Source organism: Hyla sarda, chromosome 1 (genome assembly GCF_029499605.1).
Source record: "Hyla sarda isolate aHylSar1 chromosome 1, aHylSar1.hap1, whole genome shotgun sequence".
NCBI lineage: Eukaryota > Metazoa > Chordata > Amphibia > Anura > Hylidae > Hyla > Hyla sarda.
Window position 1 is genome coordinate 251,795,158 of NC_079189.1, and position 576,716 is coordinate 252,371,873.

The 576,716-nt window shown below is 44.2% G+C and overlaps 3 protein-coding genes and 1 pseudogene across 16 annotated transcripts in view; 2 read left to right on the plus strand and 2 right to left on the minus strand.

Moving 5' to 3' along the window:
• Positions 1 to 7,538: 7,538 nt before the first annotated feature.
• On the plus strand, positions 7,539 to 7,693 carry LOC130345092 (U2 spliceosomal RNA; annotated as a pseudogene).
• An 89,777-nt stretch (positions 7,694 to 97,470) lies between these two features.
• Positions 97,471 to 304,573, minus strand: ACSBG2 (acyl-CoA synthetase bubblegum family member 2). 7 transcript variants are annotated; one of them, XM_056570665.1, is made up of 16 exons: positions 304,445 to 304,573; positions 288,240 to 288,295; positions 123,316 to 123,427; positions 117,184 to 117,278; positions 108,688 to 108,941; positions 108,218 to 108,306; positions 106,588 to 106,708; positions 106,185 to 106,265; positions 105,815 to 105,964; positions 105,501 to 105,677; positions 105,218 to 105,399; positions 103,352 to 103,585; positions 103,019 to 103,236; positions 102,384 to 102,523; positions 99,117 to 99,363; positions 97,471 to 98,762 (listed from the first exon to the last, which is right to left on the minus strand). In XM_056570665.1, exons 3-16 carry the CDS (start codon positions 123,402 to 123,404, stop codon positions 98,653 to 98,655), a joined length of 2,187 nt encoding a protein of 728 aa, XP_056426640.1. In that variant the 5' UTR covers positions 123,405 to 123,427; positions 288,240 to 288,295; positions 304,445 to 304,573; the 3' UTR covers positions 97,471 to 98,652. The 7 variants fall into 7 exon arrangements, with proteins under 7 accessions (XP_056426640.1, XP_056426629.1, XP_056426622.1 ...); XM_056570654.1 differs by lacking the exon at positions 304,445 to 304,573 and adding an exon at positions 304,179 to 304,219; XM_056570647.1 differs by lacking the exons at positions 288,240 to 288,295; positions 304,445 to 304,573 and adding exons at positions 123,835 to 123,987; positions 131,882 to 131,903.
• A 59-nt stretch (positions 304,574 to 304,632) lies between these two features.
• On the plus strand, positions 304,633 to 349,935 carry RFX2 (regulatory factor X2). 3 transcript variants are annotated; one of them, XM_056570726.1, is made up of 18 exons: positions 304,633 to 304,811; positions 323,822 to 323,930; positions 324,958 to 325,047; positions 328,457 to 328,533; positions 328,771 to 329,029; positions 330,965 to 331,039; positions 335,623 to 335,804; positions 336,953 to 337,072; positions 337,316 to 337,431; positions 337,615 to 337,733; positions 343,025 to 343,131; positions 343,353 to 343,504; positions 344,996 to 345,093; positions 345,216 to 345,365; positions 345,451 to 345,659; positions 345,936 to 346,089; positions 346,388 to 346,430; positions 348,763 to 349,935. In XM_056570726.1, exons 2-18 carry the CDS (start codon positions 323,826 to 323,828, stop codon positions 348,870 to 348,872), a joined length of 2,166 nt encoding a protein of 721 aa, XP_056426701.1. In that variant the 5' UTR covers positions 304,633 to 304,811; positions 323,822 to 323,825; the 3' UTR covers positions 348,873 to 349,935. The 3 variants fall into 3 exon arrangements, with proteins under 3 accessions (XP_056426701.1, XP_056426684.1, XP_056426691.1); XM_056570709.1 differs by lacking the exon at positions 324,958 to 325,047 and having other exon boundaries at positions 304,640 to 304,811; XM_056570716.1 differs by lacking the exons at positions 304,633 to 304,811; positions 324,958 to 325,047 and adding an exon at positions 304,877 to 304,922.
• A 53,377-nt stretch (positions 349,936 to 403,312) lies between these two features.
• The window catches only part of LOC130367859 (excitatory amino acid transporter 1-like), a 338,220-nt gene continuing 164,816 nt past the window's right edge, over positions 403,313 to 576,716 (minus strand). For 4 of the 6 annotated variants that reach the window (XM_056570764.1, XM_056570754.1, XM_056570774.1 and 1 more), the window contains 12 exons: positions 565,897 to 566,002; positions 564,809 to 564,871; positions 488,827 to 489,073; positions 488,536 to 488,673; positions 487,853 to 488,057; positions 478,959 to 479,001; positions 441,893 to 442,227; positions 425,084 to 425,317; positions 405,854 to 406,048; positions 404,587 to 404,721; positions 404,198 to 404,392; positions 403,313 to 404,113 (listed from right to left, as the gene is read on the minus strand). In XM_056570764.1, the coding sequence (XP_056426739.1) occupies positions 404,074 to 404,113; positions 404,198 to 404,392; positions 404,587 to 404,721; positions 405,854 to 406,048; positions 425,084 to 425,317; positions 441,893 to 442,227; positions 478,959 to 479,001; positions 487,853 to 488,057; positions 488,536 to 488,673; positions 488,827 to 489,043 (1,737 nt within the window). In that variant the 5' untranslated portion in view covers positions 489,044 to 489,073; positions 564,809 to 564,871; positions 565,897 to 566,002 and the 3' untranslated portion in view covers positions 403,313 to 404,073. Of the gene's footprint in view, positions 404,114 to 404,197; positions 404,393 to 404,586; positions 404,722 to 405,853; positions 406,049 to 425,083; positions 425,318 to 441,892; positions 442,228 to 478,958; positions 479,002 to 487,852; positions 488,058 to 488,535; positions 488,674 to 488,826; positions 489,074 to 532,847; positions 532,870 to 564,808; positions 564,872 to 565,659; positions 565,731 to 565,896; positions 566,003 to 576,716 lie in introns of those variants that run through there. The other 2 variants (XM_056570782.1, XM_056570802.1) reach the window with 2 other exon arrangements.

Below are 576,716 nucleotides of genomic sequence, written 5' to 3' on the forward strand. Positions count from 1 at the left end.
GGTTTTAGGTCCGGTTGTAAAAGCGCATACGGCGCAAAAATGAGCCGACCGGACCGAACGTTTCCCTCCGGTCGGCTCATTGAAGTGAATGGCATACGGGAGCGCATACGGTCACATACGGGAGCGCGAGGTTTTAGCTCCCTCCTGCCGTATGCGCTCCCGTATGGGACAAAACGTAGTGTGAATCCAGCCTTAGTGAAAAAAATATATATTTTTTTACATATGCAAAAGTTGTGAATCACCTGTGGGGTATTAAGGTTCACTTTACCCCTTGTTATGTTCCCCGAGGGGTCTAGTTTCCAAAATGGTATGCCATGTGTTTTTTTTTTTTGCTGTTCTGGCACCATAGGGGCTTCCTAAATGTGACATGCCCCCCAAAAACCATTTGTCGCTCCTTCCCTTCTGAACCCTCTACTGCGCCTGCCGAACAATTAACATAGACATATGAGGTATGTCCTTACTCGAGAGAAATTGGGTTTCAAACACAAGTAAAAATTTTCTCCTTTTTACCCCTTGCAAAAATTCAAAAATTGGGTCTACAAGAACATGTGAGTGTAAAAAATGAAGAATGTGAATTTTCTCCTTCACTTTGCTGCTCTTCCTGTGAAACACCTAAAGGGTTAAAAAGCTGACTGAATGTCATTTTGAATACTTTGGGGGTGCAGTTTTTATAATGGGGTAATTTGTGGGGTATTTCTAATATGAAGACCCTTCAAATCCACTTCAAACCTGAACTGGTCGCTGAAAAAAAGCGAAAAATTGGAAAATTGCTGCTGAACTTTGAAGCCCTCTGGTGTCTTCCAAAAGTAAAAACACGGCAATTTTATGATGCAAACATAAAGTAGACATATTGTATATGTGAATAAAAAAAAATATTTGGAATATCCATTTTCCTTACAAGCAGAGAGCTTCAAAGTTAGAAAAATTCAACATTTTCAAATTTTTAACCGAATTTTGGGATTTTTCACCAAGAAAGGATGCAAGTTACCACAAAATTTTACCACTATGTTAAAGTAGAATATGTCACAAAAAAACAATCTCGGAATCAGTATGATAACTAGAAGCATTCCAGAGTTATTAATGTTTAAAGTGACAGTGGTCAGAATTGCAAAAAATGGCCGAGTCCTTAAGGTGAAAAAGGGCTCAGTCCTTAAGGGGTTAAGGACCCAGGACGTACGGGGACGTCCCCGCACCCTGGGCTTTAACCCCTTAAGGACTGAGCCCTTTTTCACCTTAAGGACCAGAGAATTTTCTGAACATCTGACCACTGTCACTTTAAACATTAATAACTCTGGAATGCTTTTAGTTATCATTCTGATTCCGAGATTGTTGTTTCGTGACATATTCTACTTTAACATAGTGGTAAAATTTAGTGGTAACTTGCATCCTTTCTTGGTGAAAAATCCCCAAATTTGATCAAAAAATGAAAAATTTGCATTTTTCTAACTTTGAAGCTCTCTGCTTGTAAGGAAAATGCATATTCAAAATACATTTTTTTGGGGTTCACATATACAATATGTCTACTTTATGTTTGCATCATAAAATTTATGAGTTTTTACTTTTGGAAGACACCAGAGGGCTTCAAAGTTCAACAGCAATTTTGGCATATTTCACAAAGTTTTCAAACTCACTTTTTTACACTCGCATGTTCTTGTAGACCCAATTTTTGAATTTTTGCAAGGGGTAAAAAGGAGAAAATTTTTACTTGTATTTGAAACCCAATTTCTCTCGAGTAAGGACATACCTCATATGTCCATGTAAAGTGTTCGGTGGGCGCAGTAGAGGGCTCAGAAGGGAAGGAGCGACAAATGGTTTTTGGGGGGTATGTCACCTTTAGGAAGCCCCTATGGTGCCAGAACAGCAAAAAAAAAACACATGGCATACCATTTTGGAAACTAGACCCCTCGGGGAACATAACAAGGGGTAAAGTGAACCTTAATATCCCACAGGTGATTTACGACTTTTGTATATGTAAAAAAAAAAAAATTTTACCTAAAATGCTTGGTTTCCCAAAAATTTTACATTTTTAAAAAGGGTAATAGCAGAAAATACCCTGCAAAATTTGAAGCCCAATTCCTCCTGATTCAGAAAACACCCCATATGGGGGTGAAAAGTGCTCTTCTGGCGCACTACAGGTCTAAGAGAAGGAGTCACATTTGGCTTTTTGAAAGCCAATTTTGCTCTTGGGGCATGCTGCATACAGGAAGCCCCTGTGGTGCCAGAACAGCAAAAAAAAAAAACCACATGGCATACCATTTTGGAAACTAGACCCCTCGTGGAACGTAACAAGAGGTAATGTGAACCTTAATACCCCACAGGTGATTCACGACTTTTGCATATGTAAAAAAAATATATATTTTTTTTACCTAAAATGCTTGGTTTCCCAAAAATTTAACATTTTTAAAAAGGGTAATAGCAGAAAATACCCTCCAAAATTTGTAACACAATTTCTCCCGAGTACGGCGATACCCCATATGTGACCCTAAACTGTTGCCTTGAAATACGACAGGGCTCCAAAGTGAGAGCGCCATGCACATTTGAGGCCTAAATTAGGGATTTGCATAGGGGTGGACATAGGGGTATTCTACGCCAGTGATTCCCAAACAGGGGGCCTCCAGCTGTTGTAAAACTCCCAGCATGCCTGGGCAGTAAGTGGCTATCTGGCAATACTGGGAGTAGTTGTTTTGCAACAGCTGGAGGCTCCGTTTTGGAAACCGTGGCGTACCAGACGTTTTTCCTTTTTATTGGGGAGGGGGGCTGTGTAGGGGTATGTGTATATGTAGTGTTTTTTACTTTTTATTTTCTTATGTGTTAGTGTAGTGTAGTGTTTTTAGGGTACAGTCACACGGGTGGGGGTTCACAGTAGTTCCTTGCTGGCAGTTTGAGCTGCGGCAGAAAATTTGCCGCAGCTCAAACTTGCAGCCGGATACTTACTGTAAACCTCCGCCCATGTGAGTGTGCCCTGTACGTTCACATTGGGGGGAGGGGGGAAATACCTCCAGCTGTTGCAAAACTACAACTCCCAGCATGTACGGTCTATCAGTGTATGCTGGGAGTTGTAGTTTTGCAACAGCTGGAGGCACACTGGTTGTGAAACACAGAGTTTGGTAACAAACTCAGTGTTTAGCAACCAGTGTGCCTTCAGCTGTTGCAAAAGCTACAACCCCCAGCATGTACGGACAGCGGAAGGGCATGCTGGGACTTGTAGTGATGCAACAGCTGGAGGCATACTGCTTTGGCTGGGGATTGTATTTATGCAACAGCTGGAGACACACTGGTTTGCTACTTAACTCAGTGTTTCACAACCAGTGTGCCTCCAGCTGTTGCAAAACTACAACTCTCAGCAGTCACCGACAGCCAACGGGCATGCTGGGAGTTGTAGTTATGCAACCAGCAGATGCACCACTACAACTCCCAGCATGCACTTTAGCTGATTGTGCAAGCTGGGAGTTGTAGTTATACAACAGCTGAAGGTACACTTTTCCATAGAAAAAATGTTCCTCCAGCTGTTGCAAAACTATGAGTCCCAGCATGCCCATAAAGGAATGCTGGGAGTTGTGGTGGTCTGCCTCCTGCTGTTGCATAACTACAGCTCCCAGCATACCCTTTTTGCATGCTGGGAGCTGTTGCTAAGCAACAGCAGGAGGCTGTCACTCACCTCCAAATGCAGATCCACGCCGCCGCTGCAGGTCAGTCCCTCGCCGCCGTCGTCGCTCCTGGGGCCCCGATCCCAACAGGGACGCCGGGGATTGGGGTCCCCAGCTCCAGGGGTCTTCTTCCCGCACCTGCTCATGTCTTCTGGAAGAGAGGCGGAGCGGGTTGCGGGAGTGACACCCGCAGCAGGTGCCCTGATTGGTCGGCCGGTAAACCAGCTGACGAATCAGGGCGATCGTGAGGTGGCACCAGTGCCACCTCACCCCTGCTGGCTATGGCTGTTCGGGGCTGTCAGAGACAGCCCTGATCAGCCTGTGATTCCGGGTCACCGGGTCACTGGAGACCCGATTGATCCGGAATCCGCCGCAGATCGCTGGGCTGAATTGTTCATGATATGCTGGCGATATGCCGGGATGCCTGCTGAACGATTTCAGCAGGCATCCGGCACCGGCTCCCCTCCAGCTAGCAGCGGGGGCCGGAAATGCGCAGGGCGTATCCATACGCCCTGTGTCCTTAAGGACTTGGAAATGGGGGCGTATGGATACGCCCAGTGTCCTTAAGGGGTTAAGGACCCAGGACGTCCCCGTACGTCCTGGCATTTTCCGGTCCCTGACGCGCACCGGGCAGAGATCGGAAAGGCATGTCTGCTGATATCCTTCAGCAGGCATGCCGTGCAAATGCCGAGGGGGGTCCCGGGACCCCCGCATGTCGGCGATCGCCGGAGATCGCTTGCGAAATCACGCAAGCGATCTACGGCGATTCGGGTCACTTTTGACCCGATGACCTGGATATAAATGGTGATCGGCGGTGTACAGAACACCGCCTATCACCTGCCCTTGCTGGGGAGCGGTGACAATACTGTCACCGCCCCAGCAACACTGCTATTGGCTGGCGATCGTCCAGCCAATGGCAGAACGGCAGAGGAGGGGTTAACGGTCCCTTCCCGCTGCTGCACTCACTCTCTTCGTTCAGTCAGCGGGTGAAGCAGTGAGAAGAAGCCGTGGATCCCCCCTCAGAGCTCCGGAGCCCCCTCAGGAGCCTTAGAATAGGGACAGCGGATTGCAGGGACAGGTAGGAGTAAAAAAGTTAAGTTAAAAAAAGTTTTGAAAAAAGGGGTATTTCTAAGATGAAGACCCTTCAAATCCACTTCAAACCTGAACTGGTCCCTGAAAAATAGTGAGTTTGGAAATTTTGTGAAAAATTGGAAAATTGCTGCTGAACTTTGAAGCCCTCTGGTGTCTTCCAAAAGTAAAAACACGTTTTTTCACAATTTTATGATGCAAACATAAAGTAGACATTTTTTCACAATTTTATGATGCAAATATAAAGAAGACATATTGTATATGTGAATAAAAAAAAATTTATTTGGAATATCCATTTTCCTTACAAGCTTCAAAGAAAAATGCAAAATTTTCAAATTTTTCATCAAATTTGGGGATTTTTTTTTACCAAGAAAGGATGCAAGTTACCAAAAAATGTTACCACTATGTTAAAGTAGAATATGTCACGAAAAAACAGTGTCAGAATCAGAATGATAACTAAAAGCATCCCAGAGTTATTAATGTTTAAAGTGACAGTGGTCAGATGTGCAAAAAAATGGCCGGGACGTAAGGTCTAAAATGGCTGGGTCCTTAAGAGGTTAAAGTGGTCGTGGCTCCTGCTGCCAGTTCTAGATCAGACACCATGGTCTTAGATTGACATACTGCACCACTGATCCCTTGTGGCTGTCCATCTGTTGCAAAACTACAACTCCCAGCATGCCCTGGGCATGCTTGAAGATGTATCTTTGCAACAGTTGGACAGACGTCTGTCGAAAGGGGGGGGGGGGACACCAAAAATAAAGCACTGTGGGCTTTGAAAAACGCCACACATAAGTCATGTTTAATCCCAGCCTAAGCCTAGGAACAGATGCAAGCCTAGGAAACTGCCCTCCCCCTCATTTCCTTTCTCTGTCATCTTTGTGGCATTTTTACTAAAAACACTGGGGGGGGGGGGGGATGGGGTATTTAACCTGTAAAGAGGAAAAGTTGACCAGTTGCCCATAGCAACCAAAAAGATTGCTTCTTTCATTTTTAAAAAGGCCTCTGAAAAGTGAAAGAAGAGATCTGATTGGTTGCTATGGACATCTGGTCAACTTTACCTCTGCACAGGTTTGCATACATCTCCCCCAGTATGACTAAATTTAAAAAGTTAATTTGTTTTCCCTTAGTCTCGTCAGCAGCACAATGTGGGGTGTCTCCGCCCATGTGAGCAAAGTAGGACATGGGATTTTTTTAATGAATAAACCAAAAAAAACCTAAGGACCGCCCCCCCCCCCCCCCCCCCGCCGGTATAAATCACCAGGCTCACACCAGGACAGTGAGTAAATTATAAAGTAAAGTAAAAATAACGGAGGGAAGATTGTGCTGCTGATGAGACTAAGGGAAAACAAATTAACTTTCTAAATTTAGTCTTCCCTAGCGTCCCTCAGCAGCACAATGTGGGTATCTAGCAAGAATAACCCCTAGGGAGGGCTCTCCTGCCTCGCAGAATTAATAATAGTCTTAGCGAAGGCAGTTTCGCTAGACAAAAAGGTATCTACCCTGTAGTGCCTTAGAAAAGTTAACAGAGAGCTCCAGGTTGCAGCCTGACAGATGTGTTTCACAGGACACACGTCTTGTGGAGTGTGCTTCAGTGAACTCTGGTGCAGTAAGCCCCCTAGAGGTGTAACATAAGTTTATACATTCACATATCCATCTAGAAATGGAGGGTTTAGATGCCTTTGCACCTTTTTTTACACCCTGATGTAAAATGAGAAGATTCTCAGCTCTTCTAAAGGGTTTAGTCCTCTCTAGATATATTTTTAAACACCTTACCAGAACTAGGGAAGCAAGGTCCTTCTGAGAAGAGCCAGACTCAGGAGGAAACTGTGGAAGAGAAATAACCTGGTTAATATTTGCAAAAGAGGCAACCTTAGGCAAAACAGATGGAAGGAATCTCAGAAGGACCTTCCCGGGTAAGAACACTTTGTAAGGTTCTACCGAGGTTAAAGTTTGTAGTTCACCAACCCTCTTAGCAGTGGTGAGATATTGCGGCCGCATCTGATAATCCTCCGGACCGGAAGTTACACGTCGGCATCATTCCCTATGGGCTACGGGAAAATGGCGCCCAAACCGGAAGTAGAGTCCGGAGAGACAGCTCCTTCCCAGGACCACGAGAAGATGGCGTCGCGCATCGGACCATGCTACCCCCACACCTAGGAGGAAAAGAAAAATATAAGTGCTGACACCACAAATGGGGGAGCTTGGAAGTCCATGCTCACACTGGGACAGATAAAAACTCACTGTCCTGGTGTGAGCCTGGTGATTTATACCGACGGAGGGGGGGGGGTTTGGGGAGGTCCTTATTTTTTTGGGGGGTTTATTCATTAAAAAAATCTCATGTCCTACTTTACTCACAGGGGCGGAGACACCCCACATTGTACTGCTGAGGGACACTAGGGATGTATTATTATTATTTTACCCCTGGCTTTTCTCATTACGAGTCATGTGATTCTTTCATGATGTGACCAAAGGCTTTCTATTAAGAACATTGGGAAGAAAAACACCAAAATTTCATTTGAAAAAAAAAAACATGCTCTCGGCATCCCACAGATTTGATGAGGCCATAAGAGGATGAAGAAAACCCCATTAGTGTCTGGCATTTCATATTATCCTATTGATTCCAACATAACATGTGCCCGCAGCCAGCATTGTGTTTTTTTTCTGTCAAACACTCCAAGTATAATCCCAGCTGAAATTTGTGTTTTCACAATAAGTTGGAACAGGCTGCAGGCTGTGCTATATATTTGCACAGTTGCGGCGTACAGCACTTGTCGCATTTATGCGGCTGCGTTCTGATGGCATATATGGCTCTTGGCCTTTTGGCTAAGATCAAGTGTAGTATCTGTTCTTATCGGTTGTCTAGTCTCTGCCATTGATGTAGGATGGATGCTGCATGGGGGGGGGGCAGGTGCCTTGGGGCATTCTGGGGCTGGTTCTGAGGAATCAGCTCGACGGCTGCTCTAATGTGACCTGTTCCCTCCAGGTCTCCCCATTAGACTGAGGGGGTTGACAGCCCAGGTACTTCTGTGCCTCGGGGAGTGGTGACCCTGAGGTGCCAAAACTACCTGGGTGTAATAGCTCACTGAGTGGAAGCACTGCAGCATGCATTCTTCACCTTTGGCAATCACCCCTTTGATTCCCAGCCTTCTGGCTAGGATCAGGGAAATTTTTATAGATCCGTCCGGATGTCCGGGCCGTACTTAATGGCGTACATTCACTTAATTGTTTATGTCTGTTTTTCACTGTGCTACTTGAACATGTTTTTGTTTGTCACCGGATTTTTCAGGATGTGGTAAGCCCTTTGGGGTGTCCCTCCTGGCGGTCCAAGGGAGTTGTGTGTGGCCATCAGATTCCGCACCTCCTGGCAAACCCCGGGCATCTCTGCATAGGCAGGATGCTATAATATACGGCACTGCGGGTGGTTTCTTGGTCTGACGCTTAGGATGACACCGGGAGCACTTGTGGCCCCCTAGTAGCTTTGAAGAAAAGGGACATTGAGCCTGGACCCTTGCAGGTGCCTTCTGGCCCAGAGGGGGAGGGCTATTTAATTTCAGAGATGGGCTTTGCGATGGACCACATCCTTGTGCATGTTTTTTTGAGTGAGACACGTTTGCACTTTTTCTTGTGCTTGGGTGATAGGAAGCACGTTCCTTGGCTATTCAAAAACTAGGTGTGGTTTTCTAGGTGCACAGTTTACGCACTGATTTATAACAAGAAACTTTTGCAAAAGTTGCTCAGTTTTGCACAACAATCACTCTGGCTGGGACTAGGCTGATTGAGATGGCACAGAGGGGGAGGGGGGATTAAAATGGCACAGGGACCCTGCCTGTTCAGCATATCGGGCCACAGCCACCAGTGCTGCTGCAAGGATTTTTGCCACCCTGGGCAAAACCTTATTTTGCCGCCCCTTTGTCTCTGGCCATTTGACCTTCCCTTTGGTCTTACCCCTTCTTTGCACTGCCAGTCTTATTAATTTCAATGGGATTCTGGCGCACTGTGCACACAGCAGAATTTCCGCAAAGGAAATATCTGGCAAAGAAATTCAAATTCTAGCATCCACAGAAAGAATTAGCATTCTTTTCTTTCTGCATATTCTGCTCAGAAATGCATTGCCATCTTTGAGTCAGTGAATTTCCTTGCGTAAATTGCAAGTACTATAACTTCCAGTGTGTTTAAAATTGCCATCTTCTGACCCCTATAACATTTTAATTTTTCTGCATACGGGGCAGTATGAGGTTTTTTGTGCCATCATCTGTAGTTTTTATCGGTACCATTTTTGTTTTGATGGGACTTCTTGAATGCTTTTTATTAATATGATATATGAATTGCCCAAAAATGCACAATTTTGTACATTGGTATTTTTTTACGTGTATGTCATCCACCGTGTTGTTTAGCTAAACTTATATTTAATAGTTCGGACATTTATGCATGTGGCGATACCACATATGATTCTTTTTATTCTTTATTGTCACGATGCCGGCTGGCAGGAGGTGGATCCTCTGTGCCAGAGAGGGATTGGCGTGGACCGTGCTAGTGGACCGGTTCTAAGTCACTACTGGTATTCACCAGAGCCCGCCGCAAAGCGGGATGGTCTTGCTGCGGCGGTAGTAACCAGGTCGTATCCACTAGCAACGGCTCAACCTCTCTGACTGCTGAAGATAGGCGCGGTACAAGGGAGTAGACAAAAGCAAGGTCGGACGTAGCAGAAGGTCGGGGCAGGCAGCAAGGATCGTAGTCAGGGGCAACGGCAGGAGGTCTGGAACACAGGCTAGGAACACACAAGGGAACGCTTTCACTAGGCACGATGGCAACAAGATCCGGCGAGGGAGTGCAGGGGAAGTGAGGTATACATAGGGAGTGCACAGGTGAACACACTAATTAGAACCACTGCGCCAATCAGCGGCGCAGTGGCCCTTTAAATCGCAGAGACCCGGCGCGCGCGCGCCCTAGGGAGCGGGGCCGCGCGCGCCGGGACAGGACCGACGGAGAGCGAGTCAGGTACGGGAGCCGGGGTGCGCATCGCGAGCGGGCGCCACCCGCATCGCGAATCGCATCCCGGCTGGAGGCGGTATCGCAGCGCACCCGGTCAGTGGATCTGACCGGGGCGCTGCGGGAGCGAGAGTGTAGCGAGCGCTCCGGAGAGGAGCGGGGACCCGGAGCGCTCGGCGTAACATTTATTACATTATTTTATTCAAAAAGTGGGGAAAGGTGGGTGATTTCTTTTTTTATCAAAGTTAATTTTTTTATTTTCATCAAAGAAGTTGTCATAGAAGTATATAAACAGGTGAACAGATGGCAATATAATACAGAGAGTCAAGACAGAACCGGCATTGCTAGCTCCGTGAGAACCGGAATGTCTTTGAGCAATGTAGGAGTGATTGACTCACAGTGAGATACGGTGTTGCTCTAGCTGGTCGAGCAAATGCAGATAAATCACAAAAGAAGAAAGGAATGCTGGCAACTCACTGATTCTTCTCAAGTCTTCTTTATTGACGACTGATACTCCCATACAGATAACTGCTTGGGGGGGGAATATAAGGTAAACACATGAAACACATACATTGCAAGCGACTTATGACTTCGTATGGGGTCAGGAGATCAGAAGCTCAAGTTGTGTTGCAAGAAGGATAGGCATGGGTGGAACCACAAAGTAACAAGAGTAACATCAACCTATCAGTCATGAAAAAAAAAAGAAAAGAAAATGGCAGCAGCACACTTGGTCAACAAAATGGAGGCTCTTAGCGCACTTTTTGATCAAAACGTGTCCCCCCCATCCACCACGCGGAGGTGGCCTCATATAGAATGGGACCCTAACATTCACTCACCTCAGGCTGGACGACATGCTGGATCCACTAACAACCTAAAACCACCTCCTGTGAAAATAGGGGAGGGGATGCACGGCTACAGAGGGAGCCACTCCCCCCACATTGCACAGCAAAAACAAAATGAAACAAAAATGTAGCCAGCACCTAGCCAAATACACGGGTGCAACCCGTACCATCATAAAGGCTATGACAAATCAGGAGGGGGGGGGGGAGGACATGGAGGAAAAGAAGACAGGGAAGGGCGGAGGGAAGGAAGTGAGGCAGGATGGTCTGGGAGGCGGAAGGAGATAGAAAGGAGAAGTGCAGGCAAGAAGAGAGAAAAGGAGGAGGTGAAGCTTTCAGCATGTCACATAGATAGGGTCCCCCCGGCGTGGAGGGCTGACATCTTGAGGTTGGATACCCTTCTGTAACGTCCATCAGCTCGTAGAGTCTGGGGACCCCAAATGGAGGGATATGTAGCCTTCAGTCGTCAAAAAGTCAATCCAAGGACCCCATATAAGGTTATGTTTGTTCGCTTGTTTTCTAGAGTCAGCCAACAACTCTTCCATCCTATGAAGGTGGGAGAGCTCCTGGAACCAAGAGGAGAGCGTAGGGGGGGTCATGGTTTTCCACAGACTGGGTATTACCGTTCTCGCGGCTAGGATCATATAGCCAGCAAGACAGGTAGACCACTTAGATTGTGAGGACGGGAAAGACGGATAGCAGGGGGCCGGGCGTCATGGGGAGGTGTATGAACGTCAGTTTGGGGGTAATGTCTAGAACCTGGGACCAAAAGGGGGTGAGACTAGGGCACATCAGCCATTCATGAGACATAGTACCACCTGAGGGACCACATTGCCAGCATGTGTCAGGCACTCCCGGATAGAACGTTGCTAATAGGTGGGGAACCCTGTACCATCTTGTTAATATCTTGTAGTTTGTTTCCTGGGCTTTGCAGGAAATTGACAGTTTGTGACAGGAACGTAAAGCTTTCCCCCACTTCTTGTCCGTAAATTCCGTGCCGAGTTCTCCCAAGCACATCTGTAAGGAAGTGGTTTCGTCTTGAGAGAGTCAATAAGAAGAGCATATACCGAGCTGGTTGGACGAAAATTCCGAGAGGATGCAACACACAGCTTTTAGAACGAGGAAAGGGGGCGATGTAGGTTTAACTTATCTTTGGATTTTTAGTAAAAGTGTCGCAGTTGGGTGTACTGAAAGACCTGTGTGAATGGGGCAGGAGTTTCCCTATAGAGGTCACTTAGTGGTTTCAGGGAGGTAGGTGTGAGTAGATTTGAGAAGGTGGGAGAATCGGTTTTTGAAAGTCCCAGGAATTGTGATGTGGAAAAAGCAGGGGAGAATGCGGGGTTTGCGGAGATTGGCGTCAGGGGGCCATGCGAAGTGGTTAGCGCCACAGAGGGAAGATAGGTGCGTCAGACGTGATCTATTGTAGGAGTCACTGGGGGCATGTTGGTAGAAGAGCGAGAGGTGGGTACTTTGTCTGGGAGCCATAAGAGAGTTTTGGGATCTAAGAGGGAAGTGTCCCGCTCCAGCCCTACCCACAGCTTGGCAGAGGCAGGAGAGTAGCAGTCAAGGACCCTGGTCGGGACCGCAGCTAGATGGTAGAAGAGGCAATCTGGGAGGCCCAGACCACCGTCAGGTTTACGTCTGGTCAGGATCTTGCGTGCCAACCTTGGGTGTTTGTGTGCCTAAACAAAGCAAGTGAGGAGCGCAGAGACTTCCCTGAAAAATTACCGGGAGAGGATGGCGGGTATGGTGGAGAATAGGTAGAGAAGATGAGGTAATACGTTCATCTTCAAGATATTAATCCGCCCTATCCAGGAGAAGTCCCTACGCTCCCACCTGGCCAAATCGGATCTTAACATATTCAACATGGGGGGGGAAGTTTAGGGTGAAAGTGTCAGATAATAGGGCAGGGACTTGGATTCCGAGGTATGTGAGTGCTCTGTCACGCCACTTAAAGGGAAATGCGGTGTGTAGATGATGAACAGTTTGGGAGGGGAGGGTGATGTTAAGCTTCCCTGGGGGTATGATTGTGTCAGGAAATTTGTACCAAAAGTGGTACAATTTTTTGCATGGAAATTTGGCGTTATGTATTGTAAGCCTACAATTCTTAGTAATTACTTAAACCTGACCAAACAAGACTCTAGTAGATGAGATAAAGTTTGAAACACAAAATCATGAATTTTAATCTAATAAATAATATAATTTTTTTCAATAATGTAATGAAAAATAATGAAATTTGTCAAACAAAGAAAATTCAATAAACATCCTGAGAGTGATACATTTTAAAACGTCACAATCAGGACAATGAAACCTGGTTTCTTTTCGGACTTTCTTTTCATTGCCATCTCTCTTTGAGCAGCAAACTATGCACATCCTGGTAGGTGCTGCCTTTTTTGCGGTTGGCGGGATGTAGTCCATAAAGTGACGACCAGTCAGGCGTTCTGGGTTGACAACGTCAACAGCACGACGTCCAGGTCTGTTCACAACTACTGACGGCGTCTGGTGGTTGACAAAAATCCTTTCAGCCACCTTCCAGATGAACTCGGAATGAACAAGAGGCTTGTCACTCTTTGCTTTGTGCATGGATATATGCATTCCAAAGGCATTGTTCCAGAAGATGTCTGAAGATCTTATTATAATATTTTTTTTGCTGTTTGCGCATAGCCGGATAAAATGTCATTGCCTGATCGGCTCTGTCGACACCTCCCATGTTTGTGTTATAGTCTATCACGACTTGCGGCTTCAGCACATCTTTTCCACCTTTTGTGTGGACCATGGCAGTGGAGGTATTGTGCACAGTGCTCATGAGACACAAGTCCTTTTTGTCTTGCCATCACATTGCCATCATCTTACCCTTCTGCCAGGCAACCATTTCTCCTGTCTTTAGTTTTTTTTTTGGCAAACATAGATGGCATTTCACGTCGGTCTTGTTTTTAAGCAAAACCTCATACAGTTCCGGAGACGTGTAGAAATTGTCCGTGGTCACACAATACCCCTGGTTCAGCAATGGCTCCAGCAGTGTAAGGACAGATGATGTGGCCATCCCATAGCCGCTGTACCTGGGGCTGAACTTTGTTCCTTTACCGGTGTAAATGATCGAATTCCAGATGTACCCAGTGGATGACTCGCAGAGCATGTAGGATTTGATGCCAAACCATGCTCTTTTGGATGCAATGTATTGTATCCAGCTTAGGAGTCCCTTGTAGGCCATCAAACTTTCATCCACGATGACGTCCCTTTCTGGCACGTAGGTCCGCTGGAAATTGGTCATATCTCCCAGATTTTTTTTTAGTTTGGGTACAGGATGCGTGGCCTCATCAAAGTCTTCATTATTTGTGAAGTGGAAATACTTCATGATGAGGAAAACCGGTATTCCGACATCACGGTGCAAAAAAACGGAGTGGCCAGTAGCTTGTTGGTGGTCCAGTACCATTTCGGGAACGCTTTCCCCACCAGACCCTGAAGAATGATGAGTCCCAGAAACTGCCAGATGTCCATTTTGTTCACCGGTTCCCACTTTCTGCTTCTGGAAAACCTGGCATGCTGCGTAGCGGATTGCTGCTCTTGGTAGCGATTTGTCTCTCTAACAATTATTTCATTTACCTCCTCAGTGAGAAATAATTGCAGGTATGCCAGAGGATTGTCACGCTCAACATTTACCTTCATCCCAGGTGATCCAGTGAACGGGAATCTTGGGGGCGCTATCTGGTCCGTATCACAGTTGATAGAGTGCCAAGTGCGCACATCGCTGAGGTCAGGTACAGGATCATCGCCGTTGTCACTTGACAGATCAGTGTCGGTGTCAGACGACAAATCTCCCCACGACTCACTATCGCTCAGTTCTGTGAGCACCTCCATGTCGCTATCACTGTCACTCAACTGGTCCAAAAGCGATTTTGCTGTAAAGTGGCGCTTTTTTGATGCCATTTTATAAATATTTTTGGGGCACAAATGACAGTAATATGTCAGGCAAGGGGCACTGTACAGTGATCAAGTGTCAGATCAATCCCCTCAGATTACAATGTATGACCTCTTTTTATATGTGTGTGTATGTTTACATTTTTGAATTTCCCGCCCAGTTCTGCTCCAATGCGATGCTGCTGCTCGCAGAGAACGGAACCAGGAAGTCAGAATGAGGCTGATCACAGCAGAGAACACCGCTGATCACAGCGGAGAACATCGCTGGATCGCAATTGGAAGGTAAGTGGGCTCTGCTCGCAACTCTGCAAGCGGACTAGCCTCAGTTTTAGATCATTAGCCTGTTCAAGAAATGTGTCCGTGCTGTTATTAATACGCTTCAAACTTAAAAATTGGGAATAAGGGATTCCCCGCTTAACATGGTGGGGGTGAGAGCTTTCATAGTGGAGGAGGGCATTCCTGGCTATGTCTTTACGGTAGCCACTAGTATGCAATTGGCCCTCCATTCTGAACCTCACGTCCAGAAACTCCAATGCATTCTTACCAAAAACAGAAGTGAACAACATGTTCACATTATTGTGCATATTGAGGTGATTGACAAAACCCGCAAACAAATCCTCGGAGCCCTCCCAAACGACAAACACGTCATCTACATACCGAAGAGTTTGACGTGCTTGACGTAAGGGTTAGACTCCGAGAAAATACATCTTCTCTCAAGGATAGCCAGGAAAAGATTGGCATACGTACAGGAGACCGGCGTGCCCATGGCTGTGTTGGTCTCCTGCCTTTACCAATCCTTCCCCTGGCGGAACTCATTGGGACTAAAAATGAACCGGAGGGCTTCTGCAATAAAATTAATAAATGTAGGGGACTTATCAGTACTCTGGAGGAATTCCACTATAGCCTCTACACCCGCATCGCTAGGGATACGGGTGTAGAGGCTTTCTACATCAATGGAGGCCAATTGAAAGCCATCCTGATAAGTGAAGTCCTGTAATTGGGTGAGTAGATCTCCAGTATCTCTCATGTAGGTGGGAATAGAAGTGAGGAGGGGTCTTAATAGCCAGTCGATGTAACTCGACAATGGCTCAGTCACGGAGCCGATCCCCGAGACGATAGGCCGTCCCGGGGGTCGGCTCCGCGACTTATGGATCTTGGGAAGACAATACCATTTGGCGTGTCTTGGGTGGCTAGGGAGAAGCTTCTCTGCCATCTTCGTGGAAATGACACCTACCTCTGTCTGTGACCTCAAAAAGGAGCGGAGGGAGCTGAGTGTCTTGGAGGTAGGATCTGTGGAGAGGGGTAGATAAGTAGATGTGTCACTAAGCTGACGTGTGACCTCCCTTTCATAATCCTTACTATACACCACAACAGTAGCCCCTCCTTTATCAGCCTTGCTGACTTTTAGTTCAGGTCTAGCGGCTAACCAATCTATAGCCTCCCTGTCTCTAGATGTCAAATTGCTGTCTTCTGATGGGTACACTAAGGCCCTAACATCCTGCATCACAGCCCGCGTGAACAAGTCAAGCGGGCTGCACGCAGGTACAACTGGTACAAACTTAGACGAGTTACCTCCTCTGAAGAAAGCAGCTACCTCATTGTCAGCGTTCTCCCCTTGATGTTCACCCTCCGCTAGTTCACATAAGGTGTCTAAGCATAATTGATCCTGATCAGACATGCCTAAAATGGGTTTAAATCCCAAAGGACCAACCCTAACTGGGACCTCCCCCTCTCTAAACATCACCACTTCCTGCTGCTTACAAAATTTATTTTTGGACCATTTGTGCAAAGACATTTTTCTTGTCGCCTTAAAAAGATCGATTTGAAATTGCACTAATTTGAAATTGCACTAAGTCAAAAGGTGTGTTCACACCATAATTAAGTCCTTTAGACAGGAGATCAGTCACATTGTCTGGTAGGACAACTTCGGTGATGTTGACAACACAATTTTTTGCAGTTCTCAATTTCTCCATGTCACATTCTTCCTTTTTCCTCTCCAGCCATCTATTCTTCTTGCTCCCTCTCCCCCTCCTAGTGCGCCGTCTAAAGGGACAGGACCAGGGGTAGTGGGGCGGCTAGTGTCCATCTTGACCTGTGTTCCCAGTGCCTCATCAGAAAGTCTGGTGTCTGAGTCTGTTGTCCATAAATCGGACACTGTTTTTTTATGCTGGGGACCTCTCCTGGGACCTCAGTTCTTCCATCCTTTCTTAGTAGGTTTGCGGTTATTCCAGGAGAAAACTTGCTGATTGTCATAATCAAATTTGTCCCTCATAAATGTATCTTTTTTTCTCCTTTGTCTCCACCTGCACTAATAGCATCCACTTCTCCAATTTCTTATAGAATGCATTGGCTACTTGCTCTGTAAACCTAGTGCAGTATTCAGTTTTGGCTTTACATAGAGCCGCAGTCACCTTCTCATATTCGCACTGATTCTGTGTCAGCACTAGCTGCGTGAGCGTGGTGGCATGTTTAACCCCTTAAGGACTCAGGGTTTTTCCGTTTTTGCACTTTCGTTTTTTCCTCCTTACCTTTTAAAAATCATAACCCTTTCAATTTTCCACCTAAAAATCCATATTATGGCTTATTTTTTGCGTCGCCAATTCTACTTTGCAGTGACATTAGTCATTTTACCCAAAAATGCACGGCGAAACGGAAAAAAAAATCATTGTGCGACAAAATCGAAAAAAAAACGCCATTTTGTAACTTTTGGGGGCTTTCGTTTCTACGCAGTGCATATTTCGGTAAAAATTACACCTTATCATTATTCTGTAGGTCCATACGGTTAAAATGATACCCTACTTATATAGGTTTGATTTTGTCGCACTTCTGGAAAAAATCATAACTACATGCAGGAAAATTTATACGTTTAAAAATGTCATCTTCTGACCCCTATAACTTTTTTATTTTTCCATGTATGGGGTGGTATGAGGACTCATTTTTTGCGCCGTGATCTGAAGTTTTTATCGGTATGATTTTTGTTTTGATCGGACTTTTTGATCACTTTTTATTCATTTTTTAATTATATAAAAAGTGACCAAAATACGCTTTTTTGGACTTTGGAATTTTTTTGCGCGTACGCCATTGACCGTACGGCTTAATTAATGATATATTTTTATAGTTCGGACATTTACGCACGCGGCGATACCACATATGTTTATTTTTTATTTTTTTTACACTGTTTTATTTTTTTTATGGGAAAAGGGGGGTGATTCAAACTTTTATTAGGGAAGGGCTTAAATGACCTTTATTAACACTTTTTTTTAACATTTTTTTTGCAGTGTTATAGGTCCCATAGGGACCTATAACACTGCACACACTGATCTCTAATGCTGATCACTGGCGTGCATTAACACGCCTGTGATCAGCATTATCGGCGCTTGACTGCTCCTGCCTGGATCTCAGGCACGGAGCAGTCATTCGTCGATCGGACACCGGGGAGGCAGGTAAGAGCCCTCCCGGTGTCCGATCAGCTGTTCGGGACGCCGCGATTTCACCGCGGCGGTCCCGAACAGCCCGACTGAGCAGCCGGGTCACTTTCACTTTCACTTTAGAAGCGGCGGTCAGCTTTGACCGCCGCTTCTAAAGGGTTAATACCGCACATCGCCGCGATCGGCGATGTGTGGTATTAGCCGCGGGTCCCGGCCGTTGATTAGCGCCGGGACCCACGCGATATGATGCGGGATCGCGGCGCGATCCCGCTTCATATCGCGGGAGCCGGCGCAGGACGTAAATATACGTCCTGCGTCGTTAAGGGGTTAAGGTGAGCTACATGCCAAGCTTCCATGAATGTGGCCGATTCTTGGAACTGCGAGGGGGCCTTGAAAATCTGCAGACCACTGGGGGTCCGTCCGCTGTCTAGGTAAGATTTGAGAGAGTTAACTGTCCAAAATAATCTGACCTCACAGTCAGCCAGGGAGAAGATCCGGTTCTCTAATGTCTGAGTGCTCACCACCGTGAGCTCGTCCCTGATGTTGCAGGATGTAAAATACGCCCCTGCCTCAAACCGGCCTGCCTGTAATGTGTCCTCCACAGGTGCTCGAGTCCCACTGTGTTCTGCCTCCATGTCAATGCGTTCGCCGTATGTAGCGTGCTCAGGCTACTGCAGTCAAAGTATAGGTAAATCTCAAGTAGAAAGGAATGATGCCGGCACTGCTCTAATCGGCTATCAGCTGTGGGACTACGGGGCCAAGCCGTGCTTGTCAGCGATGAACTCTATGCACGGTAATCCAGTTGGGTGTAGAAGAAGGCAGAATCCAGATGTGTAGAAGAAGGTAGACGGCACTCACCAAAGGTCTGGGAACTTTATTTCTTTATGCTGGAGTCACGGGCAGGTCAGGGGATCAGCAGTGGGCAGGGGGCGTGTCCGGAACGTTTCGTGCGTGTGACGCACTTCCTCAGCCAATGCTGACATCCTCTTCCCCGCCAGTGCTCTTATACACCTGTGAGCATATTGTCATAGCAACAGATCAACAACTATGATAAAATTTCAGAGGTTATGTTAGTGGGGAACTGTTCCAGCTCACATACTTTTTGGGTTAGGTGGTTAACCTCCTCTTTTACCGGTTTCAAGTCGGCCCGCCAGGTGGCCTTCAGGTCTGTGGCTAGTGAAAGCATATCCGTTTTGGTAGGGAGGAGTGCCAAGAGGGCTTGAAGTTCTGGATGATTTCTCAATGTGTGGACCGCCATCTCAGGGGAGGATAGGTGCGGGTCCATTGGAGGGTGGGCCAGTTTTTCTGGAGTCTTCGGATGAAGAGTATAACACTTGGGAGCGTTCAGCAGTTTGCACCCTCTGCGGGGTCTTAAAGAGCTTTTTCTTTGCGGGCAGAGGACTGGCACCCCAGTAAGCTGATGGGCTGTTACCCTCTGTGGACCCGTCACTTGAGGAGGATGGGTCAGAGTATAGTTGTGGAGAAACATTGGTCTGGTCTATCTGATCAGTGGAGAACTTGTGGTGCACAGCTGAGGCCAGTACCAGGTTAGGTGCAGCATGTCACCGCACAGAGACAGATGGGCCATGTGCTGCTGAGGTAACATTAGCTGAGGACCCAGTTATTGCGTGGGTGATTGGTACTGCAGGCTGCACAGGTATAGAGTGTGCCACATTGATAGGAAACTTGGGAGAAGGTATTGTTTCAGGGGGTGAGGTAGGAGAGAGGGCCGCCTGCACTGAGGCGACCATTCCCAGAGCTGGCTGTGGTGAGTCAGACATGGTGGCAGCGAGGGGGCCGCCCGCCATACTGTCCGGGGCTGCATTCATCTGCTGTAGTTGAGCGCTGAGGGAATGCTCGTGTCCAGGGGAGGAGGTACTTGCCGGGTGAAGTAGAGGCCATTCAGAGGAAGCCGCTTCCATGATGAGGTCCTCTGGGTGCAGTGCCTGCGGCTGTGCGAGCGGGGAGTCTCGTTCTGACAGGCCTGGTGCTCAGCTCAGTTGTGGAGGAGACAGGCTGCAGCGGTGTCGGCGCTTGCAGCTGGAACTGCTGTCTCGCGCTGCTCCAGGTTTCTAGGCTGGACCATGGCTGAAAATAAGACTGGATGCCTTGTGCCGAGGTAAGCAGCTCTGTCGGAGCTTTAATCTTCTTTTTGCTGTGGTGTCTGCCACCCATAACTGCCATAATAAGCCCTTGTATACGGAGGCCATTCAGGAGCTCTAGAGGAATGCGGCCATCTTCTAGCGTGCCAAGCCACGCCCCCCCCCAAGGTGGGTGATTTCAATTTTAATAGGGAAGGGGTTAATGAAATTGTATTAAAATTTGATTACACATTTTTTTTATCCCTATAGGGGGCTATAACATGCAATCTTCTATTTGCATATAATGATTAATGCTATGCTGAGCAGGCATGGAGCAGAAGATCGCCGATCGGACGACGGAGAGGCAGGTAAGCACCTTCCAGTTGACCGGTTAGCTGATCAGGACATTGTGATTTTGTCGCAATAGTCCCGATCAGCTCCGCTGAGCTGCCGAGATTCTTTTACTTTTGCTTTAGATGCCGCGGTCAACTTTGATTGCGGCATCTAAAGGGTTTAGGCCAGGCATCAGCCCGATTGCCCGTGCCTGGCATTAGCTGTGGGTCCTGGCTGCCCCTAGCAACCGGATCCCACCGGGTTTAATCTGTTCTCCACCCGTGAAAATGGTTTAAACACGTTAAACTGTACCAGGGTGTATAGGTACGCCCTGAGTCCTTAACCCCTTAAGGACCGTTTTTTTTTCAGTTTTTGCATTTTCGTTTTTTCCTCCTTGCCTTTAAAAAATCATAACTCTTTCAATTTTGCACCTAAAAATCCATATGATGGCATAATTTTTGCGCCACCAATTCTACTTTGTAATGACGTCAGTTATTTTGCCCAAAAATCTACGGCGAAATGGAAACAAAATCATTGTGAGACAAAGATGGAAAAAAAAAAACGCTGTTTTGTAACTTTTGGGGGCTTCCATTTCTACGTAGTAAATTTTTCGGTAAAAATGACACCTTATCTTTATTCTGTAGGTCCATACAATTAAAATGATAACTTACTTATATAGGTTTGATTTTGTCGTACTTCAGGAAAAAATCATAACTACATGCAGGAAAATTAATACTTTAAAATTATCATCTTCTGACCCCTATAACTTTTTTATTTTTCTGCGTATGGGGCGGTATGAGGGCTCATTTTTTGCGCTGTGATCTGAAGTTTTTAGCGGTACCATTTTTGCATTGATAGGACTTACCAAAAATGCACTATTTTTGACTTTGGAATTTTTTTCCGCGTACGCCATTGACCGTGCAGTTTAATTAACAATATATTTTTATAATTCGGACATTTCCGCACGCGGCGATACCATATATGTTTATTTTTATTTACACTGTGGTTTTTTTATGGGAAAAGGGTGGTGATTCAAACTTTTAACCAGTTAAGGACCAAGGACGTTCTGGAACGTTCCCGCACCCTGGGTTTTAAGGACTAAGGACGTTCCAGAACATCCTGGTGTTTCACCGGTCTCTTCCGTGCGCTGGGCAGAGATCGGAACGGCATTCCTGCTGAAATCCTTCAGCAGGCATGCCGTGCAAATGCCGAGGGGGGGTCCCTCAATTTTCTCCTATTCCGGGCTGATCGGGTCTCTAGTGACCCGATCACCTGGAAAATTGTGATGATCTGACCTGTCAGTGACAGCCCAGATCATCCTGAAGGGTAGGAGTGAAGTCGCAATGCTGCGATCTCCTCCTATCCCCTGCCATTGGTTAGAATTGATTCTGACCAATGGCAGAGCAGGACAGTGGGTTGCCATGGCAACCCCCCATTCTGGCCACCCCTGGATGTCGAGGGGATCGTGGGAAGAAGATGGAGGTCGGTACCTGCAGGAGAAGATATGAAGAGAGTCCAGCTCACCTCCCGTGTCGTGCTGTGCACGGACCGGTGCCCAGCCAGGCGCCCCAGATACTGGAAATGAAGAAGGAGGCCAGCACTGCAGTGAAGGCAGCTTTATTCAGTGAGGAGCACACAGTAAAAACACACTAGTCAGACATGTTTCAAGCGCGAATGCTCTTCCTCGGTCCCCGAGGAAGAGCGTTCGCGCTTGAAACATGTCTGACTAGTGTGTTTTTACTGTGTGCTCCTCACTGAATAAAGCTGCCTTCACTGCAGTGCTGGACTCCTTCTTCATTTCCTGCAGGAGAAGATGCCTGGAGACCCCGATTGTCGCTGGAGACTGCTGGATCCTGGGTCAGGTAGGGAAACTACTGTGGGGGAGGGGGGGGATTGAAAGTGAAAGTAAAGTGATCTTTACTGTGGCAACCACTAGGAAGGCCAAACTGCAACTCCTAGCATGCCCAGACAGCCAAAGGCCCCTGACGAAGCCCATACGCGAAACGTGCGTTGGGGTGTTGGTGCTTGGTGTTCCTGGCTTGTGGGTATATAGTTTCTTTAGGTATTTTCAGTTTCCAATTTTTGGGTTTTCATTTTTGTCTATAATACTGTATTGCTGCTCCTTATCTCATATTTATGTATGTTAGATGTTATATCTACATTGTACTATACTAGGAGTTTGCAGCTGTGTCAGTTCCATATTGTATATGCTCTTCATTGAATACTTACATTACCCATACCAGATTCACTGGCACTTGTTGTCTCCTGCCTAAGGTTATCCTCTGCCTTTTTAATCATTTTAATTGTTTGTCTTATTTTGTTTAATAAAGATTCTCATACCTTTTTAAATATTATTAGTATTGTGGGTCTCTTTGTTTTTTGGCTATATAGAGTTGTAGTTCTTTAACATCTGTCCCTTCAGCAATTTTCATGAAATTTTTGAAAATTGCTGCTTTATTTGAAGCCCTCTAATTTTTTCAAAAAGCAAAAATATGTCAATTTTATGATGCCATATTATATTTGTGAATAAAAATAAAATGTATTGGGAATATCCACTTTCCTTACAAGCAGAGAGCTTCAAAGTTAGAAACATGCAAAATTTTCTAAATTTTTATGAAATTTGGGGATTTTTCACCAAAAAAGGATGCAAAAAAAGCCGAAAATTTACCACCAAAATAAAGTAAAATATGTCACGAAAAAACAATCTCAGAATCAGAATGATAACTAAAAGCATTCCAGAGTTATTAAGTGACAGTGGTCAGATGTTCAAAAAAACTTTTTTTTCACTTTTTTTTTGCAGTGTTATAGCTCCCATAGGGACCTATAACACTGCACACACTGATCTGGTTTCTCATAGGAAACCAGTGATCGATGATTCTGCCGCTTGACTGCTCATGCCTGGATCTCAGGCATTGAACAGTCATTCGGCGATCGGACAGCGAGGAGGCAGGTCGGGATCCTCCAGCTGTCCTGTAAGCTGTTCGGGATGCCGCGATTTCGCCGTGGCTATCCCGAACAGCTCCCTGAACTAACCGGCATGCTTTCACTTTAGACGCGGCGTTCAACTTTGAATGCCACGTCTAAAGGGTTAATAGCGCGCGGCACCGCGATCAATGCCGCGCACTATTAGCCACGGGTCCCGACCGTGGCCCCGCGTTATAGATCGGGGGCGGACACATGATGTACCGGTACGTCATGTGTCCTTAAGGGGTTAAGGACCAGGGATGCAGGGCGTACACGTACACCTTGCATCCCCAAGAGGTTAAAGGGGTACTTCGGTGGAAATTTTTTTTTTTTTAATCAACTGGTGCCAAAAAGTTAAACAGATTTGTTAATTACTTCTATTAATCCCTAAACAACAATGGACGTAAATGTATGTCCTGCTACGTTGTTACTTAACGCACCATGACATACATTTACTCTCCGCCATGACCACGAGCACCTGATCAGTGTCGGCGTCCTGCGAGGCAGGTCCCGGCTGCTATCAGCAGCCAGGGACCCGCCGGCAATGGCGGACATCCACAGTTGCGCAGATGTCCGCCAATATCCCCTCAGATGCTGTGATCAATATAGATCACGGAATCTGTGGCAGTGCGGTACTTTAACCCCTTAAGGACAGAGCCCATTATGACCTTAATGACCAGAGCATTTTTTGCTTATCTCACCACTGTCACTTTAAGCATTAATAACTCTGGAATGCCTTTACTTATGGATTTGATTCCAAGATTGTTTGTTTGTTTGTTTTTTCGTGACCTATTCTTCTGTGATTAATGCATCATATTGTTACTGAATAAAACCCACTGTATACAGACCAGTATCTAGCCTTACAGTGACCATATAGAAGTAGATACCAGCTGTACACAGAAAAGCAGTAGAAGCCAGCACTGGATAAATCCTTTGTGCCTATAGTCATACAGATAGCCAATTTGGATACCAAACATGCAACAAAGTCCAAGAGGGACATTTATCAAGTCGCACAAAAAGTCACATGTGGATAAGTTTTGTGGATAAGCAAAAAATACCAATCAGTCCTATCTAAGCAATTTTCAATTTTCACCTTGCAGTGGTCGAGAATTTATCATTGTGAAAGTCGCAGTGTAAGCAAATAAAAGCCGCAAAACCCTTCAAAAAGTCGCAAGTGTAAGACAGTAGTGAAATCAACGATTAAAAAAGAAATATCTCCAAAGACAGGTGCTTTTCCCAATAAAAGGTTATCTTTATTCCATCAGGATAGACAAAAAAAATTGGAGTAAAAAAGCATGCACGTCTTGATAAAGAGCTCAGTCCAAGCTAGAAACGCGTTGAAAGTGCTTTTCTACACCAATTTTTTGTCTATCCTGATGGAATACAGATAACCTTTTATTGGGAGAAGCGCCTAAAGATATTTCTTTTTTAATCGTTGATTTCACTACTGCCTGCCGACCTCCTTGGATGTTCGGGTGCTCCTGGGCTGCTGACCCACTACTGATGCGCTGCTGTAGATGTTATGCTCTGAGCATAACCAACTCTGGTGAGCACATATGTGTTGATAACTCTGCCTATAATGTTTATGGTAATGCACTAGGATCGCGCTCCTCTGTTCTTTTTGTCTCTTCAGTATACTAAGCAAGTGTAAGAGAGGACCTGGCTTACAAACTTTCAGCTATTTTTACAACTTTTAACCTCTTCAGGACCCAAGACGTATGCATACGCCATCACACCCTGGGTCTTAAGGACCCATGACGTATGCATACGTCATGTCTTTTCCTGGTCTCCGCCGCTCACCCGGCGGAGATCGGAAGCGGATCCCTGCTGAAATCCTTCAGCAGGGATCCAGGGCAAACGCCGAGGGGGGCCATGTATGCCCCCCATGTTGGCGATCGCCGCAAATCGCAAGGGAAATCGCCCTTGCGATCTGCGGCGATACCGGGCTGATCGGGTCTCTGGGACCCGACCGCCCGGTAATTTCGGATGATCCCGGCTGTCACAGACAGCCAGGACCATGCTAACGTATAGGAGTGAGGTGGCAAGCCTGCCACCTCCTCCTATACCCTGCGATCTGTCGGTTAGTTAACCGACCAATCGCAGGAGGGGGGGCGGTTACTTCCTCCCGTCCTGCCCGGCCCCTGAAAGTCCGGAGAGGACGGGAGGAAGACCGGAGGACGCGGCAGGGGACGGGGGAGTGCTGGGGACCGGCCCCGGTACTTACCTCGTCCCTGAAGACCCGGATCCCGGCGGGGAAGATGGCGGCGGTGGCGACAGGTGAGTAGATCTTCAGCCGCGGTCGGGCCCTTTACAGCAATGCACGTCGCCGTAAAGCGACATGCATTGCTGTATTGGGACCCTATATACTACAACTCCCAGCATGCCCAGACAGCACTTGGCGTCTGGGCATGCTGGGAGTTGCAGTTTTGCAACATCTGGAGGTCCACAGTTTGGAGACCACCGTGCCCTTCCAGATGTTGCAAAACTACACATTCTCAGCATGCCCTTACTGTCCAGGCATGCTGGGAGTTGTAGTTCTGTAACATCTGGCCTTTCAGATGTTGCAGAACTACAACTCCCAGCATGCCTGGACAGTTTTGGCATACTGGGAGTTGTAGTTTTGCAACATCTGGAAGGGCACAGATTGGGAACCACTGTATTAGTGGTCTGCAAACTGTAGTCCTCCAGATGTTGCAAACTATAACTCCAAGCATGCTGGGAGTTGTAGTTCGGCAACATCTGGCTCTAAAGATGTTGCCGAACTACTACTCCCAGCATGCCTGAGAATGTTTGGGAGTTGTGGTTTTGCAACAACAGGAGGCACACTGGTTGGGAAACATTGTCTGTTTCCTAACTCAGTGTTTCCCAACCCGTGTGCCTCCAGCTGTTGCAAAACTATAACTACCAGCATGCACTGATAGACTGTGCATGCTGGGAGTTGTAGTTTTGCAACAGCTGGAGGTCCCCCCCTTGTGAATGTACAGGGTACATTCACATGGGCAGGGGGCTTACAGTGAGTATCAGGCTGCAAGTTTGCGATGCAGCAAATTTTGCGCGGCAGCTCAAACTCGCAGCGGGAAAATCGCTGTAACCCCCCCTGCCCGTGTGACTGTACCCTAAAAACACTACACTACACTAACACAAAATAAAATAAAAAGTAAAAAACACTACATATACACATACCCCTACACAGCCCCCCTCCTTCCCCAATAAAAATGAAAAACGTCTGGTACGCCACTGTTTTCAAAATGGAGCCTCCAGCTGTTGCAAAACAACAACTCCCAGTATTGCCCGACAGCCGTTGACTGTCCAAGCATGCTGGGAGTTTTGCAACAGCTGGAGGCACCCTGTTTGGGAATCACTGGCGTAGAATACCCCTATGTCCACCCCAATGCAAATCCCTAATTCAGGCCTCAAATGCGCATGGAGCTCTCACTTCGGAGCCCTGTCGTATTTCAAGGCAACAGTTTAGGATCACATATGGGGTATCGCCGTACTCGGGAGAAATTGCCTTACAAATTTTGGGGGGCTTTTTCTCCTTTCACCCCTTATGAAAAGGTGAAATTGGGGTCTACACCAGCATGTTAGTGTAAAAAAAAAAATTTTTTTACACTAACATGCTGGTGTTGCCCTATACTTTTCATTTTGACAAGAGGTAAAAGGGAAAAAAGCCCCCCACAATTTGTAATGCAACTTCTCCCGACTACGGAGATACCCCATATGTGGGCGCAAAGTGCTCTGGGGGCGCACAACAAGGCCCAGAAGGGAGAGTGCACCATGTACATTTGAGGTGATTTGCACAGGGGTGGCTGATTGTAACAGCGGTTTTGACAAACGCAAAAAAAAAAAAAAAACACATGTGACCCCATTTCGGAAACTACACCCCTCACGGAATGTAATGAGGGGTGCAGTGAGAATTTACACCCCACTGGTGTCTGACAGATCTTAGGAACAGTGGGCTGCGCAAATTAAAAATGTTGTACAGCCCACTGTTCCAAAGATCTGACAGACACCAGTGGGGGGTAAATGCTCACTGTACCCCTTGTTACGTTCCTCAAGGGGTCTAGTTTCCAAAATGGTATGGCATGTGGGTATTTTTTGCTGTCCTGGCACCATAGGGGCTTCCTAAATGCGACAAGCCCCCCGAGCAAAATTTGCTCTCAAAAAGCCAAATATGACTCCTTCTCTTCTGAGCATTGTAGTTCACCCATAGTGCACTTCATGTCAACTTATGGGGTACCTCCATACTCAGAAGAGATGGGGTTACACATTTTGTGGGCTATTTTCTGCTATTAACCCTTGCAAAAATGTGAAATTTGGGGGGAAGCACACATTTTATTGAAATTTTTTAAAATTTTTTTTACATATGCAAAAGTCGTGAAACACCTGTGGGGTATTAAGGCTCACTTTATTCCTTGTTACGTACCTCAAGGGGTCTAGTTTCCAAAATGGTATGCCATGTGGGTATTTTTTGCTGTCCTGGCACCATAGGGGCTTCCTATATGGGACATGCCCCCCAAAAACCATTTCAGAAAAACGTACGCTCCAAAATCCCCTTGTTGCTCCTTCCCTTCTGAGCCCTCTACTGCGCCCGCCGAACACTTTACATAGACATATGAGGTATGTGCTTAGTCGAGAGAAATTGGGCTACAAATAGAAGTATACATTTTCTCCTTTTACCCCTTGTAAAAATTCAAAAATTGGGTCTACAAGAACATGCGAGTGTAAAAAATGGAAATTGTGAATTTTCTCCTTCACTTTGCTGCTATTCCTGTGAAACACCTAAAGGGTTAAAATGCTGACTGAATGTCATTTTGAATATTTTGGGGGGTATTTCTAAGATGAAGACCCTTCAAATCCACTTCAAACCTGAACTGGTCCCTGAAAAATTGTGATTTTGGAAATTTTGTGAAAAATTGGAAAATTGCTGCTGAACTTTGAAGCCCTCTGATGTCTTCCAAAAGTAAAAACTTGTAAATTTTATGATGCAAACATAAAGTAGACATATTGTATATGTGAATAAAATAAAATAATATTTGGAATATCCATTTTCATTACAAGCAGAGAGCTTCAAAGTTAGAAAAATGCTAAATTTTCAAATTTTTCATCAAATTTTGGGATTTTTCACCAAGAAAGGATGCAAGTTACCAAAAAATTTTACCACTAAGTTAAAGTAGAATATGTCACGAAAAAACAATCTCGGAATCAGAATGATAACTAAAAGCATTCCAGAGTTATTAATGTTTAAAGTGACAGTGGTCAGATTTGCAAAAAATGGCCGGGTCCTAAGGTGTAAAATGGCTGGGTCCTTAAGAGGTTAAAAAGTCGCACCTGCCACTTTTGTGCAACTTTTTGCGCAGCTCCGCTCCCCGGCCACCCACCCGCATCGATCAACCGTTTGCTAGGTATTGCAGAACTACAACTCCCAGCATGCCCTTACAGTGAGGACATGTTGGGACTTGTAGTTCGGCAATACCTAGCTGGCAGAGCAGGTGATAGCTACGGGCAGGTGGGCGGGGAGCGGAGCCGGCCGACAGGAATATGAAATTACAGCACTGTAATTTCATATTTCCCGGGCAGACTTGTTATTTGTCCAGACCTCCTGGCCAATCACAGCTGCCAGTGGGAAATATGAATTTACAGTGCCGTAACTTCATCTTCCTCGCTGGGAAGCAAGGGAGCAGAGCACAAGCCGCCCGCTTCCCTGGCTTCCTTGTCACCCACCCTCGCCCCCACTACTACATCTCCCAACATGCCCTTACAGAAAGGACATGCTGGGAGTTTTAGTGGTGCTGCGCAGGCAGGAGATGTGTGGGCGGGTGACAAGCTTGTCACCCGCCTGCGCCACACATCTACAACTCCCAGCATGTCCTTACTGTAAGGGCATGCTGGGAGTTGTAGTGGTGAGGCACGGGCAGGCGAAAGATGTGTGGGCGGGTGACAAGCTTGTCACCTGCCCGCACATCTCCCGCCTGTGCCACATGACTACAACTCCCAGAACGTCCTTACAGTAAGGACATGCTGGCAGGTGTAGTGGTGCGGAAGATGTATGGGCGGAAGATGTATGGGCGGGTGACAAGCTTCCTTCTCATTTCAGATCCGTATATCCAGGGCCATTTGAAGGAATTTGGGGGCCCAAGCAAAATGGACATGGAGCACCCCCCCCCCCCCTTGATGTTCACGCACATCACTCTCTAGGGTCGGTGTCAGGACGTAGTATCACCGGCCCTTGAATGCTGGGAGCGCAACGTGAGCAAACATCGATACGAGGCCCGCACATTAGGTGCAGCACAGTTCCCCCCACGTTAGGTGTGGCAGAGTTCCCCCCCCCCCACATTAGGTGCAGCAGAGTTCCCCCCACATTAGGTGCAGCAGAGTTCTATCCACATTAGGCTAGAAGTGTTCCCCCACATTAGGTGCAGTATAGTTCCCCCACATTAGGGGTAGTACAGTTCCCCCACATTAGGTGCAGTATAGTCCCCCACAGTATGTGCAGTATATCTCCCCACATTAGGTGCAGTATAGCTCCCCAAATTAGGTGCAGTATAGTCCTCCACATTAGGCTAGCAGTGTTCCCCCACATTAGGTGCAGTATAGTTCTCCCACATTAGGTGCAGTATAGTTCCCCCACATTAGGTGTAGTACAGTTCCCCCACATTAGGTGCAGTATAGTCCCCCACATTATGTGCAGTATAGCTCCCCACATTATGTGCAGTATAGCTCCCCACATTAGGTGCAGTACAGCTCCCCAAATTAGGTGCAGTATAGTTCCCCCACATTAGGCATTATAGTTCCCCACATTAGGTGCTGTACAGTTCCCCTACATTAGGCCTTTAGTTCCCCCACATTAGGTGCAGTATAGTCCCCCTACATTAGGTGCAGTATAGTTACCCCACATTAGGCAGTATAGTTCTCCACATTAGGTGCTGTACAGTTCCCCTACATTAGGCCTTTAGTTCCCCCACATTAGGTGCAGTATAGTCCCCCTACATTAGGTGCAGTATAGTTCAACACATTAGGTGCAGTATAGTTCTCCCCACATTAGGTGCAGTATAGTTCCCCACATTAGGTGCAGTATAGTTCTCCACATTAGGTGCAGTATAGTTCTCCCCACATTAGGTGCAGTATAGTTCTCCCCACATTAGGTGCAGTATAGTTCCCCACATTAGGTGCAGTATAGTTCCCCACATTAGGTGCAGTATAGTTCCCCACATTAGGTGCAGTATAGTTCTCCACATTAGGTGCAGTATAGTTCTCCACATTAGGTGCAGTATAGTTTACCCCACATTAGGTGCAGTATAGTTCCCCACATTAGGTGCAGTATAGTTCTCCCCACATTAGGCTATAGTTCCCCCACATTAGGTGCAGTATAGTCCCCCCACATTAGGTGCAGTATAGTTCTCCCTACATTAGACTATAGTTCCCCCACATTAAGTGCAGTATAGTCCCCCCACATTAGGTGCAGTATAGTTCCCCCACATTAGGTGCAGTATAGTTCCCCCACATTAGGTGCAGTATAGTTCCCCCACATTAGGTGCAGTATAGTTCCCCCACATTAGGTGCAGTATAGTTCCTCCACATTAGGTGCAGTATAGTTCTCCCCATATTAGGCTATAGTTCCCCCACATTAGGTTCAGTATAGTCCCCCCACATTATGTGTAGTATGTTCCCCCACAGACATACAGCCTCCAGCCATACAGTGTATGGCTGGAGGCTGTATGCCTGTTTACTGCCCTACTTCAGTGCGCCGACCACTGCTCCTCTGGTCCAGCCACCATAGCAGTAGGTCCCGGGAATGGAGGAGCAGTGGTCGGACCCATTCCCCCCCCCCAGGATCCGCCACTGCAAGCATTATATACACACACAATACACATTACATACTGTACATGCATGCTTCATACACACACAACATACTGTACACATTACATACTGTACATGCATGCTTCATACACACACAAATACTGTACACATTACATACTGTACATGCATGCTTCATACACACACACATACTGTACACATTATATACTGTACATGCATGCTTCATACACACACAGATACTGTACACATTACATACTGTACATGTATCATACACACAACACACATACTGTACACATTACATACTGTACATGCATCATACACACACAACATACTGTACACATTACATACTGTACATGCATCATACACACAACACACATACTGTACACATTACATACTGTACATGTATGCTTCATACACACATACTTACTGTACACATTACATACTGTACATACATGCTTCATACACACACAACATACTGTACACATTACATACTGTGCATGCATGCTTCATACACACACAGATACTATACACATTACATACTGCACATGCATCAAACATACTGTACACATTACATACTGTACATGCATCAAACAACATACTGTACACATTACATACTGTACATGCATTCTTCATACACACACAGATACTGTACACATTACATACTGTACATGCATGCTTCATACACACACAATACACTGTACACTTTACATACTGTACATGCATCATACACACATAGATACTGTACACATTACATACTGTACATGCATGCTTCATACACACACAACATACTGTACACATTACATACTGTACATGCATCATATACATACACTGTACACACATTACATACTGTACATGCATGCTTCATACACACAACATACTGTACACATTGCATACTGTACATGCATTATATACATACACACTGTACACATTACATACTGTACATGCATGCTTCATACACACACACTGTACACATTACATACTGTACATGCATCATACACACACAGCTAGAATAGATCAGTGTTTCCCAACCAGTGAGCCTACAGAGGTTGCAAAACCACAACTCCCAGCATGTCTAGACAGCCTTTGGCTGTCCGAGCATGCTGGGAGTTGTAGTTTTGCAACAACTGGAGGCACACTGGTTGTGAAACACTGGTATAGATACACACATGCACTTTACATATAGTCATCCACAGTAGTAACGCACAAACAGGCACAGTACATAGGTACAAACACACACACACACATATATGTATATATATATATATATATATATATATATATACACACACACACACACACGCTTATACACACATATATATATATATACACAGCAGGGACACCTACTATAGTCAGACCCCATGTTGTACAGCCTCTGCGGTCTCTTTTCCTCACAGTTCTGTGCTCTCTCCTCCCCCTCCTCCTGCTCAGACTGCTGAAGGCTGAGAGAAGAGTCCGGAGCTGAGGGAAGATACCAAGTGCAGCGGGGGGTGGGGGGAGCGTGATTGTGGTGAGGTGAGAAGAACTCCAAAGCTCTGGGGCCCGGAGCTCAAACTCCAAGAGCACGATTGTTAATCCGACCCTGGTGATGGGGGGAATTGCCCTGTCGCTACAGGACTGGCAAGCACTGGCTGTGCTCAGGGCCCCCCAGCCAGCTTGGGTCCCCAAGCAATTGCTTGGTTTGCCTGTCCTGTAGCGACGGGCCTGCGTATATCCTATGCAGGGCTGCCATCAGAAATTTCGGGGCCCCTCACACAGCTCAAGGCCTGGGTCCCCCCCCCCCGCATTCCATGTAGAGATACATGGAGGATGTGTGCCGGACGCAACTTCCTGCGGGGTACAGACGTCATCTTCCAGCAAACCGCCGGGGCCTGTGCAGGAGATCCCAGCTCTTGGAACCCCCTGCTATCTATAACTTATCCCCTATTCTTGGATAGGGGATAAGCTATTTTTCACCAGACTACTCCTTTTAAATAGGGGCCTACCCAAACTATATGGAAGCAACTATTAACAGATGGGCTTACCCAAACTATAATGGGGGCTCCATATAGTTTGCGTAGGCCCCTCTGTTAATAGTTGCCCCTATAGTTGTGGTAGGCCCCTCTGGTAATAGTTGCCCCCATAGTTGTGGTAGGCCTGGACCCCTCTCAGAGAGGCCTACAACTATATGGGGGGAAAACTATTAGCAAAGAGGGGCCAACAACAACTATATGGGCCAGGGCACAATTTGCCACTATATAGTTGTTGTACGCCCCTTTCTGCTGCTAACCGTTGCCCCCAACGCCTGATCCCTCCCCCCCCCCCCCCCCCCAGGGCCAGAGCATTGTATAATAAGCAGCCCATTTTTTTGGTGGGGGTCTGACTGCTGAGACCCCCACCGATCACCTCGGTTGAAGTGGTTCTCCAGCTGTTGGAAAGCTAACACTCCCATCATGTCTGGAGAGCCTCTGGCAATGGGAGTTGTAGTTTTGTAACAACTATAGAGACACAGATTGGACACAGTTTTACCCATCATCACTGCAGAACTTACAAGTGACTACAGCTCTGATGGGACAGTCAGGAGAATACACAATGATATCAGTGACCTGAGAGACGTCTTCTGACTTGAGTGATATCTTCTCTGTTATCTTTTCTTCTTCATCTGGTCCAGAGACCAGGTCTTCCTCCAGCTCCATCTTCTCTGCAGAGTCGGACATCCAGACATCATTGGCTCCTCACTTTGTCAGCAGATCCTCATCCTTTGCATGAAGACAATAATCATTATAACCTTACCAGAAAGTGTACCCTAAATAAAATACTGCCCCACACTGTACCCTAAATATAATACTGCCATACACTGTACCCACTAAATATAATACTGCCACACACTGTACCCTGAATATAATACTGCTATACACTGTATCCACAAAATATAATCCATCCACACACTGTACCCACTGAATATAATACTGCCACATAGTTACATAGTTAGTATGGTTGAAAAAAGACATACATCCATCAAGTCCAACCAGGGAATTGAAGGGAAGGGTGTAAGGGGATAAGGGAAAGGGATGTAGTTTTATAATCCTGCATAAGCATTAATGTTATTTTGTTTCAGGAATGTATCTAACCCTGTTTTAAAGCTGTTAATTGTTCCTGCTGTGACCAGTTCCTGAGGTAGACCGTTCAATAAATTCACAGTCCTCACGGTAAAGAAGGCGTGTCGCCCCTTTAGACTAAACCTTTTCTTCTCCAGACAGAGGGAGTGCCCCCTCGTCCTTTGGGGGGGTTTAACCTGGAACAGTTTTTCTCCATATTTTTTGTATGGGCCATTTATATACTTATATACGTTTATCATATCCCCCCTTAAACGTCTCTTCTCAAGACTAAACAATTGTAACTCCTTTAATCGCTCCTCATAGCTAAGATGTTCCATGCCCCATATTAGTTTAGTCGCGCGTCTCTGCACCCTTTCCAACTCCGCAGTGTCCCTTTTATGAACAGGCGACCAAAACTGAACAGCATATTCCAGGTGAGGCCGTACCAATGCTTTATAAAGGGGAGTATTATGTCCCTGTCCCTTGAGTCCATGCCTCTTTTTATACATGACAATGTACTGCCAGCTTTGGAAGCAGCAGCCTGACATTGCTTGCTATTCTGTAGTCTGTGATCTACAAGTACACCCAGATCCTTCTCTACCAGTGACTCTGCCAGTTTAATCCCCCCTAAGACATACGATGCATGCAGGTAATTAGTACCCAGATGCATAACTTTACATTTATCCACATTGAACCTCATTTGCCAAGTGGAAGCCCAGACACTTAGTCTATCCAAGTCATCTTGTAACTTATGCACATCCTCTATAGACTGTACCGTGCTACAAAGCTTGGTGTCATCTGCAAAGATAGAAACAGAGCTGTTAATACCATCCTCTATATCATTGATAAATAAATTAAATAACAGCGGGCCCAGTACTGAACCTTGGGGTACACCACTAATTACCGGGGACCAATCAGAGTACGAATCATTGACCACCACTCTCTGGGTACGATCCATGAGCCAGTGTTCAATCCAGTTACAAACTAAAGTTTCCAAGCCCAAAGACCTTAACTTACCTGTCAGACGTCTGTGAGGGACAGTATCAAATGCTTTGGCAAAATCCAGAAACACTATATCCACAGCCATTCCTCTGTCAAGGCTTCTACTCACCTCTTCATAAAAGCAAATTAGATTGGTTTGACAACTTCTATCCTTAGTAAACCCATGCTGGCTATCACTTATAATACTATTATCCCCTATGTATTCCTGTATGTAATCCCTTATAAGTCCTTCAAACAATTTACCCACAATGCACGTTAGACTAACCGTTCTATAATAGCCTGGCGAAGACCTAGAGCTCTTCTTGAAGATTGGTACCACATTAGCCTTGCGCCAGTCCCTTGGCACAATACCAGACACCAGAGAATCTCTAAATATCATGAACAAGGGTACAGATATTACTGAACTTACCTCTCTAAGAACTCTTGGGTGTAGTCCATCCGGCCCTGGAGATTTGCTTACATTTACTTTACTTAACTTACCTTGTACCATCTCTACATTAAGCCAGTTCAGTACATTACATGATGTGTTACCAGCACTGACCTGGCCAATGTCAGCTCCTTTTTCCATAGTGTATACAGAACTAAAGAACCCATTCAGTAGCTCCGCCTTCTCTTGATCGCCCGTGACAACCTCCCCATTATCATTATTAAGGGGTTCTATATGCTCTGTCCTTGTTTTTTTTGTATTTATATATCTAAAAAAATATTTAGGATTAGTTTTGCTTTCTTTGGCCACCTGTCTCTCATTTTGAATTTTTGCTGTTTTTATTACATTTTTACAGATTTTATTAAGCTCTTTGTACTGTTTAAATGTTATAGCTGACCCATCAGATTAGAATTTTTTTAAGGCTATTTTTTTGTTGTTTATTGCTCTTTTAACATCATTTGTCAGCCATGTAGGATTTAGTTTTAATCATTTATATTTGTTCCCCTTTGGTATATATTTAGCTGTATAGTTATTTAGAGTTGATTTAAAGCTGTCCCATTTACCTTCTGTATCCGTATTTGAGAACACCTCCCCCAGTCTATGTCCTGTAGTGCAGATCTCAGCCCAGGGAAATTTGCCTTTTTAAAGTTATATGTTTTTGCCTTCCCCGTCTGTCTTTGTTTTCTACATTTTAAGTGAAAAGTAACTATATTGTGGTCGCTATTACCAAGGTTTTCCTGCACAGTTACATTACCAACCAGCTCTGCGTTGTTGGAAATGATCAGATCCAACAAGGCATCACTTCTTGTTGGGTCCTCCACAAACTGGCCCATAAAATTATCCTGCAATAAATTTAGGAATTTTCTCCCCTTTGTAGTTTTAGCCAGCCCCCGGCCCCAATCTATATCTGGATAGTTAAAATCTCCCATTATTACGACTGTACCTGCCCGGGCGGCCCTCTCTATTTGTTTATACAGCTGACCTTCTATCTCTTCAGTGATATTAGGGGGTCTGTAGATTAAACCAAATACTATTTTTTCAATAGTTCCCTCCTTTTGTAATTCTACCCACAGTGATTCCACATCCTCAGAATCATCACACACTATGGCATCGTTCACACTGGCTTTCATACCACTTCTTACATACAGACAGACTCCACCACCTTTTCTGTTCATTCTATCCTTGCGAAACAATGTAAACCCCTGCAGATTAACAGCCCAGTCATGCGAGGAGTCCAGCCATGTCTCAGTGACCCCAACTATATCAATATGTTCCTCCAGTATCAAGGCCTCAAGCTCCCCCATTTTATTTGCTAGGCTTCTGGCATTTGTGAACATACACTTTACATTTCCATTAAGTTTTACACATATAGTCTCACTAATGGGATTTTCAGAGTTATTGGGGTTAATGTTATTTTTTGAGTTATAAGGGCTAATTGTACTATTTAAGTTATTGGGGCTAATGGGATTTTTTGAGTTATTGGGTCTAACGTTATTATTTAAGAATTGGGGCTAATGGGATTTTTTTTTGCGTTATTGGGTCTAACGTTGTTATTTAAGTTATTGGGGCTAATGGTATTTTTTAGTTAATGGGGCTTATTGTAGTTATTGAGTTTTTGGGGCTAATGGAATTTTTTGAATTATTGGGATTACAATTTTTCGGGCTACAATTATTTTTACGGCTGGTTTGTAACCCATGGATCTTCTTATCCACTGCTCTTAACCTCCCCCCACAGGACTCCTCTCCACCCACCATTATGTCCTGACCCCTCTCTAACCTATTCATCCCACTGTCTGCTTTCTTTGCTTTATTATCCTCCCCCCACTCACCTAGTTTAAATACTCAGCCACCCCTTCCAGGATTCTCTCCCCCAGCACAGCGGACCCCCTTCCATTCAGGTTCAAACTATCCGTAGAATAGAGTTTGTACCCCAATGAAAAGTCAGCCCAGTGCCACACACTGTACCCTGAGTAAAATACTGCCATACACTGTACCCACTAAATACAATAATGCCATACACTGTACCCACTAAATACAATAATGCCACACACTGTACCCTGAATGTAATATTGCTATACACTGTATCCACTAAATATAATCCTGCCACACACTGTACCCACTGAATATAATACTGCCACACACTGTACCCTGAATATAATACTGCTATACACTGTACCCACTAAATATAATCCTGCCCCACACTGTAACCTGAATATAATGCTGCCCCACACTGTACCCTGAATATAATGCTGCCCCACACTCTCTACTTAAAATAATCCTGCCACACACTGTACTCTGAATATAATACTGCTGCACACTGTACCCTGAATATAATACTACCAGACACTGTACCCCTGAATATAATACTGCCACACACTGTACCCCTGAATACAATACTGCCATACATGCATACACATCATATATACATATACACTCCCTCTTATCCTCTGTGTCCTCATCACTCCTCTGCACCTCTCATCACCCCCATAACCCCCCTGCACCTCTCATCACCCATGGCTCCTCTTATCACCCCCATCACCCCCCTGCACCTCTCATCACCCCCATAACCCCCTGCACCTCTCATCACCCCGCCTGCACCTCTTATCACCCCCATAACCCCCTGCACCTCTTATCACCCCCCATAACCCCCCCTGCACCTCTTATCACCCCCATAACCCCCCTGCACCTCTCATCACCCCCATAACTCCCCTGGACCTCTCATCACCCCGCCTGCACCTCATATCACCCCCATAACACCCCTGCACCTCTTATCACCCCCATAACCCCCCCTGCACCTCTTATCACCCCCATAACCCCCCCCCACCACTCATCATCTCCATAACCCCCCCCTGCACCACTCATCACCTCCATAACCCCCCTGCATCTCTCATCACCCCAATAACCCCCTGCACCTATCACCCCCATAACCCTCTGCACCTCTTATCACCCCATAACCCCCCCCACACCACTCATCAACTCCATAACCCCACCACCACCTCTCATCACCCCCCCCCCTGCACCACTCATCACCTCTTATCACTCCCATAACACCCCCCCGCACAAGTTCACCTACCCTGCAGGGGATCGGTGAAACCACGTGAGGCTTCTGCTGCTCCTGGTGCTGGACGTGGAGGATGAAGAAGATCACGCAGGGACAGGTCAGGTGATTGGAGTAGACATGCATGCCTGCGTGGGGCACATGACATCCCTACTCCAATCAGCCCTTGGCCTGTCCGGCCCTGCCACAATTCTTAAGGGGCCCGCGCCCTAGAAATGGGTAATTAGAAATGTGCGGGCCCCCGGACTATGAGGCCCGGTCATAGTCCTTGCGGGCATCCAGCGGTCAGTGAGTGACAGTTGTCACACACTGACAAGCAGGGCTGCCATCAGGGGGGTACAGGTGACAAGCCAGTAAAAAAAAAAAAAAAGGCCCGGGACGTCCGGGCTCCCTGAAGATCCGGGCCTCATACAGGTGTATGGTTTGTACCCCCCTGATGGCAGCCCTGATCCTATGGACTACTTTGGATGCTGTGGACTATGTAAATGGCCAGCGTTTATTTTTTTCAATGTTAATAAAATTGTTAAAGAAGTTTTATTAAACGTATTGTGTTTTATTTACTTTACAGGCTTAGTAGTGGAAGTGGTCTTATAGACGGAGTCCATTACTAAGCCGAGGCGTAGTGTTGGTCACAAAAACAGCTAGCGCCACCAAGCAGCAACAGTCTGACGTTATCAGGTTGGGCGAGGACCATTGCTACTGGCCCTCCCTAGCCTAATTAAGACCAGCCTGTTACCACCTAGGCTCAGGAGCACCATTTTTTGATGCTCCAGGCCTGTTGGTACCAGCTCTTCCCAGCGCTCCTGTGGTGGTGGGTACTGGAGTAATAATTGGGGGTTAGTGCTAGCTGTTTTTGGGGCTAACGCTAAGCCCCAGCTTCATAATAGACTCTATAAGACGGCTTCCCCTACTAAGCCTGTAAAGTAAATAAAAGATAAAAATATCACATTTAAAAAAAACTTTTATTTTAAAAAAAAATTCCCCCACAAGCCCTCGTTAACCATTTTATTAATAGTAAATTAAAAAACGCTGGTCATCATACTCCACCAAATACTAAGTAGTCCACAGGATACATGGATCTGAAAGAAGAAGAAAAGAAAAACAAAAAATGGGTTAGTACAGTAGAATATATTACTTTACAATATATACACTTTTTTTCACAGCTGCGACTTGAGGTGGGGTTACAAATTGGTGTTCTGAAGTAATTTATTGGTTTTTGCTTACGTGAGCCAAGTTTAATCAACCGCCTGTGGTAGTATGATAAATATGTCACACACAAGCAAAAACAAAAACAAAAACAAAAATAAGCTACAGGACGTGCTTACCAAAGAACAATGATAAATGTCCCCCCAAGACCACAGCACCAAAAATGGATAATTCTGGATATGTGCAAAACAGCTGTAGTTTATTGGTTCCCCAAAAAAAGCATTTAGGGAACCAATAAACTACAGCCCTTTCCGGAGTTTTCCATTCTTGGTGCTGTGGTCTTTGTTGCAGGATCTGTATACCGTAACATAGGGGGAGATTTATCAAAAACTGTGCAAAGGAATAGTTGCCCACAGCAACAAATCAGATTGGTTATTGCATTTTGCAGAGGCCTTGTTAAAAATGAAAGAACGAGCTGATTGGTTGCTATGGGCAACTTTTCCTCTGGACAGATTTTGATAAATCTCCCCCATAGTTCATAAGGTTGAAAAAAGACCAGAGTCCATAGAGTTCAACCTATAACCCTAATGAGTCCCTACTGAGTTGATCCAGAGGAAGGCAAAAAACCTTCATACCCGAAGTAAAAATTCCTTCCTGACTCAAAATATGGCAGTCAGAATAAATCCCTGGACCAACGTTCTGTCCATATAAATCTAGTATACATAACCGGTGATGTTATTATTCTCCAAAAATGCATCCAGGCCCTTTTGAACTCTAACCAAGTTAACCTTGACCACCTCCACAGGAAGAGAATTTCACAGTCTCACTGCTCTTACAGTAAAGAACAACCGTCTGTGCAGGTGTAGAAACCTTTCCTCTAAATGAAGAGGATGCCCCCTTATTATAGGTACAGTCCTGGCTATAAATAGGTCATATGAGAGATCTCTGTACGGTCCCCTGATATATTTATACATAGTTATTAGGTCTCCCCTAAGCCTTTTTTCTCAACTAAATAACCTTAATTCTGATAACATTGTTCTACAAATTTTTGTTTGTTTCAGAAATGAAATGTTCCATTTCTTAATGAATTTCACATGCTGAATTCAAATATAATAATTAAATTTGTTAGTTGGCTCTAGTTTTCATGCAACGGACATCTACATTTTCCAACTACAGGTAATAGGCAAATAACACTGTTCTACAGGTAAAAAGTTGCGTGCATGAAAACAAGTTGTTCTTACAAAATTTTGGGATGCTAAAACCAACATCAACAAATATATATTGGCTCTAGTTTTCATGATATAAACCAGCCAACTAATGAAGTAAGGTTTATAAAATGCATGATGCAAATTACACCATAGAATACATAGTCAGTATTGGTGACCAATACCAAAACCGCCAAGCGTACCAAGAAAATGCAATATTAGCTAGCTATTCTATTGTCACCAAAAATTCTATAGAAGTTGGAAGAGCATGATGGGAGGAAGTGAGAGCTAGCTCCTCCTCATCCTGAATCCTCATGGCTGAGATCTAGTGTAAGCCCTGTGCTAGGGCCACAGCCTTGTTGCTGAGGCCAAGATTGAATGGAGGAATGCTTACCTGTGCTGAGGATCGTTTGCAGTGTGGCACCTGCTGTTGATGCTTGCTGCTTGCTGCTGAGCCGTCCGTTCGCCGCTCGGGGAAGCTGAGGCGGTCTGGGATCATGTTTTGAGTCCCCACTCAAAACCTATTCGCAATTGCCATTGGTAACGGCAGAGGTGTGATAGACCTGTCTGCATGCTGATTGCCTATTGCCAAGCCTATTGAAGGGCTGAATGCTTGCTGTCCCTAACTGCAGAGCTGTGACAAATCCACCTATGTGCTAACTGCAGGACTGTGGTAAATTTATTTGAATGCTTGAGGTGCTTTGTATGATTGATTACAGAACCGAGGTGGGTTAAGTGTGTGCTATCACTTACAGTAGAACTGTGCTTCCCAAACTGCTTCCCACTACTAACTACAGGACTGTGCTTACTACTAGTGTTGCTCGCGAATATTCGCAATGCGAATTTTATTCGCGAATATCGCATAGCACTATATATTCGTAATTACGAATATTAGTTTTTTTTTTTTTTTTTTCACAGTACACATCACAGTGATCATCCCTCTCTGCTTTCAGCTTGTGTGGTGTAAATAAAGCTCAAATACTACTGTGTGAGACTGGCGTGCGAATTTTTGCATATGCGCATTTTCACTTATGCTAATTTTGTGTATGTTAATTTTTGCATATGTTAATTTTCGCATACGCGAATTTTCGCACATGCAGAAATAAAACGAGAATATTACGAATATGCGCGAATATTCGTCCATCTATTCGCGAATATTCTCGAATTCGAAAATGGCCTATGCCGCTCAACACTATTTACTACTACTGACAGTACCTACAGAAGTGAGGCGAACTAACTGCAGAGCTGTGACCAATCCACTTATGTGCTAACTGCAGGACTGTGGTAAATTTATCTGCTTACAGCGTGGAGGAAAGGATCGGACTACAGGCTGTCAGATGGATGAGACCACTCCATTCTCTTTGTTGCACCACATGGGATAGAACTGTGTTGCTCCAACCAGGCCTTTTTTTTTTTTCCACTGCTAATACTAACAACTAACTGCATAATGGTGGTAAAGTGTGCTAAATAGAAATCTATCCTTGTGTTAAGTGCTCATCTGTGTGCTAAAGAATTTATCACTAATATCTACAGTATTGGGGCAAACCTATTTGCGGTTGCCATTGGTAACGGCAGAGATGTGATAGATCTATCTGCGTGCTGATTGCCTATTACTAAACCGATTGAAGGGCCAAATGCTTATTATCCCTAACTGTAGAGCTGTGACAAATCCACCTATGTGCTAACTGCAGGACTGTGGTAAATGTATCTGAATGCTTAAGGTGCTTTGTAGGAATGCCTACAGAATCGAGGTGGGTTAAGTGTGTGCTATCACTAACAGCAGAACTGTGCTTCCCAAACTGCTTCCCACTATTAACTACAGGACTGTGCTTACTACTACTGATAATACCTACAGAAGTGAGGTGAACTTATCCATGTCTAACAGTAGAAATGCGGCAAATCCATCTGTATGTTAATTGCTTTCTATTATCATCTATAGAGCAGTGGTGAACTTACCCGTGGGCTAAGGGCTCACTATTATTAACAGCAGAATAGTGGCAAAACTATCTGTGTGCTTTGAGTTATCCACTATTAATTACAGAGCTTTGGCGAATTTACTTGTGGGCTGAGTGCTCACTATCACAGACGGCAGAATTGTGTCAAATTTATATGTTAAGCACTTGTCACCATTAACTGCAGTATTGTGGTAGATTTATTTGTGTGTTAAGTGCTAAGGACTTTTGACCACAGAAATGTGTCAAATCTATGCTCTTGGGGATGATTATTTAATACTACGTATTGTAGAATTGTAGTATATCAGGGTATTTGCCGTCTATTGTAGCTGACCACAGAATAGTGGTAGCTCGATCCTAGGTCTACTGATAAATCATAGAGAGATGGCTCCAAAACCTAGAAAGTCAACTAGCCCAGTCAAGGATAAGACAGCAAAGGGGGTGGAGCCTGGCCGCGGACTGGAATGGCTGTGTGAGACGGAGCTCTCCTGCCTGGCACCCCTAACTGCACCGTTTATTCCACTTTCATCTGACTGGTAATGGGGAAAATTGGTCGCTACCAGCCTAGTGACCCACCCGGCGTGCCAAAATCTCAGAAAAGCCAAGCGGACGTCTCTCAGTTCTTTGCTAAAAGAGTAGACCGCTCCCCGGCCAGGGCGTCCAAGATGGCGCTGGAACCTTCAACGCGCCTGCACTCGGAGCAAGAGGAGCAGGACAGCGACTCGGAGGGAGCGGGGGCCTCAACTCTTACACCCGCGCTACTGAAAGCCTTCCTGAAGAAAACCCTCACACAAGCGCTGAAGCCCGTGAGAGCGGATCTTGCTGAAATCAAGGCCGAGGTCCAGGCTATTGGCCACCACACAGAAGCCCTGGAGACGGTGTGCACAGAGCTTACCACCCACTCGGCTGCACTTGCTGACAGATCGGGCATGCTTGAATCACATATTAACAGTGCGCTCACTCTTATTGAGGACCAAGAAAACAGAAGCAGGAGGAAAAATATCCGCTTTAAAGGTCTACCTGAGACCTGGCCGAATGAAGCACTTCCCAAAATTGTGCAGGAAATTTTCGAGGGCCTCCTGGGACCAGACCGAGCAAAGCGCATAGTCATAGAGCGCATACATAGAGCTCTCAGACCTAAACCTAAGCCGAGCGAGCCACCCCGAGATGTTATTTGTGGCTTGCTTTCTTATGTGGACACAGCAGCGATCCTGCAGGTGGCTAGAGAGAAGCGACCGATCCACTATGGCGAAGAAGAGATCTCGCTATACCAGGACATTGCGCCCACAACACTGCTCAAGCGTCGCATCATGCGTCCCCTGTTGGAAAAGCTGCGAGAAAAAGGGCTTACCTATGCTTGGCTCTTCCCCTTTGGTCTTTCCGTCCTGAAAGGAGGTAAACGTATTGTGATTAAGACACCCGAAGATCTTGCAGCTGCCTGGGGCTCTTTGGACATCTCGCCGATAGAGGTCCCTTTATGGCTACCCCTGTCTGACCAGCTACCTCTCCCGCAACTCCCCCGCATAGAGGAGTGGAGACATGTGACCCGAGGTAAACAGCAGAAGAAGACCCCGGTGAAAATTCCACCCCCGGATCGCTGAAGCTAAGTATCCCTGTGCCCATTGATTTAATTCAGTGATTGTTCGCCACTGTAAGGGATGACCCTGATAGAGACCCTGATGGATGACCCTAGAGCTACAGCAGAACCTCCACGCTGCTGATGCAAATAGCTGGTCAGCTCTTCGAACTGGTTAGAGGTGTTTTGACCTGATATATGAAGCATGTTCCTAGAAATCTATATTTTTGGTCACTTACTTCCCTGTTATTTTCATATTATTCTCTTTTATCATTTTTTTTTATTGTTTTGCCTCTTCTCCCTACCTGTCTACACTTAAACTACATTGATTTATTGTCCACATGTTGCTTTTTAAAGTCACAGTACTTTTTTTTTTTCTTTAAACTGTTGGTGACCTACACGCTTCTCAAACCCTATTGTCTCCCCCCTCCCCTCCTCCCGTCAGTCTTTCCCTTACTCCCTCCCCCCCCTCCTTCTCCCCCCCCCTTCCCCTCCCCCCACCCCTTCCCCTCCCCCCACCCCTCCATTGAAGCGCTTCTTGCACGCCCCCCTGCCCTTTCCCCCCACACCCCACCCCTCCCTTAAAGTACTTCATCCCCCTGCCCCCCCCCCCCCCGCCCTTCCCCATCCCCTCCCCTTCCTTGGTCCTTTTTCCTACAACCTCCGCTATCCTAACTAGCTCTTCTAATGTGTTTGGCCAAATCTGGGTGATTTTATGATTATATGTAACTGGATGGATGCACTTTGTATTGCTGTTTCTGAAATTTCCAATTTGCTAACCATTGCTCCATCTCAGCAAAACTGTGTATGTATAGGACCACACAGAAGGTCCAAAATTATAATCTTAATTCCCAGCAAATAATATAAACAAAATAGAAGATAGGGAAGTGCATATTAAAACGTAACTTTTACTATAAATTAGATAAAATAACACCACTAAAGTGAACCCTGTAATATCGTGGCACTAGTTAGTGCCTCTTGTACAGGTATCCTTATGTATACTACAATTATATGTAGATAACCCAACGCGTTTCCACCGCTTGTAGCGGTTTCTTCAGGGGTAGTTACTAACAGTACCTCAGTACAAGACAAAATATAAAATTTATTGTGTAAATAATATAGAATCGGGTCCCCAGTGTTCAGGATATGTGCATTGCATTTGTGCACCAAAGACCTGACACTAAAGTTTCATAGCTACACACGGACTTCCAGGGAATCAGAGGCACCTGTGAAAGAAAGAAAAAATACCACCATAATCAGGATGCCATAAATGTAGAAATGTGTTCCAAATCAGGCAGCTAGAAAGGACCTCCTACCTAGCCTTCTCCTGTGATACCTAAAGAGAGAGGCACAGATATAGCGCATATTAGGACTGTTGTCCAAAATCTAAGTTGCCTGTGAAGAGAAAGCACGGCCAGGGCCAAACACTCACGTTTCTGAAGTCCGGGTGTGGTATGAGAGCGGGGAGCGGAGCGCACCTGCAATGGCAGGGAACCAGACTTAAGATACTGGCGCTCTGCCCGCTACACGCCGGCACTCCGGTTATATCCGGAACGCCAGCGATCATGTGACCGCATATCGGTCAGCTGATATGCTGAACCGAGGAAGCGTCATCGGGTTTCCGGCAGAAGGCCGGAAGTATCCCGTGGAACGCAAAACACAGGTCCACGCTTGTGCAGTGGATCCCGTGTGCGCTCCAATGAGCCACAACCTCATGACAGGGAATGAGTACCGAGGAAAGTCCCCGCCCTTCACGATCTGATGGGAGCAGCTCACATACCATTCAAAGACAGAACGGCATGTCCATAATATATGTGATTTCGGCTGGTAAGTAAATAACTAAGCCGCTGGTGAAAGGACAATAAAAAATCTCTTATGGAGCAGCCTCACTCAGGTAGTGGGACCAAAAAGACAAGTAAAATAATCAAAAATATGTACATTGCCAGAAATAATCACAATGTACCAATTCTGCCAGGGCACAGCGCAAGGATAATTGGGGGTAAATCCCTTCCAAGTATTGTGAAGAATAAGGGGAGGATGATAATATCTTCACAAAGACTTAGATATGAGTAATCATGAGTAAAGCATGTGAGATTAGGAACTAACATCATCCTGACCCCCATGAAATGGGGGGATCCCTATTTGAGGGCGTGAGGGGAATAAGCATGGGCCTAGTGAGCCTAAGTTAGTGCCCTAAAACACCCTATCTTAAGCCCTACTGCCTAGGCGGGGTGGCCGCCCTAAAAAGGGCGGTCCCGCTCTGGAACCTCCTAGTAGCCCCTATTCTCCACTTTCTAGAGCACCCAGCTTACTTAGGACACCTACTAAGGGTCCACTAGCTACCTATAATGGTGCTCAATTAATGGGGGCCAGGATGAACATCTCATAGGAAACAGGAGTAGTTAATTTGTTCATTAAGTCCTCTAGGTGTGGTGGAATTAAGTTTGTGAATCCACCTACACTCTCTCTGTAGGAGTAGACAATCTATATCACCCCCTCGTGGTAGTGGTCTGATCCATTCCACTGCCACAAAGGTCAAGCCTGTTGTAGAGCCCCCATGTATATCATTTATGTGGGTTGCCAAAGATGTATCCCTTTTATGGCGAATATCCCCCAGATGTTCGAGGATTCTCTTCTTAAAGGCCCTGATGGTTTTCCCCACATATTTCTTATCACAGGGGCATGTGGCCACATAAATCACGCCACACGAGTCACAGTTAATGAAATCTCGAATCACGTGATTTATGTTGTTGGTCGTGTCCTCAAAGATTTTAATCTTTCTCACCAGATTGCAGGCTTTACATCTGCCACATTGGAAACAGCCCTTGGGTCTCGATGACACACCCAACCACTGATTCCTATTGTTAATAGCTGGTGGTAGATGACTCTGTGTCAACATATCCCCAAGGCTCTTCCCTCTCCTGTAGGTGATTGAGGGCCTGTCACCTATCACTTCAGAGATATCGCTGTCCATTTGAAGTACATGCCAATATTTGGCCAATACGCTTCTAATGGAACCAGATGCTTCATCAAAAGTGCCTATCATTCTTAGAGGGGCGTTGGTCTCTTCTTTTGGTCGTGGGACCAATAACTTCTCCCTCCGTTTACTTGTGGCGTATCGATAGGCATTGCGTAGAATATAATCTGGGTAGCCTCTATTCCTGAAGCGGGTGCGTAAATCTCGGGATTGTGCAATGTAGTCAGACTTATTGGAACAATTCCTCCTGAGGCGGAGATACTGGCCCCGTGGAATCCCCCTTTTTAGGGGGCCCGGGTGCCAGCTCTCCCACTTCAGGAGACTATTAGATGCTGTATCCTTGCGATGTACCCTGGTCCGCAATATTCCACCGTGTTCCTTCTCTATCTTAAGATCGAGAAAAGCCAGTTGAGATTGGCTTATCTCGAATGTAAAGTAAAGCCCTATCTGGTTATCATTCAGAGATGTTAAAAATGATTTGAAATCATCTTCAGAGCCCTGCCACAATATTAGGATGTCGTCGATAAACCTTGCCCATAGTAGGGCAAGGTCACCGAATCTCTCTCTTTCATCCACAAAGACAAGGCTGGCCTCCCACCAGCCTAGGAGCAAGTTGGCATATGTGGGGGCACAAGGGCTCCCCATAGCCGTGCCCCTAAGCTGGTGGTATAGTTGGCCATTGAAGATGAAGTAATTTTTAGTCAGTACAAATTCCAGTAGGCGTATTACAAGTGCAATATGTAATTGCAGGTGGTTCCCTCTTGTAGACAAAAAGTATGAAACTGCTCTAATTCCCACCTCATGAGGGATGGAAGAGTAGAGTGCCTCTACGTCAATACTTGTCAAAAGAGTTTCTTTATCAAGCGTGAGGCCCTATAGTCTACCCAGCAAGTCCATTGAATCTCTTATATAGGATGGTAAGGAAAGTACAAAATCCCTTAGGACCTTATCAAGGTAAATGCCAATGTTTTGACCAATGCTACCAATCCCTGATACTATGGGGAGTCCCTTCAGGGGGTTCATCCCTTTGTGTATCTTAGGGAGAGCATAGAAAGTAGCAATAACTGGTTTATTAGGTAACAACAATTGGCATTCCTTATCACTGAGTAGTTTCTTGATTTTGGCCTCAGAAATGATTTCTCTCAGTTGACTCATGTATTCCCGGGTGGGATCTCTCACTAGGATCTCATAGGTGGACCTGTCGTCCAGCAATTTTCTACACATCTCAATGTACCCTGTCCGGTCCATCACGACAATATTGCCTCCTTTGTCGGAGCTTTTTATGATTAGATCTTTATTATCTTGCAGTTGTTTAATAGCCACTCTTTCTTGTTTTGCTAGATTGTGGTGATGTGATGGCAGGGAACCAATAAGTGTCCTCAATTCCTGCTGGACCAGTTGTAAAAAGACGTCAATGCAGGAGGTTTCTCCAATGGGGGGAAAAATATTACTCTTGGGTCTGCAGTTTGTAAAGGGCCCTTCACCTAACGGCCTGGACCCCTCCTCTAGCAAATCTGCTAAGCTCCTGGTGGTGAAAAGATCACCCACATGGATACCCAACTCCTGACACTCACGTCTTTCTTTCAGTTTGTGAAATTTGTGCCACTTAATTTTTCTAATGAAGAGGTGCAGGTCCTTGGTCCATGTGAAGGGGTCATATGCAACTGTTGGTACAAATGATAGCCCTCTACCAAGGAGCCGCACCTGTTCATCAGAGAGTACATACTTTGAGAGGTTTACCACCTGCAAAGTGTCACTAGATGACACATTTGTTACTGTTTGTTCTTGGGATGTAAGGGGTAGGGTTCTCTGCTGTGATCCCTGCTGTTCACCCCTAAAAAAAGTTGTGCATTGGAGGATGAGGCAGATCCTGAGCGATCTGAGCATGGTTGGGTCTTAGATTTAGATTGTCCCCTCCCTGTGCCCCTGCGGCCTCGAGAGCCCCTTCTGTTTGTTTGCTGCCCTCTGCCTCTGTTATTCCCCCTCCTATCACTACCACCCACTCGTTCTGGTTCTGAGTGGTCGGTCTCGGAGGAGGATAACTCAGTTTCTAGTTCACGAGGTGGAGCGGCTTTCTCCAGGACAGTGTATGCCCGATTTTCCTGAAAGTCGCGCAGGTCTCTTTTAAACTGTTGATGTTTGCGCTCCTTCAAGTTATAATAGAATCGTTCAACACTGTTCTGCAGTTGGGCTTCTCTATTAGAAAAGTCTGGATCACTGCTGAACTTCAAGGTAACTTCCTTCTGTTCCCTAAGTCTAAGCTCAGCAGTTTCCAGTCTCCTTTTTTCTTCCTTCAGGAGGATATGTAAAAATTTGATAGACGTATTGGTAGCCTCTATCTCCCACTTTTTCAGGACTTCTGGTGTGCGCAAGCTCCATCTCATTTGGTGCTGTGGGGGTGCCCCACAGGTCAGACAATCGTACCCGCCCCCATCACACTCATATCCTCACTACCACCTGATTGTTTCCTTGTTCACGGAAGAGGTTTTTAACCCTAACTGTACCTCTTCTTACCATCAACATACCTGCCGGCTTCCCTTCTTCTCTTCCAGTGCTTGACTGTATCTCATCACCTTACTCTCCTATTCACCGCTCACTGCTTTCCCCCACGCCCTAGTTCTAGTGCGGATCCATTTCTCTGTCTCCCTCCCCCTCCCCATCTATTCTCTACCATCCTTTCTTTGCCTTAGAGGCCCTTTTCTTGCCCCCCCCCCTCCCCTCCCTCTCTTCCCCTCTGCAGCTTTCCATTTACTCCTCCTGTATCTCTTCCTTTCCTCGGTGCACTACTATCCCTTAACCTCTCCCCTCCCTACCGGTATCTGAATATCCTCTTTGCCTACCTTCACAGTAACTCTTTCTAACCTCCTATTCCTCCTCTCCCCTCATACCTTGACTCTTGAGCTGCGAGCACTCCCACCGGTTCAACGCCATTGATTCTTCCACACACCCCTCTGGGGACTCACTATGCCTCCCATCACGTGGGCTTCCTTCAATGTCAGGGGACTGCTGACGCCTAACAAACGAAATCATGTACTCACGCTAATGAGAAAACTTAATGTGTCTGTTCTATTCCTACAGGAGACCCATTTCAGGGAAGATAAGATTCCCAGGATGCCACTAAAGCAATTCCCTCACTGGTTCCACTCATGCCATGGGACCTCGGCATCGAAAGGCATTTCCATTGCCATCCATCACTTGTTAAAGTTCAAGGTACTTCAACAACACTCGGACTCTGAGGGCAGGTACCTCTTCCTTCGGGTTCTGCTTAATAATCAGAAGTTTACACTGGCAAACATATATGCGCCGAATCATGCCCAGGTCCCATGGCTGCTTCAGGTGTTAGATGAACTACGTCTGTTTGCTGACGGACCCATAGTTTTAGGAGGGGATCTGAATGTCACTTTAAATCCTATGTTGGACACTTCAGCCCCTAGAGCCACAGTCACCCACAGGGCATTGGCCTGCCTACGCTCTAAACTATCCGATTTATCTCTTGTAGATGCCTGGAGAACGCTAAACCCCACCATCAGAGATTACTCCCATTTTACGGAAGCTCATAATTCTCATCAAAGACTCGACTACCTTTTCATCCACTCCTCATTGGTGCAGTACTTGACGACCGCAGGTATTGATGTCATCACCATTTCAGACCACGCCCCTGTTTTCCTTTCCCTTCAACTCCCAGATTCCCCATCCAGACACATGCGCTGGCGGCTAAATGGACACATTCTTGAACAGTCGGTAGCGGTAGGTGACGTTCAGTCACATATTGAGTCCTTTTTTCTGACCAACTCTGACTCTGAACCGCCTGTCCCGGTAGTGTGGGAGGCCCATAAGGCCTATATCAGGGGTATTTTCATTTCCTGGGGTACCAGACTTAAGAGGGCATGACAGCGAGAATTAGACTCCCTCCTCAAAAACATAGCAGACATGGAGAAGACACATAAAGCAACTAGAACCCCAGAAATACAAACCAAACTTGGCTCTCTCAGGAAACAGGTACTTGCACACCTGAACCTGAAATCCTCTAAATCATACTTACACTATAGACAGCGTATATATGCCCACGGTAACAAAGGTGGCAAGCTCATGTCCTCTCTCCTCAAGAAGGCAAAGGCGAAGCAGCAAATTCATGTTATCAAAGATGCGAGTGGCACATCTCACTCCTCTACCCTTGAGATTGCAAAGGCTTTTCATGCTTTCTACTCTGGTCTATATAACTTGGATGAGATTGCCCCGTCCGCACATCAGCAGGTCAAAGACCGGCTGATATCTCAGTTTCTAGCTGACCTTGACTTGCCTCAACTTGACGACCTGATGACCTCTGAGCTGCTGTCTCCCATTACCACTGAGGAGGTAGATAAAGTCCTCTCCTCTTTTGCTATGGGTAAAAGTCCAGGCCCCGATGGACTACCTCTGACCTACTACCGCAAATTCAAAACTCTCCTTTTACCCCATCTTACTGCCTGGTGCTCCTCGTTATTCGGGGGTCACCCACTCCCGAAACAGTCCCTCGAAGCCCACATAACCCTGATAGCTAAAGAGGGCAAAGATCCCTCTGAATGTGGTAGTTTTCGCCCCATATCGCTGTTAAATTTAGACCTCAAGATATGGGCGAAACTGCTCTCCAATGGCATTAAAAAATACTTACCTCACCTTATTGGCGAGGAGCAAACTGGGTTTGTCCCTGGGAGAGAGGGATGCATGAATACCTCAAAACTACTACTAGCTATTGCTCACGCAAACTCCACTCGCTCATCGTTGGCCCTTCTCGGAGTAGATGCCGAGAAGGCCTTCAATAGGGTAGACTGGAATTTTATCGTTGCCACCCTGCGGAAATTCTCATTCCTGTCACTCTATTCGATGCCCTCTGCGTCCTTGTTGGTCAATGACTCTATCTCTTCACCTTTTCAGATACGAAATGGCACCAAGCAGGGATGTCCCCTTTCGCCCACTCTGTTCATTCTAGTAATGGAGACCTTGCTCCAGAGGGTCCGTCAGACACAATCTATCAAAGGCTACCCGACACCTAATGGTGATTTAAAAACGCTAGCTTTTGCTGACGATCTTTTATTTCTACTGGCGGACCCCCTGGAGAGTCTGCCCAGCCTGTTGCAGCTATTCACTGCTTTCGGTGAAGTTTCAAACTTCAAAGTAAACCTCTCCAAGTCCGAGATTCTCAAAATTTACCTTCCTCCAGATGTCGCCTCTAGACTTATATCGCAATCCCCATTTAGATGGGCCCCTTCCCATTTAAAATACCTAGGGATTCACATCACCCCCACACTTGAATCCCTTTATGATGCAAATTTTGCCCCTATGCTGAAGGAAACAGCCACTATTCTAGCGGAATATGATCTCGCCTTAATCTCTTGGTTGGGCAGACGCAACGTTCTCCAATGCTATATCCTCCCAAAGATTACCTACAAATTTCAAATGCTGCCCATTGCACTACCTGAACAATTCTTTATATTGATAAAATCCATGTTCTCTAAATATGTTTGGAAACAAAAAAGACCCCGTCTGTCCCACACATTACTTTCACGATCCAAAGATAAGGGGGGCATAAGGATGCCGGACGTTCAAAAACTATACCAGGCTGTCCAGTTAAGGAGATGGGTCCACCTAACCCAAATTAATGAGTCGACGCATCTCATTACCTGGGCCCGCTCTGTATACGACGGTGACCTTCTTGGGGATCTCTGGCTTCCCCCTGCCCCCTACTCACGGAAGGGAGGAAGGAGGACTGATCTTTTATATGGCGGAATTTTCACTTCCTGGCGCAAGCTTTCCCCACTACTTAATCCCCCAACCTCCCCATCCCTTCCCGCACATCTTATACCTGTGGTCGTTGGGTTAGAGACACCCACCTTTAAACCCATGTGGTTCAAATTTTCCAAGGTGACAGTTTCACAGCTACTCACTGACGGTGGGGTTCCGAACGAGGAGGTGATAATGACCATTGCGTTTGAAAGCTCACACTCCTTTTTACATATGCGTCATGTTAAGGACTGTTGTTCAAAATTCGTACAGAGGTTCTTCCCGCTTAGAGACCTGACTGACTTTGAGCGCTCCCTGCAATCTTTGGTGAGCAGACCCTGGACTCTATCCAGATCCATAGTGGCGTGCGGGAGTGTGGCTGCCCTAAGTAGGCCAGTTTTCATTGCTTCATGGGAGTCTGAGTTGAATCGTTCCTTCACTGATGTTGAGGTTGAACGTATTCTATCCAATTCACATGGGCACTCTAGATGTATACGTTTACAGGAGACACATTACAAAGTGCTGTCCCGATGATACAGGGTTCCCGAATTCCTGCATGCCCATGGTCTCGCTCAATTAAATCTGTGCTGGAGATGCCAGGCTGACGTAGGGTCCCATATGCACATTTGGTGGGCCTGCCCCACCATAGCGAAGTACTGGAGGGAAATAGGATTGGCAATTTCCCTGGTGGTGGGCAGCAACATCAACCTTACCCCTGAGGCAGCCCTGTTGGGTTGCCCTTCAGTTGATTATGTTCCTTCCTCGGACCTCTTGGCAACTCATTTAATTGCAGCTGCTAAGTCGTTGATACCCTTGAGGTGGCTTCAGCCTACCCCTCCCTCCCTGCAGGAGTGGTTGGAGAAGGTCGCTAAGATTTGTCAATTTGAGGAAATGACACACAGGGCGAACCGCTCTCATGAATCATTCCTCAAAATATGGAAGCCGTGGCTCGACTCTAAATTCTCACAAAAATAGGCACAAATTTGACCCTCCCCCTCTCTGAACCTTTTGGCATTCCCTCTTCTTCAGGGAGAACCATCCTTCTCTTCCCTACCTCGGTGCTCGTGGCTCTGATATCTAACTGATCTCGCATACCATTCCTCCTTTCCCATTCTAATTCATTACTTCCTCAGGCTATCTCCCCCCCCCCCCCCACCCCCTTACCCCCCGGTTTCTACAATACCAACTCAGTCTCGCCCCCCCCCCTTTTTTTGCAAGAATTTACCTTCTCCAAATTTTGCTCTTATTTCCTCACTTACTCTCAAATACAGCCCCCCCCCTCTCAAGTTCCCTGCTTCTCCTGGATCCTCCCTTCTCCCATTCTCCCTTTCGTCCTATCACTCTCTCTGATTCACCGCTTGAGGGATATTTTCTTTCTCCCCCTCAGCTCTACTCCCTATTCCTCTTTGTTCTAGACATCCGACTACAGAAAGTAATAGATATGGAGGACCGCTCCAGAAGGAGTAACTTAAGAATAGTAGGGATTACAGAAGGGGCAGAGGGAAACGATCTAACAGGTTTCCTAAGGCGGTGGATGTTCACAATATGTGAGGAAAAAACTTTTCACCTTTTTTCCACATCGAAAGGGCACACAGAATACCTAGTCAGATCACACAAGGCAGTAAATACCCAAGGGCAATTATCGTGAAACTGTTAAATGCGAGAGACAGAGATACCTTTATGCAGATTACAAGGGGGAAAAAAATAATGTTTGAAAACAAAAAGGTGATGATTTTCCCTGACCACGCAACAGAAACTCGGAGGAAGAGAGAGCTGTCTAAAACAGTTATTTCCAGCAAGAATGTGTGTAAGGTATAATGAGCAAACTCTCTCTTTTTCAGTAATGTAAACAAAGCAACAGAATGGATGGATAAGCAGGGCTTACAAAAAGTAGTAATAGAGTAAATTTAGAGGAGGTTGAGGATCAGGAAACATGCTAGGCAAGAGGCTTGCCAAGAATTGGGGTAAGCCACAAAGGGGGGGGGGGGTAGCACCTTTCTTCCATGTTTTTTTTTTTTAATTTTATTTATAATATATATATATATTTTTTTTTTTCCTTCTCAGTTTTGTTCACTTCCATACCTCCATATTTACACCTTCTCTTTTCTTACTATTGAGAGAACGGGGGGGAAAGGAAGAACTAAAAAGGATAAAATGATACAGTTGGGTACACGGTTGATAGCGTGGAATATTAGGGAATTAGGAGATAAGGTAAAAAGAGTTGCAGTTATGGAAGTTATAAAGAATCACTTACCGGGAGTAGTAGGATTAATAGAAACCCACTTAACGCAGGAAACAATAGGGGTGTTAAAAATAAATTGGTGGTCGTATAGTTATCACTCATGTTTTACGTCACAATCAAGGGGAGTGTCTGTTTTAATTCACAGAAATATTAAATGGGAATTGTACGGCAAATGTATAGATAGATAGATATGGAAGGTATGTCGTTTTGCACGGAAATTTAGAGGGGCTAACCTGTATAATTGCGTTTGTATATATACCCCCTCCATTTATGCACAGGGTGTTAGAGGAGATATTAGAATTTTGTGGGGAGAAAAATAATTGCCCCATCTTTATACAGGGTGATCTTAATTCATTAATGGAAGAAGAAATAGATAGGTTAAGGGGTAAAAATAATGTTGTAATAAAAAAGGGGTCACCATTATTAAAATATTGTCAAGAGGTGGGATTAATAGATATGTGGAGAGTTAAAAATCCAGCAAAAAGAATTTACTCCTGTTGGAACAAAACATGTCAAACACTATCAAGAATAGACATGTGCCTAGCAAATAAAGAGGGATCCCCTAAGATAGGAAAAATAAGATATTTTGCTCACTGTGTCTCAGACCACACCCCAATAGAAATTAATATTAACACGCATATATCAGAAATAAATGGGATGAAAAAAATAAACCCCTATTGGTTGGAATTAATAGACATAAAAAAGATAGAGGAGCATGTGGAGGAATTTTTCCTATTTAATTGGGGTACAACATCAGAACAGATGGTATGGGACACAGCAAAATCCTTTTTGAGGGGAGAAGTGATGCAGGCCATCTCCAGAAAAAAGAGAGAATTTAGAGAAAAAGAGCAGGGGCTGATATCAGAGGTGGTAAAAGCAGAAGAAAGATACATAGTGGACCCTGCTAACATAGAGAAGCAAGAAACATGGAAAGATAATCAAAATAAATTAAATATGTATTTAGAAGAAAAAAGTAAAAATAAATTAAAATTTTTGGGACAACAAAAAATATGGGAGTCAGGAAAACCTAATAAAAGGCTCATGAACATAATACAGAATCAACAAGGCAAATCTCATATTAATGAAATAAAAAGTGGTACAGGGAAAGTATGTAGGGAACCGGAGGAAATCAGAGAAGAATTTGTAAAATACTATAAAAAAATATACACATCAGAGATTAAACACCCCAAAGAAATAATTGTTAAATATTTGGACGATATAAAGATGCCCAAACTATCAATACAACAAGAGAAAGAAATGGGGGGGGGGGGGGGCCCAATGACCCTTAGGGAGTTAGAAGAAGCTTTAAATAAGATCAAAGGGAACACGAGTCAAGGCGGGTTACCGTTTGAAATATATAGGAAATTTTGGAGAATCCTTATCCCAGCTCTGCTTAGAACTATAAATAGTTCGTTAAAAACAGGAACCTTACCCGAAACAATGAAAGAAGCAGAAATAATATTACTGTTGAAACCGAATAAAAATAAGAAAGAAATGGAATCATATCGTCCAATATCATTATTGAACACGGACGTAAAGATCCTGGCGAAGGCTCTGGCATTGCGTTTGGAAAAAAAAGGTAGGGGACCTGGTGCATAAAGATCAATGCGGATTTATCCCAGGTAGGATGACCAAGCATAATATCTACAGGACCCTTACCGGAGTACAGTCGATGGAGGGAAGAGAGGGAACCCACTCCATCCTGTCACTTAACGCAAGTAAAGCGTTTGACAGGGTGGAGTGGGAGTTCCTATGGGGAGAAATGGAAAAATATGGGTTTCAGAAGGATTATATAGAAATGATCAAGATACTATATAATGGAGCGGAAGCTAGAATAAATATAGAAGGGAAAAGATCAGAGAGTTTCTCAGTGACCCGCGGTACAAGGCAGGGATGCCCCTTATCTCCTCTACTTTTTGCGCTAGTGGTTGAACCCTTGGCAGTTAAAATCAGAGAAGATCAGCAAATAAAAGGATTTGGAGTGGAGAGGGATGGGGATATAATATCACTATACGCAGATGTCATATTATTATATTTGGAAAAGCCAGAAAACTCCATAGAGAAAGTTATGGAAGTGATTGGGGAATATGGGAGTATGCAGGTTTGGTTATAAACTGGGAGAAATCAGTGTTACTTCCATTAGGTAAAGTAGAACTGGGAACAATCAAGGAGCTTAGAATCCTGGATAAAAGGAGAAAGTTTTTCTTATTTAGGCGTACAGATATCTGGGAAAATAGGAGAATATCATAAAATAAACACATACCCAATGATAAAAAAAATTGGAAAACAAGGTAAGAGCATGGAATAAGCTGAATCTTACGAGAGAAGAGAGGATAGTCTTAATTAAAATAGTAATTCTACCAAAACTATCATACATCTTTGGAGCGCCCCCTATCTGGTGCGAGAAAGGAATTTTTAGAAGGATAATAGCTATGCTAAATGCCCTAATATGGGGAAGGAAAAGAACGAGGATAAAGATAGAATACTTAATAAAGGAAGAGAGAAGGGGGGACTGAAACTTCCTGATATACAGGGATATATTTTAACAAGTCAGATGTACTATGTGGTGGAGTGGAGGAGATTTGGAATCTTTAAAAATATCATGGAAAAAACAAAAGGGAAATACGAAAATATTTATCAGGTTCTTGAGTCAGGCCAGTTAAAAGAAGGGAGGTGGGGGGAAAATGCTATAATAGTAGGGATTTGTAAAACCTGGGAAAACTTTAAAAAAGAAATGAAAATAACGGGAATATTAGAGAAAGCGCCAATTTGGCACAATGTAAACTTGAAAGAGGTAGCTAAGATGGAAACTAACAACTTGGAAAGTAGTGGATGTAAAATTTTGACAGACGTGTGGAGAAAAGGAGAGTTAAGAAAGTGGAGAGAGGTGCAGGAAGAATTTAAATTAGGAAAAGGTATGTGGTTGGAATTTCAGGGTTTAAAAAGTGCCATATGCGGGTCACTAAAAGACAGTGGTAATCGGATAGTGAAACTATATATATATATATATATATATATATATATATATATATATATATATGTGTGTAGAGGGTAGGCAGCACAACCACGTATTCTGCAAGTCTTGGGGTGCAGGCAAGGATAGCAGTCCCAATCGCAGACAGCTCAGATAATCCAAGATGCAGAAAATATAGCAGCACACCCAGTAGTAAAGTGCAAAAATTGGGATTTATTGACCCATATCAGATGCGACGTTTCGACGGCATCCCGCCATCTTTTTCAAGCATGATACACAGGTTACAACATCCACATTATATCAGGTGTGTAATTAACAAACAATCAAGTATAAAAAGTGCTATAAAAAGTGATCAAACGTACAATCATAAGAATAAAGTGTATACAAAATATAAAAAATATAAGTGACAAACCAAATCAATCATGACATAAATATATATTAAATACAAAATATATAGAATAAACATATATCAATATCCCTAGATCAAAGTCCACAGGTGCGCCAAATCGGCAGTGTATTAAAAACAATTAAAAACATGTATTCTACCTTGAGACAGATCCACATACTCCTGCATGCCCATGGACGCCATAGCGGCGTTGTTCACTTCCGCATCGGTATCCAGCAGTCATGTGATCATCACCTGATCACACACGTCACATGGGCTTCACCGGCTTCTACTGCCACCCATATCTCAGCTTTCTCTGATGAGGATATCAGCAGGATCCTAGGTACAGTGGAGGGTGATATGGCATTTCTGCATGTACCAACATCTATGGATATACAAAGACAATTTGAATACGAATCAAAACGCCTTCTCTCACTCAGTCTGCACCTATCTACATTGGGTGAATACTACAAGACATCGCGAATCCCGAGGGGCATGCGCATACAGCCGCGGGATAACGCGCACATGGGGAACCCTGAATTTCGTCAACGCTACGAGATGATTGCCAACAGGTACTCCCTTGATCTAATACTACTGAACATGGAATTTTTACAGAGAGATGTTGCTGTTTCTAAAGAAAAAACCAAGAACGCAGAGATCACCCTCAAATCACTGCTTATCGACAGCGACTTTGAGAAAATCCAGTCTAAACATGTATCATACCTACAAAAGGTGAAATCGGATCTAGAAAATGTCAAGAAACATAAATGGTTCAGAGATACAGCGGACTACGCCAACAATAAAGTATACCTTTGGGGTATACAGACCTCCACTACCAGGAGATCCCCTAGAAGATCTAAAGATGAAAGAGCGAACATACAAAATGGACAGATGAATATATCACAGCCTTCTACAGTCTCTAGCCCTTTACCCCACGATTTTTTAGGATTGCACCCACACGCAAGCGATGTCCCACCAGACGAGGAGGCCGGCGCCACCAGTGGGCACATAAAAACAAGACAACGTGCCCCGAAGACACTTCAGAACAGGGTCAACCCAAAAAAGAAGTGGTAAATATATCATCTGTTAATCTTACGAACTCTCAGCTACAGCTTCTGGGAAAAGGACTTAGCTTTTGTCCGACATATAGTCCTAATTGGTTTCAGTTAGAACTTGACTGTTTGCAATTTTTTAGGAAATTGAAACTAAAAACCTGGTTTGCGGAGAAATCTGGAAACCAGGTTGAAACTGTACCTACACCGGACCAGATTGGGTGTTTTAAAGCCGCGGACTATGCTTTGAAGGTCCCTAGCAGCTTTAATCCCCAATTTGGGTCCAGTGCAATTGAAACTTTTACCACTTTGGTTAAGCAAGATTTAGACAGACTACGGATCGATACCAGTGACCCTGGTCACTCGAATCTATCCCATGCACAACGTCTGGCACTCAACCAACTTGTCCATGACCACAGCCTCATCATCAAGTCCGCGGACAAGGGTGGTGCGGTTGTGGTCATGGACCGATCTAAATACCTGGGTGAAGTACACAGGCAACTCTCTGATGTGTCCACCTATCAGAAACTTAATACAGACCCCAAGTGTAATATAGATAGGAAAATTCTCGAGTACTTGAATAGTGCATTATATGATGGTGTGATTGACAAATCGTTGTTTGAATTTCTTTATGTCAAATTTCCTACTACTCCATTTTTATATGTCTTACCCAAGATCCATAAATCCCTGGTGGACCCACCCGGGAGACCGATTGTCTCCGGGCGTGGGTCTATCATGAGTTCTATTTCCATCTTTTTGGATCGGGTACTGCGACCGTATGCAACAGGTGCAAAATCATTCATTTGTGACACTGCTGATTTTTTAAGACATATTGAGACAATTAAAATCCCCCCTGGCGCCATCCTTGCCTCTTTGGACGTTACATCCCTGTATACGTCCATTCCCCATGAGGCGGGGTTGACGGCAGTGGGGAATGCTATTACAACAGATTTTTCAGATGGAAAAAGCAAATTTATTCTGACATTACTCGAGATGGTACTCAAAAATAACTATTTTATGTTCAATGATTCTTTTTATTTACAGTTGACAGGGACCGCCATGGGCACGAACGTGGCACCTACGTATGCCAACGTGTTCATGGCGGCCCTAGAGGAAGATGTCGTCTATGTGTGCCACCACTTCAGCCATTTGCTGGGGTGGTGGCGCTACATTGACGACATCTTCCTCATCTGGACGGGCACCAATACACAGTTACATGACTTTTTCAATTTTCTGAACCAGGTTAACGAACACATTAAATTTACGCTAACTTCATCCTCGACGGCAGTACAGTTTTTAGATACATTAGTCGTAATTGAAGGAGATCACCTTAATACCAACTTATACACAAAACCGACTGATTGCAACTCAATTGTTCGATATGACAGCCACCATCCCCGCCCCATGGTTCGGTCCCTCCCATCAAGCCAGATGATGAGGGTCCGCCGTGTGGTAGGGATGGATGACAAATTGGAACCTGCATTGGACAAAATGATTTCCAACTTTACCAAAAGGGGTTATCCCCGTAATTTATTACAGGAGAGCAAAGAGAAAGTCCTAATTATGGGGAGACGGGAACTGATACACAATAAACAGAAAAAGGCTAGCTTACCTAGAATGGCTTTTGTATCTACCTATAACACTTATTCAGGCAGAATAGCGAATATTATTCGCAAACACTGGTCCATAGTGAGTGAGTATCACCCGACGGTCCCCGACTTTAGGGTACCCCCGTTAATGTCCTATCGTAAGTCACCTAGTCTGAAAGACAAATTGGTAAAAACTGATGTGTCCCTGAAACCTAATGAACAACAGAAATATCTAACAGTCAAACAGAGGGGTTCCTTTCCATGCCGGAACTGTATTAACTGTCCCCGCATGCTCAAAGGACCGACATTTGTACACCCTCGTACCAACCGAGAGTACAAAATTAACCACTATTTGACATGCACCTCTAGTTTTGTAGTGTACATCTTGACTTGCCCCTGTCGCCTTCTGTATGTGGGAGAAACAACCCTCGACTTCCGTACCCGCCTCAACCAACACCGGTACTCCATCCGAAAAGCTCGGATGGATTTGCCGGTGTCGAAACATTTCGTTGAGGCAGGGCATACAGAGGGCGACCTGAGATACATCTTGGTTGACCATGTCCCACTGCTCAAACGCGGGGGAGACAGGGTCAGTCTGCTAAAGAAGAGGGAACTATTCTGGATTTTCGAATTGGAATCTTTACGCCCTAAGGGTCTGAATGTCGATTTTGCCATTACACCATCCATCTATAGGGCCTAGAATCATGCTCCTCATTAGAGAATGGTACACAGGATTATTTTATTCTTAAACTGTATACTATATACTCATATAATTGTGTGTTTATGACACTGATACTACTCTCTTCTTCTCTTTAGATTTCAAGCAATATGACACCGAAGAGACAAATCCAACAATTCTCCTGCCCAGCTATAACTGTTTCACCAGTCATTGATTGTTTCAAAATGGTGATGATAGATTGATTCTACTACTGTATACTATATAGGCATATATCCTCTGACTAGCAGTCAGAGGGGACATCCAATAAATCTATTATAAATTCTAGATAAATACAACACCACTTTGTCACTATTTTCCTTGATCCTTTACACAATATTGTTAGGATCATTATTTTGTACACTATTTGACACATTACGTATCTATGATCCACTATGTGTTTTTCACATCAGTGAGACACTGTATCAATTATCAAAAAATTTCTTTATTTATATTTTTTCAATTATCACTATTTTATTTTTACATTTTCATATTTTAATTTTTACACTCACGCACACTGGGTTATTATATATCCCCATAATCCTTATTTATATTTTTTCACATTTATTTTCATTTTTTTACATCATATCATTTTTTGTTTTACTCTTCCTATGGGTGGATGCGTTTTCGACACGTTCGACCGGTTATTCGGTGGGACGTGTCGGAAAACCACCCATTTTTGTTCACTAACTAAACCCACATAATAAACTGTTTTTTCATTAATTTTTTTTAAATAATTTTTTCATTAACTTTTATTAATCTACTTAGTTATGTCTCTGTGCACACTGTGTTGCGGTTTACATGCGTTTTCCGCAGTGTTGGGGAGGACGCAGAAACTCACAGCAATGTGTACATTGACATTGGCGAGAGTCTTATATATGGTATTTAGACTATTAATTCTTGAAATCATCACCTCTAGAATCTTTATTACTATATATTAACACTCTGCACGATATGCAACAGTATGTGCGCATGCGCCGAACCGGCTGGCTGAAGCCGGTGAAGCCCATGTGACGTGTGTGATCAGGTGATGATCACATGACTGCTGGATACCGATGCGGAAGTGAACAACGCCGCTATGGCGTCCATGGGCATGCAGGAGTATGTGGATCTGTCTCAAGGTAGAATACATGTTTTTAATTGTTTTTAATACACTGCCGATTTGGCGCACCTGTGGACTTTGATCTAGGGATATTGATATATGTTTATTCTATATATTTTGTATTTAATATATATTTATGTCATGATTGATTTGGTTTGTCACTTATATTTTTTATATTTTGTATACACTTTATTCTTATGATTGTACGTTTGATCACTTTTTATAGCACTTTTTATACTTGATTGTTTGTTAATTACACACCTGATATAATGTGGATGTTGTAACCTGTGTATCATGCTTGAAAAAGATGGCGGGATGCCGTCGAAACGTCGCATCTGATATGGGTCAATAAATCCCAATTTTTGCACTTTACTACTGGGTGTGCTGCTATATTTTCTGCATCTTGGCTATATATATATATATATATATATATATATATATATATATATATATATATAACTGAAACTATAATAAAAATGGAGGAGAGAAAAATAGTAAAGAAAGTTATGGCAGTAATTTATACCGAAATAATGAAAAATAAAGAAAATAACTTAAAACATAAATGCTTCCAGCAATGGGACGAAGAGTAAGTTGAGAGAAACAAAGGCGGTTGGATGAATGTATTCAGGAATATAAAAAGAATTTCCCCAAGCTTAGACCATACTAACTATGTAACTGATACAATGGAACATAGTATAGAGAATTTATTATACACCAAAATTCCTCTTCAGGATTGGTAGGAGGGAAAATGGCAACTGTCCAAGATGTAAAATGGAAAATGCGGGATTCCTGCATATTATATGGGAATGTGAAAAAATACAAGAATATTGGGTGTCAATAATTGATGATATCGAGAGAAAAATAAAATGAGAAAAAAGAAGATATAGCTTTGATTATCTTGGGTGATGAGAGAAAAGTAAATAAAACAACAAAAGAAAGAGAGGAACTGCTGACGATGCTCTAATGCTAGATTATTAATAATCAGGAGATGGCTGGCCCCAACTAAACCAAAGGTATGGGAGTGGAGGGAGGTGACAGGAAGGTTATTTGGTTAAAAGAAGGAAATTAGGTCTTTTTATTTTTTTTATTTATTTTATTTCATTATTATTATGTGAGGGGGACGGGAATCAGGGGGACACAAGAATAAAGGCGGGTAGAAATAATTGGGAAGATACCAAAGATCTAAAATGGAAAAAAAGGAAAGAAAAGAGAGAGAGAAAGGGAAGGGAAAGGAAAGAGAAAAAAAATGAATTGATATAGTGGAATGGAAATAGTAATAGAATGGGAAGGTGTTGTCCCTCTGACTCCCGCCACCCAGTAAGGGGAGATATGTCATGGGGGAGAAAGGTGAGGGCAGGGGGGTGGGAAAAAAAAGATAAAAATCTTGAAATTCAATGTATAAAATGTTATTTATATATAAATAACATTTATATATTAATAATTTTTTCAATAAAGAAATGTTGATAAAAAAAATTCTATAAAAGTAAAAATATCAAACTTGATCGCTGCGTCTAAAGTTGAAAAAAATTGCATCCCAGCAGCTGAGTCGGGCTGATCGGGACCATCGTGGTGAAATATCGATGTCCTGATCAGCTAGGACAGAAGCGGAGGGTCCGTTACCTGCCTCCAGCGTGTCCAATCGGCGATTTACTTCTCCATGGCCGAGATCTATGCAGGAGAAGTCAAGCCCCGCCGATAACACTGATCATTGGCATATATTTCTATGCTGATGAAGTGTTAGGAATCAATGTAATGCATAATATAGCCACTAGAGGGGGCTATAACATAGCTGCAAAAAAAAGTTACTAATGATGAATTAACCCCTTCCCTAATAAAAGTAACAATCACCCCCCTTTTCCCATTTATAAAAAAAAAACTGTAAATAAAAACAAAAAACATGTGGTATTGCCGTGTGTGAAAATGTCTGAACTATAAAAAAAAAAGTCCAAAATAGCGTATTTTTGGTCACTTTATAGAACAAAAAAATTTAATAAAAAGCAATCAAAACAAAAATTGTACCGATAAAAACTTCAGATCATGGCGCAAAAAATTAGCCCTGATACTGGCCAGTAAGCGGAAAAATATTTTTAAAAAAAGTTAAAAGGGGTAAGAGGATGACAATTTTAAACCTATAAATTTTCCTGCATGTATTTATTTTTTCAGAAATAATACAAAATCAAACCTATATAAGTAGGGTATCATTTTAACCGTATGGACCTAAAGAATAAAGATAAGGTATAGAGATGAGCGAATCGCAGCTGACGAACCAGAATTCGTTACGAATTTCATGAAATATTTGATTTGCAACGAATTGCTTCATTAAATTCCATTTTACAGCGTTCCCAGCTAAAGGAGACCTAAAATGGCGGATCCACATGTGAGTACATGGGGCAGGGGATTATGGGAGGGCGGGAAAGTACGGCGGGAAGGGAGGTAGGCAGGATGACCCTGAATCACATGCGAGATGCAGCTTATCAGCATTCATTGACCCCTGTGATGTCACAGCCCTATATAATCGACAGCCATCTTGCTGCTGCTCATTTCATCCATGCACTCAGAGAGAGAGAGGACGGACTGCGTGTCTGTGAATTGCTTATACCACAGCGTACCACTGGCAACTGCTAGTCACATCAGCATTGTGGACAGACAGGAGTGCAGTGCTTTGGGGTTCTCACTGAGAAGGATCTTACAATATATAAACCTCCTATTCACGTTATTGAGCATCTCATCAGAGAGGGGCAGATAGATTTTCGTTGACTCATACATATCAACAAGCTGCCTGAACTTTATGAACCATCTCATCACCTTATTTTTCAGCGCAATTCTGTGCTTTTTTTGCTCCACAAATCATCTGCTGCTTAGAATTATGTGTAGACTGTATAAAAAACAGTGCACACCATTCTTAACACTCAGACAGAGTGCAATTTAGGGTTTAATCCCGGTTTTCTTTTTTTTATGGTGCTGCACTGTTGTGTCCTGCTGCTGTTGACAAATATGTTTTTTCAGCGGACTGTAGTGCATTTGTCTGCCCTCATACGTGCATACCACATACCTACATCAAAGCAGTCTACTATTTTTTATCTGTAACAAGTCTAGATCCTGGCAAAAGTAATCACCTGCTGGTGTTTTACAAAAATACAGATTTTTTTCTACATACTGTGAAAGGACAGCCAAAGTAATCACCTGCTGCTGTTCTAGACAATTAATGTTTAAAGAGTAGTGAAGCGTATTGTAATACCCTCATATACGCACTAAGTATGTCAGGCAGAGAAGTGCCAGGATGTGCACAGAGGAGTGGCAGAGGCCTAAATACTTCAGGCAGCGTTGGCAGCAGACTAGGTGCGAGTGGCAGCAGGAGTCGCAGCGAGAGGCCTGAGCTCCTGTTATCAGCCAGCGGTCGTGTCTCGACCAGCAACCCATCTGCCGTCGTCAATTGGTTAACACGCTCATCCACATCATTACAAGTGACATCTGACACCCCCAGTCAACAGTCAGTGGGTTCCTCAGACACAACCCTAAGTTGGCATGGCCCGGGAGCAGCCCCTGTCCTCCCATTGCCTTTGTTCTATGCTGTTCCCTCTCCTAGAGAAGTATCTTATGCTGTGGGTTAAGCTCCACTATTCACTGAGGACGATCTAATAGAGGACAGTCAGAAGCTACTGCCCAGCCAAGAAGGGGAGGAGACATGCGCCGCTTGCTCTGCTAGGCGGCCAAGTAGTGATGCGGAGAGTGACGTGGGAGGCGGTGTTGCCAGGGTTCAGGGTCCTGAAGCAGACACTGTTGGGGAACCTGAGGAGGACATCAGTGACATGCAGATACCAGTTGATGATGATGACGATGTAGCCGATCCCATTTGGGAGCCGGGTGCAGAAGGGGCTTCATTATCATCCGGAGAAGAGAGTTGCAGGTTGCCCTTGAGGCAGCAGCTGAGCCAGCAAGGGGGTAGCACGGTTGGCAGTCAGCATGGTGACAGGAGTTGGCCTAATTCATTAGCTGCTGTATACAAGTGCTGCTGTTTCTAAGTGCATGGGAGAGATATTGCAGGAGATAGTCAGGAGGTTGGCTGGAGGTGGCTACACTCTAAAATAAAGCCCAGAAGGTGTGGAACCATGGACCCCTATGTCTAATGCATACAAGACTGAAGCCAAGGACAAAAAAGATAAAGTTAAATCTAAAAGGAAGCAGCTGTTGCTGGGTGATTCAATCATAAGAAGTGTGGAGCTTAAGGAAAATGGTTTTGTGAGATGTCTCACGGGAGCTACTGCTAGAAGAGATAGAAGACGTATTCTTAATATTGTTAAGCAAGCAAAGCAGGAAGGGGAAGTTGATGTTCTTGTCCATCTAGGGACAAATGACCTATCTTGCAATGAAGTTTCAGAGGTGAAGGAATCTTTTATCACACTTGGGATTGATGTACAGGATTTTGCATCCACTGTTTCATTTTCTGAAGTTCTGCCTGTGCATAACGTTCAGCATGATAGGCAGAGGCACATTAAAGAGTTCAACTTATGGCTTAGTAAATGGTGTCAAGAGCAAGGATTTGGCTTTGTATCTCATGATAGCTCTACTTGGAATAGAAAGGAACTGTACAAAAAAGATGGTTTGCATCTTTCTCTCAAAGGAACAAATGTACTCAGTGAACAATTCCAAGAATTTGCTAAGGAGTATTTAAACTAGGAAGGGGGGCAAGAGAGTGAAAATCCATGAGTCCAATTGCCCCCCGAAACAATGCCAGAACATGTCAGTAGCCCAGAGGTTAAGAAATGACAAGCTCAGAGTCTTGTCTACAAATGCCCGCAGTCTAGGTAATAAAATCAATGAACTTGGGTCAATAATGGCATCTGAGAATGTAGATTTAGTGGCTGTTACTGAGACATGGTTTAATGAAAGGAATGACTGGGACATATCCATACCAGGGTACTCTTTATACAGAAGAGACAGAGAAGGCAAGAAAGGAGGAGGAGTGGCCCTATATGTGAAAGATAGCATAAAATCTAACCTAATACAAGTTAGTGAGGCAACCACAGAGTCAGTTTGGGTTACGTTGCAGTTTGGTAATCATGCAGTAACTCGTGTAGGTGTGATATACAGACCACCTGGCCAAGTTAAAGAAGTAGGTGATCTACTAGTTGAAGAAATATCTAAAATGACAATGAAAGGAGAAGTTATCATTATGGGAGACTTCAATCTTCCGGATATAAACTGGAAAACCAAAATAGCAATTTCTGCCAGGAGTACAGATATTCTAAATTCCCTACTGGGATTATCTCTACAACAAGTGGTTGAGGAGCCAACGCGGAAGGAGGCCATTTTGGATTTGGTATTCACAAATGGGGAATTGGTATATGATGTTATTGTTGGCGAAAGCTTGGGATCTAGTGATCACCAATCAGTGTGGTTTAATATAAGAACAGTGAAGGAGTCACACCACACAAAAACAAAAGCTTTAGATTTTAGAAAAACAGACTTTTCAAAAATGAGATTAGTCATAAATGAGTCCCTATCAGACTGGAACAAATTACATGGAGTTCAGGAGAAATGGGACTACTTAAAAAACGCTTTATTGAAGGCAACAGAAAATTGCACTAGACTTGTCAGTAAAAGCAGAAAAAGGAAGAGACCATTGTGGTACTCAGCAGAAGTGGCCAAAATCATAAAGAACAAAAAACTAGCATTTAGTAATTATAAATAGTGTTGAGCGGCATAGGCCATATTCGAATTCGCGAATATTCGCGAATATATGGACGAATATTCGTCATATTCGCGAATATTCGCATATTCGTAACATTCTCGTTTTATTTTCGCACATGCGAATATTCGCGCGTGCGAAAATTACCATATGCGAAAATTTGTATATACAAAATTAACATAAACGGAAATTCGCATATGCGAAAATAGCACATGTAAATTTTCGCATATGCGAAAATTCGCACACCAGTCTCACACAGTAGTATTAGAGCCTTCTTACACCACATAAGCTGGAAGCAGAGAGGGATGATCACTGTGATGTGTACTGTGAAAAAAAAAAAAAAAAACATTCGTAATTACGAATATATAGCGCTATATTCGCGAATATTCGCTAATTAAATTCGAATTGCGAATATTCGCGAGCAACACTAATTATAAAACAACCCAGAGCAATGAAGATAGGGAAATCTACAAGACTAGGCAGAAAAAGGCCAAGCAAGTTATAAGAACTTCTAAAGCACAGGCAGAAGAAAAAATAGCTCAGTATGTGAAAAAAGGGGATAAGACATTCTTCAGATATATAAATGAAAAAGGGAAATCAAAACAAGGAATAACTAAATTAAAAACAAAGGAAGGAAGGTATGTAGAAGAGAATAAGGGGCTAGCCGACTGCCTTAATGAATACTTCAGTTCAGTTTTTACAGAAGAAAAAGAAGGAAAAGGACCTCCATTAGAGAGGAAAACTGAGGAATCGTTTGATGCATGTGTCTTTACAGAGGAAGAGGTTCTACATTTGCTTTCTAAAGTGAAGAAAAATAAATCACAGGGGCCTGATGGGATACACCCAAAATTATAAAAAGAATTTAGTGGTGAGCTAGCAAAACAGTTAACAGATTTATTTAACCAATCAATGGTAACAGGAGCAGTCCCGGAAGATTGGAAATTAGCAAATGTTGTGCCCATTCACAAGAAAGGTAGTAAGGAGGAATCAAGCAACTATAGGCCAGTAAGTCTGACATCAATAGTGGGGAAATTAATGGAAACCTTACTAAAGTATAGGATTGTGGAACATCTAAAATCCCATGGATTGCAAGATGAAAAACAACATGGGTTTACTTCAGGGAGATCATGTCAAACAAATTGTATTGATTTTTTTGACTGGGTGACTAAAATAATAGATGGCGGAGGGGCAGTAGACATCGCATATCTAGATTTTAGTAAGGCTTTTGACACTGTCCCACATAAAAGACTTATCAATAAACTAAAGTCATTGAGCTTGGACTCCAATATTGTTGAGTGGATTAGGCAGTGGCTGAGTAACAGACAACAGAGGGTTGTAGTCAATGGAGAATATTCAGAGCAAGGTCTTGTCACCAGTGGGATACCTCAGGTATCTGTGGGGGCCATTATTGTTTAATATCTTCATTAGCGATATTACAGAAGGTCTTGAAGGTAAGGTATGTCTTTTTGTTGATGACACAAAAGATATGTAACAGGGTTGATGTTCCTGGAGTGATCCGGCAAATGGAAAAGGATTTAGGCAAACTAAATGGTCAGAACTCTGGCAACTGAAATTTAATGTGGATAATTGCAAGATAATGCACCTGGGGCATAAAAACCCTCAGGCAGAATATAGATTATTTGACACAGCCCTGACCTCAGTATCTGAGGAAAGGGATTTAGGAGTAATTATTTCAGAAGACTTAAAGGCAGGAAGACAATGTAATAGAGCAGCAGGAAATGCTAGCAGAATGCTTGGATGTTTAGGGAGAGGTATAAGCAGTAGAAAGAGAGAAATGCCGCTGTACAGAACACTGGTGAGTCCTCAATTGGAGTATTGTGCGCAGTACTGGAGGCCATATCTCCAGAAGGATATAGATACTCTAGAGAGAGTTCAAAGAAGAGCTACTAAACTAGTACATGGATTGCAGGATAAAACTTACCAGGAAAGGTTAAAGGACCTTTACATGTATAGCTTGGAAGAAAGAAGAGACAGAGGGGATGTGATAGAGACTTTTAAATACATAAAGGGAGTCAACATGGTAAAGGAGGAGAGCAAATTTAAAAGAAGAAAAACTACCACAAGAGGACATAGTTTTAAATTAGAGGGGCAAAGGTTTAAAAGTAATATCAGGAAGTATTACTTTACTGAGAGAGTAGTGGATGCATGGAATAGCCTTCCTGCAGAAGTGGTCGCTGCAAATACAGTCAAGGAGTTTAAACATGCATGGGATAAGCATAAGGCTATCCTTCATATAAGATAGGGACAGGGACTATTCATAGTATTCAGATTATTGGGCAGACTAGATGGGCCAAATGGTTCTTATCTGCCGACACATTCTATGTTTCTATGAGTGGAAATTCTGGAGCCAAAACGTGCCCGGAGGAGACCACCTGCTTCGCGGAAGCCTACCTTTCCGGGAGGTAGTGGAACAGGGGTTCCTGGCACCGCGCCACTAGCAGTCAATTAGTGCAGACTGTAGGTGGGAAAATCAGCTACTCGGCGGTGTGGCAGTTTTTCATCAGGCATTCGGAGGAGGTTCACGAAGCCACGAAGCGTGGCCAGGGTCCCAATGTCGGCACCACGGCCCTGCGTCAACACATGCATCACTACCATAAAGCGGCCTGGGAGAACCGTGGCTCCGATGTAGTGGTCCAGCCTGCTGCATCACCCAGTGGCCATCCGCTCCCTCCTTCATCCAGCCAAGGCTCCATCACCTCAGCCGAAGGGAGCTGTGTGTCAAACCCTCCTTCTGTTGCTCCAGATGCTCCTGCTTCTCCTGCTTTTAATCAGCCATTCCGCCAACAATCCATCGGTGAAGCCATGTCCAAGAGACAACAGTATGCGCCCACTTATCCAACGGCGCAGAAGTTGAATGTGCTCCTGTCCAAGTTGCTGGTGCTGCAGTTCCTCCCTTTTCAAGTGGTGGACTCTCCACCTCGGCTTGGCACAAGCCATCAATGCTCTGAAAGGTGCAGAGTCCCAAGCCGTCTTTTCTTTGCAAATAAGGCAGTACCAGCCCTGCATAAGTTTGTACATGAGTAGGTGGGCCAGTCCTTGAGCCTGTCGGTGTGTTCAAAAGTGCACGGCAGCGCCGACGTGTGGAGCTGTAACTACGGGCAGGGACAATACTTGTCTTTTACGGCCTACTGGGTAAATGTGGTTCCTGCACAGCCACAAAAGCAACTTGGACAGGTCATACAGCTTCCTCCTCCACTCGCTCAGGCAGTTGGTCCTGTGACAGTGTGCGACTCCACCTCCTCATCCTCCACCATGTCCTCGGCCTCCACTGCACGTCCAAATCTCGGTGGCCCTTCATCGTACAGGGGTTCCTGGAACTTAAGTAGTACAATTAGCCCTTATAACTCAAAAAATGACATTAACCCCAATAACTCTGAAAATCCCATTAGTGAGACTATATGTGTAAAACTTAATGGAAATGTAAAGTGTATGTTCACAAATGCCAGAAGCCTAGCAAATAAAATGGGGGAGCTTGAGGCCTTGATACTGGAGGAACATATTGATATAGTTGGGGTCACTGAGACATGGCTGGACTCCTCGCATGACTGGGCTGTTAATCTGCAGGGGTTTACATTGTTTCGCAAGGATAGAATGAACAGAAAAGGTGGTGGAGTCTGTCTGTATGTTAGAAGTAGTATGAAAGTCAGTGGGAACGATGCCATAGTGTGTGATGATTCTGAGGATGTGGAATCACTGTGGGTAGAATTACAAAAGGAGGGAAATACTGAAAAAATTATATTTGGTGTAATCTACAGACCCCCTAATATCACTGAAGAGATAGAAGGTCGGCTGTATAAACAAATAGAGAGGGCCGCCCAGGCAGGTACAGTGGTAATAATGGGAGATTTTAACTATCCAGATATAGATTGGGGCCGGGGGTTGGCTAAAACTACAAAGGGGAGAAAATTTCTAAATTTATTGCAGGATAATTTTATGGGCCAGTTTGTGGAGGACCCAACAAGAAGTGATGCCTTGTTGGATCTGATCATTTCCAACAACGCAGAGCTGGTTGGTAATGTAACTGTGAGGGAAAACCTTGGTAATAGCGACCACAATATAGTTACTTTTGACTTAAAATGTAGAAAACAAAGACAGACGGGGAAAGCAAAAACATATAACTTTAAAAAGGCAAACTTCCCTGGGTTGAGGGCTGCACTACAGGACATAGACTGGGGGGAGGTGTTCTCAAATGCTGATACAGAAGGTAAATGGGACATCTTTAAATCAACTCTAAATAACTATACAGCTAAATATATACCAAAGGGGAACAAATATAAACGATTAAAACTAAATCCTACATGGCTGACAAATGAGGTTAAAAGAGCAATAAACAACAAAAAATAGCCTTCAAAAAATACAAATCTGATGGGTCAGCTATAACATTTAAACAGTACAAGGAGCTTAATAAAATCTGTAAAAATGTAATAAAAACAGCAAAAATTCAAAATGAGAGACAGGTGGCCAAAGAAAGCAAAACTAATCCTAAATATTTTTTTAGATATATAAATACAAAAAAAACAAGGACAGAGCATGTAGGACCCCTTAATAATGATAATGGGGAGGTTGTCACGGGCGATCAAGAGAAGGCGGAGCTACTAAATGGGTTCTTTAGTTCTGTATATACTATGGAAGAAGGAGCTGACATTGGCCAGGTCAGTGCTGGTAACACATCATATAATGTATTGAACTGGCTTAATGTAGAGATGGTACAAGGTAAGTTAAGTAAAGTAAATGTAAGCAAATCTCCAGGGCCGGATGGACTACACCCAAGAGTTCTTAGAGAGGTAAGTTCAGTAATATCTGTACCCTTGTTCATGATATTTAGAGATTCTCTGGTGTCTGGTATTGTGCCAAGGGACTGGCGCAAGGCTAATGTGGTACCAATCTTCAAGAAGGGCTCTAGGTCTTCGCCAGGCAATTATAGACCGGTAAGTCTAACGTGCATTGTGGGTAAATTGTTTGAAGGACTTATAAGGGATTACATACAGGAATACATAGGGGATAATAGTATTATAAGTGATAGCCAGCATGGGTTTACTAAGGATAGAAGTTGTCAAACCAATCTAATTTGCTTTTATGAAGAGGTGAGTAGAAGCCTTGACAGAGGAATGGCTGTGGATATAGTGTTTCTGGATTTTGCCAAAGCGTTTGATTCTGTCCCTCACAGATATCTGACAGGTAAGTTAAGGTCCTTGGGCTTGGAAACTTTAGTTTGTAACTGGATTGAACACTGGCTCATGGATCGTACCCAGAGAGTGGTGGTCAATGATTCGTACTCTGATTGGTCCCCGGTAATTAGTGGTGTACCCCAAGGTTCAGTACTGGGCCCGCTGCTGTTTAATTTATTTATCAATGATATAGAGGATGGTATTAACAGCTCTGTTTCTATCTTTGCAGATGACACCAAGCTTTGTAGCACGGTACAGTCTATAGAGGATGTGCATAAGTTACAAGATGACTTGGATAGACTAAGTGTCTGGGCATCCACTTGGCAAATGAGGTTCAATGTGGATAAATGTAAAGTTATGCATCTGGGTACTAATAACCTGCATGCGTCGTATGTCTTAGGGGGGATTAAACTGGCAGAGTCACTGGTAGAGAAGGATCTGGGTGTACTTGTAGATCACAGACTACAAAATAGCATGCAATGTCAGGCTGCTGCTTCCAAAGCCGGCAGGATATTGTCATGCATAAAATGAGGCATGGACTCGAGGGGCAGGGACATAATACTCCCCCTTTATAAAGCATTGGTACGGCCTCACCTGGAATATGCTGTTCAGTTTTGGTCGCCTGTTCATAAAAGGGACACTGCGGAGTTGGAAAGGGTGCAGAGACGCGCGACTAAACTAATATGGGGCATGGAACATCTTAGCTATGAGGAGCGATTAAAGGAGTTACAATTGTTTAGTCTTGAGAAGAGACGTTTAAGGGGGGATATGATAAACGTATATAAGTATATAAATGGCCCATACAAAAAATATGGAGAAAAACTGTTCCAGGTTAAACCCCCCCAAAGGACGAGGGGGCACTCCCTCCGTCTGGAGAAGAAAAGGTTTAGTCTAAAGGGGCGGCACGCCTTCTTTACCGTGAGAACTGTGAATTTATGGAACGGTCTACCTCAGGAACTGGTCACAGCAGGAACAATTAACAGCTTTAAAACAGGGTTAGATACATTCCTGGAACAAAATAACATTAATGCTTATGCAGAATTATAAAACTACATCCCTTTCCCTTATCCCCTTACATCCTTCCCTTCAATCCCCTGGTTGGACTTGATGGACGTATGTCTTTTTTCAACCATACTAACTATGTAACTAACTATGTAACTATGTACCATGGGTGTAGGGCACGGCAGTGTCGAGCTGTTCTTCACATGGTTTGCCTTGGCGAACGGAGTCACACAGGGGTGGAACTGCTAAAATTAGTCAAGTAATCCGAGTATGGCTTACTCTACGAAATCTGGAAATGGGAACCATGGTGACCGACAATGGGAAGAACATCGTGTCCACGCTGCGACAAGGAAGTGTGAAACATGCGCCCTGCATGGCACACGTGTTGAATCTGGTTGTCAAGCACTTCCTGAAGTCTTCACCCCATTTGCAAAACATCCTGACAATGGCAAGGAAACTGTGCATGCACTTCAGCCACTCATACACTGCAAAGCACACCCTCCTTGAGCTGCAGCGTCAGAACAGTATCCCACAACATAGTCTTATTTGTGACGTTGCCACACATTGGAATTTCACCCTCCATATGTTGGACAGACTATAAGAACAAAGAAAAGCCATCACCGATTTCTCGATGATCCAAGCAGATAGGAGTACTGCCTTGTGTAATTTCAATGTGAACCAGAGGCAGCTCATACGTGACACCTGCCGTTTGCTGAGGCCCTTTGAGGAAGCCACATTATTTGTAAATCGCCTGGATTATGGCATGAACAACGTAATTCCACTCCTACATTTCCTACAACAAATGATTGAAACGATGGCTGGTCACGGCAATGGAGACGTTGTGCCTACATCTCAATGCTACATGAGCCCTATGGGGGCTGAACTGGAGGAGGAGGATGAGGTGCAGAGTGGAGCACAGTTTAGGTTGGATGAGATGGCCGGTGTTTCTAGTCATCGGACAGGAGAGGAGGAGGAGCAGCCAGAGGGTTATGAGGAAGGCAAGACAGAGGACCCAGACACACCATGGCCATATGCAGTGGAGATGGAGGCAGGTAGTCCCTCCGAGCCACTGGCGCAAATGGCACAATGCATGCTCAGTTGCTTGTGTAGTGACCCCCGAATTGTCAAAATTAGTCAGCGGGATGACTTCTGGCTCTCCACCTTATTGGACCCTCGCTACCGTCCCAGAATGGGGGCCTTTTTTACACCCACTGAGAGGGAGGACAAACTGACCTACCACAGAGAGATCCTACGTAGTCAGTTGGCCGATGCCTATCGGCGTCATGGTCCATCCACTAGCAGGTCTGACTCCGAGGGGGGGGGGCCCTCTGTGCTCACCTTCCACTGCTGGGAAGGGGAGGGGTGGCCGGAGCAGTACCAGCTCCATCAGCAGCAGCCTGAGTCTACAGTCGCTGATGAGCTTTCTTCACCGCATAGTGAAGCAACTCATCAGCAGCAGGTAGACATGGAGCAGGACCTGAACCAGCAGGTGGTGGCATACATTGACATGGCCATGCCAGCAAACATTGAAGATCTGCTGGACTTCTGGGCAGCCAAACTTGATCTATGGCCGCAACTAGCAGAGTTTGCCCTGGAAAAGCTGTCCTGCCCGGCCAGTAGTGTGCCATCAGAGCGGGTGTTTAGTGCGGCCGGGGCCATAGTAACCCAAAGGCGAACTCGTCTGTCCACGAAAAATGTGGAGAGACTGACGTTTGTCAAGATGAATCAGGGATGGATCAGCCAGGATTTCCAGTCACCAATGCCAGATGCCTCAGAGTAGATTGACCATGCTGCTACACCAACACTTATTATGGTTATGAAACCCTCTTGGGTTATCAATTAGGGTTATGAAACCCTCTTTGGTACTGCGAATGCCTGCTCCTGACTCATCCTGTGTCTCTTTCAGAAACTACTTGCCTCACTGATGCTTCGGGCCTTTAATTTTTGGATGTTTTGCAGTAGCTAAATACATGCTTAATGAAAATTTCAACATTGATCTTGCAAGTAAAGTAAAGGGGTTATGAAACCCTCGGGTGTACTGCTGATGCCTGCTCCTGTGTCTTTCAGGAATTACTTGGCTTACTTATGCTTCTGGGCTTGGGCCTTACATTTTTGGATGTTTAGCACGAGATAAATACATGCTTAACCCCTTAAGGACTGAGCCCTTTTTCACCTTAAGGACTGAGCCCCTTTTTGCAATTCTGACCACTGTCACTTTAAACATTAATAACTCTGGAATGCTTTAAGTTATCAATCTGATTCCGAGATAGTTTTTTCGTGACATATTCTACTTTAACATAGTGGTAAAATTTAGTGGTAACTTGCATCCTTTCTTGGTGAAAAATCCCAAAATTTGATGAAAAAAATGGAAATTTTGCATTTTTCTAACTTTGAAGCTCTCTGCTTGTAAGGAAAATGGATATTCAAAATATATATTTTTTTGGATCACATATACAATATGTCTACTTTATGTTTGCATCATAAAATTTACGTGTTTTTACTTTTGGAAGACACCAGAGGGCTTCAAAGTTCAGCAGCAATTTTCAAATTTTTCACAAAATTTTCTAATTCAATATTTTTCAGGGGCCAGTTCAGGTTTGAAGTGGATTTGAAGGGTCTTCATATTAGAAATACCCCATAAATGACCCCATTATAAAAACTGCACCCGCCAAAGTATTCAAAATGACATTCAGTAAGTGTTTTAACCCTTTAGGTGTTTCACAGGAATAGCAGCAAAGTGAAGGAGAAAATTCAAAATCTTCATTTTTTACACTCGCATGTTCTTGTAGACCCAATTTTTGAATTTTTGCAAGTGGTAAAAGGAGAAAATGTATACTTATATTTGTAGCCCAATTTCTCTCGAGTAAGCACATACCTCATATGTCTATGTTAATTGTTCGGCAGGCGCAGCAGAGGGCTCAGAAGGGAAAGAGCGACAAGGGGATTTTGGAGAGAACATTTTTCTGAAATGGTTTTGGGGGGGCATGTCACCTTTAGGAAGCCCTAGGGTGTCAAAACAGCAGAAAAAAAACACATGGCATACCATTTTGGAAACTAGACCCCTTGGGGAATGTAACAAGGGGTAAAGTGAACCTTAATACCCCATAGGGGTTTCACGACTTTTGCATATGTAAAAAAACATATATATATACATTTTTTTACCTAAAATGCTTGGTTTCTCAAAAATTTAAATTTTTACAAAGGGTTAAAGCAGAAAATACCCCCCAAAATTTGAAGCTCAATTTCTCCCAATTCAGAAAACACCCCATATGGGGGTGAAAAGTGCTCTGCTGGCGCACTACAGGTCTCAGAAGAGAAGGAGTCACATTTGGCTTTTTGGAAGCAAATTTTGCTCTGGGGGCTTGCCGCATTTAGGAAGCCCCTATGGTGCCAGGACAGCAAAGAAAACCCACATGGCATACCATTTTGGAAACTAGACCCCTTGGGGAACGTAACAGGGGGTAAAGTGAACCTTAATACCCCACAGGGGTTTCACGACTTTTGCATATGTAAAGAAATATATATATTTTTTACCTAAAATGCTTGGTTTCTAAAAAATTTTACATTTTTACAAAGGGTTAAAGCAGAAAATACCAACCAAAATTTGAAGACCAATTTCTCCCGATTCAGAAAACACCCCATATCCGGGTGAAAAGTGCTCTGCTGGTGCACTACAGGTCTCAGAAGAGGAGTTACAAATTTTGCTCTGGGGGCATGCCGCATTTATGGTGCCAGGACAGCAAAAAAACAAAACAAAACACATGGCACACCATTTTGGAAACTAGACCCCTCGGGGAATGAGACAGTGTTACAGTGAGTACTTACACCTCACAGGTTTTTTGAACAGTGGGCCATAAAAGTGAAAAATTTGATTTTTTTGCACTATATTGATAGTGTTACCCCAAATGTTTCATTTTCACATTGGGTAATAGGGCAAAAGGCCCCCAAAATTTGAAGAACAATTTTGTCTGAGAAAAAAAATACCCCATATGTGGATGTAAATTGCTCTGTGGACGCACTACAATGCTCAGAATGGAAGGAGGGAAAATTTTGTTGAAATTGAAGTCGGGGGTCATGTGCATTTATAAAGCCCCCAACAGGAAAAAAAAAAAAAAACACATGTGACACCGTTTTAGAAACTACACCCCTCAATGAACACCTCACAGGTTTTTTGAAAAGTGGGCCATAAATTGAAAAACATTTTTTTACAGTAAAATGCTTGGGTTACCCAATTTTTTTAACATTTTCACAAGGGGTAATATGAGGAATTGGGTTACAAATTTTGGAGGGCTTTTCCCCCTGACTATAAAAATACATCCACATATGGGGTAAAGTGCTGGACGGGCACACAACAAGACTCAGAAGTCATAGAGGTCACTTTGTATTTGTGGCCTTTGGCATATCAGTAGCTGACGGTTACATACATTCCGAGGAAAATACAAAAATGAAACACCCACATGTGACACCATTACAGAAAGTACCCACCCTGGGGAATGGGTATAGGGGTAAAGAGGACATTTTGAACGCATGGGTGTTTCCTAAATTTATTTTCCAGGAATGGATGAAGGGTAGCTTTTGAAAATTGCAATTTTCAACCTATGCTCTGCTTCATTTTTCTGGAAACAACTAACATGTGACTCAGAATTGTTGCCTGGAAATACGACAGAGCTCAGCGAGAACTCTTTGCATTTGAGGCGGATGTTTGTTACGGACCTAACAGTTACATACATTCAGAGGAAAATACAAGAAAGGAACACCCACATGTGAGAATACTACAAACAGTACACCCCCTAGGGAAGGTGTATAGGGTGAAGTGGAGATTAGGAACAGACGGGTGTTCCCTTCATTTATTTTCCAGGAATGGATGAAGAGTACTATGGGGGGGGGGGGAGAAAATTGCAATTTTAGTACTGATATGCCAATTATTTTCCCAGAATGATGACCCAGAGTACAGCCAAAAGTAAACCCAAACCCTATACTCTGAATCATCATTCTGGGAAGGGGATGTGTGGGGCCGTCCCTATTCTGTTACCTCAAATGCGCAACCCGCTCAGGTGGGGAGAGAGTGTTGCCCATTTGAGGCAACTGCAAACCTCAAATGCTGTTGACTCTGTGTCCCATGACCCATTTTTTAGGGGGATGAAATAAAAAAAGATATTGGGGGTATTGGAAAAAAGGTGTTTTTTGTCTTTTTTGGGGGGGTTTGGTATACAATTTGGAAGACAATGTAATCTGGACTGGTACATTGGAGTCGAACTTTGGGGAATGAAAATTAGGACAAAGGATGGAAAATGTAGTACTCCATGGAAGTGTGATACTCCCTGAAGCAGCCTATGCAGAGGCCCGGATGATCGGGGCAAGTGTCGCATTGAGTGGTGGTGTCCTTCCGAATCCCCCTCTTGTGACACACTCTGCATTTCTTCTGAGATCGTCCCTTCTTTCCAGAGTGGGGGATCACACCTGGAAAGTGTTGGCCGGGGACGATCCGGGGACCTGAAGTTCCAGAGGTGCTCTGACCCGCTCTTTGGCGGTCACCAAAGATGAGGGCCTTTAGAACTTCCTCTTGGAACTGCAGGTATGTCCCTGTGTTGCCAGCGTACTTGTACAGTACAAAAGCGTTGTACATGGCAACCTGTACCATGTAGACCGCAACTTTTTTGTACCATACGCGTGTTTTCCGCATGGCATTATATGGCTTGAGGACTTGATCAGAAAGATCAACTCCCCCCATATACCGATTGTAGTCCAGAATACAATCGGGCTTGAGGACCGGTCCCACGGTACCTCGCACAGGGACAGGGGTGCTGCCATTCCCATGAATTGTGGTGAGCATAAGGACATCCCTCTTGTCCTTATACCGGACCAACAACAGGTTCTCATGGGAAAAGGCACGGGACTCACCCCGGGGGATAGGAGTCTGCAGGGGATAGGAAGGAAGGCCTCTTTGATTCTTCCGGACTGTCCCACAAGCGACCGTGGATCTGGTGGCGAGGGATGTGAAGAGAGGGATACTAGTATAAAAGTTATCCACGTAAAGGTGGTAACCTTTATCTAGCAATGGGTGCAAAAGGCCCCAAACGATTTTCCCGCTAACACCCAGAGTGGGGGAACAATCTGGGGGTTCAATGCGGGAATCTCGTCCCTCATACACCATAAACTTGCAAGTGTACCCGGAGGTACTCTCGCAAAGTTTATACATCTTCACGCCATACAGCGCTCGCTTGGTGGGGATGTATTGCTGGAAGCTGAATCTCCCCTTAAAGCTGATGAGAGACTCATCAATAGCGACCTCCCTTCCAGGGACATAGGCCTCCCAAAATCTGTCCCCGAAGTGATTGATGACCGGCCTGACATGCCGCATTATCAGCATAATGCAAACATCTCCGAATGGCCTCGAACCGGGGATGTGTCATGGCCATATTGTAGAGCGGGGTCTGGTACAGGATGTCCCCACTCCAATATTGCCTGACACTGGGTTTTTTAACTAGACCTACATGCAGCACGAGGCCCCAAAAGGTCCTCATTTCGGCTGCATCGACTGGAGTCCAGCCGCCGGGTGTAGCTAAAAGTGAGCCCGGGTTAGCGGCGACGAACTGTTGGGCGTACAGATTCGTCTGTGTAACCATTAGATTAACAAAGTCGTCACTGAAAAAATAACCGAAAAAGTCCTTTTCAGTGAACCCAGCGATGTTAATCTTGATTCCTGAGTCGCCAACAAACTCAGGAATCACGGACTCGTGGTCCGCTGGCTCAGCCCAGACAAGTTCTCCGGTACGAGGTACCAGTGACCTTGGCTGGGGGGCTTCACTAGTATGAGCGCCAGGGGGACTCATACTAGCAAGGGGCACAGGGTCAAGGGCAGAGGAGGTTTGCGGAGCAGCACGGCGGCGTCTCCGCCGCCTTGGTGGCTCATCATCTGAACTAGATGAAAAGGAGGAGGATGAAATAAGGAAGGTGGGGTCTTCATCATCCTCTGAGCCGCTCTCGGTGTCGGAGGCAATTATGGCATATGCCTCCTCCGCCGAAAACGCTCTGCGGGCCATTTCCCTACTCTAATGGGGATACAGGTATGTGTGTGTGTGTGTGTGTGTGTGTGGGGGAAACTTTATTGGTGTGTGTGCTGCGTGTGGTGTGGTGCGATACTACCTCCTTAACCCGCCCTAACCCTCCCTAACCTAACTAAACTAACCCGCCCTAACAGAAAAAAAATAAAAAGGGGACTTTTTTTAAAAACAAAAAAGGGACTTCTAGCGCCAAAAAGCCCTGCGCCAAAAAAAAGCGTTTATCCAATCAGTGGTGTGCGCACTGATTAGCGCTTGTGGCGGCAGGGGGCGCAGAAGTCAATGGGGGGTCCGGCCACTCAGCCCAGAACAGTGGCTGGTGGCTTGTACACAGACCCCCACACAAAAAACCCGAAAAATTAAATTAAAAAAATGCTTAACCCTGAAAAAATGCACCCGCCTGAACCAAAAAAAAAAACGCTGATCAGTGATAAATCACTGACAGCGGTGGGACAGGCTGCACACACACAGGTACGGTCCGTCCACACAGGACACGCCTGCTACTGGTGGCACGGACCGCCTATGGGTGCAAAAAAAAAAACACACGTTAACCGAAAAAAGTGCCTTTACCACAAAAAAAAAACGCTGATCAGTGATAAATCACTGACAGCGGTGAGGCACGCCGCACACACACACAGGTAAGGTCCGGCCACACAGTACACGCCTGGTGGCACGGACCGCCTATGGGTGCAAAAAAGCGCTAGAAAACACGAAAAAAAGCGCCGGCACCACAAAAAAAAAAACGTTGATCAGTACTACGGGACTGATCAGCGGCGGGTGGGCTTTAACAAACGGTGGCGGACTGCTCCTTTATAACTAAGAGGGTCCGCACACATGCTTAGGAAAAAAAAAAGATCTGCGCCAAAAAAAAAGACTGGCGGCAGACCGCAGAGACCCAGCAGGGCCGGGGTCACGCAGCTAAAGGTGCTACGGACCCACGGACACCCACTGAGGTACGCTGAAAAAAAAAATGGAAAAAACTTTTTTTTTTTTTTTTTAACCCTAGCCTGTCCCTACCTAAATCTAAAGCTATCCCTGGGGATTTCTGTGCCAAGGGGCACTTTTTTTTAACTGAGGGGATGGTGGGCAGCACGGGGCTCCGTCCTGCACACCAGATCTCTCTGAAATGGCGGGCAGAACGGAGCAACATGCTCCTAGCCCACCCAATCCCCTCCCATTACATTGTGATTGGTGTGGCCACCCAATCACAACTGTACTGAGGGGGGTGGCCACAATGCCAGCCCCCAGTACAGCATGGATGGTGATTGGTGGTGTATACTACACCACCAGTCACCATCTATATCCGGGTCACAGGGTCACACGTGACCCTGATGACCCGGAACAGCTGCAGAACGCCGGTTAGTAGTTACCGGCGTCCTGCAGCGATCGCCGGTATAGGAGGTCCTCCGGACCTCCTCCGGCACACTGCCGGGATGTCTGCTGATAGAAATCAGCAGACATCCAGCTCCGATCCCCGCCCGGCTAGCGTCGGGGAATGGAATCGCAGCACATCGCTCATCTGAATTGATGAGCGATGTGCTGCGATCGCCGACATGGGGGGTCCTGATGACCCCCCTGGGCGATATGCCGAGATGCCTGCTGAACGATTTCAGCAGGCATCCGGCTCCGGTTCCCGACCGGCTAGCGGTGGGGACCGGATTTCCCACGGGCGTATGGATACGCCCTGCGTCCTTAAGGACTCGGAATGCAGGGTGTATCCATACACTCTGCGTCCTTAAGAGGTTAATAGAAATTTCAACTTTCATCTTTCACTGTAAGGGGTTATGAAACCCTCTTGTGTACTGCTGATGCCTGCTCCTGACTGTGTTTCAGGAACTACATGGCTTATTGATGCTTCTGGGCTTGGGCCTTAAATTTGGATGTTTTGCAGAAGCTTACATACATGCTTAATTGAGATTTTAACATTGATCTTTCAATCTTAGGTGTTACGAAATCTTCTTGTGTACTGCTGATGCCTTTTCCTGACTGTCTTTCAGGAACTACTTGGATTACTGAGGCTTCTGTGCTTGGGCCTTACATTTTTGGACTAGATACATACATGCTTAATTAAAATTTCAAAATTTATGGTGCAATGTATGGGGTTATTAAAGCCTCTTGGGTTCTGTTTTCTTAACATTTTCTGATAAGTAAACTTGAATTTACCATGACACCATGGAACGCTTGTTGTGTGTGATTTTTTTAATTAAAATTTGCCCAAAATAACACGGTGAGGGATGAACTCTGCTTCTTTATGTCAGAACACATTACTTTAGAGAAGAATGTCTTTTTGTGGTCCACAGTCATGCATTATAGAGTCTTCTGGACTCTTGGATATGCACTTGTTCTAACACAAAGGTATTTCGTCAGACAACATACCTAAAACAACTTTAACCCCTTCCGGGCCTATGACATGCCTGTACGTCATGGGTGGCAAGGTGTTCCCGACCCATGACATACAGGTACGTCATGGACATTACTGCCGCTACTCGCGGCATCCCGCAGCGCCCGGAAAGATGGTGGCTATCACTGATAGCCATCTTACCGTGCGACCACGGGGGGTTTCGTCCCCCACCCCCCCTAGTCAAATCTGACTAGCTGATAGCAGCGCGGTGTGTGAGTTCCGATCACGGGGATCGGGACACACACCGCTCTACTAAGTGTCCCTGACCCGTCCCCCGGCGTCACTTACCCGTCGGAGCGGTGTCCCGAGCGGTCCCGGCGTCCTCCGTGCGGTCCCGGCGTCCTCCGTGCGGTCCCGGCTGCGCTGCGTCCCGGAGGTGAGTTTCCGGCAGCAGTGCGGCATCTTCATTGGCAGCAGTGAGATCGCCGTAAAGCGATCTCACTGCTGCCTCTGAGAGTTTCAAAACTGCAACTCCCAGCATGCCCAGACAGCCTTTGGCTTTCTGGGCATGCTGGGAGTTGTAGTTTTGCAACATCTGGAGGTCCACAGTTTGGAGACCACTGTATAATGGTCTCCAATCTGTGCTCTTCCAGATGTTGCAAAACTACAAATCTCAGCATGCTCAGTCTGTCCAGGCATGCTGGGAGTTGTAGTTCTCTAACATCTGGAAGAGTACAGATTGGAGACCATTATACAGTGGTCTCCAAACTGTGGACCTCCAGATGTTGCAAAACTACAACTCCCAGCATGCCCAGACTGCCCAAGCATGCTGGAAGTTGTAGTTCGGCAACATCTGATCCTTCAGATATTGCCGAACTACAACTTCCAGCATGCCTTGGCAGTCTGGGCATGCTGGGAGTTGTAGTTTTGCAACAACTGGAGGCACACTAGTTGGGAAACATTGTCCGTTTCCTACCTCAGTGCCTCCAGCTGTTGCAATTATTGCAAAACTATAACTCCCAGCATGCACTGACAGACCATGCATGCTGGGAGTTGTAGTTTTGCAACAGCTGGAGGCACACTGGTTTGGAAACACTAAGTTTGGTTGCAAAACACTTGAAAGTTTATTACTTAACTTAGTGTTTCCAAACCAGTGTTCCTCCAGCTGTTGCAAAACTACAACTCCCAGCATGCACGGACAGCCAAAGGGCATGCTCGGAGTTTACAACAGCTGGATGTTTGCCCCCTCCCCCCAATGTGAATGTACAGGGTACACTCACATGGGCGGAGGTTTACAGTGAGTGCTGCAAGTTTGAGATGGCGCAAATTTTGCGCTGCAGCTCAAACTTCCAGCAGCAAACTTGCTGTGAACCTCTGCCCATGTGACTGTACCCTAAAAACACTACACTACACTGACACTAACCTAAAATAAAAAGTAAAAAACACTACATATACACATACCCCTACACAGCCTCCCCTCCCCCCAAAAAATGAAAAACGTCTGGTACGCTACTGTTTCCAAAACGGAGCCTCCAGCTGTCGCAAAATAATAACTCCCAGTATTGCCGGACAGCCATTGACTGTCCAGGCATGCTGGGAGTTTTGCAACAGCTGGAGGCACCCTGTTTGGGAATCACTGGCGTAGAATACCCCTATGTCCACCCCTATGCAAATCCCTAATTCAGGCCTCAAATGCGCATGGCGCTCTCTCACTTTGGAGCCCTGTCGTATTTCAGGGCAACAGTTTTGGGACACATATGGGGTATCGCCGTACTCGGGAGAAATGTTGGGGGGCTTTTTCTTCTTTAACCCCTTATGAAAAGGTGAAGTTGGGGTCTACACCAGCATGTTAGTGTAAAAAAATTAATTTTTTACACTGACATGCTGGTGTTGCCCTATACTTTTCATTTTCACAAGAGGTAAAAGGGAAAAAAGACCATCTAAATTTGTAACGCAATTTCTCCTGAGTACGGAGATACTTCATATGTGGGCGCAAAGTGCTCTGGGGGCGCACAACAAGGCCCAGAAGGGAGAGTGCACCATGTACATTTGAGGCGATTTGCACAGGGGTGGCTGATTGTTACAGCAGTTCTGACAAACGCAAAACAATAAATATCCACGTGACCCCATTTTGGAAACTACATCCCTCACGGAATGTAATAAGGGGTGCAGTGAGCATTTACACCCCACTGGCGTATGACAGAGTTTTGGAACAGTGGTCTGTGAAAATGAAAAATAAAATTTTTGATTTGCACAGTCCACTGTTTCAAATATCTGTCAAACGCCAGTGAGGTGTAAATGCTCACTGCACCCCTTATTAAATTCCATGAGGGGTATAGTTTCCAAAATGGGGTCACATGTGGGGGGGTCCACTGTTCTGTCACCATAGGGGCTTCCTAAATGGGACATGCCCCCCAAAAACCCTTTCAGAAAAACTCACTCTCCAAAATCCCATTGTCGCTCCTTCCCTTCTGAGCCCTCTACTGCGCCCGCCGAACACTTTACATACGCATATGAGGTATTTCCTTACTCAAGAGAAATTGGGTTACCAATTTTAGGGTGATTTCTCTCCTTTTACCCCTTGTAAAAATTCAAAAATTGGGTCTACAAGAAAATGCGAGTGTAAAAAATGAAGATTTAGAATTTTCTCCTTCACTTTGCTGCTATTCCTGTGAAACACCTAAAGGGTTAAAACACTTACTGAATGTCATTTTGAATACTTTGGGGGGTGCAGTTTTTATAATGGGGTCATTTATGGGGTATTTCTAATATGAAGATCCTTAAAATCCACTTCCAACCTGAACTGGGCGCTGAAAAATTACGATTTTGAAAATCTTGAGAAAAATTGGAAAATTGCTGCGGAACTTTGAAGCCCTCTGGTGTCTTCCAAAAGTAAAAACTTGTCAATTTTTTAATGCAAACACAAAGTAGACATATTGTATATGTGAATCAATATGTAATTTATTTGGAATATCCATTTTCCTTTCAAGCAGAGACTTTCAAAGTTAGAAAAATGCAAAATTTTCAAAATTTTCATGAAATTTTTAGATTTTTTACCAAGAAAGGATACAAATATCAGTGAAATTTTACCGATAACATAAAGTAGAATATGTCACGAAAAAACAATCTCGGAACCAGAATGATAAGTAAAAGCATTCCAGAGATATTAATGTTTAAAGTGACAGTGGTCAGATTTTCAAAAAATGCCCAGGTCATGAAGGTGAAAATGGGCTGGGTCATGAAGGGGTTAATATTTTCTTCTGACTGAGAAAACTATTGAATTCTTCTAGTACACCTTTTAATAAACACTGAAGTCATCCTTTTTTTATTCAGTCTATTCTTTATTGTGGGAATCTCAATGTTGTGCAAGCCTTTATTTGATGGAACCCGAGTGTCATGTGACTCAACACTGTTATCCACTTTTAATGAGTGTCTAAAGGTTGTTATTTTAACTTTCTATTAAAATTGGAGTGTCTGTCTGAATTTATGAGATATGATCTGCTATCTGGTGATCTCAAGTTAAATAATTAAAATCCTCTAATTAATTACCTGTTAATGTTTTGGATGTACCTATTTCCTATGTGTGTGAGCCATAATGGCTTCCCATTGCTTCAGCCACCTCAAGGATGTGGCATTCAGACACTGTGTAGTCTAGAATCTGCTATCAGGTGATCTTGAGTTAAATAATTACCGTATTTTTCGCCGTATAAGACGCACTCTCTATTCCCCACAACGGAGGGGAGAAAGTTGGTGCGTCTTATACGGCGAATATACGCCTGAGGCTGCTGCGGGCGAGAGAGGGAAGTCAGCGGTAAGTACAGAGGCTGCGGCAATGCGGTACAGCACTGACTACCCGCTCCCCGCCCGCAGCAGCCTCATGACCGCCGGTGAATTTTTCACCTCACACCGGCTATGTTTATTGCCCTACGCCTGGAACATACAGTTCCGGGCGCCGGGCAGGTGAATTACTAATAACTGTATACTAAAAACCAGGGTGCCTTCAGCTGTTGTGAAACTACAACTCCCAGCATGCCCGGACCGGCAAAGGCTGTCCGGGCATGCTGGTAGTTGTAGTTTCTCAACAGCTGGAGGCACCCTGGTTTTTAGTATACGTGAATTAGTTTTTACCTGCTCTGGTAAACCCCCGCCTGCAGCCACACACGGGAGCCGGCCCGGGCAGATAATCAAAGGTTTTCCTATGCCGGACATCCCTGTGTCCCGAAAAATATTTTCGGGACATAAGTATGTCCGCGGGTCACTAACCATTCCCCGGCCAATGCGCGTCCTCCTCCGATCCTCCGCCTCTCTATGGTTGTACGCATGGGACGTCAGTGATGTCCCGTGCGTACAACCATAGAGGCCCAGGAGGACCGGAGGAAGACGCGCGCCGGCCGGGGCCTGGTGAGTAATCTTCAGTGTTCCGGTCACCGCTCCTCTGGTCCCGGCACCTACTGCTATGGTCCATAGGCCATAGCAGCAGATTGTGACACCGGGCCAGAGGAGCGGTGACCGGAACACTGTCGGCGCAGCACACAGACATACAGCCTCCAGCCGTACTCTGTATATGGCTGGAAGCTGTATGTCTGTGGGGGTGAGCTGCCTACCATTGTGGGGGAACTATACTGCCAACTATTGTGGGAGGGAGCTGCCAACCATTGTGGTTGAACTATGCTGCCAACCATTGTGGGGGGGGGGGGGAGCTGCCTACCATTGCGGGGGAACTATACTGCCAACTATTGTGGGGGAGCTATACTGCCAACCATTGTGGGGGGGGGGGAGCTGCCTATCATTGTGGGGGAACTATACTGACAACTATTGTGGAGGAACTATACTGATATAAAATATTTTACTACAGTATTTGGTTCAGAATCTTTTTTTTTTCTAGATTTTCCTCCTTTAAAATTGGGTGCGTCTTATATGCCGGAGCATCTTATATGTCGAAAAATATGGTGAAATGCGCGAATTAATTGATATTTAAATCTTATTGCTTATTAAATCCCCTGGTGTACTGCAGATGCCTTTTCCTGACAGTTTTTTTTATCCGGAACTAATTTGCTTAATGCTGCTTCTTGCCTTGGCCCTCAAATTTTGTGAAATTTAGCACTAGCTTAAATGAAATTTCAACATTGATCTTGCAATGTAATGGGGTTATGAAACCCTCGGGTGTACTGTGTCTTTCAGGAATTACTTGGCTTACTGACGCTTCTGGGCTTGGGCCTTAAATTTTTGGATGGTAGTACTACCTAACATGCATCTTCAATAGAGCTTTCAAAGTTGACTTTTTAATTTTATGGGTTGTGAACCCTTCTTGCGTACTCATGCTGCTTCTTGCTCCACTCTGTCAGCCCGTTGGTCCTGTGACAGTGTGCGACTCCACCTCCACATCCTCCACTGTGTCCTAAGCCTCCACTGCCCGGACAAGTCTCAGTGGCCCTTCACCATACCATATGTGCAGGGTACAGCGGTGTCACGCTGTTCTTCACATGGTTTCCCTTGGCGAAAAGTGTTGGAAACAATGGCCGGTCAGGGCAATGGAGACGTTGCGCCTAGATCTCACGGCCACATGAGCCCTGTGGGGGCTTGTTGGATTTGGTCCTTTGTACCCACACGCTGGGGTCCGGGACACCCAAAGTTTGATTTAAATTTCAAATAAAATAAAAAAATCAGACATTTCAATGGTCTCCTCGTGCATTAGCCAACTGTGGCATTCAGGCAATATATGGTTTACTTATGCCGTTGCTGGGCCTGGGTCATTCAAATTTTATCACAGGTAGCACCTGCTATCCAAAATATTCTTCAAAAATTGTTGTGTTTTTTTGGGGGGGATTTTGAAGCCCTGGTGTGTACTCATGCATCAGCCAACTCCAGGCTGTGTCATTCAGGCAATATATGATTTACTGATGCCGCTGCTGGGCCTGGGTCAGGGAAATTCAAATGTTATCAAAGGTAGCACCCGCTATCCAAAATCTTCGGTTTAAATTTCTAAATTCATCTTTTAATCTTAAGGATTGTGAAGGCCTAGTGCCTACTCACGCTGCCAACACCTCCACACTGTCCCATTCAGCCAGTATATGGTGTCCTCATGCTGCCAACACCTCCACGCTGTGTTATTCAGCCACTATATGGTCTCCTCACACTGATGCCACCACCAGGCTCTGTCATTGTGCTGCTGTGCGGCAGCGATTCTAAAAGCGATGACGGTAATCTGCATGTTATTCTGAATAACAGTATGATTTCACTACCCCAGCAAACTCCATATGCGTTTTAGAACACAGCAACTTGTTCTATACCCCTATTGAGGCTGGCTGTAGGCTAGAAATAGCCTTTTTTAATATAGATTCACCACGAATAAATTCGGATCGAAATAAACTTTTTTGGAAAGTTTGGCGAATCAGCCAAATCAAATTTTTGAAAAGTTCGCTCATCTCTAATAAAAGGTGTCATTTTTACCAAAAAGTAAAAAAATTTATTTTTCTCTTCAATTTTGTCGCACAGTGAATTTTTTTTTCCATTTCGCACTCTCGAGGGTCACGACCCTCGACTTTTTCAGGAACACCTACTAGGCGCACATTATTCTGCCGCAGGCGGTTTTCCATGTCATCAGATTTAGCGGCAAGTGCAGTCAGATTGTTAATCACTCTCTCTTGAGCAGAAGGACCTGATCCTCCAGGATCCCTCAGCCTTTCCTCAACCACACTAACCAGCTCTGAAACCTTTTGCATATCATGGCAAATAAGGTTAATGTCCTCACGCATGCCTCTCATTAGCATTATAAAACAATCGGTGTTGCCCTTGGAGACTGCAAAAGAGACATCCTTCAAAGTGGGCTCAGCAGGAGCAGATGTAGATGTTGAGGTGCTTAATGTTGCAGGCACCACACCAGCACTGAAGGTGGTTAACATTTAGAGGCCCAGCAGGGTCATCAACTGGTAAAGCAGCAAAGTTAGAGGAGTCCCTTTGGTATGCAGATTGCACTCCAGGAGAGAGTGAGTTAAACGTAGACTGACCAGCGGCGGCATGCTGTTCAGGGCCGCTCAGCACAGTGGAGGGGTCCGCAGCTGCAGGGGAGACAGAGGCCCCGGCCAACCAGTAAGCCCCATCCTACTCCTCTTCACTCCAGTCATCCACTGGAACCCGCACCAGTGGTTCTGTGACCCATATGAAGCGATGCAGCCGCTCCACAATTTCCGACACCTCTGCGCATGATGGCACAGGCTGCCCCTGCATCTCTGCCTCACTATCTTCTGCCGCTCCCTGCATCTTCCTATTGCGTCTCCGCCCGGCCATCCCAGTATCCAAATGCTCCAGGCACCTTCCCCCACAGGTAGGCGATAGTTCATAAGCTGAATTCTATCCAGTTGTCCAGGATAAATGAAGAATTCCAAGCAGAGCTCCAGACCACAGGTCTGCTCACATGCCGCACTAAGCCACGCCCAGGCTCCCATAGTTCGTAAATGCAGTGATTAAAATATCCTAAACTCGCAAGCAACAGATACTGTGACTTTTATAGAATTTGGTGAAATAACATTAGCTATCTTAGCCATCTTGGTACACTTGGCAGTTTTCTATTGGTCACCAATACTGACTATGTAATCTATGGTGTAAGTTGCATCAGGCATTTTTATAAAGCTTACTTCATTAGTTGGTTGCTTATATCATGGAAACTAGAGCAAATATAAATTTGTTATTTTAGTTTTTTAGCACCCCAAAATTATGTAAGAACAGCTGTTTTAATGCTCATAACTTTTTACCTGTAGAACAGTGTAATCTTTGTGTACTGTAATCCTTCCATTCCCCATATTACTCTGGTTGCGCATCTTTGAACCCTCTCCAGCTCCACTACATATATCTTTCTTTTACACTGGTGCCCAGTACTGTACACAGTATTCTACTAGTGATTTGTACACTGGTAGAATTATTTCCTTGTCGTGGGCATCTATGGTCCTATTGATGCATCCCATGATTTTATTTGCCTTGGCAGCAACTGCCCGACACTGGTCACTTCAGCTAAATTTACTGTTAACCTAGACCCCTAAGTCTGTTTCCACGACAGTCGTCCCAAGTGTTCTCCCATTTAATACATAATCCCAGCCCGGATTTTTCTTTCCCATGTGCATTAGCTCACATTTATCAGTGTTGAACCTCATTTGACACTTCTCAATCCAAACCTCCAACCTATCCAGATCCATTTGTAATAGTGCACTGTCCTCTATTGTGTTTACCGCTTTACAGAGTTTAGTATCATCTACAAAGATTGCTACTTTACTATTCAACCCCTCTACAAGGTCATTAATAAATATACTAAATAGAACAGGACCCAAGGCTGACCCCTGTGGTACCTCACTAGTAACAGTCACCCAATCAGAATAAGTACCATTAATAACCACCCTCTGTTTCCTCTCTGAGCCAGTTACTTACCCACAATTTCCCCCAGCCCGATCCTTCTCATTTTATGCACTAACCTTTTCTGTGGCACTGTACCAAATGATTTGGAAAAATCAAGATATGACATTCAGGGATTGGCCCTGGTCCAGTCTGGAGCTTTCCTCCTCATGAAAGCTAATCAGGTTAGTTTGGACAGAGCCGATCCCTTATAAACCCATGCTGATATGGAGTCAAACATTTATTTTTATCAAGATACTCCAAAATAGCATCTCTTCAAAAACCCTCATACAATTTCCATACAACAGAGGTTAACCCCTTAAGGACGCAGACCATTTTATTTTTACGTTTTCGATTTTTCCTCCTCGCCTTCAAAAAATCATAACTCTTATATTTTCATCCACAGACTAGTATGAGGGCTTGTTTTTTTGCATGAGCAGTTGTCCGGTCACTCACTTTGCCATTAAATGTATGGCACAACCAAAAAAAATACTATTTGTGTGGGGAAATTAAAAAGAAAACCACAATTTTGCTAATTTTGGAAGGTTTCGTTTTCACGCCGTACAATTTACGGTAAAAGTTACATGTATTCTTTATTCTTTGGGTCAATACGATCAAAATGATAACCTACTTTTCTATTACTGTTGCGCTTAAAAAAAAAAATCTAACTTTTTAATCAAATTATTACCTTTAAAATCCCCCTATTTTGAAGACCCATAACTTTTTCATTTTTCCGTATACTTAGCGGTATGAGGGCTCATGTTTTGCGCCGTGATCTGTACTTTTTATTGATACCATATTTGCTTACATAAAACTTTATACATTTTTATTAATTTTTTGGGGAATAAAATGTTATAAAAAAAAACAGCTATTTTGGACTTTTACGTTCACCATACGTTATCATTAACATTTTATTTTAAATAGCTCAGATATTTACGCACGCGGCGATACCAAATCTGTATATAAATTTTTTTAACACTTTTTGGGGGTTGAAAGAGAGAAAATGGGACAATTTACGTTTTTATTGGGGAGGGGGTTTTTCACTTTTACACTTTACTAGTCCCCATAGAGGACTATTTATAGCAATCATCCGATTGCTAATCCTGTTCAGTGCTATGTATAGGACATAGCACTGATGAGGGTTATCGGTCATCTTCTGCTCTGGTCTGCGGGAAGGCAGATCAGAGCAGAAGAACCCCGGAAGGCAGTGGAGGCAAGTGAGGGGACCTCCGTCTGCCGTGCAGGATGATCGGATCGCCGTGGCAGCACTGCGGGCGATGCGATCATCCATTTAAGTGACCGCGATGCTGCAGATGCCATGATCTGTATTGATTACGGCATCTGAGGGGTTAATGGCGGACATCCAGGACCGTGGGTGTCCACCATTACCGGCGGGTCCCGGGCTGCGATCAACAGCTGGGACCTGCCGCGCATGATCCAGGCATCGCTCAGATGCCCGCGGTTATGCTTAGGACATAAATGTACATCCTGGTGCGTTAAGTACCATGTCACCAGGACGTACATTTACGTCCTTCGTCATTAAGGGGTTAACAAGGACAATAATTCCCGTGGGTCGCTTTTTGACCCCTTTTTAAATATTGGCACCACCTTTGCCATGCGCCATTCCTGGGGAGCCTTCCCTGTCACTATAGAGTCCTTGAATATTAAAAATAGGGGTCTGTCTATTACTTATGTAACACTCTTCAGAAGACAGGAACCCTGGTGAATGTGGATCCGCTGGAACTGTGTGGCAGATGAGTGACTGTACCAGGGAGTGGAGGCTAAAAGGTGCCGCTGGTCTTCACCAGAGCCTGCCGCAAAGCGGGATGGACTTACTGCAGCAGGCGGCACCCAGGTCGCTACCCCGGCGCGGCTCAACCACACAGGCGGCTGAGGAGATGCGAGGCACAGGAGGGATAAGGCATCTCGTAGACTGTATAGCAGAAGGTCAGGGCAGGCGGCACAGTAGCATAGTCAGGAATGTAGCAAATGGTCAGTAGGCAAGGAGCAAGGTCAGGTCACAGAGCAAAAGGATCAAATACACAGCAAGGCAATAGCAGGAATGCTTTCTATCAGGCTCAAGGCAACAAAGATCAGGCAGGGAAGTGAGGAGGAATTCATGAATGAGCCACAGGTGAATTACACTAATGAGCGCACTAGCCCTGTAAAGCTCTGGCGCCCGCGTGCCCTAGGGGATGGGGACACGAGCGCCGAAGCAGAAAGGCAGATGCGGGGGCAGGAGACACACTGGGAGAGTGACGGACTGGGGCTCGTATGCGGGTGCGTCCCACGATGAGAGTCCTAGACTCATCGGCAGCAGGAGGTAATGGGACCATGCGCTCACGGCCAGCGTGTGGCCGGAGCGCATAACGTAACAGTAGAGCTGAACCAGATTTACTTGGATGAAAGCCACGCCATGTCACCAGGAGAGAAGGACGGAGGAGGTCTTCTAATTTTATCTGCTTGCGCCTTCATGCGTCAAGAAGCCTGGGATAACTTTCTGATCTGTCGCCAGATGGTAGAGAAGTCAAGGACCAGCTCATCAACAGCAGGCACACCGGAGGAGACTGGGAGAGGAAGAGGAGAATAGAGATTGAGTCCGTAGACAACAAAAATAAGGGGGTTGACCTCATGAATATATGAGAATTCAGCCCATGGGAGAAGGTAGACCCAATCATCTTGGCGAGCTGAAACAAAATGCCAAAGATAATTCTCAAGGATTTGATTAACCCTCTGCACCTGACTGTTGGACTGAGGGTGTAGGCCAAGTCCAGACCGTTACAAAGGGGTCGCCAGAACTTAGAGACAAACTGCACACCTCGATCCAAAACTATATGCTGAGGAAGACCATGTAAACGAAAGGCATGCAACAAGAAGTAATTCGCCAGCTGTGGGGCAGAAGGCTGTATGAGCAAGCAATATGGTGCTAATCCTAAAGAATGAACTGCTTTACAAAACACATAAGTAAGAAGCAGTACAGAAGTGAGTGAACCCCCTAAGGGCCAGCTACTCACAGTTAATGCCGAACGTTCCAGATGAGCAGAGCGGGGGGCAGCAGATGCATACATTGTTCAGAGGGATGCAGGATGGGACAAAAGGAGCAATTTATACCCCTCTGTTCAAATATGGCACCCCTCCATGCTTCCCCGGCATTCCGGTGGGCACTGCCATCTTGGGGGAGGGACTTCCAGTCCCAAAGCACGCTCGTGTGTGTGATGTCACATACGCGCCGCAACATCAGACGCACGCACGCAACATGGAGCCCGGAACAGGCAGTGAGCTCAAAGGAGATCAGAGACCGGCCTGTACAGAACTCCTGCCACATAAACCCGGACAAGAACCGAGGAGGAAGGGACCAGGAGGCAGCAACCCTAAGAAGGCACGACCCAGTGCAGCACAGGGGGAGGGAGACACACCATGAACGAAAACACCCAGCTGCCTGGCAGCCCTGTCCGGAGCAGAAACCAGCCCAGAGGTTCTCACCTTTCATTGTATGCTCCTAGGAACAGAAGACACTGAGGGGTGAATGGGGAGGGGCCTATGTATCCTGTTCCTATTTAGAGCTACGGGGGATAATCTCATGGTGGTGCGGTCATGATTATGAAATGAAAAAATAAATAAGTGGATGTGCTCAGTGTAATACTGCCCAGACATCCAACCGGATCTATAAAAATTCCCCAATCCTACCCAGGATACTAAGGGTGAGTGCCCAGAAGGGTGAGAGAAAGAGTGAGTGCTATGTGCCATCAGTCAAGTGGGGTTGCCAAGCCCAAGTGAGTTTCGGCACCCTGGGGGTCACCACTCCCGGGGCACTATTGCACCTCGACTCTTACTCTATCCAGACCCTTTGGCCAGATCCAGCAGGAACATGTCTCATAAGAGATGGCTGCTGCTCTCCACAGCCATCCCTGGTACACCTGTCCCGCTGTGTGGTTCCCGATCCTGCCTTGGTGGTCTTCACACCACCAAGGGAGGTGTGGCTGTTAATGCTTTTGAAGGGCCACACTACAATCCAGAGTTTGCAACCCAGCTGCAGAATAAATTGCAGAGGCTAAGCAAACTTGTAGAGGGTCAGCAAACAAGTGACAAGCAATTATACTGCAAGGTTACAAAACCATAAACAATGCATGTGTGGGTTAGCACTTCAGGCAAGAGTTGTCAGTGGTGTTGGCAAGAAGATAGTTGTAGGCGCTGTGAAGCTTCAGATGTAGTTTACTACAGTTGTAATTCCATCAGCAAAAACAAGTACAAGGGCTGTTTGTACCTCCAACCGCCGGTAGAGGTAAGTAGTGATGCTATGTAAAATGGTATCAAATTATGCCATATGAATATTCCCTTTATTTGGACCATTGCTTAATAGCTCTGAATTAGTTTGTACACAGTAAATTTAAAAAACAAACAAACATAATAGGGACGACTTAGAAATTTAAAATTCAAGGGAAGGCATACGAGCAGACAGGAGGCTATGGATGTAAATAGAATGTTTATTCAATAAACAATTAACCATGTTCCAAAGATCAAACACTAGTATTGCATACCTGTCCTAAGCTGGTCACAGAGCGTCACACTGTGTGACTAGTGCATAATTTAAAAAAGTGGCATCCTGAAATTGTATTGTCCTCTAAAAAGCTCTCCCAGGTCAGAATGTCTGCTTCATCTTGGTGCTTTGCTAGTGCATATCTGCCGCAGACTATAAACCCAGTAACCACTAACACCCAAATAAGTAAATAAGTTGTGCGAAGTGTCAGATATTCAAATTTACTTTGAATAACCTCCTTGTTATATTTACCCCCAAAAACATTTGCATTGAAGACCTAACTGTAGATCATCCCCTCACTGTTTCCATAAAGAGCACAATGAAGATCATTTGCATGAACAGTAGCGGCTTAAATTACTGTGAACTTCCCCAAACCAGTATGTTAAATTTACAAAGCATTAGGCAGCAGTTATATAGTGCCAATAAAGCAAAAAAAAAAAAAAAAAATTTAAATTAAAAAAAAAACACAAAACACTTCATAAAGCAAAAATTTTACAAGTTACATAAACATTTACAAATATTCGGCATTTTGTTTTACAATAAGAAAAAACAAAAATTACAAAAAAGGATGAAAAAGTTAAATAATTTACTTTATACATCAACCTTAGGTTCATAAAACATTCAAACCTTACATCTATTCCGTTATATAGGACATTCTGCTTTTTGGTGTGCAAGTTTAGAATTCAAAGTTTGTTTTTGGCTCATTTTCCTTCATATTCACAAGCCTTCCAGTTATTCCATTAGGCTGACAGAATCTATAGCATTTATATACATACGTGCCTAAATCCTGGAAGGTCATACAATGTATGGAGATAAAAATGTTAGAATTGCTGCCAAACCAGAAGACTATGTGATTCAGGGAGATTTTCAGCAGCACTCAGGAGGCACTCATGAGAAACCAATTCTATCCTTCCAAAAACATCTAGGCCCCACTGACTAAACCATGAGCAAGACAGTGATCACAGAATTAAGTGTTTCTATATGGTAAAGCAAAAAAAATAAAAAAAAATTATTCATAACAGAACTCCTGATGGACCCAATGAGTGGGGATATTAGACAAAGCCAAACACCCACACGACAAGTTAGATTATGGCTACACTGAAAGAACACTACTTTGAAGGTATGACATCAGTAGGCGTCACAGCATCCAGATAAAAGCTGTCGATTTCTTCTTTATACATTTTGGAAACCACTGGTCGCTTCAGTTTCATAGTGGGACCTTAAGCATGAAAAATAATATGAAATCAAGAACTGTAACATGTAGCTATAGAAACAAATTACAATTAACTTCAAATTACAGTGAAGTTCTGGTTTTGAAATTTTAAAAAAGTTGCTGAAATCAGAACTAAGCCTTTTACCAGTAAGTACAAATGTAAAATGTTAACATTTACTGCAAGTTGTACTGTTTTACATAGACGCTGTTGTGAGGTCCGTATTCTGAGCATTTACTAGCATAAAATCAGAACTTTAGTACCCTACTATCTGAAGTTACTCTAAACTGAGATTTAATAATTGCAGCAAGAACTATTGATTAAATTACTTGAAAACAAAGATGGAGCCTCACAATACCCACCTAGTTCTCCTCCTGCAATAGAAAAATCCCTTTCAAGAATTATCCACTTCTGGACCTTTTGTGCATTTGATGTAGATTTCTCATTTACAGAGTTCACAGCTTCATGAATAGCAGCATATACCAGCTTGTCTCTGTGTCCAACTATATCAGATACCTTTGTAGATTTACTGCCAATTTTCTGGCAAAACTCAATGGCTTCAGTAGTCAGTTCATCTTCTGGTTCTCCAGTGTCAGAGTTCACATTGCACTATTTGGAAGAATGAAAGCAAACAATTACAGAGATAATGGGGTACATTTATGAAAACCTTTGCAGAGGAAATGTTGACCAGTTGCCCACAGCAACCGATTGGATTGCTTTTAAAAAATAAAATAGTAGCAATCTGATTTTCTATGCAACTGCTCAATGTTTCCACAGCAAAGGTTTTGATAAATCCCTCTACTGTAAAAATATGCATTTATATAGAGCTACTAGGAGATCTAACGTAAGAGGTACAGTATGTCTTCTATATACTCTGGTTCCTTAACAGCCCTTTTTTGAGGAGTGAAATTTCTGTTCACCACCAATTTTAAAAGTGAACATCTGCAGGATTTACATTAATTTGCAGTTGAGGCATAGAACTATTGTACACACTACAGCTGCTGGAATATCATGCCAAACAGTGGTTGGCACAGGAGAGGTTGCTACTGTAGAAATCAGTCTTATCTTACAGAATTAAAGCGTGTCCATTTAGCACCACTTTGCTGTCAGGGTAAGTTTTTAATAAATTATAATTAATAAATCATATTAAAATGGAGGACACTGCACCAGAGAAGAAAATGCTGTAAAATAATATACAATAAAATTATTAGTCATTACTATTTACTGGCTTAAAGAATCCATTCTTAAAATATAAGCCACATTTACATGGTGACCATACAAATATTAAGTTCGTTCTGCTTGACTTTAAAAAGAGAGGTTATTCCATTTTAGACAACCATAACCAAGATGGGAATCCCATACAGACTGCGGCACCCGGGAGGGGCCAGGATTGGCGAAACAGTACTGTACTGCCTACCTATTTCCATTACTCCCTTAGAAAAGGAGAAGATGCAAAAAAACAGATGTTTAAGAGGTTCTCCTTGAAACATGCAAAACCATGCTATTTTCTGTTCAAGAAGTTTGAATCTTTAGGCTTTTAATGATTTAAAAAAAAAAAAAAAATTTTGGGCGGAGCTTGGAGTGCAGAATTTTCTTCTGCTTTATGGATTAGGTTGCTGGACCTGCAAAAACATCAGTGCACCCTTAACTGAAGCTTCCAGTGAAGAGCTGACATTTTTTGTAGACTCTGGGATTCTAGGGTATAAAAGTAAGGGAATGATTGTATAAGGGTTTTGACCCTAAATTTGTACAAACCTCATGCTATTGCATTACATTGATCCAAGAAATCTGTGCTCAATTGCTAAGGGCTGCCAAAGGGAGCCCCAAGCAATCAGAGACAGGGAAGATGCCGAGGACAAGGTAAGGCCTTGGGCTTCCCTAGCAACCCATAGCCCCCCCGCAATGTAATCACAAGGGGGTCGCTATGGGACCACTAGACACCGGAGAATAGCAGCATTTAATGTTTAAATACCGTGATTTATAAAGATCATGACATTTAAAGTTAAAATGGACATCGGAGCGATCTCCGAGGTCACTAAATAGGTCTGTCATGGTCGGGAAGGGGTTGAATTGTCCTCTGCTGATCCTTATTTTCTTCTTCATTTTTCTGTCTATGGGTCTGTTTGAGGGCTAATTTTTTTTTATTTTTTTAAATCCGCATCACTTTTGACTATAGGCGACTTCTAGCCCTTTATTTTTCTGGGATGTGACATGACCTAAATCTGTAATTTGGTATTGTTTTCAATTTATGCAGTTTACTGTATGGGACTAGTAACGTTATATTTTAATAGTTCTGACAATCCCATACATGGCGAGTCCAAGGGAGAGATTTAAACTTATTAGGGGACATGCTTTTTAAGGTTTTAAAAACTATCTTTCATTTTATTTACTTTTTAAGTTCCCATAGGGGACTTCTAAGAAATTAAATTGCCAACACTGCGTAATGTTCCAGTATCTCATAGAAATGCTCTGTGTCATCAGCGATCTACTAATAAAGTCTGCCTGAGGCAGACTATTTGCAGATTTTCCCAATACCCGCACAAACTAGGTGAGAAGACCTCTGGTGGAGGATGCCAATCAGGTAGTGGAGCCACAACACAGAGCGTACATGAACACCCTGGCCATCTGGTCCTAAACTCACTGCTAATTGTAGACATCAGTGATCACTAGAGATGAGCGAACTTACAGTAAATTCAATTAGTTACGAACTTCTCGGCTCGGCAGTTGATAACTTTTCCTGAATAAATTAGATCAGCTTTCAGGTGCTCCGGTGGGCTAGAAAAGGTGGATACAGTCATAGGAGACTCTTTCCTAGGAATGTATCCACCTTTTCCAGCCCACCGGAGCACCTGAAGGCTGAACTAATTTACGCAGGATAAGACATCAACTGCCGAGCCGAGAAGTTCGTGACGAATCGAATTTACTGTAAGTTCGCTCATCTCTAGTGATCACTCATCAAGCAGGCTGTACAAGCTATAACAATGTATGTAACAGAACATGTAATCAGAAGATTGTATATAATAGTTAATTTATGGGGACTTTAAGTACAAACAAAAACAAAACATATTTGTTATTACTGCATATGGTAATGTCCATGCTATTAAAAACATAATTATGTTTGTAATTCCATGCAGTGAACAGCACAAACGTAAAAAAAAATAAAAAAAAAATACCAGGCAGGAGAATTGCAGATTTTTTGTCACATCATACATCAGAAGACATTTTTCTAAAACTGAACAGAAATTCCCATCTAAAACAAAAATTGTACCGATAAAAAAAAAAAAAAAAAAAATTTAAAAAAGTTATAGGATGTCAGTAGTGTAATTTTAACCAATTTATTTTTTTAAGTAGTGCAAAAATTCGTAAATTTAGTTATTTATGGTTAAATAAATGGTATCATTACAAAACAACTGTTTGCACAAAGACAAGCTCTCACATGGCTCTTTAGATGGAATACATAAGGAGTTATGTCTCAAAAGGGCAAGAAGGAAAAATCAAAAGCAATAATTGGCACAGTCCTTAAGGGGTTAAAAACTCATTTTTGGTGTGGCCATATGTCCTCTTTCAAATGAAAAAGGGCACATCCTACTATTCTAAAATGTAGATAGAATGAATTCTTTGCTTGTTACCTTCAGGGTCAGAAGCATGGAAAGAAATTTTCTCTTGTCTCCAATTACCATGACATTACTAACTATTGGTATGTGTTCCTTTATGGCATCCTCAATGGGCACAGGAGGGATATTTTCGCCTCCTGCTGTAATAATGAGCTCTGAAATAGAACAAACAGTTTTAGCGTGCATAGTTAACCAACATGGGATAACACCTTGAATACAACTTACACATGCATGCAATCAGCATTTCACTTGTAAAGATCTTAAAATGGACAGCATCAGACTAAGGCTACATACACACTACGGTCTTTGAGTTTGACGGGGCACATTGTGCCGCAGCGGGTCCCGACGGGTCCATCAGGCGCTGCTGTTTTCCAGCAGGAATAGCGGGAGAAAAAGATGGCGCAAGCAGTATTTTCTCCCGCTATTCTTTCCGACAACCGTCACACTTCTGTGTCATAACGATAGTGTAAAAAGGGCCAAAAGGTGGGGGGGCGGGAACCACCACTTTTATCTTTCCCTGATGTCCCTGGGCCTCATAGGATGACCCTCCATCCTGTCAGTAGTCATCTCATTATCACAGGTAGGATTTTTTTTTAGGTAGGATTTTTTTACAAGAATTCTCTAAGGTCTACAAAACAGATGTGAATCACCTTTAATTCTGCCAGTAATGAATAAAAATCCTTTGTCATCATGTTTGCCAAGGTCTCCAGAATGCAGCCAGCCTTCTTCATCTATGGATTCCTGTGTTTTGTCCTCCATGTTTAGGTAACCCATAAAGACATGTCGACCCCAGAATAATATTTCTCCACTCCCATCACTATCGGGCTGGTAGATTTTTGTTTTGCAACCAGATATTACTTTTCCACAACTATAAAAGCAAGAGAAGGAAAGGTCACATTAAGTCAGATTGACTAGTATAATTTTCTAAAAATCTTTTTTTTTATAATTCTAATGAACTATTTAGTATTACAAATGGCTCATACCTGGTAATTCTGAAGGCATCTGGGAGAGAAATAGTGTGAGGACCAGAGCTTTCACTCATACCATAAAGTTCATATACAGGAATATTGAGGCTGAGGAAAAATTCTAGAGTATCCTTTGTAATTGGAGCAGCTCCAGTGTAGCATTTTGTACAGCGGTCTAAGCCAAGAGCTTTGCGCACTTTTTTAAACACCAATTTTTTGGCAACATGATACTTTACTGGTTGGGGAGAGGCTCTGTAACAGAAAAGAAACTGTTACTTTTGACATCATTGGGCCATTGTAGATTAGTTTTTCAAAAGCACTTATTGGATATTTTAAAAACAAAACCCTCCAAAACACACACACACACACACACAGCAGAAAAAAATGCCACTTCTGGGTCTAATCGTGCACAAGCAGGATTCCACTTTATACGATACTCCATATGAATAAACCTTGTGCTCTCCAATTCAGTTGATGTCTAAATCTTTATTTGCAGTCCACAACGCAAGAATCAACATAATGAGACAGTGCAAAGATTATTCACGCACATGCCAAATGCTTATTGAATTGCCAAAAAGTTATGTTAACCCACAATTACAGTCATGGTCGTAAATGTTCGCACCCCTGAAGTTTTTCTAGAAAATGAAGTATCGCAGTAACACGTTTTGCTATACACTTTTATTCCCTTTCTGTGTATTGGAACTAAACCAGAAAAGGGAGGAAAAAAAGCAAATTGGAACTAATGTGACCAAACTCCAAAAATGGGTTGGACAAAAAATTGCACCCTTTCAAAATTGTAGAAAAATAAGATTGTTTCAAGCATGTTACGTTCCTTTAAATTCACTTGGGGCAAGTAACAGGTGTGGGTAATATGGGCAATGCATTGTGAGTCTGTGTGCCACACTAAGCATGGACAACAGAAAGGAGAAGACAACTGTGAGGACTTGAGAACCAAAATTGTGGAAATATTTAAACAATCTCAAGGTTACAAGTCCATCTCCAGAGATCTAGATTTGCCATTATCCACAGTGCGCAACATCATCAAGAAGTTTGCAACCCATGGCACTGTAGATAATCTCCCTGGGCATGGACTGAAAAGAAAAATAGATGAAAAAGGGGTTAATGCAGGATAGTCCGGATGTGGATAAGCAGCCCCAAACAAGTTCCAAAGATATTTAAACTGTCCTGCAGGCTCAGGGGAGCATCAGTGTGAACTATCCATCGACATTTAAATGAAATTAAACACTATGGCAGGAGACCCAGGAGGACCCCACTGCTGACAGACCTATAAAAGCAAGACTAAGTTTTGCCAAAATGAACTTGATTAAGCCAAAAGTTTTCTGGGAAAACATCTTGTGGATAGAAGAGACCAAGATAGAGCTTTTTGGTAAAGCACATCATTCTACTGTTCTTTGAAAATGGAATGAGCCTACAAAGAAAAGAACAGTACCTACAGCGAAATATGGTGGAGGTTCAGTGATGTTTTGCCATTTCTGGCACTGGGTGTCTTGAATCTGTGCAAGGCATCATGAAATCTGAGGATTACCAACGGATTTTGGGTCGCAGTGTACAGCCCAGTGTCAGAAAGCTGGGTTTGTGTCTGAGATCTTGGGTCTTCCAGCAGGACAATGACCCCAAACATACATTAAAAAATAAATAAAAGCAGATTGCAACAAAGCACTGGAGAGTTCTGAAGCAGCCAGCAATGAGTCCAGATCTAAATCCCATTGAACACCTGTGGAGAGATCTTAAAAATGCTGTTGGAAAAAGGCGCCCTTCCAATAAGAGAGACCTGGAGAAGTTTGCAAAGGGAAGAGTGGGCCAACATTTACGGCCATGACTGTATGAGGATCTACTAGCGTAATATTACATAGAGAGTCTTACCCATTCATCCTCTTCAAGTTTGCCTCTAAGCCTACACCTTTTGCCCAAGATGCCACTTTGCGTTTGATGGTGGAAGATTTGGCTCCTACAGCCTTCATTTTCTCCTGCATTTTCTCCCACACCCTAGGAACACCCATAAATGCAGTTGGTCTTACTTCTTTTAGGGTGTTTGCCAATGACCCCTGAGAAACAGAAACTGCATATTTGATACTAAAATGACTAGTTATTTTCTTCATAAATGATGTACACTTTAGGCTGTTCATAAGCAGTACAGAAAGTATACCTTCAAAGCATCTGGCTGAGCAAAATAAGTGGCTCCACCATGCTTCATAGTCAACCAGATGTCTATCATCTGTGCAGCAATATGGCTAAGGGGCAAGTAACTGACGACTATCTCTTGTTGGTCAGTTGCCTCTCTGAGACAAACTGTCCTTCCAGCTGCAGTGGCTGTCCAAGTGATCTGAAATAAAAAGCAAATTTTTATTAGATTGACTGTTTCTCAAACGTACAGAATACTGTTGGGCCCTCCGAGGGCAATCCATCTAGATATTACCAACTAGGACACATAGATGCCATAGTCAAACATATGGAACTTACATTGTCATGGCTCAACATAACTCCCTTAGGCTGCCCTGTAGTTCCCGATGTGTAAATCAGAGTGCAGCACTGGTTAGGCTTCTGGGAAGAAATCAATTGGTCCAGCTGCACATCTGGGACATCCTTTCCCAGCTCCATGAACTCAGCCCACTGCAGAGAAAGGTACAGTGAATAGCTTTGTCTTGGTGGATTCTAACTGGTTAGGAGTAAAAGCTAACCTTAAAAAAAAATATATTTAAAAAAAAAATACACAAAAAAAAATAATTCTTACCCCAGATTCCCAAAACACAACAAACATTTACTAAGGGTAGTGGCATTTAGACTAAGGCATGAGCACTTCTCAAACCACAGGTAAGGTCTGTGTACATACTGTATATAGGTTGGGTCGCTTCTCTTTTAATTCTTCTTTGTACTGTATAATTGCTTTCAAATGAGGCAACTGGTCCTGAACCTAGAAGACATCCGCTTTTAAAGATGGAAATTTTTTGTCTCACTAGTGTGATGTGACAAACTGACAGATGTGCATTACTAAACTTTTAGTATTAGATTGCAATGTTAATTGGGTTCCTAGGATCAGGAAAACACACTTTATTTCTAGTGCTACAGTGCCATGTACTGAGCTAAAGACTATTTTAAAGGCCATAGGAATCCAAGAAACACTCTTACCAGCTGAGGCCGCTGTCCAAGTTATCTAAATGTAAATCACAAATATTCAGAAGGCTGTATATTGACTACATAAAGCAGCTGCTGGAAACTATTCAGTGACAACTTACCTGTAAAATTTTTTGAAGCTGCTTGTGATTTTCTACCACCAATATGTTAGCCTCACAGTTTTCTGCAACATAATGACATGCATCTGCTGAGTTTGTGGTGTAGATGCCCACAGAAAATCCCCTATAATAGAAATATGCAATTCATTATATGAAAATCAGCACGTACAGCAACAGTCTTGAATCCTTGGCATCTGCTATTTGACCACTATAATTCACGTATTTACGTAACGTCAGCCCACAATTTGTATGGTACGTTAGTGTTCTATAAAAAAGTAAAACCAACATGTCAACATTATTCTGTTGGTTAACACAGTTTGCAGCAATATCACATTTAAAAATTATTGTTTTAAAAAAAAAAAAAGGAAAAATGTGGCCATCATGTGATTAGCTCAGCTGCTGAGCCAGCACCCCAGTACATATCGGCCAGTCATGTAAAGCAGATATCCTAGGTTCACAGAATATTATAATCAGGGATGTGGAATTCCTATCGCCTGACACCCAGGACATGCAGTTCCAGGCACCGAGCCGGCGAATTTTTCTGGCCCTTAACGTTGCTTCAGGCAAGCAGGGCCAGACCTGAGCCAGGGGCTGCCACTAATAGCCAGCATGCGGAGATCCCGATCGCCGTGGCTGGCTATTAACCCTTTAGATTGCCGCTGTCAAAGCTGACAGTGGCATCTAAAAAAAAAAAAAAAAAATAGAGACATGTGAATGCTCCCTGGTGGGCTAGTGGGATGGATCGCCCCCGCCGGAGTGCTTACCTCTGCTTCCCTGGTGTCTGTGGCTCTGTCATTTATAGAGCCTGGCTGGACTAGGCTCTATCAATGGATAGCAGAGCACACAGATCAATGGAGTTCAATGTAATGATTCCTCCTAGAAGTCTAATAAAGTGTAAAGAAAAATTCCATGTTAAAAGTTCCCTTTTCCTATATAAAAACGTTAAAAAAAAAAAAACATCGTATCACTGCGATGATTGTACGAAGAGATTATGGCACAAAATAAATTAGCCCTCATAAAGCCTGGTATACAGAAAAAAAAATAGAAAGGTTCCGATTTTTTTAATTTATTTTTTTAATTCGGAAAACATGACAAACTACACAAGTCTGGTATTGCTGTAATCACGCTGCCCTAAAGAAGCAAAACATCATGTTCGCTCAACCACAATGTAAAATGTGTAGAAAAGAAAACCACCACATTTGCTAAATTATACAACACTCTTCCTATATACAATACCACAACAGAACACAATATATAATAAATAAATAAAAAAAAATTATATTATATAGTATCTTTTGGTTCGGCGAATAGGTTATTAAAAAAATTAAAAGGTATCATAGTAGGTAGTTATGGCTATTATAGGGTGAAGAGGAAAACCGTGTAAAAGCGAAAAGTTGGTCCGGACAAGTGGATAGTCATGAGGGACAAGTAGATTTTGCTCCGTTTTAGTCCTGTGGACAAATATTTTTTTTTAAATAAAATTTCCACACCCCTGATAATGCACTCCAGGTTTGATAAAATTCAGCAGTTACCGCTAAGAAAAAAAAAAAGCATTAACTAGCAGCCCAGTTTCATGTGCTTTTTGTATTGCCAAGATCTTAGTGCAAGTTTAATAGAAATAAAAAAAACTTACCCAGCAAGTATAGCTCCTATATCAGCTATGAACCACTCAGCAGAGTTGAACCCCAGAATGCCCACTCCATGGTATTGCTCCAAACCCAACTTTAAAAAAAAAAAACGAAAAAAAAAAAAAAAGTTTTAAAAGGCTGCATTCACACTGTTTCATCCATACAGGGACCTCCCTCATTTGAATGAGCCGACTGAAGTCTGATAGTGAATCATTTTTGCCCCGAATCCGGTTTTCTGGCCGGATTGAAAACTGCAGCATACCACGGTTTTCAGTCCGGCCAGAAAACTGCATACGTGGCAAAAATGAGCTGACCTGAGTCACTATCTGACTCCAGTCGGCTTAAATCAATGAGATCAGGGCTGGGTCTGGGTGGTATATGGGAGCGCCCGGTTTTCCCATCCCCGTATGGACGAAACTTAGCGTGAATGCAGTCTAACAATTTAAAAATACATAATTTTTTACATTCATCTTACCTTAATGAATCCTTTAGCAGCTAATCTACATTGCTCATAGTATTGCTTGTATGTTAGTTTAACCCATTGATCTCCCTCTGTGGATGCAAGAGCAACATAATCCCCGTATTTCTGAACAGCCTCTTCAAACATCTGGTGAATGGTTATTGGAGGAAGACTGGCCACACCAGACTTTTCCATCCGCAGCTGCACAGCACTGTCCCTCTGGGTTGACCACAGCTTCAGGTCAGTAGAGGAAGTAGTAAAAGAATCACCTATGGAGTGGGAGGAAATATACGGTACATGTTTTCAAAGAGGCAGCAGGGGGGGGGGGGGGGGGGGGTTCACACAGCACCACTTGGAAAAATACCAATGCAGTTTTCTTCCTTATTTCTTATTCTATATACTGAATGAAAAACTGCCACAAAATCTGCAGTGTTTCCCCACTTTTCCATGCCCTGCTATCTCAATTTTCATAACTGGCGGGCATTCTAGCAGTCAAACTCCATCCAACTGTCCATTAATTGGGTTATCCAGAATTATGAAGACATAGGTGCCTTTTTTCCAGAAACTATGCCACTCTTGTCCTCAGTTTGTGTGTGATATTCCAGCAAAATTCCAATGAAGTAAATTGAGTAGAGTTGCAATACCACACACACACACACACACACACACACACACACACACGGAGGCTAGAAATGGTTTAAAATTAGGCATTTATTCTCAAGAGGATCAGAGCCTGCAAAGGGGTCAAAACAGGTGTGACCATAGCCTAATGTACAATGAACAATTACAAAAATAAGGCAATTATCTTAGGGGTACCGGGCCCCTATCAAATTAACTTCTTGCCTTCTGATGCAGGTTTACATTGGGATGATTTCTAAGTACACCTCTGACTAAAGGCCACAGCTAAAATTTTCTTGACTAAAGATGCTAGAGATTTCTCAAAACCTATGAAGAGGAAAAGTTGACCAGTTGCCCATAGCAACAAACCAGATTGCTTCTTTCATTTTTCATAGGCCTTTTTACACCTGATTGGTGTCTATGGGCAGCTTTCTCTGCACAGGTTTTGAGAAATATCCTTCACTGTGTTGCAGATTTTTTAATCTGCAGCACATCAATGTCACTTAAAATCAAGAAGTAATCCGTCTAGTGTCAGGGCTGCCTGAGAATAACTAAAAGTTGCCAGTCTTGGGAGCTCTGCAAATTATATCTTTACAGTTCCAAGCTTAGGCCATGCATGCTTCCTGAGGTCACTGCATCTCTGCACCAGCAAGGTCTAGTGATTTGTTCATAAACTGACATGACAGCAGTACGATGCCTATGACAGATACCATCCATTACAGACTAAGGGTAGGGTCAAAAGTGTTGTCTTCTGCTGCATATTTGCTGCAGCTGAATTTGCTACAAATTGACTCGAATGGGTAGGAAAATATGCAGCAGCAAATAAATCCACAAATTTAATCCACTGACTTCAATGGGTAGCAACGTAATCCACTTGTGGATATGCTACGTGTGACACTGCCATTAGGCTGTGTTTACATGTTGCAGCTGCATTGCAGTACTTTCACATTGGAGGAGATTTAACAAAACCTGTCCAGAGGAAAAGTTGCCAAGTTGCCCATAGCAACCAGACTGCTTCTCATTAATAACAAGGCCTCTGCAAAATGAAAGAAGCGATCTGATTGGTTCTATGGGCAACTTTTCCTCTGGACAGGTTTTGATAAATCTCCCTCATTGTTGCAGATGTTTTAAGCAATATTACGCAGTTCAACAGGTTGCATTGAGTTAACAGAGCCTTAAACTTTTAGACCACAAATGCAAAGATTTTACCCTTTACTATTCTTTCAGGCTGCCAAGCTTAACTAGTAAGGAAATAAGAAAAAAAATATCACATTACATTTGTTTCTGTTTCACTCAGAACCCAATCAGTAAAATGAGCCAGAAATATGGATTACTTACCGGTAATCTGTTTTTTCGAGAACCCATGACAACACCCCTTGAGAGGACCTCCCACCGTGGGACAGGAAACCTGAATATATATTTGGACCTCGTTCCTCTCCACCCTCAGTTCAATTATAAAGTACTCCTATGGAGCAAGAGGTAGAACAACTTGCACAGAAAAAATACAATACAAAATGCACCAAAAAAATAAAGGGAAGGAGGGATATACGAGGGGTGCTGTCATGGGTTCTCGAAAAACAGATTACCGGCAAGTAATCCATATTTACCCTATCACCCACGACAGCACCCCTGTAGACTAGAATAGAATCACCTAGGGAGGGACAGCAGCCTGAAGAACCTTGCGACCGAAACAGATTGGCAACTGGTGCAACCTGTAGTGCTTCAGAAAGGTATGGCTAGATGACCAGGTAGCTGCCCTACAAATTTGGTCTATGGAATAGTCAGCTTTTTCCGCCCAAGATGTTGCAACTGCCCTTGTGGAATGAGCTTTAAAGAAAGAAGGGGGGGGGGGGGGTCCTGTTTTCTTTTTTTTGCATCATAAGCCAGAGTTTAATCCACCTACTAATAGTGGATCTAGAGGCAGCTTTACCCCTAGTAGGGCCGGAAAATGAAAAAAGGTTTTCAGATGTACGAAAACTCTTAGTAGAATCAATATAAGTGATTATACATATTCTTACATCTGGATTATGGAAAAGTTTTTCTTTATCATTGGAAGGATTGTTACAGAAGGGAGAATAAAGGTCTTGATTTTGGTGAAAATCAGACACCACTTTAGGCAAGAAGTGCAGTAATGTTCTCATAACTGTCAGAGAATTTTGGTAGAAGGAGTAAAGGCTGAAAGGGCATGTAATTCCCCCACCCTTCTCGCTGTGGTGATTGCCAAGAGAAAAGCTAGCTTGATTTTTTAAACTTTAATGGAGACCGACTCTAGAGGCTCAAATGGAGGGGTCATGAGGGCGTCTAGAACTTAAGTGCGATCCCATGGAGGAACTAAGGATCTGGTTGAAGGGTGAAGTCTGGAAGCCCCTACCAGAAATCTCAAGAGGCATGTCAGCCAATTTGGAATTTAGGAAGAAACTGAGAGCAGAGATTTGAACCTTGAGAGTATTGGGACTAAGGCTTAACTCTAGCCCTCAAGAAAACTAAGAATAACAGGGATCTACTCCATCACCTGCAAAATTAGGAAAAGCTTTCCAAGTTTTAAGGTAGATTTTTGAAGTTATTTCCTTCTTGCTTGCAAGTAAGGTACTAATTAGGGATCGACCGATTATCGGTATGGCCAATAATCACGATTTTGGGCATTATTGGTATCGGCAATTACCTTGCCGATAAGCCGATAATGCACCGCCCGCACCCCCCACCGTAGTGCTGGGCGGTATACCGGTATGAACCGGATACCGTTTTTTTTTCTCCCACGGTATGGATTTTTGCCCATACCACTATACCGGTCGAGCCCCAGCCTCCGAGTCCATAAAGAAAATTAAACTTACCCGTAATGGGGGTGGTCCGGGCCATCCATCCTTCATGTAGTGTCAGGCGGCATTCCGGGTGGAGGGTCAACCGGTCCGGGCTTTCCTTCTCCGGGGTCCTCTTCTCCACTCCGGGCAGGCTCCAGCCTAGTACGCTGCATAGACGCCGCTACGCCGTGACGTCAGGTGCGTCGCTGCACACGGGCGTCACTGCGCAGCGGCGTCTATGCTGCGTTACTAGGCCGGAGCGGAGAAGAAGTACAGCCGGACCGGTTCACCCTCCACCCGGAATGCCGCCGGACACTACAGGAAGGATGGATGGCCCGGACCACCCCGACAGGTAGGGGGAGAGAAGCGGGTGGGGGCGGCGGCCTATGGCACCGCAAAAGCCACTGCAGTGCATTGATTTAAAGCACCTGCTTTAAATCAATGATCTGCAGCGGTGTCGCGGGGGGATAAATAGCCGATAACTTATACAGATATTCCGGTATAAGTTATCGGCTATCGGCCCTAACCTCCACCGATTATCGGTATCGGCCCTAAAAAAACGATATCGGTCGATCCCTAGTACTAATTACCCAATCAGTAAAGCCTTAAGGATTAGCCTTTCAGCATCCAGGCCGTGAGATGCAGATGAGTGTATGGAGGATGCAGAACTGGGCCCTGCGAGAGGAGATCTTTCCTGTCTGGAAGAATCCAGTTGGCACACAGTCCTCAGAAGGGCAAACCAGGGTCTCCTGGGCCAGAAGGGAGCAATGAGCAAGACTTGAGCATGATCCTGTAAAATCTTAAAGGACTGCTGGGATTAAGCAGAAGGGGGGGGGGAGCGTACCCCATTCCTCTTGTCCATGACTGGGAGAAAGCATCCACTGCAGATGGATGATCCAGAGGATTTACAGAGTAGAACCTGGGAAGCTTTTTGTTAAGTTTTGAAGAAAATAGATCTACTGAGAAGACCCCAAATCTGTGACTTATACTGAAGATTTCTGGATTTAGCGACCACTCTTTCTGGCTCATCTTGTTTCTGCTGAGAAAATCTGCTATGGTATTCTCTTTGCCCTTCCAGTGTACTGCCCGTATAGACACCACACGGGTCTCTGCCCAAAGATCTGAGATGTCAGGTCCATGAGTTGTTTGGATCTTGTTCCTCCCTGCTTGAGGTATGCTACTGTGGTAGTGTTGTCGGTATATATTAAAAACACATCTTTCTCCTTCACTTGAGACAGACAGAGAAGCGCCTGATAGACCGCTGAGAGCTTCTTGTAATTTGAGGAGGAAGGAACTAGATGTGGATCCCATTCCCCTTGAAGAGTGTGATTCACATGAGATCCCCAGCCCAAAGAACTGGCGTTTGTTGTAATTCTCACCACTGAGGGGGGAAACCAGGGAACTCCTTTGGAGAGATTTTTCGGAATTAGCACCACCTAAGGGAGAGTCTCACTTTGGAAGACAAAGGGAATCCTTGGTTCAAGGAAGATTTTTTTCCCCATTCTAATGGGAAAGGATTTCTAGCTGAAGTTCTCTTGACCTGAACTGGGCCCACCTTACTGCTTGTCATGAGACCCAGGACCGACATGGCTTCTCTGCAAGGAGGAGTGTGGAATAGAAATAGATTTAGTATCCTCTCTTGAAGCAATAGTTTTGCTGGAGGCAGGGTTAACATTTGAGAAGATGAGTTCAGGGATATTCTCAAAAACTGACAGGTCCTGGAGGGAACAAGACAGGATTTTTTTTTTAGGTTCAGGTTCCAACCTAGGAATTTGAGGATTGAACTTACAGACTATCTGTTGGATAAGCAGATCTTATGAACTCCCCACAATAAGAAAGTCGTCCAGATATGGAACTATGAGAATGTCGTTTGTTCTGATAAAGGCAACTGTCTCCGCCATCACCTTTGTAAACACTCTGGGTGCTTGAGATACCCCGAAAAGGTATAGCTGTATATTGAAGGTGAACCCATTTCCCCTCTAAGAATACTGCTCCTCTGGGGAACTTTTGATGGGAGGAGTGGTTTGGGATGTGATAGCACACAATTTGGGAGTAGAAGACAGATAGTCGATTTGATTGATTCCATGCAGAATTCTTTGAAGGATAGGAACTTGTTCAGGGCCTTGAGATTGATTACCCTGAATGTCCGAGGGTTTTTTCACTAGAAAGAAGGGAGTGTAAAATCCCTGCTTTTCTTCTGAATGGGGAACTGGAACAAGAACCCTCTTTTGCAAGAGGGACTTTACCTCTAGACACATTGCCGATTGTTTCAGCGAATCAGTCATCACTCCAGTAGGGAAGTACCTGTCTGGGGGAATTGCATTGAACTCCAGGAGGAGTCCCGAGGAAATTGTATTTAGGACCCAGGGGTTTGAGGAAATTGTCACCCAAGCTTCCGCAAATCCGGACAGGCGTCCCCCTACTGGAGTTAAGGCGTCATTGTTGGGAATCCTTGGGGCGGGAGTCTATTGGGATTAAAAAGGAATCCCTTACCACTCCCAGACACGCTAAATTTCTTATTTTGGTTCCCCTGAAAGGAATACCTACCCCTGCCCCTACCCCTAAGGGATGAATCAAACTGTTTGGGCCTCTGATAAAAAGAAAGGGTTTCCTGTTCCCCTAAAGAGTAGGTCACCCACACAATAGAATAGAGCTTTGATTTGGATGTAACATCCCCTTCAAACATCTAAGCCAGATGGCCCTTCTGGCTAATTTTGACAATGCTGCGGACCTAGCAGAGGATCTAGCTAGATCCACGGAGGAATCTGCTAAGAAGTCAGCAGCTTTGGAAATCACAGGAAAGGAATCTAAAATTTCCTGCCTAGGAGTTTTACTTTCTATATGAGATTTTAGTTGAGCTAACCATACCCTCAGGGACCAGGACACTCACTGAGGCTCTAAGAGTACCTTCTGCGACTTGCCATTTATTTTTCATTTTTTTAAATATTAAATAAGTCAGCTTTCCTATCCATAGGGTCAGAGAGCCAAGATCTTCAAAGGGCAGGGCAATTTTTTTGTTGTTTTTTTTAAAGAAATCTTCGCCACAGGTGCATCAATTAGGGGGGGGGGGGGCTCTATCCCAATTTTTTGTGACTTCTTCCTCAAAGGGATATTTTCTTTTTAAGTGTTTAGTTAGGTAGGAATTCTTGTCTGGCTGACTCAATTCCTTATCAATAAGGGCTGAAAGTGCGCCTGTCCTTCGGACCTAGACCCTCAGAGCGCATCCTCAGCTGACAAAGGCTCTTTACTTTCTTCCAAATTCATGGTAATACGGATGGCCTTAATAAGTTGCTCCGTATCCTCGCGGGTAATACAAGATATAGTACCCGCATTATCTCTCTTCATCAGAAGATAAGACTTCTTCCTGCCCCATTTTCCCAATCCCCTCCACATAGAAAGGATAAGAATGTGGCCGTTCTTCTCCTAAGACCCAAGTCCTGTAGAGAATGTTAAGTTAATCTTTAATCATTTTTTTGATGGTCAGCGCTAAAGAGGAGGATTCCTGGCAACTAGAGCATCTACACAAGACTGACAGATTGCTCTTTTACATGAGGGATCTAGCGGACCTCTACATTGCGCACATTCTATATTATGAGTTTTAGATGACGCTTCCTAGGGTCCTCAGCTGAGCTTTTATCTGCTTACAACAAGGCACATGATAACCCCAATTAGATCATAAAAATGAAAACATGGAAAGGTCTCACCTTCTTTTCCAGATTCAGGCATGCTTGTGAAGGTCTTCAGTTAGGAACAAAACCGGAATTCCGGCACCAACTTCAGGATCTACTGCAGTGTAGAAACTGCACTGGTGCAGGAGCTGGCTGCTGTGGTCAGCAGGGTCTTCGGATGCAGGAGATGCAACAGACGCCCGGCGCACACACATACGGAGGACACGCAGAGATGGGAGAGCTGGCCACTCGACCCGCAGACTCTACAGTGCCCCCTCGCTAGAGAACACCGTCGAACCCCATGCCAGACACTGCCTGACCCCACAGCAGACATGCCGACAGCTCCCGAGGAGACTTACGCTGGCAGGGAAACCCCTCACAACCCACGGCAACGGGGGCCCCGCAGCTCAGTCCAAGGAAAGAGGTCAGACAAAATTTCCAAGGCCTCCTATCCTTAGGACAGGAAACCTGAACTGATGGTGGAGAGGAAGGAGGTCCAAATTTATATCCAGGTTTCCTGTCCTACCGTGGGAGGTCCTCTCCAGGGGTGCTGTCATGGTTGATAGGATAAAAATGTGCACACTCAGGGCAGGGTCCATCCACAGTGTATTACACACTGCACATGCACCGACGGCAGTCACAGAGGGATATCAGAGCAAGCTCCTGGCTACAGCCAGGTAGCTCTTACTGTACGCTCGTAATGGCGGATTTCCCGCTGTAGAAATCCGCCACTACGAGCCAACACACAGAGCTACCCGGCCACAGCCATGAGCTCGCTATGCAGGCCCTCATTTATACAGGGCCCCAGAAAAGATTCCTGTCCCTCCAATAATGGTATCTATCAGCATCCTGAAGAAAACAGGATGCTGATGTATACTGTAAGCGGACCCCATTCACTTTTATGGCCGAATGGAGTCACTTAGGGGGGAGATTTATCAAAACCTGTGCAGAGGAAGAGAGGTGCAGATGCTTAGTAACCAATCAGATCACTTATTTCATTATTAAAAAGAGGACTGTGCAAAATGAAGCGATCAGATCGGTTGCTATGGGCAACTGCACCACTCTTCCCCTACACAGGTTTTGATAAATCTCCCACTTTTTTTTATTAAAAACTCCTTATCGGAATGTATGTGCTATTTCAAAAGTGCAACAGCCCCAGTGCTGCAGTCTGCTTAAAACAGCAGATACATCCCAAACTCACAAGATGACTGTTCAGCAAAAGAAGTGAATGGCGTCCACTGCTCCAGTTACCAGTATTTGTCGGCATCCCGGTTTTGGTGGGATGCTAACTAATACCATTAATGGAGGCAGCAGCTATCAGTAAGATAAAAAGCTAAACAAACCCCCCCCCCACCCCCCCCCCCCCCAGCCTCTACTTTCTGAAAGGGCCTGATCCTTAACAGGGTGGAGAAAATAAAAATCCATACCGTCACACTGAGCGATATCCGCTTGAACCTTTTTGTCACCAAGTTGATCAGAAGGTACATTCATTTTTGACTGCTCTTGTACCAATACTTCTTTGCTGTTATAGGGAAGATAAAGGAAAGAAAACAAGTAAATATTGTACTGCAGGAAGAGAATAATCTATTGAGGAAAAAAAGCCAAAAAAGGGGAATATTATTTAAGCCAGAAAGCTCAACTGTACATTTACACAAAAGAACATTTTCCCTCTGTATTCCTCTTTCTGCTAAATGCCAATGGAGCAGAAATGATGTTAAAATGGTGCGGAATTTAGCACCACAATTCACATTGTCTTAAAAAGGGGTTATTCACCATAAAGGTGATTATAGTACATACCTGCCAGACAGTAATGCACATGCTTAAAAGGGAACCAATCAGATTTTACTTTATATAACGCTTGGCAAAGCGTTATATAGGGTAAAATCTTTATTTTCACCATTCTCGGGGGATGCTCCTGCCCCCAGGGATGGTGAAGATATGAAGTTATAAACTAGTCACCGCCGCCGCAAGTAGTCACCTGGGCGGGGAGCTCTTCTCATCTACTCCCGTTCTTCGGCCGGGAGCGACGCCCCCTCCGCTTGATTGATGGGCCGCGTCATTGTTCCGCTCACTGAACAGACGAAGCAGAGCGATGACGCGGCCCATCAATCAAGCGGAGGGGGCCGGCCGAAAAACGGGAGTAGATGAGAAGAGCTCCCCGTCCAGGTGACCACTTACGACGGCGGCGGCGGCTAGTTTATGACTTCATATCTTCACCATCCCTGGGGGCAGGAGCGTCCCCCGGGGATGGTGAGGACAACAATTTTACCCTATATAATGCTTTGCCAAGCATTATATAGGGTAAAATCTGATGATTGGTTCCCTTTAAGAAGGATCTGCGCTTGTCTTGGGGCTAAATGGCTATGTTGTGAGTTACCATAACGATTATGGCTTTTTGTGAACTGGGTATTTCCTGTTGAAGCTGTTCTTTTAAACTAAACATCCCATAGTTCCTTGTTTGTAAGTGTGAGGTCACTTTCCTCCCTCCCACACAGCCACCTCACCCATTGAAACACAAATGAGCTGCATTCCATTCAAAAGACCCAGTGTTTTCTAATCAGGGTGACTACAGCTGTTGCAAAATGATCTCTCCCCCACCCAGCGGTCGCTCCACCCATTGAAGCAGACAGGCTCAGTTTGCACACCTGACTAGCGAGGTCATATCTCAATGCACTGCAACCTGGGAAAACCCGAGACCTGACATTTTGTATGCTGTTAAAATTAACTATTGGCGCAAAAATCACATAATTTGCGAGACCACCTTCACACACACAGGAAAAGACACTACATTATGAACTATGATTATGCTACAGTGGCTGTAAAGTTATTAAAGAACAATTCCTGGAATACCCCTTTAAAATATAGTACCGGTCATAAAACCATATTTTCTGAACTAACAGATTATATTGCCTAACTACTCCTAATACCCCTCCTGCCCTTATAAAAATTTTCCGAGCCTTAAAAAGCTTTTTATAATGCCTTCCCCCTTGCACACGTTGGGCCTCATTTACTAAGAGTGTTGGGTTTTTACTAGTGGGAAACGTTGTTGCAGACTTGCAGGATTCCAGCTTATTTGGGGATCACAGATTTATAAGCCGGGAACATTTTCGGACCAGATGATTTTTCTAGGTGGAAATTTCCAGCCATTTATCCACAGGATTTTCTGTGAATTCAATAGTAAATTGGTCGGGTTGTGAAACCGCACCCCTTTCCTGGTTTTCACAGTGCAGTGTCAGGTTTGTCATTTTCCTGGCACACACTGTCAGACATGTCATGTCGCAGGCACTCCGCGACAAAATAACCCGACAAAAACTGTCCAGTTTCAGCTTAGTAAATGAGGCCCATTATGTGAGCTCCAAGCCGGAGAAAGTGGGTGTTCCACAGCAGGCACGATGTCACTGAAGCCTGCGAGAGCTGTGCCTTGCCTTGACCCGCCCACACTTCCTGAGTTTGGTCTCCTGCCAGGCCAGGAGGAGACCACACTGACTTCCAGCAGGGAGCAGAACAGAGCCACCTAGTGGCTTTTTTTTTTTTAAAGGGGTAATCTGCTGCCTCAGCGTTCGGAACATTTTGTTCCGAATGCTTGGAGTGGGTGGCGGGGATATGATATCACGCCCCTCAATGCAAGTCAATGGGAAATGGCATAACGGCCACCACGCCCCCTCCCACAGACTCATTGAGGGCGCGTGGTGTGACTTCACGAGGGGTGTGGCAGTGATGTCAAGAACACGCCACCTACACCCAGCATTGTAAACAAACGCTGGGTGCTGAACAGAGATAGCAGGGGTCCCAGCGGCGGGACTCTCCCGATCAGACATCTTATCCCCTATCGTTTGGATAGTGGATAATATGTCTAGGGGTGGAGTATCACTTTAAAAACAAAGATTGATCTTTTACGCCTGCTGTGTGTAAATATTATAATATAATAATAATATTATTATTAATAATAATATAATAATCTATAGATATCTATATTTATTTTTTATTCTGTTTGAGCATCGTACAATTCAATTGGACCTACAAGGTCGCATTTATTGCATTATTGCCCTGCATTGATTGCTCAATGTGTTTTATTGTATTTCTGTTGAAAATCTAATAAACGTTCTTTGAATTGGAAAATAAAAAACAAAGATTGAGAATTTTAATAGCAAGTAAATAGCAAAGAGTCTTAAAATTACATAAGTAACAGTATATTAACCCCTCAGGGTTTTTCCACTTTCGTTTTTTCCTCCTTACCTTACAAAATTAATAACTTTCAGTTTTGCACCTAAAAATCCATATGATGGCTTATTTTTTGCGCCACTAATTCTACTTTGTATTGACATCAGCCATTTTACCCAAAAATCTACAGCGAAGTGGAAAAAAAAATATATATAAATTGTGCCACAAAATTGAAGAAAAACGCCATTTGGTAATTTTTGGGAGGCTTCCGTTTCTACACAGTACATTTTTTGGTAAAAATGACACCTTTATTCTGTAGGTCCATACGATTAACCCCTTAAGGACACAGGGTTTTTCAGTTTTTGCATTTTCGTTTTTTCCTCCTTGCCTTTTAAAAATCATAACCCTTTCAATTTTCCACCTAAAAATCCACATTATGGCTTATTTTTGGCGTCACTAATTCTACTTTGCAGTGAGTCATTTTACCCAAAAATCCACGGTGAAACAGAAAAAAAAAATCAATCATTGTGCGACAAAATTTAAGAAAAAATGCCATTTAGTAAATTTGGGGGCTTCCGTTTCTACGCAGTGCATATTTTGGTAAAAATGACAACTTATTCTGTAGGTTCACACAGTTAAAATGGTACCCTACTTATATAGGTTTGATTTTGTCGTACTTCTGTAAAAATCATAACTACATGCAGGAAAATGTATACGTTTAAAAATGTCCTCTTCTGACCCCTATAACTTTATTTTTCCACGTACAGGGCGGTATGAGGGCTCATTTGCGCCGTGATCTAAAGTTTTTATCGGTACCATTTTTGTTTTGATCGGACTTTTTGATCACTGTTAAAATTAATACAAAGGGACCAAAAATACGCTTTTTTGGACTTTTTTTTACGTGTACGCCATTGACCGTGGGGTTTAATTAAGGATATATTTTTATAGTTCGGACATTTACGCACGCGGCAATACCACATGTTTATTTTTATTTACACTGTTATTTTTCAATGGGAAAAGGGGGGTGATTCCAACTTTTATTAGGGAAGGGGTTAAATGATCTTTATTAACACTATTTTAACTTTTTTTTGCAATGTTATAGCTCCCATAGGGGCCTATAACATTACATACACTGATCTTTTACACAGATCACTGGCGTGTATTAACACGTCTGTGATCAGTGTTATCGGCGCTTGACTGCTTCTGCCTGGAGCTCAGGCATGGAGCAGTCATTCGCCGATCGGACATCGAGGAGGCAGGTAGGGTCCCTCCCAGTGTCCTGTAAGCTGTTCGGGACCGCCGCGGTGAAATCGCGGCGTCCCGAACAGCTTACAGGACACCGGGCTGAGCAGGCGGCATAGTTTCACTTTCGCTTCAGACGCGGCGGTCAGCTTTGATCGCCGTGTCTGAAGGGTTAATACCGGCCATCCCGCGATCGGTGATGTCCTGTATTAGCCGTGGGTCCCGGCCATTGATGGCCGCCGGGACAGACCCGATATGAAGCGGGGTCACCGCGTGACCCCGCTGGAGTCAGCGGAGGACGTAAATTTAAATCCTTCGTCGTTAAGGAGTTAAAATGATACCCTACTTATGTAGGTTTGATTTGGTCTTACTTCTGAAAAAAAAACAAAAAAAATCATAACTACATGCAGGAAAATTTATATGTTTAAAATTGTCATCTGACCCCCTATAACTTACATTTTTCCGTGTATGGGGCGGTATGAGGGCTCATTTTTTGCGCTGTCATTGAAATTTTTAGCGGTACCATTTTTTTTTCATTGGTCACTTTTAGACATGAGCGAACTTACAGTAAATTCGATTCGTCACGAACGTCTCGGCTCAGCAGTTGATTACTTTTCCTGCATAAATTAGTTCAGCTTTCAGGTGCTCCCGTGGGCTGGAAATGGTGGATACAGTCCTAGGAGACTCTTTCCTAGGACTGTATCCACCTTTTCCAGCCCACTGGAGCACCTGAAAGCTGAACTAATTTATGCTGGATAAGTCATCAACTGCTGAGCCGAGAAGTTTGTGACAAATAGAATTTACTGTAAGTTCGCTCATCTCTAATCACTTTATATCATGGAAAAAAAAAAAAATAAATGAATAAAAAGCGACCAAAAATACGCAATTTTGGAATTTGGAATTTTTTTTTTGCGCGTACGTCAGTGGACGTGCGGTTCAATTAAGGATATATTTTTAGAATACGGACATTTCCACACGCGGCGATACCACATATGTATTTTTATTTACACTTTTTTTATGGGAAAAAGGGGGCTGATTCAAACTTATTAGGGAAGGGGTTAAATGCTCTTTACTCACTTTTTTCCCCCCACTTTTTAGTTGCAATGTTCTAGCTCCCATAGGGACCTATAACACTGCACACACTGATCTTTTACATTGATCAATGGTTTCTCATAGGAAACCATTGATCAATGATTCTGCCGCTTGACTGCTCATGCCTGGATCTCAGGCACTGAGCAGTCATTCGGAGATCGGACAACAGGAGGCAAAGTAAGGGACCCTCGTGCTGTCCTAGAGCTGTTCGGGATGCAGCGATTTTGCCGCGGCGATCCCGAACAGCCCCCTGAGCTAACCGGCAAGGTTTTACTTTCACTTTAGATTCGGCATTCAACTTTGAACGCTGTGTCTAAAGGGTTAATAGCGTGCGGCACCGCGTGCTATTAGCCACGGCTGTAGCCCCGCGTTATAGAATGGAAGTGGACTCAGGATGTACATGTATGCCATGTTCATTCTTCCACCAGAATACGGTTTTATGTTGGACCGCAAAGGGAAAACCCATTGAAGTCAATGGGAGTCTGATGGAAGGCGAAATCCGTGTAAAATTTCATGCACGGAGTCTGCATTCCACACGGAGTCAGTCTGTCTTGTGTGGGAACTCGCCCTAACTCTAAAGCCACTTTTTGGACTGTATTAAAAAGCTATCTTAACTCGGCATGCTCTACTTTCATCTATTTTGCAGGTGGAAAACTGTTTAAATTTTACTCGCTCTCCAAAGAGGCCAGTGAGCCGCAAAACTGTTAAATGTAGCAAATGCTGAGATGTTTAAAAGTACATGCTTAATTTTATACTTTTGTTTATAACAACATTAGGTCTGTATATGGCTAGGAACACGTTGCAGATACACTGTTGATTTTCTGCAGCAGAAAATATGCAAAAGGCAGAAATGGATTAAGTTAGAAAGGGGAATTATAACAGTCTTTGATATTTCTCTTTCCACTTGGATCCACTTCAGAAAATTAGCAGCGCATCAGCTTGCCTACCTCTAAAGGGAATTTTGGGTTGTCTTCTCAAAGAGGTTTCACTGTACTTGTTACAAGAAAAGACAAGCCACACTACATACAAAACTATCACTCATTTATAATAAATGTAATACTTACTCTTGTGGGGAAGTTATAAATATATCATTCAAACACACATCTTGGTCTGCTGTCGCATGTGGCTTTACATGTACTTCCATAGTGGACATGTCCGAATCACACTGAAGTGTCACTGAAAAACAGAAACAATCTAATGGCTAGTGCAAATAGAATAAATACCATACACTTAAGTGTTTCAACTGTTCCGTAGATTATATAGAAAGGGTTTTAAATATTCGTTTGTTGTAGGAAACAAGTGGGGACTACCCCAATGATGACAACACCCATTTCCTGGATGTATGAATGGCTGCATTATGATCGCTAATTTAGAGAATATATGAAAGTATTACATTAAAACAGTTTAAAAAATAAAAATAAAATCAAAGAATGTTGATGTATTTCTGTATACAACAATAATCTTTTACAAGATAATGCTACTAAAATAATGAATGAAATTAACATTACATGACACAAATGTACTATAAGATTACAGAAATATAAACCCTTTGATTATATTAATTTCAAAAGCACAAAACTCACATAACATTTTGCCAGTCAAATGTTTCCTGCTGCAGCATGTGCCGGTTAACGGTGCATTCGCCTTACTCCACACCACTGGAATTGACTGGTAAAACCAACCTCCCCCTCCCATCAGAATGACTAGTAGTGGTGTGACATCACCCTGCTGCCTCGCTGCAATTGGAAGACAACCATCAGCCCACAACACCATCTGCTTGTATGGCTGCACGTCAGGGATGTGCCGACAGCCCACCCCCATCACTACGACACTGCTGCATCACAACATAAGCTTCCCTGAGGATGTGCAGATCATTTCCTCTACTAGTACACAGCTCTGAGGTTACTTTCGGTCAAAGAGCAAAATACAGATGCCTAGCCAAAGAATACCACAGGTCAATATTTCCCAACCAGGGTGCCTCCAGCTGTTGCAAAACTACAACTCCCAGCATGCCTGGACAGCCTTTGGCTGTCTGGGCATGCTGGGAGTTGTAGTTTTGCAATAGCTTGAGGCACCCTGGTTGGGAAACACTGGCAGGTGCATGAAACAAACTGGTACTAAAATACAGGAATTAAGAGATAGGTTTTGCTTTTTGAATTTTAACACAGGTAACCCTATGATTAAAAGGCATCCCCTAACCACAGGTTTAGGGTGATGTGAATGCTGAGACTCCCAAAGATCACAGCAGAAGTCAATTAGCACCCCCCTCCATTTTCATTATAGGTGTGTTAGGGTTCTATTACACAACCCGATGGTAGAGTCAATCTGTTAGATCAGTGATCATTAAATGACCTATTATTTTGACAGGTAAAAATTACCCTATTATTCACTGAATGAGCGTATACTTGTTTACCGGCTTAATGGGTATGTTCACACAGGTGGATTATTTGCAGATTTTCCGCTGCGTATCTGCTGTGGAAAACTCAGAAGATTTTGCTACTATTTACTTCAATGGGTCCAAAAGGAAAATCTGCAAATCTGCCTCTATTGTGGATTTTCTGCTGACCCATTGAAGTCAATCGTAGAAAAATCTGCTGCAGATTTTCTGCAGTGGAAAGTCCTCAGGTAATCCGCCTGTGTGAACGTACCCTTAAACAGGGCAATATCTGTCTGTTCGGGCAAAAATTTCCCTGTAATCAGGCAATTCTAAAACAGAATTTTTTTTTTTTTTCTATCTATATCTATATCTATATCTATATCTAATCGAGCATGTGCACTACTGCTTCATTCAGTCAGAGAACATTTGACCTCTGTTCGCATATCATGATTGGGAGTCTCAGCAGACAAATCACTACCGATCACCCAGACCATTTAATCTTGAGGTAAACTCTTTTAAAAGGGGTACTCCGGTGGATAAATTATTTTTTTTTCCTGGTGCCAGAAAGTTAAACAGATTAGTAAATTACTTGTATTAAAAATCTTAATCCTTTCAGTACTTAGCTGCTGTATACTACAGAGAAAGTTATTTTCTTTTATTTCTGAAACCTCTGTCCATGTTAGGAACTGTCCAGAGCAGGAGAGGTTTGCTATGGGCATTTGCTCCTACTGACACTGAAAGATTTTTAAATAGAAGGAATTTACAAGTCTGTTTAACTTTAACCCCTTAAGGACTGAGCCCTTTTTCACCTTAAGGACTGAGCCTTTTTTGCAATTCTGACCAGTGTCACTTAAGGCATTAATAACTCTGGGATGCTTTTACCGATTGTTTTGATTCCCAGATTGTTTTTTCATGACATTCTACTTTAACACAGTGGTAAATATTCGTTGTTCCTTGCATCCTTTCTTGGTGAAAAATCCCCAAATGTCATGAACATTTTGAAAATTTAGCATTTTTCTAACTTTGAAACTCTCTGCTTATAAGGAAATGAATATTCCAAAGAAATTATATATTGATTCACATATACAATATGTCTACTTTATATTTTCATCATAAAGTTGACATGTTTTTACTTTTGGAAGACACCAGAGGGCTTCAAAGTTCAGCAGCAATTTTACACAAAATTTTCAAAATCAGAATTTTTCAGGGACCAGTTCAGTTTCGAAGTGGATTTGAAGGGCCTTTATATTAGAAATACCCCATAAATGACCCCATTATAAAAACTGCACCCCTCAAAGTATTCAAAATGACATTCAGAAATTGTGTTTACCTTGCTGCTATTCCTGTGAAACACCTAAAGGGTTAAGGAGAAAGTTCAAAATCTTCAATTTACACACTCGCATGTTCTTGTAAACCCAGTTTTTCAAATTTTACAAGGGGTAAAAGGAGAACCCCCCCCCCCAAAAAAAAAATTTGTAACCCAATTTCTCTTGAGTAAGGAAACCTCCAGCTGTTGCAAAACTAGAACTCCCAGCATGCACTGACATACCATACAATGGTTGTAGTTATGCAACACAAGGAGGCACATTGGTTGCAAATCACAGTTTGTTACTGTGTTACTAACAATCAGCATGCATTGACAGCCGAAGGGCATGCTTGGAGTTGTAGTTTTGCAACAGCTGGAGGCACACTGCTACAACTCCCAGCATGCCCTATGGTAGTCTCTGCATGCTGGGAGTTGTAGTTTTGCAACAGCTGGCTGCACACTTTTTTAAAGAAAAAAAAGTGCCTCCAGCTGTTGCAAAACTACAACCCCCAGGATGCCCTTTGCCTGTGCATGCTGCGATTTGTTGCTAAACAGAAGGAAGTGACCAGGCCTCACCTCCTGTCGTACCCTTCCGCTGGGACCGCTACCGCTGCTGCCGCCGATCCTGCTGCTCGTGTCTGGGGACTCTGCCGTACCAGGGCAAGATAGGAGACCTCCGCCGACGCTCATCTCAGCCATCCCGAACGCTGCCCAGCAGGGTCGTGATTGATCGGTCATTCCGACAGATCAATCACGTGTTCGTGAGGCGGCACCTATGCCACCTCACTCCTGCTGGGTAAGGGTGAATGGGGCTGTCTTGGACAGCCCCATTCACCCTTTTTCCGGGTCACCAGAGACCCGATTGACCCTGAAAAAGCCGCAAATCGTTGGTCTGAATTGACCGATGATTTGCGCCAATCGCCGACATGGGGGGGGGGGTTGGGACTGGGACCTCCCCAGGGGTTTACACGGGGTGCCTGCAGTAACCCCGGTATCCATACGCCCTCAGTCCTTAAGGACTTTAAAATGGGGGCGTATGGATACGCATCCTTAAGAGGATATATATTTTTTCCACCGGAGTACCCTTAAATCCTCAAAATTTTCTTCCATGCTATACATTTTAATAAATTCTATGGTCAGTTGAAGCAAACCTCTCACTTTCTTTTTGGCAATTCAGCAGAGGTCTAGGCACATCTGTTCTCAACCCACCTAACATTTTACAATGCAACACTTTGCCCTTCTGAACTTTAACATGCGGACAAACCAGTTACAAATATGTTCAGACTTTACATTGTGACTTTCAGACAAAAGGTAAATAGGACGAACAGAAGATATCAGCAAGTGACAAGAGGTCACACTGACTTTGCACACCTAAAATTATAGTGAGTAGTGTAAAAAAAAAAAAAAAAAATTTAAACACACACTTTTGATCTATTATAGAGACATGTCAAAAGTTTTGGATGTTCATGCTGACAACCATAATTCTTCTGTGCTGTCCCCAGCCCTGATAAAAAGGTCTCTTAAAGGAGTAGTCCAGTGGTGACTCAGTGGTTAGCAACTTATCCCCTATCCTAAGGATAGGGGATAAGTTGCAGATCGCGGGTGGTCCGACCGCTGGGGCCCCCTGCGATCTCCTGTACGGATCCCCGACCGCCCACGGGGAGGGGGCGTGTCGACCTCCGCACGAGGCGGCGGCCGACACGCCCCCTCAATACAACTCTATGACAGAGCCGAAGCGCTGCCTTCGGCAATCTCCGGCTCTGCCATAGAGATGTATTGAGGGGGCGTGTCGGCCGCCGCTTCGTGCGGAGGTCGACACCCGCTATCTGGGCCGAGAGCCGGGGCCCCGTACAGAGAGATCGCAGGGGGCCCCAGCGGTCGGACCCCCCGCGATCTCAAACTTATCCCCTATCCTTAGGATAGGGGATAAGTTTTTCACCACTGGACTACCCCTTTAAGCTTCCGGGTCTGGAATCAAGGTAAGAAAAACACCACATACAGTACCGTGAGCAACCGGAAAAAAAGCCATAATAACATATAGCCACAGTACTAACTAACTGCCACAAGTAGGTTAAGGCAGTGGAGAACCCCTTTAATGTTAATGGTCTAACCGCCAACCATCCCAGAAACGGTAGGGAAAATAACGGAATGTCCACAGCAGACTTTATGAATAAACTGAAGAACTTTACTTGAAGATTTTGGTCAGCAAACCTGTAAGTCCTGAACCCAGTGAACTCTGGGTACATCACATGACCCTGTAAGGTCCTTAACCCCCTTAAGGACGCAGCTCATTTTCACCTTAAGGACACAGGCCTTTTTTTGCAAATCTGACCACTGTCACTTTAAACAAAAACAACAACTCTGGGATACTTTTACTTTTCATTCTGATTCAGAGACTTTCTTCGTCACATATTCTACTTTATGTTAGTGGTAACATTTTGTCGATACTTGCATCATTTCTTGGTGAAAAATTCAAAAATTTTGGGGACGGTGCTGCGCTTAATCGGCATGGTAATTGCAGATACCGATAATGTCCAAAATTGCGATTATCGGACAAACCGATAATCGGTCGATCCCTACCCTATGGTGCCAGAACAGCAAGAAAACCCCCACATGGCATACCATTTTGGAAACTACACCCCTCAGGGAACGTAACAAGGGGTACAGTGAGCCTTAACACCCGACAGGTGTTTGACGACTTAGTTAAAGTCAAACAAATTTGACATTTTTTACAAGGAGTAATAGGAGAAAATGTCCCGAAAATTTGTAACCCCATCCCTTCTGAGTTTGAAAATACCCCATGATGGATGAGCAAGTGCTCTGCTGGACAACTACAATGCTCAGAAGAGAAGGAGCGTCATTGAGATTATGGAGAGAGAATTTGGTTGGAATAGAAGTCGGGGGCTTCTGTAAATGCCAGTACAGTGGACCCCCACCTCATTTTGGAAACTACACCCCTCACGGAATTTAATAAGGGGTGCAGTGAGTAGTTACACCCCACTGGCGTTTGACAGATCTTTGGAACAGTGGGCTGTGAAAATGAAAAATTTTATTTTTCATTTTCACAGACCACTGTTCCAAAAACCTGTCAGACACCTGTGGGGGGGGCCTAAATGCTCACTGTACCCCTAATAACCTTACATGAGGGGTGTAGTTTCCAAAATGGGGTCACATGGGGGGGGTCCATTGTTCTGGCACTATGGGGGCTTTGTAAACACGTGGCCTTCAATTCCGGACAAATTTTCTCTTCAAAATCCCAATGGTGCTCCTCTTCTGAGCATTGTAGTTCGCCTGCAGAGCACTTTACATCCACATATGGGTTACAAATTTTGGGGGTCTTTTTCCTATTTTCCCTTGTGAAAATGAAAAATTTTGGGTAACACCAGCATTTTAGTGAAATATTTTTTTTTCTTCATTTTTCCATCCAACTTTGAAGAATTTTCATTAAACACCTGTGGGGTGTTAAGGCTCACTATACCCCTTGTTACGTTCCGTGAGGGATGTTGTTTCCAAAATGGGGTCACATGGGGGGATTTTTTTTTGCGTTTATGTCAGAACCGCTGTCAAATCAGCCACCCCTGTGAAAATCACAAATTTAGGCCTCAAATGTACATAGTGTGCTCTCACTCCTGAGCCTTGTTGTGTGCCTGCAGAGCATTTTACACCCACGTGAGGTATTTCCGTACTCAGGAGAAATTGAGTTACAAATTTTGGGGGTCCTTCCCCCCCCCCCCCCTTTACCTCTTGTGAAAATTATAAGTATGGGGCAACACCAGCATGTCAGTGTAAAATTTCTACGCCAGTGATTCCCAAACAGGGTGCCTCCAGCTGTTGCTAAACTCCCAGCATTCCTGGACAGTCAGTGGCTGTCCAGAAATGCTGGGAGTTGTTTTGCAACAGCTGGAGGCTCCGTTTTGGAAACACTGCCGTATGATTTTTTTTTTTTTATTGGGGGGGGGGGGGGGGGGTAGTGTACATGTAGTGTTTTACCCTTTATTATGTGTTCGTGTAGTGTACATTCGCACTGGCGCAGGTTTACAGCGAGTTTCCCGCTAGGAGTTTGCGCTGCGGCAGTAAATTTGCCGTAGCTCAAACTTGAAGCAGGAAACTTACTGTAAACCTGCCTGTGTGAATGTACCCTGTAACATTCACATGGGGGGGGGGGGGGACAAACCTCCAGCTGTTTGTAAAACCTTCAGTTAGGTTCTACAAACAGTAAACTGCTCTGTGGGCATGCTGGGAGTTGTAGTTTTGCAAGATCTGGAGAACTGCCGTTTATAGATCACTGCAAAGTCATCTCCAAACTGCAACCCTCTGAATCTTGCAAAACTAGAAAACCCCCAGCATGCCCAAACTGCTGTCTGGGCATGCTGGGAGTTGTAGTTTTGCAACATCTGGGGGGGGGGGGCGCTACAGTTTAGAGAGCACTGTATAGTGGTCTCCAAAGTTTAGCCCCCCCCCAGATGTTGCTAGGCAACTACTCACCGGCTTCCGTAGTCTTCACCAGGGAGCCACGAGGGAGACGCACGTCATCGCCGCCCGCCGCAGCCGATCAGGTAAGGTAAGGTACCTCCACCACCGCTGGTCACGCTACAGTTCCCCCGTTCTGTCCGGAGTACCGTCGGTGGGCAGGACAGGGGAACCGAACTTTAACCCCCCCCCCCCCGCCCCCGATCTGCTATTGGTTGTCGCTTCTTGATGACCAATAGCAGGGATAGGAGGGGTGGCACACTCCTATCCCTTCAGGGGGATCTCCCTGATTTTCCGAGTAACCGGACACCGGTATGACCCGGATCCGCCAAAAAAAAAAAAAAAAAAAAAATCGCATGCCGGCATGGGAGGGGGGGTGGTTCTCAGGACCCTCCTGGGCATATGCACGGCATGCCTGCTGATAGATATCAGCAGTCATCCCGGTCCCCAACCGGCTATCGGCAGGAACCGGAATTCCCATGGGCGTATCCATACACCCTACGTCCTTAAGGACTCGGGATGCAGGGCGTATGCATACGCCCTGCATCCTGAAGATTTTAAGCAATTATACATTACAACTGTACATCACGTGACCCGGGAAAGGTCCTATACATTTATATTATCTATATATCTATAAACAATATACAATTTATATGAGGCGACCAGGGGTAAGCCTTGCAGGAGAGTCCTATGGGAATGATGGGACTCTGGCTGAGGGGACTTTAGACAGGGACAGGACCAGGTCCTGTACCGGGATACCACAAACCCATGGTTCAGGTAACAGATTCCCTTTAAATGGGCACTGTCAGAAACAAAAAAAATAAAAATGTTGGTATGTTGTACATCTTGGAAAAACATTAACCTTTCTAATATACTTCATAAGACAATTTTATTAAATTTTATTGGAAATCATGGCTTTGCCCAAGCTGAAGCACAGGCATGGACCAGTAAGTGAGAGTGGGCCAGCACTTCTCTGCTCTACCCTGTTTTATAGGACAGGCGAGAGCACAGAGGAGCGCCATCAGACAGGCGAGAGGAGCGCCATCAGACAGGCGAGAGCACAGTACTGTACAGTACTGCTAGCCCACCCTCACTTACTGGACTTTGTCCATGCCTGTGCTTCAGCTTGGACAAAGTCATGATTTCCAATAAAAATAAATAAAAATAAGTTTATTAGAAAGGTTAATGTTTTGCCAAGATGTAACATAAGAAGTTATTGAATCTGACAGTGCCTATTTAAAAGGTCAAAAACTGCTATACTACTGAAAGCTGTAATATTTGCGTCAGGCTCCATTGCTACCTACAATTGCTTCTGCAGAGTGTAAATGGAAGCCACAATGCAAATGTAACCATAGCTAACAAATACACGTATAAACATACACAAACTGTATTGCTTTTAGAATAGAACAAAAGGATGTGGGAGGAAATACTGAAACCTGAGAATAGAAAAATAGCAGTGCACAGAATGAAGACTTACCACAAGCTGACAGCAGCCTGCTAATAACTAGACCATAATCTATTCAGACTTTAGTTTAAAATGGCCATGGCAACTGTGCCCATGACAACTGGACTACCCCACAGAGACCGGGCAGCACCTGAGGGATTCTTCATGAATAAAAACAGGAGCCAATACAGGCAAAAAGAACAAAAAATTGCCATAAGACCAACTAAATATTAACTACCGTACATACTGCTTTTGCTATAAGCTCACACAAAACAGTTATAGACATTGCAGTTAAAAGTGGCAACCCCCCCCCCCCCCCAGGACCATCCTGATTAAATTCATGTGTTCAGATGATCAAGACTTACTCCTAGCGTGTGCAAGGGAAAAGTGTCAGCTGAACTACAACAGCTCTAAGGTCTTTTTTCCAGATTTTTCTAGAACTCAAATCCAACAAGCCTCATACAAGGAGGTCAAAAATTAACTTTTTGATGCAAAGATTCAGTTTTCAACTATTTATCCCGCTAAATTAAGGGTCACCTTCAATAAAAACACTTTTTTTTTTTATTTTTTTTAAGGATGCTGCTGCAGTACGGGACTGGAAGGTTTATAATTTGGGAGCCTACGCCGTCTGAAGTCAAATGTATCAATACTTTGTGAATTAGAGGGGCAGGGGGAAGAGATGAGGGACGGATGAGGAGGGCGTAAAGGCAACTATGGGTAGAGATCTGTTTTATGGCAGGTCATCCAGGGTTATCTTTCTTTCCTCTGTTATGTGCCCACCAAACCTGTGTTGGTGCCTGGGGATATCTGGCCAGATAAGAGGGTCTTAGGACATTGTATAACGTTAGCTATATATACACACACCAAGCTGGATGAAAGGGAGGGAGTGTTCCTGGGAGGCAGCCACCAACACGGGGAGCAACTCCATGAGGCAGTGAGGATCCAGGCCCAAGAAAGAGACTGCTGTCCTGCCTCATCTCCCAACACCTGCTAAGTATAATCCTGGGCACCCTCTTTCCTCCTCTACCTTTGCCACAACTTCTCTCTTAGTAACCTCCACTCTCTTCGCTTCCATAGTCTAATCCTTTACCCTCCAATCCCAAGCACTAATTCCTTTCCACTCCTCTCTACCAAGACTCTGCATTAACCCTTTCCATCCCTGTTAAGCATTGACCCTCTCATTACTATCAAGGACCCCTATAGCCCTAGGGACAGAAAGCTGTTCGGGATTGAATGCTTGTGTATTGGTGTGTAATTGAGTGGGGGAAGATCTTGTATTGGGTTAAATTGTAATGTGATCGTATAATGTTAATGTGTTGAAGTGTCTTAGCCATTGTTGTATACACAGATAGATTAATAGATAGATAAATAGATAGATTAATAGATAGATAGAGATGCTAAAGTTATATAGTGTATTAGTGAATAAACCTTTCTATTTTTAACCCTGTGTTGGGAATTACTTAAACCGCACAATTTACAAAGGTAAACTAAAGTTATTAACACTTAGAAAAGGAAGGAAGGAGGAGTAGTATACAATATTTATATCAATATTTTTATATATCTTTTATCATTTCCCTATATCTTTGTCATATCCTATATTATTATATACACTCCTTATATCCCCTTTATCGTTGGCATCCTATAACAGTAGGATACCTTTGCGATATCCTTTACCATTTTATATATCCTTTATCAAGTGCTATTCTGGAAAGTGAGGGGGATGGGGGACTGTGGAAAGAGGTTGGTAGTTTTTGATTGGGTACAGAGATTTTTTGCCTTCTATAGTTTGTATGGTTGAAACACATTACGAATGAAAAATGCCCAGAAACTAGAGGAAGTGGTCAAAAATAACTCTACATTCAGCCCTTTCTAGCATTTTGGCCATATTCATAAAAATATCAATTTACTATTTTTTTAAGACAGATAACAAGGGGAGGTTTATATTTTTGCATGTGATCTGATTAGTTTTTTTATTTATTATTTTTGTTATTTTTATTTTTTGTATGTTCCCCCACCCTTCTCTCCAGAGCCTACTTTAGCATTGGTTAAATTTTCAAAGGGGAGTGAAGATCTACCTCTATTTGTTTGGGGTGATTATAACAACGTGATGGCAAAACATAGCAAAAGGGCTGGCGCCCAAGGCAGTGTTAATCTACCAATCAAACACAGCTCCCAAGTTAATAACTGAAAGGGTACCTTTCATCAAAAAAACTTTTGATATATTATAGATTAATGTATGCAGAATAAGTTATTCTGCATACATTAATCTATAATATATCAAGTTTTTTTTAAATGAAAAGTACCCTTGAACTGGGGTGGATAGTGTGACGATCCGTCTTGGGGATTAGCTCTGGACCACGCCACAGGATGAGTTTCTTCTCAATAAACCAGCAAACAAACGCTTATAATGCAAATCTGGCACCTTGCCAGTTTTATTAGACAGGTTGCAGGGAAAGAAATAAAAAGCAGGAACAAAAACAAAATCCTAGACCGTCTGGTCACTGACTAAACAGATCAGCTTGTCCTGACTAACAACCGCTGAGCTTCCCTCAGCCGGTTAAACATATGTCCCCTGCAACCTTCTACTCACAATTCATGTCACTCTCTTTGAGCCACTCCTAGCTCGGGCTGTGTACTCAGCAGGCTCTGTCTTCCCTACAGCCCACATGCTGTCTCCTAGGAAGAGCACAGATTAGACTGAGTCTCCATCTCATATACACACCTCCCTTTCCTCCTGCCTCATTACTTAAGAGGCAGGTGAGAGCTTCTGCAGGGTGAGCCAAGGAAAAACACCCTTTCCTTGCCACACTGCCACAATAGATACGTGGAGGCAATTACATCCTACTAAAGAAGCCTTTTTCCAAACTCCTATCATACTGTATCACGTATTGACCTCTTGTTTTGTAATCGGAATGCCCAGCGGTTAAAAATATGAAGTATCCCCCCAAAAGTGTTAGTCTGTCACTATCAGGGCGTGATCTGATAAGAGTTGGGATGCGAACTGACAGGCCGTCCTAGGAACTCCCGGTTTAACCCACATTAGCTGAATATTTTGAAAAATAAAGAGGGGATTGACTTACAATTAAGAGAATTTGGGAAATGAATAAACACTCTGCCTCCCCACAGATATTGTGGGATTCTTTGAAAGCCTTTCCAAGGGGCCGCCTCTTCAGAGGTGTCCTTCAATCTAAGAGGGAATTCCGTGAAAAGGGAATCTGCGGTGGAGGCAGAGGTGGTGAGGCTTGAGTTGGAATTCGCTAGAGACCCCGCTAGAGAAAGTATAACAAATTTTATTTTATTTTTTCAGGACAGAAGCACTTTGCAGAGGGGAGTAGACCTAGGAGATTGGTGGCCAATTTGTTGAATGATCAGAAGGGAACTAATGAAATCGGATATATAACTAAGCTAGATGGGAGCAATAAGTCACATTCAGCAGAAATACAGTGTTTCCATTATTTCTTTTACCCAAGTTTATTTTACCTAACCCATTCATTTTTATTGAATCCTTTGATTAGGGGACTCTCACCCTCAATGATTGAGGCAGAGATCACTTTAATTCAAAAAAGTATTACAATTTAACCCCATTTAGACCAATATCGCTCTTGAATGTTGATGTAAAATAATATCAAAAGTCCTAGCTGACAGGTTGATTAACCCCTTAACGACGCAGGACGTACATTTACGTCCTGCTCCCGCAATATGAAGCGGGGGTCGCGCTGCGACCCTGCATCACATTGCGTCGATCCCGGCGCTCATCAACGGCCAGGACCCGCGGCTAATACCACACATTGCGGCAATGTGTGGTATTAACCCTTTAGAAGCGGCGGTCAAAGCTGACCGCCGCTTCTAAAGCGAAAGTATCCCGGCTAGTCAGTCGGGCTGTTCGGGACCGCCGCGGTGAAATCGCGGCGTCCCGAACAGCTTACAGGACATCGGGAGGGCCCTTACCTGCCTCCTTGGTGTCCGATCGACGAATGACTGCTCCGTGCCTGAGATCCAGACAAGAGCAGTCAAGCGCCGATAACACTGATCACAGGCGTGTTAATACACACCAGTGATCAGCATAGGAGGAGATCAGTGTGTGCAGCGTTATAGGTCCCTATGGGACCTATAACACTGCAAAAAAAAAAAAATTTTTAAAAAGTGTTAAAGGTCATTTAACCCCTTCCCTAATAAAAGTTTGAATCATCCCCCTTTTCCCATAAAAAAAATAAAACTGTGTAAAAAAAATAAAATAAACATATGTGGTATAGCCGCGTGCGTAAATGTCCGAACTATAAAAATATATCATTAATTAAACCGCACGGTCAATGGCGTACGTGCAAAAAAAATTCCAAAGTCCAAAAAAGCGTATTTTGGTCCCTTTTTATACCATAAAAAAAAAAAAAAAGTGATCAAAAAGTCTGATCAAAACAAAAATCGTACCGTTAAAAACTTCAGATCATGGCGCAAAAAATGAGCCCTCATATCGCCGTGTATGTGGAAAAATAAAGTTATAGGGGTCAGAAGATGACATTTTTAAACGTATAAATTTTCCTGCATGTAGTTATGATTTTTTCCAGAAGTACTACAAAATCAAACCTATATAAGTAGGGTATCATTTTAACCGTATGGACCTTCGGAATAAGGTGTCATTTTTACAGAAATATGCACTGCGTAGAAACGGAAGCCCCCAAGAGTTACAAAATGGCGTTTTTTCTTAGATTTTGTCGCACAATGATTTTTTTTTCCGTTTCGCCATGAATTTTTGGGTAAAATGACTAATGTCACTGGAAAGTAGAATTGGTGATGCAAAAAAAGCCATAATATGGATTTTTAGGTGGAAAATTGAAAGGGTTATGATTTTTAGAAGGTAAGGAGGAAAAAACAAAAGTGCAAAAAACGGAATTGATCCATCATGATCCAGGGATGCGGAATTCCTATCACCCGACACATGCAGTACCAGGCGTCGGGCAGGTGAAATTCCCAGGCCCTTAGCCCAGCTTCGGAGCCAGACCTGACAAGCGAGGCGGCACACAGCAATCTGTATGGAGCGGGCTTCCGACTTGTGCCCGCTCCGTACTCTGCAGCCCCCGGCTGTTCTTAGTAGCCGAGGGACGTTGCTGATAGCCAGCATGCGATGATCGCCGCGACTGGCTATTATCCCTTTAGATCACTGCTGTCAAAGCTGGTAGTGGCGTCTAAAGGGACATGTGAATGCTCCCTGGTGGGCTAGTGGGGTGGATCGCTCCACTAAAAAGAGGTAGCCGGAGGGATTACCTCTGATTCCCTGGTGTCTGTGGCTCTGTCATTGATAGAGCCTTGCTGGACTAGGCTCAATCAATGGATCGCAGAGCACACAGATCAATTGGGAATCTAATGATTCCTCCTAAAAGTCTAATAAAAAAATAAGTGTAAAAAAAATTTTTTTTTTTTATAACTTTAAAAGACACATTAACCCCTTCCATGTTAAAAGTTCAAATCACACCCTTTTCCTATATAAAAACATAAAAATAAACATATTTAGTATCGCTGCGTGCGTAATTGCACGAACTATTAAACTATAGCATTATGTATCCCATATGGTTAATGACTTAAATGTAGAAAAAAAAAAAATTATATACACATATACATACACACACACACACACACACACACACAAACCACAGAATTGCATTTATAATATCCCCGAAAGAAAAAAAAAAAAAAAGAAAAAAAAAAAAAAGGGAGTTCAAAAGCGATTAAATACCAAAATGATAACGATACAAAAAAACGAAAACAAAAAGATTATAGAGCTAAAAATTTGCCCTCATACAGCCTGGTATGCGAAAAAAGCTACAGGGGGTCAAAAAAAAATGGCAATTCAAAAAAAATTTTTTCAAAAGTTCACAATTTTTAAATTTGTAAAACCTGACAAACTAAACAAATTTGGTATTGCTGTAATCAGGTGACCTAAAGTATCAAAATAACGTTAGCTCGACCACAAGGTAAATGGCTAGAAAAGAAAGCCACCAAATTAGCAAAAGAATATATGAATATTATATATAATATATATATATATATATATATATATATATATATATATATATATATATATATATATATATATATATATATATATATATATATATATATATAATATATATGTTTGGTTCGGAGAATATGTTATTGAAAAATGAAAAAGGTATCCTTATAGTAGTTAGTGAGTAAATGCCAAAATTGGTCCGACAAGTCGATAGTCATGAGGGACAAATAGATTTTGCTCCATTTTAGACCCGTGGACAAGTAGGTTTTTTTTTTTTTGTTTTTTTTTTTTTATTAAATTTCCACACTCCTGTGATCAATCCAGTTTTGTGCCGGGTAGATGGATCCAGGACAATTTATCCAGAGTCATGGCAACACTTCAAATGGAAGGCCATCCTCACTGCTCCATCCTGTCACTGGATGCTGAAAACTCACTCGACAGGGTGGAGTAGGCGTTTCTCTGGAAGGTCCTGGATCGGTTTAATTTTGATACAAAAATGATAGAGCGGATTAAGCTCCTAGATAAAGCCCCAAGGTCAAGCTTAGTGGTTAATGGTAGATTATCCCCTCTTTCTTTATATCGGGGAACGCGACAGGGTTGTCTGCTCTCCTGGGTGTTATTTCTTCTCTATATGGAACCTTTGGTAAGGGTGATTAGGAATTCATCTGAAATATGGTGGTTTGGAGTTGGGGGGAGGAATAATAAAGTTTCTTTATATGCTGATCCTTTTCTGGATCAGCCGGAGGTAATGTTTCCAAAGGTGATGTTATTAATTAAGGAGTACGGGGACATATCTGGCATAAGAATAAATTGGTCTAAATGCTTCCTGCTCCCATTGGTTGAAGGAGTGCCTGTGCTGGGACACAATGGAACTCATTTACTAAGAGTTGAGTGTAGGTTTCTTTGTGGGTTTTAATTCCCTACAATTTATTTTCCACTGTATTTCCTAAGGTTTCCCTACAAAACATGTCAGGTTTGCAATAGTAAATGAGGGCCAATGAGTCTTTCAAATATCTGGGCATTGAAATAGATGACTTTCATTCTCACTCTCTTGACCTAACTCAGACGGAGGGGTAAAGGGGGTGGGGATTAATGTAGCAATAGCTTATATAATAGCTACATTTAAGGGGAGTTTTATGGAGATTGTAGAAAATTTGGAAGCGGATGCACTAAACACTGATTTGAAACACTTCATATTTTAACATTTTATAAAGTTTTGTATGAAATAAAAGGGATTTGTAAAACAAAAATTTGGAGTCGTCCCCATTGTGGGGGGGAGGAGAGGAGAATAGTAACTTACCTGAATTTAACCCCTTGGGGACGGAGGCTTTTCCAGTTTTTGCACTTTTGCTTTTTCCTCCTTACCTTTTAAAAATCATAACCCTTTCAATTTTGCACCTAAAAATCCATATGACGACTTTTGTCATCGCCAATTCTACTTTGTTATGACATCAGTCATTTTACCCAAAAATCTACAGCGAAACGAAAAAAAATAAAAATAAATAAATAAATCTTTGTGCGACAAATTTGAAGAAAAAAATGCCATTTTGTAACTTTTGGGGCTTCTGTTTCGACACAGTACATTTTTCTGTAAAAATAATACCTCATCTTTATTCTATAGGTCCATACAATTAAAATGATACCCTACTTATATAGGTTTGCTTTTGTTGTACTTCTGGAAAATTTATAAGTTTAAATTGTCAACTTCTGACCCCTATAACTTTTTTATTTTTCTGCGTATGGGGTGGTATGAGGGCTCATTGTTTGCGCTGTGATCTGAAGGTTTTAGCAGTGCCATTTATGTTTTGATCAGACTTTGATCGTTTTTTATTCATTTTTTTACGATATAAAAAGAGCGACCAAAAATATGCTATTTTGGACTTTGGAAATTTTTTTTTTGCGCGTACACCCTTGACCGTGCGGTTTAATTACCGATATATTTTTATAAGTCGGACATTCCCGCACCCGGCGATACCACATATGTTCATTTTTATTAACTTTTTTTTTTTTATTGGGAAAAGGGGGGTGATTCAAACTCATTAGGGAAGGGGTTAAATGATCTTTATTCACTTTTTTCCCCCTTTTTTTTGCAATGTTATAGCTTCCATAGGGGCTATAACTGCACACACTGATCTTTTACATTGATCATTGTTATCCCACAGGATAACATTGATCAATGATTCTGCCACTTGACTGCTAATGCCTGGATCTCAGGCACTGAGCAGTCATTCGGCGATCAGACAGCATGGAGGCAGGTATTGGCCCTCCTTGTGTGCTCCAGCTGTTTGGGAAGCCGCAGTTTCGCCACGGCAGTCCCGAACAGCTGACTGAGCTAGCTAGGGGTAGTTTAGTTTCACTTTAGATGCGGCGATCAACTTTGAATGCCGCGTCTAAAGGGTTAATAGCGCGGCACCACGATCAGTGCCGCGCTCTATTAGCCATGGGTCCCGGCAGTTGTTAGAGGCCAGGCCCGACCAACTATGACATGTGGCACAGCGTTCTAGAACGGGAGCAGACTCAGGGTGTACAGGTATGTCCTTGGTCCTTAAGTGGTTAAATTGAGATTTCATATGAAAAACAATATGTAAAAATACATACAACAACCAATAAAAAGTAAAAAAAAAAAATTAAAAAAAAAATGGTTATATGTGTTTTAGATCATTGTCTTCACACCTCCATAAACATGGCTCTGTTGTCAGTGTTTTTTTATTGCTGGACTCACAAGCACTGTAAACTAGGGATCGACCGATATTCCCGATTTTGGGCGTTATCTGTATAGCGCCGCCCCGCCCCACCCCATTGCCTCCCCCATAATAACCTGTGCCCGGGGGCCGTGGTCCACGCTACTTCTGGCTCCTGCTGCGTCCTGTGTTACACTATGCAATGACGAGTGACGTCCTCAATGCGACGTCACAGTCAGTGTGCACAGTGACAGCTCAGGACGCCACCAGAGCCAGATTTAGCGTGGACCCCGGGAACAGGTAATTATAAAACCGGGGATGGGGGAGGCAATGGGGCAGGGGCATAGGCAGTGATAGGACTCAGGAGGACCCCGGACAGGCAGGATAAGCGGGTGGCGGCGGCTGTCTCTGGCACGGCAAAAGCCGCTGCAGTTCATTGACTTAAAATCAATCTGCAGCGGTGTCAGGGGGGGGGCGGGGGTATACACGGAATAGCCGATAACTTATACCGGAATATCTGTACAAGTTATCAGCTCTAACCTCCACAGAGTATCTATATCGACCATAAAAAAAAAATTTAAATATAAAGAGAAAAAAAAAAAAAACACATCGGTCGATCCCTACTGTAAACCACCACTTTAAGAGTGTGTTCACAAGTGCGTATTTGTGCTGCAGATTTGCTACTGCAGATTTTGCTGCCCATTGACTTCAGTGGCCAGAAAAATCTGCAACAGATCTGCAGCAAAAATACATGTGAACGGACCCTCAAGGGGTATTCTGCCCCTAGACATCCCCTATCCAAAGGATCACAGCTGAAACTCGCTCTGTGCATAATGACAGGCAATACGCAATGTCACAGCACACCCCCTTAATGGAAGTCTATGGGAGGGGGCGTTGTGGCCATCACACCTCCTCCTATAGACTTGCATTAAGGGGGTGGGCCGTGACATCACAATGCTCCGGCCCCTGTATTGCCCGTCATTACGGACAGAGCATTTTTGCTATGTGCAGTGATGACAGCGGGGGTACCCAGCGACAGGACCCCCATGATCAGACATCTTATCCCCTATCCTTTGGATAAGATGTCTAGGGGCGGAGTACCCCTTTAAGTCACTCCCTTTCACTGATGGCCCATGTGCGGTGTCAAGAGGTAGAGCTGGTGTGACTAAGTCAGAGTGTGGCGTTGCAGCCCTGAATAGCAGACCCCTGCCTCTTGGACCCTCCTGGAGGGTTTTCTAGAGTGTTTGCCAGGTGTAGGCTTGAAGCTCCGCTGCACTGTGGGGGGAGATTTATGAAAAACTGTCCAGAGAAAAGGTTGGCGAGTTGCCCATAGCAACCAATCAGATCGCTTCTTTCATTTTTTTTTTAACCCTTAAGGACCTCCTCCTTACCTTTAAAAAAAATCATAACTCAATTTTTCACCTAAAAATCCATATGATGGCTTATTTTTTGCGCTACCAATTCTACTTTGTAATGACAGTCATTTTACCCAAAAATCTACGGCAAAACGGAAAAAAAAAAAATCATTGCGAGACAAAATAAAAAAAAAAAAAAGCAATTTTGTAACTTTTAGGGGCTTCTGTTTCTACACAGTACATTTTTCGGTAAAAAGGACACTTTATTCTGTAGGTCCATACAATTAAAATTATATCCTACTTATATAGGTTTGATTTTGTATTACTTCTGAAAGAAAATCATAACTACAAGCAGGAAAATATATACGTTTAAAATTTTCATCTTCTGACCCCTGTAACTTCAATTTTTCCGCATATGGGGCGGTATGAGGGCTCACTTTTTGCGCCGTGATCTGAAGTTTTTAGCGTTACCATTCTTTTTATTGATCGGACTTATTGATCACTTTTTAATCATTTTTTCATGATTTAAAAAGTGACCAAACATACACTATTTTGGACTTTTGAATTTTTTTTGCACGTACGCCATTGACCGTGTGGTTTCATTAATTATATATTTTTATAATTCGGACATTTCCGCATGCGGCGATACCACATGTTTATTTTTACTTTATTAAATTGGAAAAGGGGGGTGATTCAAACTTTTATTAGGGGAGGGGTTAAATGATCTTTATACACTTTTTTTGCAATGTTCTAGCTCCCATGGGGGGGGGGGTAACACACTGCACACACTGATCTTTTACATTGATCACTGATTTCACTGGCTGTTCGGGATGCCATGATTTCATGTTCAACTTTGAACGCTGCGTCTAAAGGGTTAATAGCGTGCGGCACCACGATCAGTGCTGCGCAGTATTAGCCATGAGTCCCGCCCGTTGTTAGAGGCTGGGCCCGACCCGCTATAATGCGGAGCCACGCAGTAGCCCCGCGTTATAGAAAGGGAAAGGGCTCAGGATGTACCGGTACATCCTTGGTCCTTAACAGGTTAAAAGGTCTGTGAATAATGAAAGAAACAATGTGATTGGTTGCTATGGGCAACTCAGCAACTTTTCCTCTGGACAGTTTTTTTTTTTTTTTTTTTTTTTTTTTTTTTTTTATAAATCTCCCCGGGTGTGTGCAGCTTTAAAAGTCTATTTTGTATGACAGATGCACTTGAGAAAAGGACTGCACACACTCACTAGTAAGGGCCATGTGGTGAACTGAAGTGGATCCTTCGAGAAAGATTTTACGGTAAGCATTAAAACAAAAAAAATCTTCTCTATCGGCTCCATTGGGGGACACAGACAGTGGGATGTACCAAAGCCGTCCCTTGGGTGGGCAGATAAGCAGTCAGGCAGACGGCCGATCCACTGCTGCCTGCAACACTTTACGGCCCAGAGTAGCATCAGCCGATGCGAAAGTATGAACTCTGTAAAACCTTGAGAAAGTGTGCAACCAGGTAGCCGCCTGCAAATCTGCGAGGCCAAGGCTCTATTCTGGAGAGCCCAGGATGCCCCGACAGAACGAGTGGAATGAGCCACAACCTTGAAAGGAGGAATCCTCCCCTTGCAGCGTTAAGCTTCCGAAATGGCAGACCGAATCCACCTAGAAATGGTGGCCTTGGAAGCAGGTTGTCCCTTGCGACGACCTTCCATAAAGGACAAAAAAGGAATCACACTGACGAAATGGAGATTGAAGGATAAGCCTGAACAGCCCGGACTACATCCAGCTTGTGTAGTAAGTGCTCCTCAGAATGAGTGGGAGCAGGACAAAAAGGAACGGTAGGACAATGTCCTCATTGAGATGAAAAGCAGAGACCACCTTGGGCAAAAAGAAAGGATTTGGCCGGAAAAACAACCTTATCCTGATGGATCACCAGAAACGGAGAACGGCAGGAAAGAGCTGCCAGTTCAGAAACCCTCCGGATGGAGGTGATAGCAACAAGAAACAACACTTTCCAAGAAAGGAGGCGGAGAGACACCTCTCTAAGGGGCTCCAAGGGTGCACCCTGGGAGGGCACTCAGAACCATTTTCAAGTCCCAAGGGGGAGAGGAGGACCGATGAGGAACAGCGTGCGCTACTCCTTGAAGGAAGGTCCGGACATGAGAATTCGAAGCCAGAGGCCGCTGGAAAAGAATAGCAAGGCCGAAACCTGACCTTTAAGGGAACAGAGAGAGACAACCCCAGTTCCAACCCCGACTGCAAAAAGGAGAGAAGACTGGAACCGAGAAGGTTACCGGAGAGAAGCCCCGAGCCGCACACCAACGAAGATAACACCGCCAAGAACGGTGGTAAATTCTTGCGGAGGTGGGCTTACGAGCCTTGAGCAAGGTGTGAATGACTGGGAAGAGAACCCACGGCCCTCAGAACCGTGGTCTCAACCGCCATGCAGTCAAATGTAGCAACTGTAAAATGGGGTGGCAAAGAGGACCCTGAGCGAGTTGGTCTGGGCGGAGCGTCGTCCAGGAGCCTGAACACGAAGCGGTCCACTTCCAGAATGCCGCAGAGCTTCACAAAGACCTCCGGATGAAGGGACCACTCGCCGGGGTCGGTGAGGACCGACTGAGGAAGTCCGCTTCCCAGTGGAGCACTCCCGGAATGTGAATCGCGGAGATGGCCGGAACCTTGTTCCCCGTCCAAGTGAGAATCTTGGTCACCTCGGCCATGGCTGCCGAGCTGCGAGAGCAGTCCTGTCGATTTATGTACGCCACGGATGTGGCGTTATCTGACAGAACAAGGACAGGACGGGACTGAAGACTGAACTCCCAATGAATAAGAAAAGAAGAATCTCCTGCAATTCCAATATGTTTATCGGAAGAAGGGTCTCCAGAGGAGATCAGAGTCCCTGTACCGTCCAATCCCGGAACACGCCGCCCCAGCCCAACAGGCTGGCATCCGTTGTAACCACCTGCCAGAGAAGGGGAAGAAACGACCGCCTTTGGAGAAGGGTGGGCGGAGCCCCCAGAGAAAAGTCTGACGGACCCTGCGGGGAGAACAATCTGACGATCGATGGATAGAGGAGACCTGTCCCATCGAGAATCGCCAGATGAAGGGGGCGGTAATGAAACTGGGCAAAGGGTATGGCCTCCATCCGACCCAGGACCTCCATACAAGTACGGATGGGGACTGATACCTGGGGCCGAAGGGAGCGCCAGACGTCTGTCCCGGAAGACCAATTCGGGAAGAGGCCGTGAAGAATCGAAGTCCCGGAAGGGTTAGAGACTGGGTAGGACTGAGGACTGACTTGTCCCGGTTGATTATCCACCCAAAGAGAGTCAGTGTGGAGAGTGACGTCCAGATTATCCAGAGTCTGGGCTCCAGTTGGAGCCTGATGAGAAGGTCGTCAGGTAGGTGTCACCAAGATTCCCCTTGACCGTAACAGGCCCATCACTGGTGCCAGGATCTTGTAAAGCCCAAGGCTAGACCAAGGGGGAGGGCTACAAATTGAAAAGTTCCCTTCTGGAACCGCAAAGCGGAGGTACAGATAATGGCCCGGAAATAATGACACATGGAGGTAGGCATCCTTGATATCCACCGATGGAAGGAAGGAACTCTCCTTGTTCCAGGGACGCCACTACCGAACGGAGAGAATCCATTCTGAAGTGGCGGATGGGAAAGAGACGCTTGAGATCCAGAATCGGCGCACAGAACCGACCCTTTGGGGACCACAAAAAGATTTGAAAGGAACCCCGAAAAACTTTCCCCTGGAGGAACGAGGCCGAAAACCCCCTGGAGAAGCAGGGATTGGAGAGCCGCTCTAAATTGCTTCGCCAGGAGGAGACCGGGGGGCCCGGAAACGAAAAAAAGCGATCCCCCGGAAGGGAGGCGAATTCGATCCGGTAACCGTTGGACACCACATCCCTGACCCCAGAGTCCTGAATATATGGGATCCAGATGACTCGAAAAAACAAGAGACGACCTCTCACCCAAAAGAAACAGCGGGTGAGGGTCTTACTGCATGCAGAAGTAGGTTTGCGGTTGTCCGATTTGGGCGCAAAACGGCTGGACCGGTTGGAGTCCGACTTCCAAGACGGGCGTGCCCGGAACGAGGGAGCCTTCTTGTCCTGACCCTTCACTGGGGCCAGAGGTCCAAAAGAACCAAAAGGAAAAACTTCCTTTGGGAAGGAGGGCGAGCTTTATTTTAAAAGGCAACAAGGAACTCTTACCTCCCAAATGCCTCAAAGATGATCTCATCAAGGCATTTGTCAAAAAAGACGGCCACCCGTAAAGGGAAGCCCAGTGTGAGGCCTTCCGGAAGCGGCATCCGCATACCAAGCCTTAAGCCACAGAGATCGGCGGAGAGCCGCTAGGTGACCCACAGCAAAGGCAGAACAACGGGCTGACTGCATTGAAAATGTGCACAGAAAATCCCCAACTTTAGCGCTTGGAGAGCCAGATCGGGAATATCCTCTGGGGGGGGGGGGGGGGGGGGAATCCCGCTAAGATATCCTGATGGGGGTTTTGGCACCACTCCGACAGGGCCTTGGACACCCATGTCGAGGCGAAGATGGGAAGAAGAGAAGAGCCAGTTGCTTCGGAAGCGAACTTCTAAGATTCTACCTTCTTGTCCGTGGAACCCTTGAAGGCGGCGGAATCTGCCAGAGGCAGTGTAGTCGCCTTAGAGATCTGGGAGATTGGTGGATCCACAGAGGGAGGAGAAACCACCTAAGCGACAAATCCTTGGCGAAAGGATAACGTAGTCGCCTTCTTGAATTGTCTTGATTCCCGGGAACCTCTTGTCTGGATGTCTCCCTGCGGATACCAGAATGTCAAAGTCAGCGTGAGAGCTGAACTATTGAGGTGCTGGCTTAGCACGATGAAAGGATACTTCTGGATGACATCCGAAGATCCTGGGTCCTCCAAGTGAAAGGTGTCTCTTATGGCTGTCACCAATGAATTCACCGTTGCAATGAGTCCGAGCGGTCCTCCGAGTCAGATGCCGGCTCGGAAGCCTCGTCCACCAGGGGGATGAATGAGCAGAGGTAGCCCTGGAAGTGGGTGACCCAGACTGGGTACGCGGCTCTGGCATGGCAGAGCGGCAACCCGAGAACGTCCTCTGGAGGAGCGACGTTTGTGCCCAGATGACAGAGGGGGGGGGGGGGGGGCAGGCCCGCGAGGGGAACGCGCTCGTCTATCTGAAGACTCAATGCAGACGAGGCACCACTAGCACGCTTGTGAGAGCGTGAAGTACCAGGAGACGAGAAGCGGCCCTCCCAGGGGTCCTGCAAGAAAAGAACCCTTAAAGGCAGACACCACTTCCCGTGAGGCACCGAACTGAGAATTGGGTCAAGTCAGCCATATACCGGGTCAGGGAAGAAACCCGGGCTGGAGTAGCGGCTGAACCCACCGGGACCGGGGGAGCAGACAGGACATGCATCAGTGTGCTACAGATATAATAAGGCACTGAAATTCAGGTTTCTGCGTAGAGGGAGAATAGCCCTAGAGAGGAGACCTGTCCCATGAACTTTCTCCCCTAGACTGCGTCCCCTGTTAGCTGCAGAGAAAACCCGCTCCCTGCAGTCAGAGATACTGAATAGGCCAGCCAATAGGAAGGGAGGGGCGTGCCAGAAGCAAGGCGCACTGTAATCGGCCCCTTCACATAGAAAAATCGTGCCCACTGCGCTGATTGGACGCTGCTTCGCGCCCCTGAGAGCGGAGCTACAGACGGCCGAAGAAGAACAGTCATGGCGCCCGCTCCATGTCCCGAGCACCATGTCAAGTCCGCATAGCACTCGGGGGAATAGGGCGGGCGGCCTAAACGCCGGCAGAGACAGCTGGCAAAAGTGAAAGTAAGCCGGCGCTGAAGCGCCCAGCTCAGAGCAGCGCTGCGGCTATCAGCCGCGAATAAGGCGCTGAGGGAAAAACGAAAGTAAGCCGGCGCTGAGAACGCCCGGCCCGAAACAGCGCCACGGCTGAAAGCCGCATATAAGGCGCTGGGGTAGTAGAACCAAACACACACACACACACACAAACATAGTAAAGTGCCCCAAAACACATAAGCCCCCTTAGGTGCCACTGCTCCCCCAATAAAAAAAATGCAGCCCCTGTATAAACCAGCCCCATAAACTGAAGGTGGGCCAAAAACAGGGGGTCTCCAGAGGTTACGAGCTCCGTACCTATGGAAAAAAAAAGGGGGGGGGGGGGGGGGGGAAGTACTTACCTCAGTCAGAAGAACTTGCCTAATGGAGTCTTCAGTGAAGTCTTCAGCCAGCTTATGGTTCCTGCATCACACCTAGCTGCTATGCGCGAGCGAGGCGAGCAGAGACATAGGGGGACCCGGACCCATGAGGTACCACCCAGGCGCTGACCGTTGGCGAGAGGGGGGTTAACAGCGCATAAACGCAATGTCTGTGCCCCCTTACTCACAATGGGGAAACTGGGAACCGCAGTCCCCACCTGAAAACAGAAAAGAAAAAGGAATTAATAACTAACACGTCCCTATACTAGGAAAACAAAAACCAGTAGACCTGGTCTGGAGCAACCCAGACCAGTCCACCTCCTTAGACACTAAGCTTAAACTGATTACCTCAGAGCCTGAAGGCGGGTATATCCTGCTGGGAGGAGCAGACTTTTTTTTTTTTTTTTTTTTTTTTTTTTTATTACCATAGTGTCACACTCCTAGAGACAGCAAGATACACCCACGGTCTGTGTCCCCCAGTAGAGCCGATAAAGAAATTGCTGTTTTCTTATCAATTTCCCCACACAAATAGTATTTTCTGGTTGAGCCATACATGTTATGGTAAAGTGAGTGATGGCATTACAAAGGACAACTGGTTGCACAAAAAACAAGCCCTCACACCAGTCTGTGGATTAAAATATAAAAGTTATGATTTTTAGAAGGAGGAAAAAACGAAAATGCAAAAATAAAATTGTCCGAGACCTGAAGGCGCAAATGGGCAGAGTCCTTAAGGGGTTAATACACAGAAAGGCTATGTTCACATGCGCGGATTTTCAACAGATTTTACGCTGCAGATCCACTGGTGAAGGCCCGCTCTATGCTGCCTTTACATGGGCCTGCTCGTAGTGGCAATACGCCGCTACCAGCAGGCACACTGCGATGTGCGAGTCGCAGTATACTCACATCGCGGGAGCTCTCTGCCTTGCTCAGAGCAGGGAGAGCGGCTGCGCACATCGCTGCAGTGTCTGCTCGTAGCGGCGTATTGCCGCTACCAGTAGGCACATGTAAAGCCAGCATAGAACGGGCCTTCACTAGCAGATCCGCAGCTAAATACGCTGCGAAAATCCGCACGTGTGAACGTACCCAAAGAGACAGTTGGCAGTTATTGTTACAAAAAGCATTAATGATAGCTATTTAATGAAAATGCAGTGCAACGTCACAGTAAACTTTGTTTACAGCGCATTTATGGTGCACGTCAGAGGTATTTGTCGTCATCCCGCTTAGAACAAGATTCAAGGTATACAGTGGCGCACATCAGCAAGTGAAATTTATTTTAATGGATAGTACATTTAAGCTGCTTTTTTGCAGATATACACCAATTTATCCAAACACAACAGCATACTCTGCTGCTTTATGGAGTACTGGCAAGTTAGCATATACCAGCCAAAAGCGACCCAAATGTAAAAGTCACTAAGCAACTACATTCAGGAGACTGTGGCAGCTGCTGTAAGACACAGTATACATTAGCATCCTGTGTTTTTGCCAGAATGGTGATGGATACCTGGGACGAACCCCTAAATTTAGAATGAACACAGCCTGATGTGAGAACTTAAAAAAATAAAATAAACCATGTTGTTTTGCCAGAATTGCATATGTTTGCTACAAACCAAAATGTGACTGCATATATACATACACCCACATACATATACACACACATGGAGGGCATTGGTTTACAGCAATGTTTAAGGTTAGTACCTTTCCAAAAGTTGCAATGGGATGGGGGGGGGAAAAAAAAAAAAAACCTAGCCTAAAACCCTTAGAAAACTGAACTCCATTAAATGAAATTGATATATACCCACAGCACTAAATCGCTAGAAGGCGGAGAGCAGCGGACAGCGGGTAGAAGCAGCAGAGCACACCAGAGGTTACCTCATGTCAGGCTCCTACTCACCCTACCAGGACAGACTCAGCACCCCCGGCGCACTCTATGATAAAGTGGCGGGAGCGGCCGGACGGGCTGTACAGATAGCTTCTCACCTGCTCTGAGGCGGCCGCTGTTAAATGAACGAGAGTCGGGATGAGACGGGCGCTATAGAAAGAGCGCCAAACCACGCACGGGGCTCAGTCACTGTAGAGGTGCGGAACTTCCTAGTGCTTCAATGACACGTCAACCAAAGAGGAGAAGCGACAGCGTCTATCCTGCTGCGCAACTCTTGTGCTAGTTTATAGCTGACAGGGTGTTAGCTGCACCTGTGGCTGAGAGCAAGGGCGTTGGTAGGCTCTAGAAAGCTGCGCACGACCCTCAGGGCAATATATAGGTAGTTTAAAGGGGTACTCCGGTTGGAAACTTTTGGTGCCAGAAAGTTAAACAGATTTGTAAATGACTTCTATTAAATGTTTATCCTTCCCATACTTTAGCAGCTGTATGCTACAGAGGAAATTATAAAAAAATTTAAATTTGTTTTTTTGTGTTGTCCACAGTGCTCTCTGCTGACACCTGATCCCCATATCAGGAACTGTCCAGAGCAGGAAAAAAGAAAGTCCCATTGCAAACCTATGCTGCTCTGGACACACAGAGAGCACTGTGGACAAGACAAAAAAGATATTCAAAAAGTATAGAATTTCCTCTGTAGCATACAGCTGCTAAAAAGTACTGGAAGGCTAAAGATTTTTTAACCTCTTAACCCCTTCCCGACCTATGACATACCTGTATGTCATGGGTGGCAAGGTGTTCCCGACCCATGACATACAGGTACGTCATGAACATTTTTGCCGCTACTCGCGGCATCCCGCAGCGCCCGGAAAGATGGTGGCTATCACTGATAGCCAGCCATCTTACCCTGCGACCACGGGGGGGTTTCATGGGTTTGCTGGGAGTTGTAGTTTTGCAACAGCTGGAGGCACACTGGTTTGGAAACACTAAGTTTGGTTGCAAAACACTTGAATGTTTATTACTTAACTTAGTGTTTCCAAACCAGTGTTCCTCCAGCTGTTGCAAAACTACAACTCCCAGCATGCATGGACAGCCAAAGGGCATGCTCGGAGTTTGCAACAGCTGGATGTTTGCCCCCTCCCCCAAATGTGAATGTACAGGGTACACTCACATGGGCGGAGGTTTACAGTGAGTGCTGCAAGTTTGAGATGGCGCAAATTTTGCGCTGCAGCTCAAACTTCCAGCGGCAAACTTGCTGTGAAAAAAGTAAAAAACACTACATATACACATACCCCTACACAGCCCCCCTCCCCCCAAAAAAATGAAAAACGTCTGGTACGCTACTGTTTCCAAAACGGAGCCTCCAGCTGTTGCAAAATAATAACTCCCAGTATTGCCGGACAGACATTGACTGTCCAGGCATGCTGGGAGTTTTGCAACAGCTGGAGGCACCCTGTTTGGGAATCATTGGCATAAAATACCCCTATGTCCACCCCTATGCAAATCCCTAATTCAAGCCTCAAATGCGCATGGCGCTCTCTCACTTTGGAGCCCTGTCGTATTTCAGGGCAACAGTTTTGGGACACATATGGGGTATCGCCGTACTCGGGAGAAATTGCCTTACAAATTTTGGGGGGCTTTTTCTTCTTTAACCCCTTATGAAAAGGTGAAGCTGGGGTCTACACCAGCATGTTAGTGTAAAAAAATAGATTTTTTACACTGACATGCTGGTGTTGCCCTATACTTTTCATTTTCACAAGAGGTAAAAGGGAAAAAAGACTCTCTAAATTTGTAATGCAATTTCTCCTGAGTACGGAGATACCCCATATGTGGGCGCAAAGTGCTCTGGGGGCGCACAACAAGGCCCAGAAGGGAGAGTGCGCCATGTACATTTGAGGCGATTTGCACAGGGGTGGCTGATTGTTACAGCAGTTCTGACAAACGCAAAACAATAAATATCCATATGTGACCCCATTTTGGAAACTACACCCCTCACGGAATGTAATAAGGGGTGCAGTGAGCATTTACACCCCACTGGTGTATGACAGATTTTTGGAACAGTGGTCTGTGAAAATGAAAAATAAAATTTTTGATTTGCACAGTCCACTGTTTCAAATATCTGTCAAACGCCAGTGGGGTGTAAATGCTCACTGCACCCCTTATTAAATTCCATGAGGGGTATAGTTTCCAAAATGGGGTCACATGTGGGGGGGGTCCACTGTTCTGGCACCATAGGGGCTTCCTAAATGGGACATGCCCCCCAAAAACCCTTTCAGAAAAACTCACTCTCCAAAATCCCATTGTCGCTCCTTCCCTTCTGAGCCCTCTACTGCGCCCGCCGAACACTTTACATACGCATATGAGGCATTTCCTTACTCGAGAGAAATTGGGTTACAAATTTTAGGGTGATTTCTCTCCTTTTACCCCTTGTAAAAATTCAAAAACTGGGTCTACAAGAACATGCGAGTGTAAAAAATGAAGATTTAGAATTTTCTCCTTCACTTTGCTGCTATTCCTGTGAAACACCTAAAGGGTTAAAACACTTACTGAATGTCATTTTGAATACTTTGGGGGGTGCAGTTTTTATAATGGGGTCATTTATGGGGTATTTCTAATATGAAGACCCTTAAAATCCACTTCCAACCTGAACTGGGCCCTGAAAAATTACGATTTTGAAAATCTTGAGAAAAATTGGAAAATTGCTGCGGAACTTTGAAGCCCTCTGGTGTCTTCCAAAAGTAAAAACTTGTCAATTTTTTTATGCAGACACAAAGTAGACATATTGTATATGTGAATCAATATGTAATTTATTTGGAATATCCATTTTCCTTTCAAGCAGAGACTTTCAAAGTTAGAAAAATGCTAAATTTTCAACATTTTCATGACATTTTTAGATTTTTTTACCAAGAAAGGATACAAATATCAGTGAAATTTTACCAATAGCATAAAGTAGAATATGTCACGAAAAAACAATCTCGGAATCAGAATGATAAGTAAAAGCATTCCAGAGTTATTAATGTTTAAAGTGACAGTGGTCAGATTTTCAAAAAATGCCCAGGTCCTGAAGGTGAAAATGGGCTGGGTCATGAAGGGGTTAAAGGGGTACTCCGGTGAAAACCTTTTTTCTTTTAAATCAACTGGTGGCAGAAAGTTAAACATATTTGTAAATTACTTCTATTAAAAAATCTTAATCCGTCCAGTACTTATTAGCTGCTGAATGCTACAGAGGAAATTTCTTTCTTTTTGGAACACTGATGACATCACGAGCACAGTGCTCTCTGCTGACATATCTGTCCATTTTAGCAACCATGCACAGCAGATGTATGCTAAGGGCAGCATGGTGGCTCAGTGGTTAGCACTGCTGCCTTGCAGTGCTGGGGACTTGGGTTCAAATCCCACTAAGGACAACAATAAATAAAGCATTATTATTATTATAATAACGTCAGCACAGAGAACTGTGCTCGTGATGTCATCAGAGAGCATTCCAAAAAGAAAAGAATTTCCTCTGTAGTATTCAGAAGCTAATAAGTACAGGAAGGATTAAGATTTTTTAATAGAAGTAATTTACAAATATGTTTAACTTTCTGCCACCAGTTGATTTAAAAGAAAAAAGGTTTTCACCGGAGTACCCCTTTAAGGACGCAGGGCGTACCTGTACGCCCTGCACCAGGTCCCAGTAAATAACGTCTTACCGGGTCAGTCCCAGCGGGTAATGATAGGTGGGACCCTGGGCTAATAGCGTGCGGCACCAATCGTTGTGCCGCATGCTATTAACTGTTACGCCGAGCGCTCCGGGTCCCCGCTCCTCCCCGGAGCGCTCGCTTCACTCTCCCCGCGGCAGCGCTCCGGTCACGTCCTCTGACCCGGGGCGCTGCGATTCCGCTGCCAGCCGGGATGCGATTCGCGATGCGGGTAGCGCCCGCTCGCGATGCGCACCCCGGCTCCCCTACCTGACTCGCTCTCCGTCTGTTCTGTCCCGGCGCGCGCGGCCCCGCTCCCTAGGGCGCGCGCGCGCCGGGTCTCTGCGATTTAAAGGGCCACTGCGCCGCTGATTGGCGCAGTGGTCCCAATTAGTGTGTTCACCTGTGCACTTCCCTATATCACCTCACTTCCCCTGCACTCCCTTGCCGGATCTTGTTGCCTTAGTGCCAGTGAAAGCGTTCCTTGTGTGTTCCTTGCCTGTGTTTCCAGACCTTCTGCCGTTGCCCCTGACTACGATCCTTGCTGCCTGCCCCGACCTTCTGCTACGTCCGACCTTGCTTTTGCCTACTCCCTTGTACCGCGCCTATCTTCAGCAGCCAGAGAGGTGAGCCGTTGCTAGTGGATACGACCTGGTCACTACCGCCGCAGCAAGACCATCCCGCTTTGCGGCGGGCTCTGGTGAAAACCAGTAGTGGCTTAGAACCGGTCCACTAGCACGGTCCACGCCAATCCCTCTCTGGCACAGAGGATCCACTACCTGCCAGCCGGCATCGTGACAGTAGATCCGGCCATGGATCCCGCTGAAGTTCCTCTGCCAGTTGTCGCTGACCTCACCACGGTGGTCGCCCAGCAGTCACAACAGATAGCGCAACAAGGCCAACAGCTGTCTCAACTGACCGTTATGCTACAACAGTTACTACCACAGCTTCAGCAGTCATCTCCTCCGCCAGCTCCTGCACCTCCTCCGCAGCGAGTGGCCGCTCCTGGGATACGCTTATCCTTGCCGGATAAATTTGATGGGGACTCTAAGTTTTGCCGTGGCTTTCTTTCCCAATGTTCCCTGCATCTGGAGATGATGTCGGACCTGTTTCCCACTGAAAGGTCTAAGGTGGCTTTCGTAGTCAGCCTTCTGTCCGGAAAAGCCCTGTCATGGGCCACACCGCTCTGGGACCGCAATGACCCCGTCACTGCCTCTGTACACTCCTTCTTCTCGGAAATCCGAAGTGTCTTTGAGGAACCTGCCCGAGCCTCTTCTGCTGAGACTGCCCTGTTGAACCTGGTCCAGGGTAATTCTTCCGTTGGCGAGTATGCCGTACAATTCCGTACTCTTGCTTCAGAATTGTCCTGGAATAATGAGGCCCTCTGCGCGACCTTCAAAAAAGGCCTATCCAGCAACATTAAAGATGTTCTGGCCGCACGAGAAATTCCTGCTAATCTACATGAACTTATTCACCTAGCCACTCGCATTGACATGCGTTTTTCCGAAAGGCGTCAGGAACTCCGCCAAGATATGGACTCTGTTCGCACGAGGCGTTTCTTCTCCTCGGCTCCTCTCTCCTCTGGTCCCCTGCAATCTGTTCCTGTGCCTCCCGCCGTGGAGGCTATGCAGGTCGACCGGTCTCGCCTGACACCTCAAGAGAGGACACGACGCCGTATGGAGAACCTCTGCCTGTACTGTGCTAGTACCGAACACTTCCTGAGAGATTGTCCTATCCGTCCTCCTCGCCTGGAAAGACGTACGCTGACTCCGCACAATGGTGAGACAGTCCTTGATGTCTACTCTGCTTCTCCACGTCTTACTGTGCCTGTGCGGATGTCTGCCTCTGCCTTCTCCTTCTCTACAGTGGCCTTCTTGGACTCAGGATCTGCAGGAAATTTTATTTTGGCCTCTCTCGTCAACAGGTTCAACATCCCGGTGACCAGTCTCGCCAGACCCCTCTACATCAATTGTGTAAATAATGAAAGATTGGACTGTACCATACGTTTCCGCACGGAGCCCCTTCTTATGAGCATCGGATCTCATCATGAGAGGATTGAACTTTTGGTCCTCCCCAATTGCACCTCGGAAATTCTCCTTGGACTTCCCTGGCTTCAACTTCATTCCCCTACCCTGGATTGGTCCACTGGGGAGATCAAGAGTTGGGGGTCCTCTTGTTCCAAGAACTGTCTAAAACCGGTTCCCAGTAACCCTTGCCGTAACTCTGTGGTTCCTCCAGTAACCGGTCTCCCTAAGGCCTATATGGACTTCGCGGATGTTTTCTGCAAAAAACAAGCTGAGACTCTACCTCCTCACAGGCCTTATGATTGCCCTATCGACCTCCTCCCGGGCACTACTCCACCCCGGGGCAGAATTTATCCTCTCTCTGCCCCAGAGACTCTTGCCATGTCCGAATACGTCCAGGAGAATCTAAAAAAGGGCTTTATCCGTAAATCCTCCTCTCCTGCCGGAGCCGGATTTTTCTTTGTGTCCAAAAAAGATGGCTCCCTACGTCCTTGCATTGACTACCGCGGTCTTAATAAAATCACGGTTAAGAACCGCTACCCCTTACCCCTCATCTCTGAACTCTTTGATCGCCTCCAAGGTGCCCACATCTTCACTAAATTGGACTTAAGAGGCGCCTATAACCTCATCCGCATCAGAGAGGGGGACGAGTGGAAAACGGCATTTAACACCAGAGATGGACACTTTGAGTATCTGGTCATGCCCTTTGGACTGTGCAACGCCCCTGCCGTCTTCCAAGACTTTGTCAATGAAATTTTTCGTGATTTGTTATACTCCTGTGTTGTTGTATATCTGGACGATATCCTAATTTTTTCTGCCAATCTAGAAGAACACCGCCAGCATGTCCGTATGGTTCTTCAGAGACTTCGTGACAACCAACTCTATGCCAAAATTGAGAAATGTCTGTTTGAATGCCAATCTCTTCCTTTTCTAGGATATTTGGTCTCTGGCCAGGGACTACAGATGGATCCAGACAAACTCTCTGCCGTCTTAGATTGGCCACGCCCCTCCGGACTCCGTGCTATCCAACGCTTTTTGGGGTTCGCCAATTATTACAGGCAATTTATTCCACATTTTTCTACCATTGTGGCTCCTATCGTGGCTTTAACCAAAAAAAATGCTGATCCCAAGTCCTGGCCTCCTCAAGCAGAAGACGCCTTTAAACGACTCAAGTCTGCCTTTTCTTCGGCTCCCGTCCTCTCCAGACCTGACCCTTCCAAACCCTTCCTATTGGAGGTTGATGCCTCCTCAGTGGGAGCTGGAGCTGTTCTTCTACAAAAAAATTCTTCCGGGCATGCTGTCACTTGTGGTTTTTTCTCTAGGACCTTCTCTCCAGCGGAGAGGAACTACTCCATCGGGGATCGAGAGCTTCTAGCCATCAAATTAGCACTTGAGGAATGGAGGCATCTGCTGGAGGGATCAAGTTCTCCTGTTATTATCTACACCGACCACAAGAACCTCTCCTACCTCCAGTCTGCCCAACGGCTGAATCCTCGCCAGGCCCGGTGGTCTCTGTTCTTTGCCCGATTTAATTTTGAGATTCACTTTCGTCCTGCCGATAAGAACATTAGGGCCGATGCTCTCTCTCGTTCCTCGGATGCCTCAGAAGTTGAACTCTCTCCGCAACACATCATTCCACCTGACTGCCTGATCTCCACTTCTCCTGCCTCCATCAGGCAGACTCCTCCAGGAAAGACCTTTGTTTCTCCTCGCCAACGCCTCGGAATCCTCAAATGGGGTCACTCCTCCCATCTCGCAGGTCATGCGGGTATCAAGAAATCTGTGCAACTCATCTCCCGCTTCTATTGGTGGCCGACTCTGGAGACGGATGTTGTGGACTTTGTGCGAGCCTGCACTATCTGTGCCCGGGATAAGACTCCTCGCCAGAAGCCCGCTGGTTTTCTTCATCCTCTGCCTGTCCCCGAACAGCCTTGGTCTCTGATTGGTATGGATTTTATTACTGATTTACCCCCTTCCCGTGGCAACACTGTTATTTGGGTGGTCGTTGATCGATTCTCCAAAATGGCACATTTCATCCCTCTTCCTGGTCTTCCTTCTGCGCCTCAGTTGGCTAAACAATTTTTTGTACACATTTTTCGTCTTCACGGGTTGCCTACGCAGATTGTCTCGGATAGAGGCGTCCAATTCGTGTCTAAATTCTGGAGGGCTCTCTGTAAACAACTCAAGATTAAATTAAATTTTTCTTCTGCATATCATCCCCAGTCCAATGGACAAGTAGAAAGGATTAACCAGATCTTGGGTGATTATTTGCGACATTTTGTTTCCTCCCGCCAGGATGACTGGGCAGATCTCCTCCCATGGGCCGAATTCTCGTATAACTTCAGGGTCTCTGAGTCTTCCTCCAAATCCCCATTTTTCGTGGTGTACGGCCGTCACCCTCTTCCCCCCCTCCCTACTCCCTTGCCCTCTGGTCTGCCCGCTGTGGATGAAATTTCTCGTGACCTTTCCATCATATGGAGAGAGACCCAAAATTCTCTCTTACAGGCTTCATCACGCATGAAGAAGTTCGCGGATAAGAAAAGAAGAGCTCCCCCCGTTTTTTCCCCTGGAGACAAGGTATGGCTCTCCGCTAAATATGTCCGCTTCCGTGTCCCTAGCTACAAGTTGGGACCACGCTATCTTGGTCCTTTCAAAATTTTGTGTCAAATTAATCCTGTCTCTTATAAACTTCTTCTTCCTCCCTCTCTTCGTATCCCTAATGCCTTTCACGTCTCTCTTCTCAAACCACTCATCCTCAACCGTTTTTCTCCCAAATCTGTTCCTCCCACTCCTGTTTCTGGCTCCTCGGACATCTTCTCGGTCAAAGAAATTTTAGCTGCCAAAAAGGTCAGAGGGAAAAAATTTTTTTTAGTGGACTGGGAGGGTTGTGGTCCTGAAGAGAGATCCTGGGAACCTGAGGACAACATCCTAGACAAAAGTCTGCTCCTCAGGTTCTCAGGCTCCAAGAAGAGGGGGAGACCCAAGGGGGGGGGTACTGTTACGCCGAGCGCTCCGGGTCCCCGCTCCTCCCCGGAGCGCTCGCTTCACTCTCCCCGTGGCAGCGCTCCGGTCACGTCCTCTGACCCGGGGCGCTGCGATTCCGCTGCCAGCCGGGATGCGATTCGCGATGCGGGTAGCGCCCGCTCGCGATGCGCACCCCGGCTCCCCTACCTGACTCGCTCTCCGTCTGTTCTGTCCCGGCGCGCGCGGCCCCGCTCCCTAGGGCGCGCGCGCGCCGGGTCTCTGCGATTTAAAGGGCCACTGCGCCGCTGATTGGCGCAGTGGTCCCAATTAGTGTGTTCACCTGTGCACTTCCCTATATCACCTCACTTCCCCTGCACTCCCTTGCCGGATCTTGTTGCCTTAGTGCCAGTGAAAGCGTTCCTTGTGTGTTCCTTGCCTGTGTTTCCAGACCTTCTGCCGTTGCCCCTGACTACGATCCTTGCTGCCTGCCCCGACCTTCTGCTACGTCCGACCTTGCTTTTGCCTACTCCCTTGTACCGCGCCTATCTTCAGCAGCCAGAGAGGTGAGCCGTTGCTAGTGGATACGACCTGGTCACTACCGCCGCAGCAAGACCATCCCGCTTTGCGGCGGGCTCTGGTGAAAACCAGTAGTGGCTTAGAACCGGTCCACTAGCACGGTCCACGCCAATCCCTCTCTGGCACAGAGGATCCACTACCTGCCAGCCGGCATCGTGACATTAACCCTTTAGACGCGGCGATCAAAGTTGATATTGTCTAACATGAAAGTAAAAGCTTCCAGGCAGCTCAGTGGGGTTGATCGGGACCATAGCGATAAAATCACGATGTCGCGATCAGCTAGCACGCGAGCGGAGGTCCCCTCACCTGTCTCCATCGTGTCCGATCGGCGAGTGATTGCTCCAAGCCTGAGATACAGCAATCGACCGCCTACAACACGGATCAAGGCAAAGCTATGGCTTTGCAGGGATCAGTGTAAAAGATCAGTGTGTGCAGTGTTATAGCCCCCATAACACTGCAAAAAAAAGTGTAAAAATGAAAGTTAATAAAGGTCATTTAATCCTTTTCCTAATAAAAGTTTGAATCACCCCCAGTGTTAATAAAAATAAACGTGGTATCGCCACGTGTGGAAATGTCCGAATTATAAAAATATATAGTTAATATTGAAATGTCCGAATTATAAAAATATATAGTTAATGTTGAAATGTCCGAATTATAAAAATATATAGTTAATATTGAAATGTCCGAATTATAAAAATATATAGTTAATGTTGAAATGTCTGAATTATAAAAATATATAGTTAATATTGAAATGTCCGAATTATAAAAATATATAGTTAATGTTGACCTCATGGTCAATGGCGTACGCGCAAAAAAATTGCAAAGTTCAAAAAAGCATATTTTTGGTCACTTTTTATATCATGGAAAAATTTATAAAAACCGATCAAAAAGTCCGATCAATACAAAAATGGTACCGATAAAAACTTCAGATCACAGCGCAAAAAATGAGCCCTCATACTGGCTGGTACGCAGAAAAATAAAAAAAAGTTATAGGGGTCAGAAGATGAGAATTATTTAAGTATACATTGTCCTGCATGTAGTTATGATTTTTTTCAGAAGTACGACAAAATGAAACCTATATAAGTAGGATATCATTTTAACCGTATGGACCTACTGAATAAAGAGAAGGTGTCATTTTTACTGGAAAATGCACTGTGTAGAAACGGCAGTCCCCAAAAGTTCCAAAATGGCGTTTTTTCTTCAATTTTGTGGCACAATGAATTTTTTTTCCGTTTCGCCGTAGATTTTTTGGTGAAATGACTAATGTTACTGCAAAGTAGAATTGGTGGCGCAAAGAATAAGCCATCATATGGAATTTTATGTGCAAAATTGAAAGCGTTATGATTTTTAGAAGGTGATGAGGAAAAAATGAAAATGTAAAAACGGAAAAACGGAAAAAAATATACTTTTCACCGGAGTACCCCTTTAAATAGCAACACTATAAAACAACAGACCTAGGACCACCCTCACCAGTATCCTCTCCCTGGGTATTTGTGAGCCCTGTCACAAATAATTTATCTGCATATTACAGCCCTGACCTTACTTACAGCACTATAAAAAGGCCAAGTATTCCCTGCAGCCAGGATCACATACAAAAAAGGCTGCCAACACTTTAATAGGGGTACAACTTTGCTATACAGTTAAAAGGGGTACTCCACTGGAAAAAAAAATTAAACCAACTGGTGCCAGAAAGTTAAACAGATTTGTAAATTACCTCTATTAAAAAATCCTAATCCTTCCAATACTTATCAGCTGCTGTTATGATCCCCGGGAAGTTCTTTTCTTTTTGAATTTCTTTCTGTCTGACCACAGTGCTCTTTGCTGATACCTCTGTCCATTTTAGGAACTGTCCAGAGCAGGATAGGTTTTTTATGGGGATTTGCTCCTACTCTGGACAGTTCCTGAGATAAACAGAAGTGTCAGCAGAGAGCACTGTGCTCAGGCAGAAAGGATATTCAGAAAGAAAAGAACTTCATGTGGATCATACAGCAGCTGATAAGTACTGGAAGGATTTAATAGAAGTAATTTACAAATCTGTCTGGCACCAGTTGATAAAAAAAATTTTTTCCCAGTTGAGTACCCCTTTAAAAACAGGCCCACGAAACCTGCAGAGAAGAGGAGGAGCCATGTGTGCCATTCAGCCAAGGTACGTAGCATGATGGCATCTGCCAACCACCAGCATTACAGTCACACACAGTGGTACCTCAACATACAATATTAATTAATTATGGGAGGACCATTCTTTGTTGAGTCTATAACTATGGAAAACCCATAACTGGTTCTGAAACACCCGAAAATGTCATGCCAAATTAAGAAAACATGAAGAATGAAGGAAAAATAAGCACAAAAATAGTGCATATATAAAGTGCTTACTTTTAATAGTCAGAAGAAGCAACTAGAAGCAGGTTAATCACTTTCGAAAAGGATGGAAGCTCTCCCACCTGTTCTGGAAAGTTGAGCGTGAGAGATGCTGGATATGATGTTCAGTACAGTAGCCGAGACAACCATACTGTCACATGGTCATTGTAACAAGTAAAACATATGGCTTGTAAAAAAAGAAAGGAGAAGCTCCATATCATAAGATCAGAAGTGGAAAATCTCTAATTCCTCCCTAAGGCTGGGTTCACACCACATTTTTGCAATACAGTTCCCGTATCAGGTTTTTCATAAAAAAACAAATTCCTCAAAACCTGAATAAACTGCATCAAAACATGTGTACAAATTTTAATCCGTATACGGTTGAAAACTGTATTCGGTTTGAAAAAATGATGTCAGGTTGCATCCGTTTGTTAAGAAAAACCGTATACATTTTTAACTTTTCACTCCATTATGAATAAAGTTTCACTTATTTGATGTAAATTCCAAGAAAAAAAACTGAGCAAAGCCAAAAACCGTATGATGAAAACCAGATGGAAAAAAAAAAACTTATAAGTTTCAATACGTTTTTTTACCCGGACCAAAAACCATGCATCTTTTGGCATACGGTTTTAAATGGAGAGTCAATGCATGCGGTTTTCAATACGGTTCCAGATGGTTTTTCAAATTGAAAATGTATATGGCAACTGTATTGCAATAACGTGGTGTGAACCCAGCCTAACAGAATAGCAAAGCATCATCAAAGATTTGTGACCCAGAAAGCCTGCTCTGTTTACTTCAGAGCTTCTATCTGTCAATTTTTGCCCTGTCTGGTGCCACGACACTGGTAGTTGTTAGATGAAGATAAAGCCTACCTGTCATAGTGCCAAAAAATAAATAAAAAAGTGATATGTTACTCGGTACTTAACCCCTTTTTTGCAAATCTGACCTCTGTCACTAAATATTAATAACTCTGGTATGCTTTTACCTTCCATTCTGATTCTGAGATTGTTTTCTACAATTCTGACATATTCTACTTTAACATAGTGGTAAATTTGTGTCGTTACTTGCATCCTTTCTCTTTCATGAAAATTTTGCATTTTTCTAACTTTAACTCCTTGGGGACGGAGGGCGTATGCATACTCCCTCCGTAATTCCGATCACCACAGCTCACCGGGCGGCCATCGGACCGGGATGACTGCTGATATCTATCAGCAGGCATCCCGTGGCAATGCCTAGGGGGGTCCTGAGGCCCCCCCATGTCGGCGATCGTGGCAAATCGCAGGACAATTCAGACCTGCGATTTGCGGCGATCTGGGCCAATTGGGTCGACTGGTGACCCGATCGCCCAGAAAATAAGAATGATCGGCCATCCTAAAAGATAGGAGCAAGGTGGCAGTGCTGCCACCTCCTCCTATCCCCTGCCATTGGTCGATCAGGCTGACGACCAATGGCAGGAGGGGGGCGAGGAGGTTAGAGTTAATCTCCCCTGCTCTGCCCACCGATCGAGGTTGGGGCGGGGGGGGGGGGTGTTTGGGAAACACGGGCGGCGAGAGGGGAGCATGGCTGGCTTACCCGGACCGGCGGAGGCGGCATTCTGGAGTAGCGGCGGCGGCATCGACGCAGGAGGTGTGCAGGCGTAAAATGCCTTGTGCAGAAGGCTGCAGTGAAGATCGCGGTAAGTGATCTTCTCTGTGGCCTTCTAAAAGCTGCAAAACTACAACTCCCAGCATGCCCACACAGCCAAAGGCTGTCTGGGCATGCTGGGAGTTGTAGTTTTGCAACGTCTGGAGGGTCACAGTTTGAAGACCACTGTGTAGTGGTCTCTAAACTGTGGTCCTCCAGATGTTACAAAACTACAACTTTCAGCATGCACTGACTGTCTGGGCATGCTGGGAGTTGTAGTTTTGCAACATCTGAAGTGGCACAGTCCAAACTGTAGCCCTCCAGATGTTGCAAAACTAGAACTCCCAGCATGGCCAGACAGTCAGGGATATATAAAGGAGATAAAAGAAAAAGAGGAAGAAGGACAGCGCCTCGTGTAATCCTGTGGATATTATGATTTAGGTGAGCTTCTGAATGATAAACTCTCACCTGGTAAAATCAAATATCAGACATATCACCCCTATATCTGGGGTACAAAGCAGGGATTGCAGGCCTCAGGAGCTTGACCGGGATCCGTGGCAGTGATTCCGGTAATGTGAATTTGCAAGAAAAAAGAAAAAAACTCCAATGGTGGCGCTAACCCATGCAAGAGTGACAATGACTGGTAAGATGAACTCAGTCGTATTTTAATGATAAAAAATATAACAAGTGACAACCATAGGCAAGACGCGTTTCGGGTAAAGGCTTACCCTTTCTCAATTGCAGGTGCAGACACCTGCAATTGAGAAAGGGTAAGCCTTTACCCGAAACGCGTCTTGCCTATTGTTGTCACCTGTTATATGTTTTATCATTAAAATACGACTGAGTTCATCTTACCAGTCATTGTTACTCTTGTATGGGTTAGCGCCTCCATTGGAGTTTTTTTCCTTTTTCAGACAGTCAGGGATGCTGGGCGTGTAGTTCTGCAATATCTGGCCCCTCCCAGCATGCCTGGAAAGTCTGGGCATGCTTGGAGTTGTAGTTTTGCAACATCTGGAGGGCTACAGTTTGGAGAACACTACTTAGCGGTCTCCAAACTGTTCTTCCCCAGTTGTTGCATAACTACAACTCCTAGCATGCCCAGACTGTCCAGGCGGTATTGCAGAAATACACACCCAGGATCCCTGACTGTCTGGCCATGCTGGGAATTGTAGTTTTGCAACAGCTGTAGGCACACTGGTTTGGAAACACTGAGCTAGAGTCTGTTTCCTAACTCAGTGATTCCAACCCGTGTGCCTCCAGCTGTTGCAAAACTACAACTTCCAGAATGCACTGACAGACCGTACATGCTGGAAGTTGTAGTTTTGCAACAGCTGGGGGCACACGGGTTGGAATCACTGAGCTAGAGTCTGTTTTCTAACTCAGTGGTTCCCCACCAGTGTGCCTAGAGCTGTTGTAAAACTACAACTCCCAGCATGTACGGTCTGTCAGTGCATTCTGGGAGTTGTCATTTTGCCACAGCTGAAGGTTTGGGGCGCCCCCCCTCCCATTTGAATGTACACGGTACATTCTCACGGGCGGGTTTACAGTGGGTTTCCTTCTACAAGTTTGAGCTGCGGCAAATTTTCCGCCGTAGCTCAAACTCCCAGCGGAAAACTTACTGTGAACCCCCGCCTGTGTGAATGTACCCTAAAAACACTACACTACACTAACAAATAATGAAAAGTAAAACACTACATATACACCCCCAATAAAAATGAAAAACGTCTCTTACGGCAGTGTTTCCTAAACGGAGCCTCCAGCTGTTGCAAAACCACAACTCCCAGTATTGCCGGACAGCATAGACTGTCCTGGCAGGCTGGGAGTCTTTCAACAGCTGGAGGCACCCTGTTTGGGAAACACTGCTGAAGGGTTTTGGTGGAGACAAGCCCCATCCTTGTAACCGGGTCCGCCCCTATTGCAAATTCCTTATCTAGGCCTCAAATGCGCATGGCGCTCTGTCACTTCAGAGCCCTGTCGTATTTCAAGGCAACAGTTTAGGGCCACATATGGGGTATTTCCGTACTCGGGAGAATTTGCGTTACAAATTTTGGGGGCATTTTTCTCCTTTTACCCCTTATGAAAAGGTAAAGCTGGGGGCTTCACCAGCATGTTAGTGTGTAAAAAATTAAAATTTTTACACTAACATGCTGGTGTTGCCCCATACTTTTCATTTTCACAAGAGGTAAAAGGAGAAAAAGACCGCCAAAATTTCTAACGCAATTTCTTCTGAGTACGGAAATACCCCATAGGTGTACGTAAAATGCTCTGCAGACGAACTACATGGCACAGGTGTGAGAGAGCGCCATGTACATTTGAGGCCTAAATTGGTGATTTGCACAGGGGTGGCTGACCATTACAGCGGTTCTGACATGAACGCAAAAAAAAACACCCACATGTGACCCCATTTTGGAAACTACACCCCTCACAGAATGTAACAAGGTGTATAGTGAGCCTTAACACCCTACATGTCTTTGACAAATGTTTGTTAAAGTTGCACATGAAAATAAAAAATTTGTTTTTTTCCCCTGAAATGCTGGCGTTACCCCAAATTTTTCATTTTCACAAGGGGTAATAGGAAAAAAGCCCCCCCAAATTTGTAACTCCATTTCTTCTGAGTATATAAATGCCCCATATGTGGATGTAAAGTGCTCTGCGGGCGAACTACAATGCTCAGAAGAGAAGGGGCACCATTGGGCTTTTTTTAGAGAGAATTAGGCTGGAATTGAAGGCAGTGTGTGTTTTCAAAGCCCCCATGGTGTCAGAACAGTGGACAACCTCCACATGTGACCCCATTTTGGAAACTACACCCATCACGGAATGTAACAAGGGGTGCAGTGAGCATTTACGCCCCACAGGTGTCTGACAGATCTTTGGAACAGTGGGCTGTGCAAATGAAAAATTCCATTTTCATTTTTACGGACGACTGTTCAAAAAATCTGTCAAATGCCAGTGGGGTGTAAATGCTCACTGCACCCCTTATTCAATTCTGTGAGGGGTGTAGTTTCCAAAATAGTATGCCATGTGCTTTTTTTTTTTTTACTGTTCTGGCATCATGGGGGCTTCCTAAATGCAACATGCCCCCAAAAACCATTTCAGCAAAATGTGCTCTCCAAAAGCCCAATGGTGCTCCTTCCCTTCTGAGCCCTCTAGTGCACCCGCAGATCACTTTACATCCAGATATGAGGTATTTCCTTACTCGAGAGAAATGGGGTTACAAATTTGTGGGGCATTTTCTCCTATTACTCCTTGGGAAAATGAAAAGTTTGGGGTAAAACCAGCATTTTACTGTTAAAAATCAAATTTTTCATTTTCACGTCCCACTTTAACGAAAGTTCGTCAATCACCTGTGGGGTGTTAAGGCTCACTGTACCCCTTGTTATGTTCCTTAAGGGGTGTAGTTTCCAAAATAGTAGGCCATGTGTTTTTTTGGTGCTGTTCTGGCACCATAAGGGCTTCCTAAATGCGACATGCCCCCCCAAAAGCCATTTCAGCAAAATTTGCTCTCCAAAAGCCAAATGTGACTCCTTCTCTTCTGAGCATTGTAGTTCACCCGCAGAGCATTTTACGCCCTAACATGGGGTATTTCCATACTCAGAAGAGATGGGATTACAAATTTTGGGGGGCATTTTCTCCCATTACTCTTTGTAAAAATTGTACATTTTGGGAAAAAAACTGCACTTTAGTGAGAATTTTTTTAAATCATTTACACATCCGAAAAGTCGTCAAACACCTGTGGGGTGTTAAGGCTCACTGGACCGCTTTTTACGTGCCTTGAGGGGTGTAGTTTCCAAAATAGTATGCCATGTGGTGTTTTTTTTTTGCTGTTCTGGCACCATAGGGGCTTCCTAAATGTGACATGCCCCTCAAAAACCATTTCAGAAAAATTCACTATCGAAAATCCCATTGTTGCTCCTTCCCTTCTGAGCCCTCTACTGCACCCGCCGAACACTTGACATACACATATGAGGTATTTCCTTACTCGAGAGAAATTGGGTTAATTTGGGGGGCTTTTTCTCCTAGTACCCCTTGTAAAAATTAAAAAACTGGGTCTCCAAGAACATGCGAGTGTAAAAAATGAAGATTTTGAATTTTCTCCTTCACTTTGCTGTTTTTCCTGTGAAACACCTAAAGGGTTAACAAACTTTCTGAATTAATTTTAATACTTTGAGGGGTGCAGTTTTTATAATGGGGTCATTTATGGGGTATTTCTAATATGAAGGCCCTTCAAATCCACTTCAAAACTGAACTGGTCCCTGAAAAATTCCGATTTTGAAAATTTTGAGAAAAATTGGAAAATTGCTGCTGAACTTTGAAGCCCTCTGATGTTTTCCAAAAGTAAAAACATGCCAACTTTATGATGAAAATATAAAGTAGACATATTGTATTTGGGAATCAATATATAATTTATTTGGAATGTCTGTTTTCCTTACAAGCAGAGAGCTTCAAAGTTAGAAAAATGCAAAATTTTCAATTTTTTTAACACATTTTTGCATTTTTCACCAAAAATTTACCACTAACATAAAGAAGAATATGTCACGGAAAAAAAATCTCGGAATCAGAATGAAAAGTAAAAAGCATCCCAGAGTTATTAATGCTTAAAGTGACAATGGTCAGAATTGCAAAAAATGCTCCCGTCCTTAGGGTTATAATGGGCTCCATCCCCAAGGGGTTAAAACTCTCTGCTTGTGAGGAAAATGGATATTCCAAATAAATTATTTATTTATTCACAAATACAATGGCCCAGATTTATCAAACTGTGTGAGAGAGAAAAGTGCAGTGATTTTCCCATAACAACCAATCACAGCTCGGCTTTCACTTTACCAGAGCTCATTTTCTGAGAAGTGATTGGTTGCTGTGGAAAAATCCCTTCTTTTTCTCTCACACAGTTTGATAAATCTAGTCCAATATATATATTTCTCTATCGGCTCCATTGGGGGACACAGACCCTGGGTGTATCTTGCTGTCTCTAGGAGGTGTGACACTATGGTAACAAAAAAAGTCAGCTCCTCCCAGCAGGATATACCTGCCTTCAGGCTCTGAGCTAGCCAGTTTAAGCTTAGTTTCTGAGGAGGTGGACGTGGTCTGGGTTGCTCCAGACCAGGTCTTCTGATTTTTTGTTTTCTTAGTTAGGGACGTGTTAGTTTTTTAATTCCTTTTCTTTTCTGTTTTCAGGTGGGGACTCAGGGACTCAGGGGGCACAGACATTGCATATATGCGCTGTTAACCCCCCCTCGCCAACGGTCAGCGCCTGGGTGGTACCTCATGGGTCCGGGTCCCCCTATGTCTCTGCTCGCCTCGCTCGCGCATAGCAGCTAGGCGTGATGCAGGGACCATAAGCTGGCTGAAGACTTCACTGAAGACTCCATTAGGTAAGTTCTTCTGACTGAGGTAAGTACTTTCCCCCTTTTTTTCTCCATAGGTACGGACTCGTTTTTGGCCCACCTTTAGTTTTATGGGGCTGCATTTTACAGGGGCTGCATCTTTTTATTGGGGGAGCAGTGGCACCTAAGGGGGTATATATTACAGGGCACTTTACTTCTGGGGGCATTTTTTTTTACTATGTGTGCGTGTGTGCTTGGTGCTATACTTCAGCGCCTTATATGCGGCTGTCTGCCGCGGCGCTGTTCGGGCCGGGCGCTTCCAGCGCCGGCTTACTTTCGTTCTCCCTTAGCGCCTTATCCGCGGCTTATAGCCGCGGCGCCCCTTCGAGCCGGGCGCTTCTCCGCCGGCTTACTTTCACTTTCGCCGGCCGCCTGCTCTGTTCCCCCGAGCGCTATGCGGACTGGACATGGCACTCGGGACAAGGAGCGGGCGCCATTACAGTCCTTCTCGGCCGGTCTTAGCTACGCCCACAGGGCTGGGAGCTTCCAGGGGTGCGAAGCAGCCCCCAATCAGCGCCATGGGCGCAATTTTCACAACATTGGGGGGTGGTGCCTTACTTCGGGCACGCCCCTCCCTTTCTATTGGCTGGTCTTTTTTAGTCTCCTTAGCTGCACGGAGTGAGCTCTCACTGCAGCTGTCAGGGGACACAGACCAGGGTGAGAGGGCTAGTCCCTCTTTTTCCACCATTATGTCCGCTCCCAGAGCTGTTCCTCCCTCTAGTCAGAAACCTGGAACATCAGTAACTTATTATGTTTGTAGCACTGTAATACCAAGATGTCTGGCTCTGCTGAGCCCCCTTGCAATGCCTGCTACACTGCTCCCCCAGGCCCCCTGGTACCCCCTGATGCCCTTTCGGTCCCGGTGGGTTCAGCCGCTCACGACCCTGGGTTTCTCCCTGACCCATTATATGGCTGACTTGACCCAAGTCTCCCGTTCGGTGGCTGAGGCCTTCCGGGTAGGGGTGTCCGCCCTGAAGGGGTCTTCCCTGCGCGGGACCTCTGAGAGGGCCCGCTCCTCGTTCATGCTTCACGCTCTTACAACCGTAATAGGGGTGCCTCGTCTGACTGTTCAATAGAGTTTTCAGATAGACGTGGGCGTTCCCCTGGTTTGTCCGCCCCCCCTGTCATCTGGGCACGAACGTCGCTCCTCCTGAGGACGTTCTCGGATTCGCCGATCTGCCACGCCAGAGCTGCGTACACGGTCAGGGTCGCCCCCCTCCAGGACTGCCTCTACTCACTCACTTTCCCTGGTGAACTGGTGGACGAGGCTTCCGAGCCGGCATCTGACTCAGAGGACCGCTCAGACTCAATTGCAAAGGTGAACGCATTGGTGACAGCCATAAGAGACACCCTTCATCTAGAGGACCCAGGATCTTCGGATGTCTATCCAGAAGTATCCTTTCATCATGCTAAGCCAGCACCTCAAAGGTTCAGCTCTCACGCTGACTTTGACGACATTCTGGAATCTGCATGGATACATCCAGACAAGAGGTTCCCGGGAATCAAGACAATCCAAGAACGTTATCCATTTGTCAAGGACCTTGTCGCTAAGGTGGTTTCCCCTCCCTCAGCGGATCCACCAACCTCCCGGATCTCTAGGGCGACTAAACTGCCTCTGGCAGTTGCCGCTGCCTTCATGGATCCCACGGACAAGAAGGTAGAATCCTTAGCGAGGTTTGCTTCTGAGGCAGCTGGCTCTTCTCTTCTTCCCATCTTCGCCTCAACATGGGTGTCCAAGGCCCTGTCGGAGTGGTGCCAAAAGCTCCATCAGGATATCTTAGCGGGATCCCCCCACCAGAGGATCTATCTGCTCTGGGTCTCCAATGCTCTAAAGCTGGGGACCTTCTGTGCGCAGCTTCCACGTAGTCAGCCTGTTGTTCTGCCTTTGCTGTGGGTCACCTAGCGGCTCTCCGCCGCTTTATGTGGCTTAAAGCTTGGAATGCAGATGCCACTTCCAAAAGGTCTCTCTCTGAGCTTCCCTTTGCGGGTGGCCGTCTTTTTGCTGACCGCCTCAATGAGATTATCTCCATGGCAACTAGAGGTAAGAGTTCCTTCTTACCTCAAAATAAGGCTCGCCCTTCTTCCCAATGGAAGTCCTTTTTCTTTTCGGTCATTTCGGACCTCTGGTTCCAGCTAAGGGTCCGGGCAGGCGCCCTCGCGGGACAAGAAGACTCCCTCGTGCCGGGCACGCCTGGCTTGCAAGTCGGACTCCAACCGGTCCGGCCGTTTTGCGCCCAAATCGGGCAACCGCAAGCCCACTTCTGTTTTCTTTCGGGTGGGAGGTCGTCTCTTGTTTTCCTAGACATCTGGACTTCACACATTCAGGACTTTGGGGTCAGGGATGTGGTGTCCAACACCACTGGATCGAATTCGCCTCCCTTACGAGGGATCGCATTTTTTCGACCCCGGGCCCCCGGTCTCCCCCTCTGGCGAAGCAATTTCGAGCGGCTCTCCAGTCTCTGCTTCTCCAGGGGGTTATCATCCCCGTTCTTCCAGGGGCACGTTTTTCGGGGTTCTATTCAGATTTTTTTGTGGTCCCAAGATGGACGTTTCTGTGCGACCTATCCAACCGTCATCTCCTCATCCACCACTTCAGAATGGAATCTTTCCGTTCGGTGGTGGCATCCCTGGAACAAGGGGAGTTACCTTCATCGGTGGACATCAAGGATGCCTACCTCCCCGTGCCAATATTTCCGGGCCATCATCGGTACCTCCGCTTGCGGTTCCGGAGGGGCATTTTCAGTTCGTGGCCCTCCCCTTTGGTTTAGCCATGGCTCCTCGGGTCCTTACAAAGACCCTTGTGCCAGTGTTGGGCCTATTTGGTCGAGGGGAATCTTGGTCATATCCTATCTGGACGACCCTATCATCAAGGCTCCGACCAGAGCCCAGACTCTGGAGAATCTGGAGGTCTCTCTCCACTCTCTGACTCGCTTCGGGTGGATGGTCAACTGGGACAAGTCAGTCTTCTGTCCTACCCAGTCTCTAACATTCATGGCCTTCGATTCGACAGCCTCTGCCCGCATTTGTCTTCCGCCGGACAAATGTCTGGCGCTCTGGTCGGGGGTCCGCCCCCTTCGGACCCAGGTGTCAGTCTCCACCTGCACAGTATGGACATCCTGGGTCGGGTGGTGGCAACTATGGAGGCTGTACCCTTTGCCCAGTTTCATTACCGCCCCCTTCAACTGGCGATTCTCTCTCGATGGAACAGGTTTCCTCTGGCCCTCCATCGTCAGATTGTTCTCCCTCGCAGGGTCCATCTGTCTCTGCTCTGGTGGCTCCGCTCCCCACTTCTTCTCCAAGGGCGTTCCTTTCTTCCCCTTCTCTGGCGGGTTGTTACACCGGTTGCTAGCCTGTCGGCCTGGGGCGACGTGTTCAGGGATTGGACAGTCCAGGAACTCTGGTCTCCCCTGGAGACCCCCCTTTTCCGACAAACATTGGAATAACGGGCGATTCTTCTTTGTCTTCTTCATTGGGAGTCCCGTCTTCAGTCTTGTCCTGTCCGCATTCAGTCGGACAACGCCACGGCCGTGGCGTACATGATCGACACACATTCCGGGAGTGTTCAACTGGGAAGAGGACTTCCTCAGTCGGTCCTCACCCGACCCCGGCAAGTGGTCTCTTCATCCGGAGGTCTTCGCGCAGCTCTGCGACCTCTGGGGCCTTCCGGACCTGGAACTCTTCGCGTTCCGACACAATCGGAAGATCCTTCCGTTTGTGTCCAAGTTCCGGGACCCTCAGGCTCTGGACGTGGACGCCCTAGTGATTCCTTGGGCGGGGTTCGCCCTACCTTATCTGTTCCCTCCTCTTCCGCTCCTTCCTAGGGTGCTGAGGAAGCTGAAGGCAGAGGACGTCCTCGCCTTTCTGGTAGCTCCAGATTGGCCCCGAAGGTTGTGGTACGCCGACGTAGTCAGGCTCCTGGACGGCGCTCCTCTGCGCCTTACGCTCCGCCCGGTCCTACTCTCTCTAGGGGTCCTCTTGCCACCCCAATTTACAGTCGCTTTATTGTTGGCGTGGCGGTTGAGACCGCGGTTTTGAGGGCCTGCGGGTTCTCTTCCCAAGTCATTCACACCATGCTCTAGGCTCGTAAGCCCTCCTCCGCACGAATTTACCACTGTACTTGGCGTTTTTTTATTTTCGTTGGTGGGAAGCTCAAGACTTCTCCCCAGTGACCTTCTCGGTTTCCCGTCTTCTCTCCTTTTTTTTGCAGTCGGGGTTGGAACTGGGGTTGTCTCTCAGTTCCCTTAAGGTCAGGTTTCGGCCCCTGGTTTCTATTCTCATGTCCGGACCTTCATGCAAGGAGTGGCGCACGATGCTCCTCCTTATCGGTCACCTTCTCCCCCTTGGGACTTGAAATTGGTTCAAGGGTGAACCCTTTGAGCCCCTTAGAGAGGTGTCTCTCCGCCTCCTTTCTTGGAAAGTGGCGTTTCTTGTTGCTATCACCTCCATCCGGAGGGTGTCTGTACTGGCAGTTCTTTCCTGTCGTTCTCCATTTCTGGTGATCCACCAGGACAGGTCTTTTCCGGCCAGTTCCTTCCTTTTTGCCTAAGGTGGTCTCAGTCTTTCATCTCAATGAGGACTTTGTCCTCCCGTCTTTTTGTCCGGCTCCTTCCCATCCTAAGGAGCGTTACTACACAAGCTGGTTGTAGTTTTGGGCTGTTCGGTTTTATCTCTCCATCATTTCGTCAGTGTGATTCCTTTGTCGTCCTTACGGAAGGTCGTCGCAAGGGACAACCTGCTTCCAAGGCCACCATCTCTCGGTGGATTCGGTCCGCCATTGCGGAAGCCTATTGCTGTAAGGGGAAGATTCCTCCTTTTCAGGGTTGTGGCTCATTCCACACGTTCTGTTGGGCTTCCTGGGCTCTCCAGAATAGAGCTTCGGCCTCGCGGATTTGCAGGGCGGCTACCTGGTCGTCTTTGCACACTCTCTCTCTCGAGGTTTTTCCGAGTTCATACTTTCGCATCGGCTGATGCTAGTCTGGGTAGTAAGGTGTTGCAGGCGGCAGTGGATCGGCCGTCTGCCTGACTACTTATCTGCCCACCCAAGGGACGGCTTTGGTACATCCCACGGTCTGTGTCCCCCAATGGAGCCGATAGAGAAAAGGAGATTTTTTAACACTTACCGTAAAATCTCTTTCTCGAAGGATCCATTGGGGGACACAGCTCCCGCCCTTTTTGGGTTTTTTCCTTTGGTTCTCCGTCCGAGGGTGTGTTCAGTTGTGTTTTTTCTACTTGGTCTCAGACAGTTTTGGGGTTTACTTTGCCCTATTGGTCTCCTCCTATTGCTCTGGAACTTAAACTGACTAGCTCAGAGCCTGAAGGTGGGTATATCCTGCTGGGAGGAGCTGACTTTTTTTGTTACCATAGTGTCACACCTCCTAGAGACAGCAAGATACACCCACGGTCTGTGTCCCCCAATGGATCCTTCGAGAAAGAGATTTTACGGTAAGTGTTAAAAAATCTCCTTTTTGTTTGCATCATAAAGTTGACATGTTTTAACTTTTTGAAGACATTAGAGGACTTCAAAGTTCAGCAGCAATTTTCAAATTTTTCATTAAAATTTCTAAATCTGAATTTTTCAAGGACCAGTTCAGTTTGAAGTGTATTTGAGGGGCTTTCTTGATAGAAATACCCCATAAATTACCCCATTATAATAACTGCACCCCTTAAAGTATTCAAAATCACATTCCGAAAGTTTGTTAACCCTTTAGGTGTTTCACAGGAATAGCAGCAAATTGAAGGAGAAAATTCAAAATCTTCATTTTTTTACAATCTTTTTTTACACTCTTTAAATTTTTTTAATTTTTACAAGGACTAAAACGAGAGAAATACCCCCAAAATTTTTAACCCCATTCCTCTTGAGTAAGGAAATACCTCATATTTGGATATTTGGATGTCCACAGCCGGGGACGTCCGGGATCATGCACGGGGCACCCCGTTTGTAATCAGTCCCCGGAGCGTGTTCGCTCCGGGTCTGATTTCGGTCGACCGCACGGCCGGCGGCGTGTGACGTGACGCCTCCATCCCTGTGTGATGTCACGCTCCGCCCCTCAATGCAAACTTACGGGTGGGGGCGTGATAGCTGTCACGCCCCCTCCCGTAGGCTTGCATTGAGGGGCGGAGCGTGACATCCCAGGGGGCGGAGGCGTGACGTCACATGCCGCCGGCCCTGCAGTCGCCGGTAATCAGTCCCGGAGCGAACACGCTCCGGGGACTGATTACAAACGGGGTGCCGCGTGCATGATCACGGGCGTCCCCAGCTGCGGTACTCCCGCGATCAGGCATCTTATAAGATGTGTAAGCACCAGAGTACCACTTTAAATGCTCTGTGGGTGCTCAAGAGGGCTCAGAAGAGAAGGAGCAACAATGGGATTTTGGAGAGTGAATTTTGCTGAAATGGTTTTTGGGGGGAATGTCGCATTTAGGAAACCCCTATGATGCCATAACAACAAAAAATAAATAAATTGCACACTATTTTGGAAACTACACCCCTCAAGGAACGTAACAAGGGGTACAGTGAGCCTTAACACCCCACAGATGTTTGGCGACTTTTCGTTAAAGTCACATGTGTAAATGAAATAAATTTTTACAAGGGGTAATAGGAGAAAATGCCTCCCAAAATTTCTAACCCCATTTCTTATGAGTATGGAAATACCCCATGTGTGGACGTCAAGTGCTCTTCTGGCGCACTACAATGCTCAGAAGAGAAGGTTTTTCATTGAACTTTTGGAGAGAGAATTTGTTTGGAATGGAAGTCGGGGGCCATGTGTGTTTACAAGGCCCCCATGGTGTCGGAACAGTGGACCCCCACATGTGACCCCATTTTGGAAACTAACCCCTCAGGTAATGTAATAATGGGTGCAGTGAGCATTTACACACAAAATTTCTAACCTTATTTTTAGTTTCCAAAATGGGGTCACATGTGGGAGGTTCCATTGTTCTGGCACCATGGGGGCTTTGAAAACACACGTGGCCTTCAATTCCGGACAAATTTTCTCTCCAAAAGCCCAATGGCGCTCCTTCTCTTCTGAGCATTGTAGTGCGTCCGCAGAGCATATTATATCCACATATGGGGTATGTTCTTACTATGAAGAAATGGGGTTACAAATTTTGTGGGGCTTTTTTCCTATTTTCCCTTGTGAAAATGAAAAATTTAGGGCAACACCAGCTGTTATCTCATCCAACTTTAACGAAAAGTCATCAATCACCTGTGGGTTGTTAAGTTCCGTGAGGCAGAGAATTTTACTTCCACATCTTTTTTTTCCTTTTACCTCTTGTCAAAATGAAAAGTATGGGGCAACACCAGCATGTTAGTGTAATTTTTTTTTTTTTTTTTACACTATCATGCTGGTGTGGACCCCAACTTTTCCTTTTCATATGGGGTAACAGGAGAAAAAGCCCCCCAAAATTTTTAAAGCAATTACTCTTGAGTACGGAAATACCCCATATGTGGCCCTAAACTGTTTCCTTGAAATACGACAGGGCCCTGAACTGAGAGAGCGACATGCACATTTGAGGCCTAAATTAGGGATTTGCATAGGGGTGGACTCAGATGCAAGCGTTACAATTTTCTTCGTTATCAAAAGTATTCTATGCCAGTGATTCCCAAACAGGGTGCCTCAAGCTGTTGCTAAACTCCCAGCATGCCTGGACGGTCAGTGGCCGTCCGGAAATGCTAGGAGTTGTTGTTTTTCAACAGCTGGAGGCTCCGTGAAAACACTGCTGTACGATAAGTTTTTCATTTTTATTGAGGGGGAAGGGGGGACAGTGAAAGGGGGTTTATATGTAGTGCCCTTCATTTTGTGTTAGTGTAGTGTAGTGTTTTTAGGGTACATTCACACGGATGGGGGTTTACAGTGAGTTTCCGGAACAGCTCAAACTTGAAGTAGGAAACTCACTGTTAACCCGCCCGTATGAATGTACATTTACATGGGGCGCAAACCTTCAGCTGTTACAAAACTACAGCTCCCAGCATGCACTAACAGACCGTGCATGCTTGGAGTTGTACTTTTGCAACAGCTGGAGGCACACTGGTTGGAAAACCTTGAGTTAGGTTCTGTTACCTAACTCAGTATTTTCCAACCAGTGTGCCTCCAGCTGTTGCAAAACTACAGCTCTCGACATGTACTGATCGCCAAAGGGCATGCCGGGAGTTGTAGATATGAAACAGCTGGTGGCATGCAACTTCAACTCCCAGCATGCCGAGACAGCCTTTTGCTGTCCGTGCATGCTGGGAGTTGTAGTTTTGCAAGATTTTGAGGGCCACGGTTTAGAGACCACCGCACAGTGATCTCCAAACTGTGGCCCTCCAGATGTTGCAAAACTACAAATCCCAGCATGCCCAGACAGCAAACTGCTGTGTAGACATGCTGGGAGTTGTAGTTGTGCAAGATCTAGAGGGCCCCCGCCGATCGCCACCCGTTAAGGGACCGCCACCGCTGCTCACATCACCTTTCTTCTGCTCTGCCGGGACTACTGTGGGTAGGTGGAGCAGAGAAACCAAACTTTAACCCCCCTTGCCCCTGATCTGCTGTTGCTTCTGACTGACCAATAGCAGAGATAGAAGGAGTGGCACACCTGCCAACACACTCCTATCCCTTCAGGGGGATCCAAGATCTCAGAAACCCCCTCGGCGATGTGCGGGGATGCCTGCTGAATGATTTCAGCAGGCATCCCGTTCTGCTGGTTCCTGGGTGTACCTTAATGCCCTGCATCCTTAAGGATTCAGGATGCAGGGCGTATGCATATGCCCTGAGTCCTGAAGAGGTTAATCCTGATCATGTACATATAATTTTTATGTGCCTAGGACCTATATATCTCTAACAAATATAATTTATATGTTGCGCACTTGCTTTGTCTTCTTATGTTCAATAGGTTTTTATTTAAAAAATTTCAGAATACAGAGTTAAACATTACATTACATACATAAGTGCCGATCAGGCGCTCCCTCAGTAACAAACATTTAAAAAAAAAAACTGAAAAAAGGAAAAAACAGAAGTACCTGAATGACATGTTAATTCACCCTGCCACAGTTCAAATGAAATGCATACATAAATTCAGTAGTAGGGATTTGCCGCAAAAGATCTTACCATTAAAAGAATTTTGTAAAGAAGTGACTTGTGGTCAAGATGTAGTAGATTGTCATGAACACCCATAAGCTATATGGGGAAAGGTGTAATAAACCACAGTTTATGATTAAGTGAGTCGAGAACACTATGGCCCACATTTATCATTGCAGTGTAAGTGAAGCATTTTTTTACACTTTTTTTTGCGTGTCTTGATAATGTGTAGGAGCACCAAATTTATTAAATGGGCGAAGAGCATTTGATAAATTTTGTGCAGGTCACATTTTCTGAAATTTCTGTCTACACATACACTAAAAAGCTACACCATGTCTGGGCTGGTGTAGTTTTAGAGACTTTTCAGTGGCTTTGCGCCTTTTTTTGCTCCTTTGATAAATCCCTTCCATATCATGTCTATTGCCAAAATCAGTGGATTGCAACTCAAAATCAGTGAATTGCAACTCAAAATCAGCAGAAATGTGTAAACAAAAAGGGGCAAAAAAAGGCGCAAACAACTCTGCTTGCGCCTTTTTTGCCCCTTTTTTAGACACAAAAAACAGTCTAAAGACAATGATAAATGTGGGCCTATGTCTCTACAATGAGAGGAGGAAATCCAAAACTGCCATCTCTTATAGAAAGAGCTGTATTTAATTTACCTATAACATCTAAGGTGGGGACCTCGCTGGTTTTCCTCGTAAGACTCGTAAGAGCTATTTTAGCTATGATGCGTGTGAGACACAAAAGATCTCTGTGTGGAAGTGGGACATGCTCCATATCTAGAGATAATAGGACCAGCTCGGGAGACCATCTAATGGTACAGTCCATAAACGAGTCGATAAAGCTCTTACAGGCAGTCCAGAATGGCAGAATGATAGGGCAGGTCCACAGAATGTGTAGGAGTGAACCTTGACATCCACATCCCCGCCAACATAGTTCGGAAGAGCCTGGAAATGCTTTAGCGACCTTTACAGGGGTAAAATACCATCATAATATTGTCTTATAGGTGCTTTTTACATGCGCAGAACATTGGAAGGCATTGAGAATATGCTTTAAGGCTAGACTCCAATTGTCCCTGGTGAATGTGTGACCTAATTCTCTTTCCGATATGCGTAGAGGGTACGATTTGTGACACACATCAACACCTATGAGGTCAGAGTAAATGGGTTTTAGACCCCTTGAATCAGAAGTGAAGAACTTAATGATATAGAAATCAGTTGTTAAAGACGGTGACTCAAGGGAGGCGAGGAAGTGTCAGACTTGTAGATATTTATAAAAGTCCCTATTGGACAGGTGGAGCTTATTATGGAGAGCTTCGAATGGTAATAATATTTGACCATCATATAGATCTCTCACCTGTAACAGACCAACTTAGGTATTGTTTCCAAGCTAAAAATTATGCTTTAACTAAAGGATTAGACAACGTAGGAGGGGTCAGGTTCCACATTGGGAGATACAACAGGTCGTGAAGTCTGTAGGGGGCAGTATCCAGACTTTCTATTTGCGTCCAAGGGAGAGAATCATCTCCATATAACCACTTCCACATCGAAGCCACCAACGTAGAGAGGTAGCTTTTCACATCTGGTGAGCCCAGGACACCCGCTAACCGTGTTTTGGATAGCAAAGCCTGAGAAAATCTAGGTTTCTTCCCCGCCAAAATGAAGTTCTTAACTATATGCTGCGTACTCATGAAAAAGGAGTTCGGTAATACAATAGGGACTGCTCTAAAGAAGTAAAATAGTTTTGGGAGCAAGAACATTTTAAATGTTGCCACCCTACCCACCCATGAAATAATGGTTTTAGTGAGGGAATCAGCTTCTGTGGCTAGGGATGTCAACAGAGGGTCATAATTAGCATGGTACAGCATAGAGTGGGGATATGAAAGCTGAACTTCCAGATACCGTATACCAGTGTTACGCCGAGCGCTCCGGGTCCCTGCTCCTCCCCGGAGCGCTCGCGGCGTTCTTCAGCGTGCAGCGCCCCGGACAGACCCGCTGACCGGGAGCGCTGCTCTGTTATCACCGGCAGGGATGCGATCCGCGTAGCATCCCAATCTTCTCACCTGCCCCGTCCTCCTGCTGTCCTGTCCCGGCGCATGCGGCCCCGCTCTCTATGGCGCGCGCGTGTCGGCTCTCTGAAATTTAAAGGGCCAGTGCACCATTAATTGGTGCCTGGCCTAATCAGTACCAATCACTTCCCACATTATAACAACCCACTTCCCCTTCCTGTCCTTGCCGGATCTTGTTGCCTAGTGCCCTGAGAAAGCGTTCTGGGTGTTCCTAAGCCTGTGTATCCAGACCCTTGCCGTTGCCCCTGACTACGAACCTTTGCCGCCTGCCTTGACCTCTTGCTACGTCCGACCTTGCCTTCGCCTTGTCCTTGTGTACTACGCCTATCTCAGCTGTTAGTGAGGTTGAGTCGCTATCAGGGGATACGACCTGGGAGTTACCGCCGCAGCAAGTCCATCCCGCCTTGCGGCGGGCTCTGGTGAAAACCAGTAACTTCTTAGAACCAGTCCCCTGGTACGGCCCACGCCATCGCCTCACTAACACAGAGGATCCACTACCCGCTTCCAGTCCGGTTCCTGACAACTAGTCTCCTGCCAATCCATATCATACAAGGAACGCAAATGAGCATGGACCTGGGAAGTCAGGTTGGGTGGGAGTGCTTGAGTTTTGGTGTTGTTAAGTTTATAGTAAGACAATGAACTATATGTGGATATTGAGGTAGTCAACGTGGCCATAGACCGCGTGGGTTCTACTAAGGTTAATATAACGTTGTCCGCATACAAAGATATAGTGTGCTGACGGTCTCCAATCAGTATGCCAACAATATCAGGATGTAGCCGTATAGCCTGGGCCAAGGGTTCTATCGATAAAATATATATTAGGGGCGATAGGGGGAAGCCCTGTCTGGACCCGTTAGTTATGGCAAAATCATACGAGAGTGCCATTGGCTAACACTCTCACGGTTGGATTAGTATCTAACTATGTGATAGCTGTAAAAATGTTCCCTTGGAAGTCCATGATTCCCAGCACCAAAAAGGCAAATGACCATCTAAGGCGATCAAACGCCTTCTCAGCGTCCAAGGCCAGTAACACTGCTGGAATGGAGAAGTGTTCAATGAAATGTAATATGTTGATTAAGCGTCGAGTGTTGTCCGACGTTTGCCTGCCGGCAACAAAACCCACTTGGTCTGTGGATATAAGGGAAAGGAGATATCGTGCCAGACGAGAGTCGATAAGCTTAGCATATATTTTAAGATCCTGGTTTAGGAACGAAATCGGTCTGAAATTTTGTGGGAGATCAGTGGATTTAACTGGCTTAGGGATGGTTTTCATCATGGCTTGCAGCTTCTGGGTAGGCAAAGATCCTGCGGACATAGCTTCCTGACAGAAGTTACAGAGAGGGAGTGCCAAAACCTCTTGGAACGTTTTAAAGTAGTTACTGGTGAACCCATCAGGCCCAGTGGCTTTGCCTAGAGGTAGGGATCGGATTGTCTTATGTATTTTGTCCTCAGTGATGTCCCTATTTAGTTGCTGTATTTGGATATCAGTGAGTTTAGGAAGATGTAGCTCCCCTAGATAACGTTGAATAGCTAACATGGTATCAGGAAGATCTGTAACTGCCTCTCTGAGATTGTATAGTTGAGCATAGTGCGACTTAAAACCATTGGCTATACTAGAGGTGGTATATAGTTTCTCTTTAGATACTGGGTGCAACAAATATGGGATTCGGACTTTGAAATGCGGGGACGTAAGGCGGGCGGCCAATAATTTCACAGATTTATTATCTTGAGAATAATATGTGGCGTGCATTTTCCTATACGTTTTCTCGTACGCTGCCAGCATGGAGCAACGAAGGTCCCATCTTAAGGATGCAACCTGCGATGCTAGATCTACCGAGGGAGATTGTTTATTAGCAAGTTCGAAAGATTTCAACTGCGACAGTATTGTGGCTATTTGTTGTTCACTTTGCTTTTTTAAGTGTGAACCATATTTAGTACACAACCCTCTAATCACTGCTTTGTGGCAGTTCCATACGGAAATCGCACTGGTCATAGGTTGGATGTTTAGTCGGAAGTACTCTTGTATATCAGAGAGAAGGGACTGAGACGACTGTGGATGTGATAGTAAGAACGGACTAATACGCCACATATATGCCAACGGAGAGGAGACCTTGTCTGTGATGGTAATAGTGACCGCAGCATGATCCGACTATTTTATTGTGTCAATAGAAGAGTCAGAAACCTGGGGTATAAGTGAGTTTGTTACGTTCTGCGCTCCGGCCGCACACGCCGTGAGCGCATAGTCCCCTTACCTGCTGTAGCCCAGGTGTTTCTCCTGCCTCCGTCTCTGCTTCTCTTCCCCGGCGTGCGTGTCCCCGTCCCTTAGGGCGCACATGCGCTGGAGCTTTAAGGTTTAAAGGGCCAGTATGCTCATTAGTGTAATCCACCTGTGGCTCATTTATAAATTCCTCCCACCTCCTCAGTTTCCTGCTGGATCTTTGTTGCCTTGAGCCTGAGAGAAAGCATTCCTGTTATTGCCTTGCCATGTATCTGATCTCTTGCTTTGTGACCTTGCTCCTCTGCCACCTACCTACTGACCTCCTGCTACGTCTAGACTACCCTACTGTGCTGCCTGCCCTGACCTTCTGCTATCCAGACTACGAGTTGCCTTATCCCTCCTGTGCTTCTCATCTTCTCAGCCGCCTGTGTGGTCGAGCCGTGCCAGGGGTAGCGATCTGGGTGTTGCCTGCAGCAGCAAGTCCATCCCGCTTTGCGGCAGGCTCTGGTGAAAATCAGCGACACCTTACACTCCGCTCCCTGGTACGGTCCGAGTCATCTGCCACACAGGTCCAGTGGATCCACATCCACCAGGGTTTCTGTCTTCAGAAATGTGAGGGTTACAGTAAGATCCGGCCAGCCGATCCAGATCCCGCTGAGGTACCCCTGCCTGAAGTTGCAGATCTTCCCTCCGTTGTGGTACGTCAGTTGCAGCAGTTGGCCTGACAGGCGCAGCAATTTTCTCTACTTTCAGCCATGATGCAGCAGCTTTTGGCCTTGCAACAGCAGCAGGTACCACATTCTGGCCCACTCCCACCTCCAGCTCCTGCAGTGTCTTCTGGCTCCCAGCTGCGCCTGCCTTTGCCTTCCAAGTATGTTTGGGATTCCAAGTCATGCAGAGGCTTTGTTACACAGTGCTCCATGCACTTGGAGCTCATGTCTGCACTGTTTCCGACGGAACGTAGTAAGGTGGCCTTTGTCATTAATCTACTGTCTGGAAAAGCCCTGGCTTGGGCTACACCCCTTTGGGACCGTAGTGATCTAGTATCCTCCAATTTGTTGGCTTTCTTGGCAGAATTTTGCAGTGTCTTTGAGGAACCTGCACGTGCCTCTTCAGCTGAGACGGCATTGCTGAACCTCTGTCAAGGGAATTCTACTGTTGGTCAATTCCGCATTCTAGCCTCTGAACATGCCTGGAATGATGAGACCTTGTGTGCCACATTCAAAAAAGGACTGTCAAGCAGGATTAAAGATGCCCTTGCAGCACGTGATCTTCCATCTTCTTTGACAGAACTTATCCACTTGGCCACATGCATTGATGTGCGTTTTGCTGAGAGACAGGAGGAATTGCGCTTAGAGAGGGAACCTGCCCACCTGACACCCGCGTTTTAACGTCCACCTCTTCAGTTTCCTGTGCCTCTCCTTGTATAACCTCGGAGAGGTTATACAAGGAGATCGGTCTCGTCTTATGCAACAGGAGAGATCACGACGATGCAATGAGAATTTGTGCTTGTATTGTGCTAGCCTGGAGCACTTTCTCAAGGACTTTACAGTTCGCCCCCACCTAGGGTACTTGGGAGAGGCGTCCCTGGGTGTGAATACTACCTCTCCACGCTTAACTATTCCTGTACAAGTCTTCACTTCAGCCAAGTCTTCCTTCAGCGCTACAGCATTTTTGGATTCTGGATCAGCAGTTGACTTTATTGATGCAGCTTTATTCCACAAGTATCATCTTCCCCTTACTCGGCTTGCCAAGCCCTTGTTCATCTCCTCTGTTAATGGACAAAATCTGGTCTGTAAGGTTCACTTCCGTACTAAATCTCTCGTCATGCAAGTGGGAGTATCGCATAAAGAAAAGATTGAATACTTCTGAGATTTTTCTTGGTCTTCCTGGGCTGCAACGCCATTCCCCACAACTGGATTGGAGAACTGGAGAAATAATTTGCTGGGGACAATCCTGTCAAAATTTTTGCCTCCAACCAGTTCTGCGTGAAGTTGTTTCTCGTCTTCCTCCTTTACCTGGCCTGCTGCCACCTTACCAAGATTTCTGTGATGTTTTCTGCCTCCACATCATCCTTATGACTGCCCTATTTATCTTCTGCCTGGTACCACTCCTACTCGTGGAAGAATATACCCTCTATCAGTTCCTGAGACCAAAGCCATGGCTGAGCATATCCAGGAGAATCTCCAAAAGGGATTTATCCATAAGTCCTCTTCTCCTGCTGGAGCAGGTTTTTTCTTTGTAGGGAAGAAGGAAGGCTCACTCCGTCCATGCATTTACTACAGGGGACTTAACAAAATCAAGGTCAAGAACCGTTACCCTCTACCTCTTATCTCAGAACTTTTTGATCGTCTACGTGGTGCCAAGGTCTTCTCCAAGTTGGACTTACGCGGTGCGTATAACCTCATTCGTATCCGCAAGGGAGATGAATGGAAAACGGCCTTCAATACTCGTGATGGACATTTTGAGTATCTTGTAATGCCTTTTGGTCTCTGCAATGCTCCAGCCGTTTTTCAAGAGTTTGTCAATGACATCTTCCGTGATCTTGTCTACACCTGTGTTGTCGTATACCTAGATGACATCCTGATCGTCTCTTCCAACCTAGAGGAGCATCGTACTCATGTTCATCTGGTCCAAACTGGAGAAATGCTATTCGAGAAATCTAGTCTTCTGTTTCTTGCCTACATTGTCTCTCATCAGTAGCCTTATTCTTTGGGTCTATGTGCTATTCAATGCTTTCTGGGATTTGCTGTTATCGTCAGTTTATCCCACATTTTTCATCCTTGGTTGCTCCTATTGTGGATCTCACTAAGAAGGCATCTAATCCTAAATCTTGACCTCAAGAGGCTGAAGAGGCCTTCTCCCGTTGAAAGTCTGTGTTTGTCTTTGATCCCGTGCTTACAAGATCTGATCAGGAGAGGCCCTTTGCTTTGGAGGTTGATGCCCCATCTATTGGAGTGAGTGCCGTTCTCACTCAGAAAAACGCCAAGGGCAAGAGTGTAACTTGTGGGTTCTTCTCCAAGACATTCTCTCCTGCTGAGAGGAATTACTCCATTGGAGATCGTAAACTCCTCGCTATCGAGCTAGCTTTGGAGGAATGGTGACATTTATTGGAAGGTTCTTCTCATCCGGTCAGCATCTACTCCGACCATAAGAATCTTCTATACCTTCAGTCTGCTCAGCGTTTGAACCCCAGCCAGGCAAGATGGTTACTGTTCTTTTCTAGGTTCAACTTCTTCATTCACTTCTGTCAAGCAGACAAGAACATCAGGGCTGATGCTCTCTCCAGGTCCTCTGACGTCATTGGTTTGGACTCCACGCCTAGGCATATTATTCCTCCTGACCGTTTGATTCCTGCCTCTCCTGCCGAGATTCAGCAAGTTCCTCCGGGAAATCCTTTGTGCCTGCCAGATTAAGACGCAAGGTCCTGAAATGGGGTCATTCTTCCTTGACAGCAGGACATCCTGGAATACGCAAGACTCTATTTCTTATTTCCCGTCACTACTGGTGGCCCCATCTTGAACATGATGTTTCTGATTTTGTTCGGTCCTGTGAAACTTGTGCCCGTGACAAAACTCCTCAACAGAGACCTGCAGGACTCTTACAGACTTTTCCCATTCCAGAGACTCCCTGGTCCCATATCGTCATGGATTTCATCACCGATTTGCCACCATCTCATAATAACACTGTCATCTGCGTCGTTGTAGATCGGTTTTCCAAGATGGCTCATTTCATTCCTTTACCAGGTCTTCCTTCTGCCTGCAGCCAGCGAAGTACTTCTTGTTGCATGACTTTCGTTAACATGGTCTTCCTCAGCATATCGTTCCGGACTGAGGTGTGCAGTTTGTCTCCAAGTTCTGGTGAGCCCTTTGTTACCGTCTGGACATCAATCTGGACTTCTCCTTGGCCTACTACCCTCAGTCCAACGGTCAGGTGGAGAGGGTTAATCAAATCCTTGAGACTTATCTTCGGCATTGCGTTTCAGCTCTCCAAGATGATTGGGTTGACCTTCTTCTCTGGTGCTGAATTCTCTTATAATCATAAGGATTCCGAGTCCACGAGGTCATCCCCTTTTTTGTTGTCTATGGACTCCATCTCTGTTCTCCTCTTCCTCTCCCAGTCTCCTCCGGTGTGCCTGCTGCTGATGAGCTGGTCCGTGACTTCTTAACCATCTGGCAACAGACCCGACAGTCATTATCCCAGGCTTCTTCACACATGAAGGCGCAAGCGGATAAAAGTAGAAGACCTCCTTTGTCCTTCTCTCCTGGTGACATGGTGGGGCTTTCATCCAAGTACATCCGCTTCAACACTCCTGAGGAAGTCACTCAGTGACGGAACGCGTGGAGGTTTTTCGGACCGGGCATATGGGTGATATTTGCTCCCACTTCATGCAGGCCTTGCCTCCTATCTGGCCTCACCTATTCATTTCTTGCTGGCATCTTTAGCTTATTCAAATATTTTTTCTTATTTATTGTTTGCTTGGCACGTTATTTCTAGATATACCGTATGTCATTGTCTGATATCTACTGTGATACCTCTATATATGGGTTCATTTTGCACATGACACTTTACGGTTAGTTTGTGTGATCCAGGTCAGACGGGGGCATAGTGCACTGCAAATATTCTTATTTTGGTAGGTGAGCCACATCTTTTCAGCCCTGGTCCGGATGAGACACATACCATGTCTCATCTGTGTGGTGTGGCCCGTTATGGGCCTTTTTAAGTGGTTTTAATTCAATTTTCTGTGTCTGTTAGCATTGTTTTTTTGCTATGTCAATCATGTGCTCCTAATAAAGATTGTTACATTTTTGCATTAATTGAATATCCTTGGTGTGCTTCCATTTGTACATTATTTCTGTTTTTTTTTGCAGTGTTGGTTCTATATAATGTTTGTTAAGCACCCAGGTTCATTTATATCTCTCTGGCTGAGCCCCCCTACCTCTTTTTCTTGAACAGTGTGGTTGTTTAGGGCACCTTGTTGAATTTTCTTTTCTTCTGGTGTGGCCCTATTTCTTGGGGTAGAGCTCGCTTATCCTTTTAGGCAAATCATTATCGGCTTAATGTAATATTACATTTGTTTTGCCTTTTTGAAATAATAAAATTTACTTATTGGAGCTTTTTTATGGGTCTGTGTTAGGGAAGTTTTGTTTGGGGAGTATGCTCCCTTGGTTGTCAAAATGGAGGCACGGGAGCAGGCTTGGAATAATAAGATTGCAGATGTGTTCAATACATCTGTCCCCTGTACCGGGGAGAAGGACTTTACTGCACTGAGTCAAGAAATAACGGAGACTCAGAAGGAGATTACGAGACTTTGGTGGAATATAGCGAGTTTGGAGGAGTATAGCAGACTGTCTATGTATCCCAGGGGGCTGCGTGTACAAATTTTTCCAGCCTGGGAGGCTACTGCTGCATTTAAAGATACTTGGGAAACAGGATTAGCGCATTGCTCTAAAATTTTAATGAAACTATTGATTGATCATGATAAAGAGTTATTGACCATTTCCAAAGATAAACTTAGGAATCTAGAGATCCAATTGGTTACTTACTACCAGGAGAAATTAGTGAAACCTTTCCAGGAGAGGTTATCTACACTATTAGACAAATATGAGAAGGAAATCATTGAAGGGAAAAAACTGAAATTTAGCAGAGATCATTTGGATTATAAAAAGAAAACTGTATATAGATGGACTCACAGGGGAAATCAGAGAAGGACATACAAACGTTCAGGTGCCAACAATAAGGAGCAGGGACAGACAAATGAAGGAGGGAGCAGCGATTTTTTATCGAATGCCACCAGCGACACAGATGGAGGACCAGAAGAGGCAAACGTGGTAGCAAAAAGGCGCACTCCCAGATACAAAGTCAACAAATCCAAGAAATAGATCCAGTTCCTGTCCTTGGCACCATTGTGGCCCAAGTACAGGAAACCGGGTCAATGGAAGATCAAACAATCTCATCAATACATGATTCCTCACAACTACAGATTATCAACTTGTCGACACATGAACTTACCATCGCTGAGAAGAAGCTGACCCTTAAAGTTTTACAATCAGAACCCGATACTGTTGCCACCTTGGGCTTTATGGACCAACAAGTGATGAGGGATCTCCTGGATCTGCTGGAGGAAGATGTATTCCAAAGAAAACTGAACTCCCTGCTGGACACAGCAACAGAGCATGGCATCATCAATAGGAGAGAACGCACCTTCCTCCAGCAATCTTCCTGGACCTGGAATTAAGAATCATTAACAACAAGATTATTACCAACCTGTACCGGAAGGAGACGGCAACCAATAATCTTTTACACTTCTCCTCGTTTCATCCCCTTCACACGAAACGGGGGATCCCTGCGGGTCAATTTTTTAGAGTCCGGAGGAATTGTCACGAGGAGGAAGATTTCAAGATACAGGCATCAGATTTAACTCAGAGACTGAGAAACCGCGGATACCCTAAGGTATCTCTAAAGCATTTCAAAGGGCTTAAAGGAGTGACAGATCCGAACTTCTAATACCAAAGATGAGACCACAAGAGGATGTGCTGCGTTTCGTGTCCACCTATCACAATCAGTGGGGAAAAATGAGGAATCTACTACAACAAAACTGGAGGATTCTACAGGCAGATGATCGCATCAAAAGGGTAATACCAGCCAAACCGGTATTGGTGTCCAAAAAGGCACCAAATTTAACCCCTTAAGGACAATGGACGTACTCCTACGCCCCCGTTTTCGAGTCCTTAAGGACCGAGGACGTAGGAGTACGTCCTGTCCATTCCCAGCCCCCCACCGCTAGCCGGAGGGGAGCCGGTGCCCGATGCCTGCTGAAATCGTTCAGCAGGCATCACGGCATATCGCCCAGGGGGGTCATTATGCCCCCCCCCCATGTCGGCGATGGCCGCAGATCGCTGGACAATTCAGTCCAGCGATCTGCGGCGATTCCTGGTCAATCGGGTCTCCAGTGACCCAGTGACCCGGAATTACTGGCTGATTGGGGCCGTCAGAACAGCCAGAGCCAGCAGGGGTGAGGTGGCACTGGTGCCACCTCACGATCGCCCTGATTCGTCGGCCGGATTCCCGGCCGACCAATCAGGGCGCCTGCTGCGGGTGTCACTCCCGCACCCGCTCCGCCCCTCTTCCGGAGGAAGTGAGCGGGTGCGGGAAGACGACCCCGGGTGCTGGGGACCCCGATCCCCGGCGTTAATGTTGGGATCGGGGCCCCAGGAGCGACGACGACGGCGGCGGGACTGACCTGCAGCGTCGATCAGCAGCAGCAGGAGGTGAGTGACAGCCTCCTGCTGTTGCTTAGCAACAGCTCCCAGCATGCAAAAAGGGCATGCTGGGAGCTGTAGTTATGCAACAGGAGGAGGCAGACCACCACAACTCCTAGCATTCCCTAATTGGCATGCTTGGACTTATGGATTTGCAACAGCTGGAGGCACATTCTTTCTATGGAAAAGTGTACCTTCAGCTGTTGTGTAACTACAACTCCCAGCTTGCACAAACAGCTAAAGTGCATGCGGGGAGTTGTGGTGGTGCATCTGCTGGTTGCATAACTACAACTCCCAGCATGCCCGTTGGCTGTCGGTGACTGCTGAGAGTTGTAGTTTTGCAACAGCTGAAGGCACACTGAGTTTAGTAGCAAACCAGTGTGTCTTCAGCTGTTGCATAACTACAATCCCCAGCATCCCCAGACAAAGTAGTATGCCTCCCGCTGTTGCATAACTACAACACCCATCATGCCCTTCCGCTGTCCGTACATGCTGGGGGTTGTAGCTTTTGCAACAGCTGAAGGCACACTGGTTGCAAAACACTGAGTTTGTTGCCAAACTCTGTGTTTCACAACCAGTGTGCCTCCAGCTGTTGCAAAACTACAACTCCCAGCATGCACTGATAGACCGTACATGCTGGGAGTTGTAGTTTTGCAACAGCTGGATGTCCCCCCCCCCCCCCCAATGTGAATGTACAGGGTACACTCACATGGGCGGAGGATTACTGTAAGTATCCGGCTGCAAGTTTGAGCTGCGGCAAATTTTCTGCCGCAGCTCAAACTGCCAGCGAGAAACTACTGTGAACCCCCCGCCCGTGCGACTGTACCCTAAAAACACTACACTACACTAACACAAAATAAAAAGTAAAAAACACTACACATACACATACCCCTACACAGCCCCCCTCCCCAATAAAAATGAAAAATGTCTGGTACACCACTGTTTCCAAAACGGAGCCTCCAGCTGTTACTCCCAGTATTACCAGACAGCCACTGACTGTCCAGGCATGCTGGGACTTTTACAACAGCTGGAGGCACCCTGTTTGGGAATCACTGGCGTAGAATACCCCTATGTCCACCCCTATGCAAGTCCCTAATTTAGGCCTCAAATGCGCATGGCGCTCTCACTTTGGAGCCCTGTCGTATTTCAAGGCAACAGTTTAGGGCCACATATGGGGTATCGCCGTACTCGGGAGAAATTGTGTTACAAATTTTGGGGGGTATTTTCTGCTATTACCCTTTTTAAAAATGTAAAATTTTTGGGAAACCAAGCATTTTAGGTAAAAAAATATTTTTTTTTTTACATATGCAAAAGTTGTGAATCACCTGTGGGGTATTAAGGTTCACATTACCCCTTGTTACGTTCCCCGAGGGGTCTAGTTTCCAAAATGGTATGCCATGTGGGTTTTTTTTGCGGTTCTGGCACCATAGGGGCTTCCTAAATGCGGCATGCCCCCAGAGCAAAATTTGCTTTCAAAAAGCCAAATGTGACTCCTTCTCTTCTGAGACCTGTAGTGCGCCAGCAGAGCACTTTTCACCCCCATATGGGGTGTTTTCTGAATCGGGAGAAATTGGGCTTCAAATTTTGGGGGGTATTTTCTGCTATTACCCTTTTTAAAAATGTAAAAATTTTGGGAAACCAAGTATTTTAGGTAAAATTTTTTTTTTTTTTACATATGCAAAAGTCGTGAAACACCTGTAGGGTATTAAGGTTCATTTCACCCCTTTTTACGTTCCCCGAGGGGTCTAGTTTCCAAAATAGTATGCCATGTGTTTTTTTTTTTTGCAGTTCTGGCACCATAGGGGCTTCCTAAATGCGGCATGCCCCCAGAGCAAAATTTGCTTTCAAAAAGCCAAATGTGACTCCTTCTCTTCTAAGACCTGTAGTGCGCCAGCAGAGCACTTTTCACCCCCATATGGGGTGTTTTCTGAATCGGGAGAAATTGGGCTTCAAATTTTGGGGGGTATTTTCTGCTATTACCCTTTTTAAAAATGTAAAAATTTTGGGAAACCAAGTATTTTAGGTAAAATTTTTTTTTTTTTTACATATGCAAAAGTCGTGAAACACCTGTAGGGTATTAAGGTTCATTTCACCCCTTTTTACGTTCCCCGAGGGGTCTAGTTTCCAAAATAGTATGCCATGTGTTTTTTTTTTTTGCAGTTCTGGCACCATAGGGGCTTCCTAAATGCGGCATGCCCCCAGAGCAAAATTTGCTTTCAAAAAGCCAAATGTGACTCCTTCTCTTCTGAGACCTGTAGTGCGCCAGCAGAGCACTTTTCACCCCCATATGGGGTGTTTTCTGAATCGGGAGAAATTGGGCTTCAAATTTTGGGGGGTATTTTCTGCTATTATCCTTTTTAAAAATGTAAAATTTTTGGGAAACCAAGCATTTTAGGTAAAACATTTTTTTTTTTTTTTTACATATGCAAAAGTCGTGAATCACCTGTGGGGTATTAAGGTTTACTTTACCCCTTGTTACGTTCCCCGAGGGGTCTAGTTTCCAAAATGGTATGCCATGTGTTTTTTTTTGCTGTCCTGACACCATAGGGGCTTCCTAAAGGTGACATGCCCCCCAAAAACCATTTGTCGCTCCTTCCCTTCTGAGCCCTCTACTGCGCCCGCCGAACAATTAACATAGACATATGAGGTATGTGCTTACTCGAGAGAAATTGGGTTTCAAATACAAGTAAAAATTTTCTCCTTTCTACCAATTGCAAAAATTCAAAAATTGGGTCTACAAGAACATGCGAGTGTAAAAAATGAAGATTGTGAATTTTCTCCTTCACTTTTCTGCTATTCCTGTGAAACACCTAAAGGGTTAATACACTTATTGAATGTCATTTTGAATACTTTGGGGGGTGTAGTTTTTATAATGGGGTCATTTATGGGGTATTTCTAATATGAAGACCCTTCAAATCCACTTCAAACCTGAACTGGTCCATGAAAAATAGCGAGTTTGAAAATTTTGTGAAAAATTTCCAAATTGCTGCTGAACTTTGAAGCCCTATGGTGTCTTCCAAAAGTAAAAACTCATTAATTTTATGATGCAAATATAAAGTAGACATATTGTATATGTGAACCCAAAAATGTTTTATTTTGAATATCCATTTTCCTTACAAGCAGAGAGCTTCAAAGTTAGAAAAATGCTAAATTTTAATTTTTTTCATCAAATTTTGGGATTTTTCACCAAGAAAGGATGCAAGTTACCATAAAATTTTACCACTAAGTTAAAGTAGAATATGTCACGAAAAAACAATCTCGGAATCAGAATGATAACTAAAAGCATTCCAGAGTTATTAATGTTTAAAGTGACAGTGGTCAGAATTGCAAAAAACGCTCCGGTCCTTAAGGTGTAAAATGGCCTGGTCCTTAAGGGGTTAAAGGATGTCGTAACAAAGAGTCATTTCCAGTGGCCCCCAGTTAAACGGACAACTGGTGTCCCACTACGTGGTTCCTTCCCCTGTGGAGATTGTAATATATGTAGATTCATGAAACCCACATACATGTTTAAAAATCCGAGAGATGGTAAGGAATATCGGCTGGATACTTATATTAATTGCAAAAGCACGAACGTTATCTATGCCTTAATCTGTCCCTGCTCCTTTATATACATTGGCCAAACTGGACAACAACTTCGCAAGAGAGTCCAAAAACATCTCTCCAACATAACATTGGCGGACCGAGACTCCAAATTATATCGCAAAATCACATCTGTGGCCACACATTTCCTGAAATATCATAGAGGACAGGCCCATGGAATTACTGTAATTGGATTGGAACAAGTAAAAGGCGACATCAGGGGGGGCTCTCTCACCAAACTGCTTCTTAAAAAAGAATCCAAATGGATTTATAACTTGCAGTCCGTGACTCCAACTGGATTGAATGAGGAACTTCTCTTCTCTGGATTTTTAGTCAATCTTTGAGGATCGATATCGTGGTTGTCTCTATCTCTATGGCACAAGCAATGACAGAGTATGCTTTATCTGTGGAACTTCATCAGTAGGTTCTGAGTGTGATATTGAGGTACCTTATCCTGGTCAGTATTGGGAGCCACAAACAGAGGTGGATTGGGACTGCCTACAGCCAATGAAAAGTTGGGATGAGATTCTTTTGTCATTAATATATAATAGATTTTTCATGCAATCTTCTTGGATTGAAAGGTGACTTGGAGGATAAACAACAGACCCTTGAGGGGAGAGTGATAGAGTGAAATCAATTTCCTGAGCCACTATGATGGAGCTTTGCAAGGCTATAAAGAATTCTCGCAGTAAATCGATATTGCAGAAGGTCACCTGGAACATCCAGGATTTATGCATAAGTCATTTGACAATCAATGGGCAGAGGATCTCTATGGGACTTTTCTTCCCCCGCATGGACTGTACATAGTATGGTTTTATATGATTTTCAGTCTATTAAAACAAAAACAAAACATTTTTTTTCCTAATAATTTTTTTTTCATATGTTTATATTTTTGTACATATAGTTTATTAATATTATTTTTTGTAACTTGCAGAGGTGACAACGGGTTGACCACATGGGGTTGATATATGAATCCACAGGGAGATGGGTCAGTTAGCAATGTGTAGATACCGGTATTAGGTAGGGGGTTCTGGTTATGGTGGAACTGTGATAAATGGCTTATTGACTGAAGAACAATGGAATAATTGGTACGTGATAAGTTTTATTTGATATGAATGATATAATAAGGTGGTTTCAGGTTCTGTGGCTACTATTATTACTTTTGTATACACTATATGACATGATGCTATAGCTTGATATAATGAGGTGACTACATGATTGGTATTATGAGGTCCTTTGATTATCTTTGTACACATTATACTATATGATGTCATAATTATTGGTATTTTATTTATATGGAGTGGTATGGTATGCCTTATCATTATTATTAATTCGATTATGTTGTTGTGTTTTTTTTGAAGTAGGACACTATTTTGAGTGAAAATAGAAATTTAGGAATATATAAATAAATATTACTTTAGGGATCATGTTTAGTATTAATAATGTATAACTTGGTCATATCATCTGGGTCCCATTATATTAAGCATGTATGTTGGGACATACTCAATATTATTTCATTAGGATATGAGTAAGGTTTTTTCAATGTATTATGGTTTAATAATCATGTATACTGGGTTATATGAATCACCTTATGCCAATTATACCCGTGGGTTCATTGTTACAGTTTGGTTCACTAATTTTGTACATTGATTATGCATACTTTGACATGTTACTTGGGTCATTTTATCATTATGGCTATTATTATAACACCAGATAAGCATTTCTAACTGTATAGCCATTGCCCCTATGCCATACTACCGGTTTATACATAGTGTTCTTCTGTAATTTTTGCCCTCTTTCATCATGGAGAATATGGGAGGTTCCATGGGTCATGTGGTCGCGGGCCGTGTGACCCAGAGGCGTGGTTATCCTTGGATACTCACTATTGTTCATTGATTGCGCTGCCGTGTCCGCCTTGGCAGGCATGTCAGCATGGTTTCCTTGGTGACCGTGCCTCTGTTGTTATCACGTGACCACTCGTCATGCGGTCACATGACCCTAAGACGTCATCACGTCGGCTGACGCGGACGGAGGTGGCTGTCTTTTTCGGAATACTCCTATCTATTATATTATGACGCCATCTTGGCGGCGTCTGAGGACGCCGATTAATGCATGGACGCCATTGTGTTGGAGACTTTGGACACTCTATCGGTATTATCAATGATGTCACATGATGTGGTCACGCCCCAATGTGTCAGCTGACACAACAAGATGGCGGCCGCGGCGTGGTCTCCGTTGTCACACCTGCAAGGTATTTTCTGTCTTTTTTGTGATTTACTTTTTGTATATAAGACACAGTGTTAGTTCACGTCTCCACACTCCTGAGGAAGTCACTCAGTGACGGAACGCGTGGAGGTTTTTCGGACCGGGCATATGGGTGATATTTGCTCCCACTTCATCTGGCCTCACCTATTCATTTCTTGCTGGCATCTTTAGCTTATTCAAATATTTTTTCTTATTTATTGTTTCCTTGGCACTTTATTTCTAGATATACCGTATACAAAAGAAAGAGAAGCGCTCCATAGTGCATTAACCGGGCAAGTGGAATTTCACAGTAGTTTACTGGAAGCGCTTACCCAGTAAGTTGTGCTAGTGTAACAGGCACAACACTGTTGAGAGTTTCCAAAATGCAGCCAGTCCTGCCACCACAAAGGTGTAATGGTAACAGCAACCTCCAAACACTCCCAAGGGACTTCAATAGGCGCAGAAAGGATGAGGAGTTAAAGATGTATAAGCGATAACATTTATTTGCAAATAAATGTTATCGCTTATACATCTTTAACTCCTCATCCTTTCTGCGCCTATTGAAGTCCCTTGGGAGTGTTTGGAGGTTGCTGTTAGATATACCGTATGTCATTGTCTGATATCTACTGTAATACCTCTATATATGGGTTCATTTTGCACATGACACTTTACGGTTAGTTTGTGTGATCCAGGTCAGACGGGGGCATAGTGCACTGCAAATATTCTTATTTTGGTAGGTGAGCCACATCTTTTCAGCCCTGGTCCGGATGAGACACATACCATGTCTCATCTGTGTGGTGTGGCCCGTTATGGGCCTTTTTAAGTGGTTTTAATTCAATTTTCTGTGTCTGTTAGCATTGTTTTTTTGCTATGTCAATCATGTGCTCCTAATAAAGATTGTAACATTTTTGCATTAATTGAATATCCTTGGTGTGCTTCCATTTGTACATTATTTCTGTGTTTTTTGCATTCACACATGAAGGCGCAAGCGGATAAAAGTAGAAGACCTCCTTTGTCCTTCTCTCCTGGTTGACATGGTGGGGCTTTCATCCAAGTACATCCGCTTCAAGATCTCCTGTCACAAGCTCGGTCCCCGCCACCTTGGTCCCTTCCAGATTCTACAAAAGATCAATCCTGTCTCCTACAAACTCTGTCTACCTGCTACGTTACGTATTCCCAATTCCTTCCATGTCTCTCTCCTCAAGCCTCTTGTCATAAACCGGTTCTCTCAGAAGAATCTTGTCCCCACACCTGTCTCTGGCTCTTCTATCTACAAAGTTAAACAGATTATTGCTACAAATACTGTGAGAGGTAAACAATTCTTTTTGGTCGACTGGGAGGGTTACGGTCCTGAGGAGAGATCTTGGGAGCCTGAGGAGAATATCCTGGACCGTGACCTTCTCAGGAGTTTTCTCTCTCGTAAAAGGAGGGGGAGACCAAAGGGGGGTACTGTTACGTTATGTGCTCCGGCGGCACACGCTTGCCGTGAGCGCATGGTCCCCTTACCTGCTGTAGCTCCAGTCCGTCACTCTCTAGGTGTTTCTCCTGCCTCCGCCTCTGCTTCTCTGCTGCGGCGCGCATGTCCCCTAGGGCTCACGTGCGCCGGAGCTTTAAGATTTAAAGGGCTAGTATGCTCATTAGTGTAATCCACCTGTGGCTCATTTATAAATTCCTCCACCCTCCTCAGTTTCCTGCCGGATCTTTGTTGCCTTGAGCCTGAGAGAAAGCCTTCCTTTTATTGCCTTGCCGTGTATCTGATCTCTTGCTTTGTGACTCGACCTTGCTCCTCTGCCGCCTGCCTACTGACCACCTGCTACGCCTAGACTACGCTACTGTGCCGCCTGCCCTGACCTTCTGCTATCCATACTACGAGCTGCCTTATCCCTCCTGTGCTTCGCATCTCCTTAGTCGCCTGTGTGATCGAGTCTTGCCCGGGGTAGCGACCTGGGTGTTGCCTGCAGCAGCAAGTCCATCCAGCTTTGCAGCGGGCTCTGGTGAAAACCAGCGGCACCTTAGACTCTGCTCCCTGGTACGGTCCAGCAAATCCACATCCACCGGGGTTCCTGTCTTCAGAAACGTGAGTGTTACAAGAGGTGTCCATTTGAGCCATGTCAAAAAAGGCATGCCACTGTATACTGTAGCAGTCTCATTCGTAAATGAATGGGGCTGATACAGCATACGTCGGCATCACTTTTTTGACATGATGTATACACGTCCTTGGTCGTTATCGTGTTAAAGGGTTAATAGTTCAGACATTTATGCACGTGATATATATGTTTGGGTTTTTTGTTTACATTATTTTATAAAAAAGAAAGGGGGGGTTCAAAATGTCATTAGGGAATTTACTATTTTTCAGTCCTTATAGGGGACTAATAGATGCTATCTTTCGATTGAAAACACTGAACAATGCTGTGCCATTAGATAGCATTGATCAGTGTTACTGGTGCTCCTAAGTGCAGGCTGCTGAAGTTGCCTGCACTGTTAGAGTGCCGATAAGACAGGATGGAGGCAGGTAGGGACCCATTGCTTGTCCTTCGAGTTGATTGGGACCCTGCAGTTTTGTCGTGGTGATCCAGAACAGCTTCCTGAGCTAGTCAGTAATGCTTCTTTATTTTAGACTCCACAATTATCTTTGGTCATGGCATTTTATAGCAACCAAGACCCATTGGGTATGAAGTGCTCTAAGCTCCTTGTTAGGAATCACGGCAGGTGGACAGCAGGAGGTGGATCCTCAGGGCCTGTGTGGATGTAGACGTGAGCCGTGCCAGGGAGTGGAGTCTAAGGTGCTGCTGGTTTTCACCAGAGCCCGCCGCAAAGCGGGATGGTCTTGCTTCAGCAGGCGGCACCCAGGTAGCTACCCCCGGCATGACTCATCTACACAGGTAGCTGGGGGGGGCTGGTGTGGCACAAAAGGACACTGGCAGGACGTGGCAGATGGCAGAAGGTCAGGGCAGGTACACCGGTACACTTTAGGTAGGGAAACAGGGAACAGGTACACAGTAGCGAGACACAGGACTTCACTATGGCATAAACAACCAAAGATCCGGCAGGGAAGCAAGGGAGGAGCAGGAATATATGGACCAGGGAACAGGTGTAAACACTTTAATTAATTGGGCACTGGCCCTTTGAGAAACAGAGCTTTGGCGCGCGCGCACCCCAGAAGGCGGAGGCACGCGCACCGGAGCTACGAGGATAGGGACACAGTGAGGCAGTGGCTAAGGAAGGTGATTGACGGGCTGGGATTCGCATGTAGGCCCGTACCGTGATGCGGATCCCAGCCCCACCGGTAACAGAGACATGACAGCGTGCTCACGCCAAGCGTGTCTGGCCGAAACGTGGCTGTTACAGTACCCCCCCCCCCCTTTGGTCTCCCCCTTTTCTTTGGAACTAAAAAAGTTCCCCACCACATGAGACCAAGGGGCGTTAGAAGATGGAACGACAGAACTCTTGACAGAACCCTGCAAGTTCCTTACAGCCTTTTCCCATTTCTAACAGATACTGAAGGAATCACAGGAGGATATTGACTTCCCGGTCCTCCAGTCGAGATGTGGAGAATGGCGTTGAAACCAAGGAAGACCAAGAAGAAGCTCAGAAGTACATTGTGGTAGCACATAGAACACAATTTTTTCTTTATGCAAATTTCCCACATGCATGTCAAGGGGTTGCATGCAGAATTGCACTTTACAATTCAGATTCTGTCCATTTACAGAAGAGATGTAGAAGGGCTTGGCGAGACGTGATACTGGAAGACGATATTTATGGACCAAGGAGGCACCAGTGAAGTTACCAGCGGAACCAGAATCCAAAAGAGCAGAGGCAATGAAAGAGGTTCTGGCAGTGGTGAACACTTGAACCGGGATGGTCAAGCGATGAGAGGCAAAATTCACACCAAGGGATACCACTCCAACTTGACCAAGATGCGTTAATTGAAAACAGTACACATCCATAGCCTCTTCGGCAGAAGGAAAAGTAGATAGTAGAGGTGGATGTTGGAACACAGGTGCCACAGGTGTCGGGGTAATCGCCATGTTCGGGCAGGTTCTCCTTCCAAAAGAAGCTCCTCCTGCCTCTCGGCAAAACGCACATCAATATGGGTGGCCAAATGGATACGTTTGCTCAGGTTAGTCGGAAAATCTCGTGCAGCGAGAGCATCCTTGATACGAGGGAAAAGCAAGGGAGGAGCAGGAATATATGGACCAGGGGACAGGTGTAAACACTTTAATTAATTGGGCACTGGCCCCTTTAAGAAACAGAGTTCCGGTGTGCACGAGGCCCCCGAAGGCAGAGGCACGCGCACCGGAGCTACGAGGACAGGGACACTGTGAGGCAAGAAGGTGAGTGACGGGCTGGGATTCCCAGTGTGTCTGGCCAGAGCGTGGCAGTAACACTCCTGGCTGCTCCTAATACAATGAGACCGGGACTAGGGGGTATATTTACACCCAATGGGGGAGATTTATCAATGTCGGTGTGAGGTAGAAATAATTTAAACCATGTCAGTGCTTTCTATGTTTTGCATGACTGTGCAAAATTTATTACCGTATATACTCGAGTATAAGCCGACCCGAGTATAAGCCGAGACCCCTAATTTCAACCCAAAATCCCAGGAAAAGTTATTGACTCGAGTATAAGCCTAGGGTGGGAAATACCTCATCCCCCCCTGTCATCATCCAGACCCGTCATTAACATCTTCATCATCCCCTTGTCATCATCCCACACATCCCCCCTTCATCATCCCCTTGTCATCATCCCACACATCCCCTTATCATCCCACACATCCCCCCTTCATCATCCCCTTATCATCCCACACATCCCCCCTTCATCATCCCCTTGTCATCATCCCACACATCCCCCCTTCATCATCCCCTTGTCATCATCCCACACATCCCCTTATCCCACACATCCCCCCTTCATCATCCCCTTGTAATCATCCCACACCCCCCCCCTTCATCATCCCCACCCCCCTTCATCATCCCCACCCCCCTTCATCATCCCCACACCCCCCCCCCTTCATCATCCTCTTCTCATCATTCGCCCTCAGTGGTCTTCAACCTGCGGACCTCCAGAGGTTTCAAAACTACAACTCCCAGCAAGCCCGGGCAGCCATCGGCTGTCCGGGCTTGCTGGGAGTTGTAGTTTTGAAACCTCCGGAGGTCCGCAGGTTGAAGACCACTGCGGCCTTCAACATCATCCAGCCCCCTCTCACCCCCTTTAGTTCTGAGTACTCACCTCCGCTCGGCGCTGGTCCGGTCCTGCAGGGCTGTCCGGTAAGGAGGTGGTCCGGTGAGGAGGTGGTCCGGGCTGCTATCTTCACCGGGGGCGCCTCTTCTCCGCGCTTCCGGCCCGGAATAGAGCCGTTGCCTTGACAATGACGTATCTGCGTCGTTGTCAAGGCAACGTGACTATTCTGAGGCCGGGCCGGAAGCGCGGAGAAGAGGCGCCCCCGGTGAAGATAGCAGCCCGGACCACCTCCTCACCGGACCACCTCCTTACCGGACAGCCCTGCAGGACCGGACCAGCGCCGAGCGGAGGTGAGTACTCAGAACTAAAGGGGGTGAGAGGGGGCTGGATGATGTTGAAGGCCGCAGTGGTCTTCAACCTGCGGACCTCCGGAGGTTTCAAAACTACAACTCCCAGCAAGCCCGGACAGCCGATGGCTGCCCGGGCTTGCTGGGAGTTGTAGTTTTGAAACCTCTGGAGGTCCGCAGGTTGAAGACCACTGCGGGTGGGGGAGTTCACTCGAGTATAAGCCGAGGGGGGTGTTTTCAGCACGAAAAATCGTGCTGAAAAACTCGGCCTATACTCGAGTATATACGGTAACCGTGCGCAAGATTGTTGATAAATTGAGCTCAAACATAGACATTCCTTCATGTTTCTACTGTCTGACACATTAGTACATGCACTCCTCGGTGTTCCATATTTGCGCAAAGCCTTTTGCCTTTTCACAAAGTTTTAATATCTAAACAAAAAATATGCAATAGTATATTAGTATGTAAAGCATTTTTCTTTCCATGGTACATGAAAACGTAGAGAACATTGGAATATATTCGCACAAAAAAGATACAATGAAAGTTGCTGCGCAAATTTTTGCGCAAAAAAATACACAAGAAAAAGGGGTAGACTCAATGATAAATCTCCCCCAATGTCCTAAATGGGTTAAAAGTGCATGTGTCCCTGACTGTGCTGAGCAGTGCTGGACTGGGGATAAAAACCAGCCCTGGAAATATTAGGCATATCAGCCCTACAGCATTGCATCATTTTGGCAGCTGACCGCCACAGTGAAGGGACAAGGAAGCCTGCCAATTGATTAGCAGGCTTCCATTCTGTCCTGTTATGGGCTTGATGCTGCGCCCTTTGACTCACACTTTGAGTCAAAGTACACAGCATCAAGTGTGCAACAGAGGACATTGTTTTAAATTAGAGGGGCAAAGGTTTAAAAGTAATATCAGTAGGAGTGACTTTTGAGTTTCTTTCCAGAGGGAGGAGAAATTTTGTGTCAATTCAACTACGGCAGGAACTCCAGATGAAGTGGGAATGGGGAGGGGGGGAAAAAATAGAGATTTGGAGGAAGACTCAGAATTCTTGAAGTTGTACGAGAATTCAGCCCAGGGCAGAATGTCCACCCAATCATCTTGGCGGGAGGAGACAAGATGCCGCAAGTAGTCGCCAAGAATCTGGTTTACTCTTTCCACTTGTCCATTAGATTGAGGGTGATAGGAGGAAGAGAAATTCAATTAGATTTTTAATTGATTGCAGAGTGCCCGCCAAAATTTAGAAATAAATTGAACACCTCTATCAGAGACAATATGCGTGGGAAGCCCGTGGAGACGAAAAATTTGTAGAAAAAATTGTTTCGCCAATTGTGACACAGAAGGTAGACCCGGAAGCGGAACAAAATGAGCCATTTTGGAAAAGCGGTCAACGACCACCCAAATGACAGTGTTGCCATGAGATGAAGTTAGGTCAGTTATAAAGTCCATAGCTATATGAGACCATGGCTGTTCCAGCACAGGCAGAGGAAGGAGAAGACCAGCCGACTTCTGGCGTGGAGTCTTGTCTCGAGCACACACAGTACAGGCCCATACAAAATCGGTCACATCTTTCTCCAAGGAAGACCACCAATAGTGTCTGGCAATTAGCTGTATGGACTTTTTGATTCCAGAATGACCTGCCAGGTGGGAAGAATGACCCCATTTGAGAGTCTAAAGGGGAAGACGTGGGGGAACATAAATCTTTCCGGGAGGAATTGGTAACAAAGAAACCGGGGCAGAGACGACCAGCCACTGAGGAGGGATGATGTGTTGAGGAGGAACTTCAGATTCCGAGGCATCGGTGGTACGAGATAGAGCATCAGCCCTGACATTCTTGTCCACAAGACGGAAATGAATTTGAAAATCGAAACGGGCAAAGAACAATGACCATCTAGCCTGGCGAGGATTTAACCGCTGGGCGGATTGAGGGTAAGACAAATTTTTGTGGTCAGTGAAGATGGTGATGGGATGCAAGGACCCTTCTAAAAGATGTCTCCACTCCTCAAGTGCCAACTTAATGGTCAATAGTTCACAGTCTCCAATGGAATAGCTCTTTTCGGGAGGAGAAAAAGTCTTGGAGAAAAATCTGCAAGTGATATTTTTTCCTTTAGCAGTTTTTTGGAGAAGAACAGCTCCGGCACCAACTGAGGAGGCGTCAACCTCAAGGAAGAAGGGTTTCAGAGGGTCTGGCCTGGACAGGACTGGAGCAGAAGTGAAGGTGGCTTTGAGGTGTTTAAAGGCCTCCTCTGCCTGCGGTGGCCAGGATTTCGGATTAGCATTTTTCTTGGTCAAGGCCACAATCGGCACAACTATGGTGGAGAAATGAGGAATTAATTGACGATAATAATTTGCAAATCCGAGAAATCGTTGGATGGCTCATAAACCAGTGGGCCGTGGCCAATCTATTATTGCAGATAGTTTATCCGGGTCCATTTGAAGACCTTGACCAGAGACTATGTATCCAAAGAAAGGAAGACTGCTTCGCTCAAAAAGACATTTCTCAATCTTGGCATAAAGATGATTTTTAGGTAGGCGTTGAAGCACTTGACAGACATGGAGGCGATGTTCCTCTAAGTTGGAAGAAAAAATGAGAATGTCGTCAAGATAGACCACCACACAGGAATACAGCATGTCCCGGAAAATCTAATTGACAAAGTCCTGGAAGACCACTGGGGCGTTGCATAGACCAAAGGGCATGACAAGATATTCAAAGTGTCCATCTCTGGTATTGAAGGCAGTTTTCCATTCATCACCTTCACGTATACGGATGAGGTTATAGGCGCCCCTTAGATCAAGTTTGTTGAAGATCTTAGCTCCACGCAATCGATCAAATAGTTCTGAGATGAGTGGTAGAGGGTAACGGTTTTTCACTGTGATCTTATTGAGTCTGCGGTAGTCTATACAAGGGCAAAGAGAGCCGTCCTTCTTGACCATGAAAAAGAATCCAGCTCCAGCTGGAGAAGAAGATTTCCGAATAAAACCTCTTATGAGGTTTTCCAGGATGTACTCTGTCATGGCTTGTGTTTTCGGGGGAGAAAGTGGGTAAATCCTACCACGGAGCGGTGTGATACCAGGGAGCAAGTCGATAGGGCAGTCATAGGGTCTATGTGGAGGTAAGACCTCTGCTTGCTTTTTACAAAAAACATCCGAATAGTCCTGGTAGGCCTTAGGGAGACCTGGCAATGAGGTAGCCAGGGAGACATGGCAGGAAGAAACTTAGTGGAAACATCACTTGTGGCAAGAGGATCCCAAACTCTCAATGTCCCCGGTGGCCCAGTCGAGGCTAGGCGAGTGACGGAGCCAGGGCAAGCCCAGAAGAATTTCTGAAATACAGTTGGGTAGCACAAGAAATTCAATATGTTCATAATGGTGAAGTCCAACACTCATGAGCAGAGGTTGAGTGCGGTAACGCATGGTACAGACCAGCCTTTCTCCATTGACGGATGAGATGAAGAGAGATTTGGCAAGACGGGTAACTGGAATATTGAATCTATTGATTAGGGAGGCTTCAATGAAACTTCCTGCTGAACCAGAGTCCAAGAAGGCCACAGCAGAGAAGGAAGTAGTATTAGCGGGTATAGCAATCCGCACAGGTATAGTCAATCGTGGAGAGGAAGAATTCACACCTAGTAACGCCTCTCCCGCGTTAACTAGGTGTTTCCCTGACGCGGAGAACGAATAGGACAATCCTTTAGGAAATGTTCGGTACTGGCACAGTACAGGCACAAATTTCCATTTCTGCGGCGAGTCCTCTCTTCTTGAGTCATGCGAGACCGATCCACTTGCATAGCCTCCTCGGCGGAAGGCACAGGAATAGGTTGCAGTGGACTCTGTAAGAGAGGTATCAAGCGAGGAAATCGCCTGGTGTGAACAAGAACCTTTTCCTGACGAAGCTCCTGGCGTCTTTCCGTGAAATGCATGTCGATGCGGGTGGCCAAATGGATGAGTTCAGAAAGATTAGCAGGAATTTCTCGTGCGGCCAGGACATCTTTGATGTGACTGGATAAGCCTTTCTTGAAGGTTGCGCAAAGGGCCTCATTATTCCAGGATAGCTCAGAGGCGAGGGTGCGGAACTGGATGGCGTATTCGCCCACTGAAGAACACCCTTGGACAAGATTCAGCAAAGCAGTCTCGGCTGAAGAAGCCCGGGCTGGCTCCTCAAAGACACTACGTACTTCAGAGAAGAAGGACTGGATTGTAGCAGTGGCAGGATCGTTGCGGTCCCAAAGCGGTGTGGCCCATGACAAGGCCTTTCCAGACAGCAGGCTGACCACGAACGCCACCTTAGACCGTTCTGTAGGAAATTGGTCAGACATCATCTCCAGGTGTAGGGAACACTGGGACAGGAATCCACGGCACAGTTTAGAGTCCCCATCAAACTTGTCTGGTAGAGACAGGCGGAATCTGGGAGCAGCCACTCGCTGCGGAGATGCAGGAGCTGGCGGAGGAGATGGTTGCTGTTGTTGCGGCAGAAGCTGTTGCAGCATAGCGGTCAACTGAGTCAACTGCTGTCCTTGTAGCGCGATCTGCTGTGATTGCTGGGCAACCACGGAGGTTAGGTCAGGGACACTGGGCAGCGGGACCTCAACGGGATCCATGGCCGGATCTACTGTCAGAATCCGGGCTGGTAAGCGGGGAGGACAAGGGTGGTGGATCCTCTGTGTCAGTGAGGTGATGACGTGGGCCGTACCAGGGGAACAGAATCTAAGGGGTTACTGGTTTTCACCAGAGCCTGCCGCAAAGCGGGATGGACTTGCAGTGGCAGGTAACCCCCACCCGATAGCGACTCAACCTCACTGACAGCTGAGACAGGCGCGGTACACAAGGACAAAGCAAGAGCAAGGTCGGACGTAGCAGAAGGTCTGGGCAGGCAGCAACGGTTCGTAGTCAGGGGCAACGGCAAGGGTCTGGATACACAGGCAATGGAACACACAGAAATGCTTTCTCAGGGCACAAGGCAACAAGATCCGGCAGGGACAGGAAGGGGAAGTGGGTTTATATAGTGTAGGGAGTGCTTGGAACTAGTTGGGCCAGGCACCAATTAATGGTGCACTGGCCCTTTAAATCTGAGAGACCCGGCGCGCGCGCGCCCTAGAGAGTGGGGACTGAGCAGGAGGACGGGGCAGGTGAGAGACGCGGGACGCGATCCGAGAGCGAGCACATCCCGTGCCTCGGATCGCGTCCCCTTCGGTGACATGGAAGCAGCGCCCGCGGTCAGCGGTGCTGACCGGAGCACTGCATACAGAGGCACGCCGCGAGCGCTCCGGGGAAGCGGAGCGTTCGGCGTGACAATGATGTTACTCTGTTGTTTGTAGTCCCGGATCTTGGTGCAATTCCTGCAAAGTCAGTAGAATTGTCCGTACGGCAAATTTGTTTTCCCCTTTTTATAGTGGCAGCTGTCAAATGATACTCAACAAATCAATCTAACAATAGATAGGTAGGGGAGATTCCTTAAAACATAACTTTCATTCTAATGAATGTTAAAGCCACACCATACCAAACAAAATATCGTGCTCAAATATATCAACTCCAAAATCTAAATAATAGATAAGAACAATTATTATCCGCAGTTACCACAGTTGTGTGGATTTATTAACAGCTGCTATTACACAACTTATAACTCCCAATGCGTTTCTGCCATGGTGCTATGGTGTTATCAGGGGAGAAAAAAAAGCATTGATTCAAAATAAATAGGCAGCTAGGTAAAAGACCACAGTATTAAGCTAAATAGTTACGGTGGGGATCAAAAGTTTGGGCACCCCAGGAATAAATGTGTATTAATGTGCATAAAGAAGCCAAGGAAAGCTGAAATCACTATTAATCTCATCATAGAGCCAATACTATGGGCACTGCGATCTATACTAATGTCCAGCCCGGTTGTGATGTCATAGCTGGGTGTGACCTCTGACGTGGCGCTCTGGAACCAGGATATGATGTCAGACGCCGGAGGACACGGGCTGAAAGCGATCAGACGGCTTCCCACCACTGCGGGTAAGCGCTCCGTCCGTGGCCCAGATCCGGAAATTAGCAGCGGGACTGTGAGTAGCTTTACTAGCGGCAATAGCCAGTCAATTATGACTGTGAGTACAGGTCTTAGGTTTTCAGAAGCTGGCACATTGAATGTCTACAATGTACTTCTCCTTCCTTTTTTTGCAGGCTCATGCAAGGTGGACAAACCGAGGTCCCTACTGCTGCAGTATCACACCCATATGCGGAGCATAATGTATTGGATGCTCGCCATTACCATATTCCTAATGTGTTCTAGTATTTGGACTACAGATTGAATGTATACAGTGGGGGTGAAAAGTTTGGGCACCCCAGGTAAAAACTTGTATTAATGTGCATAAAGAAGCCAAGGAAAGATGGAAAAATCTCCAAAAGGCATCAAATTACAGATTAGACATTCTTATAATATGTCAACAAAAGTTTGATTTTATTTCCATCATTTACACTTTCAAAATAACAGAAAACCAAAAAATGGCGTCTGTAAAAGTTTGGGCAATCTGCAGAATTTATAGCATGCACTGCCCCCTTTGCAAAGCTGAGACCTTTCAGTGTCATGGATTGTTCTCATTCATCATCTGGGAAGACCAGGTGATGTCAATCTGAAAGGTTTTAAATGCCCAGACTCATCTGACCTTGCCCCAACAATCAGCACCATGGGAGCTTCTAAGCAGTTGTCTAGAAATCTGAAACTGAAAATAGTTGACGCTCACAAAGCTGGAGAAGGCTATAAGATAGAAAAATGTTTTCAGATGTTAATATCCTCTGTTCGGAATGTAATTAAAAAATGGCAGTCATCAGGAACAGTGTAAGTTAAAGCAAGATCTGGAAGACCAAGAAACATATCAGACAGAACAGCTCGCAGGATTGTTGGAAAAACAATTCAAAACCCACGTTTGACTGCACAATCCCTCCAGAAAGATCTGGCAGACACTGGAGTTGTGGTACACTATTCCACTATAAAGAGATACTTGTACAAATATGGTCTTTATGGAAGAGTCACCCGAAGAAAACCTCTTCTACATCCTCACCACAAAAATCAGTGTTTGAACTTTGCAAATGAGCATATAGACAAGCCTGATGCGTTTTGGAAACAAGTTATGTGAATCAATGAGGTTGAAATTGAAATTTTGGGCCGGAATGAGCAAAGGTACGTTTGGAGAAGAAGGGGAACAGAATTTAATGAAAAGAACCTCTGTCCAACTGCTAAGCATGGCGGTGGATCAATCATGCTTTGGGGTTGTATTGCAGGCAGTGGCACAGGGAACATCTCACGAGTAGAAGTAAAAATGGATTCAATAACATTTCAGCAAATTTTGGATGCTAACTTGATGCCATCTGTGAAAAAGCTGAAGTACCTCAAATAAGAATTGAAGGACTCTTGGCTGGTTAGAAAAAGCATTTCCAAGCTGTCATACTTGCCAAAGGGGGCAGTACAAGATATTAACTCTGCAGGGTGCTCAAACTTTTGTAGACACCATTTTTTTGTTTTCCGTTATTTTGAAAGTGTAAATGATGGAAATAAAATCTAACTTTTGTTGACATATTATAAGAATGTCTAATCTGTAATTTGATGCCTTTTGGAGATTTTTCCATCTTTCCTTGGCTTCTTTATGCACATTAATACAAATTTTTACCTGGGGTGCCCAAACTTTTCACCCCCACTGTATACATTCAATCTGTAGTCCAAATACTAGAACACATTAGGAATATGGTAATGGCGAGCATCCAATACATTATGCTCCGCATATGGGTGTGATACTGCAGCAGTAGGGACCTCGGTTTGTCCACCTTGCATGAGCCTGCAAAAAAAGGAAGGAGAAGTACATTGTAGACATTCAATGTGCCAGCTTCTGAAAACCTAGGACCTGTACTCACAGTCATAATTGACTGGCTATTGCCGCTAGTAAAGCTACTCACAGTCCCGCTGCTAATTTACGGATCTGGGCCACGGACGGAGCGCTTACCCGCAGTGGTGGGAAGCCGTCTGATCGCTTTCAGCCCGTGTCCTCCGGCGTCTGACATCATATCCTGGTTCCAGAGCGCCACGTCAGAGGTCACACCCAGCTATGACATCACAACCGGGCGGGACATTAGTATAGATCGCAGTGCCCATAGTATTGGCTCTATGATGAGATTAATAGTGATTTCAGCTATTTGTTGTATTACTTTGCAAACTGTACATCATAGATTAGTAGGAGCCCGGATGGTAACCGGGATACCTTAGGTTTAGTGACCATTATTAGAGGCATTAAATGTTGAGCTGGATGCCGACATAAATTGGGGGACGTCCCGGTTAATTCAGGGGAGCAATGCTACGTGCCCTATTTATGAATGAAACACAGGGTCCTGCCAGCTCAGGGGCAGTGGTCCCCATATACAACACGACAATCCACACAACACTGTCAGCACCAAATTCATATAGTAATTCATTCTCTCAAAAGAACCAGAAATATTGATTAAGGATTTTAATGTATGTGATGTCTAATGTCTCAATAGTATCTTTGTAAATCATTTCCGACATACTCTAGACACAAGATGGAACAACTATGAGTCACAGTTCATCCATATCTTAATTTCTCCAAGATACAGGACAATCCAGAGTCAGAGAACAAAGCTTTTATGTTAAAATTCGAGGATATAGCTATGGGAAGAATTTTATAAAGTAGAGGGAGGCAGGGGAAGGAGAGTAGGGTACCTTTAGCATGGTCCCTTTATGGGGGGGGGGCTACCTGGGTGGAAAAGTAGACAGGGTACCCTAATTAAAACTAGTCTAACTTAATTCCCCTAACCCTAGGCAGGGTGTACGCCCTGAAAAGTGGGGCCCCACTCTCGAACCTCATACTTGGCCTAACTCCACCTATGCTAACAGTGATACTCACCTCTAGATCCACTAGGATCTCCACTCTCTGCCTATAAAGGAAGCTGGCATAATTAAGTTGGTCATTAAGGCTAAGTTTCCACTTGTTTTTTTTTTTCTGGCAGTTTTTGGATATCTGCCACTGCAGTTTTTGAGCCAAAGCCAGAAGTATATTCAAAAGGAATAGGACATATAAAGGAAGGACTTACACTTCTCCTCCATTATGGATCCACTTCTGACTTTGGTTCAAAAACTGCAGTGGCAGTTTTCCAAAAACTGCCAGAAAAAAAAACAAGTGGAAACTTAGCCTAAGGCCCTCGAGGGCGGACGTCCCCCAATTCATAAAGCCACCTGCACTCATTTTGAAGCAACATCTTATCAATGTTGCCCCCTCTTGCAGGTGAATCTAAGGTCTCTCGTGATACCGCCATTAGCTTCATTCATGTGTCAGGCTAATGATGTATCTCTACCATGCTTGATGTTCCCTAAATGCTCTAATATTAGTTTTTTCAGTTCCCTATGGGTCTTACCTATATACTTTTTAGAACAGGAGCACACTGCCATATATATAACTGTATGAGTACTACAGTTTGCGAAATGCCGTATCTTATAATTCCTACCTGTGGACTCACAAGTAAAGTTTTTGATTTTCAGAACATTAGGACAAGCTTTACAGTGACCACAGGGGTGATTTCCCATAGGTAGTGGGGCCCTGTTCAACCAAGTCTCCTGTTCCAATATAATGGCTTTGAGTTAGCAAATCACCAATATTACATCCTCTCCGGAACATAATCTGTGGGTATTCAGGTACCACATTCCTAATATCAGGGTTCATGGGAAGTATCCCCCAATATTGTTGGAGAACCTCCTGCATGGCCGATGCCCCATGGTCAAAAGTGGCTATGACTTGCATCGGATTACTTTCAGTATCTCCTGATTTTGGTGTCAGTAGGGATTTGCTAGGTGTTTTTAGGGCATTTTGGTATGTTGGTATAAACTAGGCAGTTACAGTTGCAGTAAGAACAGATGCCTTTGCTGCAATGAGATTACACATGACTGATCACGTTGTATACCGGGTCTAAGGTGACCGGTTTGAAATTTAATACCACCTAACCTGTGACTGCGACTATGTCATCTTCCTGATAGAATGCCAATGTGGGCTTCAGTATATTTTGGCAGAACCACCCAAAAACTTAGAAGCCGTGTGAATAAACACAGAACAAAATTATTTTTCCATAGTTTATCTAGACATGCTGCGATAGATCACCGTGACTCTCTAGCTACATTTTCTGTCACCCCCATTGATCATGTCCCCCCCAGTAAGTCTAACAGGTTTGAGATCCTCAAAAGGTTGGTGGTGTTCTGAATTTACAAGATGAACTCCCTCCAAATGTCAGGTCTTAACGAAGTCTCAGAGACTATTCTGATCTAAGATAATACTGTCGTGGTGCATTCATTTTTCAAGTTTGTCCTGATTTCTTATAGTTTAGCTGAGATTTAAAGTTGGGACCCACTAGACCACTTTTCTTATGTCACCCTCCATAGTAAGTGTCCATATATATTGCAAGAAATAATTATAGATTTATTTATGATTTTATATATTTATTTTTATTATATTATATTATTCTTTATAATTATCTATTTGCATATCAGTCTATATTATGCGACTTCACCATATTTATGGTTGTTTTTATAGTCATATATTTCAGTGCATTCTCTAATACTTTTTCTCCTATGGAAAATTTCTTCTCTAAGTAATGTTGAGGAATCTACCTTTATGAGTAAATTGCGTTCTCTTCACATCTTCTTATTGCATTCCATACTGTTTTTAATATATACTGGTCCAAATCATTATTTAGGATTATATATTATATTATCCAACCCTTGCTCCCTCTGAATTAGATGAGCATTAAGCACTTGTTCCCTCTGAATTAGATGAGCATTAAGCACTTGCTCCCTCTGAATTAGATGAGCACCAAGTACTGCCAATTTGCCATGACTTATAATGTTTCTTCCCTGTTTTGCCATACCTTACAACACATTGGCAACTCTACATATATTGTTACCTTGGAGCGTTTCCAGTGCTTATTAAGGCTATACTGACAGATCTCTGACAGGAGCTGTTACCTTTCAGAGCTCCTACACAGTCTTACTATTTATTTGACAGATCATTAAACTGGCAGCTCCAGGTCTGGAGCGGTCTTTGACTCTGCCCCCTAATCACATCGTGCCGGCTGTCCATAGTGCTCGGGCACCATTCCATTACATACCCAAAACCACACTATATTGGCAGCTACATGACAGCAGCAGTCTCCGACTCACACCCCTTATTAACATCGTGCCGGCTCTTCATTTTGCTCCAGCATCGCTCACTACCTACCTGATATATGTTCCGCCCTATTACAGCCCCGTTCTGGACTTGTATGGCGCTTTCCCCACCAGTTCCTAATCCCCTCACTTAGTTCTCAACACAAACTCTGCCCCTTTTGCACTACACCATTGCTATGCATATCGCTCTGTATACTGGATGGTTGTCTGAGCTAGCGCAGTCTCCCTATCTTCTCGGTGAGCTGCGCTAACTGTTACTATACTACCAAGGATAATTACATAAAACTAATTAATTTTAGATACAATTGTATTGTATGTATGCTATAATAGTCTTGTGTTAACTATCCATATAAGTTTGGTAAGTTTTTATCCTTTTTTAAGGCCTTTCTGCACACATGCCTATTTTATCACAGCCCCTAGGGCTGTTTGTGAATACCCATATTGATTTAACCTTTCTAATGTTGTGTAACCTGTTTTAAGCCTGTGTTTGTGTAGATATAAAGAGATGTGGTTCCAGTTGGTTTTATTATGCACTTTTATCCTGAGGGGCCAGAAACGCATTGATATATGCCTTTAACCCCTTAAGGACCGGGGGGTTTTCCGTTTTTGCATTTTCGTTTTTTGCTCCTTGCCTTTAAAAAATCATAACTTTCAATTTTGCACCTAAAAATCCATATGATTGCTTATTTTTTGCGCCACCAATTCTACTTTGTAATGACGTCAGTCATTTTGCCCAAAAATCTACGGTGAAACGGGAAAAAAAATCATTGTGCGACAAAATTGAAAAAAACCCGCTGTTTTGTAACTTTTGGGGGCTTCCGTTTCTACGTAGTAAATTTTTCGGTAAAAATGACACCTGATATTTATTCTGTAGGTCCATACGATTAAAATGATACCCTACTTATATAGGTTTGATTTTGTCGGACTTCTGGAAAAAATCATAACTACATGCAGGAAAATTTATACGTTTAAAATTTTCATCTTCTGACCCCTATAACTTTTTTATTTTTCCGTGTATGGGGCGGTATGAGGGCTCATTTTTTGTGCCGTGATCTGAAGTTTTTAAAGGTACCATTTTTGCATTGATAGGACTTATTGATCGCTTTTTATTCATTTTAAAATGATATAAAAAGTGACCAAAAATGCACTATTTTGGACTTTGGAATTTTTTTGCGCGCACGCCATTTACCGAGCGGTTTAATTAATGATATATTTTTATAATTCGGACATGTACGCATGCGGTGATACCATATATGTTTATTTTTATTTACACTGTTTTTTTTTTTTATTGGAAAAGGGGGGTGATTCAAACTTTTAATAGGGGAGGAGTTAAATGATCTTTATTCACTTTTTTTTCCCCTTTTTTTTTTGCAGTGTTATAGGTCCCATAGGGACCTATAACACTGCACACACTGATCTTCATCATTGATCACTGGTTTCTCATAAGAAACCAGTGATCGACGATTCTGCCGCATGACTGCTCATGCCTGGATCTCAGGCACTGAGCAGTCATTCGGCGATCGGACAGCGAGGAGGCAGGAAGGGGCCCTCCCGCTGTCGTGTCAGCTGTTCGGGATGCCGCGATTAGCCGCGGCTATCCCGAACAGCCCGATTGAGCTAGCCGGGAACTTTCCCTTTTAGCCGCGCGGCTCAGCTCTGAGCGCGCGGCTAAAGGGTTAATAGCGTGCGGCGCCGCGATCAGCGCTGCGCGCTATTAGAGGCGGGTCCCGGCTTCACTATGACGCCGGGCCCGCCGTGATATGACGCGGGGTTACTGTGTAACCCCGCGTTATATCAGAAGAGCAGGACCAAGGACGTACCGGTACGTTCTTGGTCCTTAAGGGGTTAATAAATAGTTTACAGTTATATACTGGTTTATGCCTCAAGTTATTTTACTTTGGACTGGATCCAGCGCTACCACAATTCCTATTTTTCACTGCTCATTCATTTATCTACCACGCTGGGACCTGAGTGTACCTAACCTGTAATAACTTTATTGGTGTATTTTGCCTGTCTTTCTTTTCTTTTCTTGGTTTACATAGAGATCTTGAGTCCTGATAGGCTGATACAGTGACTGATGCTTTATATGTGTCTGGATTTAGTCATCCTGTCCTCAAGCCACTGCTGGCCCACAGGGCAGCTGGAATTTTCCTGATATTCCGGTAGGCCAGTCCGCCATGGTGCTGAGTGTGCGTGTGTCCCTTATTGCACTGAGCATACATCTGTGTGTGTCACTGACTGTACTGTGTTCATATATCCCTTGCTGTATTAAGTGTATGTGTTTGTGTGTTCCTGACTGTACTAAGCAAATGTGTGTGTGTGTTCCTGAGTGAACAGAGCATACATGTGTTTGTGCCCCTGACTTTACTGTCTGAACACTTAGACCCCAGCTAATAAAAACTTTTGACTTTTTTTATTTTTTGTGTGGCCATCCACCGTGATGGTGGATGGCCACACAAAAATAAAAAAAAGTCAAAAGTTTTACTTAACCCCTTAAGGACTCAGCCCATTTTGGCCTTAAGGACTTTCATTTTTTTCTCCTCGCCTTCTAAAAATCATAACTCTATATTTTCATCCACAGACTAGTATGAGGGCTTGTTTTTTGCGCGATCAGTTGTCCTTTGTAATGACATCACTCATTATATCATAAAATGTATGGCGCAACCAAAAAACACTATTTTTGTGGGGAAATTAAAACGAAAAACGCAATTTTGCTAATTTTGGAAGGTTTCGTTTTCACACCGTACAATTTATGGTAAAAATGACGTGTGTTCTTTATTCTTAGGGTCAATACGATTAAAATGATACCCATTATTACATACTTTTATATTATTGTTGCGCTTAAAAAAAATCACAAACTTTTTAACCAAATTAGTACGTTTATAATCCCTTTATTTTGATGACCTCTAACTTTTTTATTTTTCCGTATAAGCGGCGGTATGGGGGCTAATTTTTTGCGCCATGATCTGTACTTTTTTTGATACCACATTTGCATATAAAAAACTTTTAATAAATTTTTTATAATTTTTTTTTAATAAAATGTATTAAAAAAGTAGGAATTTTGGACTTTATTTTTTTCGTTCACGCCGTTCACCGTACGGGATCATTAACATTTTATTTTATTAGTTCGGATATTTACGCACGCGGTGATACCAAATATGTGTATAAAAAAAAATTTATGCTTTTTGGGGGTAAAATAGGAAAAAACGGACGTTTTACTTTTTTATTGGGGGAGGGGATTTTTCACTTTTTTTTACTTTTACTTTTACATTTTTTTTTACACTTGAATAGTCCCCATAGGGGACTATTCATAGCAATACCATGATTGCTAATACTGATCTGTTCTATGTATAGGACATAGAACAGATCAGTGTTATCGGCGATCTTCTGCTCTGGTCTGCTCGATCACAGACCAGAGCAGGAGACGCCGGGAGCCGGACGGAGGAAGGTGAGGGGACCTCCGTGTGGCGTTCTGAATGATCGGATCCCCGCAGCAGCGCTGCGGGCGATCAGATCATTCATTCAAATCGCGCACTGCCGCAGATGCCGGGATCTGTATTGATCGTGGGCGTCGGCCATTGCCGGCGGGTCCCTGGATGCGATCAGCAGCCGGGATCAGCCACGCATGACACAGGCATCGCTCCGATGCCCGCGGTTATGCACAGGACGTAAATGTACGTCCTGGTGCGTTAAGTACCACCGCACAGGACGTAAATGTACGTCCTGATGCGTTAAGTACCACCGCACCATTTACGTCCTGCGTCCTTAAGGGGTTACTGTTTATGAGAGGACATATAGCTATCTGTACCATAGGAAATGTCAACACCAACTCTTTGACCATTTACACAAAGCCCTACTTAAGTCACAACATCAAAAAGCTACAGATTCCTCTCCACACACCAAAACTTGGAGGCCAGGCACCTCTTGTAGACATTTCTGCAGGGCAATGCCTGTCAATAAATGTGACTTACTTAATTCAAATATTAAGTTGGGGGAACATACCTGGCTTATTCTTATCAAAATTGAACTGCAGGGGGACTTTCCACAAACCCATACTGAAATAGCAAAATCCTATTTCTCTGCAATACACCAGAGATGGAAAAGATACATCTCTGGTGTGCCATTTCATCCTTTCTTTGATGATTTGTATAGAGCGACCCCAATGGACATGACCCATATTAATTCTTTTCAGTCTTTACAATCTCTACCACCACCCATCCTGGACCAGACACAAGCATTAGATGCTCCGATAACTGAGGATGAGGGAAGTATGACTTTTGCCAGGTCCAAGACATTTTTAGGGTGACAAGACAGGGATTCCCCCTATCCCCTTTTCTTTTTAACTGCACGCATGCCTCCTTTTTACATCACCTCCAACATGCCAACAGGTTCTCTGGTGTCAACATGGTTAGGGCCCTTGAGCAGTGAATGGCAACCTTTGTCAATGACATTATGCTCATGATATCCATCCTACAATGCTCTGGATGATATACAAAATATTGGTTGTCTCTCGGGTTATTCCATTTACTTGCAAAAATGGGAGGCATTCCTTCTCAGGGGCCCAAGTCAACATACCTATTCAATGGAAGACATTCTGCAAAACTTAAAGGGGTTATCCACCATAAGGTGATTTTACTACGTACCTGGCAGACTGTAATAGACATGCTTGAGAAGGATCTGTGCTTGTCTTGGGGCTAAATGGCTATGTTGGGAGATTACCATAACACTGTGGCTAGTGTTATGTCCTGGTACAGAACATGGTTCTGTACAGTCCAAAAGTCCCCTCAGGTAGAGTCCCTTAGGTCCACAGGGCTCTCCTGCAGGGTCCCGCTAAGTCACGATATGGTATTCTGTTGTATATATATATATATATATATATATATATATATATACACAACTATTATAAGTAGGATATTTACCCTGTATAGGACCTTCCTAAGGTCATGTGATATGTCATGTGATGTGTGATCACATGATATACCCAGAGTTCCATGGGCGCAGGTAACTACAGGCAACCTGCTACCAATGGGCTTAAGTCCAGCCCCCTGATATATAAGGGGCTGTAGTCTCCATATTCTCTCTCTTAGTTCCTGCTCTTCCTGGACATTAAAGCAAGCACAAGTCCTGTACAAGTCAAGTCCAGCATATCTAAGCCAAAGCCTATAAATCTGCAGCCACATCAAATCTGTGAGTACAAGTCAAGTCTCTACTGTCCCTACCAAAGTCATAACAGTAGTACAGTGGCCTGCATCGTTATTATTGCAACTTGTGTGGTTATAGAATTGTCCGGAGCTGTAGCAGGCTGCGACAGGAATTGTGCCCACAAGTGTACGGAACATTGTTGTGACATTGTGCTTTTGCAGGGTGCTGAAAAAAGTAAGGGGGAGGTGAAGAGTACTGCATTGCTTTTACCGAGGTACCTGCAAAGGTTAAAAGTCAGCCCGGGGCCTTCCCGCGTGTGCAAGTGGTCGCAGCTCCGCCCTGCTGGTCCTCTGCAGTCATGCCTCCTTGGCCACCCGGAAGGAACAAAAGTTTCTCCTGTGTTGCGATGGGGAAGGATTTCTTAGCCGGACCCAACCGGAAGTTCCCCGGGCGCAGCCAGACTAAAAGTTCCAGCGGCTGCGACCGCATCATTGTACCAAATTACCGCTGCGCAGACTCTGCAGAAGTCAGCAAGGGGGATCCAGGGAGCGCAGCATACCTCAGGGGACCCCAGAAATAGGTCACCCAAGCCACTGCAGCACATCACAAGAGTTCTTAAAGGGCCAGCACACCCCAAATTTCTTAAAGTGACAGCGCTCTCAATCAAGCCCTCAACATGTCAGCACCCAGTTCTCCTGGACCACCGGACGAGGGGGCTTCTCCTGCTACCAGGAGGGTTTTACCCTCTCCCCCTCCAGTTCAGCGCAACAGTTTAGGAGCTCCTGCAGCTGAACCAGTCTTCTTGGGGAACCCCATTCTTCCCACCTACAGTGGGGACCCCTTCACTTTGCAAGATTTTAAGGAGAAAATACAGAGCCTTTTTGTTTTCTATTCTTTTCCCCCTAATCAGCAGGTGCAGTTGCTCACTGGACAGCTACAAGGACCAGCACTTGAATAAGTCTGCACATGGCCCGCCTCCGAGAAGGCAACGGTAGAGCAGATCTTTGAGGGGTTGTATCAAGTGTTTGAATCCCAGTCTCCATCTGAGGTACATCTCCGCCTATACGAAAGATGACAGAAACCAGGTGAGATCCTCCGAGCCTATGCCGTAGCCTTGTAAAATGCCCTAGAAACTGTCCAGAGACTAGATGGTATAACTCCCGAGCAGGGCAAAAAGGCACTAATGGACAGATTTATTGATGAGGCTCACAACAAGTGGGACAAAGCCCAGCTTAGTATGTTAGCAGTACAGAATCCTAGTTTGTCCTTTCCCGCTTTTAAGAGACTAGCCATCCAAGTTAGTGAGTCTGGGGCCGAGGCCATAGAAGTTAGTGCCTCTCCCTCAGAGACACTAGGAACATCTGCTAGATCAGTGCCACTATCATCCCCTACTCCTGTACCGGTATAACCTGTCCCATCAACGCCTGCGGCCTCAGAACTACAAAGTGTTAGGCAGGACATTGATCAGCTGACTAAGGCCGTCAAAGAACTTGCTAGCCAGACCAATCCGCCTAGCCGAAAAAAACCTCAATCTAGAAACCCTGTCTCTGCTCCCCGCCCTGCTAATTCCTGTAATTTCCCCTCCAGCAGACCTCCAGGGACTCAGATGCCCTTCTGCTGGAGAACACAATGCTGGGCTTTAAACGGGAGTCCCCTGAGGTCTAGGACCGGCCCTCAGGAGAATCGTCAATAGGTCCAGATTCAGCAGGTTTCAAGTCAGGACTCTCTCTTTATGTTGCCCCATGCCCTTATGATATGGGCTCTCAGGTGTCTAGGCTCTAAATGATACGGGCTCTCAGGTGTCTACGATACCCAAGGATGCCTTTTATAAGTACAGTGGTCCCTCAACATACGATGGTAATTCGTTCCAAACGAGCCATCGTTTGTCGAATACATCGTATGTTGAGGGATTCGTGCAATGTAAAGTATAGGAACAATTCAATAGTAGAAAAAACTCGGCACAGCTCGCCTAATCACTAGCACCTGTCAATCACTGCCTCTGATGGCTAGATCACGTCTGGTGGTGCTCACTGGGAATAGCAGAGTCCAATGTAAATCTTCATACATAAAGAGAAAAGAAAACCAGGGCGACTCACCATGTACGTAAACTTCAAACTTCTTTATTTATTCATGAAGGGTACAAACAGTACAGAACACGGGTGGACGGAACACAGGGGGACGTTCGTTCGGGGCTACGGTGCCGTTTCGCAAGATATGCTTCAACTGGCCCACATCGTCTTCCAGCCGGAAACACATTTAAATAACCCTCCCCTCCGTTGCCATAGAAATTATCCAAACAAAAGGTAAGTGCAATTAAAATGTTAAAAACAACTGTGTGATACAAATACATTTATAATAATAATGCACTGAGCTCAGTACGTTCATTAAGACCTAGGGGCCCCATTACTTCTAAACTGAGAATCCATTTCATTTCACTTCTTAATAATATCTCTTCTTTATTTTTCCCAGCATATTTTTTTCCCCAGAACTTTAGATTTAGCAGGTAATAGTATCACTGTGAGACAGTGTATTACATGCAGGTCCTCTCATGTGATTTATGCTCTAGTTTGTAAATGTAATTTATTTTACATTGGGAAGACGAAGAGGCCCCTATTTCATAGAATCCGCGAGCATGTTCAATCCCTCAGGACCGGCATCGGAGCCACTAGATTTATACAACATATTAATGAAGTTCATTCAAAATAAAAACATGGATTCCGTTTTGCCGGACTGGAGAGGATCGAACATGGATATGCTGGGAAAAATAAAGAAGAGATATTATTGAGAAGTGAAACGAAATGGATTCTCCGTTTAGAAGCAATGGGGCCTCTAGGTCTTAATGAACCTACTGAGCTCAATGCATTATTATTATAAATGTATTTGTATCACACAGTTGTTTTTAACATTTTAATTGCACTTACCTTTTGTTTGGATAATTTCTATGGCAACGGAGGGGAGGGTTATTTAAATGTGGGCCAGTTGAAGCATATCTTGCGAAACGGCACCGTAGCCCCGAACGAACGTCCCCCTGTGTTCCGTCCACCCGTGTCCGGCACTGTTTGTACCCTTCATGAATAAATAAAGAAGTTTGAAGTTTACGTACATGGTGAGTCGCCCTGGTTTTCTTTTCTCTTTATGTATGAAGTAAAGTATAGGAAGCTGTACTCACCTGTCCCCGCTGCTCGCGATGGTGTCCCCGCCGCTCGCGATGGTGACCCAGGGCCTCCGCTGGGCTCTCCTGGTCATCTCCGGTCCTCTGCTGGGCTCTCCTGGTCTTCTCCGGTCCTCTGCTGTCTTCCGCAAGGCCTTACTGGGCCTGCGTAGCGACGTCATTACGCCACTGCGTACGCCATTCCTATTGGATGACGTGCGCAGCAGCGTATTGGCGTCATCAGAGAGGGCCGAGAAGACACCGGAAGACCAGCCCTGGAACCGGAGGGCACCCCGGAGCATCGTAGATGGGTAAGTAATACTTCCCGTACCACACGGGGAACATTAAGATGCTATCCGGCAGCAGCTTAAGCATTTTGCGCTGCCGGATAGCACTTAATGCGATGGCCCCAACGTAAAAAAGCATCGTATGTCGATGCTGACATTGACATGCGATGGCCTCTGAGAGGCCATCGTATGTCGATTTGATCATATGTCGGGGCCATCGTAGGTCGGGGGGTCACTGTATTGGAGTGCTGATTTATAATGTGAACCTGACTATGCATACTGGGAGACAACCATTCAAGTGGGAGAGTATGTACTCAGAGAACAGGGAGTAATTGTAACCAATGTAGCCGATAAGGGAGCGGCAGAGTTTATATTGGGCATGAACATTATGAGACACTGTTTTGACGAAATACTTGGTTCTTTGTATGCCTCTCTCCCCTACATGTCACCTTCAGGCCGGCGGTCTGCGCAGCACCACTTGAAGATTCTTCAAGCGGAGCAGAAGTTTGTCAATCGTCAGGGAGAAATTTGCCGAGTAAGGATTCAGGACATCCGGTCAATAGTCTTTCAGCCTCATATGGAGACTATCATCTGGTGCTGTGCCCAACCTGGAATTAAGAACCAAGATTACCAAGCATTGCTGGAGCCAATACTGCTGGAAGATTATCCTTTAGTCCGGGCGGCAAGAAGTCTAGTCACTGTCTCCAATGGGAAAGTCCCAGTACGTTGTCACGATTCGGCTTACAGGTAGTGGATCCTCTGTGTCAGCGAGGGATTGGCGTGGACCGTGCCGGTGGACCGGTTCTAAGATGCTACTGGTATTCACCAGAGCCCGCCGCAAAGCGGGATGGTCTTGCTGCGGCGGTAGCAACCAGGTCGTATCCACTAGCAACGGCTCAACCTCGCTGACTGCTGAGAAGGCGTGGGACAGAAGGACTAGGCAGAGACTAGGTCAGACGTAGCAGAAGGTCGGGGCAGGCGGCAAGGTTCGTAGTCAATATGGCAATAGCAGGAGGTCAGGAACACAGTATGGACAAACACAGTAATAGCTTTCTCTAGGCACTAAGGCAACAAGATCCGGCAAGGGAGTGCAGGGGAAGTGAGCATAAGTAGGGCAAGGAACAGGTGCAGCTAATCAAGGTGATTGGGCCAGGCACCATCATTGGTGCACTGGCCCTTTAAATCACAGAGCGCTGGCGCGCGCGCACCCTAGAGAGCGGAGCCGCGCGCGCCAGAGCATGACAGCCGGGGACCGGGACAGGTAAGTGACCTGGGGTGCGATTCGCGGGCGGGAGCGTCCCGCTATGCGAATCGCATCCCCGCCGGCCATGTCAGTGCAGCGCTCCCGGTCAGCGGGTCTGACCGGGGCGCTGCAGGGAGAGAAACGCCGCGAGCGCTTCGGGGAGGAGCAGGGACCCGGAGCGCTCGGCATAACAGTACCCCCCCCCCCCTTAGGTCTCCCCCTCTTTTTGTCGGGATGTCGCTCCATAGAGGACGAGGACATCGGGAGCGACTGTAGAGTCTCCCTCCGGGGGACAGCGAAGTCCTGGGTATGCCCATGCATGGCAGATAGTCCAGAAGGAGTGGGAATGGGGAGGGGGGGCAGAGGGTGAGGCTTGACACGGGGCAGAGTGTCACCAGGACGGGGACTATGAGGGGGCACGGCACGGTCCTGACAGGCCTTGGGGAGAACAGGCACAGGAGGGGACACTGAGGACCGACAGACGGGGCTGGGAGCAGACGTGAGGCACTCCTTGCGGCAAGCAGGACCCCAATTCTTGATCTCCCCGGTGGTCCAGTCAAGGGTGGGAGAATGGTGCTGGAGCCATGGCAGACCGAGGAGGATTTCAGAGGTACAGCCGGGCAAAACCAAAAATTCAATTTCCTCGAGATGCGGTCCAATGTTCATAAGCAGGGGCACTGTGCGATAACGCACAGTGCAATGCAGCTTGACCCCGTTGACCGAAGAAATATAGAGCGGCTTGATGAGACGGGTCACCGGGATGCAGTACGTATCAAGCAAAGAGGCCAGAATAAAATTTCCAGAAGAACCAGAGTCCAAGACGGCCACAGCAGAGAAGGAGGAGTTGGCAGAAGGAGAAATCCGTACGGGCACAGAGAGAGATGGAGGAGCAGACTCCGTACCCAGAGACGCCAGGCCCACATGAGCAGGTTGCGTGCGTGCATTTTCCAGACGTGGAGGACGAATAGGGCAATTCACCAAGAAATGTTCGGTACTAGCGCAGTACAGACATAGATTTTTATCCCTACGGCGAGACCTCTCTTCAATAGTCAGGTGAGACCGATCTACTTGCATAGGCTCCTCGGCGGGAGGCACAGGGGTAGATTGCAAGGGATACCGAGAGAGAGGTGCCCAGGGATTAAAGTCTTTTTCCTGGCGGAGTTCCTGGTGTCTTTCCGAAAAACGCATGTCAATGCGGGTGGCCAAATGGATAAGTTCATGCAGGTTGGCAGGAATCTCTCGTGCGGCCAGCACATCTTTGATGTTACTGGATAGGCCTTTTTTAAAGGTAGTGCAGAGAGCCTCGTTGTTCCAAGATAATTCGGAAGCAAGAGTACGAAATCGGATGGCGTATTCGCCTACTGAAGAATTACCCTGGACCAGGTTCAGCAGGGCAGTCTCGGCAGAAGAAGCTCGGGCTGGTTCCTCGAAGACACTGCGAACCTCGGAGAAGAAGGAGTGTACAGAGGCGGTGACAGGGTCATCACAGTCCCAGAGCGGTGTGGCCCAAGACAAAGCCTTCCCAGACAGGAGACTGACCACGAAAGCCACCTTCGACTGTTCTGTAGGGAATTGGTCCGAGAACATCTCCAAATGTAGGGAACATTGTGACAGAAAACCACGGCAGAGTCTAGAGTCCCCATCAAATTTGTCCGGCAGGGACAAGCGGAGGTTAGGAGCGGCCGCTCGCTGCGGAGGAGGTGCAGGAGCCGGCAGAGGAGAAGGTTGTTGCTGTTGCAGCTGCTGTAGCTGAGACTGAAGTTGCTGTAGCTGTGGCTGAAGTTGCTGAAGCTGTGACTGAAGTTGCTGAGTCATGGTGGTCAAGTACGACAACTGGTTTTCTTGGGCGATCAGTCGGGATTGCTGGGCGACCAGCATGGATATATCAGCGATACTTGGCAGCGGCACGTCAGCGGGATCCATGGCCGGATCTACTGTCACGATTCGGCTTACAGGTAGTGGATCCTCTGTGTCAGCGAGGGATTGGCGTGGACCGTGCCGGTGGACCGGTTCTAAGATGCTACTGGTATTCACCAGAGCCCGCCGCAAAGTGGGATGGTCTTGCTGCGGCGGTAGCAACCAGGTCGTATCCACTAGTAACGGCTCAACCTCGCTGACTGCTGAGAAGGCGTGGGACAGAAGGACTAGGCAGAGACTAGGTCAGACGTAGCAGAAGGTCGGGGCAGGCGGCAAGGTTCGTAGTCAATATGGCAATAGCAGGTCAGGAACACAGTATGGACAAACACAGTAATAGCTTTCTCTAGGCACTAAGGCAACAAGATCTGGCAAGGGAGTGCAGGGGAAGTGAGCATAAGTAGGGCAAGGAACAGGTGCAGCTAATCAAGGTGATTGGGCCAGGCACCATCATTGGTGCACTGGCCCTTTAAATCTCAGAGCGCTGGCGCGCGCGCACCCTAGAGAGCGGAGCCGCGCGCGCCAGAGCATGACAGCCGGGGACCGGGACAGGTAAGTGACCTGGGGTGCGATTCGCGGGCGGGAGCGTCCCGCTATGCGATTCGCATCCCCGCCGGCCATGTCAGTGCAGCGCTCCCGGGCAGCGGGTCTGACCGGGGCGCTGCAGGGAGAGAAACGCCGCGAGCGCTTCGGGGAGGAGCAGGGACCCGGAGCGCTCGGCGTAACATACGTTTAGTCAACTTATCTGACGCTGCCACCAAACTGCCAAAGTATACTCCAGATGCTCAATTGTATTTTATTGGGTCAAAGGACATCCTCACCAGGACACAAATAGCCCGGCAGCGAACAGCCCAGGCAGCTCCCGATTCTAGCACAAGTCATCCTGAACCTTGGTGGACCCAGCTCCATGTGGGGGACGAAAACACCCAACGAGAACAGGTCAGTGCAGTCATTAAAGTGGCCAAACAGTACCAGGAAGCCTTCAGCATGCACCCCACCGACTTTGGCCAGACTACTATGATACAACACCGGATCTTAACAGGTGACAGTCCGCCCATCAAGGAGAGACACTGCCCTGTGATACAGGGTATGTACCAGAAAATCAAGAAAATGTTGACTGAAATGAAAGATGCTGACGTCATCCAACAGAGTCAGAGTCCCTGGGTCGCTCCTCTGGTCCTCGTTAAGAAGAAGGATGGGACTATCCGTTTTTGTGTGACCATTGGAAACGTCACGCATAAAGATGCCTATCCTCTACCCTGGATTGAAGAGTCCTTAACTGTTTTAGGATCAGCTGCATACTTCTCCACATTAGATTTAACCAGTGGATATTGGCAAGTGCCAATGGCTGAAGAGGACCAGGAGAAGACTGCTTTCGTGACTCCGATGGGGTTGTTTGAATTCAAGAGTATGCCCTTTGGGCTATGCAACGCCCCTGCTACTTTTCAACGTTTGATGGAGTGATGCCTGGGACATCTAAACTTCCAAAGTGTCCTGCTATATCTGGATGACGTCATCGTATACTCCAAGACTTATCAGGAGCATCTTAACCACCTGACCGAGGTATTTCAAGTCTTGATCTGTCATGGACTGTGGATTAAACCTTCTAAATGTCATCTGTTGAAACCTCAGGTCCACTACCTAGGTCATGTCGTCAGCTCAGAGGGAGTTCAACCTGATCCGGGAAAAGTGAGTGTTGTCAAAGAATGGCCTACCTCGTATACGGTGAAGGACGTTAGGAGCTTCCTGGGATTTGCTGGCTACTACCGCTGCTTCATTCCTCACTTTGCATAGATTGCTGGACCCCTCACAGCCCTCCTCCGGGGAACTGCGAAGGAAAACTATAACGTAAGACTACCTATCAAGTAGGCCAAAGAGTAGGAGACAGCGTTCCAGGCTCTTAAATATTTGTTGACCGGACCACCTATCCTGTCGTATCCCGATTATGGTCAACCCTTTCGACTATATACCGATGCCAGTTTTGAGGACCTGGGCGCTGTCCTTTCCCAGGTTCAAGAAGGTAAAGGGCCGGTGATAGTCTATGCCAGCAGACATCTTGGAGGAGCGGAGAAGTACAACTCCAATTATAGTTCCTTCAAGTTGGAGCTCCTCGCCTTGTTTTTGGTCAGTGACCGCCATTCACTGTCTACACAGACAACAATCCGTTGGCCCATCTAAACACTGCTAAATTGGGAGCCATTGAACAGTGTTGGGTCTCAAGATTAGCCAACTATGACTTCAACATCAAATATCAAAATGGCAAGTCCAATGTGAATGCGGATGTGCTGTCTCAAATGACCCTTGGCAAAGACCCACCTGTTGAGGATGAGTGGGAAGTCATGGAGATGCCCGATTTTACCAGAGGTTCGTGAGTCCGAGTGTCCTGACTACGTGAGATGACAGTGAACCCAGATCCGAAAGGGTTCAGGAAGACCTCTATACGTGGAAGACTCTGCAAGACGAAAGTCGAGTCATGGGGGATCTGTTGGACTATCTGTTAATGAAAAAGGTACCAACCCATCTACGCCGGGCTCAGTGTGATTATGAGTTGAAGAGGTTGTGGTGACAGAGGAAACGACTGTTTGTGCACAAGGGACTGTTGTACAGGAATTCTTTGGACCAAGTCTCTGGTGAGCGATTTCATCAGATTCTGATTCCTCGAAGAGATTCAGCAATGGTCCTCAATGCCTACTATGATCAGTTGGTACACTTTGTAATCCACAAAACCGAGTTCACTGTCAGACAAAGGTTTTATTGGATTGGGATGCAGAGTGACATCGAAAAATGGTGCAGTGAGTGTACTGTCTGCAATGTCACCAAGAATCTACCCAAGGATGCAAGAGCGCCCCTTCATCCCATCCAAAGTGAAAGGCCTAATCAGCTGGTGACACTAGACCATGTCAAGTTGTCCCCTACCCGGTCTGGGTACATTTATGCTCTCACCATGGTGGATCACTATTCCAAGTGGGTAGTAGTAGTGCCGGACAAGGACCTCACAGCCAAGACTGCTGCCCAGATGTTCTACTCTAACTGGGTACAGACCCTGGGTTGTCTGGAGTCGATCCTCGCGGATCGGGGAAAAGCCTTTGAGGCCCAAATATTCCAGGAATTGTGTCAGTTCCACGACTGCAAGAAGCTCTGGACTACAGCTTACCACCCCCAGGGGTATGGATTGTGTGAGCGTATCAATCATGTCTTCATCCACATGCTGCAAGCAGCCTCAGTGTCCAAGCATGAAGAGTGGCTGTTTCCAGAGTTGTTGGATATCTACAACCATACCAACCATTGCTCCACTGGGTACACTCCATTCTTCCTGATGATGGGACGACATGGACAACTGCTAAAAGATCGAGCATTCGGCTGCAACCACCCTTTAACAACTCTCCACAGGTTTCACAAGGCTGGGTCTCAGACCATCAGAGGAGAATCTAAGAGGCGAAGGAGATTGCTGGAAAAAAAATGGATGAAGCCCAAGAAAGACAGCAAAGAGACTATAACTGTCACGCCTCTGCCAAGCCCTTACAATTGGGAGATAAAGTTTGGCTGCGGAAGTTCCCAAGGACGCATAAGTTGGACTACATTTGAGAAACGGAACCCTACACTATCACCCAGTCCCTATCCGGACTCCGATGTCTATGAGATTTATAAGACTGGTTATGAACCACAGGTGGTACATCGAAATCGCATAAAACTGTGTCTCAGAGAAGACCTGCCTGTACCTCCTGCACCTCCTCCAACAGCTGCTAGACCTTGAGAGAATATGTACCTGGAGAGGGATCCATCCGTCAATGGATTTACCGCTGTTCTCCCCAGCCAGCCTGCAGTCTTCTGTGCTATGCCATACCAAGGACCGGTGCAACCATTCCTGGTCTCCTCACCGGCTCCCGACCTGTCTCCCATGGCATCTGCTTCCATTCAGGATTCCAGTTTATCAGTCCACATGGATTCGGCAAGTCCAGGACCTAGTTCAGTTCCAGAGTTCAGTCTGCAAGAGTGTCCTTCTACTTCGGAAACACCAAGAGCTCCCGAAGAGGAGAATGTTCCTGAGTCCCAAGAGGTGGTGGTGCGTCGGTCCCAAAGGTCGACACAAGGACAACTAACATCAAGATATCTACTGTAGACTGACTTAAATAATGTACACACATAAATTCAGTACACATAAATCCAGGTCACAAGTCATGTACATCAGTCACAAACTTCAGTCAAATGTACATTAAGGACTGTAAAATTCTTATATCAGTCCACACCACTGTTAGTCACTAAACTGTCATATAACTAATGTCATTTCTTCTTGTCTTTGCGTGTACAGGTTACTTTACTGGCCAGAAGGTATTCCTGTAGCTAACCAAATGCAAGTACAAAAGTAAGGTAACAGAATGTCAAATGTTATCTAGAATAAAGTGTTCTAGGGGTAAGTGTGTAATGCCGATTGGGCAGAAAGCCTCAGGCAACTCAATCCGCAACTATTGTCTAACAGCAAGAATAAACAGTGGTATAATGTCTAATAACTTTATGATATAATGTCAAAGTGTATGTATAAACATTGCTGTCACCATGCATACCAAGTCTAATAGTCAGTCAAATGTCAGTAATAGTCTAATAGTCAGTCAAATGTCAGTCATAGTCAGATATATCATAGTACTAATCAAATGTCGTAGTACTTATAAAATGTGATGTCATAGTCATATTAAAATGTCAGATATAGTCCACTGTCATAAAATGTTCTAGTCAGTCAGAAATGTATAGTCAGCTATGTCTGTTATATGCATAGACACTAATTGTGCATAGTCCATAGTTAAACCTACTAAAAGAAAAAAAACTGTCATAAGTATAAGTCATGTTGTTATAGTCATAGGTATATTCATAAGAGTATGTATGGACATTATATACAGAGACTCTCATCACCAGTTCATCAGTTTTCATATTAATTTCATCAGCCTAGAATTGGACGTTGTATGTAATGGTTCAGGACTGCATACAGCCCAGTGGCCATTTCGCTTTTCTCCCTAAGGGGACAGATGTCGAGGAAGACTTATATTAAGTAAGGGGGTTTGTGATGTTCCTGTACAGAACATGGTTCTGTACAGTCCTAAAGTCCCCTCAGGTAGAGGCCCTCTGGTCCACAGGGCTCTCCTGCAGGGTTCCCCTAAGTCATGATATGGTATTCTGTCGTATATTAAGTATGTACATCTATTATAAGTACTGTACAGTGAATGTATAAACTGTATATAAATGTTATTAGGATATTTACCCTGTATAGGACATTCCTAAGGTCATGTGATATGTCATATTGTGATAGCCTGGGGGGTGTAGGGTATGGGGAGTGTAGCTGTGCAGTAATTAAAGGGCGCTTGTTATCCCTGGCTATTCATGACACCAGGGTGAGGGCTCCTCAATAATGCTTTTCCTACCGCCACCCTTCCCAAAAGCGATAGGGAGGTAGATAGTAAGAATAGATTGTCCACAACCGGAGAGTTTTCTGAAACAGTATTAACTTTTACTGAAGGTTTTCTGCAAGCTTCAATAACAGAACAGTCTCTCAGCATAACAACAGCTTTCCTTGGAGATTGACAAAGGTTGGGACTTTAGCATTTAGAGTCTTTTAGAGTAGTTATTCCACTGGATTTAGGGGTTTAGTTGCGGTCCAGTAGTCACGCTAGCATTAGCGGGGATTTAGATTTGAACTCACGGCTTCGGTTCAGCTGAGGCCGGCAGGTTTTTGAGGCCTAGCGTGTCTTTGAAAGTTGCGTAGCACCGTCCTGTTAGTCCGGCATCCACAAGAGCAGCAACCCAAGAGAGCTATAATTGGACGCAGCTCCCTTATGTGGGCAGGGGCTGGACTAATGCTAATTGATCCATACTGATGTCAATCACCATTACAAAGATTTGTGGGTAACACGTGACCGAAGGACCTCCAAAGGTCCTCCAACATACCATTGAGGTTATTAGCATGGTCACATGACCAAAGGTCCTGCGACGCTGAACAAGGTAAGTACTATACATTACTATAGAATATATATTATTATTAAATATGTACATATATTATCATTAGAGATAGACTTGAGGAGAGGTGCAGTTACTCTGACTTTGGGGACCTCGACACTAGGTACGGTATGCAATACTGTACCGGGACACCACAATATGATGTGTGATCACATGATATACCAAGAGTTCCATGGGCACAGGTAACCACAGGCAACCAGCTACCAATGGGCTTTAGTCCAGCCCCCTGATATATAAGGGGCTGTAGTCTCCACATTCTCTCTCTTAGTTCCTGCTCTTCCTGGACATTAAAGCAAGCACAAGTCCTGTACAAGTCAAGTCCAGAATATCTAGGCCAAAGCCTATAAACCTGCAGCAACATCAAATCTGTGAGTACAAGTCAAGTCTCTACTGTCCCTACCAAAGTCAAAACAGTAGTACAGTGGCCTGCATCGTTATTATTGCAACTACAAGTCCAAGCAAGCCTGAGGTTCCCTGTGTCCCGGTCACTTCTGTGGAAGCTGGCTATGTATCAGTGATGTAGCTGTATTTTTGTGATGCTGTTTTTCCTTCCCCCTTTTTTTATTCTTTTGAAACCTGATGGTTTTTTTATGCATATCAATAAAAATGTTTACATTTTATTACAAGTGACTCCAAGTATTTTTGTGGTTAGGTTTAATTATACAGGAGGATCACAGTGGGTGTCAGTAGTGACACCCGGGGCGATATGTCTATTAGTACAGGTACTACTACTCCCATCATGGAACAGTCTGGTTTTTTTTGGTACCCAACAAATTTTGGGTATTTAAAAAAAAAAAAAAAAAACACCAAAGGGGCCAAAAATGCCATTTCCACACTCTACTTGTTTTTTTGTCCTGCATTTTTTGGTTTGAAAAAAACGCCTGAAAAAATGCCAGGCGCAGGAAATTGCACTGGCAGGACAAAAAAACAAGTAGAAACTTAGCCTAAGCGGACTAAAAGTGTAAAAAAAAAAAAAAAGTGTATAAACACACACATTAATCCCCTCCTTATTAAAAGTTAAAATCACCCTCCTTTTCCTAAATTCCATATAAAAAATATATAAACATAATAAAAATAAACATATGTGGTATCGCCAAACTATAAAAATATATAATTAATTAAACCGCACGATGAATGGTGTATGCGCGAACAAATTCCAAAATAGTATATTTGTGGTCACTTTTTATACCATAAAAAAATTTGTAAAAAGTGAACAAAAAGTCAGATGAAAAAAAAATTTTACCGATTAAAACTTCAGATCATGGCGCAAAATATGAGCCCAAAAAATAAAAAAGTTATAGGGGTCAAAACCGGCCAATTTAAAATGTATAAATTTTCCTGCATGTAGTTATGATTTTTTCCAAAGGTACGACAAAATCAAACCTATATAAGTAGGGTATCATTTTAATCATATGGACCTACAGAATAAAGGTAAAGTGTCATTTTTACCGAAAAATGCACTGCGTAGAAATGGAAGCCACAAATATTTACAAAATGGCGTTTTTTCTTTAATTTTGTCACATAGTGATTTTTTTTGCTGTATCGCCGTAGATTTTTGGGTAAAATTACTGATGTTATTACAAAGTAAGATTGGTGGCGCAAAAAATAAGCCCTCATATGGATTTTTTGGTGCAAAATTGAAAGGGTTATGATTTTTTAAAGGTAAGGAGGGAAAAACGAAATAGCAAAAACAGGAAAATGCTTGGTACTTAAGGGGTTAATTAAAACCTATAACTTACTTGGTTCCATGGACGTGAGCCCCCTTGGTTGCACCAATTGCTAGTTCTATCAGGAATAATGGTGTTCAAGGGGTAATCTGGCAAAAAATGATTTCTTTAGTACACCCAGAATGCCAGCATAAAAAAAACAAAAAAAAAAACAGACTTCCCTCCCGCTGCTCCCTCGGTAACTCAGGTATCGCCGTCCCGACCTCTGCAATTCTTTTCCTGCTTCTGCGGCCTGACATGCAAAACTGCAGCTGGCTCCAACAATGTCTCGCCTCTGTCAGTTATCGACTGAGTGGCAATATAACAGATTGGGTCCAGACCCAGGTCTTTTTCCTGGAGGCATGCAGAGGGCTGTATGAAGCACACTCAGAAGCTGAGAGTGCTTTATACCTGTTAGGTCCTGGTTGCTATGAGCAACCAGGACCTGCAGCTAATGTGTATATCACGAATCGTGCTGATGTCCGATCTGTGTTTGACAGATCTTTGGAACAGTGGGCTGAGCAAATGAAAAATTACATTTTTCTATCTAACCAGTTCACCCTGTCGAATGGGACCAGACAAGGTTGTCCATTTTCCCCTTTGCTGTTCACACTATCCATTGAACCACTGGCCCAGGCCATTAGAGAGAATCCCAATGTCAAAGGTATACGGATAGGACCGACTGAACATAAACTGGCGCTCTTTGCCGACGATGTGATGCTGACCTTGACGGACGCAGAGGACTCCTTACCTCACCTATTGTCGACCATAGAGACATTTAGCGCACTCTCCTACTATAAACTGAATACATCCAAATCCCAGATTATGCCAGTAGCCTTAAATCCCCGCCTTATCTCCTCCCTACGTAAAAAGTTTCCGTTAGACTGGCAACCTTCCGCACTATCCTACTTAGGTATCCGCCTTACCCACCCTACAACTAAACTGTTCCATAACAATTTCTTGCCACTTGCCCAATCCCTGTATAGCTCCATGCAAGACTATGCCAAGTCTATACCTTCATGGTTTGGGCGACTGGCAACGTTTAAAATGATGCTGCTTCCAAAACTGTTGTACTTGTTTAGAACTATCCCGATTATTCTTCCTAAAAAGTATCTCTCTGCCCTTGACAAACACCTCTCACGATTTATCTGGCAAAACAGAAGACCTCGCATTGCTAGACGCATAATGACCTTACATAGGAGAGGGGGGGGCCTCGGCTTACCGCACTTGGAGGACTACCTAATGGCATGCCATTTGGACCACATTACCAATTGGTGGTCTAACAATACTGAAAAATTATGGGTGGAGGTGGAGTCCTACTCCTCCCTTCCTATCTCTCTGAGATCCCGCATGTTATTACAATTGAGGGGTCGACAGCCCCCCAAGTCGCACCTCCTGTCTGTATCTTCATCTGATGCAGCGTGGAGGTATGCTCTGCGTCAAAAGTTATTTTGCATTCCCTGCCCTCTTAAGACCTTCTCACTTGACTACCTAGAATACCTGATCCCGGACCTGCAGATTCGTCATTGGGAAACATATGGCATTTACAATGCCCAAGATCTACTGTCCCCAGAGGGAGATGTTCATTTTCCCACCTTACACGCTACTTTTCACGTTCCCCATAGGGAATTCTATAAAAGCTTACAAATGCGTAGTCTGCTGACTAGAGACTTCTCTTCCCAACACCAGATCCCGAGAGACATACTCACTTATCTAAATAGTGACTCGAAAAAGGGTATTACCTTCTTTTATAATGTTCTCCATGATAAATGTGCCTTATCCAAACATCATTACATGACAAAGTGGGAATCTGATCTGGGGAAGGATTTTACGCTAGAGCAGTGGTCCACTGCGCTGAACTATTCACGTACACTGTTCAGATCTACGAACCACCAGGAAGCTGTATCAAAAACGATTTATAGATGGTATTACACACCCTCCAGACTTCATCTCATTGACAATACTGTTTCTAACTTGTGTTGGCGTGGTTGTGGTGGGGTTGGCTCACTCCTTCACACTTTATGGGAATGCCCTCGCCTCAAGGATTTATGGAAGGGGATTGAAATGCTATCCACCAAAATGCTGCAGTCTCCGAACACCCTTGCCCCGGAGGAGGTCCTTCTCCTCATGAACTTTGATACGGTCCCTTGTGAGGTGCGGTATCCTCTTGCCCACTTATATATGGCTGCCAAATTACATATAGTCAGAAACTGGAAATCGGAAAAAATTCCCTCCCTCAGTGAAGTAGTCAACCTCTTGAACCTCATCTGTAACTATGAAAAGGCTTTCTCCTTAGCTACATATACGCATGACAAATTTCTGACTCGATGGAAATCTTGGATGTCAACTCCCCATTATACGTAGTGTTCTCACCTGGGCAGATGACAACTTAGGTCTGAACTTCTGTACTCTTATTATGTTCTATTACTTAGTTCTTGATCTATTTGGAACCGTGAGTGATGTGCTACATGATCTGGTAAAGTAGCTCACACCTTTATTATTATTATTATTGTTATTTTATTTTCTGTTCTAACCACAATTTGCTATATTCTCACAGATGTTAGCATGGTTTCCTCAGAAGTGGGAATCTTAAGATGTAATGTTGTGCTACTCATTCTTTATAATATGATTGAATTCCTGTCTAATTCTGTGACGTTTGATAACAAGTGAAAAACCAATAAAAAACTTTGAATTAAAAAAAAAAAATTACATTTTTCATTTTCACGGACCGTTGTTCCAAAAATCTGTCAGACACCTGTGGGGCGTAAATGCTCACTGCACCCCTTATTACAATACATGAGGGGTGTAGTTTCCAAAATGGGGTCACATGTGGGGGGGGGAGTCCCTTGTTCTGGCACTATGGGGGCTTTGTAAACACACGTGGCCTTTAATTCCGTACAAATTTTCTCTTCAAAATACCAATGGTGCTCCTTCTCTTCTGAGCATTGTAGTTTGCCCGCAGAGCACTTTACATCCACATATGGGTATGTTCTTACTCAGAAGAAATGGGGTTACAAATTTTGGGGGGCTTTTTTCCTATTTTCCCTCGTGAAAATGAAAAATTTAGGGTAGTGAGAGAGCGCCATGCACGTTTGAGGACTAAACTAGGGATTGCATAGGGGTGGACATAGGGGTATTCTACACAAGTGATTCCCAAAAAGGGTGCCTCCAGCTGTTGCTAAACTCCCAGCATGCCTGGACAGTCAGTGGCTGTCCGGAAATGCTGGGAGTTGTTGTTTTGCAACAGCTGGAGGGTCCGTTTTGGAAACACTGCCGTACAATAAGTTTTTCATTTTTATTGGGGGGGGGGGACAATATAAGGGGGTGTATATGTAGTGTTTTACCCTTTATTATGTGTTAGTGTAGTGTAGTGTAGTGTTTTTAAGGTACGTCCGCACTGGCAGAGGTTTACAGTGAGCTTCCCGCTAGAAATTCGCGCCGCAGCGAAAAATTTGCCGCAGCTCATACTTGAAGCAGGAAACTTAGTGTAAACCTACCCGTGTGAATGTACCCTGTACATTCACATGGGGGGGGCAAACCTCCAGCTGTTTCAAAACTACAACTCCCAGCATGTACTGATGCTGGGAGATGTAGTTATACAACAGCTGGAGGTACGCAACTATTACTCCCAGCATGCTGAGACAGCTGTTTGCTGTTTGGACATGCTGGGATTGGCAGTTTTGCAACATCTGGAGAGCTACAGTTTAGAGCCCACTGCACAGTGATCTCCAAACTGTGGACCTCCAGATGTTGCAAAATTACAAATCCCAGCATGCCCAGACAGCAACCAGCTGTGTGGGCATGCTAGGAGTTGTAGTTTTGCAAGATCTAGAGGGCCACAGGTTAGAGATCACTGTACAGTGGTCTCTAAACTGTAGACCTCCAGCTTTTGCAAAACTGCAAAAAACAGCTGTCTGGGCATGCTGGGAGTTGTAGTTTTGCAACATCTGGAGGGCTACAGTGTAGAGACCACTGTATAGTGATCTCAAACTGTAGCCCTCCAGATGTTGCTAGGCAACTCACCGGCTTCCGTAGGATCCAGGGAGCCGTCCTCTTCTGCCACACGACATGCTGCCCGCGCCGATCACCGCAGCCTCCACCAATGGGTAAGTGGACTTCGGCTCTCGGTCCCCTTCGGTTTCCCCATTCTGCCCGGCCTATTGTGGGTGGGCCGAATGGGGAAAACGAAAGTTAACCTCCCGCCCTCGATCTGCTATTGGTCGTCCCTTTTGACGACCAATAGCAGGAATAGGAGGGGTGGCACCCCTGCAACCTCACTCCTATCCCTTCAGGGGGATCGTAGGTGTCATGGACAACTGCGATCCCCCTTATATTCCGGGTCACTATAGACCCGGAATAGGCGCTAATCGCAAGTGTGAATTCATATTTCCCACAGAGAGTTGTGAATGGCTGGAACCATCTGGCCAATCACAGCTCTCTGCGGTAAATATGAAAAGGTGTATATATACAGCAGTACAGGGGACCATAGAAGAGCGGCCAGCCGCATCTATACATTATACAGGAGGATCGCAATGGGCGATCTGTCAATTAGTACAGGTACTACTACTCCCATCATGGAACAGTGTGTATAAAAAAGATACATTTCGTTAGATGCAATTCTTTCCTTCACTACTGTATCTTTTTTATTTATTTATTCTAATGGTACCCTACAAAATTTTAGGTATCTCCATCACTTTTTTGGATCGCTAAAGTCCAAAAAAGAATAAAAAACGCCTGCAAAAATGCCAAAGCTAAAACCCACATATCGTCACATTGGCGTTTTTTCACTCCCATAGACTTCTATCGAGAGAAAAACACCATGATTTTGACAAAAAAAAAATCGCCAGTGGCTCAACATGCTGCCATTTTGGAAAACCGCCAAGGAGCTGAAAAACGCCAAAAAAGAGTGAAAAAACACCAAAAGGATAAAAAAAAACGCCAAAGTGAAAAACGCCAAGTGGAATAAGAATTTAACGACTTCCCATTGATTTACAGCTAACATCTGGCCGCAGCGTTTTTTGGCCGAAAAAATGCCATGCAGCAGAATTGGCGTTTTTCTTGGCGTTTTTCCCGGCGTTACCCCCCCCAAAAAAAAAAAAAAAACAAGTAGACACTTAGCCTCAATGTCCAAACTATTAAAATATATTAATTAAACTGTACGGTCAATGAGTTACGCATAAAAAAATACCAAAGTCCTGAATTGCGTTTTTTTGGTCACTTCATGTATCATAAAAGATGAATAAAAAGCAAGCAAAAAGTCTCATCACTCCAAAAATGGTACCAAACGAAAGCACAGATCACGGCTCAAAAAATGAGCACACATCGAGCCCAGTAAACAGAAAAATAAAAACGTTATAGGAGTCAGAATAGGAACATTTTAACCCCTTAACGACCAAGGACATGCTGTCATGGCTGTAAATGTTGGCACCCCTCAAATTTTTCAAGAAATTGAAGTATTTCTCACAAAAAAGGATTGCAGTTACACATTTTGCTATACGCATGTTTATTCCCTTTGTGTGTATTGGAACTAAACCAAAAAAGGGAGGAAAAAAAGCAAATTGGTCATAATGTCACACCAAACTCCAAAAATGGACTGGACAAAATGATTGGCACCGTTTCAAAATTGTAGAAAAATAAGATTGTTTTAAGCATGTGATGCTCCTTTAAACTCACCTGGGGTAGGTAACAGGTGTGTTTTTGTGCGCCACACTAAGCATAGACAACAGAAAGAGGAGAAGGGGTGTGTCCAGGGGTGTGGAAATTTAAAAAAAAAAACTACTTGTCCAAGGGACTAAAACGGAGCAGAATCTACTTGTCCCTCATAACAATCCATTTGTCCAGGTACAAAATAATTGTAACCCAAATAGTATGCAAATAAGGTCTTTTATTAATAAAAACTTGAAACTTGATACTCCCTGAGGAAGCTTGTTGCGAAACAACGTTGTAGGGGTGGCGTTCTGTATTAGGGTAAGATGTCCGCTGTATGCTCTTGTGATGTGAGATGGGTGATTTATACTTGAGTCATATTTTCCAGGATTCCGGTGATTGTTGAACATTGGTGTATGTTTCTATCCCGATTCCTGGGACTCTCTATCTTTTCACCCGTTTATCACTCTCATAACTGCATACTTTATTCATTTTCTTATTCCATGGTGCGGTCACAAAAAACTTTTTGTCTCTGGGCATTGTGCAATACGGGATTTACATCTATATAGCCATTCTGAGTGTATATGTTTACATATGTTGGTATTTAATTGCTAGTATATTTTTGTACAGCCTATACCTTTTACATGTATATATACCCGGATGGGGGTCACTTTATTATCTCCCATTTCTTATTGATATTCTGTAGCCCAGTTTTGTTTCTATCCCTCATCCAGACGCCTCAGTAGTCTGTCCACTGTCGTTCCTTTTAAATTCTGTTTTTAAAATCAGTCACTACTAATAAAGACTATACATACTTTTTCACTATTTTATGTCTCTGTGTAATTTTCTTGGGTATTATTTGTATTTCTCTGTATGCCAGAGACAAGGTTGGACCATAGGTCAGTATTTTGTGCCCCTCTTTTTTGGTTATAATAAAAACTTGATATGCAGACCAGTAGGTCACCCCATTAGGTGGATATGGTCCCTGATAAGTAAGTCCCTAAGTAAGCCCTTTAAAGTGCAAAATAACTTATCATGACCGCTAGGAAACCCCTCCCCCTCCCCCCGATCTCTTGTAAGGAACCCCGGCAGGAATGGGGACTTGTACATGGAGGGGGCATTTCAGCAGCCGTGTCATGCAGGGATGGAACATTCCCTTCATGCCGTCTGCTGGGCCCTCATACAAGAGATGGGGGGGGGGGGGGTTGTTCCAGCAGTCAGACCCCCGCGATCTATCACTTATGGGGATAAGTTATTTTGCACTACAGTATTCCTTTAAGTAGGTAGTCCCATTAGATAGGGATCAAGTAGGGCCCCTGCGCTATTATGTTACCCCTCCCCCCTCTGATGCTCCCTTTGTCATTATATTCCCACCCCTGATGCCCCGTGTCATTATATTCCCCCCCTTTGATGCCCCCTGCGCCATTATATTCCTCCCCCCCCCTCTGCCCCGTGTCATTATATTCCCCCCCCTGCCTCCTGTGTCATTATATTCCCCCCCCCTCTGCCCCCGTGCCATTATATTCCCCCCCCCTCTGCCCCCTGTGCCATTATATTCCCCCCCCTCTGATGACCCCTGTGACATTATATTCCCCTCTCTGATGCCCCCCGTGACATTATACCCTCCCCTCCCCTCTGATGCTCCTCGTGTCATTATATTCCCCCCTCTGATGACCCCTGTGTTATAATATTCCCCTCTCTGAATCCCCCGTGTCATTATACCCCCCCCCTCGCCTCTGATGCCGCTCGTTTCATGCTCTCTCGTTTCCTGTACCACATTATTTACCAAACCTCCCCTCCTCTCTGAGCCCCTGCTACCTGTCCTCCACTCCTATGTGTGCTCCGGCAGGCTCAGGGGCTTGGTCCTCGGTCCGGATGGAGGGGCACGCGATGAGTGACGCCATCGCACGCACCTATGCAGGGATGCTGTTGTCCATCGCGGCTTGCTATAGGCTGCAGCGCACAGCTGCAATCTATAGGAAATTAGTTACAGGGCAAAATTAATTGCCCCATTATATGTGAATTTTTCAGGCATTTAGCCCTGCTCGCCCGAAGCAGGGCTAAATGCCTGAAGAATTCACCTGCCCGGCGTCCGAAACTGCATGTCCCGGGCATCAGCCGATACAATTTCCACATCCCTGCTGTCTGAGGACTTGAGAACCAAAATTGTGGGAAAATATCAACAATCTCAAGGTTACAAGTCCATCTCCAGAGATCTATATTTGCCTTTGTCCACAGTGCGCAACATTATCAAGAAGTTTGCAACCCATTGCACTGTAGCTAATCTCCCTGGGTGTGGATAGAAGAGAAAAATTGATGATAGGCAGGATGTCAACGCAGGATAGTCCGGATGGTGGATAAGCAGCCTCAAACAAGTTCCAAAGATATTCAAGCTGTCCTGCAGGATCAGGGAGCATCAGTGTCAACGCGAACTATCCGTCGACATAAAAGAGACATAAAAAAGCAAGACTACATTTTGCCAAAATGAACTTGAGTAAGCCAAAATCCTTCTGGGAAAACATCTTGTGGACAGACGAACACGAGACCACGATAGAGTTTTTTGATAAAGCACATCATTCTACTGAGGCCTACAAAGAAAAGAACACAGTACCTACAGTGAAATATGGTGGGTGCCTTTAATGTGTGCAAGGCATCATGAAATCTGAGGATTACCAACAGATTTTGGGTCGCACTGTACAGCCCAGTGTCAGAAAGCTGGGTTTGTGTCTGAGATCTTGGGTCTTCCAGCAGGACAATGACCCCAAACATATGTCAAAAGCACCTAGAAATGTATGGCAACAAAGCCCTGGAGAGTTCTGAAGTGGCCAGCAATGAGTCCAGATCTAAATCCCATTGAACACCTGTGGAGAGATCTTAAAATTGCTGTTGGGGAAAAAGCGCCCTTCCAGTAAGAGAGACCTGGAGCAGTTTGCAAAGGAAGAGTGGTCCAACAGAGGTGTAAGAAGCTTATTGATGGTTATAGTAAGCGACTGATTTCAGATTTCCAAATGGTGTGCAAAAAAATATTAAATTAAGGGTGCCAATAATTTTGTCTAGCCCATTTTTGGAGTTTGGTGTGACATTATGTCCAATTTGCTTTTTTTTTCCTTCCTTTTTTGGTTTAGTTCCAATACACACAAAGGGAATAAACATGTGTATAGCAAAACATGTTACTGCAATCCTTTTCTGTGAGAAATACTTCATTTTCTTGAAAATTTTCAGGGGTACCAACATTTATGGCCATGACTGTATATTTACGTCCATGGCCCGCTCCCGATCTGTGAAGCACGCTTCCTATCTGCGGGGTCCCGGTTGCTATCAGCAACCAGGACCCGCAGCTAATACTGGACATTGCCGATCGGGCTGATGTCCGGTATTAACCCTTTAGACGCTGCAATCAAAGTTGATTACAGCATCTAAAAACGGGATAAATCTATACCGGCTAGCTCAGTGGAGCTGTTCGGGATCGCCGCAGTGAAGTCGCGGCGTCCCGAACAGCTGACAGGACAGTGGGAGTTGCCTTACCTTCTTCCCGGCTGTCTGATCGGCGTTTGATTGCTCCAAGACTGAAATCCAGGCTTGAGCAATCAAGCACATAAAACACTGATCAATGCATTCCTATGGCAATGCATTGAACAGTGTATGCAATGTTACAGCCCCTAGAGGGGGCTATAAAACAGCATAAAAAGTTGCAATTTTTTTTTTAATTGTTAATAAATGTGATTTAACCCCTTCCCTAATAAAAATCTGAATCAACCCCTCCCTTTTCCCATAAAAAAGTGTGTAAATAAAAACAAACAAACATATGTGGTATCACTGTGTGCGTAAATGTCCGAACCAGAAAAATACATTGTTAATTAAACCGCACGGTCAATGGCATACGTGCAAAAAAAAATCCAAAGTAAAAAATAGCGTATTTTTGGTCACTTTTTATGCCAAAACATTTTTATAAAAAGCAATCAAAAAGTCCAATCAAAACAAGAATGGTACTGATAAAAACTTCAGATCACAGTGCAAAAAATGAGCCCTCACACCCCCCATTCATAGAAAAATAAAAGAGTTATAGGGGTCAGAAAATTACAATTTTAAACATATAAATTTTCGTGCATGTAGTTATGATTTTTTTCATTTATCATTTTAATCGTATGGACCTACAGAATAAAGATAAGTTACAGAAAAATGTATTGCGTAGAAACAGAAGCCCGCAAAAGTTACAAAATTGTGTTTTTTTTTCTTCAAGTTTTTGTTGCAACAAGTTTTTGTCATTACAAAGTAGAATTGGTTGCGCAGCAAAAAAAAAAAAAGCCATCATATGGATTTTTAGATGCACAATTGAAAGGGTTATGATGAGGAAAAACTAAAGTGCAAAACCTGAAAAACGCTTGTGGTTAAGCATACTCATTTTCGTACAAAAGTTATAATTTTTTAAAAGTAGTAAAATTAAACAAAACCTATGCAAATTTGGTATCACTTATCAATAATGTGCATTTTTTACTGAAATGTACACTGCGTAGAAATGGATGCCTCCAAAAGTTGCAAAATGTTGTTTTTTATTCTTGTTTTTTGAAATTTTTCCCCACAAATAATTTTTTTCCGTTTCACTGTAGATTTTGTTATGAAATGATTGTTGTGGCACAAAAAACATGCCCTCATATGGGTCTGTAGGTGGAAAATTGAAAGTGCTACGATTTTGAGAATGGGAGGACGAAAAAAGCGAAAGTGCAAAAAAAACTAAACAAAAGAAAAACTTTTGTCCTTAAGGGGTTAAGGACGCAGCGCACCTGCTCCCATTCTATTAAGCACCCTCAGAACATGAGCTCACTTCATACCAGGTTGGTCCCAGGCTGATATCCGGCATTAAGCCTTTAGACATCACAATCAAAGTTGATTGCGATGTCTAAAAGTCCCAGAAGACACATCCTGTCTTCCAGGACTTGCAGGGTCCCAATCACCTGTTAGGATGGAGGAAAGTCTCTTACCTGCTTCCCTGCCAGTCGATCAGCGCTCCTTTGCTGCAGTAAGCCATGGAAGGCTGTAGCAAAGGAGGGGCAATAACACTGGTTAAAGGAGTACTCCGATGGAAAAAAAAAACATTTTTCAAATCAACTGGTTCTAGAAAGTTAAACAGATTTGTAATTGACTTCTATTAAAAAAATCTTAATCCGCCCAGTACTTATCAGCTGATGTATGCTCAAGAGGAAGTTGAGTTGTTCTTTTCCATCTGACGACAGTGCTCTCTGCTGACACTCTGTCCATGTCAGGAACAAGAACAAAGGAAAGCGCTCCATAGTGTGATAACGTAGAGTGAATTATAAAATGAACAAATGTTTAAGTGCTCACCAGCAGTTACAACAATGGTAAAAACAGTAAGAACGGTGACAACCAGGATCCGGCTGCCGCTCCTGAGACAATACAGCAACCACACAATAACCTCCGGGGAAAACTCAGGATCAAGCACACCGTGGATCTCGTGTGGAGTAAAAAGGTTTATTACCCACAATGCAATGCGTTTCGCGGAAGATCGCTTCATCAGGTATCAGATTATTGTGTGGTTATGTCAGGAACTGTCCAAAGTAGGATCAAATCCCCATAGCAAACCTCTCCTGCTCTAGACAGTTCCTGACATGGACAGAGGTGTCAGCAGAGAGCATAGGTGTAAGACTGAAAAGAATAACTCCACTTCCTCTTGAGCATACAGCAGCTGAAAAGTACTAGAAGGATTAAGATTTATTAAAATAATTTAGAAATCTGTTTAAACTTTCTTGCACCAGTTGATTTGAAAAAAATTGTTTTCCACCGGAGAACCCCTTTAATGCTGTGCTATGGCACAGCATTGTTTAGTGTATGCCACCTTAGGATTCCATGTAATAGTCCCCTATGGGGTCTAAATAATAGTGAAAAAAGGTGTAAAATTTAAATGTTAATGAAAGTGAATAACCCCTTCCCTAATAAAAGTTTAAGTCTTTTCCCTTTTCCCATTTTTTTTAAATAAAATAATGTAAACAAAAATTAATATAAATGTATATGGTATTGCCACGTGTGAAAATGTCCAAACTAGTAAAATATAATGTTAATTAAACCACACGGTCAATGGCTTAAACAAATTCAGAATTGAAACAAAGTCCAGAATTGTGTATTTTTGGTCACTTTATATACGAGAATTTTTTTTTTTTTATAAAAAGTGAATAAAAATAGTATCAATACAAACTACAGACCAAAAAATAAGCCCTCGTTTTCCCCCCGTATAAAATAAAAAGTCATAGGGTTCAGAACAGGACAATTTTAACCCCTTAAGGACGCAGGTTTTTTTTAGTTTTTGCATATTCGTTTTTTCCTCCTTACCTTTTAAAAATCATAACCCTTTCAATTTTCCACCTAAAAATCCATATTATGGCTTATTTTTTGCATCACCAATTCTACTTTGCAGTGACATTAGTCATTTTAGCCAAAAATCCACAGCGAAATGGGAAAAAAAATCATTGTGCGACAAAATCGAAGAAAAAACGCCATTTTGTAAATTTTAGGGGTGTCCGTTTCTACGCAGTGCATATTTCGGTAAAAATGACACCTTAGCATTATTCTGTAGGTCCATACGGTTAAAATGATACCCTACTTATATAGGTTTGATTTTGTCGTACTTCTGGAAAAAATAACTACATGCAGGAAAATGTATACGTTTAAAAATGTCCTCTTCTGACCCCTATAACTTTTTTATTTTTCCACGTACAGGGCGGTATTAGGGCTCATTTTTTGCGCCGTGATCTGAAGTTTTTATCGGTACCATTTTTGTTTTCATTGGACTTTTTGATCACTTGTTATAAATTTTTTAATGGTATAAAAAGTGACCAAAAATAAGCTTTTTTGTACTTTGGAATTTTTTTACGTTTACGCCATTGACCGTGCGGTTTAATTAACAATATATTTTTATAGTTCGGACATTTACGCACGCGCCGATACCACAGTACGGGAGAAAACCATATTGCAAGCAAACCGTACACAACCGGATGCATCGGGGTGCATACGGTTTTCAATTATTTGTCTATGTATACGGTTTTCAATACGGTTCTATACGTTTTCAATAATGAAAACGTATACGGGAAATGAACTTGAAAAATGTGGTGTGAACCCACCCTAAAGCCCCCAAAAGTTGCAAAATGGGGTTTGTTTGTTTTTCAATTTTGCCCCACAAATATTTGTTTTACTATAGATTTTGTGTTAAAATGAGTGATGTCATTACAAAGTACAATTGATGGGGCAAAAAAACCTGTAGGACCTGTAAGGCAGTTGTTCATGCTGATAATGTTTTTTTTATTGCTCCTATTCCTTTGCATCTGTTGGCTTATTGGGAGAAATAGACACAAAATCTTTCTTAAAATAAGATATAATGTCACACAATGCTAATACAATTTCCATTGTTTTCTTAAAGGGGTATTCCAGGAAAAACAGCATCTGAAGTTAAGGTTGTTCTTTTCTGTCTAAGTAATCTCTGATGACACATGTCTCGAGAACCGCCCAGTTTAGAAGCAAATTCCCATAGCAAACCTCTTCTAAACTGGGCGGTTCCCAAGACACGTGTCATCAGAGATTACTTAGACAGAAAAGAACAACCTAAACTTCAGAAGCTCATAAGTACTGAAAGGATTAAGATTTTTTAATAGAAGTAATTTACAAATCTGTTTAACTTTCTGGAGCCAGTTAATATATGAAAAAAAGTTTTTTCCTGGATAACCCCTTTAATTACATTATTGAAAATTGACAAAAAAAAAAAAAACACAGATAAGCCCAGGGTGTAAAATGCTGTCTTTTTAAAGGGTTCATTTTCTTTAATAGTATATAATAAAGAAATCCAGTTATTACAAAATGTTCACTTCCTTTTTCTTGAAACTGTACATGTGGAAGAAAGAGGAATTTTAACAAATGCTCTAACATGAAACACACAGTAATTTACAGAAACTGCTTTTTTTAGCTGCTTTATAAATATGGGAAATCCCTATTCCAGTATAGGGTCATGCCTGATTTGATTGTATTAAACATTAGGTTGTAAACAATAGATTGTTTACAATAAGCACCAGAGATGATCAAATTATTTTGGAATAAAACAGATTTGTTCCAAAATATACAAAATGTTCAGATTACTAAGAAACTAAGCATTTTTTGTAAATCTTTTCTGGACAACAACAAAGACATGGTCTCAAATGGCAGGAGGTGCTCAACCCCAAATGCAGTTTATTTATGCTGGGGGAGCAGATCCTGCACTTGTGGTCTGTTGCTAAGGGCAATCCCCAGCATAAAATTGCATACAATGGAGGATGCCTGCAGCGGACTAGAAGTGCCACAATGGCATCCTACACCAGATAAACAGTGTGGATGTGTAACAATTAGAATAATATAATAATACAGGAATTTAGGTGCACTACTGTGGTAGATGTAAACAATTACATTGGCCAACTCTGAAAAATTATGTTAAAATTGAGAAATTAGCCAGTATATCCTTGTATGAAGGACATACAGTACCTGAGCCCGCACACCAATGCCAAGGTTTCTCAAGTGGCACAGGACCTAACACTAAACCTACCTGTGCCATATGGGCAATACCAGGGGCCAGTGGGCAATTACAACAGCATTAGGTCCGACTTACATTGTTACACATCCACACCGTTTATCTGGTGTAGGATGCCATTGTGGCACTTGTCTGCTGCAGGCATCCACCATTGTTTGCATTTTTATGCTGGGGACTGCCCTTAGCAATGGACCACAAGCGCAGGATCTGCTCCCCCAGTATATATGCACAACTGCATTTGGGGTTGAGCACCTTCTGCCATTTGAGACCACATCTTTGTTGTTGTTTAAATCTTATACTTGAGGGTGTATAAACTCCACATTTAATGCGCCTTGATCACTATTATAGGCAGGATCAAGGTTCAACTGTGAGCCCAACATATTAGACACCTTGGGTGGGGCTTATAGCCTGCCTCCCTCCTCCCATTGTATGTGTGATCATCCACACTGGAGGTAACTGGGAGCAGGCTGTGAGTCGGACCTAATGCTGCTGAAATTGCCCACTGGCCCCTGGCAACCTTTTTTATTAACTGTATATACCATGGCATTCACAAGCAACTGACCTTCTGTAAAGCCACAGATATAATCCATATAGTTTACAAATTCTTCTTAAGCCATCATGATCAAGTGAAACATCATAAAGATTCCATCATAAAAAACTTACAAAACATGTTAAAGGAGTACTCTAATGAAATATTTTCTTATTGCTATGACTGCAATTTCTAAATATATATAATATTGGTCATTGTCAGTACCTGGTTGTAAGCTAAGAGTTGTGGAATTCATTGTTTTTCCTCTGAGCCGGAAGCTAAGAGCAGTTAAGCTGAAATGGGCATGTTAGGCTGTGCAGAATGAGATTGTCCTTGATTGGCTAAGGCGGCACACACCTCATATATATTAGAGAATCAAGGAGAAGGATGAGGATATGGGGATTCCAGATCCATGTGGGTGCTCAGCACCGGGAACAGACCAACTCCAAAGCCAAAATCAAAAATAAGGTAGAAGCGGCTTCTACTACTAATTGCAGAACTGGGGCAAAATTATCTGGGTGCTGAGTGTTTGTTACTATTAGCCGCAGAACTGTGGCAAACTTATTTGTTTATTGAGTACTTACAATAATTAATCGCTGATTTGTGGCAAATCTATCCGTGTGACAAGCATATATTACCACTAACCATAGAATTTTGATAAATTTAGCTATGGGCTCCTACTGCTAAGCAGAGCCGAACTCACCTGTGGGCTAAGTGCTTACTATTATCAACTGCAGTACAGTGGCAAATTTATTTAGGTGTTAAGTGCTTGTTACCATTAACCGTAGAACTATGGTAAATATAAGCATGTGTTAAAGGCTTATAACTACTTATTGTAGGACTGTGGTAAATGTATCTGTGTGCCGAGTGTTAACTACTATTAACCACAGTAAGGTGATGAGTCTATTTAAGGGTTATACGCTTTCCCAATACTGATATTGTGGTAGATTTATCAGCTCGCTTGATGAATATTCATTATTATTAATGGTAGAATTGTAGTATATATATCTGTGTGTTTGCCACTCACTATAATTGTTCGTAGAATAGGGGCAGATTGACCCTTAGGTCTACTGATTGGAGAGATGTCTCCAAAGCCTAGAAAGTCGAATAGTCCAGTCAAGGATAAGACAGTAAAAATGGATAAATATTTGCTTCACCGGGTGCAGTACCAAAGCATGGACAAAAGAAAGGTGATGCTTTGGAGGAAACAATATTAGAAAGGGATAAGGAGTCAGGGAGAGAAATCCCGAGCACCTCTCTGGAGACAATACTAGAGGCCATAAATAAATGTAATGGTTCTATAGACTCATTGGCGAATCAGGTGGGAGTGATTGGGGGGGGGATATAATAACGATTAGAGATGACCTGAAAAATATTAAAGATAGATGCTCGGAAATGGAGGAAAGGATCTCCTCAGTAGAGGATGAAGTACAGACAGTTAAATCTCAGATAACTAAAATATTAAAAGAGAATAAAACTTTGTCCGAGAAAGCGATAGATCTGGAGGATTGCTCCAGAAGGAGTAATTTGAGGATAGTAGGACTCCCAGAGGGGACGGAGGGAAATGATCTAACAGGTTTCCTAAGGCTGTGGATGCTTAAAATATGTGAGGAAAATAATTTTTCCCCTTTCTTCCATATTGAAAGGGCACACAGGATACCCAGTCAGATTACACAAGGCAGTAAATATCCAAGGGCAATTATTGTGAAGCTATTAAATGCGAGGGACAGAGACACCTTTATGCAGGCTACAAGGGGGAAAAAGGAAATTATGTTTGAAAACAAAAAGGTGATGGTTTTCCCCGATTACGCAACAGAAAGCCAGAGGAAGAGAGTGTCGTTTAAAACAGTAAAAAGAAGGTTATATCAGAATGGAGTAAAATTTTCACTTTTATTTCCAGCAAGATTGCGTGTAAGTTATAATGAGCAAATGCTCTTTTTCAGTAATGTAGATGAAGCAACAGAGTGGATGGATAAGCAGGGCTTACAAAAAGTAATAGAGTCATTTAGAGGTTGAAGGCCAGGAAACATGCTAGGCAAGAGGCTTGGCAAGAATTGGGGTAAGCCAAAAAGGGGGGGGGGGATGGTGGTGGAAACACCTTTCTTATACTCCTTTATTTATTAATTAAATTTTTTTCCTTCTTTCTCTCTTTTTCCAGTTTTGCCCAGTTCCAATCTTGTCTTTCCTCTTTCCTTTCTATTACAACAGGGGAAAAGCAAAAACCAAAGGGATAAAATGACACAGTTGGGCACAAGGTTGATTGCGTGGAATATTAGAGGTTTGGGAGATAAGGTGAAAAGATTTGCAGTTATGGAAGTTATAAAGAATCACTTACTGGGAGTAGTAGGATTAATAGAAACTCACTTAACGCAGGAAACAATAGGGGTGTGAAAAAGAAATTGGTGGTCGTATAGTTATCACTCATGTTTCACGTCACAATCAAGGGGAGTGTCAGTCTTAATTCACAGAAATATTAAATGGGAATTGTATGGTAAAAATATAGATAAATATGGAAGATATGTAGTTCTGCACGGAAATTTAGAGGGGCTAACTTTTGTAATCGCGTTTGTATATATTCCCCCTCCATTCACACAGAGGGTGTTAGAGGAGATACTAGAATTTTCTGGGGAGAAAAATAACTGCCGCATATTTATACATATCCTCCAATGTGGCGACGGGTTTGAGAGCGCAAGACACCCAGGTAATGGGAAGTGAGGTTTATTCACCCATGATGCAACGCGTTTCACAGATAGACTGCTTTATCAGGCATACTCAGGTGAGTACAAACACATAATACATAGGCCTTTAAGGGACAACCTTAGGTTAAAATATTATTAAAATATTGTCAAGAGGTGGGTTTAGTAGATATGTGGAGAGTTAAAAATCCAGTAAAAAGAATGTATTCCTGTTGGAATAAAAAACATGTCAAACATTATCAAGAATAGACATGTGCCTAGTAAATAGAGAGTGATCACCCAAAATAGGAAAGAGAAGATATCTTGTTCGCTGTGTCTCAGACCACACCCCAAAAGAAATCAGTATCAACATGCACATATCAGAAATAAATGGGGTGAAGAAAATAAACCCATATTGGTTGGAACTAATAGATATAAAAAAAAGATAGAGGATATGTAGGAATTTTTCCAGCTCAACTGGGGTACAACGTCAGATCAGATGGTATGGGACACAGTGAAAGCTTTTTTGAGGGGAGAAAGTGATGTGGGCCATCTCCAGGAAGAAAAAAAAAAGAATTTAGGGAAAAAGAGCAGGGTTTGATATCAGAGGTGGTAAAAGTGGAAGAAAGGTACATAATGGATCCTACTAATATAGAGGAGCAAGAAATATGGAAAGATAAAATAAATTGAATGAAAAAAAGTAAGAACAAATTAAAATTCCTGAGTCAACAAAAATCAGGGAAAACCTAATAAAAGACTCATGAATATAATACAGAACCAACAAGGTAAATCTTATATTAATGAAATTAAAAGTAGTATAGGAAAAGTATGTAGGGATCCGGAGGAAATTAGAGAAGAATTCGTAAAATATAACAAGAAAATATATACCTCTGAGATAAATATTTGGGGGATATAAAGATGACCAGATTATCAATACAGCAAGAGAAAGAAATGGGGGGGGGGGCATTGACCCTTAGGGAGTTAGAAGAAGCTTTAAAAAGGATCAAAGGGAACACGAGTCCCGGCGGGGATGGGTTCCCGTTTGAAATTTATAGGAAATTCAGGAGAATCCTTATCCCAGCCCTGTTTAGAACCATAAACAGCTCTTTAAAATCAGGAACCTTACCTAAATCAATGAAGGTAGCAGAAATAATCTTACTGTTGAAGCCTAATAAAGATAAGAAAGAAATAAATAGAGTCATACCGTTCAATATCATTATTGAATACGGATGTAAAGATTCTGGCGAGGGCCCTGGCATTGCGCTTGGAAAAAAAAAAAAAAGGGGAATTGGTGCATAAAGATCAATGTGGATTTATCCCAGGCAGGATGACCAAGCATAATATCTACAGAACACTTACCGGAGTACTATCAGTGGAGGGAAGGGAGGGAACACACTCCATCCTGTCACTTGACGCACGCAAAGCGTTTGACAGGGTGGAGTGGGAGTTCTTATGGGGAGTGTTGGAAAATACGGGTTCCAGAAAGAATATATAGAAATGATTAAGTTGCTATACAATGGAGCGGAAGGGAAAAGATCAGAGAGTTTTATATTGACTCGGGGTACAAGGCAGGGTTGCCCCCTCTCCCCCCTACTTTCTGCGTTAGTGGTTGAACCCCTTGTGGTTAAAATTAGAGAAGATCAGCAAATAAAAGGATTTGGAGTGGAGGGGGACAAAATATCCCTATATGCAGACGACATATTGATATATTTAGAAAAGCCAGAAAACTGCATAGAGAAGGTTATGGAAGTGATTCAGGAATATGGGAACTATGCAGACCTAGTTATAAACTGGGAAAAATCAGTGTTACTTCCATTAGGTAAGGTAGAAATGGGAATAGTTAAGGAGTTTAAAACCTTGGAGAAAGGAGAAAGTTTTTCTTATTTAGGCGTACAGATATCTGGGAGAATAGGAGACTATCATAAAATAAATACATACCCATTAATAAAAAAAATTGGAAAATAAGGCAAGAACATGGAATAAATTGAATCTTACGAGAGCAGAGAGGATAGTTTTAATCAAAACGGTAATTTTGCCCAAATTATTATACATATTTGGAGCGGCCCCTATCTGGTGCGAGAAAGGAATTTTTAGAAGGATAATTGCTATACTAAATGCCCTAATATGGGGAAGGAAAAGAACGAGGATAAAAATAGAGTACCTAAGTAAAGGAAGAGAGAAAGGAGGACTGAAACATCCTGATATACTGGGATATTTTTTAGCAAGTCAGATGTACTATATAGTGGAATGGAGGAGATTTGGAATCTTCAAAAATATCATGGAAGTAACAAAAGGGAAATATGAAAATATATATCAGCTTCTTGAGTCAGGTCAGCTGAAGGAAGGGAGTTGGAAGGAAAATATTATAATAGTAGGGATTTGTAAAACTTGGGAAAAGTTTAAAAAAGAAATAAAAATAACGGGAATATTAGAAACAGCGCCAATTTGGCATAACGTAAATCTAAAAGAGGTAGTTAAGCTGGAAACTAATAACCTGCAAAGTACGGGATGTTAAATCTTGAGAGACGTGTGGAGAAAAGGAGAGATTAGAAAGTGGAGTGAGGTGCAGGAAGAATTTAAATTAGGAAAAGGTATGTGGCTGGAGTTTGAGGGTTTAAGATCTACCATAAGTGGATCATTAAGAGACAGTGGTAATCGGATAGTGGAAGTAACGGAAATTATAAGAAAAATGGAGGAGGGGAAAATAGGAAAGAAAGTTATGGCAGCAATTTACGCCGAAATAATGAAAAATAAAGAAAGTAACCTAAAACATAAATGTTTCCAGCAATGGGAGGAAGAGTTAGGTGAGAGAAATAAATTCGCCTGGATAAATGTACTCAGGAACATAAAAAGTATTTCCCCAAGTTTAGATCATCAATTGATACAATGGAACATAGTATATAGAATTTATTAAACACCAAAATTCCTTTTTAGGATTGGTAGGAGAGAAAATAGCAATTGTCCAAGATGTAAAATGGAAAACGCGGTATGGGAGTGTGAAAACATACAAGAATATTGGGTATCAATAATTGAAGAGATTGAGAGAAAAATAAAATATAAAATAAAAGATAATTTAGCTTTGATTATCTTGGGGGATGATAGTAAAGTAAATAAAACAAGAAAAGAAAGAAGGGAACTCCTGACAATGCTCTTTTATGCTAGATTATTAATAATTAGGAGATGGCTGGCCCCAATTAAACCAGAGGTAGGGGAGTGGAGAGAGGTAGTAAGAAAGGTAATGGGTTAAAAGAAGAAATTAGTTTTTTTAAGAAGTTGCGTTTTTTTTTTTCCAATCATGTGTGAGGGGGATGGGAATCAGAGGGACACGAGACCAAAGGTGGGTAGGAATAACTGGGAGTATACTAAAATTAAATATCTGGGAAAGAAAAAAAAGAAACAGATTAATATAGTATATTATAATAAGAGTAATGGAAAGGACAGGTGGTGTCCCTTTGCCTCCCATCCATCCAATAAGGGAAGTTATGTTACGGGGGAGAAAGGTGGGGGTAGGGGAGATGGGGGGGGGAAATGATAAAAATTTTGAAATTTAATGTATAAAATGTTATTTATTAAAATGTAAATGATAACATTTCTTCAATAAAGATTACTTAAAAAAATAAAAAAAAAAACAGTGCAGGCAGCCTCAGCAGCCTGTAGTAATGGAGCACCGATAACATTAATCAATTCTCTGCTGTAGCAAAATTGTAAAGCTTGCATGTAATAGTCCAATATGGGGACAAAAAAAAATTGTGCAAATAAAATGTAAAAAATATGGTTATAAATGTACATAAACCTCTTCCCTAATAAAAGTTTGAATCACTCCCTTTTTGATGGGAATACAACAGCATGTACTATAAGTGTGAAGCCTAGTTAGGCTGTATTTGTGAGAGGGGCGGTAACATCTCCACCCCCTCGCACGTCAGGCGGCACATAGGGTTGTGGGCGGGGGCAGGGGTATATAACGCCCCTACCTCCTGTCAGTGGGCCGTCCCTGACGTTTGCGGACGTTGCCGTGCCTGGCAGGGAACACAGACTTCAAATCTCCCGCCAATATTTGGAGCTCCGCCAGTCCGACTACCGAAGCTTCGCTGTTCCGGTGGTGGTAATGTATAGGGAGATTGCTGGCATAGCAGGTGCGGCATGGGCGACAGGGGTTCCGGGAGGCAGAGGCTACGCGCAGCTTCTGTCAGACGGAACCCCACAGCATCAGTGCAGTTACACTGGGGGGAACTGCTGAAGGAGTACGGCCAGGCTGCGGTGGTTCTGTCTGAGGCAGCGTGGTACAAGGCAGTTTAAGTTACCCCCACCACGCTCCGTGTTTGTGAGCACGAGCTTCCTTTCCTCAGCTGTCGGCAGTTGCCAACCTCGGTGCGCAGGGGAGACAGTGCTGTCTGCTGGTATATAATGCGGCCGGGCCGTACGTGGTAATGTCTGCTGTATAAGCCTCTCGAGCCAGGCTGCTAACTGTTGTATAATCAGATGGTATGGTGCACAACGTACATTTCAGGGCAGCTCCTCTCTAATTTGGGTGTCTCATTGTCAATATCGGGCAAATGTTACTTTTGGGGTCTCTTTATCATGAATTTGTTGCAACCGTTGAATTGTTTCTGTGAACTGTATCCCCGCATTTGCCTTACAAACTCACCCCTGCTCTACAACTACACTTAACCTGCCCAACTCTCCTATACATATCAATGTATTCTCGGGCGCTGCGGTTGGGCGTGTTTTACACCGTGTGGCCGGGATGCCTGGCGGTGCATCTCTGGTTGCCGGGGCTCTGTAGTGGGCTCCCACTCCTGCTCCCCCAGCGCGGTGGAGTGAGAGACGGGACAACCAGACATCGCTCCTGTATCATGCCATGTCATATCATGCCAGGTTTAGAACACGTCTGCTTTCCATAGTTCCATGTGGAAAAGGAAAAAAAAAAAAAAAAAGTTTTGCATCACACACACTTCCAGTTGTTTGCATGGGCCGGTGCCCTCATCTCTGTGCGGCTCATGCACTTATGGGTTGCTAATTTTAGGACATTGGGGCTGCGCTTTCACTTTTATTGGTCACGCACAACAGCATACCAGTTTCAATTATTACTTGTTCACACGCTCATAGCGTTTTTTCTTACAAATCACAGATTGGTATGTCATGGCGTTTACGCGATCATTGTCGCCCACCACACGTTTTGCTCATACAACCATGGCATCCATACTATTTCATAGGCGCACGGGTTATATGGGTCTTACATGTGCACCTTTTCACACTAACCACACGGGCAGGCATCTCACTGCTGGTACCTCCATTACTTGACGCATCACGTAGGGTACACTGCTCGTACATCCATAGTATGTCTACGGTTCACACGCATGGCACACAATAGTCTTCTGGCCATACGCTATAGCATTCATACTTGGCAATCTCTTTCATTCCATTTAATCTCTGTTAGTCGTATTCCCATACGCACAGCAGTTCATACTGTCCACACTCATGTCACTCATGCGTCTACACGTTCTGGCGTCTACATTTCTCATGTTCATTCTATATGGTTGCACATCAATGGTTGGCATGCATACTGTTCACATGCTCATGGCTTTCCATACTGTTCATACGTTCACGGTATTTACACTGTCCATGCGCTAACAGCATTTATACTGTTCATACACGCATGGTTTCTTACCCATTGGTTTGTACACTGTTGCACACGCTCACGAATTTTACTCGGTTCACACACGCATCGCTGTATAGCGTTCAGACGCTCACTGCATTCACACCGGGCATACGCTCTTGGTTTTCCGTACACACATCATAGCATTCACACTATTTCATATGCTCTTGACATTGAAATTGTCCACACGCTCAAAGCGTCCACACCGTACGCATTTGTCCAGACGTTCATAGCTCTACACTGTTCGTGTGCCGTGGCATTTTTCACTGGGCAGTTGCGGTGGTTTTTACACGGGTCCATGCACTCTGGCGGTTATTTCATGCATTATGCTCATGGCATTTCATTTCTGTTGGTACGCTCAGGACATCTACATGATTGTGGCATTCATGCTGGTCATAAGCCAGGGCAGCTATACTCGCACCAGTTACACTGCATACACTCATGACATTAATACTGCCCGTACGCTTGGTATTCATACAGATCGCATGCCCACAATATTCATACTGTGCACACACCCACAGGTTTGCTGTCATATGCACATGGCGTTTTGCACCTTTCATATGATCACAACACACATACGGGTCATGTGTCGGCATCAATACCGTTGCATTCACTGCATGCTGGTCATAAGCTCAGTATCTATAGTGGCCATGCGCTCATCGCATGTACATATGGTCATGGCATCATCACTGTGTTTGTTAACCACACTGTTTTCACACGCTATTAGCATTTTTTACTGTCATTTGCTCATGGCTTGCACACGGTTCATACACGCAGTTATACTGTCCACATGCAATGGTTTTTATTTTGATCATACGCAATGGTATCTATACCGCTCATCCGCTCATGGCATTTACACGGCCACATGCTCTTGGCATTGACATTACGTTTTTTGCCATTCGTACTGCACATACGCTCATCAGCATCCATACCGTTGCATTTGTCCTTAGCTCTTACGGTGGCATACGCTCACGGTTCTTTGCTGATCATGCACTCTCGTTGGTCAGACATCCATTGCTTTTCATGACACACATGCACTCTTGACGAGGGACTGGTTGTGCATGTGTGGTGCTTTGTTTCTGTGTTTCACATGCCTCGGGCTTTCGGGCTGTTCAGACGCTCATGGTGTCAGTGCCATGCGAAGGTGCATGGCATTGGCGAGCTGGTAGTGCTTGGTTTAGTGTATATACTCATAGTTTCATTGTACATTATGGGTGCTTCCATGCAGTGCATGCAGTAATAGTACACATACGCGCATACCATCACACGACTCACACGCTCTTAACTTCGCGGTGCCCACGCTGGGACTACGTTATAGTTCCCATGACTACCACGCCTTCTGAGCAATAACATCACGACACAAAGGTGGTTTAACCTGTCATGTCTGCCATGTCTGCAGGAGGAGGCACCATGCAGGTTATTGTTACCGACACGTTCTTCAGAGCAATAACATCACGACACAGGTGGTTTACCTGTTATGCCTGCCACGTCTCCAGGGAGAGGCAGCACGCAGGTTATTCGTTACTGACACGTCTTCAGAGCAAGTACATTATGACACATAGGTGGTTGTTTTCCGGTTATGCCTACCACGTCTGTAGGGGGATGCGCCACGCAGGTAATTGTTACTGACACGTCTTCAGAGCAATAACATTACGACACACAGGTGGTTGTTTTCCCGTTATGTCTGCCACGTCTGCAGGGGGAGGCACCATGCAGGTTATTGTTACTGACACGTCTTCAGAGCAATAACATCACACCACACAGGTGGTGGTTTTCCCGTTATGCCTGCCACATCTGCAGAGGGAGGCACCATGCAGGTTATTGTTACTGACACGTCTTCAGAGCAATAACATCACACCACACAGGTGGTTGTTTTCCCGTTATGTCTGCCACGTCTGCAGGGGGAGGCACCATGCAGGTTATTGTTACTGACACGTCTTCAGAGCAATAACATCACACCACACAGGTGGTGGTTTTCCCGTTATGCCTGCCACGTCTGCAGGGGGAGGCACGATGCAGGTTATTGTTACTGACACGTCTTCAGAGCAATAACATCACACCACACAGGTGGTGGTTTTCCCGTTATGTCTGCCACGTCTGAAGGGGGAGGCACCATGCAGGTTATTGTTACTGACACGTCTTCAGAGCAATAACATCACACCACACAGGTGGTGGTTTTCCTGTTATGCCTGCCACGTCTGCAGGGGGAGGCACCATGCAGGTTATTGTTACTGACACGTCTTCAGAGCAATAATTTCACGACGCATAGATGGTTGTTTACTTGTTAGGCTTGCCACGTCTGCAGGGGGATGTACCACGCAGGTTTTTGTTACTGACACCTCTTCAGAGCAATAACATCATGCCACATAGGTGGTTGTTTACCAGGTATGCCTGCCACATCTGCAGGGGAGGTACCACGCGACAATTGTTACTGACACGTTTTCAGAGCTATAACGTTACGACACATAGGTGGTTTCTTTACCCATTATGCCTGCCACGTCTGCAGGGGGAGGTACCACACAGCTTAATGTTACTGACACGTCTTCAGAGCAATAACATTACGCCACACAGGTGGTTGTTTTCCCGTTATGCCTGCCACGTCTGCAGGGGGAGGCTCCATGCAGGTTATCGTTACTGACACGTCTTCAGAGCAATAACATCACGACACATAGGTGGCTGCTTACCTATTATGCCTGCCACCTCTGCAGGGGGAGTTGCCATGCAGGTTATTGTTACTGACACTTCTTCAGAGCAACATTCCAAATTAGGTTTGTTACCCTTCATGCCTGCCACGTCCGCAGGGTAAGGCTCACGCGGGTCCACACTACTGACACAGTCGCAAGGCAATAGACCACGGGTGAGCAAAAGCTACTCGCCACACACATGGGGTCACCACGACAACACGTCTGCCAGGGGATACACCACACAGGTTGTCACCAACATGTTTCCAGCAGAGTCCATTCACACGGTCCACGGCCCTATTAGCGCCTGCTTCACCGGCATTATCATTTGCACAATTGTCCAGCTTGTGGGCACGACTGCTCAGGCACAGAGCGGTAGTGTCTGCAGGTACATTTGGGTAGGCAAATTACAGACAGGATAGCTAGTGGGTCACTCGCAGTGGGACACCATTCATGAGGTGGTGTTAGGATTGGGGCATTGGGTTAGCTTAGTTTTCAGGTAAGGTGCTCAGATATTGTTTGATCTACAGGAAATTAGGCTGTTCAACGCCAAGGGTAATCGGGGGGTGGTGGTTGTGTCTATATGCTAACAGTTATATATTTGGCCACTTATTAGCAGGAACATGATAGGATTCATCAGGCCTGATGGGTCACAGTGTTTCACTCCTGCACTGATATTAGGCAGCATGCTACAGCGGACATCGGCTGGGGGTTTGGCCTGACCTTGCTCAAGTGCCAACTCTGGTTTCGGTCAGGGGTGGGCATGACTACAATGCTCTTCAGTTTCCAGGCATCGATTCCTCGGCCAGTCAGTTCGCTTCACCAATTCCATCTCAATATCAGAGCTTTATCTTGGTCAGCGCTAGGGTAGGGGCTTTAGTCCTTGATTACATTTAATTCCCTACTAGATTTACTTTTTGCCCTCTTAAGGTATGGCCTCCGTCGCGGTCATTGGGCACATCTCAGACCGATAGGTTAAGTCATAATGTGTACATAACAAGTAAGTATATATCATTATCACGAGTACGAATGTGTAAGCCCCGATCACAAGTGTGAAGCCTAGTTAGGCTGTATTTGTGAGAGGGGCGGTAACATCTCCACCCCCTCGCACGTCAGGCGGCACATAGGGTTGTGGGCGGGGGCAGGGGTATATAACGCCCCTACCTCCTGTCAGTGGGCCGTTCCTGACGTTTGCGGACCCCTCCCAACCCTCCCTTTCTTTTTCCTCTTTTATTCTTCATTTCATCCATTACAGGGCATGCCCTCTTAAGGTATGGCCTCCGTCGCGGTCATTGGGCACATCTCAGACTGATAGGTTAAGTCATAATGTGTACATAACAAGTAAGTATATATCATTATCACGAGTACGAATGTGTAAGCCCCGATCACAAATATTGTGTGTGTTAATAGCACTTGACCTGTAGATGCCACTGTCCAATAAGGTGGTATCAACAGGGTGTTAGTACGAATACCTGATCACTTCGATGCCAGGGCACCATTATCCTATACATGGTCCGAGGTTGGGGACAGCTTCTCCTGGGCCAAACATGGGGAGTAAATGAACACACCGAAGTCAGGTTACAGATAACGGTCTTTACTGAGCCAACGATCAGGACGTGATGCGAGGAGGTTGAGAGGCTCCTCTCCCCCGCTTCCTGCCCCCTCCATGGACCAAACACATGCTGCTGGTCTGGGACACCGCTCAGCTGCGCTGAAAGCTGGGATGTGAGTGTGCTGGATGGCCGGTGGAGCAGAGGGACCTGACACAGCAGTAGCGAGCGGGGAGCAGTGGACTGTGAGCGTAGTGGCCCCCACACGAACAACAGCACACACAGGTGCCGACAACGCTGTGATCTGGAGTGGAGGCTCAGAAGAGGCAGTGAGTGGGAGGAACCCGGATCTGTGTTGTGCTGAGAATGCAGGCATAGTGAGAGTGTGACCCTGGAGCTACTGGAGGAAGACACACTGAGGAAGCTGATCCCTGGCTGCTCCAGGGACCCAGCTGAGATTTGGGTGAGATCCTCTCATATCTGTGTTGTTATAAGGATGAAACTGCTGCCACAGTGAACAAACTGTACTAAAAGAATAGGTGTGGGGGCAAGTTTTGCTTGCTTAATAATAAATCCCCCTCGTGGCGATTATAGCTGTAGAGGTGAACGCTGCCACGTTCACCTTGTATGTTTAAAGCCGATAAAGAAGGCCCTTCTGCATTAGAAATAAGAATTTATCTATAAGAACTGAATTTGGGTGGAAAACCCTAATTGGGACAGTGTATTTTTTTTTTCTCCTGAGTATAAACGACACCTGGTGAAACACCTGTAGCACTGCTGAAGCAGGTCTATAGTCTGCAGATAACTGAGCTTCTCCTGTGATACAACAAGCTGAAAGTGTCCGTTGGAAATATTTAGTTGGTAATCTTTTCTGAAACTCCCGGCGCAGCATGTGAAATACACGTGACTGTTCTGGGTGGGACAATATATTGACAGCTGGAGGAGAAGATGGCACCCAAGCTGAATAAAACACATAGCCCAACAAAGGACGCTAAAGCAGCTGGGAAAGTGGATAAATATTTTGTCTCGCCAGGGGCAGTGCCTAGAAATCGTGGACAAAATAAAACCAATGCAGGAGATCTGGGATTAGATGGCTCTATAATGGAGAAGGAAGGGGATGTTCCCCAACCTGCCCTAGATAAAATATTAGCAGCAGTTGCAAAATGTAATACTTCCATAGTTGTTCTGTCCAATCAAGTGGGGGTTATCGGTGTGGAAATCAATTTGATCAGGGAAGATCTAAAGAAAGTCAGGGAGAGGTGTACAGAAGTTGAGACGAGTGTGTCGGGTGTGGAAGATGAGGTCCATAAGTTAAAATCTGAAGTACAGAGGATGTCAGGGGAGAACAAGTTATTAAATCAAAAGTGACAGAATTTGAAGACTGCTCCAGATGGGGGAACCTTAGAATCTTGGGTTTCCCAGAGGGAGCGGAAAGTAAAGATGTGATAACTTTTATCCAAACATGGTTGATTGAGGAGTGTGGGGAGGAAAACCTCTCTAAACACTTTAGTGTAATACGTGCGCATAGAATTCCGTTCTAACCCCCGCCAGTAGGGGGGCAGACCACGTACCATAATACTTAAACTCCTGAATGATAATGACCGTGACAACATCTTGAGAATAATGAGGAAAAAAAAGGAGATAGAATACAATGGAAATAGAATTATGCTTTTCCCAGATTATGCAATTGAAACACAGAAGAGGAGATATACTTTCAGGGAAGTTAAAAAGAGACTTGCACATAATTGCTTTAATGTTCCCAGCCAGGCTGAAGGTTTTTTACAACAATGAGACGTTCTTTTTCTCTAGCGTAGTAGAAGCGGTGGACTGGATGGACACACGGGGATTGAAAAATACTGGTTAAGGTCCGGGGGGGATGGGGGGGCGGGCAATCACGTAAGGCTAGAGATTTGCCCGAGATGGCAGGTCACCGGGTGGGGGGGGGGGGGGAGGTTTGGGGAGCCCTGGGGAAGTAGTTTTGTTTCCCAAAATTTTTTTTTTCTCAAAGAGGATTTTTTATTATTTTTTTTTAATTTAAAAATTTTTTTTTTCCTTTTCTCTTCCTTCTCACTACGGTGTTTATTGTGTTCAACTGGACTGTAAGAGAATGACCGCGGATGACTGTTAAGGCTGTGGTATGGAATGAGGACTTGGCGATAAAATTAAAAGATCAGCGGTAATAGGAGTTATTATGAAGCACGCACCAGGTATAGTCGGGTTAGTTGAGACACATTTAACGAGAGAAAGAGTAATAGTTTTGAAACGTAATGTTTGGGGACATTATTACCATTCTCTTCATACAGCATATTCATGGGGGGTTTCGGTGTTAATTCCCAATTTAAGTTTCTACGGATTAATTAGAAAAAGGGTAGATGATGAGGGGAGGTTTTTTTTTTTTATATGGGAGACTAGAAAATTTAAGATGTGTATTAGCATTTGTATATATACCCCCGCCTTTCTCATCCGCGGTCCTTCTTAAATTATTTGATTTTTGTGTGAGTTGCGGAGAATGCCCTGTGTTTGCCATGGGGTATATGAACTGCATCCTAGATGAGAGGTTAGATAGATGGAGGGCAAGCGGGAGTAAAGGAGAGGTGGGTTGCACCCCCCTGGCGAAAGTATGTAATGAACTGGGACTCAGCGATATTTGGAGGATTTACAACCCTCAAAAGAAAGAATATATTCATGTTGAAACAAGACCTGTCAGACTATGTCCAGAATAGATATATGTCTGGGAAATGACTCTAGTTTAAATAAGGTGATAAAAATACATTATTGGGTTAGATGTCTGTCGGACCACGCGGCTCTAGAAGTACTGATAAAAACAAAGGAAGAGGTAAGAGATGGGTTCCAGAAAATTAACCACCACTGGTTAAATTTGATAGAGAATGCCACAGTAGAAAAAAACTTGAGGGAGTTTTTTGCAAACAACTGGGGCACAGCAAGTGACCCGGTTGTCTGGGAGACCTGTAAAGCTTACCTAAGAGGGGAAATAAAAGCAATAAAGTGGGAGAAAAAAAAAGAGTTTAAATCAAAAGAGGAGGGCTTAATAAGTAATCTTAGGGATACAGAGAAGTAATATACAAAAAATTAATCAGAAGAGAGTAAGGAAAAATTAAATAAGCTACAAAATGAATCTAATGAATATATGTTGGAAAAGAGTAAAATAAATTGATTTTTCAAGGCCAGCAAAGATTTGTACAGGCAGGGAAGCCTAACAAGTATTTGATGGCAATTGTCTCAAATCAACACACTAAGCAAAGAATTGGGATATCTGGGATTAGGAATAAAGAAGGAGATTGGTGTATAGAAAAAAAGGAAATAATAAGGGAATTTAGAGAATATTATGAGTTATTATATAGATCTGAATATAATAAGGAAAGAAAGGAAACTCTAAATTATTTGGACCAAATGGAAGTCCCTAGACTCCCCGAAATGGAAAAACAAACCTTAGATGCTCCATTAACTAGAATTGAACTGAATAAAGTGCTAGATCAGATTAGGGGTAATACAACACCTGGAAGCGATGGACTACCCTTTTAGGTATATAGAAGGTTTGGCGGAATTTTGATCCCGGCATTACATAGAGTGATTGAGACCAGCATGGTGACCAGGAAATTACCGGACTCAATGCGGGAAGCGGTTATAATATTGATCCTGAAAGAGGGAAAAGACAAAGAGGATATGGGGTCGTATAGACCCATATTGTTAATAACTATGGATATCAAGATTTTGGCCAAAGCATTAGCCATTAGATTACAGAGTAATATCACAGAGTTAATTCAGGAAGATCAGTGCGGGTTTATCCCGGCAAGAATGGCCCGACACAACATATATATATAGAGTCCTTACGAATATAGATATGGGAAAATTACAGGGCGGGGAATCCCACTCCATCCTGTCTTTAGATGCCACTAAGGCTTTCGACAGGGTGGAGTGGGAGTTCTTGTGGGCAGTATTAGAAAAATGCGGCTTTGGGAAAACATATATAGACATGATCCGACTGTCAACCTAAAGCAAGAGTGTCGATCAATGGGAAATTATCAGAGCAATTTTCGCTCTCAAGAGGCACCAGACAGGGATGCTTTCTCTCTCCCTTGCTGTTATGCTATGAGCATGGAACCTTCGGCTTTTAAGATCAGAGAGGATAAGGAGATTGGCGCTTTGGTGCAAGGGGGAGAGAGGACAAAATATCCTTATATGCAGACGATATCCTGCTTTTTTTTGGAAAAACAGTCGGATCTCTGACCGGAGTGATGGAGATTATCATGGAATATGGGATTTTCTCAGGGTTAGAAATAAACTGGTCCAAATCAGTACTCCTTCCATTGGGGGAGAATAATATATTCATAGAAAACTAAATAAAAATATTTAAAAAAAGACGAGCACTTTAAATACTTAGGTATACAAATCTCAAGTAAATTGGAAGATCATTATAAATTAAACCTAGAACCCTTACTAAAGAACATGGAAAAGAAAATTTAAATATGGAGCGACTTCAACATTTCTAAAGCAGACAGAATGATATTAATTAAAACGATTATGTTGCCGAAAATATTATACATATTTAGTGCTTCACCCATTTGGTGTGATGAAATTTTTTTTAAAAGAATGCTGTCAATCTTCAATGCTTTGATATGGGGCCGAAGAAGGGTGAGGATTAAGATAGAATATTTATGTCTACCCAGAAGAGAAGGGGGAATGGCGTTTCCGGACGTGAAAAAGTATTTTTCAGCCGCCCACTTATACTTTATTAGGGACTGGAGGAGATCTCATATGATTTGATGGAACGATGTAGAGGATCATATGATGATATTTACCAGTTACTGGAGTACGGGCAATTAGAAGAGAAAGGATGGAAAAACTGTATAACAATAGCTGCCTTGAAAAGAACATGGAAAATGGTAAAAAGGGAGGTGGGAATAACTGGGATATTGGATATAGCCCTCATTTGGAATAATAAAAACACAGTAGAGGAAATAAATAGATCAGAATTTCAAACACTAGCACAATGGGGGGTGAATAAAATAGGGGATATATATATATATATATATATATATATATATATATATATATATAAAAGGAAGGGAAGATTAAAACATGGGAAGAGTTTAAAAAAGGGTAGAGAAGTTGGGGTTGGGACATGGTTTGAATATATGAGATTAAGAGGTATAGTAAAGATGGTGAATACAGAGATGGGAAAAAAAGAATTGTCAAAGATATATAGAGAACTTAATAAATTTTCTATATTAAAGAGAGATCATCACAGTAGAAAAATATGGCAAAAAGAATTGGGTGAGATAGAAGAAGCACAGTGGGCAAAAATACACAAAATAATTAATTTTATTCCATTAAATCCGAATCATAGGGTGATACAGTTTAAAGAGTAGTAGTCCGGCGCGCACTTTTTTCATTTGATCCCGTCCGGGCTGCAAAATAAAAGAAAACACACTTTCTCTTACCTGCCAACGAGCCCCCGGAGCTCCGGTACAGGTGTTCCCCGGGCTGTATTCTTCTTACTTCCTGTTAGCCCGGCACGTCACACGGAGCTTCAGCCTATCACCGGCCGCAGCGATGTCCCGCCTCCTCCAGTGATAGGCTGAAGCTCCGTGTGAAGTGCCGGGCTAACAGGAAGTAAGAAGAATACAGCCCGGGGACCGAACACCTGTACCGGAGCTCCGGGGGCTCGTTGGCAGGTAAGAGAAAGTGTGTTTTCTTTTATTTTGCAGCCCGGACGGGATAAAATGAAAAAAGTGCGCGCCGGACTACTCCATTAATATAGTTTATAGGCTATACTATACACCTCTCTTTTGGTATAAAATAGGTAAATAGAACTCGAGTGCCTGCTCAAAATGTGGGCAGGCAGAGGCAGGATTGTTGCATATGCTTTGGACATGTCCAGAAATAAAGAAATTATACAATTAGTTGAGAAAAGTTGGAAGAATAAAATTAACACCAATAAATGCGATCCTGGGAGGTGATATTGGGACAGAAATAAAAAGGGATTGGGGAAAAATAATTCGAAGGTCAGTTTTTTATGCCAGATTAAGTATAGTAAAACAGTGGATATCTGTAACAGGCCCGAGTGTGCATCAATGGAGGGAGGGGCTGAGGAGGGAATATAGAATTGAGATATAGAGAACTGAGCTGAGCCGCGGGGTCCGATAAGACATTTTTGACCTTTTTCCTTTTTTTTATTTATTTATTTATTTATTTTCTTCTTCTTCCTCTAGGGAGGATAGTGGGTGGGGGGATGGGTGGGAGGAGGGTATTAAAATTTGTATAAAACATTGTATTCTTTTTTTTTTGTAATATGTGGTGGTAAGAAAAAAAAGGTAAAAAAAAACTAAAAGAAAAACTGTCTTTACTGAGCTGGTACAGATGGTAAGACATGTACAGCTGGCTATAGGTGAGAGAGTGTAACCCCTTGGGAGCCCTGTTGCCTTGCAGGGACTTGTGGTGCTTACACCAAACAGATTAATACTGACTCGTGAGACGGAAGATTGAATCTTGGTAGCTAGGGTCCTGTCAAGGTACTGAAGACTTTCCATAGGGGTATGAACTTCCTCCTTGCAAGTAATCCTTGCAGGATGACCAGTTGAGAGATTACATTTTGAACTAGGCCTCTCCTCAGAGCACACGACACATACACCTGAACCAAGCTGTAGCTCAGGAGCCACTAGACTGAACAACTCCTCCCCCCCCCCCCACTACACTATATGGGTGAGAATTTAGGGGTTCCCATTGGCAGGCAGGGTCACATAGGGTTCACTGAAACATATATACACATAACAAGAATATAATTGATCTGGAAAAATATATATTACCCACAATAGAACACAATCATTATTAATATCATAGTCCTTTAGTGGGCCCAACACCGCAAGCCACCAAGCTGCCCGAGACAGTCCAAAGCCACAGGCCTGCTATTGGTGCTGGGACACCACACCAAGATGGCTGCTGTAACAGTCTGCCGATATGTTTTGTAAGTTTGCAGATTAATCCACATAAGTAAACCAAGTTCTGCCTCATCACAAGCCATCAGTACGGTGTCCATTTTAGGACTGCATCAGCCGTCAGCCGCACCTCGCTCATCCTTCAGTCAAAACGGCGTCCCACTTCCTCCCCCAGACAAATCGCTGTCAGTTTTCAGCCGTACCTCCCTCATCCTTCAGCCAAAACGGCGTCCCGCCTCCTCCCTCAGACAAATCGCTGTCAGTTTTAAGCCATACCTCCCTCATCCTTCAGTGAAAACTGTGTCCCGCCTCCTCCGAAACTGCATCCCGCCTCCTCCGAAACTGCGTCCCGCCTCCTCCGTCAGGCAAAACCTTTGTCAACCTAAACTCTCTCATGCCTCAGACGAAAATAAAAGTGCTGAGTCAGCACAGCTTCGGCAGACCTGCTAGCACAGACAGTATGTGATTGGCTGGCAGCAAAGATACTGTGATTGGTTGATGGGAGCGCAAAGATACTGTGATTGGTTGATGGGAGCGTATGTGTGTGTAGTCCTGCTCCACTGTTTAGACACATTTCTTTACAAACCCAAATCCTCTCATGTACCCAGCTTTCCCCTATTCCTGCAAAACAAACCTGCGCTCTCAGCTTTTCCCTTATTCCTGCAAAACCTACAGTTATGTTGTCAGCTGTAGGTTTATCAGGAATTGTTAAAAGCTGAGTACATAATTGTAGGTTTTGTAGGAATAGGGGAAAAACCGAGAGCGCAGGTTTGTTTTGCAGGGATAGGGGAAAGCTGGGTACATGAGAGGATTAGGGTTTGTAAAGAAATGTGTCTAAACAGTGGAGCGGGACTGCACACACCTATGCTCCCACCAACAAATCACAGTGAGCGCAGGTTTGTTTTGCAGGAATAGGGGAAAGCTGGGTACATGAGAGGATTAGCGCAGGTTTGTTTTGCAAGGATTAGGGGAAAGCTGGGTAAATGAGAGGATTAGGGTTTGTAAAGAAATGTGTCTAAACAGTGGAGCGGGACTGCACACACCTACGCTCCCATCAACCAATCACAGTATCTTTGCTGGCAGCAGCCAATCACACACTGTCTGTGCTAGCAGGTCTGCCGAAGCTCTGCTGACTCAGCACTTTCATTTTCATCTGAGGTATGACAGACTTAAAGATGACAAACGTTTTGCCTGACACCTGACGGAGGAGGCGGGACGCCGTTTTGGCTGAAGGATGAGCGAGGGAGGAGGCGGGACGCTGTTTTGGCTGAAGGATGAGCGAGGTACAGCTTGATGGCTGATGCTGTCCTAAAATGGACACCGTACACCAGTGTCTTCTCCAATACTTAACCAACACTTTTTCCATTTTTTCCATTTTAATGGAAAGGACAAAAAAAAGAAGTTGGAAAAAAAACCTCTGTCTTCTGGTATGTGAGAATCTGAGGCAAGAGACACCAACCCAACAACCAGCAATGCAAAAGTATGACATTTCCAAAGCATTTGCAGAATTCCCGAAACAACATTTTCAACAACATTTACAAAATTTTTAATACAGACGAGTCATAGCGATGACATTCTTACAGACCAGGTGGAAGAAAAGGCTTAAGGTGGATTATGATAGATTTTATGAATAAGGTTGTGCAATACCTATATAACAAACCAGATAATGTTAGAAAGTACTACCATGAAAAACAATAAAAACTTCAAAAACAAAAGCATTTAAAATACACATTTAGTGAAAATTTCTTCACACTTGGTTGCACAGTTTTGTCCATATATACTATTAACTCAGGAAGATATGTCAGGATGAAAGGTGAGTTAAGTGAATGAGTCATTTTAATTTGGGTTTACCTTATTTATATATATTGGCCAAAATAACCATGCTTTGGAAAGTCCCGACCATTTTACCTGTTTTTACACCAGCCTATGTCAGTGGGGTTTTCACAATCCACTCTTCTCTGCTTTTTCATCAGGCTTTGGACAAAAAAAACGAGAGGTTTTGGGAAAATGTCCCAACGCCCTGAGTGATTTTTGACATTTTTTTTTTTTTTTTACGCACAATGTCGCAGACATTGTCGCACAGGTGTGTGCGCCTAAATTTAATCCGCAAAACCAAATAAAAAATGTTGGGTTCCGCTTGGTAAAAAGAGGGCCAATGTTAATGAAACCACATGGTAAATGCTGTAAATGTAAAAAAAATACCAAAGTCCAGAATTGCTGATTTTTGGTCATCTTAGATAGCAGAAAGAAAATTAAAAAAGCAATCAAAAAGTCAAAACAAGAATAGTACAAATAAAAGCTACAGATCACAGCGCAAAAAAAAAAAAAAACAATTATACAGTGTTAGGCTAGGTTTCTGCACAGATTTTTTTTCTTGTGTTTTTTTTTTTTTTAAACTGCCACTGCGGTTTTTGAGCCAAAATCAGAAGTGGATCCGGTAGGAAGGGGAAGTAGAAACATTAGGTAAGCGTGAGGCATTGGTATTTCACAAGAAGGCACTGGAAAGTTAATATTGGGAGATGGGATGTTAGTGTGAGGTAAGTGTGAAGCCCCAGTTGGGCCTGTTGAGATCATGATAGGGCATTGTAAGTCACAAATTGTTTTTTTTTTTATGTAACAATGTCACACATTAAAGGGGTACTTCGGTGGAAAACATTTTTTTTTAATCAACTGGTGCCAGAAAGTTAAACAGATTTGTAAATTACTTCTATTTAAAAATCTTAATCCTTCCAGTACTGCTGCTGTATACTACAGAGGAAATTCTTTTCTCTTTGGATTTCTTTTCTGTCTGTCCAAAGTCCTCTCTGCTGACAACTCTGTCCGTGTCAGGAACTGTCCTGAAAGCACTGTGGACAGACAGAAAATAAATCCAAAAAGAAAAAAGACTTTCCTCTGAAGTATACAGCCACTTATAATTACTGGAAGGATTAAGATAGTCATTTACAAATCTGTTTAACTTTCTGGTACCAGTATATTATATATATATATATATATATATATATATATATATATATATATATATATATATTATACCAGAGTACCCCTTTAAGGTTACATTGTTGGGTCATTCTGGGCAGTGATGTCACATTTGGACATTATGAGGTCATAGTGGGGCATTTTAAAGTAGAAGTAGGGCATTGTGATGTCACTGTCAGGTCATTGTGATGTCTTATTGAGGTATTGAACAATTTAACATTGTTAGGTATAAAAAGGGATATTGTATGGGGCACTGTAAGATCAGTGTTATATTTCAGAGTAACAGTGCAGCATTATGAGTTAAGAATAAGGCTTTGCAAGGGCACAATGGGGCTCAATTAGATCAATATTAACACATTTTGAGGTCACAGTATGACGTTGTAAATTCACAAAGTGGTTTTTGAATATCTATATGTGGCATTTTGAGGTAAACGTGGGTCGCAGTGAGCACTGTAATGCATAGGCGTGCACAGCCTATTGCATTAGGGTGTGCACCCTAAAGCACAAACTCACGCCGTGTATATGTCCGCCATTACCGGCGGGTCCCTGGCTGCGATCAACAGCCGGGACCTGCCGCACATGATCCGGGCATCGCTCCGATGCCCGTGGTTATGCTTAGGACGTAAATGTACGTCCTGGTGCGTCAAGTACCACGTCATCAGGACGTACATTTACGTCCTTCATCGTTAAGGGGTTAAATGGAACTTAATAAAAGGTATATTTTATCATATGGAAGGTCCCTATTCAAATCAGTGCCTATAAGGTATGTAGGTTGGTTTTTAGCTAGCTAGGTCAGTTGGTAGCTAGGTGGATTGGTAGTTGATAGCTAGGTAGATAGCATGTAGGCAAAGTCAGATCACAATACACAGTGTCACTTCACACTTTGTATGTTTAGTTCACAAATAGAGCAACTGATAGAGTCACTTCATACAATCATAGATGCAGAGCTTCTAGTGTTATTCAAAGTGCATATATAATTAGATGTTACTGATTCACATTTTGTGTAAACTGCACATTCATAAACATAAGATGCATAGCTTTGCCTTGATGTCAGGACCCTTGTATAGTTGCACAAAGTCCTGTGTATTACATCGGGTCCCTATATTAGCACCAGGTAATGTATTCACTGTTCACTTTATTGCAGATGTCCCAACACTGCGCTATTGCATTAGTGCCCGTCACTGGTGGCCCGTGAAGCAATATTAGAAGAATACACGCTATAACGTGATCCCTGATTAATTAAAGCATGTAGGATCGCCTATGGCAATGTGAACGGAGCCCAAATACTTGAAACCAGCTACCACTAGGAAACAGCGAAGTGCAATGGCAAAGTGTTATACAATCTGCAGCCAATGCATAACAAAGGAAGCTGTGTACATATGTGGATTAGGAAATGGAGTGACGGGCACTAGTGCAATAGCGCAGTGTTGGGACATCTGCAATAAAGTGAACAGTGAATACATTACCTGGTGCTAATATAGGGACCCCATGTAATACACAGGACTTTGTGCAATTATACAAGAAGGGTCCTGACATCAAGGCAAAGTTATGCACCTTATGTTTATGAATGCGCAGTTTACACAAAAAAAAACAGTAACACCTAATTATATATGCACTTTGAATAACTCTAGAGCAGTGGTCTTCAACCTACGGACCTCCAGATGTTGCAAAACTACAACACCCAGCATGCCCTGACAGCCGTTGGCTGTCCGGGCATGCTAGGAGTTGTAGTTTTGCAACATCTGAAGGTCCGCAGATTGGAGACCACTGCTCTAGAGGCTATGCATCTACGATTGTATGAAATGACTCTATCAATTGCTCTATTTGTGAACTAAACATACAAAGGACATTAATTCACATATAATTGGACTGCAAAATAAAGAGCAGTAATAAACATTCACAGAAGTAACTGCATTATAGCGTGTCTATGTGAAAAGGGTCCAGTAGAGCAGTGTTTCCCAACCAGGGTGCCTCCAGGTGTTGCAAAACTACAACTCCCAGCATGCCGGGACAGCCAAAGGCTGTCCGGGCATGCTGGGAGTTGTAGTTTTGCAACATCTGGAGGCACCCTGGTTGGGAAAAACTGCAGTAAGTGTGAAGTAACACTGTGTATTGTGACTAAAAGGCCCCCCCCCCCCCCCCGGGTCACCACCCCACACGATTCCCCATCCCAAAGTACTAAAGAAAATAACAAAAAAAACTCACCTAGTCCCCCGCAGCGATCTCCTGAAGAGCCGGGCCGCGTTCTCTCTTCTCCACAGTGCAGGCGCTGATGATTGACGTCATCAGCGCCTGCGTCTGGGAAGGGGTCACGGCCTTCTCTGAACTGTGTTAGCAGACAGTTCAGAAGCTCCGGCAGAGAGTGACCAGCTATAAATGCCTCCCTGGGTTAAATAGACCCAGGGAGCATATAATGCAGGATATTCTGCATGCAGAACTGGGGAGGATTACCCCATGATCTGTCCCCCTGCATGATTTTCTGGGGGGATGTGTCCCCCTAATTCCTACGCTCCCTGGATATCCCGAATTTGACGGGAGCCTCGGCTTGATTAGGGTGTGCCCAGGCACACCCGGCACACCCCGTGCGCACGCCTATGCTGTAATGTTAAATTGGGGCATTGTGACCTCATACTGTGGCATTGTGAAGTTATATGGGGCACTGTGATGTCACAGTGCAGCATTGTTACCTGACAAATGGATAACTGATGTAACTCTGGGGCATTATCAGGTCAAATTGGTGGTTTTGAGGCCATATTGGGGTATTATTAAGATACCATGGGGCATTTAAAGGTAACAATGGGTCATTGTAAAGTCAAAGTGGTGCAATGTGATGTCAAAGTGGGAAATTTTAATTGAACAATAAGGCATTGTGATTTCACAACAGGGGATTGTGTCATTACATTGATCCCATGGGGTATGGTAACTCAAAAAAGGAGATACAGAACATGGCCGCACATTAACAATTTGTACTATGATCTAATTGCTTAACATAATTTCAAAAACAGGTTGTTAGTGTACCTTTTGAACAAAACATGTAAGCCCACTTACCACCTCAAGGCCCCCCTGATAAGAATGGATCCATATACTAAAACTGGCTCAAGGCTGGGCAGCGTAGCACCAAGCCCAGTTTCAGTTCACTCTTATAAGGTCGCCTTGATGTAGCGAGTGGGCTTGCACATTTTCATCAGAGGGAACATTAACAACCTGTTCGTTTTTTTTAATTATGCTGAGACGCAATTAACAAAACATTGATCCAGGGATAATGTCTGATATATTTGTGGTATGGGAGTGTGAGGCAAAGGGCAGATGGAATTACCCAGGGGCAGATGGCATTAACCCCTTGTATTCGTGATGCCAGGGCGTGGTTTATCCTCAATACCACCGGATCCTGGGCTAGGCACGGGGGCAATAATGACTCTGACGACAAGATATGGACAATGATATCTTTACTGAGGTTAGACAGGTGGAAAAGTCTATACAGTTCAGCCAGGCCCACGGAGGTGACCAGTGACTTCATAGACCTTAAGGGCTTGCTGACTCTTTTGTAGATCGGGACAATTTAGTGCAGGCCACGCTGACTAGATGAATGACTGTGACTTGACAGACTTGTGACTAACAAGACTGTGACTGTTGCTTACTTGCAGGTTTGTAGCTTGTGGCTGCAGACTGGATATGAGGCCTCCTATGACGCTGGACACACACTTAGGCACAACTGGACCTCAGTAAAGACTAAGAGAACGTGCAGAGGCTCCACCCAGGGCTTATATGGGGGAGGCTATGGTGGGGTCCTATTGGTCAACCCCTATATATAACATAGGGATTATATACAATTACAATAAACAGATGCTTTGGGGGGGTCAAGGGACACCCATACTGGGCCACCACATATTGGAGTCAGGAAGGAATTTTTCCCCATTGGACAATTGGCAAGTTCCTCATAAGGTTTTTTGTCTTCCTCTGGATCAACACGGTAGGGATATAGGTTGAACTTGACGGATGATTGTCTTTTTATGAACCATGGCCCAGATTTATCAAACTGTGTGATTTTCCCACAGCAACCACTCACAGCTCAGTTTGATAAATCTGGATTTATGTTACTATGTGGTAATAGAAGAAAAAGGAGAATATGTATTTAAATGTATAGATTGTGGATCAGGGAGACTGACCACTGGGATCTCTTAACTGCTTGAAATTTGCCATCTTTCCATTGTACCAAGCAATAAAATGGATGAGGATGGATCTCCATCTGTATAAGATGTCTCTTGTTCTTAGGTCTGCCAACAGCAGTGTATATGGTCCCAGTCAATAGAGGTGATAGACGTGTTGTTTAACAGCCATTGGGTACGGGAATGTCCTAAGTATTATAATGGTGTCATCTCAAATACCAAATTCTCTTCACATTGTGAGGCTTTGGTGCCAAAGTACTGTTTGATGGAACCAATTTCTGGTTCAAGATTGGTGGCAGTAGTGTCTTGTTTCTTTCTCCTGACCATGTGTGCAATGTAGTGAAATCAACAAGCAAAGTAAGCAGGCAGAGATGTGGCTGGGACCTGTGGTAGCAGTGTTGTAATTAGCAACTGCATACATTAAGATAGCTTTATGATGACGCACAGAACATAAGTCTAGAGCATTAGCAAAAGTCCACAAGATGGCGCCAGAAGAACAGAGAGTAGCTGTGCTGTTGCAGTGTGTTATGTTAACCAAATCACTGTTCATCTATGTAAACAAATAGTAAATATTGTTAAAACATATCAAAACATCAACTAATACCATCTAAGATATAACAGTTGATATTTATTATTTAATATTTAAAAAGATACACATTAATTTGTAGTAGTCTCTTTCAGTCATTATATTTTTCTCATAGATGCCAAATCCACAAACATATATCCAACACTTCATAAACTGACCCTAGAACAATGTATACTATATCCTCAGCATAAAATCCATCATACTCACATGTACATAATCTGCTGCAGATTTTCCTGCTGCACAGAAAATTTACAGCGGATTTTGCTACCTATACACTTCAATGGGTCCACAGCAAATCTGCAAATCCTTCACTTTGCAGAATTGCTGCAGACCTATTAAAGTTAATTGGTAGCAAAAACCCCTGTGGATTTTCTGTATGGAAAATCTGCAACAAATTATGTGCATGTAGCCGAATCCGCTGCAGATTTGATGCCACAAAACTTGCAATGTCAAATCCACAGTAGATCGAGTTTATGAGAACATACCCTAAGGGTCCGTTCACATGGACAGATTTAATTAGGAGATAGCACCGTGTTTCCCACTGCGAGTTTGAACTGGGGCGGGCCCTTTGTAGAAGATTTTCCACAGCAGATTATATCAACTTCAATTGGGTCTACCGTCCTTCCTGGTTCAAACTCATAGTGGGGACAATACTGCTATCTCGCAAATAAATCCACCCGTGTGAACAGACCCTTAGGGTAAGTTCTTATATACTGTATCTACTAGGGATTTGACATTGCAAGTTTTGTGACGTCAAATCTACAGCGTATTCGGCTACCCATTGTTTACCCTGTTGGGGACGGAGGGCATATGCCCTCGCATCCCGGTACTTAAAGGACGGAGGGCGTACCTGTACGCCCTCCGCATTTCCGAACACCGCCGCTCGCTGGGCGGTGATCGGACCAGGATGACTGCTGATATCTATCAGCAGGCATCCATTAGCAATGCCTAAGGCGGTCCTGAGACTCCCCCATGTCGGCGATCGCCGCAAATCCCCGGTCAATTCAGACCCCATATGTATCAATACCCTATATGTGGACGCAAAGTGCTCTGCAGATGTACAACAAGGCTCAGGAATGAGAGAGTGCCATGTACATTTGAGGTCTAAATTGGTGATTTGCACAGGGGTGGCTGCTGGTTACAGCGGTTCTGACATAAACACAAAAGAAAAAATACCCACATGTGACCCCATTTTGGAAACTACACCCCTCACGGACTGTAACTAGGGGAATAGGGAGCCTTAACACCCCACAGGTGTTTGACGAATTTTCGTTAAAGTTGGACTTGAAAATAAAAAATAAAAAAATTTCCCTGAAATGCTGGTGTTACCCCAAATTTTTCATTTTCACAAGGTGTAATAGGAAAAAAAGCCTTCCAAAATTTGTAACCCCATTTCTTTTCAGTATGGAAATACCCCATATGTGGATGTAAAGTGCTCTGCTGGTGAACTACAAGACTCAGAAGAGAATGAGCGCCATTGGGCTTTTGGAGAGAGAATTAGGCTAGCATTGAAGGCCATGTGCATTTACAAAGCCCCCATGCTACCAGAACAGTGGACCACCCCCATATGTGACCCCATTTTGGAAACTACACCCCTCATGTAATGTAATAAGGGGTGCAGTGAGCATTTACACCCCACAGGTGTCTGACAGATTTTTGGAACAGTGGTCCGTGAAAATGAAAAATTAAATTTTTCATTTGCACAGCCCACTGTTCCAAAGATCTGTCAAATGGGGTGTAAATGCTCACTGCACCAGTTATTACATTCCGTGAGGGGTGTAGTTTCCAAAATGGGGTCACGTGGGGGGGTCCACTGTTCGGGCACCACGCTTTGTAAACGCACATGGCCCCCGACTACCATTCCAACAAAATTCTCTCTTCAAAAGCTCCTTTTCTTCTGAGCATTGTAGTGTGCCTGCAGAGCACTTTACATTCACATATGAGGTATTTCCATACTCAGAAGGAATGGGGTTACACATTTTTGGGGGCTTTTTCTCCTATTACTGCTTGTGAAAATGAAAAATTGTATTGAAAATTCTTTTTTATTTTTACGTCCCATTTTAACGAAAGTTTTGACTCTATTTACCCCTTTGTGACGTTCCTTGAGGGGTGTCGTTTCCAAAAAAGTATGCCATTTTGTTTTTCTTTACTGTTCTGACATCATGGGTGCTTCCTAAATGCGACATGCCCCCCAAAAACAATTTTAGCAAAATTCGCTCTCCAAAATCCCATTGTCGCTTCTTCCCTTCTGAGCCCTCTAGTGCACCAACAGATCACTTTACATCCACATATGAGGTATTTCCTTACTCGAGAGAAAATGAATTACAAGTTTTGGCTGGCCTTTTTACCTTTTACCCCTTGTAAAAATGAAAACAATGGGGCTACAATAACATGTTAGTGTAAAAAATTGAGATTTTGATTTGTCTCCTCCATTTTGCTGCTATTCCTGTGAAACACCTAAGGGTTAAACTTTTTGAATGTCATTTTTAGAGATGAGCGAACTTACAGTAAATTCGATTCGTCACGAACTTCTAGGCTCGGCAGTTGATGTCTTATCCTGCGTAAATTAGTTCAGCCTTCAGGTGCTCCGGTGGGCTGGAAAAGGTGGATACAGTCCTAGGAGACTCTTTCCTAGGAATGTATCCACCTTTTCCAGCCCACTGGAGCACTTGAAAGCTGAACTAATTTATGCAGGATAAGTCATCAACTGCCGAGCCGAGAAGTTCGTGATGAATCTAATTTACTGTAAGTTCGCTCATCTCTAGTCATTTTGAATACTTTGAGGGGTGCAGTTTTCATAATGGGGTCCATCATATGGGATTTGCAACATAAAGACCCTCAAATTCACTTCTAAACTTAACTGGTCCCTGAAAAATTCAGATTTTGAAATTTTCGTGAAAAATTTGAAAATTGCTGCTATACTTTGAAGCCCTCTGATGTCTTCAAAAAGTAAAAACATGTCAACTTTATGATGCAAACATAAAGTTAACATATTGTATATGTTAATCAATATGTAATTTATTTGACATGTCCCTCTTCCTTACAAGCAGAAAAATGCAAAATTTTTAAATTTTTCCTGAAATTTTGGAATTTTTCACCAAGAAATGATGCAAGTATTGACGAAAATTTACCACTAACATAAAGATGTCACTAACATAGAATATGTCACGAACAAACAATCTCGGAATCAAATTTACAGTGACCCTACGATGGCCCCGACATACGATCATTTCAACATACGATGGCCTCTCAGAGGCCATCACATGTTGAAGGCAGCATCAACATACAATGCTTTTGTATGTCGGGGCCATCGCATAAACGGCTATCCGGCAGCGCAGACTGCTTCAGCTGCCACTGGATAGCTGTTTACGGTGCCCCGTGTGGTCCGCTGACGATCACTTACCTGTCCTCGGGGCTCCGGTGCGTCCTCTTCGGGATCCCCTGCATAGTCGGCGCTCTCCATCGTCGTCATCACGTCGCTGCGCATGCCATCCCGTCAACCAATATGAGCGCCGTGCGTAGTGACGTGATGGCGGCGACGGAGAGCAAAGATGCCTGGGAAGCAGAGGCCTTGCTGGAGCGTCGGGGACACCACGGGGACGCGGCGACAGCGATGGAAGGCGACATCCAGGGCAGCGGTGACGAGCGGTGACGGTCCGGAGCGGCGGGGACACGTGAGTATAACCTCCAATACGAGTGATCTTCATCCTGCGGACCTCCAGATGTTGCAAAACTACAACTCCCAGCATGCCCGGACAGCCGTTGGCTGTCCGGGCATGCTGGGTGTTGTAGTTTTGCAACATCTGGAGGTCCGCAGGTTGTAGACCACTGTCCTATACTTTACGGATCCCTTAACATACGATGGTTTCAACAAACGATGGTCCATTTGGAACGGATTACCATCGTATGTTGAGGGACCACTGTATAAGTAAAAGCATCCCAGAGTTATTAATGCAAAAAGTGATAGAGGGCAGATTTGAAAAAAATGCTCCCGTGTATAGGAGCCAGGCTCTTGATTTTAATGACCGCAGTTCCTTCTCTGAACAGGGATTCCAGCTCAAGAGCAAAAGGCTCATGCTCCTGAGCTAGGCCTGTGGATATACAGCTGCTGACCCTGCTTGGTCTGAACAGAAGGCATTCATTGTATGCCTCCTCCTCCTAATTCTTTTTGGGGTCAGACACTAATCAGCAGTCTTTATAGATTGCTGCTTACTTGTCCCCCTTACTAGAGAGGAGCAGGACATCTGTCAGAGTGGTGGGTGTTCTGCTTCTCTGTAGGGACATAAAGGGGTACTCTGGGGAAAAACAAATGTTTTAAAATCAACTGGTGCCAAAAAGTTAAACAGATTTGTAAATTACTTTAAAAAATCTTAACCCTTCCAGTACTTATCAGCTTCTGTATGCTCCAGAGGAAGTTCTTTTCTTTTTGAATGTATTTTCTGTCTGACCACAGTTCTCTCTGCGGACACCTTTGTCCAGTCAGTAACTGTCCAGAACAGGATAGGTTAGCTGCTATGGGGATTTGCTCCTGCTCTGGACATTTCCTGACATGGACAGAAATGTCAGCAGAGAGCACTGTGGTCAGACAGAAAAGAAATCCAAAAAGAAAAGAACTTCCTGTGGAGCATACAGTAGCTGATAAGTACTGGAAGGATTAAGATTTCTTTTAACTGTTTACCTTTCTGGCATTAGTTGATTTAAAAAAAAAAAATTTGTATTGTACATCTGTCACTTGATCTACAAAGGTTAAACTGGCAACACAACGGATACTGGAAGCCTGTGCTAGCATTTCTCCTGCGGTGTTGCTATCAGTGTGTGAAGAGTGGGAGAAGAGGTTTGCATTGACAATCCAACACAATGGGCAGCACATTGAACACATTTTATAAGTGGTCAGAAACTTGTAAATAACTCATGAAAGAATAACGTTACGTTAAAACCAAGCACATCATTGTTTTTCTTGTGAAATTCCCAATAAGTTTTATGTCACATGACCTGCTTCCTATTGAAAAAACAAAAGTTGGATTAAAAATGGCCGAATTCAAAATGGCCACCACCCATCTTGAAAAGTTTCCCCCCTCACATATACTAATGTGCCATAAACAGGAAGTTAATATCACCAACCATTCCCATTTTATTAAGGTGTATCCATATAAATTGCCCACCCTTTAGATTGGCTGCCCATGTGCAGAGAAGACGAAATAACGCAAGGTAGGGAGTGAACTCTGTACATGTGTCACAATAGCTAAAGGCACAGAGTCTAAAAGGTTGATAATCAGACTCCGTGCACACGTGCCGTAATACCCATATGTGGATACCCATACATGGGCAATCCACACTGGCAGTCGAGCCCTGTGTGTCAATTAACAAGTTGAGGGGGCCTGACATTAGAGAAGAGATGTGTTCGTGCACTCTGGGCCACACCTCTCCGACACTCAGGGGAGCTGTATAAAAATTTTTTTTAATTGAAATACAAAATTATGCCTTGCATGTAATGGTTAAAAGAGGTTAACCAGTATTTAACCCCTTAATCTGTTAAGGACCCAGTGCGTACCTGTATGCCCTGAGTCCGCTCCCGATCTATAATCGTCATAGCGGGTCGGGCCCGGCCTCTAACAACGGTCTGGACCCGTGGCTAATAGCACGCGGCATTGATCACGCTGCCGCACTATTAACCCTTTAGACGCGGCGTTCAAAGTTGAACGCCGCGTCTAAAATGAAAGTGAAACCATGCCGGTTAGCTCAGGGAGCTGTTCGGGATAGCCGCGGTGAAATCGCGGCATCCCGTACAGCTTACAGGACAGCTGGAGGGTCCCTACCTGCCTCCTCGCTGTCCGATCGCCGAATGACTGCTCTGTGCTTGAGATCCAGGTATGAGCATTCAAGCGGCAGAATCATCGATCACTAGTTTCTTATGAGAAACCATTGATCAATGTAAAAGATCAGTGTGTGCAGTGTTATTGGTCCCTATGGGAGCTATAACACTGCAAAAAAAAGTGGAAAAAAAAATGGAATAAAGATCATTTAAAACCTTCCCTATTAAAACTTTGAATCACCCCCCTTTTCCCATAAAAAAACTGTGTAAATAAAAATAAACATATGTGGTATCGCCGCGTGCGGAAATTTCCGAATTATAAAATATATCATTAATTAAACCGCACGGTCAATGGCGTACGCGCAAAAAAATTCAATAAGTCCTTTTTTTTTCCGTTTCGCCATAGATTTTTGGGTAAAAGGACTGACGTCATTACAAAGTAGAATTGGTGGTGCAAAAAATAAGCCATCATATGGATTTTTAGGTGAAAGATTGAAAGAGTTATGATTTTTTAAAGGTAAGGAGGAAAAAACGAAAATGCAAAAACGGAAAAACCCCGGGTCCTTAACCCCTTATTATGAGGGCTCATTTTTTGCGCCGTGATCTGAAGTTTTTAGCGGTACCATTTTTGCATCTATAGGACTTTTGCATCTATAGGACTTATAAAAAGTGACCAAAAATGCACTATTTTGGACTTTGGAATTTTTTTGCGCATATGCCATTGACCGTGCGGTTTAATTAATGATATATTTTTGTAAATCGGACATTTCCGCACGCGGCGATACCACATATGTTTATTTTTATTTACACTGGTTTTTTTTTATGGGAAAAGGGGGGTGATTCAAACTTTTAATAGGGGAGGGGTTAAATGATCTTTATTCACTTTTTTTTTTGCAGTGTTATAGCTCCCATAGGGACCTATAACACTGCACACACTGATCTTTTACATTGATCACTGGTTTCTCATAAGAAACTAGTGATCGATGATTCTGCCGCTTGACTGCTCATGCCTGGATCTCAGGCACTGAGCAGTCATTCGGCGATCGGACAGCGAGGAGGCAGGTAGGGACCCTCCAGCTGTCCTGTAAGCTGTACGGGATGCCGCGATTTCACCGCGGCTATCCCGAACAGCTCCCTGAGCTAACCGGCATGGTTTCACTTTAATTTTAGACGCATCAATCAACTTTGAACGCCGCGTCTAAAGGGTTAATAGCGCGCGGCAGCCCAATCAATGCCGCGTGCTATTAGCCACGGGTCCCGACCCGCTATGACGCGTTATAGATCGGGAGCGGACTCAGGGCGTACAGGTACGCCCTGGGTCCTTAACAGGTTAAAGGGGTACTCCCGTGGAAAATGTTTTTTTTTTTTTTTTTAACCCTTTAACGACGCAGGACATATATTTACGTCCGGCGCCGGCTCCCGCGATATGAAGCGTGGTTGCGCTGCGACCCCATATCACATCGCGTCGGTCCCGGCGCTCATCAACGGCCGGGACCCGCGGCTAATACCACACATCGCCGATCGCGGCGAGGTGCGGTATTAACCCTTTAGAAGCGGCGGTCAAAGCTGACCGCCGCTTCTAAAGCGAAAGTGAAAGTATCCCGGCTATTCAGTCGGGCTGTTCGGGACCGACGCGGTGAAATCGCGGCGTCCCGAATAGCTTGCAGGACACCGGGAGGGCCCTTACCTGCCTCCTCGGTGTCCGATCGACGAATGACTGCTCCTGCCTGGATCTCAGGCACGGAGCAGTCAAGCGCCGATAATGCTGATCACAGGCGTGTTAATACACGCCAGTGATCAGCATAGGAGATCAGTGTGTGCGGTGTTATAGGTCCCTATGGGACCTATAACACTGCAAAAAAAAAAAGGAAAAAAAAAAAAAAAAGTGTTAATAAAGGTCATTTAACCCCTTCCCTAATAAAAGTTTGAATCACCCCCCTTTTCCCATAAAAAAAATAAAACAGTGTAAATAAAAATAAAAATATGCGGTATCGCTGCGTGCGTAAATGTCAGAACTATAAAAATATATAATTAATTAAACCGCACGGTCAATGGCGTACGCGCAAAAAAATTCCAAAGTAAAAAAAAGTATTTTGGTCACTTTTTATACCATTAAAAAATGAATAAAAAGTGATCAAAAAGTCCGATCAAAACAAAAATCATACCGATAAAAACTTCAGATCACGGCGCAAAAAATGAGTCCTCATACCGCCCTGTACGTGGAAAAATAAAAAAGTTATAGGGGTCAGAAGAGGACATTTTTAAACGTATAAATTTTCCTGCATGTAGTTATGATTTTTTCCAGAAGTACGACAAAATCAAACCTATATAAGTAGGGTATAATTTTAACCGTATGGACCTATAGAATAATGATAAGGTGTCATTTTTACCGAAATATGCACTGCGTAGAAACGGAAGCCCCCAAAAGTTACAAAATGGCGTTTTTTCTTCGATTTTGTCGCACAATGATTTTTTTTCCTGACGCAAAAAATAAGCCATAATATGGATTTTTAGGTGGAAAATTGAAAGGGTTATGATTTTTAAAAAGTAAGGAGGAAAAAACGAAAGTGCACCCTTAAGGGGTTAAATCAACTGGTGCCAGAAAGTTAAACAGATTTGTAAATTACTTCTATTAAAAAAATCTTAATCCTTCCTGTACTTTTTAGGGGCTATATACTACAGAGGAAATGCTTTTCTTTTTTTATTTCTCTGATGTCATAACCACAGTGCTCTCTGCTGACCTCTGCTGTCCATTTTAGGAACTGTCCAGAGCAGGAGAAAATCCCCATAGCAAAAATATGCTGCTCTGGACAGTTCCTAAAATGGACAGCAGAGAGCACTGTGGTCATGACATCCAGAAATCCAAAAAGAAAATCATTTCCTCTGAAGTATACAGCCCCTAAAAATTACTGGAAGGATTAAGATTTTTTTAATAGAAGTAATTTACAAATCTGTTTAACTTTCTGGCACCAGTTGATAAAAAAAAAAAAAAATACCCCTTTAACCCCTTAAGGACAATGGACGTACGCGTACGTCCGTGGGAATTTCGGTCCCTGCCGGGCGGGGACCGAAACGGGGTGACTGCTGATATCGATCAGCAGTCACCCCACGCAAATGCCCAGGGGGGGGGCATCAGACCCCCCCCCATGTCGGCAATCGCCGCAAATCGCAAATGAAGTCACACTTGCGATTTGCGGCGATTCCGGTGATGCAGGTCACGTGTGACCTGCTGACCCGAAGATACATGGTGATCGGGGGTGTAGGATACACCCCCAATCACCTCCTGTATCTATGGGGAGGTGGCAATTTCGTCACCCCCCCAGGATCGCAGCTATTTTCCGGCCAATAGCAGCCGGCAGGGGAGGGGTTAAGGGCAGCTTCTCGCAGCTCTGCCGGCTGGCTGAGTTATGTCAGCAGTCAGAGATGCAAGAAGGAGCAGTGATCGGAGCCCCCTCAGAAGAGAAGAACCCCCCTTAGAGAAGGGACAGATTACTCTACAGGGAAAGGGAGTAAAGAAAAAGAAAAAAAAAGTGAACGTAAAAAAAAATAAAAAATTTGAAAAAAATCCCCCCTCCCCCAATAGGTCCTCAAGGGTCCGCCACAGTTTTTTTTAGCCTGACCCGGGCCCTATTAGAGGTTCAGGGCGCTGCGATTTGCTCTCCCCTTTTTTTTTGGCCGCAGCTGTTTTTTTTTTTTTTTTTTACCCCATATAACGGTGTGTGATTTTTAATATATAATGCAGTCACACCAAACACACACTACATACTAACTTGCCCCCCCCCCCCCCCCCCACACACACACACACATACCCCACACATGCAGATAATGCGGCATGTCCACCCCGAAGTGATCCTGCCTATGACCGGCTTTAAAAAGTGAAGCCGGTCATCGATCACTTTAGGGACAAATTTTTGGAGGCCTACGCTCAGGGAGCTCTCGGTCGATGAGTCTCTTATCAGTTTTAAGGGGAGACTCATCTTCCGCCAGTATATTCCCTCGAAGCGGGTGCGGTATGGCGTGAAGCTCTATAAACTTTGTGAGAGTACCTCTGGGTACACTTACAAGGAGTATATGAGGGACGAGATTCCCATATTGAACCCCCAGATTGTTCCCCCACTCTAGGTGTTAGCGGGAAAATCGCTTGGGACCTTGTGCACCCATTGCTGGATAAGGGTTACCACGTGTACGTGGACAACTTTTATACCAGCATCCCTCTGTTCACGTCCCTTGCTGCCAGATCCACGTCCGCTTGTGGGACCGTGTGGAAAAACCAGAGAGGCCTCCCTCTAAATTTTCTGCAGACACCTATGCCCAAGGGTGCCCTTATCCATGAAAACCTGTTGCTGGTCATGTAGAAGGATAAGAGGGATGTCCTTATGCTGACCTCAATTCATGGTAACGGCAGCTCACCTGTCCCTGTGCGAGGTACCACAACGTCCCTCAAGCCCGATTGTATTCTGGACTACAATCGGTATATGGGAGGAGTTGATCTTTCTGATCAAGTCCTCAAGCCATACATGGCCATGCGGAAAACACGGGTATGGTACAAAAAAGTTGCGATCTACTTGGTACAGGTTGCCATGTACAACTCTTTTGTCCTGTACCAGAACGCTGGCAACACAGGGACATACCTTCAGTTCCAAGAAGACGTCCTAAGGGCCCTGATCTTTGGCGACCGGGAAAGAGCAGGCCGGATTTCCCAAGGAACTGACGTTATAGGTGCCATGATCATCCCAGGCCAACACTTTCCAGGTGAAGTCCCCCACACTGGAAAGATGGGACTATCCCAGAAATAATGCAGTGTGTGTTACAAGAGGGGGATACGGAAGGACACCACCACTCAATGTGACAGGACATTACCACTAGACATCTTATCCCCTATCCAAAGGATGGGGGATAAGATGTCAGATCTCCAGGGTCCCGCTGCTGGGGACCCCCGGGATTGCAGCTGCGGCACTACGCTATCATTACTGCACAGAGCGAGTTCGCTCTGTGCGTAATGACGGGCAATACAGGGGACGAAGCAGCGTGACGTCATGGCTCCGCCCCTTGTGACATCACGGCCCGCCCCCTTAATGCAAGTCTATGGCAGGGGTGTGACGATCGCCACGCCCCCTCCCATAGACATGTATTGAGGGGGCGGGCTGTGACATCACGAGGGGCGGAGTCGTGATGTTACGATGCTCCGGCCCCTGTATTGCCCGTCATTACGCGCAGAGCGAACTCGCTCTGTGCAGTAATGATAGCGTGGTGCCGCAGCGGCGATCCCGGGGGTCCCCAGCAGCGGGACCCCGGCGATCTGACATCTTATCCCCTATCCTTTGGATCCCTTTGGCGACCGGGATAGGGGATAAGATGTCTAGGGGCAGAGTACCCCTTTAATGTTATATTTTTAAAGGTTGGACATTTACACATGTGGCGGTACCACATATGTTTATTTTTTTTTTAACCCCTTGGAGACAAAGCCCATTTTGACCTTAACCCCTTAGCGCATATGGACATTTATGAACGTCCATATGCGCCTCCACATATATAACGCGTGCTCACGAGGTGAGCGTGCATCATACCCGGTGGGTCCCGGTTGCTTTAAGCAACCGGGACCCACTCTAATGCCGGACATCGCCGTTCGGGCTGATGTCCGGCATGAACTCTCTAGACACGGTGATCAAAGTTGATCGCCACGTCTAGAAGTGAAAGTAAAAGCATCCCGGCTGCTCAGTCGGGCTGATCGGGACCATCGCGATAAAATCGCGGTGTCCCGATCAGCTAGGATGCAGCAGGAGGTCCCCTCACATGTCTCCTGTGCGTCCGATCGTCGATATCCAGGCTTGAGCAATCAACCGCCGATAACACTGATCCCTGCCATTGAATACAATGGCAGTGATCAGTGTATTGAATCAATGTACTGCATGTTATAGCCCCCTATGGGAGCTATAACATTGCAAAAAAAAAAAAAAGTTAATAAAGATCATTTAACCCTTTCCCTAATAAAAGTTTGAATCACCTCCCTTTTCCCATAAAAAAAAACTGTGTAAATAAAAATAAACATATGTGGTATCGCCGCATGCGTAAATGTCCAAACTATAAAAATATATCGATAATTAAACCGCATGGTCAATAGCGTACGGGGAAAAAAAATCCAAACTAGCGTATTTTTAGTCACTGTTTATACCATAAAAAAATGAATAAAAAGTGATCAAAGAGTCCGATCAAAACAAAAATGGTACCGCTAAAAACTTCAGATCACGGCGCAAAAAATTAGCCCTCATACCGCCCCATACGTGGAAAAATAAAGTTATAGGGGTCAGAAGAGGACAATTTTAAATGTATAAATTTTCCTGCATGTAGCTTCAGAAGTAATACAAAATCAAACCTATATTAGCAGGGTATCATTTTAACCGTATGGACCTACAGAATAAAGAGAATATTTCATTTTTACCGAAAATTGTACTGCGTAGAAACAGAAGCCCCCAAAAGTTACAAAATGGCGTTTTTTCTTCAATTTTGTCTCACAATGATTTTATTCTGTTTCGCTGTAGATTTTTGGGTAAAATGACTGATGTCATTAGAAAGTAGAATTTCCACCTACAGACCCATATAAGGGGTTGCTTTTGCATTTCCAATTGTACTTTGTACTGACATCACTTATTTAATAACATAATCTGTGGCGAAACAAAAACAAAAAACAAAAACAATTTTGTAACTTTTGGGGGCTTCTGCTTCAACACAGTGCACTTTTTGGTAAAAGTGACACCTTTTCTTTATTCTGTAGGTCCAAACGGTTGCAAGGATACCCAATTTATGTAGGTTTTATTTTATTAATTATTTAAATTAATTATTTATTTTATTTATTTTAATTTTCTGACCCCTATAAAAAAAAATTATATTTCCGCATACGGGGCTCATTTTTTGCACCATGGTGTGTAGTTTTTATCAGTACCATTTTTTTTTTTATGGGACTTTTTGATAGTTTTTTATATATTTTTTATGGTATATGAAGTGACCAAAAATGCACAATTTTGGACTTTGGTATTTTTTTTTATGTGTACGCCATCAACCAGCCGGTTTATCTACCCTTATATTTTAATAGTTCGTACATTTACGCAAGCGGGTGTCCCCAAAAATTGGGGAGAGGATTCAAACTTTTATTAGGAAGGGGTTAATAAACTATTATAAACTTTTTTTTAACACTTTTTTTTTCTTAGCCCCAATAGGGGGCTATACCATGCAATCTTTTGACTGCATATACTGATCAATGCTATGCCATAGCATAGCATTGATCAGTGTTATTGGTATTCTGCTGCTCCAGCCTGCTGAGCGGGCATGGAGCAGCAGATCACAGATCGGACAGTGAGGAGGCAAATGAGGACCCTCCTGCTGTCAAGTTAGATGATCGGGACATCACTGTTTCATCACGATGGTCCTGATCTGAGCTGCCAGGACATTTTACTTTCGTTTTTAGACGCCACAATCAACTTTCATTGCGGCGTTTAAAGGGTTAAGGCATCAGCCCGATCGGCGGTGCCCAGCATTAACCCTGGGTCCTGGCTGCTGATAGCAGTCTGGATCCACCAGGTCTCATGCGCGCTCTGCTCGTGAGCGTGCTTCCAACCCTGCTATTGGTCATCTAGAAGCGACAACCAATAGCAGATCAGGGGTGGGGGTTAACTTTTGGTTTCCCCTTTTTGCCCACCCACAGTAGGCCGGGCAGAATGGAGAAATCGACAGAGACCGGCGCCGAAGTCCGCTTACCCATCAGTAGCAGAAGAGGATGGCCATGCGGCTCCTTGGATCCTACGGAAGCCCGTGAGTTGCCTAGCAACATCTGGAGGGCTACAGTTTGAGACCACTATACAGTGTTCTCTAAACTGTAGTCCTCTAGATGTTGCAAAACTACAAATCCCAGCATGCCCAAACAGCTGTCTCAGCATGCTGGGAGTTGTAGTTGCGTACCCCCAGCTGTTGTATAACTACATCTCCCAGCATGCCCTTCGGCAATCAGTACATGCTGGGAGTTGTAGTTTTGCAACAGCTGGAGGCACACTGGTTGGAAAATACTGAGTTAGGTAACAGAACCTAACTGAAGGTTTTCCAACCAGTGTGCCTCCAGCTGTTGCAAAAGTACAACTCCCAGCATGCACGGTCTGTTAGTACATGCTGGGTGTTGTAGTTTTGAAACAGCTGGAGGTGGGGGGTCCACTGTTCTGGCACCATGGGGGGCTTTGTAAACACACAAGGCCCCTGACTTCCATTCCAAACAAATTCTCTTTCCAAAAGCTCCTCTTCTGAGCATTGCGCAAGCAGAGAAATGGGGTTACAAACTTTGGGGTTCATTTTCTCCTATTACCCCTTGTAAAAATATAAAATTTGGGGGGAGGAAAACAATTTTAGTGAAAAATAAATTTCTCTTCATTTACACATCCGAATTTAACAAAAAGTCGTCAAACACCTGTGAGATGTAAAGGCTCACTGTACCCCTTGTTACGTTCCTTGAGGGGTGTAGTTTCCAAAATGGTCCAAAAACCATTGTCGTTCCTTCCCTTCTGAGCCCTCTACTGCGCCCGCCGAACACTTGACATACACATATGAGGTATTTCCTTACTCGAGAGAAATTGGGTTAGAAACTTTGGGGGGCTTTTTCTCCTTATTACCCCCCTTGTAAAAATGTAAAAAATGAAGATTTTGAATTTTCCCCTTCCCTTTGCTGCTAACACCTAAAGGGTTAAAACACTTACTGAATGTCATTTTTAATACTTTGAGGTGTGCAGTTTTTATAATGGGGTATCCACTTCAAAACTGAACTGGTCCCTGAAAATTTCAGATTTTGAATTTTTTTTTTTAAAATTGGAAAATTGCTGCTGAACTTTGAAGCCCTCTGATGTCTTCTAAAAGTAAAACGATCTCAACTTTACGATGCAAACATAAAGTAGACATATTATATATGTGAATCAATAAATACTTTATTTGGAATGTCTGTTTTCCTTACAAGCAGAGAGTTTCAAAGTTCAAAAAATGCAAAATTATCTATTTTTTCATCAATTCTTTGAATTTTTCACCAAGAAAGGATGCAAGTATCGACAAAAATTTACCACTAACATAAAGTAAAATATGTCACGAAAAAACAAGAATCAAAATGAAAAAAGTTAAAGCATCCCAGAGTTATTAATGCTTAAAGTTACAGTGGTCAGATGTGCAAAAACGCTCTGGTCCTCCAGTGAAAATTGCCATGGTCCTTAAAGAGGTTATCCGGCCTAAGGTGATTTTAGTACATACCTGGCAGACAGTAATGGACATGCTTAGGAAGGATCTGCGCTTGTCTTGGGCTATATCTGCATAAGTAAAAGCATCCCAGAGTTATTAATGCTTAAAGTGACAGTGGTCAAAGTTGATTGTTTGCGTCTAAAACGAAAGTAAAAGAATCCCGGCAGCTCAGCGGAGTTGAGTGGGACTATCGCAACAAAATTTCGATGTCCCGATCAGCTTACCGGACGAAGGGAGGGTCCTCACTGCCTCTCAGTTGTCCGATCGGCGATCTAATGCTCCATGCCTGCTGCGCAGGCAGGAGCAGCAGAGCACCAGTTACATTGATCAGTGCTTTGGAATGGCAGAGCACTGATCAGTGTAGGCAATCAGAAGATTGCAAGTTTTAGCCTCCTATGAGAGCTAAAGAAAAAATATATAAAAAAAAAAAATAGTTCATTAAAATCACCCCCTTTTCCCATTTTTGAAATAAAATAATGTTATAAAGAATACAAATAATCATATGTGGTACTGCCGCGTGCGTAAATGACCGAACTATTAAAAGGGTTCTCCGGTGCTTAGACATCTTATCACCTATCCAAAGGATAGGGGATAAGATGCCTGATCGCGGGAGTCCCGCCACTGGCGACCCCCGTGATCTTGCACAAGGCACCCAGTTTGTAATCAGTCCCCACAGCGTGTTCGCTCCGGGTCTGATTACTGTCGATCACGGGGCCGGCGGCGTGTGACCTCACGCTCCGCCCCTCAATGCAAGTCTATGACAGCTATCATGCCCCCTTCCGTAGGCTTGCATTGAGGGGCGAGCGTGACATCACACGGGGGCGGAGGCGTGACGTCACGCGCCGTCGGCCCTGTGGTCGCCGGTAATCAGACCAGGAGCAAACACGCTCCGGGGACTGATTACAAACGGGGTGCCGCGTGCAAGGTCACGGGGGTCCCCAGCAGAGGGACCCCCGTGATCAGGCATCTTATCCCCTATCCTTTGGATAGGGGATAAGATGTCTAAGCACCGGAGTACCCCTTTAAAATATTAGGTTAGCTAAACCACACGGTCGATGGCGTACACATTAAAAAAATACCAAAGTCCAAAATTGTGCATTTTTGGTAACTTCATATACCATATAAATATTAATAAAAAGCAATCAATAAGTCCTATCAAAATAAAAATGGTACCGTAAAAATGAGCCCTCATACCACCCCGTACACGGAAAAATAAAAGTTATAAGGATCATAAGATGCCAATTTTAAACATACTAGTTTTGGTGCATGCAGTTTATAATTTTTTAGGTATTAACCCCTTGACGTACGCGTACGTCATGACACCCTGGTACTTAAGGACCCATGATCGGACCGGGATCCCTGCTGAAATCATTCATCAGGCATCCCGTGCAAACACCCAGGGGGACCCCCCCCCCCCCATGTCGGCAATCGCGGCAAATCGCAAGCGAATTCACACTTGCGGTTTGCGCAATTCCGGGTCATTACGGGTCTATGGTGACCCGGAATATAAGGGGGATCGCGGTTGTCCAAGACACCGACGATCCCCCTGAAGGGATAGGTGCCACCCCTCCAACCCCTGCTATTGGTCGTATAGACGCGACGACCAATAGCAGATCGGGGGGGGGGGGGGGGGTTACTTTCGGTTTCCCAGTTCTGTGGACTCTAAACTGTAGCCCTCCAGATGTTGCAAATCCCAGCATGCCCAAACAGAAAACAGCTGTCTCTGCATGCTGGGAGTTGTAGTGGCGCACCTCCAGCTGTTGCATAACTAAATCTCCCAGCATGCCCTTCGCGAACAGTACATGCTGGGAGTTGTAGTTTTGCAACAGCTGGAGACACACTGGTTGGAAAATACTGAGCAAGGTAACAGAACCTAACTGAAGGTTTTCCAACCAGTGTGCCTCCAGCTGTTGCTAAAGTACAACTCCAAGCATGCACGGTCTGTCATTACATGCTGGGAGTTGTAGTTTTGAAACAGCTGGAGGTTTGCCCCCCCATGTGAACGTACAGGGTACATTCACAAGGGCAGGTTTACAGGAAGTTTCCAGCTTGAAGTTTGAGCTGCAGCAAATTTTTCGCCGCATCGCAAACTCCTAGCAGGAAACTCACCGTAACACGCCAGTGTGAATGTACCCTAGAAACACTACACTAACACATAATAAAGGTTAAAACAACATATACATCTCCTTACACTGTCCCCGCCCCCCCCCCCCCCAATCAAAGTCAAAACGGAGCCTCCAGCTGTTGCAAAACAACAATTCCCAGCATTTCCGGACAGCCACTGACTGTCCAGGCATGCTGGGAGTTTAGCAACAGCTGGAGGCACCCTGTTTGGGAACCAAAAAAATTTAAATTTTTACACAAACATGCTGGTGTTGCCCCATACTTTTTATTTTCACAAGAGGTAAAAGGAAAAAAAAGACCCCCAAAATTTGTAACGCAATTTCTCCTGAGTACGGAAATACCCCATATGGGGGTGTAAAATGCTCTGCGAGCGCACAACAAGGCTCAGGAGTGAGAGCGCACTATGTACATTTGAGGCCTAAATTGGTGATTTGCACAGGGGTGGCTGATTTTACAGCGGTTCTGACAAACGCAAAAAAATAAATACCCACATGTGACCCCATTTTGGAAACTACACCTCTCACAGAATGTAACAAGGGGTATAGTGCGCCTTAACACCCCACAGGTGTTTAATGAAAATTCTTCAACGTTGGATGGAAAAATGAAAAAAAAAAAAATATTTCACTAAAATGCTGGTGTTACCCTAAATTTTTCATTTTCACAAGGGAAAATAGAAGAAATGGGATTACAAATTTTGGGGCGCTTTTTTCCTGAGTAAGAACATACCCCATGTGTGGATGTAAAGTGCTCTGCGGGGAACTACAATGCTCAAAAGAGAAGGAGCGCCATTGGGCTTTTGAAGAGAAAATTTGTCCGGAACTGAAGGCCACGTGAGTTTACAAAGCCCCCAAAGTGCCAGAACAATGGACCCCCACCCCACGTGAGACCCCATTTTGGAAACTACCCCTCTCACGTAATGTAATAAGGGGTACAGTGAGCATTTACGCCCCACAGGTGTCTGACAGATTTTTGGAACAGTGGTCCGTGAAAATGAAAAACGCCAGTGGGGTGTAAATACTCACTGCACCCCTTATTAAATTCTGTGAGAGGTGTAGTTTCCAAAACAGGGTCACATGTGGGGGGGGGGGGGGTCCACTGTTCTGGCAGCACGGGGGACTTTGTAAACGCACGTGGCCCCTGACTTCCATTCCAAACAATTATTTTTTTCCAAAAGCTCAATGGCGCTCCTTCTCTTCTGAGCATTGTTGTGCACCAGCAGAGCACTTGACGTCCACACATGGGGTATTTCCATACTCAGAAGAGATGGGGTTACAAATTTTGGGGGGCATTTTGTCCTATTATCCCTTGTAAAATTTTAAATTTGAGGGAAAACTAGCATTTTAGTAAAAAATAAAAATAATCATTTACACATCCAACTTTAACAAAAAGTCATCAAACACCTGTGGGGTGTTAAGGCTCACTGGACCCCTTGTTACGTGCCTTGAGGGGTGTAGTTTCCAAAATAGTATGCCATGTGTTTTTTTGTTGTTTTTTTTTGCTGTTCTGGCACCATAGGGGCTTCCAAAATGTGACATGCCCCCCAAAAACCATTTCAGAAAAACTCACTCTCCAAAATCCCACTGTTGCTCCTTCCCTTCTGAGCCCTCTACTGCGCCCGCCGAACACTTGACATACACATGAGGTATTTTCTTACTGGAGAGAAATTGGGATACAAATTTTAGGAAGATTTCTCTCCTTTTACCCCTTGTAAAAATTCAATAACTGGGTCTACAAGAACATGCCAGTGTAAAAAATGAAGATTTAGAATTTTCTCCTTCAATTTGCTGCTATTCCTGTGAAACACCTAAAGGGTTAACAAACCTTTTGAATACTTTCATTTTGAATACTTTGAGGGATGAAGTTTTTATAATGGGGTCATTTGTGGGGTATTTCTAAAAAGAAGGCCCTTCAAATCCACTTCAAAACAGAACTGGTCCCTGAAAAATTTATATATTTTGAAGCCCTCTGATGTCTTCCAAAAGTAAAAACATGTCAACTTTATAATGGAAACATAAAGTAGACATATTGTCAATGTGAATCAATATATAATTTATTTGGAATATTCATTTTCCTTACAAGCAGAGAGCTTCAAAGTAAAAAAAAAATGCAAAATTTTCATTTTTTTTTATAAAAATTTTGGAATTTTTCACCAAGAAATTATGCAAGTATCGACAAAATTGTACCACAAACATAAAGTAGAATAGGTCACGGAAAACAATCTCGGAATCAGAATGAAAGGTAAAAGCATCGCAGAGTTATTAATGTTTAAAGTGACAGTGGTCAGATGTGCAAAAAATGGCCGGGTCCTACAGTGAAAATTGGCTGGGTCCTTAAGGGGTTAAAATAAGATAAAACCTACATGAATTGGGTATCCTTGTAACCGTATGGACCTACAGAATAAAGATAAGGTGTGCTTTCTACCAAATATTGCACTGTGTACAAACGAGAGCCCCCAAAATGTACAAAATAGTTTTTTTTTTTTTTTATTATCTCACCCCACAAATATTTATTTTTTGGTTTCGCAGCAGGTTACAAGTTATGTCATTGCAAAGTACAATTGGTGATGCAAAAAACAAGCCCTTATATGGGTCTGTAGGTGCAAAATTGAAAGAGTTATGATTTTTAGAAAGGAAGGGACAAAAAGCCAAAATGCAAAAATGAAAATTTGCTGAGTCCTTAAGGTGAAAATAGGCTTGGTCCTTAACCCCTACAGGACCCATGACGTACCAGTACGTCATGAGTCCACTCCCGTTCTATAACGCGGGGCCATATCGGGTTGGGCGCAGCCTCTAACAATGGCTGGGACCCGTGGATAATAGCGCGTGGCACTGATCGTGGTGCCGCGTGCTATTAACCCTTTAGACGCGGCTTTCAAAGTTGAACGCCGCATCTACAGTGAAAGTAAACTAATGCCGGTTAGCTCAGGGAGCTGTTGGGGATCGCCGCAATGAAATCGGGGCATCCCGAACAGCTTACAGGACAGCAGGAGGGTCCCTACCTGCCTCCATGCTGTCCAATCGCCGAATGACTGCTCAGTGCCTGAGATCCAGGCATGAGCAGTCAAGCGGCAGAATCATTGATCAATGGTTTCCTATGAGAAACCATCGAACAATGTAAAAGATCAGTGTGTGCAGGGTTATAGCCCCCTATGGGAGCAATAAAAATGAAGATCATTTAACCCCTTCCCTAATAAATGTTTGAATCACCCCCCTTTTCCCATTTAAAACCAGTGTAAATAAAAATAAATATATGTGGTATCGCTGCGTGTGGAAATGTCCGAATTATAAAAATATATATTTAATTAAACCGCACGGTCAATGGCGTACGTGCCAAAAAATTCCAAAGTCCAAAATAGTGCATTTTTGGTCACTTTTTATATCATGAAAAAAATTAATAAAATCAATAAGTCCTATCAATGCAAAAATGGTACTGCTAAAAACTTCAGATCATGGCGCAAAAAATTAGCCCTCACACGCGGAAAAATAAAAAAAAAGTTATAGGGGTCAGAAGATGACAATTTTCCTGCATGTCGTTATGATTTTTTTCCAGAAGTACGACAAAATCAAACCTACATAAATAGGGTATCATTTTAATCATATGGACCTACAGAATAAAGATAAGGTGTCATTTTTACCGAAAAATGTACTCTGTAGAAACGGGAGCCCCCAAAAGTTACAAAATTTATTTTTTTTCTATTTTGTCTCACAATAATTTTTTTTCCGTTTTGACGTAAATTTTTGGGTAAAATGACTGAGGTCATTACAAAGTAGAATTAGTGGCGCAAAAAATAAGTCATATGGATGTTTAGGTGCAAAATTGAAAGAGTTATGATGATTTTTTAAAGGTAAGGAGGAAAAAAAACGAAAAAGGGAAAAACCCTAGGTTAATGACCTTGTAGAGGGGTTGAATAGTAAATAGAGATGATCGAATTTTCATAAAAAAATTTGGTTCGGTACGAATTTATTTGCGCAAATCACTATTAAATGGCTATTTCTGACCTACAGAGAGGCTCAATAGGGGTGTAGAACACTTTGCTTTGTCCTAACACGCATGTGGAGTGTGCTGTGTTAGTGAAATAATACTGTTATTCAGAATAACAGGCATCACTATTAGAATCACTGACGTAGAGCGTCTGTACGTGGCAGATTTTTTATGTAATTTTTTATTACTTTAATTTGAATTTATTGAAATTTTTTGATAACCCATTCTGGTGAGCATCAAGCTAGCGGAGCATCGTGAGGCAAGCTACCACCTGTTCAAGCCCCTGCCTCTCAGCGCACCCCCATACTCTGAGTGTCCACTTGAAAAGGGAGGGACTACAGTACCAGCGACTTAGACAGGAGCACATTCAGCTTCTGTGCCACTGGATAAGTCGGTGCAAAAAAGCTAGAAGTGGCTGCAGTAAAAAAGCTCGCACTTTTATCTTAAAATCGAGCTGGCAGTCCTCTGCCAGGCGAGATACCACCTGTTACAGCCCCTGCCTCTCAGAGCCCCCCTGACTGTGAAAGTGTGAATGTTTCATTTAAATCACTTACGGTTCATTGTTATCGCTCCAAGCTGTTTCATTGGATTCTTGTGATAATTCCAAAGGTAGTATGACGGATACGACCATAGGGCCTCAGTAAGATTACATTGATATTTTTAAAGATTTATTAGATTCCCAAGTTTAATGTCCCGGTGTTAACTTTGAGCTAATACTGTATAACCACAAAACTCAAACTAACAAGGAGTCACATGGCACTACAATGACAGAGCCTAGAGGTGGCAGCAGCATGAGTAGACCATTATCTGGCAGAATGACAGCATGGAATTGGCGGAAGCAAGAGGAGACCATATAGTGGCTGACTGACACAGCCTGCAGCAGCATGAGGAGATCATAGGGCTTCACAATCCCTAAGATTAAAAGATACATTTTACTAATTTTCATTGAAGATTTATGGTAGCTAGTGCTACCATAAAAATGTGTAGGTAATGTCCCAGGCGCAGCAGAGGCAGTAAACCATATAGTGGCTAAATGACACAGCCTGGAGTTGGCGGAAGCATGTGGAGACCATATGGTGGCCGAATGAGACAGCCTGGAGGTAGCAGCAGAAGCATCAGGAGTCCTGAAGTGACCCGGTGACAGAGTGGTGCAGTGGGTGGCAATACCAGTACCCGGTAAAGAAGATGGGTGATAAAAGGTCTGATGCGGAGGAATGTTCGTAACTGGGGAGCAGCGCCTTAAATCTGTTTGGCACTACACATATTTGTGAAGTGTTGGTGTGGCACCATGGTCAATCTACTCTGATGCATCTGGCATTGGTGGGTGGAAATCCTGGCTTATCGATGCCTGATTCATCTTCACAAAGGTCACTCTCTCCACATTTTTTGTGGACAGACGAGTTCTCCTTGGGGTGACTATGGCCCCCGCTGACTAAACACCAGCTCTGATGCCACAATACTGGCCAAGCAGGACAGCTTTTCCAGGGCAAACTCTGCTGGTTGCGACCACAAATCAAGTTTGGCTGCCCAGAAATCCAGAAGATCTTTAAGGTGTGTTGGCATGGGCATGTCAAGGTATGCCAGGTCCTGCTCCAGGTCTACCTGCTGCTGATGAGTTGCTTCACTACGTGTATGAAGAAAGGAACTCAACAGCGACTGTGGGCCCAGGCTGCTGCTCATGGAGCTGGTACTGCTCATGCCACCCCACCCCTCCCAGCAGTCATGGCAATGGAAGGGGAGCGCAGAGTGTCCCCCCCCCTCCCCCCGAGTCAGACCTGCGAGAGGATGTACGATGGCGCTGATAGGCATCGGTCAACTGACAGTCAGTTTATCCTCCCACTCAGTGTGTGTACAAAAGGCCCCCATTTTGTGGCCGTAGCGAGGGTCCAATAAGGTGGAGAGCCAGAAGTCATCCTGCTGCCGAATGGTGACAATTTGGCATTGTGCCATTTGTGCAAGTGACTCGGAGGGACTACCTGTCTCCATCCCCACTGCATACTGCCACGGTGTGTCTGGGTCCTCTGTATTGCCTTCCTCATAACCCTCTAGCTCCGCAGGCTGCTCCTGCTCCTCCTCTCCTGTCAGATGACTTGAAAAACCACCCATCTCCCAAAACAAACTGTGCCCCTCCCCCTCCAGTTCAGCCCCCACAGGGATCATGTGGCAATGTAGTAGGCGCCATGTCTCCATTGCCCTGACCAGACAGTTTCCAACACGTGTTGTAGGAAATGAAGCAGTGGAATTATGTTGTTCATCCTGTAATCCTGGCAACTGACTAATAATGTGGCTTCCTCAAAAGGCCCTGAGCAAACGGCAGGTGTCACGTATGAGCTGCCACTGGTTGACGAAGTTACACAGGGGAGTCCTCCTATCCGCTTGGATCATCAGGAAATCGGTGATGGCTTTTCTCAGTTCGTATAGTCGGTCCAACATATGGAGGGTGGAATTCAAACGTGTCGCAACTATTGCATATAAGACTATGTTGGGGATACCGTTCTGACGCTGCTGCTCAAGGAGGGTGTGCTTTGTGGTGTACGAGTGGCTGAAGTGCATGCAAAGTTTCCTTCCCATTGTTAGGATGTCTGGCAAATGGAGGAAAACTTCAGGAAGCTCTTGACAACCAGATTGAACACATGTGCCATGCAGCGCAGCCAAGATGTTCTTTCCATTGCCAGTCTTTGTGGAGTAAGCCATGCTCCAATTTCTTTCTGAATTACTTTTAGCAGTTCCTCCCCTGTGTGACTCCGTTCGGCAAGTCAAACCATGTGAAGAACAGCGTGACACCGCCATGACCTGCACACATGGTATGCTGAAGGAGCACCGAGACTTGTCTGTGCAGTGGAGGCTGAGGACAGTGTGGAGGATGAGGAGGCGGAGTCGCACACTGTCACAGGACCAACGGCCTGAGAGTGTGGAGGAGGAAGCGGCGTGACCCGTCCAAGTTGGTGTTGTGGCTGTGCAAGAACCACATTCACGCAGTGGGTCGTAAAGGAAATGTATTATCCCTGACCATAGTTACAGCTCCAGACGTCGGCACTGCCATGCACTTTGGTACACACCGACAGGCTCAAGGACTGGTCCACCTTCTCTTCCACAAAATTGTGCAGGGCTGTTACTGAGTTCTTCGCAAAGAAATGACGGCTTGACACTCTCCACCTTAGCTTGGCACAAGCTATCAGTTCTCTGAAAGGTGCAGAGTCCACCACTTGAAAAGGGAGGGACTGCAGCACCAGCAACTTCTTCAGGAGAACATTCAGCTTCTGCGCCGTTGAATAAGTGGGCACATACTGTTGTCTCGTGGACATTGCTTCGCCGATGGATTGTTGGTGGAATGACTAAAAGTAGGAGGAGCAGGAGCATCTGGAGCGACAGAAGGAGGGTATGACACACCGCTCCCTTCAGCTGAGGTGGGGAGCCTTGGCTGGCTGAAAGAGCCAGAGAGCGGCGTGCCACTAGGTGATGCAGCAGGCTGGACCACTACATCGGAGCCACGGTTTCCCAGGCTGCTTTATAGTGGCGCAGCAAATGTTGACGCAATGCCAACATTGGGACCCTGGCCACGCTTCACCCTCTGCCAACACATCTTGCATGTGACTGTTAACCTCCTCTGGATGCTTGATGAAAAACTACCACAATGCCGAGCAGCTGATTTCCCCACCAACAGTCTGCACTAATTGACTGCTACTGCCGGTATCTCGAGGAACCCCACTACCTCCCGGGAAGGTAGGCTGCAGCAAAGCAGCTGGTCTCCCTCAGGCACGTTTGGCTCCAGAATTTCCACTTCTGCCACCATGCTTACTGCCAACCATGCTACCACCATGTTGGCTCAGCTGCTGCCTCACGGGCAACCTGCAACCCTCTTCTCCTGATGATGAAGCCCCTTCTGCACCTGGCTCCCAACTGCGATCGGCTTCATCATAATCATCAAGTGTCTGCATGTTACTGATGTACTCCTCAGGTTCCTCAACAGTGTCTGCTTCAGGTCCCTGAACCCTGGCAACACCGCCTCCCACGTCACTCTCCTCATCACTACTTGTCCACCTAGCCGATGTATCCTCCACTTCTTGGCTGGGCAGTGGCTGCTGGCTGTCCTCTATTAGATCGTCCTCACTGAACAGTGGAGCTGAACCCACAGCATAAGATACTACTTTAGGGGAGGGAACAGCATAGGAAAGAGGCAATGTAAGGACAGGGACTGCTCCCAGGCAATGCCAACTGAGGGTTGTATCTGAAGAACCCACTGACTTGACTGGGGGTATCAGATGTCCCTTGTGATAAAGTGGATGACCATGTCAACCAATCAATGATGGAAGATGTGGTATGCACTTATGAGGGCAGAAAAATATGCTAAAGCACGCTTAAAAAAGTATTTGAGTACAACACAAGCTGGCGAGTACTTTTGCCTGTCCTTTCACAGTATCTAGGCACTTGACAGATTAACAGGTAGAAAATAGTACACTACTTGTACTATTGTAGGTATGTGGTATGCACTTATGCAGTCACAAAAATGCTCTACAGTATGCTTAGAAAAAGTATTTTTGCACAACACCAGCAGTACACAACAGTGCTGCAGCACACAGTCGCTGTGTACTAAAACCAAAATTGCACTCTCTCTCTCTCTCTCACAGACTATTAAGCTAGGTTTCCACTTTTTTTTTTTTTTCTGGCAGTTTTTGGAAAACTGCCACTGCGGTTTTTGAGCCAAAGTCAGAAGTGGATCCATAAGGGAGAAGTGAAAGTCCTTCCTTTGTATGTCCTATTCCTTTCGAATACATTTCTGGCTTTGGCTCAAAAACTGCCAGAAAAAAAATATATTTGACACAGCCTACGGAATGGACTGCTGGGTTTGTATTATACCATCTACAGACTAGTATAACCAGCAGGATATTTGTTGTGGAACAAAGACACAGTTGTGCTAAAAAAAATATTCCTCCATCCTCTTGTTTCTCAAGCTGAGCCAGCTTGTTCAAATGTATGAGGCAACACACAGCTCTCTGTCCCTCTCTGTAATACACTGCTGTAGAAAGTGACTGGGAGGTTAATGGCTGCAGTAAAAATTATTTTCTGTGAAAAATGCACTGCTCCCTGTCCACCAGAACGCTGACGTGACTATGAGGTGAAACTCTGCTTTTAAAAGCTTGTCTGTGTAAACACACAGTGCTGTCCTATCCATCAGCAGTGAAATGATGAAGTGATGAGCTGGAATATGGCTACCGATTATATAGAGCAGTGATATCACAAGGGTGAATGGCTGCTGATAGGCTGCATCCTGCATGAGATTCAGGGTCATCCCGCCCACCCTCGTTCCCACCTTCCTAGAGTTCCTTGCCCCATGTCCTCACATGTGGATCTGACATTTTAGATGCCCTGGAGCCTGGACTGCACCAAATGGAGTTTAATGAAGCAATTCCCATGATAGAATTGCCTTTGATATTGACATTCGTTGCAAATCGAACTTTTCATGAAATTCGTAACAGATTCGGATTCATCAGATTCGATTCGCTCATCTCTAATAGTAAAAAAGCAATCTTTGCAGATGATACTAAACTCTGTAAAGCGGTAAACACTATAGAGGACTATAGTGCACTGTTACAAATGGATCTGGATAGGTTGGAGGTTTGGGCTGAGAATTGGCAGATGAGGATCAACACTGATAAATGTAAGGTAATGCACATGGGGAGGAAAAAGCCGGGCTGGGATTATGTATTAAATCGGAGCACACTTGGGACAACTGACATGGAAAAGGACTTTGGTCACTACAGCTAAATTTACTGTTAACTAAGACTCCTGTGTTGGGCAGCTGCTGCCAAGGCAAATAAAATCATGGGGTGTATTAATATGGGTATCACTGTACAATTCACTAGTCAGACCACACATAGAATACTGTGTACAGTACTGGGCACCAGTGTACAAGAAAGATATAGTGGAGGGTGGAGAGGGTTCAAAGATGGGCAACCAGAGTAATAAGGGGAATGGGAGGACTACAGTACCCAGAAAGATTATCAGAATTAGGGTTATTTAGTTTAGAAAAAAAGGAGGCTTAGGGGAGACCTAATAACTATGTATAAATATATCAGGGGACCGTACAGAGATATCTCTTGTGATCTATTTATACGCAGGACTGTATCTATAACAAGGGAGCATCCTCTATATTTAGAGGAAAGAAGGTTTCTACACCAGCACAGATGGGGGATTCTTTACTGTAAGAGCAGTGAGACTGTGGAATTATCTGTCTGAGGAGGTGATCATGGTTAAATGGATACTCCGGAGAAAAACATTTTTTATTTTTTTTTATTAACTGGTGCCAGAAAGTTGAACAGATTTGTAAATTACTTTTATTAAAAATATTTATCCTTCCAGTACTTCTTAGCTGCTATATACTACAGAGAAAGTTATTTTCTTTTTGAATTTATTTTCTTTTTCTGTCCATAGTGCTCTCTGCTGACAGCTCTGTCCGTATTAGGAACTGTAAAGAGCAGGAGCAAATCCCCATAGCAAACCTATGCTGCTTAGAGAGCACTGTGGACAGAGAAATCCAAAAACAAAAAAGAACTTTCTCTGTAATATACAGCCGCTAAGTACTGGAAGGATTAAAAAAATCTTAATAGAAGTAATTTACAAATCTGTTTAACTTTCTGGCACCAGTTGATTTAAAAAAACAAAATAAAATAAATTTAAAAAGGGGGTCGATGCATTTTTTGAAAATAACATTACAGGTTATGGATTCTAGATCTATATTGACAGGAAGTTGATCAAGGGATCTATTCTGATGCCATATTTGGAGTCGGGAAGGAATTTTTACCAAGAATATGGTGGGTTTTTTGGCCTTCCTCTGGATCAACTCATTAGGGTTATAGGTTGAACTTGATTGACTTTGGTCTTTTTTCAACCTTGTGAACTATGATGGATGATAGGCGACTACAGCCATCACGCCCCATCCATTCATGTCTATGGGAGGAGGCATGACGCTAATGTCTCAGCGGCCAGACCCACCAAATCTTACCCCCTCCCACTTTAACACCTTAACGCATCAGGATGTACATTTACGTCATATACACAACACAAGCACCAGACAAGTGCTCGCATCATGCACTGCAGGTCTTTTTACCGAAAAATGCACTGCATAGAAACGGAAGCCCCCAAAATGTACAAAATGCAGGGGTGTGGAAATAAAATAAAAAAAAACTACTTGTCCAAGGGACTAAAGCGGAACACAATCTACTTGTCCCTCAAGAAAATCCACTTGTCCTGGTAGATGAAATAATTTCAACCAAAATAGTACGATCCACCCCACAAGACCACCAGGGATGGATATAAAATCCCTTTAGACACTGCTGTCAACTTAGACAGCAGTGATCTAATGGTTTAATAGCGGCCATGGCGATCGCAGCATGCCAGGATATTAGCGACGGGAGAGCTGTAGCTCCTTTTACACCCGAGGCAAGGCCCCCCCAATCTGACCCTTATAACGCCAATTTTTCCATATACAGGGATGTATGAGGGTAATCTTATGTGCTGTGATCTGTAGTTTTTATCGGGACCATTTATTATCAGAACTTTTATTAGGAAAGGGGCTTATTCACACATATACGCACTTCTTAAAATATTTTCATCACTATTTTTCAGTGTTCATAGGGACTTAAATATTGAGTCTTTTGATTGGAAACCACTGAACAACGCTGTGTTACTGGGGGTGGAGGGGAAGGGATCTGCTTCTCCAGTTTATATGCTGCATTTTATTTACTCTAATTTATGTGTCAGAAAATGCTGGAAGTTGCAGTTAGTTAGCAGATAACTACAACACCCAGCATTCCCTGATGCAGCCTATGGTTGCTGCAGCATGTTGCACTGTATAGTAGTACAGTTAAGGTTATTGTGTAACATGCTGGGAGTTGTAGTTTTGGTCCGTGTCAGCTGCAGAGCCATAGTCTGTCAAGGAATACTGGGAATTATAGTTAGTAACTATAACACCCAGCATGCCCTGATACAGCCTATGGCTCTGCAGCTGACCCGAACCAAAACTACAACTCCCAGCATGTTGCACTTTATAGTTCTACAGTTTAGGTTATGGTGCAACATGCTGGGAGTTGTAGTTTTGGTTCGGGTGTGTTTGCGTGCATCTGTGGGGCTCTTGGTCGGCGGGCGAGTATGAAGGGGGCGGGATTCTGGTGGTGCAATTTAGTGCGGGTGGCCAGAAGCCACTAAAAATAAACAAAAAAAATTAGCACAACTGGCAGCAGCCCTTATCATACATTGTATACATACATCATACATACAGACACATTATACATACACCCGCCGCTGCCCCCCCATCATACATTACACACACATCATATATACACAGACATCACACACATGATATATACACAGATATCACACACACATCATATATACACAATCATACACACACCATACATATGCACACATCATACATACACCCGCCGCTGATACTCCCTCCTAATTATACATTATATACATATACAACCACCCTTCCCGCCACCTGCATGCTCGGCCTCCTCACCTGAGCTTCACACTCACCAGCTTCTACATTACACAAAAAGCAGGGGGAGAGCGAGGACGAACACAGCTCTGTACACAGCCCCATCCCCTTCCCCTGCTCTGTCTCCCCAGGACCTCATCTACCACGGAGAAGCTGAAAGTTTGCACGGGGAAAACACAAAGCGGGGGAGAGAGGAAAGGACGCACTGCACTGCATGGGGCTGGGGAGGATCTCTGTGTGTGACGGAGGACAGACTGCACTGCACGGGGAGGATTTCTGTGAGGAGGACAGACTGGGGCACGGGGTGGGTTCTCTGAGCAGCGGCCCCCGGCTACTGAAATCAGCTGAGGGCCGCCGCCCCCTCCATACACTCTGAGCGCCGGTGTGAGGTGTAAACTTGCATCGGCTCCTGCACCTCACACCGGCATTAAAGAAAAATAAGGGAGAAGTCGGTCTGTCCCTGCTAGCCCGATACAGGGCTAAATCTATAAACAATTCACCTGCCCGGCGTCCAAAACTACTTGTCCTGGGCGTCGGGCGATAGGATTTCCACATCCCTAAAAATGGCTTTTTTCCTCTATTTTATCGCATAATTTTTTTTATTTTTATTTTTTTTGGGGGGGGGGGGGTCAGTAAAATGACTGATGTCATTACAATGTAGAATTGGTGGCGCCCAAAAAAAAAAAAAACATCATATGAGTCTGTAGGTGCAAAATTGAAAGGGTTATGATTTTTTTACTCCTTGGGGATGGAGGGCTTACCTATACACCCTCAGCCCGCTCCCTGTCTAGAATGCGGGGCCAGACCGTGGCTCCGCGTCATAGCGGGTCGGGCCGTGGCTAATTGCGCGCGGCATTGAACGCGGTGCCGCGTGCTATTAACCCTTTAGATGCAGCGTTCAAAGTTCAAATAGACATGTCTATTCCGTCTGTTAAAAACACCTCTTACCACCAGATACTTGCCATGTGGGGTCAGGGATTGTTGCTGGTTGGCTTATTTTTTGAACATATCTGACATTTGAACCAGATTGAAACATACAGCAGACCACAGTTTTCAGTCTGTTACAAAACACACAGATATGACCACAAAACGAACCAACTGAAGACACTTCCTGACTCCGAGCTGCTCATTGAAATCAATGGGGTATGTGGATACAGCAGCCGTAAAGCAGGAGGCGGCTTTGCAATTCTCACGTAACGTGGAGGCTGGATCCACAAATCCCAGACGTAACTGTGTGAATGCACCCTTATATATCTAAACTGACAGAAAAACGTTGTGACATGAAAAAATTATAGACTGTGCTTTGGTTATTAAGGTGCTGGACACTTAAGAGTTAAGTCTATTACACGGCACTGAGGTCACTGACCAGCATGAACTGCCAATATACAGACTAATGACACATATCCTATAGACGCAGCTACAATGCCCAACGATAGCCGTGGCGCCCGGTCTCCTCCGCCACGGGATCCCTTTCATTAGTTAAGGTTTCTCTCAACATAAAATGGCGGGGACCCTTTAAAGAATTCCGCGCTCCAACTTCCCAGGAGTTTGGCGGTTGTCCGGGTAACTGCCCTTCCCCCACCCCGAACCAATCACCTCCTCCCGCCATTACCGGCGCCAAAGCTCAGAACCCGCCCTGCTTCTTGTCAAGGAGACTGGAACGGAGGGCAGGAACGTAGCATGAAGCCACGCCCACAGGGGGTGGTCCTAAGACGCGTTTGGCGACGTCAGTCGGTCGCAGCGAATGGAAATGTGATAGGCGAGAGAGTTGGGAGTGGAAGGTTCGTTGGTGACGTCAGAGGGAGAGGATAGCAACAGTTGCCTTGAGACCCCCGGCGCCATAGTGACTGTAGCCGTGGAGACTGTTACTTGCCAACCGGAGACACAAGATCAGCAGTGGCCGGAGGAGCGACCCGGGGACCGCGGGGCCATAAGTTTTACAGCATCACCCATCTAACAGCACGGGGAGCCAGACCCAGGTGAACCGCTCACCCGTACAGTCCTTACCGTATTGGGGGTGGGATAGTGGAGGTCGGGGGCACGGAAGTGGATGGGACCTGTAGTGCTGGGAGAGTAGCGCTGCTACACATGTATTAACCCTTTAGTTTCCTCAAGGCCTTGGCGCATATATATATATATATATATATATATATATTTATTATTATTATTATTATTTTGTTCTTATATTTAAAAATGTCTGACCTAGTTTCCTCCCTTATCTATGGAACATGTCAGCTCCTAGTTTCAGGTCCATGGACTGAACTTTTAAACATGTCTTGTTTCTGTGCTGAAGTTTAGTAGTTTCCATAGAAACCGATAGGGGAGTAGCAGTTTGCTGCTTGCTGTTCACACTGGCAATCTGGAGTTAATACGCCTGGCAAGTAATAAATATTGTTTCTCCGTCCTTTGTGTATCACGCCTGTTATAGCATAGTATTTACATAGCTTTCCGGTTCTGGAGTAGTCATGGCGATGCTTCATGTGGTGATCGCCAAACGTTCGCCTTCCACTTTGCTGCTGGTAGTGTTGTTTTTTATTTATTTATATTTTTTTACGGAAAGCGGTTTATCTATCGTGTCTATGGTGACCGATGTATTGTCCCTGTTTCAGAAGGGACCATTATAGAGCGTGTGTCTTGAGGGACCCCGACACCAGATTCTGCGTAGATCCATCGGAGCGGCACGGTGACATGGTGTCTGGTCAGCAGTGTTATATATAGGGCTGATGCACTGTGATACCCCATTGTGTGCTGGATCAGTTTCCCCCAGTGATGTCATCTGTTTCCCTGATCACACCTGTTGTCTCACCTGGGAGCGCACACTCGCCAAGCGCTTCCTAGTGACACACGTTGTGATCGTCTTCACTTCTTATTGGGGGCTGGTGCTATGAAATGCTCTTCCTTGTGTATAGACGTAGCCTGTGGTTTACTTTAAAAAGAGGATTTTTTTTGGGGGGGTCTTTCATAGACCACTTTTACATGTTCACGTATAACTTGTACGGAGCCTATTGCCCTATATTTATGGCTTCCTTCCGTGTCGCCTATTGATGTCTTTTATATCTGGAAGGCAGGACTGTTTATTCTTGTTGCCTTAGGATACCAAACAGCCCAGCCGGACAGCGTTCACTGTGTACAATTGTATCCGCAAAGCAGGTTTGTTCCATAGAAAAGGGCACGGAAAATAAACAACTCGTAGGCATGTCCACTTATGTACTCGGGGGTAAAATTCAGAAAGGAATAGCTTAGAACTAACTCACAGGAGAGCGTGCGGATGGCGGCACTATTCACGTTCTCTTGTTCCGGTGTGGCTTGTAATAAACATCCCATAGTTTAGTGATCTTCAAATGTTGCAAAACTACAACTCCCACCATGCCCGGACAGCCAACGGCTGTCCGGGCATGGTGGGAGTTGTAGTTTTGCAATGTCTGCAGGTTTACAGTTTGAAGATCACTGCTATAGTTTATTCATTATAAGATATAGTAAAATTTAGAATACAACAATACTATGGGATTTTGACATCTGTTTTAATATCCGTTTTTATAGCGGACGTTATTTTGTGACGGAAGATAGTAACGGGAGAAATAGTGCATTCTCCCATCACAAAATAACGTCCGTTATTAATAACGAACTATAACGGATTAAAACGGATAATGTAAAAATCCCATAGACTATAAGGGGATTTTCTAACGGACGTTTAATGGCCGATTTTCAGGGTTTTCATAACGGAGCGTGAAACGGATCTTTAAAACGGATGAATTTTATAGTGTGAAAGCAGCCTAACCTGTTGTATTCTAAATGTTACTATATCTTATAATGAATAAACTATAGCAGTGATCTTCAAACTGTGAACCTGCAGACATTGCAAAACTACAACTCCCATAGTGGGAAAGCTGCCTTAGAGCTGGGCGGTATGACCAAAAATGTGTATCACGGTATTTTTGTAATTTATGGCGGTTCCACAGTAAATAACAGTATTTCTCCCCCCCCCCCCCCCAAATCACGTGACCCGCCGGTGCTGGAACTCTGTACTCTACACTGTATCCCTATGCACGGGCTGCAAAAGATAAAAAAACAAACTTTAACTCACCTCCCGTTGGTCCGGTACCGACCTCGCCTGCTTCCTGGTTATGGGAACGTCAGAGAGCCATCAGCCTATCACCAGCCGCAGCGATGTTCCGCCTCGGCCGGCGATAGGTTGAGCGCACTGTCAAGCCGACTTCTCACGTGACAGTGCGCTCAACCGATCACCGGCCGAGGCGGAACATCTCTGCGGCCGGTGATAGGCTGACGGGTCTCCAACGGGGGAAAGTGAGTTAAAGTTTGTTTATCTTTTTGCAGCCCCAGGATAGGGATACAGCGTACAGTATAGAGTTCCAGCGGGGCGGCCCGTAACAAACAGGAGGGAAAGGAGGGCAGCACATGCGGGTGACATGTGATTAGTTTCTGATGGGGACAGCGCAGCGCTGGGTTGATGATTCATTAATTCCTGAGGGAGAAGGGGCTCAACCAGTATTGCGGTATGGGAAAGATTCATATCATGCAGGACAAAAATTTCGGTGTTCGGTATGAAGTGGTATACCGCCCGGCACTACAACAGGTACTATTAGGGATGTTGTTCTCAAGTTGCAGAGCAAATTCTTACCTGTATGTGTCTAACGCCTGTCACATTTTGGCCCCTGGGGCCTACAGGAGATTGTAGTAGTAGGAAACTATTTGCTCATGCCCTATTGAAAGCTGTTTTATATAGACCGACCTCTGTCAGTCCTACTCTGCTCTTATTGAAAGTGGTCATTTTTGTACTTTTGGCATTGGACACTTCATCCTATACTACTATGATGCAGAAAGAACCAGTTGGCATTATTCCCAGACTGTTTCTATAGTTACTACTGCGAATACTTGGTGGAAAGAAAGAAAAAAAAAAATCTGTGGGCCGCATTTAGTAGTCACACGCTTGATGTATGTCACAGACCTCACCCATTTAACTTTCAGGAGGAGCCTAAGGGCTTAATCGTGTGGCGTTTTTTTAATCATCTCGTAAAGTAGTGGGAAAGAGTGTGTTATGACTACATTGTGTGAATAAAGCTATATGAACCTGTCTAGAGGTGACTGAAGTTACCAGACTTTATTATGCCCTTATAGTTGCTTTACGTACTCTGTGATGCTCAAGTGCGTGGCAAACCAATGGGCACAGATCTTGGCACGATGAGTACGTCAGGGTAGGTTTCTGCAACACAAGCTGGCCAGATGAACGTGGATGGAGTCTTCCAATTTTATGCATTTTTGTATATTGAGGCAGCCTCATTTCCTAAGTTTACTATCAGATAATCGCTTTAGGGCATAAGTCACATCTTGAAGTCATATTGTAATGTTTGTTGCCGTTTCTGCCCAGCCACCACATAAATGCATGAAACCCATCCTTCACTAGTGGTCTACCTAATATATACATTTATATTGGTGATCCCTATTCTTATTGACCCTTTATTAAGACTATGAACAGACACAACTTTTGTATGGATTTTTTGGCCTTAAAAAAAAAAAAACACACATAAATAGCTTTCTGACGTTTCTCCTCCCAATGCAGTTTTTTGGTGGCAAAAAAATGAGTTTGAAAAGAGTTCGGGGCCATATGCTTATGAACCTCAAGTAGTCATAGGAGCATACAGCAAAGTAGTCACAGCCTCCTGGGCTGTAATTGCGCCTAACAGCTCGGGACGGCCGATATTACCGTCCCTGAAGTCTCGCACTAGCCCAGAAGCTGGTTCGTGCCCAAGTTATCGCTGCTTATGGGCCTGCAGGAGTTTTCAGTGAAAAGCAGGGAGGTCGGCTGTGTCCCAGCTGTCAGTCATTCCTGAGTCGTGATTGCAGTGACCGCTTTGCGATGCCGTGCTTCCCGGTAACTATTCGAGGCTTACTCACACATAGTGCAAGTCACTTTAAAAAAAAAAAATTTGAGACATGGTGAAAGACGTATATAGGTGATGCTACCAGTTATATAAAACTTGGTGACCGGTTCCCATAAAAGAATTGTCAGGCACAAAAAATGCCAACATGCACACGTGAAACTTCTATAGGTGGGGGGGGGGGGGATTTCATATTTCTTTATTGATTTCCAGCTAACATCTGACGCCAGTGTTTTGACCTGCAAAAAACGCTGGGTAGCAAATATGATTTTTATATTTTTTTTCCATTTGGGCAATGTTTTCAGCCAAAGATATGTTCACACGTACAGTATCTGCTGCATATATTTTGAAGCTGATTTTGCCATTGAAAGCTGTAGTGCCAGGGGGCGCGAAGGAGATAAGCATGCAGTCTTGTTTTAATGCAGAAGACATATACAAAACTTATATTTGTCCTGGAAGGCCCCTTTAAGGAAATGTTCACATGCTGCAGGAGTTTAATCCAACAAATTTGCTGATTGTCAGCATACTCAAACACCATATTTTTCGCCGTATGGGACGCACTTTTTCTTCCCCAAAACTTGGGGGGGGGGGAAGGGAAGTTGGTGCGTCTTATACGGCGAATACACACCTATTGCAGCGGTCCCTGCGGCCATCAACGGCCGGGACCGGCGGCTAATACAGGACATCACAGATCGTGGTGATGCCCTGTATTAACCCTTCAGACGCGGCGATCAAAGCTGACCGCCGCGTCTGAAGTGAAAGTGACACTAACCCGGCTGCACCGGGAGGGACCTTACCTGCCTCCTCGGTGTCTGCTCCGTGCCGGGACCCTCTGCATGGCCGGCGCTCTCCTCCGTCATCATCACGTCGTCGAGCACGCTGCCCTGTCAGCCAATAGGAGCAGCGTGCGTAGCAACGTGATGGTGGCAACGGAGAGCGAGGATACTGGGCAGCAGAGACGTTCCGGAGCGACAGGGACACCCCGGGGACGCGGCGACAGCGATGGAGGGCGACATCCAGGCCAGCAGTAACGGGTCCGGAGCGGTGGGGACACGTGATTTTTACCTCCTATACCAGTGGTCTTCAACTTGCGGACTTCCAGATGTTGCAAAACTGTACGGGCATGCTGGGAGTTGTAGTTTTGCAACATCTGGAGGTCTGCTGGTTGAAGATCACTGTGACCTATATTTTACATTGTATTCTAGATTTTCCTCATTTAAAATTGGGTGCGTCTTATATACCGGAGCATCCTATAGGGCGAAAAATACGGTAATGTAAGCGAACATGGGACAATACATGACTCCACTACTTTTTCTTCTGTACTGACAGAATATCATAAAATCCATGTGATTAAAAATGGCTTGCTTCCGACAGGTTTCTAACTGTACGAAGTCTTAGGCTTCATACTTACAGTGCTTTTGGAAAGTTTTCAGATACTTTCTCTTCTTTCACATTTTATGTTGCCATCTTGTGCTAAAATATAAAAAAAAAAAATTTCCACAATCATTCTACACTTTATACCCCACACTTGGCACTCTATGTATCTGTTCAGGGCCGTGTAATGGGACCCTCTGTGCCTTTGACACCAGTGGCACCTTTGTCTACCCATGAGCCCTGGTTGTCCTGGCATTGAACCATGGTGGACCTTTGTATATAATCAATATGAAGGGGATTTGGTTGGTTCCATCCTGTAGTATGTCCTATGAAAAGAACACATGTCATTGATATATTGGTCTTGAGAACATGATCTGTTTGGCTATAGTCAGTGTTCTAAATAGCCATGTGCAAAGCACTATGGGAAATGTGAAATCAGCTGTGCAAGTGCGCAAGTAGCTCTTTGTTTCTTTTTTTAATACATTGGCTACCAGTAACCTAAAGGGGCTGCAGCATAGCTGGAAAGAGTCTTTTGTAGGGACAGCCTTGTTTCCCAATCTACTTAGTCCCTAAAACTTCCACTTTCTTTACTACATTTCAGTACAGTACCTTTTTGTTGTACATTACATTTCTGATCTCTTCTATAAATACTGTAAGTTTATGTGGAGAAGCTTTTATTCCTTACAGGAGATCTTTCAATAGTCTATTGTTTTTGCTAGGTACTCTGCCTATTGTTAACTCTCCTAAAAGGGTTAAGGTCCATGCGGACAGATATTTGTTTTTCTCGAAGTTACAAGCTATAAACCTCCTCCGCGCCACCTGTATCCTGATGCCTCCAGGCCCTATTTAAAATACGCCGGCATCACTATGTTTTCATATTTAACTCTGGTCTCCTTGGTTCCCACACTAAACAAAAGGGGACTTCCCATGAACCTTGCTGAGCAGAGACACCTACTGGTTAGAGGCGCACAGTCGGGGGAAGCATCTCTTTACTCCCCCTTAAACACATTTAACTTCTAAATCTGACTGGAATTTTTTGTCTGGCATGGAGGCAAGCATATTTTTAAATCTGACTCCCCGCTGTCTGTTTAAAGAGACATGTTACTCTGCCGTAGGGAAGTGAACACCCTGTGTTGGCTCATACATTCAGTGCCTAATATTCTGTTTATATTCACTTGATGTATGAGGGTGTAAGCAGTAGTGTCCTGTGATAAATGATATTGCCCTGCAGATATGAAAGAATATAGATCTCCTTCAAACGTGTTCTAGGTGACTGCTGTATTATTTCTAATAAGAGGAACGTATCGAGGCGGCCCCTTCATACAGTCATTCTGCTCCCTCTAAATATTCATACCCTCTTCCTCAGTAGGTCCATGAAGGGGCAGAGTTATTGCTCATACAGCACCTGCCTGCCTCTAGTGCAGTTAAAGGGGTACGCCGTTGGAAAACAATTTTTTTCTTCTAATAAACTGGTGCCAGAAAGTTAAACAGATTTGTAAATTACCGTATTTATCGGCGTATAACACGCACTTTTTAGGCTAAAATTTTTAGCCTAAAGTCTATGTGCGTGTTATACGCCGATACACCCCCAGGAAAGTCAGGGGGAGAGAGGCCGGCTTCTCTCCCCCTGCCTTTCCTGGGGTCTAGAGCCCTGATGCCGGCCCTTCTCTCCCCCTAGCTATCGGCGCCGACAGCCAAGGGGAGAGAAGGGGCAGCGGCACCCATTGCCGGCGCCGCTGCCCCGTTGCCTCCCCCCATCCCCGGTGGCATAATTACCTGGGTCGGGTCCGCGCTGCTGCAGGCCTCCGGCGTGCTTCCCCTTCGTCGTTGCTATGCGCTGCACGGTGCGTCCCGCACGCCGGAGGCCTGCAGCAGCGCGGACCCGACCCAGGTAATTATGCCACCGGGGATGGGGGGGAGGCAACGGGGCAGCGGCGCCGGCAATGGGTGCCGCTGCCTCTTCTCTCCCCCTGGCTGTTGGCGCCGCTTCTCTCCCCCTGGCTATCGGTGCCGGCAATGGGGCGCCAGCACCGATAGTCAGGGGGACAGAACGGGCAGCGGCGCCGATAGCCAGGGGGAGAGAAGGCCCGGCAGCAGGGCTCTAGACCCCAGGGAAGGCAGGGTGAGAGAAGCGGGCAGTGACGGACTCTCTCCCCCTGCCTTTCCTGGGGGTGTATCGGGGTATACACGCGCACACACGCACCCTCATTTTACCATGGATATTTGGGTAAAAAACTTTTTTTACCCAAATATCCTTGGTAAAATGGGGGTGCGTGTTATAGGCCGGTGCGTGGTATACCCCGATAAATACGGTACTTCTATTAAAAAATCTTAATCCTTCCAGTACTTATCAGCTGCTGTATACTACAGTGCTCTCTGTTGACACCTCTGTCCATGTCAGGAACTGTCCAGAGCTATGGAGATTTGCTCCTGCTCTGGACAGTTCCTGATATGGACAGAGGTCTCAGCAGAGAGCCTTATGTAAGAAAATTTCATTTTTCACTTTGCAGTGGTCACAAATGTATAAATTGTGAATGTCTCACATAGGCTTAAACTTCAAAACTCACTTTCCAAAGACAACAACGATTGAATTCCACAAAATGTAAGGCAGGACGCACAATGTATCCTGATGGATACCATTGACTTTAAAGGGGTACTCCGGCCCTAAGACATCTTATCCCCTATCCAAAGGATAGGGCATAAGATCACGGGGGTCCCGTCGCAATTTCACATGCAGCACCCGCCTGTGGGAGATGCACACATCGCTGCAGCCTCAGTCTGCTGGGTCACAACTACGGGACCGGAGTATCGTGATGTCACGACTCCGCCCCGCGTGACATCACGTCGCAATGCAAGTCTATGGGAGGGGGCGTGTGGCAGCAGACTCTGAGGCTGCAGCGCTTCATGCACAGGTGGGTGCTGCATGCAAGATTGCGGGGGGTCCCCAGCAGCGGGACCCCCGCGATCAGACATCTTATCTCCTTTCCTTTTGTATAGGGGATAAGATGTCTTTAGGACCGGAATACCCCTTTAATAGGGTGCGTCTGTCTTAATTTAGCAGCATCTGACCGGATTAAATAATTTACTGATTGCAGCAGGTTTCCCTAATTTAACGGATTCTCTGGACGGAGCACTACCACAAATGTGAACTCAGCCTAATATGAGCTGGTGTGTGTTTTTTGGACAAGATGTTAATAATGAGCGGGGTGGTTCTCTGTGGCTTCCCTGTGACCCCTCCGTGCTCTGAACAATAGGTTTAGTTCTTGGAGCTGAGTCACAGGCCTGTTCCTTATTAAAAGAAAACTTCAGTTTATGTGACGAAAAAACCCCTAAGAAACTGTACAGCATAAGCAGATTCACAAATAGAAATGAGACTTCTAAATTCATGATGGTATTGCCCTTGAATGATAAAGGTATGGGTTCCAGCTGCTGTCATGGTTTATTCTCATTACGGAAGCTGACACTATTAACATGCCCATTTCAATGTTACATGAAGTAAAACCACTACAAATAACTTGTGTGTAGAAAGGAGGGACATCATGCCGGAACCCATCCCATTGCTGTTAATTGGGTTGTTCTTGGCATCGGTGCTTTAGTAGTAATGTTGGATCAGAAAAAAAAAATCCTGTACCCATTCTCCTATCTGGCTTTGAGCTTTTTACTACAAATATTGTGAAAAGATCGGATGACTTGTTATGCATTTTAGTTTTAGTTCTGGCCAGTGTGGTCCGTTTTTGAATAAAAATATATAGCGTGATGTCCTACACAGTTGTGAACCCTGGCTTAGGCCAAGTTCACACTGCGGAGATTCTGTGCAGAATTTGCGCTTGTTGTCAGTGGGAGTTCTGATCTATCACACGTCGAAGTTCCGTAGCAGAATTTCCAACTAGGAATTGGATTCTGGTCGAATCTTCTGGAGGAGCAGTGTTTGTCAATAGGAATGCACTTATGTCCGGAGCAGATTGCTGGAAACATAAGCTCAGATTTCAGACCGTTTTAAGGCTGCTAATTTCTCTGTTTTAAAGACTCGTTAGATTGTTCCGTTAAAGAAACCCTTAAAACCGTCCGTCACAAAATCCCATACGGTCATTACAAAATCCCAGTTAATTCTATGGGATTTTGTGATTAGCCGTTATGACCCGTTAATGCCGTTATGAAGAACGCACGTTATTTTGTGACAGGAGAAAAAAAAAAACGCTACTTGCACCAATTTTCTCCCGTCAAAATATGTCTGTTATTCATAACTGGCATTAACGGGTAATAACGGCTAATCACAACCCCATAGACTTGACTGGGATTTTGTAACGGTCGTATGGGATGTTTTAACGGCCATTTAACAGCCAGTTTTAAGGGTTTCCTTAACGGAACATTATAACGGGTCTTTAAAACTGAGAAATTAATAATGGTATTAAAGCAGCCGAAGCTGCACGTATGTACTGAGGAAATTCATTAGGGAAATTTTGCTGGAACATACCCCAAGGGCCCGTGCACGCTAAATAAATTCAGTGTGGAATTTCTTTACCGGATCTGCGCTTCTCGGAATCGGTGCTTATTACCATTGTTACTAAAAGTGCCATTGACTAATATGCTTTTCAGATGGAACGCCAAATTCTCTTGGTGGAATTGGGATTCTAGCAGAATTCTATTGAGATTTAATTGAAATTAGATGCAAGCGAATTCCGCTCAGAATTCCTTCTGAAAGTTTAATGTACATAGGCCGTAATTCTTCCGATAACCACTACTGTTGTAGTAGTAAGATGTTTTATAGAAATGCTGACGGTAAACTGCAGACCCCACCAACCACCTAATCAGCCCTAAACAGGAATACATTCTAGTCCACTCTCCCACACTAGCTATGACTCTGGTTCTGCTCTATGCACAGAACATATGCTCTGCACCACACTAGCTACGATGCCGGTTCTGCTCTACGCACAGTACATATGCTCTGTACCACACTAGCTATGACGCCTGTTCTGCTCTATGCACAGTACATATGCTCTGCATCACACTAGCTATGACGCCTGTTCTGCTCTATGCACAGTACATATGCTCTATACCACACTAGCTATGACGCCTGTTCTGCTCTATGCACAGTACATATGCTCTGCATCACACTAGCTATGACGCCTGTTCTGCTCTATGCACAGTACATATGCTCTATACCACACTAGCTATGACGCCTGTTCTGCTCTATGCACAGTACATATGCTATGCACCACACTAGCTATGACGCCTGTTCTGCTCTATGCACAGTACATATGCTCTGCACCACACTAGCTATGACGCCTGTTCTGCTCTATGCACAGTACATATGATCTGCACCACACTAGCTATGATGCCGGTTCTGCTCTATGCACAGTACATATGCTCTGCACCACACTAGCTATGACGCCTGTTCTGCTCTATGCACAGTACATATGCTCTGTACCACACTAGCTATGACGCCGGTTCTGCTCTATGCACAGTACATATGCTCTGTACCACACTAGCTAGGACGCCGGTTCTGCTCTATGCACAGTACATATGCTCTGCACCACACTAGCTATGATGCCGGTTCTGCTCTATGCACAGTACATATGCTCTGCACCACACTAGCTATGATGCCGGTTCTGCTCTATGCACAGTACATATGCTCTGCACCACACTAGCTATGACGCCTGTTCTGCTCTATGCACAGTACATATGCTCTGCACCACACTAGCTATGACGCCGGTTCTGCTCTATGCACAGTACATATGCTCTGCACCACACTAGCTATGACGCCGGTTCTGCTCTATGCACAGTACATATGCTCTGCACCACACTAGCTATGACGCCGGTTCTGCTCTATGCACAGTACATATGCTCTGCACCACACTAGCTATGACGCCGGTTCTGCTCTATGCACAGTACATATGCTCTGCATCACACTAGCTATGACGCCTGTTCTGCTCTATACCACACTAGCTATGACGCCTGTTCTGCTCTATGCACAGTACATATGCTATGCACCACACTAGCTATGACGCCTGTTCTGCTCTATGCACAGTACATATGCTCTGCACCACACTAGCTATGACGCCTGTTCTGCTCTATGCACAGTACATATGATCTGCACCACACTAGCTATGATGCCGGTTCTGCTCTATGCACAGTACATATGCTCTGCACCACACTAGATATGATGCCGGTTCTGCTCTATGCACAGTACATATGCTCTATACCACACTAGCTATGATGCCGGTTCTGCTCTATGCACAGAACATATGCTCTGTACCACACTAGCTATGACGCCTGTTCTGCTCTATGCACAGTACATATGCTCTGCACCACACTAGCTATGACGCCGGTTCTGCTCTATGCACAGTACATATGCTCTGTACCACACTAGCTATGACGCCGGTTCTGCTCTATGCACAGTACATATGCTCTGCACCACACTAGCTATGATGCCGGTTCTGCTCTATGCACAGTACATATGCTCTGCACCACACTAGCTATGATGCCGGTTCTGCTCTATGCACAGTACATATGCTCTGCACCACACTAGCTATGACGCCTGTTCTGCTCTATGCACAGTACATATGCTCTGCACCACACTAGCTATGACGCCTGTTCTGCTCTATGCACAGTACATATGATCTGCACCACACTAGCTATGATGCCGGTTCTGCTCTATGCACAGTACATATGCTCTGTACCACACTAGCTATGACGCCTGTTCTGCTCTATGCACAGTACATATGCTCTGTACCACACTAGCTATGACGCCTGTTCTGCTCTATGCACAGTACATATGCTCTGCACCACACTAGCTATGATGCCGGTTCTGCTCTATGCACAGTACATATGCTCTGCACCACACTAGATATGATGCCGGTTCTGCTCTATGCACAGTACATATGCTCTATACCACACTAGCTATGATGCCGGTTCTGCTCTATGCACAGAACATATGCTCTGTACCACACTAGCTATGACGCCTGTTCTGCTCTATGCACAGTACATATGCTCTGCACCACACTAGCTATGACGCCGGTTCTGCTCTATGCACAGTACATATGCTCTGTACCACACTAGCTATGACGCCGGTTCTGCTCTATGCACAGTACATATGCTCTGCACCACACTAGCTATGATGCCGGTTCTGCTCTATGCACAGTACATATGCTCTGCACCACACTAGCTATGATGCCGGTTCTGCTCTATGCACAGTACATATGCTCTGCACCACACTAGCTATGACGCCTGTTCTGCTCTATGCACAGTACATATGCTCTGCACCACACTAGCTATGACGCCGGTTCTGCTCTATGCACAGTACATATGCTCTGCACCACACTAGCTATGACGCCGGTTCTGCTCTATGCACAGTACATATGCTCTGCACCACACTAGCTATGACGCCGGTTCTGCTCTATGCACAGTACATATGCTCTGCACCACACTAGCTATGACGCCTGTTCTGCTCTATGCACAGTACATATGCTCTGCACCACACTAGCTATGACGCCTGTTCTGCTCTATGCACAGTACATATGCTCTGCACCACACTAGCTATGACGCCGGTTCTGCTCTATGCACAGTACATATGCTCTGCACCACACTAGCTATGACGCCGGTTCTGCTCTATGCACAGTACATATGCTCTGTACCACACTAGCTATGACGCCGGTTCTGCTCTATGCACAGTACATATGCTCTGCACCACACTAGCTATGACGCCGGTTCTGCTCTATGCACAGTACATATGCTCTGCACCACACTAGCTATGACGCCGGTTCTGCTCTATGCACAGTACATATGCTCTGCACCACACTAGCTATGACGCCTGTTCTGCTCTATGCACAGTACATATGCTCTGCAGTGATGAAGGCTTGGGACTTCAGTAATTCCTTTCTTTAGAAGGATATTTTAAAGGGACTTGACTACCTGCTATTCCCCCAGGCTAGAAGCATCATGACCTCCATCTATACATCAAATATTCATTGCAACATAAGCCTTTTACTGTGCATTATTTACAACCAGCTATATTGGGTTGCTTTGCTCATATTATTTGAAACATCTTTGTTTCATGAATGGAATATTACCCAAAATCCCTCCTATAGAAAGCACCACCTGCAGGTTTCTTTTGTGCTTGCTAGAATAAACTTGGAACATTTGATGAATTAAATGAAGAGAGAAAAGTTCTTGAGAGTAGGGGGGTAACTTGTAGATGGTCAGCGATTGACATTTGGTAAAATTCTAGTAAACTTTGTCGTGTGACGGCAAATCATCAAAGTTGCACCACCAAAATATTTGTGCAGTTGCTGTCGCACAATATATATATATATATATATATATATATATATATATATATATATATATATATATAATATGTCGCAAACAAGAGGCACACTGTTCAACACGTTCAACAATGTGTAAGACGAGCCATGTTGTTTACAGGCCGTAAAATTGAGTTAAAATGACAGATATATTTTTCTGAATTTACCGTGTTGTTTGAAAGTCTCTGAAAAAGTGTCTGTCGGTGCAGACACTGTATAGTAATTCCTAAGGGCCGTTATATGACCGACAATGTGTGAACATAGCCCAATGCAGTCATTTGCGATTTGCACCAACAAACCATCAGATTTGGCATTTTGGGGGCCTTTGTCACAATGCAACCAAATTGATCTTTATTAGTTGCAATGTCTAAGTGTGACACTGCTATCTTTACATTGCATAGCCCTGTCCTAATTCAGAGGGGTTATAAGGTCTCTCTCATTCTGGAGGACCGGGCATGTTTGTGCTTTATATGGCCAGCACATTGATGTCTAGAAGATCTGTGCAATAATTTGGACGATTATATTACACACTATATAGTTATTAAAGGGGTACTCTGGTGGAAAACTTTTTTTTTTTTTTTTTTTTTTTTTATGAACTGGTGCCAGAAAGTTAAACAGATTTGTAAATTACTTCTATTAAAAAAATAATCTTAATCCTTTTGGTACTGTGTAGCAGCTGTATGCTACAGAGGAAAAAGTACTGGAAGGATTAAGATTTTTTTAATAGAAGTAATTTACAAATCTGTTTTAACTTTCTGGCACCAGTTCATTAAAAAAATAAAGTTTTCCATCGGAGTACCCCCTTTAACCTTAGTGGAGATCCTTAAAAGGAACCTGTCCCATTTAAACTATAGTTTATGTTCTTCAGGCATTATGTTTATAGAGAAGGCGAAGCTGAGCAGGTTAATATATATAGCTTTGTGGGAAACGTTCCATGACATTTATTCATGTGAATCTTAGTTCATTCTTAGCTAAGTAGTCAAGTAGGCAGTCCTTATCAGTGCTTTATAGTTGTACACAGATAAATATAAGCAGGACCGCCCACATGACTCCTTAGCTCAGAATGAGTAGCGATTTGGTTAAATAAATGACAGGTTGTCCTGGAACTTTTTCCACAAAACTATGGGGGAGATTTATCAAAACCTGTCCTGAGGAAAAGTTGCTGAGTTGCCCATAGCAACCAATCAGATCGCTTCTTTCGCTTTTGAAAAGGACTCTAAAAAATAAAAGAAGCGATCTGATTGGTTGCTATGAGCAACTTTTCCTCGGGAAAGGTTTTGATAAACCTCCCCCTTATATATCCATCTTCTCAGCTCCTCCTGCTTTATAACCTGATGCCTACAGATTATGGACTGTATTATCATTATGAAAGGCCCCTTTAATTGAAATCTTTCCTTTCTATCCAGGTACATTTCTCCTTATTCTTTAGTTGCCACTGAAATCACTACGGTAATTCTACTGCCAAACAAACTGCAAGAAGAAATCTGCTGTAACTTCTTGCTTCTATATCTACTGATCTGCATTTATGGTTTAATCCTCATCTTACGCCAACAAGTTTCAGCTTGCCATTCTTGGGGAGGGATTTTTTTTCTCCTTCATTTTCCTTTCTTCACCTCTGTGAGAACACATTCTTGAAATTCCTCATTGCTACAGAGGACCTGCTTATTGGGCCCAAAGACAACCCGGGGTGAGGACATCAGATTTGCATTACAATATAACATATATATATATATATATATATACACAGTGACCCCCTCGACCTATGATGGCCCAGACATACGATAATTTCCACATGCGATGGCCTTTTAGATACCATCGCATGTTGAAGGCAGCATCAACATACAATGCTTTTTTATGTCAGGGCCATTGCATAAACTGCTATCCGGCAGCGGTGACTGCTTCAGCTGCCGCCGGATAGCCGTTTACGGTGCCCTTGAGCTCCGGTGATGGTCACTTACCTGTCCTCGGGGCTCCGGCGCGTCCTCTTCGGGATCCTCTGCATCGTCGGCGCTCTCCATCAACATCATCACGTCGCTGCGCACGCTGTCCCGTCATCCAATAGGAGCGGTGTGCGTAGCGACAGAGAGCGCGGATGACAGGGAAGCAGAGGCCTTACCAGGGACGTGGCGACAGCGATGGACGGCGACATCCCAGGCAGCGGTGACGAGCAGTGACGGTCCGGAGCGGCGGGGACAGATGAGTACCACTTCCTCTAACAGTGGTCTTCAACCTGCGGACCTCCAGATGTTGCAAAACTACAACACCCAACATGCCTGGACAGCCAACGGCTGTCCGGGCATGCTGGGTGTTGTAGTTTTGCAACATCTGGAGGTCCTCAGGTTGTAGACCACTGTACTATACTTTACACTGCACGGATCCCTCAACATGCGATGGTTTCAACAAACGATGGTCCATTTGGAACGGATTACCATGGTATGTTGAGGGACCACTGTGTGTATGTGTGTATATGTGTGTGTGTGTGTGTGTGTGTATATATATATATATATAATAAAATAAAAATTCTCACAAGATGGCATATGTAATGTTTGGGTACCTTTTTGAATGCAAGCAAACATTGACATATTTCCCACATAAAATCTATGAATGGGATGACGTCAGGCGACTACTGTGAAGCTACCATAGAGTACGGAGTTAGATCTGTATGTCTAGACCAGTGTTTCCCAACCAGTGTGCCTCTAGCTGTTTTGGTATGCTGGGGGTTGTAGTTTTGCAACAGCTGGAGGCACGCTGGTTGGAAAACAATGGTCTAGAGGTTAATTTTTCAGCTACCTTCGTGCATATTATGCAAAAAAGGGAAGGTGTTGGTTAGAGATGAGCGAACTTGCAGTAAATTCGATTCATCACAAACTTCTCGGCTCGGCAGTTGATGACTTATCCTGCATAAATTAGTTCAGCTTTCAGGTGCTCCGGTGGACTGGAAAAGGTGGGTACAGTCCTAGGAAAGAGTCTCCTAGACTGTATCCACCTTTACCGGCCCACGGGAGCACCGGAAAGCTGAACTAATTTACGCAGGATAAGTCATCAACTGCCGAGCCGAGAAGTTCGTGACGTATCGAATTTACTGTAAGTTCGCTCATCTCTAGTGTTGGTTGTAGCTCCATATTAGCATAAGGGATAAATCTGACGTTAATAGTTATTATAGACTGCCAATCCCCGGCATTGTATAATCTTTCTTCTCCCTTCCGTCCATTCCTAATAACTAAGATATTTTTTAGTAGTATAAAATAGGCTAATAATCCTCCCTGCCCCAATCAGCGGCTGTACATCTGCTAATATGTTGCAGAAAGCCATTAATGTTGTTTAATTAAGAAATGAGAAATGCTCAGTAGTGGATTGTCCTAGCAGTCAGCTGGAATAAACAGTATCTCTTCGCTCCCCCCCTCCCCCCTCCCTCCGCATTTCCAGTCTGGTATAATAGATGACACATTGCCTAGTTAATGGTAGAAAGCAGAGCAGCATACGGAAGGGGGGGTGGAGTGGCGTATTGTTTAGTTTGGGATGTAATCTGTGAGTTGCCCAGCAACCAGATCATGGAGACGGGAGTGGACTGCAGTTGCTCCTAGCAACCGTTGTTTGCAGAGTAACAATCTGCAGGAAAGCAAACAGAGCCAAGCATGGCAGTCTATGCTTTACACATGGAACATCTGCATCTATTTTCTGCTGATCTGAACGTCGTCTGACCTCCGCTCTCCTGTAAGAAGCTCTGCATTGCTCATAGTATGTCTCAGTCTGCCATTTATTATTCTTTTATTATATATTCTGTGTATTGATTGATGATCACCTTTCATGGTTGGATATATATGGCTTTTGAGGCATAAAAGAGCGAACATTCTCATATTTTCATCTGAATATAGCAACTTTTCATACCATTGTCCTATCTCTTTGGTGAAAAGCAGTTAACCCTTAAACAGTCCACTGATGTGTGGCTTGACTTTCATATTACAGTGATGGCATATGTAGATTATAGTAAGATACTACACAGGATCATTTTTATACTGTTATTATTGATTCTTTGGTTGTCTAACAGTAGTATTGTTGTCAAAAACATTCACGCATGGGGAGCTCTGAAAAATACAGTGAGCCAAAACCTAAAAAACAATCATTGTACTGGCGATCCAGATACCGTACCTACCATACCCTGCTAATGGGGGTTCTGATAACAGGAAAATCTGTTTAAACTCAAAGTATCCAATTTAAAGGGGATCTGTCAGTTCTATTGTCTGCTAAAATCTGTATACGTCTTTGGTAGATATTGGGGGTATAGAAGCAATGTGCACCTTTTCCTGGAGCCGATACATCCCTGCGTTTAGAGCCCGTTACATTAATCAAGCGGGGGCTGGGAGGGGATGGCAAGCAAGGAGGCATACCAGACTGTGACACTTGAGGAGCCCAGCTCTGCCTCTGTGACCCTTGCTGAGAAGTAAAAAAAGGCAATTTTAGAAGTTTAGCAGCTTCATTCTGCCTCAGGAAAGGTAGTTTTGCTTTTATATCCCAATAGCTATTTAAATGCATCTGCAGCTCTTACAAGCAGAAAGAGCTGACAGATTCTCTTCAGTAGCAACGGGTGCCATTAGAGTCTGCCTTAAAGGAAAAGGGTCACTCGTCCACCCAGACTATAGCCAATACAGCGGGTTATAGTGCAGGTGAACAGTAGACCGCTGCGGGGTCTGTGACTCGTATACGTACCTGCAGTCCGGTGCCCGCTCCCTCTGACGAACGGCTTCTTCTGTGAATTGCGCGCTGGAGACGGCCCGAGCGCTCGCATGACTAGTAACCATGAATATTGAAATCCAGCCAATAGGCCCACCTTCAGTGCACAATGCACAGAAGAAGCCGTTCGTCAGAGGGAGCGGGCGCCGGACTGCAGGTACGAATATTAGTCAGACCCCCGCATCTGTTTCCTGTTCACCCGCACTATAACCCAGTGTATTGAATGGGTTTTCCTTTTTAACATGTTGCAAAATATCGGTGAGGTATTTTCATATCCGCAGCAATAAAGGAGAAATGGCCACCAATCGGAATTCTGCTTTATTTCTTGAATTGCTCTTTTAAAATGAAAGCTGAGCTCTGCTTGGTTGCTGTTGGCAATAAAAAAGTTTTCCTAAAGTCGAACGTTATGACTTATCCTAAGAACATGTCAGAAGTTTTGAGGCTGGATAATCCCTTTGTTTTACTGTAACATTGCTTTATTGAATTTTTGTGTTAATAAATTAGACTTTTATGTGCACTGTTAAAGGGGATTAGTGTTCAGTTATCTACATACAATATTCAAAATGATAAACTCTTAATATCCTTTTTGGGAGGGAAAAAAAAGTGGGATTTGTACCTGCATGATGACTTGTGATCACCTAGCACCCACCTAACATCACCATCTTCTCTTCATTGTCTAACTAGCACCATGCAAAGTTCAGACAGTGGCTCAGATTCTGCAACCTCTGTTGCCTTACGGACCTCGGCATCTGCTCAAGCACCAGTTGTTCAACCAGTTCCAGCTTCTCAACAGGTAATATCCCGATCATCTCAAGATGAACATTGAACCTTACTGTCTTAGTTAGCAGATGCACTTCTACATCTTGCCAATATTTGTTTGAAAAAGTGCAATATTAACACAATTGTAATAAAATAGAAAGTGTTACTCTAACCTGACATGTTTTATAATAAATATCCTTGCAGACAATTGTTTAATATTAAAGGGGTACTACCGTGCTGACAACTTATCCCCTATCCTAAAGGATAGGGGATAAGTTGCCTTATCGCGCGGGGTCACGCCACTGGGGACCCCCGCGATCTCGCACGCAGCACCCTGCTCTCATCAGGCCCCAGAGCGAACATCGCCCCGGATCTGATGACTGACGATCACGGGGCCGGAGTATCGTGACGTCAAGGCTCCGCCCCATTGTGACGTCACGCTCTGCCCCCATGTGACATCACGCTCCACTCCTCAATGTAAGTCTATGGCTGGGGCGGTGCCTGACGTCAGACGGGAGCGGACCTGTGATGTCACGATCAGCGGCCCCATAATCAGACCCAGAGCGGATGTTCTTTCCGGGCCTGATGAGAGCGGGGTGCTGTGTCACGGGGGTCCCCAGTGGCGAGACCCTGCTCGATCAGGCAACTTATCCCCTATCCTTTAGATAAGGGATAAGTTGTCAGCACGGCAGTACCCCTTTAAAGCTGGCCATGCACACTAGACAATTGTTGCATTTTATGGGGCACTTGCATTGCCTCCTGAGGTCTTCTGCCATTAGGGCAAACCAAGGACAGACCTGAATTTTGACCAAACTGATCCATTGTTTCATTTGGAGATGAGTGGCAACAGATGTGTTCAGCCTATTATTGTGCTGGCTAGAGCCAGATATTCTGCAAGTTTATATTATGTGTCAGTAACTTTGTCTGGCATAAAGAGGCTCCTGAATCCAAGTAAAATAATTTTTTTTTTTTTTTTTTAAAGCAATTTACCTGTAGGGAAAAATACCAAATAATTTTCACTTAAAGGGTCTTTCAATCTGTTAATCACCTTTTCCTTCCAGAGGAGTTTGTCTCAGTCGTCTGGCTCTGCTCCCAAAGGAGCACATGGTCAGGGTGTCTCTGTGCCCAGAGCTCACCAGATACAGCAGCAGGTAAAAGGCCCAAGAAGGTCCAAGCTCAAAGTTTGGCTGCTACTAATCTCCACGCTGCCTACCTATCCTTGCAGTTCTAAAGCATTGCTGACATTTGCATCAATTCTAACTCAGGATTTTATTTTATTGTGCCTGTTTCCCTGCACTACAGATATTAGAGGGAAATAAAATTCTGCTCTTAAAGGGGTACTCCACTGGCCAGTGTTCGGAACTAAATGCAAGTCTATGGGAGGGGGCGTGGCCGATCCACGCAGCACGAAAACAGCGTTCAGAACATTTTTAGTTTCCAACGCTGGCCAGATGAGTTACCCTTTTAAGGGAAGGAGCTTGTCTGCGATTGCCTGATATATTGTGCATCTGACCCCGATGGATGATGTTTATCATTATTTAGTATTATATGAGTAAATGTTTAGTGTGAATTATTGTTGCTTGTGTGGCAGTTCTGTGTGCATGCTGTTCAGCAGTTGCCTATTTGTGTTTGTATGGTTAGAGAGAAAGGAAAATGTGAAGTCTATATAGAATAGTGAGCGTTGTACGTAGTGTAATGGCTGTGTTGTGTTACTGCATCTCAGCTCCCATTGAAGTGAATGTGAGTGGAGTTGCTGCTACTCGGCACTGCCATTACATGATGTATTGAGTGCTTCTGGCTCTGTTCATTGTACATGCATGTGACGTGGCTCTGGCAAACAGGTATTAATGTCTTGAGGTTAGGACATTAACAATAAATAACAACAAAAAAACTAAGTTCATACATAATCATTATTTGGTGCTCATTGTAAAGCTTCTTATGGTCAGTATATGTAGCCAAAACCAGGAGAGTAACTAACACGGGGAAAAACTGTAATGGAAAGATTTGCACTTTTTTCCTTTGGACCCTTATGTTATTGTTTAAAATGCTGATCAAAATGAGCTGTAAATTGAGGACCAAATACTACTTGTGAACCTAGTGTAACGTCCCTATTAGCTCATAAATAAGGAATCTGGATTTGGAATGTTTTTAAGAAACGTTTTTTTTCAACAACCTTTTATTGTAGGTCCAAATTAGAGATGAGCGAACTTACAGTAAATTCAATTCGTCACGGACTTCTCAGCTCGGCGGTTGCTGACTTTTCCTGCATAAATTAGTTCAGCTTTCCGGTGCTCCGGTGGGCTGGAAAAGGTGGATGCAGTCCTAGGAAAGAGTCTCCTAGGAATGTATCCACCTTTTCCAGCCCACGGGAGCACCGGAAAGCTGAACTACTAATTTATGCAGGAAAAGTCATCAACTGCCGAGCCGAGAAGTTTGTGACGAATCGAATTTACTGTAAGTTCGCTCGTCTCTAGTCCAAATATCCTTTGTATTCATAGCTTGAAGCCACAATACATTCAAGGTGTAAAGATATTTTATTGTGAAGTATTGCAGAAGATTGATTTTCATGTATTGGAGCGAAGTGCTAGAAAAGTGCCCCTTATAAACCGTTCCAGCTGAGTGCCACTTGTGCACAATAGTGAGAGCAGTATAATCGGTCATGGTCTTGTACTGTAGAAGTCTGACTAAGTTTGTTTCTGCCAGTCTAGTGGTGAAGTGGTTAGTACATAGGAATGTATGTGCTCATCCAGTTTTCCTCAAACATGGTGAATCCGAGTGCTGCATGAATGAAGAGTAAAAGGGTAACATTCATCCCGTTGGGTACATCCTTGCACGGTGTCCTTCTCACTTTGCTGTTACTCACATTTGTTTTGCACAGATGTTTCCTATAGTGTTCTGTGTTGTGAACAGGATGAATCTAGGAGGAATGTGCATGGTATCAATAAAAAGCAAAGCATATAAAGGGTGCTGCCCACTAACATACTGTCCTACACTTCTCTGGTCTGGTGTGCAAATGGCAGTGACATGCTAATATGACAGCTATTTTGCATCTGCATGACTTTTGTATGTTTCCACAATAAATGTGTATAATTGGGGTAAATGCACACTAGGCAGATATGGTGCAAAAATCTAAAGTGGAAGGAGAAAATAATCATTTTGAAATCTGTAGTTGTACGTTTTGCTGTGGATCTGCGGCCAATCTGCAGCCAAATCCAAAGCAAAAAGGTTGTTTTGTGGATTGTCTTGAGTATTTTATCCCCGAACCATCCCCAACATTTCCTGATGTGCTGCAGATAAAGAGAGAGATTCCACATGTTAATTTCTGTGCAAACAATCTGCGCAGCGTGTAGGTGTGATATATAAAAAAGTCACATCTACTCCGCTAGTACTGTAATCCTCTTCAATTCTACCTAGCGTGCATTTAAACAGGACCTGTGGACGAGAAATAAACCAGAGTTTTTTTTTTTGCCTTGGGTGCCCAGATTCCAACAGTGTTACTGTCTTGCAATGCCCAACAGCCCCCCCCCCCCCTTGGTACACATGATTTAGGGATTTCATTATTTGGTTGACTATATGTCCTTGTTACAGAATTGTCAGTTGGGTGGGGACTTCATTGCAAAAAGGCATAAATAATAGGCCAAGAAAATGTGATAAGCAGCTTCATAGTCACCCCCCTACATGATTCACACTAGAGATGAGTGACGTTCGATTCGTCACGAACTTCTTGGCTCGGCAGTTGCTGACTTTATCCTGCATAAATTAGTTCAGCTTTCAGGTGCTCCGGTGGGCTGGAAAAGGTGGATACAGTCCTAAGAGAGTCTCCAGCCCACCGGAGCACCTGAAAGCTGAACTCATTTATGCTGGATAAAGTCAGCAACCGCCGAGCCGATAAGTTTGTGATGAATTAAATCACTGAAACGTCACTAATCTCTAATTCACACCTTGTAGAACACTCCCACTGAGGGTGAGTTTTGCAATATAATTTCTACACATCTGACTTGTATAGATAGATTGATTTTGCACATTTGCTGACTATCTTGGGAACCGGGGCTATACATTTTTTGGACTGACAACAGATGCTCTAACTTCATAACAGAGTCATAACATAACTTAACAATTTATAAATAGGTTTATGTTATGAAAAGACTTGGTTCCATCCAATGAAAACAACTTTATAGGTTGTGCCAATTTAAAGGTTTTCCAGCATTAGAAAAACAGAGCTGATTTCTTCAAAAACTGTACCACAATTGCCTGCAGGTTTGGTCTGGTTTTAAAGCTACACTGAAGTGAATGGAGCACAGTTATGCCACCCACCTGCGGACAGGAAAAAAATTAGCTCTGTTTTGCTACTGCTGGATAACCCTCTCTTCCTTTTTTTTTTTCTCTTGCCCAATATTCCGTAACTACTATGACCTTTTTAATCCACTTTTGTTTGAGAGGCATATGCAGGTCCTTATGTTAATGGTCCTAAAATTGATGTATCTATATGATGGATTTACTCTTACTCTGCATATGCGTTGTATGTATCAGAGATGGTAAACGGCTGATTTGTAATTGCAGGTACAAACTGTGCAACATGTTTACCCTGCACAAGTGCAGTATGTGGAAGGAGATACTGTGTACACCAATGGAGCCATGTAAGTATTATCATTCTAATATATACTAAAGCTGTCACAAAGGCAAGAACACTGGCTTCCACATTTGTCTGTAAATAGAAAATATCAGAAGGGAAGTAGGGCTTCACATTTTACTTTAGTCGGAAATGTGTGTTTTATTTTTTTACATATTTTTAAGTACGGTAGTTATTTTTTTTGCGCTGTCTGTTTTTTTTTTTTTCCTTGTTGAATTTACATCTTTTGCTTTTCATTTAACAGCCGAACAGCCTACTCATACAATGCTGAAGCTCAGATATATGCTCCAAGTAGTGGTGCATCTTATTTCGACTCTCAGGGAGGAGGTGCCCAAGTGACCACTGTGGTCTCTTCTCCCACTTCAATACCTTCCCACAGTATGGTGGGCATCACCATGGATGGCAGCCAAATCATCTCCAGTTCTGGAGCATACCTGATCCATGGTGGTCTGGACAGTTCCCGTCATAGTTTATCTCACACTTCACGTTCCTCACCTGCAACGGTGCGTATTTAATATTCAGTAGTCTTCTGGTTTTAGGTGTTGCTTGTTTACTATAGCATGTACTCTATAAAGAAAAGAATCATGGAAAGTCACTAAGGTTAATTGTCAAACTTATGGCTATGTTCACATCATGTTTGGGATGTGTATTTAGGGGGAGGTTTATATCATTGCCTTTGTGACATTTATTTTTTATGGCTGTAATTTGCGCAATTTCAAAATGGATAAGTGACTGAAATGCAGTGCTTCATTCTTGACTATGTATTGGATGAGATGTATTAACTGCGCAAATGTGCAAAATTAAAACGCAAAATTGTACCTCCTCTTAGAAAAGTAACATCCTACAGCAAGTTCTGAGGTGATTTTTCATTTGTGCAAAATTGATCAAAGTCTGTGTGCAGCCATTTTGAGAAATTTAATGCACGTAAGCCAAAAACACAGCAAAAAAGGCTGTGAAATGGCTGCACACAGAAACACCTTAATAAATCTCCAGTGGAAAACTTTTTTTTTTTTTTTTTCCATCAACTGGGGCCAGAAAGTTAAACAGATTTGTAAATTACTTCTATTTAAAAATCTTAATCCTTCCAGTACTTATCAGCTGCTGTATAATACAGAGGAAGATCTTTTCTTTTTGAATGTATTTTCTGTCTGACCACAGTGCTCTCTGTGGACACCTGTCCATGTCAAGAACTGTCAAGAGCAGCATAGGTATGCTTTGGGAAATTGTTCCTGCTCTGGACAGTTCCTGACATGGACAGAGTTGTCAACAGAGAGCACTGTGGACAGACAGAAAAAACAATAAATAAAATAAAAAAACGAATATCCAGTGAAAATAAAGTTAGTGTTGTCAGTAAAAGATAAATAAATGTACATTTTGACATATCCTTAAGAAATGTGAAAGGTTTTGGTTGATTGGGGTCTAGGTGATAAGACCCCCACCAATCAACAAAACAACAAAATGAGCACAGCGAAGCACTGTGCTGAGCGCTTCTCTTCTAGTCTCTTTCCTCACTGCAGGACACAGGCTCCATAGACTTCCTATAGAATCTATCTTTGCAGCAAGGAGAAAGACAGTGACAGAAGTGCTTAGCTAAGTGCTTTCTTTTTTTCCATTCAATGGATATATCCCTTCGTATATGTGTGTAAACAGAACCATACATATGCATTCAAGTTAATAGAATGAAATTCATGCATAACAGTGCAAATCCAGGCTGCAGTTATTGAAATAAATATCCATATCCTGAGGCTTTCTGCAGCTTCTCTTCCTGAACATGCCTTCCTGATTTGGAGAATGAGGGGCTGTTTTTATATTGTTTTACAGATATCAACATGCTTACTTGGCAAAGTTATGAAACCTTTCACAAGCCAAATAGTTATATTCATTAATATTTTTTCCATTTTTTAATCCCTCTCTTTGTATCATAAATGCCAGTGCTTACATGTGCTGAGATGCTACTATAGGTCTTAAGTAGTAACATATCCTATGTAACAGGATAACGGCTTTTTTTTCCTCCACTGCTACAAAATGTAGCTATATTGGGCATGTATTTTAAGGAACGACACTGCTGCTACTTTTATAACATAATTTTCTATTCTATTTGAATGAATTTTACAATTTATGTTGCTCCAAGAAAGAACTGTCTATGTAGATATGTATCCTCTCTGTTGCACATCTGAGTCGGTGACCAAGCGTGGCTGCTTGTACGTATGGTGGATTCTGCACAAACCCATAACTGTCTGTTTCCTAACACAGTGAATGTTTTATAAAGCAATCTAGCTGCTTCTTACAGTGTAATAATTCTGTAGGTTCTTCTAAATCTCTCAGTGCATGTTGCAGAACAGAAAAAGCTATTTCAGCCCATGTGTTCTTATTCCTGCCCCTCCAGAATCAGGGCTCTGTCTGACGTTTCCTCTGTTTTTTGCATGCTTTCTCTGTAGCTTGAAATGGCGATTGAAAATCTCCAAAAAAATGAAGGCATCACTTCTCACAAAAGCAGCTTGCTCAACAGCCATGTAAGTTCACTTGTAACTTCAGTCTGCTCACAGGAAGTCCTTTGCCTGTCCGGAGAGCTTTACTAGCATGCATGTTTATAACTCTTGTACCCATAATACTACTCCATGTGCTTTTGTAGAATGTATAGAAGATTGATGTACTTGTAATGTGTCTGGACTGCTGTACACGTGTGCAAATCTGATCAACAAAAGCACATTTCTAGATTCATTTCTGTACATTTTTACCCTAGGTAGCAACTGGGCTGTATAACATACAGTGAGGGGAAAAAGTATTTAGTCAGCCACCATTTGTGCAAGTTCTCCCACTTAAAAAGATAAGAGAGGCCTGTCATTTTATCATAGGTATACCTCAACAGGAGTTTTTAATTTTAATAAAAAAAACTGCTTGTCCACGGGACTAAAACGGAGCAAAATCTACTTGTCCCTCATGACGATCCACTTTTCCTGGCCAATTTTCGCTTTTACACTCTCGTTTTTTTTCCTCCTCGCACTATAAGAGTCATAACTACCTACTATAATGATACCTTTTAATTTTTCCACAACATATGCTCTGAAACTTAAAAAAATATTGGTTAAGTGAAATAGTAAAAGATAATTTAGCTAATTTGGTGGTTTTCTTTTCTACGCCATTTACCTTGTGGTTGAGCTAACATGTTATTTTGATACTTCAGGCCGGCCTGATTACAGCAATACCAGATTTTTATAGTTTGTCATGTTTTACTAATTTAAAAAAAAAAATTCAGAACTTCAAAAAAAAATGTCATTGCCATTTTCTGACCCCTGTAGCTTTTGGCTTTTTTTCCCCACATACGAGGCTGTATGAGGGCAAATTTTTTGCAGAATAATTAGTTTTGTTTTTTTATCTATACCATTTTGGTATTGGTCTGACTTTTTTTAATCGCTTAACTTTTTTTCTGGGATATTATAAAAGTTGCAATTCTGTGGTTTGGTATTTTTTTTTTTTTTTTACATTAATATAATTTACTGAACGGGATACATAATGTTAGATTTTAATAGTTCGTACAATAACACATGTAGCATACCAAATATGTTTATCTTCATTATGTTTACATGTTTTTATATAGGAAAAGGGGGTGATTTGAACTTTTTAATATGGAAGGGGTTAATGTGTGTCTTTTAAACTTTTATATATTTTTATTTTTCTATATATAACACTTAGTCCCTTAGGGGACTTATAGGACATACAGATAACTAGAGTTCTATTGAACTCCATTGATCTGTGTGCTCTGCAATCCATTGATAGAGCCTAGTCCAGCCAGGCTCTATCAATGACAGATTCTTGGACACCAGGGAACAGAGGTAAGCCCTCCGGCTATAGTGGATCACGCTGTGATCTAGCCCACCTGGGAGCATTCACATGTCCCTTTAGATGCCGCTGTCAGCTTTGACAGCGGCGATCTAAAGGGTTAATAGCCAGCCGCGGTGATCGCCGCATGCTGGCTATTAGTGGTGGCCCCCAGCTACTGAAAACAGCCGGGGGGCTGCAGAGTATAGAGGGGGCATGAGTCCGGAGCCATCTCAATACTCCTCTGTGAGCGCCGCCGTGCTTGTCGGGGGGCTTTCAGCTCACCTGCCTAGCTCCCGGAACTGCATGTCCCAGGCATCAGGCGATAAGAATTCCACCTCCTTGCCTCAACTTTAAAAGACCTAATGAGAAAAAAAATCCATAAAATCACATTGTCTGATTTTTAAAGAATTTATTTGCAAATTATGGTGGAAAATAAGTATTTGGTCAATAACAAAAGTTCATTTCAATACTTTGTTTTATACCCTTTGTTGGCAATGACAGAAAAGTCTTCACAAGATTTTCACACACTGTTTCTGGTATTTTGGCCCATTCCTCCATGCAGATCTCCTCTAGCGCAGTGATGTTTTGGGGCTGTCGCTGGGCAACACAGACTTTCAACTCCCTCCAAAGGTTTACCATGGGGTTGAGATCTGAAGACTGGCTAGGCCACTCCAGGACCTTGAAATGCTTCTTACGAAGCCACTCCTTTGTTGCCTGGGTGGTGTGTTTAGAATCATTGTCATGCTAAAAGACCCAGCCACGTTTCATCTTCAATGCCTTGCTGATGGAAGGAGGGTTTCACTCAAAATATCACAATACATGGCCCCATTCATTCTTTCCTTTACACGGATCAGGCGTCCTGGGCCCTTAGCATAAAAACAGCCCCGAAGCATGATGTTTCCACCTCCATGCCTCACGTTAGGTATGGTGTTCTTTGGATGCAACTCAGCATTCTTTCTCCTCCAAAGAGGATGAGATGAGTTTCTACCAAAAAGTTCTACTTTGGTTTCATCTGACCATATGACATTACCCCAAAACTTTTCTGGTTCATTCGCATGCTCTATAGCAAACTTCAGAGGGGCCCGGACATGTACTGGCTTAAGCAGGGTGACACGTCTGGCACTGCATGATTTGAGTCCCTTGTGGCGTAGTGTGTTACTGATGTTAGCCTTTGTTACTTCGGTCCCAGCTCTCAGCAGGTCATTCACTAGGTCCCCCTTGTTGTTCTGGGATTTTTGCTCACCGTTCTTGTGATCATGTTGACACCACGGGGTGAGATCTTGCGTGGAGCCCCAGATTGAGGGAGATTATCAGTGGTCTTGTATGTCTTCCATTTTCTAATAATTGCTCCCACAGTTGATTTCTTCACACCAAGCTGCTTGCCTATTGCAGATTCAGTCTTCCCAGCCTGGTGCAGGTCTACAATTTTTGTTTCTGGTGTCCTTCGACAGCTCTTTAATCTTGGCCATAGTGGAGTATGGAGTGTGACTGTTTGAGATTGTGGACAGGTGTCTTTTGTACTGATAACAAGTTCAAACAGGAGCCATTAATACAGGTAACGAGTGGAGAACAAAGGAAACTCTTAAGAAGTTACAGGTCTGTGAGAGCCAGAAATCTTGCTTGTTTGTAGGTGACCAAATACTTATTTTCCACCATAATTTGCAAATAAATTCTTTAAAAAAAATCAGACAATGGGATTTTATGTTATATATATATATATATATATATTTTTTTTTTTTTTTTCATTATGTCTCTCATAATTGAGGTTTACCTAAATTACAGGCCTCTCATCTTTTTAAGTGGGAGAACTTGCACAATTTGGTGGCTGACTAAATACTTTTTTTTCTCCTTTACTGTAGAATAATATTAGTACTAATAGCAGTAATGTTTTCTAATACTTATTTTTCCTTCAGTAACTAGAAATGTAATTTGAAGCTCCAGGGCCTCAATGCAAGGTCCCTCGAGAATTTAGGTCCCTTCGAGCTCCAGGACTTAGATGTTTGTATTACTTCTGCATTCTCTATTGCAGTGTTTTACAACCAATGTGTCTCCAGTTGTTGCAGAACCACAACTCCCAGCATACCCGGACAGCCTTCGGCTGTCCGGGTATGCTGGGTGTTGTAGTTTTGCAACAACTGGAGCCACACTGGTTGGTAAACACTGCTCTTGATAAAGCCCTGTATATTACATTCACATTTATACTGCTAGAATTTAACATTAGACGAAAACTGCTATTTGATCACAATGTGATGTTTTGTACTAGTAAATAAAGCCCTAACAATTAGGGGCACTAAGGTTTAAATCCTTAGGCTTGAGTGTCATGTTTAAACATAACACTGCCACCTTGTGGTCACTGTAATATATTACAAAATAAGCTTTATTTAACAATGTATCTGGATAACTTATATTTTGTGCAATATCCAACATATTTCCTTTTAAAAAAGGTGTTGCTGGTATAATGCCACATACATTGTACAGTGGTCCCTCAAGTTACAATATTAATTGGTTCCATTGTATGTTGAGGCCAAAAACTCTATGGAAACTTGGTATATGGATCTGATGCTGCCAAAATGTCATTAAAAAAAAATAGGAAAAAGTGCAGATAAAAGAAAAATAAGTAGATATATAATACAGATAAAGCAAGTCCGTACATATAAAAGTAAGAAAGATCTGCTGGAAGCTGTAAATCACTGTCTATATGTAGAGGACAGGAGCTTCTTCAGGGTCCTGTACAGTACACACAATGTCATAAAAAAGTAAAATGGAGCCTCCCTTACTTGGTGTCTAAAGGAGCAGCTAACCGTGGCATAGGTTTAGATTAGTACAGAACATGTAATACCTCCCTGTACTGTAGGAGGAACTACCAGACAGGAATTCGGTGCATACTCACTGAAGTGATTTTCCCCCAGCAACCAATCACAGCTCAGCTTTCACTTTACCTTAGCTCGTTAGCGGAGCTGTGATTTGTTGTTGGGATTGTTAGAAAATATATAGCAGTCATTTTTCCTTATCTTTTGAATTTATATGCCCTTTTGCACTTAGGCTTTTCTGACAAATGTAGTTATCACGATTAGGTTTGTCACAACTTTTTATATGTATCAATATCATTTAGTGGGCACCATAAGCTTTATGAAGGTACGCTAACGAAGTGGTTAAAATTTCAGTAAAGCTCATAGCTGGTATTTGTGAATAATACAAGCAAGGGTGGCCACATGTTATGTCCTCAAACTTATAGTATTTCCTCACTTTTACTCTATTTGCATAATTTTTGCAGCTCCAGTGGTTGTTGGATAACTATGAGACAGCAGATGGTGTAAGCCTTCCCAGAAGTTCCCTGTACAACCATTATCTTCGCCATTGCCAGGAGCACAAGCTGGATCCAGTAAATGCAGCGTCATTTGGCAAATTGATACGCTCTGTATTTATGGGCCTGCGGACGCGACGTCTTGGCACTAGGTTAGTATAGGGCATTCTGCTACTAACGTTGCGCACTTAATGTGCCTGTCACTGGGGACTCCATTGGAATTCAAACAATACAAAGATAAGTACTACAGGGGTACCAAAATGTGATAGCCTAGTTCAGCACAACTGCATAGTACCGTATTTTTCGCCGTATAAGACGCACTTTTTCTTCCCCAAAACTGGGGGGGGAGTCGGAGCGTCTTATACGGCGAATACACCCCTATCGCGGCGGTCCCTGCGGCCATCAACGGCCGGGGCCCGCTGCTAATACAAGACATCACCGATCGCGTTGATGCCCTGTATTAACCCTTCAGACGCGGCGATCAAAGCTGACCGCCACGTCTGAAGGGAAAGGGACACTAACTCGGCTGTTCAGTCGGGCTGTTCGGGGCTGCCGCGATTTCACCGGGCGGTCCCGAACAGCCCGACTGAATAGCCGGGTTAGTGCTTACAGGACACTGGGAGGGACCTTACCTACCTCCTCGGTGTCTTCTCCTTTCAGGGATCCCCTGTATGGCCGGCGCTCTCCTTCCTCGTCGTCGTCGCGTACGTGCGTCGGCGTGCGTAACGACGTGATGGCGGCGACGGAGAGCAAGGATGGCCGGCCGGCAGCAGAGACGTTCCGGAGCGACGGGGACGCGGCGACAGCGATGGAGCGACATCCAGGGCAGCGGTGACGGGTCCGGAGCGGCGGAGACACGTGAGTATTACCTCCTATGCAGTGGTCTTCAGTCTGCGGACCTCCAGGTGTTGCAAAACTACAACTCCCAGCATGCCCCAACAACCAACGGCTGTCCGAGCATGCTGGGAATTGTAGTTTTGCAACATCTGGGGGTCCGCAGGTTGAAGACCACTATTGGGTTCAAAATCTTTATTTTTTTTTTTTTAGATTTTTGCACCTATAAATTGGGTGCGTCTTATACGCCGGTGCGTCCTATAGGACGAAAAATACGGTAATTCATTACCATTCTCTGCTCTTGACTTAGGTTTGTCTGTAGCTTCTGGGAAATACATTTTTTGTATAGGCTTTTCACAGTGGTTGTATATGTATATAGTTTTGTATTAGGATAGTTATTGCTAATTAATAGTGAAATACTGTGGTTTATAAATATAGATATTTATTTTTTCTATTTAAATGATAGGGGGAACTCAAAGTACCATTATTATGGCATACGACTAAAACCTGATTCTCCTTTGAACCGCCTCCAAGAGGACACACAGTATATGGCAATGAGACAGCAGCCCATTCATCAAAAGCAGAGGTTAGTGTGCTATATTCACCTTTCTGTATAATAGTCTATGAGAAGGTCTGAAAGGGTTTAAATAAAAATAAGTCTTTCTCTGAACAGTGGCTTTTCACTGTAGAAATGTACACTTCTGTGTGTAGATCGTTGCAGAACTCTACATTCAAAGTTATAGGTTCAGATTTCAGGACACTTGAAAGTTGCATAAAGAGACATTTCTTATCTGTTATATTTTATTTATTCATTATCCTCTTTAAATAGGTACAGACCTTCACAGAAGATGGAAGGCATGCTAGATAATACTCCTAACAGTAGCCAGCACACTTCTCCTGAGCAGTCTGTAGCTGCCCAGAGCCAGCATCACCAGCAATTCATAGGTAAATCATACAAATTGTTAGTGACCTTTATAGCAGCCTTATTCCCCACTCAGGCTAGGTTTACTCCTAGCCGGTAGTTCGGGATGTATCTAAAATATAAGGACAGCTAAACCATAGTCAAAAAGTGTTTTTATAGGTATTGTGTGGTTAAGAAACTTTCTTGTCTTCCTTTTACCTTTTTAGACATGTCCCACGTGTTCCCAGATTTCCCTGCACCAGATTTGGGCACCATGCTCTTACCAGATGGCATTAACATGACAGATATAAAGAATTTGCAGCTCATGTACCGGAGACACTGTGAGGTAAGGATTCTTGTTTTACTTTGTGTAAAGACACATTTTTTTTTAATGAATGAACTAACATTTCAGAAATCCCATCTTGCTACATATTATTTTAATGCTGCTAGTTTGCATTCTGAGAGATGTCTGTTGACACGTTACGCCAACTTTATATTGAAATATAATTTTTTTTCTCGTTCGTTCAGTGGGGGACACAGACCGTGGGTTTATGCTGCTGACACTAGGCAAAAAAAAGAAATCTGCCCCTCCCAACAGGGTATACCCAGGGTATATATGTTTTTTATTTTTATTTGTTTCTCTCTTTTTAGTTGGGTACTCAGGAGCATAGCGCTCACTGTTTCCCCATTTGCGAAGGGGCACAGGCATCAAGTCATGCACTGTCAACCCCTTCTCACCACCAGCAGGCACTTGGGGTTGCACTTTTGGGTCCAGGTCTCCCTACCTACCCTCCCACTGTCTCAGCCCGGCATGATGCAGGCCCATAATAGTTGGCCGAAGACTTCAATAGGTAAGTTTATCGGGACAAGGTGAGTATTCCTTCTCTTCCCTTCTGTCTGTCTGTCTCACTCTCACTCTCTCTCTGTCTCTGTCTCTCTGTGGGTTGTAACACTAAAACGCCTTGTGGTTCTGCTGAACCCACCTGTCCTGCCTGCACCACTGCGCGCCTTGGCCCACCGTAACATGGGTTCTGCTCCCCCCCCCCCTCAGCATGGGTTTCCTCCCTCTCTGTTGATCTCCGACCTGGCACGGGTTCCCCTTTCTGTGGTGACTGCCTTGGAGAGGTCTTCCTTACGACAGACTTCCAGAGAGGCTCGCTCACCATCCCCTGATCACTATTTTGTGCAATCTAACAAGCGCCCTAGGGTTTTCTCCTCTTGTTCCTCTCCAGAATCCGGAGCTCGGGACAGGTGCTCTCCTCATAGGTCTTGGTCCTCTTGCCTGGCCCCCCGCAAATTCCCCTGTTCTGAGGGCTGCTCTCCTGGTCGTCGTCCTAGGTCTCCAGGTCTGCATACCAGGTCTGTTTCGCCTTCATCTAAGGCTGCCTCCACCCGCTACCACTCTCATGGGGAGCTGGAAGATGAGGCGTCGGGTTCAAAAGCAACTACTCTAACCTTGGCGGATGCAGCATCCTTTAAGGACCCGGCAGACGAGGGTTTAAAATCTGGCCAAATTTGCCTTTGAAGCAGTAGGTTAATCTTTTGCTTCCTGCTATCGCTTCTGCTTGGGTGTCCAAAGCCCTTTCTGTCTGGGCTTCCCAACTCTGCCAGGGCATTTTGTCCGGGGCCCCTTCTGAAGATTTGGTTAGTGGCGGATATAATCCAAAAAATAGGAAATACCATAGGGCGCTTCTCCTCCTAGGACATACATAGGCAGCAGTCCATATGAAAGTAATCAGAGTGTCTTTATTTGTAAATAAAGGCACTCTGATTACTTTCATATGGACTGCTGCCTATGTATGTCCTAAGAGGAGAAGGGCCCTATGGTATTTCCTATTTTTTTTTAAATTATATCCGCCACTAACCATTACTCATCCAGCCGACCAAGAGGGACCTGGAAAGGAAACCGTGGCTGCTGACCTCCACTTCATTTGCGAGTCTATATGCCTGCAGAGGTGTTGTGCCCTGAGCACAACACTATCCGGTAAGCCTCCAATTTTTTGTGCACATTTGAAGCAAAATATCAAAACTGTATGCACTATGAGCGCACCCTGTTTTTTTGTCTTTCTATATTCCTTCTGAAGATTTGGAGATCTTGCACTTCAACTCTCCAATGCTGGAGACTATTTGTGCTCAGCTTCCATGCAGTCTGCACGTTGTACGGCTTTTGCCACAGGTAATCTAGAGGCGATTTGTCGCTCCATGTGGCTCAAGGCCTGGGACGCCAATGGTGCTTCCAAGAAATCTCTCACTGAGCTCCTTTTGCTAGGGCCTGACTTTTTGAGAAATGCCTGGATGAGATTATCTCAGAGGCTACTGGAGGTAAGAGCTCCTTATTACCACAGAATAAGTCTCGTCGTACCGATTCCCGCAGGAAGTCGGCCTCCTTTCGGTCCTTTGGCTCAGGTCGGATGACCAGACTGGCGTCCTCACAGGATTAGAAGGTTCCTTCCTTCAAGGCCCGTCCCTCCTGGAAACTGGATAACCATTCCTGCTGTTTTGTGGCCAATTCAGGCACCCGTAAGCTTCCCTCCACCTGAAGGACACCCCCACCCGAATTTCCTTCTAGGGTGGGGGGGTCGCGTTCCGTCTGCCTGATCCTGGATCAAAGCTCCTCAACAGTCACCAACTCCTACGTAATTTCCTTATGGAGTCTTTCCATTCTGTGGTGGAATTCCTGGATCAAGGGGAGTTTCTTTCCTCGGTGGATATCAGACTTCACATCCCTATTCTTCCAGCACATCAGCGCTATCTCTGCTTCGCAGTTTCGGGGGGCCATTTTGAGTTAGGCACTTCCTTTTGGCCTAGCCTCGGCTCCAAGGGTCTTCACCAAGGTCATCCTGCGAGCCCAGGGTGTGTCCGTGATCCCCCTACCTGGAAGACCTCCTGGAAAAGGCTCAAACCAGGGCCCAGATTCAAGAGTCTCCGTCTCACTCTTCAGACCATGTCCCGTTTCGGCTGCGTGGTCAATCAGGGCAAGTCCATCCTGACTCCCGCCCAGTCTCTGATCTTCCTGGGACTCCAGTTTGACACAGCAGCCGCCCGAATTCAGCTTCTGCCAGTGGAATGACAAATGAGTGGTGCTCTGTCATCAGGAGTTCGTATTCTCCGGTGTCCTGTTCCAGTTTCCATTCAGTTCTGCGTGGAAGTCCTGGGTCGGATGGTGGCAGCCATGGAAGCTGTTCCCTTCGCCCAGTTTTCATTGTCGGCCTCTTTAACTCTCTCTTCTGTCCCGGTGGGACAAGTCTCCGCTATCCCTCGATCGCAGGATCATCTTATTCACTCGCCAGTCCCTACTGTGGTGGCTTCGGTCCCCTCTTTTTCAACAGGGACGATCCTTTCTGCCCCTCCTCTAGCAGGTCATAAGGATGTATGCTAGTCTCAGCAGTTGGGGGGGGGGGGGGGGGTTTCCGGGTTCAGACAGTCCAAAGACGTTGGTCCTCCTAGGAAGCTCTCCTCCCCATCAACATCCTGGAACTTTGGGCATTTTTTACCTTTTGTCTTTTCCATTGGGAGTGCCTTCTCCAGGAACATCCTGTTCGTGTCCAGTTTGACAACTCCACAGCTGTGGCATATGTCAATTGCCAAGGCGGCACTCGGAGCCAAGGTCTCCAGGATCCTTCTCTGGGCGGAACTCAGAGTTCCCTCCATGTCGGCAATTCAAATCCCGGGAGTGGAAAATTGGGAGGCGAACTTCCTCAGTCGCTCCTCGCCTGACCCTGGCGAGTGGTCTCTTCATCCAGAGGTATTTGCGGAGATCTGCAACCTCTGGGGTACTCCGGACGTGGACCTATTTGGGTCCCGCCACAACCAGAAAGTTCTATACTTCATTGCGAAGTCCTGAGATCCTCTGGCCTTAGCTGTAGATGCCCTAGTGATCCCCTGGTCACACTTCACCCTCCCCTATCTCTCTTCTTCTCTTCCTCTCCTTCCAGGGTCCTGAGGAAGCTCAAAGCAGAGGGCATCCCTGCCATTCTCATTGTTCCAGACTGGCTCAGGCAAGCGTGATACGCCTACGTGGTTCGACTAGTGTATGACGCGCCTCCACCTCCCAGTTCGTCCCGACCTGCTCTTTGAGTCCCCTTTTGCCACCCCAATTTACTGTCTCTTTATTTGACGGCGTGACGGTGAAGACCGCGGTTCTGAGGGCCAGGGGGAGTTCTCTCCCCAAGTGATCCGCACCATGATCAATGCGCGCAAGCCTTCCTCTGCAAAGATTTATCACCATACTTGGCAGTCCTACTTTCGATGGTGTGAATCTCACTCCATCTCTCCAGTTGTTTTCTCCCTCCCACGACTTCTTTCCTTTTTACTGTCTGGGCTGGAACAACGCTTGGCTCTCAGTTCCCTTAAGGGTCAGGTGTCTGCTCTGTCCATTCCTTTTCAGCATCCCCTGGCGTCCGATCCTCATATCCTGACTTTTCTGCAGGATGTTGCTCATGCAGCCCTGCCTTACAGATTCCCTACTCCCCCGTGGGATCTAAATCTGGTTCTCATTGCCTTGCAGGGTACTCCCTCTGACCCTCTCCAGGACGTTTCTCTTCGTAGCTTTTCCTGGAAGGTGGCCTTTCTCATTGTGGTCGCTTCCATTAGGAGAGTTCCGGAGCGGGGGGGCTCTCTCCTGCCGTTCTCCCTACCTGGTTTTACACCAGGACAAGGTTGTTTTCTATCCGGTCCCATAATTTTTGCCTAAGGTAATCTCCGCCTTTCACCTAAATGAGGATTTCGGCATTTTGTCCAGCTCCTTCCCATCCCAGGGAACGTTTTCTTCATGGTCTTGATGTGGTATAGGCCGTTCGGATTCACCTTTCGGTCACTTCTTCCTTTCACCAGTGTGACTCTTTCTTAGTGCTTAGTGAGGTTCGTTGTAAGGGAATTCCTGCTTCAAAGGCGACCATTTCTCTGTGGATCCATTCTGCCATCTCGGGGAAGACTCCTCCTTTCCCGATCTCAGCTCATTCCACTCGTTCCGTTGGGGCCTCCTGGATTTTCCGCAATAGGCTTCGGCCTTGAAAATCCGTAATCCTTGCACACCACGTGTATACCTTTTTACCAAGTGCATATCTTTTTACCAGGTGCATACCTTTGCATCCGCTGATGCTGGTTTAGGGCGCAGGGTGTTGCAGGCGTCTGTGGCCCAGCCTTCCACCTGAGTCATTTGAGTTTTTTTCCCACCCCGGGGACTGCTTTGGTACATCCCACAGTCTGTGTCCCCCAATGGAGTCAAACGAGAAAAGTAGATTTTTATGCTTACCGTAAAAATCCCTTTCTTGGAGGATCCATTGGGGGACACAGCACCCACCCATTTGTTCTGGTGTCCTTGGTTCGGTTACCTGTCCTAGGGTTGGTTCGGTTAATTTTTGTCTGTGGTTTCCTCGGACAGTTACTGTTTTTTCTTTACCTGTCGTTCCTCTCCTACTGCTTTGGGACTAAACTGATTAGTTTAGGTGCCTGTGGGTGGGTATACCCTGCTGGGAGGGGCCGACTTCTTTTGTTGCCTAGTGTCAGCCTCCTAGTGGCAGCTGCATATACCCACGGTCTCTGTGTCCTCCAATGATCCTCAGAGAAAGGAGATTTTACAGTAAGCATAAAAATCTACTTCTTATGTTATTCTGACAGTTCTCTTCTTACCTGTAGGCAACTATTGATGTGGTTATGAATCTACAGTTCCAGTACATTGAGAAGTTATGGCAGGCATTTTGGAATTCAAAGCCGACCTCCCCAGATGGTTCCACATTGGCAAGGTGCAAATTCAGATTTCATGCTTTTGGCCTATTCGTGGTTTTCTTATTTATTTATTTTTTTTTCAAATCTTGTATAAAAACCCTGCCTTTTTAGCGTTTAATTGGATTTCTGTGAGAGAAGTGCTATTGTGCCTAAACTGGTTAATGGATTTGTCACTGCTTGTGTACGTGCTGTGTTAAAATCAGGAACCAGGTCCAACAACGAAATTGTGTTATTTCAGTGACGAGGAATCAGACGCAATCATCCCAAAGGACAAATTGATGGTCATGTGTAAATATGAACCCATCATGAGATGGATGAGGAGCTGTGACCACATCTTGTATCAAGCCCTTGTAGAGATTCTCATCCCCGATGTCCTACGTCCTGTGCCCAGTAAGTATATAAAATCAGCTTGAATGTTTTGAATTTACAGTTAATGATAGAAAACCAGCGTCAAAATGATAAAGGGGGAAAAAAATATTTTCAAGATTTCAATACACTAAGGCCCTGATGTAACAATCTATCAGATAAAAACTGACAGCTTGGCTTCTTTTTATATCTGAAAGGGAAACTAACGGACGGTTCATCTGCACTAAACTCAATACACTTGGGTACTGTGCAGGTGAACCTGGGTAAAATGTCTTTCTTACAAATATCACCCCAGTCGTTTGAGTTACAGGCTCCCTTGCTAGTATGCAGATATGTCTCTTGACGCAGTGGAGGCAGCTTTCCAAGCTTCCCTGCCTCCTTCCTTAATGCCCACCCAACTTCTGCTTATACATAAATATTAACTCTCTTGTTCTAATGTGAGAGCCTATGCCAATGTGAGTGCTCTGCTGTTCTAGCAAAGCGCTCACATAGACATAGGCTCTCGCATCATTAGGACGTGAGCGTAAAGATGTATGCATGTGCAGATGGGTGGGCTTATGAGAGCAAGGAGAAAGGAAATCTCAGAAAACCAGCTGCCGACTCAATTGGCAAAGACATATTTGCATAGTAGCAACAGGGCCTGTAACTCCTAAATGGCTGGACTGATTTATAAGGAATACATCAGTTCACCTGCCCTATAACAAAGTGTATTGGTGCAATTGGTTGCTATGGGCAGACCAGCCAGTTTTTGTCTAACAGATTGATAGATTTGGAACTAAATGAATACTTGCAATGACCTATTTAGGCTCAATGTGGAGCTGTTATGCTACTGATGAATTTGAGAAAAAATATAACGTTTTGGTGCCCTTAATTTATCTGACAATTAAGATTTATTTTTCTTTTAAGGAGCACTTAAAGTGTGTGTGTTAACCCCTTAAGGACACAGCCCCTCTTGTCCTTGAAGACACAGCCATTAATAATTTTAACTTTTTAAAATTTTTCCTCCTTGACTTCTAGGAGCCATAACCCTGTTTTTCCATCCACAGACTCATATGAGAGCTTGTTTTTTGTGTGACCAATTTTACTATGTAATGACAAGTCAAATTTTTTTTTTTCTATTTAAGTTGCCCCATTCTGACTTCGATATTTTTATTTATTTTTCCGTATATGTGGCTGTTTGAGGGCTAATTTTTTTGTGCTGTGATCTGTAGTTTTATTAGTACCGTTTTTGTTTTGGGTATTTTTTTTTTTTTTTTTTTAATATGGCCACAAATCAGCAATAATAATGCCATAATATCGAACACAGCACTTATGAGGTTAAGACAGACATTCACCAGTTTGCCAATGTCTGTCATTGGTTGGGAGTACAGCTCCTGCATTAGTTTCATAGATGGAATGCCGTTCAGGAGGTAAATGTACTTTGTGTTAAGTACTGGGGCAGCAGGACGTACATTTATGTCCAATGTCTTTGTTTACGTTAGTTTATTTTTAATTCCTTGTTTCTCATTCTCTCAGGTACATTGACTCAGGCTATCCGAAATTTTGCAAAAAGTCTGGAAGGGTGGCTCACAAATGCAATGTGTGACTTTCCACAGCCGATTGTCCAAGCAAAGGTAATGTCAACTGCTTAGAATTAGCGATCCAGTGTCTGTTTTGGAATTTATTTTTATTTTCTTAGTATTTACCATTTTGAGTTGATATGCTACTGTTAACTTTAGTATTTTTTATTTCCCAGGTTGGCGTTGTTAGTGCATTTGCTCAAACCTTACGTCGATACACATCCTTAAATCATCTGGCACAAGCAGCCCGGGCTGTCTTGCAAAATACCTCCCAGATTAATCAGATGCTAAGTGATCTAAATCGTGTTGATTTTGCCAATGTTCAGGTATATATCAGAAAAGTCAGACCTCTGTAAAAAGATTACTTTCCTGGTGCATGTTGTCATAGATCTATTTTGTTGCTGGTGACAGGAACAGGCATCCTGGGTGTGTCAGTGTGAAGAAGGCATGGTCCAAAAGCTGGAGCAAGATTTCAAACTGACTCTTCAGCAACAAAGTTCTTTGGACCAGTGGGCGAGTTGGTTGGATAATGTTGTTACCCAAGTGCTGAAGCCACATGAAGGGAGCCCAAGTTTCCCAAAAGCTGCCAGGCAATTCCTTCTGAAGTGGTCATTCTACAGGTTAGTTCATACATGTGCATTTGTATTGATATAGGGGGAGATTTTATCAAAACCTGTGCAAAGGAAAAGTGGCCCAGTTTCCCATAGCAACCAATCAGATCGCTCCTTTCATTTTACAGAGACCATGTTAAAAATGAAAGAAACAATCTGGTTGCTATGGGCAACTTTTCCTCTGCACAGGTTTTGATAAATCTCCCCCATAGTGGCTATTTGTCGAAGTGTATCTACCCTCACTTGACAGACACTAGTCAGCCTTAATGTTTCTTCCCTTCACAGCTCAATGGTAATTCGGGACCTCACCTTGCGCAGTGCTGCCAGTTTTGGATCCTTTCATCTAATTCGATTACTCTATGATGAATATATGTTCTACTTGGTAGAACACAGAGTGGCTCAAGCTACAGGAGAGACCCCTATTGCAGTAATGGGGGAGGTAGGTTAATAACTTCTAAGGGATTTTACTTTTCTAGCTATTATAACCAATATTCAGTTATTTATTGATTCATATTTTATTGATGCCTTAATAAAGTCTTTATTATAGTATGTTTGTCGTTTTCTTATAAAAGAAACCTGTTAGTTTGTTATAGTTTGGTATCCCTATAATTTAGGACTAAGGCAACATAACTATATGAACATTAGCAGTGGCTGATATAAGAATTTATTTTTCCTAAATACTTTGTTTTCTGTCCAGGAATTTAAAGGGGTATATATTTTTTATTTCCTATCTCTAGTTCAGTGACCTGTCTTCTATGTCTCCTGTGTTAATGGATAAAGGTGAGTAGAATACTTAGTTATTTTGAAGTTGTTCTAAGACAACCTAAAGTTTAATTCCACCCTGAGGCTGGGTTCACGCATTGATCAGTGTTTTTAGGCAAAACCAGGAGTGTGTTCAAAACACAAAAAAGTGCATCTCTTTCTATATTAGTTATTCTGTTTCCGTTTTACTTCTGGCAAAAAATACATACCAAAATTCTGGGTATAAACCCAGCCTTACAGTTATAGCTAATTGTTGTAAACACAAACTTTGTGGCAGATTTTTTTTTTTTTATATTTAAGAATGTGTTCCTTTTAAAGAGTTGATTGTGAATAGCTGAATATGGTCAAAAGAACAGTCTAACAATGATCAAAATGGCACGTCTATGACCAGGTGTTGTCCATGGTCATTAATTAGAAAGAAAATAAAAGAAAAATCTACTAATGTACTGTACTTCTGACTGCATCACCAATGTCCTGATTTTGAGACCCCATCAGTACATAAAGTCAAAAAGCAAATTTACGAAATGTTTCTTTATGGAAAGAAAATAGTACATATGCTTTAATATAATGAAAGGGAAGTCCAGCACTGGCTTGATACAAAAATCTTTATTTAAAGATCATGTAGACAGGAACGATGCACAAGTGACGTTTTTCGGCCGCGGTATGCAGCTTTAGTCATGACTAAGGCTGCCTACCATGTCTGAAACGCGTCACTTGTGCATTGTTCATGTTTACAATATTCTTTAAAGATCATATATCGAGCCTGCGCTGGACTTCACTTTTGTTATATTGGATTTTGCTGTTGGACTTGAGTTTATCCCTGTCAGTTGCAGAAGCGGCAAGGGGGTGAGCTGATTACCATTTGTGCTGGAAAGTACATATAATTGATATATATATCCAGATCTATATTAAACCAAACTAATAACATTTACTACACAATTTATACTGCATTGGTACTGTCATAAAAATAGATAAAGCCAGAATTGCACAGGATTAGTGCTTTTATTGTGTTAATAAAAATAAAAGTAAAAAAAGCCTTTCTAGTAGAAAATTGCTTATGACTCTTGGCTATATTCACATGACAGAAAATATGCAATTCCCTTCCGCAAAGCTTACCGCAGAACTTGTGTGTGCTAAAAACACAGAATTCTGATGAAATTCAAAGCCCCACTGAGTTCAGTGGGATTTTGCCTGCAATTCCACAAAATTGAAAGACAGGTCTTTAAATTTCACGGAACTTCTGCGGTGGAATGTCTCCTGCGGAAATTTTGCTGTGAAGGGGGCAGTGGAATCCCCATTGAACTTAATGGGCAGTAACTTTAGCTTAATTCTGTGGTGGGTTTGTTCTGCGGAAATTCCTGTATGTGAACATAGCCTTACAAAGGAAAAAAGGGGGAAAAAAGTCTTGGTCATTATGACTCAAATAGTATATGCTACATATAGTATAAAAAATGCTGTTGAAACATAGCCTTATCATCTGAGCTCCCACAGCTAACTGCGCTTTAGTAACAGGAGTCTAAAAGATTTCTAAATTCATTATGAATATATTTCTAAATTATTTATTAATAGCCAACAGAATATCAGTTTGCTAAAGGAATAATCCTAAGGAAATCTTTCCTATCTCCCAGTGCATGAATCTTACATTCATGTGAATAGGGATTCCAGACCAGCCAAAAGAATAAAAATGTATTCTCTTGGCAGAATTCCACACAGACTGCATTGTTTTCAATAGTGACATCGCAGGTCTGCATTGTCCACGTGTCAATGGATTCGGCCTGCCGCCGCTGCAAGGTGGAATATCTCCGGGCAGAGATTCTGTAGTGAGAACATAGCCTTAGGCAGTGAGGCAGATATTAGGAAGGGATCTCTAGATTTACTAGATGCAGAAAGAGTTTAAATGGGAGAGCACTAGTTATTAGTATGTAAGGGCAATTGCATGCTTGCATGTATATACATAACACAGTGATACTACTAATAAATGCTAAAATATTCACAAATTTGGGGTTACCGAGCTCTTGCATTGTAGAGAAAATGTGATTGAAAAGATTAGTCTCAAGTTATTGTCCTAAGTAAACTTCTTCTATATTAGGCCAATTATGTATTGCTAGCAGATATTATTAAGGGTTGGTGGAGCAGATGGGAAGATCACATGTTTAATGCTTATGTGCATAATGAACAACTTGGGACACTTCTTGACTAAAGCAGATGAAACTGCATAAAACTATTTGATTTTCTTTTTTGATTAGTTGTTTTGGGATTGGCTTGTTTTATTTTTGTACATTGAGGATACATGATTATTTTATGAATTTTTATATTCTTAAAGTAAGTAATTTTTAATCCATTCTCGCAGATGACATCAGTGAACTTGGAAGTGATACAGATGGGGACCTTCGTGTCTCTGGTGAACCACCTGTCAAGAGAGAGCGTGTGGACATGGGCCACTCCATGCAGGAAATGTAGAAAAGTCAGCTATGCCTTAATGCTTCTTGTATTGGGATTTCCTCATTTTGAGACAACCTGCCTTCATAAAACTAGTGCCTGCGCAACACACACAATGTTGAGGGTTTAGTGTGCTTTCCTATTAAGGACCACTTGCACCATTTTTATTGGCATTTGCTGTTAGTTTGAATAATGACGTATGGTGTGGAAAAGATATGGCATCTATGACGATCGCACTGCAGCCACATGTGCCATGTTCCAACCCATCCTCTATATTGTGCAAACCTTCTTCTAAGATAAAAGTACCTTGGTTGGAAGTATGCGGCAAGCCTTGGGACTTATTAAAGCATAAATAAAACAAATGTCATTTTGTGGACTACAGTTGGAGCATTTTCCTAAACCTTGGCACGTTGTTGGGTAATTATTGTACACTATGGCTCTGTTACCTCACTGTAGATCTCCCTGACCTGGGCTGAATTAATTTGCCAAATCACACTGTGCTTTAGACTACACAATATAGTGTGAATACCTGGTAGGTATGTCCATAAGTGGAGTAAACACTGCTGGGATTAATGGCAGTTGTGTAATGATACACAGGATCAATCCTGACTTTCCTAAATGCGGGAGATATCGGTGTAAGATTACACACCGAGAATCTTACATTACTTCATGCCTCTCTTAACAAAAATATTATACGTTGAAACTCATCTCATGGTGGTTTATAACCTTTTTAGAATAAGATTGTGTACATTGTTGCCAGTTAGTTTGTCAAGAATGAGTACATGTTTATTATAGACTTGGTTAAGGTGTATATCTTATTCGCCTCCATAATTGTTCTGTCTTTAAGAGGTTATTCCAGCAATCAAAATTGTTATATTTGGCTTGTGGTGCTTTAATATAGCAAGGCAACCATACTCTCCTGCCTCAGTCTCCTGCTGCTGATGTTCTTGGCAACCACTGCAGTCACAGAGCGGGACAACAGGTCACAAGGTGCAGAAGAGAGCAGCAAACTGGGAACCTTCACAATGGCAGCAGTTTGGCATGAAGCGGGTTAATAGGGTTCTGTTATTTTAAAGCATCCTGAGCCTATATATAATATATAATATATATATATATATATATATATATATATATATATATATATATATATATATATATATAATATAATATATATATATAATATATATATTGGTGTGATTGCATAAATAATCCTTAAAGTTTAAATACCAAAGCATCCTGCAGGCAAAGCACAAGGAATTTGCCTTTTTGCTCTGAATTTGGGCAGACCTTTTTTGTCTTGGCTATGGTGCCTTCAGATTCTAGTAAAGGATTTTAAAAGTTTTTTGTTTCATTAAAGCTTCAAATAAGGACTGTTCTCAGTACTCCCTTAACTATGTAGTATCTGTAACGCGATAGATTTTGTCTTGGCCTGTGCTCAGTGGCTATGCTTTCTGGAACGAACATCACCTTGCTATTGATGTTAAAAAGCCAGTTTAGCAATCCAGTGCCTTAGTATCTGATCCTGCCTCACTACCTTTTCTCTTTATTGTACATTGCGTGCGTACACTTTTTTTTTTTCTCCAGAGACTGCTGACGTAAACAAGTCCAAACTAACCTTACTATACAAATCTTACAAAATGTGAATTCATCAAGTGATCTCTTTTGAGTAAAGCACATACCATGTGTTAAAAATGGAGGTCACTGCTCTATCTACATAGAATTCATTAGTTTTACGCAATTACGGTGTAAGTGGGTTATTAGACTGTCAATACATGGTAGCTGTATGTGGGCAGGAATGTATAGAGGTATATATCTTTTTCACTTACGGTTTCTGAAATATATGGTTATTTGAAGAAATGCTTTATAACTGTATTCTTAAATGAAATACTTATAGGGGGAAGTTATCATTGAAATTTTACCATCAAAAAAACTATATGAATTCACAAGTTTTTGCACAACCCATTTAGACTCATTCAAGAAAACAACTTGAATGTAGTGTGGCATGGTTGGCTTTTCACAGTGGTTGGGAATTGATCAACTGACTTTTTAAATTGTCAAATTATTATAATTTTTTTTTTTTTTTTGCGCAACAGTATAAAAAGTTGCTAAATCATAGAAAATGGTGTACTAAAGTAAAATTTCAGGATTTGTGTACCTGAACAAAATGTATTGAATGCCCTGCAACCACTTGGCACACACAAAATAAAGTTGAACAAAAATTGTTCACACTCACAAACAATGATAAATTTCCTCCATAGTGTTTGAAAGATAGGCTCATCCATTTTATCCTGGGAAGCCAAACTGAGAGATGTTGGTGACCTATGACATGGTTCTTGAAAATAAGACTGTTGAACTTTTGTGCCCTGAATGTGAACTTGTGGCCTTGTACCTGTTCCTGGGACTGTGTAGTTGCCTTTCTGGGACTGTGTAGTTGCCTTTCTTGTAATCCTTTTTAAGTCTGGGAATTTAAGACTGAAGTTTTTGTAGTTTTTCTGTTAAATAAAATAGTTTGGTTTGAATGGTTTATCAAATGTATGTATTGTAAAGTGCCAAACATTGGCCTCTCAAGATAATCTGGCTAGCTGAATGTTTCTCTCCATAATTGGACTTTGTAGGTGTAAAAAAAAAAAAAAAATTAAAACATAGTGTGATCTTATGTTTAGAAAACAGCCTTTTCTATTTCAGCTTTGAAAGTTAGATTTTCATACATAAAACCTTTTTTCTTACCTTGAATTTGGTCGGCCACCCCACTTTGCTGTACCTGTGTATAGACTGTATTAGAATTACTTTGCATTATTTAGATTTAATTTCTTTGCTATGATCTATCCACTATATTATCAGGATCGAAATACACAATGAAAAGCTAAAATAACGTAATTTACTTCCCAGACTGAAAAAGGACTATTGTAATGTACACTTATGTTATTGGGGATTTTACAGCTCCCATTTTATTTTTCTAAAATAGCATATTGAAGTTGTATTATTTTCATATCTAAAGACACTAATGTATAAAGCAGGATAAGGGTTGTAAAGACACATGATATCTTATTGCCCACTGTTATACAATGCTCTTTGTTTTGCTCTTTGGTAAAAGTAGAAAGCATTTGTGACTTTCATTTTATTTACTTGTAAAGTGAATATTGGATTATATTGGATTGAATGTCTTTGTGTCACTTATTGTGTGTTTGTTTCCATTTTATTTCACTTGAGTTTATCTGTATATTAAGACCTACAATAGCCTGTTGTGCTCAATCACTCACTCTCCTCCAGCCTTTTCTTAATTGAGGTACAGAGCCCTGTATGAAAATGTAGGATGGGTGGTGAGAGTGAGCAAGGCTGTTGCTTTAAGCAGCTGAGCTGCACCCCCTTGACACTTGGCTGAGAAATAGAAAGGCAATTTTATAAGTTTGGCAACCACCATTACTTCTAGGAAAGTTTGCTTTTATATCCAAACAGCTATCCAATAGTGTCCACAGCTCTTGTCAACAAATACAGATTGCCCATAAAATACCCATGCCTAGTACTCAGTGTCTAATGAATCATGTGAATATGATTTTATTTATTTATTTGCACAACTTTCTGGCCAGATGTCCACTGTAAGCCTGCTCACCTCTCTTGTAATCCTCTCCAGAGCAGAGGCTATGTCTGTGAGCAAACATGTGGCTTTCCTTCACATCTCCTACAAAGACTTTTGCACTTACTGCCATGTGTGGCACTGTTCTTGGGAGCATGCACAAATTGCAACCTCATCTGTAATCCCCTCTTCTGTTTACTAGCTGCACATGGTACACATAGAGGAGGATCACAGGAGCAGGAATACATGCAGAGGCCTAGAGCATAGATGAATGCAGGGTCCATCTCCGGGCATGCTGGGATTTGTAGTTTTGCAACATCTGGAGGTCCGCAGGTTGAAGACCACTAGTATTGGAGGTTATACTCACGTGTCCCCACCGCTGCCCTGGATGTCGCCCTCCATCGCTGTTGCCGTGGCCCCGACACTTCGGCAAGGCCTCTGCTTCCCTGGCATCCTCGTCCTCAGTCGCCGCCATCACCTCGCTACGCACACCGCTCCTATTGGATGACGGGAAGGCGTGCGCAGCGACATGATGACGACGATGGAGAGCGCCGACGATGCAGGGGATCCGAAGAGGGCGCGCCGGAGCCCCGAGGACAGATAAGTGATCATCAGCGGACCACACGGGGCACTGTAAACGGCTGTCTCGTGGCAGCTGAAGCAGTCTGCGCTGCCGGATAGCCGTTTATGCGATGGCCCCAAGATACAAAAGCATCGTATGTTGAAATGATCGTATGTCGGGGCCATCGTAGGTTGGGGGAGGGTCACTGTATTGCCGCTCCGAGCAGGCACATATAAAGGCAGCATATAGGAGGTCCTTTAGCAGCGGATCCGCAGCGAAATATGCTCCAAAAATCCGCACGTCTGAACGTACCCTTAGTGTAGGTTCAGACGAGCGGATCCAGAGCGTATTTTACGCTGCACATCCGCCGCTGAAGGACCCCTACAGGGTGCCTTTAAGTGTGCCTGCTTGGAGCGGCATTGCAGCACTACAAGCAGACACACTGCTGTGATGTGCGAGTTGCTGCGCATGTGCGGTGTGCTTGCACACATCGCAGCCGCGATGTGCAAGTATAATGTGCATGTGCGCGGCAACTCGCACATCAGTGTATCTGCTTGTAGCAGCAAATTGCTGCTCCGAGCAGGCACCTGTAAAGGCAGCATGCGGCGTATCCGCAGCGTAATACGCGCTGGGGATCCGCTCTTGTGAACGTACCCTTAAACCATCTGCAAGAAGCTTGCTGTTCCTGTGGCTACCTGTAGACAAGAGCAGAATTACAGAAATTGCTGGATTGCAGTGACTGTCTCAAAAGGTTGTGCAATAAAATTCAGGGGAACTATTATTTTTGTTAAGGCAGTTTCATTATTTTGTTCTTAAAAATTATTCTGCATGGTGGGGTTTTCTGCCTATAACTGAAGGGTACTACACGGTTGTGTCCACGTCAGTACAGATGATCCCTAATTGAACTTGATGAAGAGATGGATATTTCACATTTCTTTCAACTGTTCGATGTAAATAGACCTTCATGAAAACAACATTGGCCACTTTCAGCAGGATAATACTCTCTAAGGGTCAGTTCACACATGCATATTTTTGCTGCGGATTTGCTGCTGCAGATTTTGCTGCCCATTGACTTCTGTAGCAGAAAATATGCATGTGTGAACGTACACTAACACTGCAAAAATTGGTCATGAATATGGTTCAATAACAGCAAAGAGTTCAAAGGAGATGTCCGGTACGGACTATTCCTATGCCATCCTGCCTGGGCTGCAAAAAGAAAAAAAAAAGAAACTTTCACTTACCTTCCTACACTCCCCCAGAGCTCTGCAACAGCTGATTGGTCAGCCGGGCTGTCAACTTCCTACTTCCCTTAGCCTGGGACGTCACACGGCGCTTCAGCCTGGGACATCGCTGCGGCCGGTGATAGGCTGAAGCGCCTTGTGACATTCCGGGCTAAGGGAAGTAGGAAGTGGACAGCCCGGCTGACCAATCAGCTGTTGCAGAGCTCTGGGGGAATGTAGGAAGGTAAGTTAAAGTTTTCCTGTTTTCTCTTTGGGCCAGCTTTAGAGAACTTCTAAAATCTATGCCTTGACAGGTGAGAGCTGCTTTGGTGGTATGAGAGGGAATGTATGCAATATTGGGTATGCAATATTGTCATGGTTACCAGCCTAGGTATAAAAAGATCACTATGGGGCGTGGCTTGGTGCCGAAGAGAATGACCGCACATTGACGAGGTTCCTGCTTCATGGACCACTAACTAGCCACATACCCACATTGGTGACCCTACACCCTCATGGGGGAAAAACTCCAGACGTCCCAGAAACCCCTCTGCACCTGCTAGACTCACTGCCCCGGCTCCTGGACCCCTGCGGCGTCTCCCTCCTGCTTCTGCTCTGAGCTCCGGGTCTGCCGTTACAGGCCCCGCTCTGGGCCTCCGCTCCAGCTGCCGCCTCGCTACAGGATGGGACCCCTCTCTGGACAGCTGCCCGCCACGATCGGGGACCCTGGGCTCACCTCCGCTGCTGTTGCCGACAGCCCCATCTCCTCCACTTGTTCCCGGATTACTGGCCCCTCTACTGGTGTGCGGTGCTGCTGCACAGATCTCAGGTGCACTGTAGAGGCCTCCAGTAAGTTCTGCCGGCTCTCCCCTGCACGGAGCACTGCTTGCCATGCTGTTGACTGAGGGCTCTCCCTGCTGCTCTCCCTTCTGCTGCCTCTTAACCCCTCCTGGCGAACACCTTTCCCACATCCCCTGGAGGCCCCTCTGCTACCATCTCCTGGACTGCTGTGGTGGGGCCAGTGATCCTCCTCGGGTGCTTTCACAGCCGCCTGCAGCCTCGCTAGCTGTCTCCCCCCTCTTCTGGGCTCCCTGAGGGGAATGCTGCTTCTTCATCTCCTCGATCTCCCACTGAACTCCTGGGGATCCCCAGAGCGACTCCACTGGACCCCCTGGCGGACTGCTACACACATTCTTGCTCCCCTAGTCCACAGAGGCTCCACTATTCTGCCCAAATGTCTGCAGGATCTCTGCACCAGTCCCCCCCTGGGGTCCCTGGCCACTTACCTCTGCCACCCCTGACCACGGATGTGGCTCCGCCTTCACCCTCTTGGGACGCTCTCTCTGGCTCGGGGATACCCTGCTCCGGGGTTTCCCTACTGTCTGCTGCTATTCCGGAGTTAAGCCAGTTGCTTTCCCAAATTCCTCCCAAGGAGGATTTCCGCTCTCTTATCACTTAGGTCAAGGAGACCTGCCGGGCATAGATTTCTGAAATGCGCTGGGATCTTCAGCATGTCTCGGACCGTGTGGATGACTTGGAGGATGCCCATGATCAAACACGGGCCTATATTGCTCAACTCCACTCCACTATTGCTTCCCAAAAGGACTTCCTGGGTGATCTCCACGCTCATGTTGAGGATCTTGACAACAGGGGTAGGCGAAATAACATCAGGGTTAGGGGACTGCCGGAGGCTACCTGGGAGGAGGACCTCTTTGTCACCCTGGAGACCATCTTTAACACTATCCTCGGTGAACCACCGTCTCATAAGATCAAATTAGACAGAGATCACAGAGCAATACGCCCCAAATCTGCCACGGGCACACCTCGTGATGTTATCTGCTGTGTCCACGACTTCCAGATCAAGGAGGCCATCATGACTAAAGTTAGATCATTACGCAACTTCGACTTTGATGGAGCTCCGATCCAGCTTTACCAAGATCTGTCCTGGCTTACTCTCAGAAAGAGACACTTGCTGCACCCTCTCCTGGAAGTCCTTCGATCCCACCATGTGCCATACCGCTGGACATTTCCGTTTGGTCTACAGGCACATAGAGAGGGAAGCTCTGCTGTTCTTCACTCTTTTTCTGACCTCCAGGCGTTCTGCACTGCTCTGGACCTACCAACTCCTAAAATGGCTGACTGGGATCTGATGTCTCCGCCTCCTCCCCAGCCCCCAGTTTGGCAGCAAGTTCGACCACGCCAGGCTGGTGGCCAGCGAAAATCCCCCTCCTCAACCCTCGGGGGGTCCCCGTCGGATCCCCCCTTGAGATGCTGACTGTACCTCCTGGCTCCTCCATGTTGCTCTTTGCTGGACTCCTCTGGTCTTCCCTGTTTACCTGCCATATGCATGGGACTTCCCTGAGTGAGCCTGGCCACGGTTCATGAATGTTTTGCTCTTTGCGAATGTTTTTCCCTGCTTTTGCATTTACTAGTCACCAATCATGTATATGTGTTTATTTGCTGTTTTGCTGTGGCCTTGGAGTGGGGTGCTCGCCTTTTTGGCGTTGGTTGTCTCTCTAGGTGTTCTCCTTCCATGTACCCTCTGAAGGCCGTAGCAATAGTTAACCCATGCTTGGGTCCACGGGCCACCTCTGTGGACCTGGCCTCCGCATTGGCTTCTAAGCCAATGGTGTGTTTTCTTGCATATGGTTGTTCTGTTTGTTTGTTTTTATGTCTTGTCGGATCTTTGTTTGTTTGTTGTCCCTGCTGTTTCTCCCTCTCCTCTTTTCCCTTGGTTTCCATTTTTTAGGTTGTCTCTTCATGCTGCTCTTCACCCTGCACCAGTCCCTGTGGATCGCCCTGTGCTGCTGGCTGCCTTCCTCCAGACTACTTTAGTGAGTATGACGCTCCTTAGCTGTCTTTTTTTCTCCCTCCCATCCGCCATGGTTAAGTGCGTCTCTTTGAATGTCAAGGGGCTGAACTCCCCCTCCAAGAGGCGCTTATTGCAAAGAGAGTTGGTTGGCCTACGTGCTGACATAGTTTTTATTCAGGAGACGCACTTTGACCATTCTGGATCCTTCCAGTTTCTCCACCACCCTTTTCCTCAGTCCTATATTGCCACTTTGGGTCGGAAAACTGCGGGGGTAGCTAATTTGATCTCTAGGTCCTGCCCTCTACAAGTTTCTTCCTCCTTTCTTAACCCCCTGGGTCAATATATGTCATACTTGAGGGGGTCCTGGGCGGGGTCCCGCTTCTACTTTGTAACGTTTATGCACCGTACCCCCCGTCCGCATGGTTAATGGGTGGGGATTTTTATCTTGTCTTCTCCCCATCGTTGGACCGCCACACTCTCACTAATGCTCCCCCTACACCTGCCCAGCTGTGCCTTGCCTCTGTTTTTCGATGACTGATCCGTATCCCCTCGCTTTATGACCTGTGGCGGATTGGCCATCCGACGGAGCGCACTTTCAGCTTTTACTCGCATCCTCATAAGCTGCATACACGTGTTGACTATTTTTTGGGAGAATCTTCCCATGGTGTGCATGCTCGGTAGCCTCCTTAGATCCTATCTCCTGGTCTGATCATTGTCCTGTCCTTCTTTCTTTTTCTGCTGCTCCTTCTTCTCTGCGGTCCTTTCATTGGAGGATGAATGAGTCTCTTCTTAAAACTCTGCCTTCCCGGGAGTCGATCCAGCAATGTATCACAGATTATTTTGCTACCAATGTGGGTTCGGTCTCTTCTCAGGCTGTCCTTTGGGAAGCACATAAGTCTGTAGTTAGCGGCCACTGTATTGCTTTGGGCGCTCGACTTAAGCGTGATGCTCTGGCTAGCTCTCGGGAACTCCGTGCGGAGATTGCTCGCTTAGAGACTCTCCTGCTGTCTACTCCTTCTCTGTCCACCTTACGTAGTTTGGTAGTGGCTCGGGCACAGTTGGCCGTCCTGGCTCTCCACAAGGTTGAGCGGCAAATGCTGTATTCTAAGCAGCGCTTTTATGAGAAGGGTAACAAGGCCCATACTATGTTAGCCAGGCATCTGCGTGACCGGGTCGTTGCACAGTCTCTCTCTGCTCTAAAAGATTCTTCAGGGGTTCTCCACAATTATCCTGCTGATATTTCAGTCTTTTTGTTGACTACTACACTAAGCTTTACTCCCTTCCTTCCCAACTGCCGTCTTACCCGGGGGAGAGAGCTGCAGCCTTAGAAGCCTATCTTTCCCGTTGTGGCTTGCCGTCTCTGTCGGGTGCTGATCGGGACACACTCAACGCCCCAATTACTGGAGAGGAGCTCCTGGAAGTGCTTAAATCTCTCCCAGCTGGTCTCTCCCCTGGCCCAGACGGCTTCTCCTGCTTATATTAGAAGACGTTCTCCTCTCTTTTAGTACCCCACCTATTTCCTCTTTTTAATTCATTCATGGATGGAGAGGCGATCCCGCAATCCTTCCTCCACTCCCTCATTACTCTGATACCTAAGCCTGGCAAGGATCCTCACGATTGCTCTAGCTATCGGCCCATTGCCCTCCTCAACTCTGATCTCAAGCTTTTCTCCAAGGTGTTGGGCACTAGACTCTGCTCCTTTCTTCCGGCCCTTATCCATAAGGACCAGGTTGGTTTCACCCCCTGTTGTCAGGGCGGAGACAACACCAGGAGGGTGGTGGGTCTGGTGGACCTGATTAATCGGAAATCTGACCAGTCATTACTTCTTAGCCTTGATGCAGAAAAGGCTTTTGATAGACTGGGGTGGCCATTCCTCTTTGCTACTTTGCAGAAATTTGGGATTACGGGTAAATTCTTGGCTGTGTTGCGGGGTCTCTATTCCTCCCCTACTGCTTCTCTTAATCCCCCTCATACTCCATCCCCTACCTTTCCCTTGTTTAATGGGACTCGTCAGGGCTGCCCATTATCCCACCTGGTCTTTGCGCTCTGTATTGAACCCTTGGCTGCCATGATCAGGGGGGATCCGGATATTACTGATGTTTCTTTGCACGATAGGGATTTTAAGGTTAGTTTGCTGCTGATGTCCTTCTCACGCCCTCTGCTATCTCCCTGCTCTCTATAAAGTTTTGCATGACTATAGTTTGGAGTCTGGATATAAGTTTAATCTTTCTAAGTCTGAGGCACTTCCTCTTAACCTTCCACCTTCCCTCTCTACTCTTTTGCGCTCCAATTACTCTTTCCGGTGGTCCCCTTCTGCTATTAAATACCTTTTGGGTCTGGATCTTCTCCCACTACTCTTCTCTGTACTCCACTAACTACCTGCCTTCGGGAACTCCGAGCTCTCCTGGAGAAATGGCGCTCCCAGTATATATGACCGCATTGCAGCGGTAAAAATGACCATTCTTTTGAAGCTACTCCTATTTTTTTGAAACACTACCGGTACGGGTCCCGCTTTCTGCTCTGCGTTCCTTGCAGACGGCTATGTTTCGGTTTATTTGGGATGGGAAGCGGCACCGGCTTCCGATGTCTGTAATGATGGCTGGGCGGGCGTGTGGCTGTCCCGAATATAGTGAAATATTATTGGGCCTCTCGCTTGCGCCACCTTGCGGCGTGGTCTTCTTACCATGCCTACAGTCGCTGGCGCCCTTTCACCCTAAGACCCTCCTCTGGACTCCGCTGGCCCTCTCCACGACTCTCTCTCCCCCCTTCTGGGCCCCATGGCATTCTCTAAATATGTATGGGGTTACTGCTCTGTCAAATTGAAACTGTTTTCTTCCTCTTCCTCTTCCCCTCTCTGCTCTTTTCTCTATCACTCAGACTTTCCCCCGGGTCGGACTTTCCACTATGTTGCGGGAATGGGGATCGAGAAGCCTTTTTTGTTGGGCGAATGTGGTAGACCCTGTCTCATGAATTCTCCTGCCTTTTTGACTTACTGCAATCTTGCAATCTCGTTGGGACCTCCCCTCGTCAGAACGTTTTCATTATTTACAGTTACAGCGTTTTATGTCCTCTACACTGGGTTCCCTGGTGGTCTCACTGCCTACAGGATTTGAGAGGTTGTGCCGAGGTGGTCCTCAGACGAGGGGTCTTCCTGCCCACTCATCACTGGGTATTGGGAGATAGTGCGGGGGCTGCTCTCTGATGTCCTGGGTGTAGCGCTCCCTCTCGACCCTCTGGTGTACCTTTTTTACAGCTCTCTCACCCTGCTCTAACTAAGAAACTGCTTTAATTGACGATGCACCTTCTTCTAGTAGCTAAGACACTCATTGCCAAATGCTGGAAGAGGACCCAGGAAAATACACTCCCTGGAATATCTTACAGCCTCTTTAAATAATTCTATCCCTGCCTTTCTTTCAGTCTGGGAGCCATGGGACCGCATCTCTGACAGACAACCACCTTGATCCCCCCCCTTCTTCCTCCCCCTTTCTTCTCTTCCCCCCCCCCCATTGTGACTGCGTTTTGTTCTGTTTGTCTTCGTGCACCTTTGTTTCTGTTCTTTCCGTCTTTCCTTGTTGGGGGGGCTTTTTCAGCCCCCTCCACCATGTATTGTGCCATATATCTCCCTTTTTACCTTAAGTTGCTTCGGTTGTATATGTGCCCCGAGGTTGGGGATGGTTACTATGTTTTTCTTATCAATAATTTTGACATATTCTAATCTCATCATTGGCTTGTCATTCGCTTAAGCTTTGTTTATTTACTTCTGTTTATGTGAAAAACCTTAATAAATAATAGAGTTTAAAAAAAAATCACTAAAAAGATCTCTGTACTGTCCATTCCTATATTTGTACATTGTGATGAAATCGCCCCTAAGACAGCTTTTCTTTAAACTAAATAACCCCAAGCTTGATAACCTGTCTTGGTCCTGTAATCCTCCCATACCATTCATTATCTTTGTTGCCCTCCTTTACACCCTCTCCAGTTTGGCCATGTCCAGATTTGGACACAATACTACATATGTGGTCTGACTAGTGATTTATACAGCGGCAAAATTATGTCCTTGTCATGTGCCTCTATGCCTCTCTTGATACATTCCGTGACTTTGTATGCCTTGACAGCCGCTGCCTGGCACTGATTACTAAAGTAGAGTTTACTGTCCACCAGTGCCCCCAAGTATTTTTCGGTAGAGGTTTAATCTAATGTCTTATTATTTAGCACATAATTGAACATTTTGTTTTCACGGCCCAAGTGCCCTCACATTTATCCACATTACATTTCATTTGCCATGGCTGTGCCCAAGCCTCCAGCTTCCCCAGATCCCTCTGTAATTACCTTACCCAGTTTGGTGTCATCTGGAAATATAGAAATTCTACTTAGCAATCTCTCTACAAGGTCATTAATAAACATATTGCAAAGAAGTGGACCCAGTACTGACCCCTGTGGTACCACACTTGTGACTGTCACCCAACCAAAGTAAGTTCCATTGATACTCACCCTCTGCTTCCTGTCACTGAGCCAGTTGCTTATCCATTTACATATGTCTTCCCCCAGTCCCAGCATCCTCATTTTATGGCAAAAATAGTTCAGACACTTGGGGTGTGTATATATTAGCTATCGGGTAAAAAATACAACTACTCAATTACCACCCAACAAATATGATGCTATATGACCTCTCAAAATACATACACATATAAGAAAAAAAGGAGAAATAAACCCCTTCCCTTTTATTAGGGAAGGGGTTAAACAATCTTAACTTTTTTTTTCCACTTTTTTTTTTTTTTTTTTTTTGCTGTGTTATAGTACCCTCTAGTGGCTATAATACTGCACTAACTGATCTTTTATATCAATCTTTGTTATCTCATAGGATAACATTGATCGCTGATTCTGGTTATGCACTCTGGTTATCCGTGAAAACAAAATGTTCAATTATGTGCTAAATAATAAGATATTAGATAAAACTTCTACCGAAAAATACTTGGGGGCACTGGTGGACAGTAAACTCGACTTTAGTGATCAGTGCCAGGCAGCGGCTGCCAAGGCATACAAAGTCACGGGATGTATCAAGAGAGGCATAGAGGCACATGACAAGGACATAATTTTGCCGCTGTATAAATCACTAGTCAGACCACATATGTAGTATTGTGTCCAATTTTGGGCACCTGTATATAAGGAGGACATGGCCAAATTGGAGATGGTGCAAAGGAGGGCGACCAAGATAATTAATGATATGGGAGGATTACAGGACCAAGACAGGTTATCAAACTTGGGGTTATAAAAATGTAAAGAAAAGCTGTCTTAGGGGCAATTTGATCACAATGTACAAATATATGAATGGACAGTACAGAGATCATTTTAGTGATCTTTTTATACCTAGGCCGGTAACCATGACATGGGGGCATCCTCTACATCTAGAGGAAAGAAGGTTTCACCATCACAGACAGAGATTCTTTACTGTAAGAGCAGTGAGAATATGGAACTCTTTGCCACATGATGTTGTGAGGTCTGACTCAATAAACAAGTTCAAGGGGGGCCTGGATGTTTTTCTAGAGAGTAATAATATCACAGGTAATGGATAGTAGATTTATGGGGATAGAACGTTGATCCAGGGATTTATTCTGATCGCCATATTGGGATCGGGAAGGAATTTTTCCTCTGTTATGAGGCAATTGGCATCAGCCTTCCTCTGAATCAACGCAGTAGGGTTTTAGGTACAACTCAATGGACTCTTTTTTTCAACTTTACAAACTACGTTACTATGTCAGTTACTTTCTATTTATTGGTTGTACTTTGTTTCTTTACTGAGGACCTTTTTTTTATTTTCTGATTTTTTTTCTGGAGTAAATTTTTTAAAGTTAGAGTACTTCTCACGATCTCGTTAAATTGTATAATCCTCCCAGTTCACTGCCCCATCATGATAAACCACCCCCTGCCTTTATTTTTGTTTATTTAGTAGTTTTCCGAATAATGTACTGTGTTGAAATGGAAGTCCCCAAAATTTAAAAAATTGTTTTTTTTTCTTCAATTTTGTCACACAATGATTCTATTCTGTTTCGCTGTAGATTTTTGGGTAAAATGACTGATGTCATTACAAAGTAGAATTGGTGGCGCAAATAATAAGCCATCATATGGATTTTTAGGTGCAAAATTGAAATAATTTAGATTTTGTAAAGGTAAGGAGGAAAAAGCGAAAGTGCAAAAACCGAAAAACCCAGAGTTTAAGGAGTTAAACTTACATACATATAGTTCTTAAGATCCCTTTTTTTTTACCCCTTTTTCAATATTGGTACCATATTTGCTAAGCGCCAGTTCTGTGGAACAATCCCTATCGTTACAGAATCTTTAACCCCCTCAAGGACTAAGCCCTTTTTCACCTTAAGGACTGAGCCCTTTTTTGCAATTCTGACCACTGTCACTTTATGCATTAATAACTCTAGGATGCTTTTACCGATTATTCAGATTTTGAGAGTTTTTTTTTTTGTGACAAATTCTACTTTAACACAGTGGAAAATTTTCGTCGTTACTTGCATCCTTTCTTGGTGAAAAATCCCCAAATTTCATGAAAATATTGAAAATGTAGCATTTTTCTAACTTTGAAACTCTCTGCTTGGAAGGAAAATGGATATTTCAAATGAATTATATATTGATTCACATATACAATATGTCTACTTTATATTTGCATCATAAAGTTGGCATGTTTTTACTTTTGGAAGACATCAGAGGGCTTCAAAGTTCAGCAGCAATTTTCCAATTTTTCACAAAATTTTCAAGATCGGAATTTTTCAGGGACCAGTTCAGTTTTGAAGTGGATTTGAGGGGTCTTCATGTTAGAAATACCCCATGAGTGAACCCATTGTAAAAACTGCACCCCCCCCCCTCCAAAGTATTCAAAATTACATTCAGAAAGTGTGTTCACCCTTTAGGTGTTTCACAGGAATAGCAGAAAGGTAAAGGAGAAAATTCAAAATCTTCATTTTTTACACTCGCATGTTCTTGTAGACCCAGTTTTTTAAATTTTACAAGGGGTAAAAGGAGAAAAAGCTCCCCAAAATGTGTAAGCCAATTTCTCTCGAGTAAGGAAATACCTCATATGTGGATGTCAAGTGCTCTGTGGGTGCACTAGAGGCCTCAGAAGGAAAGGAGCGACAATGGGATTTTGGAGAGTGAGTTTTTCTGAAATGGCTTTTTGGGGGGCATGTCCCATTTAGAAAGCCCCTATGGTGCCAGAACAGCAAAAAAAACACATGGCATACTATTTTGGAAACTACACCCCTCAAGGAACATAAAAAGGAGTCCGCTGAGCCTTAACACGTCACAGGTGTTTGACGAATTTTCGTTAAATTTGGACGAGTAAATAAAAAAATTTTTCACTGAAATGCTGGTTTTCCCCAAATTATACATTTTTACAAGGGTTTATAGGAGAAAATGCCCCACAAAATTTGTAACCCCATCTCTTTTGAGTATGGAAATACACCATGTGTGGACGTCAAGTGCACTATGGGCGGACTACAATGCTCAGAAGAGAGGTCACATTTGGCTTTTAGAAAGCAAATTTAGCTGTAATGGTTTTTGGGGGGCATGTCGCATTTAGGAAGCCCCTATGGTGCCAGAACAGAAAAAAAATTCACATGGCATACTATTTTGGATACTACACCCCTCAAGGAATGTAACAAGGGGTACAGTGAGCCTTAACACCCCACAGGTGCTTGACAAATTTCCGCTAAAGTTGGATGTGAATGCTGGTTTTACCCAAAATTTTTCATTTTCACAAGGGGTAATGGAGAAAAGGCCTCCCTAAATAGATAACCCCATTTCTTCTGAGTATGGAAATACCCCATATATGGATATAAAGTGTTCTGCGGGCAAACTACAATGCTCAGAAGAGAAGGAGCGCCATTGAGCTTTTGATGTTAGAATTTGGTTGGAATAGAAGTGGGAGGCCATGTGCATTTACAAAGCGCCCCCCCCCCCCCCATGGTGCCAGAACAGGACCCCCCCCCCCCACATGTGACCCCATTTTGGAAACTACACCCCTAACAGAATTTAATAAGGGGTGCAGTGAACATTTACACCCCACTGGCATTTGACAGATCTTTGGAACAGTGGGCTGTGCAAATGAAAAAAAATGTTTTCATTTTCACGGACCACTGTTCCAATAAATCTGTCAGACACCAGTGGGGTGTAAATTCTCACTGTACTCTTTATTACAATACGTGAGGGGTGTAGTTTCCAAAATGGGGTCACATGTGGGGGGGGGGTCCACAGGCTTTGTAAACACACATGGCCTTCAATTTTGGACACATTAGCTCTCCAGAAGCCCAATGGTGCTCCTTTTCTTCTGAGCATTGTAGTTTGCCCGCAGAGCACTTTACATCCACATATGGTGTATATTCTTACTCAGAGGAAATGGGGCTACACATTTTGGGGGGGCTTTTTTTTCCCATTCTCCCTTGTGAAAATGAACAATGTAGGGTAACAGCATTTTAGTGAAAATTTTCACATCCAACTTTAACAGAAATTTGTCAAACACCTGTGGGGTGTTTAAGGCTCACTATATCCCTTGTTACATTCCGTAACGGGTGTAGTTTCCAAAGAGGGGTCACATCTGGGTATTTATTGTTTTGCGTTTATGTCAGAACCGCTGTAAAAATCAGCCACCCCTGTGAAAATCCCCAATTTAGACCTCAAATGTACAAGGCACGCTCTAACTTCTGAGCCATGTTGTGCGCCCGCAGAGCACTTTACGCCCACATATGGGGTAGTTCTGTACTCAGCAGAAATTTTGGGGGTCTTTTTTTCCTTTTACCGCTTGTGAAAATTTTAATTGTGGGGCAACACCAGCATGTTAGTGTAAAAATTATTTTTTTACACTAGCATGCTGGAGTACACCCCAACTTTACCTTTTCATAAGGGGTAAAATGAGAAAAAGCCCCTCAAAATTTGTAACGCAATTTCTCTCCCGAGTACGTGTGTCCCTAAACAGTTTCCTTGAAATACGACAAGGCTCCGAAGTGAGAGAGCACCATGCGCATTTGAGGACTAAATTGGGGATTTTAATCCGCCACAAAAATTCCCTACGGCAGTGTTTCCCAAACAGGGTGCCTCCAGCTGTTGCAAAACTACCAGCATGCCTTGTCAGTCAGTGGCTGTCCGGTAATACTGTGAGATGTTGTTTTTCAACAGCTGGAGGCTCTGTTTTGGAAACAGTGCTGTACAAGACTTTTTTTATTTATTGGGGGGGGGGGGGGGGCTGTGTAGGGGTATTTGTATGTAGTGTTTTACTTTTTATATTGTGCAGTGTTTTTAGGGTACATTCACACGGTCGGGTCTACAGTGAGTTTCTCGCTGGGAGTTTGAGCTGCAGCGGAAAATTTGCCGCATCTCAAACTTGCAGCAGAACTCGCTGTAAACTCGCCTGTGTGAATGTACCCTGTACATGGGGGGGGGGGGGGGGGGGGGGGGGCAAACCTCCAGCTGCTGCAAAACTACAACTCCCAACATGCACTGACAGACCATACATGCTGGGAGTTGTAGTTATGCAACAGCTGGAGGCACATTGGTTGCGAAACACAGAGTTTGTTACTTAACTCTTTCGCAACCAGCGTGCCTCCAGCTGTTGCAAAACTAGAACTGCCAGCATGTACAGTCTCAGTGCATGCTGGGAGTTGTATTTTTGCAACATCTGGAGGCACAATGTTTGCAAAACAAAATCAGCATGCATTGACAGTCGAAGGGCATGCTGAGAGTTGTAGTTTTGCAACAGCTGGAGGCACACTTTTTCATAGAAAAAATGTGCCTCCAGCTGTTGCATAACTACAACCCCCAGCATGCACAGACTACCAAAGGGCATGCTGGGAATTGTAGTTGGAACTCCAGCTGTTGCAAAAAGAAGATTTTTTAGACTTACCGTAAAATCTCTTTCTCGAAGGATCCATTGGGGGACACAGACTCTGGGTATATGCTGCTGTCTCTAGGAGGTTGACACTATGGTAACCAAAAAGTCGGCTCCTCCCAGCAGGATATACCCGCCTCCAGGCCACTGAGCAATTCAGTTTAGTCTCAGAGCAATAGGAGGAGACCGACAGGTCAAAGGAAACAAACCATCAACTGTCCGAGAACCCGAAGAAACAATAACTGAACACTCCCTCGGACAGATAAATGAAAAGGAACACCAGAAAAGGGGCAGGAGCTGTCCCCCCCCCAATGGATCCTTCGAGAAAGAGAGTTTACGGTAAGTCTAAAAAATCTCCTTTTCTCTATCGGCTCCATTGGGGGGACACAGACTCTGGGACGTAACAAAGCCGTCCCTTGGGTGGGCAGAGAATAAAAAGGTCAGGCAGTTGGCTGTACCACCGCCGCCTGCAACACCTTACGGCCCAGACTAGCATCAGCCTATGTGACAGTATGAACCGGATAGAATTTCGAAAAAGTGTGCAAAGACGACCAAGTGGCCGCTTTACAGATCTGCGAGGCCGAGGCCTTGTTTCGGAGAGCCCAGTATGCTCCCACAGAGCGGGTGGAATGAGCCAAAACCCTGAAAGGTGGGGTCCTCCCCTTGCAGCGGAAAGCTTCCGAAATAGCACATCGGATCCACGTAGAAATGGTGGCCTTAGAAGCAGGCTGTCCCTTCCGATGGCCTTCCGTAAGGAGGAAAAAAGAACGCACTGACGAAAGGAAGAGGTGACGGAAAGATAAGTCCGAACCGCTCAAACCACATCCAATTTGTGAAGCAGGCGCTCCCTGGGATGAGAAGGAGCGGGACAAAAGGACGGAAGGACGATGTCCTCATTGAGATGAAAGGCCGAAACGACTTTAGGCAAGAAAGACAGATTTGGTCGGAAAACAACCTTGTCCTGATGAACTATCAGGAAAGGGGAACAGCAGGAGAGAGCTGCCAGTTCAGAAACTCTCCTAATGGAGGTAATAACTAAAAGAAAAGCCACTTTCCAGGAAAGGAGGCGAAGGGGAACCTCCCTGAGGGGCTCAAAGAGTGCGCCCTGGAGAGCGCCTAGAACAAAGTTCAAGTCCCAAGGGGGAGAAGGGGACCGGTAAGGAGGGGCCGCATGTGCCACTCCTTGGAGGAAGGTCCGGAGATAAGATTTGGAAGCCAGAGGACGCTGAAATAGAATAGAAAGGGCCGAAACCTGATCCTTAAGGGAACTGAGAGCCAGCCCTAGTTCCAACCCCGACTGTAAAAAGGAAAGGAGGCAGGGCACGGAAAAGGTAACTGGAGAAAAAGATTGAGCTTCGCACCAACGAAAGTAAGACCGCCAGGTACGGTGGTAAATTTTCGCAGAGGAGGGCTTGCGAGCCCTAATCATGGTGCGAATTACCTGGGAAGAGAAGCCGCGGGCCCTTAGAACTGTGGTCTCAACCGCCACGCTGTCAAATGCAGCGACTGTAAATTGGGGTGGCAAAGGGGACCCTGTGACAGTAGGTCTGGATGAGAAGAGTAAGGCGGAACGGAACGTCGTCCAGAAGCCAGACCACGTCGGCGTACCATGCCCTTCGAGGCCAGTCTGGAGCCACCAGAATGGCGGGGACTCCTTCTGCCTTGAGCTTTCTCAGAACCCTGGGAAGGAGAGGGAGAGGAGGGAACAGGTAGGGCAGGACAAAGCCCGACCACGGAATTACTAAGGCATCCGCGGCTAGAGCCAGGGGGTCCCTGGACTTAGACACAAACTTCGGAACTTTCCGATTGTGTCGTGACGCGAAGAGATCCACGACCAAGGTCCCCCAGAGGTCGCAGATCTGCGCTAACACCTCCGGAAGAAGAAACCACTCTCCGGGGTCGGCTGAGGACCGACTGAGGAAATCTGCTTCCCAATTAAGAACTCCTGGAATGTGAATCGCCGAAATGGCTGGAACCACTTGTTCCGCCCAGAGGAGGATCTTTGACAACTCGGACATGGCCGCTGAGCCGCGAGTGCTGCCCTGCTGATTGATGTATGCCGCAGCTGTGGCATTGTCCAACTGGACACGGAAAGGGTGACCAAGAAGCAGGGACTCCCAATGCTTCAGATAAAGATAAATCGCCCTCAGTTCAAGAATGTTTATGGAAAGAAGGGCTTCTTGGGGAGGCCAGAGGCCCTGAACCGTCTCATCCCTGAAAACACCCCCCCAGCCCGACAGGCTGGTGTCCGTCGTGACCACCTGCCAGTGGAGGGGGAGGAACGAACGCCCCTGAAGAAGAGGGGAGTGGAGCCACCAGTGCAGAGACCGCCGAGTCCGGAGCGGGAGAACAATCTTGCGATCGAGAGAGAGAGGGGACCTGTCCAAGGGGACCATCGTGCAAGAATCGCAAGCTGAAGAGGACGGTAATGAAACTGGGCAGAATGAATTTGGGTAGAAAACAGTCATGGTGCACATCTACAATCTTGTATAATGATCTGATTGCTTCTCAGCATAATATCAAAAACTAACAGGTTGTTAGTATACATTTTTGATCAAAAAGTACAAGCCAACTCGCCACATCAAGGCCACCTATTTAGAGTGGGTCCCTAACTGGGCAAAGGGTACGGCCTCCATGGCTGCCACCATCCGACCCAGGACTTCCATGCAAATGCGGATGGAGACCGGGGATGGTCTCCGGAGGGAGCGGACTCCCGACAAGAGGGCCAGACGTTTGTCCGGCGGAAGGCGAATCCGAGCCCAGTCGAACTGAAGCCCCAAGAAGACCAGAGACTGGGTGGGGGAGAGAACTGACTTGTCTCGGTTGACCATCCACCCGAAGCGACATAAGGTCTGAAGAGTGAAGCTCACATTCTCCAGAGCCTGGCTCTGGTGGGGGCTTTGATGAGAAGGTCTTCCAAGTAGGGTATCACTGAGACCCCTCTTGACCGTAACAGAGCTACCACAGGAGCCAGAATCTTGGTAAAGACTTGTGGCGCTGTGGCCAGACCGAAGGGGAGAGCCACAAATTGATAATGACCTTCCGGAACCGCAAAGCCGAGGTACCACTGATGTCCGGGAAAAATTGGAACATGGAGGTAGGCAAAGAACATGGAGGTAGGAAAGAAACTCCCCTTGATCCATAGATGCCACCACCGAACGGAGAGATTCCATTTGGAAATGGCGGATAAGAAGATGGTGGTTGAGACGTTTGAGATCCAGGATTGGCCGCACAGAACCGTTTTTCTTGGAACCACGAAAAGATTGGAATAAAAACCCTGAAAGCGTTCCCTTGAAGGAACTGGGACGATGACACCCTGGACGAGAAGGGACTGGAGAGCCTCCCGAAATCCCCTCGCAAGCGAGGGAGATCGGGGAGCATGGGACTGGAAAAAACGATCACTCGGAAGGGAGGCAAATTCTATCCGTTATCCCTGACCCAAGAGTGAATGTGCGTGGTGCAAACGTCTCGAAGTAGCAAGAGACTACCTCCCACCCGGAAAAAAGCTGCGGGTGGGGGCATCCCTTCATGCAGAAGTGGGTTTGCAGTTGCCCGCTTTGGCCGCAAAACGGTCGGGACGGTTGGTGTGCGACTTCCACGAGGGACGGTCCTTGAAAAAGGGAACCTTCTTGTCCCGTGGAGGCGCCTGGTTGGACCCTTTAGAGGGGCCAGACATCCGAAAGGAAGAAGACTTCCTATGGAAAGAAGTGCTAGATTTGTTTTGAGGTAATAAAGAGCTCTTGCCCCGTCACTTCAGAGATAATCTCATCCAGGCGCTTGCCAAAAAGACGGGAACCAGAAAAAGGAATCTCGGTGAGAGACTTCTTAGATGCAGCATCCGTGTTCCAAGTTTTAAGCCAAATGGAACGACGGAGGGCTACTACATTACCGGTGAAATAGGCAGCGCAGCGAGCTGAGTGCAGAACACAGGAAATCTTTGGAACATTGAAGGGCCAGAGCAGACAGTTCTTCCGGGGGAGAACCTGAAAGAATGCCAAACCGAGAGGGCCTTAGACACCCAGGTGGAGGCGAAGGCAGGGAGCAGGGAAGAACCCGCTGCTTCAAAGGCATACTTCGCTAACAACCTTTTTGTCTGCAGGATCCTTGAAGTCCGCTGCATCCGCCAGAGGCAAAGTAGTAGCTTTAGAGAGGCGGGAAACGGGAGGATCCACCGAAGGAGAGGAAGTTACTTTGGAAACAAGGTCCTTGGCGAAAGGATATCGCGCTTGGACTTTCTTCAGTCCCTGAAATTTCTTCTCGGTGCTTCCAGGCAGATTCTAGAATGGCCTAAAATTCAGCGTGAGAGCTGAACACTTTGGGTGTCGATCGGGCACGATGAAAGGATACTTCTGGAGCCGCGTCCGAAGTTCCTGGGTCCTCTAGGTTAAAGGTGTCTCTTATGGCCATAACCAATGAGTCCGAATCGGAACCCTCGGCTGCTAGCTCTCCAGGAGAGTGTGAACGAGCGGAGGCGGCCCTGGAAGAGGGAGACTCCGAACTGGTACGTGGTTCAGGAGAGCCAGAGCGGCGACCACGGGAACGTCCTCTAAAAGAGTGAAGCGTGTGGCCTGAAGAAGTGATCAGGCGAGACCTGCGAGAGGAACGCCCGTGCCTACCAGTAGACTCCTGGGAAGAGTCAGAGAAGACACCCCTATTATGCTTATGCGAAGCGTAGGGAGAAGGGGAACGGGACCTTCCTGGGGGGCCGGTGAAGGGTAGACCTCTCCAAGGCAGTCACCACAGAACAGGAGACCTGTGCCAAGTCTGATATAGACTGGGAGAGGGAGGAAACCCAGGCTGGATGGGTGGCCGAACCCACCAGGTCTGAAGGGGCACCTGGGTTAGAAATAGCAGGGGGGTCTGGGGGAGCAGTGGAGCAGGCAATACAAATGGGTTCAGCAGAACCTGACATTTTTGCAGAGCAGCTTTTACAAGCGTAATGGGTAACTAATGTTCCCGGAATCTGCTTAGAGGGAGGAACAGTTCTGGGCACGGACATAGTCAAAAAATGAACAGTCTCACCCAGAGTCTGTGTCCCAAGGCATCTGCTGTGAGGAGAACTCTGCACCATGCTGAGGGAGAGAGAAAAGACGCCGGCCAATAGGAGGAAGAGGCCGGGTCAGGGCAAGGAGCTCTGTGATTGGCCCCTGCACGGCCCCAACGCGCACACAGCGCTGATTGGTGGCCCTTTTCTGCTGAGGCGCTTATGCGGCCAGGTGGGTGGAGCTAAAGTCCGCCGGGCCGTTGAAGGTATACAGCGGGACTCCTCTGTAATGGCGCCCGCTCCGAACCCTGAGCGCACATGCCCGTCTGTAGTGAGTCCTATGCGCCCGGGAACGGAGCGGGTGAAGCGCCGTCGGCAGCCGTGGCTGCCGAAAGTGAAAGTAAAAAAAAGGCGCGTGTACAGTAATACACATGCTTCTAATAAAGTGCCCGTACAGACAAACACTGCCCCATAGCTCCACTGCCCCCCATATAATAAAAAATACTCCCCCTGCAGGGAATAAGTATCCTCATTCTCAGAACACCCCCCCCCCAGGGGTTTGCATGGGGTGCCTGCTGATAGATATCAGCAGTCACCCCGGCCGGCGGGGACCGGAATTCCCATGGGTGTACCCATACGCCCTCAGTCTTCAAGGACTTTAAAAAGGGGGCGTATACACCTGGCATCCTTAAGGGGTTAAATATAAGGGTCTGTCTAGCACAGCATTTAATTATTGCAAAACCCTGGGATGGATGCCATCTGGGCAAGGTGATTTGTGTGTTTTTATGTTACTAAGGGGACGCCTCACCTTTTCTTGGTTTAAACAGGTGAGATTTGCCAGAGAATTTACTTTGTTCCCTCCCCTGTTATCTGACATTGGATTTTCATTTGTAAGTACAGTAGAGAAGAAGTCATTTAGTAGATTGGCCTTTTCCTCATCCTCCTTCACCATTACCCCCATATTATTCCTTAAAGGGGTACTTCGGCCCTAAGACATCTTATCCAAAGTATAAGATGTCTGATGGTGGGGGTCCCGTCGCATCAGACCCCCGCAATCTTGCATACAGCACCCACCTGTGGGAGCTGCATGCAGCGCTGCAGCCTCCGAGTCTGCCGGGTCACAACTACGAGGCCAGAGTGTTGTGACGTCATGACTCAGCCCCAGTGTGACATCACGCCTTGCCCCCACAATGCAAGGCTATTGGAGGGGGCGTGGATAGGGGATAAAATGTCTTAGAGCCGCAGTACCCCTTTAAGGGGGCAACATTTTCAGCTTTAAATTTCTTATTATTTATGTAGGTGAATATTTTGGGGTTCTTTTAAATTTCTGTGGCAATTCTGTCTGCTGCAATTTTTGCTAGTTTTACAGATTTTATTTCTCTCCTTATAATTCTTTAATGTTTCCCCACTAACTTCTTGTTTTAGTAGTCTAAACGCTTTCCTCTTATCGTTGATCGCTTCCTTAACTGTATTGGTTAGCCAAATTTGTTTTCTCATATTTCTAGCCCTTTTGTTCCTTAATGTACATGTCGTTCACAATATCTATGCAGGATGTTCTTAAGTGTCCCATTTAGCTTGTGTACTTTAATTACTAAGGGCAAGGTCCCAATCTATGTCACTGAGGTCCTCTCTTAGTTGTTGAAAATTGGCCTTCCTAAAGTTTAATGTTTTTGTTGCCCCACTAGTAGACATCCTCTTACAGGATAAATGAAAACTTATGTTGTAGTCACTTTTACCAAGATGACCCACTCACTCTACCTCAGATACTTTTTCTGGTCTATTGGTTAACATAAGGTCCAGAAGCGCCCCACCTCTTTTTTGTTGAGTCCTCCACTAGTTGGGAAAGGTAATTGTCTTATTATTGCCAAAAATCTGTTTCCCTTGCTGGACCTAGAGGTTTCACCTTCCCAGTTGGTGTCAGGATAGTTAAAGTACCACAAAATAATGACTTCCCCCTTCTTTACCGCCCGATCTATTGGTCCTATAAGTATGTTTTCTGCTGTTTCTGTTATAGTTGGTGTCGTATAACAAACCCCTATGAGTAATTTCTTGTTCTAACCCCCTCCCCTTATTTCCACCTACAGAGACTCCACATGATCATTTTCCTCACCAATGTCCTAATGCAGAATGGGCCCAAGACAGGATTTTACATATAAGCAAACACCTCCCCCTTTCTTACTTGCACAGTCATTCCTGAACAGAATGTATCCATTTACATTAACCGCCCAGTCGTAGCTTGCATCCAGCCATGTCCCACTTATCCCCACTATGTCATTGTCTTCCTTCAACCAGGGGCGTTACTAGGGTCATAAAACATCTGAGGCACGGGCCCTCTATGTTTTCATTTGCCCTTCAGACCCTCAGTCAGGCTGTGACTAGCAGCAGTAACAAAAACACAATTATATCTTTTATTATGCTAGTACGAGCACAGCCCTATAATATATTATATAATCCATTATTTTTCAGCAAAAAAAATGGCACAAAAAAGTATGTGTAAAGGAGGCCTCAGGGTGGATTCGCATGTGCTGTAATTTATTGCCAGAAAAATTCACACAAAATCTGCAGGTTGTATATGTAGTGTTGGTTGCATATTTGTTGCAAATTTCACATTTTGCATTGAAAGGGGGAAATGTACAGCAAGGGCACAGAGAATACACATCCAGCACTGCATGTATGACCTGCAGATTTTACAACTGAGGATCCACATGTTCATATCTGCAGTGGATCTGGTGTGTGTGAATGCATCCTAAAGGCATCCAAAGGTATACTACAGCAGAGCACGGAAACCTGATGTGAATGGGACCTAAGCCATGTGTACATGTGTTTTAGTGATGACAGTTTTAGGCTGGGTTCACACTACGTTTTCCCCCATACGGGAGCGCATACGGCAGGGGGGAGCTAAAAGCTCGCGCTCCCGTATGTCACCGTATGCGCTTCCGTATGTCATTCATTTCAATGAGCCGGCCGGAGTGAAACGTTCGGTCCGGTCGGCTCATTTTTGCGCCGTATGCGCTTTTACAACCGGACCTAAAACCGTGGTTGACCACAGTTTTAGGTCCGGTTGTAAAAGCGCATACGGCGCAAAAATGAGCCGACCGAACGTTTCACTCCGGCCGGCTCATTGAAATGAATGACATACGGGAGCGCATACGGTGACATACGGGAGCGCGAGATTTTAGCTCCCCCCTGCCGTATGCGCTCCCGTATGGGAGAAAACGTAGTGTGAACCCAGCCTTAGATAGTTACGAGATAGATAGATATAATATACATGTATTAGTTATGTCTATAATATATTATAGTAAGAAGTAATATTTAGGACACCTAATTTTATTTTAATAATCAATTAACTTCTGGGCATTTACTGATATTTTCATTAATGCATGTCACACATTCTTTTTCCCCCCATAAACTTACATAGTGCACATTAATGTTAAAAATACGGAATCTTTCTGCGACTAAATCCTGTATACTGAGACCAATATTACCAATAATACCAGTATACAGGGAGGAATATTATCACCATACATATTACCATCATACTGTTACTGACCAAATCCTGTACACTGACCAATATCACCAATAATACCAGTATGCAAGGAGGAATATTATCACCATACATATTACCATCATACTGTTACTGACCATATCCTTTTTACTGAGACCAATAATACCAGTATATATGGAGAAATATAATCACCATACATATTACTGTCAAGGATGGCTGTGGTTTAGGCCTTAAAATGTGCGTGACTTCTGCTGTATACTGCTGACTGTCAACCCAAGAAATATACACAAGACAAAAAAGTTGATATAAAACTCTTTCTCAGCAAGAAACCCAGGAACTGTTCCCAAGAGTTCTCAGAGAATTCTGTTTATTACATGGTAGTACATTGGTTTTTACATTTGACAAAAAGGGGAGGTTAATTATCACGTCAAAATGATCATGTTATATTTTGATTGGTTATTTGAGTTTTGTGTCTGTGTATATATTAGCATATTTAAACATCCACATTTCTCTCTTGGCCAAAGTTCACTTATGCTGCCCTCTCACTCTCATACTGGAAAATTCCAGATTTCTCTGCCCATCTATACAGTCTATATCTTCCTCAAATATTTTGTCTTTTGACTTCTCATCTTGGTCCTTCGGGCATCATCCCAAGATCTCCATCTTAGTCATGAGCAGATAGCAAGCTGATTTATAGGTTAAGGATGGGTAACAAATATATTTTTGCAGCATTAGCAATGGTATATAAGTATTAATTATTGATCAGCAGTCAGAATCATTTTAATCAATTTGTCAATTCCCCCCTAAAAAAAATATTTGTTAAATGTACATGACATCTTTCCCTACAATATACTCCGCCTTACAGTATCAGGTTCAGGTGGGAGAAAGAAAAAACGGGTATAGGATGCTTTACTGGTTTGAGACGAGCGGCTCCTTATGAACCACCCCCCTTTGTACCCAGACTGATTCTTCACTTGGGACTCATATATTAGCCCTACTCTACTGGAGTTACTAATTAAGCACCAACACAGTAACTGTGAGCGAAAGAGATAAGCTATACTGAGGAAAGAGAAAAAACAAACCAAAATAAACAAAAACAAATAAAGAGAAAATTAGGAAAAAATGGCGCTCTTAACAGGGAAAATACAGAGAGGAAGAGAGAAAAAACAAAGGTTGTCAGCCCTCTGGATTAAAAAGACCCCCGAAGAGACTGTAGTGTATCTCTTCTGATTGTTCCTGTATGAACGGGAGTTCAGTGCTGCAGTTGTGCATGTGGGCTGCTATCCCCCCCCCCCCCCGTTACATCTCCTTGAAAATAACATAAGCAGGTTTACATGCTCCAGAATTTCCATTAATCTGGCATTATTTTACATTTACTAAATGAATTACTGCAAATTTTGATTGTCATGCAATTATCTGTTTTACTTATTAAACTATTTTTTTAAAGGATGTACATCAGGAATATGGTGTAGGAACCCTCTTGCACTGGGAGGCGTGCATCCATGTTGATTTTCCTTCCAGCTTCACCGATGTGGGTGTAATATGCAAACCCTGCTGACTGGGGGTGGTGTGCACAATGATTTATTATTTCTATTAGGTGTTTAGAAAGGATCTTTCACCATGCGTACTAATTGATATAATTTTAATCCACATTGTAAAAATGATCACAATCAATTAAGTACATTACCAATTATATGTGAGACCTCTAACTTTAAGTAATGGGAAAGAGAAGATGCCCCTGGGCATGAAGACTCCTGACCAACATGGACATAGAGTCCATGGACATTAAGTGGTTAAGTTTTGCTTTAACAGAATATAAGAAAAAATAAGAGGATAATTTGACCTTGTTAACAACCAACACCATATTGTTTATAGCCAACGTCTGTCTATGAAGGGCATATGTAGCTAGGACCCTAAGAGATAACCCAAACAAAGCTGATATGGTGCTTGAGAACATCCTGTTGTTATGAAGAAATGTCCATGATAACAGAGGTTAGTATATGCAACTTTAAAACTCTATTAAGTGTTAGAATCACATGTGTTATTGTGTTACGGGTGATGCAGTGTACAGCTTATTATATACAGAATGTGAATATAAAATATAGGTTTGCGTAATGCACGATTTCATATTCAATCAAACAACATTTATCATTTTGGTATTTAGGGTTAAGTTTTGAATGCATCTACTTAACGACGCAGGACGTATATTTACGTCCTGTGCCGGCTCCCGCGATATGAAGCGGGATCGCGCCGCGATCCCGCATCATATCGCTTCGGTCCCGGCGCTAATCAACGGCCGGGACCCACGGCTAATACCACACATCGCCGATCGCGGCGATGTGCGGTATTAACCCTTTAGAAGCGGCGGTCAAAGCTGACCGCCGCTTCTAAAGTGAAACTGAAAGTGACCCGGCTGCTCAGTCGGGCTGTTCGGGACCGCCGCGGTGAAATTGCGGCGTCCTGAACAGCTGACCGGACATCGGGAGGGCCCTTACCTGCCTCCCCGGTGTCCGATCGGCGAATGACTGCTCCGTGCCTGAGATCCAGGCAGGAGCAGTCAAGCGCCGATAACACTGATCACAGGCGTGTTAATACACGCCTGTGATCGGGATGAGAGATCAGTGTGTGCAGTGTTAGGGTACATTCCCACACGGCGTATTTGCTGCGTATTTGCTGCTGCATATTTTATTTTCTCTGTTGAAGTCAATGGGTAGGAAAATACGCAGCACCAAATACGCAGCAAATACTCAGCAAAATACACCGTGTGGGAACGTACCCTTATAGGTCCCTATGGGACCTATAACACTGCAAAAAAAAAGTGTTAATAAAGGTCATTTAACCCCTTCCCTAATAAAAGTTTGAATCACCCCCCCTTTTCCCATAAAAAAAATAAAACCGTGTAAAAAAATAAATAAATAAACATATGTGGTATCGCCGCGTGCATAAATGTCCGAACTATAAAAATATATCATTAATTAAGCCGTACGGTCAACGTCGTACGCGCAAAAAAATTCCAAAGTCCAAAAAAGCGTATTTTGGTCACTTTTTATACCATTAAAAAATGAATAAAAAGTGATCAAAAAGTCCGATCAAAACAAAAATCATACCGATAAAAACTTCAGTCCTCATACCGCCCTCTACATGGAAAAATAAAAAAGTTATAGGGGTCAGAAGATGACATTTTTAAACGTATAAATTTTCCTGCATGTAGTTATGATTTTTTCCAGAAGTGCGACAAAATCAAACCTATATAAGTAGGGTATAATTTTAACCGTATGGACCTACAGAATAATGATAAGGTGTAATTTTTACCGAAATATGCACTGCGTAGAAACGGAAGCCCCCAAAAGTTACAAAATGGCGTTTTTTTTCCGATTTTGTCGCACAATGATTTTTTTTTCCGTTTCGCCGTGCATTTTTGGGTAAAATTACTAATGTCACTGCAAAGTAGAATTGGCGACGCAAAAAATAAGCCAAAATATGGATTTTTAGGTGGAAAATTGAAAGGGTTATGATTTTTAAAAGGTAAGGAGGAAAAAACGAAAGTGCAAAAACGGAAAAACCCTGAGTCCTTAAGGGGTTAAACATGGCTGCCAGGATCAAAATAGAGATTCATGTCTCTCCACTTCATTCTGATCCAATCAAAATGCATGACATATTTAAAACAAAATGCATGACATATTTAAAACACCCCCCCCCCCTTTCATTTCCGTGAGTCAACAGGAAATTGACTCAATCGAAATGAAGAAAAGGTAAAGTGCTCCCCATTATCATATATTGGAGAACATACCTTTAACCATTTAAGGACAAAGGACATATATGCGTGATCCCGCGTCATATCGGGTCGGTCCCGGCGGCCATCAACGGCCGGGACCCGCGGCTAATACAGGACATCACCGATCACGGTGATGCCCTGTATTAACCCTTCAGATGTGGCGATCAAAGCTGACCACCGTGTCTGAAGCGAAAGTGAAAGTATCCCGGCTGCTCAGTCGGGCTGTTCGGGACAGCCGCGGTGAAATCGTGGCGTCCCGAACAGCTTACAGGAAACCGGGAGGGCCCTACCTGCCTCCTCGGTGTCCGATCGGCGAATGACTGCTCCGTGCCTGAGATCCAGGCAGGAGCAGTCAAGCGCCGATAACACTGATCACAGGCGTGTTAATACACGTCAATGATCTGTGTAAAAGATCAGTGTGTGCAGTGTTATAGGTCCCTATGGGAGCTATAACACTGCAAAAAAAAAAAGTTAAAAAAAAGTGTTAATAAAGGTCATTTAACCCCTTCCCTAATAAAAGTTTGAATCACCCCCCTTTTCCCATAAAAAAAAATAAAACTGTGTAAATAAAAATTAACATATGTGGTATCGCCGCGTGCGTAAATGTCTGAACTATAAAAATATATCGTTAATTAAACCGCAAGGTCAATGGCGTACACGTAAAAAATTTCCAAAGTCCAAAAAAGCGTATTTTTTGTCAATTTTTATACCATTAAAAAATGAATAAAAAATGATCACAAAGTCTGATCAAAACAAAAATGGTACCCATAAAAACTTCAGATCACGGCGCAAAAATTGAGCCCTCATACCGCCCTGTACGTGGAAAAATAAAAAAAGTTATAGGGGTCAGAAGAGGACATTTTTAAACGTGTAAATTTTACCTATAAATACGACAAAATGAAACCTATATAAGTAGGGTACCATTTTAACCGTATGGACCTACAGAATAATAAGGTGTCATTTTTACCGAAATATCCACTGCGTAGAAACGTAAGCACCCAAAAGTTTAAAAAAAATTGTGTTTTTCTTTGATTTTGTCACACAATGATTTTTGTCGCCGTGGATTTTTGGGTAAAATGACTGTCACTGCAAAGTAGAATTGGTGACGCAAAAAATAAGCCATAATATGCATTTTAGGTGGAAAATTTAAAGAGTTATGATTTTTAAAAGGTAAGGAGGAAAAAACGAAAAACCCTGCGTCCTTAAGGGGTTAAATATGTTTTGCACTATCCATATTTGTGAAGTGTTGTGGTGGTACCATGGTCAATCTACTCTGATGCATCAGGCATTGGTGGCTAGAAATCCTGGCTGATCAATGCCTGATTCATCTTCACAAAGGTCAGTGTCCACATATTTCGTGGACAGACGAGTTCTCCTTGGTGTTTCTATGGCCCCCGCCGCACTAAACACCCGCTCTGATGGCACACTACTGGTCAGGCAGAACAGCTTTTCTAGGGCAAACGCTGCATTGCAGCCACAAATCAAGTTTGGCTGCCCAGATGTCCAGTGGATCTTTAAGGTGTGTTGGCATGTCAAGGTATGCCACCACCTACTGGTTCAGGACCGGCTCCAGGTCTACCTGCTGTTGATGAGTTGCTTCACTCTGCGGGTGAAGAAAGCTACTCATCAGCGACTATAGACTCAGGCTGCTGCTGATGGAGCTGGTACTGCTCCTGCCTACCCACCCCTCCCCAGCAGCTATGGCAGTGGAAGGTGAGTGCAGAGGGCCCCCTGAGTCAGACCTACGAGAGGATGGATGATGGCGCATGTGTGCCATGCAGGGCGCATGTCTCTGGCTTCCTTGTCGCAGCGCAGACAAGATATTCTTCCTGTTGTCTGTCACCATGGTTCCTATTTCCAGTTTTTGTGTAGTAAGCCATGATTTGATTTCTTGATGAAAGACGTTTAGCAGTTCCTCCCCTGTGTGACTCCGTTCACCAAGGTAAACCATGTGAAGAACAGCATGGCACCGCCGAGCCCTGCACACATGGTATGCTGGAGTGCCACTGAGACTTGTCCAGTCAGTGGAGGCTGAGGACACTGTGTAGGATGAGGAGGTGGAGTCGCACACTGTCACAGGACCAATGGCCTGATAGCATGGATGCGGAAGCGACATGACCTGTCCAAGTTGCTGTAGTGGCTGTGCAGGAACCACATTTACCCAGTGGGCCATAAAGGGCATGTATTGTCCCTCACCGTAGTTACAGCTCCACACGTCGGCGCTGCCGTGCACTTTGGTACACACAGACAGGCTTAAGGACTGGCCCACCTTCTGTTCCACAAAATTGTGCAGGGCTGGTACTGCCTTCTTCGCAAAGAAATGACGGCTTTGCACTCTCCACCTTGGCTCGGCACAAGCCATCAGTTCTCTGAAAGGTGCGGAGTCCACCACTTGTAAAGGGAGGGACTGCAGCACCAGCAACTTGGACAAGAGCACATTCAGCTTCTGCACTGTTGGATGAGTGGGCGCATACTGTTGTCTCTTCGACATGGCTTCGCCGGAGGATTGTAGGTGGAATGACTGACAAAGTACGAAGAACAGGAGCATCTGAGGCGACAGAAGATGGGTATGACACACAGCTCCCTTCGGCTGAGGTGGTGGAGCCTTGGCTAGCTGAAACAGGGAGCGATGTGCCACTGGGTGATGCAGCAGGCTGGACCACCACATTGGAGCCACAGTTCTCCCAGGCTGCTTTATGATGATGCTGCATATGTTGACACAGGGCCGTGGTGCCAATATTGGGACCCTGAACATGCTTCACCTTCTGCTTGATGAAAATCTGCCACACCACCGAGTAGCTCATTTTCCCAACAGGTCGCACTGATTGACTGCTGCTGCTGCCGCCGACTCCAGGAACCCTTGTTTCACTGCCTCCCAGGAAGGTATGCTGTCGCGAAGCAGGTGATCTCCCCCGGGCACTTTTGGCTCCAGACTTTCCACTTCTGCCACCATGTTGACTGCCAACCATGCTACCACCTTGCTGGTCCGCTGCTGCCTCACAGGCAACCTGCAACCCTCTTCTCCTGCTGATGATGAAGCCCCTTCTGCACCTGGCTCCCAAGCGCGATCGGCTTCATCATCATCAAATTGTGTATGCACGTCACTGATGTCCTCCTCAGGTTCCTCAACAGTGTCTGCTTCAGGAGCCTGAACACTCGCAACACCACCTCCCACCCCACTCTCCTGATCACTACTTGCCTGCCTAGCGGAGTAAGCGGTGGATGTCTCCTTCACTTCTTGGCTGGGCAGTAGCTGCTGAACCCACAGCATAAGATACTTCTGTGGGGGGGGGAACAGCATAGGACAGAGGCAATGGGAGGATAGGGACTGTTCCCGAGCCATGCCAACTGAGGGTTGTGTCTGAGGAACTCACCGAATCTTGACTGGGGGTGTCAGATGTCACTTGAGATGAAGTGGATGACTGTGTTAACCAATCGATGACGGCAGATGTGTTGCTGGTCGAGACACGACCGCTAGTTGATACTGGGAACTCAGGCCTCTTGCTGCGACTCCTGCTGCCACTCGCCCCTCTTCTGCTGCGACCTCTGCCTGATGAATTTAGGCCTCTGCCACTCCTCTGTGCATGTCCTGGCACTTCTCTACCTGATATACTTAGTACATATATGAGGGGAGTACAATACGTTCCACTAAGCTTAAAACAGTATTTGTCTACAACACCAGCAGGTCTGTACTTTTGGCTGGCCTTTCACAGTATCTAGGCCCTTAAGACTTTAACAGGAACAAAATGATACACCAATTAGATCTACGGACAGGTTACACTTAATGGAGAACAATACGCTTTTAGTGCTAACTGGCGGGTAGTGCTAACTGGCGGGCTACTATTAGCTTTTCAGTTGTTGTACACACCATTGCGGCAGCACACAGTCGCTGTGTACTACACTCAAAATTGCACTCTCAATCTCATTCCCTTCCCTCACAGTGCTTCTAGGCTGGATTTGGGCTTGAGGTGAATCGCTGCTGTAAAAAAGCTTTTCTGTGCAACACACTGCTCTCTGTCCCTCTCTGCAATAGAAAGCTGAAGTAACTGGGAGGTGAATCACTGCTGTAAAAATGATTTTCTGTGCAACACACACTGCTGTCTGTCCCTCTCTCTCTGTAATAGAACGCTGATGTGACTGGCCGCAAGATGGCTGCCGATTATATAGGGCTGTGACATCACAGGGGTGGCTGGCTGCTGATAGGCTGCATGTGATTCAGGGTCATCCCGCCGACCCTTGTTCCCACATTCCCAGGAGTCCTTGCCCCATGTCCTCACATGTGGATCCACCATTTTAAATGCCCGGCCCCTGGAGCCTGGACCGCACTAAATGGAGTTTAATGAAGCAATTACAAATCAAATTTTTCCTGAAATTCGTAATGAATTTGGATTTGTCAGATTCAATACACTTTTTTTTTCTTTTTCTTAGTTTTTTTCTTTGTAAACCTGCTATATATAGATAAGTAAGAATTTAATTATGTAAAACGATTTTGCTTTTCAGTGTGCATTTGTGTAAAACTCTTTGATTGAGAGTATAATAAAATACAGTGACCCCCCGACATATGATGGACCCGACATATGATCAAATCGACATACGGTGGCCTCTCAGAGGCCATCGCATGTCGATGTCAGCATCGACATATGATGCTTTTTTATGTCTGGGCCATCGCATTAAGTGCTATCCGGCAGCGCAAAATGCTTAAGCTGCTGCCGGATAGCAGCTTAATGTTCCCCGTGTGGTGCGGTAAGTATTACTTACCCCTCCACGATGCTCCGGGTGCCCTTCGGGTCCAGCGCTGGTCCTTCGTTGTCTTCTCGGCCCTCTCCGGTGACGTGAATACGAAGCTGCGCACGCCTTCCCGTCATCCAATAGGAACGGCGTACGCAGCGACGTAATGACGTCGCTACATAGGCCCAGTAAGGCCTTGCGGAAGACAGCGGAGGACCAGAGAAGACAGCGGAGGACTGCAGAAGACCAGGAGAGCCCAGCAGAGGACCGGAGAAGACCAGGAGAGCCCAGCGGAGGCCCGGGGACACCACCGGGAGCGACGGGACGCGGTCCGGAGCAGTGCAGACAGGTGAGTATGACTTTACTTTTATACATTGCACGAATCCCTCAACATAAGATGGATTCGACAAACCATGGCTCGTTTGGAACGAATTACCATCGTATGTTGAGGGACCACTGTATTAAAAATATATATATTTGATACGCTCATCCCTAACCTGCACCCATGCGCTATTGTCTTAATATGCAACACTGCAAATGAATTTATAGAATTTACTATCTTATATGTCTTGGTCCAGTTAATTTCTCAGTTTACACAATTGCCATAGAGTTTAGAAATTTATTAGCATCATGCCCAATGTTATTTTAAAACATTGAATATTTACACATTCTAATATCACAGAAATAATACACCAACTCGAAAATTGGGAATGGGAAATACAAACATAATCACCAGAAAAGTCCATATCACATACAAAGTAAATTGTAATATTTTAAACATATCCAAATATCAAATTCTCGATTGTAGTATTAACATGGCAATTCATTTAGAGCGCAACAAATATTTACAACAGCTAAGAAAGTCATTATTTATATCACATGCCATTACACCATCATACCCATGCCATTTTTATTTGGTGGTTTTCACAGAACAGAGATCACCACTTAGAACAATTAATCCATATAATTTTAAGTACCTTAATCCACACTTATTCATTCTTACACTGGTGAACAAGGGGTTGCGTTGAAGTGTTTCACACTAAATTCCTAATTACTTGTAGTTCTATGTCTCGGGGAGTATTCACAGCATTTAAGGAGAACTATCAAGCAAGAACACTTATCCCTATCATAGTTGATCGCTGCGTCTAAAATTAAAGTGAAAGCTTCCCGGCAGCTCAGTCGGGCTGACTGGGACCATCGCGATAAAATCGCGACGTCCCGATCAGCTAGCACGCGAGCGGAGGTCCCCTTGCCTTGCTCCATCGCGTCCGATCAGCAATTGATTGCTCCAAGCCTGAGATACAGGATTGAGCAATCAACCACCTATAACACTGATCAATGCAAAGCTATGGCTTTGCAGTGAATAGTGTAAAAGATCAGTGTGTGCAGTGTTATAGCCCCCTATGGGAGCTATAACACTGCAAAAAAAAAAGTGAAAAAAAAAAAAGTTTGAATCACCCCCCTTTTCCCATAAAAAACAAAACAGTATAAATAAAAATATGTGTTATCGCTGCGTTCGGAAATGTCCAAATTTATAAAAATATATCGTTAATTAAACCGCATGGTCAATGGCGTATGCGCAAAAAAATTATTTGGTAAAATGTGTAAAGTAGAATTGGTGGCGCAAAAAAATAAGCCATTATATGGAATTTTATGTGCAAAATTGAAAGCGTTATGATTTAAAGAAGGTGATGAGGAAAAAATGAAAATGCAAAAACGGAAAAATCCTGCGTCCTTAAGGGGTTAAAGTGTTTATTTATAACTTTTAGTACACACAAAATTCAATAGCAACACTGCACAAGCACAGAACCTCCCCAGTGCATCTACCCAAAAAGGAAGGCATGAACAAACAGCTGTTATACTGTAAAACAGTCACCAAGAAGCCCTACGCCAGACAGCACAACCATCCATACCACACACTCTAGCACACCACATTCACTTGCCCGGAAGAATTCCCTCAACCCAGTACCCGAGCGCCAAGGGGACACTTGCTCCTGAGGAGAGGCCACACACTCAAGAGGGACCACAGACTCCCCCCAACAACAACTATGGCATCCAAACTTTGTTGAATTTCTTGGGGCATCTATGACTAATGTACAGGGTTCTATACAAGGCAGATCCAAAAGGAAGAATGTCCGGCACTGGATATGCATAAATGTTTTTGCTTTACTTTGGCTTAGGCAAGGAGTCACAATACAGAGCAGGAATGTCTGACGTGTTTTTCGTACCATCAGGTGCTTAATTGTAGACTAAATTCCAGAATACAACATCCAGTTAAAATAACCAAATACATGGTCACATGTCTTATTAAATCACAAATTAAACCTTGTGAAAATTCAAAGGAAAACCAGACATGGATATATAGATTGCAGATACTAAACCTAGAACATGGAATCGCTTTAAACTACAAGTCTGAATTGGAATATATGCATTACTTGCAAGTATATGACTCCCACTACAGAAATCATCCTCTGTTCCACAAAGAAAGTTTATCCCATATGCGAGTACATTTATTGTAACACCAACATGCTGGTTTATGTGGCAACCTGCCTGCAGTGTAATAAACAATATGTAGGTTGCACTTCTAATACTCTAAAAACACGCATCAGAAGACAAATCTTGGACACCAGGGGCAACAAAGTTGTTATTTCCATGCTGTCTCAGCATTTTAGGGACGTTCATGCAGGTGATATGCATTCCTTGTGTGTATCTGACATAGAGAGAGTTAAGTTGGGTATTAGAAGGGGCAATCTGAGAAGACTCCTCCCCAATAGAGAAACATATTGGATGTTTCTCCTCTATACTAGATACCCACGGGGTATGAACAGGAGGTTGGATCTTATTATGACATGCCAATAGTGAGTATATTATTTATGAATATATATATATATATATATATATATATATATATATGTATTGATCCATCGACACATGTTAGGTATGTTTAGTGTTCATGCATATAGAATATTGAATATATGTAGTTTTGTACATATATAAGAACTTTATTTTGAAAAATACACAATTATGTATACAAAAACATATAGATAAGTTTGACAGGTTTGAGATATGTGCACTTAGCTGATGGAATGTGCAGTATAGATGATTAATTTATTATTTCTGTATTGCCAGTCATATTTTCTCTACATTAACAATGAGATGGCACATTAACGACATATATAAAAAAGTTTTGTTATGCCCTGCCTTTCTATTCAATAAGTTGCACATAGGTTCCAATTCAGACTTGTAGTTTAAAGCGATTCCATGCTCTGGGTTTAGTAACTGCAATCTATACATCCATGTCTGTTTTCCTTTGAATTTTCACGAGGTTTTAATTTATGATGTAATAAGAAATATGACCATGTATTTGGTTATTTTAACTGCATGTTGTATTCTGGAACTTAGTCTCCGATTAAGCACCTGACGGTGCGGAACGCGTCCGACGTTCCTGCTCTGTATTTTTACTCCTTGCCTAAGCCAAAATAAAGCAAAAACTTTTATGCATATCCAGTGCTGGACATTCTTACTTTTGGATCTGCATTATGAAGCCGGGGCAGGACCGGTGGGTCCGATAGCACAGGTGTGCAATAGTGGTCATCAGTGAGTGAGCGGACAACACAACTCTTTGTTCAAGAGTTGTCTCCCGGATGTCTTCGCTTCCACAAAGACCTAGCTGCTGGAATTGCTGGCTACAATTATGGAGTCAAAGCATACAGAAGTGGGTGATCCTCATCGCCGGGATAATACAGAGGACTGACAAGAAATAAGTCCTGCTAGAGCAACAAAAGCCCGTGCAGTATTTGAGGACTTTGTGACCCCAGCCTTGAATGTGGTCCCCACTGACATTCTGTCTGTTGTACCACAAGGCCTCAGATTAAAGAAAAGACCTGTGAAAATATACTCACAAAAATGAATCACCAAATGGGACTCTGCTCTCCTTGAATGTTCTGCAAGACTGATGTCATACAGTCATGGCCGTAAATGTTGGCACCCCTGAAATTTTTCAATTTATTTCTCACAGAAAAGGATTGCAGTAACAGATGTTTATCTATACACATGTTTATACCCTTTGTGTGTATTGGAACTAAACCAAAAAAGGGAGGAACAAAAAAGCAATTTGCACATAATGTCACACCAAACTTCAAAAATGGCCTGGACAAAATTATTGGCACCCTTAAATTAATATTTGGTTGTACACCCTTTGGAAAAAATAACTGAAATGAGTCACTTCCTATAACCATCAATAAGCTTCTTACACCTCTCAGCTGGAATGTTGGACCACTCTTCCTTTGCAAACTTCTCCAGGTCTCTCTTATTGGAAGGGCGCCTTTTCCCAACAGCAATTTTAAGATCTCTCCACGGGTGTTTAATGGGACTTATTGCTGGCCACTTCAGAACTCTCCAGCGCTTTGTTGCTATCCATTTCTGAGTGCTTTATGATGTATGTTTGGGGTCATTGTCCTGCTGGAAGACCCAATATCTCAGACACAAACCCAGCTTTCTGACACTGGGCTGTACAGTGCGACCCAAATTCCGTTGGTAATCCTCAGATTTCATGATGCCGCGCACACATTCAAGGCACCCAGTGCCAGAGGCAGCATAACAACCCTAAAACATAATTGAACCTCCACCATATTTCACTGTAGGTAATGTGTTCTTTTCTTTGTAGGACTCATTCCTTTTCAGTAAACAGTAGAATGATGTGCTTTACCAAAAAGCTCTATCTTGGTCCCATCTGTCCACAATACGTTTTCTCAGAAGGATTTTGGCTTACTCAAGTTCATTTTGGCAAAATGTAGTCTCGCTTTTTTATGTCTCTGTGTCAGCAGTGGGGTCCTCCTGGGTCTCCTGGCATAGAGTTTCATTTCATTTGAATGTCGATGGATAGTTCGCGCTGACACTAATGCTCCCTGAGCCTGTAGGACAGCTTGAATATCTTTGGAACTTGTTTGGGGCTGCTTATACACCATCCGGACTATCCTGCGTTGAAACCTTTCATCAGTTTTTCTCTTCCGTCCATGCCCAGGGAGATCAGCTACAGTGCCATGGGTTGCAAACTTCTTGCTAATGTTGCGCACTGTAGACTAAGGGAATAAACATGTGTATAGCAAAACATATGTTACTGCAATCTTTTTCTGTGAGAAATACTTCATTTTCTTGAAAGATTTCAGGGGTGTCAACATTTACGTCCATGACTGTATATTGTAGAGGAAGAAGAATTAGAACTTCTAAATATGCAAAAAGAGATGGATACTTCAAACAATCATTGGAATCCTTCAAAGACTATGAAGAGTTCAAAAGACTGGAGCACAGTATTTTGAGTAAAATTGACACCATTGAAAATAATATTATGGATATTTAAAAAACCAAATTTCATTGGTATACCGATGATTACAACAAAGACCAGGTGTTTTCATGGCACATTAATAAAAGAAAAAACTGAGGAATTACCACGCTCGATTCTACGTACTCCATGCTCCAGACCAAGAGGTAGACACAGATCCAGTTCCAGGTCGTCTGGGAGATTGAGCTTTTCGGATGTTGAGAGCTCCCAGGTGGATGATTGTAAGAGACCATCTCATACATATACCACAGCGGTGGCCGAACACAATTCGAGCAGCACTTCCAATTCCTGTGCTATTCCAAAAAAAATGCCCGGACAACAAGAAAGAAGGAGATCCAGGAGGGCAGGACGCTGACATCGGTTAGCCTGGTAATTAATTTATCAGCATGTACTCTCACTACATCGCAAATTACTTTATTAAGTAAAGGATTGAACTTTGTACCTACATGCAAATGTAATTTAATTCAATACCTTGCTGGATGTCAACAAATTTGCACGCAGACTCACATTGCAAAAACTTTTTTTGTTATTGAAGAGGAATCTGATATAACGAGGACTGATTTAGTCTCTATTCCATCAAATGATAATAGAGAGACTGCATGTGTGGGCTTTAAACACCAGATCAATATGGTACATTTGCATAGCTTACAATGTGAGAGTAATACCACCTGTGACGCACTGAGTATTCCTTACAGCTCCACCAACCCTGGGTTCTATCATGTGGCCTCCCGTATGGAGGCCCTGGATAGATTCCAGGAATTGGTGGAGAGGGATTTAGTTAACCTGCATGAGAAAATAGTGTCGAAACAAGTGCCTGATAACCTAAATAAAGGGGAAAGGATTGCACTTAAAGATCTGTGTGATAATGATTATATAACCATACGTAATGCTGACAAGGGGGGCAATATCATTGTACTTGACTCTGGGTTGTACTGTAAATTGAATAGGGAGATCTTATCTGACGAGTACACCTACAGGAAACTTAAAGGACAACTGTAGTGGTATACATTTATATATGCCCGTGCCTAAAAAAATAAACAAAATAAACTCATACATACCTTCCTACGAGCCCCCGTTGGTCCGGCACAGGACTCACGGTCTGGCAGTGCTGACGTCATTCCACTTCCTGGGGACGGGGACGCCTCAGAGCTGTCGGCGTATCACCGGCCATAGCAATGTCCCGCCCCGGTCGGTGATAGGCTGAGCCCACTGTCATGTAAGAAGCCGGCCAGAGCTCCTTACATGACAGTGGGCTCAGCCTATCACAGGCCGGGGCGGGACATCGCTATGGCCGGTGATACACCAACGGCTCTGCAGCGTCCCCGTCCCCAGCAAGTGGAATGACGTCAGCACTGCCGGACCGTGAGGCCTGTGCCGGAGCAACGGGGGCTCGTAGGAAGTTATGTATGAGTTTATTTTGTTTATTTTTGAGGCCCAGGCACGGGCATATATAAATGTGTACCACTACAGTTGTCCTTTAAGAATGACTCCACTAAAATATTTCAATCTAAATTGAAGAAAGTATTTTTTTCTTCAGACCCGGGGAGCATCCATGGATGCAAAATATTCTCATTTATTTGCGAACATTTTCATGTTTTATTGAGAACAACTTTTTATTTTTTTCCCCTAACAATCCATTCTCAGAGCAGATAAGTTAGATAGGTTGCTATATAGATGATCTGCTGATTATTTGGAAAGGTACTGAATCACAATTTTTTCAGTTTGTGGACTTTATCAGCCAAAACAATCTCAATCTCAAGTTTACTGCACATTTTAGTCTCACATCCATTAATTTTTTAGATATTACTTTATACAATAAGGGATCAGAAATGGTAATGTTTCCCTACAGAAAAGAGAGTGCAACAAATGCAGTGCTGATGGCATCTTTGTGTCATCCGAGACATGTAGTTCGAAATATCCCCTTTGGAGAAATGTGCAGGACTAAGACAAACTGCTCTGATGAATTACAGTTGAACAAAGAAATTGGGGACCTCACAGACAGATTAAAACAGAGGGGTTATTCTCAGGATTGTCTAGACAGGGCACACAGTAGGATAGATTTGATAGAAAGGAGGAATCTTATATCCTACACAAACAGATATAAACATAAACAACATAAAGGTAGACCAAAAAAAACTGTTTTTGTTACACTTTATAGTGTCCAATTCGGTCAGATGAAAAATATCACCAAGAAATATACCCCTGTTCTTGAGACTGACCCCATACTAAAAGAGGTGATAAAGAATTGAATTCAGACGGTCTCTAAAAGAGGTCCTTACCCAGATTCACTTTTGTCCCCTAGTTTATTTAGTAGCACAAGCCAAATGAAAAATTGAATAGTAATACACAGGAACTGGCTTAGTGTAACGGGCAATTGGGGATGTGGTCATAATAAATGCATTACTTGCAAGTATATGACTCCCACTAAAGAAATCATCTCCTGTTCCACTAAGAAAGTTTATCTCATACACGAGTACATTAATTGTTACTCCAACATGCTGGTTTATGTGGCAACCTGCATCCAGTGTAATATACAATATGTAGGTTGCACTTCTAATACTCTAAAAACACGCATCAGAAGACACATCTCGGACACCAGGGGCAACAAAGTTGTTATTTCCATGCTGTCTCAATATTTAAGGGACATTTATTCAGGTGATGTGCATTCCTTGTGTGTATCTGGCATAGAGAGAGTTAAGTTGGGTATTAGAAGGGGCGATCTGAGAAGACAATAGTGAGTTTATCTATGAATATATATATTGATCCATCAACACATGTTAAGTATGTTTAGTGTTCATGCATATAGAATATTGTATATATGTAGTTGTGGACATATATAATAACTTTATTTTGAAAAATACACACACACACACACACACACACACACATATATATATATATATATACATACAAAAAAACATACAGATAAGTTTGACAGGTCTGAGATACGTGTACTTAGTTAATGGAATGTGCAGTATAGATGATTAAGTTATTATTTCTGTATTGCCAGTCATATTTTCTCTGTATTAACAATGAGATGACACATTTATGACATATATAAAAAGTTTTGTTATGCCCTACTGTAACACTCACGTTTCTGAAGACAGGAACCCCAGTGGATGTGGATCCGCTGGACCTGTGTGGCAGATGACTCGGACCGTACCAGGGAGCGGAGTCTAAGGTGCCGCTGGTTTTCACCAGAGCCCGCCGCAAAGCTGGATGGACTTGCTGCTGCATGCGGCACCCAGGTCGCTACCCCTGGCACGGCTCGACCACACAGGCAGCTGAGGAGATGCGAGGCACAGGAGGGATAAGGCAACTTGTAGTCTGGATAGCAGAAGGTCAGGGCAGGTGGCACAGTAGCGTAGTCACAGTGAAGCAGGAGTTCAGTAGGCAGGTGGCAGAGGAGCAAGGTCAAGTCACAAGAGCAACAGATCTGATACACAGCAAGGCAATTCAGAGGAACGCTTTCTCAAAGGCACAAGGCAACAAAGATGCGGCAGGGAACTGAGGAGGGTGGAGGAATTTGTAAATGAGCCACAGGTGGATTACACTAATGAGCGTACTGGCCCTTTAAATCTTAAAGCTCCGGCACGCGCACGCCCTAGGAGACGGGGACACGCACGCCGGAGCAGAGAGGCAGAGGCAGGAGAAACACCCGGAGAGTGACGGAATGGGGCTTGCATGCGGGCACATCCCGCAATGCGAGTCCTAGCCCCATCGGCAGCAGTAGGTAAGTGGACTATGCGCTCACGGCCAGCATGTGTGGCTGGAGCGCATAACTTTACACCTACCTTTCTATTCAATAAGTTGCACATAGGTTCCAATTCAGACTTGTAGTTTAAAGCGATTCCATGTCCTGGGTTTAGTAACTGCAATCTATATATCCATGTCTGGTTTTCCTTTGAATTTTCATGAGGTTTTAATTTGTGATATAATAAGACACATGATCATGTATTTGGTTATTTTAGCTGCATGTTGTATTCTGGAATTTAGTCTGAGATTAAGCACCTAACGGTGCGAAACACGTCAGCCGTTCCTGCTCTGTATTGTGACTCCTTGCCTAAGCCGAAATGAAGCAAAAACTTTTATGCATATCCAGTGCTGGACATTCTTCCTTTTGTTAACTAGATTAAATCATTTGAAAAATAGGAGGGGGGGGGTAGTATCATTCTACACCATGATCACTACCTTACGGGTAAAAACTCGGGAAAACTCGATGATCGGACAAAAATTGAATTACAGCTCTCCAAAATGGTTCTACACATGGGCAGCTTCACACAGCATGTAGCAGAGAGCCCAACTCCGTCTGACAGGTGAAACAAGTACCTGAGGAAGAGAGACCAATATGAAAAAGTTTTGCTGGGGTATAGTACAATCGCAATATAAGTCTAGACTGAATAAGCATATCTCTGTTGCTAACCACCTTAGGGTAATATGTTTTCGGAACTTCCGTCCACTGATCTTCCGACAACTCAGGAATATCCACTACCCACTTTGAAAAAGCTACCTCCGAAGGATCAGGCCCCACAGACTGAAGTAACATGTAAGCTTGTGTTAGAGGTTTGGTGAGGTCAGTGGTACCCAGAAGCAATTCCACTACAGAAAAGGCTGGAGTCACATCAAGCGAGCCAAACTGCGCTACAATTGCATGTCTCAACTGGAGATACCGAAAATGGGCACTCAGAGGGACTTGAAAATGATCGCATACTTCTTGAAAGGAGGGGAAAGAAGAAAACTCCCCAAATAAGTGTATAGCAAACTTGATCCCATGATCGCTCCAGAAGCCGGCTGCCTCCAACTCCCATAGGTGCTCTAAGTGAGGCTTTCCCCACAGGGGTGCTCTGAGAGTCACCGCCAGCATCAGGAAGTGCCCGGAGACCACCAACCACACCTCAGCTACAGTTTTTATAGGAGAGAACAATCAGGCAGTGGAAGTGGACCTGTACAGAGTGTCATACGAACCCATAATAGCACCTGCCAGGGTAGTACACGCGTTTGCCAGATCCAGGTCGAGCCACCAGACGGCATATACCAGTTGCGATGCTAAGAAGTAGTTATACATGTTCGGAGCAGCAAGACCATCCCGTTGCTTTGACACCTGGAGCAGCGCCTGACCCAGTCTCGGAGGTTTGTCCTGCCAATAGAAGGATCTCAAGATACCACTCAGCTTCGCAAAGAATCTCTTTGGAGGAATCACAGGGGACAGGTGAAAGACATACAAAAAATTAGGGAGATCATTTTAAAGATGTTAATCCTACCAGTCAATGAGAGAGCCGTAGAAGAAAAAACTGGATCTAGATTCAATGCCAAATAATCCCCCAGGCAGGCAGACACCCAAATATCTGAACCGAGTAACCACTTGCAACCCATGAGGTAGGGAGGGCAGGGGACTAGCTACCGCCAGCAAAGGCATCAGAGAAGATTTATCCCAAATTACTCTCCGGCCCGAGAACTGACCAAAGTCGTCCAGGAGATCAAATAATGCCCCCAGGGAACCATGCACGTCAGCCAGGTAAACCAAAGTATCGTCAGCATACATGGAGACCTTTTCTTCTAAGGACCCCCTATGCAACCCGCGAATCAGGGAGGAAGTCCAGATAGCTGCTGCGAGGGGTTCAACAGCCAGGGCAAACAAAAAGGGAGACAAAGGGCATCCCTGCCTCGTACCCCTACCCAGCAGAAATGAATCAGAGACATCCAAATTCGTACGTATTCTAGCTCTCGGGTTATCATACAACAACCAAACCCATGCCCGGAATCTCGGACCAAAACGAAGGACCCTCAACACTCTCCAGAGATACGGCCAATCCACTGAATCAAAAGCCTTATAGGCATCCAGACTAATCACATATCCCATAGAGCCATCCCTTTCTGCCGCAGCAATATTAAACTGTAGTCGTTTGACATTGATGTCCGTAGCTTTCCCAGGCAAAAATCCTGTCTAGTCAGGGTGAACGACAGCCCTATGACAGCCACTATGACCCCTCTTAAACGATTAGCTAGGATTCTGGCCAGAATTTTAATGTCCACATTAAGGCGCGAGATGGTTCTATAAGAATCTAGCAAAGTGAAATCTTTTCCAGGCTTGGGGAGAACTACTATAACTTCCCTCATGGAGTCCAGAAGACTCCCAGTTTCAGCAGCCACCCGAAAGATGTTTTGCAAAATAGGGCCCAGCCTCTCCTCGTTCGGCCTGTACCAATCCCCAATCATACCATCCAAACCCGGAGTCTTCCCAGTCGGAAGGGTAGATATAGCCAGAGAAACCTCCTCAACTGGAAAAGGGTCATCTAAATCAGCCACTTGAGCCGCTGTCAACTGTGTGAGTGGCAGTCCCGTGAGAAATGACAAAAGGCCATCTGGGACATCCGTCAGACGAGAAGAATAGAAAGAACTGTAGAAAGCCGAAAAACAGCATTAACAGCAAGCTGGTCTGTCTCCAGCACTCCATTCTCCCCCTTAATACAAGGAATGGATACCACCGGTCTGCTCTCCCAAGCCAGATACGCCAACAGCCTACCGTTTTTTTATCACCAAAGTCAAAGAGGGCTGCCTCCCTATCCACCATGCTTTTCTGAATTCTCTCTCTCTGAAGGGTCAAAAGGGACCTTTGAGCCTTAACCCAATTCCTTTCTACCCCAGGGGAAGGGTCTCTCACCTTCTCCGCCTCCAAAACCCCAATCTCCACCTGCAGTGCCTTTTCTCTAGCCGAATAAAAAGCCCTCTGTTCTGCAACCCCAGTCACAAATGCTCCCCTAACATGAGCCTTATAAGCATCCCACTGCACCAGTTTGTCGGGATGAGACCTATTGTGTTCCCAGAAACAAAAAATAGATACTCCCATAGCAGAGGAAGAATATGTGGAATGAAAACCCCTTGCAATCCAGTTCCTCTTAAGAGCCAGAATCTTTTGGCCAGTGATATGGATTTCCTGTAGACAAATCAAATACAGGGCGTGGCGTTTAATGAAACCGACACATAAAGCCCTTTTAAGCTTAGAATTAAGGCCCTTAACTTTCCATCTCACTACTTTAAGTGACCCCATTATCCTGACAGAAAAACCTAGCTCTCAGGAGAAGCAAGTTGGGTCCTACAGCCCGACCTGGGGAGGTCACCGGGAGCACACACTAGAAACACCACATACACACCAACCAGACAGACAGACAGACAAATACAACACAGAAACAAATGCAAAACAAAGCAAAAACATCACCAAAAAAACCCTGTCTAACACTAACAGATGGGTAGTTGCAAGAACTCAAAAGACTCAAGCTCTCCCACCAACCCAACCCCAACTAAGTTATCTAAATGGGCCAACTCACCCACTAACCCCTAAACCAACAGGAGAACCGGAGATCAACGTCCATAAGTCCTTATAAGCATCTTTAAGGCACCTATCTCCCTACACTTACTAAATAAACTGCGAGAACCAACAGGAAGAGTCCCAGGGGAAATTCAGCCCTGAGAGCCTGCAGCAGGCGCAGCATCCACCCACTGCAAAGCTTCAGTCAGTGATGTGAAGAATCGAGTATTTGCTCCATCCACCACTCGCAGTCTCACTGGGAGCAGCATGGCATATCTGTAGGCTTTGGTACGCAGGCGAAGACTAACTTCCGTGAACTTGATCCTCAGTTTACACAGTTCCACTGAGGAATCAGGGTAGAAAGCGACTCTGCTGTCATTGTAGCGCACCTCTCCCTTGAGGCGCACCACCTGTAGGATAGCATCTCTGTCTCGATTAATGTAGTAGTTTTGCCAGAATCGGCCAGGGCGGACCTCCCGATGGGGGAGATCTAGCCAGAACCCTGTGCTCCCTCTCAACAGTAAAGTAATGTGAAAACATGTCCAGGGGTAGAATTGCTTTCAGCCATGTTTCTAGAAAGGCCACAGGATCAGAGCCTTCTGCTTTCTCAGGCAGTCCCACTAGACAAATTTTATTACATCTTAGTCTGTTCTCAAGATCATCAGCCCGGTCAAGGACTTGTTTGATTTTACCCTGCATAAAGGACATTTGGTCAGGAAGAGGATGCAAGGTATCTTCAACAGTCGAGATTCTGCACTCCACCTCCCCTGTGTGTTCCCGCAATTTTTGCGTCTCATGATGGAGGATCACAAATTCCTGTCTCAGTTCATCCACCTTGGAAACCATTATGGTTTGGCAAGAAGTGAAGGCCGCCAGCAACTAAGTAAATTTCTGGTCAATGGACTTAGCAGGACAGGAGGCGTGATGAGAAGAGCACAACCTCTCAGGGCTAGGCAAACCGTAGAACATAGGAGGAGCGGGCTCAGGTGAAGCTCTATCCAGATCGTCGGAAGGCCTGGAGAATTGAATAAGGGCCTTGGCTGCATGTGCAAAAACCTTTGAAACCAATGGCGTAGAGACACAAGGATCCCGCTTGGCTTGACCACTGGCCTGGGGCTGACCCTCATCCATAATTCTTTCCGGTTAGAGAGGAGCTGCAAAATATGCACCAGAAATCCCAGCGGGGTCACAGGGCCCAGGCAGCCCAACAGAGCACTGCAGTTCCTTGCAGAACACACACAGCTTATAGGCAGTGAAGTAGTTAAGTCCAGCAGCAGCTAGAGTGTTAATGCAGGCAGACCAGCCAAGCACTGTAGCCCCTTGAAGAACACACACTGGTTATCAGCAGTAAAGTAGTTGAGTCCAGCAGCAGCTAGAGTGTTAATTCAGGCAGACTCAGGCCCATAAGTCCAGCAACACAAGCAGAGGTAGGGAAGAGGGGGCACACCCGCAGTTGTGGGTTTTGAAGCCAGGCAGCAGCAAGCCTTTATCAGCCAAGAGACAATTAGGACTTTAGGACAGCACACCCTTTAGGACAGCACACCTTGACAGCAGCGGCCCCGTGAAGTGATCCGCAGATGGGCAGGGACAAGCAGCAGCTCCCGCCACCTTCTCTCTCTGTCAGCATCAGCACAGAGCTCCTGCGGAAGCACAGCGCGCTCCTGCCACGCAGCCCTAGCGTGGGAGTCCCCTAGGCGACCAGCCAGCTCTGCCCACGAATCCCTGGCAACGGCGGACCTTCGGCCCCAAATCTTCTTCTTGCCTGCTTCCGCACTAGTCTGTCCACGGCCAGCAGACCAGCAGGGATCTCTGAACAGCCACCGCTCCCCCGGCAATCATGACTCTGCACCACCGGCTCCGTTACTCCGGCCCGATCTCCACCCACAGCACACAGCGAGTTCCTTCTCTGGCAGCCACAGCAACCTCCGGTAGCTGCAGCAGGGCTCCTCAGACAGCCAGGACTCCAAGATGGTGAGCAAGGGCCCACAGGGTAAGAGATTCAGGATAAATTAGTCATGCCAGTGGGAGCACTGTGAAATGCGACCACTCAGCTCGCTATCCAAGCCACGCCCCTAAATAGCAGTTTTTAAACAGTCAATAGCAAACATACATTACAGTCTATTAAATAAAACTGATGCCAACCTTTTGCATTATAACTTTTTTTTTTTTATAGAAGTTTGAACTTGATGGACTCTTTTTTTCAACCTTATGAACTATCTGAAGAAGAGCACAAACATAACCTGTTTGTGTAAAAGCTACAGGACGGCTGCTCCTGAACTTTATGTTCTTTGATTCACATTTTCTCCATCATACCCAATGTTGTAATCCCGACCTGATGCGTGGACAGTCATTTCTAAATAAATCACTATACATATGAGATTAATATCAGGTGGAACAAAAGACACAATAGACATGAGAAAAGAGCACCTTTAGTATAATTATGTGTAAATTATTATAATTTATTTATAAATTATGCGTATTTTTATGATATTCGCATGCTCACAATGCAGTGGGTATAAGAGAAAGACAAGGAAGGGAGGGCCAAGGAAAAAGCTACAGAGGGTGCTTGATGTTTTGAGAAGCACCTTAATATTCTGCTTTATTTAGTAAAAGCAGGCAAATATATTAAAGCCACACATGAATTGTGGCCTACTTAATATGCAAAGTCGAAGACACCTATCTGTGCCTACAGGCTCCTGAGGTATAAGTCCAGTACAACCCTTGAAGGGGTACTCCAGCCCCAAGACATCTTATCCCCTATGCAAAGGATAGGGGATAAGATGTCTGATCGCAGGGGTTCAGCCGCTCTGGACCCCTGCAATCTCACATGCAGCATCCACCTGTGTCTGCTGCACAGAGTGATGATCGCTCCGTGTCTGAAGGGTTACGACTATGGGGCCGGAGTATCGTGATGTCATGACTCCGCCCCGTGTGAGGTCATGCCCCACCCCCTCAATACAAATCTATGGGAGGGGGCGTGAAGTAAGTTTTCATTCTACTACTAGCAGGGTACTCCCCGTTGCCGGGAAACAATGGCGCTCCTGACCTCATATGCCTACTTTATATCCCACCCCCCATATTAACTATTCTCTGCACCTGCCTGCTAAACAGTCATCAGAAAGTTTAAAAGTCCCAGGCAATCTCTGCAGCCCAAGAGTAATGTGATCAGGACTTAAGAAAAAACCTCCCACCCAATTTAACTGTACTATGTTTTTAGTTGACATATGTGTACCAAGTTTCAAAATATCTCCAGTCATTTGGAACATATGCTCGAACATACATACATACACACAGTCCAATACACTTGCATGGGAATTTAGACAAAACCCTCTACCCTGATATAGGGTTAATTTAACTCTACTATACTTTTAGTTGACATAAAAGTCACTCACGTGTACCAAATTTTATCAAAATATCTCCAGCCATTTGAAAGTTGTGCTGGAACATATATTTCCCACAGACCTGCATGGGGCTTTAAACAGATAACAGATAACTACCCTCACAATTGGTAGTGGTTAGGGTTAATTTACCTCTACTATATTTATATTTTATAGTTGTCTGTCACAACAGTGAAGTTGCCATTGTTCAGTGAAACTGCCAATTCGTGAATTTGGTTTGTTACGAACAAGTGAGGGTGAATTATTATGATTTAACTTTTGAGGTTGCATGTGCTGTATTTCAATGAGCCTCAAGCAGTCTTGTGGGTGGGCACCTCAAGAGAACTATTCACCTAGTCATAGATATGGTCAGACCTATTGAGGAAAAATTGACAAATCAAAAAGTGTTATACATCAATGGGCATAGAAGAGTAGGGACATGATGTTCTGATGTTCTTAGATGGTGTCTGTCGAAATGAATTTCAGATATCCGGGTCGGGTAGGAAACATTTACAATTGACTGATTATGTGCTACAGTCAGTTTTATGATGAAATGAATGCTGACAGATTCCCTTTAAACTACATTTTCATTCAGAAAATAAAGCTAGGAATGTAAGATATTCAAGGAACTTTCCTCTAAACAATACAAATTATTTACTCCCTGGGATTTCTAGCAATACTTTTAATCATTCCTTTTCAGGAGTCTTTATGATGTGTTTGTAGTATTGCTGGTTTGATGCAGCACTTGAAGAAAAACCCAAAATCAGTCAAAAACAAAGCTCCTTCCACATTCAGGTCCATTCATCTTTGTTATATGTTCTGTTGAATTTCCAAAATATTGACCCAAGAACTGTTAAAAGAAGTCAGACATAGGAGAACATTGGAATGTGGGTCCAAATCACATATACAGGGAAGAGGTGACAGGCACACTCACATAGAAGTTTCACTATTAGGATGTTTCTGAATGTCTTTTTCTGTACAGATTAATTGATAGGGTTTCTCACTCTCTTCTAGTACAGAGTTTCCCAGTTCTTCATCCTGTTTATTAAGTTCATGCCTTGAAAGGTGCTCAACTATGCCAGCTCCTAAAGAATCTCCAAGGACATTGGTAGTTGTACGGAGACGGTCACTTGAAAAAAAGAAAAAAGGTAATAACAAAATAGTAGAAGAGAATATTTTCATACTACAATATTGATGTGAAGAGGTAAATTTATTTTGCCTAAAATAATACTGCACTTTAAGAGCTTGATCTCTGTTGTCGGATGGTTTCTTGTATCAAGTTAACTGCCTCATAGTCACATATCACACTGTTTAGATACTTACAGAAACCAGTCAACTGCAATAATGAGTGTTATTGAAGTAAGTTTTCATTCTACTACTAGCAGGGTACTCCCCGTTGCCGGGAAACAATGGCGCTCCTGACCTCATATGCCTACTTTATATCCCACCCCCCATATTAACTATTCTCTGCACCTGCCTGCTAAACAGTCATCAGAAAGTTTAAAAGTCCCAGGCAATCTCTGCAGCCCAAGAGTAATGTGATCAGGACTTAAGAAAAAACCTCCCACCCAATTTAACTGTACTATGTTTTTAGTTGACATATGTGTACCAAGTTTCAAAATATCTCCAGTCATTTGGAACATATGCTCGAACATACATACATACACACAGTCCAATACACTTGCATGGGAATTTAGACAAAACCCTCTACCCTGATATAGGGTTAATTTAACTCTACTATACTTTTAGTTGACATAAAAGTCACTCACGTGTACCAAATTTTATCAAAATATCTCCAGCCATTTGAAAGTTGTGCTGGAACATATATTTCCCACAGACCTGCATGGGGCTTTAAACAGATAACAGATAACTACCCTCACAATTGGTAGTGGTTAGGGTTAATTTACCTCTACTATATTTATATTTTATAGTTGTCTGTCACTAAACAAACAAGCACACTACTGCAAGGGTATGTGGAAAACATAGTGAACATATAAATGTGACATCCCCCCCCCCCCCCAAAAAAAAGAAACTTTTACAATAAGGCCTCGTTCACATTGCTGTCGGGCTCTGCTTTTTGGAGTTCCATTGGCAATCTAGCCAGAAGGATGGGAGTTTAGCTGAGAAAAAAATTGTGCAAGCTCTATTCTTTTTCTCTGATAAAATCCTGTAAAATTACCGGGTCACCGACGGACCCAATGCAAGTGAACAGGGTCTGTCATGACCCGGTAGTAACTGTTTGCATTCAACCCTTTTCAGGGTCTGATCAGCTAAAAAAAAAAACAAAAAAAAAAAACACAGGTCTGATGCAAACAGCCGTGTGAACCTAGTCTAACAGCAAAGTAAAGTGGAAAAAAAAATCTTTATGGTGTTTTTAGGCTGTTAAATCTGTTTGTGCTGTCAGTTCTATTGTCGTGCAGTGTAGTTAACAATGGTACTGTATTATGTCAGCTATACCAACAATGCTTTAACATTTTTTATATCTTCAGTCTTGGGATTTTCAGTTTAGGGTTCAGAGGCTTCACTCATGTATACAGTCCACTATGTGTGCTGGTGCCATTTTGGTGAACGTTTATCATGATATTTTATCTTACTTATGTTAATACAGAATACTTTTTTTTATTCTACTTTGCTGTTAGTGTACACATCTCTTCTTTTTTTTTTGGGGGGGGGGGGGGGGGTTGGGTAAGGAATTATTTAACTCTTATATTTTTACTTGACCAATAACTAACATATATATATATATATATATATATATATAGATAGATATATATATATATATATATATTTATCTAAAGTAGATCAAGTAGTTTTATCCGTTTATACTAGTACATTTTTAAAATATGATTTTGCTTAAAAAATAAGTGCCGTCACAGGCATCATCACAGCTTGAAGAAGCAGTTTGATCGACAATAAAGCTGAGGTCATAGGGACAGTACTGTTCAGGCATTTGGGAGATTACGCTACCCTAACAACCAAAGAGCTCTACTACCACCAACATTTAAGACTACATTAAAGGGGTCCTCCAGTGGAAAACTTTTTTTCTTTTTCAACTGGTGCCAGAAAGTTAAACAGATTTGTAAATTATTTCTATTAAAAAATCTTTACCCTTCAAGTATTTATTAGCAGCTGTATGCTACAGAGGAAATTCTAATCTTTTTGAATTTCTTTTTTTGTCTTGTCCACAGTGCTCTCTGCTGACACCTCTGTCCGTGTCAGAAACTGTCCAGAGTAGCATAGGTTTGCTATGGGGATTTTCTCCTGCTCAGGACAGTTCTTGATATGGGCATCAGGTGTCAGCAGAGAGCACTGTGGACAAGACAAAAAAAGAAATTCAAAAATAATAGAATTTCCTCTGTAGCTTATAGCTGCTAATAAGTACTGGAAGGGTAAATATTTTTTAATAGAAGTTTAACTTTCTGGCACCAGTTGAATAAAAAAAAAAATGTTTTCCACCGGAGTACACCTTTAAATATGGAATATCATATCTTACTATGTAAATCCAGTTATGAATACAAATGAGTTGTTGATTCAACAGTGAAGTTGCCATTGTTCAGTGAAACTGCCAATTCGTGAATTTGGTTTGTTACGAACAAGTGAGGGTGAATTATTATGATTTAACTTTTGAGGTTGCATGTGCTGTATTTCAATGAGCCTCAAGCAGTCTTGTGGGTGGGCACCTCAAGAGAACTATTCACCTAGTCATAGATATGGTCAGACCTATTGAGGAAAAATTGACAAATCAAAAAGTGTTATACATCAATGGGCATAGAAGAGTAGGGACATGATGTTCTGATGTTCTTAGATGGTGTCTGTCGAAATGAATTTCAGATATCCGGGTCGGGTAGGAAACATTTACAATTGACTGATTATGTGCTACAGTCAGTTTTATGATGAAATGAATGCTGACAGATTCCCTTTAAACTACATTTTCATTCAGAAAATAAAGCTAGGAATGTAAGATATTCAAGGAACTTTCCTCTAAACAATACAAATTATTTACTCCCTGGGATTTCTAGCAATACTTTTAATCATTCCTTTTCAGGAGTCTTTATGATGTGTTTGTAGTATTGCTGGTTTGATGCAGCACTTGAAGAAAAACCCAAAATCAGTCAAAAACAAAGCTCCTTCCACATTCAGGTCCATTCATCTTTGTTATATGTTCTGTTGAATTTCCAAAATATTGACCCAAGAACTGTTAAAAGAAGTCAGACATAGGAGAACATTGGAATGTGGGTCCAAATCACATATACAGGGAAGAGGTGACAGGCACACTCACATAGAAGTTTCACTATTAGGATGTTTCTGAATGTCTTTTTCTGTACAGATTAATTGATAGGGTTTCTCACTCTCTTCTAGTACAGAGTTTCCCAGTTCTTCATCCTGTTTATTAAGTTCATGCCTTGAAAGGTGCTCAACTATGCCAGCTCCTAAAGAATCTCCAAGGACATTGGTAGTTGTACGGAGACGGTCACTTGAAAAAAAGAAAAAAGGTAATAACAAAATAGTAGAAGAGAATATTTTCATACTACAATATTGATGTGAAGAGGTAAATTTATTTTGCCTAAAATAATACTGCACTTTAAGAGCTTGATCTCTGTTGTCGGATGGTTTCTTGTATCAAGTTAACTGCCTCATAGTCACATATCACACTGTTTAGATACTTACAGAAACCAGTCAACTGCAATAATGAGTGTTATATCCTCGGTGGGGAGTCCTACCGATGTCAACACAATAACCATGGTAACCAGGCCAGCTTGAGGAATACCTGCTGCTCCGATGCTGGCAGCTGTTGCTGTGATACTGTATGAAGAATCAAAGAAAGTAACTTCCGAAAGTCAATTTCATATAGAGACATACATTAGATAAAATGTCTAGCATGTGGCATGTATATATATATATATATATATATATATATATAAAAGTATTGAACAAATCACCATTTTTCTTGTAAAATCTTCACCAGATGTTGGTAACAACCCGTATACTGATGAGAAAAAAACCTGAATTGTTTAACATTTTTTTTTCTTTTTCTTTAAACTACATAATAAAATGTTTTTTTTCTTCATAGTTTTTGTGTCTCCAATATAAATCTACACTGTAGAAAAGAAAACAAGAAAAACCATAGAAAGAAATTGTATATCTAAACCGTTGACTATATATTCTAAGCTTTTCCTAAAGAATGAGTTCACCAGAAAGATTTAACACAATGTGAAATATCTTGTATACCATGTGAGCAGCTTCCCAACACTGTACTATCTGAATCTGCCTATAGTTTAAGCTGCTGTATTGTTTGTACTTTAATTCCACTATACCCCATACTACATAAAACTTCTAGAAACACTACAAGCTTCTTCAGTGACAAACAGCAAAACCAGGTGAGTTGACATGCTATCTTACTGAATCCCTGAAGCTGAAGCTCCTGTACAATAGCCTAACCACCCTGGTAATGGCAATCCTGTCTGCTCCCACACCTGTATTTATTGGTCAGTCAGTAGTCATTAACCTCTCATCCAATTGAGCACAGTGGTAGTTGTTTTTCCTCAGTTAACTTTGTCCTTTTGTGTTTATATTGGAATGATTATCATTATTATTATTATATCTTGATGTCGGCTTGTTCCTGAATAAGCTCCTGGCTAGCCCTTTGACTATTCTGAGAATTTGCAGTGCTACCCCTAGTCCTCACTTCTGAATTTTCCTTGACTACGCTCCTACCCAGCCCTTTTGCTGTGAAAGCACTTTCACTGTCAATAAGTAACTATTCTGGGGATCATAACCTGGGGTACACATTCAGGTCACCATAATACTTGCAACTTGAAAAAAGAAACCACCAAGCTGCTACTTGAATTTATGTAATTTAAATGATAAGCAAAGTCATGGATACTGATCTAGGTCAACCCATACATACAGGCATTGACTGTTTAAAACAACTTACCTGATGGTGATAATCTGCCCAAAATTCAATTCATAATTGTTTACTTGTGCAATAAAAATGGCAGCCAGTGCCTCATACAAAGCTGTTCCATCCATGTTTATTGTGGCTCCCACAGGCAACACAAAACGAGTGACCCGCTTGTCTACTCTGTTGTTTTCTTCCAGGCATCTGAAAGTAATGGGTAGGGTAGCAGAGCTGTAGAGACAAAAGTCAGAGTGCATCACATATATGTGAACTTCTCTCCTTTTTATCTGCTTTCATGTGTGATTTTTATATTGCCCACACCTGTTACTTGCCCCAGGTGAGTTCAAAGGAGCATCACATACTTGAAACAATCTTATTTATCCACAATTGTGAAAGAGTGCCAATAATTTTGTCCAGCCCATTTTTGGAGTTTGGTGTGACATTATGTACAAGTAAAGTTCCAATACACACAAAGGGAATAAACATGTATATAGTAAAACAAGAGTTACTGCAATCCTTTTCTGTGAGAAATACTTAATTTTCTTGAAAAAATTCAGGGGTGCCAACATTTAGGGCCATGACTGTATTTCACAGGACAACCCCTTTAACCCCTTTAGCCCATTTTGACACAGCCAATTTTATTTTTGCATGTTTTATTCATTCTGTGGGTCAATACGACTAAAATGATACTCAGGGTTACGTGCTTTTATATTATTGTGCTGCTTTTTAAAAAAATGAAAAAAAAATTGAAAAAAACATTTTTAAGCAAAATAATTATGTTTAACCCCTTTCAGCCCATTTGGGCCTTAAGGACTCTGACAATTTTATTTTAAAATTTTCGTTTTTTTCCTCCTTGCCTTCAAAAAATCATAACTCTTAACCCCTTAAGGACCAGGCCATTTTACACCTTAGGACCAGAGCGTTTTTTGCACATCTGACCACTGTCACTTTAAACATTAATAACTCTGGAATGCTTTTAGTTATCATTGTGATTCCGAGATTGTTTTTTCGTGACATATTCTACTTTAACATAGTGGTAAAATTTTGTGGTAACTTGCATTCTTTCTTGGTGAAAAATCCCAAAATTTGATGAAAAATGTGAAAATTTAGGATTTTTCTAACTTTGAAGCTTTCTGCTTGTAAGGAAAATGGATATTCAAAATATATATATTTTTTTTATTCACATTTCCAATATGTCTACTATATGTTTGCATCATAAAATTGACGTGTTTTTACTTTTGGAAGACACCAGAGGGCTTCACAGTTCAGCAGCACTTTTCCAAGTTTTCACAAAATTTTGAACCTCGCTTTTTTTCAGGGACCAGTTCAGGTTTGAAGTGGATTTGAAGGGTCTTCACAAATGACCCCATTATAAAAACTACACCCCCCAAAGTATTCAAAATGACAATCAGTAAGTGTTTTAACCCTTTAGGTGTTTCACAGGAATAGCAGCAAAGTGAAGGAGAAAATTCACAATCTTCACTTTTTACACTCGCATGTTCTTGTAAACCCAATTTTAGAATTTTTACAAGGGGTAAAAGGAGAAAATTTATACTTATATTTGTAGCCCAATTTCTCTTGAGTAAGGACATACCTCATATGTCTATGTTAAGTGTTCGGCGGGCGAAGGGCTCAGAAGCGAAGGAGCAACAAGGGGATTTTGGAGAGTATGTTTTTCAGAAATGGTTTTTGGGGCGCATGTTGCATTTAGGAAGCCCCTATGGTGCCAGAACAGCAAAAAAAAAAAAACACATGCCATACCATTTTGGAAACTATACCCCTTGGGGAACGTAACAAGGAATAAAGTGAGCCTTAACACCCCACAGGTGTTACACGACTTTTGCATATGTAAAAAAAAAAAAATTCTTTTTTTTCACTAAAATGTGTGTTTCCCCCCAAATTTCACATTTTTGCAAGGGTTAATAGCAGAAAATACCCCCCAAAATTTGTAACCCCATCTCTTCTGAGTATGGAGGCACCCCATAAGTTGGCCTGAAGTGCATTACGGGTGAACTACAATGCTCAGAAGAGAAGGAGTGATATTTGACTTTTTGAGAGCAAATTTTGCTCGGGGGGCATGTCGCATTTAGGAAGCCCCTATGGTGCCAGAACAGCAAAAAAAAAAAAAAAACACATGGCATACCATTTTGGAAACTAGACCCCTTGAGGAACGTAACAAGGAATAAAGTGAGCCTTAATACCCCACACGGGTTTCACGACTTTTGCATATGTAAAAAAAAATATGTTTTTTTTTCACTAAAATGTGTGTTTCCCCCCAAATGTCACATTTTTGCAAGGAATAATAGCAGAAAATACCCCCCAAAATTTGTAACCCCATCTCTTCTGAGTATGGAGGTACCCCATAAGTGGACCTGAAGTGCACTACAGGCGAACTACAATGCTCAGAAGAGGAGGAGCACCATTGAGCTTTTGGAAAGAGAATTCGTTTGGAATGGTAGTCAGGGGCCATGTGCATTTACAAAGCCACCCGTGGTGCCAGAACAGTGGACCCCTCCCACATGTGACCCTATTTTGGAAACTACACCCCTCACAGAATTTAATAAGTGGTGCAGTGAGCATTTACACCCCACTGGCGTTTGACAGATCTTTGGAACAGTGGGCTGTGCAAATGGAAAATTTAATTTTTCATTTTCACGGATCACTGTTCCAAAAATCTGTCAGACACCTGTGGGGCGTAAATGCTCACTGTACCCCTTATTACATTACATGAGGGGTGTAGTTTCTAAAATGGGGTCACATATGGGGGGGGTCCATTGTTCTGGTACCTTGGGGGCTTTGTAAACACAAGTGGCCTTCAATTCCGGACAAATTTTCTCTTCAAAATCCCAATGGCGCTCCTTCTCTTCTGAGCATTGTAGTGCACCCATAGAGCACTTAACATCCACATATGGGGTATGCTCTTACTCAGAAGAAATTGGGTTACAAATTTTGGGGGGCTTTTTTTTTATTTTCCCTTGGGAAAATGAAAATTTAAGGGTGACACCAGCATTTTAGTGAAAAAATTTTTTTTTCATTTTCCCATCCAACTTTAATGAAAATTTGTCAAACACCTGTGGGGTGTTCAGGCTCACTATACCCCTTGTTACGTTCCGTGTCGTTTCCAAAATGGGGTCACATGTGGGTATTTATTTTTTTGGGTTTATGTCAGAACCGCTGTAAAATCAGCCACCCCTGTGCAAAACACCAATTTAGGCCTCAAATGTACATGGTGCGCTCTCACTCCTGAGCCTTGTTGTGCGTCCGCAGAGCATTTTACGCCCACATATGGGGTATTTCCGTACTCAGGAGAAATTGCGTTACAAATTTTGGGGGTCTTTTTTTCCTTTTACCTCCCATGAAAATAAAAAGTAAAGGACAACACCAGCATGTTAGTGTAAAAACATTATTTTTTTTTACACTAACAGGCTGGTGTAGACCCCAACTTTTCTTTTTCATAAGGGGTAAAAGAAAAAAAAAGCCCCCAAAATTAGTAGTACAATTTCTACGGAGATATCCAGAGATATCCCATATGTGGCACTAAACTGTTTCCTTGAAATACGACAGGGCTCTGAAGTGAGAGAGCGCCATGCACATTTGAGGACTAAATTAGGGATTGCACAGGGGTGAACATAGGGGTATTCTACGCCAGTGATTCCCAAACAGGGTGCCTCCAGCTGTTGCTAAACTCTCAGCATGCCTGGACAGTTAGTGGATGTCCGGAAATGCTGTGAGTTGTTGTTTTGCAACAGCTGGAGGCTCTGTTTTGGAAACACTGCCGTACAATACGTTTTTTATTTTTATTAGGGGGACAGTGTAAGGGGGTGTAAATGTAGTGTTTTACCCTTTATTATGTGTAAGTGTAGTGTAGTGTTTTTAGGGTACGTTCACACTGGCGGAGGTTTACAGTGAATTTACCGCTAGGAGTTATAGTTTACAGACCACTGCACAGTGGTCTCCAAACTGTGGACCTCCAGATGTTGCAAAACTACAACTCCCAGCATGCCCTGACAGCAAACTGCTGTCTGGGCATGCTGGGAGTTGTAGTTTTGCAAGATCTGGAGGTGCACAGTATAGAGATCACTTTGCAGTGGTCTCAAACTGTAGACCTCCAGCTGTTGCAAAACTGCAACTCCCAGCAAGCCTAAACAGCTCTCTGGGCATGCTGGGAGTTGTAGTTTTGCAACATCTGGAGGGTTACAGTTTAGAGACCACTATAGTGGTCTCAGACTGTAGCCCTCCAGATGTTGCTAAGTAACTCACCGGCTTCCGTCGGATCCAGGAAGCTGCATCGCCGTCCTCTTCTTCCGCCGATCGTCGCCCGCTGCCGCCGCTGATCGTTGCCCGCTGCCGTCGCCAATGGGTAAGTGGATCTTCGGCGCCGGTCCCTGTCGGTTTCCCTGTCCTGCCCCGCCTATTGTGGGAGGGCAGAACGGGGAAACCGAAAGTAAACCCCTCCGCCCCCGATCTGCTATTGGTGGTCGCGTCTAGACCACCAATAGCAGAGATAGGAGGGGTGGCACCTCTGCAACCTCACTCCTATCGCTACAGGGGGATCGTGGGTGTCTAGGACACCCGCGATCCCCCTTCTATTCCGGGTCACCGGGTCACCATAGACCCGTAATGACCCGGAATCGGCACAAATCGCAAGTGTGAATTCACTTGCGATTTGCGCCGATCGCCGACATGGGGGGGGTCTAATCACCCCCCTGGGCATTTGCGCGGGGTGCCTGCTGATAGATATCAGCAGTCACCCTGGCCCGGTCCCCGCCCGGCGCGAGGCGGGGACCGAAATTCCCACGGCGTACAGGTACGTCCTTGGTCCTTAAGTACCAGGGAGCAAAGGCGTACCTGTACGCCCTTGGTCCTTAAGGGGTTAAACAAACTTTAGCTCAAGGCCGGCGTAGCCTCCGATCGCCCACCTGCCTGCACCAATGCTGTGATCCAGCCTTTCCGTTGACCGGACTCCCATGCTGAACAGTCTCCGTTGAGCGGTGAGTGCACGCACGTTCTTTTGTTGCTAAACTTTAACTCACCTTCAATGTTCTTCCATTGCACTGATATCGGCTGGTCTGCTTCCTGGGGGCGGTGAGTCATGTTGCAATCAGCGTATCGCCGGCCGCAGCGATGTCCTTTCTTGGCCGGTGATAGGCTGAGCGCAGTGTCATGTAAGGAGCCTGGGCCACGCCTTCTCCTTGCTGCTCGGGCTCCTTACATGACAGTGCGCTCAGCCTATGACTGGCCGAGGCAGGACATCACTGCGGCTGGCAATATGTTGAGTGCAGTATGAGTCACAGTCCCAAGGAAGCAGGAAGACGACCAGCACCGGAGGACCAGGATGCCATTATCGGCGAACGTCAGAAGGTGAGTTAAAGTTTAGTTTTTGCAGCCCGGGCACAGAGGTAATGGAAACATTTTCAGTACAGTTCTCCTTTAAGGGGTTAAATGCTTGCAAGGCATTTGATAAATTTTGTGCAGGTTCCCATTTCCTGAAATGTATATCATTTTCCATAGTTTACTTGTTGAGCAAAATGTTGTAATGCTTTATCCCTATTTTACATTTTGGTTTTTCTCCTATTTTCCAATTGTGGAAGAGAACAATGCACTATTTAAGCTTCCATTTTGCAGTGTTAAAGTTACTGCTGAGGAAGGGTTAAGAATATTCCAAAACACATTATTAGATTATTGAATACTATTGTAATAAATGAGGATAAAAAGTCCTCCCACCTGCCTAAACAAGAATAAGTGCCGTAAAAGTACTACAAAACATCATTTGTCTGAAGCACCATGTGGATCTCGGGGGCAGGAGAACGTGAGGCCAGAGAATATACTTGTATTCTGGTTTATGGCACATATATATCTCACTTCTCAGCTTGCCAAATACAGCACAGGATTTGTAAATCACTGTGTATAACAGAATTTCACAAACTCTATCTTGGACTGTATATGAATTTATTTGATGTGGAATAAAATGGAACTATATAGCATATTACCGGATATACACGTTTTGAACAACGTACAATATTTTATCCTTGAAATACACAAGTATGGACTTCTCAACTTGGACATTTGTTGTATATTATTTCTTATTCTGATTTTAATAATTGTATTTGTCTTCAATAGATGGAAACCTATAGGTATGTAGATGCATCTATTGTTCACTGTTTACTTGTTTACTGACACACGTGGCAAAAAGTTTCCTCTTTCAAATAATAAAAGTAGAGTTTTTAGAAATTGTTATATGCAATATTCTTGAATATTAAGCATACAGTGCTAGATAGCTTTGTGCCAGCCAATTGTTTTCTTTTACAGTTTACATTTAGTGTAAAGTAGGTGTTACCCAATGTGTGCACTTGGTCTTAGGGGGAGGGGGAGCCACAAATTTTTATTTTCTGATTTGTTGCAGAAATAAATAGGGTATGCTGCTTAATTTCACTATCTGTATTGTGATACAGTTATTGCAAGGATGAAAGTTCCCATGCTTGAAGAGTGAGCTCAGTGTATGTGAACATACCCTCATACCTTCTAGCAGGGTAATAACCTTAACCCCTTAAGGACTCAGCCCATTTGGGCCTTAAGGACTCAGACAATTTTATTTTTACGTTTTCATTTTTTCCTCCTCGCCTTCAAAAAATTTTAATTTTAATTGTAATTGTCCATTGTAATGCCATCACTCACTTGACCATAAAATGTATGGCACAACCAAAAAAATACTATTTGTGTGGGGAAATTTAAAAGAAAACCGCAATTTTGCTAATTTCGGAAGGTTTCGTTTTCACGCCGTACAATTTACGGTAAAAATGACATGTGTTCTTTATTCTTTGGTTCAATACGATTAAAATGATACCCATGATAACATACTTTTCTATAACTGTTGCCCTTAAAAAAAAAATCGCAAACTTTTTAACCAAATTAGTACGTTAATTCCCATATTTTGAAGACCTATAACTTTTTCATGTTTCCGTATAAGCAGCGGTATGAGGGCTCATTTTTTTGCGCCATGATCTGTACTTTTTATTTATACCATATTTGCTTATATAAAACTTTTAATCCATATTTTATAATTTTTTGGGGGAATAAAATGTTATAAAAAAGCAGCTATTTTAGCCTTTTTTTTTACATTTACGCCGTTCACCGTATCATTAACATTTTATTTTAATAGTTCAGATATTTACGCACGCGACAATACCACATATGTATATAAAATATTTTTTTTTACACTTTTTGGGGGTGAAATAGGGAAAATGGGACACTTTTTTACTTTTTACTTTATTTTTTTTAACTTTTTTTAACTTTTATTTTTACACTTTAATAGTCCCCATAGGGGACTATTTATAGCAATCATTCGACTGCTAAAACTGTTCAGTGCTATGTATAGGACATAGCACTGATAAGTGTTATCGATCATCTTCTGCTTTGGTCTGCAGGAAGGCAAATCAGAGCAGGGGGGACCTCCATCTGCCATGCTGGATGATCGGATCGCCGTGGCAGCGCTGCAGGCGATCCAATCAACCCTTTTAGTGAATGTTATGCTGCAGATGCCGTGATCTGTATTGATCACGGCATCTGAGGGGTTAATGGCGGACATCCGCGGGATCACGGATGTCCACCATTACCGGTGGGTCCCTGGCTGCGATCAGCAGCCGGGACCTGCCGCGCATGATCCGGTCATCGCTCCGATGCCCGCGGTTATGCTTAGGATGTAAATGTAAGTCCTGGTGCATTAACTACCAGCTCACCAGGACGTACATTTACATCCTGCGTCGTTAAGGGGTTAAAGGGGTACTCTGGTGAAAAACTTTTTTTTTTTAAATCAGCTGGTGCCAAAAAGTTAAAGGGGTTCTCCGGTGCTTAGACATCTTATCCCCTATCCAAAGGATAAGGGATAAGATGCCTTATCACGGGGGTCCCGCCACTGGGGACCCCATGATCTTGCACGCGGCACCCCATTTATAATCAGTCCCCGTAGCGTGTTCGCTCCGGGTCTGATTACAGGCGACCACAGGGCCGACTGCGTGTGATGTCACGCCTCCGCCCCCGTGTGACGTCATGCTCCGCCCCTCAATGCAAGCCTATGGGAGGGGGCGTGACAGCTATCACGCCCCCTCCCATAGGCTTGCATTGAGGGGCGGAGCGTGATGTCACACGGGGGCGGAGGCGTGACGTCACACGCTGTCGGCCCTGTGGTCGCCGGTAATCAGACCCGGAGCGAACACGCTCAGGGGACTGATTATAAACGGGGTGCCGCGTGCAAGATCACAGGGGTCCCCAGTGGCGGGACTCCCGCGATCAGGCATCTTATCCCCTATCCTTTGGATAGGGGATAAGATGTCTAAGCACCGGAGAACCCCTTTAAACAGATTTGTAAATTACTTGTATTTTAAAATCTTAATCCTTCCAGTGCTTATCAGCTGCTGTATGCTACACTGGAAGTTCTTTTCTTTTTTAATTATTTATTTTCTGTCTGACCACAGTGCTCTCTGCTGACACCTCTGTCCATGTCAGGAACTGTCCAGAATAAGAGCAAATCCCCATAGCAAACTTCTCCTGCTCTGGACAGTTCCTGATATGGACAGAGGTGTCAGCAGAGATGTAAAAAAGTAATCAGTTGTCACAAGGACATCACAGTACTAGATAGATATAAAATCTATGACATACTACATTCTATTTCAAGTACACATGTAGCTCGTAGATAAACAAGACCATATATGAATACAAGGAGTATCCAATTAGAAGAAGCATACGTCCACAAGTTAATGAATATTCAGCCAACCCACAGGAAGGAGACATATACTCTTAATAAACCTTATATGTATATTTTAGGACTCTTAGTGATAGTAGACACATCCTCAATTAGGATAAACATGCCCTCATTTATAAAGGACACACCTTCAATCATCATAGGTATGCCCATAGTTTGAGCATAAGAGGCATTGAGAATATAGATAAGGGGTCTCCAGACAGGGTCTCCAGAGAGGGGTCTCCAGGGAGGGCCTCCAGAATACGGAAATAAGAAGAAGAATGACGGCTGTAAGAAGCTAAAAGAGGTGGCCATTCTAACCTGTCAAGGACGTGTATACACAACATTGTGCCATTAACAGTGAATACCACGGGCTACCGATTCGAGCCCACACCATACCGTCCGGCCCCCAGCTGATTCTTGTAACCGGGGGCTGCCCCAACCGCCGGCATGCAGCGATAGCCGCGGCCGGCTATTAACCCTTTAGATCAACGCTGTCAAGTCTGACAGCGGTGTCTAAAGTGACCTTTGAACACTCCCTGGTGGTCCAGTGGGGCATATGCCTCACCCCACCGCAGTGCGATCGCGGGGGGGTGGGGGATGGGTTGCGATCCCCTTCTGAGGTAGCTAGAGGCCTTTCATCCTCTGCTGGTACCGGCTCTAAGATTGATAAAGCCTGGCTGAACCAGGCTTAATCAATCAAGCGCAGAACACACCGATCAATGTAGTTCTATTGAACTACATTGATCTGTATGAGGAATTGAGGAATCTAATGATTCCTCCTAAAAGTCCCCTAAGGGAACTAATAAAGTGCAAAAAAAAGTTTGATAAAAGTTTAAAAAAACACCCATTAACCCCTTTCATATTAAAAGTTTAAATCACCCTCTTTTCCCAAATTCCATATGAAAAATATATAAACATGCTAAAAATAAACATATGTGGTATCTCCGCATGCGTAGTGGTCTGTACTATAAAAATATAATGTTAATTAAACCGCATGGTCAATGGCGTACACGTAAAAAAATTCCAAAGTCCAAAATTGCATATTTTTGGTCGCTTTCTATACCCTAAAAAAAAATATATATATATATATATATATATATATATATATATATATATAAAAAGCCCCATCAAAACAAAAATGGTACCGATAAAAACTTCAGAACACGGCGCAAAAAATGAGCCCTATACCACCCCTTATATGGAAAAATAAAGTTATAGGGGTCAGAAGAGGACATTTTTCAACTTATAAATTTTTGTTGCATATAGTTATAATTTTTTTTTGTAGTAAAATAAAATCAAACCTATATAAATTGGGTATCCTTGTGACCATATGGACCTACAGAATAAATATAAGGTGCACATTTTCCCTAAAACTGCACTGCGTAGAAATGGAAGCTTCTTTTTTTTTTTTAACATGTATATTTTTATTTTAAGAAAATATAAATGTTTACATAGAAATATAACAATAATTGCAGATAATACAGTAAGGTACAAATTATGCTTGTGAAGAAGAGAAAGGCCACTGCGTGGCTGAGGTACACAGATGTTTTATGTACAAATCTTTTTAGCAATGACTAACAATGTATAGAATTAACCAAGAAATAAAAAATAGAACCATCAAATTGTCTGTGCTCGTTTTCTGTAAATGTGTTTCTCGCAGTTGAAAAGAGAGAAGATTAAGAAAGGGTTTAATATATCTGAGAAAGTGCTTATTTGGAAAGAAAAGATTAAAGTTTTACACTATTATGTGGGCTGTTTGACCATATATCCCACTTAAACAAGAAGGATCTATCAGATCCAAGGGCACAAGCTGTTTTATATTCGTGCCAACAATTTGAATTTACATTTTGTATAATTTCCTTGAGAGTTGGGATCAACGGTGTTTTCCATTTCCAAACTATATTGTGTCTAGCCGCTATGAGGGCATGGATAGTGACGGTTTTGTGGAAAATTGATTAAGTATCAATACCCATAGTAAGAAGTGCTAAGGTGGGGTTTAAAATTATCGGGAGACCGCAAATTTGGGACAAAAATTTGCCCAGTCTTCTCCAGAAAGCGAGTAGTTGTGGACGCTCCCACCATATGTGAATGAAAGAACCTAAATTCGGACAACGCCAGCATGTGTCCGAGGTTGAGGTAATTTGAGCAAGGCAGGATGGGGTTAAATACTAAAAAATTTTTGTCCCACAAATTATTTTTTTCTGGTTTCGCCGTAGATTTTGTAGTAAAATTATTAATGGAATTACAAAGTAAAATTGTTGGCGCAAAGAATAAGCTCTCATATGGATTTTTAGGTGGTGAATTTAAAGTATTATAATTTTTAGAAGGTGAGGAGGAAAAAACTAAAGTGAAAAATTGAAAATCGCCAAAGAGGGAAGGGGTTAACTTTCTGGCACCAGCTAATTGAAAAAAATATTTCCTTTAGTCCATCAAGTTCAACCTATAACCCTAATGAGTCCCTACTGAGTTGATCGAGAGGAAGCCAAAAAACCCTCATACTATAAGTAAAAATTCCTTCCCGACTCCAAATATGGCATCAGAATAAATCCCTGGATCAACGTTCTGTCCATATAAATCTAATATACATAACCAGTAATGTTATTACTCTCCAAAAATGCATCCAGACCCCTTTTAAATTCTGTAGAATAAAATCAAGGGCAGTGCAGCTCAATCAATAAATAGCCTGAGGTTAACTGGTAAGGTGTTATTACCCCAAGACCAAGAAATATATAGATAAATATAATGAAGAAATTATATGACCAGTCCTCAAGGATATTGAAATAAGAAAAAATAAGTGAAAAGGAGAAAGAATAAAAAGGAAGAAGCAGAAAGATGGAAATAAAAGATATGGACAATTAACAGATGGTAGATCACAAATAAAAGTAAGAGATGAATGGAAATGAAATTGACTACAGTAATCCTATCCTTGATTATAGTAATAATAAAAATACCTGCGAAATATAACTTAAACAATCGTGCATTTATTGAGTAAAAATTATATTAAAACACATGGGCAGGGCCCTTTCCCAGGTATTAGAAAAATGTGCTTATTAAAGGTAAAAAATTATAGTTTGCCAACCTTCTTATAAAAATATTGTTCATAAAATATTTTGTATCAGATAGCAGCCAATGACCAAAGTCAATATAATAGTTCTAATCTATTTTAGCAGCCACAGTTAGAATTGTTCATCTCATGAAGCCAATGTACTGTATTGGCGACAAAGTGGATACAAAGTGTCTGTTAAATGTAGCAGATAAGATGAGCGATACAGTTATACCTTCCACTTTGCCTCAAAGAGAGCCGTTTAGTGTAAATAAGAACGATAACAGTATTAGGACATTCAGAGCGGTACCTTATTTGTAGTCTTCACCGTATTGCACGGCAGCTGACCGTCTCCGGAGCGGCAGACTCCTGGAGACTGTGATGAATCAGCGCCCGCACGGACTAGAACGAGGGCAACCACCAACCTGGCATAGGTGTAGGGGTTCCTCCGGGAAGGCGTTTGTGAAGGTACGTTGGTCTAAAATGATGAGGTGTTGTCCTCTGTAGTGCAGAGAACCGGCATCTAATATGAAGCGGTGGGTGAATGGAGTTGTGCTGGGCACTATTCGCCCGTCGGCCTAAGGAGTAGCAATCAGCTGTGAGCCGGCGTCCTTGTGGTGTGAATAGCGCGCTATTCAATAGTGGGCCACGAGTCTGGGTACTGCAGCGCTGGCAAAGCGGTATCGGCTGACTTGGTGGCTGATGTAAACAAGAGATGGTTGTGGCAATACTTAAAGATTGAGGCTAAACGCTTTCACCACAATTGTGGTATTCCTCAGTAGCCTTAATATATTAAATGTTTTTAATAAGTTATATTTATATATATTATATCAAGATAGGATTACTGTAGTCAATTTCATTTCCATTTATCTCTTACTTTTATTTGTGATCTACCATCTGTTAATTGTCCATATCTTTTATTTCCATCTTTTTGCTTCTTCCTTTTTATTCTTTCTCCTTTTCACTTATTTTTTCTTATTTCAATATCCTTGAGGACTGGTCATGTAATTTCTTCATTATATTTATCTATATATCCCTTTTAAATTCTATTGCATAGTTCACCATGACCACCTCCTCCGGGAGAGAATTCCACAGTCCCACTGCTCCCAGTCAGAACCCCGTCTGTGCTGGTGTAGAAACCTTCTTTCCTCTAAACGTAGAGGATGCCCCCTTGTTATAGATACAGTCCTGGGTATGAATAGATCATGGGAAAGATCTCTATACTGTCCCCTGATATATTTATACATAGTTATTAGGTCTCCCCTAAGCCTCCTTTTTTCTAAACTAAATAACCCCAATTCTGATAATCTTTCTGGGTACTGTAGTCCTCCCATTCCCCGTATTACTCTGGTACATTACTTAATTCCTTTAGAACACGGGGGTGAATGCCATCTGGACCTGGTGATTTGTCTATTTAGATTTTTTGTAGGCGGCACTGTACTTCTTCCTGGGTTAGACAGGTGACCTGTACTGGGGAGTTTACCTTATCTCACTGTATTTCCCCTGGCATTTCCTTTTCCTCTGTGAATACAGTGGAGAAGAATTTGTTTAATATATTTGCTTTTTCCTGATCCCCGTTTATAATTTCTTCTTTATTGTTTTTTAAAGGGCCCACACTTTCATTTTTTACCTTTTTGCTATTTATATAGTTAAAGAACATTTTGGGGTTAGTTTTACTCTCTTTGGCAATGAGTCTTTCTGTCTCTATTTTTGCGGATTTATCTGTTTTTTTTTTTACATATTTTACATTTTTCTCTGTAGCTTTTTAATGTTTCCTCACTGCCGTCCTCTTTTAGAAGTTTAAATGTTTTATTTTATCATTTATTTCCCCCTTAATGTTTTTATTAATCCATATTAGTTTTCTTTTATTTCTGACCCTTTTATTCCCATAAGGTATATACATTTTACACTGAGAGTTTAAGATATTTTTAAAAGTTTACCATATAGTGTCAGTATTCTTGTTTTTGAGGACATTATCCCATTTTATATTGTTAAGGGCTTCTCTGAGTTGGTCAAACTTTGCCTTCCTAAAGTTCATTGTTTTTGTGGCCCCTTGAGAGATTCCCTTATTGAAGAACAAGTTATAATGTATTATATTGTGATCACTATTTACTAGGTGTCCTTCTACGTGCACATTAGTTACTCTGTCAGGTCTGTTGGTTAATTTTAAGTCTAGTAGAGTGCCGCCTCTGGTTGGGCCCTGCACCATTTGGGACAGATAACTGTCTTTAGCTATAGTCAGAAACCTGTTTCCTTTATGAGATTCACTGGACTCAGTCTCCCAGTTTTTAATCAGGATAGTTAAAGTCCCCCATTATTATCACATCCTTCTGATTTGCTGCCATGTTTATTTGCCTCATTAATTGATCTTCTGCCTCTTCCATTTTATTTGGTGGCTTATAGAAAACCCCTATCAGAATTTTTTTTAACCCCTTAAGGACCCAGCCATTTTACACCTCAGGACCCGGCCATTTTTTGCAATTCTGACCACTGTCACTTTAAACATTAATAACTCTGGAATGCTTTTAGTTATCATTCTGATTCCGAGATTGTTTTTTCGTGACATATTCTACTTTAACATAGTGGTAAAATTTTGTGGTAACTTGCATCCTTTCTTGGTGAAAAATCCCAACATTTTATGAAAAATTTGAAAATTTTGCATTTTTTTAACTTTGAAGCTCTCTGCTTGTAAGGAAAATGGATATTCCAAATAATTTTTTTTTTTATTCACATATACAATATGTCTATTTTATGTTTGCATCATAAAATTTACGTGTTTTTACTTTTGGAAGTCACCAGAGGGCTTCAAAGTTCAGCAGCAATTTTCCAATTTTTCACAAAATTTCCAAACTCACAATTTTTCATGGACCAGTTCAGGTTTGAAGTGGATTTGAAGGGTCTTCATATTAGAAATACCCCACAAATTACCCCATTATAAAAACTGCACCCCCCAGAGTATTCAAAATGACATTCAGTCCGCGTTTTAACCCTTTAGGTGTTTCACAGGAATAACAGCAAAGTGAAGGAGAAAATTCACAATCTCCATTTTTTACACTCGCATGTTCTTGTAGACCCAATTTTTGAATTTTTACAAGGGGAAAAAGGAGAAAATGTATACTTATATTTGTAGCCCAATTTCTCTCGAGTAAGGACATACCTCATATGTCTATGTAAAGTGTTCGGCGGGCGCAGTAGAGGGCTCAGAAGCGAAGGAGCGACAAGGGGATTTTGGAGAGTACGTTTTTTTGAAATGGTTTTTGGGAGGCATGTTGCATTTAGGAAGCCCCTATGGTGCCAGAACAGCAAAAATCCCCCACATGGCATACCATTTTGGAAACTAGACCCCTTGAGGAACGTAACAAGGAATAAAGTGAGCCTTAATACCCCACAGGGGTTTCACGACTTTTGCATATGTAAAAAAATAAAAATAAAATTTCACTAAAATGTGTGTTTCCCCCCAAATTTCACATTTTTGCAAGGGTTAATAGCAGAAAATACCCCCCAAACATTGTAACCCCATCTCTTCTGAGTATGGAGGTATCCCATAAGTTGACCTGAGGTGTACTATGAGTGAACTACAATGCTCAGAAGAGAAGGAGTCATATTTGGCTTTTTGAGAGCAAATTTTGCTCGGGGGCATGTCGCATTTAGGAAGCCCCTATGGTGCCAGGACAGCAAAAAAAAAACACATGGCATACCATTTTGGAAACTAGACCCCTTGTGGAACGTAACAAGAAATAAAGTGAGCCTTAATACCCCACAGGGGTTTCACGACTTTTGCATACGTAAAAAAAAAATAAAAAAAATCACTAAAATGTGTGTTTCCCCCCAAATTTCACATTTTTACAAGGGTTAATAGCAGAAAATACCCCCCAAAATTTGTAACCACATCTCTTCTGAGTATGGAGGTACCCCATAAGTTGACCTGAAGTGCACTACGGGCGAACTACAATGCTCAGAAGAGAAGGAGTCATATTTGGCTTTTTGAGAGCAAATTTTGCTCGGGGGGCATGTCGCATTTAGGAAGCCCATATGGTGCCAGGACAGCAAAATAACCCCAACATGGCATACCATTTTGGAAACTAGACCCCTTGAGGAACGTAACAAGGCATAAAATGAGCATTTACCCCCCACTGGTGTCTGTCAAATCTTTGGAACAGTGGGCTGTACAACATTTTTAATTTGCACAGCCCACTGTTCCAAAGATCTGTCAGACACCTGTGGGGTGTAAATTCTCACTGCACCTCTCATTACATTCCGTGAGGGGTCTAGTTTCCGAAATGGGGTCACATGTGGGGTTTTGTTTTTTTTGCGTTTGTCAAAACCGCTGTAACAATAAGCCACCCCTGTGCAAATCACCTCAAATGTACATGGTGCACTCTCCCTTCTGGGCCTTGTTGTGCGCCCCCAGAGCACTTTGCGCCCACATATGGGGTATCTCCGTACTCGGGAGAAATTGTGTTACAAATTTTGGGGGGCTTTTTTCCCCTTTACCTCTTGTCAAAATGAAAAGTATAGGGCAACACCAGCATGTTAGTGTAAAAAGTTTATTTTTTTTACACTAACATGCTGGTGTAGACCCCAACTTCACCTTTTCATAAGGGGTGAAAGGAGAAAAAGACCCCCAAGATTTGTAACACAATTTCTCCCGAGTACGGCGATACCCCATATGTGGCCCTAAACTGTTGCGCTGAAATACGACAGGGCTCCAAAGTGAGAGAGCGCCATGCGCATTTGAGGCCTGAATTAGGGATTTGCATAGGGGTATTCTACGCCAGTGATTCCCAAACAGGGTGCCTACAGCTGTTGTAAAACTCCCAGCATGCCTGGACAGTCAACGGCTGTCTGGCAATACTGGGAGTTGTTGTTTTGCAACAGCTGGAGGCTCCATTTTGGAAAGAGTGGCGTACCAGACGTTTTTCATTTTTATTGAGGAGGGAGGGGGGCTGTGTAGGGGTATGTGTATATGTAGTGTTTTTTACTTTTTATTTTATTTTGTGTTAGTGTAGTAAAGTGTTTTTAGGGTACAGTCGCACGGGCGGGGGGATTACAGCGAGTTTGAGCTGCCGCGCAAAATTTGCTGCATCGCAAACTTGCAGCCCGATACTCACTGTAAGCCCCCTGCCCATGTGAATGTACCCTGTACATTCACAGGGGGGGGACCTCCAGCTGTTGCAAAACTACAACTCCCAGCATGCCTGAGAATGTTTGGGAGTTGTGGTTTTGCAACAGCTGGAGGCACACGGGTTGGGAAACACTGAGTTAGGAAACAATGTTTCCCAACCAGTGTGCCTCCAGCTGTTGCAAAACCACAACTCCCAAACATTCTCAGGCATGCTGGGAGTAGTAGTTCGGCAACATCTTTAGAGCCAGATGTTGCCGAACTACAACTCCCAGCATGCTTGGAGTTGTAGTTTTGCAACATCTGGAGGACTACAGTTTGCAGACCACTAATACAGTGGTTCCCAATCTGTGCCCTTCCAGATGTTGCAAAACTACAACTCCCAGTATGCCAAAACTGTCCAGGCATGCTGGGAGTTGTAGTTCTGCAACATCTGAAGGGCCAGATGTTACAGAACTACAACTCCCAGCATGCCTGGACAGTAAGGGCATGCTGAGGATGTGTAGTTTTGCAACATCTGGAAGGGCACAGTGGTCTCCAAACTGTGGACCTCCAGATGTTGCAAAACTGCAACTCCCAGCATGCCCAGACGCCAAGGGCTGTCTGGGCATGCTGGGAGTTGTAGTTTACAGGGTCCTATTACAGCAATGCATGTCGCTTTACGGCGACGTGCATTGCTGTAAAGGGCCCGACCGCGGCTGAAGATCCACTCACCTGTCGCCGCCGCCGTCGTCTTCATCGTCTGGATCCGGGTCTTCAGGGACGAGGTAAGTACCGGGGCCGGTCCCCAGCACTCCCCCGTCCCCCGCCGCGTTCTCCGGTCTTCCTCCCGTCCTCTCCGGACTTTCAGGGGCCGGGCAGGACGGGAGGAAGTAACCGCCCCCCCTCCTGCGATTGGTCGGTTAACTAACCGACAGATCGCAGGGGATCGGAGGAGGTGGCCGGCTTGCCACCTCGCTCCGATACTCCAGCATGGTCCTGGCTGTCTGTGACAGCCGGGATCATGCGAAATTACCGGGCGGTCGGGTCCCAGAGACCCGATCAGCCCGGTATCGCCGCAGATCCCAAGGGCGATTTCCCTTGCGATTTGCGGCGATCGCCGACATGGGGGGCCTACATGGCCCCCCTCGGCGTTTGCCCTGGATGCCTGCTGAAGGATTTCAGCAGGCATCCAGTTCCGATCTCTGCCCGGCGAGCGGCAGAGACCGGAAAACGCCATGACGTATGCATACGTCATGGGTCCTTAAGACCCAGGGTGTGAAGACGTATGCATACGTCATGGGTCCTGAACAGGTTAATCTCCATATATTTCTACCCATATTGACTCCACATTATCATTTCCCTCCAAGATATCCTCCAGCAGTGCAGCCTTCAGACTGGACTTTACATAAAGACAGAGTCCTCCCCCTTTCCATTTTGTCCGATCCTTCCTGAATAGATTATAACCCTGTATGTTGACCGCCCAGTCACAGCTATTGTCCAACCAAGTCTCTGTTATACCCACTATGTCATAATTCTCCGCAGACCTCAACCCCTCCAGTTCATCTGTTTTATTGGTCAGACTTCTGGCATTAGTCAACATGCAATTGAATGGTGTATGATTTTTCTTCCTTTGAAGCCTATCCCTATTAACTATTCTAACCACTCCCTCTGCTCCACCCCCACATTAATAAGTCCCCCCTCTCTATCTACACTATCTTCCACCTCTATGTTGTAGATTCTCTCCCCCCCAGTCCCTAGTTTAAACACTCATCCACCCTTCTAGCCATCTTCTCCCCAAGCACAGCTGCACCCTCCCCATTGAGGTGCAGCCTGTCCCTATGGTAGACCGGTAACCGACAGCGAAGTCGTCCCAGTTCTCCATGAACCCAAACCCCTCCTTCCTACACCAGCTTCTGAGCCACTTGTTTACCTCCCTGATCTCCTGCGGCCTCTCTAGTGTGGCTCATGGTACAGGTAATATTTCACAAAATATTACCTTGGAGGTCCTTGCCTTAAGCTTGTTTATATGATATGACAGATACACTTTAAAAGGTGGATGTCATGGGAGCAGAAAAGGTATAAACTTCTTTTTTTTTTTTTTACTTCCCAGCACTCCTCTTGGAGGAAGGGGCAGGTACCATATCATGATCAATGCATGAAAGTGAAACCAGAACGGCATGCAATGAATGGCCTATAGCTGCACAATAATAGCAGGTAATACATTTTCTGCTCTAAGAACAACTATTTGTGATAATACATCTCAGTGAATTATGACAGACTATATCAATATAATTTGAGGCCAATAAAAGCTGCAAATAGTATGTAGAAAACAGATTAGCATACAATTCTGACATGTTCTATTTTGTCACTCTAACATACCTTGATGATGTCCCCAATGCAGTGACTAGGGCTTGAAGTAAACCACCAATAAAAGGCCAAGGGTTCCTCCTCGTAACAATGAAAAATAACAACGGGAGTACCACCAAAGCATGTATGAGAAGTCCTATTATGACAGTGATAGTGTACATTCCAAGTTGACCACCCATAACCAGCAGGTCGTCCATTTCAAGGATTTTTCCTGAGATTAGAAACATTATTCCAATGGGGGCATACCTGTGAACCATAAAAGAAAGAGTTTTGTGTTTTCATACATTTTGATCTTTAAAAGCAGAGGTATAAAGCCTTTGAGATTATTTAAAGCAGAACTGTCAATTCTCCTTACAAGTCTGTTCAATACTTGTATTGCCCATGAACAATTATTGTGGATCATATTTTTTAGAACTCTTTCTTTTTTTTTTTTTTTAGTTGTACACCAGTTCGGTGGCATACAAAAGTAACAGATTTTTGTGCAATCCATTTTTTTTTCCCCTTACACCACTTTTACAAAAAGTGAACAGGGCTTAGCAGTGGTGTACCTATGAAGGGGCAGGGGGTGTGGTCTGCCCCGGGTGCCTCTGACTTGGGGGGTTAATTCCCATCACGGCCCCATAAGCAGAGATCTTTCACTATGAGGCCAGTTAAGGGAGGAGGCAGCACCACATGTAGTGTATTTACTGCCAGCACCATAGTATCATCACGTTTTGACATGTATTTCATAATAGGCGCCTAGATTTCAGAACAATCTACCTTCTTTATGATACGGTGCTTCCTGCTAAGACATAGAATAGTATTATGCTGGGTCAATTAGAAAAACAACTATTCTACACAGTGCTGCACGATAGTAATTTTTCAAATTTTTAGTAGAGGTACCTATTAAAGGCTACCTAAAATTTAAAAAAAAGATGAGATTGCCACGATCACTAAAACAAAGGGAGCGGTTTGCCAATTTGTATCTGCGCTTTACTGCTCAGCTCTCCAGTCCAAATTTTCTGTGTATCCATACACTGCTCACGTTGGTTTCCAAGAAAAGTTCAGCGGTGACGCAGACACAAATGGGCACAGAACTTCCTTCTTTGAAAAATAACACTGACATACAATGATGATATAATCCCCTTTTGTTTATAAACAAAACAGTTGTGGATACTGCTTTACATCCACAGCATTTCCACAGCAAGATCCACAATGTTACGCCGAGCGCTCCGGGTTCCCGCTCCTCCCCGGAGCGCTCGCTTCACCTCCTCCGCTGCAGCGCCCCGGTCACGTCCTCTGACCCGGGGCGCTGCGATCCTGCTGCTAGCCGGGATGCGATTCGCGATGCGGGTAGCGCCCGCTCGCGATGCGCACCCCGGCTCCCCTACCTGACTCGCTCCCCGTCTGTTCTGTCCCGGCGCGCGCGGCCCCGCTCCCTAGGGCGCGCGCGCGCCGGGTCTCTGCGATTTAAAGGGCCACTGCGCCGCTGATTGGCGCAGTGGCTCCAATTAGAGTTATCACCTGTGCACTCCCTATATTACCTCACTTCCCTTGCACTCCCTTGCCGGATCTTGTTGCCTTAGTGCCAGTGAAAGCGTTCCTTGTGTGTCCCTTGCCAGTGTTTCCAGACCTTCTGCCGTTGCCCCTGACTACGATCCTTGCTGCCTGCCCCGACCTTCTGCTACGTCCGACCTTGCTTCTGCCTACTCCCTTGTACCGCGCCTATCTTCAGCAGCCAGAGAGGTGAGCCGTTGCTAGTGGATACGACCTGGTCACTACCGCCGCAGCAAGACCATCCCGCTTTGCGGCGGGCTCTGGTGAAAACCAGTAGTGGCTTAGAACCGGTCCACTAGCACGGTCCACGCCAATCCCTCTCTGGCACAGAGGGTCCACTACCTGCCAGCCGGCATCGTGACAGTAGATCCGGCCATGGATCCCGCTGAAGTTCCTCTGCCAGTTGTCGCTGACCTCACCACGGTGGTCGCCCAGCAGTCACAACAGATTGCGCAACAAGGCCAACAGCTGTCTCAACTGACCGTTATGCTACAACAGTTGCTACCACAGCTTCAGCAGTCATCTCCTCCGCCAGCTCCTGCACCTCCTCCGCAGCGAGTGGCCGCTCCTGGGATACGCTTATCCTTGCCGGATAAGTTTGATGGGGACTCTAAGTTTTGCCGTGGCTTCCTTTCCCAATGTTCCCTGCATCTGGAGATGATGTCGGACCTGTTTCCCACTGAAAGGTCTAAGGTGGCTTTCGTAGTCAGTCTTCTGTCCGGAAAAGCCCTGTCATGGGCCACACCGCTCTGGGACCGCAATGACCCCGTCACTGCCTCTGTACACTCCTTCTTCTCGGAAATCCGAAGTGTCTTTGAGGAACCTGCCCGAGCCTCTTCTGCTGAGACTGCCCTGTTGAACCTGGTCCAGGGTAATTCTTCCGTTGGCGAGTATGCCGTACAATTCCGTACACTTGCTTCAGAATTGTCCTGGAATAATGAGGCCCTCTGCGCGACCTTCAAAAAAGGCCTATCCAGCAACATTAAAGATGTTCTGGCCGCACGAGAAATCCCTGCTAATCTACATGAACTTATTCACCTAGCCACTCGCATTGACATGCGTTTTTCTGAAAGGCGTCAGGAACTCCGCCAAGATATGGACTCTGTTCGCACGAGGCGTTTCGTCTCCTCGGCTCCTCTCTCCTCTGGTCCCCTGCAATCTGTTCCTGTGCCTCCCGCCGTGGAGGCTATGCAGGTCGACCGCTCTCGCCTGACACCTCAAGAGAGGACACGACGCCGTATGGAGAACCTCTGCCTGTACTGTGCTAGTACCGAACACTTCCTGAGGGATTGTCCTATCCGTCCTCCCCGCCTGGAAAGACGTACGCTGACTCCGCACAAAGGTGAGACAGTCCTTGAGGTCTACTCTGCTTCTCCACGTCTTACTGTGCCTGTGCGGATGTCTGCTTCTGCCTTCTCCTTCTCTACAGTGGCCTTCTTGGACTCTGGTTCTGCAGGAAATTTTATTTTGGCCTCTCTCGTCAACAGGTTCAACATCCCAGTGACCAGTCTCGCCAGACCCCTCTACATCAATTGTGTAAATAATGAAAGATTGGACTGTACCATACGTTTTCGCACGGAGCCCCTTCTTATGAGTATCGGATCTCATCATGAGAGGATTGAACTTTTGGTCCTCCCCAATTGCACCTCGGAGATTCTCCTTGGACTTCCCTGGCTTCAACTTCATTCCCCAACCCTGGATTGGTCCACTGGGGAGATCAAGAGTTGGGGGTCCTCTTGTTCCAAGAACTGTCTAAAACCGGTTCCCAGTAACCCTTGCCGTAACTCTGTGGTTCCTCCAGTAACCGGTCTCCCTAAGGCCTATATGGACTTCGCGGATGTTTTCTGCAAAAAACAAGCTGAGACTCTACCTCCTCACAGGCCTTATGATTGCCCTATCGACCTCCTCCCGGGTACTACTCCACCCCGGGGCAGAATTTATCCTCTCTCTGCCCCAGAGACTCTTGCCATGTCCGAATACGTCCAGGAGAATCTAAAAAGGGGCTTTATCCGTAAATCCTCCTCTCCTGCCGGAGCCGGATTTTTCTTTGTCTCCAAAAAAGATGGCTCCCTACGTCCTTGCATTGACTACCGCGGTCTTAATAAAATCACGGTTAAGAACCGCTACCCCTTACCCCTCATCTCTGAACTCTTTGATCGCCTCCAAGGTGCCCATATCTTCACTAAATTGGACTTAAGAGGCGCCTATAACCTCATCCGCATCAGAGAGGGGGACGAGTGGAAAACGGCATTTAACACCAGAGATGGACACTTTGAGTATCTGGTCATGCCCTTTGGACTGTGCAATGCCCCTGCCGTCTTCCAAGACTTTGTCAATGAAATTTTTCGTGATCTATTATACTCCTGTGTTGTGGTATATCTGGACGATATTCTAATTTTTTCTGCCAATCTAGAGGAACACCGCCGGCATGTCCGTATGGTTCTTCAGAGACTTCGTGACAACCAACTCTATGCCAAAATTGAGAAATGTCTGTTTGAATGCCAATCTCTTCCTTTTCTAGGATATTTGGTCTCTGGCCAGGGACTACAGATGGATCCAGACAAACTCTCTGCCGTCTTAAATTGGCCACGCCCCTCCGGACTCCGTGCTATCCAACGCTTTTTGGGGTTCGCCAATTATTACAGGCAATTTATTCCACATTTTTCTACCATTGTGGCTCCTATCGTGGCTTTAACCAAGAAAAATGCTGATCCCAAGTCCTGGCCTCCTCAAGCAGAAGACTCCTTTAAACAACTCAAGTCTGCCTTTTCTTCGGCTCCCGTGCTCTCCAGACCTGACCCTTCCAAACCCTTCCTATTGGAGGTTGATGCCTCCTCAGTAGGAGCTGGAGCTGTTCTTCTACAAAAAAATCCTTCCGGGCATGCTGTCACTTGTGGTTTTTTCTCTAGGACCTTCTCTCCAGCGGAGAGGAACTACTCCATCGGGGATCGAGAGCTTCTAGCCATTAAATTAGCACTTGAGGAATGGAGGCATCTGCTGGAGGGATCAAGATTTCCTGTTATTATTTACACCGACCACAAGAACCTCTCCTACCTCCAGTCGGCCCAACGGCTGAATCCTCGCCAGGCCCGGTGGTCTCTGTTCTTTGCCCGATTTAATTTTGAGATTCACTTTCGTCCTGCCGATAAGAACATTAGAGCTGATGCTCTCTCTCGTTCCTCGGATGCCTCAGAAGTTGATCTCCCTCCGCAACACATCATTCCACCTGACTGCCTGATCTCCACTTCTCCTGCCTCCATCAGACAGACTCCTCCAGGAAAGACCTTTGTTTCTCCACGCCAACGCCTCGGAATCCTCAAATGGGGTCACTCCTCCCATCTCGCAGGTCATGCGGGTATCAAGAAATCTGTGCAACTCATCTCCCGCTTCTATTGGTGGCCGACTCTGGAGACGGATGTTGGGGACTTTGTGCGAGCCTGCACTATCTGTGCCCGGGATAAGACTCCTCGCCAGAAGCCCGCTGGTTTTCTTCATCCTCTGCCTGTCCCCGAACAGCCTTGGTCTCTGATTGGTATGGATTTTATTACTGATTTACCCCCTTCCCGTGGCAACACCGTTATTTGGGTGGTCGTTGATCGATTCTCCAAAATGGCACATTTCATTCCTCTTCCTGGTCTTCCTTCTGCGCCTCAGTTGGCTAAACAATTTTTTGTACACATTTTTCGTCTTCACGGGTTGCCTACGCAGATTGTCTCGGATAGAGGGGTCCAATTCGTGTCTAAATTCTGGAGAGCTCTCTGTAAACAACTCAAGATTAAATTAAATTTTTCCTCTGCATATCATCCCCAGTCCAATGGACAAGTAGAAAGAATTAACCAGATCCTGGGTGATTATTTGCGACATTTTGTTTCCTCCCGCCAGGATGACTGGGCAGATCTCCTTCCATGGGCCGAATTCTCGTATAACTTCAGGGTCTCTGAATCTTCCTCCAAATCCCCATTTTTCGTGGTGTACGGCCGTCACCCTCTTCCCCCCCTCCCTACCCCCTTGCCCTCTGGTCTGCCCGCTGTGGATGAAATTTCTCGTGACCTTTCCATTATATGGAGAGAGACCCAAAATTCTCTCTTACAGGCTTCTTCACGCATGAAGAGGTTCGCGGATAAGAAAAGAAGAGCTCCCCCCGTTTTTTCCCCTGGAGACAAGGTATGGCTCTCCGCTAAATATGTCCGCTTCCGTGTCCCTAGCTACAAGTTGGGACCACGCTATCTTGGTCCTTTCAAAATTCTGTGTCAAATTAATCCTGTCTCTTATAAACTTCTTCTTCCTCCTTCTCTTCGTATCCCTAATGCCTTTCACGTCTCTCTTCTCAAACCACTCATCCTCAACCGTTTTTCTCCCAAATCTGTTCCTCCCACTCCTGTTTCCGGCTCCTCGGACGTCTTCTCGGTCAAGGAGATTTTGGCTGCCAAAAAGGTCAGAGGAAAAAATTTTTTTTTAGTAGACTGGGAGGGTTGTGGTCCTGAAGAGAGATCCTGGGAACCTGAGGACAACATCCTTGACAAAAGTCTGCTCCTCAGGTTCTCAGGCTCCAAGAAGAGGGGGAGACCCAAGGGGGGGGGTACTGTTACGCCGAGCGCTCCGGGTTCCCGCTCCTCCCCGGAGCGCTCGCTTCACCTCCTCCGCTGCAGCGCCCCGGTCACGTCCTCTGACCCGGGGCGCTGCGATCCTGCTGCTAGCCGGGATGCGATTCGCGATGCGGGTAGCGCCCGCTCGCGATGCGCACCCCGGCTCCCCTACCTGACTCGCTCCCCGTCTGTTCTGTCCCGGCGCGCGCGGCCCCGCTCCCTAGGGCGCGCGCGCGCCGGGTCTCTGCGATTTAAAGGGCCACTGCGCCGCTGATTGGCGCAGTGGCTCCAATTAGAGTTATCACCTGTGCACTCCCTATATTACCTCACTTCCCTTGCACTCCCTTGCCGGATCTTGTTGCCTTAGTGCCAGTGAAAGCGTTCCTTGTGTGTCCCTTGCCAGTGTTTCCAGACCTTCTGCCGTTGCCCCTGACTACGATCCTTGCTGCCTGCCCCGACCTTCTGCTACGTCCGACCTTGCTTCTGCCTACTCCCTTGTACCGCGCCTATCTTCAGCAGCCAGAGAGGTGAGCCGTTGCTAGTGGATACGACCTGGTCACTACCGCCGCAGCAAGACCATCCCGCTTTGCGGCGGGCTCTGGTGAAAACCAGTAGTGGCTTAGAACCGGTCCACTAGCACGGTCCACGCCAATCCCTCTCTGGCACAGAGGGTCCACTACCTGCCAGCCGGCATCGTGACACACAACTCAGATTTTGACTTTCCAATTGAGGTCAATTTGACTTTCCATTTAAAGTAAATGTTCTAATTGAAGTCAATGTGCTGCTTTGGTATGGGTACAGTATGTTCACATAGGGTGGCTAAGCTGCAGAATTTCTGCTGTGGAAAATTTACAATGCTTCTGTACCAAAATCCACATCAGAAAATCCTCATCAAATCATGCAGATTTGTGTATGGATTTGTTGAGCAACTTCAGATTTTTTTATTGGCATATCAATAAAGTGATTGTCTCGTAAAATCTGCAGTGGATTCAGTGTGTGTGAATGCAGCCTTACTGCAGATTTATTCACGGAAAATCTGAACAAAATTTGAAGCATGTCTGCAGCATAAGTTGGTATATGTCAATGCAGACTTTAATCCATATGCACTAATATCGTCTGAAGTGGTAATGGTGTCGCGGAATTATTTAGGTATTATGTAGGGGCATCGCTGGATATAACTGCACTATAATCACTTAAATGGTGGGATCAAGGAATGTTTTAGACAAATATTTTAGGGGTTGTGGGTGTTGCCAAATGTTGGATCCACACTGGGTGCCAAATACTCTAGGTAGGCCATGGGGCTAAGCAGGGGTTAGAGAAATTGGTGTAAATTATGACAGAAATATACTCCAGCTGGTGCTGGCATCAGATTGAGCTTGATTTACTTTGATCATGCAAGACATAACAGGTTTTCAATTGAAATTCAATAGCAAATGTGTGCATTGTTAGCATCAAGATAGAGAAGTACGCAAAAAAGGGAAACATCCCATTGAACAAAGTAGTCAAAGTGAAACATGGGTTGGGGTTTGGGTGGAATGGTCTGTATAGTGTTTATTGACCTCATTGTGTATACTACTTATTCCTCTTGCTTCGGCAATTGTGATTGCACAAGTCACTACAGTTAGTTGTGTGTATCTTATTCAGTAATGCACTATATGAACCCCTCCATATCAAAGTCAGGATGTGTTGAATATAGACAAAGCAGGATTTTTTTTTTGTTTAACATTCCTTGATTTAAGATTCCTTGTACTGATTCTTTTCTTTTTTTTTTTTTTATAATATTGTATTTTAAGTATTTTTTTTTATAAATCCTATGCAGAGCTCACAATACAATACAATTTACTGAGACATTAGTTTTGTATTATTCGCAGTTGATCCAAATTATGTGCTTGAAAAAATTTCTCTTTTGTGTAACAGTAACTGGACAGTAACTACCCAGAGCAGCAGCAAATCCCCATAGCAAACCTATCCTGCTGTGGTCCTTTCCCCACATGGACAGAGATGGCAGCAGAGAGCACAGGAAACAAAACGGGGGAGATTTATAATTGTTTTGCTGTGAAAAGTCTTTTTTTTGTGTGGTTTTATTTTGCACAGTTTTTGCTGTAGGACTTTATTATGGCACAAATTAAATTTCACCTCACAAACGGCTGTGAGCTGCCAAATTGGAAGTTTGCTTTCATTTTCCCTCAGACTGAGTTGCCTGTGCTCCGGAGACCTGTGTGCTCGGTACAGAAGGTGCTGTCATAGCAGGTCGCCCTACTTGTAAGTGTTTAATGTTAAAAAGTATTTCTGCCGGTCTTATTTTTTAACTGTTTGTATGTTGCAGGTCCTTTTCTGCCTTTTTTCCCTTAGACAGAGTTGGCCCTGCTTAATCGCCAATTGTCCAATAACAGAACAACCTGGCGTGCCCCAAGTTGGAATAACAGAGAGCTGTTGTGTCTGTTTGTTAAAGGGGTAGTCCAGCTTTAGACATTTTATCCCCTATCCAAAGGATTATGTGTGGAGCTGCATCTCCAGGCTTAGAAACCGAATGTTTTCGGGACTGGAGACGTGACATAACGCCCCGCCCCCCCCATTGGATAGGGGATAAAATGTCTTAAGCCGGAATACCCCTTTAACCCCTTAGAGACAGAGCCCATTTTGACCCTAAGGACAGAGCATTTTTTGTAAATCTGACACATTATGCATTAATGACTCTGGGATGCTTTTACTTATGAATTTGATTCAGATATTGTTTTTTTGTGACATATTTTTCGGGAAAATTTCAAAATAGACATTTCTCAGGGACCAGTTCAGTTTTGAAGTTAATTTTAGGGTCTTTATGTTAGAAATGCCCCATAATGGACCCCATTATGAAAACTGCACCCCTCAACATATTCAAAATGACATTCAGAAAGTTCTTGTAGCCCCACTTTCTTCATTTTTACAAGGGATAAAAGGTAAAACAAGACCCCCAAAATGTGTAAACTAATTCATCTCGAGTAAGGAATTACCTCATGTGTATGTAAAGTGCTCTGTGGGTTGACTACAGGGCTCAGAAGGGAAGGAGCGACTATGGGCTTTTGGAGAGCAAATTCTGCAAAATTTGGAAGCCCCCATGGTGCCAGAACAGCAAAAAAACAAACAAACACATGGCTCACTATTTGGGAAACTACACCCCTCAAGGAACGTAACAAGGGGTACAGGGAACCTTAATACCCCACACATGGTTGAAGAACTTTCATTGAAGTTGGATGAGAAAATGAAAAATTAGATTTTTTTCACTAAAATGCTGGCGTTACCCCAAATTTTTTATTTTCACAAGGGGTTTTAGGAGAAAAAGCCCCCCAAAATTTGCAACCCCATTTCTTCTGAGTATGGAAATACCCCATATGTGGATGTAAAGTGCTCTGCGGGCAAACTACAATGCTCAGAAGAGAAGGAGCCCCACTGAGCTTTTGGAGAGAGAATTTGGTTGGAATGGAAGTCGGGGGCCATGTACGTTCATAAAGCCCCCGTGCCACCAGAACAGTGGACCCCCTCCCCCCCCCCCCCACACTTGACCCCATTTCGGAAACTACACCCCTCACGAAATGTAAAAAGGGGTGCAGTGTGCATTTACACCCCACTGGCGTTTGACATTTCATTTTTACAGACGACTGTGGGATGTAAATGCTCACTGCACCCCTTGTTACATTCTGTGAGGGCTGTAGTTTCCAAAACAGAATCACATATGGGGGGGATTTCACTGTTCTAACAGCATGGGGGCCAGATGGCCTTCAATTCCAGACAAATTCTCTCTCCAAAAAACTATTTTGCTCCTTCTCTTGTGAGCCCTGTAGTGCCCCAGCAGAGCACTTTACATCCACATATGGGTTATTTCCATACTCGGAAGAAATGGGGTTACAAATTTTGGTTTATTTTTTTTCTCCTTTTACCTCTTGTGAGAATGAAAAGTAAGGGGCAAAACCAGCATGTTAGTGTAAAAAATGCTGGTGTAGACCCTCAACTTTTTCTTTTCATAAGGGGTAAAAGGAGAAAATTTGTAACACAATTTCTCCCGAGTATGGAAATACCCCATATGTGGCCCTTAACTGTTGCCTTGAAATACGACAGGGCTCCAAAGTGAGAGAGCGCCATGTGCATTTGAGGCCTAAATTAGGGATTTGCTTCGGGCGGAACCGGATGTAAGCATTACACTTGCCTTCGCCACCAAAACAGGGTGCATCCAAGTTGTTTACCATTTTTATTGGGAGTTTGGGGGGGGGGGTTGTCACTGTGTAAGGATGTGTATATGTAGTGATTAACCCTAAAACTACAACTCTCAGCATGCACTGACAGCCAAAGGGCATGCTGGGAGTTGTAGTTATGCAACAGCTGGATGGGTACAGTTTGGAGACCACGGTGTAGTGGTCTCCAAACTGTGGCCTTACAGATGTTTGAAAACTACAACTCCCAGCATGCCCAGACTGTCCAGGCATGCTGGGAGTTGTAGTTCAACAACATCTGAGGGGCCAGATGTTGCCGAACTACAACTCCTAGCATGCCTGACTTGCTGGGCATGCTGGGAATTGTAGTTTTGCAACATCTGGAGGGCCACAGTTTGGAGATCACTGTGTAGCGGTCTCCAAACTGTGGCCCTCCAGATGCTGCAAAACTACAACTTTCAGCATGCCCAGACTGTACAGGTATGCTGGGAGTTGTAGTTCTGCAACATCTGAAGGGTCACATGTTACATAACTACAACTCCCAGCATGCCTGAACTGTCTGGGCATGCTGAGATTTGTAGTTTTGCAGCATCTGGAAGGCACAGTTTGTAGACCGCTATACAGTGATCTCCAAACTTTGGACCTCCAGATGTTGCAAAACTACAATTCCCAGCATGCCCAGACAGCCCCGATCAACCTTATTTTCCAGGCGATCGGGTCACCAAAAACCCGATCAGCCCAGAAAAACTGTGATTCGCCGGTCAGAATTGACCAGTGAATCACGGCGATCACCATTATGGGGGGGGGGGGGGTGGGGGGGAGGGGGGGTCTCAGGACCCCCCTAGGCATTGAAACGGGATGCCTGCTGAATGATTTCAGCAGGCATCCCATTCTGATCACCTCCCGGCGAGCAGCAGTGATCAGAAATACGCCCTCTGTCCCAAACAGGTTAAAGGGGTACTCTGGTGGAAAACATTTATTTTTTAAGGTCTTTTCAAGTCAACTGGTGCCAGAAAGTGAAACAGATTTGTAAATTACTTCTATTAAAAAATCTTTTGAGCAGCTGTATGCTATAGAGAAAATGTTGTTCTTTTTGAATTTCTCTTTTGTGTTGTCCACAGTGCTCTCTGCTGACACCTGCTGCCCGTGTCATGAACTGTCCAGAGCAGCATAGGTTTGCTATGAGGATTTTCTCCTGCTCTAGACAGTTCCTGATACAGACATCAGGTGTCAGTAGAGAGCACTGTAGACAATACAAAAAAGAACAGAATTTCCTCTGTAGCATACAGCCACTAAAAAGTACAGGAAGGGTAGAGATTTTTTAATAGAAGTCATTTACAAATCTGTTTAACTTTCTGGTACCAGTTCACCGGAGTACCCCTTTTAAGGCACATGCACCAACCTTCAGACTAAACGCAGCTTACCTGTTCCCAAGCTGTCTCCCCCGAATGTTTTCAACAACTAGGCCAGTGTTTCTCAACCAGTGGGCCTCCAGCTCTTGCAAAACTACAACTCCCAGCATGCCCAGACAGCCAAAGGAATTGTAGTTTTGCAACAGCTGGAGGCACAATGGCTGGGAAACACTGTCCTAGGACATTGTGGCTAGGATTGTCACTGCTCCCTGGTCTCAAAACTTGGGGCTCTCACTTTGCGCTCTCCAGTTTATTAGGTGAGTGACAATTTAAAGGGGTACTCCGGTGAAAACCTTTTTTCTTTTAAATCAACTGGTGGCAGAAAGTTAAACATATTTGTAAATTACTTCTATTAAAAAATCTTAATCCTTCCAGTACTTATTAGCTGCTGAATGCTATAGAGGAAATTCCTTTCTTTTTGGAACACTGATGACATCATGAGCACAGTGCTCTCTGCTGACATCTCTGTCATGTATGCTGTATGCTAAGGTCAGCATGGTGGCTCAGTGGTTAGCACTGCTGCCTTGCAGTGCTGGGGACTTGGCTTCAAATCCCACTAAGGACAACAATAAATAAAGCGTTGTTATTATTATTATAACATCAGCAGAGAGAACTGGGCTCAGAGAGCATTCCAAAAAGAAAAGAATTTCCTCTGTAGGATTCAGCAGCTAATAAGTACAGGAAGGATTAAGATTTTTTAATAGAAGTAATTTACAAATATGTTTAACTTTCTGCCACAAGTTGATTTAAAAGAAAAAAGGTTTTCACCGGAGTACCCCTTTAAGGCGATTTGGCTCACAGAGCAACTCAAACACATGAATACTCTCTCCGGCTGGTTGTTAGAAAATACTAGGACAGCAGTGGTGTCTCCAGCTGTTGCGAAATCTATACATATAAAACTCAATGTGTGTGTATGTTCCAGCATCACTTCCAAACGGCTGAAGATATTACCATGAAACTTGGTACACATGTTACTTATATACTTATATGTCAACAACAAACATAGGATAGGTAATTTAACCATTACCCACCCATTTGCGAGGGTCAGGGTTTTTGTTTAAAGTCCCATACAAGTCTATAGGAAATACAGTAAGTAAATGAAGCTCAATCTGATGCCAGGACCAGCTGGAGTATATTTCTGTCATAACTTACACCAATTTCTCTAACCCCTGTATAATAATAATATAATACAGTAAAATCTCCCAATAGCAGACACTCACGAGGAATAAAAAAAAGTGTCCACTATTGGGAAATGTCCCCTTTTGGGGAAAAAAAGGCTTGTCTTTTTAAATGACGGAATACTGTTCTGTACTCACTCCAGTGTGTAATTACCTACAAAACACAATAAAAAGCTAAATATCAATAAATCATTTTGCACTGTAATAAGGCTTTAAAAAATATCAACAATATAATTCATTAGGAAAAGTAATGCCAAATCATTCCCCCATTCTCTTATACCCCTGTTCTTCTTACCTGGCCAGCAGGCAGTGACAAGTGACGCTCCTGTGCACTTCACTCAGTGAGCCAGTGACAAGTGACGCTCCTGTGCGCTTCACTCAGTGAGCCAGTGACAAGTGACGCTCCTGTGTGCTTCACACAGTGAGCCAGTGACAAGTGATGCTCCATACGTCACATGCCTTCTGAGTGAGGCGCAGGGGAGTGTCACTTGTCACTTCAGGTAGCCACCGCTGCTTACGGCTGTCACTGTCCTCACTGAGTGAAGCGCAGAGGAGCAAAAAGAACAGGGGGATGAGGGGATGGAGGAATGATTTGGCATGGGAATAAGGGAATGATTTGGCATGGGAATAAGGGAATGATTTGGCATGGGGGGATGATTTGGCACAGGGGGGATGATTTGGCACAGGGGGGATGATTTGACACAGGGGGATGATTTGGCACAAGGGGTTTGCTGGGGCTGCTACAGGGGGGTCCAGCAGGGGCCAGGGGAACCCGAGTCACTTACTGGGGTATTGGCTGTACCCCCCTGACGGCAGCCCTACAAGGTAGGATGGCACGTTAGCCTGGTTGTCCCCTATTGGGAGTGTATTGTCCCCGATTTGGTGTCCACGACCGCTATTGGGAATGTCCCCTACTCAGAGGGTGCAAATACATTAAGTCCTATGGGACTCTTCCGGGGAATTAAAAACTGTCTGCTATTGGGAGGTGTCCACTAAGGGAGATGTCACTGTACTCTAAAAATCTGCAGTGGATTCAGTGTGTGTAAATGCAGCCTTTCTGCAGATTTATTCCAGATTTTGACTTTCCCATCAAAATCAACAAGAAAAATCTGAACAAAATTTGAAGCATATACAGACTATACAGTTGCATTCATTGTTTCTTCTTTTTATTTTACACATGATAGCTTTTCTTTCTGTGATGACATGTATTTTTATCACAAATTACTGTGAACACACGATATTGGTGGATATGTAATAACTAGTCTTTTAATGTAATGAATGCACTAGAACATGTACTTTATACTAAATAATTGTGTTGTTTGTATAAATCTTGTGGAAATCTGCAATTGCTTAAAAAAATAGATAAAAAAAAATCTATGAAATTGTTGTCATTCTTAAAGGGGTACTCCGCCCCTAGACATCTTATCCCCTATCCAAAGGATAGATGTGAGATTGCCAGGGGGGACCCCCGGGATCTCCGCTGCAGCACCCCGCTGTCATTACTACACAGAGCAGACTCGCTCCGTGCGTAATAACGGGCAATACAGGGGTTGGAGCATCGTTACGTCACAGCTCGGCCCCCTCATGACGTAAAGGCCCGCACCCTCAATACAAGTCTATGGGAGGGGGCGTGGCGGCCATCACGCCCCCTCCCATAGACTTGCATTAAGGGGGCGGAGCCGTGACGTCACGATGCGACGGCCCCTGTATCGCTGGTCATTACGCACGGAGAGAGTCTGCTCTGTGCAGTAATGATAGCGGGGTGCCGCAGCTGAGATCCCGGGGGTCCCCAGCAGCGGGACCCGGCGATCTGACATCTTATCCCCTATCCTTTGGATAGGGGATAAGATGTCTAGGGGCAGAGTACCCCTTTAACCCCTTAAGGACGCAGGACGTAAATGTACGTCCTGGTGAGGTGGTACTTAACGCACCAGGACGTACATTTACATCCTAAGCATAACCGCGGGCATCGGAGCGATGCCCGTGTCATGCGCAGCTGATCCCGGCTGCTGATCGCAGCCAGGAACCCGCCGGCAATGGCCGACGCCCGCGATCTCGCGGGCGTCCGCCATTAACCCCTCAGGTGCCAGGATCAATACAGATCCCGGCATCTGCGGCAGTTCGCGATTTAAATGAACGATCGGATCGCCCGCAGCGCTGCTGCGGGGATCCGATCATTCATAACGCCGGACGGAGGTCCCCTCTCCTTCCTCCGTCCGGCTCCCGGCGTCTCCTGCTCTGGTCTGTGATCGAGCAGACCAGAGCAGGAGATGACCGATAATACTGATCTGTTCTATGTCCTATACATAGAACAGATCAGTATTAGCAATCATTGCATTGCTATGAATAGTCCCCTATGGGGACTATTCAAGTGTAAAAAAAAATGTAAAAAAATTTAAAAGTAAAAAAAAGTGAAAAATCCCCTCCCTCAATAAAAAAGTAAAACGTCCATTTTTTCCTATTTTACCCCCAAAAAGCGTAAAAAACATTTTTTATAGACATATTTGGTATCGCCGCGTGCGTAAATGTCCGAACTATTAAAATAAAATGTTAATGATCTCGTACGGTGAACGGCGTGAACGAAAAAAAAAAAAGTCCAAAATTCCTACTTTTTTTATACATTTTATTAAAAAAAAATTATAAAAAATGTATTAAAAGTTTTTTATATGCAAATGTGGTATCAAAAAAAAGTACAGATCATGGCGCAAAAAATGAGCCCCCATACCGCCGCTTATACGGAAAAATAAAAAAGTTAGAGGTCATCAAAATAAAGGGATTATAAACGTACTAATTTGGTTAAAAAGTTTGTGATTTTTTTAAAGCGCAACAATAATATAAAAGTATATAATAATGGGTATCATTTTAATCGTATTGACCCTCAGAATAAAGAACACATGTCATTTTTACCATAAATTGTACGGCGTGAAAACTTAGCAAAATTGCGTTTTTCGTTTTAATTTCCCCACAAAAATAGTGTTTTTTGGTTGCGCCATACATTTTATGATATAATGAGTGATGTCATTACAAAGGACAACTGGTCGCGCAAAAAACAAGCCCTCATGCTAGTCTGTGGATGAAAATATAAAAGAGTTATGATTTTTAGAAGGCGAGGAGGAAAAAATGAAAACGTAAAAATTAAATTGTCTGAGTCCTTAAGGCCAAAATGGGCTGAGTCCTTAAGGGGTTAAAGGGGTATTCCAGGTATTTTTTTTTTTTTACCTTTTTTTTCAACTGGCTCCAAAAAGTTAAACAGATTTGTAAATGACTTCTATTAAAAAATCTTAATCCTTCCAGTACTTATCAGCTGCTGAAGTTGTTATTTTCTTTCTGACAACGGTGCTCTCTGCATACACCTCTGTCTGTCTCAGGAACTGTCCGAAACATTAGAGGTTTGCTAAGGGGATTTGCTCCTACTCTGGACAGATCCTGAGACAAGCAGAGATGTCAGCAGAGAGCACTGTTGTCAGACAGAAAAGAACAACTCAACTTAAGCTGATAATTACTGGTAGGATTAAGATTTTTTTAATAGAAGTAATTTATAAATCTGTTCAACTATCTGGAGCCAGTTGATATATAAAAAAATGGAATACCCCTTTAAGAGTGGTTTCTTCCCTCCTCTCTCTCTCTTCTCTTGAGTTGGGAGGATGAATAATGAAAAATAATCATGTTGACAGACAACATTGTATATTTTTGGAAGTAGAAAGAAATGATGGTACATGCCAACAAGTAGTGATTTACATACAATTAATCAAGATAACTGTATAATTTTGCATTTTCTGGTCACCCCTTGAAAGTGTGACAGACAATATATAAAAATGCTTAAATTATATTTGACTACACACAAACTTCCCAGCCTGCTATATAAAACATTCCTTTTCTTTGTTGTTTAGGTTTTGTTGTTTTGTATATATATTAGCCTTACCATATAATGATTGCCACCAGCCTCATAATGGCTTCATTAAGACAATCAAAGAATTCCTTCAGAGCTCTTCCTTGTTCCTTCATCTTTCCAATGACTAGTCCAAAGCACATGGAGAAGACTACCAGGCCCAAAGCATTTACACCATTTGCTGAACCTGTAACAGGTACTACTTCTTCTATTTCCATCATCTCCTGAAGTCTTCCCATAGCCCGCGTAACATTTTCCATTATGTCACTGATGTTAACTGCTTCAGTGGGCTGTTCTGTTGGTACTGTAAAGTTCTGATCAGGTGGAGTGGGTATTTTGTAAACCTTTGTCTGGTATTGGGTCTTGTACTGCATGGAAAAAAAAATGTATTACAAATTAAAACTCAACAAAGAACACACACCACAGGGATTGTGTTTATCCAAAGTTTTTATCCGTTTCTTTTCAAATGGAAAATACATACTTTTTCAATATGGATATCAAATGAATAATAATAATTTCCAGGGATCTGAAAGTTTGTGGTATAGTTATAAATTAAACAACATCGAAAACAGAACTAATGTCATATCACAATGTTGGTTAAGTCTGACAAATAGAAACCAATTTTATGTCTCTTTCTTTTGGCACATTTAAGATAAAATTATTTAAAATATTAACGTGGAGCTCTAGGTAGAAATCAGACAAACAAGTTACATACTAGTTATTCAATGACAGTATTAGGCTAGGTTTCCACTTTTCCAGCAAAAACACCCAACAAAACACCACTTTTGCCACTTTTGCCACTTTTGCCAACCAGATATTAGCTGAAAGTCAATAAAGAATTATGAAATGCCAAACCCACATGGCATTTTTTCACTCTTTTTGGGTGTTTTTTTGCTGTTGTTGCTGCTCAGTAGCAGTTTTCTAAAAGCACAGCATTCTGAGACTATAGTGTTGTTACATATATATATATACTTGCTGAGTACCCGGCGTTGCCCGGTTTTTCCTTCCTATTCCTTGTTGGGGAGGAAAATAAACAAAGGAGGAAGCTTTTGACTTCATATCCAGTCCTCATATATTGTCGTCATATCCCAACCCCATATCCCGACATCCTATCCTGACCTCCTATCCCGACCTCCTATCCCGACCTCCTATCTCGACCTCCTATCCCGTCCTCCTATCCAGACCTCCTATCCCGTCCTCCTATCCAGACCTCCTATCCCGTCCTCCAATCTCGACCTCCTATCTTGACCTCCTTTCCCATCCTCCTATCTCGACCTCCTATCTCGACCTCCTATCCAGACCTCCTATCCAGACCTCCTATCCAGACCTCCTATCCAGACCTCCTATCCCGACCTCCTTTCCCGTCCTCATATCTCGACCTCCTATCCCGTCCTCCTATCCCGACCTCCTACCCGACTTCCTATCTCGTCCTCATATCCGGTCCTCCCATCCTGTCCTCATATCCCGACCCGTAATATCTGTACCAGGTATTGAAATATCTCTATCATACGGAAGTTATGTGGGAACATGCATTTCCCATTGATTTGCATGAGACTTTAAACAAAAACCCTGACCCTCACAAATGGGGGTAGTTAAGGGTTAAATTAACTATCCTATATTTTAAGTGGACATATAAGTAACATGTGACCAAGTATTATCGAAATATCTCCGGCTGTTTGGAAGTTATGCTGTAATATATATTTCCCATTGACTTGTATGGGACATTAAACATAAACCCCGCCCCTGGCGAATGGGGGTGAGTAAGGGTTAAATCATCTATCCTATGTTTGTTGTTGACATATAAGTAACATGTGTGCCAAGTTTTATGTTAATATCTTTAGCCGTTTGGACGTTTTTGTGGAACATACATATATACATACATACATACATACACACACACGTTGAGTTTTATATATATAGATTTTTTATAAATAATTAAATTTTTTCCCACAGAAGTCAATGAGAGGCAAAAAAAACATTATCGATAAAGCTATGTGGGTTTAGCATCGCCATTTTTTACTATTGTCTTTCCCCCAAATTATTCAATAGCATGACAAAAGACTTGCATAATAAAAAATGCAAGGAAAAAAATGTCTAAAAAAGTAACGCCTAGACTAAAACCAACTACCGTATTTATAAAAAAATAAATTAAAAAAAGCCACTTCTTGGGAGTACAAAATCACAGGCCATGTGATTTTGTGGCAGTTTTTTTTTAGGGAAAAAAAAAAACACATGAGCAAAAAACAAGTGGAAACCTAACCATAGAAGAAACTAACCTCTTCTCAACCCTTCATGTATCAGTACATTATGGGACGGTTGAGGGAGTATGGCGCAGGCTCAGGTCCGTGCCATCCGCTGACATCCCCCTGAAATGACAGACATCAAAGATCCCTTCAATGTCCTTCATTTAACTGTTTAAATGCCACGATCAAAAGTGATTGCTGCATTTAAATGTTACATCCTCATAATCACTGGTGTCTAGTGGCCCCATCGACCACACTGCAGGGTACCGATGGGTTGCTGGGGAAGCCCCAGGCCTTACCTGTGTCTCGGTGTCTGCCATAGCTTGGTAATTGTTAAAGCCTGTATTAGTCAATGTCTGTGTAAGCCGTCGACACAAATATCTATGTAATTCACCGACTGATTGCTTATAATATGCCCCTAGGGGGGCCCAAAAGTATAATTAAACCACTCTTTTTCCAAATAAAATCACTGTAAACAAAATAAATAAATAAACTTATTTGGTATCACCACATGCGTAATTGTCCCAACTATTACATTATCACTCTCTTGCACAGCATTAAAAACCGCTCATGGCGCAAAAAATAAACCCTAACACAGCTCCTTAGGTGGAAAAATGAAAAAGTCATGGGGGATCAGAACACAGTTTTCAAAAGTTTTTCACATTTTTTTTTTTACTATAAAATGAAACCTAAATCATCCAAGTGTATGAAGGTAAAGAAGAAATTCGGCAACTCACCACTGCTGCAACAACTAAAGACTTTATTCCAAAGCTTGGTTCATGGCACATATCGTGGCAAGGGAGTGAAGGAAAGAGGCAGGGGGTACCTGTGGAACAGCGCAGTTTCGTGCCTTGCTGGTACTTCTTCAAGCCACGCAGACGCTTGATCCAACAAGCTCCCCTGCTAATGAACCAGGTGAGCAGGGATACTGAGGCGGGGACAGGGAGGGGCCACATACCGGTAAACAAACACATAACAATTGTAAAAGATAAATATATACAAAACATTTTAAAAAGACACTTAAATCCTGCCTGTCATTGAGACCGGCCAGTCCCAAGGCGTTCAGCTTCATAATCCACTGAGATTCCTTTAGCAACAATATACGGTGTCTATCTCCTCCCCATCTCTGAATCTTAACTGTTTCCAGTCCGGCAAATTCCGGCCTTTCCCCCCGTAGACTTCTTTAATGTGGGATATAAATCTTGGTGCTCTGTGTCCTGTGACAATGGACCATATATGTTCTCTTATCCTCATAAACATCTTTTAGTCTTCCCTATATAAAAGAGTCCACAGGGGCAAATGAGGGTGTAGACCACGTTAGTGGCGCGGGAAGTAATCAGGTAAGGAATAACCTGTTCGTGGCCACCAATGAATGTCACTCTACTATTGATATTTAACGCATAGAATGAAGAGTATCCACAAGGTTTGTTGCCTTTTGGGGCTGTCTTGGTTATCCATATGTCCTATCTGTGTTCGGGGTAGTAGATTTTAATTTGTTCCCTAGTGTGATGTTTTTTCTGTAAGCAATGATGGGCTTAGTTTTCGCTATATCTTTGAGGTCAGGGTCAGATTCCAGAATGAACCAGCCTTGAGAATAGCAGTTCTGATAGTCTGGTTCAGATTGGAATTAGAAAAAGAGAACATGAAGCGTGTATTATCCTGAAGAGATTTAGTTTTAGTTTGTGTATGGGAGAGAAGAGTACTACAATCTACTTTTTCAGCTTCATCAAAGGCCTTTTTAATAATCTCATTGGGGTAACCCCTAGCTTTGAGTCTATTTTTGAGGTAATTTGCTTGCCAAATATTTAGTTTCATCTGAATTGTTCCGTTTGAGTCTGAGGAATTGTGAGTAGGGAATAGTGTTTTTACACGGTGGAGGGTAGGAGCTGGATAATCTCTTCAGGATAATACACGCTTCATGTTCTCTTTTTCTAATTCCAATCTGAACCAGGCTATCAGAACTACTATTCTGAAGAGCTGGTTCATTCTGGAATCTGAACCCGACTTCAAAGATATAGCGAAAACTAAGCCAATCATTGCTTACAGAAAAAACATTACACAAGGGGACAAATTAAAATCTACACAGATAGGACACATGAAAACTGGTTAACCAAGACAGCCCCAAAAAGGCAACAAACCTTGTGGACACTGTTCATTCTGTGTGTTAAAAATCAATAGTAGAGTGACATTCATTGGCAGCCACAAACAGGTTATTCCTTACCTGATTACTTGCCGCACCGTTTACGTGGTCTACGCCCTCATTTGCCCCTGTGAACTCTTTTATATAGGGAAGACTAAAAGATGTTTATGACGATAAGAGAACATATATGCTTCATCGTCACAGGACACGGAGCACCAATATTTATATCGCACATAAAAGAAGTCTACGGGGGGAATGGCTGGTGTCTCAGATTTGCCAGACTGGAAACAGTTAAGATTCTGAGACGGGGAGGAGATAGACATCGTATGCTGTTGCAAAAGGAATCTTAGTGCATTATGAAGCTGAACGACTTGGAACCGGCCGGTCACAATGACAGGCACGATTTCAGTGTCTTTTTTTTATAATGTTTTGTATATATTTATCTTTTTCTATAGTTATGTGTTTGTATAGCGGTATGTGGCCCCGCCTTGTCCTCGCCCCAGTATCCCTGCTCACCTGCTTCATTAACAGGTGAGCTTGTTGGATCAAGCATCTGCTTGGCTTGAAAAGGTGCCTGCAAGGCAAGAAACTGCGCTGTTTCACAGGTACCCCCTGCCTCTTTCCTTCCCCTCCCTTGCCACGATGCATGTCATGAACCAAGCTCTGGAATAAAGCCTTTCGTTGTTGCAGCAGTGGTGAGTTGCCAAGTTTCTTATATACCTTCATGCACCTGTATATGGACTCTGCTATGCTCTGAGCACCGCCAGGCTGCTTTTTCCAAGATTCGGTTTGCAATACTTCCTAGACTTACATGCAGGAATAGAGATCCAGTAGTGCCAGTCTACATTTTTCTTCAGGAACGTTGTCCTAAATCATCCAAGTTTCATATATTTGGAATCGTATTGATTGATAGACCAAAGTTAGTATGTCAGTTTTACCATACTGTGAATTCTAAAAACACGCGCTCCTGAGTGGTGATGCCAGGCATTAACCCTTTAGATGTCAAGATCAAAGTTGATCTAGAGGGTCTAAAATGTAAAATAAATGACCCTGACTGCTCAGTTGGGCTGATCAGGATCACTGTAGTGAAACCACAGTGACTTTATCAGCTGAGAGAAGAGGGAGAAGGCCCTTACTTGCCTCCTCCCCATCTGATCAGTACTCCTGTGCTGCAGTCAACCATGGCAGGCTGGAGCAATTGAGCACAGATAACACTGATCAATGCTATGGCATAGCATTGACCAGTGTATGCAATCACAAGACTTCATGTAATAGTGCAAAAAAAAAAAAGTTAATTAAATAAATAAATGTCAATTAACCCCTTACCTAATTAAAGTTTGAATCACCCCCCTTTTCCCATAAAAAAAAAAAATTGTGTTGGTATCACCACATGTAAATGTCCAAACTATAAAAAAAATACATAGCGTTTAGACTTGTGCACTAGAAAAATTTCCGTTTCGTTTTTTCATTTTGTAAAAATTTTTCGGTTCGGTAATATTTTCGGTTTAGATTTTTCGGATACATTCGGTATTCGGGTGTTCAGGTTGATTTTTCGGATGCATTCGGTATTCGGGTACATTCGGTAAATCTTTTTATTCATTTTTGGACTTTAGCGATCCCAAAAAATTATGGAGATACCTTTTTTATAAAAATTTCATAGGGTACCATAAAAAAATAATAATAAAAAAGATACAGTACTGCTGGAAAAAATTGTATCTAAAGAAATGTATCTTTTTTATTATGAAACGTTTATTAATTTTTAAACAGGGATCAATTTATGTGAGCGGGTAAAGCACTAAAAATGTAGCCGACAATAATAAAAATGTAGTGTGTGCGTGTTTTTCACTTTTTTAAAAAAATTTTTTAGGTAGTACTACTACTCCCAGCATGGAACACACTGTTCCATGATGGGAGTAGTAGTTACCTGTACTAATTGACAGATGGCCGGGGTCCCTTGCGATCCTCTTGTATAATGTATAGATGCGGCGGCAGCTCTTCTATGGTCACCTGCACTCACGTATATATACACCTATTCATATTTCCCGCAGATGGTTCCAGCCAATCACAGCTCTCTGTGGGAAATAGGAATATGTGTATATATACGGCTGTGCAGGGGACCATAGGAGAGCAGCCGCCGCATCAATACATTATACAAGAGGATCGCAGCGGGTGTAAGGAGTGATACCCGCAGTGATCTTTCCTTTACTACAAGTACTACTACTCCCAACATGGAGTACACTCTGCTCCATGCTGGGAGCTGTAGTACCTGCATTAATAGACAGATCGCAGCGGGTGTCAGAAGTTACACTCGCTGTAATATGTCTATTAATGCAGGTACTACAGCTCCCAGCATGGAGCAGAGTGTGCTCCATGTTGGGAGTATTAGTACCTGTAGTAATGGACAGATCCCAGGGATGTCACTCCTCCTGACACCCGCTGCAATCGTCCTGATGTGAATGTCGGGATCAGCTGTTCTCAGGGCTACAGAGCCGGTAGAACAGCTGATGCTGAGCCGTAGGTATACATCGTAGGTATAGCCGTAGGTATACTGCCCAGCAAGAACTTACAGTGAGCCTGCAATGTGTATACAGTATACACATCTCTGGCTCACTTAACCCATTGCTGAGCTGTGTGCTTTGCGCAAGCCCAGCAAGAAGAGAGTTAACTTACACTGCTGGACAGTGTAGGTTAACCCTTTGGGCGATATACACTATATACAGCTATCTATAGATAGCAGTATATAGTGTATACAGAAACGAATCCCGCTTACTTCCCTCGAGTACCGCGCAGGTCCGTGTAGCGTCGCCCCTAGTGATGATGTCATTAGGGGCGGAGCTACAGAAGGGAACTAGGCTAGTTAATCTGAAGCTCTGTTCACATTGTCCGTTTTGTATAATGTGAACAGACCCTTCTGGCAGTGTCTACCCAGACAGGGAGACTCCAGCTGTTGCTAAACTACAACTCCCAGCATGCCCAGACAGCCTTTGGCTGTCTGAGCATGCTGGGAGTTGTAGTTTTGCACCAATTGGTGGCACCCTGTTTCGGTAGACATTGCATCATGGGTGCTCTCCCCAGCGGACAGCGCCATAAATGTCATAACCAATTTTTTGTGTTTTTTTTTCTTCTCGTTTCAGATCCGTGTATGCAGAGGATTACTGCGGATTCTATGGATTACGGCGGATTATTTTCTTTTAATAAAATGGTTAATGAGGGCTGTGGGGGAGTGTTTTTTTAAATAAAATAATTTTTCCAATGTGTTGTGTTTTTTTTTTATTGAATTTTCAGGCTTAGTAGTGGAAGCCGGGCTTATTGACTGAATCCATTACTAAGCCAGGGCTTAGCGTTAGCCCCCAAAAACAGCTAGTGCTAACCCCCAATTATTACCCCGGTACCCACCGCCACAGGGGTGCCGGGAAGAGCCGGTACCAACAGGCCCGGAGAGTCAAAAATGGCGCTCCTGGGCCTAGGCGGTAACAGGCTGGCGTTATTTAGGCTGGGGAGGGCCAGTAACAATGGTCCTCGCCCACCCTGGTAATGTCAGGCTGATGCTGTTTGGTTGGTATTGTGCTGAGAATGAAAATACGGGGAACCCTATACGTCTTTTTATTTTTTGTATTTAAATAAATAAAAAACGCATAGGGTTCCCCGTATTTTCATTCTCAGCACAATACCAACCAAACAGCAACAGCCTGACGTTACCAGGGTGGGCGAGGACCATTGTTACTGGCCCTCCCCAGCCTAAATAACGCCAGCCTGTTACCACCTAGGCCCAGGAGTGCCATTTTTGACGCTCCGGGCCTGTTGGTACCGGCTCTTCTCGGCACCCCTGTGGCGGTGGGTACCGGGGTAATAATTGGGGGTTAGCGCTAGCTGTTTTTGGGGCTAGCACTATGCCCTGGCTTAGTAATGGATTCAGTCAATAAGACCAGCTTCCACTACTAAGCCTGAAAATTCAATAAAAAAATTAAAAAAAAACACATTGGGAAAATTATTTTATTTAAAAAAAAAACCTCCCCACAGCCCTCGTTAACCATTTTATTAAAAGAAAAGAAAAATCCGCCGTAATCCATCGAATCCGCAGTAATCCTCTGCATACACGGATCTGAAACGAGAAGAAAAAAACACAAAAAATTGGTTATGACATTTTTGGCGCTGTCCGCTGGGGAGAGCACCCATGATGCAATGTCTACCGAAACAGGGTGCCACCAATTGGTGCAAAACTACAACTCCCAGCATACCCAGACAGCCAAAGGCTGTCTGGGCCTGCTGGGAGTTGTAGTTTAGCAACAGCTGGAGTCTCCCTGTCTGGGTAGACACTGCCAGAAGGGTCTGTTCACATTATGCAAAACAGACAATGTGAACAGAGCTTCAGATTAACTAGCCTAGTTCCCTTCTGTAGCTCCGCCCCCTAATTACATCATCACTAGGGGGCGGAGCTACACAGATCTGCCCGGTACTCGAGGGAAGTAAGCGGAATTCGTCTTCTGTATACACTATATACAGCTATCTATAGATATAGATATAGCAAGGGGTTAAGTGAGCCAGCAATGTGTATCCTGTATACACATTGCAGGCTCACTGTAAGTTCTTGCTGGGCAGTAGATATACGATGTATACCTACCGCTCAGCATCAGCTGTTCTCCGGGCTCTGTAGCCTTGAGAACAGCTGATCCCGACATTCACATCAGGACCATCGCAGCGGGTGTCAGGAGGAGTGACATCCGCTGGGATCTGTCCCTTACTGCAGGTACTAATACTCCCAACATGGAGCACACTCTGCTCCATGCTGGGAGCTGTAGTACCTGCATTAATAGACATATTGCAGCGAGTGTAACTTCTGACACCCGCTGCGATCTGTCTATTAATGCAGGTACTACAGCTCCCAGCATGGAGCAGAGTGTACTCCATGTTGGGAGTAGTAATACTTGTAGTAAAGGAAAGATCACTGCGGGTATCACTCCTGACACCCGCTGTGATGCACCTGTATAATGTATTGATGCGGTGGCCGCTCTCCTATGGTCCCCTGCACGGCCCTATATATACACATATTCCTATTTCTCACAGAGAGCTGTGATTGACTGGAACCATCTGACCAATCACAGCTCTGCGGGAAATATGAATATGTGTATATATACGTGAGTGCAGGGGACCATAGAAGAGCGGCTGCCGCATCTATACATTATACAAGAGGATTGCAAGGGACCCCGGCGATCTGTCAATTAGTACAGGTAACTACTACTCCCATCATGGAACAGTGTGTAGTACAGTAGTACTACCTAAAAAATGTTTTTTTTAAAGTGAAAAACATGCACACACTACATTTTTATTATTGTCGGCTACATTTTTAGTGCTTTACACGCTCACATAAATTGATCCCTGTTTAAAAATTTATAAACATTTCATAATAAAAAAGATACATTTCGTTAGATACAATTTTTTCCATCACTATTGTATCTTTTTTATTATCTTTTTGTTATTAGAATTAATTCTTTAAGTTCGTTTACGGATAACGAATGCATTCATTATTTACCGCATGCAGTCGTTACTTTGCTATTCGTATTATCGTGGCTATTCGGGAATGTTCAAAATATGTTTTCGTGCATTCGGATCGGTTCAAATGCCCGAAAACTGTAAAATTCGGTAAATTAGACATTCGTGCCAAACCGAATTGCACATGTCTAATAGCCTTAATTAAACCACACAGTCAATGGTGTATACGTACAAAAATACCAAATTCCAAAACTGCATGTTTTGGTTACTTTGCATACAAAAATGGTACCGATAAAAACTACAGATTTTAAAAGAAGTAAAACAAAATCAAACATATAAGTTGGGATCATTTTAATCATACACGAAAAGTGCATTGCATAGAAACGGAAGCCCCCAAAAGTTACAAAATGGTATTATTTTTTTCTATTATTCTCAAATCAACTGGTGTGAAAAAGTTATACAGATTTCTAAATTCTATTTAAAAAAAACACTCAAGCCATTAGTACAGCATATTGAGTACTAAGCTGCTGTATATCCTGGAGGACGTCATACAGTTGTTTCCAGTCTGACACAGTGCTTCCTGCTGCCAACTCTGTCTATGTCAGGAACAGTCAAGAGCAGAAGAAAACCTCTTTGTGTCAGGAACTGTACACAGCAGGAGAGCAGACAGAGGTAGCAGCAGGGAGCACTAAGTCATATAGGGAAGAACTACACGACAACCTTCAGGGCATACAGCATTAAAAGTACTGGAACGTTTGCAGTTTTAAATAGAATTAATTTGCAGATCTGTATAACTTGGAGCACCAGTTGACACACCTTATACAAACACCTACACTTGACAAAGCTTTTAAGATACCTCATGGCCGCTTTAACGAACCCATGAATGTAGATATATATTTGCCTCCTCACAACCTTTATGTGGTTTGAATGGAGATGAAGCATCATCTGGGTTAATGGGGTTATCCAGCATAAGGTGATTTTAGTACATACCTGGCAGACAGTAATGGACATGCTTAGGAAGGATCTGCGCTTGTCTTGGGCTAAATGGCTATGCTGTGAGATTACCAGAACACTGTGGCTAGCTTTCTGTGAACTTGTATTTCCTGTTTTCAGTTTTCTTGTTTGCCTACAAATCCCATGATTCCATTTTCCTCCTTCCCACACATCAGCCACCTCACCCACTGAAACATAAATGAGCTGCAGACCTGTGGTTTTCAATCAGGGTGCCTACAGCTGTTGCCTTAGTTGCAGATCAGGCTCCCTGTCATCAGCTGACTAGTGAGTCAGGTCTCGACCGCATTGCAACCTGGGAAAAAGCTGAGACAACAGTCATTTTGTATGCTGTTAAAAATAAATATTGGGGTGAAAATCGCATAAGAATTGTGAGAAAACCGTCACACACTGGTACAGACACTATATTATGAACTACACTTTACAGCCCCTGTAGCATAGTCAAATAAAAAAAATTCCCGGAATACCCCTTTAAGGCTGCAGGTTACAAATGCCTTTCATCACCATATGGTTTGTGGTGTTGTGTCCTGAAAGAACCAGCAGCAGCTAAATTGACACAACGTAACCTCTTTAATTGGGAGAAAACCAATGGATATAACCTATATCTCAGTAACTATCTAGAATGCAGTATTTTATCAATGTGATTTAAAGTAATAATTCCTGTTTTTCTGGATCAAACAGAAATCAGCTAGAAGTGATTAGGAAATGCAGAAAAAGCATTCCATAAGAAAAAATTATAATTGCATGTAAGCTGCCTATTTGCTATATTTCTTTTAATGTTATCTATTTTCAGCTAAGCAAAAGGTTGACAAATAAAACAATTATCTTATCTGTGGAACTTCTGTATCAAGGAAACAAAACCACTTGATCTCACCTATGCAAAAAAAAAAAAAAAAAAAAAGTTTCCTTTAACCCCTTAACAACCCATGTTGGATAACTCGCCATGAGTGGGTGCTAGTTTCTGCATCGTAACAGATATATCTTTACAAAGATCTCATGGGGACTGTCAAGTATATCCACTAGAGATGAGCGAATTTACAGTAAATTCGATTCGTCACAAACTTCTCGGCAGTTAATGACTTATCCTGCATAAATTAATTCAGCTTTCAGGTGCTCCGGTGGGCTGGAAAAGGTGGATACAGTCCTATGAAGGAGTCTCCTAGACTGTATCCACCTTTTCCAGCCCACGGGTGCACCTGAAAGCTGAACTCATTTATGCAGGATAAGCCATCAACTGCCGAGCCGAGAAGTTCGTGACGAATCGAATTTACTGTAAATTCGCTCATCTCTAATATCCACAAGATTATGCTGAGGTTTGGCTGAAATATTCAGTCATGGTGCTGTAGCAAGTGTGCAGATAATTCAGATTCCAGCAGCTTAACCCTAATAAAGGGCATATAACATACAGAATTGTGTATTTAATTTTTACTCTTTCCATTTTCCTACCTACATTTTTTTTAAATTTTACAGGTAATTATTACACTCGTGTAAATGTAACTATAAAAATATAATATTTATTAAACAGTCAATGGTGTATACGTAAAAAGAAAATACCAAATTCCAAAATTGCATATTTTTTGTCACGTTGTATACCCTAAATAATATGTATAAAAAGCGATCAAAAAGTCCCATCAAAACAAAAATGGTACTGATAAAAACTACAGATCATGGCGCAAAAAAGTAAGCCCTCACACATTCCCGTTTATGGAAAAATAAAAAGTTTTAAAATGAAAAATTTTTGTACAAAAAGTTATACATTTTTTAAAAAGAAGTAAAGTGTGTCATTTTTACCAAAAAGTGCACTGCGTAGAAACGGAAGCTCACAAAAGTTGCACAATTGTGTTTGTTTGTCTTTTCAATTTTGTCCACAATTTTTTTTTCTCGTTTTGCCGTAGATTTTGTGGTGAAATGATTGATGTAATTCAAAGTAAAATTGGTGGCGCAAAAATCAAGCCCTCATATGAGTCTGTAGGTGGAAATCTGAAAGCGTTATGATTTTTAGATGGTGAGGAGATAAAAACGAAAGTGCAAAAATGGAAAAAAAAACCTGAGTCCTTTATCATCATCAGATCCCAACAGAACGTGGTTGCTAAAGGTAAAAAGGTTCCAGTCCACAGCAGTCCAGATTTTTTTTCACAACAAAACTGCAAACAAAGGTGATGGTTGGCTGGCTTCCAATAGCATGACAGCTAATGGGTGCCTCGATGGCAGGCTATTGTTCAAAATGTCCATCCTGCTTCTCTCAGGCCAACGATGCACCCCATCTCAAAGTGTGTTAACTGGACAAAATGTCTATGAGTGCGTCATAGAGCCATGTCTATATCTGGGAGTGGTTTATGTTTTTTGTCATTCACTGTTATAGCTTCATACAGAGTGCCATCAATTATAATAGAATCATACACTTTATGTACCCATAACTGTGTGTTACACTCCAAATGTCCTAAAAAGTAATAGCATTGAGCTTTCTAAATCTGTAATGAATGCACAGGGGAACAGGATGGTACTGCTGAGGGACTACAAGTATCAACATGGCCACAATAAATACCCTGCAGAGTAGAATCAGGAATTGCTTATTAGCAGCACCGGAGATTGGCGTTAGACCATTCTATTTGTGTGCCGATCTCTTCAATGCGAGCACAGCACAGTGCATGGAACAGTGTTTCCCAACAAGAATGCCTCCAGCTGTTGCATATAAATGAAAGTTTCAAAATAAATTGAGGTTTTGCACATTTTTACAATTATTTGTTCTATTTTGTACCTTGTAGTAGATACTACTACAGTTGGAATGTGTTTGCACATTGATTTTTATAAATAAGCCCCACCAAGGGTTGGAATGCAGCTTCCAAGATACCAAAAAATAAGTACAAAAAAGATACAAAAAAAAAAAGTCTCTTTGTTGTAGCTTATCTGTGCTATGTACAGAGTTTTACAGGTCTGAAGTACTGTGAAAAGCTTATCTAGAACACACAAAGATACAGAATACAGGGGTGTGGAAATTTTATAAAAAAAACTACTTGTCCACAGGACTAAAATGGAGCAAAATCTACTTGTCCCTCATGACGATCCACTTGTCAAGGCCAATTTTCGCTTTTACGCTCTATTTTTTTCCTCCTCGCCCTATAATAGCCATAACTACCTACTATAATGATGCCTTTTAATTTTTCAATAACATATTCTCTGAACCAAAAAAAAATAATATATATATATATATATATATATATATATATATTAAGGGAAGTGAAATTGAAATAGTAAAAGATAATTTTGCAGATTTGGTGATTTTCTTTTCTGCGCCATTTACCTTGTGGTTGAGATAACATGTTAGTTTTATACTTTAGGCCGCCTGGTTACAGCGATACCAGATTTGTATAGTTTACGTCATGTTTTACTAATTCTGAACTTTTTCTAATTTTTTTTATTGCCATTTTTTAAACCCTGTAGCTTTATTTTTTTCCGCATACCAGGCTGTATGAGGGCTAATTTTTTGCGCCATAATCTGTTTTTTGTATCGGTACCATTGTGGTATTGATCTGACTTTTTAATAACTGTTTAACTTTTTTTTTCTGGGATATTATAAAAATTGCAATTCTGTGGTTTGGTATTTTTTTACATTTACCGTACGGGATACATAATGTTATATTTTAATAGGTTGTACAATTACGCACGAAGCGATACCAAATATGTTTATTTTTATTATGTTTGCATGTTTTTATATAGGAAAAGGGGTTGATTTGAACTTTTAACATGGAAGGGGTTGATGCAGCAGTCTTTAAACTGTGGCCCTCCAGATGTTGCAAAACTACAACTCCCCGCATGCCCGGACAGCCAACAGTTTGAAGACCACTGGGTTAATGTGTGTCTTTCAAACTTTTATTAAAACCGTTTTTTTTTTTTTACACTTTATTACACTTATATGAGGAATCATTAGATTCCTCAGACAGATGAATAGAGTTCTATTGAACTCTATTGATCTGTGTGCTCTGTGATCCATTGATAGAGCCTGGTCCAGTCAGGATCTATCAATGACAGAGCGGGACAGCAGGGAACAGAGGTAAGCCCTCCGGCTACCTCTATAGTGGATCGCCCCCCTGCGATCACACTGCGGGGGGGGGGGGGGGGGCGATCCACCCCACTAGCCCATCAGGGAGCATTCACATTTCTTTTTAGACGCTGCTGTCAGCTTTGACAGCGGCGATCTAAAGGGTTAATAGCCAGCCGCGGCGATTTCCGTATGCTGGCTATTAGCGGCAGCCCCCGGCTATGAGAACAGCTGGGGGCTGCAGAGTATGGAGCGGGCAGGAATCCCAAGCCCGCTCCATACTCCCCTGTGAGTGCCGCAGGCATCTCCCCGTGCAGACGTGCCTCCTCCCCTCAGCTCTCTGAAGCTACAGCTGGGGGGAGTGAAGGCAGAGGACGCAGGTCTGCATGGGGAGCAAGAAGCCATGCCCCCTCATCTCCCCCCGCACGTCTGCAGAGCAGGGGAGAGAAGACAAATACTGTACCCAGCTTCTCATCTCCCCTGCTCTGCTTCCGAGTACACAGGCTGCATAGTATGGAGTGGGCACGAGTAGGGAGCCCGCTCCATACAGACTGCAGATCGCCGCCGCACTTGTCAGGTCCGGCCCTGCTTGCCAGAAGCCGCAAATTAGGCCGGACAAATTCCCCTGCCCGGCGCCCAAAACTGCTAGTCCCGGGCGTCGGGCGATAGGAGGTCCACATCCCTGAGAATAACATGTAAGAGAGGCCACAAATTATTAGTTAACCCCTTAAGGACCAAGCTAATTTTAGTTTTTGCGCTTTCTTTTTTTCCTCCTCACCTTCTAAAAATCATAATGCTTTCAATTTTGCACCAACAGACCCATATGAGGGATTGTTTTTTTGCGTCATCAATTGTACTTTGTAATGACAATCATTTCATAACAAAATATACAGCAAAACTAAAAAAAATATTTGTAGGGTTAAATTGAACAAAACAAATGCCATTTTGTAAGTTTTGGGGGCTTCCGTTTCTATGCAGTGTACTTTTTGGTAAAAATGACACCTTATCTTTATTCTGTAGGTCCATACGGTTACAAGTACAAGTACAAATTTTACTACTTAAAAAAATTATAACTACATGCACCAAAATTAGAATGTTTTAAAATTGTCATCTTCTGGACCCTATAACTTATTTATTTATTCATTTATTTTTATTCATTTTTTGAGCTGTGATCTGTAGTTTTTATCAGTACCATGTTTATTTTGATGGGACTTTTTATTCTGTTTTTATGAAATTTTTTATGGTACATGAAATGATAAAAAATGGACTTTGATGATTTTTTTCACGTGTACGCCTTCACCTGTGCAGTTTAACTAAGCTTAGATTTTCATAGTTTGGACATTTACGCACCTGGCGGTACCACATATGATTATGTTTATTTTTGATTACATCATTTTATTAAAAAAATGAGAATAGGGGGAGATTCAGATATTTATTGGGAAGAGGTTAATTCACTTTTATTAACTTTATATTTTTTTACACTTTTTGGGGGGAGGGGGGCCCATAGGGGGCTATAACATCCAATCTTTTGATTCATAGCATAGCATTGATCAGTGTTATTGGTGCTCTGCTGCTGTAGCCTGCCAGAGCATCAGAGCATCGATCGGATGGCGAGCAGGCAGGTAAGCCCTCCCGCCATCCACCCAGCTGATAGGTACCTGCGATTTTGCTGCAAATGTCCTTATCAGCTGCCCTTAGCTAACCGGCACTGTTAAACCCGTATTTTAGATGCCGCAATTTTGCCGCAACTTTGATTGTGGCGTCTAAAGGGTTAATGCTGGGCATTGGCCAGATCGACGATGCCCGGCATTACCGTGGATCCTGGCTGCTCATAGCAACTGAGACCTACTGGGTATGAAGCATGCTCAGCATGGAGCACACTTCAAACCCCAGTAACGGGACTAGGGCATACAGGTACACCTTCAGTCCTTAAGTACCAAGACGCAAGGGCGTACCTAAAGGGGTTAAATTCCATTCTAAACTGATGTAAACATATATAAATGTCTACATATTGTTACATATAAAGAGCATCTTTTAATAAATATCTTTAATTAATATTTCAGTTTTAACTCTGAAATGTCTGTATAAAGCAGAGCTATATTGTTTGTACAGTGCTAGTTGGTTTATTATTGGTGCCTCTCTTCTAATGTACGCAGTTACGATTGCAGTTTTGAAAGAAGGGACCAAGTCCTTCTTTGGCTGCCTTAATTTCTGGTTTAGCAATAAATAAGGTACCCTTTTGTACCCATTTTAATGGTATGCCATATTTTTTAATTTTGGCATAGATATCAGCTACTAGGGATGGCCAGGTTTGGGATGTTCCAGTAGAGAATGGTTAGGAATACCTGATCTAAAGGCATGCCATATGTTAACATTAGATAGCTAACCCCCCTATTATATTTACAGACAGTGTAAAAGGTGGATATACAAATTAGGTGAATGTCAGGCAAATATCTAAAGTGTATGGGGGTCTCTCAACCGTCCATTGATGGAATATGTCTGTGCCTTTGGCTGTCCGAGCATGCTGAGAGTTGTTTTTTCAACAGCTGGAGGCACCCTGGTTGGGAAACATCTAATCCCGCTATGTGTGATATTGTCTACTGAGCTGTGTATCTAATCCCCCCTATGTCTGATATTGGATGTTGAGCCCCTGTATCTAATCCTATAATGTGTGATACTGTCTGCTGTAACTCTATATAATACTGTTATAATATATAATAGATAGTGTCTGCTAAACTATTGTTTGTTACAGTGTGTCCCCCCAGTAGTAATGAGATTACGTGAGGAGGATGTTACAGTGTGTCACCGCAGTAGTTAAGAGATTACACAAGGAGGAGGTTTGTTACAGTGTCATCCCAGTAGTAAGGTAATTACATAAGGAGAAGGTTTGTTACAGTGTGTCACCCCAGTAGTAAGGCAATAACATAAGGAGGGGGTTTGTTACAGTGTGTCACCTCAGTAGTAAGGCAATAACATAAGGAGGGGGTTTGTTACAGTGTGTCACCTCAGTAGTAAGGCAATAACATAAGGAGGGGGTTTGTTACAGTGTGTCACCCCAGTAGTAAGGAGATAACATGAGGAGGTTTGTTACAGTGTGTCACCGCATTAGTAAGGAGATTACATGAGGTGGAGGTTTGTTACAGTGTTTCACCCCAGTAGTAAGGATATTACATGAGGAGGAGGTTTGTTACAGTGTGTCACCCCAGTAGTAAGGAGATAACATGAGGAGGTTTGTTACAGTGTGTCACCACATTAGTAAGGAGATTACATGAGGAGGAGGTTTGTTACAGTGTTTCACCCCAGTAGTAAGGATATTACATGAGGAGAAGATTTGTTACTGTGTTTCACCTCAGTAGTAAAGTGATTACATGAGGAGGTTTGTTACTGTGTCACCCCAGTAGTAAGGTGATTACATGAAGAGGACTTTTGTTACAGTGTGTCACCCCAGTAGTAAGAAGATTACATGAGGAGGAGGTTTGTTACAGTGTGTCAGCCCAGTAGTAAGGAATTTACATGGGCAGGAGGTTTGTTACAGTGTGTCACCTCAGTAGTAAGGAGATTATAGGAGCAGGAGGTTTGTTACAGTGTGTCACCCCAGTAGTAAGGAGATTACATGAGGAGGAGGTTTGTTACAGTGTGTCACCCCAGTAGTAAGAAGATTACATGATGAGGAGGTTTGTTACTGTGTGTCACCCCAGTAGTAAGGTGACTACATGAGGAGGAGGTTTGTTACTGTCTATCACCCCAATAGTAAAGAGATTAAATGAGGAGGAAGTTTGTTACTGTCTGTTACCCCAGTCGTAAGAAGATAAGAAGAGGAGGTTTGTTACAGTGTGTCACCCTAGTTGTAAGGTGGGGCACGTCAAAGGATGGAGCCAGTGGGCGGGGTCAAGGGGGCGGCAAAATTAACTTTCGCCTTGGGGGACAAAAATCCTTGCACCAGCCCTGGTGCTATGTGTATTTAAAGGAGAACTCTGGAATAGGAAAATTATCGTCCATACTGCCGGCAGTAAAAAAAATAAACAGGTACATACCTTCCTTCGCTCCCCCGGGGCCTAGGGTAATCGGCTCTGGCCTCCGCCGCAATCCTCTTCCATGTTGCCGGTGGTCGGCGAGTCATACTGCGCTCAGCCATTCACCAGCCACAGCGAAGTCCCGACTCAGCCGGCGATAGGCTGAGCTGCAGTGTGAAAACGCTTCAAGACACACAATTCTTCACTACACCGGCACCTGCTGCCGGGGTCGAAAATGTCACACTGCCACTCAGCCTACCGCTGGCCGAGTCGGGACTTCGCTGCGGCCAGTGATTGGCTGAGAGCAGTATGACTCGCCGACCACCGGCAACCAGGAAGAGGATCGCGGCGGAGGCCGGAGTCGGTTACCGGAGGCATCGGGGGAGCGAAGGAAGGTATGTACCTGTTTATTTTTTTACTGCCGGCAGTATGGACGATAATTTTCCTATTCAGGAGTTCTCCTTTAACTTGGGACCATGGTCTACCTCAAATGACTCTCCCCCTCCTTTTTTTCATGCTATGTTTATTAAACTTGGGACCCTGGTGTACACCCTGGTGTGACACTTTGATTTAGGTATGCGATTTTAACCTGGTTTATAATGGTAAGCTTGAACCCTCAAATACGGCCCCGTTTTGTACACATCGCTTGTTAACCCCTTAAGGACTCAGGGTTTTTCCGTTTTTGCACTTTCGTTTTTTCCTCCTTACCTTTTAAAAATCATAACCCTTTCAATTTTCCACCTAAAAATCCATATTATGGCTTATTTTTTGCGTCGCCAATTCTACTCTGCAGTGACATTAGTCATTTTACCCAAAAATGCACGGCGAAACGGAAAAAAAAATCATTGTGCGACAAAATCGAAAAAAAAACGCCATTTTGTAACTTTTGGGGGCTTCCGTTTCTACGCAGTGCACATTTCAGTAAAAATTACACCTTATCATTATTCTGTAGGTCCATACGGTTAAAATGATACCCTACTTATATAGGTTTGATTTTGTCGCACTTCTGGAAAAAATCATAACTACATGCAGGAAAATTTATATGTTTAAAAATGTCATCTTCTGACCCCTATAACTTTTTTATTTTTCCACGTACAGGGCGATATGAGGACTCATTTTTTGCGCCGTGATCTGAAGTTTTTATCGGTATGATTTTTGTTTTGATCGGACTTTTTGATCACTTTTTATTCATTTTTTAATGATATAAAAAGTGACCAAAATACGCTTTTTTGGACTTTGGAATTTTTTTGCGCGTACGCCATTGACCGTACGGCTTAATTAATGATATATTTTTATAGTTCGGACATTTACGCACGCGGCGATACCACATATGTTTATTTTTTATTTTTTTTTACACTGTTTTATTTTTTTTATGGGAAAAGGGGGGTGATTCAAACTTTTATTAGGGAAGGGGTTAAATGACCTTTATTAACACTTTTTTTTTACATTTTTTTTGCAGTGTTATAGGTCCCATAGGGACCTCTAACACTGCACACACTGATCTCTAATGCTGATCACTGGCGTGCATTAACACGCCTGTGATCAGCATTATCGGCGCTTGACTGCTCCTGCCTGGATCTCAGGCACGGAGCAGTCATTCGTCGATCGGACACCGGGGAGGCAGGTAAGAGCCCTCCCGGTGTCCGATCAGCTGTTCGGGACGCCGCGATTTCACCGCGGCGGTCCCGAACAGCGCGACTGAGCAGCCGGGTCACTTTCACTTTCACTTTAGAAGCGGCGGTCAGCTTTGACCGCCGCTTCTAAAGGGTTAATACCGCACATCGCCGCGATCGGCGATGTGTGGTATTAGCCGCGGGTCCCGGCCGTTGATTAGCGCCGGGACCGACGCGATATGATGCGGGATCGCGGCGCGATCCCGCTTCATATCGCGGGAGCCGGCGCAGGACGTAAATATACGTCCTGCGTCGTTAAGGGGTTAAAGTGTACCTGTCGTTAACAAAAACTTTTTATATAATGTAGATTATATGTATATTTGTAATATACATTGGTTAAAAAATATGGGTGAAAAAATGCTGTCGCTGCAGCTATTGCCTGTGTGTCTCTATAAAGAGTCCAAATACAGGAAGTGAGGGCAGGACAAGAAGTGCTCAGTGCAGGCTCTTGGTTTGTCAGTCATCCTAATGTGTGAGGGGGGAGCGTGTCACAGAGCTTCACCGCAAAGAGCCCTTATCCTCACTGCACAGAACCCTGCTTGCTTACCTACACTCCCTGTATTTGGACTTCTCACAGTAATAGCTGTAGGGACAAAATATACACATTTTTTAACTAATGTATATTGCAAATATACATATAATGGTTGTAAAATTTGACACAGTGCGGGGGTTTGGCACCATCATGGACTGCCGTCATGGTGGGACTATCTGCCATTTTTTTCCTGTCCCTACCTATTACTAATCTATCCCTTACCCCCCTCCCTGTCTTAAATTGTTTTCCCTACCTTCTAAACTGTTATATTGCCGTCTCTTATGCTGCTCACTTAGGCCGAGCAGGAAGCAGACTTCCCCAGCAGGCGCGACACCACTGATGTCAGCTGGGTGCCGATATGGTATGGTGGGGTGTGAGATGCAGGGCAGATGTTATTACCCTAGGGGCAGATGGCATTAACCCCTTGTATTCGTGTCGCCAGGGCATGGTTTAGCCTATAACCACCCGAAGGTATACCGATGGATCCTGGGCAAGGCATAGGGGCAATGAAGACACCGACTTCAAGTTACGGACAACGGTAGCTTTACTGAGGGTAGACAGTTGTTACAGTCTATGCAGTATTACAGGGGCCCAAGGATGTGACCAATGACACAGAGACCTTGCAGGCTTGCTGGGATTTGTAGTTGGACGGGAGAATTTAGTGCTGGCCATGCTGGGTAGACAGATGACTTGACTGACTTGTGACTGACAGGACGGTGACTTTATCTTACTTGCACTTGACTTGTGGCTGCAGGACTTGACTTGAGGTCTTCACTACTCCGGACACACACTAAAGGCAAGACTTGACTGGACCTCAGCAGGAAGCAAGAGAGAGAAGCTAGCTCCACCCAGGGCTTATATGGGGGAGAATAGCAGGGAGCCCATAGGTCACCCTTGGGGTCAGCTGGTCGCTGGTATCTCCTGGGTAACAATCACATGGTACATTTTATTAAAGGTATAAAACACAGCATAATGTATAACATATTTACAACGGGTGAAACACTACAGGGGGCCCTTGGGACACGGGGGGACACTGCCTGACAGGGCAGGGAAGGTACGGGGTAACACCATCCCGTACTGGGCTACCACACCAACTTCTGCCCTTACCTCATCTATGCTGCACTCCTGTCAGGAGCTTGCATAGATGAGCAGCAAATAGCACGACAGGCTGCTCAGGGTCTCCTCCTCCCTGTTTAGCAGTTCATGTACTACCCAGGGAGGAGGTGTATAGGAGCATCGCTGGACCTGCCGTGCAAGATTTCCCAGCCGAGACCCGAGACTGATAAAGTTACTATAATGGTTTGTATATTGTGAAAAAAAAAGAGAAAAAATATAGAACCCCCCCAGCGTGGCCCATTATGCCCCAGTATGGTTTAGCAACAACTGGAGGCATATAAACACTGAGGACTAATCATCAGTGTGCCTCCAGCTGTTGCTAAACTATAACTACCAGCATGCCCATACAGCCAATAGCTGTCTGGGCATGCTGGCAGTTGTAGTTTAGTAACAGCTGGAGGCATAATGATGATTACACCTCGTAGTTTAGCAACAGCTGTAGGCACACTGTTTGAGAAACACTGAGGTGTAATCATCATTGTGCCTCCAGCTGTTACTAAACTACAACTGCCAGCATGCTCAGACAGCTATTGGCTATCATGGCATGCTGGGAGTTGTAGTTTTGTAGAAGCTGAAGGCACACTGTTATAGAAACACTCATGTGTAAATCATCAGGGTGCCTCCAGCTGCTGCAAAGGTACAACTCCCAGCATGCCATGATAGCCAATAGCTGTCTGAGCATGCTGGCAGTTGTAGTTTATACTATATACTATGTTATATATCCATGCAAAGAGTGTTTTCCTAACAGTGTGACTCCAGCTGTTTCACCATTACAACTCCAAGCATAACATGACAGCTATTGGCTATCCCCGCATGCTGGGAGTTGTAGTTGTGAAACAGCGTTAGGCACCCTACTAGGAAATCTATCATAGTATGTATATACAGTATAGTAGAATATATATATATATATATATATATATATATATATTTATACACACACATATCTATCTATCTATCTACAAAAAGAAGAAGGTAGCAGCACTTCAATTAAGATACAATGCGGCTGGGTGCAAGTCAGAGCGGAATTCCTCGGTTGTACGGTTCCGAATAGTAGATACCAAATTGAAATGATCACTGCAGCACTCCAATATGGTGAATAAGGTGAATAGTGTTTATTCCATCAACCAACACCTAACGTTTCAGCTGCAACGACGCAGCCTTTCTCCAGTGGCTTGAGAAAGGCTGCATTGTTGCAGCTGAAACGTTGTTATGTGTTGGTTGATGGAATAAACATTATTCACCTTTTTCACCATATTGGAGTGCTGCAGTGATCATTTCAATTTGTATCTATCTATCTATCTATCTACACTAAAACTAATATACTATATATACATGCCATGAGTGTTGTCCTAGCAGGTTGCCTACAGCTGTTTCACAACTACAACTCTCAGCATGACCTGACAGCAATTAGCTGTGAGGGCATGCTGGGATTTGTTGTTGTGAAACTAGAGGCAGAATCTTAGGAAAACACTCAGGGAAAGTATAGATAGTTTACCAAGAAAGGGGATGTTCATATTATTATGTGGCAAAATGATATGCTAAATTCTAATTTTTATATTTTAGTCATTTCCCCGAGTTAATAAGACAACAGATTAGACTTACCCATACAGCACATGTACAGTCCTGGAGCATAAACGTGGCACTGAGATTCAGTGCGCGCAGGGCCGGCTTTAGGGGTGTGCAAGCTGTGCGGCCGGCCGGGGCGCCATAGCAACGGGGACTATACTGCACCTAATGTGGGGGAACTATACTGCACCTAATGTGGGGGAACTATACTGCACCTAATGTGGGGGAATTATACTGCATCTGATGTAGGGGAACTATACTGATAACCTAATGGGGGGACTATACTGCACTTAATGTGGGGGAACTATACTGCACCTAATGTGGGGGAACTATACTGCATCTGATGTAGGGGAACTATACTGATAACCTAATGTGGGGAACTATACTGCATCTGATGTGGGAGAACTATACTGCACCTAATGTGGGGAACTATACTGCATCTGATGTGGGGGAACCATACTGCACCTAATGTGGGGAACTATACTGCACCTAATGTGGGGGACTATACTGCATCTGATGTGGGGGAACTATACTGCACCTAATGTGGGGAACTATACTGCATCTGATGTGGGGGAACTATACTGCACCTAATGTGGGGAACTATACTGCATCTAATGTGGGGAACTATACTGCATCTAATGTGGAGAGCTATACTGCACCTAATGTGGGGGGAACTATACTGCACCTAATGTGGGGGGAACTATACTGCACCTAATGTGGGGGGAACTATACTGCAACTAATGTGGGGGAACTATACTGCACCTAATGTGGGGAACTATACTGCATCTGATGTAGGGGAACTATACTGATAACCTAATGTGGGTAACTATACTGCATCTCATGTGGGAGAACTATATTGCACCTAATGTGGGGAACTATACTGCATCTGATGTGGGGGAACTATACTGCACCTAATGTGGGGAACTATACTGCACCTAATGTGGGGGAACTATACTGCATCTGATGTAGGGGAACTATACTGATAACCTAATGTGGGTAACTATACTGCATCTCATGTGGGAGAACTATATTGCACCTAATGTGGGGAACTATACTGCATCTGATGTGGGGGAACTATACTGCACCTAATGTAGGGAACTATACTGCATCTGATGTGGGGGAACTATACTGCACCTAATGTGGGGAACTATACTGTATCTAATGTGGGGGAACTATACTGCACCTAATGTGGAGAGCTATACTGCACCTAATTTGGGGGAACTATACTAAATAAAGCTAAATAAAGTGATTTAACCTTAAAAAAATTGAAGTATAATAGAGATACTGTATGTTGTAGTGCATAAGTTGATGACCGTGCCCATTTAACCAGTCGTTATTGACTATGCCTTGGATTAAGTCCCAATTGAAGGCGGATCTTACCTCTTACTTCTCCACTAGGCTGAGTAACAACCTAATTGGGTTTGGTTGTCCCTCAAGGCATATATCCAGGGGCATTTTTCTCTTCTTAGCCTTGGGTATTAAACAAGATCATACCAAGACACAGGTTTAATTAGCCAGATTAACCTTTGCACATCAGTAGTACCCCTCTCCCTAACTGTACAAATCTAGAGTCCACACCAGGACACAGCTGGATGCACTCGTGTAAACTGCGGTTGAGAAGGCCACCTGCTGCACAAAGGCCACATACTATGAGTTTGCTATAAACCAGATCGGCTGTTGGCTGCCATGCTTAAAGGGGTACTCCGGTGAAAACCTTTTTTCTTTTAAATCAACTAGTGGCAGAAAGTTAAACATATTTGTAAATTACTTCTATGAAAAAATCTTAATCCTTCCTGTACTTATTAGCTGCTGAATACTACAGAGGAAATTCTTTTCTTTTTGGAATGCTCTCTTATTACGTCGGACAAGGTAGTGGCTGCTCTTGCCCAGTTGGGCAAATCACCTGGGCCGGATGGCCTTTCTGCTCCCTATTACAAGAAATTTTGCTTCGTCTATATAACTCTCTAATCTCTTTCTCTCCACTTCCATCTGAATTTCTTGATGCCTTCATTACTGTCCTTTCGAAGCCTCATAAAGACCACCTTTATACTGCTAACTATCATCGCATCACTCTTCTAAACATGGATTCTAAGCTTCTCACCTTTATTCTTGCTACTCGCCTTAATAGTTTCTTCCTCATCTGATTAATTTGGACCCCAGGCCCCGGATAATATCCGGACAACTCTACAAAAACACCTTTAGGTTCTGTATTGTAGCGTCCTCACTTTGGTCCAACCTCTTATTTCATGAGTTTTCCTCTGGTTTTTCCTACTTCATGGGTAAAATTAACTCCATGCCTGTCTTCCCTATATAAAGCTAATTATGTTCTAATATACCGCTCCATAAGGGCGGATCTTAAGGCTTGGCACCTTTCTCAACGTTTTTTTGGGTGGGAAGGATCAAGGTGATCAAGATGGTGATTCTCCCTTTTTTACTGTACTTGTTTCATTTCCTCCCAATCTCAGTCCCTAAGCTGAATTTACAGTCTCTCCAAAGAGATGTCTTTGTCTATATTGGGTCGCACAAATGGCCCCACCTTTCTTGGATATTATGCACTACCACAAGAAGGTGGGGGTATTTCAGTGCCACACTTCAGTGCCAACCTAATGTGGGGGAACCATACAAGTGGACAACAGCCAGCGCCTGTTAAAACTTGTGATTTATTGGAATCTTTAAAAATCCATATGGACAGCAGTGAGGGAACAAGTAACAAAGAAGTCAAGAAAAAACTTGAAGAGTTACTTCATAACCTCTTCTCCGCTGTGGGCTGTCCCCGGACTAGTGACGCTGCATTGACGCCGCCGCGTAGGGACGCCCCTGACGTCAGGGATGTCTGCTGTGCATGGACGTCCCTGCGCGCCGTCGTCAATGCAGCATCACTAGTCCAGGGCCGGAGTAGAGAAGAGGGCCTCCTGGTCAAGATGGACGGGCCGGACCGACTCACCCTCCCCACTGGAAGTCGGACGGTCCCTGCAGCATAGATGGGCAACGATGGCCGGCCCCCCTGCCCATCCCCTCGCCACCCCCACCGGTATGCCTGCCATTTTTTTTTCCCATCACTCGAGTATAAGCCGAAGGGGGCGTTTTCAGCACAAAAAATGGTGCTGAAAAACTCGGCTTATACTCGAGTATATACGGTATGTGGAACAACCTGTGGTTCCTATTTTCCACACACTGCCCAAAGTACATAAGAACCGATTCCCGCCACTGATGCGTCCCATCTTGGCGAGGATCGGTTCCCTTAATGAAAGGTTATGTGACTGGCTTGATTCTGTCCTTCAGCCTTTGGTTCGCAAATGTCCACGTCATATTAAGGATTCTAAACATCTTCTAAACACTATGCACAGGTTCACATGGTGTGATTCTTTCTTGTGGCTTACGTGCGATATAGAATCATTATATTCCTCTATTTCCCACCATTTAGCGATCAGGGCCGTACAAGAAATTATGGATATGTATACTAATTATAGTTGTGAATTTAAGAGCTACATACTGGATGTATTAACATGTGTGTTACAACACAACTATTTTATGTTTAACAATGTTTTTTATCTTCAAAAGACTGGAGCGTCTATGGGGGCGAAATCCTCCCCAGGCCTAGCAAACCTGTTGATTTTCTGGTGGGAAGAGAGGCATATCTTGTGACAATAACCCTTTTCGGGATTGCATAGCATGGTTTGGCAGATATATTGACGACGTGGTTGTTGCCTGGAGATCGAATGAGGATAATGCTAGAAAACACCACGTTGAGACCTGCCATCCCAGGCACACCATTGAAAGTATACCAGTGGGGGAACTCATTCGAACTAAGCGGAACAGCTTGAATAATGATGTGTACCTGGGGGAAGCAGATAAGGTGTGCGATAGACTTAAATTTAGAGGTTACCCGTGGTGGACACTAAACAAAGCACTGAGAAGAGTGGATCCTATGGATCACTCAAAACTACCGTACTTGATAAGGTGCGAGAAGAAAATAAGCAGGACAGATCTATGACATTCGCAACTACTTACAGTTGTGAATTTAATCAGATCAGAAACATTATTGCACGTCACTTAACAATGCCTGATCTACATAGTTACATAGTTAGTACGGTTGAATAAAGACATACGTCCATCAAGTTCAACCAGGGAATTGAAGGGTAGAAGTGTGGCGCAATATTGGGGAAAGGATGGGATTTTATATTTCTTCTTAAGCATTAAAGGACAAGTCTCACAGTAAAAAATTGTTCAACTTTTAGTGCAGAAGGTAAAGTTATACAGGTTTGTAAATCACTTCCATTACCAATGCTGCTTAGAAACAAGCTTTTTCTGCATTCTTCTGTTTTACAGGAAATTCAGCTGTTCCAGGTTTTCATGACTTTCGACCCCCTATTCAGGCTGTTATCAGCAGCATCCAGGGGCCGTGACGTGACAATTACCCAGAAAACCCCTGTGCTGCAGAGAGCTCCCTGTGCTCGGCCTTAGCCCCTCCCATCTGATGAATATTCACACTGTCCTCCCTCTGTTCTGCAGTGATTGGCTGATTATATGCCGGCTGATTCAGATCATAGCAGAGTCAGCAAACAGGCTGATTCTCTCCCCTCTCCTTGCTAATGTTTATACACTGAGAACGGAGGAGAGGGGGGAGGGGAGGGAGCTGTCACACTGAGCACTGGGGAGAGAGGAGTGCAGGGCAGAGAAGGGGGGGAGGTGATTGTGCCAGTGTAAAGCTATTTCACTGAGAGGAGGAGGGGGAGGGAGTGATTTTACAGTGTAAAACTGCAGCTTCAACTCCAGGGTCCCTCTCTCTGAGCACTGAGATTACATTTTGTTTCCTCGTGGCCAACCTGCTGTATAGGGCTATGATTGGAGCTCAGTGTTATGTGGCCACCCTGCTGTATAGGGCTATGATTGGAGCTCAGTGTTATGTGGGAGTGAGCTAGCAGAGCTGTGGGAGTGACTAACATAAGTTAGGGGTGGTAACAAGCTCTCTGCTCAGGCAGCTGAGAGCAGGAAATGTGAGCAGTGCATGCAGGGAAATGTAGTCTTTGAGATCACAGGCATAGCCACCATAACCAGGAAGTAACTGGAATTTATGAGCTGAATAGCCGGTGAATGGGGGGCGGAAAAAAAATCACAAACATGTCAGAGAGGTGGTAGGTGAATATACTATGGAATGGCTAGGTATTTTTTTTTCTTTGCTGCATGGGATATCTTCTTTAATGTTATTTTGTTCCAGAAATGTATCTAACCCTGTTTTAAAGCTGTAAATTTTTCCTGCGGTGACCAGTTCCTGAGGTAGACTGTTCCATAAGTTCACAGTTCTTATGGTAAAGAAGGCGTGTCGCCCCTTGAGACTCAACCTTTTCTTCTCCAGATGGAGGGAGTTCCCCCTCGTCCTTTGGGGGGGTTTGACCTGGAACAGTTTTTCTCCATATGTTTTGTATGGGCCATTAATATACTTATATACATTTATCATATCCCCCCTTAAACGTCTCTTCTCAAGACTAAACAATTGTAACTCCTTTAATCACTCCTCATAACTAAGATGTTCCATGCCCCATATTAGTTTAGTTGCGTGTTTCTGCACCCTTTCCAGCTCCACAGTGTCCCTTTTATGGACTGGTGCCCAAAACTGAACAGCATATTCCAGGTGAGGCCGTACCAATGCTTTATGTCCCTGTCCCTCGAGTCCATGCCTCTTTTTATACATGACAATATCCTGCCGGCCTTGGAAGCAGCAGCCTGACATTGCATGCTATTCTGAAGTCTGTGATCTACAAGTACACCCAGATCCTTCTCTACCAGTGACTCTGCCAGTTTAATCCCCCCTAAGACATACGATGAATGCAGGTTATTTGTACCCAGATGCATAACTTTACATTTATCCACATTAAACCTCATTTGCCAAGTGGATGCCCAGACACTTAGTCTATCCAAGTCATCTTGTAACCTATACACATCCTCTATAGACTGTACTGTGCTACAAAGCTTGGTGTCATCTGCAAAGATAGAAACAGAGCTGTTAATACCATCCTCTATATCATTGATAAATAAATTAAACAACAGCGGGCCCAGTACTGAACCTTGGGGTACACCACTAATAACCGGGGACCAATCAGAGTACGAATCATTGATCACCACTCTCTGGGTACGATCCATGAGCCAGTGTTCAATCCAGTTACAAACTAAAGTTTCCAAACCCAAAGACCTTAACTTACCTGTCAGACATCTATGAGGGACAGTATCAAACGCTTTAGCAAAATCCAGAAACACTATATCCACAGCCACTCCTCTGTCAAGGCTTCTACTCACATCTTCATAAAAGCAAATCAGATTTGTTTGACAACTTCTATCCTTAGTAAACCCATGCTGGCTATCATTTATAATACAATTATCCCCTATGTATTCCTGTATGTAATCCCTTATAAGTCCTTCAAACAATTTACCCACAATGCATGTTAAACTTACCGGTCTACAGTTTCCTGGGGAAGACCTAGAGCCCTTTTTGAAGATTGGCACCACATTCGCCTTGCGCCAGTCCCTTGGCACAATACCAGACACCAGTGAATCTCTAAATATCATGAACAGGGGTACAGATATTACTGAACTTAGTTCTCTAAGAACTCTTGGGTGTAGTCCATCTGGCCCTGCAGATTTGCTTACATTTATATTACTTAACTTACCTTGTACCATTTCTACATTAACCCCTTAACGACGCAGGACGACGCAGGACAACCCCGCATCACATCGCTTCGGTCCCGGCGCTCATCAACGGCCGGGAACGTGGCTAATATCACACATCGCCGATCGCGGCAATGTGTGATATTAACCCTTTAGAAGCGACAGTCAAAGCTGACCGCCGCTTCTAAAGCAAAAGTGAAAGTATCCCGGCTAGTCAGTCGTGCTGTTCGGGACCGCCGCGGTGAAATCGCGGCATCCCGAACAGCATACAGGACACCGGGAGGGCCCTTACCTGCCTCCTCGGTGTCTGATCGATGAATGACTGCTCCGTGCCTGAGATCCAGGCAGGAGCAGTCAAGCGCCGATAACACTGATACACTAATACACGCCAGTGAACAGCATAGGAGATCAGTGTGTGCAGTGTTATAGGTCCCTATGAGACCCATAACACTGCAAAAAAAAGTTAAAAAAAAGTGTTAATAAAGGTCATTTAACCCCTTCCCTAATAAAAGTTTGAATCACCCCCCTTTTCCCATAAAAAAAAATAAAACAGTGTAAATAAAATAAAAAATAAACATATGTGGTATCGCCGCGTGCGTAAATGTCCGAACTATAAAAATATATCATTAATTAAACCGCACGGTCAATAGCGTACGCGCAAAAAAATTCCAAAGTCCAAAAAAGCGTATTTTGGTCACTTTTTATACCATAAAAAAATTAATAAAAAGTGATCAAAAAGTCAGATCAAAACAAAAATCTTACCGTTAAAAACTTCAGATCACGGCGCAAAAAATGAGCCCTCATACCGCCCTGTACGTGGAAAAATAAAAAAGTTATAGGGGTCAGAAAATGACATTTTTAAACGTATAAATTTTCCTGCATGTAGTTATGATTTTTTCCAGAAGTGTGACAATATCCAACCTATATAAGTAGGGTATAATTTTAACCATATGGACCTACAGAATAATGATAAGGTGTCATTTTTACCGAAATATGCACTGCGTAGAAACGGAAGCCCCCAAAACTTACAAAATGGCGTTTTTTCTTCGATTTTGTCGCACAATGATTTTTTTTTCTGTTTCGCCGTGAATTTTTGGCTAAAATGACTAATTTCACTGGAAAGTAGAATTGGTATAAAAAAATAAATAATAATATGGATTTTTAGGTGGAAAATTGAGAGGGTTATGATTTTTAAAAGGTAAGGAGGAAAAAACGAAAGTGCAAAAACGGAAAAACCCTGAGTCCTTAAGGGGTTAAGCCAGTTCAGTACATTACATGATGTGTTACCAGCACTGACCTGTCCAATGTCAGCTCCTTCTTCCTTAGTATATACAGAACTAAAGAACCCATTCAGTAGCTCTGCTTTCTTTATCGCCTGTGACAACCTCCCCATTATCATTATTAAGGGGTCCTACATGCTCTGTCCTTGGTTTTTTTGCATTTATATATCTAAAAAAAATATTTAGGATTAGTTTTGCTTTCTTTGGCCACCTGTCTCTCATTTTGAATTTTTGCAGTTTTTATTACATTTTTACAGATTTTATTAAGCTCTTTGTACTGTTTAAATGTTATAGCTGACCCATCAGATTTGAATTTTTTGAAGGCTATTTTTTTGTTGTTTATTGCTCTTTTAACATCATTTGTCAGCCATGTAGGATTTAGTTTTAATCGTTTATATTTGTTCCCCTTTGGTATATATTTAGCTGTATAGTTATTTAGAGTTATTTTAAAGATGTCCCATTTACCTTCTGTATCAGTATTTGAGAACTCCTCCCCCCAGTCTATGTCCTGTAGTGCAGCTCTCAGCCCAGGGAAATTTGCCTTTTTAAAGTTATATGTTTTTGCCTTCCCCGCCTGTCTTTGTTTTCTACATTTTAAGTCAAAAGTAACTATATTGTGGTCACTATTACCAAGGTTTTCCCTCACAGTTACATTACCAACCAGCTCTGCGTTGTTGGAAATGATCAGATCCAACAAGGCATCACTTCTTGTTGGGTCCTCCACAAACTGGCCCATAAAATTATCCTGCAATAAATTTAGGAATTGTCGCCCCTTTGTAGTTTTAGCCAGCCCCCGGCCCCAATCTATATCTGGATAGTTAAAATCTCCCATTATTACCACTGTACCTGCCCGGGCGGCCCTCTCTATTTGTTTATACAGCCGAACTTCTATCTCTTCAGTGATATTAGGGGGTCTGTAGATTACACCAAATATGATTTTTTCAGTATTTCCCTCCTTTTGTAATTCTACCCACAGTGATTCCACCTCCTCAGAATCATCACACACTATGGCATCGTTCGCACTGACTTTCATACCCCTTCTTACATACAGACAGACTCCACCACCTTTTCTGTTCATTCTATCTTTGCGAAACAATGTAAACCCCTGCAGATTGACAGCCCAGTCATGCGAGGAGTCCAGCCATGTCTCAGCGACCCCAACTATATCAATATGTTCCTCCAGTATCAAGGCTTCAAGCTCCCCAATTTTATTTGCTAGGCTTCTGGCATTTGTGAACATACACTTTACATTTCCATCCTTTATGTTATTGGGGTTAATGGGATTTAAGGGTGTAAGTTTTATTTTCCTATAAAGCCTATTCCTATTTACTATTCTAACCCCTCCCTCCGCTCCACCCCCAGGTACATTTATAATTCCCACCTCTCTATCTACACTATCTTCCCCCTCTATGTTGTAGGTTCCCTCCCCCCCAGTCCCTAGTTTAAACACTCCTCCACCCCTCCATCTAGATAGAGTAGTACAGGGAGGGGTACATTTTTCAAGTCATAGGACACCCACATTGTCATCTATGCTTTCACCTAGTCTAGTTAGTAATGTAAAACCTCGTGAATCCTGGTTATCCACTAAAGGTTTCCATAAATGCTCAGAGTCAAGATGTGTTGTGTGCAAATTCGCTGAAAAATGTCTAAGTGCAGAAGGTACAGTGGACAACACTAAACATTACGTGAAAACATTTATTAATTGCAATAGCAAACATGTAGTATACAAGATTACCTGTACCGAATGTTGTGTTAATTAAATAGGAAGTACCAAGAGGAAACTAAAAAATGTTTACAAGAACGCATCAGACATGCTGCTGGTCCACTTACCAGCAGCATGTCTAATGTTTCCAAACACTTTTTCGTTAAACATCAAGGAAATGTCTCTTCTTTAAGATTTTCAGGGATAGAAAGGATAATACCATCTAAAAGGGGTGGTGATCGTGTGCAATGTCTCCAGAATAAAGAGACAATGTGGATAAATCTTTTGGACAGTATACAGCCATACGGTCTCAATAATAGGACAGACTTAATATTACATTATTGAAGATTTTTTCTTTTCTCTCTCTCTAGTTGCTTTTACTTCATGTGTTTTGTTGTTTTAAGTCACACAGAACAATGTAGTTGTATTTGTGTATTGTGCACCTGGGTCAGTACAAATAGTCAGACTAATGTGCAAACATGTATGCCATGACTAAATGAGCCTGAAACATGTCACTAATGAAGTAACTCTCCAAGTTTTGTCTGGACTTCTTTGTTCCTTGTTCCATCACTGCTGTCCATATGGATTTTTAAAGATTCCAATAAATCTCAAGTTTTAACAGGTGCTGGCTGTTGGTTCCCTTGTATGGTATTCGTATTGAGGATTGCCATGCACCTTGCTTCCAGGTGAGCTGATAATTGGAATTTTCCCTAATGTGGGGGAACTATGCTGCCAACCTAATGTGGGGGAACTATACAAAAATATAAAATTGTACTATTCTGATCCCTATAACTCTTATTTTTCACTTTTTTGTTGTGTGATTTGTAGTTTTTATCTGTACCATTTTTGTATTGGTATGACTTTTCAATGGCTTTTTAGATATTTTTTATGGTATTTGAAGTGACCAAAAATGTGCAGATCTGGTTAGTGCAATATTACGACTTTTGTGCCCTACTTTTGATTTTGCCGTGGGTCACACTAAGCCTAAAACCGGCCCTGCTGGCAGGTGTACTTGGTGGAGACCTCCCTTAAAATACTACACAGGGTCTATATGGATCCATCTAGACTTCACAATATCTATCCCATGGTTTCCCTATTGTGCTTTAGGTGTTGCCATATGAGAGGTACTATGATGTCTGGTGGAGCTGCTCGATGGTGGCTGGATTTTGGATGTAGGTTCTGGAATTGCTTGCCAGTATCTTGAACTGTAATATTCTGCAGACTTCTACATACTGCCTCTTTGGTTATGAGCCAAGCAGAATGCCTTTCTACACTTTCACAATTTGTCCTTTTGGCAGCTTGTATGTATGTGGTCTCCCAATGGAAGCAGGCATTCTTATAATTTGCAAGGGTGATAGAATGCATTAACCTCATTATGTTAAATGAGAAACTGTCTACTATTTGTGAGGATACTGTGGAATGTTGTAACGTTGTTTGGGAGCATGGTTATTGTCCCCGGATGCACCATTGTATGTCTTTGTATTGATGGTTAACTCTTTATGAAGCGGTGGGTGTCAACCATTCCATGATGTGATTCTTTATGTTTTACTCATATACCCATTGAAGTAAGTGTATTATATTTTTGCACTGCACCTGCTTTTTCTTGAATCAGTTATAGCCCGCTTTTTATTTCAGATTTAAATTGTACATTTTTCGGAGTTATAATAAAAGCTTCATGGTTTAACTATTAAAAATTGCACCACATTCTAAAGTACACTCTAGAGCAGGTTTAAGCATAAAAAAAAAAAATGTTGCTGGAAACTTACACTTCAAGTTCAAGATTCACCAGATTCATCAATCAGTCTGAGATACCTTGATGAATCTGGTGGGTTTAAAGATTGTGTGCCAAAGTTTGCCTTGTCTGTTGTCAAAGACAGATTTGTAAATCTAGGCCTAGATTCTTTACAGAAAAAGTGGTACATTCACATTTAGTCCAACATAATCCGCGAAGATTACTGGTTGTACCGCTCAAGTATATGCCCAACTTTAGAACACCATCCTACAGTTTACATATAGATTAACCATGGATAAGAACTGTTTAAATGCATTGTATTATATTTCTTACTTTAAGTTATAGTGGGCTGCACACGAGTCAATGGACGGCAAACAGCTATCTGTATGATTCAACCATAAAGAGGAACACTTGGGCTGGTAGATATGCCTTTGGCAGCATTTATCTTGAGGAACCAAGGATCAGGTACAGTGAATCAAAGTTTTAGAATTAGAAATAAGTGGTATTTTATTTGCGACTAGTTATGCAATAATTCTATACAAATCTGCAAGGAAATTGGATGAATGCTGTTCAAAGCATATGGATACATGTGTGAGTGTCTGAAGGGGTTTCAACTGTGTAAAAATGGACATATATCTGATGCACACTGTCTGCACTATTGTCTTCATTAGCATAACTTCCTGTTTGATGTACATCCTGTAACAGACTTTCTGTTCCTGTGTACACTCTAGCTAGGAATTCAGCCAACATTAACTCACTCTCACTATATGGAAGGAGTTCTAGTCAGGAAAGTGTAGTGGAGGAGGGATAGAGTTGGCTGAATTCCCATTAAGTGTGTCCTGACCAGACAGAAAATTATGCTAATAAAAACAACCTCGCAAACAGTTTGTATCAGAAGAAAGAAAACATGAAAATATGGAAGACCTCAGAAAGGTAGTAAAATAACTTTATTTACCATTATATGTTCACTTATCAGATAGTTCAAAATAGGTTTTATCATCAGAAAACCCCTTTAAAAGGGTACTCCACTGGAAAACATTTTGTTTTAAATCAACTGGTGCCAAAAAGTTAAATGGATTTGTAAATTACTTCTATTAAAAAATCTTAATCCTTCCAGTACTTATCAGCTGCTGTTATGATCCACAGGAAGTTCTTTTCTTTTTGAATTTCCTTTCTGCCTGACCACAGTGCTCTCTGCTGACACCTCTGTACATTTTAGGAACTGTCCAGAGAAGGATAGGTTTTCTTTGGGGATTTGCTCCTACTCTGGTCAGTTCCTAAAACAGACAGAGGTGTCAGCAGAGAGCACTGTGGTCAGGCAGAAAGGAAATTTAAAAATAAAAACTTCGTGTGGATCATAACAGCAGCTGATAAGTACTGGAAGGATTAAGATTTTTTATTTTTATTTTATAAAAGTAATTTACAAATCTATTTAACTTTCTGGCACCAGTTGATTAAAAAAAAAAAAAATTTAAAAAAAGTTTTTTTTTGGGAGTACCCCTTTAAGTATAAGAGTTGAAGGTGGCACCATAAATGTCTTGGCAAATTAAGCTAGTTCTCACCAAAAATTCAAATATTAATTGTACCAGTAGTAGTTGTTAAAGTTATTTTATTAGCCTACTGATATACTGCATATGTAGCTTTTTTTCTGGTCACTAGTGTCATTATTTGAACACCAGTGCTTAAGGAATCTACATTGTATGGTATAGTTACCGGTATTTGTACACTTTATGACTGCACACCATATTAAGGGGGCTCGGACAGAATGTACAGTGTTGTACATTGTCCAGCATAAGTCATGCCAAGTTAAAATAGTTAATAACAACAATAAAAAACGTAAAGAACAAGGGACCAAAACATACGATCATAATGAAGACATGTTACACGTGAAATACATACCTGTTTAAAGCAGGCTTCTATGAGATTGGGTGGAAACATATTCCTTTGGGAAAATCAAATAAAATTACATTAAACATGGTACAATGCAGTCAGTACCCTACCTCCAAAGCTTGAATAAAGAGCACAGAGCATGTACATTAAATATTTCATCAGTTTCTTTGTTGAGATTAGGTATAGATTAATATGCTCAATGGACTGGTGTCTCTGCAGGAATAGAGCAGCAGGAAGTCAAGTTAAGTATTGATTCCGTTAACATTTAGCTAGTCTTTAACAATACATCACACTTAGTATAATAATGATTATTAGGGCCTAAGATCATCTAATTTCTGCATAAATAAAGCGGTAGATAGAAGTGAAGTCCAACTTCTGCATATAAAATGTCTACTCCATTATATTAAATAGGACAATTTTTGCTAAGATGTTTAAAAAAATAAATAGAAGTCAGTTTTCATGTTGACACTGAGGCTATTCTAACAGACACTATGTATTGAGGCCCGTTCAAATCAATTGTTCAGATACTGATAATATTGTTTGAAACCTCTAAATATGTAAACTCAAATATAGTTTTGATATAAATTGTCTGACCCCCAATTAACATGAAATGACGTAACACTAAGCCTCACTATTTCCATATCACCAGTGATTGCTTACTCACTGGATGTTTGTTTATTTGTAATAGGCTATACCATAGCACTATAGAATTTCTGAAACAAAATATTAATAAACTATATGAGATAATTACATGTAATAAATCATTCTTTTAAGTTTTGCAATATAAGCTATTTTTTGTCCAGTGCACTGGTAGCTCGAAACTCTCAGGTCAACATGCTGTGTGACCAGGGAGGAATAAGTGGTATTAAACTAATAATAAACATTTGTAGGCAGGGGCACAACCGTAAGGGGTTCCGAGATAACAGTCCCACCAGGGCCCCTATCTACCCCATAAGAGACCAGATTCTGCATCAGTGCCCAGAAGCTACAAGTTACGCCTCTGCTTGTAGGGAAGGGGAAACTTTTATTATCCACCTCCTGGCCTACACAACAGGGAATAGTATATCCGTTAAGATTCTATTACCCAGATTATGCATTCTGTGCAAATGTTTTGAGCTTCTCCCAATGTTAGCAGCTGGAGAGAGGCATGGGAACAGTGTTATGCTATATCTTCCTCCAGCTTACACAACATGTATCAATAAGAAACATGTATTTAGGTCAGAATCATGCTTGTTTATTAATAGTGTACAACCTCCATGAGTGTAATTTAAAATAGAAAGTATAAAAAGCAAATACAATAGTAAATACCATGGAAACAAAAACTCACAAAGAAAACTACACACCACTGTTAGTAAACGAGGGCCATTATCTTTATTCTGTAAGTCCATACAATTACAACAATACACAATTTATATAGATTTTATCTTAACTAAGTATTATAACTTTTATATGAAAATGTATGTTATATTTTAATAGTTTGGACATTTTTGCATATGGCGATACCCCATATGCCTATGTTTATTTTTTGTTTTGATTATTTTATTTGGAAAAGGAAAAGGGGAGTGAAAGGGAAGGGACTTTTTCACATTTATCATCATCTTTTTTACACATTCTTTTTTCACTATTTTTTAATCACCCATAGGGGACTATTACTTGCAATCTTTAGATTGAATACACGAAACAATGTTGTGCCATAGTACAGCTGCATCTGTGTTATAGCACTCTACTAGTGCAGCCTTTTATAGCTTTTTGCACTAAAGGAGCGCCGACAGCAAGGAGGCAGGTATGGAACCTTCCACCATCCTCTCAGCTGATCAGAACCCCACAATTTCTTTGCGGTGGTCCCGATCAACCCAATGAGCTAGATGGCAAACTTATTTCCAAAATTTAGACGACGCAATCAACTTTGATTATGGTGTTTAAAGGATTAATGCCATATATACTTGGTGAAGACCAGTATATGGAGGGTTAGATTCAAGTAGTTTACCAATAGATTCCCCCTTAGGGTTTATCCAATAATACCCTTTTTCCCATATACCCTTAAAAACTTTCCATGAGATTTAGTTTAGTTACTACAAACATTTGAAACTCTGAGTGCAATAGCCTTTTCATATCTTTACATTACTGTGTGTTTCAGGGACTGTTTATATTCCTCATCAGTAGTTTGATCACTTGTCAGAACACTGAGTGTGCCTGCAGCACACACCCAGTAGGTAGCAAAACATGTCGAGGGGGGCAGAGTAGAAAGGTTTTAAACAATAGTGCGAATAACCAAAATCAATATACTGGGTGTGTGCTGCAGGCACACTCCGTGTTCTGACAAGTGATCAAACTACTGATGGGGATTATAAAGGGTTAATGCCAGACACTGGCCTGATCGGTGACGTCCCCAATTAGCCATGGGTCCTTGCTGTTAATAGCAGCTGGGACCCACCAGGTATAAAGCACTCTCAGCTCCTGAGCATGCTTTAAACTATGGGAACAGGCACAAGACGTACATTTATGCCCTGCATCCTTAAGCGGTTCATAAAGTCACTTCCTCCCAGCACTCTAGGGTGTAGGATAGCCGCATGGGAAGGAGCAACACAAAAACGCCGAAGAGTGTGCAGATTATACAGGCCAGGACATGAAATGGGGAGGGATTAAAGGGGTATTCCAGGCAAAAACTTTTTTTTATATATCAACTGGCTCCGGAAAGTTAAACAGATTTGTAAATTGCTTCTATTAAAAAAATCTTAATCCTTCCAATAGTTATTGTGTATTTTTTCTCACTTCGTGTACCTTAAAAAGATGTATAACAAGCGATCACAGAGTCCCATGAAAACAAAAATGGTACCATCCAGGTATATGGAAAAATAAAAAAAAAAGGTATAGGAGTCCGAAGAGCACAACTTAAAAAATACTAGTTTTAATACAAAAAAAATTATAATTTTTTTAAAAGAAGTAAAACAAAATAAAACCTATATAAATTGGGTATCATTGTAATCATATGGACCTACAGAACAGAATACAGATAGTGGGTAATTTTTAGCGAAAAGTGCACTGTGTAGAAACGGAAGCCCCCAAAACTTACAAAATGGCAGTTTTTTTTCAAATTCCCCCCATCAAATATATTTTTTATTTTTTGCTTCGTCGTACGTTTTGTGGTATAATGATTGATATCATTACAAAGTACTATTGGTGGTGCAAAAAAAAAATGCCCTTATATGGGTCTGTTGGTGGAAAATTGAAAGCGTAGGATTATTAGAAGGTAACGAGAAAAAAACAAAATAGCAAAAATGAAAATTTCCTGCATCCCCAAGGGGATTAAAAATGTTTCACAATTTCTATTTTACAAATAAAAAATGAAAAAAAATCTACATATTTGATACTGCTGCATGCAATATAAAAATAAGTTATAAAAATATAAAGTTTTTGCTCCCGTACAGTGAACAGCGTAAACATAAAAAGAAACCAAGTTCCAAAAAAAGTGGTCAAAAAATTATCAAAAAGTCACATATAAACAAAACTGGTACCGATAAAAACTACAAATCATGGCACAAAAATGAGCTCTCATACAGCCACATATACTAAAAATAATAAAGATATAGGAGGGTCATACTTATTTAATTTAAAAAGTTTGACTCTGTTAAAAAGGCGTGCAAGAATAGCAAATGTGTAACTATGGGTATCATTTTAATCATATTGACCCACAGAATAAACAAAAAATGGCTTCCTTTTCAATTTCCTGCCACAAATAAAAAAATAATTTGTTGCCCCATACATATTATGGTAAATTGAAAGGTGTCATGATAAAGTACAATTGGTCGTGAAAATAACAAGCCCTCAAATGGAATAGCGGGTGGAAAAGTAAGAGTTATGGCTCATAATAGGCAAGGAAAATGCAAACATGAAAATTGTCTGTGTCCTCAAGGTCAAAATGGTCTGTGTCCTTAAGGGGTTTAAAATGGGAGTAGCAGGTGATGGGTGGGATAATACGGTCAGGAGGTGTATGTTATGCAGACATGCCTCTCAGTGTAAAACATTCACACCCCCTGACTGTATAATTCCACCCTTTTACTTCATAGTCTTTTTTTATTATTAAAATTGAATTCAAACCCAACTGAATTGTCAGACAAACTATAAACCCTCATATCTTAGGAACAAGAAACTGTAAAAAAGCTTGTGAACAGGGCATCCTACACTATTGCAACAGTATAATCTTATTTTTAAGAGATGTGGTTTAAGAGATCGCAGCATAAAGGTCCATTGCACATCCTTTCCAAATAACCTCCTCTGGTGGGCTTACTTACCACCTCAATCACCTCACAGGAGATCAATTGGGGCCACTATCATGTTTGTCCTTACAGTGCAGGCCAATAGGGGTATCTTGACCATGAATAATATTTTGTGCCCTCATTCAGTTGTTCCGTAGGGGTCTGATTACTTTCCCCTCAAAATTACTGGGGAAGCCACAGGTGATCATATGCACCACTCATCTATGGAATATGTACTTCCTGCAATCTGGTGTACGCATATGACAGGTACCTAGAGAAATATATAGACCTGTGATGACTGTTTCTGTCACTGTCTAACACAACCTATACTCCTAATGTGTTGTTCCAGAGAAAGGAAAAAGGAACAATACAAACAGTACATATGATAATATTAGAGAGAAAAAAATCCTTCCTGACTCCTTCCTGAATCAAAATAAATGCTTGGATCAATGTTTCAACAGAATTAGTACCCACAACCTACAATATTATATTTTTTAAGGCATCGAGGGCCCTCTCGTCCTCTGAACTTTCTCAATTAATCAACCATAACAACACATTGTGTAGTAAAGAGGTGGTTCAATGAGAGTAATGACTGGGATATAACAATACCAGGGTACACTTTATATAGGAAAGACAGAAAAGGCAAGAAAGGGCCCTCTAAGTGAAAGATAGCATAAACATAACATACAATCTAACAAGTTAGTGAAAACAACAGTCAGTTTGGGTTACGTTGCAGATTGGTTATCGTACAGTAACTAGTGTAGTTGTTATATATAGACTGCCTGGTCAAGTAAAAGAATTAGATGATCTACTAGTGGAGGAAATAGCTAAAATGATATTAAAATGGAAAGTTATCATTATGGGAGACTTTAATCTTCCTGATGTGAACTGGAAAAACAAAATAGCTAGTTCTGCCAGGAGTACAGATATTCTAAATTCCCAACTGGGATTATTTCTACAACAAGCAACTGAGGAGCCAACCCGGGGGGAGGCCATTTTAGATTTAGTATTCACAAATGGGGATTTGGTATATAATATTACTGTACGTGAAAGCTTGGGATCTGATGAACACCAGTTAGTGCGGTGTAATACAAGAACAGTGACTGCGTCACACCACACAAAAACAAAAATTTTAGCTTTTAGAAAAACTGACTTTTGTTAAGAATCCCTATCAGACTGGATCAGTATTTAATGGAGTCCAGGAGAAATGGGACTACATAAAAGTTGCATTATTGAACGCAAAAGATAATTGCGTTAGGCTTGTCATTAAAAGCAAAAAAGGAAGAGCCCACTGCAGTACTCCACAGAACTGGACAAAATCATAAAAAATAATAAAAAAAAAAGCTTTTAGTAATTATAATAAAAAAAAAAAAACAGAGCAATTAAGATAGGGAAATTTATAAGATCAAGCCGAAAGAGGCCAAGCAAGAGCTTCTAAAGCACAATCAGAAGAGAAACTAGCACTGCCGGTGAAAAAAGGAGATAAGATATTTACATGAAAAAAGGAAATAAAAATAAGGACTAACTAAATTAAAAACTAGAAGAAGGTAAATAGAAAAGGATAAAGAAGTAGCCCTCTGCCTCAATGAATACTTTTTGTTCAGTTTATACAAAAATAAAATAAAGGAAAAGGACCTCAGTTACGGAGGAAGACTAATGAATCTTTTGATGCATGTGTCTTTACAGAGGATGAGGTCTGAAGTCAGCTGTCTAAAGTTAAGGTGAATAAATCACAGGGGCCTGATGGGATACACCCAAAGATACTAAAAGAGCTTAGCTGTGTACTAGCAAAACCGTTAAAGGGGAACTCCAGTGGAATTTTTTTTTTCAAATCAACTGGTACCAGAAAATTAAAAAGATTTGTAAATCACTTCTATTTAAAAATCTTAATCCTTCCAGTACTTATGAGCTGCTGTATACTACAGATATACTACAGAGAAATATGTAAAAATTTTTTCAGTCTAAGGGTACTATCACACGCATGGATTCTTTAGCGGGTTTTCCGCTGCGTATTTGAAAGTGGGCGGCTCATCTCGGCTGTCTGCAGCAGATTTTCCGCAGTGGAATGTACACTGCGGAAAATCCGCCGCAAGCCCCATTGAAGTCAGTAGGGACTGTGGCGGATTTTCCACAGCGTAAATTCCGCTGTGGAAAATCTGCTGCGGACAGCCGAGAAGAGCCCGCCCACTTTCAAATACGCAGCGGAAAACCCACTAAAAAAATCAGCTCGTGTGAACGTACCCTAACAGTGCTCTCTGCTGACACCTCTGTCCGTGTCAATAACTGTCCAGAGCAGGAGAGGTTTTGTATGGGGATATGCTACTAATCTTGACAGTTTAGAGAGCACTGTGGTCAGACAGAAAAGAAGTTCACAAATTTCTCTGTAGTATATCTGTAGTATACTGCAGCTGATAAGTATTGGAAGGCTTCATATTTTGAAATAGAAGTAATTTGCAAATCTGTTCAACTTTCTGGCACCAGTTGGTTTGAAAACCTTTATTTTCTACTTGTTTCCACCAGAGTTCTCCTTTAACAGGTTTATTTAACCTTATTTAACCTTATTTATCACTGGTAAAAGGAGTTGCAGTAATATCAGGAAGTATTACTATACTGATGGAGTAGTGAACACATAAAATAGCCTTCCTGCTGTTGTAGCTTCAAGTACAGTGAAGGACTTTACCTATCCATGGATAGGCATAAGGCTATCCTTCATATAAGATAAGGCCAGGGACTATTCATAGTATTCCGGATATTGGGCAGACTAGATGGGCCGAATGGTTCTTATCTGTCGAGAATATGAAGCATGCTTCCCACTGCGCAGCAAATTATGCACAGCGTGAAATACACTGCGTATATGCAATGTGTTATCCTACCCTTAAGATCTATTCACAGGTACAGTATCCTGCGCATATTTGATGCGCAGGATTTGAAGCCGAAGACTTTATTCTGTGTTCAGTCATTAAAGGAAAACTGTCAGCCTGTTCACTCACACTAAACCCAATACACATACATATAGTGTGGGTGAACAGGATTCCAATGAGGGGTCACTTATTTTTGGTCCACTGGCTGCCGAGGTATTTGCCTGTAAAGTTCCAGTATTTCATCCCTGAATAGTGCATTGAAGGTGTGGCCTCCGCCGGCTGGCCACCTTTGCCTCCCAGAGTGAAGGTCCTAAGCATGCCCCCTACTTTTATCATTATCTGCAACTCCACATCCTAGTGACATGGAGTCACAGGTCACGTGAGCGCAGCACTCTGCCTGCAGAGCGCAGGTGCCGGAAGATTTCACCCAGCAGAGTGTTTTCCTTACGCAGAGCTCTCACGTCATCAGGACGGGAGAGCTGGTTGAAATCTTCCGGCGCATGCGCTCTGCAGACAGAGGGCTGCGCTCATGTGACCTATGATGTGAAGATAATTAATATCTTAATAGCAGGGGCAAACTTCACTCAGCAGGGGACCTTCACTCAGGTAGGCAGAGGCGGCCAGCCAGTGGGATAATGCCTTTAATGCTTTATTCATGGATGAAATACTGGAACTTTACAGGCAAATATCTCGGCAGCCAGTGGACCAAAAGGTGATCCCTTGTTAGTATCCTGTTCACCCACACTATAGCCCAGTGTATTGGGTTTAGTGTGGGTGAACCTTCCTGACAGTTTTCCTTTAAGTTTACATCGAACTTAGCAGTATAAAATCTGCAGCTTCAAATCCTGTGCATCAAATATGTGGCAATGTAATCCAGCTCGCTCCACCCGTACACCCTCGAGACGGATTTGCACCCAGCCTGGTGCACACAAATCCAAACGCAAGAACGGCAATCCAGCGTGGGTAAGTAGAAAATCCAGATTTTATTAACTCACGGAAAAAAGGTACAAGCAACCAGCAGATCAGTGATCTGTTGGTTGCTTGTACCGTTTTTACCGTGAGTTGATAAAATCTGGATTTTCTACTTACCCATGCTGGATTGCCGTTCTTGCGTTTGCATCAAATATGTGCAGGATACTGTATGTGTGAATATACACTTAGGGTAAGGTCACATGTACCGTATTTTGCTGCATATTTTCTGCAGCGTATTTTCCGGAGGAACAACTGGAGGCACAAGATAGGGTCGGGTCATCGGCGGATGCACAGCGTAAAATACGCTGCGGATCTGTTTCGTGTGACCCCACCTTAAATCAGTTTTTTCTGATTTATTGTCCGAAGCCATTTGTGCTTCAGGCTGCAGCTCTTCTCACTGAGCTACTGAGATTACTGGACAGCTCCTGTGCTGAACTCATTGGGGGAGATTTATCATTGTTGTCTTTTGAAACTGTCTTTTGAAGTCATTTATTTTTGCTTTGGTTTTGATTACGTGCAATATATTTATCATACTACCACAGGGGGGCGTATATAAATTTGGCGCACACAAGCAAAAAATAAAAAGTATAAATAAACAGTAAAACACAGACTATTTTGTATGATTTCTTCTCTTCTCTGTGACTTTTCTGCAGTTACAACTTTTTGTGCAACTTTTTAAAAGTGCTCTCCCCATCATGTATCTGGCTGGGGAAGGCTTATAAGGTTCATTAACTATTTACAAGAGATACTGTGGTGTTATGTGCCTAGAGTAGTGTCAGCTATATCTACTATGCTTATTATCAATTTATCTTACCGTATTAAATCCAAAATGGCATCTGTAGCCTGTACTCTTTCAATTTTTCCTTGGGATGTCATGTTCTCCTTACTGCCTCTGCCTGGATGAATGATGATCACCATGACAATGCCAATGAAAACAGCTATGAAGGTAGTTACAGTATAATACACCACTGCTCGCATGCCCATTTTACCGGAGGCTTTGCTGTCTAGAGATGCCATACCTAAAACAAATAATACTGGTAATTAATATGAATGAAGAACTAAACATTTTCTGCCTGATTACCCCCAAAGATTAGTGTAGATTACTGGATGTGCCAGCTGCAAGGTACCCAGTGATCAGTTTGCAGTCAAGGGCCCTCCTATCAAAAGGAGATTGTCCATAGTGGATAATCCTTTGAAAGGATATGTCTGGCAAAAACTTTTCCTTTCATAAATATACTCAGGCTGCCTGCTAAAAGTAAAAAAAAAAGCCTGTACTTACCCCACAGCCTCCCTTATTGAGGTCAATACGTCACAGTGCCATTCAGCCAATCACTGACTGAGGTAGGACAACGATGCAGCCAGTGAGTGGCGTATTGACCTCAGCCCCTTATTCAATAAGTGATGATTCTTGGGTAAGTACAGGCTTTTTTACTTTTAGCAGGCACCCTGGTTAGATAACTGATTTTTGTCAATAAATACATGAAATGTAATAATTACCTGTCACCAAACTGGACACTATAAGAGGCAACACTAGCATTTGTAGCATCCGCATGAGCAGCTCTCCAGGAAAAGAAAAATATTTTATCTGCCGGTAAGACATCTTGTAGGGTCTTAGGGCAAATGCCAAACCAATACCTGAATAAATGACAATAATTTGAATAACAGGTCTATATTAAAGGTGTTCAACATAATTTGTTCTTTTTAGTTTTCATCTTGTCTGAATTAATAATCATTTTCTAGATCACATGGGAAACAAAATAGCAACAAACACAACTTCAAATAACATACCCAGGACAACAGCTGCAACTGTGAGAATCACAAAAGCATTTCGAACAAGGAATCCACGAACACTTCCCAATGTCACTTTGCGCATTTGCTTCCCAGTTCGTGATGCTCTCTTTCTCATAGCATACTGCCAGCTGTGCACACGCCCTTCAGCTTTTTCCCCTTTTGCTGAGTCTTCTTTTAGGAACAAGTTGTCAGCATTTCCATCCTTCTCACTCATCTTGATGTTAAGATTGTTTTAAAATTAAGTCTGTGATTTAAAAAAAAAAGAGATCAAATAACAGTTTCATATACAAGCCTTTCTAGCACTTTTGACATGGGTGAGACTGCAAGGAGTTAGTTTATTTCTATTCACTCAATCCAGCACTCACCTTCCACTAAGGATGCAAATTAAGCATAAATAACACTAATTAAGAATAAAAAACACAATAATAATAATACTACTTCACTGCTTACTCTCCATGATTATGTGTTTATTTGTGCATTCCAGTTTATCTTTTGGTGTGCTGTTGTAAGTTAACCCCTTTTATGCTTTGACCTTTTCCCAGACTTACTGTATGCTTACTGTACTGTATTTATTTGTTACTTTGAATTCGCTACATCCTGCACCTTAGTAGCACTGGTACCAATTCCATGGTTGGGGCCACCCTACTAAGGAAGTGGGCATCCCAAAAGGCTGGAAACAGAGGGTAGGACTCAGTTCAGCGCCGCACATGTCCCTGCCCCATGTGACAATATGAAGAATAATGGACATATCTCATACTTTTTTTCTACTTTACATAGTCCTATCTGTATACCCTCAACACAAATGCTCATGAATTGTCCTCCAAACACACCAATTTCACCTGGACTGGCCAACCATTTAATATTTATATGAGCCTCCCAACTATTAGTCAATGGGTCAGGTTCCCAAAGCTGCCCAATAGTTTATTAAAGGAATTGTCTGGGAAGCATAAAAGTTTCTATCTTTTTCTGCTCCCTGGTGCTCCACTTCTGTTCTCTGGTCATCTTGGAAGTATACTATTCCAAGACAGGAGGGAGTGGGTGCTTTTCCTGATGCTGAGGCAATATCATGCAGCTATCACCAACACATGATAATTGGAGGAAGCACACATCCCCTTGCATCTCTGAACAGTATATTTCTGAGATCACCAGAAGTGGAGTACTGGGAAACATAAGAGGTAATACCTCTGTTTCCCCTTCAACCTATTTAAAGGGGTGCTCCACTGCTAGACATCCTATCCCCTATCCAAAAGATAGGGGATAAGATGTCTGATAGCAGAGGTACTGCTGCTGGGCCCCCGGCGATCTTCCGCAGATCTTCCCCATGTCTATGCGAGAGGACGTTGTGATGTCACGATCATGGCTGCCTGCTCCAAGGGATCTGAACAAAGTGTTCAGAACGCTGGGGCACGGGAGTACCCCTTTAAGCATATGCTGTACTTAAGGATGGGTTCACACAACGTAACATTTATAACAAAAATATGGCCGTAAATTGGAATAAACAGATTGCCATATTTTTAATTAATGATCTGCCCTATAAAAGTCTGTGGAAAAGCGGCATTCAGTGTACAACGTTGAGAACCCCTTACTTCTCCCAGCACTAGGTCTAGTTATAGGTTTAGAACCTACAGTAGCCATAGTCTGGGTATATAAAATGAAATAATAGAAAAAGGGAAGCAGAGAAGGAAAATTAAATCACTATTGGACAATGTTCAGAAGAACATGTTTCCAAAATTTGGTCATTCGGAAAAAAAGAAGTACTGTATGTATTTTAATTCCTTTTTGTGATTTTGTATTTAATTGCCTAATCAAGTCTATAAAAAATTGGAGCAGGCTAATTTCTTTATAGGAATATTGTTTTAAATAATCTTTAACCAATTGGTAATTCATCTTCTCTATAGCTGGCTTATGTTTCTCTTGGAGTTGTTCAGATGTTAGTATTTACTCATATGAGAATAAGATTTAATTGTTTAGTATACCCATACTTTTTAAAGTGTTCCAATTGAGAGTAGGGAGTAAAATGGATCAGGAGTTAATCCATATGGAATGTTTGACTTTTGGTGTGTCAATGTTAAAAAGATTATTATGATGTGATATTATGTTATGATGTGATGGAGATTCGATCAGCCAGGATGGAGGACGGAGGTCCCCTCATCTGCCTCTCCTGCAGTCTCCTTTTTTGGTCTGCCTTCTAGCAGACCAGAAAAGTAGGTCGCCGATGATACTGATCAAGGAAGCCCACAAACAATTTGTTGTAGACAAGCAGACTAAGGACATGGATTGCTGGAACCATGTCCTGTAGTTCGATGAGACCAAGATAAACTTTTTCGGTTCAGATGGTGTCAAGCGTGTTTGGTGGCAACCAGATAAGGAGTACAAAGACAAGTGAGTCTTGCCTACAGTCATGCATGGAGGTGGGAGTGTCTTGGTCTGGGCATGCATGAGTGCTGCTCGCACTGGGGAGTTACATTTTATTAAAGGAAACATGAATGCCGACATGTACTGTGACATACTGAAGCAGAGCACGATTCGATCCCTTTGGAGAATGGGCCGCAGGACAGGATTCAATCATGGTAATGACCCCAAACACCCACCCAAGGCTACCACTGCCTTGGAAAAGATGCTGAGGGTAGAGGTGATGAACTGGCCAAGCATGTCCCAGACCAGAATCCTATTGAACATCTGTGGGGCATCATCAAATGGAAGGTGGGGGAGTGCAAAGTTTGTAACATCCACCAGCTCTGTTATGTTATCATGGAGGAGTGGAAGAGGAAACCACTGGTAACCTGTGCAGCTCTGGTGAACTCCATTCCCAAGAGGCTTAAGACAGTGATTGAAAATAATGATGGCCACACAAAATATTGACACTTTGGGCCCAATTTGGACATTTCCACTTAGGGGTGTACTCACTATTGTTGCCAAGGTTTAGACATTAATGGTTGTGTGTTGAATTATTTTGAAGGGGACAGCAACATTTTGACTCACTCACTACTTTATATTGTAGCAGAGTGTCATTTCTTCAGTGTTGTCACATGAGAAAATATAAAAAAATATTTTAAAAATATGAAGGGTGTACTCAACCATTCAAAAACTGTATGAATTTGATACTACTGTAATTATACATGTTATTTATACCACATGGTAATTGTCATAAAAATGACATCTAAAGCAAAAAACAAATGCATTTTTTTCTACCACACTTATATTTAGACATTTTTAAATCCATCTTTTGGTACATTATATGGTACCATTAAATACTGTCTTATGTGGCGTGGCTACATTGACAGTAAGATATTAACCCTTACAAGGTGGAGATAAAGAAAAAACTGCTCGTCTTTGGCTTGTTCTAATGATACAAGTGGTCAGAAATATGTTTGTTTTCACCAAGTGTTTGAAGGAAGAGTTCTTAATTATTAAGTAGCTGTCACTGCAGGGGGGGAGGGCTATAAAAAGATAAACAAGCTCCACAATAGTTTATAAAATATTTGCTCATTTTACCCCCTGCAAGGAAAGCAACTACCAGACCAGAAGCATTCAATTATTGTGTATCATTACTTGCCTAACCATTGTAACTGTATAATTCAATATAAATATTATATTTTTATTTATGATGTATACATACCTTAACACTGAAAATGCAACACAAGAAAGGAAAAGTCTTGAAATAGTAGAGATCACACGATCGATATGCTAATGGTATTATACAGCTAGTTTTTTTTTATTAACCCCTTAAGGACTAGGGGTTTTTCAATTTTTGCACTTTCATTTTTTCCTCCTAATAACTTTCAATTTTGCACCTAAAAATCCATATAATGGCTTATTTTTTGCGCCACCAATTCTACTTTGTAATGACATTAGTCATTTTACTCAAAAATCTACAAAGAAACATAAAACAAAATTATTGTGCGACAAAATTAAAGAAAAAACACCATTTTGTAACTTTTGGGTGCTTCCGTTTCTACGCAGTAAATTTTGTCGGTGAAAATGACACCTTATCTTTATTCTGTAGGTCCATTCGATTAAAATGATACCCTACTTATATAGGTTAAATTTTGTCGTACTTCTGGAAAAAATCATAACTACATGCATGACCCCTATAACTTTTTATTTTTCTGCGTATGGGGCGGTATAGGGCTCATTTATTGTACTGTGATCTGAAGTTTTTAGCGGTATCATTTTTGTATTGATTGGACTTTTTAATCGCTTTTTATTCCTTTTTCGTGATATAAAAAGTGACCAAAAATATGCTATTTTGGACTTTGGAATTTTTTTGCGCTTACTCCATTGGCCGTGCGGTTTAATTAACAATATATTTTTATAATTCAGACATTTCCAAACGCAGCGATACCAGATATGTTTATTTTTAGTTACACAGTTTTTTCTGTTTTTTTTTATGAATTCAAACTTTTATTAGGGAAAGGGTTAAATTATCTTTATTACCTTTTTTTTCACTTTTTTTTTTGCAATGTACACAACATACACTGATCTTTTACATAGATTTTTTTTATCCCATAGGATAACGTAGATCAATGATTCTGCCGCTTGACTGCTCATGCCTGGATCTAAGGCACTGAGCAGTCAATCGGCGATCGGACACCAGGAGGCAGGTAGGGGGACCCTCCGGGGACCCTGTATCATTACTTGCCTAACCATTGTAACTGTATAATTCAATATAAATATTATATTTTTATTTATGATGTATACATACCTTAACACTGAAAATGCAACACTAAAAAGGAAAAGTCTTGAAATAGTAGAGATCACACGATCGATATGCTAATGGTATTATACAGCTATTTTTTTTTATTAACCCCTTAAGGACTAGGGGTTTTTCAATTTTTGCACTTTCATTTTTTCCTCCTCATAACTTTCAATTTTGCACCTAAAAATCCATATAATGGCTTATTTTTTGTGCCACCAATTCTACTTTGTAGTGACATTAGTCATTTTACTCAAAAATCTACAAAGAAACATAAAACAAAATTATTGTGCGACAAAATTAAAGAAAAAACACCATTTTGTAACTTTTGGGTGCTTCCGTTTCTACGCAGTAAATTTTGTCGGTGAAAATGACACCTTATCTTTATTCTGTAGGTCCATTCGATTAAAATGATACCCTACTTATATAGGTTAAATTTTGTCGTACTTCTGGAAAAAATCATAACTACATGCATGACCCCTATAACTTTTTTTATTTTTCTGCGTATGGGGCGGTATAGGGCTCATTTATTGTACTGTGATCTGAAGTTTTTAGCGGTATCATTTTTGTATTGATTGGACTTTTTAATCGCTTTTTATTCCTTTTTCGTGATATAAAAAGTGACCAAAAATATGCTATTTTGGACTTTGGAATTTTTTTGCGCTTACTCCATTGACCGTGCGGTTTAATTAACAATATATTTTTATAATTCAGACATTTCCAAACGCGGCGATACCAGATATGTTTATTTTTAGTTACACAGTTTTTTTTGTTTTTTTATTAATTCAAACTTTTATTAGGGAAAGGGTTAAATTATCTTTATTAACTTTTTTTCACTTTTTTTTTTGCAATGCACACAACATACACTGATCTTTTACATAGATTTTTTTTTATCTCATAGGATAACGTAGATCAATGATTCTGCCGCTTGACTGCTCATGCCTGGATCTAAGGCACTGAGCAGTCAATCGGCGATCGGACACCAGGAGGCAGGTAGGGGGACCCTCCGATTGTCCTACAGCTGTTTGGGATGCTGCAATTTCACTGCGGCGGTTGCAAACAGCCCACTAGCTAGATTCACTTTAGATGTGGCAATCAATTTTGAACGCCACATCTAAAGGGTTAATAGCGCGCAGCACCGTGGTCAGTGCTGCGCGCTATTAGCCGGGCCCGACCCGCTATGACCCGACCACGCCGTGGCCCCACATTATAGAAAGGGAGCGGACTCAGGCCGTACAGGTACGCCCTTGGTCCTTAACAGGTTATTTTAACTGAAAAACAGCAAAACAATGGTTACACATTTAGCTAATGCAGTGATGATCCCCCATAGAAGCTCTGGTTGGAGTCCTGGGCTCTCTTAACAAACAAATGACATGTGACCGTTGCAGCCAATCAGTGTAACTTTTTGTCTGCTTTTTAAGAGAGAGACCGTGCGCCAAGCAGAACTTGTAAATGTCCACTGGATCAAATGGGGAAATGACCATTGCTTTGTTGTGTTGCTGTGTTTTGGGCTCTTTTAAAAAAAAGAATTTTAAAAGCTGGATAAAAACTTAAATGATATGCAAATTATATTAATTGTAAACTAGATACATACAGTAATACATGCACTTACATGCCTTAGCATGCTATCAGTGAGGTTATTAACCCCTTTACTCAATAGCCTGTATTGACCTTAAAGGAGATATCCAGTGCTGAAAAATGTATCCCCTATCCTAAGGATAGGGGATAAGTTTCAGATCGCGGGGGGTCTGACCGCTGGGTCCCCCCGCGATCTCCTGTACGGGGCCCCAGCAGCCAGCGGAAAGGGGGCGTGTTGCCCATCATACGAAGCGACAGCTGACATGCCCCCTCAATACAACTCTATGGCAGAGCCAGAGCACTGCCTTTGGCAATCTCTGGCTCTGCCATAGCGATGTATCGATGGGGCGTGTCAGCCGCTGCTTCATGCGATGGTTGACACCCGCTATCTGGCCAGTGAGCCGGGGCCCCATACAGGAGATCACGGGGTGCCCCAGCGAGGGCGGACCCTCGCGATCTGAAACTTATCCCCTATCCTTAGGATAGGGGATACGTTTTTTAGCACTGGACTACCCCTTAAATCAACTGGTTAGGGCTGGGCCATATACCGGTTCATACCGAATACCGAAATTTTTGTGCTGCACGATATGAATTTTAACCTATACCGCAATACTGGTTTTGCCCCTCCCCCTCGGGAATGAATGAATTATCAGCCCTAATCATATGTGACCCGCGAGCGCTGTTCTGCCCCCCCCCCCAATACATTTTCAGCCCAGCACTGCGCTGTCCCCATCGGGGAACTAATCATATGTGACCCACGAGCGCTGTTCTGCACCCCCCTCCCCAATTAATTGTCAGCCCAGTGCTACTACTCACATATGTCACCCGCAAGCACTGCCCTCCTCGTCCTCCTGTTTGTTGCGGCCGCCGGCGCTGACACTCTATACCAGTGGTCTTCAACCTCTAGATGATGCAAAACTATAACTCCCAGCATGCCCGGACAGCCGTTGGCTGTCCGGGCATGCTGGGAGTTGTAGTTTTGAAACATCTTGAGGTCCACAGATTGCACACCACTGCTCTATACTGTATCCCTATGCTCGGGCTGCAAAAGATTTTTAAAAAAAACTTTAACTCACCTTCCCCATCGGTACAGACCAGCTTCCCAGGGAATGGAACGTCGGAGAGCCGTCAGCCTATCACCGGCCGCAGCGATGTTCCGCCTCGGGCGGTGATAGTTTGAGCCCACTGTCATGTAAGAAGCCGTCCAGAGTTCCTTACATGACAGTGGGCTCAGCCTATCACCGGCCGAGGCGGAACATCGCTGCGGCCGGTGATAGGCTGACGGCTCTCCGACGTTCTCATCCTCAGCGTGAGGCCGACGTCGGAACATGCGTTAGTTTTATTTTGTTTACCTTTTGCAGCCCAGGCATAGGGATACAGTATAGAATGTCAGCGCCGGCGGCCGCAATATACAGGAGGACGAGGAGAGGGGCGCTTGCGGGTGACGTGAGTAGTACCCCGATGGGGACAACGCAGCGCTGGGCTAATAATAAATTTTGGGGGAGGGGGAGGGAATACCGTTATATACTGTGGAACCGCCATAAGTTACAAAAATACCGCGATGCACAACTGGTGCCAGAAAGTTAAACAGATTAGTAAATGATCCAACGATGTAGAGGTAAAGAGACACAATCGGCACTCACCGGTCTTCTCCAAAAATGACTTCTTTAATGCAAAATACTCACATAGAACTTCGACAATAGGGGAGAGGGATAGGGTGCAGGGGGGGTAAAAACCTCCGGAGACAGACTCTGTTTCACCCGCTATACGGGCTTCATCTGGCCATGACAAGGAGGACTGACTGCTGGTTCTTATACAGGTAAGTGGGCAGTCCCAATTTCTCAGGACTGCCTCCAAGTGCTGACGTGTAGGGAGGGACTCTTTTAGTCTCTCACCATAGGTTATAATTTGGCATCTTAGTATACATGTCAGTAGAACACGGCATCACAATTTAAAATACATATACACACGACAAGATAGAAAAACCATATGATTTTTCTATCTTGTCGTGTGTGTATGTATTTTAATTTGTGATGCCGTGTTCTACTGACATGTATACTAAGATGGCGGAATGACCCTAAATCACATGCAGCCTATCAGCAGCAAGCCACCCCTGTGATGTCCCAGCCATATATAATCAGCAGCCATCTTGCGGCCAGTCACATTAGCATTCTATTATAGAGAGAGAGAGAGAGATAGGGACAGACAGCAGAGGCCCGATCTCCTGGCAGGGCTGCCATCAGAAATGGGGCCCCTTACACGGCCTGCCACCCCCCCGACTCCTCCCCATCTATGCTGCCAGCGGGTACAGGTATTGCCACCCTGGTAATGTCACCGGGTCACTTTCAGGACTCCTGATGTTGCTGATGCCACCTCCAGGCTGCCTCATACTGCCACCATATGTTCTCCTCATGCTGATGCCAGCTCCAGGCTGTCTCATTCTGCCACCATATGTTCTCCTCATGCTGCCGCCAACTCCAGGCTGTGTCATCCAGCCACTATATGGTCTCTTCATGCTGCCGCCAACTACAGGCTGTGTCATTCAGACACTATATGGTCTCCTCATGCTTCCGCCACCTCCAGCCTGTGTCACTGTACAGTCATGTGGTCTCCTCATGCTGCTGGCACATTAAATCAAACTTTTCAAGTTTATCTATTTGAAATCTTCAATTTAAATGTAAAAAAATATCTTTAATCTTTTTAATTGTGAGGCCCTATGGTCTCACAAGGCTGTCGCCACCTCCACGCTGTGTCATTCAGCCACTATATGGTCTCATCATGCTGCCGCCACCTCCACGCTGTGTCATTCAGCCACTATACGGTCTCCTCATGCTGCCGCCACCTCCACGCTGTGTCATTCAGCCACTATATGGTCTCCTCATACTGATGCCACCTCCAAGCTCTGTCATTGTGCCACTCTGCGACAGTGATTCTAATAGCAGTGCCTCTAATCTGCATGTCATACTGAATAACAGTATTATTTCACTAACCCAGCACACACCCTTTGCATGTTACAGCAAGGAAAAGTGTTTTACACCACTATTGAGGCTTTCTGTAGGCCAGAAATAGCCATTTTTAATACAGATTCGCCGCAAATCAATTCGGACCAAACCATATTTTTTCAGAAAATTCGTCCGAATCGAATTTTTCAAAAATTCGCTCATCTCTAATAATAACTGTAACGGAGCTGGATGTGGATCCTACTAACCTGTGTGGCGATGACTCGGACCGTATCGGGGAGCGGAGTCTAAGATGCCACTGGTCTTCACCAGAGCCGCTGCAAGGTAGGATGGGCTTGCTGCGGCAGGTGATACCCAGGTCGCTACCCCTAACATGCCTCCACCACACAGGTAGCTGGGCAGACAAGGTACCAGAGGATGAGGCAGAAGCGTAGTCAAACTTAGCAGGAGGTCAGTGCAGGCGGCAAAGGTGCGTAGTCAAATAACGTAGCAGGAAGGTCTGGATACACAGGAAGGGGCAAATAGGCAAAAGGAATGCTTAATCTCAGGCTAGGGGCACTGAAGATCTGGCAGGGAAGTGTGGGAGGTGCAGGGACTTTATAATGTAGTGTCAGGTGCAAAAAGTAATTGTGGGCGTACTGGCCCTTTAAATTTCATAGCTCCGGTGCGTGCGTCCCTGTCTCCTAGGGCGCGCACGCGCCGGAGCACTCATATTTAAAGGCCAGTGTGCCGGAGCCGAGAGACAGGAGAGGAGGCGGCAGTGGAACATGGTGAGTGACGGGCTGGGATTCGCATTCGGGCATGTCCTGCGATACGAATCCCTGCCCCCGCTAGCAGACAGGGACTCTGCGCTCGCGACCGGAGCACAGAGTGTAATAATAACTTTGGAACGCTTTCACTTATGAAAGCGATTCTGAGACAGTTTTTTCGTGACATATTTTACTTTACATTAGTTTTAAATTTTGATTGATATATACAGCCGTTTTTGTAAAAAATAATAATATGCTAAAAAATGAAAAATTTGCATTTTTCTAGATTTTACATTTTCTGCATTTTACATTTCGTACGATAAATAGTCATGCCGCACCAAATTCATGATTAATTCACATCTACAATATGTCTATTTTATGTTCCCATGGAAGGAGTGTCTCTGGCAGGAGGCTCCCTTTCAAATTGCCCACCAAAAATGTCCCAGATGTACTTGATGGAAAACAGGTCTGAAAATCCTGCATGCCAGCATGTTTAGGCCATTTAAGCTGCTCACATTGAGCTGTAAGTGTACCTGAAATGAAGACTAGAGGGCTATTGTACATTATGGTGGAATAATGTACAATATAGTTCTGGGAGTAGGTCCAGTGTGACGTCCCTCATGAAGGCCTCTTCATAGCTTTGCCTATGTGGTTCCCAGACCAATCTTAGGTTATCATTGTGTCAGAGACAAAAGCAAGACTCACTACCGAAGAATAGAGTTAAGCGAGCTTTTCAAAAGTTCAGCTCACCGGGCTCCAGTGGCGTCGTGACCGGGGTGCGGGGGGTGCGGACCGGGTGACACCAGGCTGATGGGGTAACACCACTCTGCCAGCAACCCCCCCCCCCCCCCCGGTCCTCAGCGCTGACAGCACCCACCCCCCGGTCCTCAGCGCTGACAGCACCCCTGTCTGACAGCACCAAACTCCTCCCCCACCCTAGCTCCGGCACACGTCTTGTGACGGGACGTCAGCGGGCGGAGCTAGATGGACAACGCTAACATGACGCGCTGTCGCCCACACTAGTGAGCCCGGGGACAGTTGGAGCAGCCGAGCCAGCAACCAGTCTGTACCAGTCAGCCAGGTACAGAGAAAAAGGGGTGCTGTGGGAGTTCTGGGGGGGGGGGTTGTTGCTAGTGGAATATGAGGCTGCACCCCATCATCCACCAGCACCCCCCAGCAGTAGCACCACCATCATCCAGAAGGGGGGGGTGTTGCTGGTGGATGATGAGGCTGCACCCCATCAGCCACCATCACCCCCCCCCCCCCCAGCAGTAGCACCACCATCATCCAGAAGGGGGGGAGGTGCTGGTGGATGATGGGGGTGCTATTGCTGGTGGATGATGAGGCTGCACCCCATCATCCACCAGCACCCCCCAGCAGTAGCACCACCATCATCCAGAAGGGGGGGTGCTATTTCTGGGGGGGGAGGTGTTGCTGGTGGATGATGAGGCTGCACTCCATCATCCACCAGCACCCCCCCCCCCCAGCAGTAGCACCACCATCATCCAGAAGGGGGGGAGGTGCTGGTGGATGATGGGGGTGCTATTGCTGGTGGATGATGAGGCTGCACCCCATCATCCACCAGCACCCCCCAGCAGTAGCACCACCATCATCCAGAAGGGGGGGGGGTGTTGCTGGTGGATGATGAGGCTGCACCCCATCAGCCACCATCACCCCCCCCCCCCAGCAGTAGCACCACCATCATCCAGAAGGGGGGGAGGTGCTGGTGGATGATGGGGGTGCTATTGCTGGTGGATGATGAGGCTGCACCCCATCATCCACCAGCACCCCCCAGCAGTAGCACCACCATCATCCAGAAGGGGGGGGTGCTATTTCTGGGGGGGGAGGTGTTGCTGGTGGATGATGAGGCTGCACTCCATCATCCACCAGCACCCCCCCCCCCCAGCAGTAGCACCACCATCATCCAGAAGGGGGGGAGGTGCTGGTGGATGATGGGGGTGCTATTGCTGGTGGATGATGAGGCTGCACCCCATCATCCACCAGCACCCCCCAGCAGTAGCACCACCATCATCCAGAAGGGGGGGGGGGTGCTATTTCTGGGGGGGGGGAGGTGTTGCTGGTGGATGATGAGGCTGCACCCCATCATCCACCAGCACCCCCCCCCCAGCAGTAGCACCACCATCATCCAGAAGGGGGGGAGGTGCTGGTGGATGATGGGGGTGCTATTGCTGGTGGATGATGAGGCTGCACCCCATCATCCACCAGCACCCCCCAGCAGTAGCACCACTATCATCCAGAAGGGGGGGTGCTATTTCTGGGGGGGGGGGAGGTGTTGCTGGTGGATGATGAGGCTGCACCCCATCATCCACCAGCACCCCCCCCCCCCAGCAGTAGCACCACCATCATCCAGAAGGGGGGGAGGTGCTGGTGGATGATGGGGGTGCTATTGCTGGTGGATGATGAGGCTGCACCCCATCATCCACCAGCACCCCCCCCAGCAGTAGCACCACCATCATGCACCAGCACCCGCCCCCCCCCCCCCAGCAGTAGCACTCCTATCATCAACCAGCACCCACCCAGCAGTAGCACCCCCCAGCAGTAACACCCCCATCATCCACCAGCACCCTCCCCCAGCAGTAGCACGCCCATAATCCAGCAGCTCATTCTATTACCATAGGGGGAATGGGGCGGGGGGTGCTGGTGGATGATGGGGGTGTTATTTCTGGGAGGCGGGAGGTGTTGCTGGTGGATGATGAGGCTGCACCCCATCATACACCAGCACACCCCCCCCAGCAGTAGCACCACCATAAACCAGAAGGGGGGGGTGCTGGTGGCTGATGGGGGTGCTATTGCTGGTGGATGATGAGGCTGCACCCCATCATCCACCAGCACCCCCCAGCAGTAGCACCACCATCATCCAGCAGGGGGGGGGGGTGCTGGTGGATGATGGGGGTGCTATTTCTGGGGGGAGGTGTTGCTGGTCACGGTGGATGATGGGGGTGCTATTTCTGGGGGGAGGTGTTGCTGGTGGATGATGAGGCTGCACCCCATCATCCACCAGCACCCCCCAGCAGTAGCACCACCATTATCCAGAAGGGGGGGGGTGTTGCTGGTGGATGATGAGGCTGCACCCTATCATCCACCAGCACCCCCCCAGCAGTAGCACCACCATCATGCACCAGCACCCGCCCCCCCCAGCAGTAGCACTCCTATCATCAACCAGCACCCACCCAGCAGTAGCACCCCCCAGCAGTAACACCCCCATCATCCACCAGCACCCTCCCCCAGCAGTAGCACGCCCATAATCCAGCAGCTCATTCTATTACCATAGGGGGAATGGGGCGGGGGGTGCTGGTGGATGATGGGGGTGTTATTTCTGGGAGGCGGGAGGTGTTGCTGGTGGATGATGAGGCTGCACCCCATCATACACCAGCACACCCCCCCCCCAGCAGTAGCACCACCATAAACCAGAAGGGGGGGGGGGTGCTGGTGGCTGATGGGGGTGCTATTGCTGGTGGATGATGAGGCTGCACCCCATCATCCACCAGCACCCCCCAGCAGTAGCACCACCATCATCCAGAAGGGGGGGGGGGTGCTATTTCTGGGGGGGGGGAGGTGTAGCTGGTGGATAATGAGGTTGCACCCCATCATCCACCAGCACTCCCCCCCAGCAGTAGCACCACCATCATCCAGAAGGGGGGAGGTGCTGGTGGATGATGGGGGTGCTATTGCTGGTGGATGATGAGGCTGCACCCCATCATCCACCAGCACCCCCCCCCCCAGCAGTAGCACCACCATCATCCAGAAGGGGGGGGGGGTGCTGGTGGATGATGGGGGTGCTATTGCTGGTGGATGATGAGGCTGCACCCCATCATCCACCAGCACCCCCCAGCAGTAGCACCACCATCATCCAGCAGGGGGGGGGGGTGCTCGTGGATGATAGGGGTGCTATTTCTGGGGGGAGGTGTTGCTGGTCACGGTGGATGATGGGGGTGCTATTTCTGGGGGGAGGTGTTGCTGGTGGATGATGAGGCTGCACCCCATCATCCACCAGCACCCCCCCAGCAGTAGCACCACCATCATGCACCAGCACCCGCCCCCCCCCCCCCCAGCAGTAGCACTCCTATCATCAACCAGCACCCACCCAGCAGTAGCACCCCCCAGAAGTAACACCCCCATCATCCACCAGCACCCTCCCCCAGCAGTAGCACGCCCATAATCCAGCAGCTCATTCTATTACCATAGGGGGAATGGGGCGGGGGGTGCTGGTGGATGATGGGGGTGCTATTTCTGGGAGGCGGGAGGTGTTGCTGGTGGATGATGAGGCTGCACCCCATCATACACCAGCACCCCCCCCCCCTCCAGCAGTAGCACCACCATAAACCAGAAGGGGGGGGGGGGTGCTGGTGGCTGATGTGGGTGCTATTGCTGGTGGATGATGAGGCTGCACCCCATCATCCACCAGCACCCCCCAGCAGTAGCACCACCATCATCCAGCAGGGGGGGGGGGTGCTGGTGGATGATGGGGGCGCTATTTCTGGGGGGAGGTGTTGCTGGTCACGGTGGATGATGGGGGTGCTATTTCTGGGGGGAGGTGTTGCTGGTGGATGATGAGGCTGCACCCCATCATCCACCAGCACCCCCCAGCAGTAGCACCACCATCATCCAGAAGGGGGGGGGTGCTATTTCTGGGGGGGGGGAGGTGTTGCTGGCGGATGATGAGGCTGCACCCCATCATCCACCAGCACCCCCCCCCCCAGCAGTAGCACCACCATCATCCAGAAGGGGGGGAGGTGCTGGTGGATGATGGGGGTGCTATTGCTGGTGGATGATGAGGCTGCACCCCATCATCCACCAGCACCCCCCAGCAGTAGCACCACCATCATCCAGCGGGGGGGGGGGGGGTGCTGGTGGATGATGGGAGTGCTATTTCTGGGGGAGGTGTTTCTGGTCACGGTGGATGATGGGGGTGCTATTTCTGGGGGGAGGTGTTGCTGGTGGATGATGAGGCTGCACCCCATCATCCACCAGCACCCCCCCAGCAGTAGCACCACCATCATGCACCAGCACCCGCCCCCCCCCAGCAGTAGCACTCCTATCATCAACCAGCACCCACCCAGCAGTAGCACCCCCCAGCAGTAACACCCCCATCATCCACCAGCACCCTCCCCCAGCAGAAGCACGCCCATAGTCCCGCAGCTCATTCTATTACCATAGGGGGAATGGGGGGGGGGGTGCTGGTGGATGATGGGGGTGCTATTTCTGGGGGGGGGGAGGTGTTGCTGGTGGATGATGAGGCTGCACCCCATCATACACCAGCACACACACCCCCCCCCAGCAGTAGCACCACCATAAACCAGAAGGGGGGGGTGCTGGTGGCTGATGGGGGTGCTATTGCTGGTGGATGATGAGGCTGCACCCCATCATCCACCAGCACCCCCCAGCAGTAGCACCACCATCATCCAGCAGGGGGGGGTGCTGGTGGATGATGGGGGTGCTATTTCTGGGGGGAGGTGTTGCTGGTCATGGTGGATGATGGGGGTGCTATTTCTGGGGGGAGGTGTTGCTGGTGGATGATGAGGCTGCACCCCATCATCCACCAGCACCCCCCAGCAGTAGCACCACCATCATCCAGCAGGGGGGGGGTTATATCTGGGGGGAGGTGTTGCTGATCATGGTGGATGATGGGGGTGCTATTTCTGGGGGGAGGTGTTGCTGGTGGATGATGAGGCTGCACCCCATCATCCACCAGCAACCCCCCAATCAGTAGCACCACCATCATGCACCAGCACCCCCCCCCCCCCAGCAGTAGCACTCCTATCATCCACCAGCACCCTCCCCCAGCAGTAGCACCCCCATAATCCAGCAGCTGATTCTATTACCATAGGGGGAATGGGGGGGTGTTGGTGGATGATGGGGTGCTACTGCTGGGGGGTGTTGCCAGGGCACCCCCCGCCCCCCCCCCCCCCATTCCCCCTACCCCCCTGTTCTGTGGTAATAGCATCAGCTGGTGGATGATGGGGGTGCTACCGCTGGGGGCACGGTGTGTGAGGTTTATATTCATAGAGTGTAGTGTATACTAGGGCTGCACGATATGAGAAAGATGTGAGATTGCGATTATGGCCTAAATATTGTGATTTCGATATGTGATGCAATGTAATAAATAAATAGTGAAATCCCCTTATTTCATGTCCAATCTCCTCAATTTTAAAACTATTCACCCATTTTATGCCCACCGCCCATTTCACATCTCCCCCCCCCCCTCCGGTCACATTCTGCCCCTCCCCCTCTTGTCATATCCCCCCCTCTTGTCACATTCTGCTCCCCCTTGTTACATATTCCCCCTCCCCCCTTGTCACATATTCCCCCTCCCCCCCTTGTCACATATTCCCCCTCCCCCCCTTGTCACATATTCCCTCTCCCCCTTGTCACATATTCCCCCTCCCCCCCCTTGTCACATCCTCCCCCCCCTTGTCACATAGTCCCCCTCCCCCCTTGTCACATATTCTCCCCCCCTTGTCACATATTCCCCCCCCCCTTGTCACATATTCCCCCTCCCCCCATCACATATTCCCCCTCCCATGTCACATATTCCCCCTCCCCCCTTGTCACATTCTGCCCCCTTGTCACATTCTGCCCCCCCTTGTTACATATTCCCCCCCTTGTTACATATCCCCCCTTGTTACATATCCCCCCCTGGTCACATTCTGCTCCCCCTGTCACATATTCCCCCCTCTTGTCACATTCTGCCCCCCGTCACAATCTGCCCCCCTGTCACATTCCCCCTTTCCCCCCCTTTAACATTCTGCCCCCTCCACCCCTTGTCACATATCCCCGGCAGCACACACGCTAGGTTTGTGTGTGTTTGCAGACCTTTGAGGATTTTTACCTTTCAGCCAATCACTGGCTTGACATGTGACACCGCTGCGGCCAGTGATTGGCTGAAGGTAAAGGTCCTACAGCTTGTATAGAGACACCGGGACCGCACGGAGATGTACAGATGCAGGGACCGGGAAGAGGCGAGCATAATGTTTTTATTATTTTTTATCTCTGCGCCCTTTACATAAATCAGTGTTTCTCTAACAGGGTGCCTCCAGCTGTTGTGAAACTACAACTCCCAGCATGCCCGGACAGCTTTTGGCTGTCCGGGCATGCTGGGAGTTGTAGTTTCTTAACAGCTGGAGGCACCCTGGTTGGGAAACACAGACTTTTAATATTTAAATTTGTTTTTATCTGCCCTTGCCGGCCCGCGCTGCAGCCACACACGGGATCCGCCCGGGCATCCGCTAATTTTCCCGGGGGCCATATCGATGTATGGCAAAAAAGCAAAAATCGCGATTCGATTGTTTTTGCGATATATCGTGCAGCCCTAGTGTATACTAGTTTATTTTATTTAGAGGATACAGTGTCTGGCAGGTGTATAATAATAATTATTATTTTCATATAGAGGATCAGAATGCGCTGACACAGTGAGGAGCCGTCTGGGCGTCACGTTCTGCAGAGAGAACATTTAGCTGGACCCGGTGGTATGTTCCATCTGAATTAGATAAGGAAAGACTATAGAGAAGACGTCACCTGTAATCACTGATGTCATTGTGTATTCTCCTCACTATAGAGAAGACGTCGCCTGTAATCACTGATATCCTTGTGTATTCTCCTCACTATAGAGAAGACGTCACCTGTAGTCATTGATATCATTGTGTATTCTCCTCACTATAGAGAAGACGTCACCTGTAATCACTGATATCATTGTGTATTCTCCTCACTATAGAGATGTCACCTGTAGTCACTGATATCATTGTGTATTCGCCTCACTATAGAGAAGACGTCACCTGTAGTCACTGATATCATTGTGTATTCTCCTCACTTTAGGGAAGACGTCGCCTGTAATCACTGATATCATTGTGTATTCTCCTCACTATAGAGAAGACGTCACCTGTAGTCACTGATATCATTGTGTATTCTCCTCACTACAGAGAAGACGTCACCTGTAGTCACTGATATCATTGTGTATTCTCCTCACTATAGAGAAGACGTCACCTGTAATCACTGATATCTGTCACGATGCCGGCTGGCAGGTAGTGGATCCTCTGTGCCAGAGAGGGATTGGCGTGGACCGTGCTAGTGGACCGGTTCTAAGCCACTACTGGTTTTCACCAGAGCCCGCCGCAAAGCGGGATGGTCTTGCTGCGGCGGTAGTGACCAGGTCGTATCCACTAGCAACGGCTCACCTCTCTGGCTGCTGAAGATAGGCGCGGTACAAGGGAGTAGGCAAAAGCAAGGTCGGACGTAGCAGAAGGTCGGGGCAGGCAGCAAGGATCGTAGTCAGGGGCAACGGCAGAAGGTCTGGAAACACAGGCAAGGAACACACAAGGAACGCTTTCACTGGCACTAAGGCAACAAGATCCGGCAAGGGAGTGCAGGGGAAGTGAGGTGATATAGGGAAGTGCACAGGTGAACACACTAATTGGGACCACTGCGCCAATCAGCGGCGCAGTGGCCCTTTAAATCGCAGAGACCCGGCGCGCGTGCGCCCTAGGGAGCGGGGCCGCGCGCGCCGGGACAGAACAGACGGAGAGCGAGTCAGGTAGGGGAGCCGGGGTGCGCATCGCGAGCGGGCGCTACCCGCATCGCGAATCGCATCCCGGCTGGCAGCGGAATCGCAGCGCCCCGGGTCAGAGGACGTGACCGGAGCGCTGCCGCGGGGAGAGTGAAGCGAGCGCTCCGGGGAGGAGCGGGGACCCGGAGCGCTCGGCGTAACAGTACCCCCCCCCTTGGGTCTCCCCCTCTTCTTGGAGCCTGAGAACCTGAGGAGCAGACTTTTGTCTAGGATGTTGTCCTCAGGTTCCCAGGATCTCTCTTCAGGACCACAACCCTCCCAGTCCACTAAAAAAAAATTTTTCCCTCTGACCTTTTTGGCAGCTAAAATTTCTTTGACCGAGAAGATGTCCGAGGAGCCAGAAACAGGAGTGGGAGGAACAGATTTGGGAGAAAAACGGTTGAGGATGAGTGGTTTGAGAAGAGAGACGTGAAAGGCATTAGGGATACGAAGAGAGGGAGGAAGAAGAAGTTTATAAGAGACAGGATTAATTTGACACAAAATTTTGAAAGGACCAAGATAGCGTGGTCCCAACTTGTAGCTAGGGACACGGAAGCGGACATATTTAGCGGAGAGCCATACCTTGTCTCCAGGGGAAAAAACGGGGGGAGCTCTTCTTTTCTTATCCGCGAACTTCTTCATGCGTGATGAAGCCTGTAAGAGAGAATTTTGGGTCTCTCTCCATATGATGGAAAGGTCACGAGAAATTTCATCCACAGCGGGCAGACCAGAGGGCAAGGGAGTAGGGAGGGGGGGAAGAGGGTGACGGCCGTACACCACGAAAAATGGGGATTTGGAGGAAGACTCAGAGACCCTGAAGTTATACGAGAATTCGGCCCATGGGAGGAGATCTGCCCAGTCATCCTGGCGGGAGGAAACAAAATGTCGCAAATAATCACCCAAGATCTGGTTAATCCTTTCTACTTGTCCATTGGACTGGGGATGATATGCAGAAGAAAAATTTAATTTAATCTTGAGTTGTTTACAGAGAGCCCTCCAGAATTTAGACACGAATTGGACGCCTCTATCCGAGACAATCTGCGTAGGCAACCCGTGAAGACGAAAAATGTGTACAAAAAATTGTTTAGCCAACTGAGGCGCAGAAGGAAGACCAGGAAGAGGGATGAAATGTGCCATTTTGGAGAATCGATCAACGACCACCCAAATAACAGTGTTGCCACGGGAAGGGGGTAAATCAGTAATAAAATCCATACCAATCAGAGACCAAGGCTGTTCGGGGACAGGCAGAGGATGAAGAAAACCAGCGGGCTTCTGGCGAGGAGTCTTATCCCGGGCACAGATAGTGCAGGCTCGCACAAAGTCCACAACATCCGTCTCCAGAGTCGGCCACCAATAGAAGCGGGAGATGAGTTGCACAGATTTCTTGATACCCGCATGACCTGCGAGATGGGAGGAGTGACCCCATTTGAGGATTCCGAGGCGTTGGCGAGGAGAAACAAAGGTCTTTCCTGGAGGAGTCTGCCTGATGGAGGCAGGAGAAGTGGAGATCAGGCAGTCAGGTGGAATGATGTGTTGCGGAGAGAGTTCAACTTCTGAGGCATCCGAGGAACGAGAGAGAGCATCGGCCCTAATGTTCTTATCGGCAGGACGAAAGTGAATCTCAAAATTAAATCGGGCAAAGAACAGAGACCACCGGGCCTGGCGAGGATTCAGCCGTTGGGCAGACTGGAGGTAGGAGAGGTTCTTGTGGTCGGTGTAGATAATAACAGGAGAACTTGATCCCTCCAGCAGATGCCTCCATTCCTCAAGTGCTAATTTGATGGCTAGAAGCTCTCGATCCCCGATGGAGTAGTTCCTCTCCGCTGGAGAGAAGGTCCTAGAGAAAAAACCACAAGTGACAGCATGCCCGGAAGAATTTTTTTGTAGAAGAACAGCTCCAGCTCCCACTGAGGAGGCATCAACCTCCAATAGGAAGGGTTTGGAAGGGTCAGGTCTGGAGAGGACGGGAGCCGAAGAAAAGGCAGACTTGAGTCGTTTAAAGGCGTCTTCTGCTTGAGGAGGCCAGGACTTGGGATCAGCATTTTTTTTGGTTAAAGCCACGATAGGAGCCACAATGGTAGAAAAATGTGGAATAAATTGCCTGTAATAATTGGCGAACCCCAAAAAGCGTTGGATAGCACGGAGTCCGGAGGGGCGTGGCCAATCTAAGACGGCAGAGAGTTTGTCTGGATCCATCTGTAGTCCCTGGCCAGAGACCAAATATCCTAGAAAAGGAAGAGATTGGCATTCAAACAGACATTTCTCAATTTTGGCATAGAGTTGGTTGTCACGAAGTCTCTGAAGAACCATACGGACATGCTGGCGGTGTTCTTCTAGATTGGCAGAAAAAATTAGGATATCGTCCAGATATACAACAACACAGGAGTATAACAAATCACGAAAAATTTCATTGACAAAGTCTTGGAAGACGGCAGGGGCGTTGCACAGTCCAAAGGGCATGACCAGATACTCAAAGTGTCCATCTCTGGTGTTAAATGCCGTTTTCCACTCGTCCCCCTCTCTGATGCGGATGAGGTTATAGGCGCCTCTTAAGTCCAATTTAGTGAAGATGTGGGCACCTTGGAGGCGATCAAAGAGTTCAGAGATGAGGGGTAAGGGGTAGCGGTTCTTAACCGTGATTTTATTAAGACCGCGGTAGTCAATGCAAGGACGTAGGGAGCCATCTTTTTTGGACACAAAGAAAAATCCGGCTCCGGCAGGAGAGGAGGATTTACGGATAAAGCCCTTTTTTAGATTCTCCTGGACGTATTCGGACATGGCAAGAGTCTCTGGGGCAGAGAGAGGATAAATTCTGCCCCGGGGTGGAGTAGTGCCCGGGAGGAGGTCGATAGGGCAATCATAAGGCCTGTGAGGAGGTAGAGTCTCAGCTTGTTTTTTGCAGAAAACATCCGCGAAGTCCATATAGGCCTTAGGGAGACCGGTTACTGGAGGAACCACAGAGTTACGGCAAGGGTTACTGGGAACCGGTTTTAGACAGTTCTTGGAACAAGAGGACCCCCAACTCTTGATCTCCCCAGTGGACCAATCCAGGGTAGGGGAATGAAGTTGAAGCCAGGGAAGTCCAAGGAGAATTTCCGAGGTGCAATTGGGGAGGACCAAAAGTTCAATCCTCTCATGATGAGATCCGATGCTCATAAGAAGGGGCTCCGTGCGGAAACGTATGGTACAGTCCAATCTTTCATTATTTACACAATTGATGTAGAGGGGTCTGGCGAGACTGGTCACCGGGATGTTGAACCTGTTGACGAGAGAGGCCAAAATAAAATTTCCTGCAGATCCTGAGTCCAAGAAGGCCACTGTAGAGAAGGAGAAGGCAGAGGCAGACATCCGCACAGGCACAGTAAGACGTGGAGAAGCAGAGTAGACATCAAGGACTGTCTCACCATTGTGCGGAGTCAGCGTACGTCTTTCCAGGCGAGGAGGACGGATAGGACAATCTCTCAGGAAGTGTTCGGTACTAGCACAGTACAGGCAGAGGTTCTCCATACGGCGTCGTGTCCTCTCTTGAGGTGTCAGGCGAGACCGGTCGACCTGCATAGCCTCCACGGCGGGAGGCACAGGAACAGATTGCAGGGGACCAGAGGAGAGAGGAGCCGAGGAGAAGAAACGCCTCGTGCGAACAGAGTCCATATCTTGGCGGAGTTCCTGACGCCTTTCGGAAAAACGCATGTCAATGCGAGTGGCTAGGTGAATAAGTTCATGTAGATTAGCAGGAATTTCTCGTGCGGCCAGAACATCTTTAATGTTGCTGGATAGGCCTTTTTTGAAGGTCGCGCAGAGGGCCTCATTATTCCAGGACAATTCTGAAGCAAGAGTACGGAATTGTACGGCATACTCGCCAACGGAAGAATTACCCTGGACCAGGTTCAACAGGGCAGTCTCAGCAGAAGAGGCTCGGGCAGGTTCCTCAAAGACACTTCGGATTTCCGAGAAGAAGGAGTGTACAGAGGCAGTGACGGGGTCATTGCGGTCCCAGAGCGGTGTGGCCCATGACAGGGCTTTTCCGGACAGAAGGCTGACTACGAAAGCCACCTTAGACCTTTCAGTGGGAAACAGGTCCGACATCATCTCCAGATGCAGGGAACATTGGGAAAGAAAGCCACGGCAAAACTTAGAGTCCCCATCAAATTTATCCGGCAAGGATAAGCGTATCCCAGGAGCGGCCACTCGCTGCGGAGGAGGTGCAGGAGCTGGCGGAGGAGATGACTGCTGAAGCTGTGGTAGTAACTGTTGTAGCATAACGGTCAGTTGAGACAGCTGTTGGCCTTGTTGCGCTATCTGTTGTGACTGCTGGGCGACCACCGTGGTGAGGTCAGCGACAACTGGCAGAGGAACTTCAGCGGGATCCATGGCCGGATCTACTGTCACGATGCCGGCTGGCAGGTAGTGGATCCTCTGTGCCAGAGAGGGATTGGCGTGGACCGTGCTAGTGGACCGGTTCTAAGCCACTACTGGTTTTCACCAGAGCCCGCCGCAAAGCGGGATGGTCTTGCTGCGGCGGTAGTGACCAGGTCGTATCCACTAGCAACGGCTCACCTCTCTGGCTGCTGAAGATAGGCGCGGTACAAGGGAGTAGGCAAAAGCAAGGTCGGACGTAGCAGAAGGTCGGGGCAGGCAGCAAGGATCGTAGTCAGGGGCAACGGCAGAAGGTCTGGAAACACAGGCAAGGAACACACAAGGAACGCTTTCACTGGCACTAAGGCAACAAGATCCGGCAAGGGAGTGCAGGGGAAGTGAGGTGATATAGGGAAGTGCACAGGTGAACACACTAATTGGGACCACTGCGCCAATCAGCGGCGCAGTGGCCCTTTAAATCGCAGAGACCCGGCGCGCGCGCGCCCTAGGGAGCGGGGCCGCGCGCGCCGGGACAGAACAGACGGAGAGCGAGTCAGGTAGGGGAGCCGGGGTGCGCATCGCGAGCGGGCGCTACCCGCATCGCGAATCGCATCCCGGCTGGCAGCGGAATCGCAGCGCCCCGGGTCAGAGGACGTGACCGGAGCGCTGCCGCGGGGAGAGTGAAGCGAGCGCTCCGGGGAGGAGCGGGGACCCGGAGCGCTCGGCGTAACAATATCATTGTGTATTCTCCTCACTATAGAGAAGACCTCACCTGTAGTCACTGATCTCATTCTGTATTCTCCTCACTAAAAAGAAGACGTCACCTGTAATCACTGATATCATTGTGTTTTCTCCTCACTATAGAGAAGACGACACCTGTAATCACTGATATCATTGTTTATTCTCCTCACTATAGAGAAGACGCCACCTGTAGTCACTGATATCATTGTGTATTTTCCTCACTATAGAGAAGACGTCACCTGTAGTCACTGATATCATTGTATATTCTCCTCACTATAAAGACGTCACCTGTAATCACTGATATCATTGTGTATTCTCCTCACTATAGAGAAGACGTCACATGTAGTCACCGATATTATTGTGTATTGTCCTCATTATGTCCTATCAGAGCTATAGTCACTTGTAAGTTCTGCAGTTAAGATGAGTGAAACTTAACTCCCAGCATGACCTCACCACTGCTTAAAGGGGTACTCAGCTGCAAAACATTTTCTTTTGAATCAACTGGTGCCAGAAAGTTAAACAGGTTTGTAAATTACTTACTTGAAGGATTCAGATTTTAACTTTCTGGCACCAGTTGATTCAAAAGAAAATAATTTCCAGTGGAGTACCCATTTAAGTAATTCGGGGAGTTGTAGTTTTAAATGGTGAAAACCTCTTTAGCGCTTTTCCATTCTGTGGCAATTGGTATATTTAATTATTATACTGGAATTTTTCACAATGCGCTACACCAGTGGTATCCGTCACAACAGGCTAAAAACGTTATTATGTGGAAAGGGAGGGGGGGGGTAGGTATGGGGTGACACCATTTTCTACCGCACAGGGTGACACCAACCATAGCAACGCCACTGCTGGGCTCACTGAACTTTTTGAATAAGGTTCCATGCGAATCTGCAATGAAAAAGCGGTGAAACACATGTATGGTATAACACTGCCTAAGAGCTCTAAAGTCTATATGACACTGCTAGCGTCACCTAGGAATGCAGTCAAGTGGCTTTAAAGAAGTTTTAAGGCTAAGTTAAGGTCAATGTTATGGCGACGTGGGGTAACCCATGATAAGTAACAGCTTGTTTAAAAAAAAAAACTGCACATGCAGGTTTCGTATGCTTTTTTTACGCTAAAATAAAGGTGCATAAAGTATCCCTATTTGTTTTCAAATGCCTGTTGGTGTTAAAATACACATGTGAGTATCGGAAGACGCAATGGCTTTTTCTAAGCATTCACAGGAGTGGGGTCCCGAAATAGTAAAAAAAGAAATAGCTTTTGGATGAAAAGCCTAAACAATTATTCCTTTTTTGGGGATCATGGTGTGTGTAAATGTAGGCCAAGTTGGTATTAGCAGCAGCACAGGTGGTGGACTAGTGGCAAATGTAGCCAATGCACAGCAAGCTGTGGAGGACTAGTGATTGTTGTAATAGACAGTGGACAGGGCAGCAAGCAGTGGTGGATTGGTGGAAGTTGTAGTAGCCAGGGGACATGACATTAGGCAGTGGTAAACTGGTGATAGCTGTAGTAGCAAGTGGACAAGAGGCAGTGTTGGACTAGTGGGAGTTGTAGTAGCCAGCAGACAGAACAACAGGCATTGGTGGACTAGTGGTAGTTGTAATTGCCAGTGGACAGGACAGCAGGAAGTGATGGGATGGACTGGTGAGAGTTGTAGAAGCGAGTGGACAGCAGGCAGTAGTGGACTTGTGAGAGTTATAGCAGCCAGTGGACAGGAGAGCAGGTAGTGATGGGATGGACTGGTGGGAGTAATAGTAGCCAGCAGACAGCAGGCAGTAGTGGACTTGAGGGAATTGTAGTAGTCAATGGACAGGTCAGCAGGCAGTGGTGACCAGTGATAGCTGTAGTAGCCAGTGGACAGCAGGGGTGGTGGTAGAACTGTCTAATCTGTCACAGAAGTTTTAATCTCCTCATTCATCAATCCCTGATTCATTTTAACAGGAGTTTTTCCACATTGCTGACAGACAATCTTGTTCCCTGAGGGGTGTTGCCACTTGTTGAGCTGAACACTCTCTCATGTTACACTGGAGGGTGCACAAGACTAAACACCTATGGCAAACTGGGCAAGTTCTGGCCAATATAATCTGGTGACCCAGACATCCATGGGGTCTAGGGCTCATAGTGTCTGTCAGAGAAAGAACACAGCTTAGGTATGCATCAACCTGGTTGGTTAAGTGATGGTGTACATCTCTTTGGTGATTATTTAAGTCAGGGTGGAATATTGTATGTAAAAACATTGTCAATTATCTACTCCAATGTAAATATGCTGGCAGAGGAAGGGAAGCATTGACTTTGCGGGGAGCAGAGAGTGGACTCCCATTTGACAGCTGTTTGCTGCTGGAAAGTCGTGGTAAGCTGGCTACATAACTTCTCCCTACAAAATCCAAATCATCCTCCTTCTCAGAAGAAAAAAAAAACATTCTGGCCGTAATACTGAGGGTCTAAGATTGTGACTATCCAGTACTCATCTATTTCTTCAAGCATGTAATATGCCTGTCACTGCACAAGCAAAAAAGCATACAGTTCGCCATCCTTGCTAGCTTTTCTGAGGCCCTGGATTGTTCCATCTATTTCCCATACTACCATATTTGGTCATTATCATGGTCCTAATAATTATCATTACTGTCACCTATCATTACTAGTCCCCTATCCTTTTGACAGATTCCATCTCCAAATTCTCCTCAATCCCACTCTTTCATCCAACTCCTTCTGAAGAACATCCATACTGCTACCAGTCAGATACAGTGGGGATCAAAAGTTTGGGCAAAAGTTAATTTTTATTAATGTGCATAAAGAAGCCAGGGAAAGATGGAAAAATCTCCAAAAGGCATCACATTACAGATTAGACATTCTTATAATATGTCAACAAAAGTTTGATTTTATTTCCATCATTTACAGTTTCAAAATAACAGAAAAATGTAATCTGCAAAAGTTTGGGCACCCTGCAGAATTTATAGCATGCACTGCCCCCTTTGCAAAGCTGAGACCTGCCAGTGTCATGGATTGTTCTCAATCGTCATCTGGGAAGACCAGGTGATGTCAGTCTCAAAGGTTTTAAATGCCCAGACTCATCTGACCTTGCCCCAAAAATCAATACCATGGGTTCTTCTAAGCAGTTGTCTAGAAATCTGAAACTGAAAATAATTGATGCTCACAACGCTGGAGAAGGCTATAAGAAGATAGCAAAATGTTTTCAGATGTCAATATCCTCTGTTCGGAATGTAATTAAGAAATGGCAGTCATCAGGAACAGTGGAAGTTAAAGCAAGATCTGGAAGACCAAGAAAAATATTAGACAGAACAGCTCGCAGGATTGTGAGAAAAACAATTCAAAACCGACTAAAAATTCTAAAAAATTCAAAACTTTTGCAGATGCCATTTTTTTGTTTTCTGTTATTTTGAAAGTGTAAATGATGGAAATAAAATCTAACTTTTGTTGACATATGAAAATAATGTCTAATCTGTAATTTGATGCCTTTTGGAGATTTTTCCATCTTTCCTTGGCTTCTTTATGCACATTAATACAAATTTTTACCTGGGGTGCCCAAACTTTTGATCCCCACTGTATGAATCTCCCTCCACCCCCACCCCCCTTGCTCAATCATCACCATGAGCATTTGACTAGGAAGAATATCATCACATCACTAATTCCACTGTTGTCCTTGCTGACAAATCTTGTTGCCTCTTCTAAACATGGCCTGAACACGCTCAACAAAAACAATCTACCTGCTACATAATGTAGTCTGTTACCATTTTGTGCTCCTGGTACAGGCAGTCCAACATGAGTAGTTTTGAGTTCCAACATATTAGAATGTTGCAAATGAGGCGGTGTTAAGGGGAAACTGACAGGCTGTATACCCGCACTAAACCCAATACACTTATAGTGTGTTTAAAGTGTGTGTAAACAGGAGTAAAAGGATGTATAACTTACTTAAATTGGTCCCTGCGTTTCCATGATATGACCCCTGTTTCTAGAACTCTAATGAGGTTTATATGGCAATGGAGTCAGCATTCAGCTTGCTGTTCTTTCCTACCTCCGTCCTGTATGCTCCCTCTTATGCGTATTTATTCTTCTTCACTCTCACGTGGTAATGACTAGGACATGTGAGTAAAGAATAATGAATATGCATAAGATGGGCAAGCTGGGTCCCACCTTAAAGGGGTACTACCGTGCTGACAACTTATCCCCTTTCTAAAGGATAGGGGATAAGTTGCCTGATCGCGTGGGGTCCCACCACTGGGGACCCCCGCAATCTCGCACGCAGCACCCCGATCTCATCATGCCCCCATGTGACGTCACGCTCTGCCACCTCAATGTAAGTCTATGACAGGGGGCAAGACAGCATGCAAACTTTTCTACACATAGCCAGCACATCAAAAAATGTTTGACAAGATTAAGCACATGTGCCATACAGGTGGAATGTGTCAAGTCACTTAGGTGCAGCACAACAAAAATGTTTGTGCTGTAATACGTGACCACGTTTCCGAACCTCAGATAATGAGCAGAGAGGCATTGTGGAACTACCTGGTTCAGACAGGACAGCAACTCCTCTGCTGTGTGGCTTTTCTTGCCCAGACTAAGCAGATGTAATACAGCATGGCAGGGCTTGACTTTGCAATGATAAAAGGAGAGAGGAGGAGGGTGGGGAAGCAAGATGTCTGTGAAGGAGGACCTGGATGAAGAGTATAGGCTGCAGGTGTTAGAAGTTCAACTGGATCACATATACACCTGTGTGTCCCTCCACCCTTATGTGGAAATCCAACCAAGGAGGGGCAGGACAAACCAACATGAAAAAATAAATAAAAAATTCATGTTCACACAGTCACAAAAAAACATGGTTTAACGTTAGCACCTGTGATGAAGTGCAACAATGTAGAAAACAATGAAGCCGGCACTAACGGGATTAAGCCTCGGGAGAAAAAAACGCGGAGAAGCAGCGAGCAGGACACTGACTGTACGAGCCTGTAGCGGTGGTGCTCTGCCCAGAAGACAGTAAACTTTAGTAAGTAAGTGGCAAAAAAGAGGCAACACTCACCATGCAGGAGACTTCTTTATTCACACAGCGGTGACATCAAACGGGTGACAGGGGGGGGAGTAGGATGGAGGACGGGGTTGCTGGGACAAATTGTTTTATGCGCCCTGCGCCCTTCCTCTAGCTGGATATGAGGAAGCAACCCCTTCCTCCATCCTACTCCCCTGCCTGTCACCCGTTTAATGTCACCGCTGTGTGAATGAAGAAGTCTCCTGCATGGTGGTTGTCACCTCTTTTTTACTACTCCATGTGATAAAGTACTTGTGCACTTAAAGGGGTATTAAGTATTACTTTATGCAGCTAAGAATGATTGCCTTATTGACCACTACTCGACTGAGACATGCAAAGCAAAACACTGGAGACTGGTTGTTACGCCTAGCGCTCCGGGTCCCCGCTCCTCCCCGGAGCGCTCATGGCGTCTTTCTCCCTGCAGCGCCCCGGTCAGTCCTGCTGACCGGGAGCGCTGCACTGTCATGGCCGTCGGGGATGCGATTCGCACAGCGGGACGCGCCCGCTCGCGAATCGCATCCCAGGTCACTTACCCGTCCCGGTCCCCTGCTGTCTTGTGCTGGCGCGCGCGGCTCCGCTCTCTAGGGCGCGCGCGCGCCAGCTCTCTGAGACTTAAAGGGCCAGTGCACCAATGATTGGTGCCTGGCCCAATTAGCTTAATTGGCTTCCATCTGCTCCCTGGCTATATCTGATCTCCTCCCTTGCACTCCCTTGCCGGATCTTGTTGCCTTGTGCCAGTGAAAGCGTTTAGTGTGTCCAAAGCCTGTGTTACCTGAACTCCTGCTATCCATCCTGACTACGAACCTTGCCGCCTGCCCCCGACCTTCTGCTACGTCTGACCTTGCCTCTGCCTAGTCCTTCTGTCCCACGCCTTCTCAGCAGTCAGCGAGGTTGAGCCGTTGCTAGTGGATACGACCTGGTTGCTACTGCCGCAGCAAGACCATCCCGCTTTGCGGCGGGCTCTGGTGAAAACCAGTAGCCTCTTAGAACCGGTCCACTAGCACGGTCCACGCCAATCCCTCGCTGACACAGCGGATCCACAACCCGTAAGCCGAATCGTGACACTGGTAATATCCAATTAAAGAGCATATAATGAAACAAACTCCTTACATGTGTTTAACCAATCTGGACTTCTTGTTCCCAATATAAATTGCCAATAGGCCTCACGGTTCAGGAGTCTGTGATCTGTTTCCCCACCTCTATAGCAAAAACTATTAAGTATTTCAATGAAACACCATATACCTGTGAAAAAAGTAAGGAAGCTCCTGACATATTTCTGCTATTATTTATTTTAACTGCATCATTTACGTGTTCTCTTATCTTGGTTTTAAGAGTCTTTGAGCACATTGTAAGTACATGTGTACATTAATCCACTGACACCTGGCTCAATGTCTTATCATCAGACTATTCCTCCTTCTAAGAATACCAAGAAAATAGTCAACTATATTTTCCTCCTAACCCACACAACCCCTGATAGACAGTGACAACTTTTCCTTGCTAATGCTGCTTCTACTACTACCACCAGACACCTTGCTGCTGCTACCTGTACTAGTGCTGGTACTGCCACCAACATGCTTACTGGCCGAGGACATGACAGGGGTGCTCTTTACATCAATTCCTTCACTATAAATTTATTATTTTTTTTAACCCCTTCCATTTCGGGCCATTTTCATTTCATTTTCATTTTTGCACTTTAGTTTTTTCCTCATCACCTTCTAAAAATAACACTTAAAAATTTCCACCTATTGACCTATATGAGGGCTTTTTATTTGTGGGACCAATTTTACTTTGCAATACCATTAATCATTTCACCACAAAATCTACAGCAAAACCAGAAAAAAAATATTTGTGGGGCAAAATTGAAAAAAGCTAAACGCCATTTTGTAAATTTTGGGGGCTTCCAATTCTAAGCAGTGCACTTTTCAGTACAAATGACATCTTTATTCTGTAGGTCAATACGGTTACAAGGATACCTAATTTATATAGCACAACAGTCACTAATAGAAAGTGCCTCAGCACCACCAAACAGGGTGAGCAATATGGTGTAATCTCCCACAGCATCAATGGAGACTCTACTTTGGGTGCTCACGTTAAACATGCAGGTGTACAGTACATATTGTATGTATAAGTGTAAAGTACAGAGCACTCACCCAAAATTCTCTTGATTAAATGCAGGTTTATTTCTTACATCTTATTTGGCAGACGGGGAGCGGAGAGGGAAGGCAGCGTGGGGGAGAAAGCGGCGGGCGACGGTCCATTATCGTGCTACCAGCTCTTCGTCAGGCCTTAATTCCTAATTTATATAGGTTTTATTTTATTTTACTACTTAAAAAAATTATAACTACATGCACGAAAAGTAGTAAGTTTAAAATTGTTGTCTTCTGACCCCTAACACTTTTTAATTTTTCTCCATTCGGGGCTATATGATCTCTTTTTAATAATTTTTTATGGTATATGAAGTGATCAAAATGCGGTTTAACTAACCCTATATTTTAATAGTTTGGACATTTACATACGCGGTAATACTGTATGATTATGTTTATTTTTTATTACATTATTTTATTAAAAAAATGGGAAAAGGGGGGTGATTTAAACTTTTATTAGGGAAGGGGTTAATTCACTTTTATTAACTTTTTATTTTTACATTATTATAATTTTTTGGTCCCCATAGGGCAGGGGTTCTCAACCAGTGGTATGCGTACCCCTAGAGGTACGCCACGGGTTGAGCGGGGGTATACCAATGCGCTGACAAATACCAGCCATGCATTGAAAGAAATAATAGCAGAAGGCATTAAGATGGAGGAAGGGAGGGATAATGGCAAAAGGTGATCAGAGGGAGGGGGGGATAATGGCACAAGGGGATTAATATGGAGGGGGGGGTGATGATTACCCCCCCCCCTCCACCCTCCATCTTGATCCCCTTGTGCCATTATTTCCCCCTCCCACTGATCCCCGTTTGCCATTTCCGATAATAATAGTACAAAGGGGATTAAGATGGAGGGGGGAATATTGGCACAAGGGAATTAATATGGAGGGGGGGGGGGTGATGATTAACCCTCCCCCTTCATCTTAATCCCCTTGTGCCATTCCCCCCTTCCTCTGATCCCCTTTTGCCATGTCGCATAATAATGGCACAAGGGTATTAAGATGGAGGGGGAAAAAATGGCACAAGGAGATCAGGGGGGGGGGGGGAATAATGGCACAAGGGGATTAATATGGAGGGGGGGTGATTATCCGGTATGACGCGGTGTCACGCCGTGACCCAGCGTTATATACCGGGACTGGGCGCAGGGCGCACAGGTATGCCCTGAGTCCTTAAGAGATTAAAAAGATGAGGGATAACATGCCTGATCGCGGTGGTCCCGCCGCTGGGGAACCCCGTGATCTTGCACACAGCACCCTGTTAGAATCAGTCCACGGAGCGTGTTCGCTCCGGGTCTGATTACTGTCGATTCTCGTGTGACGTCACACTCTGCCCCCTCAATGCAAGCCTATGGGAGGGGGCATGACAGCTGAGAGGTCACTGTCTGAGGTCAGCCCACTGCACAATGCTTGCTCAGCTTGTTTTCTGCTGTATTTGTGCTGGTTTTCAGGGATCAGTAGTTCCACAGTAAGTTCCTCTGTGCACGGTCTCTTTTCAAGTTTCTTTCTAAGATAGCAACCACAATGCAGTGCATAGGGTTTTAACATCCCTTTTAAAGGCCTGGGAGCTGTATGTCACATAATGGAAGCAATGCTAGGCTAACCTCGGGTCATGTGATCTTGCTGCTAGATTCAAGGTATGCAGGGCAAACCTGGCATCATCAGTGTTACTTCCTCATCCTATCATACATTTTGGTGCCAAAACACCATGTGTTGCTCATCTCTTCTGCTTTTATAGCACCCTTGCCAGGCATGCGCAAGCCAAGCATGGCAATCTTCGAAAGTCCACAGAACTGTTGATAACTGGCATGTTTATACCCAGAGGCACTGACAATGAACTGTACAGACTTAATCTGATTTCTGAGGGATTTTTTTTTTTTTTATGCTTTTAATTTGGTTTAAATTCCACAAAAATTCCTCCCACAAATTGGAAAATTTGATTATTTGCAGATCTTAGAGACACCTTTTTTTCTTCCTTAATTTGCATAGCCTTGCAGCTTGCCTTTCTTGGTGTTGCAATTTCATTTTTAAGGAATGCATAACAGGTCCTATGGATGTTGGAGTAATTTATTCTACTAATTCTACGGGTACAATGACAATGATAATGAGAACAACAAACACGTGATCTGCATTTTGTAAAATGTTTAAATTGTTGAATTCTGAGCTTTGCTTTAGTGGTTGGATAAGGACCATAGCTTCAACTGTTCAAAGAAAAAAGTTACATGTGCCATTGAAAAAGAGTGGGATTTTGAATGAATTTTCATATACAAAGAAATATTTATGTAGTGTTTGTGTGATAACACCATAGGAAGATTCTTTCTAAAAATATATCCTCCAACTGTTTAGTAATAATGAATCCATGACACTATAGGAAACCTGTAAGGATTGCACAGCGTTGCTATGACATTGCTATAGAAACCCCATCAGTTGCTACGTGGGTGCCTTTCTGCTGCTATACATGTTTTTTTAAATTATAATTAAAGATATCATCCCATACATGAGAAATTCCTTGCATTAAAAGTTCCTGAATTTTACTAATGCTAATTCTATCTATAGAAACTAATCTACTAATTCTAACTATAGAAACCGTTCTAATGTGTGAGATTGAAGTCCATGATATAATACAATAAAATGAAAAGAGCGGAAAGAGAAGTCAGATCTCCAAAAAATAAATGCTTTGCCAAATCACATCAGCATGCCGATTTAGGCTGCGCAAACAAAGGAATTATCATTTTTATAAACATTTAACATGACATAGTGACTGAAGTTTTGACCAGTTGGGTGTCTAGGTGAGGGATATAACTAGAGTCTAGTGGGGCCCAGCGGAAAAGACTATTTTCTATGCATTAGATTATATTAAACACCTCTAAATAAGAGTCATGCTGTACAGTTACCAAGGAGAAAATATTACCTTCATATATGTTGACTTCCAAATGAATTAATGCACACTACTGCACACTACTGCACACTACTAGTTTTGTGTGTTACCATGAAGGAACAAATAATACTGCCAATGACCACCACTACCATTCCAACTGACTAATTATGCCCTATACTGCTATTAAGGGGGAACTCCAGGTTTTGGGATACAGAAGAGCTCAACTGTGCGCTGTGCCTGTTCATTTCTGATCGCCCTGCTTGGGCAGCTGAAAATGTGGTGCAAGGGTCAGGCATGTTAGATTTCAATATGTCCTGACAGTTTTTTTTCCCCTATGTCGAAAGTAAAAAAAATTCAAACCAGCTCATCTGTCCGATAATCGCTATTCCAGGGTGCATGGAAAAAAATCCTCCAGCGATAGGAACAAATAGCAAGTCTAGCATTCTTGTAGCAATAACAAGTCCTTACAATTCATTGGTATGCATTAAAAATTGCATTATATCATGCAAGAATTTTTTTTGCTGACATTTCTGACCTGTGTTTGTAATTAATTGGTAATGAATAAGCGCCTTGAACTATGTCAAAGGTTTAATCAAGTAGCCAAAATAGAACCAATGTTAAAAATTGATTATCCTTCCATAGGTGACTTCATTGTCATTAACCTGTTAACCTCTTCAGGACGCAGGGCATATGCATACGCCCTGCATCCTGAGTCCTTAAAGGGGTACTCCGCCCCTAGACATCTTATCCCCTATCCAAAGGATAGCTATAAGATGTCAGATCGCCGGGGTCCCGCTCAGTGCGTAATGACGGGCGATACAGGGGCCAGAGCAGCGAGACGCCCCTTGTGATGTCACGGTCTGCCCCCTTAATACAAGTCCATGGGAGGGGGGCGTGGTGGTCTTCACACCCCCTGCCATAGACTTGCATTAAGGGGGCGGGCCGTGATGTGATGAGGGGCGGAGCCATGATGTCACGCTGCTCTGTCCCCTGTATCGCCCGTCATTACGCACAGAGCGAATTCGCTCTGTGCAGTAATGATAGTGCGGTGCCGCAGCGGAGATCCCGGGGGTCCCCAGCAGCGGGACCGTGGCAATCTGACATCTTATCCCCTATCCTTTGGATAGGGGATAAGATGTCTAGGGGCGGAGTAGCCCTTTAAGGACGCAGGGCATATGGATACGCCCGTGGGAATTCCGGACGGGGAGCGGGATGCATGCTGATATAGTTCAGCAGGCATCCCGGCATGTCTGCGATCGCGGCAAATGGCAGATCATTTCAGATTTGCGATTTGTCGCTATTCTGGGCTGATCGGGTCTCTGGTGACCCGATCGCCCGGAAAATAGGGATGACCGAGGCTGTCAGTGACAGCCCCAATCATCCTAAGGGATCGGAGCGAGGTTGCAGTGGTGCCACCTCCTCCTATCCCCTGCCATTAGTCAGCAATGACTACTGACCAATAGCAGTTGAAGACGGGGGGTTACCATGGAAAACCCCCACTCTGCCCACCCCTGGATGTCGGTCAGAACGGGGGGAGAAGATGGCGGCCGGTACCTGGGGAGAAGATGCGGTGGGAACCGCCGATCATCGGTGGCATCCACGGAGATCAGCGGCGGAGGAAGGGAGGCGACGGCGCGGAGCATCAGGGAAGGTGGCAGTAAAGCAATATTTACTGCTGCCTTCCTAGTGGTTGCCAAACTGCAACTCCCAGCATGCCCAGACAGCCAAAGGCTGTCTGGGCATGCTGGGAGTTGAATTTTTGCAACATCTTGAGGGTCACAGTTCGGAGACCACTATATACAGTGGTGCCCAAATGGTAGCCCTCCAGATGTTGCAAAACTACAACTCTCAGCATGCCTAGACTGCCCAGGCATGCTGGGAGTTGTAGTTCTGTAACATCTGTCCCTTCAGATTTTGGAAATTTTCATGAAAATTTTGAAAATTGCTGCTATACTTTGAAGCCCTCTAATGTCTTCAAAAAGTAAAAATAGGTAAATTTTATGATGCCAACATAAAGTAGACATATTGTATTTGTGGATCAATATAACATTTATTTGGAATATCCATTTTCCTGACAGTGGTCAGAATTGCAAAAAAGGGCTCAGTCCTTAACCCCTTGAGGACCAGGCCATTTTACACCTTAAGGACCAGAGCGTTTTTTGCAAATCTGACCACTGTCACTTTAAACATTAATAACTCTGGAATGCTTTTAGTTATCATTCTGATTCCGATAATGTTTTTTCGTGACATATTCTACTTTAACTTAGTGGTAAAATTTCATGGTAACTTGCATCCTTTCTTGGTGAAAAATCCCCAAATTTGATGAAAAAAATGAAAATTTAGCATTTTTCTAACTTTGAAGCTCTCTGCTTGTAAGGAAAATGGATATTCAAAATAAATAAAATTTTTATTCACATATACAATATGTCTACTTTATGTTTGCATCATAAAAATTATGAGTTTTTACTTTTGGAAGACACCAGAGGGCTTCAAAGTTCAGCAGCAATTTTGAAATTTTTCACAAAATTTTCAAACTCGCTATTTTTCATGGACCAGCTCAGGTTTGAAGTGGATTTGAAGGGTCTTCATATTAGAAATACCCCATAAAAGACCCCATTATAAAAACTACACCCCCAAAGTATTCAAAATGACATTCAGTAAGTGTATTAACCCTTTAGGTGTTTCACAGGAATAGCAGCAAAGTGAAGGAGAAAATTCAAAATCTTCATTTTTTACACTCGCATGTTCTTGTAGACCCAATTTTAGAATTTTTGCAAGGGGTAAAAAGGAGAAAATTTTTACTTGTATTTGAAACCCAATTTCTCTCGAGTAAGCACTTACCTCATATATCTATGTTAATTGTTCAGCGGGCGCAGTAGAGGGCTCAGAAGGGAAGGAGCGACAAATGGTTTTTGGGGGGCATGTCACCTTTAGGAAGCCCCTATGGTGCCAGGACAGCAAAAAAAAACACATGGCATACCATTTTGGAAACTAGACCCCTCGGGGAAGGTAACAAGAGGTAAAGTGAACCTTAATACCCCACAGGTGTTTCACGACTTTTGCATATGTATAAAAAAAAATTTACCTAAAATGCTTGGTTTCCCAAAAATGTTACATTTTTAAAAAGGATAATAGCAGAAAATACCCCCCAAAATTTGAAGCCCAATTTCTCCTGATTCAGAAAACACCCCATATGGGCGTGAAAATTGCTCTGCTGGTGCACTACAGGTCTCAGAATAGAAGGAGTCACATTTGGCTTTTTGAAAGCAAATTTTGCTCTGGGGGCATGCCGCATTTAGGAAGCCCCTATGGTGCCAAAACAGCAAAAAAAAACAAAAAAACACATGGCATACCATTTTGGAAACTAGACCCCTCGGGGAACGAAACAAGGGGTAATGTGAACCTTAATACCCTACAGGTGTTTCACGACTTTTGCATATGTAAAAAAAAAAATTTTTTTTTTTACCTAAAATGCTTGGTTTCCCAAAATTTTTACATTTTTAAAAAGGGTAATAGCAGAAAATCCCCCCAAAATTCAAAGCCCAATTTCTCCCGATTCAGCAAACACCCCATATGGGGGTGAAAAGTGCTCTGCTGGCGCACTACAGGTCTCAGAAGCGAAGGAGTCACATTTGGCTTTTTGAAAGCAAATTTTGCTCTGGGGGCATGCCACATTTAGGAAGCCCCTATGGTGCCAGAACAGCAAAAAAAAACAAAAAACACATGGCATACCATTTTGGAAACTAAACCCCTCGGGGAACGTAACAAGGGGTAATGTGAACCTTAATACCCCACAGGTGATTCACAACTTTTACATATGTAAAAAAAAAAAAAAATTTTACATTTTTAAAAAGGGTAATAGCAGAAAATACCCCCCAAAATTTGTAACACAATTTCTCCCGAGTACGGCGATATCCCATATGTGACCCTAAACTGTTGCCTTGAAATACGACAGGGCTCCAAAGTGAGAGCGCAATGCGCATTTGAGGCCTAAATTAGGGACTTGCATAGGGGTGGACATAGGGGTATTCTATGCCAGTGATTCCCAAACAGGGTGCCTGCAGCTGTTGTAAAACTCCCAGCATGCCTAGACAGTCAGTGGCTATCTGGCAATACTGGGAGTAGTTGTTTAGCAACAGCTGGAGGCTCCGTTTTGGAAACAGTGGCGTACCAGACGTTTTTCATTTTTATTGGGGAGGGGAGGGGGGCTGTGTAGGGGTATGTGTATATGTAGTGTTTTTTACTTTTTATTTAATTTTTTGGTAGTGTAGTGTAGTGTTTTTAGGGTACAGTCGCACGGGCGGGGGTTCACAGTAGTTTCTCTCTGGTAGTTTGAGCTGCGGCAGAAAATTTGTCGCAGCTCAAACTTGCAGCCGGATACTTACTGTAAACCTCCGCCCATGTGAGTGTACCCTGTACGTTCACATTGGGGAGGGGGGAACATCCAGCTGTTGCAAAACTACAACTCCCAGCATGTACGGTCTATCAGTGCATGCTGGGAGTTTTAGTTTTGCAACAGCTGGAGGCTCCGTTTTGGAAACAGTGGCGTACCAGACGTTTTTCATTTTTATTGGGGAGGGGGGCTGTGTAGGGGTATGTGTATATGTAGTGTTTTTTACTTTTTCATTTATTTTGTGTTAGTGTAGTGTAGTGCTTTTAGGGTACAGTCGCACGGGTGGGGGTTTACAGTAGTTTCTCGCTGGCAGTTTGAACTGCGGCAGAAAATTTGCCGCAGCTCAAACTTGCAGCCGGATACTTAGTGTAAAGCTCCGCCCATGTGAGTGTACCCTGTACGTTCACATTGGGGGGGTGGGAACATCCAGCTGTTGCAAAACTACAACTCCCAGCATGTACGGTCTATCAGTGCATGCTGGGAGTTGTAGTTTTGCAACAGCTTTAGGCACACTGGTTGTGAAACCCCAAGTTTGGTAACAAAATCAGTGTTTTGCAACCAGTGTGCCTTCAGCTGTTGCAAAAGCTACAACCCCCAGCATGTACGGACAGCGGAACGGCATGCTGGGTCTTGTAGTTATGCAACAGCTGGAGGCATACTACTTTGGCTGGGGATGCTGAGGATTGTAGTTATGCAACAGCTGGAGACACACTGGTTTGCTACTTAACTCAGTGTGCCTTCAGCTGTTGCAAAACTACAACTCTCAGCAGTCACCGACAGCCAACGGGCATGCTGGGAGTTGTAGTTATGCAACCAGCAGATGCACCACTACAACTCCCAGCATGCACTTTAGCTGTTTGTGCAAGCTGGGAGTTATAGTTATACAACAGCTGAAGGTACACTTTTCCATAGAAAAAATGTGCCTCCAGCTGTTGCAAAACTATAAGTCCCAGCATGCCCATAAGGGCATGCTGGGAGTTGTGGTAGTCTGCCTCCTGCTGTTGCATAACTACAGCTCCCAGCATGCCCTTTTTGCATGCTGGGAGCTGTTGCTAAGCAACAGCAGGAGGCTGTCACTCACCTCCTGCTGCTGCTCCACGCCACATCAGGTCAGTCCCTCGCCGCAGCCACTCCTGGGGCCCCGATCCCAACATTGATGCCGGGGATCGGGGTCCCCAGCTCCCGGAGTGCACGTCCCGCACCCGCTCATGTCCTCCGGAAGAAGGTTGGAGCGGGTTGCGGGAGTGGCGCCCTGATTGGTCGGCTGGTAAACCGGCCGATGAATCAGGGCGATCGTGAGGTGGCACCAGTGCCACCTCACACCTGCTGGCTATGGCTATGGCTGTTCGGGCCGATCAGCCAGTAATTCCGGGTCACTGGAGACCCGATTGACCCGGAATCGCCGCAGATCGCTGGACTGAATTGTCCAGCGATCTGCGGCCATCGCCGACATGGGGGGGGGGGGCATAATGACCCCCCTGGGCGACATGTCGCGATGCTTGCTGAACGATTTCAGCAGGCATCAGGCACCAGCTCCCCTCCGGCTAGCGGCGGGGGGCCGGGAATGGACAGGACGTACTCCTACGTCCTCGGTCCTTAAGGACTCGGAAACGGGGCGTAGGAGTACGTCCATTGTCCTTAAGGGGTTAAGGTGAAAATGAGCTACGTCCTTAAGGGGTTAAGGATGAAGGTCGTACAGGCACGCCCTTGTGTCCTGGTACAGCAGCCAGAACCCACGGCTAATGCCGGATATCGCCGATCGGGGCATTAACCCTTTAGACGCCACAATCAAAGTTGATTTCATCAAAGCTGATCAGGACATCCGCAGCAAAATTGCGAGTCCCGATCAACTGAGTGGACGGCGGTAGGTGCAAAAGGTGCAATTTTGTTCACTTCATATGCCATTAAAAAATTCATAGAAAGCGATCAAAAAGTCCCATTAAAACAAACATGGTACTCATATAAACTAGACATCACGGTGCAAAAAATCAGCCCCCATATAGCCACGTATGCAGAAAAATAAAAAAGTTATAGGGGTCAGATGACAATTTTAAGCATACTCATTTTGGTGCATGAAGTTATAATTTATTTTAAAGGAGTAAAATAAAACAAAACCAACATAAATTGGGTATCCTTGTAATCGTATGAACCTACAGAATAAAGATAAGGTGAAATTTTCACCGAAAAGAGCACTGTGCAGAAACGGAAGCCCCACAAATACAATTTTTTGGGTTTCGCTGTAGATTTTATTATGAAATTATTAATATCATTACAAAGTACAATTGTTGACACAAAAAAACAAGCCCTCATATGGGTCTGTAGATGGAAAAATAAAAGAGTTATGTCTATTAGAAGGTGAGGAGGAAAAAAACGAAAACTCAAAAATAAAAATTGGCCCGGTCCTGAAAGGGTTAATGTACTTGGTGCCACTGAGACATGGCTAGGCTCCTCATATGACTGGGCTGCCAGTCATGTGAGGTTTACACTGTTTTGAAAGTATAGGGTGACCAGGAAAGTTGGCAGAGTATGTCTGTATGTTAGAGGTGATAAGAAAGTCAGTGTGAACTATGCAATAGCGGGGGATGATTGTGAAGATGTGGAATCCTTGTGGGCAGAATTACATAAGGAGGTAAACCCTGAAAAGATCATTTTTTATGTAATCTATAGACCCCCGAACACCACTGAGGAGATAGGAGGTCAGCTGCATACACAAATAGAGAGGGCTGCCCGGGCGGGTACATTGGTAATAATGGGAGATTTTAACTATCCAGTTATGGATTGGTGCTAAAGATTAAACATAATTTAAGCTCCTAGGCGCTGATCCAATGAAGTGGATAGATGCGGACACAGAAACATTGTCCAAAAAACTGATTTATTAGCACGAAACACTCTGCAAACACTCTTTACACTCTGCAAACACTACACATTAGTTACACCCATTTTCCACCCCCTGACGGCTGCATATCACTCCCATTACAGTCTCACCTGTGATACACCATGCTTTCTGCATTACCAGCGCAGCCTACTCCAAATACAAAACAGCATTATAATCAAAGTTAGTGAAATATACTTAATAAAAGTTCGCTTCCAACTCTGGTACACCTGATCTTACATTTTACTATGATAATATCTTTGCTTTTATAGTTTTGTGATTTTATACATGTGATGTCCATTTTTTTGAACCAATGTGTACACCTAAGTGTTTTGTGAATTTCCTAATTGACGTGCCCTTTTGAAAGGTCACCATGAGGATATTTATTGTCTCCCCTGCCATTCTTGTGTATGCACCTACCTGACGAAGAGTCCACTATGAACCGGAAAGGCGTTGTTTCGTGCCAATAAATCAGTTTTTGGGATAATATTTCTGTGTCCGCATCTACCCACTTCATTTGATCAGCGCTTAGGAGCTTCAATTTTGTTTAATCTTGAGAATCTTTCCACTGGACCAACCTTGCTGATTTCGGATGAGCTACGGCTGCAGATCCAAGAACCACATTTAACCAGATGTCCACTGAGGTGTTGTGCTCTTAGCACAACCCCACATGGTGAGTGTAAACCTGCTTATCATTTCATTATTATTGTTTGACATATTACACTAGGGGCGCATATCCCTTCTTTCCTTTTTCTTGTGTGCAGTTATTGATTGGTGTCAGGGTTCAGTTAAAAATGCAAGGGAGAGAACAATGTTGGGTCCTACAAAAAGCAAAAACCTGTTGGGAGTTCATGAACATACACTGCTCAAAAAAATAAAGGCAACACTAAGATAACACATCCTAGATCTGAATGAATGAACTAATCCTATGGAATACGTTTGTCTTTACAACAAAATCACACAAAAATTATCAATGGAAATCATATTTATAAACCCATGGAGGACTGGATATGGAGTCCCACTTAAAATCAAAGTGGAAAACCACACTACAGGCTGATCCAACTTTGATATAATGTCCTTAAAACAAGTCAAAATGAGGCTCAATAGTGTGTGTGGCCTTCACATGCCCATATGACCTCCCTGCAATGCCTGGGCATGCTTCTGATGAGGTGGCGGATGGTCTCCTGAGGGATGTACTCCCAGACCGGGACTAAAGCATCCGCCAACTCCTGGACAATCTGTGGTGCAACATGGCATTGGTGGATAGAGCGAGACATGATGTCCCAGATGTGCTCAATCAGATTCAGGTCTGGGGAATGGGCGAGCCAGTCCATAGCATCAATGCCTTCCTCTTGCAGGAACTGCTGACACACTACAGCCACATAAGATCTAGCATTGTCTTGCATTAGGAGGAACCCAGGGCAAACTGCACTAGCATATGGTCTCACAAGGGGTCTGATGATCTCATCTCGGTACCTAATGGCAGTCAGGCTACCTTGTGCAAGCACATGGAGGGCTGTGCGAACCCCCATAGAAATGCCACCCCACATCATTACTGACCCACCGCCAAACCGGTCATGCTGGAGGATGTTGCAGGCAGCAGAATGTTCTCCATGGTGTCTCCAGACTCTGTCACATCTGTCACATGTGCTCAGTGTGAACCTGCTTTCATCTGTGAAGAGCACAGGGCGCCAGTGGTGAATTTGCATATCTCGGTGTTCTCTGGCAAGTGCCAAACATCCTGCACAGTGTTGGGCTGTAAGCACAACCCCCACCTGTGGACATCAGGCCCTCATACCACCCACATGGAGTCTGTTTCTGACCATTTGAGTGGACACATGCACATTTGTGGCCTGCTGGAGGTCATTTTGCACGGCTCTGGCAGTGCTCCTCCTACGGCCTCCTTGCACAAAGGTGGAGGCAACGGTCCTGCTGCTGGGTTGTTGCCCTCCTACGGCCTCCTCCACGTCTCCTGATGTACTGGCCTGTCTCCTGGTAGCGCCTCTATGCTCTGGACACTACGCTGACAGACACAGCAAACCTTCTTTCCCCAGCTCGCACTGATGTGCCATTCTGGATGAGCTGCACTACCTGAGCCATTTGTGTGGGTTGTAGACTCCATGTCATGCTACCACTAGATTGAAAGCACTGCCAGCATTCAAAAGAGACCAAAACATCAGCCAAGAAGCATAGGAATTGAGAAGCAGTCTGTGGTCACCACCTGCAGAACCACTCCTTTATTGGGGTTTGTCTTGCTAATTGCCTATAATTTCCACCTATTATCTGTTCCATTTGCACAACAGCATGTGAAATTGATTGTCAATCAGTGTTGCTTCCTGAGTGGACAGTGTGATTTCACAGAAGTGTGATTGACTTGGAGTTACATTGTGTTGTTTAAGTGTTCCCTTTATTTTTTTGAGGAGTGTCAAATACTGATACAGATGATAAATGGAAAGCTTTTAAAATAAACACTGAATAACTATACTACTAAATGTATCCCTATAGGAAACAAGTAAAAACAATTAAAGCTAAATCCTACCTGACAACTAATGTTAAAAGAGCAATAAATTACAAAAAAAAAGCATTAAAAAAGTATGAATAAGAGAGGCCAGCTATTGCCTTTTAAATGATAAAATGATGAGCTGCTTAATAAAAACAGCTAAAATTCTGAATGAATAGCAGGTGGCCAAAGACAGCAAACAAAATGTAATTATTTTTAAATATACAAATGCAAAAAAATAAAATAAATAAGGACAGAGTTTTTAGGACCCCTGAATAATGATAATGGGGAGGTGGTCACTGAGGATTAAGAGAAGGCAAAGCTACTGAATGGGTTCTTTAGTTCTGTATATATACGAAGGAAGAGGGAGGAACTGACGCAGGTCAGGGTAATGCTGGTAACACAAAGTAGTAAACTGAACTGGCTTAATGTATATATGGTGAAAGGTAAATTAAATGAAGTGAATGTAAACAAAGCTCCATGCCCAGATGAATTACACCACAACAGTTCTTGGGGAATTCAGTTCAGTTTTATTTAGAGATTCTCTGGTACCTGTTATTCTGCCGATGGACTGGAACAAGGTAAATGTGGTACCATTCTTCAAAAAGGGCTCTAGTTCTTCCCTACAGACCAGTAAGTCAAACCATTGTGAGAAAATTGATTGAAGGGCTCATAAGAGATTACATACAGGAATACATAGGGGGTAATAGTCTTATATGTGATAGCCAGCATGGGTTTACTAAGGATAGATTTAGTCAAACCAATCTAATTTGCTTTTATTAAGATGTGAGCAGAAGCCTTGACACAGTGTTTTGACATTGTCTCTTATAGACGTCTGATAGGTAAATTAACCCCTTAAGGACAATGGACGTACTCCTACGCCCCCGTTTCCGAGTCCTTAAGGACTGAGGACGTTGGAGTACGTCCTGTCCTTTCCCGGCCCCCCGCCGCTATCCGGAGGAGAGCCGGTGCCTGATGCCTGCTGAAATCGTTCTGCATGCATCGCGGCATATCGCCCAGGGGGGTCATTATGCCCCCCATGTCGGCGATGGCCGCAGATCGCTGGACAATTCAGTCCAGCGATCTGCGGCGATTCCGGGTCAATCGGGTCTCCTGTGACCCGGTGACCCGGAATTACTGGCTGATCGGGGCCGTCAGAGACGGCCCCGAACAGCCAGAGCCGGCAGGGGTGAGGTGGCACTGGTGCCACCTCACGATCGCCCTGATTCGTCGGCCGGATTACCGGCCGACCAATCAGGGCGCCTGCTGCGGGCGTCACTCCCGCACCCGCTCCGCCCCTCTTCCGGAGGACGTGAGCGGGTGCGGGACGTGCACCCCTGGTGCTGGGGACCCCGATCCCCGGCGTTAATGTTGGGATCGGGGCCCCAGGAGCGACGACGGCGGCGGCGGCGGGACTGACCTGTGCAGCGATCAGCAGCAGCAGGAGGTGAGTGACAGCCTCCTGCTGTTGCTTAGCAACAGCTCCCAGCATGCAAAAAGGGCATGCTGGGAGCTGTAGTTATGCAACAGGAGGAGGCAGACCACCACAACTCCCAGCATGCACTTATGGGCATGCTGGGACTTATGGTTTTGCAACAGCTGGAGGCACATTCTTTCTATGGAAAAGTGTACCTTCAGCTGTTGTGTAACTACAACTCCCAGCTTGCACAAACAGCTTAAGTGCATGCTGGGAGTTGTAGTGGTGCATCTGCTGGTTGCATAACTACAACTCCCAGCATGCCCGTTGGCTGTCGGTGACTGCTGAGAGTTGTAGTTTTGCAACAGCTAAAGGCACAATGAGTTAAGTAGTAAACCAGTGTGTCTCCAGCTGTTGCATAACTACAATCCCCAGCATCCCCAGCCAAAGTAGTATGCCTCCCGCTGTTGCATAACTACAACACCCAGCATGCCCTTCCGCTGTCCGTACATGCTGGGGGTTGTAGCTTTTGCAACAGCTGAAGGCACACTGGTTGCAAAACACGGAGTTTGTTGCCAAACTCGGTGTTTCACAACCTGTGTGTCTCCAGCTGTTGCAAAACTACAACTTCCAGCATGCACTGATAGACCGTACATTCTGGGAGTTGTAGTTTTGCAACAGCTGGATGTCTCCCCCCCCCCCCCAATGTGAATGTACAGGGTACACTCACATGGGCGGAGGATTACAGTAAGTATCCGGCTGCAAGTTTGAGCTGCAGCAAATTTTCTGCTGCAGCTCAAGCTGCCAGCGAGAAACTACTGTGAACCCCCCGCCCATGCGACTGTACCCTAAAAACACTACACTAATACACAATAAAATAAAAAGTAAAAAAACACTACATATACACATACCCCTACACAGCCCCCCTCCCCAATAAAAATGAAAAACGTCTGGTACGCCACCGTTTCCAAAACGGAGCCTCCAGCGGTTGCAAAACTACAACTCCCAGCATGCACTTATAGACCCTACATGCTGGGAGTTGTAGTTTTACAACAGCTGGATGCCCCCCCCCCCCCCCCCCAATGTGAACGTACAGGGTACACTCACATGGGCGGAGGATTACACTAAGTGTCCGGCTGCAAGTTTGAGCTGAGGCAAATTTTCTGCCGCTGCTCAAACTGCCAGCGAGAAACTACTGTGAACCCCCCGCCCGTGCGACTGTACCCTAAAAACACTACACTGCACTAACACAAAATAAAATAAAAAGTAAAAAACACTACATATATACATACCCCTACACAGCCCCCCTCCCCTCCCCAATAAAAATGAAAAACGTCTGGTACGCCACTGTTTCCAAAACGGAGCCTCCAGCTGTTGCAAAACAACTACTCCCAGTATTACCAGACAGCCACTGACTGTCCAGGCATGCTGGGACTTTTACAACAGCTGGAGGCACCCTATTTGGGAATCACTGGCGTACAATACCCCTATGTCCACCCCTATGCAATCCCTAATTTAGGCCTCAAATGCGCATGGCGCTCTCAATTTGGAGCCCTGTCGTATTTCAAGGCAACAGTTTAGGGCCACATATGGGGTATCGCCGTACTCGGGAGAAATTGTGTTACAAATTATGGGGGGTATTTTCTGCTATTACCCTTTTTAAAAATCAAAAATTTTGGCAACAGGCAACAGTTTAGGGCCACATATGGGGTATCGCCGTACTCGGGAGAAATTGTGTTACAAATTATGGGGGGTATTTTCTGCTATTACCCTTTTTAAAAATCAAAACATTTTTTTTTTACATATGCAAAAGTTGTGAATCCCCTGTGGGGTATTAAGGTTCACATTACCCCTTGTTACGTTCCCCGAGGGGTCTAGTTTCCAAAATGGTATGCTATGTGTTTTTTTTTTGCTGTCCTGGCACCATAGGGGCTTCCTAAATGCGGCATGCCCCCAGAGCAAAATTTGCTTTCAAAAAGCCAAATGTGACTCCTCCTCTTCTGAGACCTGTAGTGCGCCAGCAGAGCACTTCTCACCCCCATATGGGGTGTTTTCTGAATCGGAAGAAATTGAGCTTCAAATTTTGGGGGGTATTTTCTGCTATAACCCTTTTAAAAAATGTAACATTTTTGGGAAACCAAGCATTTTAGGTAAAAATTTTTTTTTTTTTTACATATGCAAAAGTCGTGAATCACCTGTGGGGTATTAAGGTTCACTTTACCCCTTGTTACGTTCCCTGAGGGGTCTAGTTTCCAAAATGGTATGCCATGTGGTTTTTTTTTGCTGTCCTGGCACCATAGGGGCTTCCTAAAGGTGACATGCCCCCCAAAAACCATTTGACGCTCCTTCCCTTCTGAGCCCTCTACTGCGCCCGCCGAACAATTAACATAGACATATGAGGTATGTGCTTACTCGAGAGAAATTGGGTTTCAAATACAAGTGAAAATTTTCTCCTTTTTACCCCTTGCAAAAATTCTAAAATTGGGTCTACAAGAACATGCGAGTGTAAAAAATGAAGATTGTGAATTTTCTCCTTCACTTTTCTGCTATTCCTGTGAAACACCTAAAGGGTTAATACACTTATTGAATGTCATTTTGAATACTTTGGGGGGTACATTTGTGGGGTATTTCTAATATGAAGACCCTTCAAATCCACTTCAAACCTGAACTGGTCCATGAAAAATAGCGAGTTTGAAAATTTTGTGAAAAATTTCCAAATTGCTGCTGAACTTTGAAGCCCTCTGGTGTCTTCCAAAAGTAAAAACTCATAAATTTTATGATGCAAACATAAAGTAGACATATTGTATATGTGAACCCAAAAATGTTTTATTTTGAATATCCATTTTCCTTACAAGCAGAGAGCTTCAAAGTTAGAAAAATGCTAAATTTTCATTTTTTTCATCAAATTTTGGGATTTTTCACCAAGAAAGGATGCAAGTTACCATAAAATTTTACGACTACGTTAAAGTAGAATATGTCACGAAAAAACAGTCTCGGAATCAGAATGATAACTAAAAGCACTCCAGAGTTATTAATGTTTAAAGTGACAGTGGTCAGAATTGCAAAAAACGCTCTGGTCCTTAAGGTATAAAATGGCCTGGTCCTTAAGGGGTTAACCCCTTAAGGACCGAGCCCTTTTTCACCTTAAGGACCGGAGCGTTTTTTGCAATTCTGACCACTGTCACTTTAAACATTAATAACTCTGGAATGCTTTTAGTTATCATTCTGATTCCGAGATTGTTTTTTCGTGACATATTCTACTTTAACTTAGTGGTAAAATTTTATGGTAACTTGCATCCTTTCTTGGTGAAAAATCACCAAATTTGATGAAAAAAATGAAAATTTAGCATTTTTCTAACTTTGAAGCTCTCTGCTTGTAAGGAAAATGGATATTCAAAATATATTTTTTTTGGGTTCACATATACAATATGTCTACTTTATGTTTGCATCATAAAATTTATGAGTTTTTACTTTTGGAAGACACCAGAGGGCTTCAAAGTTCAGCAGCAATTTTGACATTTTTCACAAAATTTTCAAACTCGCTATTTTTCATGGACCAGTTCACGTTTGAAGTGGATTTGAAGGGCCTTCATATTAGAAATGCCCCATAAAAGACCCCATTATAAAAACTACACCCCCCAAAGTATTCAAAATGACATTCAGTAAGTGTATTAACCCTTTAGGTGTTTCACAGGAATAGCAGCAAAGTGAAGGAGAAAATTCAAAATCTTCATTTTTTACACTCGCATTTTCTTGTAGACCCAATTTTTGAATTTTTGAAAGGGGTAAAAAGGAGAAAATTTTTACTTGTATTTGAAACCCAATTTCTCTCGAGTAAGCACATACCTCATATGTCTATGTTAATTGTTCAGCGGGCGCAGTAGAGGGCTCAGAAGGGAAGGAGCGTCAAATGGTTTTTGGGGGGCATGTCACCTTTAGGAAGCCCCTATGGTGCCAGAACAGCAAAAAAACACACATGGCATACCATTTTGGAAACTAGACTCCTCAGGGAACGTAACAAGGGGTAAAGTGAACCTTAATACCCCACAGGTGTTTCACGACTTTAGCATATGTAAAAAAAATATATATTTTTTTTACCTAAAATGCTTGGTTTCCCAAATATTTTACATTTTTAAAAAGTGTAATAGCAGAAAATACCCCCCAAAATTTGAAACCCAATTTCTCCCGATTCAGAAAACACCCCATATGGGGGTGAAAATTGCTCTGCTGGCGCACTACAGGTCTCAGAAGAGAAGGAGTCACATTTGGCTTTTTGAAAGCAAATTTTGCTCTGGGGGCATGTCGCATTTAGGAAGCCCCTATGGTACCAGAACAGCAAAAAAAAAACACATGGCATACCATTTTGGAAACTAGACCCCTCAGGGAACGTAACAAGGGGTAATGTGAACCTTAATACCCTACAGGTGTTTCACGACTTTTGCATATGTAAAAAAAATTTTTTATTTTTTACCTAATATGCTTGGTTTCCCAAAATGTTAACATTTTTAAAAAGGGTAATAGCAGGAAATACCCCCCAAAATTTGAAGCCCAATTTCTCCCGATTCAGAAAACACCCCATATGGGGGTGAAAAGTGCTCTGCTGGCGCACTACAGGTCTCAGAAGAGAAGGAGTCACATTTGGCTTTTTGAAAGCAAATTTTGCTCTGGGGGCATGCCGCATTTAGGAAGCCCAAATGGTGCCAGAACAGCAAAAAAAAAAAAACACATGGCATACCATTTTGGAAACTAGACCCCTCGGGGAACGTAACAAGGGGTAATGTGAACCTTAATACCCTACAGGTGTTTCACGACTTTTGCATATGTGAACATTTTTTATTTTTTTTTACCTAAAATGCTTGGTTTCCCAAAATTTTTACATTTTTAAAAAGGGTAATAGTAGAAAACACCCCCCAAAATTTGAAGCCCAATTTCTCCCGATTCAGAAAACACCCCATATGGGGGTGAAAAGTGCTCTTCTGGAGCACTACAGGTCTCAGAAGAGAAGGAGTCACGTTTGGCTTTTTGAAAGCAAATTTTGCTCTGGGGGCATGCCGCATTTAGGAAGCCCCTATGGTGCCAGGACAGCAAAAAAAAAACACATGGCATACCATTTTGGAAACTAGACCCCTCGGGGAACATAACAAGGGGTTAAGTGAACCTTTATACCCCACAGGTGTTTTATGACTTTTGTATATGTAAAAAAAAAATTTTTTTTTTTACCTAAAATGCTTGTTTTCCCAAAAATTTTACATTTTTAAAAAGGGTAATAGCAAAAAATACCCCACAAAATTTGAAGCCCAATTTCTCCCGAGTACGGCGATACCCCATATGTGGCCCTAAACTGTTGCCTTGAAATACGACAGGGCTCCAAAGTGAGAGTGCCATGCGCATTTGAGGCCTAAATTAGGGATTGCATAGGGGTGGACATAGGGGTATTCTACGCCAGTGATTCCCAAACAGGGGGCCTCCAGCTGTTGTAAAACTCCCAGCATGCCTGGACAGTCAGTGGCTATCTGGCAATACTGGGAGTAGTTGTTTTGCAACAGCTGGAGGCTCCGTTCTGGAAACAGTGGCGTACCAGACGTTTTTCCTTTTTATTGGGGAGGGGAGGGGGGCTGTGTAGGGGTATGTGTATATGTAGTGTTTTTTACTTTTTATTTTATTTTGTGGTAGTGTAGTGTAGTGTTTTTAGGGTACAGTCACACGGTCGGGGGTTCACAGTAGTTTCTCGCTGGCAGTTTGAGCTGCGGCAGAAAATTTGACGCAGCTCAAACTTGCAGCCGGATACTTACTGTAATCCTCCGCCCATGTGAGTGTACCCTGTACGTTCACATTGGGGGGGGGGGGGGAGAAACATCCAGCTGTTGCAAAACTACAACTCCCAGCATGGACGGTCTATCAGTGCATGCTGGGAGTTGTAGTTTTGCAACCGCTGGAGGCTCCGTTTTGGAAACAGTGACGTACCAGACGTTTTTCATTTTTATTGGGGAGGGGGGCTGTGTAGGGGTATGTGTATATGTAGTGTTTTTTACTTTATTTTGTGTTAGTGTAGTGTAGTGTTTTTAGGGTACAGTCGCATGGGCGGGGGGTTCACAGTAGTTTCTCGCTGGCAGTTTGAGCTGCGACAGAAAATTTGCCGCAGCTCAAACTTGCAGCCGGATACTTACTGTAATCCTCCGCCCATGTGAGTGTACCCTGTACATTCACATTGGGGGGGGGGGAACATCCAGCTGTTGCAAAACTACAACTCCCAGCATGTACGGTCTATCAGTGCATGCTGGGAGTTGTAGTTTTGCAACAGCTGGAGACACACAGGTTGTGAAACACCGAGTTTGGTAACAAACTCAGTGTTTTGCAACCAGTGTGCCTTCAGCTGTTGCAAAAGCTACAACCCCCAGCATGTACGGACAGCGGAAGGGCATGCTGGGTCTTGTAGTTATGCAACAGCCGGAGGCATACTACATTGGCTGGGGATGCTGGGGATTGTAGTTATGCAACAGCTGGAGACACACTGGTTTACTACTTAACTCAGTGTGCCTTCAGCAGTTGCAAAACTACAACTCTCAGCAGTCACCGACAGCCAACGGGCATGCTGGGAGTTGTAGTTATGCAACCACCAGATGCACCACTACAACTCCCAGCATGCACTTTAGCTGATTGTGCAAGCTGGGAGTTGTAGTTACACAACAGCTGAAGGTACACTTTTTCATAGAAAGAATGTGCCTTCAGCTGTTGCAAAACTACAAGTCCCAGCATGCCCATAAGGGCATGCTGGGAGTTGTGGTGGTCTGCCTCCTGCTGATGCATAACTACAGCTCCCAGCATGCCCTTGTTGCATGCTGGGAGCTGTTGCTAAGCAACAGCAGGAGGCTGTCACTCACCTCCAACGATCCAGCAGCACAGGTCAGTCCCTCGTCGTCTCCGCCGCCGCCGCTGCTCCTGGGGCCCCGATCCCAACAGGGGCGCCGGGGATCGGGGTCCCCAGCACCGGGGGTCGTCTTCCCGCACCCGCTCACGTCCTCCGGAAGAGGGGCGGAGCGGGTTGCGGGAGTGACACCCGCAGCAGGCGCCCTGATTCGTCGGCCGGTAATCCGGCCGACGAATCAGGGCGATCGTGAGGTGGCACCAGTGCCACCTCACCCCTGCTGCCTCTGGCTGTTCGGGGCCGTCTCTGACGGCCCCGATCAGCCAGTAATTCCGGGTCATCGGGTCACTGGAGACCCGATTGACCCGGAATCTGCCGCAGATCGCTGGACTGAATTGTCCAGCGATCTGCGGCAATCGCCGACATGGGGGGACATAATGACCCCCCTGGGCGATATGCCGGGATGCCTGCTGAACGATTTCAGCAGGCATCCGGCTCCGGCTCCCCTCCGGCTAGCGGTGGGGGCCGGAAATGCTCAGGGCGTATCCATACGCCCTCGGTCCTTAAGGACTCGGAAACGGGGGCGTATGGATACGCCCTATGTCCTTAAGGGGTTAAAGGGTATTCCAGGAAAAAAAACTTTTTTATATATATCAACTGGCTCCAGAAAGTTAAACAGATTTGTAAATTACTTCTATTGAACAATCTTAATCCTTTCAGTACTTATCAGCTTCTGAAGTTAAGGTTGTTCTTTTCTGTCTAAATCCTCTCTGATGACACCTGTCTCGGGAAACGCCCAGTTTAGAAGAGGTTTGCTATGGGGATTTGCTTCTAAACTGGGCATTTCCCAAGACAGGTGTCATCAGAGAGGATTTAGACAGAAAACAACAACCTTAACTTCAGAAGCTCATAAGTACTGAAAGGATTAAGATTTTTTAATAGAAGTAATTTACAATTCTGTTTAACTTTCTGGAGCCAGTTGTTTATAGATATATATATATATATATATATATATACCGTATTTATCGGCGTATAACACGCACTTTTTAGGCTAAAATTTTTAGCCTAAAGTCTGTGTGCGTGTTATACGCCGATACCCCCCCAGGAAAGGCAGGGGGAGAGAGGCCATCGCAGCCCGCTTCTCTCCCCCTGCCTTTCCTGGGGTCTACAGCGCCGCTGTCGGCCCTTTTCACCCCCTGGTTATCGGCGCCGCTGCCCGTTCTGTCCCCCTGACTATCGGTGCCGGCGCCGATAGCCAGGGGGAGAGAAGCGGCGCCGACAGCCAGGGGGAGAGAAGGGGCAGCGGCACCCATTGCCGGCGCCGCTGCCCCGTTGCCTCCCCCCATCCCGGTGGCATAATTACCTGAGTCGGGTCCGCGCTGCTCCACTGCTCCAGGCCTCCGTCGTTGCTATGCGCTGAACGGCGCGGCGCATGACGTCAGAGCGCCGCGCCGTGCATAGCAACGACGCTGGGGACGCACGACGGAGGCCTGGAGCAGCGCGGACCCGACTCAGGTAATTATGCCACCGGGGATGGGGGGAGGCAACGGGGCAGCGGCGCCGGCAATGGGTGCCGCTGCCCCTTCTCTCCCCCTGGCTGTCGGCGCCGCTTCTCTCCCCCTGGCTATCGGCGCCGGCACCGATAGTCAGGGGGACAGAACGGGCAGCGGCGCCGATAACCAGGGGGTGAAAAGGGCCGACAGCAGCGCTATAGACCCCAGGAAAGGCAGGGGGAGAGAAGCGGGCAGCGACGGCCTCTCTCCCCCTGCCTTTCCTGGGGGTATATCGGGGTATACACGCGCGCACACGCACCCTCATTTTATCATGGATATTTGGGTAAAAAACTTTTTTTACCCAAATATCCTTGGTAAAATGAGGGTGCGTGTTATAGGCCGGTGCGTGGTATACCCCGATAAATACGGTGTGTGTGTGTGTGTATATGTATATGTATATGTATATGTATATGTATATGTATATATATATATATATATATATATATATATATATAAGGGGTCAGTACTTTCCTCAGGGAGAGGACACCTCTTCAGGTGTAACGGAGATTCAGGTTAGGCCATTTAGCACTCCGCAGGCATTCTGGGTAGGGGAATATGCAAAGCAGCTCATTACACAACCTTTTCAGGTAGTGTTCCCTGGTATCAGCTTAGCTCCTGTTAAGGAATATAAAAAGCTGAATGGGATATACGCCAAGCCAGACTACTCCCCAAAAGGGAAGTTTCGACCCATCTGCAGACAGCTGTTTCGGGGTTTTTGCCCCTCGTCAGTACAGAGCAGGGTGATCTGGCTTGGCTGTGGTGAGAGGCCTGAGGCTTTAAAAGGGGTCAGTACTTTCCTCAGGGAGAGGACACCTCTTCAGGTGTAACGGAGATTCAGGTTAGGCCATTTAGCACTCCGCAGGCATTCTGGGTAGGGGAATATGCAAAGCAGCTCATTACACAACCTTTTCAGGTAGTGTTCCCTCAGGCCTCTCACCACAGCCAAGCCAGATCACCCTGCTCTGTACTGACGAGGGGCAAAAACCCCGAAACAGCTGTCTGCAGATGGGTCGAAACTTCCCTTTTGGGGAGTAGTCTGGCTTGGCATATATCCCATTCAGCTTTTTATATTCCTTAACAGGAGCTAAGCTGATACCAGGGAACACTACCTGAAAAGGTTGTGTAATGAGCTGCTTTGCATATTCATATATATATATATATATATATATATATATATATAGATAGATAGATAGATATAGTTTTTTCCTGGAATACCCCTTTAAGGTGTTTAAGTTTACATATTTTAGTTTGTATCTGGATTAAAAACTGGCTTAAGGACCATACCCAGAGAGTGATGGTCAATGATTTGTACTCTTGTACCCTGTCATTAGAGGTGTACCCCAAAGTTAAGTACTGGGCTTGCTTATTTTTAACACATAAATTATAAATATAGGGGATGGGATTAACAACTCTATTTCTATCTTTGAGGATGACATTAACCCTTTAAGGACTGAGACCTTTTTTCGCAATTCTGACCACAGTCGCTTTACGCATTAATTAACTCTAAAACGCTTTTACAGAATTTTCTGATTCTGAGATTGTTTTTTCGTGACATTTTCTACTTTATTTTGGTGATAAATTTTCGGCGTTACTTGCATCCTTTTTTGGTGAAAAATCCCAGAATTTCATGAAAATTTAAAGCTCTCTGCTTGTAAGGAAAATGGATATTCTAAATAAATTTCATTTTTATTCACAAATACAATATGTCCACTTTATGTTGGCATCATAAAATGGACATTTTTTTCCTTTTTTTTTTTTATTAGAGGGCTTCAAAGTAGAGCAGCAATTTTCAAAAATTTCATGAAAATTGCTACATTTTAAGGGACACATGTTACAGAACTACAACTCCCAGCATGCCTGGGCAGTCTAGGCATGCTGAGAGTTCTAGTTTGGCAACATCTGGAGGGCTACTGTTTGGGCACCACTGTAACAGTGGTCTCCAAACTGTGACCCTCTAGATGTTGCTAAACTACAACTCCCAACTCCTAGATGTTGCAAAACTACAACTACAACCTTTGGCTGTCTGGGCATGCTGGGAGTTGCAGTTTGGCACCCACTAGGAAGGGCAGCAGTAAATATTGCATACTGCCCCCTTCCTTTCCGCCCCCACCGTCGTTTCCCTACCTGCGCCTGTCTCCAGCGACGATCTGCGGTCCCCAGGCCATCTTCTTCTCAGGTATCGGCCTCCATCTTTCCCCCCCCGTTCTGCCCGACATCCAGGGGTGGGCAGAACGGGGGGTTGCCATGGCAACCCACTGTCCTGCGCTGCCATTGGTCAAAATCAGTTCTGACCAATCGCAGGGGATAGGAGGAGATCGCAGCATTGCGACCTCGCTCCTATCCCTGAGGATGATCGGGGCTGTCACTGACAGCTCTGATCATCCCTATTTTCCGGGTGATCGGGTCACCAGAGACCCGATCAGCCCGGTATAGCAGAAAATCGCATGTCTGAATTGACATGCGATTTTCTGTGATCGCAGACATGGGGTTTTTTTTAAGACCCCCCTCTGCGATGTGCCGGGATGCCTGCTGAATGACTTCAGCAGGCATCCTGGTCCGGTCCCCAACCGGCTAGCGGCGGGGACCGGAATTCCCATGGGCGTATGCATTCGCCCCACGTCCTTAAGGACTCGGGATGCAGGGCGTATGCATAAGCCCGGCGTCCTGCAGAGGTTAAAGGGGTTATCCAGGAAAAACTTTTTTTCATATATCAACTGGCTCCAGAAAGTTAAACAGATTTGTAAATTACTTCTATTATTTTTTTTTTTTTATCCCTTCAGTACTTATGAGCTTCTGAAGTTAAGGTTGTTCTTTTCTGTCTAAATGCTCTCTGATGACACGTGTCTCAGGAACCGCCCAGTTTAGAAGCAAATCCCCATAGCAAACCTCTACTAAACTGGGCGGTTCCCGAGACTCGTGTCATCAGAGAGCACTTAGACAGAAAAGAACAACCTTAACTTCAGAAGCTGATAAGTACTGAAAGGATTAAGATTTTTTAATAGAAGTAATTTACAAATCTGTTTAACTTTCTGGAGCCAGTTGATATATATAAAAAAAAAGTTTTTCCTGGATAACCCCTTTAACCTCTTAAGGACCCAGGACGTACTCATACGTCCTGGGTCCCGGTCCTGCGATATAACGCGGGGTCAGACGGTGACCCCGCATCATATCGCGGCAGGCCCGGCGTCATAGTGAAGCCGGGACCCGCCTCTAATAGCGCGCACTATTAACCCTTTAGCCGCGCACTGAAAGCTGAGCCACGTGGCTAAAAGTGAAAGTTAAAAGTGCCGGTTAGCTCAGGGAGCTGTTCGGGATCGCCGCGGTATAATCGCGGCATCCCGAACAGCTGTAGCACAGGAGGAAGGTCTCTTACCTTCCTTCCTGCAGTCCGATCGCCGATTGAATGCTTCAAGCCTGAGATCCAGGCTTGAGCATTCAATCGCCGAAAACACTGATTGATCCATTCCTATGGAGATGGATCAATCAGTGTAAAAGATCAGTACATGCAATGTTATAGCCCCCTATAGGAGCTATAATATTGCATTAAAAAAGTGTAAAAAAATCATTAACCCTTTCAATTATCCCTTCCCCTAATAAAAGTTTGAATCACCCGGCATTTCCAAGAATAAAAAAAACACAGTGTAAATAAAAATAAACATATGTGGTATCGCCACGTGCGGAAATGTCCGAATTATAAAAATATACCGCTTTTTAAACCGCACGTTCAATGGCGTACGCCAGTCCAAAATAGTCCAAAATAGCGCATTTTTGATCACTTTTTACACCACAAAAAAGTGAATAAAAAGTGATCAAAAAGTCTGATCAAAACAAAAATGGTACCGCTAAAAACTACAGATCGCGGCGCAAAAAATTAGCCCTCATAGCGCCCTGAACACAGAAAAATAAAAAAGTTATAGGGGTCAGAAGATGACCATTTTAAACGTATAAATTTTCCTGCATGTATTCATGATTTTTTTCTGAAGTGATACAAAATCAAACCTATACAAGTAGGGTATCATTTTAACCGTATGGACCTACAGAATAAATATATGGTATCATTTTTGCCGAAAAATGTACTGCGTAAAAACGGAAGCCCCCCAAATCTTACAAAATAGTGTTTTTTCATAAATTTGGTCGCACATTGATTTTTTTTCCCGTTTCACCGTAGATTTTTGGGTAAAATGACTAATGTCATTACAAAAGAGAATTAGTGACGCAAAAAATAAGCCATCATATAGAATTTTAGGTGAAAAATTTAAAGAGTTATGATTTTTTAAAGTTAAGGAGGAAAAATTGAAAATGAAAAAATGGAAAAAGCCCGGGTCCTTAAGGGGTTAAGCTTTGTAGCACGGTACAGTCTATGAAAGACAAGCTGACTAAAGGTGCATTCCCACACGGCGTATTTGCTGCGTATTTGCTGCTGCGTATTTTATTTTCTCTGTTGAAGTCAATGGGTAGGAAAATACGCAGCACCAAATACGCAGCAAATACGCAGCAAATACGCAGCAAAATACGCCGTGTGGGAACGTACCCTAAGACTGGAACTCCACTGAGTTTTTTTTTTTTTTGCAAAAACACCATTAAAAACGACAATTTTCCCGCACAGCGTTTTTTCAGTGAAAAAAACGCTGCAGCCAGATGTTAGCTGAAAGTTAATAGTAAACTGCAAAAGCCAGATTCACTTGGAGTTTTTCAGTTTGGCGTTCTTTTAATCCTTTTGGGGTTTTTCAGCAATTTCGGGCTCAGAGGCTGGATTTTCAAAACGCCCGACAAAACCTAGTTTGGCATTTTTTGCCCTGAAATCGTGGCGTATTCCTCCCAAAGAAGTCTATGGGAGAGCAAAAATGCCAAGAAAAACGCCATGTTGGTTTAACCCCTTAAGGACTCAGGGTTTTTCCGTTTTTGCACTTTTGTTTTTTCCTCCTTACCTTTTAAAAATCATAACCCTTTCAATTTTCCACCTAAAAATCCATATTATGGCTTATTTCTTGCGTCACCAATTCTACTTTGCAGTGACATTAGTCATTTTACCCAAAAATGCACGGCGAAACGGAAAAAAAAATCATTGTGCGACAAAATCGAAAAAAAACCGCCATTTTGTAAATTTTGGGGGCTTCCATTTCTACGCAGTGCATATTTCGGTAAAAATTACACCTTATCATTATTCTGTAGGTCCATACAGTTAAAATGATACCCTACTTATATAGGTTTGATTTTGTCGCACTTCTGGAAAAAATCATAACTACATGCAGGAAAATTTATATGTTTAAAAATGTCATCTTCTGACCCCTATAACTTTTTTATTTTTCCACATACAGGGCGGTGTGAGGGCTCATTTTTTGCGCCGTGATCTGAAGTTTTTATGGGTATGATTTTTGTTTTGATCGGACTTTTTGATCACTTTTTATTCATTTTTTTAATGGTATAAAAAGTGACCAAAATACGCTTTTTTGGACTTTTGAATTTTTTTGCGCGTACGCCATTGACCATGCGGTTTAATTAATGATATATTTTTATAGTTCGGACATTTACGCATGCGGCAATACCACATATGTTTATTTATTTATTTATTTTACACTGTTTTATTTTTTTTATGGGAAAAGGGGGGTGATTCAAACTTTTATTAGGGAAGGGGTTAAATGACCTTTATTAGCACTTTTTAAAAAAAAAAAATTCGCAGTGTTATAGGTCCCATAGGGACCTATAACACTGCACACACTGATCTCCTATGCTGATCACTGGGGTGTATTAACACGCCTGTGATCAGCATTATCGGCGCTTGAATGCTCCTGCCTGGATCTCAGGCACGGAGCAGTCATTCGTCGATCGGACACCGAGGAGGCAGGTAAGGGCCCTCCCGGTGTCCGGTCAGCTGTTCGGGATGCCGCGATTTCACCGGGTCACTTTCAGTCTCACTTTAGAAGCGGCGGTCAGCTTTGACCGCCGCTTCTAAAGGGTTAATACCGCACATCACCGCGATCGGTGATGTGTGGTATTAGCCGCGGGTCCCGGCCATTGATGAGCGCCGGGACCGACGCGATATGATGCAGGATCGCGGCGCGATCCCGCTTCACATCGCGGGAGCCGGCGCAGGACGTAGATATACGTCCTGCATCGTTAAGGGGTTAAAATTTTGCGTTTTTGCTGGCGGTTTTTATTCTTTTTTGGACTTTAGCAATCCAAAAAAATGATGGAGATACCTATTAAAATTTCATAGGGTACCCTAAAAAAAAATTATACAAATGATAAAGTGATGGAAAAAATTGTATCTAATGAAATTTATCTTTTTTATTACGAAATGTTTATTCACTTTTAAACAGAGATCAATTTTAGTGTGCGGGTAAAGCACTAAAAATGTAACTGACAATAATAAAAATGTATTGTGTGTGTGTGTTTTTCACTTTTTGTTTTACATTTTTTAGGTAGTACTACTACTCCCAACATGGAACACACTGTTCCATGATGGGAGTAGTAGTACCTGTACTAACTGACAGATCGCCCGTTGCCATCCTCCTGTATAATGTATAAATGCGGCGTCCGCTCTTCTCTGGTCCCCTGCACTGACGTATATATACACATATTCATATTTCCCGCAGAGAGCTGTGATTGGCCAGATGGTTCCAGCCAATCACAGCTCTAGGAATATGTGTATATATACTGCAGTGCAGGGGACCATAGGAGAGCAGCCGCTGCATCTATATATTGTACAGGAGGATCACAGCGGGTGTCAGGAGTGATAACCGCTGTGATCTTTCCATAATTACAAGTACTACTACTCCCAACATGGAGCACACTCTACTCCATGCTGGGAGATGTAGTACCTGCATTAATAGACAGATCGCATCATGTGTCAGAAGCGAATGTCACTCCTCCTGACACCCGCTGCGATCCTCCTGATGTGAATGTCGGGATCAGCTGTTCTCAGGGCTACAGAGCAGGGTGAACAGCTGATGCTGAGCCGTAGGTATACATCGTATATCTACTGCCCAGCAAGAACTTACAGTGAGCCTGCAATGTGTATACAGTATACACATTGCTGGCTTACTTAACCCCTTGCTGAGCTGTGCGCTATGCGCAAGCCCAGCAAGGAAAGAGTTAACTTACACTGCTGGACAGTGTAGGTTGACCCTTTGGGCGGTATACACTATATACAGCTATCTATATATAGCTGTATATAGTGTATACAGAAGACGAAGTCTGCTTACTTCCCTCGAGTCCCAGGCTGGTCCGTGTAGCTCCGCCCCTAGTGATGACATAATTAGGGGGCGGAGCTACAGAAGGGAACCAGGCTAGTAAATCTGAAGCTCTGTTCACATTGTCCGTTTTATAATGTGAACAGACCCTTCTGGCAGTGTCTACCCAGACAGGGAGACTCCAGCTGTTGCTAAACTACAACTCCCAGCATGCTGGGAGTTGTAGTTTTGCACCAATTGGTGGCTCCCTGTTTGGGTAGACATTGCATTGTGGGTGCTCTCCAAAGCGGACAGTGCCAAAAATTTCATAACCAATTTTTTGGGGTTTTTTTTCTTCTTGTTTCAGATCCGTGTATGCAGAGGATTACGGCGGATTCGATGGATCACAGCGGATTAATTTTTTTTCTTTTAATAAAATGGTTAACGTGGGCTGTGGGGGAGTGTTTTTTAAAATAAAATAATTTTTCCGATGTGTTGTGTTTTTTTTAATTGAATTTTCAGGCTTAGTAGTGGAACACGGTATTATTGACGGAATCCATTACTAAGCCAGGGCTTAGTGCTAGCCCCAAAAACAGCTAGCGCTAACAGCCTATTATTACCCCTGTACCCACAGCCACAGGGGTGCCGGGAAGAGCCGGTACCAACAGGCCCGGAGCGTCAAAAATGGCGCTCCTGGGCATAGGCGGTAACAGGCTGGCGTTATTTATGCTGGGGAGGGCCAGTAACAATGGTCCTCGCCCACCCTGGTAACGTCAGGCTGTTGCTATTTGGTTGGTATTGTGCTGAGAATGAAAATACGGGGAACCCTATACATTTTTTATTTTATTTAAATAAATAAATAAATAAAAATGCATAGGGTTCCCCGAATTTTCATTCTCAGCACAATACCAACCAAACCGCAACAGCCTCACGTTACCAGGGTGGGCGAGGACCATTGTTACTGGCCCTCCCCAGCCTAAATAACGCCAGCCTGTTACCACCTAGGCCCAGGAGTGCCATTTTTGATGCTCCAGGCCTGTTGGTACCAGCTGTTCCCGGCACCCCTGTGGCAGGGGTGGGTACCGGGGTAATAATTGGCGGTTATCGCTAGCTGTTTTTGGGGCTAGTGCTTTGCCCTGGCTTAGTAATGGATTCCGTCAATGAGACCAGCTTCCACTACTAAGCCTGAAAATTCAATAAAAAAAAAACCACAATACATTGGAAAAATTATTTTATTTAAAAAAACACTCCCCCACAGCCCTCGTTAACCATTTAATTAAAAGAAAAAAACATAATCCGCCATAATCCATCGAATTCGCCTTAATCCTCTGCATACACGGATCTGAAACAAGAAGAAAAAAAAATTGGTTATGACATTTTTGGCGCTGTGGAGAGCACCCATAATGCAATGTCTACCCAAACAGGGAGCCAACAATTGGTGCAAAGCTACAACTCCCAGCATGCCCAGACAGCAACAGCTGGAGTCTCCCTGTCTGGGTAGACACTGCCAGAAGGGTCTGTTCACATTATAAAACGGACAATGTGAACAGAGCTTCAGATTTACTAGCCTGGTTCCCTTCTGTAGCTCCGCCCCCTAATGACATCATCACTAGGGGTGGAGCTACACTGACCCGGCGGGGACTGGGAGCGAGGAAGGTAGGTGGACCTTGTCTACTTTATACACTATATACAGCCATCTATAGATAGCTGTATATACTGTATATTCCTGTATATATATCCTGTCAGTATAATGGCAGGGTTCTTGGCTCCTGTATAGTAAACATGGGTACACTACTGGGGACAAAACTAGCTACAGGGGACAAAACTGGCTATTTCCACACACCAGGAAAAACGCCAGAAAACTGCCAACCTGCAAGGAAAATTCGTGGCAGTTTTTCCTGCCGTTTTTGCTGGTGGGAAAAAATCTCAGTGGAATGCCAGCCTTAAACACACCGAGTGCCTGGACATCCACCTGGCAAATGAGGTTCAATGTAGGCAAATGTAAAGTAATGCATTTGGATACAAAAAACCTGCATGCAACATATGTCTTAGGAGGGGGGGGGGGGGGCTGGGAGAGTAAATGGTAGAGTAGGATCTGGGTGTACTTGTACATCATAGACTACAGAATAGCATGCAATGTCAAGTAGCCAGCAGGATATTGTAATGTATCAAAGGAGGCATGGACATGTAGGACTGGACTTAATATCAACACTTTATAAAGCACTGGTACGGCCTTACTTGGAATATGCTGTTCAGCTTTGGGCTCTGGTTCATAAAAGGGATGTTAGAGAGCTGGAAAGGGTACAGAGGTGTGTAACTAAACATATAAGGGGCATAGAACATCTTAGCTATGTGGAAAGATTAAAATAATTACATTTGTTTAGTCTTGAGAAGAGACATTTAAAGGGGGATATGACCAGCCTATTTAAGTATATTAATGGCCCTTAAAAAAATTACGGGGAAAAACTTTTCCAAGTAAAACCCCCTCAAAACACAAGGGGGCACTCCCTTCATCTAGAGAAAAAAAAATGGTGAACTGTCTACCTAAAGAACTGGTCACAGCATGAACAGTTGAGGGTTTCAAAACAGGGTTAGTTACATTCCTAGAACAGAAATATAGGATCACATCCCCCTCCCCTTCATCCACCCATACTCCTTCCATTCACCTTCTTGGTTGAACTCGATGGACATGTGTCTTTGTCTTTTTATAGCCATATTAACTATGAATCAACATATATCAAGAAAAAAAAATTAAAAAAGATTACAAAAAAAGATTTATTCTTAACCTCTTAAAGAGTAGTTCCTACCATCTTTTTTTTTCTTCTGTCCCTACCTATTGGTAATCTATCCCTAACCCAATCCCTGTCTTTAAAAAAAATGTTTATAACTTACAAAGTTGTCATCTTTAGCTCTTCTTGTGTTGCTGCGTTGTCCTCTCCCAGAAGCTGACTTCCCCAGCAGGCGCAACGTCACTGACGCCTGCTGGGCACCGACTCCCGCCCTCACTTATATATTTATTATTGTAAGTATTATAATATATTATTAAGACCTCAGATCAGACTTACCCCATAAACAGCATGTAGAGTTCTAATTGAGCCTCAGCGTGGCACTGATAACTAGTGTGCGCGCGCTGTCTCCACTGCACTTTACATGCCGGGGGCAGGGATGGGCTGCGCGCGAATCTAGACAGCCAATGTACGCAACCTCGGCGTTCACTGCGCTCACTCACTCTGATTGACAGGCAGGGAGCGAGCGCAGACTGAATGAATTAGGACAGATTGCCCGGCCGGCATTGGTCCGAATTCAAGCGTGACGCCACGCCACGCCAAGCTGCAGCCGACCACTAGGAGGGAGACCCCTAGTTTTTCAATTGTAAAAAAAAAAACATAAAAAAAAAAAAAAATGAAACTATATTAAAGATATGTTGCAGTACATAAGTACTACAACATAATCAAAAAAAAAACTGTTGGTGACAGTGCCCATTTAAGGACGCAGGGCGTGACCCCGTGTCATACTGGGTCAGTCCCGGCAGCTAATGACACTAACTGATCGTTGTGCCGTACGCTATTATCCCTTTAGACGCAGCGTTCAAAGTTGATCGCCGCATCTAAAATGATAGTAAAAGCTTCCCGGAAGCTCAGTCGGGCTGAGCGATGTCCTGATCATCTAGAACTCGAGCGGAGGCCCCCTCACCTGCCTCCGTCGCGTCCGATCGGCGATTGATTGCGCATAGCCTGAAATCCAAGTTTGAACAATCGAAGGTCGATTACACTGATGTTTGCCGTGTCACGGCAATGATCTGTGTATGAGATCGGTAAGTGCAGTGAAATAGCCATCAGGGGGGGCTATAACAATGCAAAAAAAGTGTTAAAAAAAAGTTAATAAAGATCATTTAACACCGTCCCTAATAAAAGTTTGAATCACCCCCCTTTTCCCATAAAAAAACCCCAGTGTAAATAAAAATAAACATATGTGGTATCGTCGCGTGTGGAAATGTCCGAACTATAAAAATATATAATTAATGAAATGGCACAGTCAATGGCGTACGCGCAAAAAAATTCCAAAGACCAAAATAGCATATTTTTGGTCACTTTTTATATCATGAAAAAAATGAATATAAAGCAATATAAAAGTCCGATCAATATAAAAATGTAGAAACGGAAGCCCCCATAAGTTACAAAAAGGCATTTTTTCTTCAATTTTGTCGCACAATTAATTTTTTTTCCACTTTGCTGTGGATCTTTTGGTAAAATGACTAATGTCACTGCAAAGTAGAATTGATGGTGCAAAAAATAAGCCATAATATGGAATTTTAGGTGCAAAATTGAAAGGGTTAGGATTTTTAGAAGGTGATGAAGAAAAACAGTTGAGCTATACTGCTTATACAGTACACAATGCATATATCTGCCATTGACTTTCAAAACAAAAAAAAAAGTATACAGTAGAGTATCCGTTATGTGGTATTGCATTACAAACTATATCAATCTACCCAACAAAAGGTATTCAGATTCCTGATGTAGCCTATAAATGTGAATGTATTCTGTATGTTTGGCTGTCTATTCATCTTTAAATAATGTGATAATGTTTGTGTATATATATATATATATATATATATATATATATATATATATAATTTTATTTGTTATGAACTCTAATTTCTTCTAATCTTTAGCATTGTCTTCCTCATGTCCTTTCTGGGGTCATGATCTCTGTGACATTAATACAGATGGCCCACATTCTGTTGTTATAAAATCACCAATCCAAGAATTATCTGAGCCTCATTCTCTGTAGTTTGTTTGTAGATCTCTATCCTTCTCACTAATCCTTGTCTAATCCATCACAGTCTCACAGAGCTTTTACATGTATTCTTATTCTGTGCTACACACCCAATTCCCTCTCTGTATTTAAGAGATATTTATAGGATCTCAAGCAATGTTGTGCTGTAAGGTCATGATAGTATATTTGGGTCACAAATCTGTTACAAGGAAATTATTCCTACAGATCCCATGTACATTTTTGTTTTAGATCTACTTTAATAATCCTTTTCATTAATGTTAGATTAAATATATTATGAAAGTTTTGATGTTGTGGACCTTTGAGGGTTCCATGTTGGTTCTTTGCATGCTCTGCCTTTGGATGTCATTTTTGGATAAGTTGTTTGCCCTTAATGGGTATCTTTGGCTCCCAGCAAATGTCAGCAGTGTGAACGTACCCTTATAGTGAACATATAATAAGCTGGCAAAACACATGTAATAACACTGCTAACCAAACGAGGCATGTTGTGCTCTAATAAAGCCTCATGAATTGATTGTTGTGCTAAAAATATCCATCGCTGAACTTGACTGTACAGTTTCTTGTATATAATGATATAATCTGCATAAAATGGTTTATTATTTATTAGCACAATTCAACAGTTATTATAATCCAGACCCTCTTGTCGGACCTTACAAATGCTCTTCTGAATGAATGGCCAAAAAATCCCACAGACACACTCCAATGTCTTGTAGAAAGTCCAATTCCAAAAAGGGGGACCAATATTAATACATATGGATTTAGAATAGGATACCCTAAAATCTCCTGTAGGTGTATTGTGTAGGTGTCACATAAAGTAGTTTCTCTTTGCCTATGCCTTGCAGTTATTAAGGTTGACATCCATGACTAGATCAGGCAATGACTAACAGGAAATAAATAATTCAATACCATTGGAACACGTGACTCTCCACCACCCAAGACCAATGACAGTCTTAAAGGGGTTCTCCGGTGCTTACACATCTTTTCCCCTATCCAAAGGATAGGGGATAAGATGCCTGATCGTGGGAGTCCTGCAGCTGGGGACCCCCGGGATCATTCACGCACCACTCCGTTTGTAATCAGTCCCCGGAGCGTGTTCACTCCGGGACTGATTACAGGCGACCACCGGGCCAGCGGCGTGTGGGTCACGCCTCAGCCCCCGTGTGACCTCACGCTCCACCCCTCAATGCAAGCCTACGGGAGGGGGGGCGTGATAGCTGTCATTAATTGGTTAACTCGGTCATCCATTTCATCACAAGTGACATCTGACCTGGTTGCAGGTTGCCTGTGAGGCAGCAGCTGAGCCAGCAAGGTGGGTGGTAGCATGGTTGGGAGTTAGCATGGTGGCAGAAGTGGGAAGTCTGGAGCCAAACGTGCTCGGGGTAGACCACCTGCTTTGTGGCAGCCTACCTTCCTGGAAAATAGTGGAACAGGGTTTCAGGGGTTCAGCAGTCAGTCAGTGCTGACTGTTTGGGGGAAAATCAGCTACTCTGTGGTGTGGCAGTTTTTCAAGCATCCGGCGGAGGTTAACATGGTCACATGCAAGATGTGTCGGCAGAAGGTGAAGTGTGGCCAGGGTCCCAATGTTGGCACCACGGCCCTGCATCATCATATGCAGCGTCACCATAAAGCGGCCTGGGAGAACTGTGGCTCTGATGCGGTGGTCCAGCCTGCTGCATCACCCAGTGGCACGCCGCTCCCTGTTTCAGCCAGCCAAGGCTCCACCACCTCAGCCAAAGGGAGCTGTCTGTCATAGCCATCTTCTGTCGGTCCAGATGCTCCTTCTCCTCCTACTTCGAGAAAGTCCTTCCGCCAGCATTCCATCAGCGAAGCCATGTCAAAGAGACAGCAGTATGCGACCACTCATCCAACGGAGCAGAAGTTGAATGTGCTCCTGTCCAAGTTGCTATTGCTGCAGTCCCTCCCTTTTCAAGTGGTTCACACTGCACCTTTAAGAGAACTGATGGCTTGTGCCCAGCAGAGGTGGAGAGTCCCAATCCGTCATTTCTTTGCAAAAAAGGCAACACCAGCCCTGCACAATTATGTGGAACAGAAGGTGGGCTAGTCCTTGAGCCTGTCTGTGTGTACCAAAGTGCACAGCAGTGCCGGCGTGTGGAGCTGTAACTACGGTCAGAGACAATACATGTCCTTTACTGCCCACTGGGTGAATGTGGTTCCTGCACAGCCACAACAGCAACTTTGACAGGAAACGCTGCTTCCGCCTCCACGTTCTCAGGCCGTTGGTTCTGCAACAGTGTGCGATTCCGCCTCCTCATCCTCCACCGTGTCCTCAGCCTCCACTGTGGTGTTCAGGCTCCTGAAGCAGACACTGTTGATGAACCTGAGGAGGACATCAGTGACGTGCATACACAATTTGATGATGATGAAGCCGATCGCGCTTGGGAGCCGGGTGCCGAAGGGGCTTCATCATCATCAGGAGAAGAGGGTTGCAGGTTGCCCGTGAGGCAGCAGCTGAGCCAGCAAGGTGGTAGCATGGTTGGCAGTCAACATGGTGGCAGAATTGGAAAGTCTGGAGCCAAAAGTGCCCGGGGGAGACCACCTGCTTCGCGGCAGCATACCTTCCTGGGAGGCAGTGAAACAGGGGTTCCTGGAGTCGGCGGCTGTAGCAGTCAATCAGTGCGACCTGTTGGGAAAATGAGCTACTCGGTGGAGTGTCAGTTTTTCATCAAGCAGAAGGTGAAACGTGTCCAGGGTCCCAATATTGGCACCACGGTCCTGTGTCAACATATGCAGCATCATCATAAAGCAGCCTGGGAGAACCATGGCTCCAATGTGGTGGTCGAGCCTGCTGCATCCCCCAGTGGCACATCGCTCCCTGTTTCAGCCAGCCAAGGCTCCTCCACCTCAGCCGAAGGAAGCTGTGTGTCATACCCATCTTCTGTCGCCTCAGAAGCTCCTGTTCTTCGTACTTTTAGTCAGTCATTCCACCTACAATTCATCGGCGAAGCCATATCCAAGAGACAACAGTATGCGCCCACTCATCCAACAGCGCAGAAGCTGAATGTGCTCCTGTCCAAGTTGCTGGTGCTGCAGTCCCTCCATTTACAAGTGGTGGACTCCGCACCTTTCAGAGAACTGATGGCTTGTGCCGAGCCAAGGTGGAGAGTGCAAAGCCGTCATTTCTTTGCGAAGAAGGCAGTACCAGCCCTGCACAATTTTGTGGAACAGAAGGTGGGCCAGTCCTTGAGCCTGTCTGTGTGTACCAAAGTGCACGGCAGCGCCGACGTGTGGATCTGTAACTACGGTCAGGGACAATACATGTCCTTTATGGCCCACTGGGTAAATGTGGTTCCTGCACAGCCACTACAGCAACTTGGACAGGTCACGCCGCTTCCGCATCCATGCTATCAGGCCATTGGTCCTGTGACAGTGACTCCACCTCCTCATTCTACACAGTGTCCTCAGCCTTCACTGAGCGGACAAGTCTCAGTGCCCCTCCAGCATACCATGTGTGTGTCACGCTGTTCTTCACATGGTTTGCCTTGGCTAACTGAGTCACAGAGGGGAGGAACTGCTAAAAGTGATTCATCAAGAAATCGAATCATGGCTTACTCCACGAAAACTGGGAATGGTGGGAACCTTGGTGACCGACAATGGGAAGACATCTTGTCTGTGCTGCATCAAGAAAGCCTGAGCCATGCGCCCTGCATGGCACACATGTTCAATCTGGTTGTCAAGTGGTTCCTAAAGTGTTCTCCCCATCTGCAAGACATCCTAACAATGGGAAGGAAACTTTACATGGACTTCAGCCACTCGTACACCGCAAAGCACACACTTCTTGAGCTGCAGCGTCAGAACGGAATCCCAAAACATAGTCTGATATGCGACATTTCCACCCGTTGGAATTCCACCCTCTATATGTTGGACCAACCATACAAACAGAGAAAAGCCATCACCGATTTCTTGATGATCCAAGCGGATAGGGGGACTCCCCTGTGTAACTTCAATGTCAACCAGTGGCAGCTCATACATGACAACTGCCATTTGCTCAGGCCCTTTTAGCAAGCCACATTATTAGTCAGTCGCCAGGATTACAGGATGAACGACGTCATTCTGCTTCTTCATTTCCTACAACAGATGGTGGAAACGATGGCTGGTCAGGACACTGGAGACGTGGTGCCGTCTACATCTCCCTGCCACGAGCCCTGTGGGGGCTGAACTGGAAGAGGAGGGGGAGGGGGCAGTGGAGCACAGGCAATGTTTTGCAAAATGGGTGATTTTTATAGTCAGGAGCAGGAGCAGCCTGTGGAGCTACAGGGTGATGTGGAAGATGAGACAGAGGACCCAGACACACCGTGGCCATGTGGTCTCCTATTGCTGCTAGAACATTAAATAAAATTTTTTTTTTTTTATCTATTTAAAATCTTCAATTTAATTGAAAAAATATCTTTAATCTTTTCAATTGGGAGGCCATATGGTCTCGTCAGGCTGTTGCCACCTCCAGGCTGGGGGAGAGGCAGGGGCTGAAACAGGTGGTAGCTCACCTCGCAGCAGACTGCCAGCTCGATGTTAAGATATAAGTACGAGCTTTTTAAACACAGCAACTTATAGCAGTATGTGCCCACTTATCCAACGGTGCAGAAGCTGAATGTGCTCCTGCCCAAGTTGCTGGGGCTGCAGTCCCTCCTTTTTGAAGTGGACACTCAGTCATGAGCATGGGGGTGCGCTGAGAGGCAGGGGCTGGGACAGGCAGTAGCTGGCCTCGCGGCAGACCGCCAGCTCGATATATTTTAAGATACAAGTACAAGCTTTTTCACTGCAGCAACTTATACACTGCAGCAATTATACACTATTGGAGCTGGAATTACTGCGGCTGCTGGCACCAGACTTGCCCTCCAATGGGTCCTATATAGAGATAAGCGAATCAAATTGGACGAATCGAATTAAAAAAAAAAATCACTCCTCTCTAGTTGTCATATATTACCTCTGGAATTACCACAAGAATCCAGTGAAACTAGTTGGAGCGATAACAATGAGCCATAGCTGATTAAATGAAACATTTGCAGTTTCACAGCCGGGGGGGGGGGGGGATGGGGGGGGGTTGACGCTGAGAGGCAGGGGCTGGAACAGGTGGTAGCTCACCTCATGGCAGACCACCAGCTCAATGCTCACCAGAATGGGTCCTCAAAAAAGGATAAAAAAATTAAATAAAAAAATAAATAGAATTAAATTAAAATTAAAGGGGTACTCCGCCCTAGACATCTTATCCCCTATCCAGAGGATAGGGGATAAGATGTCAGATCGCCGCGGTCCCGCTGCTGGGGACCCCCGGGATCCCCGCTGCGGCACTGCGCTATCATTACAGCACTGAGCGAGTTCGCTCTGCACGTAATGACGTGTAATACAGGGGCCGGAGCATCGTTACGTCACGGCTCGTGACATCCCGCCCATTTCAATACAAGTCTATGGGAGGGGGCGTGGTGGTCTTCACGCCCCCTGCCATAGACTTGCATTAAGGGGACAGGCCGTGATGTCACGAGGGGCAGAGCCATGACATCACGCTGCTCCGTCCCCTGTATCGCCCGTCATTACGCACAGAGCGAACTCGCTCTGTGCTGTAATGATAGCGCGGTGCCGCAGCGGGGATCCCCGGGCTCCCCAGCAGTAGGACCGCGGCAATCTGACATCTTATCCCCTATTCTTTAGATAGGGGATAAGATGTCTAGGGGCGGATTACCCCTTTAAATTAAGAAATCTCGTTAATCACTTCGATTGTGATGCCATATGGTCTCCCGACCCTGCCACCACATCCAGATGCATTTTTCTGCATGTCATACTTGATAACAGTATTATTTCTGAGCCTTTATGAAACTGCACTGGCTGCACATGTGTTTATCCAACCCTGTGTGGAGATACAGTAGTGTGACACATGTATGCCCAACTAGACTGACAACAATATGCAATAGGTCTACATTTCTGTCTGTATGGATTTTCTGTTGTTATATAATCTGTTCACATAATAAGCCTGTTGTATGAGTAATTGAACAAGAAGAGGGATTGATGTCAATATCCCAGAATCTGAAATAGAATAAACCATTTAACCCGATAACGACCATGGACGAGTATAGACGTCCAGGTTGGCGGGCGTTCCCGCACCTGGACGTCTATACTCGTCCATTCTTCTCGTGGGTGCTGCCCAGTGCACCCACGAGATCGCGACAGGGACTCGGCTGTATCACACAGCCGGGACCCTCCTGCACTGCCAGGACCGAAGTAAACTTCGGTCCCGGCAGTTTTAACCCTTACAGCCGCGGTCGGAACTGACCGCGGGCTGTAAGTGTTATGACAGAGGGAGGGAGCTCCCTCTGTCTCCTCTGCAGCACCCTGCATCACGATCGCGGGGTGCTGCGTGTAATGCGCGGCTGGCCGGGGCCTGCCGCACTGCCGGGAGTGAAGTTCACTTCACTCCCGGCAGTTTAACCCTTACAGCCGCGGTCAGAAGTGACCGCGCGCTGTAAGGAGTTCTGACAGAGGGGGCTCCCTCTGTCTCTCCTGCAGCACCCCGGAGCATCGCGGAGCATCTACAAAGACCCCCAGGTCTGCCCTGGGTATTGCCTGCTAGTGAAATATGCTGCCTGCTAGTGAAAACTGGCAGGCAGCATATAACTGCAATGCTTTGGAATACTAAGTATTCCACAGCATTAAAAAGTGTAAAAATAAATAAATAAATAAAATAAAAGTGTAAAAATAAATAAAAATGTAATAAAAGTGTAAAAAAAAAAAAATATATATATATATATATATTAAAAATACATTTATTAAATGAATCTAATTAAAAAAAAAGCATAATGTGTAGGATCGCATTGGCGGACATCCGCAGCATGTAATATGCTGCGGATGTCCGCCACGGGATCCTACACATTATGCAGCAGTCACGGTAATGAGCTCGCTGCTGCGGCTGGGTAGCTTTGTGCGTCCACTCATAGCGGCGGATTTTCCGCCAGCAGTCATGAGCGGACACACTGAGCTACCCAGCCGCAGCAGTAATGGATATATTCGCCATGAGCGGGTGCTTATTCCCACAACATGGCGGATATATCCATCAGGAGCCTTAACTGTCACAGACAGATGCGTTATACTGCCAGCCGACCAAGGACCAATCAGAGAGGTCCCTGGTCCAGCCAATAACTTGTAGGGGTGCGGTATATAAATGGGGTCACTTGTGGGGGTGGGGGTACTGTTCTGCCCTGAAAGCCAAATGGCGCTACTCTCCTTCTGAGTCCTACCACGCGGCCAAGGAACCATATATGGCCAAAGCGGGGGTATTTCCGAACATGGGACAAGCAGCTAAATAAAATATAGGGTGCATTTCTTTCAATATCAGAAGTGATGTACAAAAAATATGCCCCCCAAATGATGCATTTGTGAAAAATTGCAATTTTCGAATTTTTAACACTGACTTTGTAATAATTCCTGCCAAAAAACTATGGTGTTAAAATACTCACTGTACCCCCTAGCGAATACCTTGAAGGGTCTAGTTTTTAAAATGGGGTCATTTGGGGGGGTGTTCCTATGTTCTACTACCTTTTAATTTCTGCAAACCTTGCATAGCACATAAAAAAAGATGTACTTTTCAAATTTTCAAAATTTCAAGTTAAATTGTTAGGCTTCTAACTAATTTAAAATGTTAATTAAAAACTAAAAAATGACGTCAAAATAAAGTAGACATCTGAAAGTATAAGTTTCATAAACTATTTGGTCAGTATGTATAAATATATGCAACCAATTAGTGTTAAAATAGCAAAAAATCGTAATTTTTTGTAAAAATTTCATGATTTTTTGCATTGTAAAAAAAAACTACAAATGATATCGGCTTAATTTTACTATGTACATGAAGGACAACTTGTGACAAAAAAACAATGTCAGAATTATCGTGATTGGCAAAACATTACCAGAGTTATTCTCTAATAAAGACAGACATCCCCGATTTGAAAAAACAGGCCTGGTCTTTCAGGGGCGTACAGGTTTATTTGCATTGGTCCTTCAGGGGTTAAAGAGAAGCAATGACTCCTAGAAACACACTGATATAATGTTATTTTGTGTACCAGAATGAAAGTGTTAGGCTTTTGTCACAAACCCTTATTAAGCTGTATTAGCAGCTTACTTGCCAGCATTGGATTTAATGTGTGTTACTAAAGAAGTATTCACTAAAACATAACAAAAACAAGCAAGAAAAAGAACACTAAACAGGGCTGTACTTACAGGCAGCCTTTGTATCCATTGAGTAAAAGATTACAAGTGCTTGGTATAGTGTCCTGGATCAGAGGGGAAATTATCATACATTTATGCCAGGTTTTTGATGTAAAAAAAAAAATAAAATAAAAGTACAACAGAGGTACATCGGTATGTGTAAAAAACAAAATCACAAAATTTGAGCAGTTGTGCAAAGATTTATGACTTTTAGGCAGATTTAGGCCAAGCTTGCCACAGTTGAAAAAGTGGGTGCAGCATCGTGTATCGTGTGACTACCAGATTTAATAACATTCATACCAAAGTCTTGGCATGAGTCACAGTGGAACTCTATGCTAGTTCGGAGCTAGCAGAGATTTCCCTATGTGCTGGACAGTCTGTTGCCGCACAGGCAGATTTTTTAAGAGACTGGCACCTGCTGAACAGCATTGCGGAATATCAGCGGAATTTTGGTGGAATTTCTATGCTCTAAGAACACCGGATTCCAGAGAAATTCATGCACCATTGATGGGATTCTGCTGCGGAATTCCACAAAATATATGACTCAAAATATACTTATATTTTAATGGAATGCAGAAAGCAGAATTTCCGTGGCAGGCATTCCAAATTCTGCTGTCTGAAGAAGACTGCAGAATCCCATTAAAATCAATTTGCAGTAAATTACTGTGGAATTTCCAGCGGAACTCTTCTGGAAATTCTGCCGTGTGAACATATCCTTACAAAGACATCTCTCCCCCTCCCTGCACCTAACTCTATGTTTAGTGCCCAGTGATTATGGAAAAGATTATGGTCTAGTTTCTTTTTTGGAATAACTTGGTATGATATAGTTCATGCAAAAGATTAGTTCAGAAGATCAGTGTATATATATATATATATATATATATATATATATATATATATATATATATATACATAGTTATTTTACTTCATTATTCCTCTGCCTCCAAGACACTGCTGAGATGTGATTGGATACATAGATCTAGTGGACATATCTAGAGTAAACAGGGCTACACTTTAACCTATAGCAGGCCATGGAGCTCTTAGTATTGTGCCCTCCTCAGGAGGTTGGTGAGAAGTGTATTGTGTGACTTGTGAACAAGTGAACATAGATGCCTGAAACTACTTTTCTCTTCCAGCATCAGGAAATAAAGCTGCTGTACTGGATCGCTCCCTTTCTGACGCTGCTCACCTACTTCCTGAGGGGGTAACTAATAAATAGATCCTGCGTATGCATCATAAATCCTTCAAGATCAGGGGTCTTAAAATTAACATTTTGAGTACCTTAGACTCCCTTCCCCTCCCCCCACATCTTCCATTAACCCCTTCACTGCTTTAAACCACCAGGAATACTGACAGAAATGCCTATATTGCCCTAAACCCCCATGGATCCTAATATTAACTCCCTCACTACCCTAGACTGCCAGCGATTCTGTCATTAATCCCTTCTCTTCCCTAGATCACAAGGAATATAGACAATGGCCCAGATTTATCAATGTGTGTGTCATAAGACAGTTTTTGTATTTAACTGTGCTAGACCTAAATGCTGTTTAAATCTATTTAATACTATGTGGCCCTTTATACCTGGCTGTGTTATAGCTAATTAATTGGGACACTGTATGTTAATATTTATCTGGTACTTTTCTGTACTGCCTAGCTCACAGGGAACATTACTATAGGTCTCTACCTACCCAGTTCACCAACTACATAGTTTTAGAGGAAATACTGTCAATGATACAGTTGCAAGTTAGATGTGGGATGCCCAGGAGAGCAGAGATCCACACTAAACTCTTGCACCAGGGCCCATGAGCCTATGTCCCTGACTCCATGGCTTGGCTCTCATAATGGGGCCCAAGCCCATGTTTATGGTAAATTCTAAAACATAAGTTAGGAATCAATGTACCCATTATTCTCTATAAAGTGATGACAAATCAGGCAAAATATGTAAATTAGCCTAGAACAAAGAGTATATGCTACTTAAGACTAACACCTGCAACTTTACTACAAATCCGAAACAATTCAAAATGATAGAATATTCCCATAAAGTCCACATGTTATCTCCTCATAAGGATGCTGTATATCACACTCTTATTCTAACTTCAACAGTCTTATGTGATATCTGTCTATATAAGATGGACAGCTTGAATGTAAGCTTTAATAAGTATGCTTATGCCTTTAAAAGAAGGTAAAGGTATGTGAGGAGAGTAGCATGTAAACTGTATGTGTATGGAAAGACATGAAGCTTGACGCTAAGGTATGTTTTATGGAAGGGAGGGATGAGAGAATATTAGAACATGAATATAACATATTTGGAAAGTTACATGTTTGACTGCTACATGGTATTAGATTTTTCTGTTTATGAATTGAGAAAATAGGTTTATTTAGAAGAATTCTCTCATTTGTATTGTTTTATGAATAACTGTGAATGAGGAGTATGCACAGTTACGCTAAAGGTCTATGTTTTCATGTCTATAAAAGGTACATCTGAAAGAATCTTAAATAATTACCTGCTCCAATGTTCTTGTTCCTAAAGATCTTCACTCATGTAACCGAACAGACTGAGTTAGAAGCTAGAAGAAAAAGAATAGAGCAATGTATGAAGGAGACAGAGCAAGGGCTGCCTACGTGGGAGGGGATGTTACGGGAGAGAATCATAGTGAAGGGGAGGAATAAAGTGTGTGGGTGAAAGGGAAAAAAAGAAAGCATAAGAAATACAAATAGTGAAGTATAGTAATGAAGAATGTTGTGGTGCATTGGAGAAATGACTAAATCTACCTACAGCCCATGGTCCAAAATGTTGCAAAACAGGCATAACATTGCTATGTTGCCGCTGTTCTCCAAGCACCTAATGCTTAGGCTGAAATTACATGCATGATTTGGTAAACATCTGATTTGTGATCAGATTATAGCCTAGCTTAACTGTTTATTTCCCAGTACAACGTAATATTGTAACACTATAGCTGCAATAAAGTCCCACAAAACTAAAATGTTAAAGCTATTCTGAATATATTTGAGCCACAGGAGTAAGGCAAGTGGAGCAACATCCTGTCTTGGACTCTTTCTGCTCCTACAAAACTACCCCTGTTGATGCCCATGTAATCCTTGTTTTTTGTCTTACTGGCTAGAAAGAGACCAGGTAAATAAGAAGCCAGTAAAGTTTAGGACTGAAGATAAGACCCAGATATGAGCACCAGTATTAGATAACCCACAGGACCCTATTCCTTACTTGTTGATGGTCGACTTATGGCCCACATATTTACAGTGAAACCTCTGCATACTGCAAAACCACCACTATCAAGAATGTCTTAGTAAGGAGTACATATAAATCTAAAAATGAGACCAAAAACAACAAAAGAACCTGGTTGAATGAATCCAGTCCAGTTGGTAACTACAGATGCGGGAACTGTTCTTTTTGTAAATATCTCCTTCCTGGAAAAAATTACCAAATAGGCGGGACCGAAGTACATGTTAAGGATTTTATCACCTGCAGGACTGACCACGTAATATATTGCATAAAGTGTCCCTGCCAGATGTATTATATTGGATCCACAACAAGACCTTTATTTCATAGGTTTAGAGAACATTACAGACTTACCCGCCTGGGCACTGGAGTACCACGAGTTTCACAACACGTCCACGAAGAACACACAGGTGATCCGGCAGTACTTTCCTTCTTCGGCTTGATATCTGGACAGCGATATCTGGACAGAATAAGAAAACAACATTGTTTACCACCGTTTGCAAGGCCATCACCCGGACAGTGTTTGGCTTCGTCTGGGGCAAAATGGACAGAGTCAAGAGGACCGTGATGTACAAGGAACACCGCAAGGGTGGGAAGGGAATACCCGACATCCCCGCTCTGCTGAGGGCCTCCTTTGCATGTGTCACGGTGCAGCGGACTTTTGTAGAAAAGACTGGCTCAGCGGGCAGGTCCATGTCTCGCTTGCTTCTCATGCCCCTCTGGAGACAGCTGGGCTGGGACAAGTGGGACAGCTCCATCCCTTACAACTGGAACACTCCCTGGTTCTATGGGGATGTTGTCCGGTTTGTGAGGGAGCACCAGCTGGAAGGACTGAAACCAGACCTATGGAAGCCGAAGACAATCCACAAGCTCATCCGAGCTAAGGACTCGACCGAGCTGGTTCCGGGACTCCCCGCAGCCACTGCAGAGACAGTTTGGAACAATGTGGCCTCAAAGCGGCTTACCAATGGACACAAGGACTTGTCGTGGATGGCCGTCATGGGAGGTCTCTCTCTCAGGTCATTCATGCATGCCCGCAACCTGTGCAAGACCCGGTACTGCCCCCGTTGCCCCTACGTGGAGGAAACATCTTTCCACGTGTTTTGGCAGTGCCCCTTTGCACAGGGTCTGTTGGACGCCCTAGAACAGGAACTCAGAGACTCAGTGCCCAGGAGCTGCCTATCGTACCATTCGGTGCTTTACGGCCTGTTCCCTGGGACCCACGACGTGGAGGCCATCCAGGAGGCCTGGCGCCTTATGAACTGTTTTAAGGACGCAGTGTGGCTTGCCAGGAACCGCCTCGTGATCAACAGGGAAAACATGTCCGTCCGGGACTGCCGCAGGTTCATCAAGAACCTGCTTAGAGACTATTCCATCTTGGACAGCTCGGCCGTTGATGAGGAAGAAGAGGAGTGAAGACCCCTCTCCTTCTCCCATGTCTCCCTGAAGATACAGCCCAACAGTTTGGCCCTGTGATCCGCCCCCTCCCTACCCCCACATAGTCGCCCACACCCCTACCCCGATCACAGATTGTATTATTTGGTTTTTGTTTGATCTCTTGTGCCTTTATATTGCAGGATTGAGCTGAATGTTAGAGTAGCATGGTGTGCGATGTATAGCTTAGGGAACCTTTGCTGTGTATTGTACTATCATGCTTTGTGTGACTGTAATTTATTGTACGACTTGTAATGACTGAACGGAAAATAAAGCTCTTTCAATCAAAAAGAATAAGAAAACAACATTGTTACAAAAAGAAGCAAGGTGGATATCTCGACTAAACGCCATCAGCCCTGCTGGTTTTAATGAGAGAAATGAGCTCAACATCTTCTGTTAAAATAATACAGCACGGATCCGCTAATCCGGAATCCGTGCCGTCATGCTGACCTGAGTGACAATCGTCTTCCCTTTTCCTGGAGTTGCATGTTGCAACTACATTCTTTCATTTCCTTTTGCTCCCGACTGCGCGGACAGAATTTTATGTCATGTGACAGACGTCTGATGATCCGGACTCACACAAGAAAAGGACTTTAAAGCTATTCAATTATGTCTATGCCTCCCTTGTCTTTCCCTACCCTCTTTTTGTTTTGCAGCACAGGAACAAGCCATCAAAAGTCCACACAGTAATTACATATTTACAAATGTGTTTAATGTTCCTATTATGTTACATTATGAAAGGCTCCTGCCCTGTTAACTCCGATTGCTGTCCCCCGGTTCACAGAGCGAAAATAGCTACGGATACGGGGATACATACTAATGCCTGGATGGCATCTTTTCACCTGTATGCTACAGCGACGGCAACATCGGAAGTGCTCAGATCACTACTGTTTTCTTTGTGTACTTATACTAAGTAGCACACTAATTTGAGAGCGAACTGCTGGAGGGACACGGAACGGAGCCCACTGTGACTCTGAGCTTCCCTGATTCGGGATCGCACTGGGCCCGCTGTTGTTTAATTTATTTATTAATGATATAGAGGATGGTATTAACAGCTCTGTTTCTATCTTTGCAGATGACACCAAGCTTTGTAGCACAGTACAGTCTATAGAGGATGTGCATAAGTTACAAGATGACTTGGATAGACTAAGTGTCTGGGCATCCACTTGGCAAATGAGGTTCAATGTGGATAAATGTAAAGTTATGCATCTGGGTACTAATAACCTGCATGCATCGTATGTCTTAGGGGGGATTAAACTGGCAGAGTCACTGGTAGAGAAGGATCTGGGTGTACTTGTAGATCACAGACTACAGAATAGCATGCAATGTCAGGCTGCTGCTTCCAAAGCCGGCAGGATATTGTCATGTATCAAAAGAGGCATGGACTCAAGGGACAGGGACATAATACTCCCCCTTTATAAATCATTGGTACGGCCTTACCTGGAATATGCTGTTCAGTTTTGGGCACCTGTCCATAAAAGGGACACTGCGGAGTTGGAAAGGGTGCAGAGACGCGCGACTAAACTAATATGGGGAATGGAACATCTTAGCTATGAGGAGCGATTAAAGGAGTTACAATTGTTTAGTCTTGAGAAGAGACGTTTAAGGGGGGATATGATAAACGTATATAAGTATATTAATGGCCCATACAAAAAATATGGAGAAAAACTGTTCCAGGTTAAACCCCCCCAAAGGACGAGGGGGCACTCCCTCCGTCTGGAGAAGAAAAAGTTTAGTCTCAAGGGGCGACACGCCTTCTTTACCATGAGAACTGTGAACTTATGGAACAGTCTACCTCAGGAACTGGTCACAGCAGGAACAATTAACAGCTTTAAAATAGGATTAGATACATTCCTGGAACAAAATAAGATTAATGCTTATGAAGAAATATAAAATCTCATCCCTTCCCCAATATCGCGCCACACCCCTACCCCTTAATTCCCTGGTTGAACTTGATGGACATATGTCTTTTTTCGACCGTACTAACTATGTAACTATGTAACTATGTAAGACAGTAGGAGCGCATCACTATCTTCCTATTGGTCAATCGGGTGTCAATCACCCCGGCGTAGTTCTGACACTGCCGGGTAAGAGGATATTACCTGGCAGTGTGTATAGGTCTGTAAGGCGTGACCAAGCTGTTTTTACCGTGAAACGTTGCTGCACGGGCTCCGCTGAGCCCACTTTCCTGTCTCTCCCTGCTCCCACTGTACTGGCGTGATCTTTGTATGTACCGCACCGTGATCGAAAATAAAACTGGAAAAGGGTGAGTGCCGTGCTATAATTTCTATACATAGTATTTTTATCTCTGGCTAAGCGCTGAGCACCACACACAGCAACCGTACAGGATTCCCGACTATATGCTATCAGTCTGCAATACCCAGTGCCGAACACAATCTTCTTTGCAGTCTATTTACTACTTATCATGCTACTTATCTCACCCAGCTGTACGGTATACACCCATGCAGAGCACACCACTCTATACTGTACAGGTGCCCAGGCTCCCTTCTTTACTGACTGCTCCCAGCTCTGAGCTGTGCCAGCGACTATCCAGCCGCAGTTGCAGCTTGAGCTAAGCCAGGAAATACAGGGTGGGCCATTAATATGGATACACCTTAATAAAATGGGAATGGTTGGTGATATTAACTTCCTGTTTGTGGCACATTAGTATATGTGAGGGGGGAAACTTTTCAAGATCGGTGGTGACCATGGTGGCCATTTTGAAGTCGGCCATTTTGAATCCAACTTTAGTTTTTTCAATAGGAAGAGGGTAATGTGACACATCAAACTTGTTGGGAATTTCACAAGAAAAACACTGGTGTGCTTGGTTTTAACGTAACTTTCTTCTTTCATGAGTTATTTACAAGTTTTTCTTTGTTTACAGCCATTGAAATGTCGTTGAGGTTAACACGTGAGAAGCGGATAGAAATTGTGTTGATGTCTGGTGAACGCAGTAACCGGGTCATTGAAGCAGATTTCAATGCAAGACACCCTACGAGACCACCCATCTCCCATGCTACAGTTAGCAAACTGCTTGCTAAGTTTCATGAAACTGGTTCAGTGTTGGATTTGCCAAAATGAGGACGCATGAAATCTGTCACTAATGAAGAAACATCAGTGGCTGTCCTAGCTTCATTCAGCAAGAGCCCACAGCGTAGCACTCGCCGTATGTCATTGGAGAGTGGCATAAGTCGAACATCCCTTTGGCGGATATTGGCTACTCACAAATGGCACCTTTACAAACTCCAGCTACTGCAGCATCTCAACGAGGATGACCCAGAACGGCGCACTGAATTTGCAGAATGGGCAAAACAAAAATTGGAACAGGACCCTCAGTTTACGCAGAAAATTTTGTTCAGTGATGATGCAAACTTTTATGTGAATGGTGAAGTTAACAAACAAAACCACCGCTATTGGTCTGACACTAACCCACATTGGATAGATCCCTCCAAGACTGTTGGAACACAAAAATTGATGGTATGGTGTGGTATATGGGGTACAAAGATAGTGGGACCATTCTTCATCAAAGGAAACCTCAAGGCCACTGGATATGCGAAATTGCTACATGATGATGTTTCCCTCTTTATGCACTGAAGCTGGCACATTCCCTGAGTTTTTCCAGCAAGATGGTGCACCACCACATTATGGGTGTCAGGTCAGAGCATTCCTAGATGAACAGTTTCCTGGAAAGTGGATTGGTCATCGTGGGCCAGTTGAATGGCCCCCAAGGTCTCCCGATCTGACCCCCTAAGACTTTTATCTTTGGGGTCATCTGAAGGCAATTGTCTATGCTGTGAAGATACGAGATGTGCAGTACCTGAAACTACGGATACTGGAAGCCTGTGCTAGCATTTCACCTGCGGTGTTGCTATCAGTGTGTGAAGAGTGGGAGAAGAATGTTGCATTGACAATCCAACACAATGGGCAGCACATTGAACACATTTTATAAGAGTCAGAAACTTGTAAATAACTAATGAAAGAATAAAGTTGTGTTAAAACCAATCACATCATAGTTTTTCTTGTGAAATTCCCAATAAGTTTGATGTGTCACATGACCCTCTTCCTATTGAAAAAACAAAAGTTGGATTCAAATTGTCCGACTTCAAAATCGCCGCCATGGTCACCACCCATCTTGAAAAGTTTCCCCTCTCACATATACTAATGTGCCACAAACAGGAAGTTAATATCACCAACCATTCCAATTTTATTAAGGTGTATCCATATAAATGGCCCACTCTGTAGTTAAGGGGATTATCTAGCGTAATGAGGGGGGGGGGGGGGGTTTAGAAGAATGCCCATACTACATTCTATACTATTTGTCAGAAGTTTTCGTATTAAGTGTTTCCTTTAAAAGGGTTATCAAGCAGGGAGGTACCTTTGGCAATTGCACAGTGTATGTAAAAACAAACCTTTGCTCACCTTCGGCATTCCTGCGGTGCCTCCGGTGTCCCACTCTGGTCCCTGGCTGCGATCCTCTTTTTGTCAGAAATCATGACACCTGGGCACCTGAGAGACGTTGGGAAATAGAGTGTCATACTGCCCCTCGGCCAAACCAATGGCCCAAGCATCATGTTTTGTCACAGCTAAAGGATCGCAGCTGGGGACAAGAGCAGGACACTGGAGACACCAAAGGAGCACTGGAGGTATGTACAGGTTTATTTTTTTTTATAGAATGTAGAATAGTCCTTCTTCTAAAAAAACAAACAAACAAAAAATAAAAACACACCCCCTCAGACTGGATAACCCTTGTAAATAGTAATGATGTGCAGACAATAACCAGCATCTATATAGATTGTCGGTTACTGTCCACCCTTCACTGGCCAAGTAGGGAAGGAGCAAACTAGCAATGCATTGCTAATTAATCTTCTGGGGACTATACAGTAAACAGTGATTTATATAGGTTGCTGATTACTGAAGTGCAGTACTACGTTGATGAATAGAGTTTTTTTTTATTTTTTAAAGAAAATGGTTAACGAGGGCTGTGGCTGGGTGTTATCTTTTAAACAAAAAAAAAGTATCAGTGTTTTTTTGAAGAATCACATTAGAGGCTTAGTAGCGGAAGCCGCCTGATAGACAGCATCCGTTGCTATGCTGGGATGTGGCATTAACCCATAAAAAGGCTGTGGTTAACCCTCCATTATTACATTGGTATCCACTGCAACCTAGGTACAATACACGGTACATGACAATACACATGCCTCCTCCATAGCAGTGCATTGCTCAAAAGTAAAGGAAGTTGTCAAATTCTTTCTGTCTGGCAAGCGCATAAGGACTCTGGATTGGGGGGCAAGGTAGGACTACTTTAATATACAATTTTTTCCCTCCTAGCGGCAAGAGCATATACCCACGGTCTGTGTCCCCCAATGGTTTCCGACCGAGAAATACAATTTTTTCCAGTTAAATCTTTAGCAGTTTTGGTCATCTGTATGACACCTTGAAGGCATATACAGTAAGACAGCTGCAACAATAAGGATAATTATTCCGACTCCTGCAGAGATTATGGGCCTTGCTGTGCATATCTTGTGAATAAAATTTATAACTAAAGTAATCGTTAAAGGGGAACTCCGGTGGGGAAAAAAATTTCAAATCAACTGGCTCCAGAAAATTAAACAGATTTGTAAATTACTTCTATTTAAAAATATCAACCCTTCTAGTACTTATCAGCTGCCTAAACTACAGATATACTACAGAGAAATTATTGATTTTTTTTCCAGTCTGACAACAGTGCTCTCTGCTGACACCTCTGTCCGTGTCAGGAACTCCAGAGCTGGAGAGGTATTCAATGGGGATTTACTTCTAATCTGGACAGTGCCTGACGCGGACAGAGGTGTCAGCAGAGAGCACTGTTGTCAAGCTGGAAAAAACTTCACAAATGTCTCTGTATTATACAGCAGCTGATAAGTACTGGAAGGCTTCAGATTTTTTTATAGAAGTAATTTACAAATCTGTTTAACTTTCTGGCACCAGTTGATTTGAAAACATTTGTTTTCCACTTGTTTCCACCGGAGTTCCCCTTTAATATCTTGGACCAGCATAAAATATTCCATTGTTTGGAAGTGAAGGGAAATATGTAGACTCCAATTTTTTTTTTGTGAAAAGTGCATATATATTCACCCCCTTAACTGTGAAACCCTTACAAAGGTATGGTGCAACCAATTTTCTTCACAGGTCACACAATTCGTTTAAAGTCAGTACAAATACACCTGTTCTGTGAAGGTTTTAGAGTTATTTAGAGCATTACTGAACAAACAGCAATATAAAAACCAAGGAACTCCGCAAACAGGTCAGGGATAAAGCTGTGGAGAAGTAGAAAGCAGGGTAAGGTTATTAAAAGAAATATCCCAAGCTTTGAATATCTCACAGAGCAATTAAATTTACATTTAGCATCATAAAATCCATGATCAGAATATTGAATGAATATGGCATAACTGCAGACAAGGCCGTCCACCCAAACTGACAAGCTGGGCAATGAGAAAATCAATCAGAAAAGCATCCAAGAGGCAAATGGTAACTCTGGATTTTATGACAGACAGGAGGCGAATATTATACTAAATCTTTTATTTACTACTTTGGAGCAGCAACAGCTAAAAAGATGAAAATAAATAAATGCAATCAGAATGATGTCGTGCATGTAAATGAGTATCACAGCCAATCAACATGCAGCAGGTTTGATGTAAAACTTCCTCTTTCATTGCTGCTTCACAGAAAGATAAGTCATACACATTATTGCTCATTGTTATTTCATACATCTTCCTAATATACTCCATTTATATCTCATACTCTTTTACATCCATATCCTTTAACCCCCCCCCCCCCCCTTTTTTTCCTCTGCCATCCTTCTGCTTATGTCTGTGCCCCTCACGGTTCCAGAAGCATTTATACCTCTATCAATATCTCCTATTCTTACACTATTACTTACTTATTTCTTCTTCCTTAAATCGCCTATACCCCATTATCCTCAGTCCGATGCAGTCTTGTTGTTCTGTTCCGTAGTTCTTTTTCTTTCTCCCTGCGCCGCAGGCTTTCACGTTAAGTATCGCGAGACTTCCCTCCCTTCACTGAGGAAAGGACGTGTCACACCTCACTCTGCAGACTTATTAACGTATATATTCCAAATTCAAGTTATTATCAGTGTTAATTTCTACAAATTCATTATATAGTATAGTCTATATTCCTATGAAGATTTTATATAATAAATACATATATAAATAATTATAAATAAATATATAAATAATAAATATATTAATTTCATATACTGTATATATATATATATATATATATATATATATACACTATTGATATACTTTATGACATAATTCCTTATTATACATATTCTTGTATTCTCAAACTAATTATTTAATAAAATATATTTCATATATTTACACATATATATTTTATATATAGTTCTTATTATCCTCTCATATATATCTTTGAGGTTTATCATATATATATACAATGTCTGTTGAGGATACCAGGAAGTCATTCCTCATTGAGGAACATTCCCAATCTAAAGATATAGAATATATCACTACTGACCATATTCAAGACATGGCAGATCAATCAGTGTTTAGGTCTGTCCAATCGGCCATACGCACTGCTATGTCCACAATGCAGGACTCCATAGCCAAATCCTTAGCTATGGCTATTACCCAGAATACCCCTCAAAAATCTCCAACTCTGTACCTAAAACTCATTTGAACCATTTTTTTGGTCCGCTAAGGATTCAACATCTAAATTAGCTTAAGGCCTTAAAAAATCTGCAAAAAAGAGGCACTTTCATGACAACCGTACCTCCCCAAAACCTCACAAAATAGATATAAAGGGAGCAGTTCAGTTCCCCAGTGAAGACATGATTCAGGTGTCATACAGTTACACCATAGACCAGTAAAAAACTTTCAGCGGGGTACCCCTCGAATTTGACGAGCCAAAAAAAAAAAAAAGAAAAAAGGGTGTGGTGGGGTTTCAAACAGCCGCTATGCACAGCATCAATTTATCTGTGTGCTGTGTACAGGGTGGGGCATTTATATGGATACACCTTAATAAAATGGGAATGGTTGGTGATATTAACTTCCTGTTTGTGGCACATTAGTATATGTGAGGGGGGAAACTTTTCAAAATGGGTGGTGACCATGGTGGCCATTTTGAAGTCGGCCATTTTGAATCCAACTTTTGTTTTTTTCAATAGGAAGAGGGTCATGTGACACATCAAACTTATTGGGAATTTCACAAGAAAAACTATGATGTGCTTTGTTTTAACGTAACTTTATTCTTTCATGAGTTATTTACAAGTTTCTGACAACTTATGAAATATGTTCAATGTGCTGCCCATTGTGTTGGATTGTCAATGCAACCCTCTTCTCCCACTCTTCACACACTGATAGCAACACCGCAGGAGAAATGCTAGCACAGGCTTCCAGTATCCGTAGTTTCAGGTGCTGCACATCTCGTATCTTCCCAGCATAGACAATTGCCTTCAGATGACCCTAAAGATAAAAGTCTAAGCGGACTTTTAAGTCTAAGTCTCAGATCAGGAGATCTTGGGGGCCATTCAACTGGCCCACGACGACCAATCCACTTTCCAGGAAACTGATCATCTAGGAATGCTCGGACCTGACACCCATAAGGTGGTGGTGCACCATCTTGGTGGAAAAACTCAGGGAACGTGCCAGCTTCAGTGCATAAAGAGGGAAATACATTATCATGTAGCAATTTCGCATATTCAGTGGCCTTGAGGTTTCCATTGAAGTAGAATGGCCCCATTATCTTTGTACCCCATATACCACACCATACCATCAATTTTTGTGCTCCAACAGTCTTGGAGGGATCTATCCAATGTGGGTTAGTGTCAGACCAATAGCGGTGGTTTTGTTTGTTAACTTCACCATTCACATTAAAGTTTGCCTCATCACTGAACAAAATCTTCTGTGTAAACTGAGGGTCCTGTTCCAATTTTTGTTTTGCCCATTCTACAGCACCTGAAACTATGGATACTGGAAGCCTGTGCTAGCGTTTCTCCTGCGGTGTTGCTATCAGTGTGTGAAGAGTGGGAGAAAAGGGTTTCATTGACAATGCAACACAATAGGCAGCACATTGAACACATTTTATAAGTTGTCAGAAACTTGTAAATAACTCATGAAAGAATAAAGTAACGTTAAATCCAAGCACATCATTGTTTTTCTTGTGAAATTCCCAATAAGTTGGATGTGTCACATGACCTACTTCCTATTGAAAAAACAAAAGTTGGATTAAAAATGGCCAACTTCAAAATGGCCACCATGGTCACCACCCATCTTGAAAAGTTTCCCCCCTCACATATACTAATGTGCCACAAACAGGAAGTTACTATCACCAACCATTTCCATTTTATTAAGGTGTTTCCATATAAATGGCCCACCCTGTAGATTAGGGTGCATTCACAATGAGTAATGCGAGAGGAATTTACTCAAGTAATTCCTCTTGAATTCTCCGATCCAAATTAAGCAACATCTTCTCTTCCCATTGACTGCAATTTGTTTTACGCTTTCCTGTTCCCACTGTGGAAATTCCCCTTTTCAAGCGGAATCCACCGAACATCGTATTCGCGCGAAAAAAAAAAGAAAAAGAAATTCTAATTGTGGTTGTAGGCCAGAAAAAAAAAACAGTTTCCTCCTCTATTCAGCGCAAATTCCGTTCGGAAAAAACAGAAATTTCGTGGCTGAATTTTTAAGCGAGAATTCCGCTCAAATTCCTCAGTGTGAACG

Excerpts from the sequence above, each read along its gene's own strand:
- ACSBG2 (XM_056570647.1), bottom strand. The coding sequence starts at position 123,946 with ATGGGAGGGGGAGGTTGGTTTTACCAGTCAATTCCAGTGGTGTGGAGT. Across the intron at positions 105,400-105,500 it reads CTCAGCCAGATGCTTTGAAG|GGGTCATTGGCAAACACCCT; the intron begins GTATACTTTCTG and ends TCTGTTTCTCAG. Across the intron at positions 102,524-103,018 it reads CATTACTGGCAGAATTAAAG|AGCTCATTATTACAGCAGGA; the intron begins GTGATTCACATC and ends GTTCTATTTCAG.
- RFX2 (XM_056570726.1), top strand. The coding sequence starts at position 323,826 with ATGCAAAGTTCAGACAGTGGCTCAGATTCTGCAACCTCTGTTGCCTTA. Across the intron at positions 325,048-328,456 it reads CTCACCAGATACAGCAGCAG|GTACAAACTGTGCAACATGT; the intron begins GTAAAAGGCCCA and ends TTGTAATTGCAG. Across the intron at positions 346,431-348,762 it reads TCCTGTGTTAATGGATAAAG|ATGACATCAGTGAACTTGGA; the intron begins GTGAGTAGAATA and ends CCATTCTCGCAG.